This window comes from Schistocerca piceifrons, chromosome 7 (genome assembly GCF_021461385.2).
Source record: "Schistocerca piceifrons isolate TAMUIC-IGC-003096 chromosome 7, iqSchPice1.1, whole genome shotgun sequence".
Taxonomy (NCBI): domain Eukaryota; kingdom Metazoa; phylum Arthropoda; class Insecta; order Orthoptera; family Acrididae; genus Schistocerca; species Schistocerca piceifrons.
In genome coordinates, this window is record NC_060144.1 from 56,722,432 (window position 1) to 57,299,147 (window position 576,716).

A 576,716-nucleotide genomic window follows, 5' to 3' on the forward strand; every position below is an offset into this window, starting at 1 on the left:
TCAATGCACTACCGGAAGCGGGCAGTTGTGTTTCTCGGCGTTCCAGATTGATAGGAGCGCCTATTGTCGAGCGATTTTTGGAGCTCACGAACAAAATGACTTTTGTTGATACTGAAGTACTATACCATGAAGACGAAGCAGAAGGTGATTCAGTGGAAGATATACCGACTAGTGAATCTCAAAATGGTCATAACACTTTGGAAATTTCCACGTCACTGTGAATATGTTCTTCGTCTGTTCCCGATGAGTATTACGAACCGGTTACTCAACGATTGAACTACGGCGCTTTACCCCTTGAAGTAAAAGTAAAGGCAGTAGCGTTAGCCAGGAATCATCCAAATTGGAACTTACAAACACTACAAAAGAATGGAGCAACAACAGCCCTGAAAAGGAAGAAGGACTTGAAATTGTGGGAAAGTGATATCGTTAAAGGAGGGACAAGATACCACAAATGCCAGGCTATAAATAAGTGGACATACGACCGATTTGTCGAATCTCGTCGTCGTAACGAGAATGTAACAACGAGAATTCTTCAGGAGTGGGCTGCAAGTGCAGCTCTTCAGTATACGGCCAACAAGAATTTTACGTCTGCTGCATCTTTATCACGGAAAAGAAATTTCAAATCGGGGTATAAAATTCGTCAACGGCACGTCACTAAATACGCGTCTCATAGGAAGGTACAAAATATAGAAGATATACAGAAAGTGGCGACTCTTTTCAGCGTCCAAACGGCGTCACTTATGACCGGCTTTAATCGTGATTACGTGATTACCGATCAAACAGGATGCGAGTATTGGGTGAGCATTCGACGCACGTTATCGCATAAGTGAGAAAAACGAACCCTTGTCGCAGTTGGTAGTGAAAACAAACTAACACATTCGTACACGGCCTCTCGAAAAGTGTTGCCTAAGGTTTTCCTGTGTTTGCAAGACACGAACGTTAGTTGCATTTGGTCCTCGGGTTATAGAAGAGGTCAATCGTTTAACCGTCTCGTTGAAAAATGTTTACATTTCCTGCTCCAAATCCGGGGAACTTACGAATGAGATTTACAGAACATTTATTGAGAATGTTTTAAAACCATACATTTCTGACAACAAGTTTTGTCTAATATTGGATTCCTGGAGTGGACAAATTAATACTACAATATATGATACAATGTTTATAGATGGTGAGCGTCAGCCGACGTGCACAGTAAAAGTAATACCGCCAAATTGCACACCTGTGTGCCAGCCAAGTGATGTTTATTTCCATCGCCAGTTTAAAAACTTTATTTCCAGGCTTCATAACTGCAGTGTGCTTCTGGAAACCCAGCGGGAATTGCACAACTTTCAGCACCGATTTTTCAGGCAGTGAAATCGTATGCGTGGCACGCATCAAAATTAATTCCCGAAAAAAACATATTTTCAAATGTAAATCAAGTTTGTTTTCCGCCGACTCTTCGGAAGGAACAGTGTAGCTGTCGAAAGATTGCATTCATTAGATGTTCATGGTGCCGTGAGTATATTTGTTTCGGATGTTTATATGACAAGTACCGTCCATCTAGTTGTTCGAGGAAAAGTGAGGACAAATAACAGTGACTGGAAGAGCCATTGTAAACTGACCCAGAGTAACATTTTAGTTGTTCACTATCCAAAGAGGTTTGAAAAATGTATTTGCCTACCTTATTATTATCATTCCTTATTGATTTACTTACCTTATTAACCCTCCTATCCCTATCAATTGAGATATGGAAAAATACAAACGAAAAGAACATCCGCTAGGTTTCTTCTAGATTCGAACCCGGTTTCTCCGATTCTCAGCCAGTTACCTTGACCGTTGCGCTATTTTTTTCCTTTTTGTTCGGTATTGTTCGTTGCGTTTGGTCTGGGCGGACGTCACAAGACATCCGTTCAAGTTGATTCCCTTACTCAGTTTTTTTACTACAGAGAGGGAGCAGCCCTCTGACCGAACACGACGAGCTACCTTGCCGGCTATACGCCATCGGTGCTATCGGCGAAAAGCGTTTCCCATTTTGGTACAGAAGCGGCAGTTGTAAAAGTTTCTTACCTCGATTTATTGAAAAGTGTGTGTTTTCGGACCCCATACCTGACGATGCAAAATGCTCTATTTACAATTATCTATCGATCCCGCCAATTTTGAGTCGACTGCTCGTCATAACTTTTAGGGGTGATTTTCTCAAAAACGCGGGGTGTTGACACAAAAATCTTAGATTCCTTCGTTTTAGGTTGTACACAAGCGACCTGCCAAATTTGAGCCGAATCGGTTGGCCATGTCTGAGGCCTTCCCCTTGTGCGTGTAAGACCGAGTATTACAGCGCACCAAACACGATCGGTTTAACACGAACTAACGTGTCTGATAATCTGTTTGAGTTCCTTAAGCGAAGGTTTTAACCTTCCTGCCCAGAAACGAGCAAAGTAGAATGGCGAACAGTAAATACAGCACAGGCTTCTGAACTTAACACTTGCAATGGAGAAAGCAATGAGCAGTCTTTCGGACGTGTCATGAGGAGAGACCAAAGTCATGTTTCAAGGAGAGTGATGGTGGTGGCAGTGCAAGGCTCCAGGGGAAGAGAAAAGCCTGGGAAGAGGTGGTCCAGATGGAAAGACAACTGACGGTGGACGTCGCGCACGACCAGGAAAAGTGGAAGGAAGTTGAAGCAAAGGTAGACCCTGCGTAGGGTAGGGGAAGAAGAAAAAGATAGTGCAACAGAAAGTATTTCTCTGCTCACGCAGGTTCAGTGACAAGTGAGCGAGTTTTTAGTAGAGCAGGGTTAATATACAAGCCCCTATTATATTTATCAAGATGTAGCAAAGTGGCTGTTTATTAACCAGTTTCAGAATATCCTGGTTTGACATGATCCATTTCCATTCTTAATTCTTCTTCGGTAAGTTATTTATGATAAACTTAATTATGTTACATAAATAAGTAAAATGAGTATTTTCACAGTGCTGTTGTCATCCTTAAACCATAATGACGTAAGTAGCATCGCGACAAAACTTCAAATTTCTACCGCGGGAAAATAATCGTGCAGCTAAGGACGTTGACCTCATTTCCAGCAGAAGCGCCTCCCTGACAGCGCTAATATAGAAGAGACGCAAAAGGTGGTACGCCTGCAGGCGACTAAACTCCGCCGGCAGGGAGGTGAAAAGACCACCCCAGATGCGTCCACAGTGAGTGAATACATTGCAGTGCTATATCCACTTAGTTGCAGCAGACAACTTTCTGCCTTACTCCAGTAATTTTTAACGCTTATGAGTGGCAAATCATAAGGCAGAACTTTCTTTCCTTTGCAGAGTTTTTTCTGTGACTTCGGAAAGGGACACTAAAGAAGGCCTCAACGACATAACAGGTGCGAAACTTGAAGAAACCGTAACAAGACATTAGCACCGCTAACCACTGTCCAGCCGCCAAGACAAGTGATGCTACAAACGTCTGCTCGATCGTGCCTCCCCCTGCAGGCCCGGGAATTACAATAGGCCTCGCAATAGGCGACTAAAAGGAGTCTCACACCTTTCAGTGGTATGAGACCAGGTCCCATTCTATGGTTTGACCTGCCACTTTCCAAACTCTACAGAAGTCGGGCCATATGGCTAAGGACGCCTTACGTGGTGCACGAGTTATCCATAGTGCCCTTAGATTCGATCTCCTGAATCTCTTGTGATGGGTTTGCATCTCTACCTGCAATTCAGCTATTTGGGCGAGGACACTTTCCGTGGTATGCTATCTTCTTCCATTGTCTCCTGTCCTCTTTCGCCCCCCCCCCCCCCCCCAACTGACAATATTGGATTTCTCAGCGCCTAATATTCATGTACCCATTTGGTGGTAGCACTGCTGATACCTGAGCTGTAAACTCCCTACATATGCCAAGGAGTAGATGCCTGTCTTCCTGGGGCATCAGAGCTCCCAACAACGACCATCATGCCAGTTGGCCTTTGCTGAGGCTGGGTGGCACCCGTGGGAACAGCCCCCGATCGGAGTGGGTGTCACCAGGGCGGATGACCCACAATGAAGCGGACTGTCATATCTTGCTGGTGACCGTACGGCGCCAGCAGTCTCTAAGAAGGGCAAGATCGAGTAGAATGCCGACAGGCATGACCCTAAATCATTTCCCTCCCTCGCTACAGCACGGGAGGAACATAGGGCTACGGAACGAAGAGAGGCATATTCGCATCGGATTTTAGTCTGTATCAGAACTGATGAGGACCCCTTTCTACCTACAAAGCCTCAGTTTTTCGTTGAACACCATCGGGATACGTTTGGAGAAGTGACAGCGCTGTCCTAGATGCGAAACGGCGCAGTCTTGATTCAAACAGCTTCCCCAGCCCAATCCTGAGCATTACTCGCCTGTGACAAGCTGGGTGATATTCCTGTTCCATCAAAAGACTCGGCCCAAGGGATTATTTTCCATCGCAATCTCCTCTTGCAGTCTGACGACGACCTCTGCGCCAGTTCTGAACGGTGGAGTGTTCATTTCATCCGTAGCGTTTACAGAGGACCCACATACAACAGGGTTGCTACCGGTGCCTTCATCTTCGCCTTTGAGGGTAGTTCATTGAATGAAAAGGACAAGGTGATGGTTTACTGCAGTGCACCATATGTCCCTCCCCCTACGCAGTGCTTTAAGTGCTGGAAATTAGGGCACATGTCTTCCCACTGCGCTTCCAGCGCCACATGTCGAGACTGCGGACGTCCACTGCATCCAGATACTCTACGTGCGGCTCCTCCCACTTGCATCAACTGTGGAGAGCACCACACTCCCAGCTCTCCAGACTGCCCAGCACTCCAAAAAGAGCAGAAATGATGGAGTGAAAGACCATTGACCGGTTGATTTACACAGAGGCTAAACGTAAATTTGAAAGATTACACCCCATTCGGCTGACGTGGACATGTGCTGCAGCTATTTCACCATCGCCATCCCAAGTGCCAGTGGGTCCCGTGTCATTAACAGTGGACCTGCTGGCGGGCCACCAGACTACACCTGCCCCCTTGGTGGTAGGGGGAAAAATCGCCTTCTGTTGCTCCCAAAGTTGCTTCGGGAGCAAAGGACATGTCCCCTCCCCCCTGCCAGAGAAGCAGCAGCCTCCTCTGGCTCCTCTTGTGAAGAAGGGGTGCCTTAGGACCCTCTCTCCCATTATCTCCACTAATGCCATGGCGGACACTCGCCAGTGGCTAAAGGAGCCAAAAACTGCTGGACAAAGAGCTTCACGGTCTCCCTCTGTGCCTGAAGCTGCTTCAGAGAAGTCCTCTCAGCAAGCTCCTAAGGAGCAGCGAGAGGGCAAGCAAATAAAGAAGAAGTCTAAGAAACAAGACCCTCTGGTGGCCCCAACACCATCATTCATTACCAATTCTACATCTGAGGATGAGGTGGAGATCTTAGTCCCCTAAGGACCTGGATCCCACTGATGCCACATACGTCATAGCAATGGATACAAATACTCAACTGGTGGCAGCAGGTGACCCCAAGTCATAACCTGCCTACTTCCGCGCCTCATGCGTCACGATAACGTCATTCTTCAGTGGAATTGCTGTGGTTTCTTCCACCACCTGGCTATGCTACGGCAACTCTTAAGCCTTACACCTGCTTTCTGCATTGGCCTCCAGAAAATCTGATTCCCAGCAATGCGGACCCCTGCCCTTCGTGGCTATAGGGGATACTACAAGAACCATAACTACTATAATAGCGTGTCAGGTGGAGTATGTGTCTATGTCCTGAACTCAGTATGCAGTGAACCTGTGCCCCTTTAAACCCCTCTTGAAGCTGTGGCTGTCAGGATAATGGACGCAGGAAATAACTGTCTGCAATATATATCTTCCTCCACATTGTGCGGTACCCCTGAACGCACTGGCAGCACTCATTGATCAACTCTCTACACCTTTCCTACTTTTGGGAGATTTTAATGCTCATAACTCTTCGTGGGGTGGCACTGTGCTTACTGGTCGAGACCGAATGTCGAAACTTCACTGTCTCAATTCGACTGCCTCTTAAGTACTGGAGCCCCCATACATTTCAGTGTGACTCACGGCACTTACTCGGACGTTGATTCATTCCTCTGCAGCCCAGGAATTCTCCCATCTGTACACTAGAGAGCATATGACAACCAGTGTGGCAGTGACCACTTCCCCATCTTCCTTCCACTCCTACGGCGTCATGCCCGCGGACACTTACCCAGATGGGCTTTCAACAAGGCAGACTGGGAAGCCTTTGCCTCTGCTGTCACCGTTGAATCTCTCCCACGTGGTGGCATCGATGTTGTGGCTAAGCAGGTCACTACAGCGATCGTTTTTGCTTCGGAAAACGCGATCCGTCCTTCTTTCGGGTGCCCCCAGCGGAAGTCAGTACCTTGGTGGTCGCCGGAAGTCGCTGAAGCAATTAAGGAGCGTCGGAAAGCTCTACAGCGACATTTCGGCACCCTACCCTCGAGCACCTAACAGAGTTCCAACAGCTCCGTGCCCGCATTCGCCAGCTTATAAAAAGACGGAAACAGGAGTGTTGGGAGAGGTATGTCTCGACAACTGGGTGCCATGCGTCACATTCCCAAGTCTGGGTAAAGATCAGACGTGTTTTTGAGTACCAGACCCCAACAGGTGTACCTGGCGTTAACATCGATGGTGTGTTATCTACCGACGCAAACGCAATTGCCGAACACTTTGCTGAGCACTGTGCTCGAGCCTCTGCATCGGAGAATTACCCCCCAGCCTTTCGCACTCTCAAATGGTGGCTGGAAGGGAAAGTCCTCTCGCTCAGTCCACGCCACAGTGCACCCTATAACGCCCCATTTTTACAGAGTGAGAGTTCCTCAGTGCCCATGCACATTGCCCCGACACAGCTTCTGAGCCAGATCGGATCCACAGTCAGATGATGAAACATCTCTCGTCTGACTACAAGCGACATCTCCTCGTCATCTTCAACCGGATCTCGTGCGATTGCGTCTTTCCATCGAAATGGCGGGAGAGCACCATCATACCATTGCTCAAACCCGGCAAAAACCCGCCTGATGTAGATAGCTGTCGGCCCATCAGGGTCTCAGCATTTATTTACTAAGTACCGACTTGGCATGCTTCAGGGACAGTGGAACGTTGTCACATGGAGTGGGGATGTTGGCTTGACCCCCGGATCGCAAGGATGGTGAAAACTATTAAAAAAAACTCCTCACTCTCAAGAAGTGCTGCACTCTGATTAGATAAATGGCTGTTGCGGTTTTCAGCGTTTGGCGGGCAACAACTGGGGAATCTACGGCACGTCAGTTGTATAAGGCTTACCTCGGCATGAGGGGCCCTGTCAAGGTGGAATTTTATGTCCCTTAATGCTCGTGAGACCGAATGGTTGCTTCCACATCCCTGGGAATGGGTGGGCTGCTGGTAGGTACCATCACCCAGTCAAATAAGAAGGCTCGTGCAGCCAGTCCTCCAGATTCATGGATGGCTAAGAATTCTAGTGTCATTAGTAACAGAATGCGCGTTGCTGGTCAGTGTGTGTTTTTATTGATTAAACGCAAAGAGTTAATGGGGGCTGCAGGTACTTCTACATCTGTTAAGCCATTATGAAATGCGACTCTGTTGGTTGAAACATCAAGTTTCTAACAAGTTACAAACCTGCAGAAGGCCAAAAGCCTCGGGGAGTATGCTATTGAGAGTGAGCTCCACATCACATTAAACTACAATAGAGGTGTAGTGACGTGTAGAGACCTTGTCTAGATGCCTAAAGAAGATGTAAAAGTTGTATGGGCCCAAGAAGGCATTGTGTAGTGGGACGTGACATTGAAGCGTCACCCATCCACCAGTGTCAGCCCAGTTTGCAGGTGAATATAAGTTTAAGTTAGTTTTGTTTATGTATTTTTTGTAATATTTGTAATGGTTGTGAATTGTATAAAGTTTTGTATTTATTTTTTATGTTTCATGTACGGAGAGGGCGGCGCAACGAACGGAGACAGCATCATCGCAGAGAGAAAATTGCTGGCCACTATACGTCGCGGGTCGACAGCCAAAGAGCAACAGAACATCCTGAAACCGAGTTGTTGCGTCGTGCTTCTAAAAATTGAAAATTAAGAATTTGTAATGTTTCTACAACAATGATGTCATAGAAAGTTTAATCATGTTGTAAATGTTCAGTCCTATCTTGTCAAGGCTCAGGTTCACGTCTATATGTAGGAAGATAATAAACTAGTAGATGCTACACAAGTTTAAATACGTGTTCCGAGAATTTATTTATGAAGAATTATGTGAATGAATTAATAATATATTTGACAAGATTATTAATTTTTGACAACGTTCATCGCGAGTTTGAATCTCGAAAGTTTATTCAATGTGGTTCTAATACTTATTATATCAGATAACCTGCATTAACATAATTTCTGAGGAGAAACAAACGACATCTAAATCGAAAAAGTTTGCGCAAACCAGTTGGACTGAGTGACGTAATTCTGCGCATACGACTCAAATGATATTTTACAGTTTCGTTCAAGAACCATTCTGAGACAATTTAAAAAGAATATGAATAATTTTGAAGTGTGTTGTAACTGACGTAGGTGACGAAGTCTGCACATGGTCATATATCAAAAGAAAATCATTTATACAAAACTTACGTCGTTACACTACAATTGTGGATGTGCAGAATACTGTAAAAAGGGTGTAAGGCGATCTGATTAAATCCCACATGTTCATCCCCACTTTTAATAGCATAAAATTCCGAGAACATATTAAGGTGACTTTTCTTCAACTAACCTTATGGCCGCCATATGTCCCCAGCCAGATGCACTGTTTTAAGTTCCAGCGCTTTGGGCACACCACTCTTGGACGTAAAGGAGAAGACACTTGGGACAACTGTGGTAAGGCTGCACCCTGAAGGAGTCGGATGTTCCTCTCCTCCAAAGGGTGTGAATTGCCCTGGGGCCCACACTCTCTGGAATAGGGATTGCTGTGTCTTCCTTCAAGGAAACAAGCAACAATATAACAAAACCACAGGACAGGTCCGACGTGCTAAGGTCAAAATAATTTATAAGACCACGCAACTCCCTACTGAGCCGTGGCGGGGTTGCTGGCGTTGCCTTTCGAATTCCTGGCGCCACTAGTTCGATCTGTCGAGTGAAGTCCCTCTAGTTTGAGGCCACTAAGTCCTTTAATGGGGGACGGGGCGTGATGTGTTGCCGGTTGGGGAGTGGTAACGGGGGGAGGAGGGCGATGAGAGGTCCAACGAGCGAGGAAGGCGAGCATTACCCAAGCGTCGTGGGCACGGAGTCTGGCGAGTGGTTACTGGGCGTGTTTGTGGGCCGATTGGATCCGTGGCTGACTTCAAGTACCATCTTTGTGCGTAGAGTGGCCAGCCAGACCTACGACGTGGCCCCCCGATGAGAAAGTTGAAGCCAGTTTCGCTGTGCTGGATTCTGGACCCCCTTTGGAACAGGCAAGCTTCAGGTTCGATTCATGGACTACACTTAAATTTTTGATTTTGAGGCCTTAAATGTTATTTTCATAAAGAACGCATGTCTGTTTTCTATTTGGTAATTTTACTTAATTGAAGGTGTCATTATTGAAGGCCTGCCTGTTCCCTTTTAGTTAAATTAAGAGCTACAACATAATTTGGGCTAGCTGAAACTTATTAATCAAGACCTTCCTGTCGTTATTGCTATGTTATTGAGATCTGACACTGTTTAATTGATCTTCCTGTAAAACTTATTGGACCTGTTCTTGCAAATTGTGCGACTGAATGTCTGCCAGGAAATGTGATTTCAGCATGATGGTCCACCTCTTCACTTACCATGTGCAGTCTGGAGACATCTCAACAGACGATGATAGATGGACAGGCCGAGGTGATTGACAAAGGCCTACCTGAATGAGATATTCACTCTGCAGCGGAGTGTGCGCTGATATGAAACTTCCTGGCAGATTAAAACCGTGTGCCCGACCGAGACTCGAACTCGGGACCTTTACCTTTCGCGGGCAAGTGCTCTACCAACAGAGCTACCGAAGCACGACTCACGCCCGGTACTCACAGCTTCACTTCAGCGCACACTCCGCTGCAGAGTGAAAATCTCATTCTGGAAACATCCCCCAGGCTGTGGCTAAGCCATGTCTCCGCAATATCCTTTCTTTCAGGAGTGCTAGTTCTGCAAGGTTCGCAGGAGAGCTTCTGTAAAGTTTGGAAGGTAGGAGACGAGGTACTGGCAGAAGTGAAGCTGTGAGTACCGGGCGTGAGTCGTGCTTCGGTAGCTCAGTTGGTAGAGCACTTGCCCGCGAAAGGCAAAGGCCCCGAGTTCGAGTCTCGGTCGGGCACACAGTTTTAATCTGCCAGGAAGTTTCAAAGGCCTACCTGTTTCAGAAGTATTTATCCCAATAAGACAGTAACAGAAAATGATACATGATGGTACATCAGCCCTAACCTTACACCTTATGTCCCTTTATCCGTAATTTTAGGTCTCATCTACGTTCACTACCTCTTTTGCTTCAGCCATTAAACAGCCGGTACAAACAATTAGAGGTTGCTATCGTTAACAATAATACCTGCGTTTGTCAGCGTGCTTGTGCTGATGCTGTTACTCCACAACCTACACTTCCTCCCAAAACAGTAGACAAGTATGTGGTCGCTAACGTTGTGGAGCTCACTGCTGCAGTCTGGTCCACTGTCGACTGCTGCATTCGTGGCTCCAAAGCCAGTCCTTGGCAAACAATCATAAGGCCAAGTGTCCATCACTAAAGGAGTAGATGTCATGCTATCTGACGTCTCTCTTGACTCCTTGGTAGATCTCATGGGCCTTGATGTCGGATTGGGCAATCACTGAGCCATCACAAATAGTGGGCTCCCCACTCAGGCGAAAAGACAGGGTGCAAGTGCAACCCCCTTTATAGATGGCTCCCATGTCATAGTGGAACATTAATAGTTTGAGGAGACAAGTGGAGCAACTGACGCTAATAGCACAGGGCTATTTGGGGCTCCAAAATCCCTCAGAGAAAAAAATCAATGGCCAAGTACCCACGACTGATGGTGTCGTTTTAAACATTATGTTGATGTCTGAAATCTCTCGTTATATTTCTGTAGTCGGACTGGGGCAATCACTTCGCTCCAGGACCGAGCCTCCACAATCACAATCTCCCTTTCGGTTGGAAATGCAGGATAAAAGTGTTGTCCTTAGGGGCTCAGCATACGTTTGTTGAGTATGGGATTTGGCGACCCCAGTTTTCCTGAGCTGGTTACTGGTAAGCGCCACCATTCTTATGTCACTGTAAGCTCTGGGCATGCTTCAGCGAACTCTGTACAGCACATCATTGGAATGTTGTATGTTACAGGAAATGGGTCATATGGCTGTGGTCTATGCAAAGACGACTAAGGAAGACCTCGACCCTTCGATGTGGCTGCAACAAAGTATGCCATGGCCTCATTTTGGTCTTTACTAGACGGAGCTTATTGCCTCTCACTTCCAGCAACTCATCCACCCAAAGACGCAAGACTGTAGAGCTCAACAGAAAGGTTGTAGCATGCACGGAAATGGCACACAGAAATTGCTGAGGACCACAACATGCATCCTTGGCTGCTAATCTGCACTTTAGTTCTCCACAATACCTGTGTGGCCTGGTACTCGGCAGAAAGACACCTCTTTTCGCAGTCGTTGTGACTGGAGGATAACATCCTGGATATTCTGTATTGCTTTATTTGCTGAGTACAAAGTTTTCAGATAGTGAAGGGGAATCTGAAACTTAGCACTGGAAGAATGTCTCATTTGCTTCAGGGCCCGAAAAATCGCATGTAATTCTGCGTCGAAGACAGTAAAGTCTTGAGGCAGTTGGATTTTGAGGACACGATCCGGGAAAACAGAACAACGAACAGAGTCCCCCTGCTTAGACACATCCGTAGGCATCTGCATAGTTTTGGAGTTCATATAAAATGTTTCCGAATATTGCATTAAAAACAAAAGCAGGAATTCAGTCTCTCCTGTACTTCCATAAATCTAAAATCACCCTGGACCTCCGCTGTAACTAAGGTCGCTGTACATGCTACTCGTGAAGTGACGTCAGCACATGCCAAATGCAGATCCCAAACAGCAGTGTTGCTCGTGGACGATTGGAGAAAAGGCGTTCGAGAGGTGGACGAGAAACAGTATGGTATGCATGTGAATTCGCATCTGAGAGGAAATTACATGCCCTACGTCCCACATGCCGCCTAATTGTGTCAGCTGCCCAGCCCCAGCACAGAACTGGGACACCTGATGCTAGCCTTACCCTCTCATGGTTCATAGCGTCAGTAATCTTCAGGTAAGATGGCACCGCTGACCCATAAACTGTGTAGCAATAGCCAAGCTGTGAATGCACAAAAGCCCCGTAAAACTGAAGCAGACACGGTTTGTCTGCGCCCCTAGATCTGTGGCTAAGGCACTTGACATTCAGTGCCTCCAGGGTTCTGGCTTTCAGCTCTCTTAGGTGCGGTTACCACGACATTTTGGAATGAGAAACGAGTCCTACAAACCTCGTTGACTCTTTTAAATGTCGGATTGTGTTCCTCGTATGCAAAACAGATAAATTACAATTAGACGACAATGATTAAAATGAAACACACACACACACACACACACACACACACACACACACACACACACACTCAAAGCAGAAAACTGGAAACGTGTCTTTGCAGCCCACTCCTCCAACTGCTGCGCTGTAAGTTCTAACTGACAGGTCGCTGTTGCAACACTGTAGGAGGAACATAAAACTGCCGAATCATTCATAAATAAGATTCGCTGTACATGACTCTTTATCGTAGGCGTGATACTGCTTATGGTGCAGGCAACGAAGGTTGCTGCACATAGCTCCTTATAGCCGCACAAGATTTAAATTAACAACAGTTCCTACTTCAATATTATATAACAAATACCAAATACCGCTGCGTCTAATTTTTACGACGCAATTTAAAAACCTTCTACTCTATCTCATTGGGCTTTTCTTCTTCCTTTGATAACTTCATCTACAGAACAAGTTAAAAGGCAAAGTAAACAATTTATTGCCTGAAAAATAGATGAGATATAATTATATTCATACAAACTCCTCTTTCGAGCTTCAGGGCACCAAATTCCTCTCATAAAAACACCGCCTGAAGTCGAAAGTAGTGTCAGCCAACAAACTGCATTCATTACTGATGTGCTCCTACAACCTCTTTTGCTTTTGAAAATCAAAGTCATTAGCATAATCAAATTCTTCCACTACAGTGGATCGTAACACATTTTTCATAGTTCGACATTCATAACTCACCAAGTCAAATGAAATAAATAGAAGCATTCGTAAGTACAGTAGAAATACTATGCAAGCTATAAAAGTTTAATAATAATCAGTCTTACCCCTCTTTCTCCATCAGTCACTCATTGTGTACCAAATACGTCACCACTTAGTTCCCTTACATGTTTCACCTTTATGTTCCTCTTCATTCCACCCTACTGTATAGAATTTAAAGACTTTTTCCCGTTGTCTTCATGACCTGTCTTGTTTTCATTTTTCACATTTCCACAAGTCTCTCCATAACACCTTGACTTCCCATAAAAGGATATGGAATCATGTTAATCATATAATCTCACTCATTTGAAAATAATGAAACATATTAGACATAATCTAGAACGCTATAAATGTAATCGCAAACCATTTTAAGTGATGCAAGATATCATTCTGTACGTGACTACTCCGTGACTGTGTTGAAGTTGCAGATGTGACAAGTTCCACAGTTCCTAAGAGTCTCAAGTTAAACTGTATTTTATGCACCGCATATTTCGGTCTTCTGTTATCTAAGTACACTGGAAAAAAATTGTATATCATCTATTTGGTGGATAGTTTGTGCGACCTTTCTTAGCACCTGCTCCCCAACTATGAACAACTTCTTCCTTCCTGCATCATTTCTCCTCTGCCTCTGTGCAGCCTTTCTAATCATTTCCAAAAATAATCTCACTACATCAGCATTCTCAGCCTAGAGACCGAGCGAGGTGGCGTAGTGGTAAGCGCACTCTACTCGCATTCGGGAGGACGACGGTTCAGTCCCGGGTCCGGCCATCCTGATTTAGGTTTTCCGTGATTTCCCTAAAATCGCTTCAGGCAAATGCCGGGATGGTTCCTTTGAAAGGGCACGGCTGACTTCCTTCTCTAATCCAATGGGACCGATGACCTCGCTGTCTGTTCCCCTACCCTAAATCAACCAACCAATCTCAGCCTAGAGGATACTGGTAGCAGTACGTTTCCCCATACCTTATCTGGTGGAATTTTTCATAACTCAAATCAGTGGTAAGAACGTTGAATTGTTTGGCAGTTAATTAATTATTTCTTTAGATAGAAGTACATACAAGTATCGCGACTTGTGACATCATTGGTAACAAAGGATATGGAATTTATAAAGGTCTTTCTTGACGTAGTCATATGGGTTGGATGAAGGATGGTTTGATGAAATGTAAATATACGTCTTCTAGGTAAAGTATGGTTCCAAGCTGTTGACCTGAATTGCATACCACTGCCTGAATTAACTTTATCAACATGATAATTTTTATGCTGAAAGTGAATGAGAAAGGCTTGTATAACAGATTGACTAGAAAATCTTCTGAATGGTTTGAGTGACACAAACTTGGAAGTCAAGTCAACTGTGGTCAAAACATAAATACGATTTTGACTAGTTCTTGGAGGAATACGAAATAAATCAATTGCAACACACCTCTCCAATATCGATGGAATGGTAGGAAATAATAGTGCATAATGGGCACCATTGGTGGTTTTGCCTTTTGACAAGGTTTGTATGAAGCGAATACTTCACAGATACTTCCTCTGTGCTCAGAACCTTACACATCTTACAAAGTTTTTTGAAACCATTTCCTTAGCACAAACTGCACATAACTCAAATGAGTTTTCCAAACCAATTTGCTGACTAATTCGTCAGGATTACAAACAACCAAGTGTGAACTGTTTATATATTTTCTTCTAAACAAAATCTCATCTTCAGTCAAGTAAAACTGTCACATTGCAACATTATTACCATATCCCCACTTCACATTCACTTGTCTCTGTGAGGGATCTTTATCCTGATACTGTGCGATATTCTCAGGTGAAGTGATCTAATGCTACATTTTACAAATACGTGACACTGAAATTATTTTCATTATGCTCATTCTAAGTCCAATTTTTCAGCCCTATCAATCCTGAAGCCGCCTGAGTAATGACATTACTAGAAAAGTGCACTATCATGAAGTTGTATTCCTGTAAATACAGCGAACGACTGATTACACAACCACGAGTCAACTCTGCACTCATTAAAAATTATGAAGCCTGGTGATCTTTATAGACCTACGTCACCCAAATAAACAAACAGCATGTTCTCACATACTCGAAACCTCATTTAACAGTCAAAACTCGAAGCTCAGTGACTGAATAGTTGAATTCATACATCGCAAGAACCCAGCTTGCGAAACCAATAATATGGGACTTCGTAATTCGACTTCCTCAAATTCTTGTAAGTACTCAGCACCAATGGCAGAATAATCTGAGCCTAGACAAAAATCTCTATACAAATCAGGATGCGACAGAAGAGAAGTCTAAAAAAAATCCTTTTTCATACCTTTTTCTACTTGTGCATCACAGCCCCATGTAGTAGTTCATCCATGACTTCACATAGTCATGATGTAGGCAAACTGTACAAACACATACTTTTTTTATAAAAGTTAATTAATCTAAGGAATGAAAGGATTTGTTTCCTTGTTGAAGGAATACGAATATCACGAATGGCCTCAATTTTATCTCGATTTGGCTGAATACCTGCTGCACTCACAAAAGTCCTAGAAATTTCACCTGCTCCTAACAAACTCAAACTTCTCCAGGCTCACAGTGATACCATACGCTTTGAACACACACACCAACCCAGTTAATTGTTCGTGACATATCTGAGCATTGACGTGACATGGTTTGCAGGAACAGGTGTGAATAAGATGGTACCATATTCCCATGTTTCTTAAGACTTAGGCTGAACAAAGTAATCGAGAGAAAACATTTGAACGATTCATAATTATATAATAAATAATTTTCCTTCGTTCAGTTTCTTGAAATAAGGAAAGAAGCAAGCGCAGCTACAAGTGGTATGTTCTACATTTTGAGGCACGTCATGCCCAGAAATTTTTTACTTTCGCTCAATATATTCTTTCATCTTCATCAAATGCACGTTTCTTTGTGTACCAGATTATTTTCTCGTAAGCATGGTGTTCCAGGAACAGGGCCTGAAACAGTCAAAAATTTTTCAGTTGCTGAATTACAAAGAATGGGTAAAATAAAACACAGTGAGAAAATATTTCATGCATCTTAAAACAGGCAACCTAATTTAACATCATCTGCACCTTGGGTAGATAATGTAGCTTATGTTGGCTGTCTGACGGTGGGTGAAATACATTCTGGGCCAGTTTTATTTTCCCTGCAGTTTATTACTATCTTTTTCCTCCATTCCTGCAGTTAGTAAAAAGTATTGATTTAACAGTACCTATTAAAACACTGGGCTTCCTTCGTCGCTTCCTGCAGAGCTGCTGTGGCGTTTGGGTTAGAAGTGGCAACTAACAGGAGCTCCAAATACTGAGGTGTGGAGTTCAGGCCCGTCCACTGCACAGTTTTAATCTGTCAAAAAAGATATTGATCATTTATTTTCTCACTTGCTCTACCAGCACCTAATATTTGTAAAATAATCGAAATTTCAATTGCGAAAAATAGATGTGTGGGGCCCGCAATTAGCGACACAATATGTATGCACCCAATTGTATGAGAAACTTTCAGGTGCCTTAGAATCTAGGCTAGTTTCCCATACTTCGATATATGTTTTTAAATTCTTAGAAAAAAATGTTAGTTGAGGAATAACAGACTTTGCTATAGTCGTTGGCACTTTTTACTTGCACATATTTCTTTTTAAATATTACTAACGTGGCAGCAGCTCTCGGTGACTTTTAATTTTAATTGACTTCTTAAGAATATTGGTGACTCTTTTCTTCAGCAGTATACAGAATAGTTTTCAGGTACATAATTGTTCACGTTTCCGACAACCCACTGATTTGTTGCTGTTGGCTTTCGTCACGGCATCTTCAACCGACACTTCTTATTGATTCTTGTGACGTTTCGCCACTGGACGATGACTCCTCGAGAATGCAGACACTTGTGCTGGCGAAACGTCTGAAAATTCATTATATAAACTACGACCTAATATCCCGGGACTAAATCGAACGGGCGGTCCGTCACTTTTCAGGTAACCTCTCAGTTAAATGCAACTTCCATCGAAACTGGCAGGAAACAATTTTTATGCATAATGAGTAATACTAATGCAAACATACTATTAATACTGACAGTTATTTGAATGTAAACATCCGCAACTCAAAAAAATATAATCACTCTTGTGCTGGATTATTGCGGTGTGAGATGAGTTGGTAGCTGCTGATGTTAAGCTGACTCCACTTCCAAGCAACGCCAAGGATGATTGCTCTTCTAATTGTGAGACCTCCACTGATCTGGGACACGCAAACAGTGATCTCGTCGCTCGCTAGTTATGTACTTCTTGTGTCAGTATAGTTCCGCTTCGGCGCTGACTTGCAATATAGCGAGGTGAGACATACCTTCGTGGAACTCGTGCGGAGTGACAGCGACTAATGGGCTGCCGGAATAACTAGGCAGGAGGAGTTTTTCAGGCGTGTTCTCGCACTCGCCTAGGCGAATGTGAGGATAGATCGCATCTCCACCCTAGCAAACTGTTCACATACACGCAGAGGAAAAATTAACTGGTATTTTGTCGAAAACTGACATTTTGAGACTGTGCCTCATACGAAAATACAGATTGATTCTTGCGATGAGGACAACAGCAACCAGCCACTGTTCATAATTCCATTGATCTACAGAAGTAACACCGTTACCAGTTTCGAACGGACAGGTTCATCTTCGGACGGCTGTTCACGTTTAGACACAGAACATTAACATATGTGTATCTAAACGTGTACAGCCGCCTGTCGTTTCGGTAAACAAATAGCATTATTAACAACGGCTGCTTGCTGTTTTCTTCTTCGCAAGAGCCAGCCTTTAAAAAGAAAGTGATTCAGAGGCAGAAGGCGGACGCGACGTCCGTCCTTCTAGGTATGTGGCGAACAGGGGCAGGATGAGTTACTGGGGTACAGAATGACAGAGCAGTTTCTGCGTAGTGGTGGATGCGCGATTGACCGCCTGCCACAAGGCGAAACACATGCTGAGGTTACGGCTCGTCTGCTATCGGCACTTGCCTTAATTTACTTTGTTTATTTCAACGATGTAGTATTTCACGAGCGGTGTTAAAAATTCCGGACTCAGAGGTCTCCGAAGACGTCTCCGGCAGTCGATTGCTCATCCCGTAATGTTTAACGGAAATATGTGGTAATTATAAAGATCACGAAACTTTTTGAAAAAAAAAATCGGTATAGGAGAGCGTCTAAACATAAAATACAGTACCTGAAAGACAACCTATGTAAGTGTTTTGAAGTTGGTGCTCGGAAGTTAATTCGGGGAACCACCGACAGGCGCGGCACCAGTCATAGTTGCTGAAAATGTCAGCCAGCTGAACCAGACAGTGAAAGTATTTTGCTAGCTAGAATTTATCCGTTGCTAATTGGTAGTGAGTGTGCAAACAGCTTTCCGTGACAGCTTCCACACGACACCACCAGCTTACAACAGTGTAGTGAAATAGTACAAATAATTCGAGGAGAATGTTTCTCTGTACGATGCAAGACGTTCGAAACGACCGGGCACGTCAGAGCAGAGGGCGGAGCGTGTGAGGGATGTTATGTGCCAAAGTCCCACAGAGTCTACATATCAAGCTAGTACATAATTGAATATGCCTCGGCCAACGGTGTGGAAAATCCTTCACGAGCGATTAAGAGTGAAGCTATACAAATTAGTTACTGGAAACCATAATTTATGATTACTTTTGAATGCATTATGGGAACAGCAGTGATCAATAAAATTGTAAATAATTACTATTAAAAACAGTCTTGATCACAATTTATTTTATAAGGTGACCGGTTTCGACCACTGCTGTGGTCATCTTCAGACCATTGAGTGGAAACCCCTTTCTGTTGGAGAATCACAACTCATTCTCCAACAGAAAGGGGTTTCCACTCAATGGTCTGAAGATGACCACAGCAGTGGTCGAAACCGGTCACCTTATAAAATAAATTGTGATCAAGACTGTTTTTAATAGTAATTATTCATAATTTATGATGACTAACTGCATCGTCTGCAGATCTCCATTGATAAGTAGGACGATCTTGAACCGTCTCAATGATTTCAGAAAAAAGTTAATCTTCGGTGACGAAATCACTTTGCTTCTTTCGGGAACGTCAGCCGGCATGACACATGCAATTGCTGGACGCAGGCTCCACGTGGAACTGTCAAAGGCGTCCGGGATTCCGAGAAAATTAACGTGTTGCGTCCAACATCTCGGGGAGTGGCCCCATCTTCTTAGCCGAGAAAATTACCAGTGGTACCGCGTATCTGGACTTGCTGCGGTGAAAATGATAGCGGGGATTTCACGTTCCAAGAATTGTGTAGGAGATAGATCACCTGATTGAGACGTCAACACGTCGTTGGACAGGCCTCTGACCTTGCTCTGCTCGACTGGCCACTGGTGGTCGCAATTTATCCCTTGCGACTTTTTTTTTTTTTTGGAGTTACATAAAATAAAGTGATTATGCTGCACCTCTACAATAAAAGCTTAAAGTCCAGCAGTACTTCATCGCAGCCGCTGTTCTTACCATGACTCGTGATACGCTGAGTGGGGATGGCGGAATTGCTTTGCCAATTGGATGTGTACGGCGTGACGAGAAGTGGGCACATACAACGTTTAAGACATAGTGAAAAAAAAACCATCGAGAGTGTGTTTCATGCGCTGTATCATTTGTTACGTTGTTCTTGGCCATTTACCTGTACCGATGACGTTGACTCGTGGATTGTGCAGCTTCTTTTTTCTGTCTGCAGCTTTCTTGATATTCTGTAATGCCGTACTTACCACTTCATGGTGTCTTAAACGTCGCTGTGCAGGGAAGGCTACTAGTTGTTTTATCCTATCTGGTGGTTGTTTATTGTCCAACACGACCAATGGAGGCAGGGTAGTGGAATCATTAGGTAGTTCATTAATACTGTTTTGGAAATCGGATAAATGTACGTCCCAGTTTCTATGTCTGCGATGGCAGTACAATCTGCAAAATTTGCCTAACTCCTTCATGACACGTTCTGATGGGTTATAGCATAAACCGTGATATAATTACTGGTTTAATTATCCTGCGTCGCAAGGTTTTCAGGCAACTGTTGGAACGGAATTGTGGGCCATTGTCAGAAATCACCTTGTCAACTTGCCCTATTTCCTTCAATAAATTCTTGACGAATGCTGTAGAAACTGATTTTGCTGTAGCTTTTCGTAAAGGTGTGAATGAGACAAATTTCGAAGCAAGCTCTAAAGCTACGAAAACATATGAATGGCCTTGTCTAGATCTTATTACCGGCCCGAAGATGTCTACGGCAGCCATCTCTTTTAATTTGACTGGATTGATTGAAAATCGTGGTGTTCTGTGTGTCACTGTTGGTGGTAAAGAATAGTCAAATTGTTGTAACCACTCTCGAGGGTGGATTTCGTGACTAGCATTCCGAAAAATTTTAAATTTCCTGTCAGAAAATGCTTATAGTCAAACTCGTCATTTTTCTTAGCGGACGAGTTTTCTTTTACAGCATGACTCACGTTTCCTTCATTACGTCCCGCAAACGCGTCATATTCACGAGAAAAGTGGTCAGCATTTCCATAATTAACGCGCCCATTGTCGTTACGAATTTGGTAATTATCGGATCTACCAGTGTCCTTGTTGCGATCGATCTTTTCTTCGATGCTGGCAAGCTGTTCCTGTATATTTTTCACGTCACGTTTGTTTTGCTGATTAATTGTCATCTGCCCTTGTTTAAAACGATGCAGAGACTGAAATTCTTCGGTATCCGCGATCGGTACCGGCTGAGTGTCATCTGACCTCGTATCTAACCCGCTACTCAGTTCCGTCACTTTCATGGGTAATAGCGTTTAAGACATAGCGAAAAAAAAAAAAACATCTAGAGTTTGTGTTTCACACGCTGTATCATTTGTTACGTTGTTCTTGGCCATTTACCTGTACCGATGTTTTGTGGTGTTTCGTGGACTTCATAAATTACCTTGCACTTCGTATACATTTTATATTTTTTTGCGATGGTCATGTTCCCCCGGAATTAAGCAGCTAAGAACATATATTACCGCTATGAATATGCCGCGCGGTCGTAAACTCAGTTTCCTGCTGCCGGGCTTCCGGCAGTCACCCCGGATCGGCGGCCCACGCCTGTTCCCAGACGGTGAGAACGCATAACACGAGGTGGCGGCAACTCTCTTTTTTTTTTTTCCTGCCCTCCCTCGCTCCCTCCCTCGTCTGGACACGCGGCTCCTGCCGGTAGCGGCTGGCACAGAACAAGCTGGTTTATTCTTCCGCTGACCTTGCGGGCGCTTCTAATTGGTGACCCCACGCCACTGCCTGGGCCCTGGGCCGTCTGCTTGTAACGTACGGCTGCTAATGGAGCGCCACCGGCTCAGACAGTCCCCGCGCCGGCTTCCGCAAAAGCGGCGGCTCTCCCTGCTGGCAGGTGACGCTAATGAGAACCGCGGCACCACGACGTGGACTGACCCCCAACTCTTAACGGTGACCATCACAGAAAAGATCTCGTGTCACCTTTGCGAAAAGTTCACTATTTATGAGCGGTGGTAGAGAACAGGATATATAGAAAATGGAGTGTGCCTCGTCGATTTGCCCACCAAAAATAACTTTTCCTCAAAAACGCATACTTATTTTACAAGAAAATCCAACTGTCTGTTCACAGTGTTGCATTAACCAAATACACTTGATGTCAAACGTTAAGGTGGGACGTACGTGAAAGCAACCAAAGTCTTTACTTAATACTTGTATTAAAATTTCAGCATCTGAATACTGCGTTCCCGTTCCACTTCTAAGTGTAATAAAAATAACAATTAACAAGAACTCCGATAACGTTGGAAGCTGATGAAGTGAATTAAAATTTGTGCTGTCGCCGGGACTCAAACGCGGGTCTTCTTCCTTAATAGGCAGATATGCTGACCATTACACCGCCACAGCATTATTGTCAAGAGAGCTGAACGAACTACTCAAGTCAAGTACCCTCCCCAACACAAACTCCAATTCACATCTCCCCTTATATCGTCACTATTACCAGGGCTCTCCGACACTGGAGTAGCACCCCAGCATTGGATAAATTAGAGACTTAAATGTTGAAAGGTGGCTACACTGAGTCACAGCGCCAGAGATTGCGCCAAAGAGTATTATTCAGCCGCCTCCACTGGCAGTGCTTGTTGAGATGGGGTAGTGGACAGTTCTTGTCGAGAAGTCGTGGTGGAGAGTGCTATTGAGATGTTGCAGTAGCGAGTCGTAGTTGAGAATTTGTAGTATTGTTTTGATGGGCTAGACACCAGATGTTATTGGATTGGGGTTGCTGTAATGATCAGAGTGTGCTTTTCGTCAATATATATGAAGGTAAGAAATTCCGTTTTTTTTCATTATTATTATTATAATGCCTCTTGGTCACAGGTTCAGTCAACAAAGCATCTGGCTCGTGTTCTTGTATTAGACTGCATCTCTGGTTTCTATTTGCAATTATAGTATTTCTGGTTTTTTTTAGTTACTTCAGTATAAATGGTGTTTAAAATATCTGGTCTTATTGAGGAAGAACCGTGCCAGATGTGTACGTTGAATCACACTTCCACACACAGAACAGCTACACTTGTGTTTTGTTGTTTCCTAGGTTTTATAGTTGCTGGGGACTTAATTAATTAATTGTGTTAACGGAAGTTTCCTTTCATTCTTTTTTGTTATTCTATGCAGTCAGATTGCGTACTAATACCAGTCAGGGCCAACCGTTTACGAGACTGCGTAACCGGACAGTCAGCTACTAAAATTAAAAATTATTTGCATAATATTTAATTAAGCCCCCATGCACGTGGCGACCGCTGCTTCGGATCGTCCCTTGGAATTCTTCTGATTGTAAAAATAGCAGACAGTAGTACTGTTGTAGTAATTTGTAGTTTAGTAATTATAGTCTATATTGCATGTGTAGATTTGGTAATCGTCATTCTTCTAATGGTATTTTTTGCAGAATTTAATTTTTGTTGTCTTGTATACGGGTTTGACAATTTTGTGCAATTATGAAGATTTCAATTGTTCGTTAATCGTGTTTGAGGGAAGCATTTCGTGTGAATGATATTGTTGGTGATAATGTGTCATTGTGTGTAATTTTCATATAGTGACGAGTTTTGTATGTTTTGTAAATGATTAAGCGATCGATGAAAAAGGCAAAAATGATGGATAGTCAGAATGACGAAATTGTTGACATGGTGAACTCGCCAACACAGTATGATGAATAATGAAGTTGAAAACAGTTTAATAAGTCGGGAAAATAGTCCGGAACCAGTTCAAAACTTTTCACAATTAACGAATTTTCAGAATACGAGATTAATGACAGAAGATACTGGAATAGTATCGAACACAGATAGCTTCACAGCTATGACGAAGGAAGTTAGTTTTATGGGAAATGTTAGGGGCTAAAAGAATTTTGGACCAGTTCATATGGAGCAGTTTATGGGTGCTATATTAAATTTGGGATCACGGATGGGAACAATGGAAACACAGTTTAGATCTGAATTAAAAACACAGATGGGAACAATGGAAATACGTTTAGACTCACTGGGATCACAGTTACAATCTGAAATTAAAACAGATATGGGAACAATGGAAACACGGTTAGGATCTGAATTGAAACAGTGGCAACACGTTTAGAAACAGAGATGGAAACAATGGAAACACGGTTAGATTCGCGAATAGGGACATGTTTCAAAAACATGAAAGATGAATTAAAGAAAGAAATTAGAGAAGAAGTACAACCGATTTTGAATGCTCACAATAATAGATTAATTTCAATAGAAATCAGACAAAAGGAACAGGATAGAGAACAGGAAGAAAGAGATCGCGTGATAGTACAAAAGTTTTCAGAGTTAAATTTACAATGTGCACATGATAAGGAAGAAATACTTGAAAGAATCGAGGAATCCGTAGCAAATGACAGAATAAATAACCTAACACGACAGTATGAACAGTTAACTACTAAATGTATCAATACTGAAACCCGAGTCGCGACACTTACGGAAGACGTAAATAAACAGAAAGAAAAAATAGGTGACTTATCGGAAAGAGTTGAGGAGATTTCAGATAAATTGACAAGTCTTAGTTTAAATGGGGACAGAGATTCAGATGATACAGCTCTATTGCCATTTGCAGAAACCGAAGAGTACCAGAACATAAATAAGCCTGTTGAAAAACAGGGAAAATTTAATGAACGCGTTAAAAGGGAATTTGAGGCATTACAAAAGCAAGTCAAACAAATTGAAGGCGAAATCGTGGGAAAAGACAGCAGAAGAGATTTAGAATCACAGATAGCAGAGGGCTATGAAGACAATAATTTGTTTCATTTACGGCATGCAACGAGAGAGCGCCAGGCGCGCGAACTTGACAATAATCGACATTCGGACTGGGACAGACGCGGTAGGTCTTTGTCGCCACGAGGAGAAATCTTTGACTATAAACACTTCTTAACTGTTCGGAAATTTAAAATCTTTCGCAATTCTAAGAATGACATACATCCATGTTCATGGTTAGATCAATTTATGCACGCACTTCCACCAAATTGGCCACTAAGTCACAAACTGGAATTTATGTGCGGCTTTTAAAGTCCTCAGGGGATTCGCTACATTAAGTGAATTTGTGCCGTAGCGTGCATAGGGCCCAGAGCTGTAGTGGTGCTATTTCCCTTTTAGTTTTCTGCACCGCTGCCTACTCTTTTACTATTCTTTGTATCTATCAAAACAACTCTTCAACTATCAATCTATCTAGAGAATCGGTAAAGAATAACTGGATATGACTATTTTACCCAAAAGTGATTTCGGAAATTACCGTTTGGACTTACTGTATCTTCAGCAGCATTCATTCGTAGTTTAAACGAAATTTTACCTGTTTATCTTCGTGACAATATTACTTCATATGTTGACGATATTCTTATTGCTAAACGTTCTTGGAGTGAGCATAACAAAATTTTGGATTCATTATTACGTATTTTTGCAAGAGTTGGCATTACAGTGAACTTGGAAAAATCTGAATTTGGTCGTTCTCAGGTGAAATTTCTTGGTCATATTATTTCTACTGAAGGTATTCTCCCTGATCCACAGAAGCTAGACGCAATTCATAATTATGCTGTTCCTACTACAAAACGTGATGTTCGCAGTTTCCTTGGTGTCTGTAATTTTCTTAGACGTTTTGTTGGATTGGACAATTTGGCCACACCTCGTTTATGTGAACTATCCGGAAAGAATTCTAATTGGTGTTGGGATGAGGAAGCTCAGTCAGAATTTGAACCATTTCGTGATGCTTTAGTTGCTGCTCCACTTCTTTCACATCCGGATTTATCTAAAGATTTTTGTTTAGCGACGGACTCGTCATACAAAGGCCTAGGTGCACACTTATTTCAAGAGATAGAAGAAAACGGCGTTGTAGTACAGAAAACTATTGCATTTGGAAGTCGTGTTCTCTCTAAATCAGAGAAGAATTATTCGATTACGGAACTTGAAGCCTTGGCTGTTATTTGGGCTTTCACAAAATTTCAGACATTTTTGTTTGGCAGACATACTAAGGTTTACACGGATCATCGGGCTCTGGAATTTCTTGGATTGTCACGATGAGCGCTGTATCTACAGGAATTTGATTTTAGTATTGTTTACATACAGGGTTCTTCAAATATTATTGCTGATGCTTTATCACGTGCACCTATGGGTTTGAAACAAAGTGCTGAAGAGGACTGCAAAGAAAACAATTATTGTTTGATGTACATTCAAGGTGTTGCGTTTGAAAATTTTATTTCGTCTTCGCTCCAGGACATCGCTAAGGAGCAAAATAAGAATCCAATCTGGAAGGACATTAAGGAGAAGTGGAGGAGAAAGGAAAGCGTAGCGATTAGACAGTATTACTTAGTTCGCAATGATATTATTTTTAAACGAGAGTCGGTTGATAACTCTGTTTGGTTGGTTTGCATTCCTGATGAGTGGGTTGATAAATTGATTTGGTATACACATTTCACTTATGCACACTTTGGTCCCAGAAAATGCTTTTATAAATTACGATAAAATTGCTACTTCAGTAATATGGAAAAACCTATTCAATCTGTTCTTGCCAAATGCAAATTATGTCAAAAGGCTAAGCCGCCAACTATTTCTCACAGAGCACCGTTGTTTCCTATCATTCCAGCGAAATTAAAGGATATGGCTGCAGTCGATTTGTTCGGTCTAGTGGTTCGTTCTACTAATGGTTTTGCGTACATTTTGGTAGCAGTGGAACAGACATCAAAATATGTGTGTTTTACACCTTTACGCAAAGCAACAGCTCGTTCGGTATCTAATGCTTTCTTCAAACATTTTCTTAAAGAAGTGGGTCATGTTGATAAGGTTATATCAGATAATGGATCACAGTTTCGCTGTAAAATTTGGCTTTGTACTCTATGGCGTCGTAAAATTAAACCAATTTTCATTTCACTTTTTCACCCTCAATCTAACGCTTCAGAGAGATGGATGAAGGAAATCAATAAATTGTGTCGACTTTATTGTCATCAGAATCACAGAACGTGGGATCAGTATCTTCATATTTTTCAAAACATTCTGAATTAACTCCCTAATGATTCAACTTCTTTACCGCCTATATTGATATTAAAAAATAAAGCACTGACGAATCGCATTTCTGAAATAGTTCCTTTTCCACCTCCACGAAAAATGCGGCATTCTGAAGTTGTAAACCTGGCTCTGCAAAATATTGCACCTGCGGCTGCTAGAAGAGAGAAATCAGCTAAACGTCCTGGTCGTTTAAAAACCTTGTCAGTTGGTCAAAAGGTGTTAATTAAGTCACACCGTTTGTCTCACGAAGGAAAAGGCTTATGTCGCAATTTTTTTCTGCTTTATAACGGTCCATATAGAGTTCGCAAAATTATTCATGATAACACTGTCGAAGTAGAAACTCTTAAATCTCGGCGCTCTAAGGGAGTACATCATATATCGAACGTTAAAATTTTTGTGGAATGACATACTTTTGAGAGACTAACAGTTACATGTAAACACGCAGAGAGTACAAGGATACTGCGCCGTGTTCCGGCGGCGGCACATACTCAAAGCAACAGTCAAGTCTGCGCGGCGCACAAGGCAGTCGTTGACCGCAAACAATTACTTCCTACGTCACGCATACCTACAGCTGATCGAGCGCTCAGTGCGAATGCACTGACAGCCGTAAACAAATACACAGTCTAATTTCTCTGACTAAATTCAGTATAAAGCTATAGTGACTTTATAAATTATGTTATTAACGTTCAGTATTTTTCAGGATACGGTTACATAAAATATTTAAGAACTTAAGGTAAATTCTGTGTGTGTCCGACGTTAAGAGGACTTGCTATCGAGAAAATTTCAGGAAGAATGTAATTTCGAAGAAGAAAGTAATAAACTAAAAAAAGTAACTATTAACTGAGTTTATTTTTCAGGACACATATTTCCGCTTAGGTACGTACTTTAGACGTAATTTGCTGCTCCCGATTACGTGATTCATACTTTGTGCTACATTTCATGTTCTATGAATTTACTTGTGAAGCGACGTGCTTGCGTATATTAACTGATTTTGACAATGATTGATTAATGAACAGGGTTGTTATTTGTGTATATTATGCACTGCATGGCTGCTATGCTTTTTCACTGATGTCATTTTTTTTCATTTTGTGCCTGCTGTGCTTATTTATTTAAATTATAATTGTCACCTGATTAATTGTGCTGATGTGGTTATGTATGTGGGTTACGCTTTGTGATTTATCTGCTTGCGCCTTCATGTTTACTTATTAAGATTACATATGAACATTTATTTGCTTATGCTGATATGATGCTAATGATCTGTTTATTATGTAAGATACATATTTGCTGCTTTGCGTATGGACTGCATATTTATACATTTCTGTTTTGTTGTCACAACTACTCTTTAATTTAGTATATAGAAATGCTGATATACTGTGTACAAACATGGAGTCTAGGTCACACTATGGTATCAATTATAGATTGTTCACTTGGCAGAGCCTCGTTGTAGAAATTGTGCTGCATCCACTTGTTGACATTCTGTTCTCCACTGGTGTATTTACTCGCTATTGCATGTTTTGCTTACGCTCAGTGCCTTATATTTTTAAGATAAGAGAATGAACTGCTATAATTCGACGAACGACATTAGTACAAGAAACTTCATAGAAGTCACATGAGCTAGAGGTTTTATGGAAGCTGTATAAATTTGTGCTAATAGGAAGGAAGCTAACGACATGACATACCAACACTAGGTTTAGACCATTGACAGTTATTACAATGCATTCTTCGTGAGCAATTGAAATAGCAAGTGACACTTGACACAAGAAATACTCCACATGTTTGCTTCTGTTTTGCCATGATTTTTGAAGTGGTGTACACACTGTGAAATATTACGATTTATTCATTCAAAGTCTTATGTGATCTTTCATACTATGTACTCGCACCTACTTACTGAAAGTTATTCAACCTAAAGGCTGTTAGAGGTCATGTATGCATTTCTTTTATTTTATGATGGACAAGGTAACCAAAATGTATTTTATAATTCATAATGAGTAGAAGATTTGGCTCAGGTGGACCACACAGAGGTTGTGTGTGGACATTGTGTCTTCGGATTACATGGGATGATAAATTGAAGTTTCTACTAGGATTTTGTCTGTACTTGTTCGAGGAGACTGACTAGAGGAAAGAGTTTTTACGGAAGTGAAATGATATTGGTAATAAGGTTTATATGTATCGACGTATTGAAGAGGTATTATTGAGGTATTGAGATTGTGTGAAGTTGATGATTATTGGAGTTTTGGTGGACAAGAGGTAAGGTAAATGATATTGATGATAAGGTTTATATGTATCGACGTAAGAGGTATTATTGAAGTATTAAGATTGTGTGATGATAATGATTATTGGAGTTTTGGTGGATAAGAGGTGAAGTAAGTGAGGAGCATTTTATTATGTTTGTTGGTCTATATGGAACAAGGAGGATGAAGATAGCAGACTAGAACACTCAAGTGGAAAGAAGATTGTCTACACACACACTTTGTTAAATCAATAAGCAGTATATACTGTTTTTGGAGAGAGGAAGTAATTGCGTATCTTGGCACACTGACAGTTGTTCAGAAACCGTACATTTTGATTTGGCTTGGCAAACATTGGTCTTGACATCATGACTATGACGTTGACTAACTATTATTGACTGTTATACATTGCTGCCACTACTACTTGATACACATGTTGAACATCAAATTTTGGCAGAATTGCATTTACACAGTTAACACTATTCAATTACACAGTAGTACTTAATGTGCATGAAAAATGAGTGAGTGTGTTTTGTGTGTTTTCCTTGCCTAATCACAAATAATTGGTACCGACCTATCTCCTAAATATTATTTTACTTGTTTGTTGTGGCTTGCACTGACACCCATAAATATTATAGGTTTACTGTTATTTGTGTATTGTAATAGTTAATATGACAATTATCTGATATCATTTGTGTGTTTGTTATAATTTGTATGTTTAGTGTAAGAGCATTGAGAATAATTTTGTACAAGCAATTGTGTGTGCATTTCTAACTGTTGTTCATGCCTGCACCTGTTCAACATTAATGGGTGCCACTTGGAAATGTTTAATCTGTGCTAATGAACTCTGATGAACTGTCTAATTAGTGATAGTGAATATTATGGACTGTTACCTGCACTTGTTCAACATGATGGGTGCCACTTGGAAATGTTTAATTTGTGCTAATGAACTCTGATGAACTGTCTAATTAGTGATAGTGAATATTATGGACTGTTACCTGCACTTGTTCAACATGATGGGTGCCACTAGGAGATGCTTAATTTCTGCTGATAAACTCTGATGAACTGTCTGATTAGTGATAATGAATATTATGGACTATTACGTGCACTTGTTCAACTTGATGGGTGCCACTAAAAGATGTTTAATTTGTGCTAATGAACTCTGATGAACTGTTTAATTAGTGATAGTGAATATTATGGACTGTTACCTGCACGTGTTCAACATGATGGGTGCCACTAGGAGATGCTTAATTTCTGCTGATAAACTCTGATGAACTGTCTGATTAGTGATAGTGAATATTATGGACTGTTACGTGCACTTGTTCAACATGATGGGTGCCACTAGGAGATGTTTAATTCCTGCTGATAAACTCTGATGAACTGTCTGATTAGTGATAGTGAATATTATGGACTGTTACCTGCACCTGTTCAACATTGCTGGGTGCCACTGTTGGAACTGCTTCTACTGAGATAATGTCACTTGTTGGTGTCTGCACCCGTTCAACATTGCTGGGTGCCACTGATGGAACTGCTTCTACTGAAATGTCACTTGTTGGTGTCTGCACCTGCTCAACATTACTGGGTGCCACTGACGGACTGCTTCTACTGAAATGATGTCACTTGTTGGTGTCTGCACCTGCTCAACATTACTGGGTGCCACTGATGGACTGCTTCTACTGAAATGATGTCACTTGTTGGTGTCTACACCTGTTCAACATTACTGGGTGCCACTGATGGACTGCTTCTACTGAAATGATGTCACTTGATGGTGTCTGCACCTGTTCAACATTGCTGGGTGCCACTAATGGAACTGCTTCTACTGAAATTATGTCACTTGTTGGTGTCTGCACCTGTTCAACGTTGCTGGGTGCCACTGCTGGACTGCTTCTACTGAAATGATGTCACTTGTTGGTGTCTGCACCTGCTCAACATTACTGGGTGCCACTGATGGACTGCTTCTACTGAAATGATGTCACTTGTTGGTGTCTGCACCTGCTCAACATTACTGGGTGCCACTGATGGACTGCTTCTACTGAAATGATGTCACTTGTTGGTGTCTGCACCTGCTCAACATTACTGGGTGCCACTAATGGACTGCTTCTACTGAGATAATGTCACTTGTTGGTGTCTGCGCCTGCTCGCCATTTTTGGGTGCCACTGTTGTAGCTGTTTAAATACTGCTGATGAAATGTTATGAGACTGCTATTTGCACCTGTTGATCATTGCTGGGCGCTACTGTTGGAACTGTCAACTACCCTGAGGAGTCCTACTTGTTTATTGAACTATTGAAAGGGTTTGATGTGAATATTTGTAAAAACTGTTATTTTGTGTGTTTACTGTTTATGAAATGTTATGAGATTCTTACCTGCACCTATTCATCATTGCTGACGCTATTGATTGAATTGTTTAACCACATGATACTTGCGTAAACTATTATGTAAAATCATGTGTATGCAAGCATTTGTATTCATTACTGTATTTTATATATTAGGTTATTGAAGGGTCAGTGCAAAGCCAAAATTTATTTAGTTATGTGATATTTACTTATTGATATTACTTTTTAATTTTTGTCTGTATTTTTTGGACGAATTTGGTGGTATTTTCACCACCAATGCTGGCAAAAATACCATCAAATTCTAGCCCTTGGAGGAGGGGCATATGAAAGGTGGCTACACTGAGTCACAGCGCCAGAGATTGCGCCAAAGAGTATTATTCAGCCGCCTCCACTGGCAGTGCTTGTTGAGATGGGGTAGTGGACAGTTCTTGTCGAGAAGTCGTGGTGGAGAGTGCTATTGAGATGTTGCAGTAGCGAGTCGTAGTTGAGAATTTGTAGTATTGTTTTGATGGGCTAGACACCAGATGTTATTGGATTGGGGTTGCTGTAATGATCAGAGTGTGCTTTTCGTCAATATATATGAAGGTAAGAAATTCCGTTTTTTTTCATTATTATTATTATAATGCCTCTTGGTCACAGGTTCAGTCAACAAAGCATCTGGCTCGTGTTCTTATATTAGACTGCATCTCTGGTTTCTATGTGCAATTATAGTATTTCTGGTTTTTTTTAGTTACTTCAGTATAAATGGTGTTTAAAATATCTGGTCTTATTGAGGAAGAACCGTGCCAGATGTGTACGTTGAATCACACTTCCACACACAGAACAGATACACTTGTGTTTTGTTGTTTGCTAGGTTTTATAGTTGCTGGGGACTTAATTAATTAATTGTGTTAACGGAAGTTTTCTTTCATTCTTTGTTGTTATTCTATGCAGTCAGATTGCGTACTAATACCAGTCAGGGCCAACCGTTTACGAGACTGCGTAACCGGACAGTCAGCTACTAAGATTAGAAATATTTGCATTCTTATATAATTAAGCCCCCATGCAATGTCTCAGGGAAAATTCAGTTTAAGATCTATATGATCACATATAGTATAGCACTTCCCCATTACGTCCGTTGATGGAGTGCTATTCCAGTGTCGGAGAGCCCTGGTAATAGTGACAATATAAGGGGAGATGTGAACTGGAGTTTGTGTTGGGGAGGGTGTTTGACTTGGGTAGTTCGTGTAGCTATATTGACTGTTATGCTGTGTTGGTGTGATGGCCAAAGTCTTTGCTTAGTAAGCCAGAAGACCTGCGTTCGAGTCCCAGCCGTAATAGAAGTTTTAATTCACGTCTTCAGCTTCCAACGTTATCGTAGATAAATTAGAGACTCAAATGCCTCAGGGAAAATTTAATTTAAGAATTAACAAGAGCTTACACAGGGCCATCCCCCTTTGTTCCAGTATTTCCTACTGTGATTTCTTCCAGTTTTATACAGTTAAAATGTGATGAATATTTCGGTGTTCAGCAGATCCAGAACTTATACAAAAGTGTGTGCATGGAAAAACTCAAAACATAGTGAAAGTTAGAACTCTTTGATAGCAAGACCATGCCCCAAGACAATATTTGTTTCCACAACTTCTAACGAAGATGCAGCGTTTCGTCTGTAGCAGTGCTAATCTTGGCAGACTACGGTCTCTATACAGGAATTTTCATATTGTCGATATTGAACAATTGGTTAGAAAACCAACACGAGATGAGAACATATTAGATATTTTGGCGACAAACAGACCTGACCTTTTTTGAGGAAGTTAATCTTCAAGATGGTAATAGCGACCATAATGTCGTTGTGGCTTCTATGTCAGTGGAAGTTGCAAAAGAACCAAAGAAACAGCGTCGAATTTTGCTTGTTTGGAAAAGCAAATAAAAGTGCCATTAATGAATATCTTCGTAGTCACCTCCAAGCATTCACTGCGGGACAGAAAGATGTTGAGCATCTTTGGTCGGAATTTAAAGGTATTGTCCACCACGTGCTAGAGAAGTATGTGCCTAAGCAAAAATATAGGAGGGGGAAAGGATCCACCTTGGATCAACAAACATATTAGGAAGTTTCTGAGAAAGCAGATAATTTTGCACAGTCGTTTTAAACGTAGTCACTGCCCCGCTGACGACCAGAAATTATGAAAGCAGTTGTCAAAAGGTCAATGATAGATTCTTTTAACGAATTTGTAAGCAATATTTTATCTGCAAATTCTAAAAATAATCCCCAAAAATTTTGGTCGTACGTATAATCTATGAACGCTACAAATAATTCAATACTTTCTCTTGCAGACAGTACGGGTAATGTAACTGATGATGATAAACAGAAGGCCGAAATTCTAAACGTAGCTTTCAAAAACTCGTTTACGGTAGAGGACTGCAGCACCATCCCCCCTTTCAATTATTGAACAAACGCAAGAATGGTTGGCATAGTCTTTAGTGTATCTGGGATTGTAAAACAGTTAAGATCCTTAGACGCCAGGAAGGCATCTGGCCCAGACGGAATCCCCGTTATATTTTATGTTGACTATGCCGCAAATATAGCACCATTCTTCTCCATCATCTATCAGAGATCATTGGAACAGCGGGAAGTTCTACAGGACTGGAAGAAGGCCCAGGACATAGCAATCTATAAAAAGGGTAGAAAATCGGATGCACGTAATTACCGGCCAATTTCACTGACATCGATTTATTGTAGAATGATGGAACATATTTTGTTTTCAGACACAATGAACTTTCTAGACTCTGGGAAGCTCATCTGCAGAAACCAGCACGGTTTTAGGAAACAGCGGTCATGCGGAACACAGCTGGCCGTCTTTGTGCATGATATACAACAGTCTCTAGATACCGGCTCCCAGGTTGATGCCATACTTCTCAACCTTCGAAAGGCGTTCGACTCAGTACCGCACTGTCGCTTGCTCCAATAAGTGCGCGCTTACGGTCTATCCGATGACGTATGCCGTTAGATAGAGAAAGTTTTGTGACAGACAGGGAGAAGTATGACGTCCTGAAGGGGTTACTTTAACAGAAACAAGCGTAACTTCAAGTGTGCCTCAGATCAGCGTAATAGGTCCGCTACTTTTTTAAAAAAAAATGGTTCAAATGGCTCTGAGCACTATGGGACTTAACATCGGAGTTCATCAGTTCCCTAGAACTTATAACTACTTAAACCTAACTAACCTAAGGACATCACACACATCCATGTCCGAGGCAGGATTCGAACCGGCGATCGTAGCGGTCGCGCCTTTCCAGACTGAAGTGCCTAGATCCGCTCGCCCACACCGGCCGGCTACCACTTTTTACAATTTACATAAACGATCTGGTTGATGGTACTGACAGCGGCATTAGACTGTTTGCAGATGATGCTGTAGTCTACAGGAAAGTAGCATCACACGAAAGTTGTGAACAAATCAATGAGGATTTGCAGAAAATTACTGAGTGGTGTAATGACTGGCAGTTATCTCTCAATATTAGTAAGTGTAACCTACTGCGTATAACAAGGCGAAAATCCCCATTAATGTACGAGTACAAAATAAATGCCCGGTCTTTGGAAGCGGTAACATCCGTCAAGTATTTTGGTATGAATATTCGAATTATCAGATTACACAAGTAAGGCCGGCCGGAGTGGCCGAGCGGTTCTAGGCGCTTCAGTCTGGAGCAGCGCGACCGCTACGGTCGCCGATACGAATCCTGTCTCGGGCATGAATGTGTGCGATATCCTTAGGTTAGTTAGGTTTAAGTAGTTCTAAGTTCTAGGGGACTGATGTCCTTAGATGTTAAGTCCCATAGTGCTCAGAGCCATTTGAACCAACACAAGTAACGGGTAAGGCAAACTCTAGATTGTCGTTAATTGGTAGAATCCTGAAGTGATGCAGTCCTTCAACAAAGGAAGTAGCTTACAATACGTTAGTTCGTCCAATCTTAGAGTACTGTTCGTCTGTATGAGACCCTTACCAGTTGGGTCTGATTGAAGTGATTGAGAAGGTCGAAAGAAGAGACGCAACTTTCGTGACTGGAACATTTAGCCATCGGGAGAGCGTTAAAAATCTCATGGGAAGTTTGAAGTGGGACACACTTGCAGATATACGGCGCGCTAAACGGAAGGGGCTGCTCACTAAGTTCCGAAATCCGATCTTCACCGAGGATGTAGAGCATATATTATTACCACCAACTTTCAATTCGCGCAATGATCACCATTCAAAGATAAGAGGAATTAGAGCTCGTACTGAGGCATTCAGACACTTGTTTTTCCTTCGCGCGATCCGCGAGTGGAACAGAGGGGCCCGGGGGGGGGGGGGGGGGTGCCCTCCGCCACACACCTCTTGTGGCTAGCGGAGTATATATACGTAGATATAGACTGAAGTAAATCGGTAAGAGGAAAACTGATGCAGCTAATATTATTTTACTCTATTTGAAAATCAAGTTAACCTACGAAGGCAAGCAAACAAAAGGCTGCTCGAGTATTGGGAGACAATGCATATGGTTCACACTAGCTCACCCAGATAAAGTACGGCCTGATACAAAAAAAGTCAGGTCTTTGATTCAGGTTAACCGTAACTTACATTTCAGTGCCGTTTTCTTACGAACCACTGACATTATAGTACTCAAATTTGGAATGCAGTTATTCAATATTATAGTCAAACATTTTGTGTAAGGAATACGATAGTAAAGCATTTATGCAACAGAAAAGCACCAAGATTTGGTGTATTTTTTTTTCACAGAAATTTGAAGACCCGTAAAAATCTAGCAAAAGAAGTCATCGTTATCCTGCTCCACAGATATTTGTGATATTGGTGTGTCAAACTTCGAACAAAAATACATTAATTTCGTTCTGACAGAATTTTCAGAAAAGGAACATTAGTACACACCTTGATGAAAATATTTAAATTTGTTACAATTAAAAAAATATAACTATCATAAGCACGAAAACGTATATTTCAAAGTATTGCAACTTGGTATACACACACCTCACCCCCCATCCCCTTAAACATTCCTTACCACCAAATATACTTAATGTTATTGAGATGGATTGCCTGCAAGCCGCAGCAGCTATACAGTCTCATCGCGGGGGAAAATAGGATTATGCAACAGCTAAATAAATTACGCAACACCTAAATAAAAATATATTTGGCAACACAGATTACAACAGTTTACAATAATTTATTAAAAGAAATATTACACTACTTATATTTACTATGAGGCTGGTACAAGGCAATGCTTAAACTTCATCTGTACTGAACTGTCCTCAAATCCGATCTAATTCTGAGTCCAGCTAACAGCCACTACAATCACTTGTAGAATGCCCAGTCTGCCTCTTGTTGGCAGCGACTATAGACGTGATCCTGACGCCGTGTTTGGATACAGTTGATACTGTACGTAAACTAAGGCTGATACTGAAGAAAGTGACTAAGAGGGGTCGTGTGTCCGCTTAAATCCACGTTTGGCAGATGGATGTCCATATGGTAACTAGTTGAGTTACTTACAGCCTCCACACTTACAAATAAGGTTACTCGCAATCCAATAATCTTTAGAAAATACAAAATTTTGAAAAGATCATTTTGTTACACATCTGATTCATAAGAATTACTCGATACTTTAGCACTTACACACAATAAAAATATCAATTACTTAAAACTGAGCAAAAAAAGATTAAAGAATTAAGATTATAAACAAACAGCTTTGTTTCAAATTTTACTGAAAGACTGCTGGCCTGAACGCAGCTTTACAATATTCAATAAATTAATGAACAATTCAGCGCTCCATCGTCGTGCCTTTTTAAGCACTATGAATTTCCAGATATGCATTTGACAACTTCCACACTCTTGGCGTAAACTTAGACGCTGTTCCATAAAAGAAGGTTAACTTAATTACTTTTAAAACTCTTCTAAAAATAGAATTATCGTAGAACTAGTCTTATGAGGTGCATTCAAGTTCTAAGGCCACCGATATTTTTTCTCCGGACTGGAAAGAGATAGAAACATGCGCATTGTTTTAAAATGAGGCCACGTTCATTGTCAATACGTCCCAGAGATGGCAGCACCGCACGGCAAATGGAATTTTACCGCCAGCGGCGAGAATGAGAACTGTTTTAAATACTTAAAATGGCGACGTTTTCCTTACTTGAACAGCATGCAATCATTCGTTTTCTGAATTTGCGTGGTGTGAAACCTATTGAAATTCATCGACAGTTGAAGGAGACATGTGGTGATGGAGTTATGGATGTATTGAAAGTGCGTTCATGGGTGCGACAGTTTAATGAAGGCAGAACATCGTGTGACAACAAACTGAAACAACCTCGAGCTCGCACAAGCCAGTCTGACGACATGATCGAGGAAGTGGAGAGAATTGTTTTGGGGGATTGCCGAATGACTGTTAAACAGATCGCCTCCAGAGTTGACATTTCTGTGGGTTCTGTGCACACAATCCTGCATGACGACCTGAAAATGCGAAAAGTGTCATCCAGGTGGGTGCCACGAATGCTGACGGACGACCACATGGCTTCCCGTGTGGCATGTTGCCAAGCAATGTTGACGCGCAACGACAGCATGAATGCGACTTTCTTTTCGTCGATTGTGACAATGGATGAGACGTGGATGCCATTTTTCGATCCAGAAACAAAGCGCCAGTCAGCTCAATGGAAGCACACAGATTCACCGCCACCAAAAAAATTTCGGGTAACCGCCAGTGCTGAAAAAATGATGGTGTCCATGTTCTGGGACAGCGAAGGCGTAATCCTTACCCATTGCGTTCCAAAGAGCACTACGGTAACAGGTGCATCCTACGAAAATGTTTTGAAGAACAAATTCCTTCCTGCACTGCAACAAAAACGTCCGGGAAGGGCTGCGCGTGTGCTGTTTCACCAAGACAAGGCACCCGCCCATCGAGCTAACGTTACACAACAGTTTCTTCGTGATAACAACTTTGAAGTGATTCCTCATGCTCCCTACACACCTGACCTGGCTCCTAGTGACTTTTGGCTTTTTCCAACAATGAAAGACACTCTCCGTGGCCACCCATTCACCAGCCGTGCTGCTATTGCCTCAGCTATTTTCCAGTGGTCAAAACAGACTCCTAAAGAAGCCGTGGCCGCTGCTATGGAATCATGGCGTCAGCGTTGTGAAAAATAAGTACGTCTGCAGGGCGATTACGTAGAGAAGTAACGCCAGTTTCATCGATTTCGGGTGAGTAGTTAATTAGAAAAAAAAAATCGGAGGCCTTAGAACTTGAATGCACCTCGTACTACGCTAGGAGACGTACTCAGTCGTCACCAGATAATGATTGAACAGTGATTCGAACAACAGCTTTAAAAGTCACCAGATGAAGGTTACAAAGTAATTCAGACAACAGCTGTTGACTGTGAAGAATACCTATGCGATCAAAAGTATCCGGACACCTAGCTGAAAACGATTTACAAGTTCGTGGAGCCCTCTATCGGTAATGCTAGGATTCAGTATGGTGTTGGCCCATCCTTAGCCTCCACTCTCGCAGGCATAGGTTCAAACAGGTGTTGGTAACTTTCTTGGGGAATGGCAGCCCATTCTTCACGGCGTGCTACACTGAGGAGAGGTATCGATGTCGGTCGGTGAGGAACGACACAAAGTCGGCGTTCCAAAACATCCCATAGGTGTTCTATAGATTCAGGTCAGGACTCCGAGCACGCCAGTCCATTACAGGGATTTTACTGAGGTGTAACCACTCCGCCACAGGCCGTGCATTATGAACAGTTGCTCGATCGTGTTGAAAGATGCAATCGACACCCCCGAATTGCTCTTCAACAGTGGTAACAAAGAAGGTGCTTAAAACATCAGCGTAGATCTGTGCTGTGATAGTGCCACGCAAAACAACAAGGGGTGCAAGCTCCCTCCATGAAAAACACGACCACACCATAACTCCACCGCCTCCGAATTTTACTGTTGGCATGAACACGCTGGCAGATGACGTTCACCGGGCATTCGTCATACCCACACCCTGCCATAGGATCGCCACATTGTGTACCGTGATTCGTCACACCACATAGCGTTTTTCCAATGTTCAATCGTCCAGTGTTTACGCTCCTTACGCCAAGCGAGGCGTCGTTTGGCATTTACCGGCGCGATGTGTGGCTTATTAGCAACCGCTCGACCATGAAATGCAAGTTTTCTCACCTCCCACCTAACTGTCATAGTATTTGCAGTGGATCCTGATCCAGTTTGGAATTCCTGTGTGATGGTCTGGACAGACGTGCCTATTACACATTACGGCTCTCTTCAACTGTCGGCAGCTTCTGTCAGTCAAAAGAGGAGGTCAGCCTGTACGCTTTTGTGCTGTGCGTGTCCCTTCACCTTTCCACTTCACTATCACATGGGAAAAAGTGGACCTACGGGGGTTTAAGAGTGTGGAAATTTCGCGTACAGACGTATGACACAAGTGACAGCCAATCACCTGACCACGCCGCAAGTCCGTGAGTTCCGCGGAGCGCCCCATACTGTTCCCTCACGCTGTCTAATGACTACTGAGGTCGCTGATATGGAGTACCTGGCAGTAGGTGGCAGCACAATGCACCTAAGATGAAAATCGTATGCTTTTGGTGGTGTCCGGATACTTTTGGCCTCATAGTGTACATCAAGTGCTCAGACGGGCACTATCCTTCCAACAAAAGAAATTCCTGATTACACTTATCTCGTCATATGGGTAGCGAACATTCGGACAATACCAAGAAGGAGTTGCGTGACATGAACAAAAGTTGGTAAGCGTCTTTCCACACATGAAATATGATATCTATTAAAATTTCGCGCCAGTCGCTTAAGAGTGAGGCTGTAGCGCCATTATGAGGCTGCAAATCAGATTTGCTTTAAATACACGGTGAAATGGTCGTGAGCTTCGACTCCAACAGTACTATTTGTGTCCCCCTCTCCTCTCCAGTCCCAGGGTGCTGCCACGCCTCTGCCTAAACGTCCCACCAATGCTCCACCTACACATCCTCCGCGCCCTCTGCCAGAGAAGCAGAGCATCTGACATGTGAGCAGCGGTTGGTTCAACAGAGACACAGCGAACTTACTTCAAGAACTCCCAGCCAGACGCCCTGAAGCGTGCATTCCAAGGGTCATTTGTCCCATATCGTGAACCTCCCTCCCCCTGCCACGTCCCCGCAAGTAGCTCGCTCCCACACCTTCTTTTCCTCCAGTAGCTCCCCACCCCACTCCATTTTCCTTTCAAATTCACAAATCTCAGTGCCAACTACCTCTCTCTCCCTATCCTCCAACAGCCATCCGCATTTCATTCTCATTACCAACTGTTACCAGCCCTCAGTTCCCATCCCCATCACTCTACTCTCTCCATCTGTAACTACTTTTCCTTTCGCCTACCATCATAGGGTAAGTACTTTCGAGTTTTAGTGCAAGTGTGCAGTGATCTGTTTATGTGGTGACTATCTCTTATGCGTTGTTAGATGTTGTTTCACTGTTTTTTCGAGTGTTCTTAGTGTTCTTCACGAGTTTTTTAAACTGTGCAGTATGACCATATATTTATCAATGTTTCTAAACAATTCAGCCAGCTTTGCTGCATTAGTCCTTCATAATCCTCATATTTCACCACTACTTTAAAATCCTTGTCATTATGTCTTCATGTTACCACCTAAGTGTGCTTAGCCCCAGGCTGAGGTGTGACCTCGAAATCACAACAAAGAAATGAAGTTGTAAATGTTAGTTATTTTGGAGAGTGGACGTGGTAAGTTGATGTTAGTCAAGAATGCCTTCAAGGCGACAGAAAGGCCATTATCAGCACCTCACTGAATTCGAACGAGGGTTTATAATAAGGCTACGAGAAGCTGGATGTTCCTTCCGCATTACTGCAGAAAGACTTGGCAGGAATGTAGTCACTGTACGTGGTTGCCGGCAGCGGTGGTTACGAGAATGTACGGTCGCAAGCAGACAGGACTCCGTACAGCCATTTGGCACTGCCGAGAGAGAAGACCATCATGTTCGACCTATGGCTGTGGTGTATTGCACTACATCTGAAGCAGCATGTGAACAGCGGTTGGCGCAACAGAGACACAACGAACTGTTCCCAATTTCTTACTTCAAGAACTTCCAGCCAGACGCCAAGAAGCGTGCATTACAATGACACTAAGCTTCCGCGATTAGTGACTTCAGTGGTGTCAAGCGAAAGCTTGATGGAGCGCAGGGTGTAAGTCTGTTGTGTTTTCTGATGGAAGCTGCTTCTGCCTCGGTGCCACTGATGGCCGCATGTTGGTTAGCAGGAGGACAATTGAGAGCCTGCAACCAACCTGTTTGCGTGCTTGGCACGTTGGACCTATACTTGGAGTTACGGTCTGGGGTGTGATTTCGTATGACAGCAGGAGCTCACTCGCGGTTCTCCACTTACACTGACTGGAGAATCGTATGTCAGTCTGGTGATTCGACCTGTTGTGCTGTCATTCGAGAACAGCATTCCAGGGAGTGTTTTCCAACCGGATAACGCTTGCCCACATACTGCTGTTGTAACGCAACATGCTCTACCGGGTGTCGACATGTTGCACTGGTCTGTTCAGTCACCACATCTGTCTCCAATGGAGTACACGTGAGACATCATCGAACGACAAAACCACCATCATCCCCACACATGCTGCATAAACCGACCCTTTATTGACTGACGAAGTGCAACAGGCGTGGAACCTTATCCCACACAGTGACAGCCGGCACGTTTGCGACATAAGCATGCACGTTTGGCTGTTGACTTTTAACATTTTGGCGATTACACCGGTAATTGATGTTCCAGCAGTTCACATATGCAATGATTTATCTCGTCCTTAGATTAACCTGTAATCTTGCAGTGTTAATCGCTTACAAATATTACCTAGACAAATCTATTCGCGAAATTTCATTACTCTACATTATTTTTTGGTTTGCGACATTTTTGCGTCAGTGCTAACCATTGGCGAATGTAATTAGCCTACCTGATGTTTGTCTCATACGAGAATAGTTCCCATGTGCAGTAGCTTTCTTAGTGTTTCCTTTTAACATAAAATGAAGACACATAGTAGCCATCCGTAGTATTAATTGCAATTAATACACGTCCTCATAATAAACTCCAGACACTAGCGTATATTCTTTGCCAAATGAATTGCCTTGCTCATCAAATAAGCAACCCACGCGAGTAGTAAGTTAGTTGTAAAAGTAATATGAGTTCAAAATAAATGTCAGCAGAGCATAATGAGGGCAAGCTGTTTAGCTAATTCACTCCATTGCCTGGATTGCTTTTAGCCCCGCTGTTTTGCGTACAGTAACAAGAAAATCTAAAATTAAACTACCAAATCCTTCCTGAAGTTCATTTTCCAGGTTTTCACTTAGACAGTTTCTTTTCTTCAGCATTGCAATAAATACAAGTTTTTCACACTGCGGTATTCTCAAGTATTTCCTTAAAGGCCACACACATGTGAGATACTTCTCTGTGAACACTTGCATCACATTTACCATCACTCGCAACGGGTTCACACAAAGCATTTGTTTGGGTCCCATTGATTTGCTGATACCAAATGAATATAGCCCGTTCTTAATATTTACGGTCTATCAAAACTACATGAAAGTGCATGAACAGCAATATGTACCCTTGTTGTTAGTTGGATAAACGGTTTTATCTCAGAAACTGTGGTGTATTCCGAACAATTTGTCTTTTCTGAGTGCTTTTCAGTTTCAGTTTTGCGGGAAAACTGAATTCAGCAGCTATGTATCAGATTCTGTTCAAAACACGTAGTTGTCTTTTGAAATATCGTTGCTGTAAATAATACTATATTTCGTCGGCTCCCCGCCGTACTGCATTAACCCATTTCATTAGACGTTCTGTACGCAAGTAAGAAAATCTGAAAAGATTTCAAACATCGTTGTAGCAGTATTTGCGTTTCTAAAATATCATTTTCTTTCTTTTTCTTTGAATCCTACGTAATTACATGTGTGAATGAATGTCACTTTCTGTCGTCCATCGGTTACTGCATCCACGTAATACATTAATTTTTGGCCATTCTTGTTAGGACAGAATCCGTCAGAATCACTCTGAAGTCGGAAGCAGAAAAACAACTTTATAATATTTTTGGCGGCTCCTCCAAAGACAGTCGCTGGTTAGGAAACGCTAGATGCCGCAAACACCGACCACTTCTTCTGGCCTACGGTGTGACAGTTTCCGCTCGCTACCTCCATCAGGCGCCATGAAGGCCACACCACTTTTGTGTGGTGGGTGGTTGGTGGTTTTCTCGGAAGTGGGATTTCATTCCAATTGTCGTGTACACTGCTTTCAACACTTGCGGTAGACATATCAATTCTCTCTCTCTCTCTCTATTCGTTTAGTCGGTTCCGACTCTTCGTGACCCCATGAACCAAATCACGCCACTTTTTCCTGTCTTGCACTTTCTCCCGTAGACCTTCCAGGTTGGAACACATTGCTTCTGTGATGCCATCGATCCATCTCATCCTCTGACGTCCTCTTCTTCTAGTTCCTTCAATCTTCCCCAGCATTAATGTTTTTTCCAGCGAGGCATGCCTTCGCATTGTGTGTCCAAAGTAGGTCAGCTTTTGTTTTAACATTAGACCTTCCAGGGAGAAATCTGGTTTAATTTGCTCCAATATTGATCTGTTGGTTCTCTTTGCAGTCCATGGAACTCTAAGAAGTTTCCTCCAACACCACAATTCGAAAGAGTCAATTCTTCGCCGTTCAGCCTTTCTAATGGTCCAGGTCTCACATCCATACATCACAACTGGAAAGACCATAGCCCTCACAATACGGATCTTTGTTGCTAGTGCTATATCTCTGGACCTTATAACCTTGTCAAGGTTTGACATCGCCTGTCTACCGAGCAACAGCCGTCTCCGGATTTCATGGCTGCAGTCGCCGTCAGCAGAGATCTGGGAACCGATGTAACTGAATGTGGTCACTACCTCCATGGTTTCTCCTGCTATATCCCACGAATTGGTAGATGTAGTTGCCATAATTTTCGTTTTCTTCACATTCAGCATAAGAGCGGCCTTTTCACTTTCGTCTTTCACCTTCAGTAAGAGTGTTCTCAATTCTTCTTCACTTTCTGCCAACAGGATCGTATCATCCGCGTACCTGAGGTTGTTTACATTTATTCCAGCTATTTTAATTCCTGTTTCTCCTTCATCTAGCCTCGCATTCCTCATGACATGTTCTGCATACAGATTGAATAAGTACGGTGACAGTATGCAGCCTTGCCGGACCCCTTTCTGAATCTTTATCCATTTCGTTGTTCCATACATAGTTCTCACCGTGGCTTCTTGGTCAATCAATTACACTACTTATTTAAATACAAGACGAATATAAGCTAAGTGTGATGATGATGTTTGGTTTGTGGGGCGCTCAACTGCTCGTTCATCAGCGCCCGTACAAAGTCTCAGTTTGTACACAGCCCAATTTTTACACAGTCCAATCTAGCCACTGTCACGAATGAAGATGATGATGATGATGATGATATGATGAGGACAACACAAACACCCAGTCCCCAGGCAGAGAAAATCCCCAACGCTGCCTGGAATCGAACCTGGGACCCCCTGATCCAGAGACAGCAGCTCTAGCCACTATTTTTTTTTCGAGTCTCCTTCCTCCCCTTCAAGTGTTGCCTTCTCGGCCCGGCTTCCCCGCCTTTAAAGAATGAATGTAACCTGACGATGTGGAAACGCGCTTCTTCTGAACGACAAACGAAGTATACCCCTTCTGTTGCCTTTTTTTTTTGCAACAGGGCTTGAATAAAAATAAATGTAAATTCCATTGAGAAGGCAGTCACATAATTGTTATGGAAATGTAACTGCATCTGTAAATTTCGTTCTCCGTGCGTGGAAAAACGGAACGAAGCAAACTTATTATTGCTGATAAGTAAAATTTCCTTTTTCAGAAGGTAATGAAGTAAAATAGGCTTCTTCTTCTTGATTTTACACATAATTAACATAAATGTGTCTTCTTGTGAAAAGAAAATGAAAGAAAGACAGAAACTAAATAAAGGGTGTATACCAGTTTCATCACTGTGCTTCTCCGAAAACAAAGTAATAGATACACATAGGCTTAACTGGTCTATACTGATGATCTTCTCTGATTACTTTCTGTTGGAAATCCTCCTCCTGCTACGTGAAGTACAAAGTTTAACCAAAAATCATTCGTCTAATATACGAAATGCTTGGATGTGTAACGTAAATTACGCATTTCTATTGGTTACAGGATTGTTTTAGTTAAAAAATTTGCGTAATTTTCTTTGTATTGTTTAGTACACATCAACTTGTGGTGCTCAGTTGTAAGGTATACCCAGAAGTCCTCCCTATTGCTTGATTCTTTTGTTAGGATGTAATGCATCGTTTGGCCTTTCAACCAGTTAATTGCATTTCGTTTTGTTTTAGGGTAAGGTATACCGTCAGGGTTTAAAAATTCAGCAGTCGTAATGGCATCAGGCGTAGTTCTGCTGACGCTCCCTATCTTTTGTCTTACGTAGAGCCATATTTCTTTTACCCTGTCACACAACAATCTATGCTCTTCGGTATCTGGTATATTACATAATGTACACAGCGGTGACTCGGCCAATCGAAATCGAATAGAGTGAAGTTTAGAGTTCGTCGTAATTTTTCTGTTTACAGCAAAGTACCAGGTCGATTTGACATACGTTGGCAGGTTCCGGCAGTGAATATTTTCCCATATTGTTTCCCAGTTATAACAAGGATACTTTTGTTTTACGTCGTTTCTGGGTTTGTCTTTCATCAAGTTATTGTAAAAGTCTTTTACTTTCATGATGTCTTTTTCAGGAATCCTTGCCTGTATGTGGCTGTATTCTACGAAAAAGTATTTCAAGTGGTATAGTCCGTTGGGTATGTGTTGGACATTTATAGGTGCACTGACATCATCAGGAGCTATTTCGTTTAACAAATATGCAGCAAGGGTACCGCTTGGCTCTTTCCATTGTTTGTATGTGGTAGAAAGGTAGAAGGCTTGCGCTTTTTTGCTGACATCGGTGAGATTTAATCCACCACATTTCGTAGGGAGCATCAGAATGTCATATTTGAGTTTGAAAATACGTCCGCGGCTCACAAAGTGTCCTAGTGCAGATGCGATGCTTTTCAACAAAGTCGCAGGTGGTGGCAGAACTCGTGCTACATAATTAACTTTGGATATGATGTATACATTTGCCATTGTTACTTTTTGAAGTTCATCGAGTTTCCTAATACTACGTGTTTGTATAGAGGCACGAATGCTGTTAAGTAATTTTCGATAATTTGCAGCAATAGTGTGCTTGATATTTGTTTTAAAATCTATGCAGAGACATTTCATGGTTACAACCTCGCGTAATAGACCCTGCGTTTGCGTCCAAATTCCACTGCCGATGTTGAAAATCCCCGACTTTGTTCTATTAAGTTTTGCACCAGATGCCTGTTCATATTTTGTTACTATTCGTAGTGCGCTCTGTACTTCAGCGCCATTCACGACTAGGAAGCCAACATCATCAGCGTATGCCTTGCACACGATCTTTTCTCCATGTATTTGTAGTCCTTGTAGATGTTTCATAAGGGAGGCAAGCAGGGACTCGATGGGGATGGCGGAGAGTGCCATTGACATTGGACACCCTTGCCTAATGGAGCTGGTGACGTCAATCGGGCGGCTAATATGTCCATTGATGACAAATCTGGCTTTGTTGTTTGCTAATGTATTTCTTACTATCGCAATGAATCGAGGTTGGAAGCCCATTGCGCCCATGGTGCGAAGGAGAAAACTATGATTAACTCTGTCGAAGGCTTTATCAAAGTCGAGTGAGATGAGTGTACATTTTATTTTGCAGACGTCGACCGTTGAGATTAGGTCCCTGTAATCACAGAGGGTCTGGAGAATTCTTCTGATTTGCCCACACTTGTTTGATAAGGCCCAGTGACGCTGGTCATTGTGGTTTTCAGCCTGCGAGCGAGGATGCGGCCAAAGATTTTGTAATCGCTGTTTAAAAGCGTAATTGACCTCAGAGCGCTTACAGATTTCGTATTGGTAGCTTTTGGCACTAACACTACGAGTTCTTCACGAAAGTCTTTCGGGATGTCATTTTCAGGGTTTAGCAGTTCGTTGCAGATGAGAGTAAACTTGCCTTTTACGAGGCCACTCAATCTGCGATAAAATTCTGCCGTAATTCCATCTGCCACTGGAGTCTTATTTTTCGTGCTTCCATATATAGCTTCTTCGACGGCTTCTTCAGTCACTTCCGAGATGAGAGTTTGTGCTTCCCCGTGTCATACTTTGCCCTGGAGGTTGATCATTAACTCATCTTGAAGCTGTTCGTCAACCGGTTGACTAGACATTAAGGATTCAAAATGCTGTACGATTGCCTCTTTAATCTCTCTTTGCTTCGTCAGCTTCCTTCCATCATCAGTTGTTATTTCAGATAATATCTTGCGAGCCGCCCTTTTGCTTTCACGAATGACATGATAAATGGAAGTGACCTCGTGCTGGGCTATATTCTGGGCACGCGACCTTATTTGGTAGCCTTCCAGTTGGTTACGCCGTAGTGCTAAAATTTTTGCTTTAATTTTCTTAATTCTTTCGTAGTTGTCCACAACTGTTGCATCGGACTTGTACAAATCACTTAGACACTGAAAGTAAAATTCTATAGTTGATTTGTACCAAAAGTTTTTGTCTTTGGAATAGTTTATGAAAAACCTCCGTATTTTAGGTCTGGCATGTTTCAGCCACCAGTCAGTGCCAGAGTTGTACGAGCTAAATTTGCTTTCACACTCTCTCCATACCTTGTAAAATGCCTCCTGACAAGCACGGCCTTCCAGATGTGACACGTTGAGCTTCCATGTGCCTCTACCTCGGGAGGACCCTTGTGTTATCAGATTGATTGTGCATATGTATACAGCATGATCTGAAAAAACGGTAGGCCATACTTCGGACTGCAAATTGAGGTGTTTCAAATTGTGCGTTACATATATCCCGTCGAGACGGCTCGCCGAGTGACGTGTGGCGTGGGTGAAGCCAGGGGCTGCACCGTGCATATGTTCCCATGAGTCTATTAGTCTTAAGTCATTAACTATACGTTCCAGTTCAGTACACTTGTTGAAATTGGGAGTTTGGTCTTTGGCATGCAAAACACAGTTAAAATCTCCTCCAAGGATAAGGTGTTCATATCGAGTTCCAAATAATGGGACAATTTCTTCTTTAAAGAACTCCGATCTGCGGTGCCTGTTACTGGATCCTGAAGGGGCATACACGTTAATGAGTCGTATTTTGTTTATTATGGCCGCTATGCCTTTACTGTTTGGTAGTTTTACCACAGCTTGGACTACTATGCCCTCCTTTATGAGCAGATCCGTGCCCATTTCCGCTCCATGCCCTGGGTTTGTAATGGCGTTGAAGCCAGGTACGTTCCCAAGCTCAATGCCTGTCACTTCTTGTAAAAGTATAATGTCACTGTCAGAAGCATATATAAAATCTTTTAAGTTCCGTAGTTTAAAGGAACTATGAGTCTTATTAAGGTTTACTGTCGCGATTTTGTATGCTTGTATGTCAGACATTCTTCGTTCTACTTGATCTAACCTTAAAAAACATTCTTCTATTTTGTCTCGCAAGCGTCAGCTTTAAAACGCATTTTAATAATATTCACCAGTAGCAAATGTTTCAGTGGTGTGTCCTTGTTCTTTAGAATGTTCGTTCACGGAGACGTCTTCGTTGAAGAAATCAGCCACCTGTGGGGCTAGCTTACAGTCTGTCTTAGTTTCTGAAACTTCTGTCATTTCTTCGTCGGCATAGTTATGGTCGCTTCCGTCTGCCCAGCTGGCTGAGGTTGTCGTCGTGGGTGGGACGAGTGAAGCTTCATGAGAGTGACACGTTTCTTGGGTGTGGTTGGATGCTTTCTTTGTTGGCTTCTCTTGAACGTCTCGTTTGTCCAGCGCAAAAGGGGAACGCTCCTCAGAAACTGGTGTCGCCTTCGTGTTGCTGTAGATCAGTTGGCTTAAGGTAGTACCTATTTCCATCGCTTTTTGTCGGGGTGTGGGAGCTGTCTCCTCTGCACCTTTGCGCGCCAGCCGGCGTTTCTTATTTTTCTTTGGAGAATTGCCTCTCGACGGACTTTCTTCAGTTTCCAAGTTAGTGTCCCTTTCCTGCAAGGTGTGTCGGTCTTCAACTTCCGGCAGATCTGCTGCCTTTACAGCTGCAGGTGCCTGTTTCGGTGGAACTTCAACTGTTTCTGTGGATTGGCGGGACTCTTGTAAGTCGTCAGCTATGACGGCACTGACGTCCATCGGAATTTCAGTGTTTGGAGAATTTGTATTTGCACACGATTCAGGGACTGAGGAAGCAGTCGGCCGTTCGCGTGCCACGGCGGCGTAAGTTCCCGGCAGTGTTGTCATCGCCGGTGGCCTGTCGGCCTCGCCGGCCGGCAGCTGTGCTACGCGCCCCTGTATACATTCTGCGCGAACGTGCCCAGGCTTATTACAGGCGGCACAGGTTCGCGGTTGGTCGTCATAAATTACAATCCCTCTATATCCGCAGACATTGAAGTACGACGGGATGTGCTTTTGTAACTCTACGCGAAGCTGCCGTACGCCATTTAGTACTGGGAATTTATGCACGCTTGACCATTTCTCGGCAAAGTTGCTGAGCACTTTCCCGAAAGGTGAAATTACGGCATTAATTTGGTCTGTTGTAATCCCAAAAGGCAACTCGAATATTCGAATTGTGCGAATGCCAAAACCAGCATGTGCAACGGTGACTTCACCAACGTTTCCATCTGAGTGCTTAATTTCATGACACCTCCGGAAGACTCAACTATTTTCTCGCACAACTCGGAACTACGCATTTTAATAAACACGACACAAGCTACAATCGACAGGTGGATCCCAATTACATCATTAAAGGAGAGCTTCACATCTTCTTCTAACCAATTTTCTACTTCAAACGACTTGGGTCTGGCATATTGAGGACCAAAGGTAAGTTTCAACGTATCTTTTCGACTTGGTTGAGCCATCACTGCATGCTGCTCATTACTTCTCGAAGTGTCCTATAAACAGAGTTTTAAGCCGCAGCAAGCGCAAGACTTACCACGCGGAAGCACAGACGGCGCAGCGCATACCACACTACGTCCAACCTCCACGCCGTCCGCCGGCGAACTGCCACTAGACCACGAGCTGCGGACAAGCAAAGTGTGATGTCACTGATGACAGCTCCCTTTATACGTACGTCATCAATGTAATTACGCACCGGAGGTCGTGAATCGACGTGGAAGTCATTGTACTAACGGAGCCCAAAGAAAAATAAATCTTTTAGTAGCTGCTTACAATGGTTACTAGTTTTAATAATAGCGAGTCTATAGAAGGAAGGCAACAGAGAAACGAAATGACAATGGCAAACTTAGGTCCCATTTCCCCCACATTAATGTGCACAACTAAAAATGCTGACCATCAAATGTGAACTTTACCGCTGTAGTTAACGCTTCCAAAATCGATCAAACCATAGCGTATTGGGTCCTAATACTAACACAGACGATTATTCAAATGACAGCTCAAACCACAGTGTTTTACTGTAACGGCATGCTTACTTATTAACTCTGACCAATTGACATAACAATGGTCAAAAAGACAAACGCTGGTGATTCGTATCCTGCCCCTATCACATGTTTTGTTGCGTGATGCATCATATGTTTAAAGGGACTGGACTACTGGATCATCAGTCCCATTTTCGTTCCATTTTTTTTATATTGCTCACTACATTTTCACCATTACAAAGAAAAACGCATACGTAATTTTAATAATACCGAATAATTGCGACCGCTACGGAGAAATTATTGTGATCATTCACGATATTGTTCCGAAACCTCTAAAAAAACCTAAAGAGAATAAACAGCGAACTAATTTCTCGAAGCCATCTCTTCGCGAACGAATAATGACGTTTTTTGTTTCTTACCTTTCAGTAATGATGCAAAATACAAATTTCGTGTGTAAGGTACGTTCACAGTTTTAATCTTTTGCGACATCCGTCCCTTCCATAGTATTATCTAAACCGACTTCACCTTAGCTAGCAGCGGAGTAGGTCATTTTGAAATGGGATTGCGAACAACGGTGCAGTGCGGCGTTCTTCACCTGGCTTTGTCGAGGTGGAGGATGTTTACAGCGCGTCTTAAAAAATGTGCCTCACGTGAGAACCGAACACAATATCTTCGGAATACTGAACAAGAACCGATTCACCAAACCACCCGAACGCACAAAAGTGATGCGGAGAAAAGCAGAACCGTCGATGATCGATTAACATTGAAATTATTCCTTTATTATTTAAACCTCATTTTGTCTGCTAAAAGTATTTATCTGACGCGACAGGAAATATGCGAGTAACTTACTTTACTTTCAAACCCGTCAGTAATAGCAGGCCCTTCCAGAGACGTTTCTGCGAAAGAGTTCGTGGCTTCCTGTGTTGCTCAAAACGACTGATGATTGAGAGAATCCTCTAGATGTAGCATACGACGGACAGCCACTTGCACTGGCAAGCGTAACATTATTTATTATTATCGTCTCATTTTTTGCGATAGATTTCTTCTTAATCCGACTGAGCACCATGGTGTAATAAAAGCGGTGTTAACTTTGCTCATGCAGCATGTGAAGTGAAGAATATTGATGTGTGTAACCTACCAGTGCCGCCAAATTTTTATTGATATAAATTGGTTGGTGTATAAGCTTTATGTGTTTTTGTTTGGCGTGTTGCTACGTAGGTAGTTATACGTATATTTACCAACTGTTATTTTTTATTTGAAGTTGTTCTGGTGACATGTTCAAAGTTACAGATTTCAAACTTATGGAGTGCGTTGTATAACCGACTGAAAACGGAGCGTCAAATGGGAAAAGTTTAACATTTGCGAGATTTTGTTCGCTTTGGATATTCATAGTTGTGGAGGTTAGGCGGCGGATGCAGCTCGTAACACTTGTGCTGTTTCAAACTGGAAATTTTTTACGTGAATTACTCGCCATTTCAATGGACGAAGTTCAAAAATTGGGAAAAATGGAGGGCATTAAGGCTACAGTTTAGGGTCCCGTAGACTACGAGTGCCTTAGATGGTTCAAATGGCTCTGAGCACTATGGGACTCAACTGCTGAGGTCATTAGTCCCCTAGAACTTAGAACTAGGTAAACCTAACTAACCTAAGGACATCACACACATCCATGCTCGAGGCAGGATTCGAACCTGCGACCGTAGCGGTCTCGCGGTTCCAGACTGCAGCGCCAGAACTGCGCGGCCACTTCGGCCGGCCGAGTGCCTCAGAAATGGCCGCAAAGGACTGGTTAGAAAAACAGCCATGATCCTACAAAGGAATCAGCCCAGTACTTACTTGTCTTAACCTGTTTCAGGCAATCACGGTGAACCTAAATCAGGATGCCCAGACGGAGATCTGCGCAACCGTACCCCTGAAAAAGGGCGAATGTGGATTCTGCGTGCTCTAATTTAAAGCAGCAATAGTCAGTAGCCGTATACACATTTTTGCTTGGACGTTATCAACTCCCTCATCGAGTATACCTACCGAATATATTGACTGCTAACGACATATGGTGCCTTTATGCTAACTGTATTAAAAGAAATTGTCAGTTAAGACCCATACAAAAAAAAAAAAAAAAAAAAAAGCAATGACCTGTGTGGATCTACAACGATAATATTATATATCTTGTGGCACAAAGAAGTGTTGAAGTGTTGATTACTACAAACTGCTGTCTTCAAATATTACCTCTTGTGATCCTTATCGAACTATCACTAAGAAAATGCGCTTCGAGGTAGGGTCAGCGACAGATTTCTTTAATTCAAAACTAATAGTTGTCTACAAGTGTGAAATCTATAAGTTAACAGAATGTTGTCAAACTGCTTAATATAGTATAAGAAATTATATTGCTGATGATTAATTTCTCTCTTACGTTTATCAGTTGTGCCCAATAAAGAACGAAAAATCGGTCTGAGTATGTACTGCACTAACACAAATGAATTACAGTGGGTCATGATAACCTCATGACTAAAGTTTTTTTTTAACAAAAAAGAGTATCTATAACACTAGCGCATCAAAATCGTCACGAATTCACAAGACATATTACGCACTTTTGGTCACGACACAGTCCGTGTCGATGTGCAGTCCATAGTCGTATTGAAGTAACATTACAGGACTACTATGGAAGTATGGAAATGTAACACTAGGAGCAGACCAAGGTAACAACTTATTCAGTGCCACATTTTACACAACAAAATCGTGTCTCAACAAAGAACTAAAGTATCCCAGCAGAAGCAGAAAAATTCATGTATTAACAAGTGTGCAATTCTGGAAGCGTTTCACCTTTTCATGCACAGGGTACTGAATCAGTGTATCGAGAAGTTTTCTTAAGGTTTCCACACTGATAATCGATCAGGCAGCTTGGATCTCTGTGACAAAAGAAGCTGAAATGTCGTCTACTTAGAGACCAGAACCGCCAGCTAACGCAGCCCTCACTTACAAACACGACTACTTTAGCATTTTCTTTTTATTTGTTTTCTTTCTTTAGGTATGTTTCTTCGTCGGTTTTTTCGTCAGTGGTTCTGTACGGATGTCACATGACATATTTCAAGTTCTATCGATGAGAAATTTCACTCACTTTTTTTAAATTACAGACGTTGGTCCGCCCCCACACTGAAGTACCCTGTCGGCTACCATTAAACCAGCATCGGTAGCCTTCAACACTCCCCCCCCTGTCCGAGTGATAGTTAAGACGGATAACTCGCAGCGTGAAAGGCGAGATCATTGTGCTGTAAATAAACTGGAAATCAACTTGCAGGATGTTTCAAGGAGTTTAAGTCCTTTTCCTGATTATTAAAAGAACAAATTATTCGTCGCCGACCAGGCTTGTAAATTCACAACATAACATCAGCATTACATCGTCGGTGACACATCCAAGGTTTTTCAGCCCCTCACCGTGTCTACGTTCAGTACCATCATTCAAGCTACCAACGTCATGTGACGAGGTGCTACTCATACCATCCGTGCTATATGTTGACTGCATTCGCACTGCGTCTTAACTTCCTCTTCGTATTCCAGTTATTTTTTGAAGAAAAGCGCTGATTAGGTTTGAGTTGACAAGGTCACCGGGGGAGAGTACACGCTCAAAATGGGGAGGGATGAGGAACGTAATCGTCCGTGTCCTCCCCAAAGCAGTTATCTAAAATTTTGTCTTATGCAGTTCAGGGAATCGCAGAAAACTCTAAACCGTTTTAGCTGAATGAGGAATTGTTTATAGAGTATTTACTAGCTTCACGTTTTTGGCCACTGTATTTTTATCTTATTGCGCCGAATAGTCAAAATTTCTACCCCATCCTTTACTTTCGCCAAGTTACAGCACTGAGCATAAAGCGCGGAAAATATTTCGCTCTTTACTTTACAATATTTTATTATGCTTAGGATCTCGTCGTTATTAAACTGGGCTCAGGTTCATAAGGCTTAAACAGAGGACTGATAGGTCAGTGGCAAGAAAACACGCAGAACAAGTTTCATAGGCGATACTGAAATGTCGATGACTTTGTCAGAAATTTGTATCTCCCAACACAGTGATGATACCTGAAAATTTTTCAGTATAAAATTAATATTGTGGCACGGAAGGACAATAAAATATTGTGTAACACGATGTATGAGCAGGCACAATATTTCTGTTATCTGGGTAGTGTCATTATAGAAGAAGAACAATTCAGAGATCATTAGACGCCAATAAAGAAAAAAAGAAAAAAGTGCGGTTAGGAACCACGTCTTAATTGTAGAACAAGATTACATCTCGAAAAACCTTTTTCGCCACATTAATGTGTGTGCGTGAAGAAAGCGAAATAGGTTCGGCAGCAAGGTGCTGGTTAAGGATAAAGATTATGCTGCAGAGCAAGAAAATGACGTTTGAGCATGCGAGAAAACTAATAAGATGCCAGTGGAGAATTTCAGCACAGGCAGATTTATGCCTGAGCAGGTGAGAAAAGAGAGATTAAATTTGGGGAGAACATATAAAAACCCCCCATGAACCATGGACCTTGCCGTTGGTGGGGAGGCTTGCGTACCTCAGCGATACAGATGGCCGTACCGTAGGTGCAACCACAACGGAGGGGTATCTGTTGAGAGGCCAGACAAACGTGTGGTTTCAATAGTTGCAAGGGCAGCAGTCTGGATGATTGACTGATTTGGCCTTGTAACACTAACCAAAACGGCCTTGCTGTGCTGGTACTGCGAACGGCTGAAAGCAAGCGGAAACTACGGCCGTAATTTTTCCCGAGGGCATGCAGCTTTACTGTATGGATAAATGATGATGGTGTCCTCTTGGGTAAAATATTCCGGAGGTAAAATAGTCCTCCATTCGGATCTCCGGGCGGGGACTACTCAAGAGGATGTCGCTATCAGGAGAAAGAAAACTGGCATTCTATGGATCGGAGCGTGGAATGTCAGATCCCTTAATCGGGTAGGTAGGTTAGAAAATTTAAAAAGGGAAATGGATAGGTTGAAGTTAGATATAGTGGGAATTAGTCAAGTTCGATGACAGGAGTAACAAGACTTTTGGTCAGGTGAATACAGGGTTATAAACACAAAATCAGATATGGGTAATGCAGGAGTAGGTTTAATAATGAATAAAAAAATAGGATCGCGGGTAGGCTACTATAAACAGCATAGTGAACGCATTATTGTGGCCAAGATATACACGAAGCCCACGCCTACTACAGTAGTATAAGTTTATATGCCAACTAGCTCTGCAGATGATAAAGAAATTGAAGAAATGTATGATGAGATAAAAGAAATTATTCAGGTAGTGAAGGGAGACGAAAATTTAATAGTCATGGGTGACTGGAATTCTAGAGGGAGAGAAGGAAACATAGTAGGTGAATATGGATTGGGCTAAGAAATGAAAGAGGAAGCCGGCTGGTAGAATTTTGCACAGAGCATAAGTTAATCATAACTAACACTTGGTTCAAGAATCATAAAAGAAGGTTGTATACATGGAAGAATCCTGGAGATACTAAAAGGTATCAGATAGATTATGTAATGGTAAGACAGAGATTTAGGAACCAGGTTTTAAATTGTAAGACATTTCCAGGGGCAGATGTGGACTCTGACCACAATCTATTGGTTATGAACTGTAGATTAAAACTGAAGAAACTACAAAAAGGTGAGAATTTAAGGATATGGGACCTGGATAAACTGAAAGAACCAGAGGTTGTAGAGAGTTTCAGGGAGAGCATAAGGGAACAATTGACAAGAATGGGGGAAAGAAATACAGTAGAAGAAGAATGGGTAGCTTTGAGGAATGAAGTAGTGAAGGCAGCAGAGGATCAAGTAGGAAAAAAGACGGGGACTACTAGAAATCCTTGGGTAACAGAAGAAATATTGAATTTAATTGATGAAAGGAGAAAATATAAGAACGCAGTAAATGAAGCAGGCAAAAGGGAATACAAACGTCTCAAAAATGAGATCGACAGGAAGTGCAAAATTGCTAAGCAGGGATGGCTAGGGGACAAATGTAAGGATGTAGAAGCGAGTATCACTAGGGGTAAGATAGATACTGCCTACAGAAAAATTAAAGATACGTTTGGAGACAAGAGAACTACTTGCATGAACATCAAGAGCTCAGATGGAAACCCAGTTCTAAGCAGAGAAGGGAAAGCAGAAAGGTGGAAGGAGTATATAGAGGGTCTATACTTGAGGACAATATTATGGAAATGAAAGAGGATGTAGATGAAGATGAAATGGGAGATACGATACTGCGTGAAGAGTTTGACAGAGCACTGAAAGACCTGAGTCGAAACAAGGCCCCCGGAGTAGACAACATTCCATTAGAACTACTGACGGCCTTGGGAGAGCCAGTCCTGACAGAAGTCTACCATTTGGTGAGCAAGATGTACGAGACAGGCGAAATACCCTCAGACTTCAAGAAGAATGTAATAATTCCAATCCCAAAGAAAGCAGTTGTTGACAGATGTGAAAATTACCGAACTATCAGTTTAATAAGTCACAGCTGCAAAATACTAACGCGAATTCTTTACAGACGAATGGAAAAACTAGTAGAAGCCGACCTCGGGGAAGATCAGTTTGGATTCCGTAGAAATGTTGGAACACGTGAGGCAATACTGACCCTACGACTTATCTTAGAAGCTAGATTAAGGAAGGGCAAACCTACGTTTCTAGCGTTTGTATACTTAGAGAAAGCTTTTGACAATGTTGACTGGAATACTCTCTTTAAAATTTTGAAGGTGTCACTGGTAAAATACAGAGAGCGAAAGGCTATTTACAATTTGTACATAAACCAGATGCCAGTTATAAGAGTCGAGGAAGCAGTGGTTGGGAAGGGAGTGAGACAGGGTTGTAGTCTCTCCACGATGTTATTCAATCTGTATATTGAGCAAGCAGTGAAGGAAACAAAAGAAAAATTCGGAGTAGGTATTAAAATCCATGGAGAAGAAATAAAAACTTTGAGGTTCGCCGATGACATTGTAATTCTGTCAGAGACATCGAAGGACTTGGAAGAGCAGTTGAACGGAATGGTTAGTGTCTTGAAAGGAGGATATAAGATGAACATCAACAAAAGCAAAACGAGGATAATGGAATGTAGTCGAATTAAGTCGGGTGATGCTGAGGGAATTAGATTAGGAAATGAGACACTTAAAGTAGTAAAGGCGTTTTGCTATTTGGGGAGCAAAATAACTGATGATGGTCGAAGTAGAGAGGATATAAAATGTGGACTGGCAATGGCAAGGAAAGTGTTTCTGAAGAAGAGAAATTTGTTAACATCGAGTATAGATTTAAGTGTCAGGAAGTCATTTTTGAAAGTATTTGTATGGAGTGTAGCCATGTATGGAAGTGAAACATGGACGATAAATAGTTTGGACAAGAAGAGAATAGAAGCTTTTGAAATGTGGTGCTACAGAAGAATGCTGAAGATTAGATGGGTAGCTCACATAACTAATGAGGAAGTATTGAATAGGATTGGGGAGACGAGAAGTTTGTGGCACAACTTGACTAGAAGAAGGGATCTGTTGGTTGGACATGTTCTGAGGCATCAAGGGATCACCAATTTAGTATTGGAGGGCAGCGTGGAGGGTAAAAATCGTAGAGGGAGACCAAGAGATGAATACACTAAGCAGATTCAGAAGGATGTAGGTTGCGGTAGGTACTGGGAGATGAAGAAGCTTGCACGGGATGGAGTAGCATGGAGAGCTGCATCAAACCAGTCTCAGGACTGAAGACCACAACAACAACAACAACAACAACAACAACATATAAAAGGCAAATAGCTTGCTAGAAAACATGAGGGGTATAAGAAGCTCAAAAGAATCTTTCTGGATTACGTAACACCTGTCATCGGATTTGCAAGAAACACAGACCTCAGAAAGCGTTTGAAAAAAAGTAAGAAGGCGGTGTTGAGGATTATTATTATTATTATTATGGGGACGGACAAAATTAAACGCTAGAAAACAACCTAAGATTACCGAAAAACAGAAAACTAATGGTCACAATTGACGTCCCCATTCATCAGATGATCTATCACCAACAGCACCTCAGGACTTCATTTCACGTGTTATTGCAGAAAAGTGTGGAAATTCGGACAAGATACTGACAAAGATTTAGTGCAGGAACTGAATCGCATCAGCTTTACACCTTGCTGGAAAAATTATGGTAGTAAAAAATACCGAGATTCGATTCAGCTACCTCCTGATGCGCCGTTGAGATTGGGGGACACCTAATCGTTACTTGCGGGTGTTTCCGAGTACTGTGGGAAATAAGAAGCTTGGAGTCCGACGCACAGTCCAATCCATCCACGTCTCGTGTCTTCGCAGAAGCATTTTAGCTCGTTTATTTTGCGCAAATGTACTCCAAGTACCCATCGACTTTTACAAGACACAGATGGTTACAATACCAGCGTCTTTCTCAGGGACAGATTTCCATTAGCAGAGTCATAAAGCAGCAGCTGAGATGCTAACTGTGAGAGTAAATGCGTGAGTGAAGGTGTAGTGTGGAATGATTGCTCTCCCTACTCGCCACATAACGTCGGCTGTCGCTTGCCTCGTATCTCGGTTACCAACGGCCGTAGGCGGCGCGTCAGCACGAAACGACGGGAGTTGCATCAGCTGTTGGGTCAGGGGGTTATCGCAGGGCTCCTCCGTGGACAGCCGTAGTCTGAAGTGTACGCCCGTTAACGTGATACGCAGGGAATGTGATTGGCGAACACAGCTAATGCCACTGGATATCGAGGAAATGAAATTAATCCTTCCCCTACTGAACCAAGTCGCCAGTCTTTAGTTGCTACGAACATGTTTCTGTCTCTGTAGGGGTCGTTAACAAAGTTTCGGTGGACGAAAGAGGGCCAGGTGTACGAGACTTAAACATGTGTGCTTCAATTTCCCTTAGGTTTTACTTACACTGCCATGCTGATCAATCATATAATTTAATTCAGTCAGTGAGAAGAAATTAACGGGGCACACAAATAATGTTGTTTGTATTCCTTAGGCGGGTTTTCGCACCAAATGATGGAGTTCCTGAGCTGCTTAATGTATAGAGATCTATACACAACATAGTTTACCAATGCGATCCATGCGAAACGTCAAAGACGTACAATGACGCAAACATTATGGACACCTGTTTAATATTCGTTGATCCATTCTTGGTACTCCGAGTGGCATTGATTCGACACTCTCTTGATTGGCTTCCAATCAACAGGTTCCGCAAATTCCGTAAATTACGGGCCACTGGTTTGTGGGCGTGGAGCTGGCATCGGAGAACCACCTAAGTGTTCCATCGAGTCCATATCAGGTGAACGCGGTAGCCAAGGCATCACGCCGAGTTCACTGTCGTGCTCGTCGAACAATTCTGGAACGATTCTGGCTTTATGTCACGGCCAGTAGATACCACAGCCGTAGAGGGAGACATTAAGCACGAAAGGTTGCAGGTGGTCCACAGCAGTGTTTACATAGACCGCAGCTTTCATGGTTCCTTCGATTGCTACCACAGATCCCGCGAAATCCCATGTGACTACCCCCCAAAGCGTACCTTCAACAGCCTGCTTCTTCGACGGGGTGGCACGTTTCAAGCACCTCTTCGCCCATGTGACGAAGCATCCGAACACGATCACCGACCTGGTCAGACACAAAACCTGAATCACCGATTAGGCGACGGCCGCTGTGGCCGAGCGGTTCTAGGCGCTTCAGTCCGGAACCATGCTGCTGCTACGGTCGCAGGTTCGAATCCTGCCTCGGGTATGGATTTGTGTGATGTCCTTAGGTTATTTAGGTTTAAGTAGTTCTAAGTCTAGGGGACTGATGACCTCAGATGTTAAGTCCCATAGTGCTGAGAGCCATTTGAACCATTTCACCGATTAGGCGACACATTTTCACTGCTCCACAGCCCAGTCTGGATGGTCCCGTGCTCAGTGCAGTCGTCGTTTGGTCAGTATGGCAACACAGAAGAGATACTCTGCTGCAGAGGCTTATATTCGACAATGTGTATCAAACGGTTTGCTCAAAAAAACCTGTGCCTGCACTGTTATCGTACTCTGTCGCCAGATCTGACAAAGAGTGGCACCTATCCCGTTGGGCAGAGCGGATAAGCTTCGGAACTTGACGTTCTGTGAAGCAGCACCTTGTCTCCCATCGTCTTTCAACCGTATCCCTCACGTACTCACGACAACAACTCAAGTACAGCAGAAGAGGAAAGCCATTTCCGAGATTCTCGTTCTCAGGAGCCGGGCAACAGCACTCTGTTCGTTGGTGTCAGGGGACTTCCCCACTTGCGGCCAGAAGCGTCTCTAGAATGATTCCCCATTCGTTTGTACACTTTCTTTGTCGCCTCACGTGCCTGCAACGCCAACAGACTGCGTTCGGTTTCACTGCGGGCAGTGGTCGAATAGTTTTGGCTCATCAGTATACGGAGTGTTCCCGTGATGACGTTGCGAAGCTTCAGGGATGGTGGAGAAGAGTAAGTGCAGCAATTTGAAGTAACTGACTCTGGTCGGGGAACGACCGAGAGTCATAACCGAAAATCCTCCGGATCCCTGAGACAGTGCACCTGTTGTACTGCAAGCTCTTTGCTTTACGAATTGTGGGAGGAAGCAGTAAGGACCAAAACAAGAAAAAAGCGTCCAGCAAACATGGCATCTAAGGCGCATAACTTAAAAGCTATGAGCAAATGCTCAGCTCAAGAGATGTGTCTCGTAGAAACAGAGATGAACAATAACTCGTAGCTTTTAAGTACGCGCTTAGTGGTCCCTTGTGTACTGCACTTTTTTTTCTTATTTTGACGCATACCACATCTTCCAAAAATATGGAAAGCAAAGAGATTCCTGAAGACGGGTCAACGGTTGGAGGTATCAGAAAGCTGAAAAGTTTTAGTTCATAACTTTCGAGTCGGTCGTTTCGGATGAGGGTCTCTTACCCCAATTTCATACATATTCCCTCTTCCTTTATCATCATAAATTTTCCTATATATTGCGAACAGCCTACTTGACATAGCGCTTTACGTTTTCGCATTAGGTGGAAGTGGCAGTTGTGACAAAAATGGGAAAACTCAGTAATTTGAAATTACTTGTAATTAGAGAGTGGAGCCAGCGATCTGTAGTTTCTTTGAAGAAAACACTAATGGCCAAGAACGCATCCAATATTATTTATTCCTGATGCGCGGTTTCAACAGGTTATACTGTCATCTTCTGATCTTCTTATATGTCCTCTTCCATTACGACAGTATCAACAATCCATGTTGACATTATAGTGGATAAAATGTAGCACATTTCACACAGGTTTGTTAAAACTAAAACAGATTCGTCACAATACCGTTAAAGAACATTATGTGTGATTAGGAATGTCAACACAAATAACTTTCGACTAATGCTTGTTAGATGCTTAATTGCATAACAATGCACATTTGTGCACAGGTGTACGTTTACGTGACGAATTAAATACATCATGGTTCCACATTCTTTGAAAGTCGTATAAGAATATGGCAGTCTTAGCTGAGGAAAACTGTCATCAGGAACAAATAGCATTGAATGCGACCTTGGCTATTGAAAGTTTATTCAAATTTAACGAAATGATGGTAAATTTTAGGTAAATAACCAAATTTGAGCTGCGAGTATAGTGTCTGCTGAAGATTTTATTTTCATGTTGATAACAGCAGCAACATGAAATTGCTATCGTCAGTTATAACGCAGGCTGCGGCTTCTCCGACACAATGTTTAAGAAAAGCTCTTTCGTTTCCCCCATTTCCAGTTAATCAAAAACAATGCTTTCCTCTGCGCGTCTCAGTACTTATCCTTCTCGGAACTTCTGCTTTGCGTGTTCAGTGCCTTTCGAACATAGCAAGACGACGCAGCCTCGGAGCCCTGCTCTGGTGGAAAGGGTTTCAAATCCTGCTCGGCAATCTTGACTTAGGTTTTACATATTGCCTCCAAATTAGGAAGGCGTACACCGGGATAGTCATTTAAGTAGCCGACAATAGCTCCCTGCCTTCCGCTGCCCCCTCCACCTGTTAATACCTTGCGCAGCATGTTAAGCGCGTATTATCTCATCATAACTCCAGTACAGCTTCTCAGTTATCTGGTATCCTGGCTGTAACCATACACAAAAGGAAAACAGTATGAACGTCTTTCTTCAAAACTGCTGTCGGTATCCGGAGCAGGCTTCTCTACACTGTACGCAAAATTCAGTACCCTTTTGCTTACAATAAAGAGCTTAAGAGCGATTTCTCGCTATCTTCTTAATAAGTAAATGAAATAGATAAGCAATTTGCTTCCCGAGGATTATAATAACGGTCACATATTTTCATCTAACAGGGAAGCAAATCATCATTTTCTTTCAGTCACGCTCCTTTATCTTTGCCGTTTGTAGTCCATAACCTCACAGCTTTTTATTCCTGCTGTCTTCATTAGGGAAAGTTGCGGTAGTTTCGGACACCGGATCGTATAGGACAAGATATGCTTCTGAACTGTTGTGCTAGAGACACCGCAGAATGAAGTACGGAGCAAGAAGAAAGCTCATGTGATTTTAAATCAAAACAACAGTGTGTTTCGTTGACGCGAACTTCACTTTGAAGTGTTGCGTTTTCACGTACAACTCATATTAATTCCTGTACTATATACCGTAAGTTGTGACAGTAGGGCATCTAGCCCCAACAATATTTATGAGAAAGTAAAACTACTACTGTGGTAGGTATGTGTTGTACTGCGCAAAGCAATTTCGGGCTATACCCGAGAAAACAAGTAGCTAAAAACTTAAATCTCAAAGTGTTCCAACAGGCAAAGAAGGAGAAGCGATGACATAAGTGGGATAAAAATAACTTCCCATTTCCTAAGAAGATTATTACTAGGAACTGAAAACAACATTACAGACAATATTCTCAATAATAAACTTAAAAAAAAACATACCAGATCCCTCCTGTACCCTGTGAGCAACACAGATAGCCTGAAAAGGAAATAGTATGGTTTGCATTTATAGGTAAATTTTCTGATAAGGTAAGCAACATGTTAAATGCAAAGAATTTCTCTGCGCTATTCTCGGCCATAATGGCTATGTTTGTGAACCGTGACTGTGTGGGATAATTATTTATCTGTAATTTCTGCTACCAGTCACTTTTTTATTTTTTGTTTTATGTTTAGCCTAACATAATACAACGCTTTTCGAACATGTTCTGTTATCTTCAGGCGTTTATACATACCTGCATAAATACAGAGAAATGTTACTTAAAATAAACCGTCTGAAACTAGATTAATCTAGAACTCTTTAAATCGAAGTCAGTGATGTCTTCTGCTGGTTTTCTTTCTTGTGGTCGACTATGTATGATATCTCTCTGTGTTTTGTATGACTCACAGACATTACATAAATGTTTCTTCACTTCAAAGGATAAATAGCCACCAATTTTTTTCTTTTTTTTCTTTTTACACGTCTAGTTCCGTAGGACCAAATTGAGGAGCAAATCCCCATGTCATGGAACGTATCAGTAACTGAAATTACAACAGAATAGTAATAACAGACAAAATAAAATATCCATCGATCCTAAAAAGACGACAACCTATAAGTTTATGGAAACGCAATCAACAGTTTAACACTGGATTCAGCTAAATTTTTCAAGGAACTCCTCGGCAGAATATAAGAAGTGCCCCTCCAGGGAACTCGTCAGTTGAGATTTGAAAGCACGTGAATTACTGCTAAGATTTTTGAATTCTTGTGGTGAGTTATTTAAAAGGGATGCAACAGAATACGGCCGCCTTTCTGCACAAGAGTCAAGGAGGTGCGATCCAAATGCAGACTGGATTTGTGCCTAATATTAACGGAGTGAAAGCTGCTAATACTTGGGACTCAGCAGATATTGTCAACAAGAAACGACATTAATGAACATATACCTTAGGAAACCTATGTTGGAATACCCAGATTAATGAACAGGAATCGACAAGAGGTTCGCGAAGTTACACCACTTTCTGCCCGAATCCCCCGTTTCTGAGCAAATAATTCCCTTTCAGAATGGGAACAGTTAACCAAAATATAATACCATGTTACAAACGAATGAAAATAAGCAAAAAACTACTTTTGTGTCGAACTATCAGTTACTTCAGATACTGTTCTAATTGTAAAATTGACAGTATTAAGTCTCTGAATATGCTTTCCACGGCAGTTTACCATCTATCTCAACACCTAGAAATTTCAACTGTTCAGTTTCAGTAATCATATGCCCATTCTGTGTAATTATAACGTCAGTTTTTGTTGAATTGTATTTTAGAAACTATGAAAGCAGCGTCTTACTGTGATTTAGCGTTAGTTTATTTTCTACTAGCCATGAACTTATGTCTTGAACTGCACTATCTGAAGCAGTGTTATTGCACACGACGTCCTCTACTACCAAGCTACTGTCATAGCCAGCCTCTGTATTGTAGAGAATGAACTTCTGCTGTCTGTTCTTAAAGTAAGAGGTGAACCAACTGTGTGCTACTCCCCTTATTCCATAACGGTCCAACTTCTGGAGCAATATTTTTGGGATCAGCAGAATCAAACGCTTGAGTCGAATGGAGAAAGATGCCTAGAGTTCAAACCCTTTTATTTATCCACCCAACACTTCAGGAACAAAAGAGAATATAGATTTTCAGTTGTTAAACAACTTCTAAAACCAAACTTTACATTTGACAGCAAATTATATGAAATGAAATGATCAATTATCCTTACATACACAGCCTTTTCAGTAACTTTGACAAATACTGATGGCATAGACAAAGGTCTAAAATTGTTTCCAGTATCTCTTTCCCCCTTTTTTATAAAGTGAGTTTACTAATGAGTGCCTTAATCGTTCAGGAAACTGAACATGCCTAAAGGAAATATTACAAATATGGCTAAATACAGGGCTAACAGGTGCAGCACAGTATTTTAGTATTCTGCTAGATACTCCATCATACATCACATCCATGATTGTCCTTAGTCTCCACTGATTTAATTATTTACTCAGTCTCCCCGTTGTCAGTGTCAGGGAGGAGTACTTCAGATGTCAGTCTCCGAACGCCATTTTCCAAAAGAGTTTCGTAGAAACTAAGTTTTTATTTATTTCACCAGCTATGTCCAGAAAATGATTGTTCAGTACTGTACATACAAGTAATTTATCAGTAACAGAAACATTTTTACTACATCCTCGACCTTGTACTGGTGACCAAACGCTTCCTTCACTACTGACCATTAGTTTCAATTTTATCCTGGGAATTAGCTATTCTGTTTGCGTACCACATACTCTTTGCCTTCCTAATAGCATTTTAAGCACCGTACAATACCGTTTGTAATGGGCTACTGTAGCTCGATTGTGACTGCTTCTAACATTTTGATAAAATTCCCACTTTGTCCTACATGATATCCTTATCTCACTAGTCAACAAACCAGGCTGCCGTTTACTGCTAGTATCCTCTTTTGAACGTTATAATGGAAAGCAGCTTTCAAAGAGCATGAGAAATATGTTAAGGAAAGCATTACATTTTTCATATACTTTATCAGCATTATAAACGTCCTGTTACTCTTGATTCTTAATAAGGTTAAAAAAACTCTCTGTGACCATTGTATTACCTTCCCTCTATAATTTGTAATCATGTATAACATTTGTTGAGTTCAAAAACGCAGATTTTTTATAAGATCTGGCAAGAGTGTCAGGCTTGTTCTAAAAGACAGACTGGGAGATCAAGTTATACTAGGCTCAGAGAATACCTTAGAAGCTGGAGATTAAAGAAACCAGTTTCATCTTTTGCCTAACATTGTTTAAACCAGAGCCACAAATATGTAATAGATGTAGTAGATAGAGAGGAAGTGTGTAAAGCTCAATCACTTAGAAAACTTAAAAAAAAGATATATAGACCCCAACATTACTACTGACTGAGAAACCTCATTGCACTTATTCGTCCATTTTAGACGATGTTACAGGCCTACATACGATAAGAAAGATGGTGGCACAGATACTAATTCACGTGCGCATAGATCTTATACAGTGTACGTTCATTCGTAGTTACTGTAAATGCTGCCATACTGAATTTTGTAGAATACAAAAATCACTGTGTCAAAATAAGTTGTAATAGTGTAGGTCAAAAATTTATAGATTAAGAATTTGATATGTGTTTCTCTGTGAATGGTGTCATCTTTGGAATCTGTTGTGTACTAGAAAATTGGCTAATAACTCACAGCCAAGGCCATATAAAAATATAAAGCTTTGTGGAACATGATGAAAAAGTGTTTCGTTGAGCTAACGCAATAGACGTAAAGATTCACGGGGAAACAAAGATGTGGGCATGAAACCTGTTTGGGGAAATTATAAGTTCTTTCCGAAATCATTCGATGATGACCAGGAAATAATATTGTACGATCATGTTTAAAATTTTGAAAGGCAGCTTATGCCTTACGGTAAAGATGAGTTTTTAAATATAGTGAACAAATAGGCAGAGCAACTGCAAAAAAAAAAAAAAAAAAAAAAAAAAAAAAAGTCGATTCAGTTGGAAAAAAATGAATGTGCATAAAGGCTTTTAATATGATCTAAGGACTTATGACAGCTTTATTCACTTATCTGCGGAGAGCAGCAGGTTTCAGCGAGGAACAAGTTGACACGTTCTTTGATAGATTAAGTGAGCAGACGGACATTTACAAAGTAATAACTACTTACGGTCCAATTACAATATTTTTGTCACAAAAATTACCTCTTTGCTCATTTTAATTTGGTGCGCAGTACAGTTGTCCAAGGATTTAATCGCGCAAAATGCAAAAGGCGGTAAAACATCAAAAAATGAAGGGGGGTCGAGTCTTATGAGATTTGATTTTGTAATTCTTTTCAGAAACATATCACAGCTTCGTTTAGTGTGAAGTGCTATCCGCTACATCATTCATAAACAATCGTAATTTCTAAAACGCTTACGTGTCTGATCTTGCCTTGCTTGCGTTGCACTACATCTCCATCTCTCCTCCTCATCCTTCGTGCCCACTGGTGGTACCACTTCTAAATCAGCGTCCCAGTAAATTATCCCTTTTATTTTACTCTTCACAAAAGGAAAATTATTTACTTCCTGCTTTAATTCTTACTGATCTTCTGTTTCTGTTTTATTATTTCTAAGTAATGAAATCAACTCTAAATATAAGTGCCATCTTAATACACGTGTTATAATGAATGTTAAGAATGCCGCGTTAGGTCTAAGAGTGGGCCATGATCTCACGATCTAACAGAAACATTCCATTGAGGTAGTCTGCTATCCCTCTTGGCCTAGAGTAGGGGTTTTCTATCTTTTCATCTGATGAAACCCATTGAGGATCCTGCAACTTGAAGGAACATCTTGGTTATTTTGAAGGTTAATGAAATTATAAAAAAAAAGAAACACGTTTTAATCAGTGATTGTTTCTGTTTTAAAACGTAACTGTTAATACAGGAATCATTATAAAATTTTATGAAAGTAATTAGTTTCTGAAATTCATGAAAGGGAAGGCAGTTTATGAAATCTTGGTCTAGAGGTTCGAGAGAATTCTAACTCAAACGGTCTCCAGTATACATCTCGATTAGAACAGATAGGCCAACAGGGTTGGTCACCATCAGTTGGGCGAAGCAATGGAACAACGTCAAACGCAACAATTTCTGAAACATCGCGGAGAAGAAGGAAAATTTAAAGCAGGACGCAGTGTGGTGGTTAGGAACTGCACACCACTGTTTTCGCTCCTCTTGCCGGTCAAACAATGGTGATAACTATTTATTACAGTGCCACGGTCCGAACTGCCTACGACTATGTGCAAAAACTTAATGTGACTAAATCTTTTGCTTTCCACCTCTAGAACCGCTTCAACAACCGCTCATTGCAATGTCGGTAACGATGTAGAAATAATACAGGTAATTCTCACAATGAAGGGTTTAGGTACCGGAGAAATGTAGAAACACAGGAGGTCATATAGACCAGAGGAAAATTTTCCCATTGTTGATTAGAATGCACCCGTCGAAATTATGAAGGTAGCAGGGATAAAACACTGATAGCAAAAGATTATTTAGGTGCTGCACGGAAACTAGACTGCAGCGGTTATAAGAGCCGAAAGTAGTGATAGGGAAGCAGGGATTGAGAAGGGAGTGAGGCGAAGGCTGTAGCGTCTCCCGATGTTATTCAGTCTGTATACTGAGGAAGCAGTAAAAGAAAGAATTCTGTCAGGAACGGCAAAAGACTTGGAGGAGCGGTTTAAAGCAATGTATAGTGTCCGAAAAGAGATTGCAAGGGGAATATCAGCAAAAGTAAAACAAGGGTAATGGACTGTAATCTTATTAAATCAGATGATACTGTTGGACCAGACTAGACATGAGACTAAAACTTGTCGATACGTTTTGCTGTTTGTGCAGAAAAACAACTGGCGATGGCTGGAGGATGTAAAACGCAGAATGACAATAGCAAGTAAGTTGACAATATGGCTGTGCTAGCAGAAACGGAGGAAGACGTCCAGGTAAAGATGAACAGTGTGGACAGAGTCTGGAATGAAACTGAACATGGGCAGCAACAATTTGATGAGAACCGGGAAAGGAGACAATACCATTAGATTTAATGGTATCAGAACAGGTTCAGTCATTGCAGTATTTGGTAAGCTTCATAACTTCCAGCGGATGTCATACAGAGGACGTGAGAAACAGAATCTCCCTGGGAAAAGAGGTTTTAGGAGAGTGGAGGGATTGCTCACAGCGAGAATCACTGCCGTTACACTCAGGAAGAGGTTCGCCAAATGTTTTGTGTGGAGTGTGGTGTCTTATCGTTCCGAAACGTGGACAGTCGAAATGAAAGAACAAAACGTTCAGAAAGTTTTAAAATGTAGTAATGGAGAAGAATAGAGAAATTGGAATGTATCGAGATAATGAGAAATGGGGGGATGCTAAGGAGAGCAGAGCAACTTCATGACGATGATACAAAAGAGGAATACGTCTTGGATGGGACTCATTTTACTTACGAATTGTCCGCATGGACGTAAAAGATGGAGAGGAACGCTTGGGAAGCAAACAGACGTGAAGGGAGGAAGAAGTTATAGGCAAACGAAGGAGGATGCTCAGAAAAGAGAGATATAGAGGACGTCCAGTTGATACGTGTCTGAGGACAGATTTAGCGAAAGAAGAAGAATAGCAAGAAACTATTTCTGAAACAGAAAAGTTTGTGAACATTGATATGAATATAAGTCTTAGAAATTCTTTCCTAACGACGTTTGTGCGGAGAGTAACCTTGTAGGGAACTGCAACGTGAACAACAAGCAGTTCACACAAAAAAAACATAGAATATTTTGAAATGTGGTGGTAGAGGACAATGGTGAAGATTAGGCTGGCGATTTGAGTAACTTGTGAAGAGGTACTGAATCGAATGGCGGATGTAGCTTATTGCACAGTTAGGCTAAAAGAAGGAAGTGGTTAATAGTACATGTCCTTTAGCGATCAGGGAACCATCTGTTTACTAATAGAGGGAAGTGTGGAGGGTAAAAACTGTAAAGGGATACGAAAGCCATGAATACGTAGGTAGCAGTAGTTACGTGAAGATAAAGAAGTTCACACCGTATAGATTATCGTGGAGAGCTCCATTAAACCAGTCTTCAGAATAAAGATCGCACCTGCAGCAACAACAACAATAACCAAGTGTCATCCTAGAAAGTATTTATTGTCGTTATGTCAGCATACTATTACACAAGGAAAGGTTTAATTCTACGTTAACAATAGCAGATATCAATACGATGGATGATTTTGATGAGCGTTGTCTTACCTCTCGATTATCTGCTAGCCCGAAAGGAATATTAATTTTTTGATGTTGTTAATGTTTAATATGGCACGATATTTGCAAATCACTGGAAGATTTCCGTACGTAACTTGCTTGGTCAACCGGCCGACCGCACGGCATCGACGCAACATGTAGCTACCTCTCTGCCATCTTGCGGAGCGCGTCTGAACTGCGCCTTCGCCAGCGCAGAGATACCGAATGTGGTGTGCGGGAAACTCGGGGAGGAGGAGCACCGCCCATCCACGCCGCTTCGATTCGCATATTGTCCTGCTGCCTCCCCTCCATAATTGCTCAATAAAAATGGTAATTAATACATAGAAGAGCGAGCGGGGAGCCACTTATTTAAGAAAGTCTGAGATTCGTAATTAATTGAAAAATAACAGCGTAATTGAGTGCTTTGTCGAGAGGGACCTCTGCGAGGAATATCTTCGTCTGCCGGACTGCGCTTTAGGGTCTGAAACAAACCAGGCATCTTTCTCATAATTACTCCGCAAAAGAAAATAACTTTCTCTAAGTGCCTGGAACGGGCAAGAAGTTTTATCCTTTTCATGAAGCGTAATTTAATTTTTGGGGGAAGTGTCGAAGAATAATTTCGGAATTTAGCTCATCGAAAATCTGCTGTATTCCAGAAAAAGTTGTCAAACAATGCACGTGCCAAAATTTATCTGTGAATTACCAGCTGTGTTAAGGAACTGTAATATTCAGAGGCCAGTAGGCAAGAGTCTGCATTTACATTAGTATCCAGTTACGCCTAAATATTTTTAACGGCAGGAATACGATATCCGTATCATACAACCATGAAAATGGAGTGTCGTACTTGTCAGTGTGTTAAAAGTATCGCTGGCTAGTTTTTCTGCGGATTTCACTAACGACGCAGCATGTGCAGTTCTGCATATCTAGAGTTACCTCATCAATGATACGTGGAACACATGGTCAGGAAATAACAAATAGGATGGAAACTTCAAACTGTTAGGTGTCCATATCGATGAGAATTCAAACTGGAAAAAGTATATTTTGGAACTCTTAAAACAAGTTATTTCGACCACATTTGCACTTAGAATCATTTGCAATCTTGGGAAGAAACCAATCAGCAAGTTTATATATTTTGGATACTTCCATTCAACTGGAATAATGTTCTGGGGTAATGCCTCTTCAAGACAGAAAGAGCTCATTGCTCAAAACGTGCTGCAAAGATATTTGGTTCTCAGCCACGATCATCTTGTAGACATCTGTTTAAGAAGTTTAGCATTCTGACTGCTGCTTCACAGTGTATTTATTCCCTCATAAAGTTTGTTGTAAATAATCCACTGCTGTTCAGTGCGAACAATGATGTTCGCAATTACAATGCAAGAAGAAAAATAACTTTCATTACGCCACATTAAGGTTGTCTTTGGCACAAAAGGGGTTGACAGTGCTGCAACAAAGTTCTTCATGAGTCCCGTAGTCACCAACGTAAAATTTGGAAACAAACCGGAAAAGGTTCTTCATGCCAACTCGTTCTATTCCTTAGAAGAATTCCTGTTATTGTAAAGCGTAAAAAATGGCGGATAGGAATTACTAACTCACATCCGCTTTTTTTTTTTTTGCAAAAATTAATCACTTATAAATGTTCAGCACGTGGCCATATCTGCAAAATAATTTGTAATGTGAATATGAAATGATTCATTACGTTTTATCGTACAAATGATGCATGAAACATGGAGCTAAATAACTAACTAGATGAGACAGAAAAGAAACAAGAAATCAAATAATACATAATACGAGAATGACTGGAGATGTGGGCTTGTGCACAACAGGAATATTCTTTCTTCCTATTACGAAAGGGCGCTCAAAACAAAAGAGACAACTCGATAGTAACAGATTACACCACTAACGGAAAAACACATTGTTGAAATGCTGAGGACAATACAATGAAGTGATATGAAATTAAATGAATCTTTGGAGGCAGTAGCAGGGAAGTCCAATGGAACACAGATTTGTTGACATGATTCCGGGAAATTTGCAGTTCATCCGTTAATGAAAATACATTCTAAACTGTAGAATAATTTCTGAATTATGACTACAGTCTTTTTCCCTTATCAAGTCGATGTGGCGGAAGAAGGTAAATGAATTATGAGGTGCGATGCTAGGTCAGTATACTTGCAGCCTAAATTTTAGTACCACGAAGATCAGGGAACTTGATGGGGATCGTTAGACGGAAGACGATGTTGTTCTTGCAAAATCCTGTTGGGTGTACTTAGGTAGGCAGAATATAACTTCAACTATCTCCACCACACAATCCGCGTATGCATCACGTGAAGCTGAGAAACAGTGGGACGCCTGGATTTTCCCTCGCTTCATACGCACATGTGTGCGAATGTTTGCAAAGCGGCATGAAATAGAACGAGCACCTAATACAGGTTGTAGAGAAGACGAATAGTGGACTTCGGTGTATTGGAAGAATTCTAGGATAGTGCAAAGGAGACCGCGTACAGAACGTTTGTACGGCCCTTTCTTGAGTAGTGCTCGAGTGTTTGGGATCCCCTACATGCCCGTATTAAAGGAAGACACCGAAGCAATTCAGAGGCGAACTGCTAGATATGTTACCGTTCGGTTCGATCAGAACTCGAGCATTACGGAGATACTTCGGGAACTCAAACTGGAATCTCCGGAGGGAAGAATCCTATTTAGTGAGCATAGAAATAAGGGTCCCTGGCGTTGACAAGCAACTGAAACACTTGAAAACAAATAGTCGGCAGACCCGGATGGAATCGCAGTTCGGTTTTCCGGAGAGGGCTCTTATTCATTTTGCTCCTCCTTTAGCTTCCATTTATCGCAAATCTCTGACCCAGTGCAAAGTAACGTTAGTAATTTTAGTATTAAGTATTCATCAGCATTTAACATAGTATAACGCGATGACATTACAAACGAAAATCAGATATGATGACGGACTAGTGATAGCTACATATGTGGAATATTCCAGCATATCATTCATTTTTGGACGCATCTTATACTTACCGATCGAAATGGACATCAGACCAGTTAAAGAGACACTATGGCAAAAGGTTAAATAAAATGTTGCATACGTAGGTCCATCTTGCAAGGGCATTGATATTTTTTGTTTTATAAATTTTTTAATCTTCTGTTTACGATTTTAAGTTTTCTGGTCTCCTCTCAATGAATGACATCTAGGTATATATGTAACCACTGCACATATATGACGTAACATCGATCGACGGTTATCGTGAGAGGATGACTTCTTAGCATCCATGTTTGTGGATGTGGATTTGGGGGTGGAAAAGTAATGACCTCCTTGTTATTCTTCTTCTTCTGGACTTCATGGTCTAGGAAAAATGCATATTCCGATTTCACGTCGTGTATCTTCCTAGATCTCTTCTCCCTTGTGGCTTTTAAAGCCTTATCTGTTTTGGCAACCTATTTTCATTCATTTCGTTAATACGTTCTTTCCATTTTATTCTGTAGCCGTTCACTCTTTCCTCAATATTGTAAACACGAAATTCTGATCTCATTCATGTCTCAATTGCGTATTCTGTATAATATTGAGAACCCTTTAACCTTTCTTAGAAATCTCAGTTCCGCTGTTCGGATCTTACGTTCTTCTATGTAGGCAGGAAACTTCCCAAACCCACCCCTCATGTTGAAACTGGTGTTACCACTACTTTATAAATTATGATGCTGCTGTCGTTTCTTGTCTTGTTATTCAACATTCTTTTTATGGCAGCACACATGGGCTCAAAACATTGAAGGTTAGTTTCTATATCTCGACTCTTATTATAACTTATATTCAGTCTGCTCATAGCTAAAAGATATGAGAGATTTATTCTATGGGTTGTCTGTTGATAGTTGTCTTTGAGCAGGCTGGATATTTTCCTTGAAATGACACTATAGTTTTACGTACCGACAATTTGTAAGTTATAGTCTTTGATAATTTATTGAAATGGTAACATGCACAGCATAACTCTGGAACGCTTCTTGTCATTTCAACCAAACCTGTGTGAAAAAAAGTACTATGGTACCTGGGACATCGCTCATAATCAGAGGGATTGGGGTAGGAATGTGGGCAGCGACGGGAAGGGAGTAACATGTAAGCGTAACTCACGAAAACGTGCAGAAATCTCAAGTAAACTTAGTCCACATATGAGTAGTATGTAGAAAAACGTACTGTGTGGGTAAGACACCAATGGCATGCGTAAATGCTGAGGTGCAAATGAGCAGGGTTTGTCGTGTAAAAATAACAAATATCAACAGAAAATACTTGAATTCGTGTTGTAAGTAGGCTGTTTATGTTTTCTCTATGTAAGTAGGCTGTTTATGTTTTCTCTATGTAAGTAGGCTGTTTATGTTTTCTCTATGTAAGTAGGCTGTTTTGGTTTTTCATTGGTAACGCCACCTCTGTATGACAATCACTGGCTGTGCTGTGGGCAGTCTGTGTCTGCTTTGCATTGTTGTAATACTCGCCATTGTAGTGTTAGGCAGCTGGCTGTGAACAGCGCGTAGCGTTGCGCAGTTGGAGGTGAGCCGCCAGCAGTGGTGGATGTGGGGAGAGAGATGGCGGAGTTTTGTAATTTGTCATGAACTGATATATATATTATGACTTGTGATGATATTAAGGTAAATACATTGTTTGTTCTCTATTAATATCTTTCATTTGCTAACTATCCCTATCAGTAGTTAGTGCCTTTAGTAGTTTGAATCTTTTATTTAGCTGGCAGTAGTGGCGCTCGCTGTATTGCAGTAGCTTGAGCAGCGAAGATTTTTGTGAGGTAAGTGATTTGTGAAAGGTATAGTTTAATGTTTGTCAGGGCCATTCTTTAGTAGGAAATTTTGAAAGTCAGATTGCGTTGCGCTAAAAATATTGTGTGTCAGGTTAAGCACAGTCGTATACAATTGTTCAAAGGGGACGTTTCATATGTCGACCCTTAGCCGAGGATACCTCACTGGAATCTTCTGATTTTTTCTTGTAGTTTGTGTAATTAGTGTAGCTATTGTTTATTGCTAGCGCGTAATTGTAGAGAAAATCTCCTTTGTAGTTGCAGTCTTTCATTGTTGTACAGTAACACAGTTTTGGCATGCATGTAGATTTGCACCAAGTATTTCGCAGCTGTAATTAACTAGATATTATTTTCAGTGCTATTTTAATGTGTTCTCTTATTTTTGATCTTCAAATTGTGCTTTTCTTTGTTATCGTGTGAAATACTGTGACAATAATGGCGTGTGAAAAACGTAACACTAGGCTCCAAACTAAACTGAGAAATAATAGTGATGACGAGCGTAGCTTATCAGCGCCGCCGAGTAATGAATTTACTGATGTTCAAAGTAGTAATTTGGTAACTGTGCACAGGGAAATGGAGCGGGCGTCAAACAATGGCGTGGACAGTGAAACAATTAGTGAAGAGGGCAGCATTATCGATCGATCGGTCGGCAATAGCTCGCCTCAGGAAGCCGAAATGACACGACACGATCTCGCAAATACTGTAGATTCAGGTTTTGGATCCTCACCGTTTTCTCAAATAAGTCAAGACACATTTTCTGCTTGTCAAAATGTGAATGTTTCCGGTGTAAATTCACTGCCGAAAAGCACTGAGGAACATGTTTCAGACACCAATGCATTGTTATTACAATTAATACAACAAATGGGACAAACACAGCAAAAGCTTCAAAAGTTAGACACAATGGAACAAAATCAGAGACAAACACAGCAAAAGTTAGACACAGTGGAACAAAATCTTCAAAAGTTAGACACAATGGAACAACACCAGAGACAAACACAGCAACAGTTAGACGCAATGGAACAAAATCTTCACACCACGCTTGAACAAACACGTGAAGATTTAACTACTGAGTTACATAACATTGAATCGAAATGTCAAAAAGTCTGTAATGACGTAAAAACACAAATTTGTGAGCATTTTCAACCTATTTTTTCGCGGCATGAAAATGCATTACAGAATCACGAAGCAGCCATAAAAGAACTGCAAGCCATTGTTCATGAAAATCATGAGACCTTGTGGGCTAAAATTGACTCAGTTGCATCTACCGATTCGGTTACGCAACTTGCAATAACTCAGGAAAACTTAAAGGACACAGTAGATACGATTTCAACACAAATGGACACTCTGAAACTTGGTTCAGAAAAACACACTGAGGAAATGTGTTCACTATCGGAGAAAGTAGCCGAACTTTCGGATCAGGTCACTAACTTATCTACAAAGGTAGATGATGATCTGAATGACACAAGACCTGTAGCCTTCACTGACACTGAAGAGTGCGAACAAATTAGGAAATTCAAACAAAATCAGAATCAGATTAATACGCAACACCAAAGAGAAATCCGGGAAGTACAAGATCAGCTGACACAGTTAATACAAGAATTACGTATTTCAGAAGACACTCGCGCTCCAACACGGGAAGAGGAACTTAGAAATACGGAACAGCCACAAAATAATAACACAGGGCATTTCGGTAATTATGAAAGAAATTGGTTGGGTACACCGAATTTTGAGATGGAACCGCCGACACGACGTAACTATGACCGAAATGCTACTCGCCGACACGATGATTTTGACTATAAGCTGTTCATGACTACACGTAAATTCAAAACATTTAAGAATTCTGGCAACGACATTCATCCACAAGCATGGCTCCATCAATTCTCTCATTGTTTTCCTCCCAACTGGTCATTAGAGCACAGATTAGAATTTATGTGTGGCTACTTAGAGAATGAACCAGCTGTAAGAATGCGGTCGGTCATTCACGATTGCCACAGTGAAGGAGAATTTTACCATGCCTTCCTCTCAGCATATTGGTCTCAAGCCACACAAGACCGGGTAAAACATGGTATCATAATGATGAAACATTTCGAACAATCTGAATTCTCCAGTCTTGTGAAATATTTTGAAGACATGTTGCACAAGAATCAGTACCTGTCAAACCCATACAGCCCCTCAGAACTCATCCGCATTTGCTTAATCAAATTACCTGAACATTTACGACATATTATTTTGGCAGGACGTTGCAAAGACGACATTGAAGCTTTTCAGGGACTGTTACAAGAATTGGAAATTGACACTGACAATCGCGGGATGCGAAAACAGGAAAACAATCACTACAGGTCACATCCGTCACAATTCTGGTTCGACAGAAACAATAACTGGACACGAAAAGGCTATTCTTACAACGCAAATCGTGACCAAAACAGACACCACCCATATGACAACCGCTGGCAGAGTAATAATAGTTACAGAGAAAGATCGCATTTCCGTGGTAATGACTATCACAGAGACAATCAGAGAAACAGACAATATGGGAACCAAAACAATTATTATCAAGGGAGACAGAATAACTTTAGACGCAACGGTCCAGCGCGCAGTTACGATTCAGGGAGAAATTCTCCACCACTTAACCGACAAGAAAGAAACTATCGAATCTACCGACATGACAACAGACGATATGATCGTAATGACAGACCTGAATTGCATCAGAACTGGCGGGATTCAAACAGAGCAGGGCCCTCTCGTCACGGTGAATTTGTAGAAGTTAGGTCTCCAAATCCCAATAACGACGCGCGCCAACAAAGGGACAGACAATGACTCGCACCGCAGGCAGCCACGTGCGCCCGCTGGCTCAGGGAAAAATAACAAAGACGCTAGCCTTGAGAAAAGATTTAGCATTCTTTACCGACGTATACCGCATGACAATTGCATTCAAGTTCAAACTCTGTGTACTATGAAGAGTAAAGGTTTACACCAGATTTCACATGTAAAACCATTTATTGAAAGATAATCTGCTTTTTAACTTAGTCTTTGCAATTTTCACTTCACGCTACTTGTACAATTTGTCACACTGAGAAACTGTTAACATGCAACTATGTTTAAAAGCTAACTAACCATCCAGTCAAGAACATAGGTAACTTAGACAAGTAATTGCTAATGCATTGTTATTGCGAACAGACGACACAGTGTTGTTATTTATACATTCCTCCTTGTTAGTTGCACGATTACGTAATGAATATATGGCTTACATACTTAGAACATATACCAGCACTGCTAATGAAATTTTCATGCAACATTTTGGTTTGCTTGAGAGTGGATTCAGGATTTGAGGTGCTTTCTGTGAAATGCCAGATGACACAGTGGTTAGTTTATGTGACAGCTACACGATTTTATCACGACGCTGCTAATGCGTGACAATTTACAATGTTGCTTTTGCGGTGTTTCTGTTTTATATCTGCACAGTTTTTCTGTATTATTCTGGAAAGTAAAACATGTTTTAGTAGTAACTTTTATGGTATAGCTACAAGGAGACAGCCTTTTCTGTAGCACAACAATACGTTACAGCACAGTACTTTCTTCATCACGGCAATAAGCGTAATAAGTATGATATCTATACGCAAAGCATTTCACTTTTGTTTATCATGAGGTAAGTACATTGGCTTCTGCAGAACTTAGCTTTCGGAGGACGATAACTACGACACTTCCACACAGATTATGTTGCAACAAGACGCACATTTAGCGCTACAGTACACGTATTTGAGTGATTAATTTTGTACTTGAAACATTTATTTTTAAAGATTTTTTAATTACAAAGAAAGTTTTCCGTGATACATTTCATTCCATTGCGGTAATTTGTAACACCTGGGAGTATAATTACATTAATCCTCAGGGGGGTACACGCTTACTTTGTGTACCATGTGTTTGGCAAGCACAAGGAACCCTAGCTAATATGGTATTTGCTTATACAACTTTACACATCGGTACCATATTTCTCTAACACACAAATTACACAGCTATCTGATCATTTAACTGAGAGATAAACATTTTTTTACTACATCAGTGACACATGTTTATGCAATACACAGTTGGGAAACTTCACACTTATGAAACTGTATTTTGTCTGTACTTTGTAAACTGTTCATATTTTTTTGGAATCATTGTGATACTATGAGAGCTTTGAATGATGTATTTGGTATGGATTCATGATTTTTAAAGTACGTTTGAGGCAGATGACACTTTTGACATGAGCAGAGAATTTTTTTAATTATTGGAGGAAGCTACGACGATTTTGAGATTTGACTGAGGTGTTATGATGTTATTTTTACGACGACGATGTGTATTATGCTGCTGAGGTATGTTTATGATTAATAGGCTGAGGCTATATGAGTTATTTGAATATGCTTCATATTTATAATGACGAAATATTGACGAGTGTCGATGGATACGTATATGTGTAATAAGGTAAAGAGTAATGAATAGTGGGTAGGGACTCTTGACTTGTGAAAAAGGATGTTGGAAACCAAGAATCGTACTTTAAGAGTTATGACATGTGTGAATCATGTGTGAATGTATCACAATGCCACTGAACATTTTTTGGACACTGTTATATCAATAGCATTTTGTTTCTACACATTTGCAACGCACATTCTTGACCTGTTAAATGTTTTTATGTGAGACTGTCTCTGTAGCGGAAACTGCTGTCGTAAATATTTCCGTAAGAAAGTTAACGGACCACCTACACATAATGCGTCGTGGGCACCCAGCTGTGTCAGACGCCTGGAGAAAAAGCCATTAGCGCGTGCCTTTCAGAGCACAGGAAAACACCTGGAGAACAAGCCATTAGGGTGTGCCTTTCATCGCTCATGCGACACCCTCGTTACTTGAAAACATATGATTACTCGCACTTTGTGCTAATTGCTGAAATGCTTATGAATTGATGGGAAATATTCGTACATCTGCAAACCTGATAATGACAAGTGTCTTTCTATGAGAGTTGAGAGCTACTGACTTACGAAATGCCACATGACTATTGAATGATGTTTTTATGCTTTGGTTTGCGTAATTGCTTATTTCACTTGATATCTGGTTTCCAGCTGTGTTGCAGCATTGCTTTTATAAAATGAAATGCATTTGCTAATGTGAACACTTTCTGTCAACAGATCTATTAAATAATTATTTTATGATCCACATTCTTTAAAAAAGGAGCACTTGGAAAGGAAAGAACAATAAGAAGGAACTAGTAACTGCATTCATAATTTTCTTTTCAAGTAATTGGTAACTTTTTGGTAGAATAACTTCTTGTGGTGCACCACTTTAATTACATAGACATTAAGATGTGAATATACATTTCCCTTATCTGCATTGTTGTTTTTACTGTAATATTTTTTCTTCTTGAGCTATGTCATGTTTAGATATAAGCTGCTGTTTGCCAGGCATAGTGCTACGGAACTTTAATTTGTGTTACTCTGCTAAGCCAATTTTACTACTCATTGATTTTTCATGTTGCTGCACATTGGCTCATATTAGTTGTAATTTTGCATTTTATCTGTTAATTTAGATTTACGGTAGCTTGCTTTGCAATTTTCCAATTTTTTGGTAATTGCTGTTTATATTAATTGTTATGTGATGCTGCATTGCCTCGTCCCTTAGTTTAGCATCTGAGCTCAGTAGATTTAAGTTAGCTTAAGAGGGGGTAGCCTCTAAGAGAATGAGTTGCGATGAATTGGAAGAAATGCATTGAGAAAACAGGTTTAGGTAGGATTTTCTTGGAAATAAATGTTGAGGTAAGAAATGTGTGAACATATAAATACAGAAAGCATGCTTAGATAGAATTTTTTTTGGTGGAAACAAAGGATGAAATAAGAGGAAAGATATATGAAGTTTTGGGTTGGACTGCAGTACCAAATGTTACACTGAAAACGAACCCTGTCCTTTCCTATTGGTGTTATCCCACTATGTGTGTGTGTACCCTTGTGTATTTGTTTTCTTCCTGTCTCTGTGTAGTTTCATAGAATTTTTTCTTCTTTTAATATTAAGCTATATTCACTATGAGGAGGAATACTGTTATCCTCAAATATAAGTTGCATTAATAATATGTTATTTTCTTTGTAAAGTTGTTCACAATTCTGTTCTGTTTCAATGTTCATGTGTGAAATTAATGTTTCGAAAACTATTCTCATTATTTTATGTATGTACTTATGTCACTATTTTTGTAACACTCATGTATATGTTTATTTCTATTCTTTTGTAAAGCCTGTACTACAAATGTTATCTGTATTATTATGTTTTTAATTATGTATTTTGTACCTTTGTAATTGTATTCTTATGTTATAAAATTGTAATTGTTACCAGTTCTTCCAATTAAGTTACATTTCACTGCACACGTTTCTGTTGGTCATAGTATGTGGACAATATATGAGAAGTAGGGACTGTTAGTGTTTGCACGTGTGTTAATAACTCAGCAAGGGACTGGATAACAGCATTGCTGGTTCTAAGGACAATTTCAAAAACTTTGTGAGTGCACAAGTGGTGGTTTATGGACTTGCTATATTATCCGCAAGACTCTTCAATGGTGATTGTGCACCTGCACAGTCACAACAGATGGCTGCTGGCCATCTCTTCAAGGACTACAGTGGGTCTACATCTTTGATGATCCATCAATACCATTACTTCTACAAGGACTGCAGTGGGTCTGCAACTCTGGTGGCCCACCAATACCGTAATCTCTACCAGGACTACAGTGGGTCTGCTCTGTGATGACTTACCTACCAATACTCTTCAAAACTTCGAATGACTCTGCTGTGGGTTTGCTCCATTGTGGCCCATTACCTGTCAGCATGTCAAGAGCCAGCACTGTCTTTCCGTTGGAAGGACAACACTACTTCTTCAAGACAGCATGGAAATCCACTACTTCTGTGTGCATTTTCTTTTACTGCTCAGACTTTGAGAAAAACACTGCAATTTTACTGTGATGAACAATGTGGACTGTCTTTATGGACTGTGAGAAATTTTGATCTTTTGACCAACATAATATTAATAAGTGTGTGCATTTTATATCTTTGTTACTGTAATTGTGAAAAATTTTTGTCAAATCTGTATTGGCCAGTGCCCAACACCATTTGTAAAAATTTTTGTGGGGAGCATGGGGGCTATGTAAGTAGGCTGTTTATGTTTTCTCTATGTAAGTAGGCTGTTTATGTTTTCTCTATGTAAGTAGGCTGTTTATGTTTTCTCTATGTAAGTAGGCTGTTTTGGTTTTTTATTGGTAACGCCACCTCTGTATGACAATCACTGGCTGTGCTGTGGGCAGTCTGTGTCTGCTTTGCATTGTTGTAATACTCGCCATTGTAGTGTTAGGCAGCTGGCTGTGAACAGCGCGTAGCGTTGCGCAGTTGGAGGTGAGCCGCCAGCAGTGGTGGATGTGGGGAGAGAGATGGCGGAGTTTTGTAATTTTTCATGAACTGATATATTTATATATGATGATATCAAGGTAAATACATTGTTTGTTCTCTATTAATATCTTTCATTTGCTAACTATCCCTATCAGTAGTTAGTGCCTTCAGTAGTTTGAATCTTTTATTTAGCTGGCAGTAGTGGCGCTCGCTGTATTGCAGTAGCTTGAGCAGCGAAGATTTTTGTGAGGTAAGTGATTTGTGAAAGGTATAGTTTAATGTTTGTCAGGGCCATTCTTTAGTAGGAAATTTTGAAAGTCAGATTGCGTTGCGCTAAAAATATTGTGTGTCAGGTTAAGCACAGTCGTATACAATTGTTCAAAGGGGACGTTTCATAGTGTTTGTTAGGTAATAGCTTAATCTTACGGTGCTTCTGACACGAAGTCTATAGGCCTATGTGCCTTTTTTTCTATCACAGACAGTTTTGCTACGATACATTGCCAAATACACTGAATTAGAATGAAAAGTAACCGAAATTTTCAGTATGACCAAAGATTTCATTGAAATATTGGCATGAAATCACATGTTTGCTAGTCAGAAATTGTGTGTCCATTGGTTTAAACTTCCGTTCTGTTTTCTCCTTGAAGTATGTAGTAGTGCTTTTTTTCGATGCACTGCCTTGTGCGTTTCTGTGAAGTGACTCCATCAGTAGCGTGCCGCCATATTGGTACTCTAGCTGCCCTGGCACCATCTTTCCATTAAATGGATGTCGTAATGAAAGCGCTCACTTTGTACCTCAATGATATCACCGAAATTTATAGGGGAAGTAATTAAGGTGATTGTTCAAGACGTGAATCACGACGCTCAGCGAACAGATTAAATCCTACAATTTTTCCAACATGTGAGGTCCAGGGAACACGCTTTCTTTCAGTTTAGCTTCTGGTAGATGAGCAAACACCTGAAATTTCTGCACGTTTCAGTAAGATTTTCAAAAACTCTTGTATTAGTCTCAAATTACTGTGTAAAGATTTTAATGGATTTTTTTTCGGATCCCTGACACTCTTGAGCGAAAGGAAGAGCCGAAGAGACTGTCATGATAGTTACTACATTCGCCAACAAGAGCAACCACTGCCGCCGAAATGTTGACTGAAATATTTATGGTTCAAATGGCTCTAAGTACTATGGGTCTAAGTACTATGGGACTTAACATCTGAAGTCATCAATTCCCTAAACTTGGAACTACCTAAACCTAACTAAGGGCAACACACACATCCATGCCCGAAGCAGGATTCGAACCTGCGACCGTAGCAGCAGAGCGGTTTCGGACTGAACCACCTAGAACCGCTCGGCCACAGCGGCCGGCGAAGTATTTATGAAATATACGTGATAAAAATCGCAAAAATTTATTTCTGTGTAGAGTGCTGATTGTAAGAAAAATAAGTGATACGGATTTTTTGCTATCATATTAGCATGGAGCGCACTAAAAATCACAAGAATAAGATACTTTAAATGAAAATGTGTTTCCATTTAATGGCCTGTGTAAATGAGTACACACAGTATTAAAATGATTTCATTCCTTTACCTGACTAATATGAGACTGGTATAAATAAGTAACGGTGCATCGCAGGATGATGAGCTGGTTTTAGGAAATGCAAAAAAGGTAACAAGAATCTACTGCGAACAATTCGTGATCGTGGCGGCGCCCTGTTCTGCGAGATTCTGAGACAAACGGCAACAGCGCCAGTTCTTCCCGGAGTCCCGAAGGCACTTTCAGTGCCAGAGCACGGCAGTATACACTGTAGCTACGAGGACGCGAAGTAACTGCGTATATACAGCACATATGAAACAGCTGTCATCATTATCTCCTTCCAGTCTTTAGCATCAAACGGGATGACAGCTGGTTCGTAGGTGTTGTATATCCAACCAAAAGCTGAAAAAGTACTGGAACTAACCTCTGGTAACGTGCAGTTATAGTTGAGTTCAATGTTATTGAGGCTATATGTTTTTCGACTAGTGTAATCAGAGGTTTAGGTAGTACCTAATTTACACCATTATCTGTACTTCCGTCCCCCTCCGTAGATGAGTGATCAGCATAGATGGCTGCCACGCGGCGGTACCGGACTCGATTCCCGGTACTGCCAGGTGTTTTTCCTTCTCGGTAGGACTGCTACGGAATGCACTCAGCCTCGTGATGTCAACTGGAGAGCTACTAGGTTGACAAGTAGCGGCGGCGAGGCGCGGTTTTTTTGTCTCATCAGTCATCTGGCTGGTTTGACGCTTCCCGCCACGAATTTTTCTCCTGTGCTAACCTTTTCATCTCAGAGTAGCACTTGCAACCTACGTCTTCTATTATTTGCTGGATGCGTTCCAATCTCTGTCTTCCTCTACAGTTTTTGCCTTCTACAGCTCCCTCTAGTACCATGGAGGTCATTCCCTCATGTCTTAACAGATGTCCTATCATCCTGTCCCTTCTCCTAACCAGTGTTTTCCACATATTCCTTTCCTCTCCGATTCTGCACAGAACCTCCTCATTCCTTACCTTATCAGTCCACCTAGTTTTCAACATTCGTCTATAACACCACATCTCAAATGCTTCGATTCTCTTCTGTTCCGGTTTCCCCACAGTCCATGTTTCACTGCCATACAATTCCGTACTCCAGACGTACACTCTCAGAAATTTCTTCCTCCGATATTTTATATTAGTAGACTTCTCTTGGTCAGGAATGCCTTTTCTGCCATAGCGAGTCTGCTTTTGATGTCGTCCTTGCTCCGCCCGTCACTCGTTATGTTACTGCCTAGGTAGCGGAAGTCCTTAATTTCATCTACTTCGTGACCATCGATCCTGATATTAAGTTTCTCGCTTTTCTCATTTCTACTACTTCTCATTACCTTCGTCTTTCTTCGATTTACTCTCAATCCATACCCTGCACACATTAGACTGTTCATTTCATTCAGCAGATCATGTAATTCTTCCACACTTTCACTCAGGATAACAATGTCATCAGCGAATCGTATCATTGATATCTTTTCACCTTGAATTTTAATTCCACTCCTGAAGTTTTCTTTTATTTCCATCACTGCTTCCTTCATGCGCAGTTTGAACAGTACGGCCGAAAGACTATATCCTTGTCTTACACCCTTTTCAATACGAGCACTTCGTTCTTGGTCGCCCACTCTTACTATTCCCTCTTGGCTGTTGTACATACTGTATATGACCCGTCTGTATTTTTCTCAGAATTTCGAGCATCTTGCACCATTTTACATAGCTGAAAGCTTTTTCCAGGTCGATAAATGCTGTGAACGTGGCTTGATTTTTCTTTAGTCCTGCTTCCATTATAAACCGCAACGTGCTAAAGCCAAACTGATCGTCATGTAGCGCATCCTCAGTTTCTTTTTCCACTCTTCTGTATATTATTCTTGTAATCAATTTGGATGCATGAGCTGTCACGCTGATTGTGCCGTAATTCTCGCACTTGTCAGCTCTTGCCGTTTTCGGAATTCTGTGGCTGATGTTTCTCCGAAAGTCAGATGGTATGTCGCCAGACTCATACATTCTACACACCAGCGTGAATAGTCGTTTTGGTGCCACTTCTCCCAAAAATATTAGAGATTCTGATGGAATGTTATCTATCACTTCCGTCTTATTTGATCTTACTCGTCCAAAGCTCTTTTAAATTCTGATTCTAATACCGGGTTTCCTATCTCCTCTAAATCGACTCCTGTTTCTTCTTCTATCACATCAGACTAATCTTCCCCCTCAAAGAGGCACTCAATGTATTCTTTCCACCTATCCGCTCTATCGTCTTCATTTAACAGTGATATTCCCGTTCCACTCTTAATGTTATCGCCCTTGCTTTTAATGTCACCGAAGGTTGTTTTGACTTTCCTGTATGCTGAGTCAGACCTACCGACAGTCATTTCTTTTTCGAATTCTTCACACATTTCACGCAGCCATTTCGTCTTAGCTTCCCTGAACTTCCTATTTATTTCATTCCTCAGGGACTTGTATTTCTGTATTGCTGAATCTCCCGGAACATTTTTTTGTACTTCTTCCTTTCATCGATCAATTGAAGTATTTCTTCAGTTACCCATGGTTTCTTCGCAGTTACCTTTTTGTACCTATGTTTTCCTTCCCAACTTCCGGTATAGCCCTTTTTAGGGATATCCATTACTCTTCAACTGTACTGCCTATTGAGCTATTCCTTATTGCTGTATCTATAGCCTTACAGAACTTCAAGCGTATCTCGTCATTCCTTAGTACTTCCGTATCCTTCTTCTTTCTTTATTGATTCTTCCTGACTAACCTCTTAAACTTCAGCCTATTATGTTGTGATGAGTCTATATCTGCTCCTGCGTACACATTACAATCCAGTATCTGATTTCGGAATCTCTGTCTGACCATGATGTAATCTACCTGGAATCTTCCTGTATCACCCGACCTTTACCAAGTATACCTCCTCCTCTTGTGATTCCTGAACAGGGTATTCGATATTACTAGCTGAAGTTTATTACAGAACAATTAATCTTTCTCCTCATCATACTTTGTCCCAAGCCCATATTCTCCTGTAACCTTTTCTCCTCCTTCTTCCCTACAACTGCTTTCCAGTCCCCCATGACTATTAGTTTTTTTATCTCCCTTTACATACAGTACTACTCCTTCAATATCCTCATACACTTTCTATATCTCTTCAGCTTGCGTCATGGGCGTGTATACCTGAACTATCGTCGTCGATGTTTGTTTGCTGTCGATTCTGATAAGAACAACCCTATCACTGAACTGTTCACGGTAGCACATTGTGTGCCCTACCTTCCTTTTCGTAACGAATTCTACTCCCGTTACACAATTTTCTGCTGCTGTTGACATTGCCCTAATCTCATCTGACTAGAAATCCTTGTCTTCTTTCCACTACACTTCATTGACCGCAACTATATCTAGATTGAGCCTTTGCATTTCCCTTTTCAGATTTTCTAGTAACCTCCCCCTTGGCAGTCCCCTCTTGGAGATCCGAATGGGGGACTATTCCGGAATCTTTTGCCAATGGAGAGATCATTATGAGACTTCTTACACAGGCCGCATGTTAAATGTGTCAAATTATATTCCAGATTCTCGCCCATTCTCTGCCAGTACTTCTGTATGTCGAAAAGGGGAAGGACTGTGAACGAAACTGAAGTTGTTTTGCAGGAGCTGAATTTAAGTCTCAGTGTGAAAGAACGCCATAGATACAGAGAGAAAGGTACGAGTAAAAGTTTTCTGATATTAACGATGAGACGTTTTTGTGTTTCATTCAGTTTAAGTAACGAGAAAGTGAGGTGGAGCAGTGGTTAGCACACTGGACGCGCACTCGGGAGGACGAAGGTTCAAACCCACGTTCGATCATCCTGATTTATTTTTTCAGTGATTTCCCTAAATCGCTTCAGGTAAATGCCGATATGGTCCGTTTCAAAGGGCGCGGCCGACTTTCTTACCCATCCTTCCCTAATCCGATGGAACCGATAGCCTCGCTGTTTTGTCCCTCCCCCCTCCTCCCAACAAATCAACCAACCAACCTTTGAGTGACGACTTCCAAAAGTCCGGTTTTTCTTTCAGCATTGTCGCCCTTTCAATTACATTAATTAATAGTTGTGCAGCAGATTATATTGATTGAAGTAAGCAAACAATAAGGGACACTAATTCATAATACGATACGAGCCACAGATCCCATTATTAAAGAGTTCAGTCTTTGGGAAAAGGGCGCATTATTTTTTACATAGACGGTACTTTAAATTCTTTCGACGCTGCCCCCCCTCTCTCCCCCTTTCTGTCTCTCTCTCTCTCTCTCTCTCTCTCTCTCTCTCTCTCTCTCTCCTCAGTTTTTATCTCTGCATCGCGTGCGCTTCCACCCATCACTCGTCCATCCACACATAAAAATATTTGTATATATAAAATTCCATGCTTCATTCCAGTTTATTCGCTAATCAATTTGCTTTCGTTTGTCTCCTCGTAATTCCAAACACATACACGCTGTTTGTCGCTTTTTGAGCGCTTTACGTTTTTGAGGTCCATGTCTCACTGCCATAATTTAATACTGGAAGAATACGCTGAATGTACACTGTCCTTCTCAGATACATCCAAAGCTGAGTTGTTGACATCGTAATTAGAGCGATATGTCGTGGTATGTTGTTCTTCATATGAGGCAGTGTCCGGATACTTCGCTGATGGGCATGATCTTTCAGATATCCCCAAAATCAGAAGTCCGATGGAGGCCACACACCTTGCAATTGTCTAGCCGATGCAGGCATTATTGAAGGTTTCTCGAAGCAATCTTTCACCGGCCAAGTGACATGTACTGTCACCCCATGTTGCATGAATATAGTGGTATGGACAAAGTTGCGTGCTTGCAGAGATGGAGTAACATATTGCACAAAGATGCCCTCATAACGTGCAAATGTCTTTGTACACATAACAGGCCCGTGGGGTGTCATCACCTCAAACAAGAACGGATCGAGAATGAAGGAGCTTGTGAAAAGGACACCACAGACTTCCATAATCTGAGGGCAGTGGGTATTCGTGCACAACATATGGGGGTGTAGTACCACATATGCGGTAGTTCTGTGTATGCACGGCACCGTACAGAATAAAATGTACTTCGTCCATCCAAAGAATATTCGCCAGCCACACGTCATCCATTTCCAAGCCTGCCCAAAAACGAAGAGCAAAGGCACGACGTTGTAGTTTATCTTTGGGTTTCATTTGGAGCACATTCTGAATCTTGTGGGGACACCAGTGTAATATGCGCCTCAAAATCTTATGAATTGTTGTCCAGCGGAGAGATAATTCCCGTGGCACAGATCGAGTACTAGGTGCATAATCTGAGCCATTTGCTGCACAGTAGACTAGAGGCAGCAGCAGCTTCATAGGGAGTGGGCTGCCTCCATCTGCCTGTTGCACCGCCTAATTCACATGTTCCTCCAGATTTATTGATCATGGCTTTTACCCCATTCATTAACGTGGGGTCTCTCCGAAGCTGTTTCGGCCAGGAATATCCCCGCAATTCAGACTGAGCCTTCACCCACTGTGGCCTCCTCTTCCTGGCAGGAAGTCAGGATGAAAGTGTTATCCCCATGATAGAGGGCTCCCATCCTCCAATGGAACATTAACTGGTTCAGGACACATGTGGCGGAAATTAAACTACTCGCAGAGAAATGAACCCTCTGCTTGTGTTTGCAGGTAATGCATTTTAAAGCATCTGATGCCCCTGTACTATGGGGCTATACATCGTACCACAAGAATGACCTGACTGAGGAAAGTGCCAAGGTAGGGGGCGCGGTGTTTGTCAATAGCGCACAGCACTCTTCTGCCTTGCCCATGCTTACTGTCCTGCAATCAGTTGCCACCGAATTCAGGTGTGCCAGAAGATCACTGTTTGCTCACTGTATCTACCTCCGCAAGATGCAATAGACTCAAAGGCTCTCAAAGATCTTAGGGAACAACTTTCCCGACCGCATCTCCTGCTGGGAGATTTCAATGCCCATCATGTCTCTTGGGACTGGACCTCTACTTGCGTCGTGTTCGGACTTTGGAGAGCCGCGTGACGCCTCCGGACCTGTGCGTCCGCAATACAGGTACTCACAGCCATTTCTGTGTTGCCACTGGGTCATTCTCAGCCATCGATCTGTCTTTCTGCACTCCAGACCTCTCAGATTCTGTTCAATGGGAGGTCGTTGATGACCTTCACTCCAGCGACCATTTCTTACTCCGCATTACCTACTGGATGCTGGAATGCTTGAACAGAAGCCATCGAAATCGATGGTCAGCAGAGATAATTGGCCATTGCTCACTCAGCTAGCTGTATTCAGACAATGCGACAGCGCCCAGGAATGGGTGGACCGCACCACGCGAATCATCCGTCGTGTCTCTGGCTTATCCATCCCAAAGTCTTCAGGCCACCTTAAGAGGCAACCTCTACCTTTGTTGACTGATGAGTACCCCTCAGTGGTCCTGGAAAGGCGTGCAACTCTTCCATGTTTTACAAGCCACCCGACAGCAGACAATCTCACAGTCAAGGGTCGATGAGACATCAAGGAGAGCAATAAACGGTAATGGCAAGCGTTCCTGGACTCTATCAACCATTCCAGTTGTTCTCCAAAAGTATGGGAAGCCACCAGGAGGATTTGCGGTAAACGCAGTTGTTTACCGATAGCAGGAGTGTCGGTAGAGGAGTGTCTCCAACGAACGCCAGGACTGGCAGTGCGTTCTTCAACGACTACTACCAATTCAAGCCAGGATCCAGCGTTTCCTCGCTACCGCGTGACTGTAGAGATGGGAAAGTTGGACTTCAGATCCAAAATTTCTGAGTTTTACAGCTGCCCTTTCCTCGCGTGGAAACTGGACTCGTGATACTATACCCGATCACGACCTGATTCTGTACTGCATACTCCGACATTTGCCAGCAGTGTCAGAGGAAATCATCTTCGACTGTCTTAATTTGATGTGGCAGACAGGTCATTTCCTTACCTTTCGGACAGATGCAACTTTGGTACCTCTCCTCGAACCAGGGAAGGACCGCAGATTTCCCACTAGTTATCGGAGCGTCGCCTTAACAGACTGTGTAGGAAAGATGCTGGGACAAATGGAGCCCTCTATTTTAGGTAATGTTGAAACAAACGTGGGTAGACTTTTAAAGTCTCATGAATTGTCCAACATTTTTCCCAAGATTTTAGGGAGATGTTTATACTGTGTTAACTGGGTGACTGGCTTACCCTGTGCCTTTCTTTCAGCTCCTGTGGCATTTTACTTGCGTTTTAATGTCCTTTATAGCGCATTTTAATATTTTTTTGTTGTCTTAGCGCATATGTTAACATTTTACGCACACACACAACTTGGAACCAAGCATTTCCGAATCGATGTTCTAATGAAGGTTTTTTACTGTCTACACATGGTGAAGACATACCTGATGTACCCCGTACATGTCAAGGACTGTCTTTTGTTACTAGGAATCTCTGAACTATACAGTATTACGCATTAGGAGCTCATGATGTCATTCTGCGAGCGTTAAAAGACCTGTACATTGTAATGGCAATATTACTCGTAACTCGGTTATTAGTTAATGTATTGTTAACTTCGGCCGAAGGCCAGTACATTGTATGTTTCAGGGACTCATAATGTACAAGTGAGTTCATCACACAGTGTCGGTGCTGTGTGCATACAAATAATGTAAATGACATAGTGAACGATCGGGGTTGATTTACGGATAAAAAGCTAGAAACAAAAGAAAAAATTTACAGCAATATTACTAACATAATTACTGAACGGATTGCTGTCGTCGTGCATATCAAACGACATCTTTTAACGTAGGAAATAAGAATGAGGAATCATATATAGATTAACCAACGTATAAGAAAAGTACTCGATGTTTCCGTATTAAAATTTCGATTAATTCATATTAATTGTAATATCCTCAGGAGCGCAAAACTCTATCGAGCTGTTTTGATATTCTGCTTCGATTGAAATTGCCCGAGTATTCTGAGGATTACTTCCCAAAAGTCAATGAAACCAAGTGTTTTCTAAAAAGCAAGATCAGAAGCGAAAACTAGAATCATATGTTCACAACCAATTGAGTAAACAGACGATTATGAGTCCATAGACGTGAGTAGTACCACTAATTGCAGGGCGAGAGTTTTTATTGAGAACGCAATCGCTATTTCTTCTAGACGCTCAGGGAAGAGCACCTTTGGGTCAATCATACAAAAGTATTTTGATATACTATAGGAGGCCAACAGCTGTCACCCTCGAATAGCGTGTTCGCACTGAATATAGCTTCGAACATTTGTTTATCGCGACAAATTGAGGAAGCCGGCTTAGTGTTCTGACATTACTGAACCTAGCAAAAGGCGTTACTTCACCGCCGGGCAAGAAACGTTACGACGCGAAGTGAGAACGCGTTGATTTATCGCCCCTTACGCCCCATTCCGGGCACTAAATGGCGCGTCTCGGCCACGCCCACCTCGGGGTCCGGAGTCCCATATTTTCCGCGGAGCTGGCGCCGGACAATGGCCGACCCCGAGCAGCACAAAGCAAACACGCCGGTCACGCCACGCACAGTAGTCAGCGAGCCGGCCGGCTGGCGTCAAAGCAGCTAGCGGCCAGCCAGACACTGGCCGGAACGGACGAGCTACGCTCGGCGCATTCTGCAAAGCGTCATGCCGCTGAAAGACGGCGTGATGGAATAGTCGCGCGCTGCCGGGGGCCGCGCCGTCCCCTGCCCAGCTGTGGAAAACGTAACAAAGGTGGACACGTTAACACGCAGATTCACACGTTGCACAGCAAACGAGGTGTGGCACTGACTCCAAGGAAGACCTGCTGTCATACTAAGAACGGCGATGTAGAACGTGTGCTGCGGCCAGAGCGAAACGATTTTCAGTCCGAAATCACAATCTGGTTATCTGGTCCATCTTTCCACTACGTCAGGGTTTCCTGGACATTGATACGCCTCCTAGCGATGGTAAGAACCAACCGGTGAAAACCGATATCAGGATTTGAATTCTGAATAACCGGTATCTTTCCGTATTTCTTTGGTCTCAGCTATAACAGCTGTTTTTATTTTTTTACTAATAACTAGGTAAAAAGCTGAATTATCAGCTAGCCATAGTTGTACTAAAATATTTTCGTTTCCAAATAAACCATTTTAAAGAACAAGTAATTTTAACTCCTAAAATTTGCTTTGCTTTGAAATATTGCGTTGTTATAGGAAGTGGTAAAAACAATCAGTGCTATTTTACGAGGGTCACTCCAAAAGAAATGCACACTATTTTTGTAAAAATACGGTTTTCATTCTGCATGTGTGAAAGTTTTACAGTGTGTAAATACATCGTTCCCACTTGTTTTCAAACTTAGTTCAACCTGTTCCCGTGAGTGGCGCCGTCACAGCATGTCTTCAAGATGGCTGCTACACTTGACATTCGTCGGAAGCAACGTGCTGTCATAGAATTCGTGTGCTGTGAAAAGGAGACAGTGGGAAACATCCACAAAGGTTGAAAAAGGTGTATGGAGATGCTGCTGTCGATCGTAGTACAGCTAGTCGGTGGACAAGCAGGTTACGTGATGAAAGCAGGCACGGCAATATTGAGGATTGTCCTCGCAGCGGCAGGCCTCGTACTGCACACACTCCAGACAATGTGCAGAGAGTTAACGAATTGGTGACTGCTGACAGCCGCATCACAGTGAACGAATTGTCACGCTACGTTGGGATAGGGGAAGTAAGTGTTTGCAGAATATTGAAAGTGTTGGCGTTAAAAAAGTTTTGTACCAGGTGGGTTCCCAGGTGTTGACAGTGGCTCACAAAGAAACAAGAAAAACGGTATGCAGCGAACTTTTGGAATAGTACGAGAATGGTGGAGAAGAATTTCTTGGAAGAACTGTGACAGGTGACGAAAGATGGCTCCAACATTTTTCACCAGAGACGAAGAGGCAGTCAATGGAGTGGCATCATGCAATTTAACCCAGGAAAAAAAAAAAAATTCAAAATCACGCCTTCTGCTGGAAAAGTTATGGCTACGTTGTTTTTCGATTCCGATATGTGACGACACTTAAGAAACTTCAAGCTCGACTGAGTCGAGTTCGACCACAGCTGCAAAAGAAGGGTGTTTTGCTGTTGCACGACAATACACGGTCACATGCCAGTCAGAAAACCATGGAAGCGATCACAAAACTCGGATGAACAACACTGAAATACCCGCCTTACAGTCCTGACGTGGCTTCATGTGACTATCATCTCTTTGGGAAAGTGAAAGACGCTCCTCGTGGAACAAGGTTTGAAGATGATGACTCCCTTGTGTAAGCTGCCAAACAGTGGCTCCAACAGGTTAGTCCAGAAATTTACCGTTACGTTATACAGGCGCTGGTTCCAAGATGGCATAAGGCAGTTGAGAGGGATGGAAAGTGTATGGAGAAATTAAAAAAATATTCCTAAAGGCTTTATCTACACACTGTAAAACTTTCAAACATGTAAAATAAAAGATGGATTAAAAAAAAGTGTGCATTTCATTTGGAGTGACCCTCGTAATTACAGTGCCGACTGAAACGAGCAACAAATACATTGCATAAGAACAAGCTGGTCCGGATCTTCTTGAGTCACAAAGCGTCTTGCATCTAGCGCACATTGGTCTATGAGTTTGAAACTCATCCCTTTTGGTTTTTGAACATTTTTGAACACGTTCTGAGTTGATTTGTGAACGAATGATAGTTGATCTTTGAATGCGTTCGTAGAGAACGCGATGTCTCTGCCAGGGCAATCGCCATCGCATCTAGAAATAAGAAAAAACTTTCCCGTGGGCAAAGGGGGACGGAGGCTATACGACCTGAGCCGAATAAACCCGAACGGGTGAACACCAATCGCTGTCTGTTTGTGTGGTTGATTGCGTGTGCGAGTAATCAGCGTTATTATGATTATTAGCGAAATCCATAGAAACAGACTACCAGAGTTCAAGTTAACTACTAACAGGGATAAGAGGTAAGAAAGATTTTACATTAATCTTCTCGGTTTATCCAACAAAATGAAATATTTTTGCGAGATCACTACGCAATTAAGGGCCAGTTGCACAGTCTCCGGTCAGCAGCTGGTTAAGTTCTGTTCTCGGAATGAGCGAAAAATGCGTTGTACGAACGCGTAATAACGCCTAACCGGAGAATAAAGACGGAGTAACTAAACTGGTGATCCTGGCAGGGTTAGTGAAGTTAACTGGAGAATTAATTTTGACAATGGCAGGAAGAGTTATAGAACTACTGACGACAAGAATGAGGAAGGAGAAAAAACGGGATATCACACAAATTATACGCAAGAATTTGAGAATTCCAAATTCATATGAAAATTTCGTGCTGCTATTAATTTTCGATTCTATGCTTTGAGAAACTGGAGAGTGCGAATGAAATGGGAAACTATTTGCTAACACAAAACCTTTTTGCTTATAGTAGCCCTAAGGCATTTGATATTGGTACTTCGTGAACTACATTCTGTCGTATTATTTACGTAAATGACCATTTGTGCCTAAACAATCTCGCTTATTTGGCGTGTGTTACAATTTCCGCAATATTAAAAAAGACTATTTCGTTTTATCTAGCAGCCAGTGACAAAATAGACGTTACAGGTCTAGAAACCACACCAGTCTTGAGTACTATTCGTACTGACAGCTTTTTCAGTATTAGACACCGACATTTTAACTTTACATGTAGCAAAACGTCTGATGAACTTTGATTGGGTTATAAGTTCTGCCGTAGAAAGGAAAGCACGCCGTGTAAAGCTGTAGCAAGATTACAGAGGAAAAAATGCTGGGACCTAAGAATTCAAGAAACGTATAGTGTCTTGCGTGTCTATTGTCTTTACTGATTTTATGTTTTAGTTTTATGTCTCGCAAAAGGGGAAGTTATTAGGTAACAGGTAATAAAGAGTTCAAATTTTCTGAACAGCACTTATTCTCCCGGTTACAAACAATCCCACCCAGTATTAACGGTGATTTTTTTAAGAGGGGGTAGGAGCAGTAGACGCACCACAGGACATTTTAATTGCCACTGTTCTGAATATAGGTTTGCTAGCTTCCGTTACAAAATATACACGATTGAATTCCACACAGCAAAATACAGCGACGTGCGATAAAAGAATGCTGTGTGAAGAGGCGTGGCACTGCACTTTGGCACACTTAAGACCAAATAACGTGTCTTACATTTCCTCGAACATATACGCTTCATATATCAAACGCTTCAGAAAGATGTGCGCTACAAAATCAACATCTTTTTGAAAAAAAAATTAAATTTTTCACGGGCGGCACAACTATCAAGTTTTTGCCCTAGTTCGGAAATATCGTAGATCCGGGGCTGAGAATTGGTAAACTGACTGGACAGTAGTCTACCTGTTACCATCTGGCGTGAACTGTTCCATGATACGCGTGTACAAGCAGTGTGTTAGTCTTCCCTACCTGATCTGTATAGTAGGTTCTTATTGTCGTCATCGGACATACGTTGTATTACACATTGGCACAATCCCTAATTCGGAAGCATTTTACATAGCGCGTTATCAATGAAGTACTGTGATCCATTTGCTTTAAAAGATTAAAAACGGGAGGAGCCACAACAAGCTTGCTGTATAATATAAGGAGAAAATTTACCAGTTCATTTGTAATTTATAATAAAAGTACAAAGTGCTTGATCTGCTGGCTGTGTCTCCACAACTTTCCTTTATATGCTTGTAGCCCGTGAAAACGGACAAATTAATACGGAAAATAGTGTTCTTCAACCCCAGTCTTCACCCTGTAGCACTTACTGTTCGCATTGTCCAAGTAGTATTCTAATCCTCGATTACAACATGATTTTTGGTCAGAGTTTCAAAATATTAGAATCAGTAGTCCAATACTTACCATTTTGTAATAAAAGTAGCGAGCTGTGAATGGACGAAGTTTGCTTTTATTTGTCAGTTTAATTTAATATTTTGATTCCATGTATCTTGAAAATGGTTCAAATGGTTCAAATGGCTCTGAGCACTATGGGATTTAACAGCTGAGGTCATCAATCTCCTAGAACGTAGAACTATTTAAACCTAACTAACCTAAGGACATCACATACACATGCATGCCCGAGGCAGGATTCGAACCTGCGGCCGTAGCGGTCGCACTGTTCCAGACTGAAGCGCCTAGAACCGCTCGGCCACTCCGGCCTGCTCTTGAAAATGAGGGAGTAAAAACGTTTCAGTCGTTGTTCGATTTCTACGCTTATTAAATAATACGAATAAAAAGGCCGAAAATCTGTTATTTGAGAAACCGATTATATTGAGCGGTTTTCACCGACCAGTTAAATTGGCTTTGAAAAAAACGACTTAACCGAAAACCGGTTCAGTGATAACCGCCATCCCTTTGCCTGCCACAGGTGATATGCAACGACATTTCAGTTGGTATAGGTACAAGTAAACGGAATATGCCCTGATGTAAGCAAATATTCTCCAATGTAATCTCATTTTTAAATTAGGATGATAGTGAGAAAACACATTTGTAAAAGTAGCAGCTGTATAACGTTAACGGAAATATGTGCACCACGGATTGTTTGTTTCGAACTGTACGTAGGACAAAGAAAGGTCGGATTGTACCTTATCCTCGCCTCCGTTCATTAGTGGTCGTGGTGTCGGCCGGAAGAGACACAAACGCCTTTGGCGTTGGTGACATTTTGACCGGGTCTTCTGGCTAGTTATCCGAAAGTTTTTCCGCAGCTTTGCAACTTCTGCTAACTTACGCTTTATGTCAATGTGTGTCGCTGCAGCAGTCATTACACAGTGAACGGTTTATTGTTGTTGTCGCTTTGTAGTGCGTTACATCAAATGGCATCGTGATACGAAGAAAATTTGCATCTGGAAACTGAGTGTGCGTATTACAGCGAGCTGATTCTTGACTGCTGTACCTGTGATGTGAAGTTTAATTTGTGTGACTTTTACATGGCTGCGTTTTAAGTTATCCATGAAGTGATGTGTAAACCAGAAAACTCCTTCTGTCTCCAGCAACACAATTAAAAAAACCTGAACCAACACCTAACCGCAATTATGATGAAATCTACGTACAGTTTGCCTTTAGAGTAAAAACCGGTGGAGAAACCAGTGATAAACCAGTCCCTCAATGTACTATACGATTAGAAAAGTTTTCAAATCAGAGCATGAAGCTATCTTTATTAAAGCGTCATCAGAGTATTTTGAGTTATTTGGTTAACCTACTGACTTTTTCAAAGGAAATTCGCGTTTTGTTAAAAGAGAATTCAAATGCGTGATAAATTTTGTTACACCTTATGCTAACTTGTTGAATGCCTCATACCTGGGTAGTTTTAGAATTGCAAATGCAGGGAAACCTCACACACTTGGCGAATCCCTCTTACTGCCCGTGGCTGCAGGCGTAGTGGAGGCAGTTTCGAGGAGCAAAGCAGCCAAAGAAATATAAGAAGTACCGTTATCCAACAATATGGTAAAAAGGAAGACTGAAAACACGTCCTCGGATACTGCAGAAACGTTGTTATTACAACTGCAAGAGTGGAAACGTTGTTATTACAACTGCAAGGGTGAACTTACTTCGCTCTTTAAATAAGTACTGCATATCGACATGAACTACTCTAAAAAAGTCTTTCAACAAAACATTATTACTTGGGTGTGTCACATTCGACGTAACACAAAAACTGACTGTTGTGCTGTCAACACTGAGCTCCCATTCCACCCCCCACCCCCCCCCCCCCCCCCCTCCGCCCCCTGTACCGTTCCTCAGTCGTCACTCAATCGCGCACAACTATGAATGGTAGGATCAAATTTTGCTGGAACGTAAAGTATTACGCAGTGACGAAAAGTCTCGTACGCCTGCACTACGCAATGAGTGTGGACAAACCAGAGCTCTCGGAATTCAGATATGGAGTCGCAATTGCATGATGAAATGAGGAAGACACAAAATATCAAAAGATACTTGCTAACTGTGCAGTGGCATAGGATCCTTTTACTCAATATTATAACAGCTCCTTCTTATCTCAGTCCCTTAAGAACACTAACATTCAGCTGTAAAGAAACACTGAGAAAACATTTATATCTAAGTCTACTGTAAATGTGAGACAAAACGGGAATAACATTTGTTCCCTGGCATGTCAACTTTTAACTCAAGAGAGTAATTTTGTTCAGGATCTCAACTGACTAAACGTCTTTGTGTTTTAATTGTGCTGTAACTATCACATGACAAAAGGAACATTCAGATCAGTCAAGAATTAGTCTTTTTTCCTACCTTTATAATGTTTGATCATTTTTAAAAATTTTCGTTCAGTTACCAATTTTAACGTTAAAGATGACTTGATTCAATGTGTCATTAACACGTAATGTGGAAGGAAAGATTACGCAAACATAGCATGTAACAGCTACAGAAAGCTATTTTCACAGTTAATTACTGAGTACGACGTTTAGCTTACACACGACATTATACGTGTCGCTAAGAGGATGGGATCACATTTCGTTTTAAAACAGTAAAACTAAAGAAAAAAGCACGTTCATTTCGGAGACGAACAAAGAAAAAATCAGTTGAACAGTGGTAAGACCACAATTGTCAGCAAACTCTGGATAAATATAAAAAGTATCAAAGAATCAGAGTACGCGCAGAACTGCTTCGCAGTACCATAGCATACATTAAAATAATAAGAAAAAAGGACAATGAGCGTAACTACTGAACAGGAATATCATTAAAAATGCAAACAGCGAAGTGTGCCCTTTCCTAAGACGTTACAGAGAGAATTGGCGATTTATGTTGGTATATTAGGTATGCAATTTTAGATAGGTATGACCAGGGTACGGGCAAGGACACTTTTATGAAGAGGAGAACTGAGCCTGTAAGTGATAAAGAATAGAGGAAGAGGAATAAGACCTATAGTAAAGAGGACTTTTAATGCAGACTTAGTTGTCTGGGAAGGAAATACTGTGGAAGAATCGAGGAAGATGATTTTGATCTAATAGTAAGTGGAATGTCAGAACCGATTTAGCGGTCTGGGAGGGCGAGGTTGTGGAAGTTGCTTGTGGTCAAGATATGGACGATGGGCAGGTGTGCGATCAGTTGAATGTGTTGGTGTAGATTCGTTAGTTATTGTAATAAAGTATTCTGAATGTGTACGATGCGCAGATATGTTCATTGTGGACGAGGAGGAACGGGAATATGATGAGCTGGCAAGGTATTGAGGGAGGGTGAGGTTAATTATAGGATTGACGAAGGGCATGATATCCAAGTATTTGCAGGCACTCACTTGGTGAATTGGAGATCCAGGTGACTTTGACGTAGCGGAAAATGAGTTAAATCCCAACTTTTTACGTGTAGAGTATGGTGGTGAGATGCTATGCCCTTCTTGATCCAGTTGGGTAGTCTGTTGAACCACTACCATCGAATGTTTGATAGGTGAAGTTGTTGTGTTAGTTCACTGTGGCCCTTTATTTCGAGGTCATACTGTCGACAGCTACCCTCGTAGTATTTTCGTGTGATGGTGAACTGAAGAGAATAGCTGTAATTTGTTCGGTTGATGGCAACGGAAGGTGCTGTCAGTTCGTTGTTAAACAGATTTAATAAAAACCATTTCAAGAAATAGATAGCTATACTTGACTCATATCAAGAGTCGGATTGCTGCGCTGCAGCCATGCAAACAACAGAGTAGTTTAAAACACGAAAACTTTGACAAATATTGATTAAATAATAAATTAATCCGATAATATGGCGATGAAACTCTTGATATTGGTATTGCCACTGCCGATGACACTGATGGGGACAATGCGATTGATGCTGTAGGACAGGAGACGTCAAATACTGTAGACATGCTTCAGTACCTTTGAGTGGACACAGGAGGGGGACAGGGGGTAGTGCTGAAGAGTCACAGGAAATAGTTGTGAAGGTGACTGTGTTTTTGGCTTAGAGCGCTGGTGCAGGCGACAGGCACTGCGAAGAGTTGCAAAAGCTTGGAGCATTGAGGATCGTTAATGTAGGGTACTTGAGATATGGGAGTAAAGAAAACCGAATTGACTGTCGAAAGCAGGTTGCTTTTGCACTGAACTGCTGTACTGGATGGTCACAAAAGGTTATTTGGTGTAGGGTGTGGGGATATTGGAAAAGGGATTTTAATTAATAGTTTCCTTTCCGTTGGTACTCTCTCTCTCTCATCATATCCATTGTGAAGGGCTAACTACAAATGTTATTTAAATTGGCGTCTTATATAGATATGATATGTAACCAGTCGATTCTTATAGTTAAGTGTTTATTTATATACTATTAACCCATATCGTAGCCATCATCAGATGGAGGTGTTACAGCAGCAAAGTTACATTGACAGGTTTAATGCACTCCATAAAATCCTTAAGTATAAACTGAATCGACACAGAACCTCTTCCTTCAGAATTTTCAGGACATTTTGGTTTCAAAATACAGTACTTGTAGTTTCCAAAGGTCATCTATGCTTGTCACTTAACTAATTTAGTAAAAATCTCACTTCGTTTATCTATAAAATTTCTAATTCATGTTACATATGTATTGTCAAAGGATGAAAACACCTGTAGCTTTCAGTGTTCCCTCACATTCATCATATAAGCATGTAAATATTGCATTTTATTCTCTGTATTAACGAATCCTGTGACAAAGATCACGACGTGGCAAATCATGGATTTTAAGCTGGTCACGGAGTTTCACGGTCCTTCTCAGTCACTGAGACTGAATCAGTGAAGCCCTCCCAGCCAGAAAAACCTAAGGAGCTGCGAGAGAAACCCAAGAAGAAGAAGTCCCCCAAACGAGGAAATTGCAGTGGCACCCACACCACAGCTACATACAAGCTGAGGATGAGGTGGAGATTCCGGCGTCCCCTGAGGGCCTAGATCTCGCTGGACCCTCAGACACAATGGATATTGACCAAACGGGTACTCAATCGGTGGCAGTAGGTGACCCTGAGGTATAAACGGCCTCCTTTCTCGCTTCATGCCTTCCTAGCCCCACGACGATGACATCCTACAGCGGAACTACAGTGGTTTTTTCCACCACCTGGCTGAGCTACGACAACTGCTGAGCTTTACACCTGCTTTCTGCATTGCCCTTCAGAAAACCTGGCTCCCAGCATTGCAGACCCCTGCCCTCCGTGGCTATAGGAGGTATTACAAGAACTGTAGCGACTATAATAGAGTTTCAGGTGCAATCTGCGTTCATGTCGTGAACTCAGTATACGGTTAACCTGTGCCCCTTGAAGCTCCTCTTGAAGCTATGGCTGTCAGGAAAAGGACGACGCAGGACATAACTGTCTGCAAAGTATATCTTCCTCCACATGGTGCAGCACCACCGAATGTCTTGGCTGCACTGACTGATCAACTCCCTAATCCTTTCTACATTTGGGAGACTTTTACGCCCATACTCCCTTGTGGGGTGTCACCATGCATACTGGTCGAGGTACAGATGTCGAAAATTTACTGTCTCGACCTCTGCCTCTTAAATAATGGGACCCCCAAACATTTCAGTGTGGCTCATGGTACTTACTTGGCCATTGATTTATCCCTCTGCAGTCCAGGACTTCTTCCATCTGTCCACTGGAGAGCCCACAACGACTTGTGTCGTAGTGGCGACTTTCCTATCTTCCTGTCACTCCCCCAGCGCCATTCCCCCAGACGTCTCCAAAGATGGTCTTTAAACAAGGTGAACTGGGAAGCTTTCACCTCCGCTGTTACCGTTGAACCTCCCCCACATGGTACCATCGATGTGGTGGTTGAGCGGGTAACTAGAACGATCGTTTCTGCGGCGGAAAATGCGATCCCTTGTTCTTTAAGATGCCCCTGGCGAAATACAGTACGTTGGTGGTCGTCGGAAATAGCTGAGGCTATTAAAGAGCATAGGCTGGATTTACAGCGACATAAGCGGCACCATACCCTGGAGCCCATAATAGCTTTTAAGCGGCTCCGTGCCCGCGTTCGCCAGCTTATAAAAAGACGGAAACAGGTGTTGGTAGAAGTTCGTCTCCACCATTGGGTGCCATACTTCACCTTCCCAACTCTGGACGAAAATCAGATGTGTTTTTGGGTACCAGGCCCCAACAGGTGTCAATGGCGTTAACACGTTAACATGAATGGCGTGTTATCTATCACACCCTGAAACGGTGAATCGAAGGGAAGGTCCTTTCGTTCACAACGCGCCACAGTGAACCCTATAACGCCTCATTTACAGAGTGGAAGCTCCTCAGCACCCTTGCACATTGCCCCGACACAGCTCCTAGGCCAGATCGGATCCACAGTCAGATTAAACATCTCTCGTCCGACGACAAGCGGCATCTGCCAGTCATCTCCAACAGGATCTGGTGCGATGGCGTCTTTCCATCGCAATGGCGGGAGAGCATCATCATTCCTGTGCTCAAACCCGGTAAAAAACCGCTTGATGTGGATAGCTATCGGTTGTGTAGGGTCATGGAGTCACGTGGCCTACTGACTCCATGCCAGGGCGGTATCCGCCAGGGTCGCTCTACCGCTGATAATCTTGTGTCCCTCGAGTCGGACATCCGAACAACCCTTTCCAGACGCCAACACCTTGTTGCCGTCTTTCTTGATTTACGAAAAGCTTACAACACTACCTGGCGACATCATATTCTTGCCCGCTCCCAATTTTTATCCAAAATTTCCTGTCGCTCCTTACTTTCCGTGTCCAAGTTGGTACCTCCCATAGTTCCCCCCCATATCCAGGAGAATGAAGTACCGCAGGGCTCTATATTGAGTGTATCTCTATTTTTAGTGGCCATTAACGCTCTAGCAGCAGCTGTAGGGGCGTCCGTCCCACCTTCTCTATATGCAGACGACTTATCCATTTCGTATTGCTCCTCCAGTACTGGTGTTGCTGAGCGGCGCTACAGGGAGCCATCCGCAAGGCACAGTCATGGCCTCTAGCCCACCGCTTCCAGTTCTGCTAAATCGTGTGTCATGCACTTCTGTCAGCGTCGCACCATTCATCCGGCACCAGAACTTTACATTAATGACGGCCCACTGACTGTAGTGAAGACATACCGATCCTTACGACTGGTTTTCGACGCCCGATTGACTTGGCTTCCTCACCTTCGTCAGCTTAAGCTAAGTGCTGGAGCACCTCAATGCCCTCCGGTGCCTGAGCCGGTGTCCCTCCGTTGAAGGTTCGGCGTGCACAACTGCTCGCCAGTTACGTTGCACACATTCGTAGTTTTCCTGAGCATCCGAATTACCATCTCGTTTTCCCAACCACTGCTGTTCTCTCTCACATCAGATCAGTGCTTACGATTGCTGTTCGCGTCCGATATCTTTTTTCTGAACTGGACTTCTTCCCTTTGGTACCTCTATTCTAGGTTCATTCACGTACATCTCCATGATGTAAACCTAGGCCGAACCTTCGCCTGGAGCTTTCGCATGGCCCTAAGTACTCAGTTAACCCCCGAGGCTCTCTGCAGTCTTGACGTGTTCCGGGGCTCTGAAGTGGTTTATACCGACGGCTCGATGGTTGTGGGTCATATTTTTTTCACCTACGTCAACAGAGGCCATATTCAACAGCATTCCTCGCCCGATGCCTGAAGTGTATTTACTGCATATCTGGTGGTCATATTTCGTGCTGTGGCGAGTCGCTTCTTCTCTGTACTGACTCCCTGAGCAGCTTACAAGCTATCGTCCAGTGATACCCTGGCCATCCTTTGGTAGCGACCATCCAGGATTCTATCTATGCGTTGGAACGGTTCAGTCATTCAATGGTGTTTATCTGGGCTCTGGGTCACGTTGGAATCCCAGGAAATGAACTTGCCGACAGGCTGGTCAAACAGGCTACACGGAAACCGCTTCTGGAGATGGGCATCAAACTGACCTGCGTTCAGTATTACGCCGCAAGGTTTTTAGGCTATGGGAGACGGAATGGCATAAAAGTACGCACAACAAACTGCGTGTCGGTAAGGAGACTACGAATGTGTGGAAGTCTTCAGTGTGGGTCTCTCGCAGGGACTCTGTGGCTCTGTGCCGGCTTCTCATTGGTCACGCTTGGCTCACCCACGGTTGTCTCCTGCGCTGTGAAGACCCACGTCAGTGTCTGTGCGGCGTCCGGTTGACAGTGACCCATATTCTGGTTCACTGCCCTACTATGACTGCCCTGCATTGAAATCTTCGATTAGCGGACTCGTTGCCGCTAATTTTATCTGACATCGCCACATCGACTGATTTAGTTTTACGTTTTATACGTGAGGGTATGTTTTGTCATTTGATCTAAGTTTTAGCGCATGTAATTCGTCCCCCTGCGTCCTCCACTCTAGTGCTCGCAGAGTGTTGCAGAGTGGCTGGCTTCTCATGAGCAGCCAGCCATGGTAATCTGCTTTCTTACTTTAATATCTTCTACCTGTTTCTTGCGTCTCTCTCTGGTTTTCTTATCCTTGTTTGTTCCTTGTGGTGTTTGTTGCCTTTCTATCGTTCTTGTCGTTTTTCCTTCCTTTCGGTATTGTGCTCTACGTCTCGTTGTTTTTTTTTTCTTTTCCTTGTATGATTGTTTTATCAGGAACAAGGGACCGATGACCAAGCAATATGGTCCCTTTCCCCCCCTTTTAAACCAACCAACCACATATATTTAAAATTGCTTCACGTTTGATAGTTTAATATTATGGTGAGCTGTCTGGGGAACGAGAGTTTGAAGCGGAAGAGGCCGCGACACAATTCCTTCTTGCTCGCGGGGACGGGGTGGTCCGCCCCAGCCCCGTAGAACTGTTATCACCCCGTGTTTGTTGGAAGGCTGTATGGACCAACATCTGTTTTCCGATTCAAAGGACAGAAGTAGTTTATTACCTACTAACGGACGTCTGCACCGACCTGGACATAGTTACTCGAGTACATGTTGTCGATGTTGTTCCTTGGACACACTTCTACATAGATTTACCTGCAGTGGTCGCCTGGCGAACTGACTCTGGCTGCAGAAGTCCTCACCAGATCTTCTGTCACTTCTTGACCCAGCGACATTATCTTGCGAACGGAATCCTCCTCCTTTCCGATGTAGAAGACTACTCCATGACGCGGTTAATTGCTCGTTTTGCACGTTTTGTTGTTGCTGGTGTGGAGAGAGTTGGGATGGCTTTCTTATTGTAGTTTTCAGTGGAACGTGTTTACTGCATACAGGGACGCCTCGCAATTGCCCCGATATCGGGACAGTAAAAACTGTCCTGATATCGGTATCAGAAAAGTGAAATGCTAAATCTTACGTTTACCAGACTAAAAGTTGATTAGGGTAAATGGAAATGAGCTTTTGGCGTCATTGGCCGGGAGGCCCCTTACGGGGCATTTCCGGCCACCTTAGAGCATGTCTTATTACATTCGACGCCACATTGGGCTTCCTGCACGCCGGATGGGGATGAAATGATGGAGACAACACAACACCCAGTCCCTGAGCGTAGAAAATCCCCGACCCAGCAGGGAATCGAACACGGGCCCATACGACGGCCGTCGGTCACACTGACCACTCAGCTATCGGGGCGGACAGTTGATTAGGGTGATCAGCGGGTATGGCTCTTATCCGATAGAGATGACGAGACGCAATGTCGGGTTATTTGATCATCATTTCTAGTTTCTGTTTCGCCAATTGTGTACTATTACACATAATGTGTGTGTGTGTGTGTGTGTGTGTGTGTGTGTGTGTGGTAGCGTTGCCGCTCTGGATCGAGTCTCGCTCTTTCATTAATTCCTATACCTCTCTTTTCTTTTCTTTGATCGGGTGAGATAACATTTCGTAGGGTCTGGCGTATCCGCGCCGCCAACAGTCGAGAAAAGATCTTAAAGTCGCAGTTCAATAGCGTCAAAGGGCGGTAGTCCTGCAGTCGTGAGCCACCGGACGGTTTGTGAATAGGAATAATCATCCCTTCCACAAGGGCCGCAGGGAGCGGCACGTCCGGGGATAGGAGTTCGCGACAGATGTCCATCCATCGGGAGGCTAATAAATACTGAAAAGTACGGTAAAATTCCAAGGCCATCAGGACCCGGAGACTTGTTGACAGCTCCTTTTCTAATGACGTCGATCACTTCTTCTTCTGTAATTTCTTCCATCAAGGCCGCTTAAAATGGTTCAAATGGCTCTGAGCACTATGAGACTCAACTGCTGTGGTCATAAGTCCCCTAGAACTTAGAACTACTTAAACCTAACTAACCTAAGGACATCACACACATCCATGCCCGAGGCAGGATTAGAACCTGCGACCGTAGCGGTCGTGCCGTTCCAGACTGTAGCGCCTTTAACCGCTCGGCCACCAAGGCCGCTTGCATTGCCGGGGTGACGGTGCCGTAAATCGTCTGAAAGACGTCCTCCAGTGCTGTCGGATCAGGGGTCTGAGCGGAATAGAGTTGGGAATAATGATTGTAGAACGCTGTGTTTATGTCTTGTTGCGTGGTGAGCCGATGACCGTCCTGCGTGTCGGTGAAGCGTATCAGCGCCCGTTGGCGTCGTCTACGTTCACGAAGGACGTGGAACATTGACGGGCGTTCGCTCTGTATCCGATCCTGCGTCCTCGAGCGGATGACTACCCCGTGTAGGTGGCGTCGCATATGAGCGAGGATCTGAGCTTTAGCACGGTGGACCGCCGTTTGTGGTTCCGGAGACGGTGCCATAGCATCGCAGTCGCGCAGGATCCGGAAGTAAAAATCGAGTGTATGTCTTCGCCAAGTAGCGTGGTCGCGACCGTAGGTTATCAACGTTCGTCTCAGAGCCGGTTTGGCGCAGTACAACCACCAGCGGATTGTTGTGGGATATGCACTGAGGCGATTTTCACACGAATGTCACGTATCCTCAACGGCTTGGCGGCAATCCGGGTACGACAGGTGAGCGATGTTTAATTTCCACGGGCTGCGGCTTCTCCACACTTGTTGCCGCCGCAGGGTGACAGCTCAAATGTAAGCTGAGTGGTCCGAGAATTCTGCAGTCCACAGTTCCGCATCCTGTGTTCCTGCGGAGAGAGAGCGTGAGACATAAATCCGATCGATACGACTGGAAGAGTGACTCGTGAAGTGCGTGAATCCCGGTCGGTGGCCGTGAAGATGTTTCAAAGTATCCACCATCTGCAGGTCTCGAATTGGCGTCTCGAGTTCCGGGCACGGATTGTGTCGTGGGAGTTGGTCTCTGGGCGCCAGTACGCAATTGTAGTCACCTCCAAACACCATATGGTCGTGGCGGCCTTGGAAGAGCGGGGCGACGTCTTCCGCAAAGAATCGTGAACGTTCGCGACGTTTGTCCGTCCCGGAAGGTGCGTAGATATTGATAAGGCGGACACTCAGTACTGTGAGTGCCATTCCTCTTGCCCCAGGCAGAAACAGGATATCATCCGCCGCTATCCCTTCCCGAAGAAGTACAGCGACACCGCTGCCTGTTGGGGAAGCTGGAGAGACGCCTGGGAAGTCGTCGACGTACACTTCCTGGAGAAGGGCTATGTCGATGGAAGCAGAGTTCAACATATCCTGAAGCAAGGATAACTTAGCGCGCGTCCGTATAGTGTTGATGTTTATAGTTGCAACGCCATAAGTTTGAGGTCTATCCACAGCATTCGTGTTGACCATCAATACCCTTGTAAGGCTGTCGCGTCACTGCAACTGATGGCGGGAAAGGATCAACACTGGTGGGGTAAATTTGCGCCCGTGTCGTCCGACACGATGGGCAAGAAGTGTTTCTCACAGTCGTCCGCCCAGTCGCCATGAAATACCATCGGCTGTTGGTGGCTGTTAGTCGCTGCTGCGGCACTCGGCGCTGACTCCATCGGCTCTGCTGGCTGGGAATCGGCAGCGGATGTCTGCTTGTGATCCTGCTGTTCTGTGGGGTCGGAGGGGCTGAAGCCGCCACCACGGCGATCTGTTAAGTTTGAAGTTACAGCGGCCTTTGTACCGCCGGTACCGTCGTCGGAATTTCCACAGTCCATGTCAGACGATCGTTGCAAACACTCGTCCGAAGGAGCACGCCGCCGTCTCTTGTGCTTTCGCGGGGAACGCTGTTTACGGACGTGTGTTTCAGTATCTGAATGTGGGTGGATTTCTTCAGCTGCTCCGGTGTCTGGAAGAAAAGCCGCTGTCGGCACAACCCGTGGGTCAATGTCCATCCTGGCATCGACGCCTTCTTGCAAGGTCGGTCGGTGATTATCTTCAGGTGGGGGCGCCGTCGTAGAGGCCGGATCCTGTACTGCAGAAGCCATTATAGTCTCGCCATCGGGGGCGGTTATCGGACTAATGTTGTCAGCATCGGAAAAGGTTGCTGCCCGTGTAACTTCGGCGTAATTGAGAGGAAGGGTCGTCACCGTAGAAGGAGTCATAGATTCACCTGTCGGGATTTGAGTATGCCGTCGTCGGAGACAATCCGACCGGACGTGCCCTACTTGGCCACAACCAGAGCAAGTGCGTGGCTGATCGTCATACATAATGATCGCCCTACATCCGCCGATGACGAGATATGACGGAACATGTTTGGTCAGTTCAATTTTAATCTGTCGTACCCCGTTAAGAACGGGGTACGTTGTAAAGGTGGTTCATTTTTCGACCATACGGCTGATCACTCTGCCGTAGGGCTGGAAAGCCGCGGTGACTACGTCCGGTGGTACTTCGAAAGGGAGTTCGAAGACGCGTATCGTACAGAGGCCAAGCTCCGCGTGATCGATAGAGACCGCCCCAATATGGCCATCAGAATGTTTGAATTTAAGATCGTTCGCATGTGCGCTCACGATTCTGTTGCACACCTCGTCACTTACTAGCTTGACGTAGACAACACTGCCCTTGATAGGGAGATGGATACCAATTATGTCTCGCGGGTCAATTTTAACGTCGTCACGTAGAAAACGTTCCACTTTAAAAGCTTGCGGTAGTGCATGATCGGGTTGAAAACTGATCTTGATGGTGGTTTGTCTGTATGAATGTGCCATGTTCCGTCGATAGTGATGGACTCTAAACTAGCGGCGACGAAGTAGTAAACAACTGCGGGCACTCGCGACCGCGCGGACGGGACGTAAACAAGACGTCCTCGCCGCAGTGCTGCGGAAAGCAGACTGACCCTAGACCACGGGGTGTATTGTAAAAGCAACACCTCATCAGCTAGACAGCTCTGTAGTCGATACTAAGCGACGGGGATGATGTATGGGCGTCAAGATCGATGCTATTGGGCAGTGAATGACTGGAAACGAGAGCTTCAGAGCGATGAGTCACTCTACATCTTCGATTGTTTGGGTTTGTCGAATATCTGGAAAATCTTACGTGCCTTGCTCTGTAGTGCTAACATGCGGAACTCAGTGGAACACTTTTGGGATGAGTTAGAACGTCGACTTCGCTACCTCTTGGTTTGGCTCTAGAGGACATATGGGTTGCCATCCCTCCACAGATATTCGGACACATATTTGACAATGCGCCCAGTAGAGTTCGTCGTCATAAAGGCGAAGCGTGGGCACAACCATATTAATGTTCGCTAATAGGTATTAATGAAAGTTTTGATGGAAGGGAAAGAGTTTGTATAGGGGGTCGGAGAGTGGAGTGTATAAGATTTGCAGACGACATGGTTGTGAAGGCAGAGAGTGCAAGAGAGATGAAACAAATGTTAGATGATCTAAACACATAATTAGAAGAATATGGAATGGAGATTAACAAGAAGAAACCGGAAAGCATGGTAACTGGAGGAAAGGGGAGAAAATGCCGTATGAAAATAGGGGGAGAGGAAATAGAGCAAGTGAATAACTTCAATTACTTGGGAAGTGTAATAATGGATGATATGTATTGCTCAACAGAAATTAGGAAAAGCAATGGCAAAATAAGGCTTCAAGAGGAAAGAGAAATTACTTTGTGGACCACTAAACAAAGATCTGAGGAAAAGTCTTGCCAAATGTTACGTCTGGAGCGTTGCACTGTATGGTGCGGAGACCTGGACATTGAGGAAGGAAGATGAAAGAAGATTGGTGGCACTAGTGATGTGGATATGGAGAAGAATGGAAAAAGTGAAATGGGAAGAAAGAGTAAGGAATTAAGAAGTACTAAGAAGAGTTAGAGAAGAAAGAAACATGCCGAAAGTCTTCAGATAGAGAAAACGGAACTGGATTGGACATTGTTTGAGGAGGGACTCTTAACTGAAGGAAGGAATAGAAGGAATGGTGGAGGGAAAAAGGGGAAGAGGAAAAAGGAGATATCAAATGCTGGACAACATCAAAGGAGACAAATATTCAGAAATGAAAGCCCTGGCTATGGACAGACAAAAGTGGAAGAGGCTTAACCCATGACAAGACCTTCCGTAAGGCAGAATACCATACTACTACTACTAATAGGTATCTGGAAACTTTTGATCACAAGAGTGTTTTGGTATAAATAAACATCATCTTGACAGTGATTTTTTTCTCCCATGGTTGTCTGTTCACCGTCATGAAGTGTTCACAACATTTTTCTTAGCAGATTAGTGGTTTGAGGGAAACGAGCAACTACCACTCTAGACTTTAACAAACGAACAATTCCAACTAGGGCTTCGTAACATCTGATGTCGTAACGAGCCAGACATATTCCTTTATCTCAAACTCATGAATGCGCTGTTTGGGTACGCGTATCACATATACCCATTCTCAGCGGTAAAAATAAATTAATAGTAAACATGTGCGTATAGGAGAGTTTTGAAGAGCAGATAAAAAGATAGAAAGTTGGCATAACGCACCGCGGTAGTCAACAGTGGTTGAAAAGAAGAAGGTACGTTTCACAGTTCACATTATTCACTGCAGCACATATAACATGGAACATCCGAAAGCAGAGATATTGGATTCAGATTTAAATGGCTCTAAGCATTATGGGAGTTAACATCTGAGGTCATCAGTCCCCTAGAACTACTTAAACCTAACTAACCTAAGGATATCACACACATCCATGCCCGAGGCAGGATTCGAACCTGCGACCCTAGCAGCAGCACGGTTCCGGACTGAAGTGCCTAAAACCGCTCGGTCACAGCGGCCGGCAAAGGTATTGGAGGTAGTACAAACGGACAATATGCGAAATGCTACGACAATTCGAATATTCCAGACCATCAACAAATGATTAGTGTTTTGGGAGTGTAGAAACGTAAACAGGAGGTAGCACAGGTATAAAGCAAAATATTGACGCGTTCCTGTTATTCCTTCCCTCTAAATACTCCTGAACGTAGGGAGGACGCAAAGTGAGATTAGCGTCTAGGTGGCAATAGAGTTGTTACAGAAGGCAGCTCAGTACCGTAGTACGAAGATAGGAAAGTAACTGGCAGCGAAAACCAGAATTACCGACCTGAGATTTGCGCGTCCCTCCTGTTAAATACGATTCCAGCATCTCAACCACTGCACAGCCCATTTACATAGGGTATCAAAGAAATATATTTGAATAATATCTGTTCTTCACGATAATGAATATATGCATATTGTTCTGAGTCTCTGCTTACACTGCACTTAAAAGCTGCAGTCAGTGACAGGATCAGAAGTGACTTTCCCGGATCTTGAAGTAATATTTAGATGATGAATCATCGAAAAGCGTGTCTTACTGGTGGCAATTAGCAATGAATACTTTCTCCACTAGAGAAATTCGTTCTCTTTCTACAATTACGGCGGCGCTGACTTCCTTCGTGACTTGTTCGGCACCGGACTGAAATCGGTAAGTGTGTAGAAATATTTTATGCCTCTCTCTGATGAAAGTGAAACGCAGTATATGTCTTTTTTACGAAGTAGCAATTTTCTGGTGAGGTGAATGTTCTTGTTCTCCCTGTAATTACCTGCTTATTGCCTCGTAAACTTTCACGTTCGCTTGTGATATGCCAAGGCTTTCTCGTCAGTGTCCTCCTACTATTCGGCAAACAGTGATCCAAACATCACTTTAAATATATTTTCAGAACATGGTGCCTACAGCTCCTATATGATGGAAAAATGTCTTATTATCGCCTTCAGCTTTTGGTAAAGTAGTATATTTATACAACCAGTTTCAGTCATCTGCCCATCATCAGGTTCCATAAAGACGTAAACGGTTCACATTTGTACAGAGCTACGTGTCACAATAGTGTAATATGAACTATATCGTTATTCTATTACAACTGTGGTAGGTAGCGTACACTTTGATGTTAAACTGTAGCCGGCGTTAACCCTGTAAACAGATTCATACCACGCAGTGTGTCTCAGGACTGAAGACCACAACAACAACAACAACACGCAGAGGTGACTGACCAGCTGATCTCTAAAACAGTAATCCTCGGCGACGAGCAAGGTGAGTAAGGGTACCAAACTCGCGGAGAACTTTCATATACTCAGGAGATACGAACTGTGTGATTATTCATTACCGGTGTTGCTCAGCCTTGCACTAGAATTAAAGGAAACAATTAGTGAGGACCCCGTCGGAAATCCAATCTAATATAAGAAAATCTCTCACTTTCCTTATCCTGACTTGTAACTGTATAGTACAGAGAGAGAAAAAAGATGATTGAAATAAGCGAGGTCACAGGGAAAGCTCTTACCAATTATGACACGTCTACTAAAGACAGATGATATTGTAAGCCCAGATAACTAGATCCATATCAGCCACTGATAACTGCAAAAAAAGTGGTAAGCCATTGTTGACTAGGAGGCCGTAAAGGTCTTACAAGGGGAGGCCGCCAATTGTGAAATTCAGATTCGATTCATACCGCGCATAATAAAAGCTCATGGCCAGAGGTGTAATGTGGCAAAGCACCAAGATGCACTTCTCAACCGTTGTCGAGAAAATCGACAGTTAAAAGAAACCGTTGCGGTGAAATACTCTCGACGATTAGTAATTTCCTACAGCGTCGTGGCGCAGCGGTATGCGCTCAGGTTCGTAATCCGAAGGTCGCCGGATCGAATCTCGCGCCATGCATTTTTTTTTTTATTATTAGTTTTTTGTAATTCAAATATATATATATATATATATATATATATATATATATATATATATATTGTAAGTAGGCTGTTTATGTTTTCTCTATGTAAGTAGGCTGTTTAGGTTTTTTATTGGTAACGCCACCTCTGTATGACAATCACTGGCTGTGCTGTGGGCAGTCTGTGTCTGCTTTGCATTGTTGTAATACTCGCCATTGTAGTGTTAGGCAGCTGGCTGTGAACAGCGCGTAGCGTTGCGCAGTTGGAGGTGAGCCGCCAGCAGTGGTGGATGTGGGGAGAGAGATGGCGGAGGTTTGCAATTTGTCATGAACTGATATATATATTATGACTTGTGATGATATTAAGGTAAATACATTGTTTGTTCTCTATTAATATCTTTCATTTGCTAACTATCTCTATCAGTAGTTAGTGCCTTTAGTAGTTTGAATCTTCTATTTAGCTGGCAGTAGTGGCGCTCGCTGTACTGCAGTAGCTTGAGCAGCGAAGATTTTTGTGAGGTAAGTGATTTGTGAAAGGTATAGTTTAATGTTTGTCAGGGCCATTCTTTAGTAGGGAATTTTGAAAGTCAGATTGCGTTGCGCTAACAAAATATTGTGTGTCAGTTTAAGCACAGTCGTGTATAAATTGTTCAAAGGTTCAATATATATATGTATAAACAGCTCAAGCAAGAAAACAAATTGGTACCACGAAATAGACGAAGACTTAAGGCAGATAGGGATCAACAGGCAAATGATAGGAGAGAGGAAATACTTCAGAAACAAATTTAGGAGTGCAAAATTTATTGTAAAGGAGAGAAAGAAGACAGGAACATTATGGACAGAGCAAAGGAAACAGGAGCACAGCCAAAGGATGAAGAGATTTTGGGAAGAGAAGAGGAAGAAAGGAAAGAAGTGAAAATTGTGTCATCATGTGATTTTCGAGTTCAAACACTGTCCATAAGGGCAACAATGAAATGAATGAATATATATATATATATATATATATATATATATATATATATATATATAAAGTATTAATGAATTGCTTATGCATGTTGGTGAAGGCGGATCGCTCTCCAATTGTACCACCTCCATTTTTCCGTTTTTTTTAACAGGGTGTACCAAAGCTCTCCCGTCCGCACTGATTTTCGACAATGTTATAAGTTGCGCTAGGGACCGCATCTACCTTCTTTCGAAGTTAGCAGGCAACTACGCTGTTATGCGGCGGCTCGTTTCGGCCCATTCAACATCTGTCATTCAAGTGTAACGAGCGAGTAACGGAGGTTATATTTCATACCTGCCACAGCAAATTTGTGTCCGTGTGGTCTCTATTCTAATTCGAACGCTAGACTTACGCTATACGTATTCGATTAGGAATATCGTTTCTACGTCTTCCGTTAACTATGCGTTGTTAACATTATGAAGACAATTAATAACATTTGTGAAATACAACTTTGTTTGCGGAAAACATAATGATGTTCGAAGTCGCCAGTTTTTCCACGACAAACGACTTTCAACAACTTATTATATGCATAATTGTTGCAACTGATTGCCGGGAATTTTATATATATATATATATATATATATATACATATATATATATATACACTCCTGGAAATTGAAATAAGAACACCGTGAATTCATTGTCCCAGGAAGGGGAAACTTTATTGACACATTCCTGGGGTCAGATACATCACATGATCACACTGACAGAACCACAGGCACATAGACACAGGCAACAGAGCATGCACAATGTCGGCACTAGTACAGTGTATATCCACCTTTCGCAGCAATGCAGGCTGCTATTCTCCCATGGAGACGATCGTAGAGATGCTGGATGTAGTCCTGTGGAACGGCTTGCCATGCCATTTCCACCTGGCGCCTCAGTTGGACCAGCGTTCGTGCTGGACGTGCAGACCGCGTGAGACGACGCTTCATCCAGTCCCAAACATGCTCAATGGGGGACAGATCCGGAGATCTTGCTGGCCAGGGTAGTTGACTTACACCTTCTAGAGCACGTTGGGTGGCACGGGATACATGCGGACGTGCATTGTCCTGTTGGAACAGCAAGTTCCCTTGCCGGTCTAGGAATGGTAGAACGATGGGTTCGATGACGGTTTGGATGTACCGTGCACTATTCAGTGTCCCCTCGACGATCACCAGTGGTGTATGGCCAGTGTAGGAGATCGCTCCCCACACCATGATGCCGGGTGTTGGCCCTGTGTGCCTCAGTCGTATGCAGTCCTGATTGTGGCGCTCACCTGCACGGCGCCAAACACGCATACGACCATCATTGGCACCAAGGCAGAAGCGACTCTCATCGCTGAAGACGACACGTCTCCATTCGTCCCTCCATTCACGCCTGTCGCGACACCACTGGAGGCGGGCTGCACGATGTTGGGGCGTGAGCGGAAGACGGCCTAACGGTGTGCGGGACCGTAGCCCAGCTTCATGGAGACGGTTGCGAATGGTCCTCGCCGATACCCCAGGAGCAACAGTGTCCCTAATTTGCTGGGAAGTGGCGGTGCGGTCCCCTACGGCACTGCGTAGGATCCTACGGTCTTGGCGTGCATCCGTGCGTCGCTGCGGTCCGGTCCCAGGTCGACGGGCACGTGCACCTTCCGCCGACCACTGGCGACAACATCGATGTACTGTGGAGATCTCACGCCCCACGTGTTGAGCAATTCGGCGGTACGTCCACCCGGCCTCCCGCATGCCCACTATACGCCCTCGCTCAAAGTCCGTCAACTGCACATACGGTTCACGTCCACGCTGTCGCGGCATGCTACCAGTGTTAAAGACTGCGATGGAGCTCCGTATGCCACGGCAAACTGGCTGACACTGACGGCGGCGGTGCACAAATGCTGCGCAGCTAGCGCCATTCGACGGCCAACACCGCGGTTCCTGGTGTGTCCGCTGTGCCGTGCGTGTGATCATTGCTTGTACAGCCCTCTCGCAGTGTCCGGAGCAAGTATGGTGGATCTGACACACCGGTGTCAATGTGTTCTTTTTTCCATTTCCAGGAGTGTATATATATATATATATATATATATATATATATATATATATATATATATTTGAATTATAGAAAACAAATACTAAAAAAAATGTTGCATAGCGCGAGATTCGATCCGGCGACCTGCGGATTACGAACCAGAGCGCGTACCGCTGCGCCACGACGCTGTAGAGAATTATTAATCGTAGAGGGTATTTCACTGCATCGGTTTCTTTTAACTGTCGATTTTCTCGACATCGGCTGAGAAGTGCATCTTGGTGCTTTGCCACATTACACCTCTGCCCATGAGCTTTTATTATGCGCAGTATGAATCGAATCTGAATTTCGCAATTGGCGGCCTCCCCTTGTTAGTCTAATTGCTAAAAAGTTGTTAGGGAATATAATAAACTGTGTTGAGACTGAATCAGCATGGTTTTAGAAAGCATTGCTCATGCGAAACTCAGCTTTCCCTTTTCTCACATGATATACTCAGAACTATGGATGAAGAGCAACAGGCAAATTCCATATATATAGATTTCCGGAGAGCATTCGACACGGTGACCCATTGCAGGCTGTTAACGAAGGTACGACCATATGCAACAAGTTTGCGGATATGTGAGTGGCTCGAAGACTTCTCAAGCAATAGAATCCAGTACAATGTACTCGACGGCGAGTGTTCATCGGAGACAAGGGTATCGTCAGCACTGCCACAGGGAAGTGTGATAGGACCGCTGTTATTCTATACACACATTAATGATTTGGCGGACATGGTGGAAAGCGATCTGCGGGTTTTTGGTGATTATATAGTGTTCGGTAAGGTGTCGAAGTTGAGTGACTGTGGGAAGACAAAAGACGACTTAGACAAAATTTGCAACTAGCCCTAAATGTGGAACAATGTTAGTTAATGCAGATGAGTAGGAAGATCAAACCTGTAATGTTCGTCTACAGTATTACTAGTGTCCTGCTTGACACAGTCAAGTCATTTAAACACCTGGGCGTAACGTTGCAAAGCGATATGAGGTGGAGCGAGCAACTGTGGATGTAGGGATGGTGAATGGTCGACTTCGGTTTATTGGGAGACTTTTCAGAAAGAGTGGTTCACCTGCAAAGGAGGCCGCATATAAGACGCAGGTGCGAGTTATTCTCGAGTACTGCTCGGATGTTCGGGTGGAATTGAAGGAAGACATCGAAGCAATTCAGAGGCGGTCTGCTGATAGGTTCAAATAACACGTAAGTGCTACTGACATGCTTCGGGAACTCAAATCGGAATCCCTGGAGGGAAGGTGACTTTCTTTTCGAGGAGCGCTATTGAATAAATTTAGAGAACCGGCATTTGAAGCTGAATGCCGAATTATTCTACTGCTGCCAACATAAACTACGCGTAAGGACCACAAAGATAAGATACGAGAAATTAGGGCTCATACTGAAGCGTATAGACAGTCGTTTTTCCCTCGCTCTGTTTGCGAGTGGAACAGAAAAGGAAATGAAAAGTAGTAGTACAGGGTGCCCTCCGCCACGCACACGTGGCTTGTGGCATATCTATATAGATGGAGAGGTAGTCAGAAAGGAATGACGAGCCCTTTACAAGAGGTGTCTTCAAGTTGCCTCTTAGGTGCATCTGTCGTCCATATGAGACGAATAAATGTGTGTGCAGTGTGGTAGCATGGTCGAATTGTACGATAATGAGAGAGAGGAATAGGGTGAACCCTGGCGTCGGCACATAGTCTATTCCTCTAGAACTGCTCCAGGAAGCCCCATTCGATGGCCAGACCATAATTACCAGTGTGCCCTCCCCACGAGTGGAATTTAATACATGACGTTTAAGCAAATTCTGATGATCAGGGACTGACAGTTCTATCTCTCCTCCCCTTACCGACCTAACCCAAACACTGGTGGTTCTTCCACCAACAGAAACAGTACCCACTACCCCAGACGCGCTCCTCCAGACAACTGTGTTGACAATGTCGGCTACGGAGGCAGATACTGATGACGGAAAAATGTAGAAAAAGTTCGTAAGAGTAGCATGTAATACGAGATTATTTAATTAAGCAAGCGAAGAAAACAAAGAGTAATATGAATAGTTTTTTCAGAGACCTCAATCAGTCACAAATTTTTGTTGCTTTACTTAATGATTTGATAAAGCAAGATGTTTCGAGGCATAAACATGATTTTAAAGCTTCAATAGCAATATAAAAACATTTAACAAAGAGGGCACACACAAATTATGCGAGGGTAAGTCATTATTATCCGCAAAGTGGTTATAAAATTTTATTGTATTCTAATAGGAAACTTACAAAAACATCATTTTTCGACATAGTCTCCTTGCGTTTCAACGCACTTGGTCCATCGTTGTAGAAGCTTCCTGATGCCCTCATAAAAGAAGGTTCTCGGTTGAGCTGCGAGCCAGGAATGTACCACTTCTTTCATCGCTTCGTCCGAGGCAAATCAACGTCCCCTTAATGCCTGTTTCACTGGACCAACCAAGTACTAGTCAGAAGGGGCAATATTGGGACTATATTCAGTACTTCAAAGTTTAATTTCTGGAGCGTTTCAGCAGTGTGGGCAGCAGTATGGGGACGTGCATTGTCGTGCAGCAACACAACTCCTTTTGACAGCAATCCTCGGCGTTTGCTTCGAATTGCGGGCTTTAGCCTGGCAGTATGCATCTGACTGTAACTTACACTGTTTAATGTTGTGCCCCTTACCCCATAATGTTCCAGTACTGGACCTTGTGCGTCACAAAAAACCGCAAGCATCAGTTATCCTGCGGACGCTTGGGACTTGAACTTTTTCTTGCACTGCGAATTTGGATGTTTCCATTCCATACTCTACCGTTTACTCTCCGGCTCGTATTGGTGGATCCATGTTTCGTCACCAGTAATGATACTGTCTAAGAAGTTGTCCCCTTCGGTACCATAGCGATCCAAATGTTTTTTGCAGATGTCCAAGTGCGCTTGTTTATGTAGCTGTGTGACTTGTTTTGTGGCCCATCTTACACAAACTTTATGAAACCCAAGTCTGTTGTGGATGATTTCGTAGGCAGAACTGTGACTAATTTTCAGACCATATACCACTTCGTCAATACGTAATCGTCTGTCTAAGAGAATCATTTCACGTGAACGCTCAATGGTTTCTTCATTTGTGGCGGTAAACGGTCGTCCGGCTCCATCGTGCGTAACACTTGTGCGAGCATTTCGGAATTTTTAAATTCATTCGTAGACACTCCGTTGACGCAAAACACTGTTCCCATACTGTGTAGAAAATCTTCGATGAATTTCGGCTCCTGATACGCCTTCCGACAACAAAAAACGGATCACTGAACGTTGTTCTTCTTTGGTGAAAATAGACAGTGGAACAACCAAGATTAACAGCACGGCAGGGGTAACGAAAGTAACCTAGCAGCTTCAAAGTTGCAAAGATATAACAGCAAATAAAGAAGCTTGCATCATCAACGTGAAACGACATTACCATCAAAACAAACAAAACTAAATCGCGGATAATAATTGACTTACGCTCGTATATATTTTGTGTGTGCTGCATTCTAACAAAACACGTGTTCAAACAGTATATGACGGAAACCTGTCGCTCCGCGAGACAAGCAACTTTATGTCACGTCCGCAGTTCGTTTGAAAGGCGCACTGAATTGCGCATTCAGGAGGATGTGTACTCGTTTGGACATCCCACTTTAATGAACATTTTATCACTAGAACATCCATCTGAAAGCATCCAGTTATTTGCAGCATGTTGCATCCACACCTAAAATTTAAAACATTTCTGGCTCTGTAATTTAGCGTGACAGAATTTTGATTTAAACTGTTTTGTCTACATTTGGTTCAATCGCATCAGCTATATGACAGAAAAAAGCTATGGTCTAATTTACAAAATATTTATAACTCGTCGTGAAACTGTCTCGAAAAATAACTAAATAAGCGATCTTGATGACGGCCCAGAAAGAGCAACGTTTTTTACGTTAACCTATCTAAATAAACATTCGTTTCTGTTCTTATTTGTGATTCACCGAGAAAAACACCTAACTGAAACATCCAGTACATATGAGATGCTCCTGGAACGATTTTTCTCAGGCACCGGCTAGTACCTCGTCGCAAGGTACTCTGCGTCCTTTTTTTTTTCTCTTCCTAACTGATTCAACGTCTCAATAACGTCTACGACTTTTAGGTAGTAGTTCGCTAAGCAGATGGAATGACACAACATGTCTTTAACGTTTGCGGATTTGCTTTTAACAAGAAGGCGAATAACGTGCTGCTTCGCCCGGGGTAACACACAGCCGAAAAAGATATGCAACACCCTAAGAACAAGGTTATTTCATTGACAAATGATGCAACAGGTAGCTCATTACGGTGGGAGTGTACAGGGTGGAGAAAAATTCTGTCACGAAATTTTAACCCTGGTAGCTGATGGCAGTAGGAACCAAAATTGCTGATGTAGTGTAGGTCGACAACGCACCGTTTTTAAACTGCGGAAACTTGGCGCCACGCGCTCCGATTGGCCGTGGGATTGCCCTGTTGCCGTTCTTCGGTTGACGGGCAGCGCTATGGTCGTCTGTTTACACATACAAACGTCCCTCGCCCCGTCACTGCCCCAACGTGATACGCACACGAGTCGAACAGGTCTTGCTGTTTGTCTCCACCTCACGTCAGAGGCATTCACAAGTAAGCTATGCTTCGGAGCATACACACGTCACCTGCGATTTAGTCATACTGGAAGTATGGTGGCACAGTATTGGTTTTAAGAACAACGAGATATGGTTTTTGTTTATGGACTAGCCGACGGTAATGCGTATGAAGCTCGATGGTTGTATGAGGAACGGTACCCAGCGAGACGCCACCCACACCCGCAAACGTTTACAGCAATTCACAAGCGAACTGGAGAAATAGGCTCCTTAGTGACATATCATGGTGATGCTGGAAGACCTCGAACATGACGGGATGGTGTATTTGAAGAGACTGTTCTCGAGCGCTTCGAGGAAGAACCTACGACAAGTACTCGAGCGGTTGGGCACGACATCGGGTCACTCATCGGTTAGTCTGGGAGGTTTTGAGTGATGACACCCAGCATCCATTTAGTATCTACCCCGTTCAAGGCCCAAATCCTGTGGCGGACTATGAACGCAGGCTAGGGTTTTGCCGGTGGTTTCTGCGACGTGTTGCATATGATCCCGGCTTCCCCGCCATTGTGTTGTGTACCAGCGAGTGCACCTTCCATCGGGATGGGCTTTACAACAGTCGAAACGTTCATTACTGGGCAAGAGGAAGTCCTCGCGTCACCTACGTCCACGGACACCAAGAACGATTTTCGCTCAACTTTTGGGCAGGCATTGTGGGTGACCACCTGGTCGAGCCGATCCGTCTACCTCCTCGACTTACTGGAGCAAATTACCTTCACTTTTTGCAAGAAATTCTAGCTGGCTTGCTGGAATATGTTCCCCTGGACATACAGCTATGCATGTGGTTGCAGCATGGTGCGGCGGCCGCACATAACACTGGTGCTGTTCACGGATACTTAAATGAACTCTTCGACAGCTGGGTAATTGGCAGAGGTGCTTGTAGGACATGGTCCGCGCGATCACCAGACCTCACGCCATCAGACTTTTTCCTGTGGGGATTCTTCAAGGTTCTAGTTCACCCACCTGGATGCGAACCACTTAGAAACGAAGAGGAATTAATGGATCGCATTCAACATGCCGCCAATCACATCAGGGCAATGCCAGGAATCCTTGAAAGAGTTCGGCAAAACACCGTTCGAGGTTACCAAGCTTGTGTCGCGTCAGAGGTTCGCCAGTTGGAGCACCTGATTTAAGTAAACAATGTCCTAGCTACAAAAAAGGTCCTTTTCAAGGCCGACACAGTTTGTAAAAGACTTCCTGTACGTCGTTTTGTTCCTAGTACAGCTTATCATGTAGCTATAGTGGATGTGTCAGGACCGCAGTGAATTCGCACCCAGGCCCCCAGAGTGGAAGGCTGGCGCGCTACCACCGAATGTGAGCGCCACCTTATATACATCGCGATCTCTGGCAGACAAAGCATTCGTGGTCATGTGTTATCCAGAGCATCCGGCAAAACGGCTATCTCAAGGTCAATCGGCGCGCTTGGCGCCAAGTTTCCATAGTTTAAAAATGATGCATTGTCGCGCAAGTTTCTGCTCTTCCAGTTGCAATCCAGACTTTAATAAAGATGGCAAAAGTAATGTTAATGTTAACACGGGAGTAGATGTGGTCTAAATAATAATTGATTTACTCATTCTTAACATCACATGACAAACGGTTTCAATCATATGGGGTCTACAGGTAACAAAGTAATCAGCTGAGGATCAAGAGACCACACTAATCACAACAATCGCTTTGTCTGACTTCATAAATGTGAATCCGTGGTATGGCCGAAAAAAAAAATGGTTCAAATGGCTCTGAGCACTATGGGACTTAACAGCTATGGTCATCAGTCCCCTAGAACTTAGAACTACTTAAACCCAACTAACCTAAGGACATCACACAACACCCAGTCATCACGAGGCAGAGAAAATCCCTGACCCCGCCGGGAATCGAACCCAGGAACCCGGGCGCGGGAAGCGAGAACGCTACCGCACGACCACGAGCTGCGGACTATGGCCGAAAAACTACGCTAGTATCAAACATCTGTACTCTACTATTCCACAAAGAGAAATATGGTTCCCAAGATCAAGCTGCTGAGAAGCATATATCGGAGCCCTACGCCATAGCAGTGAATACTTTACCCTTCTGCAGATGAGGGCGGGACAGCACTACGCTGTCTCCAACTGCATTCATGGACAGTGACAATCTGTTAATTACAAGCGCGCGCCCGGAAGTATGCAAATATGCAGTCCTGCGTTCGTCTGATTCGGAATGCAGGTACTTCCCTATGGGCCTCTGAAAACCCATGGGATTCCGGTGTGCAGGTGGACCCAGTTGCTGGTCTGCCAAACCAATTTGACTCCGTGACACGACTATGTGTGACACAATAGCTACTAGCGAGATGCCAGTAAAAGAGAGTGATCCTCTCTCAGCTTTCCTCGCCAGCTCATTAGAATAGCACATTTAGATGCTTACACTACACCCACTTCAGCTGAAGCCAATTACGAGCTGGAGCTCGGCATTCGAAGCTGGGAGGCCGCTCCCTGCTCTGCATACACAGATTTGACCAACCAGGGACTTTAAAAAAAAATTAATCGGGTTCAAATGGTTCAAATGGCTCTGAACACTATGCGACTTAACTTCTGAGGTCATCAGTCGCCTAGAACTTAGAACTAATTAAACCTAACTAACCTAAGGACACCACACACAACCATGCCCGAGGCAGGATTCGAACCTGCAACCGTAGCGGTCGCTCGGCTCCAGACTGTGGCGCCTAGAACCGCACGGCCACTCCGGCCGGCAGTTAATCGGGAAAGACGGGAAAAAGATTCAGCTTTGCGACCTCTTTCCCACGCGTTTACGCCATGTCTGTTTCCTAAAAGCATGACCTGGATGGAACCACAGCCCTCCATAAAAAGATCATTGTCTCCCCCGTTGCGTCCATTTCGAACTATCCAAAGAACATAACCTGCCGGCCGCGGTGGCCAAGCGGTTCTAGGCGCTTCAGTCCGGAACCGCGCGACTGCTACGGTCGCAGGTTCGAATCCTGCTTCGGGCATGGATGTGTGTGGTGTCCTTAGGTTTGTTAGGTTTAGGTAGTTCTAAGTTCTAGGGGACTGATGACCTGAGATGTTAAGTCCCATAGTGCTCATAGCCATTTGAACCATTTTTTTGAACATAAACTCGCTAAAAGACTCGCTCCTTCATAGATGTGTTTTGTAGCAGAGTCTGTACGCCAGGGAGGCATTTTCCTGTCCCACGGAAATCCGTTGAAACTCCCAGGTGTCTCATCGGCTTCCTACCTAACAAGGGCCCATTCTCTGCTTTGTTGCCAGTCATCAATGCTCTGCTCACAGCTCCAGCGACTCCTCGGTGCTAGTCAGCCTACCTGTACACGGCCGTTAACCCACTGGCGCCACCCAATGTGGCACAATGAGACGAAGGGACGTGACAGTTCACAAACATTTTCACCCAGGTTCCACAGTAAAAACGCTCTTCTCAGCCCTCAGCTGCCGCACACTTTTACTGCAGTCGATTAGCTTGGCACCCTCCCCCTTTGAACTCAGATAAAGCTTACCGCTATTCCTTCAGTAGAGCACACTAGCAAGAGCTTTAACTACTGCGAACTATTTCATCATGTGAATGAAGTGAGATCGTATCCAGTATAGCAACCAGGTAATGAAGATCATCTTCCCTAAGAATATTAAGCAGTATGACACCATATTAGAAGTGAGAGTCCCCTCCAGTCTTTCAGTCGACCTACACAACATTAGTAATCTTGGTTCCTGCTGGCATCAGCTTTCCAGGGTTTCGTGACACAATTTTTCTCCACCCTGTATAATAACAAATTTTGACCAAATGAAATACACATGTCACATTGAAGAGTGTCCAAATTGTGGCATCCAATATACAGTGCACCTCACAATCGGTGGCAATACGGGTGCGTATTGGCACATGCAAATGTTCATAAAGGTGTCAAGTGGCATTCTGAGGTAGACTTTCCCAAGCACCTCGTGCCTTCTTTTGGAATTCGGTACTGGTTCTCGCTGGCTCTGGAAAACGAGTAAGTTCCTGCTTCTTAAGTGCGATACGAGTTTAATTGACGAGATATCTAGTTATCTTGCTGAACACGGCAGTCGTTTCACACCCCAACGAACACATTATGTCACGGGACCCTTATGTGGATGCGCATTGGTCTGCTGAAACAGCACATCAAGTTCCTGTGGTGTCACCGCCAGACACCACACTTGCTAGGTGGTAGCCTTTAAATCGGCCGCGGTCCGTTGGTATACGTCGGACCCGCGTGTCGCCACTATCAGTGATTGCAGACCGAGCGCCGCCACACGGCAGGTCTAGTCTCGACCTAGCACTCGCCCCAGTTGTACAGCCGACTTTGCTAGCGATGGTTCACTGTCTACATACGCTCTCATTTGCCAAGACGACAGTTTAGCATAGCCTTCAGCTACGTCATTTGCTACGACCTAGCAAGGCGCCATATTCAGTTACTATTGAGACTGATATTGTGAATCATGTACCTTCAAGAGTGACGTTCATCATTAATGGATTAAAGTTAAGTATGAAACTAATTACGTCCGCTTTCTGAATTCTCATTCCTTGTCATGTTCCAGACCTCACGTCAGTATAGTTCTTCCCTCCTCACGCCAGCCTGCGCGAACTAAGACACGTGCATTTCGGCCTCCTCTAGTAACACTGTGTTGGCTCTTCAGCCAACACAACAGTTCCCATCGACGAAATGGCAGTAGGACATAGATAACAGTCTGCGCAATGCAGCGGTCGCTGGCTACTTTATCCCACAGAAACACTACGGTTAATGCGGCCATGACTTGTAAATGATGGCCCCCATACCATGAGGCCTGTGATGAAATCTGTGTGCCGAGGGCGAATGCATTCCTGAAAAAGCATTTCACCAGGTCTACGGCACACTCTTGTATGCTCATCTCTCGCATACAAGTGGAACCTACTCTGATCACTGAAGATAATTCCACTCTCCCTTTACGATACCAGACGGGTGGCGTCCTTGAGAACCCGACCAGGGACACCATTGATCTTACTCTTGCTGCAAGCTGTGTCCCTGGTGAGACAGCGTGTGCCCAATTTCGTCTCTGGATGACGTTTGGTCGACCAGCACTCCTCGCACAACACGTCGATCTGGACGTGCTCCTCTGCCATGCGTACGTCCAGTACCTGGTCTACGGGTGTGGGAATGTTCTACAAACTACTGAGCAAAGCAGCAACACCGTACCGGAGTCCAACATGTGCAGTACTCGGTCTATGTGTCCACCCAGCTTCCTGCACGCGCACAGCGTCTCTCTGTTCAAATGGCTGAAGCTGTTCAAGAAGAACACATACTCATAGGTGGGGTACAGTTGTATCCCATAATGCATGTTGCAACACTGTGTAACGCGAACATCCTCCTCTAGCATTACTTTCCCTCAACAGCAGTTGTCGATACCACTATTATTTTTCGAATTTTGGACAGGTTAGTATTATCTCAGTTGTTTTTCTGAAAACTTCCATATAATTTTATACGCAGTATGTTATATTTGAAGCTAAAATTTATGAAAATGAATTAATTTATAAAGTATTTCAGTCTCGGTGTTACAATCGATAAGTACTACTTCTGAATGTACAGTTAAATTTTTTTAGAAATATAAATTACGAAATATTTGCACACTTAAAATTTCTATTATTAATTACTCAATCTTGTACTGTTTACTATATTAATTTCTGGATTCATTTATGAAATAAGGGCGCCTTGCTACGGTTCGCGCGACTCACCACGTCGAAGGTTCGAGTCCTCTCTCGGGCATAGGCGTGTGTGTTGTCCTTAGAGTGAGTTAGTTTAAGTTATATTAAGTAGTGTGTAAGCCTAGGGGCCGATGACCTCAGCAGTTTGGTCCCATATGAACTTACCAAAAATTTCCAACGAAAACTAGTAGGATTTCATTTGTTACGAAAAATTGTTAACCGTTTGGAATATTCTGATTTCAGTAGAGTGTGGGAGCCGTAATCTTGCCACTAATGTGATCGGACGTATTTTTGAATTTTTGTGCGAACAATGTTATTTCGGCTTTGTTAATGTGAAACATCAAATGTTCAAATGTTCAAGTGTGTGTGAAATCTTGTGGGACTTAACTGCTAAGGTCATCAGTCCCTAAGCTTAGACACTACTTAACCTAAATTATCCTAAGGACAAACACACACACCCATGCCCGAGGGAGGACTCGAACCTCCGCCGGGACCAGCCACACAGTCCATGAAAACATCAAAATACTGTATGATACACTAAAATGTGAGAAAATATATTTTCATGAAAAATGCTGCAACAACAATCTTCAAATTTATTTAGATCAAACCAACGGTGGGGACCTGATGTGAGATTTTTAGCTTCAAGAATCAGACCCCTGGACAAGAAGAACTGGAGCAATCCCAGCATGACAAGCTAAGTGAACTTGAAAGTTTCTTGTAATCTTCGCGCCTCGCAAATCTTCATAAAAGACTTTGTTTATTAATTACTTGGACTGGACACTGTTTAATGTGGACAATAGATGGAATTCGGGCGGATGGGGAGATCACAACTGTTCACCTCTAAACTCAACACAGTTACTGCCTGCAGCGACGAAACAGAGGGTGCATAAGCTGGCCATCAGAGCGCCATTTCATCACCGATGACCATGAGAAATGAAACACTAAAACCCTTCAATATTCACTTATTATTACTCAAGTACCAATGAATGCAGTCCTTGAGGGAGTTGTAGACACTTGTGAGAAACTGGAATGTGGCGACACTTGTGAGAAATCCGGGATGCTAAGGGACCGCCACAGGGTGTGTCTTTGCGCCACTACCTGCTCGGCCACTACCTGCTGCCGCTTGGTGTGACAGCGCTCGGCTTGTGCCGGCCCGGGCAGCTGCCGAGGGACATTCACACTCCTCCAGTGCAGCCAGGTTGCATTATTTTTTTGGGCAAGAAAAGAGTAGCCTTAGTCAAATTAGAAATCGGAACTGATTTTGCCCCCACGATATCATGTCAACCATTAGTTGCAGCATAGTTACACGAAGACCTTTTACATTGGAATTTTTGTCCTGATTAATCTTACATGGGGCATAATTTTCGCTCAACCTCACATTTAACGATGTATTTTACAGAAACCATAGAAACCGAAAATGTTTTCCATCTTTCAACCCCTAACCCAGAATTTGATATGATAGGAGTGGCAACCTTTTACCGTATATTAAGAGGAGGCAACTAAAGAATTTGGTTTTTGGTAGAAACTTTTTCTTTAATTATTTCGAAATAAACTTCAGTTTTTCCGTACAACGCAGGGAAGTGTACTGAGATCTAATGTGAGTCCTGCTAGCAATTAGCGTTAAGGAATGCAATTTATGTATTGAAACAAGATGTATTCATCGTCCACTCAAACATACATCGTTTATAATATTCTCTACACAAAAATACTGATTGTGATTGTTAGAAAAGCTATGACTTTTCATACTTCATTAGTGAATCTTTTACAATTTGCAAGAGACATTTAGCCTACTTTGTGTCGTTTCCAGAGAACACCACGAGGAGGTAGTCTCTCTTCACCCCCCATTATATTTATTTCCAATTTTTACAGGATGATTATTTATTTAAAATTTTTACAATAGGGCATTCGGCGTGAACTGAACCCCTTTTCAATATTTACATGTGTTGCTGTAGCTTCAGCTATTTTCTTTTCATTGTAATTTCTGTACATAAGCCACGCAAGCAGGAAATGATAGCCGTCAACTTGGAGTCTTGTAAGTGTCTCAGAAACTATCTCATCTGTCTTAATTGCGGACTTCTTTCTTTTTTCCCACCTAGATTTAAGACTAGTCGTTGCCCATGATATTCTGCGTCTTCTCTGTGAATTTTTACTAAGGAGGAAAAATTTGGATGAACCTTCGAAATTAATGTATTTATCCTCCGATTGCATCCTTCTGAAACATTGTTGGTGCGGTGACGCCTTCCTGCGGAGTTCCATATATCTCTTCGCATGTCTTCATTATCCAGCCGTTGCTGAACAAAAATCCTGCAGTTTTTCATTATATGGCGTGCTCTCCTGAATGCATAGCCACCCATCATCTAACATGTCCGGAGGAATGTGAGCCAAAGCGGGACACAATCTTATGTGAAAACGAATTTCCTCGTTTTCCTTGTGGGCAGCAACAAGGCCGCAATTCTGCACTTGCCTCCACAAGCACTGATTGAAATGGTAGTTGGAGCCATTATCTTTGCATCAGGAAACGAATGTGTTACTGATTGGATGATTGCAGCTTCAAAGTCCATCATGATAGCTTCTAGGATTGCATCCAGGTACGTTGCTCTCAACAGCGGTGAAAAAGTGATCGTACGTTTCTCGCTTTTTATTGGGTAGCAAGGCGTACACGGTTGGAACTGTGTTTGTTTCCTCCTCAGAACTAGAAATATCGGCATGAAACTGCACGCTTGATTTTTTGAACGTTTCATCGACAAAGAACGAATTGCAGTCTGTTAAACAGAATTTTCCCCTTTCGCTGGCCAACACCAATATCCTATCATTTGGTCGTCTGTCGTCATCAGAGAGTAAAAATTTGCTCCCATCGTTCATTAACAAATGATGTTCTTGCAGAAATATTCCTGCAGCATCGATCGGATCTTGTGTCGATCCCATGCTTTTTGCCTGATGCGTTGCAGCAATTGTTTTACACTCCTGTGTGGTAGCAGTGATGTGACCGAACTGCCGGCCGCGGTGGTCTCGCGGTTCTAGGCGCTCAGTCCGGAGCCGCGTGACTGCTACGGTCGCAGGTTCGAATCCTGCCTCGGGCATTGATGTGTGTGATGTCCTTAGGTTAGTTAGGTTTAAGTAGTTCTGAGTTCTAGGGGACTGATGACCACAGATGTTAAGTCCCATAGTGCTCAGAGCCATTTGAACCATTTTTTGACTGAACTGCGGTGCGCTACCTGTTTGGTGTCCCTGTAGACAGCCCGCCACCTGTTCGGCCGGGTCTCCTCACAACAGTCGCTCCTCACAAGTGCCGCAATCCCCCTTGAGGATACTGCATTTTTTTTCCAGCAGCGTATTTGATATAGGATTAAGAGTTACGAAAGTAGAAACGTATAAACAGTACTTCAGCACGTGATTCCCACACGGTGTGGGGACAAGTACGGTGTCGAGAGTCTTTGTCGTATAAATGTTGGTAGCCTACCTCGGTTGTAGAACGAATGATGTCGGTGGAGAAGTGGTCCTACTTGTAGCGTTCTTTGTACATGGTGTCCTAACTAAACAGAGAGTAGTGCACATACTGTGGAGGAGTCTGTCGCATAGCGAGGAGCCAGCAGCGGCAGCGCTTGTGGGGGTCAGCGGCAATGGGCGCCGCCGCTCCATTGCAGTCCGCAGACACATGTGCGGCCCTCGCGGACAATGGCCGGCCACATTAACGCGGCTGCCGCTTTGTCGCCGGCCAGCCACTCCCCAGCTAGCGGAGACATAACTTACTGCCGGGCGGGCAGCGCGGGCCCACAATGTGGCCGGCTGCCCTCCCCCGCACACCGCTAAGGCGAGCTGTCGGACCCACAGTGTCCGCCAGAAACCCGTGTCCTCTGTTCCTACCTGCAGTCCAGGAGAATCGTCCGCAATAACTATGCTTTCCCGCGACAACTACATCACGTCACATTGACGTGCTCCCTAACATATTGAAACTACGAGGGTGAGTCAAATCAAAACATTAAATTTTTTTAAAATATTATTTATTGTGCAGAAGTGGTACAAAGCTGTATCACTTGTAACAACAACGACTCTGTACTACTGTACATACAAGTAAATCTGTTCATCAGATTTTACTATAAATCTGTGTCATTGATGTTCTGATTTCATTTCTTTTTGTTTCATGCCATTATGTTAAGAAAACCGTAAATAAGTTTCAATGTGAATATTAATGTTTATGTCAAATGTCAAGTAATATTGTAATAGAATTGAAATGTAACAAATGTTGAAACTGTTGTTAGATGTTTAAAATTGTAACTGTGCGTCTGGTCCATACGAAGGCAATGTGTTAGCATATGTTGAATGCAAAACCTCTGGTGAATACCCGGTCTGTCAGGGAGCGGTAAAAGGTGGATGGTAGGCGAGCGCGGGAAAATGCGCACGGGCACTGCACGGCACAACGTGCTCAGTAGTAGTAGTTGGAATTTGGCACTGGTTTGAGCAACACCTTCTGGAGCGAGGAGGCTCTCCTGGAAGACATAGCTTCACTGAGTCTCTGGTATGCCGTTCCAACGCCCACACAGCACGGCAAAATTCCATAGTCACTAAATGGAAAAGTATTGCTACGCCAAGAAGAATTAAAGTGCCGATACGTCAAGAGCCATAGCTGTGGTTGTATGTGTGCTCCGTGCCTCGCTATCTTGCCGCCCGCCAACCGCCGCATCGATACTAGCTGGTTGAAACTTTTAGTGCTGTGTTCGTATGGATCAGAGAGTGAACTGTGTTTGTTTGGTGCAATAATAACCTAAATTTTACCAGAACTTTTCCATCATTCAATTATCCTCACAACTAACCGAGACAGGGTCCTTTCCAAACGTTGTGCAATCCGAGTGTCCCGAAATGAAAATTAAAAATTGTGTTAATAATAATTATTTGCAGAACTAGCTATATTAGAATGGTGTTTAAGGAAATGTTTTTTTTAAATGAACAATTAAATGAATAGCGAAGGTCTAACGAAGTCGAAAGATAACTTTAGTATTGATATAGTAATGAAGGTTATTATTTCGAGACAGATTTAAAGGAATTTAAATGAGCAGTGAATAAGATGAAAAGCGTAGTAACTTATATACTGGAAATCTTGAATGATTAATAAATTCAGTAACTATTTTTTATAAAAATACAGCGATCATAACAGTTTCAGGATTCCCCCTTCTTTCATTTGAATTCCGAAGTGTTCTAAATTGGTTTGACCAGCAAAAGTCAATATAAAAGTCAAAATTTATCAGTGTTTTATCTTTATCAAAATTGACATTTTTTGTGTGGCATGAAAGTACAATTTCTAGGGCAACCTATGCCCGATTTTAATCAGATTAATAGACAGTGTAAAGTTTTGTAATAAACATTATAGTTTAGTGTTATGTATTCATTATTTTCCATATCAGTACAGAACGTGAAACTTTCAGTTCAATAGATTTTCTGGTTCTAAAATTCTACTATATTAAGCAGTGTTACAACTTGTTGTTTTGCGTGAATATGTACCAGCTTGTACAGGGAAGAAACTCAATTAATGCCTACTTAGGCTAGCGACCGTATTATTGTCACATTGGTAGCATCTTCTGGATTGCTTTTGGTCCATCCTGACGTGTGACTGCATTTCGAACTTACTTGACGTATCATTGTTATTACAGAGTGGATGTAAGTCTGATTTGCCTCCATTCAGGCACACGCGGTCGATATCTACGCGAAAATCCTTTCTCATAAGGTGAATATCAAAAATGGTTCAAATGGCTCTGAGCACTATGGGACTCAACTGCTGAGGTCATTAGTCCCCTAGAACTTAGAACTAGTTAAACCTAACTAACCTAAGGACATCACAAACATCCATGCCCGAGGCAGGATTCGAACCTGCGACCGTAGCGGTCTTGCGGTTCCAGACTGCAGCGCCTTTAACCGCACGGCCACTTCGGCCGGCTAAGGTGAATATCGCTCACTTACCATAGCACAGGCTTTAACTAGTACTGTGTCATGGAGGTTACACACTTTTCAACATAATCTCCCCCACGCTCAGTGCAAGTCCCAGCGCTGACAAACTGCATACATTCCTTTAGAAAAAAAAATTCTTTTGGCAGTCCGCGCAACCACTCGTGCACCGCGTGGCGTACCTCTTCATCAGAACGGAGCTTCTTTCCTCCCACTGCGTCTTTGAGTAGTCCAAACATATGGAAATCACTTGGAGCAAGGTCTGGTGAGTATAGTGGATGAGAAAGACACTCAAAATGCAGGTCTGTAATTGTTGCAACTGTTGTACGGGCAGTGTGGGGCCTTGCATTGTCACATTGCAAACGGACACCTACTGACAGCAATCAACGTCGCTTTGATTTGATTGAAAGCCGCAGATGATTTTTAGGAGATCTGTGTATGATGCACTGGTGACAGTGGTCCCTCTAGGCATGTAATGCTCCAACAGGACGCCTTTTCCGTCCCAAAAGAGAGTCAGCATAACCTTCCTTGCTGATGGTTCTGTTAGAAACTTGTTTGGTTTTGGTGATAAGGAATAGCGCCATTCCTTGCTCGCTCTCTTCGTTTGCGGTTGGTGGTAGTGAACCCAGGTTTCGTTCCCAGTAACGACTCTTGCGAGGAAGCCGTCACCTTCTCGTTCAGAGCGCCGAAGAAGTTCTTCACAAGCATCAACATGTCGTTCTCTCATTTCAGTAGTCAGCTGCCGTGGCACCCATCTTGCAGACACTTTGTGAAACTGGAGCACATCATGCACAATGTGGTGTGCTGAAACATGACTGATCTGTAAACATGGTGCAATGTCATTCAGTGTCACTCGGTGTATTTTCTTCACTATGGCTTCAACTCCTGCAATGTTCTGTGGAGTCACAACTCGTTGTTCCTGACCTGGACGAGGAGCATCTTCCACTGAAGTCACACCATTTGCGAACTTCCTACTCCATCCGTAGACTTGATGCTGTGACAAACGTGTATCACCGTACGGAACCTTATTTCGTCGATGAATTGCAACTGGTTTCACACCTTCACTACGCAAAAACCGAATAACGGAATGCTGTACTTCCCTGGTGCAAGTTGGGCGGCCATCTTTATATTGATACTGCGACGGTATGTGTGCATCAGCACTATGCTGCCACCTACAGGCCATTCTGCAGGCTGTTTGTAGCATGCTTACCAACTTACAGGATAACGGCGCGGAATTTCGATTCCTTATTACAAATTTAAGGTTTTCATTTGACTCACCCTCGCAAATAAGAAAGAAGACTACCCTTAACCGGGATGACTTTCTTCCAGTTTTGAAGGGCTTTCTCTATTTCTAAATACTGAAGGTGTATACAGGGGAATTCACGAAGATATGCCAATGTTTTAATATGTTATTCTACAAGCAAAACTAAAGAAAAATGTTCCTATAAACATAGGTCCGCAAATGTTTGGTTACGGAGTTACGGTAGCTATTAAAAAATTTTGCTTGAAATTTAGCACCTTCACTAATCCGAAGCCATCGCAAAATTGTACGAGGTTAAAGTAAAACATGATTTCCAATTATTTTGTCGTCATTGATCTGGTGAATCTAATAAAACATGTCCCAGACGTGTATCTGCAGTAGTTTCCCACAACATCCAGAGAAGCAAAGAAGTAATTTCATAAAGTTTTTCGTTTATGAACTACTTGGCCCAATTTGTTTCTCAAATTCCAGACAATTGCACAGTGTTATGAACAGAAGTCGTAGAGAAATTAATTTTGGAAAAATGATGGCAATAAAGTTAACTGAAACTGTATGAATGTGGTCAGATAATCTGCTTTCATCAAAACCATAGCAACCTGAATTCGTGTTAAACCGGAAAAACAAAGCTCAGTGTTTAGGAAGTTATACAGTGTATATACAATTTCACAAGACATTCACAATAAATGTTCAAAAATTCTCCGCCGAGTTCAATGCATTTAGCTGCACGTGTTTGAACAGATTTCGGTGCTCATTTCGGTTTCACAGGGTCTTTCTTAATTTTGTCTATTGTATTCATAATGCGAGCAAGTATTGCCTCACGTGTATTGACTCTGTCCTCTGTCCTATGTCTTTCATGCATCCCCATACACAAAAATCCATTGGTGTTGAATAGGGCGACTTGGGTGGCCACAGACGTGTAGCACCACGACCGATCCATTTCTGGGGAAAATGTTCATTTAAATGTCTAGTAATGGCATGGGTGAAATGTGGAGGCGCGCCGTAATGTTGAAAATACTTAGCAAGTGGAACATCTTCGAGCAAGCGAGACATTTCTTCTTGAAGGAATTGTCAGTAAGTCTCGTCAGTTAGACGTCCTAGGAAAATGAATGGTCCAATAAAGTGTGTGTTGATTATACCACACCACACATTCATGCTAAATCGCTGCTGGAAATGGCGTTGCAGTGTTGCATGTGGGTTTGCTTCAGACCATACGTGCTCGTTATGTAAATTGGTTATACCATGTCGAGTAAACTGTGCCTCATTAGTAAATAAAATGTATTTGTGTAACTACCAATTAGTATTTAACCAACTGCACAATTCCAAGCGAAGGGCACGACCTCCGGGGTGTAAATGATGCACTTTTTGTTTATAATGAAGATACAGATTACTGCACTTCAGTGTACGCCATACCTTAAATTGTGAAATGCCTAATCGGTGACAAAAACGTCGTGGACTAACACCCAGGCTACGTTGAACAGCATCCATAATACAATCATCGTCTCCACGAATCGAGCGCTCGTACTGATTATGAACGCTAGGTAGAGAACCTGTCTCCCGTAACATTCGAAATACTCCTTTAAAGGTTCGAGCATTCGGAATCCTCCGAGTTGGATAACGTAAGCGATATTCGTTAACTGCAGTCGTTGCATTACCATCACATTTGCCATAAATAAACACCAATCGGCTTATTCCTCTGTCGTAAATGTGAATGGAGTCCCCGTTTCATAAATAATCTACAAACTACAACAGTTACTATGTGGTTTCACTTAAATATTATGCTCTTTTACTGGACAATACAGAAAAGTAACTCGCTTCAAGGTTAGCAAACGACTGAAGCAACACATTAACGGTTTTCCAACAATGACATAAACGTTTCTACATTCTTAGCGTAAAGTAACAAATTTACTTGTATAATATAATTTTTGCTTCTCTGGATGTTCTGGAAACTACTGCAGATACAAGTCTGCGACATGTTTTATTAGAGTCACCAAACCAATAACAACAAATCGTGCTTTACTTAAATCTCGTACAGTTTTGCGATGGCTTCATATTAGCGAAGTTGATAAATTTAAGGATAAATGTTTTATCAGCCGTAACCCCGGAACTAAACATTTGCGGACCTATATTTATATGAACTCTGTTCTTAAGTTTTAATTATAGAATAACATATTAAAATATTTGCATATCTTCGTGGATCACCCTGTACAAGTTGAACACACGCTTCATCTGATAAACTTGCTGCTTATTTCCTTGAGTACAACTTTGTACCAAAAATATTTCCAGAAACTTGGCACAGTTTCATCAGATAAGGAGGGAGTCACTTTGTGCCACTGTCTTGTTCTCGGGTTTTTCGATGCTAAGCAGTGAGAGGCCTAATGCCGATTAATGTAACTTTGTCATAATAAAAGGCAAAAACACCGAAATAATTATATTTTATTGAATATTTAATGCATTATTACTAAATTTTACAGTAGTTTACAAACTTACTGGTCCTGTCTTTTTTAAACTAAAAGAAGGACGACACTCTACGGCCACATTGGTCGATATGCGCTTGTACAGTGGGCCGCAAGTCCAGCAACGGAAATGGGAAACCGCAATCACACACTGACACAGCATGTGCAGTGAACATGTCCTCCTCTTCTTTACTAAATACAGTTTGTCCACCCACAGGTGCATGATGCTTGCCATGCAATTTGTTCAGTGAATACCACATCCATATTTGCTAGCTGCTACACGAATTGAGATTTTCTTCTCACGAATTTCTTTAGGCGCATCTGCCATCGACAATTATCGATGTAGTCGGCGTAAGGACGACAGTCTGCCAATTTTTGGTATGTCTGTGGTATCTTCTGTTACAGTAACGTCTAACGAAATTAGATTTTGAATACCGGTACAGTACATTATTTAAAAGTCGCGCAAAACCATAATGAAATCGTGGCACAATGTCACCCCTGCATCTTTCAGTTTTAACAACGCTTGATAATGAGGCAGAACCATCAATGAGAGAACATTCATATTATGGTGTCTCTCTAGTGAACAATGTTGCAAAACTGTATAGTTTGCTGATGTTCTTCCTTCCGGGAGAAACAGTTGAAAGTTTCCAGCATACAGGCTATCACGGAAAAATACTCAGACTGATTAAATAGGACCATACGAAGAGGACGTAAACAATGAATACACCTGCAGATAGGAGGGCTATCTAGCAAAGTTTTAAGCATTTCAGCTCTTCTGGTGGGTGCATTCCCAAATAATAAGACACATTTGTTGGCAAGAAAGTATGGGTGGCACGAAATGACCTATGCGTCACAGAGTCACCCTGGTTTATGGTATGTTACGCGCAATTACTCGTTGCAAAAATTTATAAATATTCAGTCGATAGTGTTTTATAAAATTTGCGACTCCATTGATCGTTATTCTCATTCATAATGTATACTCCATAACGATGAAACTGTTCCATCAGGATGCAAGAAATACCTTCAGATTTCAAGAACAATGTAACAACTCTTCTTAAAGTCGTAGCAAAACGCTGGCACGAATTATTTACGAGAGAACCGGGGAAGATCAATAACTCTCGGGTTCTGAAGAAATATGGGAACTTGAGAAGCAATACTTCGTCTACGATATATAGAGGGCTGGACAAAAATATGGAAACACACCGAGAATGCATGCGTGAACATAGACGCAGATGACACCCAAGTCTGTCGGATATGCTGTTGCACTTGACAACGAAATGCACTTGTGTAACATCCTCGGTAAGTTGCAAGTATCACTCGCAGTCAGAAAAATTTTCTGTGTGGTTGTGGGTGCATTGTGTCGAGCTAAATGAATTCGAACATGGGCAAATTGTTGGTGCCCATATGGTGGGTGCTTCCGTAATTAAGGTAGCCGAAATGCTTGGTGTTTCAAGAGATCGCATACAGGGAAAGGGGGAAAATATCATCCGCTAAGTCACAACGTGACTTAATGTGTATGTTCAGTAATCTTGACAGACCGTCATTTAGTATCATTGTGACGAAAAATAAGAGGAATACACACTTAAATATCACTGCAGAGCTGAATGTTGCACTCCCAAACACTGTCAGCAGCAAAGCAACACGAAGGGAGCTACATAAGGAGGGAACTGGAGAGCCAGCTGGAATTCCAGATACACTCATCAGTGATGCAATTGCCCGTAAAACAAAAACACGCTGCCGAAGCCGTAAAACCTGGACTTTGGAGCAATAGAAGAATTTCATTTGGTAGGATGAATCTTTTGTTTCACACTGATTCCCACTTCTGGTCGAGTCTGCGCTCCACTACTGTGATACGGCAGAGTTTCGGCGGCGATTCTGGCAGCCGTATTGTGGTATTCCACGGGCTCCCAGGTTACTGCCCAGGATTACATGACCATTTTGGCTGATCAGGTCTAGCCCGTGGTACAGTGTTTGTACCCCAGTGCTCATGCTGTGTTCCAAAGTGACAGGACGCCTGGACACACAGCTAGCATCGTCCAGGACAGATTTTTCGAGCACCAGGACGAATTTCTGGATGTCCCCAGGACACCACAGTCACAAAATCTCAATACCTGTACTGTTGTGCCTTTGTGGTCTGCTTTTGAGACAAGCGTATGTGAGCGCTATGCAGCTCATCCAGCATCATCGTTACCTCAGATTACCACTGCTTTGCGGGAAGAATGGTATAAGATTAACTTGAAAACCATATAGGACCTACATTTACCCATTCCGAGATAAATGGCAGATGTTTTGAATGCCAACAGGTTTCCAGCACTGTATTAGGCATGTTAATGTGTTTCCATGTTTGTCTCCAAGACCTGTACGTTCGAAAATAGGTCAACTACTTTTAAAGCATTACAAGAGTAAACAGAAAATCGTCTGACAATGTTGAAATTATGCGAGTATCGGGGGCAACGTACTCGCAACAGTAGGTTATCTACAACTAGCTTAAAACCCAGAGTGAAGTTATAAGAATCGAGGTGACGGGGTTTTGTGTGGCAAAAACGTGAAAATCCGTGATACGTGTAGCCTTTTAACATATTACTTAATAATGAAATCTATAATCTCTTCTCTTGCGATGAATATCAACTAGTTCATATAGTCATGAAGAGTTATTAGGTATGCATCTACTAATATCTGGTTTGCGTGGAGCCTTAATTCACACTAAATCGCGCTAAAGACTATTTACGAGAGTTTTGACGCATTCTATAACCTTTTCTCTTGCAATGAATGTCAACTAGTTCATATAACAATGAAGATTTATTACATATGCGTCTAATACATCTGGTTTGCGTGATTTAATCCACATTAATTCACGCTAAAGGCTTTTTACGAGAGTTTTGACACATTCATCTTTGTCCTGCTTCTTCACTGACGACTCCCCTCGTTGTATATTGCGAGACGCTCCTTAAGCAGTCCGTTCGATGTCGGCAATTCCAAGTCGTATTTGCTGTGACGTAAATGCTCGGCCCGAGAAGTACACCAAACAAGTAAAACAACAGATTTGCTACTGAATGATCACCTGCGATTTATACGTAATACAGTTCTTAACAAGAGGTAAAATTTTTCCAATCATTCAGAGACGAAGAACATCACACTTCCCGTGCACAGCGTTTAATTGACATTGTTGCATTGATTTCTTATGCCGATTCTTTATTTATGTACAATACTGCAAAACTCGTCACTTCCCAGCCAGATTTCTACGGGTTTACGACAGTTAACGTTACATGTCTTTTTTTGTTTGTACTTACTACTGAGAGTGTAGTTAACATCAAATATTCAGCATTCTCCAACATACACTTCAGCAGATTTCCACTCGTACTGAGCGCAATTAGTGATGAAGGTTTCAAATCTAAGCTGAAGACTCTTTTTCCCTCGGTAGCTACATCTCTCTCCGAAGGCGAACTTTACTTTCACTTAAACTGTTGTACTGATGTGATTTGTTAAACTAAATGGAATAATACATAATACAGTGCACACATAAATGCATCAAGCATTCTTAGCTGCGTTATTACAATTATGTGCAACTGAAGTCCATCGGGAAATTAGAGCCGCGTGGGATTAGCCGAGCGGTCTCAGGCGCTGTAGTCATGGACTGTGCGGTTGGTCCCGGCGGAGGTTCGAGTCCTCCCTCGGGCATGGGTGTGTGTGTTTGTCCTTAGGATAATTTAGGTTAAGTAGTGTGTAAGGCTAAGGAATGGTGACCTTAGCAGTTAAGTCTTGTTTAATACACTCAGCTTGATTAACGAATTGTCATGGTTTTCCAATATCACTCCAGGCGAATATAGATGTAGTAATAAGCCATGGCATCACCTACAGTCTTCGTTGGCCGTTACTAAGATTCGGAGTAGGAATTACATTTTTATGCAGCTTCTTGTTGTAGCTAGTGTGATTATTGCGTAGGTCGTGACCAACTAGAATTACGTATAAACTTCAGTTCCTCTTATTTCACTGATTTCCCCTATTTTTCCAGCGCTCTTTTATCTTCTTTTCGTTTCTTCTCTCCTTGTTGTTCCACGTTTCTTAATTCTTCTCCTTTCAAATCCTTCTGAGTTTAGCGTTTCATTCTTAAAAATGTTTCGTTCTCTCGTTTCCCGTTATTTGATGTTGGTTTTTTTCTAGTTCTTCTCTTTTTTCTATAATCCACGCTACTGTCAATTACTTTTTCAGAAATTGAAGACTTTCTTTCGTTAGCTTGTTCGCGTTCATTCGGTAGAGGTGTCCAAAGAAGATAAATATTCGCTTTCCCATTGGTTCTGATATGATTTCTCTATATTTTCATAGATCTTCTCACTATTTCTCATTTTTCAATCACATGTAGTTCGTATTGTACCCATTATTTTTCTCACAATACGTCTTTCAACTACCTCTTTTCTGTCCAGCTTATAGTTCATCATTAACCATGCACATGCATATAAACATTTTGCTGTTACCAGTCGGTTGTAGTATTTTAATTTTGTTTTTTTAGTTTTGAATTTCTTGTTCTAGGTACTTCCTTAACCTTATTCTCTTTTCATTTATTATTATAATTACTGTCATAGAATTGTTTTCTCCAGGTATTATTTTCATTTCATGCTGAGCCGTGGTAAAAATTGCTGTTTTGAAGAGCGCGCCGCAACGCGTAGTGTGAAGCAGTCGCCCATCTTGAGAGGCGGTATATGTGTAATGTAGAGCATATTTGTACATTTTATATAAGACTGCATTTCATGGGTTTTTATTTAAATGGTCATTTTAGTATGTAAGGTTGCCACCCTTCCACCGTAAGAGTTTTTTTTGTATTTTTTTTTTTTAATCAAGTTGCACCTTCGGTGGCAAGTTATTTTTTTAAATTTTAGTGCTTTGTACCATTTGCATCCCTCCTACGGGGTACATAGTTTATGTGCTTGTGTGAGTTGTTAAAATTTTTAGTTTAAAGTAGTCTGGTGTGTTGCAGATTTGCACCAGTGTAGTCTTTCAGAGGTTGTTGTGAGCGGTCGTGACACAAAAGGCAGCAGCAAGGTTCTCAGCCCGAAAGTTCATACTGTCAATATTTGTTCTCTCTGCCTCTGAATAAAATTGTAACTTGATATTTTGAGGGTGCTTTCTGATTACAATTTTAAATCTGTTTCAAATAGAAAAAGGGATTTTAGGAATAAAATTGCCATTTGTTGAGAGAAATTTAATTTGTTTTCATTAGTCACCCACTGGCAACTTCTTCCACGCTCACATAGTGTGATTAAATGTGTTAATGTTCTTTATGAATCGCTAGTAAATAACGTAAATTCTTAAGAAAAGCTTCTGAAAGTAAATTCACGGTTCACATGTCATATTCCACGTTTTAGGTTGAGATGTTTCTATTCTGGCTCAGGGGCACAGTGAATAAATGCCAGGCTAAAAACCGAGCGATGTGGCGCAGTGGTTAGCACACTGGACTCGCATTCGGGAGGACGACGGTTCAATCCCGCGTCCGGCCATCCTGATTTAGATTTTCCGTGATTTCCCTAAATCGCTCCAGGCAAATGCCGGGATGGTTCCTTTGAAAGGGCACGGCCGACTTCCTTCCCCTTCTTTGCCTAATCCAATGAGACCGAGGACCTCGCCGTCTGGTCTCCTTCCCCAAAAACAACCCAACCTGACCCCCAGGCTAAAAATTCAAAAACTAAGCGTCAGATCACTCTTCGGATTTTTAACTGTCCATTGGGTTACGGCGTACAGTCAGCGCCGGCAGGCCAGTCGGGAACGACAAAGAAGAGAAGTCCGTGAGAAGAGGTGAGGGGATCGCACGCTGACCGACTTCCCTTTCTGGACGAAGCGCGACAGTAGCTGCCTCTATGTGGAAAGGACCTAAGCGCCGCGCCCTACTTGTGGCGGGCCACTCTGATAGTAGCTTTCATGGCAGGCACTTTTTTTTTTTTTAGGCACTTCGACAACAGTTTAGGACAGACTTTTGTCAGAGATCAGCAGGCACTGCAAAGACTGGTTATTTTGAATGTCGCCCTTTGTTTGCGACACATCCTTCAAAGTTAAGAATTGTAATTCATTAGTTGTAATAAAAATAATTAATAGGAGTCGTCTGATTGTTTGTCTAGCGGGCCGAGTAGGCGGGATTCCTAGACACAACACTTTGTGGTATCCTTCAGGCAGAGTACGTTGGTGTGAGAAAAGCTCAGTTGCACCGTCGTTCGGGGTCTACTTTAAGCTTTTACAATTGGTTCGGTAAGTCGGTTCAGAGGTCGGAAGAAGGCAGAGCTTATATCACCTCCAAGAGTACGATGACTAATAATTCACTGTGGTGTTCCAGGCAATCTTCGGGTTGATGACGGCTTTACTTTACTCTTTTGTTTACCTGTTTACGTCATGGTATATCCTATGAGATTCGTCACTGACACATGGGTCAAATTCGAGGAAAACTAAATGCATTATTATGTCATGTTACAGTATTTGGGCACAAGCGTTGCATGAATGTATCTCTTAACGCTACGATAACCGATCGCCTCCAGTCAGAAAACCTGTTTACAGTGTAGAGCCTTCTTCCAATAGGCGAGTGTTGTGGTACGTTCCACTGCGTGAGGCTGTTGGTGTTCCACGGCAGATTCTTTGCGAGACCATCCCCGGCCGCACTTCTTTGCTCGGCGCCTTTATCTGTCTGCGCCCGTGTGTGCGGAACAGATGTGTGTGGGGTCGCGACGTTCGTTAGAGAGTCGGACACACACGCAGCGCATTCCTGCCGGCAGATGCTCCGCAGGAAACGGAAGGGAGGCCGCCGGCATTGAACTCTGCACTCCGGTCTCGGAAGCAGGGCCGCGCCGCGCTCACGTGGCCGACACCCGCCAAACACGTGTGGCCCAACGCTTGACAAATGCACGCTCAGCTGCAGCGTCGCCGGTGGACGTTTCCCGCTGCAAACGGAAGCAAAGGAAGTCCTGCGGGTCCTGCTGCGCTTGGACTGTCTGATAAGGGTGCTCTCTGTGGCTGCAGTCCTTCATTTTTAAATTTACGTGGGTTGCCCGGAAAGTAATGCACCGCTTTTTTTTAATTTTTTTTTTTAGCCTAAAACAACGCTACCAAGGCGAAACTTTCGGCGGAGCTCCACCATTTGCAGCGGTCGGGGGGACCATGCACGGCTGTCACAGCTGATATGTTGCGGCGAGCTGATGTTGTCATCCGCATTACGACTCAGCAGTTGGCGCTTCATCTGTCAATCAGCAAAGGAAGTTCATGCAGTGAACCACTGGCTCCGCCACCAGGACAAGGATTGGTACCGACAGGGCATACACACTCTTGTTTTGCGCTGAAGGAAGACCGTAGAACGGGATGTGTAGATAAAACACTTCTTTCGTGTATGTAATTCTCTTTACGTTCAATAAAGGACTGTTGAAGAAAAAAATGAGGTGCATTACTTTCTGGGCAACCCTACACTTCAATTGTTTCAGGATGGAACACGGACGAGAATGGGTACGTTATGAAGTAAATTTTGTTTAGATCTGTGTGAGATACTTTGAAACTTCCTGGCAGATGAAAACTGAGTGCCGGAGCGAGACTCAAACTCGGCTCTTTGCAACTGCCCGCGGAAGGCAAAGGTCACAATTTCGAGTTTCGGTCCGTCACACGGTTTTAATCTACCAGGATGGTTTCATATCAGCTCACACTCCGCTTAAGCGTGAAACTTGATTATGTGAGCTACTGGTTAATGCTTTGGAGCCAGTTCCCTCCGCCAACTCGGCGTTTTCTCTCGAAGGCAGGGATAGAGAGAGAAATTGGAAATTTGTGGTAAGGTCTTATGGGACAAATGCTGATGTCATCGGTCCCTAAGCCTACACACTACTTAATCTAAGTGCGGCTGGTCTCGGCGGAGGTTCGAGTCCTCCCTCGGGCATGGGTGTGTGTGTTTGTCCTTAGGATAATTTAGTTTAATTAGTGTGTAAGCTTAGGGACTGATGACCTTAGCAGTTAAGTCCCATAAGATTTCACTCACATTTGAACATTTGAACTTAACTAACTTACGCTACAGACAACACACACACCCATGCCCGAGGAAGGAGTTGAACCTCCGACGTGGGGAGCCGCACAGACCGTGACAAGACGCCTGCGACCGCGCGGTTACTCCGCGTGGCGATAGAGAGAGAGAGAGAGAGAGAGAGAGAGAGAGAGAGACAGAGAGAGAGAGAGAGAGAGATTACTGAAGCGGTGACAGCTATAATTTTTGAGTCTGAGTAGTGAAACTGGCCACAGAAACCGCCGATGTAATGGTCGAATCGAAGGACTGTAACAGAGTAGGAACCAAACAAGAACAAAATAATTAAAAAATACTGCAATACTAGTTATCAATCGTAGCATACCGTTTTTTAGTTCAGTGGGCAACATGTCTCAGCGTACCCAAAATCAATACAAGACCTAGTGTTCCATTCGGACAGCTCGTATGTATCGATTTCTCATTGATGTGTAATGAACGGGTAAGTCTTTATAGAGTATAGTCTGCAATAATACACTACCATCAGTGTTCCAGCGTGACCTCCAGCACAGTCACGCCGGTCGGGAACGTTAGAGAAGAGAGCGCTGTGAAGAAGACGTCAGCCAATTGCACGCGGACCGACCCATCTCTAGGACGACAACCCGACGGCGGCGCACTCGACACGAAGAGGACACAAGCGCCGCGACGCCTGACGCAGCCCACTTCCACAGCGGCTTCAAGAATAGGCACTTAAATAGCAGCGACTTAGGAACTGTATTAGTTCTCTTGTATTACGAATTGTATATATTGAAGAGATTACGTATTTTGTCTGTCGCCCATTGTCTGCGACACATCTGCATTTCCCGAAGTTAAGTATCGTAATCATTTCCTTCATTAATACTATTCGCTTGAATTGTTGTCGAGCGATCGGAAAAGCAGGTTTCCTAGACTCCCCATATTTGACGAGTATGCAGGATACAACAATCATTACCGCACAAACAGAGCTAAGCGCCTCCTAAACACCATATCATCAGAATCAGGCAATTACAGTTCAAGTACAAGCACACGGAAATAAAAGTAACAGTTCTCGTATTCTGAGAGCTCGACGAAATAAAAAGACTCAAAAGAATTTCATGTACACAATAAATTACAGTCTACACCAATAACCCCAAATTCCAGAATAGTCACAGTGAATGTACCAGATGATCAAAAAGACAGTATAAATTTGAAATTTTAATAAACCACGGAATAATGTAGATAGAGAGGTAAAAGTTGACACACATACTTGGAATGACATGGGGTTTTATTAGAACAAAAAAAGTATTGCTAGACGCGTGAAAGGTCTCTTGCGCGCATCGTTTGGTGATGATCGTGTGCTCAGCCGCTACTTTCGTCATGCTTGGCCTCCCAGGTGCCCAGACTTCAGTCCGTGCGATTATTGGCTTTGGGGTTACCGGAAGTCGCAAGTGTATCGTGATCGACCGACATCTCTAGGGATGCTGAAAGTCATCATCCGACGCCAATGCCTCACCATAACTCCGGACATGCTTTACAGTGCTGTTCACAACATTAGTCCTCGACTACAGCTATTGTTGAGGAATGATGGTGGACAAATTAAGCATTTCCTGTAAAGAACATCATCTTTGCTTTGTCTTACTTTGTTATGCTAATTATTGCTATTCTGATCAGATGAAGCGCCATCTGTAGGACGTTTTTTGAACTTTAGTATTTTTTTGGTTCTAATAAAACCCCATGTCACTCCAAGCATGTGTGTCAATTTGTACCTCTCTATCTACATTATTCCGTGATTTATTCAGTTTTCAAATTTATGCTGACTTTTTGATCACCCAGTATACATTTTATGCTCAAGAATAGTAGACCTTCACTTGGTTGGAACGTGCTTTAGGCTTGAAGCCCAAACACAAAGGCAGAATGTAATTACTCATTTTGCAGACCACGCTACGAGGTTGGAGAATTATTCTAGGATCTACGGTGTGATGCGGGGTAGCATTTTACTGATTAATATCCAAATTAAGAATAAGTTCACTATCTCAGGAATCTGAATATACCGATATAGGAACTCAAAAAATGGCTCTGAGCACTATGGGACTTAACTTCTAAGGTCATCATTCCCCTAGAACTTAGAACTACTTAAGCCTAACTAACCCAAGGACATCACACACATGCACGCTCGAGGCAGGATTCGAACCTGCGACCGTAGCGGTCGCGCGGTTCGAGACTGTAGCGCCTCTATAGGCAGTGCTTCGTAATTAAAGATAAAATACAACAAAGCTACGTCTTTAAAAATCCGAATTAACACTTGTTTTACATAGCCACCATACGTTAATACATCAACTGGCATTTATAAAGTACTACTGTATTTTTGTGACGGTAGTAATGTTATGATGCTTTCCGAAGTATCTTCTGCCACGCAGACTTTATAGGTGCAAATGCAGATAATGCAGATTTCTAGGCAAACACACTCTCAATATCTTCAATTTATTTCAAAACAGCTCTTATCCTTAAACAGTTATACGTAATAGTATATAGTGAGTGGTGCTTAAATTAATTGATAAATTAGAAGTGTGTGACTAATCGACAAGGCGTCCTGCCTTTAAGGGGCAACACCAATTAGCAGAACAAACTTTGCAGTAATTTTTTCTTATTTACAATACGGGTACATGCAGTACAGGGCTGTAGAAGCACTTTTAAACGACACAGCGCCTCTCTTCATAACTGAGAAGCAATTCTACCTTCCCTACGATTGTGTACATTGTAAAAAGGTTCAAATGCCTCTGAGCACTATGGGACTTAACATCTGAGGTCATCAGTCCCCCGGCCAAAGTGGCCGAGCGGTTCTAGGCGCTGCAGACTGGAACCGCGCGACCGCTACGGTCGCAGGTTCGAATCCTTCCTCGGGCATGGATGTGTGTGATGCCCTTAGGTTAGTTAGGTTTAAGTAGTTCTAAGTTCTAGGGGACTGATGACCTAAGAAGTTATTTCCCATAGTGCTCAGAGCCATTTTTTTTCATCAGTCTCCTAGAACTTATAACTACTTAAACTTAACTAACCGAAGGACATCACACACATTCATGCCCGAGGCAGGATTCGAACCTGCGACCGTAGCGGTCGCGCGGTTTCAAACTGAAGCGACTAGAACCGCTCGGCCACACAGGTCGGCTGTGTACATTGTACTCACAAAACTCTTCGACTGAAGATGGCTGACTGAATGACCGGCAAGCATTTTTCTTCTGTTTACTGTGAGTTTCAGCAAGTGGACGATTTGTGTTATCCCGGGTAACTGCTCCCTGTGCTGGTACACGAGAGTGAAAGCGAATTTCGTCAAAAGGCGCCCACTGTCTGGTAACTATTGCAAACGTCTAAACATTCCTAACCAGTTCTTCGGTAGGGCGCATTTTTTCCGTATAACGTAGACGTTTTCGAAGCCACAAACTTCCTACAGAGCAGAACAGTACATATCAGTATCTAACTTCCTCTGAATGTCCAAGTCGTCTGAAATTCCAGAAAAATTAAGTGAATTTAGTGCTAGGTTTCCAAAAAGAACCTGCACAATGAAAATCTAACCACTGAACATCAGTTCGACGTATCAGCGATTGAACTTTCCTAAATGCTGACTAATAGCCCTCTGTTACAGGCTGTAGGACGTTAGTGACCACACGAGGTGAGACAGCGTGGTGGTACGCACGATGGAGAAAAGTTTAATGAACTAAGTTGCCTCTGGGTGGCCATTTATTCAGAACAGAGCGTACACCTTAACTTCAGTAACAATTTGTCACGTATAAAATCCTACCTATATGGTTCCATAATGGTAAACTCTCTCTCATTAAATTAATCATCATTATTCAACAAGAATTTGGTTGACTAAGGAAAGGAATATGGCCCTTCATGTGACCGTACACAAAGAGTCGAACATTCACAGAATAACTGAAGACGAAATTCACAATTTCCTTGGAAAAATAGAATCGTCAAAACTGTGTTATGAGCCGGACCAGAAACAAATGGGAAACTTAATCGGGATCAACTGACGTGGTTGGAAACCCGAAAACATTCTATTCAATGTTATCGCCGCGAGACTCTGCATTCATACAACATCAATAAAATTGTTCAGGGCATGTGACTGCGTTGAAAATACGTAAAATTCTCCGACGTTTCGGACACTGGTGCAAATGGTCGTCCTTAGGGCGTTGCTAAAGTGGGCGAGACGTCGGAGGATTGACAGTGCGGTGACATGCCCTGAAGAATTTTATGGACAGTGATAGTGGCCGTGGAAGTCTATGTTTACAAAATAAGACAGACTCAATTCGGCTCCCAGCGTGATCTTTTCGACACGCGAAGGATATTAGAAATCACGTATGGGGAAAAGGCACACTGCAAAACTTGATAAAACCACAAAATTATATGAAAGGTGGATTGACCTACGCCTTTCACTGTTTTAAGTATTCAATAATGTCGTGACTGCGTGATTGGTACACCGTGATACGTTTCTGAACAGGACTTGAAAAGAGGAAGTGAAATACGAAATAAAAAATGTAGGGCTGTATTTCAGATTGAGGAGTTGCTGCTTATATCTTTGTATCAAACAAAGATTCAAGAAACTTAGTCATGCTGGTTAATGTCTCACTGGTGGCTAAACGAAATTTGCTTGCTACACTGGGTGTCCCCAAAAGAATGACCCGATTTTAAATAAAATTATTTATTAGGAAGAAGAGCTTAACACCAACAAATTGCATACTAAATTACTCAGAAAAGACAGAAGTTTATAAAAATCCACCATAAATGTTCAATGTGTCCTCCGCTGGCTGCACGGAAGACATTTAGCCAATAGCCGAATTCATCCCGAACTGAGAGAAAGGTGTCTTCCGTCACTGAAGCTACAGCAGCTGATATTCTGGTTTTTAGTTCATCAGTGTCTCGCGGTAAGGGAGGAACATAGTTTAACATATGCCGACAGGTAGAAATCACATAGTGTTAAGTCAGAGGACCTAGGAGGCCAAGAGTGTAAAGCCTAGTCTCGCGGTCCAGTACGCCCTATCCAACGTTAAGGCACGTTGGCATTGAGGAAACTGCGCACGTTGTTGTGCCAGTGCTGTTGTGCGCCATCTCGCTGATTGACAATTTCATCTAACTCAAGTTGTGTGAATAACCAGTTCCATAGCATTGCAAGATTTGATGCCCTATTACGGTTTCTTAGTCAAATTTCTACATCTACATCTACATTTATACTCTGCAAGCCACCTAACGGTGTGTGGCGGAGGGCACTTTACATGCCACGGTCATTACCTCCCTTTTCTGTTCCAGTCGCGTATGGTTCGCGGGAAGAACGACTGTTTGAAAGCCTCCGTACGCGCTCGAATCTCTCTAATTTTACATTCGTGATCTCCTCGGGAGGTATAAGTAGGGGTAAGCAATATATTCGATACCTCATCCAGAAACGCACCCTCTCAAAACCTGGCGAGCAAGCTACACCGCGATGCAGAGCGCCTCTCTTGCAGAGTCTACCACTTGAGTTTGCTAAATATCTCCGTAACGCTATCACGGTTACCAAATAACCCTGTGACGAAACGCGCCGCTCTTCTTTGGATCTTCTCTATCTCCTCCGTCAACCCGATCTGGTACGGATCCCACACTGATGAGCAATACTCAAGTATAGATCGAACGAGTGTTTTGTAAGCCATCTCCTTTGTTGAAGGACTACATTTTCTAAGGAAACGGCACCCGCCTTACCAACAATTAATTTTATATGATCATTCCACTTCAAATCGTTCCGCACGCATACTCCCAGATATTTTACAGAAGTAACTGCTACCAGTGTTTGTTCCGCTATCATATAATCATACAATAAAGGATCCTTCTTTCTATGTATTCGCAATACATTACATTTGTCTATGTTAAGGGTCAGTTGCCACTCCCTGCACCAAGTGCCTATCCGCTGCAAATCTTCCTGCATTTCGCTACAATTTTCTAATGCTGCAACTTCTCTGTATACTACAGCATCATCCGCGAAAAGCCGCATGGAACTTCCGACACTATCTACTAGGTCATTTATATATATTGTGAAAAGCAATGGTCCCATAACACTCCCCTGTGGCATGCCAGAGGTTACTTTAACGTCTGTAGACGTCTCCCCATTGATAACAACATGCTGTGTTCTGTTTGCTAAAAGCTCTTCAATCCAGCCACACAGCTGGTCTGATATTCCGTAGGCTCTTACTTTGTTTATCAGGCGACAGTGCGGAACTGTGTCGAACGCCTTCCAGAAGTCAAGGAAAATAGCATCTACCTGGGAGTCTGTATCTAATATTTTCTGGGTCTCATGAACAAATAAAGCGAGTTGGGTCTCACACGATCGCTGTTTCCGGAATCCATGTTGATTCCTACAGAGTATAGATTCTGGGTTTCCAAAAACGACATGATACGCGAACAAAAAACATGTTCTAAAATTCTACAACAGATCGACGTCAGAGATATAGGTCTATAGTTTTGCGCATCTGCTCGACGACCCTTCTTGAAGACTGGGACTACCTGTGCTCTTTTCCAATCATTTGGAACCTTCTGTTCCTCTAGAGACTTGCGGTACACGGCTGTTAGAAGGGGGGCAAGTTCTTTCGCGTACTCTGTGTAGAATCGAATTGGTATCCCGTCAGGTCCAGTGGACTTGATTTACACGTTGAGTGATTCCAGTTGCTTTTCTATTCCTTGGACACTTATTTCGATGTCAGCCATTTTTTCGTTTGTGCGAGGATTTAAAGAAGGAACTGCAGTGCGGTCTTCCTCTGTGAAACATCTTTGGAAAAAGGTGTTTAGTATTTCAGCTTTACGCGTGTCATCCTCTGTTTCAATGCCATCATCACCCCGGAGTGTCTGGATATGCTGTTTCGAGCCACTTACTGATTTAACGTAAGACCAGAACTTCCTAGGATTTTCTGTCAAGTCGGTACATAGAATTTTACTTTCGAATTCACTGAACGCTTCACGCATAGCCCTCCTTACGCTAACTTTGACATCGTTTAGCTTCTGTTTGTCTGAGAGGTTTTGGCTGCGTTTACACTTGGAGTGAAGCTCTCTTTGCTTTCGCAGTAGTTTCCTAACTTTGTTGTTGAACCACGGTGGGTTTTTCCCGTCCCTCACAGTTTTACTCGGCACGTACCTGTCTAAAACGCATTTTACGATTGCCTTGAACTTTTTCCATAAACATTCAACATTGTCAGTGTCGGAACAGAAATTTTCGTTTTGATCTGTTAGGTAGTCTGAAATCTGCCTTCTATTACTCTTGCTAAACAGATAAACCTTCCTCCCTTTTTTTATATTCCTATTAACTTCCATATTCAGGGATGCTGCTACGGCCTTGTGATCACTGATTCCCTGTTCTGCACTTACAGAGTCGAAAAGTTCGGGTCTGTTTGTTATCAGTAGGTCCAAGATGTTATCTCCACGAGTCGGTTCTCTGTTTAATTGCTCGAGGTAATTTTCGGATAGTGCACTCAGTATAATGTCACTCGATGCTCTGTCGCTACCACCCGTCCTAAACATTTGAGTGTCCCAGTCTATATCTGGTAAATTGAAATCTCCACCTAAGACTATAACATGCTGAGAAAATTTATGTGAACCGTGTTCCACATTTTCTCTCAGTTGTTCTGCCACTAATGCTGCTGAGTCGGGAGGTCGGTAAAAGGAGCCAATTATTAACCTAGCTCGGTTGTTGAGTGTAACCTCCACCCATAATAATTCACAGGAACTATCCACTTCTACTTCACTACAGGATAAACTGCTACTAACAGCGATAAACACGCCACCACCAGTTGCATGCAATCTATCCTTTCTAAACACCGTCAGTGCCTTTGTAAAAATTTCGGCAGAATTTATCTCTGGCTTCAGCCAGCTTTCTGTACCGATTTGTTCGACTGTTTGTTCAGGAACGCGTGGCCGACCAGGATTTTTGCCTTTACAGAAGCATACTGTTTATACCACTGTCGAATGTTCTTTAGTGATTGTGGTTTAGCACGAAATCGAATATGAAAACGTCCGCTGAACTGCGATCACTGAGTACGACTAACTTCAATAACACAATACGCCTTCTGTCGCGCGGACGCCATATTGCGCGAGACTGGCTGCGCGCTCCAGGTAAGCTGTCGTAGCGACATCTAGCGGATTTTTTCTGAGACTAGACCATGCCGATTACATCTAGCGCTGTTTCAGTCACCTAGTGACATTTGCCTCAATATTATTACAAATTAAAATCAGGTCATACTTTTTGGGACACCCTGTATTTAGTTTTGTTGTGGACGAAAATTTATTTCGGGTAGTCAAGATAAATGGGACACAGTGTAAACTACACGGTGCAGTAACACTGATGTGAGCCGCGCGGGATTAGCCGAGCGGTCTCAGGCGTTGCAGTCATGGACTGTGCGGCTGGTCCCGGCGGAGGTTCGAGTCCTCCCTCGGGCATGGGTGTGTGTGTTTTTCCATAGGATAATTTAGGTTAAGTAGTGTGTAAGCTTAGGGACTGATGACCTTAGCAGTTAAGTCCGATAAGATTTCACACACACGACACTGATGTGACGCCCTGTCAACATCCTGAACAGCCACCATTTGTAACGCGAACGTGCTAGAAGAGGCTCAGCGAGGTTTTGGAAAGTACGGTCAGGGACGTGAAGCCATGCCGACTCCAATACCGTGTCCAGCTGCGCTACGTTTCACGGCTGAAGATCTGTAACGCGAACAGCCCGACTGAGGTGATCCTACCGATTCTCTATTGGATTTAAGTCCGGTAGGATCTGGTGGCCAGAGGAGTGCTCTAAACCCATCTTTGCGCTCTTGGAGCAATAGTAGTACATTGCAGTGTGACACACTACATTGTCCTCCTAGCAAGTGCCATCGTGCCGAGGAAAATTAAACTGCCTGTACGGGTGCTTATGGTCGCCAAGGACAAGGGCATACTTGCGTTGATCCATTGTATCCTCCAGAATGACGAGTTAACCCAGGGATTACCACGAAAACGTTCCCCAAACTACAAAGCTCCTCCTCCGGCCTGGATTCTTCCGACGATTGTTGCAAGGCAGCAGACTCCAACAACCATCTGTTAGTCCGTGGTCTAGTGGCTAGCATTGTTGCCTCTGGATCAGAGGGTCCAAGGTTCGATTCCCGGTCGGGGTGAGGGTTTTCTCTGTCCGGGGACTGGGTATTTGTGTTGTCCTTATCATTTCATCATCATTCGTGAAAGTGGCGAGATTGAACTGTGTAAAGACTGGCAATTTGTTATGCCACTGATAACCGCGTAGTTGAGCGCTCCACAAATCAAACATCGTCATCACCCATCTGTCCGATGGAGCAAAAAATGTAATTCATCAAAAAAGGCCGTCTGTCGCCACTCAGTGGACCTCCAGTGGCGCTATTGACGTGTAAGTTCCAATCTTCGTAGCCGATGAGCAGCAGCCAACACAGATGCGTGGATCAGGCGCCTCCTGCGAAATCCTGTTGGCCTGTACGCGTCTCTACAGCCGTCGCACTTTAACCACGGCGACACGCAAGCAGATTACATGCTTAGCCATTTCGGAAATGTTTCCATCCTTGGTCCGGAAGCCGATGATTATGCCGTTTTGGACGACTGCACTGTTTTCCGTGTTCCCACGACACGGTTTACGTACCGTCTACTGCTATTGCTGGCATCACCCGTCTGTGACTGATCATTGCTCGTTGATGTCGAGCATAGGCGGTTGTGTCATCAATGTGACTGGACTTTGTAGTTCCGACTGTCTCGTCTCTTTTTCAATCTTTTCCCTATTTCTGTTCCTCATGAAAACAGACACGCGATCGCACACACTAATACACCACAGAATTACAATCTCATCGGCGAATCTCAAAGTTTATTTTTTCTCCTTGGATTTTAATACCTACTCCGAGCTTTTACTTTGTCTCCTTTATTGCTTGCTCAATATACACATTGAATAACATCGGGGATAGGCTACAACCCTGTCTCACTCCCTTCCCAATCACTGCTTCCCTTTCATACCCCTCGACTCTTATAACTGCCATCTGTTTTCTGTACAAATTGTAAATAGTCTTTCACTCCCTGTATTTTACCCCTGCCACCTTCAGAATTTGAAAGAGAATATTCCAATCAACATTGTCAAAAGCTTTCTCTAAGTCTACAAATGCTAGAAACGTAGGTTTGCTTTTCCTTAATCTTTCTTCTAAGATAAGTCGTAGGGTCAGTACTGCCTCACGTGTTCCAACATTTCTACGGAATCCAAAGTTATCTTCCCCGAGGTTGGCTTCTAGCAGTTTTCCATTCGTCTGTAAAGTATTCGCGTTAGTATTTTGCAGCTGTAACTTATTAAACAGATAGTTTGGTAATTTTCACATCTGTCAACGACTGCTTTCTTTGGGATTGGGATTATTATATTCTTCTTGAGGTTTGAGGGTATTTCGCCTGTCTCATACATGTGGCTCACCAGATAGTAGTGTTTTGTCAGGGCTGGCTCTCCCAAGGCTGTCAGTAGTTCTAATGGAATGTTGTCTACTCCGGAGGCGTTGTTTCGACTCGGGTCTTTAAGTGAATTAGATTAGGAAATGAGACACTTAAAGTAGTAAAGGAGTTTTGCTATTTGAGGAGCAAAATAACTGATGATGGTCGAAGTAGAGAGGATATAAAATGTAGACCGGCAATGGCAAGGAAGGCGTTCCTGAAGAAGAAAAATTTGTTATCGTTGAGTATAGATTTAAATGTCAGGAAGTAGTTTCTGAAAGTATTTGTATGGAGTGTAGCCATGTTTGGAAGTGAAACGTGGACGATAAATAGCTTAGACAAGAAGAGAATAGAAGCTTTCGAAATGTGGTGCTACAGAAGAATGCTGAAGATTAGATGGGTAGATCACATAACTAATGAGGAGGTAATGAATAGAATTGGGGAGAAGAGGAGCTTATGGTACAACGTGACTAGAAGAAGGAATCGGTTTGTAGGACGTATTCTGAGACATCGAGGGATCACAAATTTAGTATCGGAGGGCAGCGTGCAGGGTAAAAATCATAGAGGGAGACGAAGAGATGAATACACAAAGCAGATTCAGAAGGAAGTAGGCTGCAGCAGGTACTGGGAGATGAAGAAGCTTGCACAGGATAGAATAGCATGGAGAGCTGCATCAAACCAGTCTCAGGACTGAAGACCACAACAACAACAACACCCTCCCCAGGACGTGGTGTTGCCGCAGTGCGCGTATTGCGAAAGCGCAGAGGCAGTGCAGTGGCGGGGGCGAGGTGTGGCCGGAAGCGGAGGCGACGTCTCGTGCTGCGGCCCTGGGGACGACGCGGACTCCCAGACGGGGGCTTCCTGCAGCGTGGGCTTCCCACGCGGCCGCGACGTCACAACTGGGATTCCCCGAGCCGCGTCGCGCGCCACTGGCGGCTGATTTGTGCGGAATGTGATGAGCCGCTGGGGCCAGGCGGAAGCGCGGACGGACGTTCTCACGCCCGTCTCCTTCCCTGCTCATCCCAGACCGCCGCTCGTTCCGCGCCTTTCCTTCTGACGGATGCTCGAGGACGCACCACGTGTGTCCGTTTATGGCGAAGCTCGTGGATTAATTGTGGACAGGCGTGTTTTGTATCTTCTTATTCAGGAGATCCATGTGTCGATTCTTTCTATTAGCAAAGTTGCAAGTCATGTTATCTTTAAATTTCTCGTCATTTTGGAACAATGGAAGCAAGACTTCAGAAAAATGGAGACATTCTCATAGACTATGTCCACATAGAAAAACCTTACGACGATACGTAGCGTACGATAGTATGAAATGGTTCATGGTGATCGTAATAGTGTAAAATAGAGGCATGAACTACAGGGCGAAAAGTATTCAAACCGACAAACTCTGGGAGGTTGTAGGCGACCTCAAAACAAATATCTTTTCCTAATGTCATTTTTTCCTATGACGATTATTTAAACCGTCCGAGGCCGTATTACGCTCTTCAGTTGTTAGAGGCCGTATTACGATCTTCAGTTGTAGGCAACTGCTGTCCACCAGTGTAGTAATGCATTGTCTCTGTTTACTAATGGAGCGATACACCTGGAGTGAGTACAGTGATATGGTTGGTGCCTACTACGATGTGCACCACAACGGACGAGCTGCACAGCAGGTTTATCAACAACAATATCCTAATCGCCGTATCCCGTATCATCTACATCTACATCTACATCCATACTCCGCAAGCCATCTGGCGGTGTGTGGCGGAGGGTACCCTGAGTACCTCTATCGGTTCTCGCTTCTATTCCAGTCTCGTATTGTTCGTGGAAAGAAGGATTGTCGGTATGCCTCTGTGTGGGCTCTAATCTCTCTGATTTTATCCTCATGGTCTCTTCGCGAGATATACGTAGGAGGGAGCAATATACTGCTTGACTCTTCGGTGAAGGTATGTTCTCGAAACTTTAACAAAAGCCCGTACCGAGCTACTGAGCATCTCTCCTGCAGAGTCTTCCACTAGAGTTTATCTATCATCTCCGTAACGCTTTCGCGATTACTAAATGATCCTGTAACGAAGCCCGTTGCTCTCCGTTGGATCTTCTCTATATCTTCTATCAACCCTATCTGGTACGGATCCCACATTGTTGAGTAGTATTCAAGCAGTGGGCGAACAAGCGTACTGTAACCTACTTCATTTGTTTTCGGATTGCATTTCCTTAGGCTTCTTCCAATGAATCTCAGTCTGGCATCTGGTTTACCGACGATCAATTTTATATGATCATTCCATTTTAAATCACTCCTAATGCGTACTCCCAGATAATTTATGGAATTAACTGCTTCCAGTTGCTGACCTGCTATTTTGTAGCTAAATGATAAGGGAACTATCATAAGACCTTTGCTGCTGTGTAGCAACGTCTGCGTGAGACCGGGTCATTTAGCAGATTACCTGGACACAAACGTCGTCGCTCAGTAAGTACGCTGCAATTTGAGGGAGCTCGCTTGCGGCATTTGTAGCGGGAATCTTCAATCATCACTCGTGCAATTGCACTAACACGGGGACGAATCAGACGAATGTAAGAACAGTCCTTCGAGAGCAATTGTTACGTCCATTTCACTTAATGCGTGTTCACAACCTGGAACCAGCTGATTATCCACCCAGAGCACAGTTTTCGCAGTGGTACCTGGAACAGTGTGAAATGCACCCTAAATTTCCATCCTCTGTGTTGTTTACCCATGAAGCAACGTTCGGGCGTTCAAATGGTTCAAATGGCTCTGAGCACTATGGGAATCAACATCTGAGGTCATCAGTCCCCTAGAACTTAGAACTACTTAAACCTAACTAACCTAAGGACATCACACACATCCATGCCCGAGGCAGGATTCGAACCTGCGACCGTAGCAACAGTTCGGTTCCGGACTAAAGCGCCTAGAACCGCTCGGCCACACCAGCCGGCCATTCGGGCGTGATGGAGTGTTCAACATGCACAATTCGCATGTTTGGAGTGAGGATAACCCCCATACCACAGTTACTAGCGCTCATCAAGTGCGGTTCTTCGTTAATGTGTGGGTCGGTGTTGTTGGGGACTGTTTAATTGGGCCGTATCTGCTACCTAGGCCATTAAATGGGCAGGCACTATTACAGTTTTCTCGCCAGAGCATTGCCAGAATTGCTGGAAGACGTCCCTCTCCCTTGAAGACGACGCATGTGGTTCCAACATGAAAGGGCGCCTGCACATTTCAATCGTCGTGTGCGTCAATTCCGGGACCGACGGTTCCCAGGGTTGTGTTGGATGAAGAGCCAACACCGTGTTACTAGAGGAGGCCAAAATGCTCGCCTCTTAGCTCACGCAGGCTGGCGTGAGGAGGGAAGAACTACACTGACGTGAGGTCTGGAACATGACAAGGGATTAGAATTCAGAAAGCGGACGTAATTAGTTTGATACTTAGCTTTAATCCATTAATGATGATTCAAAAAATGGTTCAAATGGTTCTGAGCACTATGGGACTTAACATCTGTGGTCATCAGTCCCCTAGAACTTAGAACTACTTAAACCTAACTAACCTAAGGACATCACACACATCCATGCCCGAGGCAGGATTCGAACCTGCGACCGTAGCAGTCCCGCGGTTCCGGTCTGCGCGCCTAGAACCTCTAGACCACCGCGGCCGGCCCATTAATGATGAACGTCGCTCTTGGCGGTACATGATTCACAATATTATCTGTTCAGAATACATTCTAGTAACTGAATATGGCGCCTTGCTAGGTCGTAGCTGAAGGCTAAACTATCGTCTCTGCCAATGACAGCGTATGTTGGCAGTGAACAATCGCTAGCAAAGTCGGCTGTACAACTGGGGCGAGGGCTAGGGAGTCTCTCTAGACTAGACCTGCCGTGTGGCGGCGCTCGGTCTGCAATCACTGATAGTGGCGACACGCGGGTCCGACGTATACTAACGGACCGCGGCCGATTTAAAGGCTACCACCTAGCAAGTGTGGTGTCTGGCGGTGACACCACACCCAGAAACGTGGATTGGCAGAGGTGGTTCTGTACCATGACCTGTTCGATCCTCAGGTATGTCCCCTCCTGACATTTTTGTGTGGAGAGAGATGCGCCACCTTGTTTACGCAAGTCCTGTTGCATCAGAAGAGGATCTGGTTGCCCGGATAGTAGCATCAGCAGAAACAATTCAGGATATTTCTGTGGTTTATGCCCGTGTCAGACAGAACACGATCCGACGGTGTAACCTTTGTTTAAGTGTCAATGGAGGCATTTTTGAAAATCTGCTGTAATTGGAATTGGGTTGCGTTAATGTGTTCTCTCTTGGTCGTAAAAAAATGGAAAAGTGTTTGTTGGTTTAAGTAATTTGCCGCCAGGGAAATCTTCCTCTACCGGTTTAAATACTCCTCATAGGAAAAAATGACATTAGGGAAAATATTTGTTTTGATGTCCCCTACAACCTCCCAGAGTTTGTCGGTTTAAATACTTTTCACCCTGTATAGGGTATGTATAACAAACAAGGTGGCATAACGATAATGGAAGAGCAAGACGAAATGCTCCGTCTAAAAAGGATGCAAGACAGGCTTGTTATCTTTCCATTCTACTGGTCAGTCAATACAGTGAAGAAGCAATTATGGAAATAAAAGAAGTGTTGAAGAGTGGAGTTAAAATTCAAGATGAAAGGAAATCGGAGACAAGATTCGCTGATGTCATTGCCTTTTTCAATGAAAATGGTAAATAACTACAGGACTTGTTGAATGGAATCCAGTGCCTAATGCGGAATAGGGACAGGGTAAACCAAAGAACATCAAATGTAATAAGGAGTAGGAGATATGTTAGCGACAAACTTAATAAATCATCAGAGTACACAAAGATGAGGAATACTCCTGTTCTGGAACCATAATAACACCTGACGGATGAAGCAAGGAGGACATAAGAAGCAGGCAAACACAGGGAAAGAGGATATTTCCAACCACAAGACGTCTTCTAGTATCGAACGTATGTATTGATTTGAAGAAGAAAATTCTGAGAATGTACGTTTGGTGCACAGAACTGCATGGAAGTGAAGCATGGGTTGGGACCGGCGGCTGTGGTCGAGCGGTTCTAGGCGCTTCAATCCGGAACCGCGCGGCTGCTACGGTCGCGGGTTCGAATCCTGCCTCGGGCATAGATGTGTGTGATGTCCTTAGGTTAGTTAGGTTTAAGTATTTCTAAGTCTAGGGGACTGATGACCTCAGATGTTAAGTCCCATAGTGCTTGGAGCCATTTGAACCATGGATTAGGGTAAAATCGGGAAAGAAGAGGATCGAAACGTTGCTATGAAAGGTGTTAAAAATTAGACACAATGATAAGGAATGAGGAGGTTGTCCGTAAGATCGCGGAAGAAAGGAATATATGGAAAATACTGACTAGAAGCTTTGAGAGATTAAGCAACCGATTCTATTGCAGGAGATTGAGCTGCAGAGGACGAAAACTATAGAGAACAGAGACGTTGGACTACATCTAACAAATCATTGAGGACACGGGGTGAAAGGGCTACTCTGATATTAAGAGGCTGGCATAAGAGAGGAATTCTTGGCACGCCGCAACAAAGCAGTCAGACGACTGAGGAGTCATGAAAAAATAAAAAAAGAATGAAATAGAAAATCGAGCCCACATAAGTGGTAGTTGTTATCACCCACGCTTGCATAAGTAATGGGATAGTGTAGCAGAAATTCTGATATCTCTTAACTGGCAATCCATATACATATGCAATAATCTTTCAGAAATTCTAATGATGTTTTCGTAACCGAAATTGCGAACATGTCAACCCCTTATGCATCAGTTCCATAGACATAACGACATTAACAGTGATATAACAAGCGGTAGTATACAGATGTACAAAAAATCTTCCTATCTAGGTTTAGGGAATGCATGGAAGATCCCAACCATCACGAGCTGATAGCGATCGAATTTAAATTCCACGAATGTAGTGCAAAATCTCAATTATGTTAAGGTTGTACGAAGTGGAGAAGCAAGTAAGCCAAAGAGATGACCTAAGTCACCCAAATATGCTGAAGAACGAGAAGATCTTTTTAAGAATTTTTTGTATTAGTAATATTTCATCCTTCAGTAACATGTACTAAACAAAGAAAATATTTTCAACTTAAAAATTATTTATTTTGCTGCAAAAATAGAAAACAAGAACTGTAAGAAAAACTATCCCCATACACGTATTCTACAAAATGTAACTTTCAGCACACCCCTTATATTGAAAATATGTCCTTCCTTTCATTCAGTGTTGCCCTGTGCTTTCAGTGCTAAGACTTCCTTTGTCATAATACCATCGGATTGCTAATCTGCAGACATTATGTGCCAAGGAGGAACACAGGACATTAACTTTTAATTGAGTCACGGATTACACATATTCTGAGAAAACAAGTGGACTGTGACGGAAGTCTAGAGACAGTCACTCATGAATAAGAGGTAACGATGTAATACACACGACCTTACAGTACTGTAAGAGAAAATGATCACTGGTTTCCTCCACACAACTATGAATGTTTCAGCCACCTGAAAATATTTTAGAGAGAAGGGAAAAGAGAGTGAAGAGGAGGAAGGAACGACACTGTCTGTTAGTTGGTCTTTTGAATACCAAATCGGTGACTTTGTTTTAGTGAAGATGCACTCCATATCCAAAAAGGCGAAAGAAGAACGTAATAACTGAAAGTTTGCAGCAAATGGATAACTATTTTGTTGACGTACTACTTACCAATTGATACACTCACTGATGGATGAAATTTACTTCCCGTTTCAGATATTACGCTCATTATCGTCCTTCCCATCTTTAGAGTAGAAATGCAGTTACAAGACATTTGTTTCTGTAGGTTAAGCAATCGTCGCCCTATTTATGAATTTTAGTTGGAAACCTAAAGAAGATAGGGTATCATTTCTGTTAGATGATAATGATATGCGCTAGGCAGATCTTAATAACTGTCATGAAACTGTGCCGTGAAAACTTGACGAAAGTGTCTTATTATGCATTTCAATATTAATTTAATAAGGAGTGTCTCTGAAGAAGCCATGATTTTGTATTTTATGATATATTCACAGTATTAATGATACGAGGTTTGAGATGAAGCATATTGAAATAAGGGATGAAGGTACTTGGAATATGACTACGAAATACTGTGTCACCATCTGACTTTGTTTCACAAGTAATTAGGAAGCAAATTAAAATAGAAAGTGTTTGAGTTGTATAAAAATAATGGGTCTAATTAAAGGGGCAAAATATGTAAAGTGACAGGTTATATGGTTAAAGAGTAAGAAGAATTTGTAATGTACAATTGTTCTAAAATATTAGATGCATCTTTGTATAGCCTTAGAAATGCTTATGAAATTATGTAGGAAAGCAGAAGATTAATACGAATTTATTAAGTAAGCATGGGGAATATGATGTATGAATTTTTAGTAAGAGGACATATTTCTAAGTAATTCTGATACTAAGTTAGGGAAAATACACAAAAAAAGACACACTACAAAATAATTACCCGAATGGAATGGAAATCGGTAGATGAGATGCACATGTACAGAAAAACAGGTGATCACGATTTCAGAAAAATTAAACGATTTATTCAAGAGGAGGATGTTCATAATTTGAGCAAGTCGATAACACGTTGGTCCACCTCCGGCCCTTATGCAAACAGTTACTCGGGTTGGTACTGATTGCTGGAGTTGTTGGATGTCCTCTTGAGGGACAAATTCTGTCCAACTGACGCGTTAGTTCATCAAAAGCTGGAGCTGGTTGGAAGGCCCTGTCAAATGTGCTCCAAACGTTCTCACATGGGAAGAGATCCGCTGACCTTTCTGGCCAAGGTAAGGTCCGGCAGGCACGAAGACAAACCGTAGAAACTGTCGTCGTGCGTGTACGGTCAAAGTATTGCTGACATGTAAGCCATGGATACCTTGCCACGAAGCGTGATGTAGAACATCGTCGACGACCTACAGTGCCATAAGGGTGTCAAGAAGGAGCTCCTGCCATGAAAAGAAATGGGATGTCAGAACATCGCTCCCGCCTGTTGGCACTTAAGGTGGATGACAGTCAGTTCGGCATCCCACTCCAATCCGGGATGTCTTCAGAAGCGTCTTCGCTGGTCATCAGGGACTCATCGCTGAAGACAATTCAGTCTATGAAATAGCAGGCAGAAGACGTGTTAATAGACATGTAAATGATGCGGCAGAAAGTTGTGAATCACAATAGTTAAATTCTCCCTCTTTACAAATAACAAAGTAGTCGTTCAGTGACGACCAATGTGGTGGATAATGAGTAGATTTCCAGTGCGTTGCACAAACAGATCCCCGACACTAATTGTTAAACATCAGTTAATGCCATCTTCATAAAATTATTAACTCCAAAGCCTTGCAAACCAGTGTTATGTAGAGTGACTTTGAGACTGAGTGAGCAGACAAGTGCTGACGTTGACATGCTAAATGTTTTCTTTGTAACGGTTGGTAATAATAATAAAAAAACCCAACTAAATGATGATTTGATAATCGAAACAATATAGATGGATCTACAGCAGAAACTGTGTTCTGACACTTGTCGAGTTGCAAAATAAAGAAATTTGTTTATTGATTCATTTCTTAGAGCGCTATACCATTTATTGTGTATAAGGGTACGGGATTTATTCTTTTATCAGTATTAAAGCAATCTGCATTGCATACTATCTGATAATAACCAAAATTCGTACGAGGGCTGCTCGGAAAGTAAGGTCCTGTCGGTCTCGAAATGGAAACCTCAGTGAAAATCAAAAGTGTTTTATTTGCAGCAGTTTTCTATACCTCCCAGCTACTTCTCTACATAGTCGCCGCTCCGACTTACAAATTCGTCGTAGCGTTGTGCCAGTTTTGCAACATCCGCGTCATAGAAGGCAGATGCCTGTGCTTTCTGCCACTACTCTGCGCTGGTGTCCAGTTCATTGTCTGTGCCAAAACGTTGTCTTCATAGCCAGTTGTTCATGTGGGCAGAGATGACAAGTCCGGGCTGTATGTGGGTGAGCTAACAGTTCCCATCGAAATCGTTGTGGGGGCGTCCCCATTGCCGCTGCAGTGTGAGGCCGAAAATTGTCATGAAGAAGTAAATGTATGACAGTTACGTATGTGGGGCTGCATGAAATCAGGCGAAATCTCGCAGCGGGCACTCATGCTTGAGGTAGACACTATTGTTCTGGGCGACTTTACATGTCCGCTGTGTGCTCAGAACTGGCGAGAGCGACATGATGCTGTCGACAGTCATACTAGAGACACTGTCCAACACATCTGCCCAACGCTCCATCAGATTTTCACTGTCGTTTCCATTTCACGACCCATCGGAACTTACTTTCCGAATATCCCTCGTACATACATCTGAGCCCGTTTACTATCGTGTTGATTTTGATACGGTTTCTTGTTTTGAAACAATGCCTAAAGGCAGCTGAATCCTCATACCCAGATGCCTACAAATTTTGAGATAGCAGATACGTGTTGAAAAGTAAGGTTATAAGTGTTAATGTGAGAAGTTTTTGTATGTTATCTTTAATCTGTCACCTTCTGTTTTATATTCCCGAACTGAGGATGAGAGACATAGTTATAGATTTGGAAGCAAAGCTGGAATATCTTCAGATCTCTTTCTATTAAACGTAAGGGTTATGGACAGGAAAGTAAACCCTTTAAAAGTATTAAATATTTTTAAATGCGTTAGTCATAGTTTATTGGAAGCAGACGTAACTTGTCCGTTCCAGTTTTACGTAGTCTGTATTTAATCCTAACTTAAATATGGGTATAGAGGTGACCCTCCTAGATAAAAATGTTGTACTTGATGCACTGTTAGGGAATTAGGCTAGCCATTGGGTCCTTCAGAATCCAATCCACGCCACGCCTCTGTGCTGAGGCTGTGTGTTGCGCTGCAATTCCTTAGTGTGTGCAAAAGAAAATAAAAGCCACAAATACCCGTTATCATAACACTGCCCACTCACCAGTAGAACACCTTTTTCACTAACCAACTGTGAGCAGCAGTGCCTTTTGGGATTTGCGCATTAGATCTTATTTTATAAATGGTTGTGGCCCATTTCACAGTTATTCCTTAGAGTTGGAGAGTCATCTAATTTGAGTTACGGGACAGTTTTTCAAAACTACTCGATAAGCTGATTAATAATCCACTATTCAAATTAGACTAACAATCAATTTAAACTACAAGCAAAGGACAAAAGTAAGCTAGTAACTGAAACAGACACCAATGATTGCGAATTTAGTATCTGTTTCTTCATATCCTTTATATACGGTAGTGGAAGACTACAAATTTTCTGTCAGATGAGTCCGCTCGCTCATTGTCAGAACGCAAGAGTCGCATTGATGGAATCGCAAACGGGTTGTAAATCAGCTTTTTCGGTTAAAGGCGAGTCACGGGTTGACATCCGCTGTTTATGACGGCCATGATGCTCTGGTTTCGGCCACTGGAAGAGGCAGTAGGCTGAACTCGGCGTTCTAAACTGACATTGTGAGACACAGTGAAAAGAACACATTCTAAAAAGCTAGGGATCTGCCAATAGGATAGAAAACATCTGACGCTCAGAGCGAGAGAAATCTGCGGCACTGAAAGGCAGCCAACAGTACTTGATACGTAAGTTTTGTAATTGAGCCCAGGATTGGCTCACCAAAATTAATTTATTACTGGCGATTAAAATTGCCAGTGTCTATGCGTAGCGGCTATTATTGGCCTGAACGTGAAACCAAAGTCTTAGTGAGAGAGAGTTTCGGCTTTCTGTCTCCTTTTCTAGAGTGAAATGTGCATTACTGGTTGATCACACCAGATTATGTTACAGGAGGGACTTGCAGTCATTTTATGTTAACTTTGCTTGCATAAAACTTGAAAAGTCCACGGCGATTGGCTAACGAGACTCGAGTGCTGACGGAACCAGCAAAAGTTTTGGATGGAGAGGATATGAAGATTCAAGCATTCCATCTATAGAGATCTAAGATGATCTTCGTCTGCACTGCCAGAGGGCGATGTTTGGACTAATGGTCGTTTTGAGATTTTGTCTCAGAGCTGATTACAGATGCCTGGGACGATGTTGCAACTTTCAGCTACCACTGCAGCCTTTCTCTGCATTTGAGTTTTCGAACGTTGTGCAACATTTGCGACGACGTGACGAAGCAGGCGCTAAATTATTTTCTTCGAGTTTGGACCTTGCTTTTCTGAACTAATTCATGTAATCACCATCCGTTTAGGCAAGGATGCTGGTGTTCGTGCGTACGTTTCTAGATCTTTCCTTTCATTTGTTAAATGATTCAGCAATCAGTTTATGTGATCATAGAAAACTGTACTACATTATTACCTATTTTTTTCAGTTCCATCTTCAGTGTGCCCTGGTATTATTGTTTGTGTTCAATAATTCATCCATTCAGACCACTGTGCACTTAATAATTACTTGTATTATCTGTTCATTGTTTGGAGTCACGTTCATGCGCTTTATCAAAAAAACAGGACTTTGTTGTTACCTTTTGTTGTGTACATAGTTCCGCGTAGTCAGCGCGTACACAACTTTCCCACTAGAGCGCGCCCCGCTAAGCACAACAGCGCAGGCGCAGCGCTCGTCCGTCTCCGTACTATGAGATGGCGCTGTCTTAGAGACGGACCAAATTCTCCTTCGCTGATCCGCGTATTAATATGTAACGCAGCCAATGAGATTGCTACTAACGTAGAACCTTTTCTCCTCGCGGATCACACTCGCGCAGTGATACCTGAACGCGCGAGGTATTATAACGAGTGTACAGACCGCCGATTAGTCAGTCTGCACTAGTCTGCAATGGTCTGCATTAGTCTGTACCAGTCTATAGTCAAGTTTCAGTCTGCGCCTAATCAGATTACCATATTCCTGTACACAGCCATGAAGGTAAATAAACAGACACTTTGTCAAGTATCAGAGATATGTGAGAATAACATTAACGTACCAAGACCAAAGGAACTTCAGATTGTCAATTGTAAACAGCATCCAGAATCAAGTTACGTATTGGCTATCCTTTTTATTATTTTAATAAATGTGTGTGAAAACTAATCAAGTTCTGTTTAAAGTTGGTCACCATCAATCTGCTACTCTAAGCGTGCAAGTGGCATTTCTGTCGTCTGACCTAACGGCAGAAGATAAACACGCCACGATAGGACCACGAGACATATTGCTGACACTCGCCTACTTCGTTAGAGCAACAAGTCAAATAATCTGATGGTGTGTGTACCGAAGATCTTACAGTACGAACACCACACCTTTAGTTTCATTCCATAGTTTGAGGAAAACCTCTCTCATTACTTCTACGCGAGGGTTCATATTTCATATTTTATTCAAGTTCATAAGTTCAACTACATGCGTTGGATAAATTTGTCTTAATATACGACATAGTCTTGTGGGGATCAGTGTGTTGACTGTATACATCACCTGTTTCAGATCTTGATAGCATCACGGGGGTATGCTTAAAGCTACATCGTAGTGTCACACTTGCATTAAGAGGCCTTGCAGTATCTGATATTTGACAAGTCTTAAGGAGTTCACTTCAGATTCAACCTACAAGTCTTTATTTTACAGGATTATGATTATCACCACGATTTTAGTACCTCTTGGCTTTTGAGTCGTTTCCTGTAAGCATTTCAACGATTTTATTAGTATGCACCTATCCAGATCAGAAATGAATGTTAACTTTACAGCTTTGGAACACCTGCGCTGTCAGTGAAGTAAAAACTTCCTCGTCTGTGACGACTGCTTTTGTGCCCTACAAGCACTGCAGCAAATGTGCCCTGAGAAGAAAACGATAAAAAAAAGTAAAAATAAAAAGACAGCTGTGTGGGAAATGTGTGATCCTGATGCGTACCATGACATGAATCATCATGAAATAGGAGAAATCAGAGCTCGCACAGAAAGATTTAAGTGCATGTTTTCTAAAGAAATAACTTGAAGGTGGTTCGATGAACCCTCTGCCACACAGTAGATTGTGGCTTGGAGAGTAATAATGTAGATGTAGAAGTAGACTCTAAAGAAACGTGCAAGCAGACTAAAGAGCCAGAAAGTACTGCAGCGAGCACAATCTGCCATTCGCCTGGCGGGTGTCTTTCCGCTGTTGAGTCAGAGAGCCGTGCAATAGAGTCGCGGGCAGTGGCGGACAACAAACTGCAGTCGGTGAAGCAAACTATCTGGTTTACGCAGAACCTGAATCTGGATGGACAGACGGTGATTCGAAATGCTGGGCTCCCTATTGCGAGTCCATTGCCTTACCCACTTTCCCTCATCAATATATAATTGAGCCGTGTATCGACTCGTGCCACACCTTGTGTTTAAATTGCATTGGTTTTCCTTTTCTTCCCCTGACATGTTTGTTTGATATGCTGTCTGTCATTAAGTGGCTGCTTGGTTGTCTTTTCCCTCTGCTATCGATATCTGCGTTTTGCATCCGGGAAACTGCTATGGAGGAAGTGAGACCGGTGGTAACTTCGTGTGGTGGCGCGGAAGTAGGGGGTTGTGCGCTGAGAGAGTGTGGTGGACATGGGAGGGCAGTGTGGCTCGCCAACGCGGACGAGGCGTGGTCAGTTGTACCGAGTCGCCACGTGATGTATATCGGGTGTGTGTAACGAGCGGGTCGAGTTGACGGAAGAGCTCCCCGCGGGTTGGTTGTATACAGAATCGCCCCACGAGTAGTTGCTGTTCATTTCACCTTGGTGGGACGTTAACAAGCTTCTCTAAGCTCTCCGCTTCCACACTGGAGTTTAAAAGGAGACACCTAACATGTAGGAGCGGTCATTACCCGTTAACATTGCAGAGAAGACGTGAACTCCGGTGACAGAGCGTGTTGTTGCGTGACTGTGGCGTATTGGGTACACTGGCGACGCGTGCGCGGTCGGGTGTGTGGATCCTTGTCATCGGAGGTCGTGTACTGCCTGTTCGAGCATAATTGCAAGTTAAGTTAGTGGAAGGCTTAATCATTAAGTAATAAGTTTGCGTAACCAGTGTATCTTCTGCCTTGTGGGCTCCGGCGATCGGGTTTCCTGTCCCCGGCACCGGTGTATTTGAAGTCAGTGATCTTTCCTCCTCCTCTCGTTACTGCCCGATGGGAGGTGTAGTTTTGGCAGTTTAATTGTTTCGCTATTCTGTCGTGTGTTATGAGTAAATTCATGATTCTTGTTGGTTGATCATGTGGTCGCTCATTGAGGACTGTGTGGTGTAATGTTTCCTTGCACGAGGTTAGCTCTAATTCTCTCAGCAACTTAAGCCATCTTATAACAAGTTTTCGCTGGCTAAAAGTCGGTGGCAATTGTGTTTACGGGCGTATTTAAATTGGTCAGTATTCTGTCTAGTCTGAGCATCCCTGAGTGGGTGATTTGTGGCCGCCTTACACGAGTCCGTCATATCTGTTATGTTCTAATGATATTCCAGGACACTTTTGTTTAAAAACTTTTTTAAATTCCTCCATTCCTTTATTGCCAGTAATCATGTGTTTGCTGAGACCTGTGATTTTTTTTTAATAGAAGGGTTGGTAGCTTCGCTACCTCGCCGTACTTTATTAACAAAGTTCTGTATTTACTTTAGTAGCTTGTTTACTAGTGTTCTTTAAATTTTTTTAACTGTTGTATTGCTATAAATTACTTGATTGCCGTTAGCGGCGTGTTTTGAAAGGCTGTTATTGCCGTACTGCTAGCTTGTGTGTTTTTTTTTAAAAAAGAAATTTTTCAATTGTGGTATTGCTATATAAGTATTTTGAAATGTTGTTATTGCCGTACTGTTAGCTTCTGTGTGTGTGTGGTTTTTTTTTTTAATTTAAACTGTTGTGTTGCTATAAACGAATTGATTGCCGTTTTTAAAATAAATTTTCAAACTGTTGCATTGCTGTAAATTACGTGATTGCCGTTAGCGGCGTGTTTAAAAGGTTGTTTATTGCCATACTGTTAGTTTCTGTAAGATATGAATAAAACATTTGTGTGTGAAAATCTCAACTCGACAGTAAACTACTAGAAATTTGGCCCCGTTTCCCAACTTGTGGTGTGGTTTGTAGAAACCGTAACCACTGTGTGTGTCAATAATTTTGTGTGAATTGCTTCTTCATGTGCACTGCAGCGAATGACACAACAAATTTCGTTCTTATAAGGATTATAGCCTAAATACACAAACAAGACTTGCTGGAGATCGTGATGATGAAACAAGATCTTCTCAAAGCGTCTGAAATGAATGTCACATAGCAGGTGTTACAGGCCAGTAGTTTTTATGTCGGAGTATGAAAACTCGCCACCAGCGAGTCGTGAAAAGCGCCTAGGTGGTAGAGTACCCGCTCAGCAGCTTCATGGCTTGCACGTGCCTGTTCTTGCCTGTGCGGGACACATGTTCTGAGCTTATCTCGTCGTTAATGAGGTGCCCGCAGCAACACTGAGCACGACGTGTTTTAAAAACCTCTAGTAATACTTGCGTCTGACGGCTGTGCCCTATAAATCTTTCAGACACTTGGTAGTACAGTAACTGCGCGCATAACTCATTCCTCTCCAGGCACAACGCTGGTGTCGCGTAGCATTATCGTCCACCACACTGCTGTAACAGCATTGGCGTTGAACGTGCATCAATGCAATACAAAGTTGCAATCCAGAATAAAACATCAACTGGTTGGTTGCTTTGAGAGCGCTCGAAACAAGCTAAAGGAGTGTTAACGGACTTGCCCACTGTGGAGAAGTCCTTTGACGTTGCACCGCATTTCGGAGTGCACGCTAAGTTGCAGGTCCCGTCTTAAATGACTATGTGCGTCAGTTCAAAGGTCGGAGGGACACAACTGCATAACATTTCTAACATGACCAGGCCTAATAAAACACTTTGCTTTTCCAACCTATCTTCGTATGGACGACATTTCATTTAGGAGAGGAAGACTACTTTCGTTGTATGTTTGACACCAGCATCGGGAAACAGTATCATCCTTCAAGAGTAGTAGCAAAAGAAGTTATACCGTAACTAATCGGCAAGTAACTCGCTGTTAGCTAACCGATTTCAAAATAAAACAGTTTTTATTGTGCAGCCTAGACAGTGAGTGAAACCTGAGGCAATAAGCGCATTACTGTTTCGTGGTACACAGTATCTCCGCCAGCGGCACTCAGTAGTACAAACTGAATAGTCATGATCTCCAGCAAAACAGTAGATACGTCATTGTTGTAATATCTATCTGAGCATTCTAGTTTAGGTTCACGATGGATTGAAATATTCTCTTCGAAGAAACCCTGAGAATAATCTTGCACTGCAAAAGCATTTTCACTGACACTTGCCAAATGTAACGTCCTATGATCAGTAAAATGACGACAAAAGTTTGCAGTTGTAGTGTTCATATTTGAGAAACAATCATGATTACGAAAAATGGGAACCGACCTCATACTTTGCGTATATGCAATAGACTTGACCATCTGTCAGAATTTAGTGGAGAAGAGCCTCTTGTAGCTGTAGTTGTAGCAAACATGCAGCAGTCCTCAGCAGTTACGAGGCCCAAGTCAGTTGCAAAGTCTAACAGAAAGAAGAAGGTTCTGCTGCTAGGTAGTTCACACGGCAGAGGTGTGGGCCAGCAGTTGCATGAAGTGCTGGGGAGTGAGTACCAGGTCACTAGGATTGTAAAGCCTAGTGCATGGTTAACGTACGGCAGTTATGTACGAGTTTTGCGAAAGAGCATCAGATAGTGATTATGATTAGAGCTGGGAAAAGTCTTGACAGGGAAGGGGAGTATGACGAAGGTGGCGACCTGGTGAAGATAGCTACTCAAACTGGTGACACTAATGTGCACTTCATGCAGCTGTTTCGGGGTCATGATCGGCCTCGTCTTAGTGCTGCTTTCTGTTAGGCGTGTTAAGATAGGGATGGAGAAGGCACTGATGGCACAGACCATGGGTCACATTACAGTAGTGCCATTTGAGTCTATCAGTAGATCAGGTTTCACTAGGCATGGCCTGCACCTCAATAGGTAAGGGAAGGGGAGGCTGACAAAGCTTATAGGTGACAGTGTAGTGGGTGGTGGTGGGATCAGTCATGGAAAAATTCCTGTAGTAGTTGGTGTTAGAGCTGCACTTTTTCAGCTTGGAATCAGCTGATAGGTGTACCTTTTTAAAGGAGGCAGCTCTAAGGAATAACTTTCGGAGGACATGTTTCCAATCAGAGAAAGAATTAGCATATTTCATCAAAATATAAGAGGCATTCGAGATAAAGTTAGTGAACTGCTTACAGATGTTGATACTGACTTTATTTTATACCGGAGCACCACTTAAGGGGACATCTTATGTCCTATGTAACCAACGTTAAATTATCGAATTTTGTGACCCATTATCTTGGAAACTTTTTAAGACACCAACTTACAACTTCCATAATTATTGACCGCACTTTTCTAGATTCACTGAACTAGAAATATTAATAAAATTGTATTGTAGGGCATGTTATCTTTTTTTTTCAAACACTCAATTTTTGACAGAATTCTGTAAATAAATGAACATGAGAGCAAAACAACTCAGGATATTTTAATAATTCATTTTAATGATTCTCACTCCTGGTATGCTGTGAAAATTTCACGTCTCTACCATCAGTACTTTTTTAGAAAACAGGTCATTTATTGCAAAAAATTTGGTTCAGAGATATTGAGGTTTAAAACATTTTTTTATTACAAATTCTTATACAGACTTACAATTCTGCGTCTTTTATGCACTACAATTGCCGTGACCTATAGTCTGTGTCTTCTTCAGTGTCACAACAGTCCAGTGCTTACCTCTTCCTTTTCTTTCTTGCTCTTTTGTCATTTGCTGAGCAGCTAACTCTCCTTTACGTACACGAAGCTCATCCAGTTCCCACAGCCCTTTAGCTGTGTTCTATCCAAATCGTACACCTAACTTCTCCAGAACCTTAAGTCTTTCATAGTTCCCACCATTAAAAGATATTACAGCATCAGACACTGCTGACTTTAGAGACATAAGGCCAACAAATACATTTTTTAGGCACTCAGCATTATTGAAGGACTCATTCACATTCTGCGTCTTCCCATGTAAACACTTATTTAGTAGTTCAAGATTTGCCAAATCTCTATAAATGGGTTTGATTGCCTCCGTTAGTGTCCATAACATCGTTACCTTTACCACTGTCACCCGTTTCTAAGGTACTTTCCATTTCGATGCACTAGGGGGCGTGGTCACTTCAGAAACATTATCGTGGTTTCCTACTTTGCTAGCACATGTTTTCAAGTATGTCAGAAGAAAATCAGGTCTCACATATCCGTTACCCGCAAATTTGTGTTCTTGAAGTTACTTTTACACTTAGTCATTTTATTTATGTATAAAAAGCAATAGAAGTTAGATTACTACAAAAATAGCCGATAATCACACTACTTTAAGCAAAAACTAGTATGGGAAACAAAGGACTGATTTGTTTATTCGTAACGCCAACTTCTGAAACGTAGATCATCCTGCAGACATTTATTTAAGGATCTAGGGATATTCACAGTAGCTTCTCAGTATATATACTCTCTTATGAAATTTGTTATTAACAACCAAACCCAATTCAAAAGTAATAGTAGTGTGCATAACTACAATACTAGGAGAAAGGATGATCTTTACTATTCAAGATTAAATCTAACTTTAACACAGAAAGGGGTGAATTATACTGCCACTAAAGTCTTTGGTCACTTACCAAATAGTATCAAAAGTCTGACAGATAACCAACAAGTATTTAAGAAGAAATTAAAAGAATTTCTGAATGACAATTCCTTCTACTCCATAGAGGAATTTTTAGATATAAATTAAGAAAAAAAATAAAAATGTTGTTATATTAACTTAATTATGTTGTTAAATTAACATAATCATGTCATGTATTGGAAAATTTGACTCGTTCCACATCATTACGAAATATCGTATTCATGATCCATGGAACTAGTATTAATCTAATCTAATCTAATCTAGTAGCAATAGGCACAAAACAAAGCAATTCACAGCCGTCTAGACTGTGTAGTTCCCAAGATATGACTGCTCAACTGTGGCATTATATACGTAGCCGCGAAATTTGACAGTCACACGTCAACATTCAAAATATTATTTAAGGTCTGCCTCTGGGCACTATGGGACTTAAAATCTGAGGTCATTAGTCCCCTAGAACTTAGAACTACTTAAACCTAACTAAGGACATCACACACATTCATGCCCGAGGCAGATTTGGATCCTGCGACCGTAGCGGTTGCGCGGTTCCAGATTGGAGCCCCTAGAACCGCTCGTCCACAGCGACCGGAATTTGAAGGTCTCACAATTGTCTGATGTTAAAGTACTTTATACCAAAATGTTCAGGAAAGTCCAAAGCACATTATGGAGTAGAAAACAGAAAAGGTCAAATTTTAACGAATTTCACGTATAATGTCACCTTAAATAATTTGATACTAAAAAGGCTTCCTTTACCAGTATATAGATTAGCTGGCTGTTTTTCAGTGAGTTCTTTGCGCAGTGGGGGAATGGCCATGTACGTAAAAACAGTGTTCTGTTCGAGTCCGCCGGCCAGAGTAATACAACGAAAGTAGTCTTCCTCTCCTAAATGAAATGTCGTCCATACGAAGATAGGTTGGAAAAGCAAAGTGTTTTATTAGGCCTGGTCATGTTAGAAATGGTATGCAGTTGTGTCCCTCCGACCTTTGAACTGACGCACATAGTCATTTAAGACGGGACCTGCAACTTAGCGTGCACTCCGAAATGCGGTGCAACGTCAAAGGACTTCTCCACAGTGGGCAAGTCGCAGGTTCGAATCCTGCCTCGGGCATCGATGTGTGTGATGTCCTTAGGTTGGTTAGATTTAAGTAGTTATAGGTTCTAGGGGACTGATGACCTCAGAAGTTAAGTCCCACAGTGCTCAGAGCCATTTTTTTTGTTCGAGTCCACGGACGTACCCACGGCACTGTACTGAGCAGACATTTGAATGTTGTGCAGAGGCAGTTAAATTTAGCGAAAGTAAACTTCTAATTATTTTTGTTTGTAGGTCCCCTAACTCTGACTTCACAGCATTTCTGCTCAATCTAGAAAGGGTTCTCAATTCTCTTTGTGGGAAGTACCAGGGATCGGTTATATGTGCTGACTTCAGTATTAATTTTGTATATGACCTTGCAAGGAAAAGGATGTTGGTAAATCTCCTAACCTCATATGATCTGATGCAGACTGTGATTTTCTTAGCTAGGGTGCAGGGGAACAGCAGCACAGTCATAGACAATATCTTTGTTCATTCTTCATTACTAGATGGGCATTCTGTTAGTAAAAGGGTGAACGGCCTTTCAGACTATTATACACAAATTTTAACACTAAAACGTTTTCGTTCTCAAAAAAATGTCACATTTAATTACAAACTACGTAGGAAAGCTAATCCAACGGCAATATAGAGTTTTTTAAACCTCGTTAAGGAACAAGAGTGGCAGGACGTTTATAGTGTCAATAACACATATGACAAATATAATTCTTTCCTTAACACGTTTATCATGACTTTTCCGAGTTGCTTTCCATTAGAACGTTCTAAACGGGGTACTAGCGGCAAAAGGTAGCCGTATGGTTGACTAGTGGGATATCATGTAGAACAAAGCGGGAAGTAAATCAAAATGTTAGAAGTAGTCACAATCAAGCGACCGTAGCCCACAACAAACGGCAATGTAAGGTGCTTAAAACATTATTAGGAAGGCAAAGAGTATGTGGTACATAAATAGAATAGCTAATTCAAAGGATAAAACTAAAACCATATGGTCAGTTGTAAAGGAAGTGTCTGGTCAGCAGCACAAGGTCAATGATACAAAGACAGTTCGTAGTACAAATATTTCTGTTACTGATAAATCAGATATATGTACAATATTAAACAATCATTTTCTGTGCGTTGCTGGCGAATTAAACCAAAATTTAGGTTTTATAGGGAATCATATAACTCTCTTGGAAAATATCTTTTCGAGATTGATGTCTGAAATACTCCTCTGTGATTCTGACAAGGGGGAGATTGAGTCAGTAATTAAATCGCTGGAGACTAAGGACTCTCAGCAGAATATTAAAGTACGGTGCTGCACATGTTAGCCCTGTATTTAGCCATAGTTGTAATTTTTCCTTTAGGAATGGTCAGTTTCCAGAACGATTAAAGTACCCAGTAGTAAAGCCGCTTTATTAACAGGGAGAAAGGGATTATGCAGATAATTTTAGACCTATTTCTATACCATTAGTGGTTGCTATTATTATTGAAAAGGCTATGTATGTAAGGATAATTGATCATTTTATATCACACGATTTGCTATCAAATGTACAGTTTGGCTTTAGAAGTAGTTTAACAACTGAAAATGCTATATTCTCTTTCCTCTGTGAGGCACTGGATGGAATAAACAAAAGGTTTCGAACGCTAGGCATATTTTTTGATTTATCTAAGGCGTTTGATTGCGTTGATCACAAAATATTGCTCCAGAAGTTGGACCATTACGGAATACGGGGAGTAGTTCACAACTAGTTCACCTCGTACTTTAACAACAGACAGCAAAAGGTCATTATTCACAATGTTGAGAATGGCTGTGATGTGGGGTCTGAGTGGGGTATAGTCAAATGGGGAGTGCCCCAGGGTTCAGTGTTAGAGCCACTCCTGTTCCTTATTTACGTAAATGATACACCCTCTAGTATTACGGGTAATTCTAAAATATATTTGTTTGCTGATGACACTAGCTTGTTAGTAAAGGATGTTGTGTGCAATATTGGCTCGGTTTCAAACAGTGCAGTTCATGACATAAGTTCATGGCTTATAAAAAAATAAACTAACGCTAAATCACAGTAAGACTCACGTTTTACCGTTTATAACACACAATTCAAGAAAACCCAACGTTTTAATTTCACAGAATGGGAAAACTGAACATTTCGAATTTCTATGTGTCAGATAGATAAAAAAACTGTAGTGGAATTGTAGCCTGGTTTGAGCTGGTGAAAAGTGTGCGTGTAAATGAGAGAAAACAGCAAAATAACCTAAATATGTCGGCAAGAAACAACGTAGCTCACAACAAAATGTTAGTGAATCAATTACTATTTTAATTATTTGGAGATTACTAAAGAAATGTGTGGTGTCACCGCCAGACACCACACTTGCTAGGTGGTAGCCTTTAAATCGGCCGCGGTCCATTAGTATACGCCGGACCCGCATGTCGCCACTGTCAGTGATAGCAGACCGAGCGCCACCATACGGCAGGTCTAGAGAGACTTACTAGCACTCGCCCCAGTTGTACAGCCGACTTTGCTAGCGAAGCTACTCTGACCGATACGCTCTCATTTGCCGAGACGATAGTTAGCATAGCCTTCAGCTACGTCATTTGCTACGACCTAGCAAGGCGCCATAGCAGTTGATAATTAATATTATGAAGCATGTACCGTAACGAGAGATGTTCTACAATTGTGGATTAAAGTTAAGTATTACATCATCTACGTACTTTATTTGCAATTCTCAAGAGATGTTCCTGTTCCAGACCTCAAGCCAGTCGGCGTGTAATTAAACGTGTGCATTTCGGCCTCCTCTAGAAAAACAGTGTTGGCTCTTCTGCCAACACTACAAAATGTAATATGAGTATGTGATATAATTGTATAAAAACGACAATGGAAATTCATTTGCAAAAGAGGGACAATATACATACTTATGAACATGATAAACATCACTGAATGAGGAGAGGTTATACACCAATACAAAGTCGTTCATAAAAAAAATGATCGCCTTGGGTGTTGAAGCTAATAGTTATCAGAAGCGCTTGTATGTTGCTCCGTAACAAGTTTTATTGGATGATAACAGAATGCAGACTGAAAGGCTGTTGTTCAGACTTCTGTGAGATTTCAACCGGTTTTACCTCGGTCGACATCCTAAGATTTACAAATTTTTCCCTCCTGTCCTGAAAAAATCATTTGAACTCCTTCCCCTGACTCACACTTCAACTTCTCACCTTAGAAAATGGGCATCGTTGTAATAATTGTCTCAGAAATAAATTAAAATAGTTGAAAACCTTCAGTTCCGACCAACGTTTTCGAAAAGTTAATCGCTCCCATTTATTCGCAGCTGCATACCATAATCCCTCATTAACATCGTATAATGTATCAGGCCCCAAACAGATTGTTCTACTCTTGCAAGAAGAGAATATAAAGAATGAGCAGTCCAAGACACTGAGTTTCCTGTCGTGTGCCGGATTGTGTAGTGTAGTGTGTAGTGCCCATATACACAATGAAGGGGTAGTGTGACATAAATGAAAGTTGGTAGCCGTGTTTCCCCATATGAAAGATGATTTTTATTCAGATTTCGCGCGAATCGCCTAATAGTGGCGCTAGAAGTGCCACTATGAGAATTCAAAACATACTTAGTTTAAAAAGTAGACACTTTTGAGACTGAACGTGGTGAGCTGATGTTAGCCAAGACCTAGTTAAAGGCAACGAAGGCAACATAATGAACAAAATGGTTCACATCGCTCTGAGCACTGAGCACTGTGGGACTTAACATCTAAGATCATCAGTCCCCTAGAACTTAGAACTACTTAAACCTAACTAACCTAAGCACATCACACCCATCCATGCCCGAGGCAGGACTCGAACCTGCTACCGTAGCGGTCGCATGGTTCCAGACTGAAGCACCACGAACCGCTCGCCCACATAATGAACACCTCACTGAGTTTGAACTAGGTCGTGTAATACGGCTACGAGAAGCTGGATGTTCGCTCTACTATATTATAGAAAGACTTAGCAGGAATGTAGCCGCTGTACATGATTGCTGGCAGCGGGGGCCACAAGAACGTACAGCCCCAAGAAGACGGCTCACCGGACTGCTACGGAGCACTACCGAAAGGGAAGATGTAAGGCTGTGGCGCATCGTACTGCGTCTGCAGCAGCAATTTGAGCTGCAGTTTTCACCACAGTGACACAACGAACTTTCACAAATTGGTTATTTCAGCGACAGCCCCTAGACAGACGCACTGTAGCGTGCATTCCATTGACTCCAAACCACCTTTATTTGCGACTTCAGCAGTGTCAAGCACAGTGGAGGTCTGTTGTGTTTTCTGATGAAAGCTGATTCTGTCTCGGTGCCGGTACTGGTAGTATGTTGGTAAGGAGGAGGTCAGTTGAGGGCCGGCAAACCAACCTGTAGGCGCGCTAGACACATTGTACCTACACCTGAAGTTACGGTCTGGGGAGCGATTTCGTATGACAGCAGGATGACTCTCCTGGTGCACCCCGACTGCTAATTTGTACGTCAATCTGGTGATTCGACCTGCTGTGTGGCCACTCATGAACAGCATTGCAGGGGGTGTTTTTCAACAGGATAACGCTAGCCAACATAGCATTGTTGTAACGCCAGTAAAGTACGATTGCTACCACATAAATATACATTGAACAAATTTTATATGCAACTGAAATGTCTTTGAAGTTAATACTAACGTAAATAAAAACAGAGCCATCCTTTAGGAACCCTAATTGTAAATCTAAGTACATGTTTATACATCTTTTAGGGACATCACATCTCTCTAACGTGGAGAGAGGGATATCTTTCAACAGATTTTAGAGAGACGTAACGTGTCACATCAGAGAGATTGACGTTGGTATATTATGGCACCCGCCCGGTTGGCCGTGCGGTCTAACGCACGGCTTTCCTGGAGGGAAGGAGCGCCTGGTCCCCCGCACAAATCCGCCCCGCGGACTTGTGTCGAGGGCCGGTGAGATGGCCAGTCTGTGGATGGTTTTTAGGCGGTTTTCCATCTGCCACGGCGAATGCGGGATGGTTCCATTACTCTACCACGCAAACATAGGGGTTACACACGTCTGGTGTGAGACGTTCCCTGGGGGTGGGGGGTCTACCGGGGGCCGAACCGCACAATAATCCTGGGTTCGGTGTGGGGTGGCGGAGGAATGAAGTGGACTGCGGTAGTCGTCGTAGGGTTGCGGACCACTGCGGCTGCTGCGGGGACGGAGCTTCTCAGTCGTCTCTAGGCCCCCAGTTAACATACAATACAATACAAATATTATGGAATGTGATATAAGCCTGTAATACTTTTCATTTTTGTGCACCAGTGCAAAAAATATCACCTATGTCAGTTGTGACTCTTAGCGTCGTTTGTCAGATGTTTCATAATTAAATACAGTGCTATGAGAATTTTTTTTGATTTATCAGTCTTAACATTTCAACACAGTTAAAAAAATGCCTGACAGCAACAGTGAACGTCGAGACCAGAGTTCTACAATCGATTCCATCCATTAAATTCATCACATGATGTTGATAAAATGCACAAGATGGGTTTGTGGCTTCATTGGGTGGGGGCTTAACTTTATTTTATCGACCCCAAGCGAAGGGACGTCACAACATTCAAATGTGTCGTGTATCGTGCTTTGTAACTCCAATAAGTAGCTGTTCCAAGTAAAAACAAGTGTATTTTGAACCATACGTGTTTTTCGGTTATAAACCTCACGCATTTGCGTAATGTATACCACACATACTGACAGTTCTCAGTGGCTGTGAAGTCTGGTCCCTCACAAAAGAAGGGTAATTGTTTACTTAATAACCGCAGATCAGTACAGAGGAGTTCATTCAATAACACCAATCATGGACCTACTGTGTAAGTAATTAAAATCATACATAATTTTATATCATATTACACATTTTTGGCCTTCTTGAACCACTGATGTGTTGCGTAGGTACAGGAGCATCGGAGAGTAGAGGTGGATTAATTTTAATAAGAGCTAGTCACTTCATTTAAGAAAGCCACAAGATGGTGCAACTACGTTTGGAGATGGGGCAGTTGATTTCAAATCTTGGTTCTGGATAGGCTAGTGCCAAAGGATACTTTATCCGCGTGGGAGTCGCTCTTCTGGAGCCTCGTCGGATCGTCGAACCTTAGTGCCAGGGTGTCTTCCCCGCCCTGCAGACAACAAACCGCGGGAACGGTACAGCACGCTGCCCTGACCTTTCTCCCTGGCAGGGAGGGGCTGGGTACAAGAACTACTTTTACTCACATACGTACACGACTGTGTTTTCTGCACCCCAATAAAACCACAGGAGTCACTCCCCGATTTCCATATCCTTCGAGACCTGAAACTGTCCTATTTAGTTGCAATTCTCACTCGTACTCTAGCTGAAAGGCGTCGTTTGTTTCGCATTCCTTTAGTATTTTTATCATTTTTAATCTTGCGATGTTGTTATTAATTTTCTGTATCGAAGTAACACTGGTACTCGAGGGAGGATGGGAGCCAATATACTCTGTTTCATTTTTCCTTAAATTCAGCGTTCTCTGTTGTGTAGCCATAATGGTTTCATATACCGCCTTGACCGTTTAGCTTGAAAACATGGTTGAGCGATAGTCTTGCAGAGGCCATAGATGTCCATTTACTTTTTTTTTGTATGGTTACTTTGCAAATCACATTTAAGTGTCTGGCAGAGGGTTCATCTAACCACCTTTACAGTTCTCTATTATTCCAGTCTCGTATAGCGTACGAAAATGACGAACACCTATATCTTTCCGTACGAGCTTTGATTTCCCATATTTTAACGTGGTGATCGTTTCTCCCTATGTACGTCGGTGTCAACAAAAGTTGGTGATTGGAATTTCTTGAGAAGATCCCGTCGCAACGAGAAACGCCTTTCTTTTAATGATGTCCATCCCAAATCCTGTATCGTTTCAGTTACACTCTCTCCCCTATTTCACGATGATACAAAACGTGCTCCCCTTCTCTGAATTTTTTCGATGTACTCCGTCAATCCTATCTGGTTAGGATACCACATCGTACAGCAGTAGTCTAAACGAGGACGGACAAGAATAGTGTAGGCAGTTTCCTTAGTAGGTCTGTTACATTTTCTAAGTATCCTGCCAATATAACGCAGTCTTTGGTTAGCCTTCCCCACAACATTTTCTATATGTTCCTTCCAATTTAAGTTGTTCGTAATTGTAATTCCTAGGTATTTAGATGAATTTACGGGCCTTATATCTGACTGATTTATCGTGTAACCGAAGTTTAACGGATTCCTTTTAGCACTCATGTGGATGACCTCACACTTTTCGTTATTTTGGGTCAACTGCCAATTTTCGCACCATTCAGATATCTTTCCTAAGTCGTTTAGCAATTTATTTTGATCTTATGATGACTTCATTAGTCGATAAACGACAGCGTCATCCGCAAACAACCTAAGACGGCTACTCAGACTGTCTCCCAAATCGTTTATGTAGATAAGGAACAGCAGAGGGCCTGTAACACCACCTTGAGGAACGCCAGAAATCACTTCTGTTTTACTCGATGACTTTCCGTCAATTACTACGAACTGTGACCTCTCTGACAGGAAGTCACTATTCCAGTCACATAACTGAGACGATAATCTATAAGCACGCAATTTCATTACAAGCCGCTTGTATGGTACAGTGTCAAAAGCCTTCTAGAAATATAGAAATACGGAATCAGTTTGAGATCCCTTGTCAATAGCACTCAACACTTCAGAATGGTTAAAATGGCTCTGAGCACTATGGGACTTAACGTCTGAGGTCAGCAGTCCCCTAGAACTTAGAACTATTTAAACCTACCTACTCTAAGGACATCACATACATCCATGCCCGAGGCAGGATTCGACTCTGGGACCGTAGCAGTCGCTCGGTTCCGAACTGAAGCGCCTAGAACCGCTCGGCCACCGGGCCGGCTCTCAACACTTCATGTGAATAAAGAGCTAGTTGTGTTTCGCAGGAACTATGTTTTCTAAACCCATGTTGACTGTGTGTCAATAACGACCTGGTTCAAACTCAGTGAGGTGTTCAATATGTGGCCGAGCGGTTCATGGTGCTTCAGTCTGGAACCGCATGACCACTACGGTCGCAGGTTCGAATCCTACCTCGGGCATGGATGTGAGTGATGACCTTAGGTTAGTTAGGTTTAATTAGTTCTAAGTTCTAGGCGACTGATGACCTCAGAAGTTAAGTAGCATAGTGCTGAGAGCGATTTTTTTTTTTTTTTTTTTTTTTGTGTCAATAGACCGTTTTCTTCGAGGTAATTCATAATGCTCGACCACAATATATGTTCCAAATCCTGCTGTATATCGACGTTTATGATATCTGCCTGTAATTAAGTGGACTACTCCTACTATCTTTTTTGAATATTGGTGTGACCTGTGCAACTTTCCAGTCTTTGGGTACGGATCTTTCGTCGAGCGAACAGTTGTGTATGATTGTCAGGTATGCAGTTAACCCATAAGCATAGTCTGAAAGGAAGCTAATTGGTATACAATCTGAACCAGAAGACTTGCTTTTATTAAGTGATTTAAGTTGCTTCATTACTCCGAGGATATTTACTTATACGTTACTCATGTTGGCAGCTGTTCTTGATTCGAATTCTGGAATATTTACTTCGGCTTGTTTTGTGAAGGCATTTCGGAAGCTGTGTTTAGTAACTCTCCTTTGGCAGCACTATCTTCGATAGTATCTCCATTGGTATCGCGCAGAGAAGGCATTGATTGTTTCTAGCCGCTAACATACTTCACATAGGACCAGAATATCTTTGGATTTTCCGCCAGGTTTCGATACAAAGTTTCGTTGTGGAAACTGTTATAAGCACCTCACATTGAAGTCCAAAATATTAGTAGCAGCTCCTGAAATCACTCTTTTCCCGTATTTTTGGTGCCGCGGAGAGGTTTCCTGAATCAACTTCAACAAATCACCGTCCATCCCAACTCGTTCGGGCTATCTGCTCCAACAGCGACCAACTTTCACGGCTATTCTACCGATATTCATTATTCAATGAAACAGGCACAATCTCCTTCTCTTAGAAATTGCGGTCTCCGCTCTGAACAATGGACGGAGGTTGACTTTTCTGAGGGGTCGTGTTCCAACCTTTGTCGATAAGCATGTGTGTTCCTACTGCACACGATATTATATTAAGTCTCAACGCGTTTAATGTATTAGAAAGTCAGGAAACTCGAAAGTATCAATACTTTCTTTCCTTTCCGTGTTTTTATATTTACCACGTGTGCAGTTCACTGAATTATGTGCCACATGGGACTTTGTGTTAAAACTTTGTCTCTTAGTCAGTTTCCATACATGTGAATCTACTTGATACCCACGTTAAGTAACGGCTGTCGCCCTAATTTGATTAATTTTGACCCGAAACGATTTTCCACCCAGTTATGTAATGTATGTGAGAATTGAATATTTCCGAGTTACTAATTTCATGAAACAGAATCTTGTCGCTTCATGTATGAAATCTTGAGTGGTTGACTCTTTACACTGGAGGAATTACCCGATAAATTTTGCGCCCGCCGTAATAATAATAATAATAATAATAATAATAATAATTTTGCATTTAAAGAATCCAGGAATAGTGTGATGAGCTTTCTCGAAACTTAAGCAAGATGCGGACGAGGGGCCACTTTGTTCTTTTACGTATCCTGTATTGAGCTATTCCTCAGTCTGTCTCCCAACGGTGTGATGTGCACACTAATGACTTCCCAAGTTTCTACAATCACTAGCACGATTTTCATTCCGAAATGGTGAATCTCCCGAGTGTATCTTTTCTTTCCAGTCTAATCATTTTACCTGGTTCCTCAGTAAGAGATACTACCACTGACATATGTGATAGCCCAGACTGTGAGAAATGAATGAGAGAGACTTTAATAACTGGTTAATTCAACTCATTTGTATTCGAAAGTAAGATAGTTTGTAAAATAAATTAAGAAAACTGATATTTTAGTTTGACGTACAAGTATTTGCAAATCATCTTTAAAGAATTATATAATCCCTTGTAAAAAGGATAATGAATCTTGCAATCTGTCTTCGAATTGCCGGTGGGATCTTGATTTTCCATTATGTTGTTGATTTTTGAATTAGACTCAGATGCTGGGGCTTAACATTTCTCTGATCCGTCTCCACCATTGCACATACGACAGGTAAAATAAAGACGAGTTGTTAGAGGTATGTAACGTCTATATAACCAACTGAAGGCAGTTTGTTTGTTGCCATACGTTTCGCTTCTTTTATTTTGGAAGCATCATCAGTGGCCTGTAATACATGTTTCCTTTTTAACATACAATAAACGTATTACGTGGCACATATAATATGCTGCTATATTACATTTTTTGTCGTGTTTATCTCTTGTTTTTTAGGTTAAAATCAACTTTTGTAGCACAAAGTTCGTAATGTGAACTTATCGTGTTAATTACGATTTCCAACGCTGCTAACTCATGTGTGTGGTCTTGGAGAGGTATTCGTTAGTTTCCATACTACAACTGGCCGATTTCTAGCGTTCTTTAAACAGTATTTGTCACATCGCATATCTCACTTGCACTTTCCATTTTTGTGATCAACGTACGTGTGTTTTCGGTGTGTAGTGTTGCCAACTGTTGTTGTGTGTTTGTCTCTTTTATTTGTGTTGTGGTTTGATATTTATCCATTTGTTGTGTGTGTGTGTATTTCCTGTATGTAATTCTCTTCTGAGAGGGTGTTTGCTTTTAATATTTGTTTGTTTGTGTGTGTGTGTATTTTGCTGTGTGTAAATGTTTTTATTTTATTTTATTTTCATTAGTATACCGGGTGATCAAAAAGTCAGTATAAATTCGAAAACTGAATAAATCACGGAATAATGTAGATAGAGGTACAAATTGACGCACATGCTTGGAATGACATGGGGTTTTATTAGAACCAAAAAAATAGAAAAGGTCAAAAAACGTCCGACAGATGGCCCTTCATCTGATCAGAATAGCAATAATTAGCATAACAAAGTGAGACAAAGCAAAGATGATGTTCTTTACAGGAGATGCTCAATATGTCCACCATCATTCCTCAACAATAGCTGTAGTCGAGGAATAATGTTGTAAACAGCACTCTAAAGCATGTCCGGAGTATTGGTGAGGTATTGGCATCGGATGTTGTCTTTCAGCATTCCTAGAGATGTCGGTCGATCACGATACACTTGCGACTTCAGGTAACCCCAAAGCCAATAATCGCACGGACTGAGGTCTGGGGACCTGGGAGGCCAAGCGTGATGAAAGTGGCGGCTTAGCACACGATCGTCACCAAACAACGCGCGCAAGATATCTTTCACGCGCCATATGTCGGCCATTTTGTGAACTTTTTTTTTGTTTTAATAAAACGCATGTCATTCCAAGCATCTGTGTCAATTTTTACCTCTCTATCTACATTATTCCGTGGTTTATGAAGTTTTCAAATTTATACTTACTTTTTGATCACCCTGTATATAAATATGTGTTTATGTGTGTGTGGGGGAGGGGGGGGGGAGAAGGGGGGGAAAGAGATTCATTAATTATTTAATCTGGTTGCATTTCGGTCTATTATTGGTTTGGTGGATAGCATGAGCAGAGAGTTATTGCTTATATGGATTCGGTTGTTGAGTACCTTCTTTTCCATTGCAATGGCTCTTTGTATATGAAAGTTATCTAGCAATGTCAGAAGCTTTTTGTTGTGGTTATTCACTCTGATAACTGTCATGTCACATTCCATGTTGAATGGTTCATGTCCATATTTTATCAGGTGTTCGCCGAAGGTAGAATGGCTGTTTTCATATTTCCAACTTCTTATATGTTCTTTACATCTGGTTTTGAAGTTCCTGCTTGTCATCCCCAGATATACTACTTTACATTGTTGGGGCACTCTAGCTGGTACATACCTGCTCCTTGGTGTTTATTTGGTTTGTCTGTTGTCTTCAAATGTGATTGGAGAGTGCTTCTTGTTCTGTAAGCTGCGTGTAATCCCTGTTTCTTTAGTATATTTGCTACTTGTGTGTTGCTTTGTGTTTGTATGTGAGAGTGTACCATTTTTTCTGTTATTCATGTAATAAGTTTTATTGTTTCGTGTTACCGTGTGTGCTGTAGTGTCTGTGGGGTTCTTTGGTGTTTGTATTGTCTGCCGTTTTCATTTTTCTTTAGTTGTATTTTAATTTTTAGTTACGTTCTTGTACCATACGGGTGTTGGTAACGATTGTTTGTGGCTGTGAGTTATACTGTTTGTAATTCTTTTTTATAGTTTTCTTTGTTGAGTGGGATGTTATTTAGTCTGTGTTACATGTGTCGCAGAGTTGCTAATTTTTGATTTTGCGGGTGGTTGGATGAAGCATTTATAAAGGACCTATGGTCACACAAACGCCCAAAAAGGGCTTGAAAAGTTGTGTGATGTGATTGGTGCCTGTGAGGATACTCAGCCATGCTGCCTCTCAGCCGCTTCCATCTGCTTGGTCGTACACAAAACACGATCTCAGCGTCTTCCCCACATGAACACCGGACCACTCTGCTGCTTACAAAACGCTTCATCAGTCACACAGCCTGCAACACATAAACAACACACGATACGTGGTCAAAGGAACTTTCTGAAGATATCAAATGTGTATTTATTGTTGTCTCCCTTCATTGTTATATCCAAGAAATGTATTTGCTTTTGTGCTTCTTTTTCCGTGGTGAATTGAATATTTATATGTGTGTTGTTTATATCTGTATGAAGCTTATCAATTTTCTCCGTTGGTTCGTATACCATACCGACTGCGCCGTCTACATACCTCCAAGAATTTAAAGCAACTAAGGGAAAGACGGAAAACAGAAAAAGTGACGATAAAGATGAATTATTTTCCTCCATTTACAGAAAATAACGGGTCTCATTAGTTTACACTTAACGAATTCCACTCGCTTTACTAGGAAGATTGTACTGAGGTACATACTAATGAAAGCCGTCTTACGCATTTTCCTTCATCTTTTCCACTACACCCCAAACACTTCTTGATCGAGCTCTCTGCCAAGTGAACGTAACAAGCCCTAGAGGTGCATAATTCTACTTCTCACTATCAGGCACTTCTTTTAGGGTTGATGATGCTATTTTTCAGCAGACAGTGTGGAAGTTGATACGATGTTATTTGACATGGCTTGCTTTCCATTACATTTGAATTAGGCTTGTGTAGAGTGTCGTCAACAGCATTTCCGTCACCTCGCATGAATACCCTCGTGCCTACTTCTCCCGCCCACGTCGTATACACCGACGCTTGGGTAAGAGTTTTCGCGCTTACGGCCCTTTGTGTTTGCATCTCATTCTGCAGGTCTCTCTTGCACGTTAATACTGATAGTTCATCACGTTTCACTACACAGGGTGAACATTAATGAAACCGACAAACTGCAGGGCGGGTTCGTGACTGGAAATGGTGGAATAAGGGTACTGTGAACATGTGTCCGGAAATGGATGGTGTGCTTGCAACGAAAACAGATCGTCCCTGAACATAGTACAGAGCTGCATCGCATCGAAGTCAGATGTTCAAAGGGCCTCCAAAGGATTGCAGGTGATAGATACAGTAGCAGTTGTCATGCAGGATACACGTGATCGTACTTTGGCTTACACCGTGTTGGTGGGCCACGTACCTGGAGCTTATACTAGGGTTCGCCTCAACACTCTTGAACCTGGTCCTCCAAGTCTGGTGTACGCACAGTCTGTCGCCTCCTTTTTCGTCCATCTGAAAGGACCTATGGTCACGCAAACGCCAAAAGCGCTTGAAATGTTATGTGGTGTGGTTGGTGCCTATGAGTGTACTCGTTTTGGTCCAGCCGTGCTGTCTCTCGACCGCTTCCATCCGCTTGGCCGCACACAAACACGATCTCACCGTCTTCCAGACATGAAAATCGGACCACTCTGCTGCTTACAATACGCTTCGTCAGTCACACAGCCTGCAACACACAGCCGGCTGGGGTGGACGAGCGGTTCTAGGCGCTACAGTCTGGACCCGCGAGACCGCTACGGTCGCAAGTTCGAATCCTACCTTGGGCGTCGATCTGTGTGATATCCTGAAGTTAGTTAAGTTTAAGTAGTTCTACGTTCTAGGAGACTGATGACCTCAGTAGTTAAGTCCCATAGTGCTCAGAGCCATTTGAACCATTTTACAACACACAAGCAACACATGGCACGTGGTCAAAGGAACTGTTATTCGTTAGTTTCATCCAGCGTGGCAAGGATGTGTTTCTAGATACATGTCCATAGGATCTTTCTCCTCCATTTTCAGTCAGGAATCCGTGGCTGCAGTTTGTCGCTTTTATTAATGTTCACCCTGTATAAGTCTCTCCAGGGACTGGACGTTCCATATTCAACTGTTTTCCCTATGTTATTTGTATGTCCTGCAGGAGACCAACTTGCTGACGAGTTGGCCAGAATTGTGGATTGAACTCGTCGCAGGGTGTGACAAAGGTGCCCCGCATCTTATCAAGTTTCTTAATGGTCAGTGCAAATATATTTGTTCCATTCAACTGCTGCTTGTCTGTTACTTGTACCTTATTATAGAATATTTATTCTAGCCATTGAAACACCTATAGTACGCTACAGTTCCGATTTCTCCACAGTCAACGCACAAAAGTTCCTTCCTTTAAGTGCTAATTAGGGGTTGAGGTTGTTGCGGAGGAGGAGACCAGACTGCGAGGTCATCGGTCTCTTCGGATTAGGGAAGGACGGGGAAGGAAGTCGGCCGTGCCCTTTCAAAGGAACGATCCGGGCATTTGTCTGGAGCGATTTAGGGAAATCACGGAAAACCTACATCAGGATGGCCGGACGCGGGATTGAACCGTCGTCCTCCCGAATGCGAGTCCAGTGTGCTAGCCACTGCGCCACCTCGCTCGGTGCTAATTAGAAAATGGCAGGAAACTGTAGTGCTAATTCACTCAGTTTCCATCTCTTCACTGCACTAAACGCTTCAAAATTATCCGTGCAGTCCCTATTTGTCCGCGTCCTTAGCTGATTGATCTGCGTAACTGACTGCCGCGTTCGATATCCCATTGGCTCGGAGATATTCTCCACTCAGAGACTGGGCATTAAACTGTGTTGCCCTCATCATCATTTCGTCATCATCGACACGCAGGTCGCCCAGTGTGGCGTCAATTGAAAAGACTCGCAACTCGGCTGCTCATTTTTCCCAGGTGGTCTCTACCGGCGATCAACGCCATAAGTTCATTTCAGTTCCTGGTCTGCAGTAACCCGCACAGTCGTGAGCTTGCAGTGTTTATCTGAAGGATTACTGTACAGACAGAACGTTATTTGAAGGCACTCGTGTTGACTGAGGGTGCGCTGCGCTCCAAAAACCGAGCCGTGAATAGCCGCGGAGGAGGCGCGTGAAGTGGGGGGCGGCCGCTCAGCTGCAGAGGCGCCTGATAACCAGCAGAACACCGGAGTGGCTGGCAGTGTTTTTTGCGCCGCGCCGCTTCTTTAGAGGGCCGGGTGGCTGCGGCCTCTGTCTGGGGAACACGCGGCACGTGCGAGGCGCACAGCCCACACCGCACCATACCACTCCAGAGGAACCCAACAGCTGCGCTCTGATAGGTGTCCACTGCTCTCCCTGTGTCTGATACACGGGTGGGCCATCAACGTCTGCATCTGTACAGGGTATTCACAAAGTCTCTCTAAAAAATTCAGTAGTTTAATACAGAGGTAACTGAACAGGCAGATATGTGAAATATATTACCAAATAAGACGTACAGGGTAAGGTCGACTGAACCAAGCCGGAAGAGGGATTGCGTTAATTCTACGAAATTTCTCCTGATCGTCTCAAATGGTTCAAATGGCTCTGAGCACTATGGGACTTAACATCTGTGGTCATCAGTCCCCTAGAACTTAGAACTACTTAAACCTAACTAACCTAAGTACATCACAAACATCCATGCCCGAGGCAGGATTCGAGCCTGCGACCGCAGCAGTTGCGCGGTTCCGGACTGAGCGCCTAGAACCGCTAGACCACCGCGGCCGGCTGATCGTCTCATATGAAGCTTTAAACAAAACTGCTGCCAACTAGTGGTGACTGATGGACGTCTTTACATACGTTGCAAAGCGAAAGACATGGCGAAGTGTGATCATTGTTGTTTCGTAGAAAATTGTATACTTTATGGCAATTTACGCAAATATTCTAAATATTAAAATAGTTTTGGATTCAAATTAATAAGTATCCGAGGATTCGTTTAGTAATTTGCTAATTATTCCGTGCGAGGTACGTTTTACATACTAGATAGTAGGTTATGCTGTTACTGGCGCATTAATGTACTTCCATCGGACTGCAACTTAAGTACATTAAAAATATTTTGCATTTCCGGTGAATCGGGTCAACCCAGTGCGATCGAAAAGGGTAAATTTGTTTTGTTGTGCTGACAGAAGAGCCAACACCGTGTTACTAGAGGAGGCCGAAATGCACGCGTTTTAGCTCACGCAGGCTGGCGTGAGGAGGGAAGAACTATACCTACGTGAGGTCTGGAACATGACAAGGAATGAGAATTCAGAAAGCGGACATAATTAGTTTGATACTTAACTTTAATCCATTAATGATGAACGTCGCTCTTGACGGTACACGATTCACAATATTATCTGTTCAGAATTCTTTCTAATTACTGAATATGGCGCCTTGCTATGTCGTAGCAAATGACTTAGCTGAAGGCTATGCTAAACTATCGTCTCTGCAAATGAGAGCGTATGTAGACAGTGAACCATCGCTAGCAAAGTCAGCTGTACAACAGGGACGAGTGCTTGGGAGTCTCTCTAGACTAGACCTGCCGTGTGGCGGCGCTCGGTCTGCAATCACTGACAGTGGCGACACGCGGGTCCGACGCGTACTAGCGGACCGCGGCCGATTTAAAGGCTACCACCTAGCAAGTGTGGTGTCTGGCGGTGACACCACATGTTTCATGATATATTTGTTGGTTGATTTGTAGCAATTATTATTTGGTTTCGTTTGCTATTACTTTGTTTTTCTTTCGTATTGCAAGTTGGAAAATAAAAGAAAAAAAACAGCTTCTTTGTAGACAAAGAATGCCACGCAAAATGTAACTGGTGCTTACAAAGAGCTAGAGGTCGTCGCCACGGACCGGAATTACTTTAGGTGTCGCATTTCGGTCTAGAAAGACGAATGCAAAGTGGAAAATCTTCACCCAGGAGACAGACAGGACTATTTCTTATGTCCCCAGAAAACGTACGGAATGAAATCAATCAATATCGTAAAAGAAAACAAAAATATCTTCCCAGCCTGACAGTTCAACTAAACAGGTTAAGAACAACCCATGTGTTGACTCATCCGAAGGAAAGTATGAAGTTACTGACACATTTTGTTAAATCTGCAACATTGCATACAGCGATCCAACGTCGGCGAAACTGGTGCCTGTTTCAATGTAGAGGTAACGGCAGAGAATTTGACGAGTAGAAATGTGTTGGCGCAGGGGAAAGAAGAGGTTCATTTTTGGAAAATGTGTCATTTTAATGTGATATGTCCATTTTTGTAATCGCCAGATTTATGTTCCGTTTCAGCTCTCTTTTTTCCAGCTAGATTCACTTGAAGAAGGCGAAATGATCATGCAGCTCATTCCTCAGATTAATTTTTGTCCAACTACGAACAACACTTACGTAATACTGTTCATTAGAATATGTTGCCACAGCGATGAAGTCGCTAAGTATTTACAATGAGCCGGCCGGTGTGGCCGTGAGGTTCTAAGCGCGTCAGTCTGCAACCGCGTGACCGCTGCGGTCGCAGGTTCGCATCCTGCCTCGGGCATGGATGTGTGTGATGTCCTTAGGTCAGTTAGGATTAAGTAGTTCTAAGTTCTAGGGGACTGATGACCATAGATGTTAAGTCCCATAGTGCTCAGAGCCATTTGAACCATTTTTAATTTACAATGAAAATATGTTCATGTAGAAATATAACACCTGTTTTGACTTAAACAAATTTTGATTCGTTAAAACCCATAATAACCTATATTTAAGGTCTTCTTTTTCAATCCATATAACTCTGTATGGGTGCTGTAATACACCTTTTACATTTCTTCTTTTATGTTTACGTCTTCTTTAAAGGCAAAGAGGAAAGATGAAGCGATAGCCCAGCGTAGAGTCCGTGCCTACCGTCATGTATTTTTGATTTTCAGTTGTTAAAAAACCGAGGCGTTTTTCTTGTGCCAGTAGCAGGAAGGAAGGATTCGCGCTCAGCTAGTGAACGAGTGAGAAGCACCCCATTTTTTTTGCGAATAGTTGTAGACCGCCATTTTGGGGTCGCTATGAGTAAGTGAGGAGTATGTATTTCGTGTGTGCACCGTTTAGAAAAATATAGTATTGATTTATTACCAGAAAGGTGGTGTGAGTTGTTATTTCAAATAGTACGATAATTACAGGAACTGAAGCTCACCTGTGTACTTTGGAAAATTACGAAGATCCGATAAGCTCAGTAGGAACAGGGTCAAGACTTCGAAGGTGAACATGTGGATCAGACGTAGCATTATAAAGAAGGGTAAGCACAAATCTACAGCGGTGAAGGAAACTACTTCCCCCCTGTAAAATAATATGAACTAATACGAACTTATATCCAGGCATAGCTCAGCTTATTGTACTTGTCATTCATGCCGAAAAATTAATCTGATTAATTCAATACATTTTAAAAAGCCACACATTTCAACATTTTATTATCATTTATTCCATTATTTTATTATATTATAGCGCCATTATTTTTTTCCAGGACATCAAGATGATACTCGATACCTGCGTTCAATAATGGTCAGAACTTTCGTTCAATACGTGGTTTCTTCTTGACAACATCAGTAGACAGAGGCTTTTTCGTGGGAGTGACGATCTGGGTTCCAACCCACTGGTCTGGCAATGTTTCATATAGGAAATCACGAACATGCAGTCCCCAGTAAGGAGGCGTGAAATCTTGCTGCAAATTGTGATTGACTGAAAGTGACGTAGTTTTGTTGCCACGAATTCCATGAAATCTTGCTGCAAATTGTGATTGACTGAAAGTGACGTAGTTTTGTTGCCACGAATTCCATGAAAAGGCCAGGTAAACATATACAGTTATTGATGTCTCCCCAAAGGAAAAAAGTACCAAAGATGCGGTTGCACATGATTCCTCTATCTCGGCCAAGTTCCAAAGTAACATGGGGCTTCCTCATCCACAGGTTCTCACGCTGTGCGTGTTCAGATTTCCTCAAAGATGAATGGTTACCTCAACACTCAAACTCGGTGGGAAAATATGTAAAACTTAGATATTCGTTCCAGCTTATTTACTGCAAACTATTTTCCTATTTGATTACAAGATGGATCCAGTGCCAGTGTTGTCCACCTCAAGAGCAAATTTTTGTGTTGGACTTTCAGCATTGTTCATTGTGGGAGCTGCAACTGTCAGAGAACCATAAGGACAGACTTCCGTGGTAGTTTACTCCTCCATTTGTCAAATCCTGTATCTCTCCCATAAATTTTGTGTGCCATGCACGAACAGTCAAATCTAACCATGGATCTCTTACAAACTTACTTCTGAAGTCTCACGGAGTCTGCCGCTACAATTTCGTTTCAATAAACGATAATACAGACTGTGCCTTTTCCTGGGGAGTTCCCATTTTGAATTAAGTTCCAAAAACTAATTACCAGTACATGCTGCCAGATGCCGTCCTCCTATTCACAGCTTTTGATACATTTTCGTCCTCGGCGTGTCCTGACACTTGAATAATTTCACTTTTATGCTCCATAAATGTGTCTTTTTACCTAAGAAAACAGTAGTTACTGTCTCCTCTACACTTTCGTCATAGGCTTAATATTCTCAGAAATATTTAATGTTATTTGTAAATGCATGTTTTGTAAGTTTTGTTAGTGCAGTAGCACCGCAAATCAATAAAGATACTTACTTGTTCCCATATCTGATGCCTCACGCCCCCTTGTCCTCGTTTTGGCTTATGTGCAATTCCTAAACAAGGTTCGATATTTCTTTCTTCTATTTTCTTAGATTCGACAATAATGTACACTATGTGATCGAAAATATCCGGACAACTGGCTGAAAATGACTTACAGGTTCGCGGCGCCCTTCATCGGTAATGATGGAATTCAGTATGGTGTTGGCCCACCAAGAGCCTAGATGACCGCTTCCACTCTCGCAGGCATTCTTTCAATCAGCTGCTGGAAGGTTTCTTGGGGAATAGCAGCCCATTATTGGTGGAGTGCTGCACTGAGAAGAGGCATAGATGTCGCTCGATGACGCCTGGCACGGAGTCGGCCTTCCAAAACACCCCAAAGGTGTCGTGTAACCAATCCGCCACAGGCTGTGCATTATGAACAGGCGCTCGATGGTGTTGAAAGATGCAGTCGTCATCACCGAATTGCTTTTCAATAGTGGGAAGCAAGAAGGTGCTTAGCAATGTAGGCCTGTGTTGCGAAACTGCCACGCAAAACAAGGGCTGCCAGGTACTCGATGAAAAACACGGCCACCCCAAAAACACCACCGCTTCAGAATTTTACTGTTGGCACCACATACATTGGCAGACGACGTTCACCGGGCATTCACCATACCGACACCGTGACATCGGATCGCCACATTGTGTACCGTGATTCGCCACTCCACATAACGTTTTTCCACTGTTCAATCGTCCAATATTTACGCTCCTTGCACAAAGCGTGGTGTCGTTTGGCATTTACCGACGTGATGTGTTGCTTATGAGCAGCCGCTCGACCATGAAATCCACGTTTTCTCACCTCCAGCCTGTCATAATACTTGCTGTGGATCCTGATGCAGCTTACAATTCCTGTGTGACAATCTGTGCCTATCGCACATTACGACCCCTCTTCAACTGTCGGCGGTGTCTGTCAGTCAACAGGTGAGGTCGGCCTGTACGCTTTTGTGCTGTGTGTGTCTCTTAACGTTTTCACTTCACTGTCACATCGGAAACAATGGACCTAGGAATGTTTAGGAGTGTGGAAATCTCGTGTACAAACGTATGGCACAAGTGATACCCAGCCACCCGACCACGATCGAAGTCCGTGAGTTCCGCGGAGCGCCCCATTCTGCTCTCTCACGATTTCTAGTGACTACTGAGGTCACTGATGTGGAGTACGTGGCAGTAGGTGGCAACACAATGCACCTAATATAAAAACGCATGTTTTTGGGGCGTCCGGATACTTTTGATCACATAGTATATGTTACTAGCTATGAATTATGATCGATTAGCGATTATCTCAACATGATTCCCACAGCTCACACTGTCTGCCTTTCAGCCCCTTCCCACCAGCACTCAAATTAATCACGTGATTTATTCATGTACGTTTGTTTATACACTTTTGACCGTTTTTTTTTATGTTCCTTATATGTTGTATAGGTTAATCGCCGTCATTAGCAACTGTAATTGAAAGTTTTATTAAGACCAGGTCCGACTCGCTTTATTTTAAAGCGTCTGTAATAATATGATTTCTTTTCTTTCAGTGACTACTAAGTATGACAATTAAGCTATGTTGTTGTTGTTGTTGTTGTTGTTCTGGTCTTCAGTCCTGAGACTGGTTTGACGCAGCTCTCCATGCTACTCTATCCTGTGCAAGCTTCTTCATCTCCCAGTACCTACTGCAGCCTACATCCTTCTGAATCTCCTAAGTGTATTCATCTCTTGGTCTCCCTCTACGATTTTTACCCTCCACGCTGCCCTCCAGTATTAAATTGGTGATCCCTTGATGCCTCACAACATGTCCTATCAACCGATCCCTTCTTCTTGTCGAGTTGTGCCACAAACTCCTCTTCTCCTCAATTCTATTCAATACCTCCTCATTAGTTCTGTGATCTACCCATCTAATCTTCAGCATTCTTCTGTAGCACCACATTTCGAAAGCTCTGTTCTCTTGTTGTCTGATCTATTTATCGTCCATGTTTCACTTCCATACATGGCTACACTCCATACAAATACTTTCAGAAACGACTTCCTGACACTTAAATCAATACTCGATGTTAACAAATTTCCTTGCCATTGCCAGTCTACATTTTATATCCTCTCTACTTCGACCATCATCAGTTATTTTGCTCCCCAAATAGCAAAACTCCTTTACTACTTTAAGTGTCTCATTTCCTAATCTAATACCCTCATCATCACCAGACTTAATTCGACTACATATTCCATTATGCTCGTTTTGCTTCTGTTGATGTTCATCTTATACCTTCCTTGCAAGACACTGTCCATTCCGTTCAACTACTCTTCCAAGTCCTTTGCTGTCTCTGACAGAATTACAATGTCATCAGTGAACCTCAAAGTTTTTATTTCTTATCCATGGATTTTAATACCTACTCCGAACTTTTCTTTTGTTTCCTTTACTGCTTGCTAAATATACAGATTGAACAGCATCGGGGAGGGGCTACAACCCTGTCTCACTCCCTTCCCAACCACTGCTTCCCTTTCATGTCCCTCGACTCTTATTACTGCCATCTGGTTTCTGTACAAATTGTAAATAGCCTTTCGCTCCCTGTATTTTACCTCTGCCACCTTCAGAATTTGAAAGACATTATTCCAGTCAACATTGTCGAAAGCATTTTACAAGTCCACAATTGCTAGAAACGTAGGTTTGCCTTTCCATAATCTTTCTTCTAAGATAAGTAGTAGGGTCAATATTGCCTCACGTGTTCCAACATTTCTATGGAATCCAAACTGATCTTCCACGAGGTCGGCTTCTCGTCTATAAAGAATTCGCGCTAGTATTTTGCAGCTGTGACTTATTAAAGTGATAGTTCGGTAAATTTCACATCTGTCAACACCTGCTTTCTTTGGGTTTGGAATTATTATATTCTTCTTGAAGTCTCAGGGAATTTCTCCTGTCTCATACATCTTGCTCACCAGATGGTAGAGTTTTGTCAGGACTGTTTCTCCCAAGGCCGTCAGTAGTTCTAATGGAATGATGTGTACTCGCGGAGCCTTGTTTCTACTTAGGTCTTTCAGTTCTCTGTCAAAGTCTTCACGCAGTATCATATCTCCCATTTCATCTTCATGTACATCCTCTTCCATTTCCATAATATTGTATTCAAGAACATCGCCCTTGTATAAACCCTCTATATACTCCTTCCACATTTCTGCTTTCCATTCTTTGCTTAGAACTGGGTTTCCGTCTGGGCTCTGGATATTCATGCAAGTGGTTCTCTTTTCTCCAAAGGTCTTTTTAATTTTACTGTAGGCTATATCTATCTTACCCCTCGTGAGATAAGCCTCTACATCCTTACATTTGTGCTCTAGCCATCCCTGCTTAGCCATTTTGCACTTCATGTCGATCTCATTTTTGAGACTTTTGTATTCCTTTTTGCCTGCTTCACTTACTGCATTTTTGTATTTTATCCTTTCATGAATTAAATTCAGTATCTCTTCTGTTTCCCAAGGATTTCTACTAGCTCTCGTCCTTTTTACCTACTTGATCCTCTGCTGCCTTCACTACTTCGTCCCTCAAAGCTACCCATTCCTCTTCTACTGTATTTCTTTCCCCCATTCCTGTCAGTTTTTCTCTTATGCTCTCCTTGGAAACTCTGTACAACCTCTGGTTCTTTCAGTATATCCAGGTCCTATCTCTTCAAATTCCCACCTTTTTGCAGTTTCTTCAGTTTTAATCTACAGTTCATAACCAATAGATTGTGGTCAGAGTCCACATCTGCCCTAGGAAACGTCGTATAATTTAAAATCTGTTTCCTAAATCTCTGTCCTACCATTATATAATCTATCTGATACCTTCTAGTATCTCCAGGGTTCTTCCATGTATATAACCTTTTTTCTTGATTCTTGAACCAAGTGTTAGCTATGATTAAGTTACGCTCTGTGCAAAATTCTACCAGAAGGCTTCCTCTTTCACCTACTACGTTTCCTTCTTTTCCTTTTCCTACTGTCGATTGCCAGTCACCCATGACTATTAAATTTTCGTCTCCCTTCACGACCTGAATAATTTCTTTTATCTCATCACACATTTCATCAATGTCTTCATCATCTGCAGAGCTAGTTGGCATATAAACTTGTACTACTGTAGTAGGCGTGGGCATCGTGTCTATCTTGGCCACAATAATGCGTTCACTATGCTGTTGCAGAAACGACTACAGGTTGCATTTTGGGAGCATCAGGCTTGGGAAAGAGTGATGTGCGGCCAGAACAAGTAGGGAAACAAGCAGCAGATGACCGCATAAGGACTGTTGAAACTGGTGCCTGTGTTGATCCCCATGCACAAGATCAGATGGTAGTCCTCATGGCCCTAGCAGATGCCATTTCATAGGTGAAGGTGGGGCCAGTGACACAGCATACCGAAACAGCTCTTTACATTGCAAAATCTCTAAGTGAGGCAAAATTCAACATCACTAAGCAAGGACCAATTCGAACATCATAGAGTGCACTGGAATAGGCCTGCTTAATCCTGTTTAACAGCCAGCTGTGATCAGTATTTCAATATACAACTTGTATATGTACGACTGCGGAAAAAGAGAACTAAAAACAAAGAAGACCACATGTATTATTACTGATATTTGTTTGATTCTATTATCTTTACGTATTTCCTAATACAACTATGCCAACTTGTTGCATGTACTAATACTTTTTGAAACGGTAACCAACCAACCGTTGAGCACTGGTATCAGGAATGTCATTTTGTGCCACAACATAATGTATTACGGAATTTTTTAACGTATGTAATCTTAATTGTGATGGTTTTTAATTAGATTTAATCTTAACGTTTTGTATACGGCTTGTACTTTCATGGCAATAATGTCTGATTTTGTGGATTTTCGGATTAATTCAGAAAATAAATTAAACGCGTCAGCTTATATAACTTTTAACAACAACTGATCAGCTTATTCTACCGATCTAATGAAGCAGTGATATAAGACGTTCTCATGGACTACACATCTCATTGCTGCAAAGTGACAACCGCACATAGGTTACGCCTGATATCACCCTTCCAGGGATGTTGTGTACTAACGACGTAGCGTCGCATTCACGAATGTAGCTACAGAACTTTAATGACGCTGTAATTTGGTTGCCTCCTGGACGTACGTAGCGGATTCCTGCGTCGAAAAGATGATTGAGAAAAAAGTTTTCGATCAAAAAACACAAACTGTGCAGATCTCGAGGGTGGTTTAAGATTGGCTAGAGCACTTTAAAAGAAAAATAACGTTCTTGATAAAGTGCGTTCAAATGAGAAATATTAATGCTTAACTACAGATTATTGTTCTTTCTTTATACGTCTAATTGAAATTACCAAAGTTATTGAATACCTTATCTTTTTAAGTCCCTGAAATGTAGGTAATTGTTTGCTTTGTTCGATGAAGAGCTTTTAGCTTACATTGACATAAAATTATCTTATGTAGGAAGAAGGGTGAGCACTCAGAAAGATCGAGGGCCTAGCTGCTATCATAATTTCCAAATAAGAAGGCTGTTTACTGATTTTTTTTAGTTGAAGCACATTTGAGATTGTTCTCACAAGAAATTGATTGTAATCGATTATTGATAACCGACTGAATATATCCAATTGACAATTTCTGTTTACAATACGTAGTCCACTGTTTAGAGCAAAGCATGCGGCAAATTATAACGTTTTCTATCTTTGGACGTGGCAACCCCATTCGTTGAGCAACTTCCATGTGTACATTTGCTTACTGGACATGCAGACTCACCCACTGATCATAGGCTGATCATGCAATTCAGACGTAACACCACTTCTTTGTTTTTCTCGAATACCGTTTTACATTAAAAATATACCAAAAGGATACGCATTACGAACATTCAATAACACTTTCCTCCCGTAAACAAAATCATTTCATATTAATATTATTTACGACTATAATATAATGATCTAAATGAATCTATCCCTGTAAAACTGATACATTAGTGGCATGTTTAATCAGTAAACCGCTGGCCGCCTTGCCCACCAAGACGCTCAGCATTCTTTTTCAAAGTAGCGGCCTGGCATCCCCGGGCTTTCTGAGCTGGGGACTGGTAAGCACCTTGGGCTCTGGGCATTCTGCAGAAAACACTGTACGGCGCGGGAGGGGAAAGCTGTACGTCAGAGGGAATGGGGACATTTCCTTGACTGTCCAGATCGCGAGGATGTTAAAAACATTCACAAAAAAGCCTCCAATCTCAAGATGTGCTGCACGATGATGAGACGCATCGCTGTTGAGGTGGAACAGTCGTGAGTGGGAAACCTCCGAAGAATCTGCTCCACTTCAGTTGTACAAGGCTTATCTGGTCGCGCTGAGCTCTGTGTAGATGGACTTGTATTTCCCTAGCTGTTTGTGGGACCGAGATGAACCCCTCTAAATCTTCTTATCCTCATCCCAGTGGAATGGGTGGGACACTTAGATGTACCGATACCAAACCGCACAAGAGGCCTCGTGTGACTAACCTTCCAGAGTCTGGAGTCCTTCAAAGTAGTTTGGGATTTAGTAACAGTATGCATACTGAAGGACAAAATGTATTTTTGACCGTGAGAGACGAGAGGGAATCTGTGAGAAAGTCGCCGCTTTTTACTTTCAAATGGCTTAGAGGACACCATAGGGACATTGAAACTGGTGAAGCGGCTACGAAATGGGACACTAATGGTCGATACCTCTAATTCCCAACAAGCATCGAGCTTACAGAGAACAAAATGGCTTGGGACGTATGCCACAGAAACCGAGCTAGTATTACAGCAAAGATGTTGTGAGATGTAAGAATCTGGTGGACATTCACTGAAACTTGTGTGAGCCCAAGCAGGAACAGTTGATGTGCACAATATCATGAGAAGTGTGGATGGCAATCTTGTCAAATCTGACCCATTATCCTGATATTGCACAGCATGGACAGAGAACAGCAAGGCAGATTTCCTTCGTCTCAGTGTGATGCCGTTCATGTCCAACCCAACATGCTGTTTCAAGTACCAGCACTTCGGTTCAAAATGGTTCAAATGGCTCTGAGCACTATGGGACTCAACTTCTGAGGTCATTAGTCCCCTAGAACTTAGAACTACTTAAACCTAACTAACCTAAGGACATCACACACATCCATCCCCGAGGCAGGATTCGAACCTGCGACCGTAGCGGTCTCGCGGTTCCAGACTGCAGCGCCTAGAACCACACGGCCACTTCGGCCGGCCAGCACTTCGGGCATACTACTCTTGGCTGTCAGAGAGAAGCCACTTGTGGCAAATTTGGCAAGGTCTTCCACGAAGGATCCCTTGTTCATCTCCCTTGAAGCGTGGGAATTGCTCTGGTGCTCATCCTGTCTCTAGTCGGGATTGCAGCGTTTATCTGGAAGAACGAAAGACGCAAGACCTTAACACTACAAAGTGCATCCCATGCAATGAGGCCAAAAGATGTATAAAGCCAGGCTGCCGCCAAAATGTGCCATGTTCTTTGCTAGTGCCAGCACTAGCACCTGTGTTCATCAATACACTTGTGCCGCTTGCAGTCATTTCGGAGTCTGTCCCTCAAACCAGAACTTCAGAAAAGGCGGTGGTTGCCGATAATGTGGAACTCCCTGCTTCTCCAACGATCACTTCTTGTCCACCATCCAGCACATCCACTTCCACTTTTGCAGTTGTGGCTCTGAAGGTGCCTCAGACAGTAAAATCGAAGAATAGCTCACTGTCAGATACAGGAAATACACTGTCTGACAATGTCGATGTCATCCCCTCTGATGTCTCTCTGGAACCCTCTTAACAGGCGATAGACCTTTATGTTGGACTGCGTTAATCGCCTCAACCCAAGAATGTGCCTCCACACATTGCAGACTCCTCTGCCTCGCAGAAAGTCAATATGAAAGTGCTACCCCCGTGACAGATGAGTCCCATCCTACACCGGAACATTAATAGGTTCAGGATACATGGAGGAAGTGAAACTCCTGGTCTCACTAGGGAAGGGGCCAAGGAAGGGGTCGCTTTGTTTGTTAATAACGCATAGCACTCCTTTGATCTCCTCCTGGTGTCTAACCTTCAAACAGTTGCCATTTTAATTCATGTGTGTAGGAGGATCACAGTTTGCTCACTGTATCTGCCTCTGAAAGATACGATAGAGTCTGATGCTGTCGCAGGTATTAAGGGACAACTCCCCTGAACATGTCTCATACTGAGAGACCTGTCTTGGGGGTTCGAACTCTACTTTCCCTTTGGGTCCCTCTGGGGCTCAGCATTCGCTTGCTGACTATCGGCTTGGCGACCCTAAACTGGGGGCTATTAAGTGCCAACAATCCCCTGACGCCATAAGCTCTGGGCATCCTTCAACGACCACCATGCGATGCAGCAGTCGAACATTGTGTGTCACAGGGAATGGATATCTTGGTTTGACCACCCAGATCTTGAGGATGGCAAAAACCTCTATAGAAAAACTCTCAGCTCAAGGTATGCTGCACACCGATGAGATGAATGGATACTGAGATGGGACAGTCAGTGGCAATCTCTGCAGAGCCTGCCACATCAGTTCGATAAAGCTTAGTTTCGTAATTGTATCCACATTCATTTTTTTCATGTTTGTAAGGGCACTGATAACCTCACTGTTGAGCCTCTATAAGCCCCAGAAGGGCGCGCGCGCGCCCACACACACACACACACACACACACACACACACACACACACACACACGTGTGTGCAGGTATGTTTGAGTGGGCTCTTATTTCGCTAACTACTTGAGCTACCAGGATGGATCCTTTGAAATTTTTTCTTCCTCCTCCAAGCACAGTGTAGGCTGCTGGAAGGTAACACGAGGGTTTGGGTAGCCAGTCCTCCAGTTAATAGTAACTGAATATGTTTGTTCAGTTAAACCGAAAGAGGATAGCTCTGGTAAGTTTCACCATTGTATATACAAAAAGGTTAGAACCTTGAAATCACTCAAGCGCTTGCGAAATGTGACCCAGTTGGTCGAAATGTCTGGTTCCCAACAAATGAGGAACCTGCAGAAATCTCAGTGACACGGGGAGTATGCAACTGAAACTGAACTGCACAACACCTTGAACTGTAGCAGAAGTGTTGTGACTTGCAGGAATCTAGTTGACATTCCCCGAGGAGAGCTGGAAGCTGAGAGGTCCCGGAAAGTTATTCTAGATGTACAAAACATAATGAAAAGAATAGATGCAGATCTTGAAAAGTCAGATTCTTTTATTCTTACATTTTACCAGCACCAAACTTGCATAGTATGTAAGGGCAGGTTTTCTTCGCCTAAGTGTCAGCCTTTTTTCGCAATGTGTTATTTCAAATGCCAGCACTTCGGGCACTCTGCTATTCGTTGTAAGGGAAAATGTGGTAAGGCCGCCTTTGATAGAGTTGTTCGTCTCCCTCCTCTGAAGTGTGACTCCTGCTCTGGGGATCGCTCTATCCTGAGTGGGGACTGCAGTGTTTTCCTTGAAGAAAGGAAGTTCCAGAAGATAAAGACGACAAAGCGCATCCTGTAAGGTGAAGCCAAGGATATGCAGCCACACACATTCGCTGCCTCCTTTGCTTTCATTCTCAAACAGCAAGGCGAGAAAGCCGATGATGATACACAAACGGATTTTGCTAGTGTAAGCACTAGTAACTGTTTTTGACGGTGAACTTATGCTGCTCCAGTTCGTTCAAAGCCTGCCCCCCTCCACAGACCTCCACAAAGGGCCATGGTTGCTGACATTGTGGAACACACTGCCCCTCCAAAGATTCAGTCTTGTCTGCCATACAACCACTTCTGCAGTTGTGGCTCCAAAGCATTCTCAGACATACAGATCCAAGACAAAGGCGAAGAATCACCCACTGATGGAGATGGGAAGTATACTGTCTACCGACGTTGATAGTATCCCCTCTGACTTCTCTCTCGAATTTTCTTCACAGGCAATGGACTTTGATGTTGGATGGGGGAAATTATCTCGCCCCAAGAATGAGCGTCCACCCATTATGGGCTCCCGTCCTACAGTGGAATCGCTTCAGAACACATGTGAAGGAATTGAAACTCCCAACACAGGAACATTTGTTGGAAGTGCAATTTAAAGCGATTGATGCCCATGTACTACGGGGTTGTATGCTCAGTCACAAGGATGACCTGACTAGGGAGATGGTCAAGGGACGGTAATTGTCAATAGTATGCACCACAACTCTGCTCTTCCCCTGGCTACTAACCCGCAAGCACTTGCCATTGAAACTCGTGTGTCAGAGGACCACTGTTTGCTCTCTGTATCCACCTGCAAACGATGCAACAGATTCTCAGGCTCACACATATCTCATGGAACAAATCCCCTGACTATTTCTCCTACTGGAAGACTTCAGTGTCCATCAAGTCTTGAGAGACTCGACATCTGCTTGCCCTCAGGTCGGGTTTTGGAGAGCCTCGTGATGTTCCATGAGCTGTGCGTCCTCAATAGAGGTCCTTCCACTCATTTCCATGTTGCTACTGTGATATTCTCAGCCTTCGACCTCTATTTCTGTTCTCCAGCCCTTTCAGACAGTTAACTGGGAAGTCATTGATGGCATTCATTTCAATGACTAATTCCTGCTCCATATTCACCTACTGGGTGATGCATTCCATGTAGAGAAGCCACCAAAATGCAGGACCAACTGGATGCTGTTCAGCCCCTGGCTGTGTTCGAACACCACGACAGTGTCCAGGAATGTGTGGACCACATTACACGAGTGATGCATCATGCTGCTGACTTATCGATCCCAAAATTCTCTGGTAATTTTAGGAGGAAATGTGTACTTTGGTGGATTGGCGAGTGCCCTCAGCAAACTGCATGCAGCTATTCGAAAGTCAATGTACCGGCCAACAACAGACAACCTCATGGCATTTCGGACTGCAAGAGCCAAGGCTTGATGCATAATCAAGGATAGCAAGGAAAGGTCATGGCAAGAGTTCCTCGACTCCATCAGCCATTCGACTTGTTCTACAATAATATGGGAAGCATCAGGAGGATTTCTGGTAAACATAGTCGTTTACCAATACTGGCAGTGCTGAAACGGTGGTGTTTTCAAACGAAACCCAGAGACATCACTGAGACGCTGGTAGAGGATTTTGCGGAAACTATCACTACCAGCCAGGCTCGAGGTTCTCGCCGCTGCTGTACGACTGCAGAATAGGGCAAAGCTGGACTTCAGATCCCACAATTCTAACAGCTACACTTTCGCGAGGTGGGAGCTGAGACCCTTGATACTGCACCTTCTTATGACCACATCCGGTACTGCATGCTTCGACATTTTCCAACAATGTCAAAGGAAATCTTCCCTCAAAGTTTTAATTTGATATGCCAGACAAGTAACTTTCCAAAGCCCTGGTGATAGTTAATATTAATATTTCTCCTCAAACCAGGAAAGAACCGCACAGGTCTCCATAGTTACCACAGTAGTGTCTTAACAAGCTGTGTAGGAAAGATCTTGGAGCTAATGATCTTCGCCTGGTCTGATTGCCAGAGACCAGACAACTCCTTAGTCTCCCTCAGCATGGAATCCCAAAATTTCAGTCCACTGTCGACAACGTGACCCCTTCTAGAACATGTATTGGTATGTTCTTTGATATCACCAAGGCATATGATACTCCTTGGAGTCACAGTATTCGAGCACAAATGCATCAACCTTTCCATCTTCAGACGATCTTTCCTGTCCCAGGAGTTGTTCATGTCCCAAGCTGGTGACATTCTGTGAGATCATTTTAAGCGGGAGAATGGTGTCCCTCGGTGTTTCAAGTGTTACCCTATTTGCCATAGCCATTAACAGTATGTCTACTGTATGGAGCCCTGTACAGTGTTCCTCGTTTGTGGACGATTTTTGTGTTTTCTATTCAACCTCCAGTGTCGCAGCAGCGACTAGTCACTTATAACCCACACGGCAAAGGTTACAGGACTGGACGACAAAGAGAGGTTATCATTTTTCTGCAGATAAGTGTTTGTGTGTTTATTTTAATCGTCCACGTTATTTCTTTAATTTATCTGACTTAAATATAAGGGAAACCAAATTACATTTTAAAGACTCAGTTAGCTTTCTGGGCTTCATTTCTTACTCCAAATTGTCGTGGTTGCCACACATGAGAGACCTGAAAGCCAGAATAATGAGGGCACTGAACTTCATAAAATGCCTTACCCACAGGTCCTTAGGAGCAGACAGAGCGTAACTTCTTTAGTTTTTAGGGCCTTCTTCTGTCCGCGGCTAAACTATGGGTACACGGTGTATAGATCAACGAGGCCTTCTTAATTGAAAATCAATAACGCGGTCCACAGTGAGGGGATTCAGGGGATTCGGCTGGCCCCCTGAAGCTGGTCAACTGCTTCTTATTATGTCACGAGAACTCCCCATGGTGCGTCGTGCATGCAAGTTAATCAAAGTCACCTGCATGCCATACTGTTTCTTGTCCACCTCTAGAATGCCTCTTGTCCAATCGTCCACGAGCAACAAGGCAATTTGCGATGTGTGTGCGGCAAGTACTGAAGTCACTTGGTGTTCAACAAATACAACACCATTTGCCACTCTGATTACTTTTAGATTTCGTTCAGCACAGGAGAGATTGCATCGCTGCGTATGTTTTTAATACAACACCACAGCTGTTTTTATGGATGGGTCGAAACAAGGGGAGTCTGCTGGTGGCTCAGTTGTTTTCCATGACTGTGCCTCCAAGGTCCGTCTGCGTCGACAGTTTACTGTCTTTGATGTGGAATTATATGCGATCTTGCGGGTCCTGGAGGGGATTAGATGTGCTTCGAGTACTAAATTCCTTGTCTGTTCCGATTTGCTGAGTACCCTTTACACTCTACAACACTTGTACCCAGCGGAAAATGTAGTCCAGAATACCCAGGATCCTCCTTAGCCGTATTCGCATGGGCCACAGTCAAGTGAAAAATGTCTTCTTGCTCGTTGTGGCGTTCAGATCACTGTGCCACATTTTACTAGGCTGTGTTTTATTTTCGGACGAGAGAGCAGTGGTACATTTGCCGGTAGATATGCCCTCTGTTTTAAGTGACGTTCAAACGAATGTGATGCAGCTTTTAAGGTTTTGTGATGTCTGCCGCTTGTTTCGGAAAAATTTAGGAAGATGTTTTTAATGTGTTAACAGAGTGACTGACTGACTCATGCTTATTGTAAGTGGTCAGTCAGTCACATTTCCCTGTGCCTTTCTTTTAGTTCTTCTGTTGGTGTACTTCTGTTTTAATGGCATGACTACCACCTTTGAAACTTCTACATTGCGATGAAGCTTGAGAGATAGAGCGATTGTATGAGTCTATGCGAGTGATGTGGGAGTGAATGAATGAGTGTCATTTTATGTCTTTTCTCCTCACTATGTACCAGTTATTTTAGGCATTTTATTTGCATTCATTTTATATATATATATATATATATATATATATATATATATATATATATATATATATCCAGGTCTTCTGATAAACTCCATAGTCAGCTACTGGACGAAGCATCACCTGAAGAAAAGCCACCAAAATGGATGGTCGGTGGGACTAACTGGACGCTGTTCAACAAGCTGGCTGTGTTTCAACACCGCGACAATGTCCACGAATGGGTGATTCATCATGCCTCTGATGTATCTGTCTCAAAGTTCTCAGGTCATCTTAGGAGCCAGCCTTTACCTTAGTGGACTGGTGGGTGACACTCAGCAATCTGGGTCAGGCATGCCGGTCTTCTATCGTTTAAATACTGTTCAACAGCGGACAACCTAACTGCAAGTGCCGAAGTTCTACGCGCAATTCAGGAGAGAAAGAGAAAGTCGTGGCAAGCGTTCTTGGACTCCATCAACAGTTTCGTTTTTTCTGCCGAAGTATGGGAAAACCATCAGAAGGGTTTCTGGTAAACATAGTCGCTTACCAACAGCAACAGTGCTGAAACAGGGAGTCACAAGACGTCACCACGAGACATCACTCAGACACTGGCAGAGCATTTTGCAAAAACTACCGCCATTTCCAGCCAGGATCCGACGCTTCGCCGCTAGGGACTTCAGATCCAACAATTCAGAGTCTTACAACTACACTTTCTCCATGTGGGATCTGGAATCGGCGCTGTTGGAGACTCGTGATACTGCACTTGGTCACGTCCAAATCCGATACTGCATGCTTTGACTTTTCCTGGCTTTGTCTAAGGAAATCCTCTTCGAGTGTTTTAGTTTGATATGGCAGATAGGCACTTCCCCAACTCGTGGAGAGACCGATATTGAGACCCTCCTCAATCCAGGAAAGGACCGCACATTTCCCGGTAGTTACTGGAGCATCTCCTTAACCCGTTGTGTGGGAAAGACCCTGCAGCGAATAGTTAACCGTTATCTGATCTGATTACTAGAGATCAAGTAACTCGTCAGCTGCTCTCACTATGGATTCTTGAGATTTCAGTCCACTGTCGAATACCTGACACTGCTAGAGGCGGCTATTCAGTAGACTTTCCTACGTAAACATCACTGTTAAATTGGTTGAAATGTCTCTAAGCACAATGGGACTTAACATCTGAGGTCATCATTCTCCTAGACTTAGAACTACTTTAACTTAACTCTCATAAGGACATCACACACATCCAGGCCCGAGGCAGGCTTCGAACCTGCGACCGTAGCAGCAGCGCGGTTCAGGACTGAAGCACCTAGAACCACTCAGCCACACGGCCGGCTAAACATCACTGTATCAGCATATTCTCTGATATCAGAAAGGCGTGTGATATTGCTTTGAGACACATAATTCTCGCGCATCTGCATGAAGGGGCTTTCGTGGCCACCTCTCCATCTACATGCGGCCTTTCCTGTCTCAGCGGTTTTTTAGGTCCCGAGTAGGTCAAACGCTACCAGTGTTACCCTGATTGTCATACGTCTACTGTAAGGAGTCCCGTAAATTGCTCCTTATTTGTGAACGATTTTTCTGTTTTCAGTCCCTCTTTCAATGTTGCAACAGCGACTTCTCAGTTGAAACTTAGCTGAAAGACAGGTTTTCAGTTTTCTGCAGATAAGTGTGTGTGTGTGAGTGTGTGTGTGTGTGTGTGTGTGTGTGTGTGTGTGTGTGTGTGTGTGTGTGTGTTTTTATTTTAATCGTTCTCGTCGTATTTTTAATTTACCTGCCTTGCTTGTGAGATACACCATTCTACATTTTAAAGACTCAGTGAGATTTCCGGACCTAATTTTTTATTTCGAACTGTCGTGTTTACCACGCCTGAAATACCTGAACTCAGACGGGACTGATTATTTTAATGTTCCTTAGCACAGGTCTTGCTTAGGCAGCGCTCGTCTGCTCCAGTTTATGCGTTCATAGCTAGACTACGGTATATAGTGTTTGAAATGGTGAGACCCTCTTATTTGAACATCATTGACACTGTCCATCATGAGGAGGTTTGGCTGCCCATATGTGCTTATAGGACCAGTCCTATACCCATTTGCTGTGCTGAGACTGGTGAATCGTCACTTACAGTCCGACAGCAACTCCTCATGGTGTGTCAGGCGAATAAGTTCCTCACAGCTCCGTATTCATCAGCTTACTATCATGTTATTCGTTCACCTTTAGAACGCCTCTTCCCCAATCGTCCATGAGCCACAATGCTGTTTGGCATCCGCGTGTAAAATGTGCTGGAGTCACTTAGTGTTGAGCAAGTACAACCCCTAATCCAGGGTTTTAACCATCTGCCATCCTGGTTACTGCAAAGGCGGAGAGTAATTTAAGCTTTGGTGCAGTACAGGAGATTTTGAACTCTTGTATATGTTTTTTAATATATTATTATTTTATGCCTTCTTTGTGTGAGGACAGCAACTCAACAGCTGTCTTTACGGATTGGTCGAAACAGGGGGACTATGTGGATCGCTCTGCTGTTTTCCCCGATCATATCTTTAAGATCCGACTGCTTCGAGACTTTATACCTTTGACGCGAAACTATATGCGATCTTGTGGGCAATGGAGCACATGCGATGTTCTCCGATAGCTAAATTCCTGTCAGTTTCGCTTGTGTGACTGCCCTCCACCCTCTCCAACTCTTGCACCCAGCAGTTAGAGTAGTTCATGATAATCATGACGTCCTCCTCCAACGGCTGGGGCAGGAAGTGTTTTTCTGCTGGGTACGCGAGGTGGCGCAGTGGTTAGACACTGGACTCGCATTCGGGAGGACGACGGTTCAATACCGTGTCCGACCATCCTGATTTAGGTTTTCCGTGATTTCCCTAAATCGCTCCAGGCAAATGCCGGGATGGTTCCTTTGAAAGGACACGGCCGACTTCCTTCCCCATCCTTCCCTAATCCGATGAGACCGATGACCTCGCTGTCTGGCCTCCTTCCCCAAACAACCCAACCCAACTCTGCTGGGTACCAAGGCACATCCGTTTTGCGGTGAATGAAAGGGCGGATGTAGTAGCCAACGGAACGTGTTGTGAACCTCAGTTACTTCCGTGTGCCATCCCCCTGCATGCTTATAGCCTCACTGTTGAGCTCTAGAATCATGAGTCTGTGGGACGAAGTGTGGCTGGATGTGCAGACAGTAAGCTCCATCTCGTAAAGCCCACAACGCGGCTGTGGTGTTCCTCCTTCCAGTCACGTCGATGGGAGGAGGTCCTCCTTACTCGTCTTCGCATGGGCCACAGCCCTATGATACATGGCTTCTTCTTCCAGCGAGAGGAGCCTCCAGTGTATGGTGCTCGTGTTGACAGCCGCAGCTCTTGTTATTCAGTTCACTGCATGATGTGCCGTGAGCCTTTAGAGTTCCAATACACCTTATAGGGCATCCCGACATGGTCAGGTGTCTTGACATTTCTCGTGTTATATAGCTTTAGACAATGCATTCTGCCCTTTCTTTTTCTTAACCTTACACATGGAATAATAAACATATATGACCAATCCCACACAACATCAGCATGCCAGTAGATTACAAATTAATTTTACAATAAACATAGTAAAATGCAAGTCATTATTGGACATTAATATTAACACACTCAATTGTATCGACAAGAACTTAAGGTTAATAGCTACAGCTTCCCATTTTATAGTGAACATGAAACAATGCCGTTCTTTCCTAAGAATTGTCATTCAAAAAGTATTTTCCATTGTTTCCTCGGAAATGTCCTTTGTGCTCCTTTTCCATCATACGCTGTCACCTGACATAATTCATCATTAGTCGCGCGGAGTAGCCGCTCGGTCTAGGGCGCTTTGCCATGGTTCGCGCGGGTACCCCCGCCGGGGGTTCGAGTCCTCCCTCGGGCATCGGTGTGTGTGTGTGTTGTCCTTAACATAAGTTAGTTTAAGTTAGATTAAGTAGTGTGTTAGCCTAGGGACCGATGACATCAGCGGTTTGGTCCCACAGAAGACTACCACAAAATTTTATCATTAATTACGTCATCAATATTTTTCTTTGACCTCGTAAAATTTCACTTTATTGTGCAAATTTTAAAGTCACTACTCTGGATTACAACGTAAAAAAGTACTATTATTCTCAAAAATAGTTCATTTATAAAATGCTTGTCTATATTGTCAGTACTTTCAATCATTGTCTAATAAGTCCGATTTTCATAAAAATTAAACTTGTCTTCCAGTACTTTAGTAAGAACTTGACTCGGTTTATCTCTCATAATCATTTTCTCAATTCATTCCATCTCTGTTTCTCCTGTATTGATATTTATGTTCATATTATTGTTTATTCCACAACTTACATTAATTCATAGCTCTGTCACTCATTCTCCCCATTTTATCATCATAGTCATGTACTTTATTTTCGTTGCAAGTAATTTTTTCTGTCATCTCCATTTCAGCATTTTCCACCACATGATTCATTTTGCCCTTTCAGTATTTACTCTCCTAGTCACATCAGCCTTCATGTTTGTCAGTTCAGAGTTCATTTTGACTAATTTACTATATCAATTTGAGCTTTAGCAAGATTGGATCAGCTCATAAATTCACTCATTAGCCACTTTGTTAAATTGTTTAATTTTATTATTAGTTTGTTCACTAGTTTTAATCAAAAGTCTGTGAAATATTTTTAATTAATCTTTCATAGTTTGTTTGTTAGTTTCTGCGATATTATCAATCTTATTCTCCACCTTATTGTCGACGGCAGATGGCGAAGAGGGCGGCGAAGGACGAGATGGATCGATTGCATCACAGAAGCACTGGATTACAACCTGACAGAAGAAAGCGGCATCAACTAAACGAATAGAGGGAGAGAGATTTCATCTGTCTTTGCAAACCTTGCGAAATAGCCTCGCTGCATGTAATAAATCGCACGCCGTCAGGGAGAGTTGGAATCGACTAAACGAGTAGAGGGAGAGAGATTTCATCTGCCTTTGCAAACCTTGCGAAATAGCCTCGCTGCATGTAATAAGTCATTAAAATAATATTTTTGTTAGTCTCAGCACTAAATTCAGCATCGCTAATCGATAATGCAGATGATTTAACAGCAGTCAAACTCTCATTGACATCTTGTTTCTCGTTTGCCTTATCAGTGTCATCATACTCTACATCATGAGACTTACTTGATGATCTAAGCCGTCAATGACATTGTTAACTAAATCGTTAATACTGTCCTCATAATTAGAAATATTTCTTCCAGTGGTAATTCCATCATCCATATGCTCATTATTACAGCGTATCTAGCTTTATTTACAGTAGCAACTACGCACGAAATGCATCAGGCTGAAATTCTAAAATTGCAAGATGATTCTCATAAAAGCATAGCAGAACTCCTATTGTGAAACAATATTATAAGTTTACCTTACATTGGCCTCTGCAAAGTTATGTGCCACATCTACGGTACCAGGAGGACGAAGCCACATTCGCCAAATTACCTAACTGGGCGGACGCTGCTGACTGCTGATACTGTGCCTCTGACAACATCCAGAGCAGCCTCGCTAACAGTTCATTACAGACTTAAGATAATAGACCCATGAGCTACGTGTCGTTTCTCTCTCTCTCTCTCTCTCTCTCTCTCTCTCTCTCTCTCTCTCTTTGTCAATCACTTGCTGTACCGGTTGCACTGACATAATGTTTCATGTAACAGTCGTGCAACATGGCTCTTCAATTCACAAGAGATCCTGCATTTTATCATTATTTAACTTTGCAAAATATCATTCACTTCTACATTTCGCAGGTACCTTTCGCTGTCACTTTTCATAAGAAAGCATTCCATGCTTCGAATTTCCATTTCAGATGCATTGTTCTATTACGGAGCTAAAGACTGTTAAAAATGTTTCTTATTACATCCATCAATCACTGTTTAAAACATATTTTTCCATTTCATACCACACCAATTAATCACTGACTAATAGCAGTGACACTGCAAGGGATGCCAGGTATTGCGTTTCTCCTCTTAAAACTGAGAAGAAGTTCCAACTCTCATGCATTATTATGTCGGACACACTAACCGCACAAGTCGTAGTTTGCAGAAGGTTGCATTTGGAGGACTATGTTGAATGAAATTCATTGGTAAAATCCAGTAAACTGTACTTCATTCTTTCTTTGATAATCAGGTGGAGCCTTGCTTACCTCTTCACTTCCAAAGCTCTTCAATGTCCGTGTTGAATGGCTCTCCATAAGCTGCGGTTCCAAATATGCGATTTTGGAGTAGAGTTCAGGGATACTCCTACAATGCTACAGTAAAGTATCGATACATGTGATGCCGCCTCATTATTAATTCGAAGCAAAATGAGGAATATACGTCTGCACAATCGATTCTATTGAAAGCCAATCTAACATCATTAATCACAGTAAAGATAGGAGAATCTATTTATAGCCCTTTGAGCATCACAATATTTACAAAACAATGCACTTACTCTGTTTCTATGGTTCTTCAGTTCAAATCATCGCATTGTTTAGAATATATGTTCTTGTATGTAGCACATTTGATCTATAAATGTCCACAATGTGGATGTCAACTCTAGAATGGGTACAAACGTTGCACAGATAAAGATAAACATATTCAATTTAAGGTCGTTGTCACTCATAGTGCACACCTGTTGCCTGATAAAAGTTGGTCTTAAACTCCGTTAGCCAGTTCTGAGTATTTTCTGTCTGCCCACGCAGGGCGCAGTGTCGTGATTGATTGGCTGTGACCGCCAATCATTTATAACATAACGTTAATTCTTCTGCTAACCCTTAGAAGCTAGTATTCAGTAACTGAAATTGTAGCTGCATAGATATTAGTTTGGATAAAGCTTCACCATTTTAAGATTGGTTTTTTTATCATTTAAACATTAAATATTAATACTGGAAGTTATCTATGTTGGAGCCAAATTTGATATGGTATTCTGACTATCTGCTGGCCCTCAGGGACGACCAACCCATTCTAATCCTTTTACCAGTCTTCCGGTCCATATGTCATGACCATCTCCCACTTGTGGAGTGGGTAACTCATCTTTCCTACCGGATCACATAGCTACACCAGCAAGAGCAGTTCGATACGATTTAATAAATCATGATAAGTTTCCTTTAATTTACGTCTATGGTCACAATCTTTTCTGTTTAACAGATTAATGGTTTCGGTCTTTAATGACCATCATCAGGTCTCATAAAAACAAAGTCCTAATGCACTGCAGCCATAGTGGCTGCAGTGCATTAGGACTTTGTTTTTATGAGACAGATCTGATGATGGTCATTAAAGACCGAAACCGGTAATCTGTTAAACAGAAATGATTGTGACCATAGACGTAAATTAAAGGAAACTTATTACCTATATGGGTCACTGTGTTTTTTCGCGACGATGTCGCAGCTTGTGAAAAATAAATCATGATCCCAAATGTGGTATTAACGCCAGTCTGCGGCGGAGCAACATTCAGATTGGTATTCGTAGCCCTCACCTTCGTGTATAAAAGTGCGTACGTATTGTCATGTCAGATGAACCAAGGAGCTGCCAACAGTGTCTCCTCAACGACCGCTGCTGCGCATGGTTCATAAACTGAGAAAGGGTTTGTGAGTTAACTGATGCAAAGGGCATCATCATCGCCTTTCACTATTGAAATTATTTTGTTTATAAAATCCACTATCTAAATTTCAACCTTTTGGTTTTTTACACGTGGAACACAACGACAGTGTTAAGATGTGAAGTATGTATGTACAAAACGGTATCACTTTACTTACGTAATGGCATACATGTGGCAATTACAGTAAAATAAGAAGCCATATTTACGTCTCATGCTTCAGTTCATATTGCAGTTTTTATTACCTCTAAAACGGAGAAAAAATTAAAATGATGAAACTTCCTGACAGATTAAAACTGTGTGCCGGACCGATACTCGAACTCGGGACCTTTGCCTTTCGCGGGCAAGTGCTCTACCATCTGAGTTACCCAAGCACGACTCACGCCCCGTCCTCACAGCTTTACTTCTGCCAGTACCTCGTCTCCTACCTTGCAAACTTTACAGAAGCTCTCCTGCGAACCTTTGAGAACTAGCACTCCTGAAGGAAATCATGTTGTGGAGACATGGCTTGGCCACAACCTGGGGGATGTTTCCAGAATCAGATTTTCACTCTGCAGCGCAGTGTGCGCTGATATGAAACTTCTCGGCCTGCACCTTTCGGACGATTGTTTGATAGGTGTTTCCGATATTTCACGCCGTACACGCCATCGGCCATCTGTCCGATGGAGCATGAAACGTGATTCGTCTGAAAAGGTCACTTTTCACCGTTAAGTCGACGTCCGATTGCGGTACTGGTGTGTAAATTGCAGCCTTCATCGTCGATGAACAGCATTCAGCTTGGGAACATGAACCGGGCGCCTGCCGCGGAGGTCCATGCGCAGCAGCGGTCGTTGAGCAGACACTGTTGGCAGCTCCTTGGTTCATCTGGGCAGTCAGTAGCTCAACAGTTGTACGTCTCTTCACCTGTACACATCTCCGCAGTCGTCGTTCACCCATGTCACCTATGGCCCGTGGTGCACCGCAGTTACCTTGACGCCGGTGCTGTATAGCCCGATTTTGCCATTCATGGTGTACTTTAACAACGGCTGCACGCGAACAGTTTACAAACTTAGCAGTTTCGGAAATTCTTCACGCCTGACACAAAAACCATCGATTGTGCCATTCTGAACGTCAGATGAAGCGCTTCATATCCGCGTTACAACAACGACTGTACTGTTTTCGCCCCCTCCCTTCCTCCTCTCCTACTCGCTTTATATACCCCTCCACTGTTAGTGCTGCCACCTGCCAACTATGAGTGGTTATCGCATGTTGACGTCGAACAAAGGCCGTGGTCACATTAACGAGACTGGACCGCGTAGGACTGCAAACATAGGTAAAAAATTGGTTGCACTGTGTATGAAATGGTTCTCATACGGTTACAGGCGTCCAAAAGTTGCATTTGGAACAGAGCGGAAGTGAAACCAGATGTTTGGAGAATACAGACGCTCCACATGGCTTGTGCACGCTAAGACGTCTACCGGCTGCCATTGCTGGCGCAGGGGCCCGCCTCACGGCCTGGCGCGAATTCCTCGCAGACACGTGTCACGGTAAAACACTGGCCCGGCCGCGGGAAAAAAGCGTGCTTCCGCGGCGTACGCTTCACCTCACCCATCTTCTCCCCGGGAATTGGCGTGGAGAAAGAACAGCCGGGCTGGAGAGGCACCGGCGCCCTGTTGACAGTGGCAGGCGTCATTATCGGCAGCGACGCCTGGGGATCCGTAAAAAAAGGAAGGAAGCGGCCCGGCAGGAAATGTGTACAGTGTGTGTGTGTGTGTGTGTGTGTGTGTGTGTGTGTGTGTGTGCGTGCATACGTGTGTGTGTGCGTGCGTACGTGTGTGTGTGTGTGTGCGTAGGTAACGGGACGAGGCGTCTCCGCGGGCGACTGGAGTCCACATGCCTACGCGCGTGAGAACCCCGTCTCTGTCCCGTCCCGCCGTCGCCTCCCCAGCGCGGCGCCCTGGCGAAATGTCCCGTGAGAGGACGCGTATGCCAAACAGCGGCTCCCCCTTCCTTCCTGGCTGCGGCAGGATGCGGCAATTCGCCGCGCATCTGCGTTCCTGTCTCCTCAAGGGCAGCTTCTGGCAGAGGGACCGATGCTATCTCACGCTGTATGTCTGTTTCCTGCCTCAAATATTCGTACTGTAAACATATGTGAAAGATTTTGAGATGCACCTGTTCTGGCCCGACTGATAATCATTCTTTAAGTCCTCTCCTCGTTGTCCAGTTGTTAGCGCCGCTGCAAGTATTTCATGTTGTCCGTCGCTTCGGAGATATTTATCGCTCGTGGACTGGGTGTGTGTTGTCCTGATCATTCTTCCAAAGACGAGTGACCAAAGTGCCCCAAATAGAAAGACGTGTACCACGCAGTCGAACATGCCGGCCAATAACGCCATACTATCATTTCATTTTATTCCTATTGAATACCTGCCTCCACTAGAGACTGAAATAACATGCTTCTCTAAACACGTAAGTTACCAGACTTCTGTCGACTCTCTTCAGACCTCATAGATTCTATGTTAGCTAACCCACTTCAATTGAGAATTGAAAAAGAGGAGTTGCTGTAGAAGTCGCAAAGGAATTTGCTGTTCGGGAGGTAGGATTACAAAGTATGGTAGAAGCCAGGAAAAAATGCAAATGGCCAAAACTGTATTTAATATGAATAATGCAGCCGGCCGCGGTGGCCGAGCGGGTCTAGGCGCTACAGTCTGGAACCGCGCGACCGCTACGGTCGCAGGTTCGAATCCTGCCTCGGGCATGGATGTGTGTGATGTCCTTAGGTTAGTTAGGTTTAAGTAGTTCTAAGTTCTAGGGGACTGATGACCTCAGAAGTTAAGTCCTATAGTGCTCAGAGCCATTTGAGCCATATGAATAATGCACTCACCAGCAAGGAATTCCGTTCTCGTATAAGAAAACCGATCATGAAAGAATTTACGAGGGCCGTTCAATAAGTAAAATGCAACATGTAGTGACTTGGCAAGACAGCCAAGCCACTATGACGGGTAGCCGAAAGGCACGCGTTTAAGCTCACGCAGGCTGTCGTGAGGTCTGGAACAGGTAAAGTAATTGAGACTAGCAAATAAAGTACGAAGCTGGTGGAATACCTAACTTTAATCCATAAGTGGTGAACATAGCTCTTGACGGTACATGCATCACAAGATAAAGAGCAAATGATAACGGCGCCTTGCTAGGTCGTAGCAAATGACGTAGCTGAAGGCTATGCTAACTGTCGTCTCGGCAAATGAGAGCGTAATTTGTCAGTGAACCATCGCTAGCAAAGTCGGCTGTACAACTGGGGCGAGTGCTAGGAAGTCTCTCTAGACCTGCCGTGTGGCGGCGCTCGGTCTGCAATCACTGATAGTGGCGACACGCGGGTCCGACGTATACTACCGGTACGCGGCCGATTTAAAGGCTACCACCTAGCAAGTGTGGTGTCTGCCGGTGACACCACACAACACATTATTTTTTCGGCAGAATTTGCTGTGGGACATCGTGGAATATTCTCGATTCAGTCCCTATCGTTGTGGTAAGTGGCGGCGCTATACGTAGGTTTCAAAATGGAGTGTGTAGTGGAGGTGCGCTCCTCTCAGATAGCTGTCATTGAGTTTCTTTTGACGGAAAACCGGGGCATCACAGGTATTCAAAGAACCTTACAGAATTTCTACGGAGACCTGACAGTGAGCAAAAAGCACGGCGAGTCGTTGGGCGAGGCGTCTGCAATCATTTGCAAGAAGCTCACACAAGTCTGTTCGATCTCCCGCGTGCTGACCCAATTGTTCTATGTTTGTTTAGGTTGCGGGCAACCGCAGGCAAACTTCCACGTAATTAAAGAAATCCTCTGCACAGGCTGTGGAATACTTTCTATCAAAACTCACAACTGGTTTCGCGTCACTAGAAGACGAATTCTTAGCTACTCTGTACAAATCATAAGGAAAATTTATTTACAAAGAATCCTTGAAAACAGTATAAGGAATAAAGCGATACTGAAAAGAAGTATTAAAGAACTTTGTTGGAATAACACTAACTAACCTCCTTCCCCATTGTATGGCGGTCAGTATTGACTTGCCTGCTGCCGCTCAACGATCTTCTTGTTTGTGGCTCGGTAAGCCGCTCCTCATTTACTGAGTTCATGCTTTAATATTGCCTCGTTGCATTACTAATCTACAGCTTGGTTTTGGACAGTTTGGTTTCTGTACAGATTTTATTTTTATGCGTTCCGCTACCTTCTTCGTTTTAACATCTCTGTCCACACCATGGTCCTCTGATGCCCAGATGCTCACCCAGAACTGTCTAATCCAGCTCCAGCACAGCTGGATGGGGCGTGACTTTCATGTAAGCCTCCTCCAGCTAGTTATTTCTGAGCTAGTGTACAGCGCACAACACTTCCGTCCCTATCGGCCCGCTCAGGTAAACAACAAGGCCTCCGAGACCTCTGGTGTGGTTTGCATGTCAATTGTCCCTAGGCCTGGAGAGCCTATGGTGGGGTTGAACGTATGTCAGTATCCACGTCTCAGAGGCCTTGGTGTGCTTGTGAGTAGTCCGTATTTTATCTTACAGTATCCCTCTTTTGACTTGTTTTTCTTCCCGTCGTCTATAATAATACACGTATTCTTTCAGTAGATAGACACTTTAGTTTCTCCATTCTATCGCTTGATTGACTATATTGTCTTCTAACGGAGATGTTCCTACTATTGCCTGAATGGATTCTAAGGGGAAAAAGCGATTCTACACTGATGATGAAATGTTAGCAGAATTGACAAAACCTTTGTCAGATGATGACTGTGCCTCTGAAGTTGAATCACTGCTAGGGAATGGAGGTCGTGATACTGAAGTAGAACAACGTTACAGCTCGGAATCGAACATTCTTCAGATGGCGATCCTGCACTCATTCCTTCAGATGACGAAGAAGTAGCTAGAGAGAGAGTGTGTGACGACATGTCGTACATGAAACTTCCAAAAAGGACACTTCATCATCTTCAAAACCTTTACAACTACGTAGAAAGGATGAAGACGCAATGTAACCTTCAGATAAAGGGTCAACCACGTGTAGCAAATGAAGCTGAGAGGATTTTAGTGGAAGAGGAAGCTGAGAGCTTGCAAATTTATATCGACGGATCAGATGTTAAAGGGAAGAATAGCCTCACAGTTTGGAAAACCAGACCAATGATAACGACTGCGACGAAGACACTAAAAAAAATATAATACATATGAGAGTTAAGACCCTTCGCTTGTTGAATGATTCAGAGCATTTTTCACACATCCCCTAATGCATCTTGTGGTGAAATACACTAATGAAAAGATGGTCAAGTAAAAAACACATTTTTCAGCAGAGAAGAAATGCAAGCCTCCCTTGAAACCAGTTGTTGTAGAACAGCTGGAAACTTTTATTGGTCCTCTTGTTTTTTCTGGAGGCATGAAAAACAATCATGTCCCCATCAAACCCCTGTATGAGCACACGATAAGTGGAGATAGATTCCAAGCTACAGTGTCTCGCAAACGCTTTGTTTCCATTAGTAGCAACTTACAATTTGACGATTCCCAGACGCGGGAAGAAAGACGAAAGATAGACAAATTCACGTTAGACTCTGAAATATTCTAATTGAAAAATGTAAGGCCAGTTATCAACCAAATTCGTACCTTACTATACATGAACAGTTGGTGGGTTTTAGGGGTAAGTGCCCATTCAAAATGTACTTACCAAGCAAGTCCAATAAATATGGGATTAAGACCAGAATGCTTTGCGATCAAGCAACTCGAAATTTAATAAATGCTATTCCATACTTGTGTAAGGCTTCCACACCACCTGCTGCTGTTTGTTTTACCAAAGTACTTACCAAACCAGTTTACGGTAATGTTCAAATGTGTGTGAATTCCTGAGGGACCAAACTGCTGAGGTCAGTGGTCCCTAGTCTTATACACTACTTAAACTGACTTATGCTGAGAACAACACACACACACCCATGCCCGAGGGAGGACTCAACCTCCGCCGGGAGAGGCCGCGCAATCCATGACATGACGCCTCATACCGCGTCGCCACTCCCCGCGGCTACGGTACCAATCGTAACATCAGCGGGGATACCTGGTTTACTGGTATTCCTCTTGCCACTGATTTGCTGAAAACCCACCATCTGACATATATCGGGACCATAAAGAAGAATAAACGAGAACTCCCCCAGCCCTGAATTCATCGGTATGAAGTACAAGGACCGCAATGTTGGAACGTCGCTTTTCATATTCCTGGGAGACGTGACAGCTGTTTCATATAAACCCAGGAAAAATAATATGGTTACTGTCATCTCAACCATTCATGGAGATGGTGGTGTACATCCCGACTCCAAAAAACTTTATATGGTTCTCAACTACAACGAAAACAAATCGGTTGTCGACGCGTTTGATCAAGGGTGTCAGTACTATAACACTGCTCAAAAACAAGTCGATGGAATGTAGGCGTTTTTTCATAATATGATAAACACTGCTTGCATTAATGCCCATACTGGGAAAGAGAGAAACAACGTTGAAACAAAATCATTGCCGCAATTTGATTTCATGTTGACGCTTCCTGAACAGCTTTACAGCACCTTGGATGAAGGCTAGGCTTGACACACCATTTCCCGATGACCTACGGGACAGTATTTGTAGGTGCCTGGACATGACTCCACCTGCAGAGGCAGCTCGTGAAGAAACTGAGCAAGTAGCTATTGCCAAAAGAACTTGCTGTAAGCTTTGTGAATACAAAAAACAAAGGAAATCAAAAATTCAGTGTGATTTATGTAAGTTGCCAGTGTGTGGTGAGCACCACAAAAAACTTTGTCCAAATTGTACTGCGTGATCTAGTCGTTCTGGAAGGTAGAAGGGAATAACACAAGGACGCATTTGTCCTTGGGGACCATTTCCACTCCTCTATGCAGTTTGTTTTCCTCCGTACGAAGGCATTTACCACTGAACCATGAATTTACTTTCAATACCTTTTCATAAAGAACTTACTTTATTTACTGGCGATTCATCAAGAACATTGACACATTTAATCACACCAGGTGAGCATGGAAGTAGTTGCCAGGAAGTAACTGATGGAAAATTACCTTTAACAAATGTCAATTTATTCCTAAAGGCTTTTTCAAAACAGATTTAAAATTATAAACAGAAAAGCACACTCGAAATATCAAGCTACAGTTTTATTTAGAGGCAAGAACAATATTAACAGTAGGAGCCTTCGGGCTGAGAAGCTTTCCTGCTCCTTTTCAACACGGCCGTAGTCATGACCGCTGACCGCTCACAACAACCTCTGAAAGAGTACACTGCTGCAAATCTGCAACACACCAGACTACTTTCAACAAAAAATTTTTAACAACTCATACAAACATGTAAACTATGCACCCCATAAGAGGAATGGTAATGGTACAACCCTCAAATTATTTGCACAGGAAACAAAAACGGAAAACTATATCCCTCCTCTATGCCCCACCTGCTTCCCCATCCACTGTCCAAGAAATGGTGTACTCTACCATTTCTAGGTCAGGTATCACAGACTGTAGCCAAAGCACTGAAATCCTGCACGTATAGGGTTTCCTACTTTTTCATGAACACTACAGCCCAGTGTGTTTTTAATAGCAAAGACAAGATCCAGTTATTAGCCAATAGTGGGGTATACAAAATGACCTGTTCTGATTGTGACAAATTTTACATTGGTCAGTCAGTCAGGCAGAGACATATCAACTAGGCTGGCTGAACATGAACGCAGCTGGGGGTTGCAGAATTCAGACTCTGCATTTGCTGAGCATGTACTGACTGAGGGTCACAACTACCAGCCAGTGTCCCATGTACTTCACTTAGCAAACAAAGGCCATAAACTCAACCCGCTGGAAGCCCTGGAAATTAACAAACATCTTGCTCACAGTCCAGATCTCATCCTAAATGACCAGACACAACTCAACACTTCCCCTCTCCTAAACTTCATATAATCATCTTTGCTGTTCATTACTTCCCACACTCTCTCTTCCTACATATTCCCATTTTCCTGTAGTCATTAAGTTGTTTTATTTGTTGCAGTTGTCTTTGTATTCCACATATGCTGTAGTTTCAGTAGTTAAGGGTTTGCTTTTAACTGGTACTTGTATTACTGTCCATGTTTAACTCCCCTTGTAGTTGTCTCATCAAATACTGTTCATATTTTACTTTGCTCATTTATTTAATGTAAACTGGTACACAGCCACGGCTTTGATTATAATGTTAATGTTAAAATGCAGTACCACCACACTCTCAAACTGTAGGTTCCCTCAAACACCTCAATTTTCCTGCATTTACTAATTTCTGTTTATCTTATTGATATTGCTTAAGTTCCTCGTGTATTCTGTGTTTACATTCACAACTGTCTCCTCTTTTTTAATTGGTTGTGTATCACTCTCCATGTTTCATACCTCTTGGTGCAGCCTTGTCTAGTACTAATTTTATCTTATTTTATTAGTTTTGTTTATTAATAGAAACTGTTATGTAGGCATGCTATTCCTATTTTGTGCTAAAGGTTTTCCTGTCAGCTCCATTGTTATTTATGTACTGTTCAGTATTTACTATTTCATTGCAAAGATGTTACTCACTGTATGTTTCTACTTCACTAGATGTGTTACTTCTCTTCCAATGTTGTCTGCTAACATTTAACTTCTTTGGTGATAATACTCACAAGGGAACCTCCCCATCGCACCCCCCTCAGATTTAGTTATAAGTTGGCACAGTGGATAGGCCTTGAAAAATTGAAAACAAATCAATTGAGAAAACAGGAAGAAGTTGTGTGGAACTGTGAAAAAATAAGCAAAATATACAAACTGAGTAGTTCATGGTAAGATAAGCAACGTCTGGGACCCTGGGAGTGCATGTGCGCCGTGGTCTCGTGGTAACGTGAGGAGCTGCGGAATGAAAGGTCCTTGGTTCAAATCTTCCTTCGAGTGAAAAGTTTACTTTTTTATTTTCAGTTTATGTGAAAAACTCTTTATGTTTTCATCACTTTTTTGGGAGTGATTATCACATCCACAAGAAAACCTAAGTCGGGCAAGGTAGAAGAATCTTTTTACCCCTTCGCCAAGTGTACAAGTTAGGTGGGTCGACAACATATTCCTGTCATGCGACGCACATGCCGTCACCAGTGTCGTATAGAATATATCAGATATGTTTTCCTGTGGAGGAATCGGTTGACCTATGACCTTGCGATCAAATGATTTCGGTTCCCATTGGAGAGGCACGTCCTTTCGTCTACTAATCGCACGGTTTTGCGATGCGGTCGCAAAACACAGACACTAAACTTATTACAGTGAACAAAGACGTGAATGAACGAACGGACAGATAATAACTATGCAAAAATAAAGAAAATAAAATTTTCACTCGAGGGAAGACTTGAACCAAGTACCTCTCGTTCCACTGCTGCTGAAGCTACCACGGGACCACGACGCTCCTACGCTGATAGAGACCATGATGTTGCCTATACAACCCGTGGACTACTCAGTTTGTATATTTTGCTTATTTTTTCACAGTTCCACACAACTTCTTCCTGTTTTCTCAGTTGATCTGTGTTCAGTTTATCAAGGCCTATCCACTGTGCCAACTTATAACTAAATCTGAGGGGGGTGCGATGGGGAGGTTGCCTTGTCAGTAAATGTCTGAAGATGGCCTTGTAAGCCGAAAACCGGTTAGCAATAAAAATAATATTGTAGAACAAAAGCAAACTGGTGCTTTTCATTTATTATTATTATTTGCATTTTTTTTTTTACCACGGCCCAACCAGCAGGACCATGCAACATGTCACACGGCTCTCAGTGTATATGCGTAGTTCGAACAGCACCAGGATAAGTTTATCGTGCACCTCTGTTCACCGAGCTCCTAGGATTTAAAACCAATCGAGGAGCTGTGGGAGTACCTCGAACGGGCTATTCGCTCCATGGGACTGGAGTCGTCATGGTACCACATCGCTGTTGATATCTTCCAGTACCACGTCCCGCAGTGGTCCGAACTACAAAAGGTAGTTGTTCAGCCTTTTGACAGGCGTCCATATTAATGTGACTAGATAGTGTTGACAGGGTGATCATCTGCCTCGACGTATAGGTGTTATACAACCCACATCACCTTCAAAAACATGTACGAGGTTTTCATATCCTCTTGCTCGCTATATGCAATCTACTAGTCCTACAGACAAAGTGAACAGGACCTTTTTGTAGGAATTGTAATGCAGTTACATTTTTATTGGAATGCGTTTTCATTGGAGGCCACAGTTTTAGAGCTATTCAAGGAAAACGCATCTGAAGGTCAGTTCTTTACGTTTCTCTTGAAAGACTTGAAAACCGTAGCCTCCAGCATAAACTATCCCAGTACAATATTCAGAAAAGGTCCTGTTCACTTTTACTATAGGGCTAATAGTTCACCCAGATCGAGCGAAAGGATATAAAAATCTCGTGCGTTGCTTTTGAAAAGTTTCATAAAACCTATAGGTAGGGGCAACTGAATACAGGATGACCCATTTATTTCGGTCACTTCAAACAACTTTGTATCCAGAAGCCATATAAAAAATATGTCATGCATTTGTTGTTTAGCTGCGAGTGGGACATTAACCAGCATGATTGCTTTTTTTGTATCTTTGTTCCTTATGTTGGTACGAAAAGTAACATTTTTTATCCAATAACTTGTCTTCCCTCCTCAAGAAACGTTCAAAAATGTATTACACGGTATCATTGACGTAAGCGTGATATTAACACAAGAATGTTGGGGATAACACAGAACATGACGGTAACACAAGACTGGCTTTGTGTCTCAGTCAATCAACGTCACGCCGAATGACTCCTTAAGTTAAGGCCAGAGGTGTACCAAAGCGTTACTGACCTAATTAATTTGACGAGCTCTTTTTCATTAATATGTCATCCAACTACTCTGAAACTTTTAATGATTTTTTTGTGTGTACATGTACATCACATCTATCAATCTCGATCCCATTGGGATAATTCCTCTTTTTTTTTCGAGTGTACATATACACCCTTGAACCAAATGGAACTCTTTCTTGAAACAGTCATTTTCCTCACTGATTTGAAAGAAAATTTTGTTCAGATGTACGGGGACGACAAGTGGTGGTGAACTATGGTTTTAGATCGTCATTAAACGCGATAAAATACTTGGTTACATCATCAAATTTTGAAAATGAAAGGCATCAGGACGGAAGGAAGATAGTTTGGAGTGTGTCGTTCCATCGGGTACGAAATCGCTACAAACAGAAAGAGAAAGAGAGAGAGAGAGAGAGAGAGAGAGAGAGAGAGAGAGAGAGACAGAGATAGATAGATAGATAGAGAGAGAGAGAGAGCGTGCGCAATGTTGACATTTTTGGTTTTGATAAAAATGCGGAAGGACATAGAGCGTTCGCAATTGAAAGAGACTTCGAGCGCTTCAGGGTTATCACGGACTAAACGAATCTGATAAAAACTTTCATTTCGAACTTCGGTGTCCAGCAGAGCTTTAAACTTTGCGCAACCCGCTCGATGACACAGGGCGAGAGTTTGCAACAATGTCGACGGAGGTCCACCCGTAGTGAAACGAGTCCACCCCGTCTTTGACGCTTTCCTCATCTCTCACATCTTTGCAGTATCCACGTGTTTCCTCCCCGATAACCTATGAAATAAATACATCATAGTCCCTCGTGAAACGCCCGCTAGACCCGCTGGGCAGAACAGGTAATAGGATTGCAGAAAGGGCCTAAGGTTGAGGTTAGTTTCTGCTTCTAATTGTCATTAATTGTAATTTAATAACTTTTACAACCAAAGCTGCACATAGCCGAATCTTTGAAGAATGCTACTCTTTCACGGCTGAAGGCCTCCAACAAGAAATCCTAACAAATCAACAAGATAAAAATCCAATTAAGATAGCAATGAAATAATTCAAAAAAATAACTGCGCAAAGTGCAATAAAAATGGCTGAGGGCCACAATAAAATTACAAAATTGTAGAATATATTACCATACGCTTTTAGAGGCAGAAGGACAACAAGAAATATTAAAAAAATCAAAAAATTCAGTTAAGAAAGCAATAAAATAATTTAAAACCCAAAAAAGCAGCATATGCAAGGTGTAACACAAATGAGAGCCACAATTAAATTTCAAAACTTCAGAATATGTTACCATAGACCTTTAAAAGGCAGGAGGCCAGCAGGTTGAACAAAAAGAAATCTTAAAAATCAACAAGATAAAAATAAAATTAAGATAGCAATAAAATAATTTAAAGAAGCAACATATGCAAGATGCGATACCAGTGGCTGAGGGCCACAACTGAACTTCAAAATTTAAAAATATATCACCATAATCTGTAAAGGCAGAAGGGCGCAGTGTTTAAGCTTGAAAGATAAATTTAAAAATTAATTTTGCTAAATTTTAAGAAAACAATACAAATAACCATAAGCCTAAAATTTAGAATAGCTGACAACAGATAATTAAACACCGCTGGCACTCAGAAAGCCTCCAGGGAGGTCGGTCTACCCTCGTTCACTTAGGTGAGAGGTGGTGAGACCAACTATACTTGCTCCGTCGTAACCCAACCAGGGGACAGCCACAGACCGACCGACACAACGACTTGCTTCCCGTCAATCAGTACATGAGAACTCAAACTGGCAATGTTACAAACGTGATGATCCACAATGGAGTGTGTGTATTAGATGTCAAAATTACACACCATGTTGGACAGCGACAACAGGTGAGGTAAGGAAGCTGCCTGAAATTAAGTTAGTGGCTTGGGCAGGTAACCAGAACACTAACGGCCACAAGACAGAAAAATTCCGCTGGTTCACGCAAATCGTAGTCGATCAAAATAATTAATTGCACCGCATGGCGCATAAATCTGAGCAGTAGAACCACTCGGTGTTGCACACCGGAAAACCTCCCCCACAGCAAACCACCGAAGCGAACCACCACAACATGAATAGACGTGGCTTGGGTAGTTGAAACCACTACTCAACTCTGACGTCCTGGGTCGGCGAACCACGAAGCTCGAAGCCATCGGACGGCTCCACACACGCTCCGACACTGCGCAGCGACTGCCAGCGGCCCCAGCCGACTGCACCGCGCGGAGTTAACTTCCCTCGTCCGCAACAACCGACCGACTCACTCCAGACCCCCTTGCCGGAAACTATATGCACCAAACAAATGATGGTACACAGCGCAGATATCGATACACAGTACTGCTGCCACACGTAGAAGTAAGAAGAACCACGACGTAACCGCAATAAGGGCGGGAAACCAAACACGGATAGACAGCGAAGTTCACGAAAACGCATAGTTGGGAGTGAGCACGGCTCACCTCGGGTGCACTAATTACTTTGAGGTGTGAGTCGTTCAGTGGTTCTACTGTTTACGATCGCAGTTAGGACCCTTCAGGTCCTGGATCGCTCAGAACTGGTCGGTTCGGCATTACATGTAACGCCGTGTCGCTGAGCACGCGGCAGTTGCAAGTACAGCACATGGAGCTGCAGTACTGCACCCATTTTGTTGTTTTACTTCAGTCGTGTCTGATGTTATTCAGTCGCGCTTTAGTTAACCCTCTAACGGTAAGGTTGGGGTTGGATCTGACCCCAGCGAGTCTGTTTTGTTTATAACTCCCCACTGCCTTTTCTGAGAGCGCTGTGGTTCCAGCTACCCTACCAGCCGGTTGTCCCGAGAACGCCGAGGAGGCCAAGTCAGTCTGGTGAGTGACGTACAGCTACCCTCTCTATCTGAAAAACCTACATTACCCGCGCTCGGGTTGGATCCAACCCCACCTTTCTGTTTACGTCACACTTATTAGTTTCTTTTGTGGGGAGGATTGAACCCCATATTGATGTTTATATTACATCTAAGTTTTGTTTCTCTTCTAGTATCTTACTAAATGGCGCATCAACTCCTTAGAACTCCTGAGGAGATATACAACGAGTTTCTCCGACGGGAGGATGAGTCAGAGGATGGCGACAATATGGATGCAGAAAACTGTTCAGAAACCACCTATTATATTATGTGTACAAAGACATTTATTATTGAGAACTTTATATTTCGAAACTGCTGACACTATAATTATTTTCTACAAGTAGTAAGAGATGTTTCTCATTTAGTTCCTATCTTTAGAAATTCTAAAGCACCTAAGTTCCTAGTTGATGACTGAATCTATTGATTTTTACTATGTTTTCAATAATTTTATAGAGAATATTTCTATTAAGATATTTTTTGTAATCAACTTCCTATTTTTTTCCAAAGTACTTTATGTTCTTACTTATTGTCTATAAAAATAAAAAACTTGTTATAACAAATATAATATGTGTTTAATTGATAATAAAACTTTTTCCCCTTATTCATTTTTTAGTTTACCCCAAAAAATCGATATTTGGAAGGTGGGGTCTCATCCAACCCCACCTTACAGTTTATGTCAGCAAACATTACCTTACCGTTAGAGGGTTAAAACTGGTTTAAAGAAACAACGAGACATAACCTCTGCAACGGGGTTTGTCGGAATCACATAATGTGAAGGGTAAATTTATGAGCATCGAACTGTACTGGTCTTAAAGTTTTACCTATTCCCGCCTGATGATTTTGCCATTCATCAAGAACATTAACACATTTAATCACACTATGTGAGCGTGGAAGTAGTTGCCAGTGGGTAACTGATGAAAAATTTCTTTCAACAAATGGAAATTTTACTCAAAAAAACACTTTCTTATTAAAAAAAAAGATTTAACAATAATAATCAGAAACCACCCTCTAAATATCAAGTTGTAATTTATTCAGAGGCAGAAACAATTTTTTTTTTTTTTTTTTTTTTTTTTTTTTTTTTTTTTTTTTTTTGACAGTATGAGCTTTCGGGCTGAGAACCTTGCCGCTCTCTTTTAACACGGCCGTAGTCACGACAGCTCACAACAACCCCTGAAAGAGTACACTGGTGCAAATCTGCAACACACCAGATGACATTAAACTAAAAGTTTTAACAACTCACACAAAAACATAAACTATGTACCCCGTAGGAGGGATGGAAATAGTACAACAGTCAAATTAAAAAAAAAATTACTTGCCACCGAAAGTGCAACTTGTTTTTAAAAGAAAACTCTTACGGTGGAAGGGTGGCAACTTTATATACCAATTTGACCCTTTAAATAAAAACCCATGAAATGCAGTCTTACATAAAATGTACAAACATGCTTTACATTACACATGATGATAGGCAAGATAAAATATTTCACGTATTCGGCCGTTACACTTCAAGCAATAAATTCGATAACACCGAATCCGACAAACATGACAGAAGCAGCTACTAACGTACGGCAGATCGACAGACAGACAGACAGATACTAACTGCCTAACAAATGCGTACGAGAGACAGACGAGCAAGCTGGGGACGAGAGGCTAACTTAGAATACAAGTAGCATTTAACAAGTAAATGAAACAACATATCACGAATTACTTAACTTTTAATAAACTGCGATGTCTAGCGAAGACCTGGCGCAGCACCCCCAAAACGCTCTCCGGAACCGTCCGCTGCCAGCAGCTTCAACGGACGCCGGAAGGCGCGCCGATCTCCCGTCTCACGGCGTCGCAGCTCGCACAGGCCAGACCGATGTCGTGGGTAGACTCCTGTTGCTCTCGTGTCGGCCGCGAAGCCACTACCCCTCGCTATACGGCGCGGACCACTGGACTCACGTGGCGACTTCACAAGCGCCGACGGTCAAGACGCACAAGTCATCTTGTGTCCCAGTGCGCGACCGACCAACCGATCGATCCAACCGCCAAGGACCATTGCCTGAACAAACTCGAGCAGACTGGCGGCCTAACGTACTAACACTCCGGCCGACAGACAGACACTGACTTCCCCACACTGACCCGGCTGACCAACTGACCAGACTCGCCCCCTAGCGAGACATAGAGCCACTTAAATGCACGTGATCTAGGGGTAGCGTCTTTGATTCATAATCAAAACGTCTTCGGTCCCGGATTCGACCCCCGCCACTGCCTAAATAATCAGCATTGGCGGCCGAAGACTTCCGGCATAAGAAGTCAGCCTCATTCTGCCAACGGCTTTGTCAAAGAGGGCGGAGGAGCGGATAGAGGTTCAGGGCACTCTCTTGTCCTAGGGGTGCGAAATTGCCCCTAAAGGCAGAAGAATCAGCAATGATCAACGACATGAGGATGCAGAAGCCAATGGAAACCACTGCATTAAAGACACGTCACGTGTATCCACAGGACATGTGGTCTGTAATTGAAGAAGTGTCATGATGATCTCTCCATTGGCAAAAGATTCCGGAATAGTCCCCCATTCGGATCTCCGGGAGGGGACTGCCAAGGGGGAGGTTACCATGAGAAAAAGATTGAATAATCAACGAAAGGATAACGTTCTACGGGTCGGGGCGTGGCATGTCAGAAGCTTGAACGTGGTAGGGAAACTAGAAAAACTGAAAAGTGAAATGCAAAGGCTCAATCTAGATATATTAGGGGTCAGTGAAATGAAGTGGAAGGAAGACAAAGATTTCTGGTCAGATGAGTATCGGGTAATATCAACAGCAGCAGAAAATGGTATAATAGGTGTAGGATTCGTTATGAATAGGAAGGTAGGGCACAGGGTGTGTTACTGTGAACAGTTCAGTGACAGGGTTGTTCTAATCAGAATCGACAGCAGACCAACACCGCCAACGATAGTTCAGGTATACATGCCGACGTCGCAAGGTGAAGATGAACAGATAGAGAAAGTGTATGAGGATATTGAAAGGGTAATGCAGTATGTACAGGGGGACGAAAATCTAATAGTCATGGGCGACTGGAATGCAGTTGTTGGGGAAGGAGTAGAATAAAAGGTTACAGGAGAATGTGGGCTTGGGACAAGGAATGAAAGAGGAGAAAGACTAATTGAGTTCTGTAACAAGTTTCAGCTAGTAATAGCGAATACCCTGTTCAAGAATGACAAGAGGAGGAGGCATACTTGGAAAAGGCCGGGAGATACGCAAAGATTTCAGTTAGATTACATCATGGTCAGACAGAGATTCCGAAATCAGATAATGGATTGTAAGGCGTACCCAGGAGCAGATATAGACTCAGATCACAATATAGTAGTGATGAAGAGTAGTTCAAGACATTAGTCAGGAAGAATCAATACGCAAGGAAGTGGGATACGGAAGTACTAAGGAATGACGAGATACGTTTGAAGTTCTCTAACGCTATAGATACAGCAATAAGGAATAGCGCAGTAGGCAGTACAGTTGAAGAGGAATGGACATCTCTAAAAAGGGCCATCACAGAAGTTGGGAAGGAAAACATAGGTACAAAGAAGGTGGTTGCGAAGAAACCATGGGTAACAGAAGAAATACTTCAGTTGATTGATGAAAGGAGGAAGTACAAACACGTTCCGGGAAAATCAGGAATACAGAAATACAAGTCGCTGAGGAATGAAATAAATAGGAAGTGCAGGGAAGCTAAGATGAAATGGCTGCAGGAAAAATGTGAAGACATCGAAAAAGATATGATTGTCGGTAGGACAGACTCAGCACATAGGAAAGTCAAAACAACCTTTCGTGACATTAAAAGCAACGGTGGTAACATTAAGAGTGCAACGAGAATTCCACTGTTAAATGCAGAGGAGAGAGCAGATAGGTGGAAAGAATACATTGAAAGCCTCTATGAGGGTGAAGATTTGTCTGATATGATAGAAGAAGAACCAGGAGTCGATTTAGAAGAGATAGGGGATCCAGTATTAGAATCGGAATTTAAAAGAGCTTTGGAGGACTTACGGTCAAATATGGCAGAAGGGATAGATAACATTCCATTAGAATTTCTAAAACCATTGGGGGAAGTGGCAACAAAACGACTAATCACGTTGGTGTGTAGAATATATGAGTCTGGCGATATACCATCTGACTTTCGGAAAAGCATCATCCACACAATTCCGAAGACGGCAAGAGCTGACAAGTGCGAGAATTATCGCACAATCTGCTTAACAGCTCATGCATCGAAGCTGCTTACAAGAATAATATACAGAAGAATGGAAAAGAAAATTGAGAATGCGTTAGGTGACGATCAGTTTGGCTTTAGGAAAAGTAAATGGACGAGAGAGGCAATCCTGACGTTACGGCTAATAGTGGAAACAAGGCTAATGAAAAATCAAGACACTTTCATAGGATTTGTCGACCTAGAAAAAGCGTTCGACTATATAAAATGGTGCAAGCTGTTCGAGATTCTCATAAAAGTAGGGGTAAGCTATAGGGAGAGACGGGTCATATACAATATGTACAACAACGAAGAGGGAATAATAAGAGTGGACGATCAAGAACGAAGTGCTCGTATTAAGAAGGGTGTAAGACAAGGCTGTAGCCTTTCGCCCCTACTCTTCAATCTGTACATCGGGGAAGCAATGATGGAAATAAAAGAAAGGTTCAGGAGTGGAATTGAAATACAAGGTGAAGGGATATCAATGATACGATTCGCTGATGACATTGCTATCCTGAGTGGAAGTGAAGAAGAATTAAATGATCTGCTGAACGGAATAAACAGTCTAATGAGTACACAGTATGGTTTGAGAGTAAATCGGAGAAAGACGAGGGTAATGAGAAATAGTAGCAATGAGAACAGCGAGAAACTTAACATCAGGATGATGGTCACGAAGTCAATGAAGTTAGGGAATTCTGCTACCTAGGCAGTAAAATAACCAATGACGGACGGAGCAAGGAGGATATCAAAAGCAGACTCGCTATGGCAAGAAAGGTATTTCTGGCCAAGAGAAGTCTACTAATATCAAATACCGGCCTTAATTTGAGGAACAACTTTCTGAGGATGTACGTCTGGAGTACAGCATTGTTTGGTAGTGAAATATGGACTGTGGGAAAACCGGAACAGAAGAGAATCGAAGCATTTGAGATGTGGTGCTATAGACCAATGTTGAAAATTAGGTAGACTGATAAGGTAAGGAATGAGGAGGTTCTACGCAGAATCGGAGTGGAAAGGAATATGTGGAAAACACTGATAAGGAGAAGGGACAGGATGTTAGGACATCTGCTAAGACATGAGGGAATGATTTCCATGGTACTAGAGGGAGCTGTAGAGGGCAAAAACTGTAGAGGAAGACAGAGATTGGAATACGTCATGCAAATAATTGAGGACGTAGGTTGCAAGTGCTACTCTGAGATGAAGAGGTTAGCACAGGAAAGGAATTCGTGGCGGGCCGCATCAAACCAGTCAGTAGACACGTGAACAGGCTACCTTTCCTCTTTGCCACCAGAGGGAGACACCAAAGCTGCGATTGCCACAGCGGCGCCACCGCCAGAAACGGATGGCGACTGCATCACACTACGCGCTGCGGCGCGCTCTTCAAAACAGCAATTTTTACCACGGCTCACACGACTAATCGTTTCTTCAGTCGCCGTAGCACATGACTTGTATCAGAGTTTTACAGCGAAACGTATGCCAGCTGTTGTTATGAAAGATTTAAATAAGCATATACAGGGGATAGCCAGAATAATGTGATCAAATGGTTCAAATGGCTCTGAGCACTATGGGACTTAACATCTATGGTCATCAGTCCCCTGGAACTTAGAACTACTTAAACCTAACTAACCTAAGGACAGCACACAACACCCAGCCATCACGAGGCAGAGAAAATCCCTGACCCCGCCGGGAATCGAACCCGGGAACCCGGGCGTGGGAAGCGAGAACGCTACCGCACGACCACGAGATGCGGGCAATAATGTGATCAGCCATAGTAGTGGGACGGTTGTGTTTGACGGTCAACAACGCAGGTAAGGCATGTGTCGCGCCGAAATGTGCGTGTTCACTATAGACTAGGCATCAGTGCTGGTTGTTCAGAAGTAGTGTAGACTTTGTATGTGCATTCAAAGGCATAGGGCTATGTGCAATGGAAGACCATGTTTCCAAAGAGGGCAGACCATGGGGGCCCAATTAGCCGGAGCATCAGTAACCAAGACAGCCAACTCATTGAGTGTTTCAAGAGCAACTGTGCCAACGGTCATGGCAGCCTACACAAAGCATGGAAAGACATCATCGTGTAAACGTAAGACTGGGCGCAAAATGACAGAGATCGTCGTACGCTAACGCGATTTGTGTCAAATCAACACAAAACTACGGCGACTAAAGTGACCGCAGAGCTCAATAGCCATCTTCGAGATCTCGCATCTATCGACACTGTCCGCCGAGAACTCCATAAAGCAAACAGTCATGGATGAGGTGCTACACCGAAAGCATTAGCGACGACAACCAATGCAAATGGGCGTAAAACATGGTGTTAGGGGCATAAGTACTGGACGGCGTATCAGTAGAAACACGTCATACGGTCCGACGAGACAACGTTTTCGTTATTTCCAACATCGAGCTGGTCCCATCATTACTCTCAAAGGCCGTGTTGCAGCCAACGCCATGTGAACATTTTAGGTGATCAAGTGAACCCCATGATTCAAATGTTGTTACCCAACAATGATGCCATATTTCACAACGATAATGCACCCATTCAGACAGCCAGGGCAGTAAAATTGTGGTATGAGGAGCAAGCAACTGAACTGCAGCGTCTTCAATGGCCAGCACAGTCCCCGTACTTTAACATTATCTAACCCCTGTGGGCGCCGGCCGGTGTGGCCGTGCGGCTCTAGGCGCTTCAGTCTGGAACCGCGTGACCGCTACGAACGCAGGTTCGAATCCTGCCTCGGGCATGAATGCGTGTGATGTCCTTAGGTTAGTTAGGTTTAAGTAGTTCTAAGTTCTAGGGGACTGATGACCATAGATGTTAAGTCCCATAGTGCTCAGAGCCATTTTTGAACCTTGTGGGCGGTATTGGAGCGCAGACTCCGGAGCAGATTTCCGCCTTCCTCGTCACTACAGGAGTTAGAAGAGGTTCTGATAGAAGAGTGGCATAACATTCGACTGGAGATCACATCATCTTTATTTACCAGTATTCCAAGAAGAATCGCAGCTGTATTGCTGGCAAATGGGGAAACCTGCCCCTTATTAATAAACCATTCCCAAGTAAGTACAAGTATTCACATTATTTTACCCATCCCCTGTACGTTTTCTGTGATATTGATAGTTATATCTACTCGGTGTTTAGTTTGTTCTTTCTTCGTCCCTTACTCAAAATGGCGACATGCCTGTGATGAGAAACTGTACGAAAACGCAATAAAAGTAAATTCAGTGTTGTTACTGATGTAATTTTGCACCTTGTGTCCTCTGGCTGCTTTGAGGATGTGCTGAAAAGTAATGCCTCCAAATTTTTATGTGAAAACCCTTAAAGCTTTTTTAAATAAAACAAATGTTATTAACATTCTACATCCTCATTTTTCACGTCTACATATTTGTCGCCTTCTGTCGCTAGAAGGCTCGAAATTGTGGCGCGTACATGGCGGTGTGTAACGTGTAGTGTGCGTGAGAAACAACGTTCTATAATCGAGTTTCGAATTAGAAAACTTCGTCTACATACGAGCACCCTCACCTTCAGCATAACAACGCTAGACCACACACTAGCGCTGCGACATCTGCAACAATCCGACGTCTCGGGTTCACTGTCATTGGCCACTCTGCACAGAGTCCCAACTTGACCCCATCCGATTTTCACATGTTTCCAAAACTTATAGAACACCTTCGAGGACTTCGCTTTGATGGTGATGAAGCGGTTCACGCAGAGGTGAGGTTGCGGCTATATCAACAAAGTCTACAGTGAACTCCTCAACAAACTGGTCTCTCGTTGGGAGCAATGTGGCCGTCACCATGGTGACTATGTTGAGAAATAAATATCTGGACATGGTGAACAAAGATGTAAGATATTAATAAGGTTTATTTCCTTTAAAAAGTTTCAAGAGTTATCACGAAAAAAATTCTGAGACATTTCTTCTGACCACAGCCTCGTATATACACATACTTATGTACGCAACTCATGGTCGCTTGTACGTACGTTTTTATCTAGGACTACATCACTCAGTGTATGTAAGTATATATTCAGCTGAGTACTTTGCAAAGAGCCTTCCAGTACTGCACGAAATGGCTAAACGGAAAAACGCTTATAATGCGGTGGGCAGGTTAAAGCTCCAGGTTTAGGAGACTATAATCAGCGGGAATACGTTCTGTGCCACCACCGTCGTCATCAGAATTACGATACTCTCCTGAAAGCCAATTGTTACCAGATAAAACGATCAATAAACTCGTTCAATCATCGATGGGACATGTAACTGATTACGCAACTGAACACTTATACGCAACACATAAATCGCTAGGGAAAGATGTACAGTAGTAGTGAACACAATAAGCATTTTCAGAATAAAACAACATTCTGGCTGTGTCGAAAATGGATTGACGTGTATTAGATAAAATATTTTATCTCTTCTTCTCAATCACAGAATATATTTTTAATCCTGGCCGGTTTCAGCTTTACACAGGCTATTTTCGAAAACTACTATCGAAACCGTCAGTACTTGGATATAAAATCTGTAGAATTTTTTCAGCTCTGTTCATACAAAAGAAATCAAAAATATATGCGGTTCACACCTATCACTCATAGGCAAGCTATGTACTTGGCTTAAATACCCTTCATTTTACATTGCGCCACTTATAAACAGACTTAGAAAAAACGTTTGACAGTGTAAAATGGTACAAGATTTTCGGTATTAGAGGAGGAACAGGACTAAGCTAAATGGAAAGACACGTAATGTACAACATGAACAAGAGGGAACAGTAAGAAAGTAAAACGGAAAATGGAGAAGGAGTAGTTCGACTTGGAAGCGATGTAAGACACGGATGCAGTTTTCCGCCCCTACTGTTCAGTCTCTACGTCGAGTATACAATGACGCAGATAAAAGGACGATCAAGAGCAGATTAAAATCCAGGACGAATATTAACTGATAAGATTCGCTGATGCCATTGTTACACTACGTGAAGAAGAAGAGGGACTGCAAGACCTGTTGGACAAAATGAATCGTCTAATAAGTGCAGATTATGGATTGAGATGATAAATAAACTCCAGTGGAAGACTCTGCAGGAGAGACGCTCAGTAGCTGGGTGCGGGCTTTTGTTGAAGTTTGGAGAACATACCTTCCTCAAGGAGTCAAGCAGTATGTTGCTCCCTGCTACGTATATCTCACGAAGAGACCATGATGATAAAATCAGAGAGATTAGAGCCCACACAGAGGCATACCGAGAATCTTTCTTTCCACGAACAATACGACACTGGAATAGAAGGGAGAACCGATAGAGGTACTCAAAGTACCCTCCACCACACACCGTTAGGTGGCTTGCGGAGTATGGATGTATATGTAGATGTAGAGATTAAATCTGAGAACGACGAAAGTAATGAGAAGTAGCGGAAATGAGACTAGCTATAAACGCAACATAAGAATTGCGGAGTGCGAAGTAGACGAAGTGAGGGAATTGTGCTGCCTTGGAAGTAAAGTAACACATAACAGACAAAAGGAAGAGGACATAGAAGGCGGCTAGCACAGGTAAAAGGGCGCCCTTTGCGGAAAGAAAGAGTGTGCGCTGATGTGAAACTCCGCTGCAGAGTGAAAATCTCATTCTGGAAACATCCCCCAGGCTGTGGCTAAGACATGTCTCCACAATATCCTTTCTTCCAGGAGTGCTAGTACTGCAAGGTTCGCAGGAGAGCTTCTGTGAAGTTTGGAAGGTAGATGGCGTGGTACTGGCGGAAGTAAAGCTGTGAGGATAGCTTGGGTAACTCAGATGGTAGAGCACTTGCCCGCGAAAGGCAAAGGTACCGAATTCGAGTCTCGGTCCGGCACACAGTTTTAATCTGCCAGGAAGTTTCACATTAGCGCACACTCCGCTGCAGAGTGAAAACCTCATTCTGGAAACAAATATCGGCCCTAATTTGAGGAGGAAATTTCTGAGATCGTACTTATGGAACACAACACTGTACGATAGTGAATTATAGATGCGGAAAAACGGGAAAACAAGACAATTGAGATGCGGTGCCACAGCAGGATGCTGAAAATTAGATGGACTGACAAGATGAGAAATGAAAATATTCTCCACAGAACCTGTGAGGAAAGAACACGTGGAAAACCCTCACAAGACGACGCATAGGATGACAGGACACGGGGTCAGATATCGGGTAATACCTTTTATGGTATGAGCAATAGAGTGCAAGAGCTGTAGACAAAGATCAACTGTTCAACTGTGTGTGAAATCTTATGGGACTAAACTGCTAAGGTCATCAGTCCCTAAGCTTACACACTGCTTAACCTAAATCATCCTAAGGACAACAACACACACCCATGCCCGAGGGAGGACTCGAACCTTCGCCAGGAGAAGCCACACAGTCCATGACTGCAGCGCCTGAGACCGCTCGGTAGATAAAGAGAGAGATTGGAATACGCCCGACAAGTAATTGAGGGAAATTGGTGCGAGTGATAGAGATGAAGAGGTTAACAGAGAGAAGGACTGCTGGCTATCCGGGACAAACCATTCACAACATAGATGACTGAAGAAAAGTAGAACTGGGTGGTATGGGTTACCAACACAAGTACAAGGATAGTGTACCAATAGGGACAAGAAAGGAGGCACGAAGGGCGCCAAAAACAGAAATAACAATCATCCTTTTATTGCACCATTACACACGCACATCATGATATATGAGACATTATGACAAACAGTGTGCATAATGAAGGCCGCACAATTTTACCAATGTAAGAAATTAACATAATACTAGCACAAAGTTAACTAAAGTGTCTTGAAGGAAATGTTTATGAGAAGAACACGACGGGGCCGCAAGGGAGGAGGCAACACAATACTTAACTCAGGTGCACCAAAACTAACAACGGACACCAGGCCGCGCCGACAACGGACACGTAAGGCACGCAACTACCCTCTCCGTTGCGGTTCCGCGCGTTCCACCCAAGTAATAGCTACCTGAAACATTTTAATACTTGAAACAGTAGACCAGTATTCAGTAAATTTAAAAAACAATAACATGATATAAAATACAATCATTTAAGAAAATCACATCATATGAGTATGAACTTAAGGTCTGTCGGTAATTAAGAGATTACGAAAGGTAAAGGAGCATATGCCACTATTAAATCTTGCGTAATTACGCTACTAAATTTTTCAGTACCCTAGTTGCGATTAACGCAATTAGAATTAATCATTTAAGTGATAATGTTACCTTAAAATAATAATAAAATTATTTCATACAAAGTAAACCAAGAATGGCCCAGTGAAACAGTTCACACAAATGGTACTCCACGGCTCCGAGAACACAGCCCCATACAAAATGCAACACAACCACAGCGACCCGGCGTACTACCGGAACCACCAGACATAAAGCACCCAGACTAACGTGCCGCTGAACGACGCACTTCCATCACCAGCGTCTAGTAGAGTACGGAGAGCAGCGTAGCCCATCGATATACATCCATGGAACGGTAAACGAGGATAGCAATCCCAGCGACGGAGAGACAGGAGGACGAAATAACATCCCGCCGCACATAGAAGGTATTTCAAACTCAGGCTCGACAAACTACAAGAGGCGAGATTTTGCTCCCCTTGCGAATCAAGTTAAACGGCACACCACACCGCTGTCCACACTATTAACCGTAAAATCACGGTCCGGTCTTCCCATCGGGCCCCACTCGGCGTCCAGACGCAAACAACCCCCGCCGAGCCAAGGCAGCCACCTCTCACCTCCTCACACGCCTCCAGCTAAGCTGCGGCCAGCGATCACACACGGAAACAACCACCTAACGCCAAAGCGCCATCTGAGTGAAAACTCAGCACTAACAAGGGGAGGCCGCCAATTGTGAAGTTCAGATTCGATTCATACTGCGCATAATAAAAGCTCATGGCCAGAGGTGTAATGTGGCAAAGCACCAAGATGCACTTCTCAGCCGTTGTCGAGAAAATCGACAGTTAAAAGAAACCGTTGCGGTGAAATAGTCTCTACGATTACTAATTTTCAAGAGCGTGGCGGTGCAGCGGTAAGCGCTCGGGTTCGTAATCCGAAGGTCGCCGGATCGAATCTCACTCCATGCAACTTTTTTTAGTATTTGTTTTTTGTAATTTATAATTTTAATTTTATATGCATATATATATATATATATATATATATATATATATATATATATATATAATTCCCGACAATCAGTTGCAACAATTATGCACATAATAAGTTGTTGAAAGTCGTTTGTCGTGGAAAAACTGGCGACTTCGAACATCATTATGTTTTCCGCAAACAAAGTTGTATTTCACAAATGTTATTAATTGTCTTCATAATGTTAACCACGTATAGTTAACGGAAGACGTAGAAACGAATACGTATAGCTAAGTCAAACGTTCGAATTAGAACAGAGACCCCACGAACACAAACTTGCTGTGGCAGGTATGAAATATAAACTCCGTTACTCGCTTGTTACACTTTCAGGACAGATGTTGAATGGGCCGAAACGAGCCGCCCCATAACAGCGTAGTTGCCTGCTAACTTCGAAAGAAGGTAGATGCGGTCCCTAGCGCAACTTATAACATCGTCGAAAATCAGTGCGGACGGGACAGCTTTGGTACACCCTGTTAAACAAACGGAAAAATGTAGGCGGTACAATTGGAGAGCGATTCGCGTTCACCAACATGCATAAGCAATTCATTAATAGTTTATATATATATATATATATATATATATATATATATATATATATATATATATATTTGAATTGCAAAAAACTAATAATAAAAAAAATATTGCATGGCGCGAGATTCGATCCGGCGACCTTCGGATTACGAACCCCAGCGCTTAACACTGCGCTATGACGCTGTAGAAAATCATTAATCGTGGAGAATATTTCACCGCAACGGTTTCTTTTAACTGTCGATTTTCTCGACAACGGCTGAGAAGTGCATCTTGGTGCTTTGCCACATTACATATGCGCAGTATGAATCGAATCTGAATTTCACAATTGGCGGCCTCCCCTTGTAAGATCGATACGGACCTGGAAATAAGCTAGCACCGTAACACTGGGAAAATTCACAGATATTTGTATTTTAGTCTAGAGTTTTGCACTCTAGTCTCTGAAGATGGGTAATGGGTGTGATGTGATTGCTTCTAGAACAAATGAGAGGAATCGTGTAAAGAAACCCTTTCGGATTTATGTGCCTTAACCTCTAAGAAGCTCGCAACCGACTATGTAACGCGATATTTAAATTTTTCCGTAAACGTGCAAGACGCCCACGAGACGCTGCGTGGCACGAGCTACCGAGAAGTCTGCAGCAGGAGCCAGGAGCTCGTGCTGTCTTCAGCGACCGAGAAAATTTGCCCACGCAGAGGGAACGTCCGCATTAGCTGTGAGCGGCGGAACGCTGTGATTGCGCACGTCTTTCCGCAGCGGCCGCCGTCCATTCAGCGGTGTCGGCTTACGGGGCTAACGACAGGAAGCGAGTGGGTACCCAACACAAGACGCAACGTCCTCCGAGCCACTGCGCCGCGTGGGCGATCGTCTCACCTTACCGGCACTGGCCGTGGGTGGCCCCAACCAGCAGCAGCGAGCACGGCACCGGCACGGGCGGTTTAGCGCGGTCGTCTGCTTACCGAGTTCCTGATATGGAAACACGCATCGACTATTGGGATACCTCGTGTCGGAGTTTGGCTGCGCACATTACCACAACCCTCTCACTGAAACACGCAATTTCGCACTTCTCTTTGTTTACTAACTTCAACAAGAAGGTTAAGGCCAGACGTCTTATCTCTAGCGACGTCATTACAGGCGGCGCACGAGCTTCTCCATCTGCATCTACGTTTATACTCCGCAAGCCACACAACGGTGTGTGGCGGAGGGTACTTTACGTGCCACTGTCATTACCTCCCTTTCCTGTTCCAGTCGCGTATGGTTCGCGTGAAGAACGACTGCCGGAAAGCCTATGTGCGCGATCGAATCTCTCTAATTTTACATACGCGATTCCCTCGGGAGGTATAAGTAGGGGGAAGCAATATATTCCATACCTCATCCAGAAACTCACCGTCTCACAACCTGGACAGCAAACTACACCGCGATGCAGAGCGCCTCTCTTCCAGATTCTGCCATTTGAGTTTGTTAAACATCTCCGTAACGCTATCACGTTTACCAGATAACCCTGTGACGAAACGCGCCGCTCTTCTTTGGATCTTCTCTGTCTCCTCTGTCAACCCGACCTGGTACGGATCCCACACTGATGAGCAATACTCAAGTATAGATCGAACGAGTGTTTTGTAAGCGATCTCCTTTGTTGAAGGACTAAATTTTCTAAGGACCTGTCACCCGCCTTACCAACAAGTAATTTTATATGATCATTCCACTTCCAATCGTTCCGTACGCATACTCCCAGATATTTTTCAGAAGTAACTGCTACTAGTGTTTGTTCCGCTATCATATAATCATACAATAAAGGATCCTTCTTTCTATGTATTCGCAATACATTACATTTGTCTATGGCAAGGGTCAGTTGCCACTTCCCGCACCAAGTGCCTATCCGCTGCAGATCTTCGTGCATTTCGCTGCAATTTTCTAATGCTGCAACTGTATACAACAGCATCATCCGCGAAAAGCCGCATGGAACTTCCGACACTATCTACTAGGTCATTTATATATATTGTGGAAAGCAATGGTCCCATAACACTCCCCTGTGGCACACCAGAGGTTACTTTAACGTCTGTAGACGTCTCTCCGTTGAGAACAACATGCTGTGTTCTGTTTGCTGAAAACTTCCTAAAAGTTTGGTCTGGGTAAGAAACCGTTCGGTATTTGCCTCATGCTTTCTGTGAAACCGTGGAGTATCTACACCTCGATGGTGATACGTACATCTGGAACTCTGGACGTGCAGAGAGCGACTCCAGTTGCGAGCTGCCTCCAGAGCCATTCATAATTCTGCTCTCCACTTTACTCGGCCGGGAAACTGGCCCGGAAAATATTTCATGAACCTCAAGATAGGCAACCAACTTTACATAATCTCTATTCGCGGCAGGTGATATAATCTATGGTTATTTTCTGCGCCAGTTTTACGAGGGTCTTTGTTTTTCCAAGGTCCCGCGAAATGAAAACCACAGCGAGAATAAAAAAGTCTTAGGTGTAACAATTACCTAGCTGCACCTTCGAGCTATTTCCCTACGTAGTCGCTAGTCCGACTTGTCGTAGCGTTGCACGAATCCAATACTCTCGTCATAGAAGGCTACTGCCTATGCTTTCCACCAAATCCCTACGCTCCAATTGTACTCTATGTGTGTACCGAAATAGCGGCCTCACAGCCAGGGCGTGACCGAAGAGATGGAAATCAGACGGAGCCGGTAGATATGGTCGGTGAACAAACTCTTCCCATCGAAAACGTTGCAGGAGCAGTGGCGACGCGTGCCGTAGCGAGCACGCCAGGAGGTTTGGCTGAAACTTCTCTTTGCCTGAAGTGTCACAAGACGAGGAAACATCCGACGAGAGACGGGTCGTTGCCTTGGATTGCTCTCTGTAGAGTTCCTCAGTTTGAGTAGCATTACGCCTGCCTTCAGCCACAATAAATGCCGAAACATTCGCCACAAAGTGGTAGAGTTTGAAGCGCTCCTGAAAAGCGGCGAAGCTTTCATAATACTAGATACAGTAAGGTGGTTAAAACTTGAATCTGACAGTAGTGAGATTTCGGGGGAAAAGTTAAACGTACACCGAAAGGATTGGCTACTGGGGAATGGAGATGGTGTATATGTTACACCAGACAAGAGACTCAAATCCACCAATACAGAAATTGAAGCTGTACGCAAGACTATTTGGTATGACTCACTATCAAATGTAACTGAATCCAGCAGATACACCTCCTGTTGTAACCGGAAACTTTAGAGAACACCCCTGTTTGCTTGTACGTAACTTCCGTAATCATACTGCAATCATTGGCAAAGACTTTAATTATCCAACAATCAGTTCGGATAATTACAGTCTTATTAGTGGTGGGTGTGACAAGACATCGTGTGAAACTTTTCTAAATGACTTCTATGAAAACTACCTACAATAGATAGCTAGGAGCTCCATTCACGATGGAAATGTATTAGATCTGATGACAACAAATAGACCTGACTTGTCCACATCGAAACTCATATCAGTGATAATGAAGTAGTTTTAGAAACAATTAATACCAAACAAGAAAAGGCAAAACAAGTAGAAAATTTTAAATTTTCAACTAACTAGATAAGGAAGCAGTAGTGTCACGTTTCAACGAGGAACTTGAAACATTTGTTCAGGACACGAGCGTGTAGAGCAACTATGGCTTAATGTTAAAAGAATAACGGGCTGTGCACTGGATAAAAAATCTAAGGGAACAGAGTCGACTGTATAAACATAGGGCTGTGGGCAGAGAGACGCTGAATGCAGCGCGTTTCACTGTCAGGACGACGATGCCTAGAGCCGTCTGTGGCGCATATTTAATAAATTCCTGGTCGTTAGTAAAGATTCTTAGGGAAACCAAAGATAGTGTCCAGCTATACTCGAATAAAACAGGAACTTAAATTAAGAGTTGCAAAGTAAAAGCATGAATAGTAAACTGTTTTGTGAAGTCGTTTTACGATGGAAAACACAGTTTAATTCTCGTACCACTAAAAAGATGAGTGACATAATAATAATGTTAGTGACGTGAGAACAGCTGCAATCAAGAAAATTAAGCAAAGCTCCTGGGTTGACGAAACTGGTATGAGATTATACGCATAATTTTGTGGCCCTCTCTGTCAACTAAAATCTATCGCTGATAGCTCGAACAAAAAACCGTGCCCGGTAACTGGGGGAAGCACAGATCACACCGGTGTACAAGAAGTGTCTATAAAACTACCGTCCAATACCCTTGACGTCAGTTTGTTGGAGAATCTTAGAATGCACTCGGAGCTCAAACATAATGAGGTATCTCGAACAGAATGACATGCCATCCTGCATGGATTTCGAAAAACATCGACCCTCTGAAATCCATACCCCATTTTTCTCGTACGATATCCTGAAAGGCTTGGATCAAGGCAATCAGTTCCGAAAAGAATGTGACTCAGTACCACACATACGGTTATTCTCAGAAATATGATCGTATGGGGTATCAAGCGAGATTTGCGACTGCATTGGGGATTTTCTTGGTAGGGAAGAAGCAGCAAGTTATCTTGAGTGAAGGCTCATCCACAGATGCAGGAGTAGCCTCGTCGTGCCCCAAGGAAGGGTGTTGGGTCGTTGCTGTTCACGTTCTACAATGCCGATCTTGAGGCCATATTAATAGTAACCTCCTGCGCTGCAGCTTCACACGTTCATCCATCGGCCACCGAAGTTTGCTATAGCTTTCCATTTTCCTTCGTACGTGTATGAATATCACTTTGCGATCAATTTGCATAACTCCTTTCTGGCGCGTCTTTTTATTTTTATTTTATTCTTTTTTATTTTTATAATTTTTTTTAGAGGTTCAGCAATTTCCATCATACGTATCACCACGTTTCCACACGTATCGATGTCAGTTAGTGGATTATAAGGTTTTAACACGAAGCTAAAATTCTTTCCTCCAGGGTAGCTATTTCACCCTGCGAAGGAGGGAGAACTTTAGGTTGACTTAATTCCATTGTATCGATGTGTTTCGTTAAACTAACTCCTGGGTAACTATTTCACTTTCAAAAGGAGAACTTTAAGTTCACTTTGAGTAGAATATCGTCGACATACAGCTGTGTTATATGGGTTCCGTGGATGATAACCAAAGAAGTCCTGCTATGAAATGATCTGGCACACTCCAGAGCATCTCTCCAGGTTGTCAGTCCGTATCATGGCCATTATGGCCGTATCACTTTAGGACATGGTGTAAAAAAGGTACGTTATACCATAATTTATCTGTACATTTCCATGGTGTATGACAATATATTGTGATACATATTGCTGTTTTATGTTAAAAGACACACTGCTCACTAGATGTATATATTTATATATTTTAGATCTGAAGATGGTCATTACAGACTGAAACCGGTCATCGTCTAAAGAATTAATTTGTGATCAGAGACTGGAATAAAAAAGCAATGTGCGATAGGATTGTTTGTCCGGCGATCTGGGTGGCAAAATCATTGGTTCGAACTGCGCAGAAAGTTCCTCAAATCAGTCACGGACAATTGTGGCCCGGAGACATGGCGCATTGTCATTGGAACATGAAATCCATGAATGGTTGCAAATTGTCTCCCAGCAGCCGAAAGTAACCACTTCCACTCAACGATAGGTTCCACTGGACCAGAGGACGAAGTCTATTCCACGTAAGCAAAGCCCACACCATTATGGAGCCACCACCAGCTTGCACAGTGCCTCGTTGACAAATTGCGTCCATGGCTTCTGGGGTCTGCACCACACTCTGACGTTATCATCAGCTCTTACGTACTGAAATCGGGAGTCATCTGACCAAGCCATGGTTTTCCAATCGTCTAGGGTCCAACCACGAGACGCGCTGCAGGCGATGTCGCTCTGTCAACAAACGCACTCGCGTTTGTCTGCTGCTGTCGTAGCCCATTGACCCCAATTTTCGCCACACCCTTCTAACGGATTTGAATTCTGCAGTTATTTCACACAGAGATGCCTGTCTGTTAGCGCTGAGAAGTCTATATAAACGCCGCTGCTCTCGGTTGTTAAGTGAAGGCCTTCGGCCACTGCGTTGTCCGTGGTGACAGGCAATGCTTGAAATATGGTATTCTCGGCACACTCTTGTTAGCGTAGATCTCAGATAGTTGAATTTCCTAACTATTTTCGAAACGGAATGTCCAACTACCATCCCGCATTCAAAGTCTGTTAACTCCCGTCCGGTGGCACGTTGGAAACTCTTTCACATGAATCACCTGAATGGAAAGGACTGTTCCGCCTATGCACTGGACTTATACCCTGTGTACGCGACGCCGCCACCATCTGTGTATGTGGGCATCGCTATTCCATGGCAGCTGCCACCTCAGTGTATTTCAAAATGAATAATAATCCATAACAAATGGCAACGTGTTGCCGTATTAACAGCTGTGTCACCTAAAAGCAGACGACGAACCAGAATACCGAGGACCGCAGCTTCAGTGTCCCATGGTTTTGGCAAACGTATATCTTCGAGATATTTCATTTACCTTCCTTTCTTTTACGGCTCCATCATTGAAGCAGGGCAACGACCTTGCCGCAGTGGATACACCGGTTCCCGTGAGATCACCGAAGTTAAGCGATGTCGGGCATGGTCAGCACTTGCATGGGTGACCATCCTGCCCGCCATGCGCTGTTGCTATTTTTCGGGATGCCAATTGAGGAGCCACTCGACCGAATAGTAGCGGCTTCGCCCCTCCTATCCGCATCCTCCACTGAGGATGACACGGCGGTCGGATGGTCCCGATGGGTCACTTGTGGCCTCTAGACGGAGTGGTTTTTTTCTATCATTGAAGCAGTTGCCTAAAAGTTACGACGCATCGTGATGCCATGGTATTTTCGAGGTATTTCTACTTGTAGTAAAAATCAAAGTAACAGCGAGTCACTGGCTACATTTCATTGTGTTGACATAGCAGTTAACTAACTATGTTTCAGTAGATTTTAAAAGTGTTTCTGTTAAAACACAGGGTTGGTGAAATAAATTTGGCCCGTAAAATATTTAACGCACCTTAGAACAGGCGCCGGCCGAAGCAGCCGAGCGGTTCTAGACGCTTTAGTCTGGAACCGCGCCACCGTTACGGTCGCAGGTTAGAATCCTGCCTCGGGCATGGATGTGTGTGATGTCCTTAGGTTAGTTAGGTTTAAATAGTTCTAAGTTCTAGGGGAGTGATGACCTCAGCTGTTAAGTCCAATAGTGCTCAGAGCCATTTGAACCATTAGAATAGGCAATCCAACTTACATCAGCCGTACGTTTGCAGAAGATATGAGTTGCGTTGCGTTTTATACTCAGCTTGCATGACTCATTTACGAGGCCAAATTAAATTTTTCCACTTTGTATTCCCTATTGTTCACTTCGGAGAGAAAATGGTAGTCGTACCAAGGAATTTATTTCATTCTATGTAAACGTCCCCAAAAGACAATCGCCCCACCACTCCCATGAGCGGAACCCTCTAACAATAAATAAATAAATAAATAAATGAATTAATAAAAGTTCAAATGGCTCTGAGCACTATGGGACTTAACATTGGAGGTCATCAGTCCCCTATAACTTAGAACTACGTAAACGTAACTAACCTAAGGAGGACATCACACACATCCATGTCCGAGGCAGGATTCATTCAAATCTGCGACCGTAGTGGTCGCGCGGTTCCATACTGAAGCGCCTAGAACCGCTCGACCACTTCGGCCGGCGAACCCTCTTGTCAAACGGATTGCATCGTCACAGGTGTTGTTTCGACGTACTCGTAAAACATAATAGGCATGTACCGACGTGTATCATAACTCGTCGATAGAGAAGTCCTTTTCCTGTTGCGAGCTCACTATAGCTGTTTTCCTGCGTGTTTGCTGATCACTGTGGCCTGTGACTTGTGGCGAACAGATGAGCATCCTAAGAAGCAGCATGTGTTTGAGAGTGGTACGGTACCACCATCTGCTGCTTTGTTTCGAATTATGTCATTCAGTGCTCTTTCAAATTCTTCTTGTAGTATCGAATCTCCCATGTTATCTCCATTTACTTTCTTATTATGTCTATAATATTGTCTTCATCTTTCTTTCCCGTATGTAGACCATCTATATAGGGTGTTTGTTGTAAGTAGATAAGAAAGAGTCGAGTAGTGGAGAATGAGAAAGCAAATAATTCTAATAAACATTTGTCCTAAAACCAATTATTTCACTGACGCGACGTTTTCACAGCGCATGTGCAGTCATACCAGTGTCACAAATCGGTAAATGTCGATGATCGCATTGATACTGCGACTCCGTTGTTAGCTTTCAGGTGGTTGAACTATTTACTTCCATTTGTGTGAAATGGAGAGTGACCTTGAATGAAACAGACACAGCTCACGTTCCGGGCCGTGCCAGCAATATGCAAGTAGCGAGGCTGTAGCATAAACACGGCTTTATATTCCAGGAGCACGTCACACAACGAATAGGAAACCGATTTTGCACGTGTAACATCTGAAGCGGTTGCCATGGCTTCAAACACATTTCCAAACGAAGCAATACCTGGCATACGCATCATGCTCGGTTATGCTAATGGAAATGCACGGGAGGCTTCACGATTGTACCACGAAGTGTGTCTTCAGAGCAGACAACGAGATAGCAGTGTGTGTAGGTCTCATCGGGCCTACGCGAGACCCATATATTTAAACCCGGTCTGGAACATACTAGTGGATCTAGAACATCGTCGTCATCACGCATGGAGGAGCATGTAATACAAGTGGGCACAATGCTGGAGGAAAGTACCAAAAGGATTGCTGCAGAAGAACGTGTTTCGCTCCACCATTTGGTGGATATTACATGAGGGATAATTGTGCCCACATAATGTGCAGAGTGCTAACCACAAGAGACTTTCCAGCCCCTGTGACCTTCTGCCAATGGAGCCTTACACAATATGCGGATGATCGACAGTTCTAAGTGGTGCACATGTAATTTGCACACGAAGGGACCGACCGAGGTGGCGCAGTGGTTCGCACACTCGACTCACATTCCGGAGGACGACGGTTCAAACCCGCGTCCGGCCATCCACATTTAGGTTTTCTGTGATTTCGCAAAATCGTTTCAGGCTAGTGCTCCTTTGAAAAGGCACAGCCGACTTGCTTCTCCATGTTTGCCTGAAACCGATGGGATCAATGACCTCGCTGCTTCATGCGCTCTCCCAAATTAATCAACCAACCAACCATCCAGACGAAGGACGATTTATTTGAAACAATACTATGAAAGTTCTCCACACACACGTTTGGGCTTATGAGAGCACACCCGTGCTAACTATGAGACGACACATCAACTGAGATTTTTCATTATCGTTTGGGCAGATTTCGTTGGTGATCGGTTAATAAGGGCCTCATTTCCTGCAAGCGAGTTAATCGACTATTTGGATAATGATCCTTATAGATGCGTATGTGGCAAATGCGTTATGGTTACCTGCTATACTTTCATGTAGCTGTTTGGGAATACGTACGACTAACCTCCGACGTGTAGTGCATCGGTCGTGGCTCACCAACACTATCAGCTCCCAGGTGCTGTACCGGACAAAACTACAATCGTCGGTCCAACGATAGATTCTTTGGTCTGCTCCGGGAGGAAACAGAGTGGGCACTACAACGCATAAAATATAAGTTGAGACCGAGTGGGCACTACAACACATAAAATATAAGTTTACTTTATTAAACCACAGATTAAGAAGAATTATTTCACTTCGTACGATCCATTTTCTCAAGAATGTCGTGAGTGTTTGCATCTGCCTCTGAACATTAACGTATCGATCATGGGTATTAATACTGTCATACTGACACGATCGCGTCCCCTGTTTCATATAGATTGGAAAGCGGACACATCCACTGTATTGGAATCTGGCTGTTTTATTCTGTGACGTACTGCCGTTTAGCTGTGTTTTGTACTCACGGACAAGGATGTTGGGTAAAAAGGTATCAAGTTCTTTCGCTCTAATGATTTAGTGACACGTTCACCTGAAGATGTGGCTTTTACACTACTGGCCATTAAAATTGCTACACCAAGAAGAAATGCAGATGATAAACGGGTATTCATTGGACAAATATATTATACTAGAACGGACATGTGATTACAATTTGAGTGCATAGATCCTGAGAAATCAGTACCCAGAACAACCACCTCTGGTCGTAATAACGGCCTTGATGCGCCTGGGCATTGAGTCAAACAGAGCTTGGATGACGTGTACAGTTACAGCTGCCCATGCAGCTTCAACACGATACCACGGTTCATCAGGAGTGGTGACTCGCGTATTGTGACGAGCCAGTTGCTCGGCCGCCATTGACCAGACGTTTTCAGTTGGTGAGAGATCTGGAGAATGTGCTGGCCAGGGCAGCAGTCGAACATTTTCTGTATCCAGAAAGCCCCGTACAGGACCTGCAACATGCGGTCGTGCATTATCCTGCTGAAATGTAGCGTTTCGCAGGGATCGAATGAATGGTAGAGCCACGAGTCGTAACACATCTGAAATGTAACGTCCACTGTCTGTGATGCAGCGTCAAGGGAAACCGCAGCCATGGTCTCCGAGCTGATAATCCATGCTGCTGCAAACGTCGTCGAACTGTTCGTGCAGATGGTTGTTGTCTTGTAAACATCGCCATCTCTTGACTCATGGATCGAGACGTGGCTGCACGATCCGTTACAGCCAGGTGGATAAGTTGCCTGTCATCTCGACTGCTAGTGATACGAGGCCATTGGGATCCTGCAAGGCGTTCCATATTACCCTCCTGAACCCACCGATTCCCTATTCTGCTAACAGTCATTGGATCTCGACCAACGGGAGCAGCAATGTCGCGATACGATAAACCGCAATCGCGATAGGCTGCAATCCGACATTTATCAAACTGGGAAACGTGATGGTACGCATTTCTCCTCCTCACACGAGGCATCACAACAACGTTTCGCCAGGCAACGCCGGTCAACTGCTGTTTGTGTATGAGAAATCGGTTGGAAAGTTTCCTCATGTCAGCACGTTGTAGGTGTCGCCACCGGCGCCAACCTTGTGTGAATGCTCTGAAAATCTAATCATTTATATATCACAGCATCTTCTTCCTGTCGGTTGAATTTCGCGTCTGTAGCACGTCATCTTCGTGGTGTAGCAATTTTAATGGCCAGTAGTGTAGTAGCACGAAACCAGTAGTGGTCCAATAAAAAAGGTTATAAACCAAAGATGATTACTCATAGTCGTAGTTGCCATATCTACAAGGTTGTCTGCATTAACGTATCCACTGATATAGACAAAGTACAAATCCCTCACTCAGAGTGTATTTACAATAAATTTCACGTTGTGTTCAGCCTAGTACACTCATCACACTGGTGGACTACTAGAAGAGGATGCAGTCGTACTAGTGTATGATGTCGGACTGGGCTGAGTTGTACTGTGCTGCAGGCCGGGATGGCCGAGCGGTTTTAGGCGCTATATTCTGGAACCACGCGACCGGTACGGTCGCAGGCTCGAGTTCTGCCTCGGGCATGGATGTGTGTGATGTCCTTAGGTTAGCTAGGTTTGAGTAGTTCTAAGTCCTAGAGCCATTTGAACCAAACATCCTGTGTATTCTTACCACTCCATACTTTCCTGTAGTCCGGGGTTGCCTTCTGTATTATGTTTTCTGTACTCTTAATATTGATACAGCTCCTTCTCGTATCCCCCCCCCCCCCCCCCCCAAAAAAAAAAAAAGACTGCTGTAATTTTCCGACAGATGCAGAGTGCAGCGGCCACCGGATCAGTCTGGAGTCCCACTCTGACCCGGTCTCGACACCCCAGGGATCTTGCGGCATGCGCCGCCGCGCATTTCGGTGGCGGAGCCGAGCTGGGTGCGTGGCGGCGGGTGCGTGACGCGCCCGGCGGCCCCTGACCGCTGCAAGTGGCCGCCAAGTGGCGTTGCGTCAAACGCGGCCCGGCCGGACAATTGCCTCTGATTCCGGGCAGGCCGGCCAGTTGACCACCGGCTCACCCCGCGCCGCGCCCGCCCCGCCGCTAAACGAGCCGCAATAAGGGCGGCCGGGACGCAGCCGCCGCCTCTTGCGCCAGCGGAGCTCGCCGGGGTCAGCCTTCAACACGGTCACGTACACCCGTACCAGTCCGCCGCGTGCGACTGATGGACGTAGAGCGACCTATACCCGCTTTACCCTCTCCGAGCGATGTTACAGAATATCAAGGCACCTTACTGTCCATTCACATGTTCCTGAATGTAAAGCAAAACGCGCGCTAAAAGAAAAAGAAGAACCTCTGCGTGCTTAGACGAGCCACAGCGTATACGTCAGTAATGCACATGGAGAGTAGGCTGCGCTGTAAATTGGAAATTTGTGGTAAGTCTTATGGGATCAAATTGCTGAGGTCATCGGTCCCTAGGCTCACACACCACTTAATCTAACTTAGGCTAACGACAACACACACACCCATGCCCAAGGGAGGACTCGAACCTCCGACAGGGTGAGCCGCACGAACCGTGGCAAGGCGCTTTAGATCGCACGGGCTGAACCGTATGTTGTGGTAGTGATAAGCAAGGAAGGAAGAAAACTGTTATTGTGGGTGAAAAGAAAGAGCAGACAGGAGGATACGGGATACTTGACATATCTTGCAAAACAACCTCTATCACAGCACGCATTCTCGTTGAGATTAGGCGATTGCTGCTGGACCTTGAGCATCAGAGATAAGCGAGGGTGGACATCGTGATGAGGAAAGCAATTACCTCTTGTGCCGTTCTAACGTTCCCAGTCTCTTGTGAATCTAAACCTGTCAAAAACATAACCTTTCTGTACGTAAACATCCAAATATACCACATATCTTCAAAGTCTCAGTGACGCGTCTTTCTCGGCGGTACTGTGACCGCAGAGTTATTATTTATTTCTCACTTCGGCCACTGTCGTCTGCAGCCTAGTTTAGCATATATCATATTTCGTTTCAGTCAGGGCCGCCAAAAATTAGGCTCGTGTGGCGTGCCCTGTGGCAAGTGAGCACACCACTCCCCCCAACGTCACCATAGGCTGACTGAGTGTGATGGTGGTGGAGGGGGCGGGGAAACTGCGAATACACAAGGTCTAAATGGATATGCAGTCGAAACGCACATGCCTTGGATTCATACACTCCTGGAAATGGAAAAAAGAACACATTGACACCGGTGTGTCAGACCCACCATACTTGCTCCGGACACTGCGAGAGGGCTGTACAAGCAATGATCACACGCACGGCACAGCGGACACACCAGGAACCGCGGTGTTGGCCGTCGAATGGCGCTAGCTGCGCAGCATTTGTGCACCGCCGCCGTCAGTGTCAGCCAGTTTGCCGTGGCATACGGAGCTCCGTCGCAGTCTTTAACACTGGTAGCATGCCGCGACAGCGTGGACGTGAACCGTATGTGCAGTTGACGGACTTTGAGCGAGGGCGTATAGTGGGCATGCGGGAGGCCGGGTGAACGTACCGCCGAATTGCTCAACACGTGGGGCGTGAGGTCTCCACAGTACATCGATGTTGTCGCCAGTGGTCGGCGGAAGGTGCACGTGCCCGTCGACCTGGGACCGGACCGCAGCGACGCACGGATGCACGCCAAGACCGAAGGATCCTACGCAGTGCCGTAGGGGACCGCACCGCCACTTCCCAGCAAATTAGGGACACTGTTGCTCCTGGGGTATCGGCGAGGACCATTCGCAACCGTCTCCATGAAGCTGGGCTACGGTCCCGCACACCGTTAGGCCGTCTTCCACTCACGCCCCAACATCGTGCAGCCCGCCTCCAGTGGTGTCGCGACAGGCGTGAATGGAGGGACGAATGGAGACGTATCGTCTTCAGCGATGAGAGTCGATTCTGCCTTGGTGCCAATGATGGTCGTATGCGTGTTTGGCGCCGTGCAGGTGAGCGCCACAATCGGGACTGCATACGACCGAGGCACACAGGGCCAACACCCGGCATCATGGTGTGGGGAGCGATCTCCTACACTGGCCGTACACCACTGGTGATCGTCGAGGGGACACAATAGTGCACGGTACATCCAAACCGTCATCGAACCCATCGTTCTACCATTCCTAGACCGGCAAGGGAACTTGCTGTTCCAACAGGACAATGCACGTCCGCATGTATCCCGTGCCACCCAACGTGCTCTAGAAGGTGTAAGTCAACTACCCTGGCCAGCAAGATCTCCGGGATCTGTCCCCCATTGAGCATGTTTGGGACTGGATGAAGCGTCGTCTCACGCGGTCTGCACGTCCAGCACGAACGCTGGTCCAACTGAGGCGCCAGGTGGAAATGGCATGGCAAGCCGTTCCACAGGACTACATCCAGCATCTCTACGGTCGTCTCCATGGGAGAATAGCAGCCTGCATTGCTGCGAAAGGTGGATATACGCTGTACTAGTGCCGACATTGTGCATGCTCTGTTGCCTGTGTCTATGTGCTTGTGGTTCTGTCAGTGTGATCATGTGATGTATCTGACCCCAGGAATGTGTCAATAAAGTTTCCCCTTCCTGGGACAATGAATTCACGGTGTTCTTATTTCAATTTCGAGGAGTGTATTTCATATCCCCCTGCAGGTCTGTGGGCTAGAATAGGCCCGAGGTATTCCTGCCTGTCGTAAGGGGTGACTAAAGGGAGTCTCACACGTTTCGGACTTTATATCATGCTCCCCTAAAGGGTTTGACCTCCATTTTTCAAAATTTTCCCAAAGAGCGAGCCAGATGGGGAAGGGCGCTTACATGGTGCATCGCGTCAATCGTGCATTGAGATCTTTAGCCCACTTTTTCGTCGTCGCATTTCAGTCTCGCTCATTCTCCATCTCTTTGGCGAGACACCTTTCTGGGTGCGTTTTCCACCACACAATATGTAGTATCACTTTCTGCGCTGACGATGACCATGGACACCTTTGCACCTCATATCTAGCACGGTAGCCACTCCATTGTGGTGGGGCCGCCATGTACCCTGGTGGTTGTAGCCCTCTGACAACACAGGCATCGCTCTGCTGATGCCTGCGCCGTTAACTCCCCACGTATGCCATGGAGTAGATGCCAATCTCCCTGGGGCATCGGGACTTCTAGCAATGGACATCCTCCCAGGTGGCCCTTGCTCACTCTGGGTGGCGCCTATGGGGAGGGCCCCTGGTCGGAGTGCGTGGCATCAGGGCGGATGATATGCCATCTCTTGCTGGTGATCCACCACTAGCAGACTCTAAGTGGGCAAAGTCTAACTTCATTGCTAAGAAATACGACCCCAAATCCTTCCCCTCCCTGGCCACATCATGGGAGGAACGCCAGGCGAAGGATGGCAGCGAATCTTATTCGCCCCAGTACGTCATATGTACGAGAGTTGATGGGGAATCCATCATGTCCATGAAGCCTCAGTTTTTGTGGAGCATTTGGGAGGTGGAGGGCTTGTTCAAAATGCACTCTGGGTCAGTCTTGATAAACACAGCATCCTCTGCCCAGTCACAGGCATTACTCGCTTGTGAAAAGTTGGGGGGTTGCTGTTACCATCACACCCCATAAGAGCCTAAATATGGTCCAGGGTATTATATTCCCTTCTTTTGCAGTATGACAACTAGCTGCACGCCAATTTAGAGTGGCGAGGTGTTCGTCTGGCGCATCCATCGAAGTCCGAGGGATAATCAGGTTGCCACCAGAGCTTTCATCTTGGCTTTCGAGGGTGACACATTGCCTGATAAGGTCAAGGTGATGGTCTACTGCTGTGACGTCAAGCCATATATCCCTCCCCCAATGCAGTGTCTTCAGTGCTGGAAATACGGTCTTATGTCTTCTCGCTGTACATCCAGCGTCACATGTCAAGATTGTGGCCGTCCATCACATCCCAATACACAATGTGCACCTCTCCCATCTGTGTCAACTGCAGAGAACATCATTCACCTTCCTCGCCAGACTGCAGGATTTTACAGAACGAGAGGAAAATCATGGATTATAAGACCCTGGACCAACTGACCTACACTGAGGTTAAGAGGAAATTGAGCAGTTCCGTCCTGTGGCTATGACCTCCACTTACGCCGCCGCTACAAGAACAGTTGTCGCCCTATCAGTTCCTCGAATTCCTGTCGCCTCTCAGAACATGAAGACTACACCTGCCCCCTTGATGGTGGTGTCACTTCCCTCCCTTTTGCTCCCACACCACCTACTTCAGGAGCAACACCCCCCCCCCCCCCCCCTAACCATCGGGGATATCAGTCCCCACTTCTGAGCTGGAGAAGCGTAAGTCTTCTTCGGCTCGTCTCGCTATGAAGGGGCCCCTTGGATCATTGTCTTCACAGGTTTCTGCTAGTGACAAAGATGACACCCACCAGTGGTTGAAGAGCCCAAAAGTAGCTGGTTGTAGGGCTTCACACTCATCCTTAGTCCCGGAGACTGAATCAGTGAAGTCCTCCGAGCCAGTGAAACCCAAGGAGCAGTGAGAGAAACCAAAAAGAAGATCCCCAAGACCAAGGGAATTGTGGTGTCGCCCACACCAGCACTACCTACAAGCTCTGAATCTGAGGATGGGGAGGAGATTCTGGTGTGCGCTGAGGATCTATATCTCGCTGGACTCTCAGACACAATGAATAAAAACTGCTCAGGCAATACGTCAGTGGCAGCAGGCGACCCTAAGGCTTATACTGCCTCATTGAATGTTCTGTACCTTACCAGTCTCACAATAATGTCATCCTCCAGTGGAAATGTGACGGTTTTCTCCACCGCCTGGCTGAGCTACAGCGACTGTTAAGCTTTACACCTGCTTTCTGCACTGTCCTCCAGGAAACCTGGTTCCCGGCAATACGGACCCCTGCCCTTCTGCGGCTATAAGGAATATTACAGGAACTGTAGCAGCTATAATCGAGAGTCAGGTGGAGTTTGCGTTTATGTCCTAAACTGAGTCTGTAGTGAAACTGTACCCCTTCAAACCCCTCTTGAAGCTGTGGCTGCCAGAATAAGGACGGTGCAGGAAATAACTGTCTACAATGAATATCTTTCTCCAGATGGTGCTGTACCCCTGAATGTATTAGCTGCACTGATTCATCAACTTTCGACACCATTTCTACTTTTGGGAGATTAAAGCTCACAACCCCTTGTGGGGTGGTACCATGTTTACTGGCTGAAGCAGAGATGTCGAAACTTTACCGTATCAGTTCGACCTCTGCCTCTTAAATACTGGGGCTGCCACACATCTCAGTGTGGCTCATGCTAGTTACTCGGCCACTGATTTATCAATTTGCATCCCACGAGTTCTTCCATCTATCCACTGGAGAGCACATGACGACCTGTGGTAGTGAACACTTCCCCATCTTCCCATCACTGCCCCAGCGTCAGGCCCACATACGCCTGCCCAGATGGGCTTTAAACAAGGTAGATTGGGAAACTTTCACCTCTGCTGTCATCGTTGAAACTCCTCCACATGGTAACATCGATTTGATGGTTGAGCAGGTGCCTACAACAATCGTTTCTGCGGCAGAAAACGCGATCCGTCGCTTTTTAGGGCGCCCCCGGCGAAAGGCAGTCGCTTGGTGGTCGCCGGAAGTCGTTGAATTAATTAAGGAGCGTCGGCGAGCTCTACAGCGGCATAAGTGACACACTTCCCTGGAGCATCTCATATCCTTGAAACGGCTCCATGCCCTCATTCGCCAACTTATCAAACGACGGAAGCAGGAGTGTTGGGAGAGATACGTCTCGACCATTGGGTGCTATACGTCACCTTCTTAAGTCTGGGCGAAGATCAAACGTGTTTTCAGGTACCAGACCCCAACAAGTGTTCCCAGTGTTAACATAAATGGCGTGTTATCTACCGAAATAAACGCGATTGCCGAGCACTTTGCTGAGCACTATGCTCGAGCCTCTGCGTCGGAGAATTACCCCCCAGCCTTTCGCACACTGACGCCACAGTGAACCATATAACTCCCCATTTACGGAGCAGGAGCTTCTTAGTGCCCTTGCGCGTTGCCCCGACACAGCTCCGGGGCACATCAGATACACAGTCAAATGATTAAACACCTCTCATCTGGCTACAAGCGATATCTCCTCGTCATCTTCAACCGGGTCTGGTGCGATGGTGTCTTTTCATCGAAATGGCGGGAGAGCACCATCATTCTGGTGCTCAAACCCGGTAAAAACCCTCTTGATGTGGATAGCTATCGGCCCATCAGCCTCACCAACGTTCTTTGTAAGCTGATAGAACGTAGGGTGTGTCGGCGGTTCGGTTGGGTCCTGGACTCACGTGGCTTACTGGCTCCATGAAAGGGCGGCTTCTACCAGGGTCACTCTATCACTAATAATCTTGTGTCCCTCGAGTCTGAGATCCGTACAGCCTTTTCCAGACGTAACCACCTGGTTACCGTTGTTTTTGATTCACGAAAAGTGTATGACACGACCTGGCGACATCATATCCTTGTCACATTATACGAGTGGGGTCTACGAGGCTTGCTCCCAATTTTTATCGAAAATTTCCTGTCGGTTCGAACTTTCCGTGTCGAAGTCAGTGCCTCCCATAGTTCCCTTTATATCCAGTAGAATGGGGTCCCACAGGGCTCTGTATTGAGTGTATCGCTATTTTTAGTGGCCATTAATGGTCTAGCAGCAGCTGTAGGGTCACCTGTCTCACCTTCTCTGTTTTCAGACGACATCTGCATTTCCTACTGCTGCACCAGTACTGGTGCTGCTGAGTGGCGCCTACAAGGAGCGATCGACAAGGCACAGTCATGGGCTCTAGCCCAGGGTTTTCAGTTTTCGGCCGCAAAGTAGTGTGTTATGCACTTATGTCGGCGTACTGTTCACCCGGAACCAGAAATTCACCTTAATGACGATCCATTCTCTGTAGTGGAGACATATCTATTCTTAGGACTGGTTTTCAACCCCTGATTGACTTGACTTCCTCACCTTTGTCAGCTTAAGTGGAAGTGCTGGAAACACCTCAACCCCCTCCGCTGCCTGAGCAACACCAACTGGGGTGCAGATCGCTCTACGCTGCTGCAACTCTCCAGAGCCCTTGTCCAATCCCGCCTTGACTATAGGAGTCTGGTTTATGGTTCGGTGGCACCCTCAGCGTAGCGTTTACTCGACCCAGTGCACCACTGTGGCGTTTGACTAGCGACGGTGGCTTTTCGGACGAGTCCAGTGACCAGCGTTCTGGTGAAGGCCGATGTCCATCCATTGCAGGTCAGGCGTGCACAACTGCTCGCCAGTTATGTTGCACACGTTCGTAGTTCTCTTGCGCATCCGAATTACCGGCTCCTTTTCCCACCCACTGCGGTTCATCTCACACATCTGCGGCCCAGATCAGGGCTTCCAACTGGATTTCATGTCCGATACCTTCTTTCCGAACTGGAGTCCTTGCCTTTACTACCTATACTTGAAGTCCATTCACGTACATCTCTATGGTGTGCACCTAACCGCGGCTTCGCCTGGATCTTTCAGATGGCTCTAAAGACTCAGTTAAACCCGCGGCTCTCCGCTGCCACTTCCTCTCGATTCTTGACATGCATCAAGTCCATGAAGTGGTTTACACCGACGCCTTGAAGGCTAATGATTACGTCGGTTTTGCGTATGTCTATGGAGGCCATATTGAACAGCATTCCTTGCCCAATGGCTGCAATGTTTTCACTGCCTAGCTGGTGGCTATATGTCGTGCTCTTGAGCACATCCGTGCATGCCCTGGGGAGTCGTTCCTTCTGTGTACTGACTCCTTGAGAAGCCTACGAGCTATCGTCCAGTGCTCGTCATCCTTTGGTAGCGACCATCCAGGAGTCCATCTATGCCCGGGAACAGTCGAGTCGTTCAGTGGTGTTTGTCTGGACTCCAGGTCACGTCGGAATCCCAGGCAACGAACTTTCCGTCAGGCTACCAAAGAGGCTACGCGGAAACCGCATATGGAGATCGGCTTCTCTGCAACTGACCTGCGTTCAGTACTACGCCGCAAGGTTTTGAGGCTTTGGGAGACGGAATGGCATACCCTCTATGCACAACAAACTGAGTGCCATTAAGGAGACTATGAATGTGTGGACGACCTCCACACGGGCCTCTCCCAGGTACTCTCTGGTTCTCTGTCGGCTCCCCATTGGCCACGCTTGGGTGACACACGGCTACCTCCTGCGCCGTGATGACCCACCTCAGCGTCGATGCGACGCCTGGCTGACAGTGACCCATTTTCTTTTGCACTGTCGTAGTTTAACTGCCCTGAGACATCATCTTCGGTTACCGGACACCTTATCATTAATCTTGGTGAGCTGTCCTTCTTTGGCTGCCTCGCGACGGACTCTTCAGTTACCGGACTCATTGCCATTAATTTTAGCTGACAACGCCTCATAGGCTAATTTAGATTTACTTTTTATACGTGACGGTGGATTTTATCATTCTATGTAACTTTTAGCACATTTCCTTTGTCCCTTTGTGTTCTCCACTCTAATGCTTTTAAGCTGAATGTTTTAATGTGTCGCAGAGTGGCTGGCTTTTCCTTTTTATTCTCGTGGTCGGCCAGCCACTGTCATCTGCTCCCTTGTTTTTATCCCTTCTACCTGTTTCTTCCTTCTCTATGTGGTTTTATTTTCCAGTTATGTCGATATTAGTCTTGGTTGCCCTTCTGTCGTTCTTCTGGTTCTTCCTTTCTCCTGTTATTGCGCTGTATGTCTCCTTTCTTTTCTTCTTACCCTTGTGTACTTATTTTACCGGGAACAAGGGACCGATGACCTCGCTGTTTGGTCCCTCCCCCCCCCCCCCTCTTTAAAACCAACCAACCATATTTCCCATTTCTCAACAATATAGATCACAAACAAGACAATTTTTCATTATTATTTGATTATTTTTGACGTTGAAAACGTACCATAGCTTTTATCTGGTGCAAACTGTGAACAGACATAATCGAAAAAAGGCGTTTCACACACGTATTTTGATCGAAATATTTTACTACTTTTGCAGTCTCATTATGGAAAAGTGGAAATTCTGCGTGAGGAAAACAATGTAGACGTCCTGGACAATTTTGACATAAAAGGATTCGTCGTAATATCGGGAATTTCACTGCTAATGAATCACATCCATCTTCACATGTACAGGGCTGCTATAAACTGAATGTCCTTAAAAAGTTCAGAAAACGACTTGTAAAGCTTTCAGCGCCATAACTAATTCTCCAAACATCGCGCTTTGTTTACCGCCAGTGTATTTAGGGAAATGGACGACATTCTTTATCAGAACTTGTCCCTTTTAGAATGTGATTTTCTTTTTAAATGTATCCGCGTGAAATCAGAAATTAGATGTTTCTCGCTTTGCAGTGCCTTTCCGTGTGCAGCATGCAGTCAAGTACAGTCAAAATTCGAGGTACGCAACCCATTCGATTTTTCTTCATAAATCGTCGATAGCAGGATTTTAATTGAAAACTCATTCCAGGCATGCCGCTTTACATCACCAACGTAACGTATAAGTCCGCATACTCTTAATTCAGTTCTATCGAAGACTGTTCATCAACTAGAATACGCAAAAAACATCACAAAATTTAACTATTCGAAACATCGGTTTCTTCACGTGCAAATTTAGCACAAAGTGCTTCCTAATGTACACAACAACGAATTCCGTCTGTCGATCATCGTAAGTCTTTGCTCTTTCATTGTCAAATTCTTTCTGCACGGTATGGTTATGGTGTTTCATAAAAAAAATTGCGTAACGTGTCGATTATGCGACTGCATAACAGATATTGAGAATTTTGAACCATCTCTTCTGTCATTCGCTTCCAGTTGTAAAGGCGATAGACCTGAAAACGTCCTTCATACCAAGAACAAAGAGAGATCGTTAATTAGCGCCGACAGCACGCTCTGCCGAACTGAAGGGAGTCATGGTTACTGCAGAACTCAACGAAATGTCGCAGTGTACCGAATACTTCTCAGAAGGGCCGAGCTAAGCCGAGGCTTAGCCCGCTCGCGGTCCTTACACTCGCCGGCACGTGTGTGGCTCAGCACAGCATGGCCGGCCCTGATTCACCTCACGACATACCTGAACACCCTACTGATTGCTGTGGAATCATATTTACTACATATCAGTACTGTAATTGCTTTAGAAAGCAACTAGTATCATTGTTACGTATGGCAGAGCTCAAAACATGCAGAGCAACAACAGGCGTTTTACACTGCCATGCAATTTCATTTCTTTTTCCTCTTGCTGTTGCTGTTGTGGTCTTCAGTCCTGAGACTGGTTTGATGCAGCTCTCCATGCTACTCTATCCTGTGCAAGCTTCTTCATCTCCCAGTACCTACTGCAACCTACATCCTTCTGAATCTGCTTGTGTATTCATCTCTTGGTCTCCCTCTACTATTTTTACGCTCCACCCTGCCCTCCAGTACTAAAGTGGTGATCCCTTGACGCCTCAGAAGATGTCCTATCAACCAATCCCTTCTTCTAGTCAAGTTGTGCCACAAACTCCTCTTCTCCCCAATTCTATTCAATACCTCTTCATTAGTTATGTGATCTACCCATCTAATCTTCAGCATTCTTCTGTAGCACCACATTTCGAAAGCTTCTATTCTCTTCTTGTCCAAACTATTTATCGTCCATGTTTCACTTCCATACACGGCTACACTCCATACAAATACTTTCAGAAACGACTGCCTGACACTTAAATCAATACTCGATGTTAACAAATTTCTCTTCGTCAGAAACGCTTTCTTTGCCATTGCCAGTCTACATTTTATATCCTCCCTACTTCGACGATCATCAGTTATTTTGCTCCCCAAATAGCAAAACTCCTTTGCTACTTTAAGAGTCTCATTTCCTAATCTAATTCACGCAGCATTACCCGACTTAATTCGGCTACATTCCATTCTCCTCGTTTTGCTTTTTTGATGTTCATACTATACCCTCCTTTCAAGACACTGTCCGTTCCGTTCAACTGCTCATCCAAGTCGTTTGCTGTCTCTGACAGAATTACAATGTCATCGGCGAACCTCAAAGTTATTATTTTTTCTCCATGGATTTTAATACCTACTCCGAACTATCCTTTAGTTTCCTTTACCGCTTCATCAATATACAGATTGAATAGCATCGGGGAGAGGCTACAACCCTGTCTCACTCCCTTCCCAACCACTGCTACCCTTTCATGTCCCCCGACTCTTATAACTGCCATCTTGTTTCTGCACAAATTGTAAATAGCCTTTCGCTCCCTGTAATTTACCCCTGCCATCTTCAGAATTTGAAAGAGAGTATTCCAGTCAACATTGTCAAAAGCTTTCTCTAAGTCTACAAATGCTAGGTAACACTTGGTTCAAGAATCATGAAAGAAAGTTGTATACATGGAAGAGCCCTGGAGATACTAAAAGGTATCAGATAGATTATATAATGGTAAGACAGAGATTTAGGAACCAGATTTTAAATTGTAAGACGTTTCCGGGGGCAGATGTGGACTCTGACCACAATCTATTGGTTATAAACTGTAGATTAAAACTGAAGAAACTGCAAAAAGGTGGGAATTTAAGGGGATGGGACCTGGGTAAGCTGACTAAACCAGAGGTTGTACAGTTTCAGGGAGAACATAAGGGAACAATTGACAGGAATGGGGGAAAGAATACAGTAGAAGAAGAATGGGTAGCTATGACGGATGAAATAATGAACTGTAGAATAAAACTGAAGAAACTGCAAAAAGGTGGGAATTTAAGGAAATGGGGCATGGATAAACTGACTATACCAGAGGTTGTACAGAGTTTCAGGGAGAGCATAAGGGAATAATGGACAGGAATGGGGAAAAGAAATACAGTAGAAGAAGAATGGGTAGCTCCGAGGGATGAAGTAGTGAAGGCAGCAGAGGATCAAGTAGGTAAAAAGACGAGGGCTAGTAGAAATCCTTGGGTAACAGAAGAAATATTGAATTTGATTGATGAAAGGAGAAAACATAAAAACGCAGCAAATGAAGCCGGCAAAAGGGAATACAAACGTCTCAAAAATGAGATCGACAGGAAGAGCAAAATGGCTAAGCAGGGATGGCTAGAGGACAAATGTAAGGATGTAGAGGCTTATCTCACTAGGGGTAAGATAGATACTGTCTACAGGAAAATTAAAGAGACCTTTGGAGAAAAGAGAGCCACTTGTACGAATATCAAGAGCTCAGATGGAAACACAGTTATAAGCAAAGAAGGGAAAGCAGAAAGGTGGAAGGAGTATATAGAGCGTCTATACAAGGGCGATGTACTTGAGGACAATATTATGAAAATGGAAGAGGATGAAGATGAAGATGAAATGGGAGATACGATACTGCGTGAAGAGTTTGACAGAGCACTGAAAGACCTGAGTCGAAACAAGGCCCCGGGAGTAGACAACATTCCATTGGAACTACTGACGGCCTTGGGAGAGCCAGTCCTGACAAAACTCTACCATCTGGTGAGCAAGATGTATGAGACAGGCGAAATACCCTCAGACTTCAAGAAGAATATAATAATTCCAATCCCAAAGAAAGCAGGTGTTGACAGATGTGAAAATTACCGAACTATCAGTTTAATAAGTCACAGCTGCAAAATAGTAACGCGAATTCTTTACAGACGAATGGAAAAACTGGTAGAAGCCGACCTCGGCGAAGATCAGTTTGTATTCCGCAGAAATGTTGGAACACGTGAGACAATACTGACCCTGCGACTTATCTTAGAAAATAGATTAAGGAAAGGCAAACCTACATTTCTGGCATTTGTCGACTTCGAGGAAGCTTTTGACAATGTTGACTGGAATACTCTCTTTCAAATTCTAAAGGTGTCAGGGGTAAAATACAGGGAGCGAAAGGCTATTTACAATTTGTACAGCAAGCAGATGGCAGTTATAAGAGTCGAGAGGCATGAAAGGGAAGCAGCGGTTGGGAAGGGAGTGAGACAGGGCTGTAGCCTCTCTCCGATGTTATCCAATTTGTATATTGAGTAAGCAGTAAAGGAAACAAAAGAAAAATTCGGAGTAGGTATTAAAATCGATGGAGAAGAAATAAAAACGTTGAGGTTCGCCGATGACATTGTAATTCTGTCAGAGACAGCAAAGGATTTGGATGAGCAGTTGAACGGAATGGACAGTGTCTTGAAATGAGGATATAAGATGAACATCAACAAAAGCAAAACGAGGATAGTGGAATGTAGTCGAATTAAGTCGAACGATGCTGAGGGAGTTGGATTAGGAAATGAGACACTTAAAGTAGTAAAGGAGTTTTGCTATTTGGGGAGCAAAATTACTGATGATGGTCGAAGTAGAGAGAATATAAAATGTAGACTGGCAGTGGCAAGGAAGGCGTTGTTAACATCGAGTATTGATTTAAGTGTCAGGAAGTCGTTTCTGAAAGTATTTGTATGGAGCGTAGCCATGTATGGAAGTGGAACATGGACGATATATAGTTTGAACAAGAAGAGAATAGAAGCTTTCGAAATGCGGTGCTACAGAAGAATGCTGAAGATTAGATGGGTAGATCACATAACTAATGAGGCGGTATTGAATAGAATTGGGGAGAAGAGGAGTTTGTGGCACAACTTGGCAAGAAGAAGGGATCGGTTGGTAAGACATGTTCTGAGGCATCAACGGATCACAAATTTAGCATTGGAGGGCAGCGTGGAGGGTAAATATCGTAGAGGGAGACCAAGAGATGAATACACTAAGCAGATTCAGAAGGATGTAGGTTGCAGTAAGTACTGGGAGATGAAGAAGCTTGCACATGATAGAGTAGCATGGAGAGCTGCATCAAACCAGTCTCAGGACTGAAGACAACAACAACAACAACATTGTAATCGATTGCTACCTACGGTAAAGAATACACGTTAAGTTGCAGACAGGTACAATTAAGAGACACTTGGATAAAGCTTTCTACTCCAGCATCTTGGGCCGGAATTCTAACCCGAGATGCTGGAGTTGGCGGACATGTGTGCATGAGATGTGCTTGCTTGTGTGTATGTATGAATGGTGTGTGCATGTCTCTTTTACTGATGAAGGCTGTGACCGAAAGCTATACGGAAGTGCCTTTTGATTGTGCCTGACTGCAAGATAACGTGTATTCTTTGCCGTAAGTAGCAATCTGTCTTTTCCCACATTGTTGGTATTCCTATCTGGAGTTTCCATTGTTTGATTCTCTAGTATTTCTTTTTCCATACCAATTTTCTTGTTTTCTCTTTTTGAATGTTGCTGCGTCTTTCTGTTAATGCATTCTGACATTTGTTTTTATTTATAGCTCAGCGAAGTGCCTTATTTCCTGTGCTGTTGATTTCTATAAATTCTTTCGTCAGCTACTGAGATTCCTTGTTTATTCTTACAGAATATGTATTAGTTCTTGTGGTATACCTGCTCTATATGCAGAGTGAATGGCATTAGTCTGATAGTGATTTGTAGAGTTTTCACATTTCTTTCAGATTTTTACTGACCAGATGAAATTCTCCACTTCATTTCTTTAATACTTCACGTAGAGTTGAATATTTTATCTAATGGAAATTTCTCCATTGTCAAAGGTGATAATAACTCTTTTGCTGTTCTTTTGGCTGTTCTAGAAGACGTCTTATTGAATGTGACTGAAGAATTTTATTGAAATCAAATAATCGAATGACACTCTGTACAATATTGAGCAATATGCAATGTACGTTGTAATGAGGTTACATTTCAGATATTATATATATATATATATATATATATATATATATATATATATATATATATATTTGCAATTAATATGGGGGACGCCTGTTGTGGTGAGAGCGTTCTCCAGGACGTGTGTTGATAGTAGATTCTCCAAAGCAAAGATAAAGTCCCCTTTTGAGACACCATTTGGTTTAGTACTTCCTTTCACTGGATGTTTACTGTACAGTTTCAACTACTAAATGTAATGGTAGGGTCTAGAATCGAAAATCAGATCCGGCTTCAGACGAAGACCAATTTCCTCTGTGGTTTACTCAACTAGGTCCTCCCATTTTCTGCACTACAACGAACCTTCCTTTGAGACGGGTGTTCAACATTCGAATCGAACCCTAAGCAGAGTCGTGTATTTGATGTTACCATTTGGTTCCAGATGGACGAACTTTTGTTGCTGAAGTAGTACTTTATTGCAGAATTTTGGAACATGTTTTATGCTAGCGTGTTATCACTTTCTGCAGAACGAAAATCTCTCCTGTAGGAATCAACATGAGTCGCGAAAACAATTATCGTGTGAGTCCCAGCTCGGTATATTCGTCCACGATACTCTGGAAGCAGTAGATCCCGGTACCCAGGTTCCTAAACTTCCGGACGCCCTTCAACACAGTTCCTTGCTGCCGTCTAATGAACAAAATACGAGCATACGGAACATCAGACTGGCTGTGTAAGTGGACTGAAGAGTTTCTACCGAACAGGATACAGTATTTCTATAAAACTTCAGTCTTAATTTCGGGAATACCCCAAGGGAGTTTTATAAGACCATCACTTTTCACAATATGTATAAATGATTTAGTAGATAATGTCGGCAGTTCCATGAGAATTTTCGCGGATGATGGTGTTCTATACAGCGAACCACGACGCTGGAAAACTGTGATGAAATGCAAACAAACCGGCAGCGGATGGACAATTGGTACAGAGACTGGCAGTAGATTCTCAACATAAATACTTGTAATTTATTACGAAAAAGCAGACAGAAATACCCATTATTGTGTGATTGAACTATTACAGAAAACTAACAGGAAGCTGTCACATCAATGAAATCTCTTGTATTATGCGCACGGTGCGATCTGAAGTGGAACGACCTCTCAAAACTAATCAGAGGTAAAGTGGATTCCAGACAGATTCACTGTAAGAGAAGTCAGAAATTGTAGTCCACCAACGAAAGAAGTAACTTACATAACCCTCGGTCGACCAATACTTCAGTGTTACTCGTCAGTTTGGGATCCACACCATATAGGACTTATAGAGGAATTAGAGAAGACCCAAAGAAGAGCAGCGCGTTTCGTTACAAATTCATCTACTGAGCGGGAAAGTGTAACGTAGATGTTCGGCCAACTCAATGGCATACGTTGTAAAACAGGCCTTCTGCATCACGGTGTTGTGTTTTGTCATACTAGTAGTTACGAGAGCATAAATTCCTAGAAGAGTCAACCAATATATTGCTTCTTCTTACGAATATTCGCTAAAAGATCATGGTGCTGAAATCAGTGATATTCGAGTTCACACGAATTGTTCTTCGCACGAATCATTGGCGACTGGAACAGTTAGAGGGGGAAATGAGAGTGATACACAAAGTACCCTCTACCACACACCTTAATGTCGTTTGTGGAGTATAGGTATAGATGAAGTTGTAGATTAAATACGCCACCCCTCTTTCCACTCCTGTCAGCATGACAACATGACACTGTGGGCTTGACATCAAATATGGACGTTTGTACTAATGGCTTGGAACCAACAATGCCATATTTTATTGTTGTCTACTTGCAGGTTGGAATCTTCAGTACAGAGTTTTAAACTTTGAGAAAGTTTCAGTACTTCGCACACTCCGTTGCGTAGCGAAAGATTCACTCTGCAAAAAAAAACCTGTGCCGTGTCTTAGCCTTTCTTGCGCGACAGTTTTACTCCCAGCAAGGTACGCAGAAGATGTTCTGTGACGTGTGGTGTACTGAAACTGTGAAGGCAGGTCTTGCGCCGCAGTTGAATAGCTCAGTCGATAAGAGCACTACCCAGGAAGGCATGGATCTGGATTAGAGCCTTATATCGGACCGTATTTTTTCGCAAATGAACAGGGAAACATAATAACTGTCACTTCCGATCGTTACGAAGTTTCTTTACACCTGCATTGAACAACTTACCAAACGTTCAAGAAGCCTGGTTTCAACAGGACGGAGCGACATAACACACAGCACGGCAATCAGTGGCATATGTGGGAGAATTTTTTGGCAACCGCGTGATCTCGCGATTCGGTAACATTCCCTGGCCACCTAAATCGCCAGATACATGCGTTGTGACTTTTTTGTACCTCAAGAGCAAAGTCTACACGACTCGACCGATAACCCAGGTTGAGTTAAAGCAGAGAATTCGGGATGCAATTCACAGTACCCCAGCTGAGATGTTGCAGCGGTCAATGAGGAATCTCAATAGCAGATTTCACTAATGTATTCGTGCACGAGAACGCCATCTAAAGGACGTAATCTTCAAAAGATGATAAATGGTATCGATGTTTCGTAAATGGCGAAGTTGTAAGGTTTCAATTATTATGAATGCAATTTCTTTCCTTCATCACTTCTAGTTTAGCTGTATTGTGGAAATATTCCTGCTTTTCTGTATCACCCTGTACTTACTAGCCGATGTCCCTTGGCCGTGATGGACCAACAGAGAGCTCCTTGAGAAGGTTCACTGTGTGTGTATATAGTTCGAATCTGCCAAGAAGTTTCTTGCTCTATAACCAGTGGTAATTCTTAATTAAACCCTTATTGCTCCTTCAATTAGCGGACTAGCTATTTGTCAGTTGTTCTGCTTGGCCTTACCATTTATCTTTCTTTGCAATACCGGTCTGTCTGGTACTTAATTCTTATTCTCTACTTATAGTAGCCACCTGCCATTCATGCTTTATATAGCCAACCAATTTTAAGAACCTTCACTAACTCGACTTTCTGAAATTATTTGTCTCTTCTTTTCTAATCTTTACGACCCTCAAATTCTACTTCCTTTGCGCGTCACACTTAGTTCCATGTGTAGCATCTCTAACTGTTGATAATTCGTTTCCTTTCCATTCGTTTCCCTTTCTCTCTTTTCATGACATGTGGAAAGTTGCTCCCAAAGTAGCAGAATAATTTTGGCAGTGATACTTTGTTCTCCTTACGTTTTACCGAAGCATAAGCATTTCTCCTCCTACTTTGCGTTAACAGACGTTAAGACAAAAAGTCAGGTACAAAGCCTACAAACGTAATGTAAACCTAGACCACATCTTATGTCACTACTGAATGGGACGTGTGAAATAATCACCTGCTGTTCAACAAATTATATAGCGGTGAGTTAACTACTGATGCCAAGGACATACGTATGTGACGCAGAAATAACTTCTTTTTTTTTAGCTTTCGAGCTGAGTACCTTCCCGCTCCCTATTAACACGGCCATAGTCACGACTGCTCACAACAACCTCTGAAAGACTACACTGGTGCAAATCACAACTCACACAAACACATAAAATATGCGCCCCGTACGAGGGAGGGAAATGGTACAAAACACTCACATTAAAAAAAATTACTTGCCACCGAAAGTGCAACTTTTTTAAAAAATAAAACTCTTATGGTGGAAGGGTGGACACTTTATATACTAAAATGAGCATTTAAATAAAAATCCATAAAATGCAATCTTACATAAAATGTACAAACATGCTCTACATTACACATATACCGCCTCTCAAGATGATAGGCAAGATAAGAAACATATTTCAGGAATTCGGCCTTTACACCTTAAGCAATAAATTCGTTAACACTGAATCCGACAAACATGAGAGAGGCAGCTATTAGCGTACGGCAGACCGACAGAGAGATACTAACTGCCTAACAAATGCGGACGAGAGATAGACGAGCAAGCTGGGGACGAGAGACTAACCAAGAAAACAAGAAGAATTTTACAAGTAAATGAAACAACATATCACGAATCAGTTAACTTCTAATAAACTGCGATGTCTGGGGAGACCTGGCGCAGCACCCACAAAACGCTCTCCCGAACCGTCCGCTGCCAGCAGCTTCAACGGACGCAGGAAGGCGCGCCGATCTCCCGTCTCTCGGCGTCGCCACTCGCACCGGCCAGACCGATGTCGTGGGTTGACTCCTGTTGCTCTCGTGTCGGCCGCGAAGCCACTACCCCTCGCTATACGGCGCAGCCCACTGCACTCACGTGGCGACCTCACATGCGCCGACGCTCAAGGCGGACAAGTCATCTTGTGTCTCAGTGCGCGACCGACCAACCGATCGATCCAACCGCCAATGACCATTGCCTGAACAAACTCGAGCAGACTGGCGGCATAACACATACTAGCACTCCGGACGACAGACATACACTGACTGCCTTACCCCGACCTGGTTGACCAACTCAAAAGACTCACCGAGACTGACTCACTCCGACTCATACTGACCAACTGCCGAGTTTTTTTCTTTATTTTTTTTCCTTTATTGTATTTCAATTCCCCATTGGGGCGGGCTGGCAGCAGCATATGCGCTGCTCTTCAACCGAAAGACATAGAACAAACAAGTAGAAGACATTTAAAAATAACAAAGGAGAGAATATGGTGAACATAGATATAAAAAAGGGGAACATCAGGGAAGGCAATAGACTAAAAAAGGGGTGACTGTAAAATGGAGATAAAAAACTGTTTAAAAGTAACACACACAAAAAGCCACACACTGCGACAATTAAAAGAACACAAGGCACAGTATGACTGGAGCATAAAAAGTATCGACGGATGGCGTAGCAGATAACAAACACTGACGGCGAACCTCAAGGCAGTACACAATTAACATCACACCTCTTGACCCACAGTAAAAACGGCACTAAACACATCACTGACGTGGCACACTGACGATGATCAAAATGGAGGATCTGCCAGGCGCAAGGAGATGAGGGAGACCGGAAGAAAGGAGGGAGGGAGGGAGGGGGGAAGAGAGGGGGGAAGTGGGCGGGGGGCATGCTGGAGAGGGCCAGGTAGGGAGGGATGTGGGAAGGAAAGAGGCAAGTATGGAGTGCAGGGTCTCAGGGGGGAGGGGGGGGAAGGAGGAAAATCCGCTCTGAGAGAAGGAGGGGAGAGGAAAAAGGGGGCCCTGGGGATTGGGGGGGGGGGGGAACAAGGCCAGGTTAAGTTGGAAGGAAGGGTAGATGTCACGGCGAAGTTCGTCATCTGGGAGGGGGAGGCGCTGGAAATTGCCCTGATGAAGGAGATGGAGAGTGTGGAGGTGGAGAGAGGGAGGGATACAGCGATAGAGGCGCGGCAATGGGCGAGGGGTGGAGAGGAAGGAGGATACCAGAGGGTGAGGGGGATCAAGCCTGCGGACAATGTAAAGGGTGCAGAGATGTTAGAGGAACATGAGGAGGTGGGGGAAGGGGATCAGTTCATACAGGAGTCGCATGGGGGAAGGAAGGCGGATACGGAAGGCAAGGCGGAGCGCATGGCGTTCAAGATTTTGGAGGGCCTTGTAAAAGCAGGTGGGGGCGGAGATCCAGGAAACGCTGGCATAACAGAGGATAGGACAGATGAGGGATTTGTAGGTGTGGAGGATGGTAGAAGGATGCAATCCCCATGTCCGGCCAGACAGGAGTTTCAGAAGGCAGAGGCAGGAATGGGCTTTCTGCTGGACGGTCTGGAGATGAGGGGTCCAGGTGAGGTGTCGGTCGAGGGTGAGGCCAAGGTATCTCAGGGTGGGGGTGAGCTGGATGGGATGACCATAAAGGGTGAGGTAGAAATCATGGAGGCAAAAGGAGCGAGTGGTGCAGCCTATGATGATTGCCTGGGTTTTGGAGGGCTTGAGACAGAGGAACCATTGGTTACACCAAGTGGTGAACTGGTTAACGTGGGTTTGGAGGGTACATTGGACCGTTGAAGGGTTGGATAGAGAGCCAGGAAGGCGGTGTCATCAGCATACTGGAGAAGGTGGACTGGTGGGGGTGGCTTGGGCATATCAGCCATATACAAGATGTAAAGGAGAGGTGAGAGGAAAGAACCCTGGGGGACGCCAGCCGTTGGATAAAAGATACGGGAGTTGGTGTTGTGGAGGGTGACATAGGAAGGATGGTGCAAGAGGAAGGAAGCGACCAGGTGGACAAAGTTGATAGGCAGGGCGTAGGTTTGGAGTTTAAAGAGGAGACCGGGATGCCATACACTGTCATAGGCATTTTGGAGGTCAAGGGAAACAAAAATGGCGGAGCGACGGGAGTTGAGCTGGAGGGACAGAAGGTGAACGAGGTTTAGGAGTTGGTCTTCAGCAGAGAAGGAGGGTCGGAAGCCACACTGGGTAAGGGGGAGGAGGTGGTGTTGAGTAAGGTGCTGATGGAGACAGTGGGAGAGGATGGATTCAAAGACCTTACTGAAGACAGAGGTGAGGCAGATGGGACGATAGGAAGAGGCGGCAGAAGGGGGTTTGTTGGGTTTGAGGAATAAGAGGATGCGGGAGGTCTTCCACAGGTCAGGGTAGAAGCCAGTAGAGAGGATGACATTATAGAGATGGGTGAGGACAGTCAGGAAGGAATAGGGGCTTTTTCGAAGGTGGCGGTAGGTGACACAGTCGTGTTGCATTTGGACCGGAGGATAAGTTTAATGTCTTGTACTGTGAGGGGAGGGTTTATGTCGGGGGGTCAACTGCCCCAAGTACTGGAGACTAGGAGCAAGTGGAGCGACCGAGGTATCGACACGTTCCATGACGGTGGGGAAAAGAGAATAATCAAAGTGGGGATCATCTGGGATGGAGAAGACCTCGGAAAGGTGGGAAGCGAAGTGGTTGGCCTTACTGAGGTTGTCAGGAAGGGGGTGATCATTATGGAGAAGGGGGTAGTGGGGAGTGGAAAGGGAACCAGTAAGGCGATGGAAGGCGGACCAGTATTGGAGTAGTTGACAGGGAGGGTGGCGTTGAGTCGTATGCAGGTCTGGCGCCAGTCTCGGCGTTTCGTTGCTGTAATAAGGTTCCGTACGTGTCGCTGTATTTGCCGGTGGCGTTGGAGTGTATCCCGATCACGAGTGCACAGGAAGGAGCGATAGAGGCGGCGAGAGTCACGGAGGAGGAGCACAGCCCGCGGAGGGAGAGTGGGACGATGTGGGTGGATGGTTTTAGTAGGAACATTGGCCTCCACGGCGTCAGTAATTACTTTCTGAAGGAAGGACGAGGCATGGAAGATGTCGTCAGGATGGACTGCCGAGCTCATAATGCCCCTTAAATGCACGTGAACAGGCTACCTTTTCCACCAGAGGTAGACATCAAAGCTGCGACTGCCACAGCGGCGCCACCGCCAGAAACGGAGGGCGACTGCTTCACACTACGCGCTGCGGCGCGCTCTTCAAAACAGCAAAATTTTACCACGGCTCAATGACGTTATAAACATAAACCATGGCCGAAACAAGGAAATTGTAATTTTACGAATAACAAGTGATATGTTCATTTCAAGTGACCCACATAGCACTGATATAAGAAGTGCTCTCCATTTACTTAAAGTTAGTGTTACTTTCGTATGGATCGTATTTAACCACAAATCCACACTAAGTAACTTTCCCAGCTTGCTTAACTTTTGTTCTGTTTCTTCCTTACGTTCATCCGGAAGGCAAGTCTTCATTCAGCATTTAACCTCAAATCTTCCCCTCTTCTACTTCATTTTTATACTGCTATTTAGAAATAAACATGCACCGTAAGTATGACTTGTAAAACTCTGAAGATCCAGTTATTTTTCTTTACTGCCTATTTTTAATCATAACTAAAGTGGGTGTAATCTTATGGATAGTAGCCTATTGTTAAACGACATATTTTTAGTTTTTGCGATGAACGTTTGTCTGAAGATAAATGTGTGTACCGAATCGAAATTTGAATACGTTCACGATACACGTCTGTCAGGGTTTTACAAGAACAATGGAAAAAATCAGTTTCTGTACAAAATGTTTTATTGGCATTCAAAATCTTCGTCTTTAAAACTTCACACACATTTGCATGAATTCGAAGCAATTCAGGAAACATGTTTCCCACTATAATGCTGATACTACAAAAACATGGTCTTAGAGAGTTTCTTCAGATGTCTATGCATCTTCTTTGTTTCGAAATACGGAACAAAAAGGGATCATTAGTGGATAAATCAGAAAGTTGAACGGCGCTATTCGGGGTATTTTTCTCGAGTTAGGCCTTTACGAAAATCGTAAAAATCAGATTCACCCACAGAAAATATTCGCCTTTTAAGCGTCCTGCCATTTTGAATACCGGATTAAAAGTAAGTCCGAATGTGCTCTGATTTAAGAGAATGTCCGTGCAGATAATGAGAAGATGCCATAAGGAGACTAGTTCGTTAGAAGGAAACTTTGTTTCAAAGATGGAGAAATATCACCAGCCTTTCGAGTGAGGTATCTAGGGTATTTGAATTTGATTCTGAATATGATTTGTTGCTGATATAGAGACCTGTTGCCTTACATTTTATTACAGGTGATTCATTTTACAGCTTTCCATGCAGATTACAAAAATATTCTATACTGCAAACAGCAATTACCGCTTTCAGCAATTACAATCTAAGTAATAATAAAGTAAAAATCCATTAGAAAAAAAAACACAAAGGCTTTAGCAGCCCCGCCCGGCTGTTTCGACTTAGACTTGTGGTGAGTCCAGCATGTCACTGTCTGGAAATTTTATTCGCTAGCGCTGTTGTTCCTGATTAACCCGACTGCTACCGGTTTCCATGCGATGGTCATTTGTAAGCAGCCTAACACCTGTGGTCCATGTACAGTCGCTATCTGCCATGGCGGCAACTGCAGCTGCAGGTTGTAACTCTATTACACACAATTTTACTCGTAAACAAAGTTTATATGGATCATACGACAAAGTAAGGAGGATATAAAAAGTTGATTAGAACAGATGAGAGACAGTTGTACCGCAGAAGAAAGCTGGTAAAAGCAAACATTGGCCTCGATATGGGAAAGAGATTTCGGAGAACATGTGAGCTGGTGCGTTTCTGGCGCCAGTTGCCATCGATTCTCATTTTCATCTTTGAGTCGACTGTCTGTTACAAGCTACACAGGCCGAATGAATTGGAGTCGTCAGATGCTTCGGAGGGTTGCGTCCATCTTAACTGAACATGCCAGTGAATTAAAAGGTATTTGGAACTGTTCTGGTTGTTGATCACGCAACTCGGTGTCGTGACTCGATACTTGACGGCAGTTAAGGAAGTGTGGCTACGTCCAACCAACCGATATGAAGCGTGACTAAATACGTAGCAATGAGTGCAACGAGTAGTGCGTAAGTCGATGTCTGGCGTTCCAACCCATGCCGAGATATTTACTCCATTCTATCTTGTAGTTCATTATCGTAGTTTGGCATTTATTTCTTGTCATTTTAACTTTAGTGCATTATTTTAGTGGTCCTTTTGCAAATTGGTTAATCAAATTTTAAGGGCCGTGTCTGTCCAAGTAACTCACGGAGGCTGATTTCATTGAAAGTATTGATCACCTATTCTCTAGACAAGGTTGTGCATCTCAAGCCTCAGAATATTGTCCGCCGCTGATGTGTTTTGTGTTGCAGATAACTGGCAGTGGTCGACGCGAGAAAACTGGGAGCAGAGTGCTACAGTGGGAGAGTGATATTTAGGCCCCTCCCCCCCCCCCCCCTCCCTTTCATCTCGGATTATGTTGTTACTGTCTTGTGATTACATCCTTCCCGTGAAGAGTTATGATGTCTGAAGTTCAAATGCAGTGCAAAGTTGAATACATTTCTATTTCATTTGCGGTCTCGTGAATCTCTTGTATTGATTAAAATCCTTTGGTGTGCTTGCGTCTATCACTAATTCACACGCAGTATTGAAGCGTCCTCTTTTTAAGAGCTATTGTCTTATGTTCTAGTAGTAATGATTTTAACAACATTGTTGATTAGTCAACTGAGTTAAGTAAAGTTGGAAATTTGTTTGGTCAAATTAAAGCACCTCCTTAGTTGTGGAAATGAGTTTTATTGTAATAAAGCTTTTAGAAATAGTGTTTTATTTAGGAAAGTTGGCTGGCCAAATCTTACAAGATGTATGTTCTGGCACTTAATGTATACTTTAGCTCATTGGAAGTAGTTAGAGTTCTGATAGGAATCATGTGGATATAAGTTCCATCTAAGTAATGAAGTTTATCTGAGTTAGTTTAACAAGTTATGTTCAATTTTCAAGTTTTTATGGGTCTTGTTGTAGTTAAAGAAATTTGTTCGTCATTTATTCAAGTGATGTGGCTTTATAAGGCAATCGCCTTTATTATTGAGATTGTAATTTGATAATGGTTCAAATGGCTCTGAGCACTATGGGACTTAACAGCTATGGTCATCAGTGCCCTAGAACTTAGAACTACTTAAACCTGACTAACCTAAGGACATCACACAACACCCAGTCATCACGAGGCAGAGAAAATCCCTGACCCCGCCGGGAATCGAACCCGGGAACCCGATCGCGGGAAGCGAGAACGCTACCGCACGACCACGAGCTGCGGACTGTAATTTGATAATGCTTCATGACTGAGTAAAGAAGTGTATGGCAACTAGAACGGATTACTATGTTGATTTCGGTGTGTCCTTATGATCCACACCCCAACATGCCCCTGAAGTTCAGCGTTGTACGGAAATTAAACGAGGACTGGAAGAAAAAGGGACAAGAAGAGAATCGAAGCGTTTAAAATGTGGTGTCGGAGAAGTATCATAATAATTAAGTGAACGGCAAAGATAACGAATGAAAAATCGACAAGAAATGGGGTATGGGGAAAGCATTAACTACAAGAAGTGATACGGTGATTATATGTGTGTTATGACACCGGGGAAAGCTTCTATGGCATTGGTGAGAGCCATAAAGGTCAAAACTTGTGAGGGAAGGTAGAAATTGGAAAACGTAGAATAAACAGAGGAGGGTGCTGGGTGCTAGTGCCACTCTGAGATGTACAGGTTACCATAAGGGAGGTAGTGGTGGTACAGCGCTTCAAAGCAGACAGCGTACAGAAACCCAAAAAGGCGTCTCCTGACGCATCTTCGGCATGGAATATTATTGACTGGGGTAGAACAGTCTCCAGGACGAGCACCGCTTCAAAATGAGCTGCTGATGACCGCCGGAGACGTACCTGGGGACCTCCCAGGCAGCGATGGGATACCATACCAATCTGTGACCCGCCATATGGCCCAGCCAGGAGTGATGGTCTGGGGTACAGTTTCTTTTCACAGCAGGAGCCCTCTGGTGGTCATCCGTGGCATCCTTACAGCACAGCGGCTGGTCGATGTTATTCTAGGCCCCGTTTAATTCTTCCTCATGGCAAGCCATCCCGGGCTTACACTGAAGAAAGATAATGCCCGTCCGCAAACGGGGAGAGTTTCTACTGATTGTCCTCGTTCTTGCCAAACTCTACTTTGGCCCGCAAAGTCGATGGGTCTCTCCGCAACTGAGAACGTTTGGAGCATTACGAGCAGCGCCCTCCAACCGGATCGGGATTTTTCACGACCTAACCCGCCACTTGGGCAGAATTTGCACGATATGGCTATGGTGGACAGCTGACAGCTCCGTCAATCGATGTCAAGCCGTATAACTGCTTGTGTAAGGGCCGCGGTTGAACCAGCACCTCGTTGACCTGCTCAGCATTGTCACTGAATAAACCACGGAATAATGTAGATAGAGAGGTAAAAATTGACACACGTGCTTGGAATGACATGAGGTTTTATTAGAACAAAAAAAAGTACTGCTAGACGCGTGAAAGATCTCTTGCGCGCGTCGTTTGGTGATGATCGTGTGCTCAGCCGCCACTTTCGTCATGCTTGGCCTCCCATGTCCCCAGACTTCAGTCCGTGCGATTATTGGCTTTGGGGTTACCTGAAGTCGCAAGTGTATCGTGATCGACCGAAATCTGTAGGGATGCTGAAAGACAACATCCGACGCCAATGCCTCACCATAACTGCGAACATGCTTTACAGGGCTGTTCACAATATTATTCCTCGACTACAGCTATTGCTGAGGAATGATGGTGGACATATTGAGCATTTCCTGTAAAGAACATCATCTTTGGTCTTACTTTGCTCTGCTAATTATTGCTATTCTGATCGGATGAAGCGCCATATGTCGGACATTTTTTGAACTTTTGTATTGTTTTGGTTCTAATAAAACCCCATGTCATTCCAAGCATGTGTGTCAATTTGTACCTCTCTATGTACATTATTTCGTGACTTATTCAGTTTTCAAATTTATACTGACTTTTTGACCACCCGGTATATATCTATCAATTCATGACATCCATCTTTACAAATTTCCTTTCTCTGGCAGACACACGTCCAGATCGTTTGCTTATAGTAACTTCTCAAAACTCTGGCATCTCTCTCTCCACATCCACCACTGCTGGCGACTCACCACCAACTGCGCAACGCTACGCGCTCTTCACATCCAACTGCCCAACGCTACAATAGCGAATATTCCAACAGTGCCAACCAGTCACAGACTGCACACAGCACAGTCAGTGATTTTCATACAGAGCGCTACGTGACGTTACCACCATAAAAACCTAAACAGCCTACTTACACTGCATATAGGACACTGGAACAGCATCGTACGGCGAGTCCTACGCCTGCCTTCACTCGTACTTGTCACTAGTGACCGCACGTAGAAGGAACCACGTGGAACTTAGGATGCTGTGTCAACTATCTCGGATGTGGAGTGCCCTGGACGTGTAATTGCTATGAATCGTGAAGTGCTATTGTGAACCAGTATCGGTGTGAATAAATCATTTAAGTATTTTGGATGTTATTGTGTTTTTCTGATATAACACGTGTGTGACTCTTCTTCTTTTGAACAAATCATCCAATTTTTCTGAAGCAGTAATCTTTGTTTGCTACATGTGCATCCCATCTACCGATTTCCGTACCATTCGAATAATTCCTTCGTGCTGTTTTCTTGCCGCCGGTTGGGGTGGCCGAGGGGTTCTAGGCGCTACAGTCTGCAACCGTGCGACCGGTACGGTCGCAGGTTCCAATCCTGCTACGGGCATGGATGTGTGTGATGTCCTTAGGTTAGTTAGGTTTAAGTAGTTCTAAGTTCTAGGGGACTGATGACCTCAGAAGTTAACTGCCGTAGTGCTCAGAGCCATTTGAACCATTTGTTTTCTTGCCAACTACGTCATGGCGTGTGTTAGGAGTCAAAACTTGAAGAGATGTAGTTCTCGCGCAGTTGTCTTCTGAAAACCTGGGCCGGCCGCGGTAGTCTAGTGGTTCTAGGCGCGCAGTCCGGAACCGCGGGACTGCTACGGTCGCAGTTTCGAATCCTGCCTCGGGCATGGATGTGTGTGATGTCCTTAGGTTAGTTAGGTTTAAGTAGTTCTAAGTTCTAGGGGACTGATGACCACAGAAGTTAAGTCCCATAGTGCTCAGAGCCATTTGAACCATTTTTTGAAAACCTGGATGTGCTTCTGTGTAAACATGTATAGTACCAAGTTACTCTAAGTAGTATTTCGCCAACATCTGCACATAGCGCTAGATATACTACAGTTATTCTTGAAGATACGAATGTAAAAGACTAAAGGGAAGACACGGAGCAAAACGGAAAGGTCGATTTTGGTACAGAATTTGGCGGGGTGAATGGTACTGGTACGTCCTGTACTTGTGGTTCGTGTGCAGGTGCAGACGAAACAGACAGCGATTGTCGTGCATTCCGCAGGTACGTGACGCGCGCGGGACCTCAGATGCTCCCGGGTCGGCCCCGGCACGACTCCCGCAGGTGCGGCAGCCGAGTCAGCGGTCCGACAACGGAGCCGTCGCTCGTCAGAAGACGCACGCCGGTCGGGAGCGCACAGGTCGCCGCAGAGATTACTCGAGGTATCGACAGCGCGCCGGGGCCGGGTCGCGACGCGCCGCTATCGACTTTCTGCCGAGGCGAGGCGCAGCGAGTTGCCCGGCCCGGCACGACGGTGGCGTCCGCGGCAAGTGGTAGGAGGGGGAGGAGGGGGAGGAGCAGGGAAGGAGAAGGAGCGACGGAGGAGGAGAGGCGCCCAGAAGACTGTCGGAGTGCCTCGGGAGAAAGGTAAGCCGATGCGCAAGAAGCCAGAGGGAGAGGGAGAGAGAGGAGATAAGGAGGAGACGGAGCGGCGGTGTGGGCGTGGCGTGCCTCGGGACGGCGGCGGCGGTAGGGCGGGGCCAGCAGGTCTCGGAAAAAGGCGGCCGCGGGGTCCCGTGTGTCGAGTGGCGGCTCACATACGCAGCAGGCGCGGCGCGGCTGCGCTGTGCGGCAGGCAGTCTGCTGTCGCTGCGGCTGGCGCCCGGGTGGCAGCCGGCCGGCGGGGTCGCGACCCGCCCGGTTGTGAACCCTGAACCCTGGCCTCGGCTGCTGCGCCAGGCCGCAAGTCGCCCACAGCTCTCCTCTCTGTGTGCAACCGCGAGCAACACGGCGAGCGCGGTGACAGGCCGCCAGCAGGTGCCGCCCACCCACAACACTTCTACGCTGTTTCTCTTACAGCATTTCTCTTCGACTTCCTTTTACAGTGCCATCTATTCATACACTACTGCCCATTAAAATTGCTACACAACGAAGATGACGTGCTACACACGCGAAATTTAACCGACAGCAAGAAGACGCTGTTATATGCAAATGATTACCTTTTCAGAGCATTCACACCAGGTTGGCGCCGGTGGCGACACTTACAACGTGCTGACATGAGGAAAGTTTCCAACGGATTTCTAATACACAAACAGTAGTTGACCGGCGTAGCCTGGTGAAACGTTCTTCTGAAGCCTCATGTAACGAGGATACATGCGTACCATCACGTTTCCGACTTTGATAGAGGTCGGATTGTAGCCAATCGCGATTGCGGTTTATCGTATCGCGACATTCATGCTCGCGTTGGTCGAGATCCAATGAATGTTAGCAGAATATGGAATCGGTGGGTTCAGGAGGGCAATACGGAACGCCGTGCTGAATCCCAAGGACCTCGTATCACTAGCAGTAGAGACGACAGGCATCTTATCCGCATGGCTGTAACGGATCGTGCAGCCACGTCTCGATCCCTGAGTCAACAGATGGGGACGTTTGCAAGACAACAACCATCTGTACGAACAGTTCAACGACGTTTTCAGCAGCATGGACTATCAGCTCGGAGACGATGGCTGCGGTTACCCTTGACGCTGCATCACAGGCAGGAGCGCCTGCGGTGGTGTACTCGAACTTCTCTACACGAACGGCAAAACCTCATTTTTTTCGGATGAATCCAGGTTCTGTTTATAGCATCATGATGGTCGCATCCGTGTTTGGCGACATTGCGGTAAACGCACATTGGAAGCGTGTATTCGTCATCGCCATACTGGCGTACCACCCGGCGTGATGGTATGGGTGCCATGGGTTACACTTCTCGGTCACCTCTTGTTCGCATTTACAGCACTTTGAACACTGGACTTTACATATCAGATGTGTTACGACCCATGGCTCTACCCTTCATTCGATCCCTGCGGAACCCTACATTTCAGCAGGATAATGCACGACCGGATGTTGCAGGTCCTGTACGGGCCTTTCTGGATACAGAAAAGGTTCGACTGCTGCCCTGGCCAGCCCATTCTCCAGATCTCTCACCAACTGAAAACGTCTGGTCAATGGTGGCCGAGCAACTGGCTCATCACAATACGCGAGTCAGTACTCTTGATGAACTGTGGTATGGTGTTGAAACAGCATGGGCAGCTGTACCTGTACACGCCATCCAAGCTCTGTTTGACTCAACGCCCAGGCGTATCAAGACCGTTATTAAGGCCAGAGGTAGTTTAAAATGGTTCAAATGGCTCTGAGCACTATGGGGCTTAACATCTGTGGTCATCAGTCCCCTAGAACTTAGAACTACTTAAACCTAACTAACCTAAGGACATCACACACAGCCATGCTCGGGGCAGGAATCGAACCTGCGACTGCAGCAGTCACGTGGTTCCGGACTGAGCGCCTAGAACCGCACGGTAACCGCGGCCGGCCCAGAGGTAGTTGTTCTGGGTACTGATTTCTCAGGATCTATGCATCCAAATTGCGTGAAAATGTAATCAACATGTCAGTTCTAGTATAATATATTTGTCCAATGAATACCCGTTTATCATCTGCATTTCTTCTTGGTGTAGCAATTTTAATGGCCAGTAGTGTATTAAAAGATGTATGTATGTATGTGAGTGTGTGTGTGTATGTGTGTGTGTTCTACATCTTCCCCTATATCACTGCACCGATTTCAACGAGACTTGGTGCTCATATCGCTTACTGTCAGGCAGCAATCGCTGTGGGGTTCAGAAATGCGTGAAAAACTGCCGTATCGTGCATGACAATTAAATTCATTATTTCTTCTTTACAAACTCTATTCGCAACACAATTTGCATACAGTATCTACAATTCCCGGCTAATGTAACTACAAAATATATCATCGTATGATACATACGAGGTGCATAAGAAAAGTAGTCTGTGTAGACTAGAGTGTTCATCTCTTCCATAAGCTCAGGTAGAGTTTCAGCTCTATCTGGAGAGTTGCGACGAATAAAACTGTAATATACGACTGAACAGTTGCGTCACAGCGCCAGATTGATCTGCGATACATGAACAATTACTTACGAACCTAGCAATCAACCACGACTACGCCACTATACAGATATTATAATGCGATCCTACCCCTGTCTTAGTGCAAATGACAACCGCCTACTCGATGTTTCGCTCTACCGTTATTAAAATTTGATACTACCCCTTTCTAATTCGAAAATACGCAAAGATCCGAAAAATTTTACCACGCAAGCATACAAACACACAAAGTAATTTGAATTAAACCTGCGGAACTAATACGAAAAACTGAATATACGACTAGTTTCTGCTACTGCTGCTCGCACACGCCACTCTACAAGTGCAGATGAAACTGCACTGGCCTCTGTCTGCTGTTAACTGACTCTACGAAATAAACAGAAAGCACTGGCTGTCCAAAACAAACAAGAGCGTCACCAATAAAGCTGTACTTTTGTTGTGTGCCACAAAAATGTAACAGCGGACTTTAGAGCAAAGTTATGCAACTAAGTTTTGTGTTATACGTGGATAATCCACTATTGTGACCTTTGAAAAGTTGAAACAGGCCTATGGCGAATATACCTTATGAAAAGTACCAATCACTTTTGCAAGGCCGACAACACGTTGAAGTTTAGATCTTCAACTTCAAAAACCGACGCAAGCGTCGAACATGTGCGCGCTCTTGTGAGATCAGACCGACGTCTATAACTAAGGCTGATGGGTAACCTTTCAAACACTTTTACTGTACATCAAATTTTGACGGAAGATTTGCACATGCGAAAAACCTCTGTCGTAGTGGTACCGAAAACCTCACAACTAAGCAGAAGCATAATCTAAGAAACGAGTGTGTTGCTCTCCTTCAGAAGTTTGACCATTACTGGCTTCTCGTGTGACCACAGGTGAAAAATTACAGATTTTTGAGTACGATCCTGAGACAAAGAGGCAAAGTGAGGAGTCGCACCCTGAGACATCTCCTCGACCGACAAAAGCTTGAATGAGCAAATCAGAGATCAAAACATTGCTGATTTGCTTTTTTGACGTTATGGGTGTCATGCATAAACAATTTGTTCCTCCAGGACAAATTATCAACTAAGTGTTTTACAAAGATGTCCTCGAAAGGTCCACGAAAAAGGTGAATTGTGTGAGGCTGGGCATTGGACACAAGTTGATGCTCTATTAAGACAACGCCCCATCTCATAAAACAATTTCCACCACGGAATTTTTGACATCCAGAGGCATTCCTGTTGTTCCACACACCCCTAGTCACATGATTTGAGACTTATGACTGTTTTCCTTTGCCGAAATTGAAAACAGTCTTCAAAGAAAGTTACATTGGAGCTTTGGACAACATTCACAAGAATATGACCCGACATGTTAAAGGCCCTACCAGCTGAAAGGCTTTCAGCGATGCAACCAAGACCCAGAAAGACGATTGCGCCGGTGTATAGCTGCCGAAAGGAACTACTTTTAAAGGGCAATATTGTTGCCAGAGAATAAACTTTGGCAGATGAAAAATCAGTCTCGTTACTTTCCTCACATACCTCGCACATCAGGAGACATGACGTCATAAACACCGAGTTGCATGAAAAACTGCGCATCATGTATGACGCTTAAATTTATTACTTCTTTGTTACTAACTATATTCGCAAAATATTTCGCAGACAGTATCCACATAAGCCGCTGAATATACCTACACAAATAATTATATTATTGTACGGCACATAATTCAAGGGATATGACGTCATAAATACTCAGATGTGTGAAAAACTGCCGCATCATGTATGAAATTTTAATACGTTTATTCTTTACTACTAGGACACTTTTACAGCCTCAATAAAAACAGTACCAATCGCCGTTGTATTGGTTTATTTCTAAGCAGCGAGCACGTATGCCCGTAATAGCTATTACGAGACCAGTTAAAGGCAGTGCTATATTTATAACTGGTTGGAGCAGTTTGGACCTGAAGATGACGTAGTGTAACATCGAAACTGGTTGCCTAGAAATAAACCAATACAACGGCGACTGGTATTGTTTTTATTGAACATTGAACAGTCGTAGTCCCATACTCCATCAGAAGATGAACTTACATTCTTAAACAGTCCAGTCGTTTATTTCAGAAATCTGCTAAGTGCACTTTGTAAAAATTTCAGGAAAGCAAAGAAAACATTCTCTTGTTGATAATAACACGTTGTTTGGCTTTAAAAAATTTGGAGTAGAAGTTAACATCCTTTCGAAGTAAATATTTCCTATACTTGAATTATAATAATTATTCGTTAATTTTTAAGCTATATGTACAGCTATTTCAGTTAACGGATTTTCTCAATAAAATTGTTTTGCAAAAAAAATTTTTTAAAGCCAACTAACGAATTTTGTAGTTGTATTCTATTTTGAAAAGAAAAACAGAATGTTATATACAAACTTAAGAAGCGTTAAGTTTCAGTTGCAAGAGTGTCAAAGTGACCTTGACCTCTGTTTGTTCTAATCTGTCAGCGTTCTTGTTTTGATTCTAATGATGTTGTATATATTGTCCTTCAAAATAATTCCAAGTTTTATTTCTTGTTTTATTCTTAAACTGCTTTTACGTGGACAGTGGCACATAATTTCACCAGGAACAAACTTAGTTGGCAGCACTTCACCGTTGCGTTTCATACAACATTTTGTTTGTAATTCGCTTCATTGGTAATACTGTGTTTCCTTTTGCTTGAGGTTAATGCTCAAAGCTGCTGCTAGATTTGGTACATAAACTGTGACACAGTATAAAATTAGAACTACACTTGTTATTATAACAGCACTAGTTTAACTTTCACACAAAAGTTCAGTGCATACTGCTGAGAAATGGCGACAAAAGACACAAGTGGTGCAATTGGGAAAACAGAAACAACCATTGTCGCTAACAGTGCAGTTTTGACAACAGGCGTGAAACTTTACTGCAGAAATACGCTATGTGACGTCACTTGACAGATTTCTGCAATAAACTCAGTCTTTGGTTTACGTAACAATCCATAAGGTGCAGTGACAGCTGACGGGATTCTGCACTAAAATGTGAGTTTGCAGAACTAGTTATCGATTCTGTAAAAACACCATTCCGTCTAAAAAATTGACGGGAATCTGAAATAAACGGTTCAGTTACAGGCTATTTTCTGTGTCAAAGATTAAAAAATGTGCTCCTTAGAGAGACACTTCACATTGTCCAAACTACCATCGTGTCTTTTTCCGAATGGCTCTTTTCGTGAATACTCCACGCTTCCTTGTTGGTCTTTTCCTCCTCTCGCTTGGCAAACGTTATGAAGTCGCCTTTTCAGGGGCTTTTGTGTTGCCTTTTGTGTCGCATTTCAGTATTCGAGGTGGGCGTCCCGTTAACGGCCCTTGTTATGGAATCAATCTGCTTTTTTCCCCGTTATCATTTCAGTGTAGAACGAATATACTGAAGCGATGCCATTTTTTGAATAAACGTCTTCATACGTATCGTCACGGAACGTACGGACCATCACGACGTCTTTCATGTCCTTCCATTTTATCAGGATCTACTTGTTCCTGTACACCTTTATATATTTGCCATTAGAACTTTTTTTTCCTTGTTAATGACTCTTACAGTGGTCACTCCGATGAAAGCAGATGTCTCGTGCGCTTTAGAAGGGACACGCTGCGAAGTATAGAGAGCTTTCATTATTCTTATGCATCTTGCGAGAGGCCTTGAGCCTATTTCTCTTTTAATAGGAGATCGTAAATATTAAGTTGTTCTACTGTACGAACGTAAAACCACTCAAGATTTATTTTAGTCACTTCCCGACAAACACGTGGGTCTATAACTGCGGAGCTCTTGTAGGTTTGACGGCCTACCTTCTTCCTTTATCGTTTCTGTTCTTTGTGCTCCTGTTCGAGAGAATCTAAAGCCGCACGTTGGCCGAATTACGGTAGCTTGTTTGTAGTTACTTGGAGATCGCAGGAACTTCACTTGAATATTAACTTGCACGGGACCCGGTAAGTAATTAATTCAATGCGTATTCAGTATTATATGTTTCTCGTGTTGTTTCCTTAGAATGGCTTACATTTTCTCTTTCTGTGTGATGTCTCGGTGCTTTCTGCAAATATGCGTAATGGACCTCTTATTGCGTGTCTTACGTTATGAAAACGTACATCTGTAATTGGAATCCCATTATTTTCGCTACTATTTTTCCTTTTAATACACAAATTCCATCAATGTGCTCAGTAATATTTTTTACACAACCGGAAAATAACTTTCAGTGGGTTCCTGCTCATAACCGTTCCCATGCTCACAATCTCACCTTATGATTATTACGTCAGGTGCATTGCAACCGCTGTCACACAAGTGTATTTCCTTTGAGCGTATGAGGGAAGTTCATCGCTGTACAAGTCCACGATTTCGGGCCAGGTAGAGAGGAGAATATCCGTTGAGCAGAGTTACAGACCAACTTCCGCGTCATTTCGGTTTAAGGTTATAACTGAAAGCTACCAAGATTACGTCAAATTTAATAGTTTTTCAAGATTGGATTTTAGCATGTTTTTGCGTAAATTAAGTAAGAAATTACATGCTGTAGGCTAGTTTTACAAATAAGAAACCTTTTACAATATGTTACAAATGAGTTCTAAACAGTTGCCTAGAAGTAAGATAAAAATCTAGTGATATACGCTGCAGTGAAAGAAATAAAACACACAAATTCAGATGCATTTTAGTTTACTGGTGGGCAATAAACAATATTAACCCAGAAACAAAATTAAAATATTTCCAATCTCGGAATTAAGACCAAGGTTTCCTCCTTGATTGTTGGACAAATGCTGGAAATACACTCCTGGAAATTGAAATAAGAACACCGTGAATTCATTGTCCCAGGAAGGGGAAACTTTATTGACACATTCCTGGGGTCAGATACATCACATGATCACACTGACAGAACCACAGGCACATAGACACAGGCAACAGAGCATGCACAATGTCGGCACTAGTACAGTGTATATCCACCTTTCGCAGCAATGCAGGCTGCTATTCTCCCATGGAGACGATCGTAGAGATGCTGGATGTAGTCCTGTGGAACGGCTTGCCATGCCATTTCCACCTGGCGCCTCAGTTGGACCAGCGTTCGTGCTGGACGTGCAGACCGCGTGAGACGACGCTTCATCCAGTCCCAAACATGCTCAATGGGGGACAGATCCGGAGATCTTGCTGGCCAGGGTAGTTGACTTACACCTTCTAGAGCACGTTGGGTGGCACGGGATACATGCGGACGTGCATTGTCCTGTTGGAACAGCAAGTTCCCTTGCCGGTCTAGGAATGGTAGAACGATGTGTTCGATGACGGTTTGGATGTTCCGTGCACTATTCAGTGTCCCCTCGACGATCACCAGTGGTGTACGGCCAGTGTAGGAGATCGCTCCCCACACCATGATGCCGGGTGTTGGCCCTGTGTGCCTCGGTCGTATGCAGTCCTGATTGTGGCGCTCACCTGCACGGCGCCAAACACGCATACGACCATCATTGGCACCAAGGCAGAAGCGACTCTCATCGCTGAAGACGACACGTCTCCATTCGTCCCTCCATTCACGCCTGTCGCGACACCACTGGAGGCGGGCTGCACGATGTTGGGGCGTGAGCGGAAGACGGCCTAACGGTGTGCGGGACCGTAGCCCAGCTTCATGGAGACGGTTGCGAATGGTCCTCGACGATACCCCAGGAGCAACAGTGTCCCTAATTTGCTGGGAAGTGGCGGTGCGGTCCCCTACGGCACTGCGTAGGATCCTACGGTCTTGGCGTGCATCCGTGCGTCGCTGCGGTCCGGTCCCAGGTCGACGGGCACGTGCACCTTCCGCCGACCACTGGCGACAATATTTATGTACTGTGGAGACCTCACGCCCCACGTGTTGAGCAATTCGGCGGTACGTCCACCCGGCCTCCCGCATGCCCTCTATACGCCCTCGCTCAAAGTCCGTCAACTGCACATACGGTTCACGTCCACGCTGTCGCGGCATGCTACCAGTGTTAAAGACTGCGATGGAGCTCCGTATGCCACGGCAAACTGGCTGACACTGACGGCGGCGGTGCACAAATGCTGCGCAGCTAGCGCCATTCGACGGCCAACACCGCGGTTCCTGGTGTGTCCGCTGTGCCGTGCGTGTGATCATTGCTTGTACAGCCCTCTCGCAGTGTCCGGAGCAAGTATGGTGGGTCTGACACACCGGTGTCAATGTGTTCTTTTTTCCATTTCCAGGAGTGTAGATATGACCTCCCAAATATTCCCAGTCGGGAGCCCCTTCGTCGCACTCACGCCCTCTTGGTTGGGGAATTAAAAATATGGCCAACGTATCAGCGAAATGAAACAGCGGCTGCAAGGGAAGTCTCGATGACGTGCGATATGCCAGCGGGCTGGGGCCAATCTTCTTCGTTGCACCAAAAATGGCTCTGAGCACTATGTAACTATACGTCTGAGGTCATCAGTCCCCTAGAGCTTAGAACTACTTAAACCTAACTAACTTAAGGACACCACACACGTCCATGCCTAGGCAGGATTCAAACCTGCGACGGTAGCGGTCGCGCGGTTCCAGACTGAAGCGCCTAGAACCTCTCGGTCACAACAACCGACTTCGTTGGTTCAAATGGTTCTGAGGACTATGGGACTTAACATCTATGGTCATCAGTCCCCTAGAACTTAGAACTACTTAAACCTAACTAACCTAAGGACAGCACACAACACCCAGTCATCACGAGGCAGAGAAAATCCCTGACCCCGCCGGAAATCGAACCCGGGAACCCGGGCGTGGGAAGCGAGAACGCTACCGCACGACCACGAGCTACGGACGGCTTCGTTGGTCCAGGTACCAACTCTTTACCTACGCGACAACTGATGACCCTCACGCTTCTGCCTAATTTTCACACTTACTTTCAGCATCATCCATCTGCAAATGGTTCGATACCGCAGAGTGATATGGCACACTGGTTAACGCATTGGGCCCACATTTTGTAAGAACGGGGCTCAATTTCCTTGCTGCCATGCAGGCTTAGATCTTCAAGTAAATGATGGTAAGTCTCTTTTGAATTATCTTCCTCATCCTTCTAAAAATCAATACTTCGTTGGTCATTAACGGTAATTCCATCGACTGGAACGCTCTAACATTTTTCCTTTCCGTTTGTACGCTTCAACTGTTACTTGGTTTAGCTGATCTGTTCAGCTCTACCTGCCTGCATTCCTCGCCTCCATGGCTGAGTGGTCAGCCTCTCTTTCTGTCATACTGACGACCCGGGCTCAGTTCCCGGCATTTCCCGAGGGTTTTTCCTCGGTGGGAGGACTGGTACGGCGTGCGTCAAGTGGTCCGTTGAGGAGCTGCTTGAATGATAAGTAGCGACTCCGAGGTCGAGAAAGTCGAAAATGGCCGGGAAAGTGCTGGTGCTGACCACATACCCTTCCATATCACATTCGAATAACGCCATTGTCCGAGGACGGCAGGGCGGTCGGTCGGTGACGGGTGATCCTCCGTGCCTGACTGCAGAGTCACGTACGTACTGCACTACATACCGTTTGACAATCTGTAGTTTTTCATTTTATTCCTTGTTATATTCAGGTAATTTTATAGGATATTTTAGCGTCTGTGTAACTAATATCTCCCTTAAGGGCTTCTTCGCCCGTTCTAAGTCTGAGGAAAGATGAAACCGCAATCCCAGCTGTGTATCTTGCAAATAAGCATCCACTACTCTACTCGCGGCCTTGACCGTGCCTATTGCATCTAATTCATCCCCTAATACACGCACGATTCGTCGTTGTCTCCAAAATCTCAATGTGTTGATCAAGGACAGAAGGGGACAGCACAATCCCACTTGGTGAACACGCGACTACAGACGCAGTTAAACATATATATTTTCATAAAGACGCACGAACATATTTTACGTTTCAACTGTTACTTGCTTCTGCGACTGCAAGAGGTACTAGGTGGCAAAAGTGCCTCGATACCAGAAAGTTATTACTGGACTGGTGGTCAACAATCGGAAAATCAAAGAAAACCAAGTAATCGTAGGACACAAAACAAATAACTAATACACGTAACTTACGACTAGCGAGGGACACACTAACTATGACTAGCAGACTACCTCGGCGGGGGCACAGACGCGTCTGTAGTCGGGATACGATTGTAATTACGAGTTACCGTCTTAATCATGGAGGACCTGACTGTGGCAACTAGCGAGCAACAAGTTCATTAACTGTTCCTCCAGCTAGCTGGCAGTACATTTCGACGCTTCTGGTACCAGTAGCACTCAGTGAAACTGTCTCAACGTGTCACCTAAATGGCAGAACCATCGATACCGACTGCGCCAGCTATGGAAACGCGTCTTGACGGCACAATAAGTCGAATTCCAGTACTCCTGAGCTGTTGCTGTGGAGGTTTCTGGACACCTTGGGTTGCAAAGAAAACGGGCACCCGCAAACAGAGCTTTTCATTGCCAACCTATACTCATTAACACAGTTTTGGGTAGGTTGCTTACTCGCGTTAGATTGACAGAAACTGACTTCTTCCGACAGCCAGAACCACTACTCTGGTGCCTTTTTGAAATATTCACATGCAAAGGACTTTTGAACGTAGCACGAAGGGTTTTTTTATAACAGAAAAAGCCATCTTCACGAAAATTACCGACTTCTGAGTGAACTGCAATTACGATCATAACAAATTATGGAGAGTACTTCTATATCTCTGCATTATTACTGCCCACTTTGCAACTCAAATTCGCTCTCGCAACACACATAAAATAGTTAATGAAACTGTTGTTGTTGTTGTGGTCTTCAGTCCTGAGACTGGTTTGATGCAGCTCTCCATGCTACTCTATCCTGTGCAAGCTTCTTCATCTCCCAGTACCTACTGCAACCTACATCCTTCTGAATCTGCTTAGTGTATTCATCTCTTGGTCTCCCTCTACGATTTTTACCCTCCACGCTGCCCTCCACTACTAAATTGGTGATCCCTCGATGTCTCAGAACATGTCCTAACAACCGATCTATTCTTCCGAAATTAATTGAGACCATTGGTAATCTGAAGTGCTTGTTAATCTCTAATTACCCAAATTCTGACGTAGCGGTAATAGTTTGCCGCTTTGGTGAGTAGGTGAGTATGGTGACATACTGCTTCTAACGTGCTCACGATGATGTCGTTCACATTGCACAGATTCTACGAACTTTTGCTCAGTTTTACACAAATACGGGAAACTGATGGAGGTGTTTGCGTAGATTGCATCAATTAGCTGTTTGTGCCTTACCTTCTCGATCACCGCCTATAATCTTGCTTCGTACATACTACAGCTCTTTTATATTTACCGCTTCGCTATCTTCTTGCTGGAAGCCGCTACATAAACTTTGTTCTACTTTCCGATTGTTTTGCTTCTCCTCAGTACTGGATAGTTACAATTAAAGTGCAATTACAGTGCTACAGCGTGGGCTCTAATTATATGGCGTCAGAGCATGGTAGATATACTAATGACTTACTCTAGAAACGATTTTAGATGGTAAAAAGAAAAAAGTTCTAATTTTGAACACCAGGTGCTAATCTAGCTCTGTTCAAAATTGGTTCAAATGGCTCTGAGCACTATGGGACTTAACTTCTAAGGTCAACAGTCCCCTAGAACTTAGAACTACTTAAACCTAACCAACCTAAGGACATCGCAGACATCCATGCTCGAGGCAGGATTCGAACCTGCGACCATAGCGGTCGCGCGGTTCCAGACTGTAGCGCCTAGAACCGCTCGGCCACTCTGGCCGGCAATTTAACTCTGTGAATGCAAGAAAGATGTGAAGAAATGTTTCCATACGTAATGGATTCGGAACGGGACACGGATGGAAAAGGTCAAACAAGTGAGTAAGGTATATATACTAAGATGGTATTTGTTCTTCCGGACATGTCCGAAAGAACAGATACCATCTTAGTATATATATATATATATATATATATATATATATATATATATATAGTTAAGGCTCATCGGCCACTTGACCATCCTCTTCTTCTGTGCGAGTGCACAGACAGTGCCCGAACTCTTACGGGAATCGGCAACCCGCCGCGAGTAGTGAGTATAATGGGCGGGGGCACTACGAATGTAGTGCGGGACAATACGTTGAGAATGTGGGTTTCGCGATCGTGCCAGAGATAAATCCCTGCAGTGGCGCTAATCTCTGTGTCCTCGGTGGCTCAGATGGACAGAGCGGGCCACACATTTTCATCTGTCCCCGTTGACGTATGTCAACGCCTGTAAGCAGCTATGGGTGTTCATTTCATTGTAAGTGGGAAAGGCATAACGTTGATTTTTATTATCAACCGCAGCTTACACAATTTGTGCAGTACCAGCCCTGGAGGCATCGACGAGATGCCGTGTCCGTTAAACGACGAGATCAGCACTAATAAATTTGCACCTGGTGGCCAAAATTGTAACTCACTTCTTTCTAGCGTAAATCGGTTCCGTACAAACGCATGAACATACTTACCTAGTTTCGCCGCCATAGAAAAATTACAGACGCACAAAAACACACACGCGAGCACACATACACGCAAAAGTTTGCGTAAGACCCGAAAACAAAACAAAACAAACACACGCAAAATCTTCCACATAGAACAAAATAATCAAAATAATCTCAAACATAACATTTTCAATCGTACAATTTGATTCTAAATAATTTTCTACATTATGTTCTCTATGGTTTCAGGTGAAAAACCGTTAAAAGATAACGTCTGAATATGTAATGCAAAATACAAAAAAACAGTAACCACCACAGAATGTGATAACAAGGCCTATACAAAAACTTTATCCGTCTTCCAACTTTTGAACTCTTTCTTAAAAACAAAAGTTTGCATTTGTACAGGTGGCAAAGAACATTTTTTTGCTCTTTAATGACAAGAAAATAAATAAACACTAAGATATCATAACTTCAGCGAAATATATCTGGGTAAAAGAAGACTAAATGTGTTTGCTTAAGGCGGAACGTATCCGAAAACAGCGTTGTGGGGAATGTAAGAAAAATACGTTTCATAGCAGCAAGCTTTATTTTTGAAGCTACACAATTAGATGTGTACTACCAATGGAATTCCAGATTGCCAGATAACGCCCTTGTACTAATGTTAGACGTTTTTGCATGATGGTCAATGGTTTATTGTAATTATACCCGAAAATTTCGAGGTTAGCATTTCATAGCTTACAAGAAAATTTTAATTTGTCAGCTACCCACGTATGACATCCCTGACACACGCATACAAGTACTGCCGGAAGTCTTACCTTTACTATGTCAGTAACATAAAAGAGTATACCTCTCTACGTAAACAAGCAACATTGTGAACAATATAATTTTTCACAGTAATGAACCGGTTGCGTAACAAAAAGTATAATTCAGAATGTAAAGGAAGATGAAAATCTAACATCCATAGATGATTGGAACGCTGTCGAGAAGAAAGAAACGTAAGACTGAGATACGCAATATGTGAACTCGCAGTAGGAATGAAAGAGAAAAATGGATAATTTAGTTCTGCAATAAATTTCAGAAAGTTAATAGCGAATACACTGTTTAAAAATCAAACGAAGAGTAGGAAAAGGCCTGGAGACGAAGGACTATCCCAGCTAGATTACATCTGAGATTCTAAAAGCAGATATCGGACGGAAGACATACTCAGGGGTAAGTACAGACTCTGATAACTATACAGTAATGAGGAAGAGCAGACTGAAGTGTAAGACAATCGTCTGAGTGCAGTATGAAAGGAAGTAGGATATTAAAGGACAACAAATTCATGAGGAGTGTTTGAAGTTCTCTAAGGTAGTGACTACTGAGATAATGAATGTACGATAAGCATTTCAGTAGAAGAAGAATAGACATTTCTAAGCAGCGCAATCACTAGATTAAATATAAGGTCAACAAAACTTGGGTAACAAAAGAAATGAAAAACTGATCGACTAAAGAAGGACTTCCAGAAATTTTCACGAAAAGACGGGAATGCAGCAGACTGGGAATGAGAAGCCCTTAGGCCCTCAGCATTCGTTTGCTGGGTATGAGCTTGGCGATTCTTGGCTTCGTGAGAAGGGGCCTCATAACCAGCACCAGTTCTCTGTCACTGTAAGCGCTGGGCATACTTCAACGACCATCGTTCCGCGCGGCGGTGGGCAGGTCATTTATAATTTGACTTGACTGCACAGATAGCGAGGATGGTAAAAATCACTACAAAAACAAACCTCAATCTCAAGGTGTGAGATGTACGGTTGTTGACGTGAAACAGTCTTTAACAAGCAATCTGTAGGGAAACTGCCGAACCTCAGTTGTATAAGACCTACCTAGGCACATGGGCTCTATGTAGGTGGATTTCTACTTCCCTAGCTGCTCGTGGGACCGAGATGGAACCCTCTAAATCCGCTCCCCATCCTTCCAGCGGAAAGGCTGAGCCACTGGTAGGTATCAACACCCAGTCCAACAACAACGGTCGTGTAAGGAGACTTCCAGATTTTGGGATCAGAAACATTCTTTCAGTCTCGAGAAACAGAACAGATGCGAATTTTTGAGTGGCATCGCGGTGGACTGGTTATCTGACCGGAGTACCACGCCAATAGTTAGACTAGGGTAGAATAGGAATCCTTTACTTCATCAAGGCGTAGGGAGAGTTTGATTGGCGAAGGTCAATCCAGATAAAACGAGAGTTATCTTATTTGTCAGCAGCGAGCGGCTCAGAGAGCAGTCATCGCAGCTTACGGTATTGTGCGCTACAGCTCTTTCGAGCCCCATATTTCCTCCACAACCATACACTTCACTGCATTTCACACGTGGGAGCCTCGACCGTACCTTGCAACATTCGAATGGATAATTAATCAAGATGAGTAAGTGCGGCTCTCAGCCATTCTGCCAAGTCAATAACAATCTTAAACTTTGTACAGAAGTTTCATTAGCGAATCCTATCCTTGAGAGGTAACTTCACATTCCGAAAAGAACCAGGAAATAACGTGTTAAGTTCATAACTAAAAGTGCCATTGTGATTTCTCAGAATTTTTGCAAAATAAATAATAATTTTTGTTAGTTGCATGTTTTTCTTACACTAACTAGCACTAATCCAGTACCCAAGTATCCGACTAGTTATGTAAGGAATTTTGTGAATTTTTGTGTCATTTCCTTACAGTGGACGACTATATTGCTGAAAGTTTTTCAGGCATTTCTCTTTAGAACGTTAGGAGCGCCTGTCTGAGTTCTGTAGTAGTGTGAGGGTGGAAATTGCATCTTGCAGGAGCCACAGGGTAAAGGGCACATCTCAGATTAATCCATTGCGCAGAATAACAGAATAGCAACCCCACAAGTTCATCACACCCCTTTTGTATCTCCTCTTCAACAACCAGTTCAGAAGACCGATGCTGGTACCCAGACAGAGATTATTAGTGTCAGCACAAACACCAGCGTTTGCTAACGCAGTTGTGCCGCTGCATTTCCTCCAAAGCCTATACTTTCTCGCAAAATATCAGATAAGTTTGTTGTCGCTAACGTTACGGAGTACCCTGCTCCACCAAAGGTTCAGCATGGTCGACTGTCCAGTGCTGCCACTACCACTGAAGTGATTTTGGCTCCAAATCCTATCCATCACAAAAAATCAAAGACCAAGCTTCCACCACTGACGGAGCGGGAAGTGAACTGACGATGTCGATGTCATACTATCTGACATCTCACTTGACTCTTCGATAGAGTTAATGGAACCTGACTGGGGCAATTATCTCGCCCAAGTCTGACCACCTATGAATTATGAGCTCCCCTCCCTGGTGGACAGACAAGGTGAAGGTGTAACCCCTATGATAGATGGCTCCCATATTACAGTGGGTCCGCAGCTCGTGGTCTAGTGGCTAGCATTGCGGCCTATCGATCACAGGCCCCAGGTTCAGAATCGGTTCAAATGGCTCTAAGCACTGTGGAACTTTGAGGTCATCAATCCCCTAGACTTAGAACTACTTAAACCTAAGGACACCACGCAGATCCATACCCGAGGCAGAATTCGAACCAGCGACCGTAGCAGCAGCGAGGTTTCGGAGTAAAGACGTCGCTCAGACGCTAGCAGAGAATTTTATACTAAGCACTGCCAATGCTAGCCAGGATCCGGAATTTCGCCGCTACCGTTCGTCTGCAGAGAGGGGAAAATTGGACTTCAGGTGAAACAGTTCTGAGACTCACAACTACCGTTTCTTTATGTGGGAGCTGAAATCGTCCCTGTATGAGACTCGCGATACTTCAGCCAGTCAAGACCAAATCCGGTACTGCATGCTTCGACATTTGTCAGCAGCGTCAAACGATATCTTCCTTGAATGTTTTAATATCATATATTATAATATTTTATAATATTATAACTTTCCCAATTCGTGGAGTGAGGTAATTTTGATACCTCTCCCCAAACCAGGAAAGGACCGCGCATGTCCCAGCAATTATCGGAATATGTCTTTAATGATCTGTGTAGAAAAGATCGTGTAGCGTATGGTTAACCGTCGTCTGGTCAGGTTGTTAGAGACTAGGCAACTCCTTAACCACTATAAGTGTCGTATCCGAAGAGTTTGGTCCAGTTGGTCCACTGTCGACAATCTGACCATGCTAGAGGTAGCTATTCAAAAGGCCTTCCTACATCAACATCACTGTATCAGCATGTTCTTTGATATCAGTAAGGCGTATGATACTTCTTGCAGACACTATATTCTTAGACAACTGCATCACTGGGGCTTTCGTGGCCGCCTCCCGATCTTCATATGGCCTTTCTTATCTCAGCCTTTTTTGAGGACCCTTTCAGAACTGCAGGCCATTTGGGGAAGGACGCCTTACGTGGTGCATCATACACTGATCGTGTGCTGAGACCTTCTGCACCTACTGCTGCAGTCGAATTGTTATGGCACCTGTAATCCAGCCTTTTCGACAAGGACGTCTTACAGGGTGCATAATTTATACATGTATATTTTTGCAGACAATATCCACCACAGTAGCCAATCTGTCAAAGGCGTTGTCATGTTCCGTCTTCGTTCTAGCAGCCTGACTACACAGAGATTGCACTGCTGATGCCTCAGCTGCAGACTTTACATATGCCGATGAGTAGATGCCGGTCCACTTTGGGCTGTCTTGCCAGGTGACCATTGTTGTGGCTCGGTGAGGCCCAGGGGAGAGCCCATGGTCAGAGTGGGTGGCATCATGGGGGATGAAGCAGATGAAGCAGATGAAGTTACCTGGCGCTGGTGGTTGAACAGCCCTAGCAGTAGCTATGAGGGGTAGGGTCCAATATAATACTGAGAATTGTGACCCCAAAGCATTTCCTTCCCTGGCTAATGGACACCATGGAAGGAACGTTGATTTAAAGATCAAGGAGAGGAATATTCTCCACAATACTTAGTTTGTGCAAGGTCTGATGGGGAGTCCTTTATGACAACAAAGCTTCCGTTTTTTGTTGAGAGCTTAGAGGACAAGTTTGGGGAAGTGCAGGGAATGTCCACAATTCAGTATGCTTCAGTAATGATAAAAGCAGCATCCTCTGCCGAGTCGTGTGCATTGTTCGCCTGTGCCAAGCTATATGTTGTCCCAGTTTTCTTCCTCCCCTTAAGAGGTTGAACATGGTCGAGGGTATTATATTCCATCGAGATCTCCTCTTGCGGTCTGATGACCAGTTGCACGCCAACCTACAGCGACGACATGTACACTTTAGCGGGCATGTGTATAGGGAGCCTAAGGACAACAGGATTGCTACCAGCACCTTCATCTTGGGGTTTGAGGGTGATATGTTGACTGAAAAGCTCAAAGTGATGGTATACTGGTGTGACGTTAAGCCATATGTTCCTTCCCCTATGCGTTGTTTCAAATTCTGGAAATTTGGGCACATGTCCTCTCGACATGATACTAGCCCCAGATCTCAATGCGGACTTTCGTCACACAAAACCGTTCCTTGTGCCACTCCTACCACCTGTGTCAACTGTGGAGAGCATCATTCCCCTGTTTGCCAGACTGCACCATTTTTTAAGAAAGGGAGGAACATTATGGCATACAAGATCCTGGACAGGTTGACCTACAAAGAACCAGAAAAGAAATACTAGTATCTTAAAACCTGTATGCATGACATTGTCATGTGTTACAGCTATGATGACATCACCCTTTATGCAGGCGGAATCCCCAGCAGCTATGCCTCTTGGTCCCCAGGCTACCAAACTATGCATGTGCATTTGATGGCTGAGGCCTGTCCTTTTCCCATTGCTCCCTTCCCATCTATTTTTGGAGCAATGCCCCCAGCCATCAGGGACATCAGTCCCCATTCCAACGCTGGAGAATCACCAACCTTCTCCGACCAGGAAGTGGTATCTTGGAACACTACATTTCCAGGTTTCTGCTGCTGTGAAGAAGGGCACCAGCTGGTGGCTGAAGGAAACACAAGCTACTGCTCATAGCGCTTCACAATCATCATTAGTTCCTGAGTGCAACTCAGTGAAGCCCTCTCCGTTAGCAAAACCTAAGGACAAGTGAGAAGAGAGAAAGAGAAAGCGTACAAAGAAGGAAGAGATTCTGGTGGCCCCTACATCTCCACTTCTCGAAGACTCCAATTTTGAGGATGAGGTGAAGCTCGTAGTGAGCCCTGAGGATCTATGTCTCCCTGGAGCCTCAGAACCAATGGACACAACCACCACAAGCACTCACCCAATAGTAGCAAGTGACCCTGGGCATAAACTGGCTTCTCGGTCCCCCCTCCCTCCCCATCCCGCCAGTGCACTGACAGATTAAACCTCCAGTGGAATTTTGGCAGTTTTTTTCACCACCTGGTTGAGTCATTACATCTATTAAGCACACTTCACCTGCTTTCTGCATTGCCCTTCAGGAAACCTGGTTTCCAGAGATGCAAATCCCCAGCCCTTTGTGGCTATCAGATCTATTACAAGAACCATACTGACTACGGTATGGTGTCGGAGTTTGTATATATGTCCTTGACTCTGTATATAGCAAATATGTTCGTCTCCAACCAACTGCAGAGGATGTGGCTTCAGGGAAACGAAAACGTAGGATATTAATGTCTGCAATGTCTATCTTCCCACAGACGGTGAAGTATCTCAAAATTCTTTGACTGCACTGATTCCTAAACTCCCACCACCTTTCCTAGTTCTGAATGTTTTCAATGCCCATAACCATCGGTGTGGTGGAACTATGAGCACTGGTTGTGGCATAGATGTCGAAAATCTACTGACACAACTCGATCTCTGCCTTTTAAATACTGGTGCTCCCACTCATTTCAGTGTGGCTCATAGGACCTACTGGACCAATGACCTTCCATTCTGCAGACCTGGCCTTGTACCATATACTCACTGAAGAGTTAATGATGACCTGTGTGGTAGTGTTTCTGCTGCTGACTGTTTGTCATAATTCCCCCCAGCAGAAGACAAGGCTATGATGGTCGCCAGAGATCGCTGAGGTCATTAGAGGTCTCCAACGACATAAGTGGCACCCATCGCTGGAGCACCTCACTACCTTTAAACAGATCCGTGCTCGGGCTCACCAGCTCATAAAGAGACAGAAGCAGGAGTGGCTTATGTACCTCTTCTTCTCAGGTCTGGACAAAGATCAGACGCCTTTATGGATTCCAGAACCCTGCAGGTGCACCTGGGATTTCCACGAATGGAGCTATCTACTCCGACCCAGACGCAATCGCCGAACATTTTGCTATGTATTATGCTCTGAGAATTATCAATGTACCTTTGTTACCCTAAAACAACAGGTGGAACGAAAGCGCTTATCTTTCATTATATGCCACCTTGGGCCACACAGTGCTCCATTCAGTGAGTGGGAATTGCTCAGTGCCCTTGCCCATTACCCTCATACAGTTCCAGGGCTAGACTGTATGACTATCAAATGGTTAAACATCTCTCGGTGGAATAGCAGCGGCACATTCTCTCCATCTTCAACTGCTTCTGGAGCGAGGGCAAGTTCCCATCGCAATGGTTCGAAAGCACCATTGTCCCAGTGTGAAAACTGATCAGAATCCCCTGGAGATGGACAGCTACCGCCCCATTAGTCTTACCAATGTTGTGTCTAAGTTGCTCTACAACATGGTGAGCAGCCAGCTGTGTTGGCTCCTCGAGTCTCAGGGCCTACTAGTTCCGTCCCAAGATGGTTCTCGCCAAGGCCGCAGTAGTGTCCCTTTTGCAATATTCACCCTTATCGAGGTGAAACATAAATAAAAATGACTTTATGTGACCGAAAATTAACTGCAAACATCGATTTATCTGCGAAAGGTAATAACACTAACTGTAAAAATATACAATATAGATCGATAGATGCAGAAAAGACATTATTTTAGTGTATGAGATTATAATGTGTAAGTAATTAAAAGAAGTATTATCATCTCTGTAAGAGTATAAAACACAATGCAATGTCCATTCTTCTGTCTAGTCTGTTTTGTTCTGTTCGTTCTGGTGTTAGCTGGAATAAGGTACGCAAGCTATTGTGCTGCGCTGGCATTTGTTTCTGTCGTAACGTAATTGCAAATATTTAATGGTGTAAACTGTGTCCTAGTAGGAATATATTAGTATAAAGTGATCTCCGTGTGTTATTTCAAGAACCTACGCCACATTTATCTTACGAAAAGAATATTTAATGTAAATTATTTAGCATGTTTACAGCTGCTGCGGAGCGAGTAACAGTGATCTCCGATTGTTAACAATTAGCCGCCATTACGCGGTACATTTAAAAATATTTTTTCATAGCACAATGTCTGATAGCCGGAGCGGAAGAAATTATGTAAAAATATTCAGTGAGATTAATTGAAGTAATCCAGTGAAATAATTTTATTAAAACTTGTATATTTTCTATGATAGTGAGCTGGAGCTGAGTAATACTACGCTATTGCATTTGTAGGGAGCCTGGCGCTCGATAAAACCAGATATAATACGTAATTGGCAACCTATATTGCTTATTATATCTCTTTTGTATTTTTTTGAAAGCTAAAAATTTACTAGGAGAGTGTTTCCTCTAAATAAATGGTTACATTATTTTTTTAAGAGATATAATACCGCTCTACCACTGATAATTTGGCTACCTAGAGACTGCTCCTCCCCCCATGAACCATAGACCTTGCCGTTGGTGGGGAGGCTTGCGTGCCTCAGCGATACAGATAGCCGTACCGTAAGTGCAACCACAACAGAGGGGTATCTGTTGAGAGGCCAGACAAACGTGTGGTTCCTGAAAAGGGGCAGCAGCCTTTTCAGTAGTTGCAGGGGCAACAGTCTGGCTGATTGACTGATCTGGCCTTGTAACACTAACCAAAACGGCCTTGCTGTGCTGGTACAGCGAACGGCTGAAAGCAAGGGGAAACTACGGCCGTATTTTTTCCCGAGGGCATGCAGCTTTACTGTATGGATAAATGATGATGGCGTCCTCATGGGTAAAATATTCTGGAGGTAAAATAGTCCCCCATTCGGATCTCCGGGCGGGGAATACTCAGGAGGACGTCGTTATCAGAAGAAAGAAAACTGGCGTTCTACAGATCGGAGCGTGGAATGTCAGATCCCTTAATCGGGCAGGTAGGTTAGAAAACTTAAAAATGGAAATGGATAGGTTAAAGTTAGATATAGTGGGAATTAGTGAAGTTCGGTGGCAGGAGGAACAGGACTTTTGGTCAGGTGAATACAGGGTTATAAATACAAAATGAAATAGGGGTAATGCAGGAGTAGGTTTAATAATGAATAAAACAATAGGAATGCTAGTAAGCTACTACAAACAGCACAGCGAACGCATTGTTGTGGCCAAGATAGACACGAAGCCCACGCCTACGACAGTAGTACAAGTCTATATGCCAACTAGCTCTGCAGATGATGAAGAAATTGAAGAAATATATGATGAAATAAAAGAAATTATTCAGATAGTGAAGGGAGACGAAAATTTAATAGTCATGGGTGACTGGAATTCTGTAGTAGGAAAAGGGAAAGAAGGAAACGTAATAGGTGAATATGGATTGGGGGTAAGAAATGAAAGAGGAAGCCGCCTGGTGGAATTTTGCACAGAGCACAATTTAATCACAGCTAACACTTGGTTCAAGAATCATAAAAGAAGGTTGTATACATGAAAGAAGCCTGGAGATACTGACAGGTTTCAGATAGATTATATAATGGTAAGACAGAGATTTAGGAACCAGGTTTTAAATTGTAAGACATATCCAGGGGCAGATGTGGACTCTGATCACAATCTATTGGTAATGAACTGTAGATTAAAACTGAAGAAACTGCAAAAAAGTGGGAATTTAAGGAGATGGTACCTGGATAAACTGAAAGAGTTTGAGGGAGAGCATCAGGGAACAATTGACAAGAATGGGGGAAAGAAATACAGTAGAAGAAGAATGGGTAGCTTTGAGGGATGAAGTAGTGAAGGCAGCAGACGATCAAGTAGGTAAAAAGACGAGGGCTAGTAGAACTCCTTGGGTGACAGAAGAAATATTGAATTTAATTGACGAAAGTAGAAAATATAAAAATGCAGTAAATAAAGCAGGCAAAAAGGAATACAAACGTCTCAAAAATGAGATCGACAGGAAGTGCAAAATGTCTAAGCAGGCCTGGCTAGAGGACAAATGTATGATGTAGAGGTTTATCTCACTATCTCACCTACATGAAAATTAAAAAGATCTGTGGAGAAAAGAGAGCTACTTGTATGAATATCAAGGGATCAGATGGGAACCCAGTTCTAAGCAAAGAAGGGAAAGCAGAAAGGTGGAAGGAGTATATAGAGGGTCTATACAAGGGCGATGTACTTGAGGACAATATTATGAAAATGGAAGAGGATGAAGATGAAATGGGAGATACGACACAGCGTGAAGAGTTTGACAGAGCACTGAAAGACCTGAGTCGAAACAAGGCCCCTGGAGTAGACTACATTCCATCAGAACTGACAGCCTCGGTAGAGCCAGTCCTGACAAAACTCTACCAACTGGTGAGCAAAATGTATGAGACAGGTGAAATACCCTCAGACTTCACGAAGAATATAATAATTCCATTCCCAAAGAAAGCAGGCGTTGACAGATGTGAAAATTACCGAACTATCGGTTTAATGAGTCACGGCTGCAAAATACTAACGCGAATTATTTACAGACGAATGGAAAAACTGGTAGAAGCCGACCTCGGCTAAGATCAGTTTGGATTCCGTAGAAATATGGGAACACGTGAGGCAATACTGACCCTCCGACTTATTTTAGAAGCTAGATTAAGAACAGGCAAACCTACGTTTCTAGCATTTGTAGACTTAGAGAAAGCTTTTGACAATGTTGACTGGAATAATCTCTTCCAAATTCTGAAGGAGGCAGGGGTAAAATACAGGGAGCGAAAGGCTGTTTACAATTTGTACAGAAACCAGACGGCAGTTACGAGAGTCGAGGGACATGAGAGGGAAGGAGTGGTTGGGAAGGGAGTGAGACAGGGTTGTAGCCTCTCCCCGATGTTGTTCAATCTGTATATTGAGCAAGCAGTAAAGTAAACAAAAGAAAATTCGGAGTAGGTATTAAAATCCATGGAGAAGAAATAAAAACTTTGAGGTTCGCCAATGACATTGTAATTCTGTCAGAGACAGCAAAGGACTTGGAAGAGCAGTTGAACGGAATGGACAGTGTCTTGAAAGGAGGATATAAGATGAACATCAACAAACGCAAAACGAGGATAATGGAATGTAGTCGAATTAAGTCGGGTGATGGCGAAGGAGTTAGATTAGGAAATGAGACACTTAAAGTAGTAAAGGAGTTTTTCTATTTGGGGAGCAAAATAACTGATGATGGTTGAAGTAGAGAGGATATAAAATGTAGACTGGCAATGGCAAGGAAAGCGTTTCTGAAGAAGAGAAATTTGTTAACATCGAGCATAGATTTAAGTGACAGGAAGTCGTTTCTGAAAGTATATGTATGAAATGTAGCCATGTATGGAAGTGAAACATGGACGATAACTAGTTGGGACAAGAAGAGAATAGAAGCTTTTGAAATGTGGTGCTACAGAAGAATGCTGAAGATTAGATGGGTAGATCACATAACTAATGAGGAGGTATGGTATAGGATTGGGGAAGAGTTTGTGGCACGATTAGAAGAAGGGATCGGTTGGTAGGACATGTTCTGAGGCATCAAGGGATCACAAATTTAGTATTGGAGGGCAGCGTGGAGGGTAAAAATCGTAGAGGGAGACCAAGAGATGAATACACTAAGCAGATTCAGAGGGATGTAGGCTGCAGTACGTACTGGGAGATGAAGAAGCTTGCACAGGGTAGCGTAGCATGGAGAGCTGCATCAAACCAGTCTCAGGACTGAAGACCACAACAACAGAGTCTGCTATCCATACAACCTTTGCCCACGTTATCACATTATTGCTGTGGTTTTTGGCTTAACATTGACCTATGATACAGTATGAAACACCACATCCTCCAGCGCCCACTCCCAATCTTCATACAGAATAGTTTGTCGCTCCATATTTTCTGGATTGAAGTCGGTGCTTTCCGCAGTCACCCATAACCGAGGGAACGGGGTCCTGCAGGACTGTGTATTGAGTATTCCTCTTTTTAGTGGCCATTAATGGTCTTGCAGCCGCTGTGGGGTCCTCAGTACCACCTTCGCTATAAGTTGATGATTTTTGCATTCAGTTTTGCTCGTATAGAATTGGTGGTGCTGAACAGCAGCTGCTGGGAACCATACGAACGGCACAGTCAAGGGTCCATCACCCACGGCTTAGTTTTCAGCCACCAAGACTTGTGTCATAGGCTTCCCCACCTTCTTCAGCTTAAGCAAAAGTGCTGGCAGCATCATAACACTTTTTGCTGCCTGATTAAGACCAGCTAAGGTGCAGATCAGTCTACTCCCCTGCAGCTCTATAAAGCTATGATACTGCCCCGCCTTAATTGTGGGAACGTGTCTTCTGTCTTATGTTTCTCATCACCCTCAGCACTGCAGGTACTAGACCCAATACAAGACTGCAGGATTCGGTTTGCGACAGAAGCTTTGCGAACTAGCCTTGTGAACTGCCTACCCATGGTGGCTGCAGTCCATTGTGCATCAGGCGCCAACAACTGCTTTTTAATTATGTTGCACATGTCCTTAGTTCACCTGCACATCCGAATTACTGCTTCCTCTTCCCAAACAGGGTAATTCATCTCCCATAATAGCGGCCTAGGTCAGGAATTACTCTACATCCAGTACCTTCTTTCTAACCTCGAGCTTTTCCCTCTACCATCTTTCCTCGAGGTCCACTCACGTACTCCTCCATGGTCCATATCTCAGGCACAGCTTCGTCTGGACCTATCTCAAGACCCAAAAGATTTTCACCCTGACGTCGTCCACCACTAATTTTCTGTATTCTTGGCCTGTTCTGGGGCTCAGCGGTAGTCTACACTGATGGCCCAATGGTAGATGGTCACGCTGGCTTCGTTTATACTCACACTGGATGTTACTGAACAGCGCTTCTTGTTGGATGATTGCAATGTATTCACTGTAGAGTTGTTAGCCATCTCTCGCACTCTTCAGCATATTCGCTCCTGCACCTGTTAGACCTTACTTATCTGCAGTGACCCCTTAAGCAGTCTACAAGCTCTCGACCCTCATCATCCTTTGGTGATTATCCAGGAGTCTGTTTATGCCCTCGACCAACAGTGAAATGTCGTAGGCTTCATCTTGACTCCAGGATATGTCGGAATCCTGGGAATCGAACGTGCTGCCAGGCTGTCCAAAGAGGCTACCATTAAACTGACTCTGGAGATCGGCACACCAGAGACTGATCTCTGATCCATATGATGGCCTATGGTTTCAGGATCTTGAATACCAAATGCCACATTTTAACTACACAAAATAAATGATATGCTGTAAAAGGGACAAAAAGCTGAGTGGGTCACATATGAAAGATACTCACAGGGAGTCCATTGTTGTTTGGCAGCACCACATCAGCCATACTTGGCTGACTCACAGCCATCTCCGCTGTCACGAGGCCCCAGTGTCACTGCAGTTCTCTCTTGACAGCAGCCCACATCTTGTTGGACTGCCCTAATTTAGCAGCCCTGAAGTGGCCTTTTAATCTTCTTCATCCATTCTCTATGGCATTAGGTGACAATGCCTCCACAGCTGATCTAGTTTTAAGTTTTATACGAGGGGAAGGTTTTATCACTCAGTGTAAGTGTGGTCGCCTGGCCTTATCTCCCAGGCCCACATCTCAGGATAAGCTTTTAGGTTGGAGGACTTAGCGCATTGTAGAATGGCTGTCAAATGGTGACAGGTGTGCTTATGGAAAAAAGGACAGTTGACCTTCGTAGTTTAGTCACTTTAAACGGAAACCGACCTATTACTGTTGTGTTTACTGGGTCGCCCAAAGAGGCTATACATTCTATCACAAGGATCGCATGACTGGTGAAAGACCAAGTGATGGTCAGAAAGGCTAACTCGACGCTGTCCATCCAGCTCACTAGGTTTGAACACTGCGACAATGTCCAGGAATGGGAGGCCCAAGTTATACAGTTCATCAGTTATGCCACTGACTTATTGATTCGAAATTCTTCATCTTAGGAGGCAAACTGTACCTTGGTGGACCAGTTCGTGCTTCTCAGCAATCTAGGAGAGGCATTTTGCTCTGCTTCATTTAAGTACTGTTCAACACTGTAGAACCTCACAGCAGGGTTTTGGGAGCCAAGGCTCAACACCTCATTAAGGAGAGCAAGAAACGTCATTAAAAACCGTTGCTGGACTAAATCAACCGTTCCATTTATTCGCTCGGTTAGAAGAAGGGCAAACCAGCATGAAACTGCTAAAAATAAAAAAAATAAAAAATTATCATAAAAAAGAAACTGATCGCAATTTTGCAACGCTTCAACATATGTTAAAACTAATTTCTAATAACACATGAGAGGATGCGGCTAGGCTGGCATGAGCACTCACACTCTTGTTCGCCGCCTGGGTTGTGAGCACTCGCCGTAAAATGGGACGGTCACACGGCGTTATGCACCGCAGCACAGCACAGCCGACTGGTAGCGCAGAAGAAGTACAGGTAAACAGTACGCTGCCTTCAGAGAAATGACCATAATTATATTCGGCGTAGCCTTAGATACGAACATACAATTTATTCGGTGTTGTGTTCACACAATAATTTAACTTCTAATCTACGTTTCTGATAGTAACCAAATTATAAAATCGTGTCTGTTGTGTAAAGACGTAGCAATATCCAAGTTTTAGCTTCATCAGTTTTCGAGTTTTGAATTTTGAATATGATTTTAACAGTATTCTTCAAAACCAACATTTGGTACTCACACCACAATCTTCAAATGCCAGGTTTTGTAGGTACATTCACAAGACATAGTTCAACGGTTCTGGCATTCATTTTATGAGAAATATTAATAATTTGTTTTCAGTGTTTATTTAAATTTTCAGCCTTAAATTTACTTTAATTAACGATGTACAAATCAGAACGGATTAACAGGAGCTATCGAGCGTTTACCACATACAGAGTGTTTCTTAGGGTCACAAGCTTGTTGACTGACAAGAGAGAATAATATGAGTGTTGTAAAAAGTTATCTTGCACACGCTCAAATAAAGACACTGTATAACCCGTCGGGATGTACTTAGAAAGTTTCAGGAGCCGTTTTTCAGGCAGGGTCTACGAATTTTCGTCAGACCCCTAAGCATTTACACCGTAGAGATGATTGTCAGAAATGTAAGAAAATAACTGCTCAACCAGAGGCGCTCGAGAAGTCATTATTCCCAGGCAGGCTCCTTACAAGAATGGAACTGGATGGGAACTGGAAATTTGTGGTAAGGTCATATGGGACCAAACTGCTTACGTCATCGGTCTGTAAGCTTACACAGTACTTCATCTAACTTATACTAGGGACAACACACACACCCATGCACGAGGAAGGACTCGAACCGCCGTCGGGGGCAAGCCACGCGAGCCGTGACAAGGCGCCTTAGACCACGCGGCTACCCTGCGCGGCTGGAACTGGATGAAATCGTCCTATATGAAACAGTACTTTTACGAAATACTAACATGCTTTACCTACAGAGTCATGGAACCACTGGTAGAAGGGAGCGTAGCGGGATATCAGTTTGTGTTCCGGAAAAAGTTGTTAAAAGTAAAGCATCAAGCGGCGGTAAGTAATTAGGTTAGGAACTGAGACACCAAATGCTGTAGCAAGGTGTTGCTGTTTGAGTAGCAAAATGACTGACGATGGCCGAAGGTGAGGATATAAAATGTAAACTGGTTACAACAAGAAAAGCATTTCCGAAAAAGGAAAAATTCGTTAACATTGAAAGTAAATTCAAGTGTTCGCCAGATTTTTTTTTTAATAATTGTCTGGAACATAGTCTTGTATCGAAGTGAAACGGGGATGATAAACAATACAGACAAAACGAGAATAGCGCTCTGGTTCAAAATTAAAATGTTTCAAATGCTTCTGAGCACTATGGGACTTAATATCTGATGTCATCAGTCCCCTAGACTTAGAACTACTTAAACCTAACTAACCTAAGGACATCACACACATCCATGCCCGAGGCAGGATTCGAACATGCGACCGTAGCAACAGTGCGGTTCCGGACTGAAGCGCCTAGAACCGCTCGGATAAAACGGCCGGCAGCGCTCTGGCAGTGTTGTTTAACTGAAGAATGTTGAAGATTTAGATGGGTTGATCGAGTAACCAATGGAGAAGTATTACGTCGAACCGACGAGTAACGAAATTTATGGCACAATTTAAAATAAGGTCTCAGTCATGTCCTCAGGCATCAAGGAATGGTTATTCTGGTAAGGCACGGACCTTTGAGGAAAAAATGGTGTAGAAAAGGTCAAACAAGTTTAGGTGTCCGTTTGTTCAGTAGTTCTTCGTAGATGAGAAAGCGGAGGACTGAAGACCCATATAGCAACCTCTGTCACGTGTTTTGTAATCGTTCGCTTAGTACAGATACAGGTATACACTGAAGAGCCAAAGAGACTGGTACACCTGACTAATATCGTGTAGGGGCACCGCGAGCACGCAGAAGCTCGGCAACACAGCGTGACATAGACTCGACTAATGTCAAAACCAGTGCTGGAGGGAACTGAAACCATGAATCCTGCTGAACTGTCCATGAATCCGTAAGAGTACAATGATATGGATATCACTTTGAACAGGACGTTGCAAGGCATGCAAGATATGTTCAATAATGTTCACATCTGTGGAGTTTGGTGGACAGCGGAAGTGTTTAAACTCAGAAGAGTGTTCCTAGAGCCACTCTACAGCAATTCTGGACGAGTGGGGTGTCTCCTTGTCCTGCTGGAATTTCCCATGTCCGTCGGAATGCACAATGGATATGAATGGATGCATGTGATCAGACAGCATGCTTACGTGTGTATCACCTGTCAGAGTCGAATCTGGACGTATAATCACTCCAATTGCACACGACCCACACCATTACAGAGCCTCCACGATCTTGGAACAGTCCCCTGAAGACATGCAGGATCCATGAATTCATGAGGCTGTCTCCACACACGTCCATGCGCTTCATAAAATTTGAAACGATACTCGTTCTATCAGGCAATATGTTTCCAGTCATCAACAGTCCATTGTCGGTGTTGAAGGCCCCAGGCGAGGCGTTAAGCTTTGTCTCGTACAGTCATGAAGGGTACACGAATGGGCGTTCAGCCCCGAAAGTCCATGTCGATGATGTTTCGTTGCATCGTTCGCACGCTGACACTTGTTGATGGACCGCCATTGAAATCTACAGCAATTTGCGCGAGTATTGCACTTCCGTCTCGTTGAACGATTCTCTTCAGTCGTCGCTAGTCCAGTTCTTGCAGGATTGTTTTCCGGCCTCAGCGATGTCGGAGATTTGATGTTTTACGGGATTCCTGATATCTACGGTACACTTGTGAAATGGTCGTACGGGAAAATCCCCACTCCATCGGTACCTCGTGTCCCACCGCTCGTACACCGACTATAACACTACTTCAGACTCACTTAAATATTGATAACCTGTCATCGTAGCAGCAGTGACCCATCTAACAACTGCGCCAGACATTTGTTGTGTTATACGGGCGTTGCGTCCGCAGCGCCGTATTCTGCCTGTTAACATATCTTTGTATTTGAATACGCATGGCTTTACCAGTTTCTCTGCGTTATTCCATTGACTCTATTGATTTGCTTTCAGCCTTTCTATACATATTTGCACGTCTAATTGTCTTAACATCAATACTTTCGATTAAGGAGAGAAGGATGGGCAGCAGAGGATTTAATGACAGCCACAGTTTCACTTTTGTAGGCTAATATTGTCATTTAATAATTTCCGCTTTACATTTCATACGTCTGTAGGTATGGTAAGACTACAATAGTCCTGAATTTCCTTTTGCAGTTTGGCCAATATATTTCCATGTTACAGTACTGTTTTCTATTCCTTGTCTCCTCTGCCAGAGGCAGTGTATTAATGTCTGTTTTTGGTACCTCAACGTACTTTGGTTCTTGGGCTGGGATTGTTGGCGTGTTAGCGGCAGATGAGCCAACTTCTGTGTAGAGACAAAGTAGCTCCTACTGGATGAAAGAAGCAATAGGGGAAACTTGTCAGCAGCTACTGTAGAAGATGGTTCAAATGGTTCTGAGCACTATGGGACTTAACATCTGAGTTCATCAGTCCCCTAGAACTTTGAACTACTTAAACCTAACTAACCTAAGTACATCACACACATCCATGCCCGAGGCAGGATTGGAACCTACGATCGTAGCAGTCGCGTAGTTCCGGACGGAAGCGCCTAGAACCGTTCGGTCACCGCGGCCGGCGTATAAGACAGGTATCCGGAATACGCTGTCTGTGTCTATTTCGTCTCCTACCTGGTGACGTTGATCCGGGAGGATGGAACAGAACTGTTCGCTGGGACGTCGGAAGGTGAGGCTCTTTGCTCTGGTCATCTCTTATAATGTACACTCCTGGAAATTGAAATAAGAACACCGTGAATTCATTGTCCCAGGAAGGGGAAACTTTATTGACACATTCCTGGGGTCAGATACATCACATGATCACACTGACAGAACCACAGGCACATAGACACAAGCAACAGAGCATGCACAATGTCGGCACTAGTACAGTGTATATCCACCTTTCGCAGCAATGCAGGCTGCTATTCTCCCATGGAGACGATCGTAGAGATGCTGGATGTAGTCCTGTGGAACGGCTTGCCATGCCATTTCCACCTGGCGCCTCAGTTGGACCAGCGTTCGTGCTGGACGTGCAGACCGCGTGAGACGACGCTTCATCCAGTCCCAAACATGCTCAATGGGGGACAGATCCGGAGATCTTGCTGGCCAGGGTAGTTGACTTACACCTTCTAGAGCACGTTTGGTGGCACGGGATACATGCGGACGTGCATTGTCCTGTTGGAACAGCAAGTTCCCTTGCCGGTCTAGGAATGGTAACGCTGGGTTCGATGACGGTTTGGATGTACCGTGCACTATTCAGTGTCCCCTCGTCGATCACCAGTGGTGTACGGCCAGTGTAGGAGATCGCTCCCCACACCATGATGCCGGGTGTTGGAACTGTGTGCCTCGGTCGTATGCAGTCCTGATTGTGGCGCTCACCTGCACTGCGCCAAACACGCATACGACCATCATTGGCACCAAGGCAGAAGCGACTCTCATCGCTGAAGACGACACGTCTCCATTCGTCCCTCCATTCACGCCTGTCGCGACACCACTGGAGGCGGGCTGCACGATGTTGGGGCGTGAGCGGAAGACGGCCTAACGGTGTGCGGGACCGTAGCCCAGCTTCATGGAGACGGTTGCGAATGGTCCTCGCCGATATCCCAGGAGCAACAGTGTCCCTAATTTGCTGGGAACTGGCGGTGCGGTCCCCTACGGCACTGTGTAGGATCCTACGGTCTTGGCGTGTATCCGTGCGTCGCTGCGGTCCGGTCCCAGGTCGACGGGCACGTGCACCTTCCGCCGACCACTGGCGACAACATCGATGTACTGTGGAGACCTCACGCCCCACGTGTTGAGCAATTCGGCGGTACGTCCACCCGGCCTCCCACATGCCCACTATACGCCCTCGCTCAAAGTCCGTCAACTGCACATACGGTTCACGTCCACGCTGTCGCGGCATGCTACCAGTGTTAAAGACTGCGATGGAGCTCCGTATGCCACGGCAAACTGGCTGACACTGACGGCGGCGGTGCACAAATGCTGCGCAGCTAGCGCCATTCGACGGCCAACACCGCGGTTCCTGGTGTGTCCGCTGTGCCGTGTGTGTGATCATTGCTTGTACAGCCCTCTCGCAGTGTCCGGAGCAAGTATGGTGGGTCTGACACACCGGTGTCAATGTGTTCTTTTTTCCATTTCCAGGAGTGTAAGTTTAGTAGTTGGAACTCGTGAGGATATTGTTGAGGTTGAGATGCTAATATGTTTCTTAAGAGTATAATCACGGTAAATGAGAACGAAGTATTTACTTCAGTTTCAGAATGCGACGATGCTTATTAATATTTCAGTTAACTATTACGGTTCTTTATCCCACTACCACTTGGCGATGGGAGTTCAACCTATTTCTTGTTTCATTTAGTTTGAATCTCAAAGTTGTCAAGTTAGAATTCCTTTTCCGTGTATTAATTTTAAATTCAGTTCGTGAGTTCGGCGTTTCTCTGTATTGGCTAACTAAACTAGACCATCTGCCTTTGCGCCAAGTGCAGAGCCTTCTGCTCAACGTAACTGTTCATTCAAGCTTGCTGTTCATATCGAATTTAGGTTCGAATGGGAATTTGGTTTCATCCTATATATTTCCGTATGTTTTGTAAGTCCAAAGTAAGGAATTTCCACGCAAGCTTGATTAGTTAAGCTATGGTTTTTGCAGTCCAACGTGCTTCTATCTGGCTGGTTCAAGTGGTTCACATGGCACTGAGCCCTATGGGACTTAACATCTGTGGTCATCAGTCCCCTAGAACTTAGAACTACTTAAACCTAACTAACCTAAGGACATCATACACATCCATGCCCGAGGCAGGATTCGAACCTGCGACCGTAGCGGTCATGCGGCTCCAGACTGAAGCGCCTAGAACTGCACGGCCACACCGGCCGGCTTCTATCTGGCGTTCAAATTTATATTTATGTCATTGTCTTTCTGCACGTGTGCTGTGGGATGAATGTACGTCCGCATGTAGATCAGATGAATCACTCCATACTCCAAACCAAGGCCTTTCCCACGTGATCAGAAATAGTCGTACAATAACTACTGTGTCAAGCATATGGTGTCAAGCATTCCTATAGTGATCCTTATTGTTCTTAATTTGATGTTGTGAAATAAATGTTAACTGTGTACTGATTTGTGTTTGTTACGTTACTTATACAACCCGTCCAACTTCTAGTCTGGCTCACTCAGTGACCTGATTTTATTAAGTATTCAGTATTTTACATTTCATTTTATGTTCGTACGAGAGTTTTAACCTAATCTAATGCAAGTCAGGGAAATAACATTTCAGTAAAAATGCTATGCAAGCATAGTTGACTTAACTATTAATCAATTCTTAAATTAATTTATTGAGACTTGCTTCATGTAGACGGCCATTAGAGTCGCTTTTAATCTAACTATTCGAAACGTATGTGTAGTTCAAGCACTAATAGTATCACTGAACATAAAACAAGGTTCAGTTTAGTTTTGGACACTGGGAGAACCGTGTTGTCAGGATTTAATTTCGAGTTGTGGAATTTTACTTCGCAGAAAGTAGACGTCTGTCAAGCTGTGGTTCGGCTCGTCCCAGCACCACTCGAGACCTCAACGAGGGAAGATGTAGGACGTTCCTTGAGAAGTTCTCTGTTGTTGGATGCGTATTCGTTTCCTATGGAAAAATGTCCATCTATCGTTTTGAGCTTCAACTAATGGGTTCAAATCTTGATCGCAGTTCAGTTACATTTTTGTGTCCCGGGCACAATCGGTACAAACGGTAATCTTATAGGATCATTTTGTTTTCCGCCGTCTGTCCCTCTGTCTTTCTGCCCCATTGCTAACACCCATTTTCGCAGATATCCATAGAGATATAAAGTTGAAATGTATGTCAAATACTAAGGTCTTACAATCCTTTGGCGATGTAAAAAAATGTAAGCTTCTAAGTGAATGAAATCAGTAGATATAGCTGCTGTCTGTAAAGACATCTTTTTCTCAGGAATAGGTAGTGGTGTCAATATGAAATTTACGTGAAATACTGAGGTCTACGACCCCTAGACGATGCAAACGATTTAAGCTTCTAGGTTAATGCAGTCAGAAGGTACGGCCATATATGTCACGTATTTTGATACTCGCAAACTCACTCACAAAGCCCTAGAGGAAATATCAGTACACAGGTTTCCGGAAATTACTGCAACCAGTCGTCATTTGTAATTTTCTAATTGTTATTAACGATGACTGGTTTCGCATCAACTAGCAATTCATCATCAGATGGTACACATTTATGGCGTCTTTGGAGCGTTGTAGGTGTCGTGTAACTGTGACAAAGGTAAAAACGAAACATGTAAGCACTGAAAGTATTGAGAATTTTATACATTGCGAGACTGGCTTAAATACATTACTTACAGTTGTTAGTATCCTTTGGTCTACAGGGTGCTACAAAAAGGTACGGCCAAACTTTCAGGAAACATTCCTCACACACAAATAAAGAAAAGATGTTATGTGGACATGTGTCCGGAAACGCTTGATTTCCGTGTTAGAGCTCATTTTAGTTTCGTCCACCTACGCTCAATGGAGCACGTTATCATGATTTCATACGCGATACTCTACCTGTGCTGCTACAACATGTACCTTCACAAGTACGACACGACATGTGGTTCATGTGCGATGGAGCTCCTGCACATTTCAGTCGAAGTGTTCGTACGCTTCTCAACAACAGATTCGGTGACCGATAGATTGCTAGAGGCGGACCAATTCCATGGCCTCCACGCTCTCCTGACCTCAACCCTCTTGACTTTCATTTATGGGGGCATTTGAAAGCTCTTGTCTACGCAACCCCGGTACCAAATGTAGAGACTCTTCGTGCTCGTATTGTGGACGGCTGTGATACAATACGCTATTCTCCAGGGCTGCATCAGCGCATCAGGGATTCCATGCGACGGAGGGTGGATGGATGTATCCTCGCTAACGGAGGACATTTTGAACATTTCCTGTAACAAAGTGTTTGAAGTCACGCTGCTACGTTCTGTTGCTGTGTGTTTCTATTGCATGATTAATGTGATTTGAAGAGAAGTAATAAAATGAGCTCTAACATGGAAAGTAAGCGTTTCCGGACACATGTCCACATAACATATTTTCTTTCTTTGTGTGTGAGGACTGTTTCCTGAAAGTTTGGCCGTACCTTTTTGTAACACCCTGTATACCAAATGCACACGTTGTTCTGGAAAATGTATGTTCTCTAGTTACGTTAAACTGAAGTACTTTACAAACTTTGCTACAGGTAGCAACTTCCACGTGCTTTACAGAATGTAAATCTACCAAAGAACAGTGTCACACCTACCCATCATCCTGTCTCTTCTTCTAGTGCGCACCCATGCTCCCCTTCCCGTCTTCCCTCCCCCCACCCCACCTTCCACTAACACACAAAACTCATCACCCTCTTCGCGGCTTATACCACCCTCCAAAATGCCCAAATACCTTTACATTTCATTAAAAGAACCCACATGCAGAGCTCCAATGTTTAATTAATAAGCGATAATCAATGTTCATTAAGGAAAATAAAACACTGTCAAACATAGTTTTAGTACTAAAACTGTAGACGAAAAATCACCCTAAACTCTTAGCTTGAGAGATTTTGTAAACAGCATAGTTCATTACTGCATTGTGAATGCATGGTATTTTTGTAACAATGAATATAATAGAAATCGACATGTACTTACTGTAACCAATATGTAACGCAAGTAGTAAGCACACAAAGTCTCTGCCCCACACAAATTCTTTGACCATAACTTTAGTCATGCTCTTGGGTTTATTTACCTTCTATAAAACACGTGGCTGTTGCTACCTGTGGCAAAGTTTGTTTGTGGAGCGCCAAAAAATTACCATTACTGGAAAGCGTACGTTATGTTTTTCAGAATAATGTGTGCACCAGGAATAAAAGAACGGACACTGATAACTGTAAGCTAATAACGCCACATTCAGTGCTTACTTGTTCCGTTTTTACATCCTGTCTCAGCAAAACGACCCCCGAAACGCTCCACGATGTATCGCTAGACGATTCGAAACCGGTGACGTGAATAAAAAGGACTGGAAAAGGCGACTTGTTGCAGTAATTTATGGAAATATTTACTCACCACAGTCGCAATGCTCCACATCCGTAATGGATAAAAGTGTTATCTATATACAAATGGTTTAGCGGTAAAGCGCTAGCCTGGAAATTCTCGGTCGGACCACCGACTTTTCAGTCTTCGTTTTAATCCAGCCTTCACCGCTCAACAATGTGGGGAGTGATCAGAAACAACAGGTGTTTCATATTCCACGTTAAACTTTTAAGTCACCTTTCTCCGGCTGGATAACAAAGCCAGACTAAAGACACGCAAGTCGCCGTAGTGGCCTCCAATAGAAAGACTTATTATTATCATCATTATTATCATCTACATTAACAATTAGGTTTGTACAGGCAACACTAAATAATTATTATTATTATTGACATTATTATTACTATTATCGGGCTCACATTGTGTCAGAACTAATTTGCTATAAAGACTGAAATCGTCAGTTAAAGTATTTGTCTGCAGCAGCCTCTCACTGTTGTCGTTTGAGCTCCAGCCTTTGTTTGTTCACTCGTTATACAAAAACGCTTGCGTGGAAAGTGTATTATTTAAAAAAAAAATATTTCAGCATTGATGCTTCATATTACGAAACTTTGGAGTATGATAACAGCTATGAACAACATCGGAAAGGTAGTCTGATTGTCATCAAGTGGTGATGTGAGTTTATGATAAAAAAATAATAATTTTTTACCGAAGGTTCTTGTTGTGGTCTTCAGTCCCAGGACTAATTTCATACAGCCATTCTTTTTGTTGTGTCGTATCAATCGATAGCTTCTTTTAGTTATGTTGTATGTATGTTGTATGTTAACCGGGACCTAGAAACGACGGGGAGGCTCCGTCCCCGCCACATCCGCAGTTGTCCACAACCCCACGACGACTACCGCAGCCCACTTCACCCCTCCGCCGCTCCACGCCGAACCCAGGGTTATTGTGCGGTTCGGTCCACGGTGGACACCCCCCCCCCCCCCGCCCCCCCCCACCCCCCCAGGGAACGTCTCACACCAGACAAGTGTAACCCCTACGTTTGCGTGGTAGAGTAATGGTGGTATACGCGTACGTGGAGAACTTGTTTGAGCATCAATCGCCGACATAGTGTAGCTGAGGCGGAATAAGGCGTTCTAACCTGCATTCGCCGAGGCAGATGGAAAACCGCCTAAAAACCATCCACCGAGTGGCCGGCTCACCGGACCTCGACACAAGTCCGCCGTGCGGATTCGTGCCAGGGACCAGGCGCTCCTTCCCGCTCCGGAAAGCCGTGCGTTAGACCGATCGGCTAACCGCGCGGGGTCTTTTAGTTATACTATGTAATATATTTGTTTTTCCACCATTTGATTTCCATACCTCCTCTTTAGTTATTCGACCGAATATTGTAATCTTTAGCATTCTTGTATAGCGGCACATGAAAACACTTCCTGTCCTTATTTTGCCCGAAGTGCTTATTGTCAACGTTTCACTTCCCCACAAGGGTACATGCAGAAAAACACCTTCAGAAGATACTTGCTAACATTTATGTTTATATTCTATGTTAACATAGTCATCTAATTCAGAAGTGATGCTCCTGATATATCCAATCTGCATTCTGTATTCTCTTCATTTGGGACAAATCTCGTCTACTATTTTTAGTGTGTCATTTCCTAATTTAATTCGCTCAGCTTGTCTGATTTAATTCAGCTATATTGCTTTATCCTCTTTCTATTTTTGTTGGTATTCATTATATAACCTTTTTCAAAATAGTATCTGTTGTGACTTGGCAAGACAGCCAAACCACTATCAGAGGAAGCCGAAAGGCATGCGTTTAAGCTCACGCAGGCTGGCGTGAGGTCTGGAACAGTTAAAGGGATAGAGACTAGCAAAATAGGTACGTAACTTCTGGAATACTTAACTTTAATCCATAATTGGTGAACATCGGCCTGACGGTACATGCATCACAAGATAAATAGCAAATGATAATGGCGCCTAGCTAGGTCGTAGCAAATGACGTAGCTGAAGGCTATGCTAAATATCGTCTCGGCAAATGAGAGCGTGATTTGTCAGTGAATCATCGCTAGCAAAGTCGGCTGTACAACTGGGGTCGAGTGCTAGGAAGTGTCTCTAGACCTGCCGTGTGGCGGCGCTCGGTCTGCAATCACTGACAGTGGCGACACGCGGGTCCGACGTATACTAACGGACCGCGGCCGATTTAAAGGCTACCACCTAGCAAGTGTGGTGTCTGGCGGTGACACCACAGTATCCACCAGTTCAACTGCTCTTATAAATCCTTTGCCGTTTATGGCAGAATTGCAATGTAACTGGCGAAACCTCAAAATTTTTATTTCATTTCCCTGAACTTCAATTCCCTTTCCAAATTTCTCTCGCCGGCCGGGATGACCAAGCGGTTCTAGGCGCTGCAGTCTGGAACCGCGCGACCGCTACGGTCGCAGGTTCAAATCCTGCCTCTGGCATGGATATGTGTTATGTCCTTACGTTAGTTAGGTTTAAGTATTTCTAAGTTCTATGGGACTGATGACCTCAGAAGTTAAGTCCCATAGAGCTCAGAGCCTTGGTTTCATTTACCGCTTGCTCAACGTACGGACTGAAAAAACAGGGAGGAGAGGCAGGATCCCTGTCTCATCCATTTCTCAACTATTTCTTCCTTGCCATACCCTTCGGAACACTGAGGCGACAAAAGTCACGGGATAGAGATTCGCAATATACAGATGGCCGTGCTATCGTGTACACAATGTATAGAAGGGCACGGAACTAGCGGAGCTATCATTTGTACTCATGTGAGAAGGTGTCCAGTGTGATTACGGACCCACGACGAGAATTAACAGACTTTGAACGTGGAATGGTGGACAGAACTAGACACATGACACATTTAATTTTGGAAATCCTTAGCGAATTCAATATTCCGAGATGCAAAGTGTCAAGCGTGTACCGATCACATCAAATTTCAGGCGTTACCTCTCACCACGGACAATTAATGACCGAGAGCGAAGACGTTTTAGTAGAGAACTGTGTTCTAACAGACAAGTAACACTACATGAAATAACCGCGGAAATCAGTGTTGACCGTACGAAGAACGTACGCTTTGGGACAGTGCGGCGACATTTGACGTTAATGGGCAATGGAAGCAGACCACCGAAGCGAGTGCCTTTAGTAACAGCACGACGTCGCCTCCAGCGCCTCTCCAGGGCTCGTCACGATAGCGGTTGGATCCGAGGCGACTGGAAAACCGTGTCCTGGTCCGACGAGTCCCGATTTGAGCTGATGGTGCGGTTCGAATGTGTCACAGGCCTCACGAAGCCATGAAGTTGTCAACAAGGCACTGTGCAAGCTGGTGGTGATTCCATAATGGTGTGTTTACGTGAAACTGACTCGGTCCTCCGGTCCAACTGAACTAATCATTGGTTGGAAACGGTTCCTTTCGGCTACTTGGAGACCATTTGCAGCCATTCGTGGATTTCATGTTCCCAAACAACGATGGAATTTTTATGGATGACAATGCGCCATGACACCGGGCCACAATTGTTGTGGACAATTCATGTGAATGATTTGGCCACTGAGTGTTCCTACATTTCTCCGGAAACCAAAGAGCCCTTTCCCGGCCACTATTCTGCAAATAATCCAAGTCAGTATTTTGCAACCACGAATGAATCGGTAACACTGAAGCATGTGAGGACCTGTCTTATTTGGAAGTGGACTCATTACATTTCTCTTGAAATACAAGAGCACTTTGCCGTTTAATATAGTTTGACACCAGGTGGACAGTTTCTTTCCCTATCCTAAACTGGGAAGTTGCACAGGTCGCACGAATATTCAAGGAAGGTAGTAGGAGTAATCCACTTAATTATTGGCCCATATCATTAACGTCAATATGCAGCAGGATCTGGAACATATATTGTGTTCGAACATTATGAATTACCTCGAATTAAACGGTCTGTTGACACACAGTCAACATCGGTTTAGAAAACATCGTTCTTGTGAAACACAACTACTTCTTTATTCGTATGAAGTGTTGAGTTCTATTGACAAGGGATTTCCGATCCATTCCGTATTTATGGATTTCCAGAAGGCTTTTGACACTATACCATACAAGTGGCTTATAGTGAAATTGGGTGCTTATGGAATATTGTCTCAGTCATGTAACTGGATTTGTGACTTCCGGTCAGAAAGGCCACAGTTCGTAGAAATTGACGGAAAGTCAACTGGTAAAACAGAGGTGATTTCTGGCGTTCTCCAAGGTAGTGTTATAGGCCCTTTGCTGTTCGTTATCTATATAAACAATTTGGGAGACAATCTGAGCAGCCGTCTTAGGTTGTTTGCAGATGACACTGTCGTTTATCGACTAATAAAGTCATCAGAAGATCAAAACAAACCGCGAAACTATTTAGAAAAGATATCTGAATGGTGTGAAAATTGGCAGTTGACCGTAAATAATGAAAAATGTGATGTCATCCACAAGACTGATGAAAGGAGTCTGTTAAACTTCGATTACACGATAAATCAGTGAAATATAATGGCCGTTAATTCAACTAAATACCTAGTAATTACAATTACGAACAACTTAAATTGGAAAGAACATATACAAAATGTTGTGGGGAAGGCTAACGAAAGACTGCGTTTTATTGGCAGGACGCTTAGGAAATGTAACAGATCTACTAAGGAGACTGCCTGCACTACGCTTGTCCGTCCTCTTTTAGAATACTGCTACGCGGTGTCTTATCCTTACCAGACAGTACTGACGGAGTACATCGAGAAAGTTCAAAGAAGGGCAGCACGTTTTGTATTATCGCGAAATATGGGAGAGAGTGTCACACAAATGATGCAGGATGTGGGCTAGACGTCATTAAAAGAAAGGCGTTTTTCGTTACGACGGAATCTTCTCACGAAATTCCAATAACCAACTTCCTCCTCCGAATGCGAAAATATTTTGTTGATACCGACCTACATAGGGAGAAACGATCACCACGATGAAGTAAGGGAAATCAGAGAACGTACGGAAAGATATAGGTGTTCGTTCTTTCCGTGCGCTATACGAGATTGGAACAATAGAGATTTGTGAAGGTGATTCGGTGAACCCTCTGCTAGGCATTTAAATGTGATTTGCAGAATATCCATGTAGATGTAGATGGCTCTCTCAGTTATTCTAATAGAATTTCGTCTATTCCATCTTCCGTTTTCCGAGTTTGCGTTTTCAGAGCTCTGTCGAATACTTCTCGCAGTGTCATGTCTCCCATTTCATCTCGATTTACTTTCTCTTCCCTCGTACACTGAAGAGCCAACGAAACTGGTACACCTACCTAATATTTACTGCGACCAGTTCATCTAGACATCAAACTAAAGAAGTTCAGTCAGTGCCGGTGAACGATGGGAACATGATCGACGCAAAATCTTTCTTGGCACGTACTAATAGTATTCACTTGACGGTCATACTGTAAAATCCCGTGCCCAAAATGACAGAGGTAACAGACACCACTGCCTACATTACACCCGAGAGTCACAACTTCCACAATGTTTTGGGCATTGGAATGTCTTTGGTCCTGTCGCAGGTCGCCTCGTACATTTCGTACTGATCATCGAGACAGTCGGCTAGCCACCACTGCCTACAGTACACCCGTAGTCACACCTTCCACAACGTTTTGGGCATTGGAATGTCTTTGGTGCTGTCGCAGGTCGCCTCGTACATTTCGTACTGATCATCGAGACAATCGGCTAGCCACCACTGCCTACAGTACACCCGTAGTCACACCTTCCACAACGTTTTGCGCATGGGAATGTCTTTGGTGCTGTCGAAGGTTGCCTCGTACATTTCGTACTGAACATCGAGACAGTCGGCTAGCCACTACTGCCTAGAGTACACCCGAGAGACATCTTCCACAACGTTTTGGGCATAGGAATGTCTTTGGTGCTGTTGCAGGTCGCCTCGTACATTTCGTACTGATCATCGAGACAGTCGGCTAGCCACCACTGCCTACAGTACACCCGAGAGTCACACCTTCCACAACGTTTTGCGCATGGGAATGTCTTTGGTGCTGTCGCGGGTTGCCTCGTACATTTCGTACTGAACATCGAGACAGTCGGCTAGCCACTACTGCCTAGAGTACACCCGAGAGACATCTTCCACAACGTTTTGGGCATAGGAATGTCTTTGGTGCTGTTGCAGGTCGCCTCGTACATTTCGTACTGATCATCGAGACAGTCGGCTAGCCACCACTGCCTACAGCGCACCCGAGAGACATCTTGCACAACGTTTTGCGCATGGGAATGTCTTTGGTGCTGTCGCGGGTTGCCTCGTACATTTCGTACTGATCATCGAGACAGTCGGCTAGCCACCACTGCCTACAGTACACCCGAGAGTCACACCTTCCACAACGTTTTGCGCATGGGAATGTCTTTGGTGCTGTCGCAGGTTGCCTCGTACATTTCGTACTGAACATCGAGACAGTCGGCTAGCCACCACTGCCTACAGTACACCCAAGAGTCATCTTGCACAACGTTTTGGGCATGGGAATGTCTTTGGTGCTGTCGCAGGTCGCCTCGTACATTTCGTACTGATCATCGAGACAGTCGGCTAGCCACCACTGCCTACAGTACACCCGAGAGTCACACCTTCCACAACGTTTTGCGCATGGGAATGTCTTTGGTGCTGTCGCAGGTTGCCTCGTACATTTCGTACTGAACATCGAGACAGTCGGCTAGCCACCACTGCCTGCAGTACACCCGAGAGACATCTTGCACAACGTTTTGGGCATGGGAATGTCTTTGGTGCTGTCGCAGGTCGCCTCGTACATTTCGTACTGATCATCGAGACAGTCGGCTAGCCACCACTGCCTACAGTACACCCGAGAGTCACACCTTCCACAACGTTTTGCGCATGGGAATGTCTTTGGTGCTGTCGCAGGTTGCCTCGTACATTTCGTACTGAACATCGAGACAGTCGGCTAGCCACCACTGCCTACAGCACACCCGAGAGACATCTTGCACAACGTTTTGCGCATGGGAATGTCTTTGGTGCTGTCGCAGGTCGCCTCGTACATTTCGTACTGAACATCGAGACAGTCGGCTTTCCAAGAACTACGCAACACCTCGCGGCTGCCACATTGCATATGCTCCCTCTGGGGGAAACAGTAACATCTCTGCTCTGGTACTCAACGGACCAGAGTGGTGCCAGCCTTGTTACCACCTTTACCACAGCAGCTTCACGAAAGCTAACAGGCTCCCGGTTCTAGGCGCTTCAGTCCGGAACCGCGCTGCTGCTACGGTCGCAGGTTCGAATCCTGCCTCGGGCATGGATGTGTGTGATGTCCTTAGGTTAGTTAGGTTTAATTAGTTCTAAGTTCTAGGCGACTGATGACCTCAGAAGTTAAGTCGCATAGTGCTCAGAGCCATTTGAACCATTTTTGCACTTAGGCTCCGATGGTAGGCTTGTTGTCATTTCTGAGGATGGTGATCAGTCTCTAATTATTTAAGTGTCAGGATAAGCGACTTTGACCAGAGTTGAAATGGAGTAGAAGAGTCGTCGCTGGGAGAAATGAACTGAAGAGATCCCGCGAAACCGCTTCTGCCGCGGGACACGGCCGAGAAACTGCTGGACCACCAGATAATGGCAACCTCGGGCGTTTTCTAGAGACGTGGTTGGGCCCACCGTGTCCAGGGGTGGACTATCTGCCGTCCGGCAGGCGGCGCGGGTGCGTCCGTTTAATCAGGCCGGTGTTTTTATCAGGGGGCGGCAGCGGGGGCGGCAGTGAAGGCGGCGGCGTCCGCACGGCGTTTCTTAAAGCCTTTTCAGGCCGTCCGCGGAATTGTATTACTCCAGTGAATGGGGGGCGTCTGGAGGCAGAGGCGGCCGCCGCCTCCGTCTTCGACACCCCCACACCCACCCCCGCCGCCCCCTGTGGCTTGATTTAAGCCCCGGCTGCAGGCGAAGCGAACCGAGTCGGGCGCGCGCCTTCGCACTTTATCCTGGCGGCTCCTTATCACGCCGCCGCCGGCTCTCGTCCTTATTCTCCTGCCCTTCCTTCCTCTCCCTCTCTCTCCCTCTCACCCCCTCATCTCTCTCTCTCTCTCTCTCATCCCCTCATCTCTCTCCGCCTCTGCCTCCTTCACGTACAGCCTCCTCCGAGTACACTTCGGCCGCGGTCCTTGTGCTCCACTGTCATTAATCCGATTATTCCAGCTCGCCGCACACACACACACACACACACACACACACACACACACACACACACACACACACGCACATTCACACAAGTTAGAGTTGCAGCGCTCAGAGATTTTCCATTATTTAGAGAGCAAGTCCGCGCTGAAAAGACAACTGCGAGTTGGCAGTGGCACTGCGGCGGGAGATCCTCAAACAGCCCTCCGTCCTCCTTCCGCTACTCCCCCCACTCAGGGACGCCTGGGCGCAGCTGGAGTCGCCGGCTACAAGTCGAGCGGAAGAGCGTTTACTCACTTTGTGCCCGGGCCTGGCCGGGCCGCGGCGTCCGTCCCAGACGCCGGTGGGTGGGTGAAGTGACGAGGCGCAAATGGAGGCAGAATGAGTGAGAGCGAGCAGTTTCCGTGCAACGATGGGCCACAGGCTCAGCGAATGGATTACGAGGTCGCCACGCCGGGACAGCTTTACGTTCTGGGCATGCAGAAGGATGTCTGCCCTCGTACTTACGTGTCTTAGCCAATGAAACGCTGAAGTTTTTCACGTAGTAATAACATATTTCTCTGATGTCATTCTAATTTTTGCAGAAAATTATAAAAAAAAATACGCGCCCACCCATCCACGCTCACACACCTACATACAGGGTGTTACAAAAAGGTACGGCCAAACTTTCAGGAAACATTTCTCACACACAAAGAAAGAAAATATGTTATGTGGACATGTGTCCGGAAACGCTTACTTTCCATGTTAGAGCTCTTTTAATTACTTCTCTTCAAATCACATTAATCATGGAATGGAAACACACAGCAACAGAACGTACCAGCGTGACTTCAAACACTTTGTTACAGGAAATGTTCAAAATGTCCTCCGTTAGCGAGGATACATGCATACACCCTCCGTCGCATGGAATCCCTGATGTGCTGACGCAGCCCTGGAGAATGGCGTATTGTATCACAGCCGTCCACAATGCGAGCACGAAGAGTCTCTACATTTGGTACCGGGGTTGCGTAGACAAGAGCTTTCAAATGTCCCCATAAATGAAAGTCAAGAGGGTTGAAGTCAGGAGAGCGTGGAGGCCATGGAATTGGTCCGCATCTACCAACCCATCGGTCACCGAATCTGTTGTTGAGAAGCGTACGAACACTTCGACTGAAATGTGCAGGAGTTCCATCGTCCATGAACCACATGTTGTGTCGTACTTGTAAAGGCACATGTTCTAGCAGCACAGGTAGAGTATCCCGTATGAAATCGTGATAACGTGCTCCGGTGAGCGTAGGTGGAAGAACTTGGGGCCCAATCAAGACATCATCAACAAAGCCTGCCCAAACGTTCACAGAATATCTGTGTTGATGACGTGATTGCACGATTGCGTGCGGATTCTCGTCAGCCCACACATGTTGATTGTGAAAATTTAGAATTTGATCACGTTGGAATGAAGCCTCATCCGTAAAGAGAACATTTGCACTGAAATGAGGATTGACACATTGTTGGATGAACCATTCGCAGCAGTGTACCCGTGAAGGTCAATCAGCTGCTGATAGTGCCTGCACACGCTGCACACGGTACGGAAACAACTGGTTCTCGCGTAGCACTCTCCATACAGTGCCGTGGTCAACGTTACCTTGTACAGCAGCAACTTCTCTGACGCTGACATTAGAGTTATCGTTAACTGCACGAAGAATTGCCTCGTCCAATGCAGGAATGTTCCGTGCTCCCTAAGACGCCGATCAATTTCTTCGAACGTCTTCCCGTCGGGACACCTGCGTTCTGGAAATCTGTCTCGATACAAACGTACCGCACCACGGCTATTGCCCCGTGCTAATCCATACATCAAATGGACATCTGCCAACTCCGCATTTGTAAACATTGCACTGACTGCAAAACCACGTTCGTGATGAACACTAACCTGTTGATGCTACGAACTGATGTGCTTGATGCTAGTACTGTAGAGCAATGAGTCGCATGTCCCCACAAGCACTGAAATCAACATTACCTTCCTTCAATTGGGCCAACTGGCGGTGAATCGAGGAAGTACAGTACATACTGACGAAACTAAAATTAGCTCTAACATGGAAATTAAGCGTTTCCGGACACATGTCCACATAACATTTTTTCTTTGAGTGTGAGGAATGTGTCCTGAAAGTTTGGCCTTACCTTTTTGTAACACCCTGTATACACACGTTGTTTTTCTCCAGTATGCACCCTTGCTTGGGGAACTTGAAGCAAATTATTCACAAAAGGGGCCGAGCGGTTCTTAGGCGCTTCAGTCCGGAACCGCGCGACTGCTACAGTTGTAGGTTCGAATCCTGCCTCGGGCATGGATGTGTGTGATGTCCCTAGGTTACTTATGTTTAAGAAGTTCTAAGTCTCGGAGACGACCTCAGGTGTTGGTGGTGGTTAGTGTTTAACGTCCCGTCGACAACGAGGTCATTAGAGACGGGACCTCAGGTGTTAACTGCCATAGTGCTTAGAGCCATTTGAACCATTTTTATTCACAAAACATTTATGCAGTGTTATACACTGAAGCTCCAAAGGAACTGGTAGAGGCACGGGTATTCAAATACAGAGATATTTAAACAGGCAGCACACGGCGCGGCGGTCGGGATCGCCTACACAAGACAACAAATGCCTTTAGATCTGTTACTGCTCCTTCAGTAGCAGACTATCGAGATTTAAGTGAATTTGAACGTGCTGTTATAGTCGCCGCACGAGCGATGGGTACAGCATCTCCGAGGTAGCGATGAAATGGGGATTCTTCCGTGCGACCATTCCAAGAGTGTACCGCGAATATCAGGAATTCGGTAAAACATGCGGCCGGAAAAAGATACTGGAAGAACGGGACCAACAACGACTGAAGAGAATCGTTTAACGTGAAAGAAGTGCAACCCTTCCGCAAATTGTTGCAGATTCCAGTGCTGACCCATCAAAAAGTGTCAACGCGCGAACCATTCAACGAAAAATCAGCGATATGGGCTTTCGGAGCCGAAGGCTCACTTATGTACCCTTGATGACGACACACACAAAGCTTTACGCCTCGCCTGGGTCCCTCAACACCGACATTGGACTGTTGATGTCTGGAAACATGTTGCCTGGTCGGACGAGTCTCGTTTCAAATTGTATCGAGCGGATGGACGTGTACGGGTATGGAGACAACCTTATGAATCCGAGGATCCTGCATGTTTGTCGGCACTGTTGAAGCTAGGGGAGGTGTAATGGTGTGGGGCGTGTGCAGCTGGAGTGATATGGGACCCTTTATACGCCTAGATACTACTCCGACTGATGACCCATTCATATACATTTTGCATTCCGACGAAGTTGAGCAATTCCAGCAGGACAATGCGACACCCCACTCGCCCAGAAAGCAAGTTGGCAGCCCTGACGCCGGCTACGAGCTCTTTCCGCTTGCTGTGTTACTACATAAGTAGTTTAGCAAGTAATTAATTGTTTTTGCTGTATATTCTATGGTATTTACGTGCATTAGTGTCAGGCAAAATTCAAGGTTTTAGTTTTCATTTGCGTCTGTAGGAAAAGGGAAGTTTTTGTTTAGGACAGTTTCGCGTGTACGCAGACGTTTGTTTACATTCTTAACTGACAATAAGCCGGCCGGAGTGGCCGTGCGGTTCCAGGCGCTACAGTCTGGAACCGAGCGACCGTTCCGGTCGCAGGTTCGAATCCTGCCTCGGGCATGGATGTGTGTGATGTCCTTAGTTAGGTTTAATTAGTTCTCAGTTCCAGGCGACTTATGACCACAGCAGTTGAGTCGCATAGTGCTCAGAGCCATTTGAACCATTTTTGAACTGACGTTAAATACGCGGGATTATCAATTAAGTCAGTGTACAATACTCATTATTTACGTTTATTAGTGTCATTTAGACTCTATACATTGAAGGTGGCAGTTTTTATGCGTTTTCTTAGGAAAATTGATACTGAAAGTGAATGCTAACATCAGTTGTACACGTTTGACTAGCGCAACCTGCGAGTGTTAACAGTTACGCAAACGTAAAATACATGGAGAATTAGTGTTACACTACAATATCTGAGTAAATCAGTGTTATAATACAACATCTGAGCCCTTCTTACATCCTGTTTAGTTCGCAGAAAGCTAAAACTCACCTCACCGTCTGCTTGAATTCCTTACCTTGTTGTGGGCCTTAGTGATCGTGCACTGTAAGCCCATCAGTTCGTATTTGTGCTTTACATTATGAACTCTCATTGTTAGCTAAAGGTTTTGTTTTGTTCCTGCATCTGTCAGTGTACAATACTCAGTATTTACGTTTATTAGTGTCATTTAGATTCGATACATTGAAGGTAGCAGTTTTATTTGTTTTATTAGGTCATTTTCGCGTGTACGTAAACGTTTGTTTACGTTATAAATATGAGGGATAATCAGTAGGTGTAGCTTAACATTGGTTACTGTTTAATTCCTTAGCAACATTCATAAGATAACCCCTAGCAGTTTACTTAGGTCACTGTTTTTTTCTCACTAGATAGCTCTTAGCAGGAAAATAAGCACCAGGTCTACCTACTACCATAAATATTTTTTGTTTTTTTGTTTATTTTTGTTTTTCGTTGTTGAGTGTCCTTTCTGCCGACTACAGTGTAGCTATTAACCTTGTGTGGCAGTAGGTTTCCTTAAGTGTCTTACAGTAAACCACATATTAGCTAGATGGGTAGGGACTGTGTCTGTTGTGTGCGGATACAGGAGGTGTTGGCCAACAGTCCAAACGCTGCAGGAAGGTTTGTTGGCCACAGTCAACAGGCTCCATAGTGCCACCGTCAGTGTAGTGGGAATGGGGTGCCTGGGGCAGCCTCTGCTGTACTAGATGTGCAGGGGGGGGGGGGGGGGGGATGTCACTGAGCCGACCTCAGGTGAGACTGAGCCAGCCGGCCCACTCTCACCTCAGTGTGGGTGGCGGACTGTGTCGTGGTCTCGAGCCTCAAGGTGAAGGCTGCATGGGGGATGCAGGTTCCTGCCAAATCCCAGCCACTTATCAAATAGATTCAGTGTGCTATCTGATGCTGGTGGGGTGGGGGTGGGGGGTGGGAGGAGGAGGCTGAGCTGGAACAGAATGCACCTTCTGCCAAGATAGTGGCCGCTCCTTCAGCAAGGTCCGGCCAGGCACGTGGGGATATGGGGTTCGTCAGTTATTGGGAGCTCCAATGTTAGGCGGGTCATGGAGCCCGTCAGGAACATAGCGGCTAGAGAGGGGAAGAGGTCCAACGTTCATTTGGTGTGCTTGTTGGGGGGGGGGGGGGGGGCTTTGTCCGGGATGTGGAAGAGGCTCTTCCGGCAGCTAACGAGCGTGTGGGATGCAGCCAGTTGCAGGTTGTTGAACAAGTCGGCACCAACGATACCAGTCATCGGGGATCCGTGGAAATCCTTGAGTCTTTTCGACGACTGGCTAAATTGGTGAAGGCGGCCTCCATCTCTCGAGGAGTGGAAGCCAAGCTGACGACCTGCAGCATCGTACCCAGGGTAGACCGGAGTCCTCTGGTTTGCAGTCAAGTGAAGATTCTAAACCAGAGGCTACGTTGACTCTGTGACGGAAATGGTTGTAGATCCCTCGACCTACGCCATGGGGTGGAAGTCGTAGGACGCCCTTCTATAGATCAGGGGTGCACTACACACAGGAGGCAGCTACATGGGTAGCACAGTACTTGTGGCGTGCACATGGGTTTTTTTTAGGTTAGGTTCCTCCCCACGGGAAACAAACCATTGGCCTGAAAAATTACCAGTTCATGACACTGATGTGGGTGTGCCAACTGTAAAAATTGTTAGTTAGCCTAGTCAGGTCATTCCAAAGGATTTAAATATGGTAAATCTCATGTTAGTAAACTGTCGAAGTATCTGTAGCAGGATCCCCGAGTTACTCTCCGAAAAAAACAGTAGTGATGCCAATATTGTATTAGGTACCGAAAGCTGGCTGAATCTAGACATAAATAGTTGTGAAATTTTGAACTCGGAATGGACAATGTTTAGGAAGGATAGGATTGATGCTATGGGAGGCGGTGCGTTCTTTGCAGTTAAAAGTTGTTTAAACGCAGTTGGGATCGATACTGGGTCGGACTGTGAAATAGTCTGGATAAAGCTGTCAGTCAGACAAGGAGTGACCATTGTATTAGGATGTTTTTGTAGACCACCAGCATCCGCAACAAACTTCGCGAACGTTTCAGGGAAAGTCTTGAGCACATAGGAAATAAATATCCAAATTGTCCATTAGTTATAGGTGGAGAGTTTAATCTGGTGTCCATTGACTGGGAAAATTACACGTTTATCACAGGGGGCAGAAGCAAAGACCCGTGTGAAGCTGTGCTAAGAGCGCTATCAACATACAACCTTGAGCAATTGATTAGAAAACCAACTCAAGATGGGAACATATTAGATATCTTAGCGACAAACAGACCAGATCTTTTTGAGGAAGTTACTCTAGAAGAAGGTATTAGCGTTGTGGCTTCTACGTCAGTGGAAGTTGCAAAGAAACAAAGAAACAGCGTAGAGATTTCTTGTTTGGGAAACCAAATAAAGGGGTCATTAATGAATAGTCAGCTCCAAGTATTCACCGCGGGACACAAAGGTATGGAGAATCTTTGGTCGGAATTTAAAAGTATTGTTCACCACGTGCTAGAGAAGTAAGTGCCTAGCAAAAATATAGGGGACGGAAAGGATCCACCTTGCTTCAACAAACGTCTTAGGAAGTTACTGAGAAAGCAGAGAATTTTGAACAGTCGTTTTAAGCGCAGCTATCAAAAGGTAAATGAGAGATTCTCTTAACGAATTTGAAAGCAATATTTTATCTGCAGATTCTAAAAATAACCCCCAAAAATTTTGGTCGTACGTAAAATGTATGAACGTTGCAAATAATTCAATACCTTCTCTTGCTGGCAGTACGGGCCGTAATTCTAAAGCTAGCTCTCAAAAGCTCGTTTATGGTAGAGGACTGCAGCACCATTCCCCCTTTCAATTATCGAACAAACGCAAGGATGGCTGACATAGTGTTTAGTGTATCTGGGATTGTAAAACATTTAAGATCCTTAGACGCCAGGAAGGCATCTGGCCCACACGGTATCACCGTGTATGTTGACTATGCTACAATTATAGCACAAATCTTATCCATCATCTATCAGGGATCATTAGAACAGCGGAAAGTTCCACGGGACTGGATGAAGGCCCAAGCCATAGCAATCTATAAAAATGGTAGAAAATCGGATGCACAGAATTACCGGCCAATTTCACTGACATCGATTAGTTGTAGAATCATGAAACATATTTTGTGTTCAGACATAATGACCTTTCTAGACTCTGAAAAGCTTATCTGCAGAAACCAGCACGGTTTTAGGGAACAGCGGTCATGCGGGACACAGCTGGCCCCCTTTGAACATGATATGCAACAGGCTCTAGATACCAGCTCCCAGGATGATGCCATATTCCTCGACTTTCGGAAGGCGTTCGACTCAGTACTGGACTGTCGCTTGCTCCAAGAAGTGCACGCTTATGGTCTGTCCGATGACATATGAGGTTGGATAGAAAGTTTTCTAACGGACAGAGAGCAGTATGTCGTCCTGAATGGGGAGACGTCAACAGAAACAAGCAGAATTTCAGGTGTGCCCCAGGCAGCGTAATAGGTCCGCTGCTTTTTACGATTTACATAAACGATCTGGTTGATGGTATTGACAGCGGCATTAGACTGTTTGCTGATGATGCTGTCGTCTAGAGGAAAGTAGTATCACACGAAAGTTGTGAAGAGATCAGAGAGGATTTGCAGGAAATAAATGCGTGGTGTAATGACTGACAGTTATTTCTCAATATTAGTAAGTGTAACCTATTGCGTATATCAAAGCGAAAATCCCCATTAATGTACGAGTACAAAATAAATGCACAGTCTTTCGAAGTAGTAACATCAGTCGATTATTTGCGTGTGACTATTCGAAATGATCTCAAAAGAGACGATGAGATTACACAAGTAACGACTAAGGTGAACGCTAAATTGCGGCTTATTGGTAGAATCCGAAAGTGATGCAGCCCTTCAACAAAGAAAATTGCTTACAATACGTTAAAAAAATGGTTCAAATGGCTCTGAGCACTACGGGACTGAACTTCTGACGACATCAGTCCCCTGGAACTTAGAACTACTTAAACCTAACTAACCTAAGGACATCACATGCATCCATGCCCGAGGCAGGATTCGAACCTGCGACCGTAGCAGTCGCACGGTTCCGGACTGCGCGCCTAGAACCGCGAGACCACCGCGGCCGGCTACAATACGTTAGTTAGACCATTCTTAGAGTACTGATCGTCTATATGAGACCCTTACCAGTTGGATCTGATGCAACAGATTACGAAGAGTGGCAAGGGCAAGATTCGTGACTGGTACATTTAGCCATCGCGAGAGCGTTACAAATGTCATAGAAAGTTTGAAGTGCGTCACACTTGCAGATAGACGACGCGCTAAACAGAAGAGGCTGGTCACTAAATTCCAAAATCCGATCTTCGCCGAAAATGTCGAGCATATATTATTACCATCAACTTTCAAATCGCGAAATGACGAAATGACTACCATTCAAAGATCAAAGATAGGGAAATTAGAGCTCGTACTGAGGCGTTCAGACGTCGTTTTTCTCTCGCGCGATCCTCGAGCGGAACAGAGCGGGGGGGGGGGGGGGGGGGGGGGGACATGACCTTCGGCGCGAATTGTGCCCTCCACCACACACCGCTTGGTGGTTAGCGGAGCATATATGTAGATGTAGAATTGCTACATAGTGGCTCCAGGAACACTCTTCTGAGTTTAAACACATCCGTTGGCCACCAAACACCCCAGACGTGAACAAATTGAACATATCTTGGATGCCTTGAAACCCTCTGTTCAGATGAGATCTCCACTCCCTCATAGTCTTACGGATTTATGGACAGCCCTGGAGGATGGTATCGGTTCCCTCCAGCACTATTTCAGACATTAGTCGAGTCCATACCACGTCGTGTTGCGGCACTTCTGTGTGCTCACGGGGCCCCTACACGATATTAGGCGGGTGTACTAGTTTGTTTGGCTTCTCAGTGTATTATTTTTGTTACTGGGCAACGGCCTTGCCGCAGTGGATACATCGGTCCCCGTGAAATCACCGAAGTTAAGTGCTGTCGGGCGTGGCCGGCACTTGGATGGGTGACCATCCAGCCGCCATGCACTGTTTCCATTTTTCGGGGTGCACTCAGCCTCGTGATGCCAATTGAGGAGTTACTCTACCGAATAGTAGCGGCTCCGGTCAAAGAAAACCCTCATAACGACCGGCAGAGCGGTGTGCTGACCACACGCCCCTCCTATCCGCAACCTCAACTAAGGATGACTCGGCGGTCAGATGGTCCCGATGGGCCATTTGTGAAGAGGGAGTGCCTGCCTGCCATTTTTATTACTGTTATCGACAGCGGCTGAAGTTTTATAAATATGTTGATAAGCATAACTGTTGTACAGCAGACGCTATTAATTCCGCACTCTCATAACTAGCTGAATTTAAAAATCTGTGGGCACCCAGAATGTATTCCTACTGGCTGCAGTGTCAGGTGGTGTGGCGTTCGCGCCGCGGCCTGTCTTTCTCGTGGGCGACCGCACTGGTCGGCGTGAGCGCCTGCTCGCTGATAGGTTTGACTTGACGCCCCATCGCCAGTAATCTGCACGCAATATCCGCCGCTCCCGTAACTCCCGCTGATGGGATTCTTCGGCATTCATTTCCTGGCGGCGACTCCGCCAGCCCATCTCCGTTCCTGGTCGGGCTTGCCGGCACACATGCCACCTGTTCCTTTGCTCGCCAGGAGTGGACATCGCACAGCACCACCAGTCCCTAATTTACGCTGTTTACCAATAAAATATTCTTACGCATTCTCATTGACGTGTATTCAACTAGTAACATTGTGGAATGCGAATCTGGTCACTAAAAAGATGTTCAACAAAATCTCATAATCATTGACGACAAAATAATTCCACTGGTAACACTCGCCCACACTCTGTCATAAAGACACTTAAAAACGATGGAAGAGGAGAATGAGAATGATCCTCGAAGTGGGAAATAGACCACGAAACCGGAAGCAATCATTAGTGATGTAGTAATGTGAGAGGCCCCGGGAGTAGACAACATTCCATTGGCCTTGGGAGAGCCAGTCCTGACAAAACTCTACCATCTGCTGAGCAAGATGTATGAGACAGGCGAAATACCCTCAGATTTCAAGAAGAATAAAATAATTCCAATCCCAATGAAAGCAGGTGTTGACAGATGTGAAAATTACCGAACTATCAGTTTAATATGTTCAAATGGGTCCGAGCACTATGGGACTTAACTGCTGAGGTCATCAGTCCCCTAGAACTTAGAAATACTAAAACCTAACTAACCTAAGGACAGCACACACATCCATGCCCGAGGCAGGATTTGAACCTGCGACCGTAGCGGTCGCGCCGTTCCAGAGTGTAGCGCCTAGAACCGCTCGGCCATTTTTGTGAATAATTTGCTTCAAATTTCCCAAGCAAGGGTGCATACTGGAGAAAAACAATGTGTGTATATGTAGGTGTGTGTGCGAGGTTGGGTGGGCGGGTATGACTCTCCTCTCCGGTTCCTGTCAGGAAGGATGTTCTTCATGACCAATTTTATTACACCATGCTACATGGCTATGCGTAGAACACCATCCATTGTAAATACGTTGCACAGTCCGCACAAATCAGAAGCCTGATTCACGGCGTAGCACCAATCACGTCAAGACATCGCACGTTCTTTCGACCATTCTGTCGCGTCTCCACATCGACACTGCTTACCGACTGACACATAAACTCCTATTAACTGCCATAAATTACATCAGATGTGGAGTATCACGTGATCTCTTTTACTCTATCTACAGAGCTCCAAAGTGTGCCACATTAAATTTGTGACTAATATTATGACTGCTCAGTTCTGGTAACCTGTATCGACATGTAACATCCTCTCGTAAAATTATTGTCACTCTGTTTATAATCGCCTCCAGAGTTAAATTGAGCGTTAAGAATTCCGGGTAGGATCTAACATCTTCTGAATCGAGTGATGGCACGCAGGCACGCATAGATACCATCAGCTCGGCAGGGAGGCGCTCTCTGGAGTGGTGTCACGTGGCTGCCTCGCAAAACTAACGGAGCTTGCTTTAACGCCGGCCAGCTCTACGTACCACTGTGCTTGGGTTATTTGACTTCTCACTGACGCGCAAATACGGGCTGTCGCCGAACTTTACCCACACTTCAGGGAATCTTCAGCTAATAGTTACCAGTTAAGAAACGAATATTCAATAGTTAATGTTTCATATCGAACGAGATCTACAATGATGAATGCGTGCGAAGTATACGTCAGTAAACTGCAGGAGTTCCTTTGAAAGCTGTCATATTATTGTCTTGAGCTGCTGATAAAATACTTTCTTTACATAACCAGTTTCAGTTGTCTGCCCATCATCAGGTTTATAGAAGTATAGCCACAGCATCATGTTAGGGGGATTATAAAATCGTTATCGTCGGGTGATTGAGACATAAAAGCTGTTTTCATCTCGTAATATGAATTACGTCGTCAGTCTATAAAAACAGTGCTCGCCAGTGTACTTATTTATGTTAAAACTGTAATCGGCGTTAACGCTGTGAACATATTCATACCTTGCAGAGCTGACTTAATAGCTGTTCACGTAGCAGAAAGCTGTTACTTCCACGATTCACATTTTGATATTTCCTGTTAATTTCGTTGTTTCCAATGATGAAACACTTTTTATAAAATTGGTTTAAATGGCTCTGAAGATTATGGGACAACATCTGAGGTCATTAGTGCCCTAGAACTTAGAACTACTTAAACCTAACTAACGTAAGGACATCACATACATCCATGCCCGAGGCAGGACTCGAACTTGCGACCGTAACGGTCGCGCGGTTCCAGACTGAAGCGACTAGAAACGCTCGGCCACTCCGGCCAGCGCTTTTTATAAGGCAACCTTTCTGAACCATTTAGCAAAGATTATGTACTATAAGTGGAACAAATTTACAAGGACGTCCGAAGCCTGTACATGTCTACACCACTAAATGCATAAGAAAAGATGGTAGACATGTAGGTATGGCAGAAGTAAGGTACTTCTTGGGCAAAAAATACTTTGTAACTCATGATCAATCCTCACTTGTATTTTTTTACAGTGTGATTTCGTTTGCTGACAATAGCTCAAAGCTCTGAGAGGGAACTTACACTGCTTGCTTGTCTGATGCCTGTCTGGCTACCGTTCCTGGTACAGACGTAGTGCGGGTTGCATAAAACATCATCGGTAGGGCCGGCTGACTCTGTGTACTTGTTCTCTTTGGCGCTAGTTCGATGGGGTCGCAGAGATCCTACTGGACGCTGAACACGGACCTCCTGAACTCACGTGATCCCGTTCAACATGACTAGCAGTACAACGGATCGATAAAAACCAATCTTAATAGGCTACGAACATTTCTCCGTCGCTTGTTGGTAGATGTTTCTCCTTCTTACGCAAGGCAAAGCGCGACGTTCTCACGAACAATCAACGTTCTAAAGCGATTTCCGAAAGAGAAACGGCTTGTAATCTTTCACTATACACAAAACGCAGCTACCATTAATTTTCCTATTTTGTGCTGTCGTGCTGTGTTGTGACTTGGCAAGACAGCCAAGCCACTAGGAGGTGAAGCCGAAAGGCACGCGTTTAAGCTCACGCAGGCTGGCGTGAGGTCTGGAACAGTTAAAGGAGGTGAGACTAGTAAAAAAAGGTACGTGGCTTCTGGAATACTTAACTTTAATCCATAATTGGTGAACGTCGGTCTGACGGTACACACATCACAAGATAAATAGCAAATGATAATAGCGCCTTGCTAGGTCGTAGCAAATGACGTAGCTGAAGGCTATGCTAACTATCGTCTCGGCAATTGAGACCGTAATTTGTCAGTGAACCATCGCTGGCAAAGTCGGCTGTACAACTGGGGCGAGTGCCAGGAAGTCTCTCTAGACCTGCCGTGTGGCGGCGCTCGGTCTGCAATCACTGATAGTGGCGACACGCGGGTCCGACGTATACTAATGGACCGCGGCCGATTTAAAGGCTACCACCTAGCAAGTGTGGTGTCTGGCGGTGACACCACATGCTGAAATGCTAATAACTTGCATGCAGAAGCAGGTAACGGAAATTTGATTTGTAGCATGCTACTTTCCCTGAAGCGTTCAGTCCACTGTTGGCTCTCCAGGGCATAATTAATCGCCAATTGCTGGTACATTACAACAGTAGTTTAACTAGTTTATTAATATCTCTGTGTAGTTTGGTTGACTTCTTCCATGAACAGAATACTGGACTGCAGTTACAATTATCCCGTAGCTTGCGCCCAAACCTGAACTCCTTCCTCACCTACAGTGAGAGTCTGTGCCTGCCGGAACAGGAGCCTTGGAAGATTAGCGTGCATTCACAAAGCAAGTTACCCTCATACTCGTTGCCACTGTGACGCGGCTTACAACAGCGTGAAGTGCATCCACGTGTTAGTTGTGAGTGCAGCAACAGCGGCAGTACGGGGTGCAGAGGTCAGCCGCAATGTACGAAAAGCTCTTTACCTGCTTCAGCATCGATACACTGAGGGAATGGCTGCACACACAGGAAGGTTGTTCCGCAGACTCTCCCACACAATTTTGAAGAAACTATTCGGTAAAAAAATGTGCTACTGTTATTTCTTGTACCTTCATTTCTCAGCTTCATTGTGACTCCCTGCCTTTTCGTCACTGGTCACAGTTACTGTGGTGTTTCTAAATTAAAAACCACAACAAGAAATTCTAGGTTTTCAGCGAAAAATAGAAATCGCTATGAATTTAGTCTGGTGCACAGTAGATCACTCATTGCTGCGTGTGAAATGTAGCCAACATCTATCTCCAGAATCGAGAAAATGTATTTTATATGGAGTACTCACTTTGTCACATGCACGCCACAGTATAGCGAGAGTGAAATGTACAAAAAATATCCATCATATTTTGTATATGGTTCAGTATACTAAAACGAGTTTTTTTTTCAGAAACTAGAGCGCAGTGAGGACAGCATTTCCCCATGCAAAACTTTCAGATATTTAGAAGAAAGTTATATAGATTCTTTTCTATAGGCGGTGAAAACAGAGACAGAGTTGATCTGTAACTTCATGCTGCATGCAAAAATCACCAATTTACTGTTTATTTTTCTACCAACGATCAGCTTCCTCAGCTATTGATCTGCTTTTTTTAATAATTGACTATGATTCAGAACAGCCGGTATGAATGCGACACTGCTGGTGTTTTTAGTGTCGCACTTTGATTGTCGGCGTAATCAACGTTCTCTGTGTGCAGCTACAGGTACATGTAGCTTGTGGGCCTGCAGCTCCTTTTGAAACGGAACCTGAGTGCTCATGCAGCATTATAAACGTGGTTCCTGCCCTGAAATATACCCACAGACGCTCAACATGATTTATCAACAATGCAGTATGACTATAGGTACTAAGTATTGGAGATGATAACTTTTACACAGAATGCTACGAAAGGGAGAGGGTTACTCGGAATTAACAACACACGTGAGATTTCTATTAAAACATTGATCACAAACAGCGTACTATACTGCCTCAAAGTGTGTTAAGATTGGGCCTTATAGGGTCGGGTTGGGCAGAACAAATGTGTGCCTAAACTACATAATAATCGGCAACAGAAGGCTTGTGTAATGGTAGCAGTTATTTACACTGACGTAGTCACTGCCGACGTAACACTACGTGATGAAAAGTATCCGGACACCACCAAAAACATACGTTTTTCATATTAGGGGCATTGCCCTGCCACCTACTACCAGGTACTCCGTATTAGCGATCTCAGTAGCCATTAGACATCGTGACAGAGCACAAAGGGGCGCTCCGCGGAACTAACGGACTTCGAACGTGGTCAGATGATTGGATGTCACTTATGTCATACGTCTGTACGCCAGATTTCCACACTCCTAAACATCCCTAGTTCCACTGTTTACGATGTGATAGTAAAGTGGAAACGTGAAGGGACACGTACTGCACAAAAGCGTACAGGCCGACCTCGTCTTTTGACTGACAGGGACCGCTGGCAGTCGAAGAGGCAGACATCTATCCAGACCATCACTTAGGAGTTAAAAACTGTATCAGGATCCTCTGCAAGTACTAAGACAATTAGGCGGGAGGTGAGAAAACTTGGATTTCATGGTCGAGCGGATGCTCATAAGCCACACATTACACCCGTAAATGCCAAACTACACCTCGCTTGGAGTAAAGAGCGTAAACATTGGACGATTGAACAGTCGAAAAACGTTTTGTGGCGTGACGAATCACGGTACACAATGTGGCGATCCGTTGGCAGGGTGTGGATATGGCGAATGCCCTGTGAATGTCGTGTGCCAGCTTGTGTAGTGCCAACAGTAAAATTCGGAGGCGGTGGTGTAATGGTGTGGTCGTGCTTTTCATGAAGGGGGCTTGCAACCCTTGTTGTTTAGCGTGTTACTATCACAGTACAGGCCTTCATTGATGTTTTAAGCACGTTCTTGCTTCCCACTGTTGAAGAGCATTCGGGGATGGCGATTGCATCTTTCAAGACGATCGAGCACCTGTTCATAATGCACGGCCTGTGGCGGAATGGTTACACGACAATAACATCCCTGTAATGGACTGGCCTGCACAGAGTTCTGACGTGAATCCTATAGCACACCTTTGAAATGTTTTGGAACGCCGAATTCATGGCAGGCCTCACTGACCGACATCGCTACCTCTCCTCAGTGCAAAAGTCCGTGAAGAATGGACTGCCAATCCTCAAAAAACCATCCAGCACATGATAGAAAGTATGCCTGCGGGAGTGGAAGCTGGCATCAAGGGTAAGGGTGGCCCAATACCATACTGAATTCCAGCATTACCGATGGTGGGCGCTACGAACTTGTAAGTCATTTTCAGCCAGGTGTTCAAGTGTTTCAAATGGCTCTAAGCACAATGGGACTTAACATCTGAGGTCATCAGTCCCCTAGCCTTAGAACTACTTAAACCTAACTAATCTAAGGACATCACTCACATCCATACCCGAGGCAGGATTCGAACCTGCGACCGTAGCAGTAGCGCGGTTCCGTACTGAAACGCGTAGAACCGCTCGGCCACAGCGGTCAAGTGTCCGGATACTTTTGATCACATAATGTATACCTCGAAGCAATGAATTTTCAGACCCTACCTGACCTGCTGGAAAGTTTTCACGAAGATAAGGTTTTCCATGGAGCAAATTTTAAATATTCACACACGGTGGAATTTGTGAACGAAGGAGAAGGTGTAATATCATGAATTTCCGATGTGAAACGAATGATAACTCTAGTACACTATGTGACTAAGGAAGGTATACAAATATAACCACCATGGATATATAGGATTAGAACGTTTAACGTTCCCTCCGAACATCACAGATAATTGTTTTTAATTAAAATCCTCTGAAAAAATCGCCTTGTGACAGAACCTATTTTTAGATGGATGGCTCTGAGCACTATGGAACTTAACTGCTGTGGTCATCAGTCCCCTAGAACTTAGAACTACTTAAACCTACCTAACCTAAGGACATCACACACATCCATGCCCGAGGCAGGATTCGAACCTGCGACCGTAGCGGTCACGCGGTTCCAGACTGTAGCGCCTAGAACCGCATGGCCACTCCGGCCGGCACCTATTTTTAAGTCTGTTGAATTCACGGATGGGTACCTCTGACACGGATACCAATTACCATGTTTTATGATGAGATCAAAAGCGAGAACAAAGGCATAACATTTTCCATGGCAAGCCCGAATGTAAAATGCAACGAGAAAACACCCATGATTTTCAGTCACTTGAAAGCGCCTATATCAAATAGACTAGACAAGAGCCTGAATCGCTTCTGCTTGATGTATGGCCCAAGAAGAGATAGCGGTTTGTGCTTAAAATTGCATGAGGCAGTTATCCGAAAAATACGCGCTCAGATCTCTAACTGTACGCTTCCGGTCAAAGCTTTGGTGTCTCCCCGAGAGATATCTGCCTTTTCCTGTCTGCTAAGATGTACCTCTCCAGAAACAGAGTCGGCTAGTGACGGATCGTCTGGTGAGGTGGCAAGTGACTTACACGCAATGCGCGGCTGCACAGTTTATGGATGACTCTTGGGACACAGTGCGACATTCAACTCAACAGCGCTCGTAAAACAATAAACTGGTAGCCAAGATCGCGGGAATTCTTCTTATTCCATGATTACCGGTTTCGGCGAAACTAAAGCCACCATCATCGGATCTAGGGAGGACAGAAAATGCTATAAAAGTGGGCTTGGATTCCACTTATATAACATGCATACATAAAAATTTAGTTACATACCTTAGGACACACACAGGTTACAACATCAAGGCAAACAATGGTGATATTAATATTTGCCTATAACACGCATGCCTTACAAAATTGTCGTAAGTAGCACATAGGCGTGCAAGAGAGATAACATTATAAATGTTAGCCGGCCGGTGTGGCCGATCGGTTCTAGGCGCTTCAGTCTGGAACCGCGCAACCGCTAGGTCGCAGGTTCGAATCCTGCCTCGGGCATGGATGTGTGTGATGTCCTTAGGTTAGTTAGGTTTAAGTAGTTCTAAGTTCTAGGGCACTGATGACCTCAGATGTTAAGTCCCACAGTGCTCAGAACCATTTGAACCATTTTATAAATGTTAAGTGTCTCCATCACATACAAGCGCAAGCAATGCACTACCGCAACTCCGGCTCTATATATAAAATATATGAAAGCTGCAGACCTACACAATTGCACATCTGCCTGGTCACATATGCGGCATATCGCAAAGCAAATGCAAATTTCATGAGAACTGCGGAATTACAAAAATGTACATCTGCCTTGTCCTATACGTAATAAGATACGAACAGACACAGATATATTATGGGATCTTCAAGGTTATACACAGCACACCAGTCTGGTGATAGGCATGCCCCCCCCCCCCCCCCCCACCCCCAGATAACGTTTTCTTGGTTTTGGTCCGGTGATGGCCGCGTACACCTCAGAACAGGGTCTTTTACCACTACATAATTATATAAACGACATAAGGTGGCATAACTTTTTGATATTGGTTTTGTTAGATGACTGTGGTTCATTTACATGAGGCTGCCACATAGTTGTACTTCTTATATTAAGTGGTTCTGTTAAGATCAAAACCCATAGGTTCATACGCAATGTGTATTTTATCGTTATGTTTTTTAATGTAAGACTAGACGTATAGGCATTTCTGTAACCCTGCAGTGTTCTTAAAGTTATATATGACTTTTGGTAGGTTTTATATATGACCAGACAGATGTGCACTTGTTTAACTCGGCAGTCACAGAGAATTTGCGTTTCTTTTCGGTATGTTTTATATGTAACCAGGCAGATGTGCTTTGATATGACCGGAAAAGTGTGTTTTATTGGTATTTTTATACACGACCAGACGGGTATGCACTGTGTAACTCTTCTTAAAATTTTTATATACCCTCGGTAGATTTTATATATCACCAGACTGATGTGCTGTGTATAACCTTGCAGATCCAATAAAATGTCTATGTATGTTCGTATCTTATTACGTATTGGACCAGACAGATGTATATTTTTGTAATTCCGCAGTTTTCATCAAATTTGCATTTGCTTTTCGACATGTCATATATGTGACCAGGCAGATGTGCAGTTGTGTAGGTCTGCAGCTTTCATAAGTTTTGTATATGTTTACGTGATACAGTAGTGTTGTGTCGGTAGCTGGGCCGACACCGTGAAGTTTAGATGGTGGAAAATGCAAGCTACAATAACGCGGTAGCCGATAGGGCACGCACGGCTAAAGCAGACGGGCGTGAAGTCTGGAACATGAGAACTTATAAATGAATAAGAAGAAAAGTATGTAGATGCTTAGTACTTATCTTTTATTTGTTCTTTGGAATACATCTCTCTTGAATACTCGTAAGCTATAGGCACTGATACAAATGGCGCCTTGCTAGTTCGTAGCCATTAACTTAGCTGAGGGCTATTCTGTCTCTCGGCTAATGAGAGAGAAAGGCTTCGTACATCTGGGCGGTAGCTAGGTTCTCGTACAACTGGGCGATAGCTAGGTTCGCGTACAACTGGGCGGTAGCTAGGTTCTCGTACAACTGGGCGATAGCTAGGTTCGCGTACAACTGGGGCGAGTCCTCTCTCGTATCACGAGACCTGCCTTCGTGGTGGCGCTAGGTCTGCGATCACAGTGGCGACACGCGGGTCCGACATGTACTACATGGACCGCGGCCGATTTAAGCTACCACCTAGCAAGTGTGGTGTCTGGCGGTGACACCACAAGTAGAATTGTGTACAAGCCCTAATGACGTAGTGTTACCACATACGCAGAGCCTGTTATGACGCGAACTGTGACATTCATTGGCGCCTCTCCTGCTAGCGCCATCTCGCGACGCGGCCTGTAGTGTAAGAACAGAGCCGAAGTTGCGGTAGTGCCTAGCTTGCGCTTGTATGTGATGGAGACAATTAACATTTATAATGTTACCTCTCTTGCATGCCCATGTGCTACTTACGACAATTTTGTAAGGCCTGCGTTTTATAGGCAACCACTATTTGAAGTTGTAGCCTGTATATGTCCTAAGGTACGTTGAAAAGCGTCAAAGCTTTTCATGTTTATAATTAAAGGACATAATTGCTTTTAAAATCAGTCTTTAGTTTATTGCAATATATGAAGTGTGATGGAGGTGAATTATTGTGTCATTAAGTATCGGTAAAGGGCTGTGATTCTTCTCTTTGCAAACTTGATACACTTTGTGCGTGAAAGGAATTCTTCTGGTGCGTTCCTAGCTGGGAAGGCCGACGGCCAGGTGGACACAGGTAGTGCGACCACGGGCGAGCGGAGGTCGCGCGCCCATGTCGGCACGCTTCACAGAGGGCAGGCCCCCAGAGGATTAGCGACAGGCGCTGCATACATCAACACGCTGCCAAGGGAAGCCGCGGATATTCGCACGTGTGCCCGAGGCAGCGGAAACTATAAACTTAGAGCGAAGAACAGCTTTGCCACGATTCTAGGTAACGCGGACAGAGTGGCGAGTTGAATAGCAAAATGGTTCAAATGGCTCTGAGCACTATGGAACTTAACATCTGAGGTCATCAGTCCCCTAGAACTTAGAACTACTTAAACCTAACCAACCTAAGGACATCACACACACCCATGCCCCAGGCAGGATTCGAACCTGCGACCGTAGCAGTCCCGCGGTTCCGGACTGCAGCGCCAGAACCGCACGGCCACCACGGCCGGCAGCTGAATAGCAACAGCACGACTTGGGTGTTCAAGAATATCAAGTGGCTCGGGGAATTTTCGCTGTTTCCCGCGAGCAGAACACCTGGGAACGTAGCGGCAGTACTCGAAGGGAGACGTCTTGGTTTATTTGTATACGCTGTCTCACACAGAGTATCGCTCTCTTTTCCTCGCGGAATGTGACGGCAAGGACGGAGGAAATTTTGAAAGGGACTTCTTCTTTGGCAAGAATCTAATGTTCGCCTTGAAAGATAGTACGAGCTACGTAATTTGCGGAAGGGCGGAGAGAAGACGCTGGAGGGGAGCGGCTCTCTCTCTCTGCAGGTGCGAGGAGCGCAGTAGTTTTTAGGCTTTCCGAATATTGCTTCTGAGGCGGCAGGATATCTCTCTTGACTGCTTCCGATAAGTCGGAAGGATTCTCTTATCACTTGTCATAAGACAATACACTTTGCATTCGTCGCAAACAGCGTAGAGAGCAAAGTTTGTTAGATCCAAGTAGGCGAGCTTACTGTGCGCGTTATCAAGAGCTTAACTCAAGATCACATTCTTATTCACTACATGTCCGATGACGGTAGTACTGTTGGAACAGTTTTGAGCTTTGTTTAATGCAGTTTCACGTAGGTTTGCGCTTGCAGATGGACGCATAACGTCGTCCAGTAATGATAACTTCCAGTAGCAGGTTTCAGGCATTACTTTCAGCGTAGGGCTTGTTAGACGCTATCAACTACGTCAGTGGCAGTCTCGATGCAGCCGCACGCAATCAGCCGACTCCAGCGCCACGCCGACCATGCTATGAACATGGTAGTACAGAAAACGCCCGCTTTCCTAGCTGCGCATTCTTCTTTCGCTTTCATCAATTTCTTAGCAATGTGTTAGATGCTCATAAAGACGCAAGGTACGGTATTCACCGTTTGCCCGCTAAGAGAGTCATATGTTCAGCTGTTTTTTTCTTTTTTTTATTCCTTCCTCATTTATTACACCAGGTCAACCCGTCTCGTGTAATTTATTTATATGTTAAATTAGAATGAAGTCATGCAATGCTCATGTTAAAAGGCAAATACTAGGGCAGGCACCTTATATAATTCACTTGTTGTGAATCCGGCCGAAGTGGCCGAGCGGTTCTAGGCGCTGCAGTCTGGAACTGCGAGACCGCTACGGTCCCAGGTTCGAATCCGGCCTCGGGCATGGATGTGTGTGATGTTCTTAGGTCAGTTAGGTTTAAGTAGTTCTAAGTTCTAGGGGACTAATGACCTCAGAAGTTGAGTCCCATAGTGCTCAGAGCCATTTGGACTTGTTGTGAGTTCTTAGTGTCAATTCAATTCTATTTTTTTTTTTTTTACTTTCTACAGTATCTGGCGATCCAAATTTTTTTATTTTTGTTTATCATTATTTGAATAATTTGTGAGTGAATGTTTAATGAATTTGATAAAATTTCAATAATTATTGCATATGCACTTTAATGCAGTTTCAGTGAATAAACCACTTATACCATGAACAGCCCTCCTTGCATTTCATTTAAAGAGTCTAAATAAAAATTCACACCTCTTTCTCCGTCCCACACGTAGTATCTTGCAATTTAACTTAATTTATATGTATACATGTTATATAAGTGGAATCCAAGCCCACTTTTATGGTATTTTCTGTCCTCCCTAGATACGATTATGGCGGCTTTTCTTTCGCCGAATCCGGTAATCATGGAATAAAAAGAATTCCTGCGATCTTGGCTACCAGTTTATTGTTTTGCAAGCATCTAGATCGCTCCCACATGAGCAGCACAATGTGCTCCCTGCAAAATATAAACTGCGCTCGTCCGCGCTGGGACTCAGCAAGCAGGATGCCCGCTTCCTTCCGGGCAGCCAGCCGGCGGCTGCGACCCTCTGCACAGTGCTGGAGACGCGGACATCCGTCACCACCAGGGGTCGCCGCCGCCGACGCTCGCTTGTTTTTTATTGTTGCCGCTTTATCTCTGTGCGTCGGACAGGGAGTGCGCAGCAGCCATTCCACCACTGAACTGGCGTGCAGTCGCTGTGCACTGGCTACGCTGAGGGAACGTCGGTTGCGCGTCTTCCGGGCGAGGTCTGAGCGGCAGCCCCGTGATGGCAGTCGAGCTGTTACACACGTGCCGTGGTGGTGTACTATTTCAGCCCCACAGTCCACAGAAGTGCCAGCCCTATCTCCATGTCGCAGACTGCGTTTAATGACACTCTTTGTGTGGTGTCACCGCCAGACACCACACTTGCTAGGTGGTAGCCTTTAAATCGGCCGCGGTCCGTTGGTATACGTCGGACCCGCGTGTCGCCACTGTCAGTGATTGCAGACCGAGCGCCGCCACACGGCAGGTCTAGAGATACTTCCTAGCACTCGTCCCAGTTGTACAGCCGACTTTGCTAGCGATGGTTCACTGACAAATTACGCTCTCATTTGCCGAGACGATAGTTAGCATAGCCTTCAGCTACGTCATTTGCTACGACCTAGCAAGGCGCCATTATCATTTACTATTTATCTTGTGATGCATGTACCGTCAGACCGATGCTCACCTATTATGGATTAAAGTTAAGTATTCCAGAAGCTACGTACCTTTTTTGCTAGTCTCCATTCCTTGTCATTTTCCAGACCTCACGCCAGCCTGCGTGAGCTTAAACGCGTGCCCTTCGGCCTCCCGTCCTTGTGGATTGGCTGTCTTGCCAGTCCACAAAACTTTGTTAGCATTCAGTGATTCTTCCTTCCACCTTACTACGACACGCCTGTACGAGAATAAGAACCACACATTTTCTCATAGATTTTAAAAACTGCCGTCATTTTTAGTTAAGATATTATCAGCGTAGGTAAAGTAAAATGGTTCTTTCAGCCTTGCGTTTCAATTAAGACCAGACGTGAAATGTGTTCGGAGCTGCAAATATGAATAACCATCAACTGTATAAGGAAATGACGATAGTGGAAAACTGCGCCAGACTGAGACTCGAATCCTGATTTCCCACTTTACGCAAGCTGTCACATTACTCTTCGTGCCTATCCCAGCACGACCTGGAGCCATACCTAAACCTCCATCTGTCTTCGTTCCTGCGTAACAAGCTGTACTCATACACACATTATGTAATTCCCGTACAGGGGAGGACATTATTTTCATTGAAAGTCACTGCTTGGTATCAGCGGATAATGAAGATATTGCTGTGCCTGTGTTGTTGAGAATAACGACGCAATGTTCCTCCGGCCCTGCAGTATCGTAAAAACATCAGAGTGCACGCTCAAGTCTATGGTAATTTTCAGAGAGATTCTAAGTTATGGTTCGTACTGGCTTTAATGATGTATCGAAATATGATTTCTTTTTCCCTGAACTGTTCTACTTTCATTAACTTTCAGAATTATTTAGCTGCTCTTACCAGGTTTCTTTTGAACATTTAATTAGGGTCGATGTCGAGGTTTTTTTAATGTAACATTTCTATCCTGTGATACGTTGTCATTGCAGTAAAATCAAACATACCTATATATATCTCATTTGTAAATGTTTCCTAGGGGTAGAAAATTTTCTGCATGCAAAACAAACGTTTTGCAGGAGTACAGCTGAGCCTTTGACATATGAACCGTGATTTAATTTTCAAAGGATAATCTTAAGAATTTATTTTATTTACTAGCGATTCATCAAGAACATTAAGACATTTAATCACACTATGTGAGCGTGGAAGTAGTTGCCAGGGAGTAACTGATGAAATCATAATCAAATTGCTTTTAACAAATGGGAATTTTATTCCTAAAAGCGTTTAAAAAAAAAAAGGAAACAGATTTAAAATTATAAGCAGAAAGCACGCTCTAAATATCAAGTTACAATTTATTCAGAGGCAGAAAGAAACGAATTTTCGAGTGCATGAGCTTTCGGGCTGAGAGCCTTGCCGCTCCCTTTTGACACGGCCGTAGTCACGACCGCTCACAACAACCTCTGAAAGGCTACACTGGTGCAAATCTGCAACACACCAGATTACTTTAAAAGTTTTAACAATTCACACAAGCACACAAACTACGCACCCCGTAGGAGGGATGGAAATGGTACAAAACACTAAAATTAAAGGATTAACTTGCCACCGAAGGTGCAACTTGATTTTAGCTTCTAAGAAAAGTCTTACTGTGGAAAGGTAGCAACTTTATATACTAAAATGAGCATTTAAATAGAAGCACATGAAATGTAATCTTATATAAAATTATACAAAGTTGGCGAAACGAGTTAACATGCTCTACAGTACACATATACCGCCTCTCAAGATGATAGGCAAGATAAAAACATATTTCAGGAATTAGGCCGTTACACTCGAAGCAATAAATTCGTTGACACACCGAATCCGACAAACATGACAGAGGCAGCTACTAACGTACGGCAGGTTGATAGGGAGATTACCGAACAACCCGAACCCCAGGTTACTCTAACCCGCCCCTACTCCACAAGGGAAAAAAGGACCACCCAGTTCATAAATAACCACCTTCCCGCGGGTGAGCAAACGGAGCAGAATGGTGGGACGACCCCAAAACAAAGCGGCTGGTGACCTCACCAAGAAAACAAGTAGAATTTAACAAGTAAATGAAACAACATATCACCAATCACTTAACTTTTAATAAACAGCGATTTCTGGAGAAGACCTGGCGCAGCACCCCCAAATCGCTCTCCCGAACCGGCCGCTGCCAGCCGCTTCAACAGACGCAGGAAGGCGCGCCGATCTCCCGTCTCACGGCGTCGCAGCTCGCACCGGCCAGACCGATGTCGTGGGTTGACTCCTGTTGCTCTCGTGTCGGCCGCGAAGCCACTATCGGGCCGGCCGCGGTGGCCGAGCGGTTCTAGGCGCTTCAGTCCGGATCCGCGCGACTGCTACGGTCGCAGGTTCGAATCCTGCCTCGGGCATGAATGTGTGTGCTGTCCTTAGGTTAGTTAGGTTTAAGTAGTTCTAAGTTCTAGAGGACTGATGACCTCAGATGTTAAGTCCCATAGTGCTCAGAGCCATTTGAACCATTTATGAAGCCACTACCCCTCGTCATACGGCGCGGCCCACTGGACTCACATGGCGACCTCACATGCGTCGAAGCTCAAGACGGAAAGTCATCTCGTGTCTCAGTCCTCGACCGACCAACCGATCGATCCAACCGCCAGTGACCATTGCCTGAGCAAACTCGAGCAGACTGGCGGCCTAACGCGCAGACTCACATTAATGAACTATGCCCCGACTGGGCGACAACTCACTGAGTTCTCTTACTGGCGGAGTGGAAAGACTCTCATTCTGTCGGCTTCAAAGGCTGATCCGAACGACAGACATACTTGCACTCCGAACGACAGACAGACACTCTCTGCCTAACAAATGCGGACGAGAGACAGACTAGCTAGCTGGGGACGTGAGACTGACCCCAGACTGCCACAGCGGCGCCACCGCCAGAAACGAGGGCGACTGCTTCACACTACGCGCTGCGGTGCGCTCTTCAAAACAGCAATTTTTACCACGGGTCACCTGTTGTTATCAGAACGATCAGCATCGGTTGGACTGGGGTTGATGGTAAGATCGCTGACCATGCGCTCAAATACAGTTAATGAACAAGGTGTCAAGCAATGGATAGGTAACAGGACAAGGGTGACCGTAACAAACGTGAGGCGTACTTGCTGTACCTCACAGAAGATAACAGTGCGTTCTTATGGTTACGAAATGAAACACTGATCTACGTTGATCCCCGTTTATTAGAAATTTCTCTGGTGACATTTGTGAATAACAGTGTGTTACAGGATCAGTTCGATCACACGCAACGCAGGTAATACTTTCAGTTGTTAACATGGGTCAAAACAAAGACACCATGTGAGTACCCCGGCATCACGACTGTAATCTAAACATGACTTAGGTGAAAATAAACCCGTGATGTTCGCACAGGATTGCTCGTGCACATCAGGAGAATGAAAGACCTACACGTGCAATTAACATTTCTGATTGATTCGTAATGAGGCTGCAGACGCTAGCAAAGGTATTGGATTCCGAAATGTGCTTAGTCCTAACTGTGTGCCGGTTCTCTCACCGTATTCAGGTCTCAAATTCATGAAGAAGAGTGGGTACTGCGATCTACTGCAGACTGCAACACATCATATGAAATCTCTGAGTGAAGCGTTCTCTTCCATCTCTCAAATATAGGTCTGCTCTCCACTATGCTTCTACTAGAAGTATCCTCTCGCACGCCTCAGTCAGGGGTGTTCTTTCTATTTCTATTGAGTTTGTTCTGCCCTATGATAGCGCACGCAGTGCTCGAGTACCAGTGGTACGACACTGCAAAGTGCTGGCCGATGATAAATTTCTCATCAAGTGGACTGTCTCCCCACCATACAGGGTAAAGAAAACTTCAACCCGTTGGACTTCGCAGCGCCATTCCTCACATATTGGCAATACGAAAATGTCTGTCATAAAATTTCGTCCTGCGCATATTTCGGACAGTAAACGGACTTTAAAGATTAGTAATCTGACAACACTGAATCAGATGTACGGTAACTGTCTCTGTCAGTAAAACTGGTAGCTCTATGCAGTTGGTGCAGTAAATGTTTTGGGTTCAATGCAAGAGATTGAGGGTTCGATTCTGAGTAGAAGCTTATAATTTTTTTTTGTTTGCTAAAAGCAGCCTGCGTGTTATCGTATTTAGAATCTTGATCGCCATATAGCGATTAGAGAAGGTCTTCTGCAAAACATATGCAGCATGGACGCGAATTGTTTCGTGCCACTGCATCTACTAGATTCCAAATCTGTTTTCTGGGTACCCAACCCGAATGCTCATATAGAAATTATTTGCAAAGCATGTTGGTTGCTCTGCTAGGGACGTAAGGTCCTAACAAAATATAAAAAAAGTTTGGAATCTAGTACATGCAGTGGTGTGAGACAATTTGCATTCATGACATGAAGAATGTTTCTTTAGAAGGTGTCCAACGGAAACGATTGTATTTCCATATCTTTGTTCATAGTACGTAACTGCAAATGTTTTGTAGAAGTCACGCTGCAATCGCTGTACGACGATTAAGACAACAGATATCGTACCATGCAGATTACTTTCAGCAAATAAAACCAGATAAGCGTCTATCCAGAATCTAAACCTCGACCTCCTGCGTCCTAACCCAAAACACTATCCACTGCACCAACTGCACAGCCCTACGTGTGTATCCCGTCAGAGATACTTGCTGTACACTTGATTACAGTCATGCCAGGTTTCCAATCTTTAACGTCCAATTACTGCCCGAAATATGAGCAGTGACAGACATTTTTGAAATGTCAGTATGTGAGGAATCGCGCTGCGAATTCGGAGGGCATGAATTTTTCTTCAGCCCGTATGGGAGTTTTGAAACTAATGTATGGTTACAAAGATTTTCTTTCCTACTCTTCAGCCAGTTTGGCGTTTTAGCCAATGCGATCACCTCCCGATGGTAACTTCTAGAAAATTGGTGTCTCAATTTACCCTACTTTGTTATCTGTTTAGGTTAGCCATTGAGGAGGACTCTTGCAACATTTTAGGCCAGGAATCACCCCCTCGCTTAAAATGGTGCTGGTCAAGCGGATGACAAAGAGGAAAGAACTTTTGTTCACAAAGCACGCCAGCCGCTTCTCGTGGAATGCTAAGATGTTTATGCATCGCTGACTGCCCCTAGTTTCTGGCAGGCAAGTTCTCGGCGCAAAGCAAGGTTCCTTCGAAATTTGTTTTGTCTGGATGCCTCCACTTATAAAGACTACGAGTGACACCCATGTGCAGGCGTTTGTCACGCCACGTTAACTACCTATGTGAAAGCAGGCCTGGATCCACATCGCGGAGAACACAATGCATTATGCGAAAACGGCAAGGAGTTATCTGGCCGTCACCAGCAATGTCGATAGCGAGGTCAGTGCCCGCTACCTGCTGCGGCTTGATAAGTCCTCTGAGAAGGCGGCCCGCAGTCTCCAGAGGTCGTTCCTAAGATTGTGTCACTGGCCTGGCCCATTTTCCTTGGTTCATCACACATTCAACTGAGCTACAGAGAAAATCACATGCGAAACCACCACTAGTAAAAAGAATTAATATACTTGTAGGTGGCTTCCTCTGGCGATCACTGACATCACCCATTACAGTCGTTAACTATTTTATTAACTGATGGATACTAAGTTCAGATGGGTATGGTTACATATCAGATTATGACGAGCATATGAGACACGCCAGTCCGGCAATAGAATGTCCCATATCATTTTCACTACAGCCCATTTCCATTGACAGACATTCAGTTAGCGTAATTCAAAAAAATAAGTAAATAAATAAATACTTTTTGCTCAATTCAGTCACTTTTATTAAATAAAAAGGCTGCTTTCTGATAAACAATACTACACTCTATGTTCAAGAATAGTGCTGTCGCAAAAGACACTTACACAAATGTATACCGGGTGAAGCTATAAATGTTATTTTGAAACCGATCAGAACGGCTCAAAACCAACTGACACTTTGCATTACAATTACATTAGTCCTCTTTAACTTATCAATGTGTTAACAATTTGCCCTAAAAACCCAGTCGGGCAATCGCAGACTCGCTTCGAACGGGCATGTAATGTTGGATTGGCTGCAGCTTGCTATGGATGGACGTCGCTTAGCTGCCGTCTCGCGCAATCAACATGGAACAGGGAACACAACACAAGATATCAGTCATTATGTTAAACAGTTAACAATAAAAATAAGAGATTTCTCTAACTTACCTTGTATGGCTGAAGCGGAATAGTGTAAGTACTGCACTTCGCTTTTTACGACACTACAAAACACACGCAAGTCGCATTGTGTGACTACAGTATCACACACGCTGCACTGGGTATGCGAAACCAACACACACTCCTGCCTAATAAGTCGTAGAGGCATCTTTACATTCAAAACATCCCGAATGTTCCCGAGTATCGGGGCGTATAAATTTTCCAGCAGTGTTCGTTTGCACCTCGCACCATTTCTCAAAAAGAACGTATTTCGAAACGTTAATTGGTACTCCAGAATGAGATTTTCACTGCTTAGCGGAGTGTGCTCTGATATGAAACTTCTTGGCAGCTTAAAACTGTGTGCCGGACCAAGACTCGAACGCGGACCTTTGCCTTTCGCGGGCAAGTGCTCTACCAACTGAGCTACTCAAGCACGGCTCACGCCCCATCCTCACAGCTTTACTTCTGTCAGTACCTCGTCTCCTACCTTCCAAACTTTACAGAAGGTCTCCTGAGTTCATTGCATTGCATTGATTCATACTGCTTGCGGTTGTGAATAATAATTTGTTTTTCCAGTTCCTTTTAAAATGGTTCGATAATATTCAGATCCATCAACTGTGCATGCAGAGGAACATCAGTAATTTGAAGGTCAAGATTATTAAAGTTACATTGGACAGTTAAAGTTGTATTATTCGGAAATTTGGAAATTTGTGGTTAAGTTCCTATGGGACTAAACTGTTGAGGTCATCGGTGCCTAGGCTTACACATTACTTAAGCTAACTTAAACTAACTTACGCTAAGGACAACACACACACCCATGCCCGAGGAAGGACTCGAATCTCATACGAGGGAAGCCACCCAAACCGTGCCAAGGCGCCTGAGACCGCTCCTGCACCCAGCGCCGCTGTGCTATTTAGTGACTTTAAAATCGGAAGACGAATTCCACTGCTCGAAAAATTGCACACGCCCTTGAGTCGAAATGTTTCCTCAAAATGCACCAGATACCCAGTGAAAGTTATCTTCACCTTCGTTTTTACTTTATGAAGCATTGAAAAATAGGATACGAAAGCCTAAAGTGTTGAGCTAATGAATTCTTCCATAGCTTCTAGGCAGTAATGGTTCAAATGGCTCTGAGCACTATGGGACTTAACATCTGAGGTCATCAGTCCCCCAGAACTACTTAAACCTAACTAACCTAGGGACATCACACACATCCATGCCCGGGGCTGGATTCGAACCTGCGACCGTAGCAGTCACGCAGTTCCGACCTGACGCCCCTAGAACCGCTTGGCCACCGCGGCCGGCTCTACAATTACATGTATATCAATGAGAAACACATACTGTGGATGTTCTTCAGTTTCAGTTTATTTTGAGAATCGCCTTTCGGCTGAGAAATCCGCCTATTGGGAACAGATGCCTCTTCTCCTCAAGACGTGTTGAGAAACGTATCACAGAATAGCAATCACGAAAACATGACGTTGTTAAAAACGTAACACAAAACTGACTTTGACTCTACTGTACCAGCTCAGAGCAGAGGTACACGAGATAGTGTAACTCGTCCATTTGCTAGAGTTGACAGTAAACAAACTGAAACCCAAGTAAAATGTACACAGGTCATTCAGCCAACTGGCTTCAGTTGAAGATTGGTTTGTGTGAGTACAGTGTATGCCAATCAAGAGAAGGTGGAAATGCATCTCATCTATAGAGAACGTAAGTTCGTGTTGAAAAAAGGTGGTACAGTCATAAAGCAACGAACTCTGTTTCTAATCTCCATCTGGCCACGCAAATTTAGATTTTCCATAGTGCCTCTGAATAGCTTAAGGCAAATTTCTGGATGATTTGAGAGATTTCAGGGCACTCCCACTTCTGTTTCGGTGTCATGCCGCTTAATGTCTGTATGGAAGATGATCTTTATTACGATCTGACTTTATACATCATCAATAACAGATTCTTGCCGTCCATAACCTCAGTCGCCGAACACATCGTGGTGTGCCGCCCTGACCGGGAGATGGGTAAAGTATTCGCTGCTTTTTCGTAGGGCTCCAATATGGAATAGTAGAGTATAGATGCTTGATTGTGATGCCGTTTTTGTGCCATTCCCCGGATTTACGTGTACGAAGTCAGATAAAGCGATTAGTGTTGTGGTTAGTGTCATGTGTCGATCCCAAGCTGATTACGTTGTCCGACATAGACCCCATATTAGTGAAAGCGTTTGTCAAATAAAAATGCTTGTGTGACGTTTCTTTATCAATTTTTTGTGTCTTGTGATGTTAAGAATCAATAAAGGTAATGTTATTTAGATTACAAGTCCTCCCTGTGTTCTGATTAACATTACCTTTGCCATTTTTATTAAAGTCCAGATTATAAAAGAAAATAGTAAGCGTGCAGGTTCTTCTAAAAAGTACACAGAAAGTTTCCAGTTCTCTCCTTTCCTAGTCATTGCTCGCATTCCATCTGTGTTCACGTTTTCTACACGACATTAAACCACAACCCCTTTGGCTCTGTATGAAGTATGAGAGCTAAATGTTGTCTATCATTTAAACTTCAGCTAGTAACATTTGAAAAGTGGAAATGTCAAACACTGTGTTACTTCTTCATAAAACGCTCTTTCAGGGCTATCGTGTTCTCTGCACTCTGTGGCATTTACCTGGACTTGTTACAAGTGCCAGACCACTGATTATCCATTACTAGATGGTGCATGGTGTTAGTTTCGAGCAGTGCCTCCATCTGGAATTCCAAGTGACATTTGTCAGTCTCTGTTCAACAAGATTTACGTAAGATTGCCGAGTCAGCTACGGCTACGAACCCATTCCAATTCCAGTGCATACAGCTAACTTATTTGATGTTAAAGATACTGCTGCAATATTGTTATTAATGCAGGTGCGTAAGATCTCCAGATGCAGTATGATCAAAATGTCTCACACATGTAAAAGCTTCTAATAGCTCTTTCTGCACCTATGTAAATGTAGGAAGAGCTATTAGAAACTCTTACTCTGAACAGAAGAATGGAAAAATGTCAGTGTATTGAAGAGACGGAAGACGGTATGTAATGCCGTACTTCATCCGGAAGACCATGTGCGTTTATCAGTTGAGAACAGAAAGACCTGTTGATGTTGTCATTTCTTTCTCAACAGCATATATACACTACTGGCCATTAAAATTGCTACACCACGAAGATGACGTGCTACAGACGCGAAATTTAACCGACAGGAAGAAGATGTTGCGGTATGCAAATAATTAGCGTTTCAGAGCATTCACACAAGGCTGTCGCCGGTGGCGACACCAACAACATGCTGACATGAGGAAAGTTTCCAACCGATTTCTCATACACAAACATCAGTTGACCGGCGTTGCCTGGTGAAACGTTGTTGTGATGCCTCGTGTAAGGAGGACAAATGCCTACCATCACGTTTCCGACTTTTATAAAGGTCGGATTGTAGCCTACCGCGATTGCGGTTTATCATAATGCCACATTGCTGCTCGCGTTGGTCGAGATCCAATGACTGTTAGTAGAATATGGAATCGGTGGGTTGAGGAGGATAATACGGAACACCGTGCTGGATCTCAACGGCCTCGTATCACTAGCATTCGAGATGACAGGCATCTTATCCGCATGGCTGTAACGAATAGTGCAGCCACGTCTCCATCCCTTAGCTGAGTCAACAGATGGGGACGTTTGCAAGACAACAACCATCTGCACGAACAGTTCGATGACGTTTGCAGCAGCATGGACTATCAGCTCGGAGACCACGGCTGCGGTTACCCTTGACGATGCATCACAAAGAGGAGCACCTGCAATGGTGTACTCAACGACGAGCCTGGGTGCCCGAATTTCGGATGAATCCAGGCTCTGTTTACAGCATTTTCTGTTTACAGCATCATGATGGGCACATCCTTGTTTGGCGACATCGCGGTGAACGCACATTGGAAGTGTGTATTCGCCATCGCCATACTGGCGTATCACCCGGCGTGGTGGTATGGGGTGCCATTGGTTACACGTCTCGGTCACCTCTTGTTCGCATTGGCGGCACTTTGAACAGTGGACGTTACATTTCAGATGTGTTACGACCTATGGCTCTACCCTTCATTCGATCCCTGCGAAACCCTACATTTCAGCAGGATAATGCACGACCGCATTTTACAGGTCCTGTACGGGTCTTTCTGGATACAGAAAATGTTCGACTGCTGCCCTCGCCAGCACATTCTCCAGATCTCTCACCAACTGAAAACGTCTGATCAATGGTGGCCGAGCAACTGGCTCGTCACAATACGCCAGTCACTACTCTTGATGAACTGTGGTATCGTGTTGAAGCTGCAAGGGCAGCTGTACCTGTACACGCCATCCAAGCTGTGTTTGACTCAATGCCCAGGCGTATCAAGGCCATTATTACGGCCAGAGGTGATTGTCCTGGGTACTGATTTCTCAGGATCTATGCACCCAAATTGCGTGAAAATGTAATCACATGTTAGTTCTAGTATAATATATTTGTCCAATTAATACCTGTTTATCATCTGCATTTCTTCTTCGTGTAGCAACTTTAATGGCCATTAGTGTATTTCTACAGTAAACATTGCAGCATCTGATCCCAAGAATGAAATTACGAACGAAAAAGAAGTCAATACTGGGAGTTCGTTTCTCGAATGTAATGTTTTTACTCCCTTGTAAAAAATTTAAAGATGTGAGAAATTGTTTTTGTTCAGTACTGTTCTACTAGTTAAAGCTGCTGCCTCAGGAGCAGCATGAGCATATCTGTGACGCTTTCCCCATTAGAAAACGTGCTGTTATGCTTTAGATCTCGTCTGCTTCCTCTATCAGTCCTACCTGATAAGGCTTCTCGAAAAAGAGTTCTAGGTTCTGTATCTAACAGGCTTCTACTGTCAGTGAGCCATACCCTTCGAAAGTGCAGCGCAAGAAGCGATTGTACGCTCTTTGACACGAGTAAATTACGCCCGATAGACGTGCGCTGTATAATAATGGCAATGTTGCTTCAATTTTTTTCCTTGCGAAGCAAGTCCTTCCTCACATAAAACGCACGCGCGTTTTCGGCCAGACTTTCCAGAAATGTCAAAAACATTTCCGGTTTCGCAACTTTAGCGGCCGTTTTCCCCGTCGCAGTCCATTAGATTAAGCAGAAAAGCGTGTTGGGTGGCGCGCCGTTGACTCACTTTCGTTGCGCCGGGAGGTACCAACATCCATAAACATTGGGCGTGCGTTCTGGCTCCCCTGCCGCACTGCCGCGGGAGAGATACAGTGTGTTAGCCACTTGTCAATTCCCGCGGTTAAAGTGAATGCTCGAGGAAAAGGAATATATATCTAAAAAAAGGGGAGAAAAAGGAAGAAAGGGCCACTTGATGCGGGGTGTTTGTCACCAGCAGGCCAGCGGGACGGCGGCTCTCCCCCTCGCCTCGCCGCCAAACAAATATCCATTCCTAAAGAAAAAGGGAAGCACTCTCTGGTATTGGAAGCATTACGCCCTCCACCCCTCGCGCGCACTTAAAGTCAAACAGCCCGCAGATCTACACACGCGCTTATAAACGGCAATAAAAATAATCTTGATGAAGCGCGGCTGGGGTGCTGACCGAAAGTCCTCGTTTTCCGCGACGCCGTGTGCCGCGTCAGGGGAAGCGTCCGAGCCAGCAGGCGGAAAATTGGACTCGTCGTCTGCCATACCAGATGAGACGGCGCTGTATATATCTGCTCCGATCTCGTCAGCTGAATGTATCTGCAACGCATGTTGCACACAGTATGCACAAATGCTGAATCCATATCTTTTGAATACATAAGAATTAAAATAAGCTGTTTTACGATTATCATTACAATTATTTGTAGTCATAGTAAATATGAGAAGTAAAAAATGAAAATAATTTCTTCCGGAAATGTATGCTATATAGTGTAAGAAAAAGGAGATTGAGAATGGGAAAGGTAGTTGCAGAGAAAACGCAAGTGAAGATGATTGGTGAATTAACGCTAGAGGACTGGGTAAAAGAAATAATAAAGAAAGTGTACAGAAGCGTGATAAAGGAGGAAGAGGAGGCGAGGAGGACGAGGAGATGAAATTAGCATATGGCATCGCTGGCCAGGAGGCCCCATCTGGGGAATTTCGGCCGCCAAGCGCAAGTCTTATTTCAGTCGACGCCACATTAGGCGACTTGAGCACCGGTGATGAGGATGAAATGATGGTGAGGACAACACAACACCCAGTCCCAGAGAGGAGGAAATCTCCAAATCGGCCGGGAATCGAACCCGGGCCCGCTTGCTTGGGAGGAGTGTTGTGACTTGGCAAGACAGCCAAGCCACTAGGAGGTGAAGCCGAAAGGCACGCGTTAAAGCTCACGCAGGATGATGTGAGGTCTGGAACAGGTCAGGGATATGAGACTAGCAAAAATACACTCCTGGAAATGGAAAAAAGAACACATTGACACCGGTGTGTCAGACCCACCATACTTGCTCCGGACACTGCGAGAGGGCTGTACAAGCAATGATCACACGCACGACACAGCGGACACACCAGGAACCGCGGTGTTGGCCGTCGAATGGCGCTAGCTGCGCAGCATTTGTGCACTGCCGCCGTCAGTGTCAGCCAGTTTGCCGTGGCATACGGAGCTCCATCGCAGTCTTTAACACTGGTAGCATGCCGCGACAGCGTGGACGTGAACCGTATGTGCAGTTGACGGACTTTGAGCGAGGGCGTATAGTGGGCATGCGGGAGGCCGGGTGGACGTACCGCCGAATTGCTCAACACGTGGGGCGTGAGGTCTCCACAGTACATCGATGTTGTCGCCAGTGGTCGGCGGAAGGTGCACGTGCCCGTCGACCTGGGACCGGACCGCAGCGACGCACGGATGCACGCCAAGACCGTAGGATCCTACGCAGTGCCGTAGGGGACCGCACCGCCACTTCCCAGCAAATTAGGGACACTGTTGCTCCTGGGGTATCGGCGAGGACTATTCGCAACCGTTTCCATGAAGCTGGGCTACGGTCCCGCACACCGTTAGGCCGTCTTCCTCTCACGCCCCAACATCGTGCAGCCCGCCTCCAGTGGGGTCGCGACAGGCGTGAATGGAGGGACGAATGGAGACGTGTCGTCTTCAGCGATGAGAGTCGCTTCTGCCTTGGTGCCAATGATGGTCGTATGCGTGTTTGGCGCCGTGCAGGTGAGCGCCACAATCAGGACTGCATACGACCGAGGCACACAGGGCCAACACCCGGCATCATGGTGTGGGGAGCGATCTCCTACACTGGCCGTACACCACTGGTGATCGTCGAGGGGACACTGAATAGTGCACGGTACATCCAAACCGTCATCGAACCCATCGTTCTACCATTCCTAGACCGGCAAGGGAACTTGCTGTTCCAACAGGACAATGCACGTTGTAACCTCCCCACAGTAATTTAAAAGGAAAATGTAATACTTAATACAAACGGGAGCCGAGTGTAACCTCCCCACAGTAATTTAAAAGGAAATGGACGACAATATTATTTAGAAATGCTAATGGACATTGCACTAATTGTAACCTCGCCCACAATGAGAGGTATTGAAAATGGCAACAAAAATGTGAAATTCGCAATCTGACTCAAATATAAGTTTTTCATAAAAAAATTAAAGTCCATTCAGTGACAAGAAAATTCAATTAAACCGAAATATCGGTCTTTGGCCCTGTGCAAAACAATCAGAATTAAACTCTTACCTCAGAATAAATGGATGTCACATTTCTGCTCTTGTTGTTGCGCACCGCTTGGAGGAACTGCATTGCAAATAATAATATTCTCTTTTTTTGTGATTTTAGTGAAATTTTTCTTCAAAAGAAGTGGAATGAAATGGGAAGTGCAACGAAATCTTTAGTTCAATAAAAAATTAAATTTTTGAAAAAAAATGCTTTTGAAATAAAAATTATTATTGGGGAACTTGTTGGAGAATAATTACAATAAATAAAATTTTTCATTATCTAATGATTATATTAATTAACAGTATACCTTATTCACCATCTTGACCAGTGTTGCCGACCGCCTACATCACACAACCGCACTGGGCTGCTACTACTGACCGACCGCTCTGCATGACGACTATTATCGTACTGCACGCGACGACTACTGACAGAGTACTGCTCTCAACTAGACAGAGCTACAGACTCGCAACGACTAACTGACAGACTGAGAACCGCTCGCAACACTCGCGCGGTCAAGGGCATACTCTCTGGTCACAGATGCTACAATGCCTCGCCATCGTTGCTATGTTACATACGTGTTTCATAACCCTCCACTGGGGGGGCAAAAATTTGGCAGCGATGGTGAGTCATTTGGACTTGCCAAGCGCGGCAAAATTTTTCTTTAATTAACAAAATCCTACAACTTACAGAATATTTAAATGTTGTGCACACGCACTAAGTACAAAATATATCAGACAAAGACAAAATGTGAGTACAAAACATAGTAGCAAATCAGAAAAGTATATACAAATTATTTGACAGAAAACAAAGTGCAGAGGCACTGAAAAAATTCATTGGCATATTCAGAACAAATAAACAGACTGGCAAAAAATATTATGTTGACAAGTGACATGAGTGCACATGCACTGCAGTTGAGAACATATCAACAAATGATGAAATGTATATATAATTAGTAACAAATGACATAAGTGCATACGCATTGAAGTATTGAATATACAGAATAGTACAAATCATACAGAAAAATGAGAAAAGTGCACAGGCACTGAAGTTCAATAGAAAACATATTAACGCCTAACATAAGTGCACATGCACTGTAGTTCAGAACATATCATTAAAATAAAAATGTATATACAATATAAAAGACAAGAGTGTACATATACTGTACTTCAGAACAAATCGAAAAATGTCTTTAGCATTTTCACAATAAATAAACATAATGGCAAAAAAAAAATCATGTCCAAAGTGCACACGCACTGAAAAATGTCTTTAGCATTTTCACAACAAATAAACATAATGACAAAACATCATGTCGACCAGTGACATAAGTGTACTCACACTGGAGTTCAGTGAATCGAGAAAAAAAAAATGTATAACCTACGAACATAAATGCTGTTAACCAAAAAAAATTATTTTCATTATGTGACAAGAATTAGGATAGGAAAGGGAAGGATTGCATCATGGTTGTAGCACTTTAGATTGCACACAGCTGTTCTGAAAGTCCATATCTTTCCACAGAAGTACAACACCAAGTGACACAACTTGAAGTTCTTTTCCCATCAGAATTTATCAGTGTAGCCAAGACACTGAACTGTCGTAGTAATGTTCCATATTTTCATTTTGGCAGTACATTAGGTACACCAAACAGTGGGACCATAATAATGTCTTCATCGCTCATGGTGGTGGACAGCATGTCGTGTCAACACCACACTCTTACAAGGCACACCAACGTAGAATTAACCAAAGATAGTGCTCCATGATCATTAGGATAAACAGGACAAATGGACATTGCAATAATTCAGGGTAGTCAGCTTATGAGGTGAAGGACATCAAGTCACATAATATTGACAATTAGAGACTTAATTAGTTTGTGGCATTCATAGCCCAGTTATTGAACATTTCTGTACCAAGTATGTAGTATTACAGAAAAATGTTCATTAATTGTTTTACATGGAATCAGTAGCCTTCTTTTCCTGGTTACAAAGCATTATTAAATAATCGCATTCTTTTCAGTTACAGAGTGTAATTAAGAATCATTAACCTTCTCCTAATTACAGTTAATTATTCATTTGTCATTCCAATAATAATCATTAGCCTTTTCCTAATTACAGTTAATTAATCATTTGATGTTAATTAATCATTTGTCTAATTACAGATAATTAATTATTTGTCGTTAATTAATCATTTGTCTAATTACAGTTAATTAATCATTTGTCGTTAATTAATCATTTGTCTAATTACAGTTAATTAATCATTTGTCGTTAATTAATCATTTGTCATTCCAATAGTAAGAATTATTAGTCTTCTCCTAATTACAAAGCATTATTAAACAGTCACATTCATTTCAAATTACAAAGTATGAACATAGAAAACAAGAACTAATTAATGGCATAATTAATAACAATTCATCGACTGACATTAATTATTGGCACTCAGTGGCCAGCAAGTATTGAATGGAATAAAACATAGTTCATCATTCAGTATTATTCAGATCATCACGAAGTCATTATTAAAAATCAGTTAATTACAGTCATAGCATTAATAATCACAGGCATTATACGTAGTCTCATTACAATAAACAGTGTTTCTCCTTAGTAATCATAGGCATTATAAGTAGTCTCATTACAATAAACAGTGGCAGTTATTAACTAGTGACAAAGCATTATTTTAAATATATACTTTTTTTTGTCTCATTAAGAAGTCATTACTCAAGTGACATACTATTCAGAGCTAATCAGTATTATTCAGAATTTTCTCAAACTGGTATCACTATTTGGGACTGGTAATACATTTTTTTTGTTAGCAATGCATTGCGTTGAGATCGATAATTAATTGCTGAGGCATAACACTATTTGCTTTTGACCTATTGCTGCAAATGAGGATAGGTAACGTCATTCGTCATGAGTCAGCTGTAGCAAGGTTATGCAACAAGGCAGTATATGTGATCACATTCATAAATGATAAACACAAATGGGTAAAAAATAAAAATGCAAGTACTAGAACAGGTATAATAAGTAACAGGTTTAGCAAGTATCATGAAAAGCTTCTCTTGAAAAAATACAAAATGGATTATTGACCTGAAAGAAGAAACGCACACTATGCTGAAAAGTAGTGAACTTCGAATTAACAGGTAGTGAAATGTGTATAAAATGTGTTCCATAGCTGTCCTTTCCAAAACTTTCTGTCATCCTACTATGCAATGTAACACCTGCTGTCAAAACAAACTGCAACAAATACTTAAATAACTACATAGCATCAATACATAACTTCAACATTATCCTCATCTGTAAAGAAAAAAACTTCATTATCCATCACTTCATTATCCACATTACCATAACTTCATTATCATCATCACCTGTCATCTGCAAAAAATCACTTCATTACTCATTATACAACTATTCCTTATCTCTAGCATATTTCATCACTAAAACTAAGATGTGTAGTTCAGTCTGACAGCCTGCATCAATCACCTTGTATTCTGAAAGAAAAAATTAGTTAAGACTGCTATTCTACGATGAGTATAGTATATTCTTGTTAATGTTTGTTAATCCTGATCCATTTACTCTTCCTCATAAAGTTATTGCATCCTCTTTCGTTTATTCCGTAGGTGAAATTCCCATTTCTGTTGAATTTATTTCTTACATGCATCATTTCTTTCTGAAATTGATGAACAAAGATTAATGTCTTGCATTTAAATCCTATACCCACTAAATAATGACTGGTTTATGGTGACATAATTAACCATACAGCATAACATGACAGAAAACGTAATATGTCAAAGACATTGACAGTGTTCAGATGCGAAAATGTACAGAGAATATCACAAAGCAGCAGCAAAAAAAATGTAAAACAGTCACAATGTTGAGATGTCATAAGGCAAAAAAAAAATGTCAAAGTCAACTGGTGTGTGTTATATCTCAACTATTTCACAATACATACAAATAAAACTGGAGTATAATCATACACAAAAAAGGAAAAATGTGCACGGTCTGATGTGTAACGACAAGAAAAGCGACCTGCTAACCTTACCTTGCCGGGCACTTGCCAAGAAAAAATACGATAATCATCAGTAATTAGTAAGGTGAAATAATTGCATTAGTAAATGGCATCATGATGTGTTGAATCATACAGTGGTTTCACTCAATAAACGGTTTAATGTTTGAGATATGGTGATTGCCTTTCGATTTTCTGGTTCTCAAAGTTTCGACGTGTACAACATTGGGGTGAGGGATGCTGCGAATCCGATATGGACCTGCGTATAGAAGTTCAAATTTACTGCACTTACCTTTTAATTTGATGGATAAATAGTGTGTACGTACTAATATCTTCTGTCCAACGTGAAAGTCTCGGCGTGTACAAACCTGTTTTTGCTGTCTTCTCCGGCGCTCTGCGGCACGTTTGATGTTGTTCAGCGCAATGTCAATTATTTCGTGGTGTCGTAATCGACGAGATGTAGGAAATGTTATTAATTCTTTAATTTTGTTAGGTGGTTCAGCATTTTTCAGTATAACAGACGGAGATAGCATAGTGGATTCATTTGGAATGGAATTAATTACATCTTGGAATGAGAGTATGTGTGTATCCCAATCAACATGTCTTTTGTGGCAGTATATTCGGCACAGCTTACCAATTTCTTTCATTAATCTTTCACAAGGGTTCGAAGAAGCGTGGTACTTGGATATATAGATCGGAGAAATGTTTCTGGCTCGTAACATGCGTGTCCATACGCTACTACGAAACTGAGATCCATTGTCAGAAATTACTTTCATTACATGCCCTACATGAGATAGAAAATGTTTTACAAATGCTTTCGAAACAGTTTTGGCAGTAGCTTTGCGTAATGGAGTGAAAGTAAAAAATTTTGAAGTGAGCTCAACAGCGACAAAGATGTAGCAAAAACCTCTGTTAGTTCTGGGAATCGGACCAAAAATATCTACTGCGGCCATGTGTCTTAATTTAACAGGTATAATGGGATATAAAGGAGGAATATGTGAAGTGGTGTCTGATTTAGCTTTCTGGCAAATTTTACAAGACGCTAAAACTCGTCGTATACGTTTCTCCATGTTGGTAAAATAACAGTTCTGTCTCAGTATAGGAAAACATTTTCGTGCTCCGTAATGTGCGTAACTTAAATGAGTGTACCAGATTAATTTGTTGACCAGTTCGTCAGGAATGCATAATAACCAATTGTTGCTGTCTGGATGAGAGCGGCGAAACAGAATGTCATTGCGTACAGTGTAATGGTTTCTAATCGTAACATTTTTCCTATCTTGCCAAAGGTTTTTAATTTCTTTCCACACATTGTCTTTATTTTGCTCTTGTGCTATGTCCTGTAATGACGATGAAATAAAATTTTCAAATGCTACTTGCTGAATGTACATGACACTGAAATTTGTTTTGCAGAAGTTGGTTGCTACGTCTTGCTGATTGTTGCCGAGAGAACGCGATAGTGCGTCTGCTATAACATTTTGTGTGCCGGGAATGTGAACAATCGTAAAATTAAATTCTTGTAAATATAGTTTCCATCTACTTAACCTGTCGTGTGTGAATTTAGCCGAAAGTAAAAATTGTATCGCTCTGTGGTCTGTGTAAACGGTGGTATGTCTGCCATAAAGAAAGTGCCGAAATCTCGTAAAAGCCCATACAACACATAATGTTTCAAGTTCTGTAACAGAATAATTTCGCTCAGCAGGTGACAGAATGCGACTTGCAAATGCGATGTTTTTAATTACTATTGAACCATCTTCTTCAATTTCCTGGAAAATATGTACGCCTAAAGCGGTGTTGGAACTGTCAGTGGCAATGGAAAAATTTCTGGTAAGATCTGGGTGCGATAAAAGTGGAGCATTCAACAAAGCATGTTTCAGGTTCACAAATTCAGGATGTGCTTGCTTATCCCAAGACCAAATACTGTTTTTACCTGTTAATTGGCATAATCTGGGTGTGTCTAGTGCCGAGTGATGAATAAATTTGCGAAAAAAGTTAATTAAGCCCAAAAAACTGCGTAGTTGTTTCTTCGTCGTAGGAACACTAATGTCACGTAGAGCCTGAAGTTTTTCCGGATCAGGTGCAATGCCTTCTGCTGAAATTACGTGTCCAAGAAACTTTATGGAAGTTTTGCCAAAGTGCGATTTACTAAGATTAACTGTAAGTCCTTGTGCATGCAAAGTTTGTAACAGACGTTCTAAAATCACATTGTGTTCAGACCAGTTAGCTTCTGCGATAAGAATGTCGTCTACATACGTCGTGATTCGGTCTTTAAGCTCTGTCGGAAGTATTGTGTTCAAACCGCGAATAAAAGCTGCAGAAGAAATAGTTAAGCCGAATGGTAATTTGCAAAATTGATAACAGTCGCCGAAACAGAGAAAAGCTGTATATTTTCTGCAATTTGGATGAAGTTGAATTTGCCAAAATCCCGATTTCAAATCTAATGTGGAATAAATAGCAGTGCCGTGAAATTTCTGTAAAAGTTCCTCTAATGTCTGTGGTCAGTCTGTTTCATTAATAATAATGTCATTAATGTGACGTGAATCAAGTACAAGGCGAAGTGAGCCATCTTTTTTCTTAACAATATGTAGCGGGTTTATGTACGGACTAACTGCTGGTTCAATAATTCCTTGATCGAGCATATCCTGCAATTCTTTTTTAACTTGTTCTCTGTGAATATACGGAATGGGATAATGCTTTGCTTTAAATGTGTCGTGCGGTTTGACTTGAAATTCATACATAAAGCCGGACATAGTACCAGGAATGTTGTCAAAAACTGGAGCTTGCTGTAAAAGAATTTTATGTAATTGCGTTCGTTCGTCGTCTGTAGTTGCACTGCTTTGTCTAACTTTATCGGAAATCATTTGTATTACGTCGTAGTCCACTTCGTCTGGAGTATTATAGTTGTGTACGTACGTATCCGTGAACAATGTGGGATTATAGTCTATGTCACGTGTTGCGGAAATGACCTCTGTGCGGTTAATTGTTTGCTCTTCCGCAGATAGTGAGTGCTGAAATTGTAAAGCAAGTTGTACATTTTCATCCTTTAACATTAAATAAGAATTCTGAAAATCAATAACTGCGTCGTGTTGTACCAGAAAATTCGTACCTAAAATAACGTCTGTTGTCAATAAAGGAACAATCCAAAAATTAGAGTGAAAAGTATGACCTCCAATAAAAAATGATAAATGCGTCTGTAATTTAACGTCTACTCCTTTACTCGGTACTGCTCCTTTCACTTTTGTTTTGCCTAATGGTAATGTCGGATACGTATTCTCTTTGTTGCACTCGTTGAAAGTCTCCTCATTTATTACTGATATTGGTGATCCGGAATCAATTACTGCTGAAAATTTCGATGAACCAATTTTAATTTCGATAACAGGATGTGAAATGGTTTTCTGAATAACTGGTCTTTCCTGTAAAAGAGTGTCTCTGATGTCGTCAAAAGTAATTACATTTTCGTGAACAACATTTTGCGTGTCTAAGGTAGTGCTTGTATTATTGGAAGATGCGTCCTGTACATTATCTAGTCAGATTCTATCTGACGTGTTATTATTATTAGGCGGATTCTGTGGCATTTCGACTATTTGAACTGTCCTATTACCTCTTCCAGACATGTTACGCTCTGGATGGTACCTACTGTCGGGTTCATTCATGAGAATATGTTCTTGCGTATGATTTTGCTGTTGGTGAGACCGACTGTTATTAAATGTATGCTGAAAATTGTGCTCATCGTTTTTACGTCTGTCGTAATAGTCATTCCTATACGGTGTATTGCGATGGGAACTGAAATACTGTCTTCTTTGTACATAGTTGTTTCTCTGCTCCCGTGCGTTACTATTTGTTGGACCAGGGACTATACGTCCACGCGGCGAAACATTAAAGCCTGGTTGACCTTGTGTATTCCATTGTTGGTTAGGTATGCTAACCGGTTGACTTTCATGCTGCTGTGGTGGAAAACGTCTATTGTTACCAAAATGTGCTTCCTGTTGCTGAAAATTTTGACGATATTGATAATCTGAATTCTGTCTGGGATTTAAGTCCTGATAGTTGTCGTTCCTAAAGCGTCTGTTACTTTTCCTATTGAAATTACGTGTCTGATCATAATTACTGTACTTTTGTTGACCCTGGTTATTATAAGAAAAGTTTTTGTTTACAAAAGAATAATCGGATTGTTGTACTTCCAAGAGCTGTAAAAGATCTCTGAACGCTGAAATATTTTCTTTTTGCTGACCTGTTAGGAGTGACACTCGTAATGACCGTGGTAATTTGGAAATGCATAATTGTATCAGTGCGGATTCACTGTACGGTTCACTTAGGTACTGGTTTTGTTGTACCATGTGCTCAAAAAATTGCGTTACACTGGAAAAATTTGAGTTTTCATAGTTTGGCAAACTAATTAGTTGATCTTTAATTCCGCGCTGTGTCGTCTTCGACCAGTACGCTGACAGAAAAGCATTCTGAAATTCCTCTACCGAGTAACACTGTCTCGCGATCGGTCTCATACGAGTTGCCGGTTCGCCTTCCAAAAAACTGCAAATAAATTCAAGTTTATGTGTTACAGGCCAAGTCGGTGGAAGAGCAAGGCTAAACTGTTGAATCCAATCCAGTGGGTGAATCTGCGTTCTATCGTTTTTAAATATTTTGAACTTTCTTACTGACAGAAAATGTTTGTAATCGAAATTATCATCTCTGTGTGATGCAACAGGTTCAGGATCGTAAGAGTATCTATTGAACTGTGGTTGTTCGGAATCTAAGTCCCGTACTCTCTGCAGATTACCCAAATTATACGCACTGCGTGAGTCTGACACATGTTCATAAAGTGGCGTCTGTTGTGGTATGTTATTAACTGAAATGTTTTTCATCTCTGTTACTTCTTGTTGTAAACTTGACAACTTCCTACGTAAAGTGTTGTTAGATGAATCGATCTCATTAATTGTCTGCTGTAAATTTTGAAATTCACGTGTTTGGATAAATGAAACCGGTGCAGTATCGTCTGATTTATTGTCATTAGTATTTTCGATAACATCAATACGACTGGCCAATTCATCATATTTTTCAGTCAGTATTTTTGCCTGATCATCGGTTTTAGAATCGGACGCATTAATCTGTTTTTGCAACTTACGCGTAGTTTCGCTCAGTTTTTTAACATCAGCTTTGATGACATCGCAATCCTGTGTTAGATCTAATTGTTCGAATCTGTCTGTCACTGTTTGAATATTTACTGTGTGTGTATCTGTTTTTGATTTAAGATCAGAAATTTCATCCCGTAATTCCGCGTTCAATTGTTCTATGGTATTAATTTTGTCGGACACTGTAGTAATATTATTGTCTACATACGTCTTCGCTTTCGCGAACATTTTACGTTTATCCTCTTGTCTTTGTGCAGTGATTGTTTCCATAACCTGACGTTTGACTTTATTTTGATCCTGAATAAATTTGCGGAAACGCGTATCACTGTTCTGTATGTGCTGATTAAAGCGCTCGTTAATCTGAGTGTTCTGCTGTTCGAATTTCGCGTCTATCTTTGCATCCATTGTGCGCGAAAGTTCTACCGTCATTGCTTTAAATTCGTCCCGTAATTGTGTAGCTTTTTCAGAGCATTGTTTAGCGACTCCGCTAATTTCGTCTCTGAGTGTTTCTGTTGCGGCTGTTTGCATTTCTCTTAATTCTTGCGCAACAGACTTAATTTCTTCGCTATTTTTTTGTGAACAAGCCTCAATTTCCATGCGCAACTGTTCCTTAGTGTCATGACACTGCGCGGCAACGGCTCTTATTTGTTCACTAAGTTGTCTGGAATTGTCGTCTAATTTTTCATTTAAGTATTGTTTGAGTTTTTCGTTATCTTGTTTGTTATCTTCCCTAAGTTGTTTGAGATCTTCGGCATTATTGTCAAGTTTTTCGTTCTGTTGTTTGACCTGTTCACTGAGTTGTTTAAAATCTTCACTTTGTTTGTCTAATTTTTTATTCTGTTCACTAAATTGTTGTTTGAGATTTTCGTCATTTTTATTAAATTTTTCATTTAAGTGTTTGTTGTCTTCACTCTGTTTTTCACTCATTTGTCGTAAAAATGCCATAACTTGATCCCACCCAAAAGTAGCTGTTACATTTTCAGTACTGTGTGGTGGTATATGTGCAATTCTCACGTTTTGTGCGACCATTTGGTCATTCTGCATTTTAGAAAAAGGTTTGCCAGTCAAATGTACACTGTCAGACACTATTTCGGAATTAAATAAATCCGTCGTACTTTCAGTACACTGTCCATTTTCATTAGAAAAATTTGTCTGTACATTACTTGGATTTTCTAAATCGGGTGTGTTAAGCTCGGCAGCGCTCATTACTATAGACCGCTCCGCGTCATCAATTGTCGTCAAATTAACAGACGAGACAATTGAGTTCGTTTGTTCATCATTAGGGTAAAAGTCATCATTAATGGTTGTAATGCACTGATTGTTAGTGAACGCAGGATTGTCATCATCACACCGCGTGTCACATGTCCTATCGGTAAAGTCGTTCGAGCCGGTAATTTCGTTCGTAATACCTCGCGATACACTATTCACAGTCTTTCGCGGCATTTTTACAATAGTCACAAATATTCACAGAACAAAGAAGCACAATGCAAAAAATAACACACAAATACAACAGAGCAATGAATTGCCGTTGACCTGTAGAAAGAAAGTCACAATATTAGTAAAAGCGTAGCGCCAAATCCTAATTATACTTAAGCAAATAAGAGCAGATATCTGACTGTTTTTCAAAAGACTCTCAACGAAATACGATCCTGGACTGGGTGTCGCCAAGTGTAACCTCCCCACAGTAATTTAAAAGGAAAATGTAATACTTAATACAAATGGGAGCCGAGTGTAACCTCCCCACAGTAATTTAAAAGGAAATGGACGACAATATTATTTAGAAATGCTAATGGACATTGCACTAATTGTAACCTCGCCCACAATGAGAGGTATTGAAAATGGCAACAAAAATGTGAAATTCGCAATCTGACTCAAATATAAGTTTTTCATAAAAAAATTAAAGTCCATTCAGTGACAAGAAAATTCAATTAAACCGAAATATCGGTCTTTGGCCCTGTGCAAAACAATCAGAATTAAACTCTTACCTCAGAATAAATGGATGTCACATTTCTGCTCTTGTTGTTGCGCACCGCTTGGAGGAACTGCATTGCAAATAATAATATTCTCTTTTTTTGTGATTTTAGTGAAATTTTTCTTCAAAAGAAGTGGAATGAAATGGGAAGTGCAACGAAATCTTTAGTTCAATAAAAAATTAAATTTTTGAAAAAAAATGCTTTTGAAATAAAAATTATTATTGGGGAACTTGTTGGAGAATAATTACAATAAATAAAATTTTTCATTATCTAATGATTATATTAATTAACAGTATACCTTATTCACCATCTTGACCAGTGTTGCCGACCGCCTACATCACACAACCGCACTGGGCTGCTACTACTGACCGACCGCTCTGCATGACGACTATTATCGTACTGCACGCGACGACTACTGACAGAGTACTGCTCTCAACTAGACAGAGCTACAGACTCGCAACGACTAACTGACAGACTGAGAACCGCTCGCAACACTCGCGCGGTCAAGCGCATACTCTCTGGTCACAGATGCTACAATGCCTCGCCATCGCTGCTATGTTACATACGTGTTTCAACGTCCGCATGTATCCCGTGCCACCCAACGTGCTCTAGAAGGTGTAAGTCAACTACCCTGGCCAGCAAGATCTCCAGATCTGTCCCCCATTGAGCATGTTTGGGACTGGATGAAGCGTCGTCTCACGCGGTCTGCACGTCCAGCACGAACGCTGATCCAACTGAGGCACCAGGTGGAAATGGCATGGCAAGCCGTTCCACAGGACTACATCCAGCATCTCTACGATCGTCTCCATGGGAGAATAGCAGCCTGCATTGCTGCGAAAGGTGGATATACACTGTACTAGTGCCGACATTATGCATGCTCTGTTGCCTGTGTCTATGTGCCTGTGGTTCTGTCAGTGTGATCATGTGATGTATCTGACCCCAGGAATGTGTCAATAAAGTTTCCCCTTCCTGGGACAATGAATTCACGGTGTTCTTATTTCAATTTCCAGGAGTGTAGTACGTATCTGTTGCAATACTTAACTTTAATCCATAATTGGTGAACATCGGTCTGATGGTACATGCATCACAAGATAAATAGCAAATGATAACGGCGCCTTGCTAGGTCGTAGCAAATGAAGTAGCTGAAGGCTATGCTAACTATCATCTTGGCAAATGAGAGCGTAATTTGTCAGTGAACCATCGCTAGCAAAGTCGGCTGTACAACTGGGGCGAGTGCTAGGAAGTCTCTCTAGACCTACCGTGTGGCGGCGCTCGGTCTGCAATCACTGACAGTGGCGACACGCGGGTCCGACGTATACTAACGGACCGCGGCCGATTTAAAGGCTACCACCTAGCAAGTGTGGTGTCTGGCGGTGACACCACAAGGAGAGCACCTTACCACTCAGAGAAGCAGGCGGACAGGAGGACTAATAGACCTGTAGAAGATTTTATCAGAATTCCGTATGAACTTGCTTACAAAGGGATATGAGATAAAGTCTTTGCTGTAAGCGCAGAGTATAGTGGGTGTGACTGAACGATATGGGCAGTCATTCAGCAAATATTCTTCACGCGTAGAGGAAGGAAATATAAGAACATGGGCCCTGAATACCTTTATTTCCATGTCAGAGCTCATTTCCTGCTTCACTTCATAATCATATCAATTATGAGAATCACACAGAAACAGAACGTCCCTGCATTACGTCAAAAGTTGTCTTACGTTAAATGTTCAAAATATGCTCTTGATTTCGTTGAATATGATACGGAAACGGCAAGTCCTCTTGTAGCCTTCTCCAGTCAGTCAAGGGGTCAACTTTATTTGTTTGCAGCTAATTCTTAGACAGGCACTAGTGTTGTCGCCTACTGGACGAAGAGTTTCCTTCTCCAGCTGAGGTGCCCTCGTCCTCCTCACACTCCCCATTCGTGACTAGTAGTCCTAAACGTCCCATACTCTCTAAGACGATAATCAGTTGCTTCAAATGTTAATGTGACACCCATCTGTTGCGCTGTAAACGATATTCTGTTTCTCCTCACACAACGTGTTTGTACATCTGGTGTAACAAACAACGTCCATGATATGTTTTAAATGATTAATGTTGTTGAATGGTCGTTGTACATACGAGGGCTATCCACAAAGTACATTACGTTTTGGAATTAAAAGTAAATAAAGTATTGGAATTTTTTTTATTATATACAGATGAAAGCCACACTTAAATACTACTTTCCTACATAGTTGCCATTTAAATTAAGGCACTTATCGTAGCGATGGACGAGCTTGGAAATTCCTTCGCCGTAAAATTCGGCCGCTGCGCCTTCAACCACGTGGTTACCTCTTCTTGAAGCTGTGCGTCGTCATCAAAACGCTGCACAGCCAACCACTTCTTCATTGCTGGGAATATGTGGAAGTCGCTCGGTGCCAGGTCGGGACTGTACGGCGGGTGAGGAAAGAACTCCCACTTAAAAGATTCGAGAACTTCACGAGTGACATTTGCCGTGTGGGCCCGGGCGTTGTCGTGAATCAGCAAGATCTTTGAGCCCAACTTTCCCCTGCGCTCGTTTTGTATTGCTCTTCTGAGGTTGTGCAGAGTTTGGCAGTGCCTTTGAGAGTTTATTGTAGCGCCTCTCTCCAGCAAATCCACAAAAATCACACCTTTTCTGTCCCAAAAGACAGTCATTACGTGGTTGAAGGCGCAGACGGCCGAATTTTACGACGAAGGAATTTCCAAGCTCGTCCATCGCTACTATGTAGAGAAGTAATATTTAAGTGTGGCTTTCATCTGTATATAATAAAAAAAATTTCCGATACTTTATTTATTCTTAATTCCAAAACGTAATGTACTTTGAGGATTGCCCTCGTATTTTGTTTCACATAAATCCTTGTTTCACATAAATCCAAAAGTAAATGTCTAGTGGCATTAGGTCCGGGAATTGTGATGGCCATGACTTAAAAACCACCCTTTCTTATCCACTCCTGGGGAAATTTTCTATCCAGAAACTTGCGAAAATTGCTGGCGTTGTGTGGAGGAGCGCTGTCTTTTGAAATATGACACCTGAAAATTGTGGGGCTATGTACAACTGCAACATGTCAATATCCGCAAAAATATATGGGCCTATAACTCCATCATGCATCAGGACACACAACACGTTCGCCTTAGGGGTGTTACATTCGTACTCAGTGTAGGTGCGAGGACTTTGAGTACCCCATATTCTGACTTTAGAGCAATGAATATGACCATACGCATCGAATGTGGCCTCACCGCTAAAAACAATCTTTTTCGTAAATCTTTAATCATAGTCGAACTCATGATCGAAATCGTTTGCGTCTATCAGTCGGTTTGATAGCATGCAACAACTGCGATTTGTTACCTGAAAAATGGAGACGTTTCTTTAAAACCCAGTGAACTGTAGTCTTCTTTATGAGTAGATCTTCAGTACACGCCCGCAGCTATTTATGGGGGAGGGGGGGGGGGGGCAGTGGCGTGCTGCTGAGGTAGCTATCCCATATATACTGAAGTGACAAAAGTACAGGGTTATTACAAATTATTGAAGCGATTTCATAGCTCTACAATAACTTTATTATTTGAGGTATTTTCACAATGCTTTGCACACTCATACAAAAACTCAAAAAGTTTTTTTAGGCATTCACAAATGTTCGATATGTGCCCCTTTAGTGATTCGGCAGACATCAAGCCGATAATCAAGTTCCTCCCACACTCGGTGCAGCATGTCCCCATCAATGAGTTCGAAAGCATCGTTGATGCGAGCTCGCAGTTCTGGCACGTTTCTTGATAGAGGAGGTTTAAACACTGAATCTTTCACATAACCCCACAGAAAGAAATCGCATGGGGTTAAGTCGGGAGAGTGTGGAGGCCATGACATGAATTGCTGATCATGATCTCCACCACGACCGATCCATCGGTTTTCCAATGTCCTGTTTAAGAAATGCCGAACATCATGATGGAAGTGCTGTGCAGCACCATCCTGTTGAAAGATGAAGTCGGCGCTGTCGGTCTCCAGTTGTGGCATGAGCCAATTTTCCAGCATGTCCAGATACACGTGTCCTGTAACGTTTTTTTCGCAGAAGAAAAAGAGGCCGTAAACTTTAAACCGTGAGATTGCACAAAACACGTTAACTTTTGGTGAATTGCGAATTTGCTGCACGAATGCGTGAGGATTCTCTACCGCCATATTCGCACATTGTGTCTGTTCACTTCACCATTAAGAAAAAATGTTGCTTCATCACTGAAAACAAGTTTCGCACTGAACGCATCCTCTTCCATGAGCTGTTGCAACCGCGTCGAAAATTCAAAGCGTTTGACTTTGTCATCGGGTGTCAGGGCTTGTAGCAATTGTAAACGGTAAGGATGCTGCTTTAGCCTTTTCCATAAGATTTTCCAAACCGTCGGCTGTGGTACGTTTAGCTCCCTACTCGCTTTATTTGTCGACTTCCGCGGGCTACGCGTGAAACTTGCCCGCACGCGTTCAACCGTTTCTTCGCTCACTGCAGGCCAACCCGTTGATTTCCCCTTACAGAGGCATCCAGGAGCTTTAAACTGCTCATACCATCGGCGAATGGAGTTACCAGTTGGTGGATCTTTGTTGAACTTCGTCCTGAAGTGTCGTTGCACTGTTATGACTGACTGATGTGAGTGCATTTCAAGCACGACATACGCTTTCTCGGCTCCTGTCGCCATTTTGTCTCACTGCACTCTCGAGCGCTCTGGCGGCAGAAACCTGAAGTGCAGCTTCAGCCGAACAAAACTTTATGAGTTTTTCTACGTATCTGTGGTGTGTCGTGACCATATGTCAATGAATGGAGCTACAGTGAATTTATGAAATCGCTTCAATCATTTTGTACCCTGCATTGGGGTATCAGTATGCACTCATACAGATGGCAGTAGTATCACGTACAGATGGTATAAAGAGGGGCAGTGCATTGCCGGAGCTATCAGTTGTACTCGGGTGATTTATGTGGGAAGGTTTCCGACGTGATTATGTGGAACAGACGGGAATTCACAGACCTTGAACGCGGAATGGTAGTTGGAGCTCGACGCATGAGACATTCTGTTTCGGAAATAGTTAAGGAACTCAATATTCTGAAATTCACAGCGTCAAGGGCGTCCCGAGAACACCAGATTTCAGGCATTACCTCCCGCACTGACAACTCAGTGGCCGACGGCCTTCATTTAACGACTGAGGGCAGAGGCGTTCGCGTAGAGTTGTCAATTCTTACAGATAACCATCACAGACTGGAATAAACTCAGAAATCGATGAGGGACGTACTACGAATGTTTCAGTTAGGACAGTGCGGCGAAATTTGGCGTTAGTGTGCTATAGCAGCAGGCCACTTACACGAATGCCATCACGACATCACCTGCAGCACCTGTCCTGGGTTCGCGACCATGTCGATTGGACTCGACAAGGTTGGAAAACCGCAGCCTGGTCAGATGAATCCCTACGTGATGGGTTTTCACGTGCAGATGACAATATTAATGTTGAACATCCGGTCATGGAATTTAGCATATCAAAGAGCACACCGAAATTTGTTCTGTACTGTCCACATTACAACTGACGTGGCCTGATCAGCTGCTGCTATACAGTTCGCTGTGTTGTGTCATCAGCCATGCGTCCACACCATGGAAGAGCATGCTACAGAAATTCTTTTCGATACTGTCCAGTGTAGCACGGGTTTCAGCTCTTCGTGTAGTTTCTGTTAGACACAAAAAGAATTCATAGATGTACTGCAGAAGTGCCTAATACTTTTCTCAGAATATTTACTATCATTTGAAATTATCGCTAGCTGCCAATGCTGCACGGAGTCGAGTCAACCCTGACCTACCAATAACGGAGCTGGCAGTGCTGTGACTGGTTTTCCGCTACGAAGCACAGAAAACAGGAGTTATTTATAGTGCAGCTATAACACTGAGGCGTTAAGATAGTGGCACTATGTGACTGGTTGAGACAGACGCACGAAGAAGCCGCGCCAAGCCGAGGCAGCTGCTAGGAAACTTCTTTCGTCGGCTCTTCCATAGTTTCGTGGCGACCACAAGGCTCTGTCGCCCTTTTGACTGCTTCTTTACTGAGCACCGCCTCATGAGACGCCCGGCGGCCAGACGGCAGCGGCTTCTGCCCCCGCTGCCCCCGCCCCCCCCCCCCCCCCCCTTGCTGCCCTGCAGATTGGAGTGGCCAGCCACCGCCGTGAAGGGGTTGCGCTGGCGGCGTGTCGGCGTGATGAATTGCGCCAGTGTATTAGCGCGCCCGCCTACAAATGCAATGATTCATGCGGCCGCGTAATTGGCCGGCCGCTGACAGTTGACAAGCGGGGGGCGCCATGTGGGACGCACCGCCCCCGCCATAAATAACGCCAGGCCGCTGGGGACCAGTGCGCCGTCTTGCTGCCCGCCCGCCGTCTAGGGACCTCTAGTTCCAGTTCCAGCTCCAGACGAGCGGCGGGCGCACCTGGGCGGCTGGAGGCTCCCCGGCGGGTCTCGGTGTGTGGCTGTATGAGCCGCTACCGCCAGATGTCACCGCTCCTGTCTCACGCGGATCTTAACTCTGTGCAAATGTGCTGCTTACGTGCTTTTATTTTTCACTTTTATGTCGTAACTAACGACATAGAGTACTGTAAACAATACCTTCCGCGTTAACTGGTTGTCGCCTCACAGCATCAGTTCTTCTGGTAATTTGTTAGAACATTTTAATTTAAGAACCTTCAACATCGCAGCGCGTCAGCAATCGTTGGTTAATATATTAAAAAACTAAAAACCCGCCTCGATTGCGAAGAAAGCACCTAGTGTTGAGTGTTAACCCAGGTTTCGGCATAGATAACTACACTTCTTCAGAACAACAATAAAACCCGCAAGCGCCTCAGAAGACCTTTGTCAATGATTAAAAGAACACCATTGCTATACATTTATAAACGAAAAAGAAAAGGAAAACACAAACAGTACATATGTACAAAGTCAAAACCACTACTTAACTTAATGGTGTACGCTCCACCTCACACCACCCTATGTTCGATGGGCCATGGTGGTGGTTTTGACTTTGCACATATGTACTGTTTGTGTTTTCCTTTTCTTTTTCGTTTATAAATGTATAGCCATGGTGTTCTTTTAATCATTGACAAAGGTCTTCTAAGGTACTTGCGGGTTTTATTGATGTTATGAAGAAGGTGTAGTTATCTACGCCGAAACCTGGGTTACCACTTAACACTAGGTGCTTTCTTCGCAATCGAGGCGGGTTTTTAGTTTTTTAATACATTTTAATTTAGTTAGAGTCATTTTCCCGCGTTTTGATATGTTTGACTGTCGAGTGAGTTATATACCAGACACGCTTGCTGGTACACTTCAAACATGACTGTAGTCGTTTTCGTTCTATTCGGAGACTATTAGAAAATGTAAAGGCCATAACGGCCTTTTTATGTACCTTTTTTCTTCGACAGACGCACTTCTGTGACAACTTCGTCTGCGACAGCCAGCTTCTGACTTAGATTTTGCTCAGGCTCCATTACTTTTCTTTTCTTTCTTCTTTTTATGGTAACAGAATCACCCTCGTACCGCTCAGATAGTATTAGAAATTGAAAATTGGATGATAGCAGAGGTAAACAGGAACGAAATCCTAAGTTCCGATTTAAATATTTATCTTATGGATAGGCTAGTCGTCAGTGGTGGCAGCGTATTTATTACGGTAAAGGCTTCGATAGTATCGAGCGAGGTTATCACGGATTCAGAATGTGAATTAATTTGGGTAAAGTTAAGCATCAAAGGTCGGTCAAAAACCATTAAAGTCGAGAGCTGTAATGGTAGAGTGCTTCAGGGAGCAGTTGCAGAACATGGCTAGTAATTTTCCTGATCATGCCGTTGTAATAGGGGTTGGTTTCAACTTGTCACGTATAGACAAGGGGAGTCATGCCAAAGAAACTGATGTCAGAGACAGGGATTGTGTGACATCATTCTGAATATTTTTTCCCGAAAATTACTTCGAGCACGTAATTAGACAACCAACTCGTGAAGGTAACGCCTTGAACGTCTTAACAGTTCTGAACTTAGCGAATCACTTAAAGTAGCGCCGGCCCATAGTGCTCGGAGCCATTTGAACTGTCTGAAGTGACTAATGTCTGTCCGAGGCTGGCAGGAGAGGCGCTTATATTCACTTCTCGCAGAGAGCGCGGTCCTCGTCATCGGAATATTGGCCGACAATTCCTCATCGCCTTATCAGGTCTTGCGTTTGTCCTCTTCGTTCCGGCGCTTGTGGTTACGCCAGAACACTTATAATAGTGAATTATTTATCGATCCTTATCAGTGCAGTAATTAAGATAATCTAATAGCAATTAAGCAGCGATTTATTCAACATAGATGCGCAGTTTCGTAATCTTACCTGGAAGGCTATAATTTCATAGTCGTTTTTGAGAGTAGTTTTTAATTTGCTGATCGATGAACCCGCTACACTTTTCAGATATAAACGGTGAGATTACTCAACTTAAAGCCTGTAATAATCAGAAACTTGAGTTTTTCGTTGTCAGTTCACGCCAGGTAAGACGGGTAAAATGACTGAGGAACCGGCGTTGTACACGTGTGTATTTATTCCAAATCGATTAGCCCATCTTGGCCCTCCCCCTCTCTTTGTCCACCTCCTACGCCTTTTTCTCCGTCCATCACCTTGTCCCTCTCTCTCCCTGTGCACCTCTTCCCCCACCCAACCACTCTTTGCCTCCTCCTGTTCCTTTCTCTGTCCACCTGCTACTGTCCCCTCTCTGTGACCATCTTCCCTTCCCTCACTCTGTCCATCTCATCGCTTTCTCTGTCGATTTCCCACTCCCCGCCACTGTGAGCTTCCTCCCTTATCACTAATATCTATGTCCTCCTTCTATCTCTCTGTCTGTTCTCCCCCTTCCGTCTCCACGTTATGACACCACCACAGTCTTTCCAGATAGTAATACGAGTACGACGTTTGGTACAAACCGCTCCTATGGTTAAGGAGGAGCTTCACAGCCACGACTTTGCCAGTCTACGCACGTGGCACACGTATTTCACATATATTTAACGTATCTCACACGTATTTGTGCACATATTTGTCCTGTTTCTGTAGCGAATTTCGACCTCTAATTACGATTTCACCCTTCTCAGTCTCTGTGACATCATGTCCCCTTAACACTGTGTAATGCAGTGGTGTCATTTTGCAGGTTCATGCAGTGGTATGTATATACTAGGTGCTAAATGGGTTGCGAGAAGAGTAAGTGGTAGAAAAGTCATAAACGTAACCCATGCATGATGCGGCAGTTTTTTTTCAGTGTTTGTGACGTCATATCTCGTGAACTGTGAGTCGTAAAACAATATAATTTTATAGGTATATTTCTTGGCATATTTGGATACTGCCTGCGAATTTTGTTGTGAGTGGAGTATGTTGCAAAGAAGCAATAAATTTAAACATCATGGACGATGCGCAAATTTTTCCACGCATCTCAGTCTTTATGACGCCATACCTCCTGAACCATGTATCGTACAATCACATAATTTTGTCGATAATTTACTGGTATATGCGAATACTGCATTCAAAATGAGTCGTGAATACAGTCAGAAGTAAAGAAATAATAAATTAAAACATCATCCCTGATGCGGCAGTTTTACAGCTGGAACACGGTATTCCTTTCATCATTTGTGGCGGTTGTAAGCGAAGAAAAGTTTCGTAAAGATTTTAAATCGTTTGTAATGCTTGTGGCGAGTCACTGAAGGCTCTCATTTTCAAATACTGGACGAATAAAGTCTGCGAACTTGTGCGTCATGAGCTACACTACTTTTTCATCCCACCACAGCCCCTTTCCTTCGTATGTGGTTCTTACATCCCAAACTATTCTATCCAGATAATAAATGATATATGTACCAAGTCTGGTTGAAATCGGGCAGTGATTTAGGATGAGATGTGGAAGATAGATACATCAAATGCACGTTTTTCCCTACACTCGTAGTGTCTGGCAAACGCTATTATATGTTCAAAAACAGACAGCTGGAAAGTATGTGCGATCGGCCTACATGAAATTCAGAGTGCAGCGTTGTTCCCGGTATTGCTTTATAGCATGCATCATGGTTCAATATTTGGAGCACGTAATATTGACAGTTATAATAATAAAAACACAAACCATACCTGAGTCACGTGTTTGCTAACAATTCATACAGTAGGGCCGACGAGACATCTACTATCGGCGGAACAGTATTCGAGACGCTATTCAAAAATGGGTCTGAGCACTATGGGACTTAGTTTCTGAGGTCATCAGTCCCCTAGAACTTAGAACTACTTAAACCTAACTAACCTAACGACATCACACACATCCATGCCCGAGGCAGGATTCGAAACTGCGACCGTAGCGGTCGCGCGGTTCCAGACTGTAGCGCCTAGAACCGCTCGGCTACCCAAGCCGGCCACGTCGCTATTGCCTTGTTATTATTTGATTAAGTATCACGTATGTTATTTTGTTGAAGTTCTCAGGTCGGTTCCAATGCCACGGACAAAAGTATACTGTTCTATACCGCAATTCAGCAGTTACAAACATTAAAAATTATTTGCGTACGTCAGAAAATTCACCTCATTGTTGCAAAGTTTATTCGTTCTTGATATGTTTGGGATGATCTGTCTCCGCTCTCCCATCATAAGCACTGTGTATTCAAGATGAAGTCACGCATTCGTTCGCCACATCGCGATTCCTAGCGTAGTAATAGTACAGAAATATCTGATTAAACTTTCGTCTCGTTTACATCTTCGGTATAAAAGGGGCATCGAAGAAAGACAATCTGGCAACAATGTAAATGTAGGACAAGTATCTTCATTCAATAATGTGTAATTGAGCCACCATTTTAATGCACTCGATAGAATACTGTGACATAATAACTATTATCGATAGTTCAGTTCCAGGTCCTTTCCTTTTTTTCTAAATTATATCTTCCCAATAAAGCAAGAGTACACAATGTTACTTGTACGATACACATCTTACAACGCAGTCCTCTTTTTTTAAATTAGTAGATTATGTTTGAAATGTTAATGAACACTAGCAATCAATTAAAAATCAGTAATTTCTCATAGGATTGAAATAACAATAAAACATATCATGTGGATATACACAATATGATTAAAAGTATCCGGACACCTGGCTGATAATTACTTACAAGTTCGTGGCGCCCTCCATCCCTAATGCTGGAATTCAATATGGTGTTGGCCCAACATTAACCTCGCTGACAGCTTCCACTCGTAAGTTCAGTCAGGTGCTGGAAGGTTTCTTGGGGAATGGCAGCCCATTCTTCACGGAGTGCTGCACTGAGGAGAAGTATCGATGTCGGTCGGTGAGACCTGGCACGACGTCGGCGATCCAAAACATCCCAAAGGTGTTCTATAGGATTCAGGTCAAGACTCTGTGCAGGCAATCCATTACAGCCATGTTATTGTCGTGTAACCACTCCACCACAAGCCTTGCATTATGAACAGGTGCTTGATCGTGTTGAAAGATGCAGTCGCCATCCCCGAATCGCTCTACAACAGTGGGAAGCAAGATGGTGCTTAAAACATCAATGTAGGCCTGTGCTGTGACAGTGCCACGCAAAACAACAAGGGGTGCAAGCCCCATCCAAGAAAAACATGACCACACCATAACACCACAGCCTCCGAATTTTACTGTTGCAACTACACATGCTGGCAGATGGCGTGCAGTGGGCATTCGCCATACCCACACCCTGGAATCGCATCGCCACATTGTGTACCGAGATTCGTCGCTCCACACAACGCTTTTTTACTGTTCAATCATCCAATGTTTACGATCCTTATACTTAGCAAGGCGTCGTCTGGCATTTACCGGCTTGATGTGTGGCTTATGAACAGCCACTCGACCATGAAATCCAAGTTTCCTCACCTCCTGCCTAACTGTCATAGCACTTGCAGTGGATACTGATGCAGTTTGGAATTCCTGAGTGACGGTCTGGATAGATATCTGCCTATTACACATTACGACCCTCTTCAACAGTCGGTCAACAGACAAGGTCAGCCTGTTCGGTTTTGTGCTGTACGTGTTCCTGCACGTTTCCACTTCACTGTCACATCGAAAACAGTGGCCCTAGGGATGTTTAGCAGTGTGGAAATCTCGCGTTCAGGCGTATGACATGTCGCATCCAACCACCTGGACACCTTCGAAGTCCGTGAGTTCCGCTTAGCGCCCCATTCTGCTGTCTCACGATGCCAAATGACTACTGAGGTCGTTCATATGGAGGGCCTGACAGTAGGTGGCAGCATAACACTCCTAATATGAAAAACGTATGTTTTTAGGGGAGTCCAGATACTTTTGTTCACACAGTGTATTAAACATACTTACTACGGTCAGTAGTAGCATTAATTCTAATATCGTAATTACACTATCAGTGCCCACTTGTCTTTCAGTAGCATACATTGTCTTCAGAGCGATTTCTCAAAGTGACTTCCCACGGCTGCAGTGACATTTAGTAGACTAAGATGGAAGAGTGCTGTCAATACTTCCACATTATCGAATCAATAGAAGACGCGTGCTTCTTGGAATGCCCCACGGCAAGGAATCCGGAGTATTTATGTCGGGCGAATGTTGAAACCGTAAAACAGAACTTCCATGACCGATAAATCCTGGGGAAGGCGCTGCTTAATACCGTCTCACTTTTCTTCCAAAATCTGCAGGTGCATCAACTTGTTGAAACAAGAGACTCTGAACAAGATGAAGTAGAATATCTTCTAGTACCTGAGCCAAATTGTTTGCTACAAATGCATTACACCTTCTCTGAAAGAACCAGTCTGCCACCGTGTAGGATCCCAAAGCAATACCTGATATCTATGTTCGCGAGTGATATACAAGTTAACCTGATGTCAGTGGTGGCCATTGTGCATATTGAATATGCTGTAGACGACAGGACACGACCACTACAATAGTGGCTGATCTGGATGATGGCAAATCACGATGGGCTACCATATCCCCATCTCGGCATGGGCTGTGAGTGTGGAGAGGCATGATGAACGTCAGTAAAACAACACTGGCTATAACAGTCCTTTACTCGTGTCAATTAAAAAGATGAAGCTGTAGCTGGAGAAAAGGCCTCGGTGATGTACTGTAGGTGACCGTGAGCGTGTCTCATTTCACCATCAGCGTTTTGGCCGCCCGGTGGGCAAGGCATGAAAGAAACAGCAGCTGCTGATGTCCGTGTGGCCGGAGTACCCTGACACAAGCAACGTACTCTCGTCGAAGAATGACCCTGGCAGCTCCTCGTAACCCCGATGCTCTGTGTCCGTAGCAACGACGCACTGGGAGAGGTAGTGTTTAGACCGAGGAGCCCACTACGACCTGATGGCGTGTACCTGCCTCGAGTGATGTTTCGCAACTAGATAGGTTTGTACCAGCAGGACTATAGGGAGAGCGTAGCTTAGCTAATGACCCCCAGGGAAGCGGCCAACAACAGAAGGTAGTCACCAAGCAGGTGAGCCAGCATGGCGCTTGGCTATTCGTTCAGAATCAGCATATGGTTATCGGCTGCATCATCCTGTGCTGCAAATGGTCCCTGTCTCGTAGTTGTCAGCTGGTGCACGCTGCATCACATGTCATACTCTACAAGCCTGGCTACGGCTAGATATATCAAACGACTAAGATTAATTGTCCTGTTTGGAGATTATGTTCAAAATGGTTCAAATGGGTCTGAGCACTATAGGATTTAACATCTATGGTCATCAGTCCCCTAGAACTTAGAACTACTTAAACCTAACTAACCTAAGGACATCACACAACACCCAGTCATCACGAGGCAGAGAAAATCCCTGACCCCGCCGGGAATCGAACCCGGGATCCTGGGCGTGGGAAGCGAGAACGCTACCGCACGACCACCAGCTGCGGACGGAGATTATGTATTATGTGAGCTGTCTGGTAAGTGTTTTGCAATGCCAGCACTTCCATCCTCCGGCTCGTAGTGTGTTGAAGCAACAGGGCGTCGCAATTGGACGGCAATCACTTCATTTGCCATGGTTTCCTTGTTTAGTCAGTTCCTCCAGAAGCACTGCTGGAGCTGTAAGATTTCCCAGCTTTGCCTTTGAGAGGCGCTGGCTGGCGTCTTAGGTCTGTCGACGCGCTGAATGTGTGCTCATTGCATTCTGCGTCCAGTCCTATAGTATCGACTGCACACCAGCGCAACACCGCCAAACGGTATCAAGAAGGGGCTGACCGGTACGCCAATGGAAACAGCGGGCAGTTCCATATCTCCAGAAAGACAGAGTTCAGCGCCTCCTGTCGTCGATGACTCAACTAACCACCCATCGCTGGTCGGGCCCAGTTCGGTAGCAGACTTCGAGAGCATCAGTACAGAGTAACAGGAAGACGATACTTAGCCTGCGTTCTACGAGTAGTATTAGATTGTTAATGTACTTGTAAGTAGGAGGCACAAGTAATGGTTCTCTTCTTTGCAGAAAAAAGTGTTATATTAAAGTTAAAGTTTAATGTAGATATCATTTAGCATTCCTGCTACCGGCCATCGCAACTTTTCTCTTTCCTTGTTTGGGTCGGTGCTTACTCCCACAGTAGCCGACATAACATCTGGCCACTCTAGAACCACTGATTGAGGAGTTTGTACCGCATCTTATTGTCAGATCGTTCCGCAGGATGCAGAACTTTTACAGGCTTTTCCACTGAACTATAGGAAAATTTCCCAGGCCACAGAAGCAGACCCTGACTTGAACCTTTGGTTGCACTACATCTGCACTGCTTGGCCTCGTTCAGTGAAAAATATTCAGAATCCTTTTGTGCCCACCATAGCCTCTCCGTCCAGCCAGATGTGATTTTGTTGCAAAATGACACCGACTCGGCCATTGATCTCACATTCTGAAGCACTGGCTCTCTACCATCTATTCACTGGAGATGTAAACCTAGGCTTCCACGGTAGTTGTCACAGTCAGTAAAATTCCTCTGGATTTGAGGCTGCATTGTTAACTATGGAACTCCGACTATTACAAGACGCCTTCCTCAGGGTATATTGCTAACTGCTGAATGACCACTAGTTTGGTTACTTATATACTATGGAGGAGTGCTGTCGTAGGATATGAGGGTGAGGAGGAATGGTATTAGATGTTCTTTTATTGCTGTTTGCATTGCGTGTTGTCACTGGCGGAAATAGGGATTTTCTGTTGGAGTTCCCTTTATTGCTTGCAATTGGTGGAAATCGGCGAATAGGAAACTGAGCGGCGACTGCAGCGTAGCGTTATTTAACTGCTTAGTACCGACTAGGGCGCTTCAGATTCTGTATACCCTCCGCCGCTGTGGCCTACTGCGCGCCTGTTGCTTTGCGAGAGTTGTGCATCGGCAAAGTTGTCGCTGCTGGCAGCCAAGACACTGGACGTTGGTACCAGTCTTCTCTATTCGTGTTGTCGGGTCGCTTCGCTATTTCTATAGCCTCTCCAATCTTCCTCCTCGAAGCAAACCGCTGTTTCGCCAATACGCGAGCCTCCTGAAATTCGATCTTCATCCTGCACTGTTCCTGGTGTTCTGCTATTTGTTGTACTGTTTGAGACGGATACATCTCTCCTGATCAGATAACCTTGTCCTTGAAACTTCTTGGCAGATTAAAACTGTGTGCTGGACCGAGACTCTGACTCGGCACCTTACCTTTCGTGGGCAAGTGCCCTACCAACTGAGCTACCCGAGCACGACTCACGCCCGTCCTCACAGCTTTACTTCTGTCAGTACCTCGGCTCCTACTTTCCAAACTTAACGGAAGCTCTCCTGCGAACGTTGCAGAACTAGCACTCCTCAAAGAAAGGATATTGCGGAGACATGGCTTAGCCACAGCCTTGGGGGATGTTTCCAGAATGATATTTTCACTCTGCAGCGGAGTGTGCGCTAGATGAAACTTCCTGGCAGATTAAAACTGCGTGACGGACCGAGACTCGAACTCGGGACCTTTGCCTTTCGCGGGCAAGTGCTCTACCAACTCAGTCCGAGTTCGAGTCTCGGTCCGGCACACAGTTTCAATCTGTGAGGAAGTTTCATTTAGTGCACACTCCGCTGCAGAGTGAAAATCTCATTCTGGTAACCTTGTCCTTATTGGACGCCCAGTCTCACCTACATACATCAGTCCACATTTGCACCCGATTTCATAAACACTAACATCACGTAACTGACCAACTGTATCTTTCGTCGAGCCCAGAACGTCTTTCACTTTGTTGTTGCTTCGGAAAATCGACTTAATACCAACCCGACGGAGAATTTTGCACATACGTTCAGAAACCCCTTGTACGTATGGTACCAGGACGGTGTTCCGTGCTTCGTTCTGCATTTCCCTATTGCCCTCTTCCTTTGGTGACAAAGTGTTATGTATCATCCTAACGTCGTAGCCGTCAGCTCCAAAAATGGACCTGAGTTTCTGTAGTTCGGCTTTGAGATTGTGTTCATCGCTGATCCTGTAGGCCCCGCAGGGCCGATTTCTTTTGCGTAGGATGGTGGTGGGAGAATTCATGCAGGTACCTCCCGTATTGGTGGTCTTTCTATAAACTCTGTGTCCAAGTTTCCCGTCAGGCTTACGATAAACCGGAAAGTGAATTTTGCTGTGCTGCTGATTGAGATGTTGGAAGTTCTGAAGCTCGTCTTCTTCGTGTGGCCAGATGAAAAATTTGTCGTCAACGTATCGTAGACAGCATTCCGGGCGTAATGGTGCGAACTGGACTGCTGCTTCTTCTTACGCTTGCGTAAAAATGTCTGCTGTGACAGGCGGTAGAGGGAAACCCATAGCTACACGTTCCGTCTGCTCATAGAAATCCCCTTTCCGCATGAAATAGGTGGTCGTCAAACAGTGGCGCACTAGCTCGCAGATATCAGGTGCCATGCGTTCCTTTAAGATGTCCATGGTGTCCGTCACGGGTACATTCGTGAATAAAGACTTCATGTCAGAACTGACCATCAGATTCGTACTTGAACAAGCATTTTTTCAAAAGTGCTACAAAGTGGGAGGAGTCCTTAACGCAAGAATCTGCGTGGCTCACCAAACGTCTAAGCTTCGGAGCCAGTTCTTTCGCTAGTTTGTAGGTCGGTGAGTTAATACTTATATCGGCCGTAAGGGAAAGGCTACTTTGTGGACCTTTGATACAAGTGTCTGTGGCACTTGTGGAATGAGTCTTTGGGCCGTGTCAAAATCCATCCTAGTTTAATAAATGAAAAGCACCAGTTTGCATTTGTTCTACAATATTACTTTTATTGTTAACCGCTTTTCAACTTACAAGGCCATCTTCAGACCTTTACTGAGTATTACCACCAAAGAAGTAAATGTTACCAAACAACATTGGAAGAGAAGTAACACATCTAGACTGAAGTAGAAATATACAGTAAGTAACATCTTTGCGATGAAAAAGTAAAAACTGAACAGTACATAAATAACTATGAAGTTGACAGGAAAACCTTTAGCACAAAATAGGAATAGCATGCCTACGTAACAGTTTCTGTTAATGAACAAAACTAATAAAATAAAATAAAATTAGTACTAAACAAGGCTGCATCATGAGGTATGAAACATGGAGAGTGATACACAACCAATTAAAATAAGAGACAGTTATCAATGTAAATTCAGAATACATACAGAACTTAAGCAATATCAATAAGATAAACAAAAATAAATAAATTCAGGAAAATGGAGGTGTTTGAGGGAACATACAGTTTGAGAGTGTGGTGGTACTGTGTTTTAACATTAACATTATAATCAAAGCAGTGGCTGCGTAACAGTTTTCATGAAATAAATGAGCAAAGTAAAATATAAATAGTATTTGATGAGGCAACTTCAAGGGGTACCAGTTAAAAGAAAGCCTTAAATATTGAAACTACAGTCTATGTGGAATACAAAGACAACTTCAACAAAACAAAACAACTTAATGACTACAGGAAAATGGGAATATGTAGGAAGAGAGAGTGTGGGAAGTAATGAACAACAAAGATGATTATATGAAGTTTAGGAGAGGGGAAGTGTTGAGCTGTGTCTGGTCATTTAGGATGAGATCTGAACTGTGAGCTAGACGTTTGTTAATTTCCAGGGCTTACAGCAGGTTGAGTTTATTGCCTTTGTTTGCTAAGTGAAGTACATGGGACACTGGCTGGTAGTTGTGACCCCTAACTCAGTACATGCTCAGCAAATTCAGTCTGAATTCTGCAACCTCCAGCTGCGTTCATGTTCAGCCAGCCTAGTTGATATGTCTCTCCCTGACTGACCAATGTAAAATTTGTCACAATCAGAACAGGTGATTTTGTATACCCCACTGTTGGCTAATAACTGGATCTTGTCTTTGCTATTAAAAACACACTGGGCTGTCGTGTTCCTGACATAGTAGGAAAGCCTATACTTGCAGGATTTCAGTGATTTGGCTACAATTGTGATACCTGACCTAGAAATGGTAGTGTACACCATTTCTTGCAGATAGTGGATGGGGAAGCAGGTGAGGCATAGAGGAGGGGTATAATTATCCGTTTTTGTTTCCTGTGCAAGATGTGGTCAATAAGAACTGGATTGTAGCAATTGGATGTGTCAATAAATTTTATTGTATCTAACTCTGCTTTAAAATCATCTCTGGACATGGGGATGGATATGAGACGGTGTACGATTGAGTGGAAAGCTGCATGTCTGTGAGCTATGGGATGTTGTGAGCAAGAAGGTATTACTGTGTCTGTAGTTATTAGTTTTCTGTAAATTTTGAAACAATGTGTGTGTCTACTGATGTAAATGGTGAGATCAAAAAAGCTTATGGATTTGTTGCGAATCTCCATAGTGAACTGGATATTTTTATGTTGACTGTTTAGGTTTTTCAAGAATGTGTTGAGTTGTCTTGTAGTACCAGTCCATATACACAGGACATCATTTACATATCTAAACCAGTATTTGATGTTTGCACTCAAAGGTTCTGTTTTTAGAAAATTTTGTTGAAAATGGTCCATAAATATTTCAGCCAACAGTGGAGTAAGAGGGGAACCCATAGCTAAGCCATCTAATTGTTTATGAAGAGTCTCTTGGAACTGGAAATAGTTCTGTGCGAGGCATGTTTGTGTGGCCAGCCTCAAGTCATTCAATTCTACAGGATTTACATTAGACTTGTGCATCAGCTCTGTCAATGCATTCTACTACAGGTATGTTAGAAAACAAACTGCTGACATCAAAGGATACTAATTTATCACTGTGTGAGACAGATATACCTTGCTTCAGCAGCGCTTGCGTCGATTTCATTATCTTAGCCGTCGTATCTCCCTTAAGTTTATGGTAAATGGGTTCACTAAAAAGATCCTCCATCCGCTTTTCGTAATCTGCTATGTCAAACACTACAGTGGAATTTCCCTTGTCCGCCTGTATTACCACTACCTGAAAGTTGTTCTTCAGCTCCTTGATGGCATGACGCTCCTCCATACTGGTGTTTTGCTTCGAAGGCTTTGCGTGACCCAAGACTCGTACTGTTTCTTACCGGATCTTCTCTGCCTCTGGTTGCGGTAGATGAAGAACCGAAGCCTCCACTGATTCGATAATGTCTTCTTTCGGTACGAGTTTTGGTGCGATTGCATAGTTCATCTCTTTAGCCAGAATTCGTGTAGCTGCATCGCTCAAGGTGTGGCTGGAGAGGTTCACCACTGTTCGTCGCGTGTCCAGAATCGGCCCTTCGTCCGTCGTTTTCTGTTGCAATTTGTCGAACTTCATCATCTGGCGATCTGGCAGCTGGTGGTACTTTCACTTGGCCTTGTGGCCTGTTGGAAGGTTAATCTGTCGACCTTCTCCCAGTCATCCTCAACCAGTGTTCCCCTCAGGAAGAGGTGCAGTTCACACAGTTTTATGTTGTTCACGTCAAGACTGCCACGAATGTGGCGGATCCTTTCTCGCAACAAAGCTTTGCTGGCTTGTGTACAGATATTCCTGACCCTTTTCGATTTTATATTGGACGCCAGCCGTAAAAATTTTGGCACAACATTCGTGTCCCTGGATCTCTTCAGGAACGCAAAATTATTCCGCAGTTCACCACTTTTCAGCTTCGAGCTGCTTGATGTTTGCGTAGATCTCCTGCCCATACGAAAACTCCAATGAAAATCTCCTATTTTCGCCAATGACAACACGCAGTGCTAAGACCAATAAAAGAACACCTAATACCCTTCCTCCTCACCCTCATATCCAGTGACAGAACTCCTCCATGGTATATAAGTAACCAAACTAGTGCTCATTCGGCAGTTAGTAATACACCCTGAGGAAGGCGTCTTGCAATAGTCGCCAAAACGTCGGAATTTTATAGTTAACAATGTGGCCTCAAACCCTGACAAATTTTATTGACTGTATTCACTGGAGAGTTCATGACGACATGTGTGGTAGTGATCACTTCTCGATCTTCCTGTCCCCACCCCAGTGTCACTCCCATGGATGCCTGCCCAAGTGGGCTCTTAACAAGGCTGACATTCATGCTTTCATCTCTGTTGCCACTTTGGATCTTCATCACTTGGCAATATCGACATGGTGGCCCAAAATACAACTGCGACCATTGTTTCTGTCGCCGAATTGACAACCCCCTGTTCCACAGGATCCACCAGTGAAAGGCAGTGCCTTGGCGGTCGCCAGAAATCGCCGAGACCATTAGAGATCTTAGGCAGGGTCTCCGACGTCATAAGCAGCACATATCAATGCAGCCCATCATTGCCCTTTAAATGGCTCCCTGTCGGGGCCCGCCAACTAATAAAAACACAAAAGCAGCAGCGATGGGAACAGTATGTTTCAACCATTGGATCACATAATCACATACCTCTTCTTCTCAAGTTTGCACAAAGACCAGATGCCTTTACGGATTCCAGACCCCTGCAGTCGTACCTGGGTTTCCACGAATGGATCTGTCTATACCGGCCCAGATGCTATCGCCAAAGATTTTGCTGCACATTATGCTCGAACTTCTGCGTCTGAGAATCAACAACCTGCTTTTCATATCCAAAGAAGCTAGTGTAGCGAAAGCGCTTACAGTTTATTACAAGCCATCTTAGAGCCCCACAATCGTCCATTCAGTGAATGGGAATTCCTCAGTGCCCTTGTCCATTGCCCTGATACAGCTTCAGGGCCAGACTGTATCCACTATCGAATGGTCAAACAACTTTCAGTGGAATAATAAGCAACCAGTTGCATATAAGAAATTTCAAAAAGTTATGCCTATAGCATTACTTCCGAGTGTCAGTAAAGAAGTGCACTTTATTATTGACACTCGCAAATAATGTGACACTCATAGCCTTATGAAGAAGGATACTAAATGTCCGGAATCGGTCAAGATTTTAACTTTCTTTTATGCGACTGGTTGTTTATTATTTCAGTATACAATACTACTATTGCTGAAGATGGACATGATACTAAATCTCTCAGTGGACTACCCACGTCACATCCTTGCCTCTTTCAGCCGCATCTGGAGCGACGGCGAGCTCCCGTCACATTGGCGGGAAAGCGTCATCATCTTAGTGCTGAAACCTGGTAAGAACCACTAGAGATGGACAGCTAACGCCCTATTAGTCTCACCAATGTTCTATGTAAGTTGCTCAAATGCATGTTGAGGCGGCGTCTGTGCTGGCTCCTTGAGACTCAAAGCCTTCTGATTCCAACCCAGGGTGGCTTCCACCAAGGCCGCTCTACCACTGATAATTCGGTATACATGGAGTCCGCTATCCGTACAGCTTTTGCCCGACGTCAACACCTTATTCCCGTGTTTTAAACAAGGCTTATGACACAACATGGGGACATCACATCCTTGATGCATTACGCGAGTGGAGTCTCCGTGGCCCGTTGCCAATCTTCATACAGAATTTTTTCTCGCTCCCTACTTTCCACGTTCGTCAGTGCTTTCCATAGTTCAGCCCATATCCAAGAGAATGAGGTCCCACAGGCTTCTGTATCGAATGCTTCTCTATTTTTAGTGGCCATTAATCGTCTAGCAGTTGCTGTGGGGTCCTCAGTATCAATTTCCCTATGTGCTGTTGACCTTTGCGTTCGCTTTTGCTCCTCTCCAAGACTTTCATCGTGCACTAATGCCGTCATTGTACTGTCCACCCGCATCTAGAACCTTACCTTGATGCCCAACTACTTACATAGTGGATACTTAGCGATTTTTAGGACTGGTCTTCGACTCCCAGCTAACCTGGTTTGAACAATATGCACGGGAAGATACAGTTCACAATCGAAGTAGAAAAGAATGGTGCAATTCCATTTCTAGACGTCGAAGTATACAGGAGAACGGAGGGCACACTGGAACACAGAGTATATCGCAAGCCTTCAAATACGGACAGGTATCTGCACGCCGCAATTATACCACCACCCAGCGCAGAAGAACTCTGGCAATCCGTGCGCGCCGTGCGGGATTAGCCGAGCGGTCTATGGCGCTGCAGCCATGGACTTTGCGGCTGGTCCCGCCGGAGGTTCAAGTCCTCCCTCGGGCATGGGTGTGTGTGTTTGTCCTTAGGATAATTCAGGTTCAGTAGTGTGTGAGCTTAGGGACTGATGACCTTAGCAGTTAAGTCCCATAAGATTTCACACACATTTTGAACAATCCGTGCGCATCGCTTAAGAGGTGCTCAAAACATTACACCTGAGCTTAAAAGACTCCGCACAACGTTTCTAGCCAATGGCTACAGCCATAAGTCGATCCACACAGCCTTGTCGACGAACGTAAGTAAGAAAGGTAAGCAAGAAATAGAGAAACTACAGCCAACAGTGCGCTTACCTTATGTGAAAAATGTTACTGACCGAATAGGCAAACACCTTCGCCGCGTTGGGGTGCAGCCTGTCTTCTATAGTGGTCGTAGGATCCAGGACGTGCTAGCCTCCACTAAGGACAAGGTGGGTGGATTAAACACTGCAGGTGTTTACAAGATAGAATGCGAATATGGAGAGGCATACATCGGCGAGACTGGTAGGCCAATAGCAACGCGCATTCGGGAACACATGCGCTATATTCGTCTAGGGCAACACAACAAATCTGCAGTGACAGAACATCAGCAAGACTGCGGAAAAGAAATAATTCAGCGAAGCCTGTGTTGACCAAACAGCCGGTTATGACGAAACGCAAAATCGAAATACTTAAACACCCTAATAACATGAACAGGTAGGATGGACTCAGGTTTGCCCCACCTTGGCTGCCAGCAATCAGAGCCCAACAGATCGCACTGTCAACACGAGGCACGAGCACTACCTGCGAGTAACTGCCGACGCGCGGCCGACATCCAGCAGTTGGTAAACAGCAGTCAACTTCTCATTCGACGATGACCACCAGTCATGGCGCATAACACAAGAGCCAATAGACAACAGAGGTTGCGTTCTCCCTCCACCGCAATAACCTCTTAAAATAAAGTTCCCTCTCCTTCTTCCTCAAGTGACCAATGAAACTAACTACCTTTTTAAAATTATGACGTAATAGCATGCGCAATGAACAGTAACAACAAAATATAGAGGACACTGCATAGCTAGAACGCACCATTAGTTCCAGAAGAAGGCCGCTGCAACCGCAGCCGAAACGTTGTTTTTTCTCCAGCAGCAGTAGTTCTATGCATTATGACGCGATACCATACCCAGAAAACTTTTATGTCGACTGACTCTGACCGCGGAAGCCTACGCAGTTATATTGTGCGTGATTGTTTCAGTTTAACGTTTTCGTAGTTGTGATCCCTGGGTATTTAGTTGAATCGACACAGTCTAAATTTTTGTCAAATATAGTTTAACCCGAGACGTTACCATTTTGTATACTCACATAGAGGGCTTCATATTTTTTATGAGTGAGGGTGAGTTGCCATTTTTCGCACCATGCAGATATCTTATGTAAATCATTTTGTGATTGGTACTGATTTTCTGACGAGTTTTTAAGACGGTAAGTGATAACATTATCTGCGAACAATATCGTCTGTATATCATCTGTATAGCTTAGGAACCGCAGGGGGCCTGTAAAGCTTCGACGAATTCCACTTCCGCTTCACTCGATGACTTGCCATCAGTTACAACGCACGAACCGTAAATAGGCTACTATACTGGGTGTTTCCGCAAGATCGCACAAAAATTTAATAGGACATAGAGAATGCACCACCGAACAATTGGAGGTAGCGAAGCTGGAGTCAGAGAAGCCAGCTTTAGGAAATATGGAAGTAAATTTTTCTACCGCTTTTTCTAGCATTACTGTTTTCCAGCTTATTTAAAACTTGTTGTGGATTGGCAAGACAGCCAACCCACTGTGAGAGGAAGCCGAAAGGCACGCGTTTTAGCTCACGCAGACTGGCGTAAGGTCTGGAACAGGTCAAGGAAATGAGACCAACAAAAAACGTACGTAGCTGCTGGAGTACTTAACTTTAATCCATAATTGGTGAACGTCGCTCTTGACGGTACATTATTCACAGTATCAATAGTAACTGGTAATGGCGCCTTGCTAGGTCGTAGCAAATGACGTAGCTGAAGGCTATGCTAACTATCGTCTCGGCAAATGAGAGCGTATTTTGTCAGTGAACCATCGCTAGCAAAGTCGGCTGTACAACTGGGACGAGTGCTAGGAAGTCTCTCTAGACCTGCCGTGTGGCGGCGCTCGGTCTGCAATCACTGATAGTGGCGACGCGCGGGTCCGACGTATACTAACGGACCGCGGCCGATTTAAAGGCTACCACCTAGCAAGTGTGGTGTCTGGCGGTGACACCACAAAACTAACGTGCGTACAAGTTTACACGTACTGTGACGTTTATTTACATGTACAGTCGTGGACAAAACGAGCGACACCCCTCGCCTTTTCGTTATGCTGACCCGCACAGCTTTAAAGTCTGTTACACAGCATAGCAGGCAAGGCGACGAAGTGCTATCAACATACTACGCACAGGCGAGAAATTGACAAACCATCCGAATTCGTCAGACTGTTTTCAATCGTGTGTATGACTATATTAATACTGATTAGTGTGTTAAACAGAACACGTAAATATAAGATGTAAATAAAAGAAGAAACGCTAATTAGTATGAACTGTACTGATAAAATGAATTTCAGCTTATCATGATAACATAACTGTTTTAGTAAGACAAAGTAACGTGGCTCTTTCGTATTTACATTCTCCCATGACGGAGCCTGCTATGAATCAACGACAGATCCATTCATTACTCAGTGTTATCCACAGACATACAGTAGAATACGATGGAATTGTACCGGTACCATACTTTCTGGTTATCCACTGGATATCTAAAGTCACTTGTGTATAAGACGCTAGTGGTTACGGAGATTGAATTAGTTGCCAGAATTGTAGCTGCCTGTGATGTGATTCGAAACGCGAGGGATATTTGTCATGATGCGTCAGTAACTTGTTCGCCGGTGTCATGCTTGCATTGAGCTTGATGGCCGTTAGCTTCAGCATTTTTTGTAAGATACAGTAGAAATGGTACGTTCATTGCAGTTAACTAACGTAAACAGAAAACTACACATTAATTTGATTTTATTCCAATTATCTCCTAAAGCTGGCCTCTCCGAACCCAGATTCCCTACCTCTAATTATTTAATGGAGCATCCTCTGTGTTCTTTTAAATTTTTTGCACCCTCTTACGAAAACGCCCTATACAGGGTGGTCCATTGATCGTGACCGGGCCAAATATCTCACGAAATAAGCGTCAAACGAACAAACTACATAGAACGAAACTCGTCAAGCTTGAAGGGGGAAAACAGATGGGGCTATGATTGGCCCGCTAGATGGTGCTGCCATAAGTCAAATGGATATCAACTGCGTTTTTTTTTTTAATAGGAACCCCCATTTTTTATTACATATTCGTGTAGTACATAAAGAAACATGAATGCTTTAGCTGGAGCACTTTTTTCGCTTTGTGACAGATGGTGCTGTAATAGTCACAAGCATATGGCTCAAAATTTTAGACGAACAGTTGGTAACAGGTAGGTTTTTTAAATTAAAATACGGAACGTAGGTACGTTTGAACATATTATTTCGGTTCTTCCTATGTGATACGTGTACCTTTGTGAACTTATCATTCCTAAGAACGCATGCTGTTACAGCGTGATTACCTGTAAACACGACATTAATGCAATAAATGCACAAAATGATGTCCGTCAACCTGAATGCATTTGGCAATACGTGTAACGACATTCCTCTCAAGAGCAAGCAGTTCGCTTCCGTAATGGTCGCACATGCATTGACAATGCGCTGACGTATGTTGTCAGGCGTTGTCGGTGGATCACGATAGCAAATCCTTTAACTTTCCCCACAGAAAGAAATTCGGGGACGTCAAATTCAGTGAACGTGCGGGTCATGGTACGGTGCTTCGACGACCAATGCACCTGTCATGAAATCTGCTATACCGCTTCAACCGCACGCGAGCTATGTACCGGACATCCATCAGTTGGAAGTACATCGTCATTCTGTCATGCAGTGAAACATCTAGTAGTAACATCGGCAGAACATTGCGTAGGATCTCAGGATACATTGCACCATTTAGATTGCCATCGATAAAATGGGGGCCAATTGTCCTTCCTCCCATAATTCCGCACTATACATTAACCCGCCAAGGTCGCTGATGTTCCACTTGTCGCAGCCATCGTGGACTTCCCGTTGCCCAATAGTGCATATTGTGCCGGTTTACGTTACCGCTGTTGATGAATGAAGCTTCGTCACTAAATAGAACGCGTGCAAAAAGTCAGTCATCGTCCCGTAATTTCTCTTGTGCCCAGTGGCAGAACTGTACACGACGTTCAAAGTCGTCCCATGCAATTCCTGGTGCACAGAAATACGGTACGGGTGCAATCGATGTTGATGTAGCATTCTCAACACCGACGTTTTTGAGATTCCCGATTCTCGCGTAGTTTGTCTGCTACTGATGTGCGGATTAGCCGCGACAGCATCTAAAACACCTACTTGGGCATCATAATTTGTTGCAGGTCGCGGTTGACGTTTCACATCTAACTGAACACTTCCTGTTTCCTTAAATAAGGTAACCATCCGGTGAACGGTCCGGACACTTGGATGATGTCGTCCAGGATACCGAGCAGCATACATAGCACACGCCCGTTGGGCATTTTGAGCACAATAGACATACAGCAACACGATATCGACCTTTTCCGCAATTGGTAAACGGTCCATTTTTACACGGGTAATGTATCACGAAGCAAATAGCATCCGCACTGGCGGATTGTTACGTGATACCACGTACTTTTACGTTTGTGACTATTACAGCGCCATCCATCACAAAGCGAAAAAAGTGGTCCAATTAAAACATTCATATTTCTTTATGTACTACACGAATATGCAATAAAAAAGGGGGTTCCTTTTTTAAAAAACGCAGTTGATATCCGTTTGACCTATGGCAGCGCAATCTAGCGGGCCAACCATACCGCCATCTGGTTTCCCCCTTCTACATCTACATCTACATCTACATGATTACTCTGCAATTCACATTTAAGTGCTTGGCAGAGGGTTCATCGAACCACAATCATACTATCTCCCTACCATTCCAATCCCGAACAGCGCGCGGGAAAAAAGAACACCTAAACCTTTCTGTTCGAGCTCTGATTTCTCTTATTTTATTTTGATGATGATTCCTACCTATGTAGGCTGGGCTTAAAAAAATATTTTCGCATTCGGAAGAGAAATTTGGTGACTGAAATTTCATAAATACACTCCTGGAAATTGAAATAAGAACACCGTGAATTCATTGTCCCAGGAAGGGGAAACTTTATTGACACATTCCTGGGGTCAGATACATCACATGATCACACTGACAGAACCACAGGCACATAGACACAGGCAAGAGAGCATGCACAATGTCGGCACTAGTACAGTGTATATCCACCTTTCGCAGCAATGCAGGCTGCTATTCTCCCATGGAGACGATCGTAGAGATGCTCGATGTAGTCCTGTGGAACGGCTTGCCATGCCATTTCCACCTGGCGCCTCAGTTGGACCAGCGTTCGTGCTGGACGTGCAGACCGCGTGAGACGACGCTTCATCCAGTCCCAAACATGCTCAATGGGGGACAGATCCGGAGATCTTGCTGGCCAGGGTAGTTGACTTACACCTTCTAGAGCACGTTGGGTGGCACGGGATACATGCGGACGTGCATTGTCCTGTTGGAACAGCAAGTTCCCTTGCCGGTCTAGGAATGGTAGAACGATGGGTTCGATGACGGTTTGGATGTACCGTGCACTATTCAGTGTCCCCTCGACGATCACCAGTGGTGTACGGCCAGTGTAGGAGATCGCTCCCCACACCATGATGCCGGGTGTTGGCCCTGTGTGCCTCGGTCGTATGCAGTCCTGATTGTGGCGCTCACCTGCACGGCGCCAAACACGCATACGACCATCATTGGCACCAAGGCAGAAGCGACTCTCATCGCTGAAGACGACACGTCTCCATTCGTCCCTCCATTCACGCCTGTCGCGACACCACTGGAGGCGGGCTGCACGATGTTGGGGCGTGAGCGGAAGACGGCCTAACGGTGTGCGGGACCGTAGCCCAGCTTCATGGAGACGGTTGCGAATGGTCCTCGCCGATACCCCAGGAGCAACAGTGTCCCTAATTTGCTGGGAAGTGGCGGTGCGGTCCCCTACGGCACTGCGTAGGATCCTACGGTCTTGGCGTGCATCCGTGCGTCGCTGCGGTCCGGTTCCAGGTCGACGGGCACGTGCACCTTCCGCCGACCACTGGCGACAACATCGATGTACTGTGGAGACCTCACGCCCCACGTGTTGAGCAATTCGGCGGTACGTCCATCCGGCCTCCCGCATGCCCACTATACGCCCTCGCTCAAAGTCCGTCAACTGCACATACGGTTCACGTCCACGCTGTCGCGGCATGCTACCAGTGTTAAAGACTGCGATGGAGCTCCGTATGCCACGGCAAACTGGCTGACACTGACGGCGGCGGTGCACAAATGCTACGCAGCTAGCGCCATTCGACGGCCAACACCGCGGTTCCTGGTGTGTCCGCTGTGCCGTACGTGTGATCATTGCTTGTACAGCCCTCTCGCAGTGTCCGGAGCAAGTATGGTGGGTCTGACACACCGGTGTCAATGTGTTCTTTTTTCCATTTCCAGGAGTGTAGTTCTCGCCGCGACGAAAAACGTGTTTGCTTTAATGACTTCCATCCCAACTCGCGTATCATATCTGCCACACTCCCTCCCCTATTACGTAATAATACAAAACGAGCTGGCCTTTTTTGCACCCTCTCGATGTCCTCCGTCAATCCCACCTGGTAAGGATCCCACACCGCGCAGCAATATTCTAACAGAGGACGAACGAGTGTAGCGTAATCTGTCTCTTTAGTGGACTTGTTGCACCTTCTAAGTGTCCTGCCAATGAAACGCAACCTTTGGCTCGCCTGCCCCACAGTATTATCTATGTGGTCTTTCCAACTGAAGTAGTTCGTAATTTTTACACCCAGGTACTTAGTTGAATTGACAGCCTTGAGAATTGTACTATTTATCGAGTAATCGAATTCCAACGGATTTCTTTTGGAACTCATGTGGATCACCTCACACTTTTCGTTATTTAGCATCAACTGCCACCTGCCACACCATATAGTAATCTTTTCTAAATCGCTTTGCAACTGATACTGGTCTTCGGATGACCTTACTAGACGGTAAATTACAGCATCATCTGCGAACAACCTAAGAGAACTTCTCAGATTGTCACCCAGGTCATTTATATAGATCAGGAGCAGCAGAGGTCCCCTTCAAGCTAGACGAGTTTCGTTCTTTGTAGTTTTTTCGTTTGATGCTTATTTTGTGAGATATTTGGCCCGGTGAGTATCAATAGACCACCCTGCATATAGCTGGCAGCACTGTAGCCTAAGAAGTGCGAATCTGAAACGAAATGACGGCGAGCGGCTAACCAGCGCGTGCCACGGCCGGCCAGAGATGTGAGCGATACGAGTGGTTGCGGCGGCGGCGGCGGCGGCGGCGCCCATGTGTCAACCGTAATCCGGCAATAAATACAGTGGAGGCGCAGATCCAGTGGCGGGCAAATCACCCGGCTTTGCAGGGCCGGCCACAGCGATGAATAATGTCCACCGCTGCTCGCCTCTTCTCGCGGCCTGTCCCTGTGGCCTCACCGCGCCCACACCCACGCAGGTATGAGCGGCCGGCCACTGCCACCCTGTCTGCTGCCGCGAGTCTCAAGCATACCGGGTGTTCATGGCAGCGGAACTTGGGAGGCATGCTGATGCCTTAATGCGGAACCGATTTACAATCGAAAAAAAAAAAAAATAGTTCCAGAAGTAGCCACCAGGTGTAAATCTAGCGCTGTAGACTGTTTGTATGACGTTGTGACATCCACGCTGTCATTTGACAGGCCATGGCGCGACTGAACAGTGCAGCTATCGAGAAAACAGACAGTGGGCACTTAGTGAAACTTTTGTGTGAACGGCGGCATTGAAAGTACACTCCTGGCCATTAAAATTGCTCACCAAGAAGGAATGCAGATGATAAACGGGTATTCATTGGACAAATATATTATACTAGAACTGACACGTGATTACATTTTCACACATTTTGGGTGCATAGATCCTGAGAAATCAGTAGCCAGAACAACCACCTCTGACCGTAATAACGGCCTTGACATGCCTGGGCATTGAGTCAAACAGAGCTTGGATGGCGTGTGCAGGTACAGCTGCCCATGCGGCTTCAACACGATACCACAGTTCATGAAGAGTAGTGACTGGCGTATTGTGACGAGCCAGTTGCTCGGCCACCATTGACCAGACGTTTTCACTTAGTGAGAGATCTGGAGAATGTGCTGGCCAGGGCAGCAGTCAACATTTTCTGTATCCACAAAGGCCCGTACAGGACCTGCAACATGCGGTCGTGCATTATCCTGCTGAAATGTAGGGTTTCGTAGGTATCGTATGAAGGGTAGAGCGACGGGTCGTAACACATCTGAAATGTAACGTCCACTGTTCAAAGTGCCGTCAATGCGAGCAAGAGGTGACCGAGACGTGTAACTAATGGCAACCCCATACCATCACGCCGGGTGATACGCCAGTACGGCGATGACGAATACACGCTTCCAATGTGCGTTCACCTTGATGTCGCCAAACACGGATGCGACCAACGTGATGCTGTAAACAGAACCTGGATTCATCCGAAAAAACGACATTTTGCCATTCGTGCACCCAGGTTCGTCGTTGAGTACACCATCTCAGGTACTGCTGTCTGTGATGCAGCGTCAAGGGTAACCGCAGCCATGGTCTCCGAGCCGATAGTCCCTGCTGGTGCAAACGTCATCGAACTGTGTGTGCAGATGGTTGTTGTCTTGTAAACGTCCCCATCTGTTGTCTCAGGGATTGAGACGTGGCTGCACGATCCGTTGCAGTCATGCAGAAAAGGTGCCTGTCATCTCGACTCCTAGTGATACGAGGCCGTTGGGATCCAGCACGGCGTTCGGTATTACCCTCCTGAACCCACCGATTCCATCAAAGTCGGCACCGCGATGGTACGCATTTCTCCTCCTTACACGAGGCATCACAACAACGTTTCACCAGGCAACGCCGGTCAACTGCTGTTTGTGTATGAGAAATCGGTTGGAAACTTTCCGTATGTCAGTACGTTGTAGGTGTCGTCACCGGCGCCAACCTTGTGTGAATGCTCTGAAAAGCAAATCATTTGAATATCACAGGAACTTCTTCCTGACGGTTAAACTTCGCGTCAGTAGTACGTCATCTCTGTGGTGTAGCAATTTTAATCGCCACTAGTGTATATCGCCGACTGAAAGGTCCGAGGGGAGGCTCGGCGTCGTTAACCCTGCGTTGCTACTGTGTTCGTTTGTACCACCGTTCCTACGAGGGGTCTCACACACCCGCCCGACCTGCGTATCAGTCTCATTTGTTAAGGATAGGGAGCACACAAGCGCTTCACATTCACGTATGTTGTCTACATGAAGTAAACAAACATGTTTTGATTTGAGTTTGAGAAAATTGTCGTACTTTATTACTACGTAAGCAAATTAGACAGTGATTCCAACATTTACATACCGTAAAGGACAACAATGGTTTCGCAGTGGGTGTGTGGTGTATCATAGCACGCAAAGTACAACAATGAAAGCTACGAATACCAAACTGAGGTATGAACAGATGAGTAGAAAACATGTACTGTTGTAAGCAAACGGAGAGTCTCTACAATGTCTTCTGTACGTACTGTTTCCACATGTCGCTTTACCACACCAGGCCATTACATGCAGTCTTTACAAATTAAACTTGAGTGTGTTTTGGGACACACAAACTTTGAGTATTTGTAACAAATATATTGCGTTTTGCTACCTTCACACCCGTAGCACCGTCCTCTCTTAGGCACCGTACTCTGGTTCACACTCCCATGGTCTTTCTGTTCGACCCCCGCCAGTCTGTTGACAGATCTTTGAGAGGTCGGTTGATATGCTTACTGCCAACCCTGTGTAGTAATTGGCCTCTGACAAGAGCCTTCCCAAGCGATTTCAGAAAGTCTCTCCACGTGGCCTCCCCATGGTAGTTATCTCTGAAGATGACGAATCTATTTATGCCTGCTACATTCAGTAAGCAAAAGAATAAGGCCAACGGCCACCTTCTAGTGCTTCGTGCTACGTCATAAGTGGCACACATATGATCTGCTAAATCTACCCCACCCTTAGTAGCGTTATACAGAGTTATCATCTCTGACTTCATTTCTTCCACAACTGTTGTATCTATTTTGTTGCCGCCGGACGTGGTGGCCGAGCGGTTCTAGGTGCTTCAGTCCTGAACCACGCGACTGGTACAGTCGCAGGTTCGAATCCTGCCTCGGGTATGGATGTGTGTGATGTCTTTAGGTTAGTTAGGTTTAAGTAGTTCTAAGATCTAGGGGACTGCTGACCTCAGATGTTGTCCCATACTGCTCAGAGCCATTTGAACCATTTTTTTTCTATTTTGTTGTCATGGTGCATAATACTCATTAGAAGTAGCACCTGTTTTTCTTTGGTACATAACTCACTAATGTGCACGTCTTCTGAATTCCAAAGATACTTGTAAAACCATTTCTACCTCTTGTGTTCACGAAGTCTGGTGTAATTTACGTCTTACTCTTCCTTACTGTTCCCAAAAGTGTTAAATTATGGTCTTTCAGAAGTGGCAGTGTCAGTTCATACCTCGCAAAGCAGTTATCCATCGTTATGTTCCTTGACGTTTTGGATATCAGCTGCACGATTACTTACACGGTCCATATGGCTGCTCATCTAAATAAACTTACAAATTTGACGTGTATGCCGTTCTTGCATCGGATAGACTGAACAATTTTATTCCATATTTGCCAGGTTTGGAAGGAATGTACATTCGAAAACTACATCGTCCTCGAAATTTGACAAGCTTTTCATATACAGTGACATATTCTCCAAGAGAATAGTGTGCTATGCAGGTTTTGATGAGCAAATCCAATATATTTCGCATAGGAGCCAATTTATTCTTTTTTCGCCTGTCGGACCTCTTTGGCTTATCGTCAAATCTCAGACACTGTGCCAGAAACCTGAATCTCTGTAGGGTCATTGTAGAGTAGAATAACTCCAGTCCTGTTCCATCTCTGTCCCAGAGTTCTTCTAAATTAACCCTACCAACCTTGTAGATACCACCCAACTACAACAGACCAAGGAATGCTTCAATTTCACCTTTATCTGTCTCATGAATAAAGGTCTGAGACCAGGAGAAACTCGACCAAGCGGATTCGATACACTGGTTAGTATGTATCACTACTTCATCCATTTTTCATCCGTAAAAAACAGCCGCCATATTTCTAAATCTGTCCTTTTATCCTTTGCCATTCCCCTCACACCAGGAATATTTAACACAATAGTATGTGACCTCGTTCTGATACGAGGAGTATGCATGTCTTTCATCCATTTAGTACGCTTGTCCTTACCAACAAAATATTTCTTATTGTTCTGATATCTATCACCGTCATCCCCACTTCCGTCGCTTTCCCTATCACGTTCAGTATATAGTTCGATGTCTACGTCTCCACCTCAGTCACCTGATTCGTCACGAACGATTTCATTTCGCAGTGCATCGTTACACAGATCTTCTGTTACATCCATTATAGCCCTCGTCTGAAATAAATAGGCTGATTCAGCAATTTGAATGTGTGTACAAACGTATTTGTTTTAGGACAAATGATACCATCATTGTTACTTTGGGTCCTGTAGCCCCAACAAGTACAGGGCTATTACAAATGATCGAAGCAATTTCATAAATTCACTGTAGCTCCATTCATTGACATATGGTCACGACACACTACAGATACGTAGAAAAACTCATAAAGTTTTGTTCGGCTGAAGCCGCACTTCAGGTTTCTGCCGCCAGAGCGCTCGAGAGCGCAGTGAGACAAAATGGCGACAGGAGCCGAGAAAGCGTATGTCGTGCTTGAAATGCACTCACATCAGTCAGTCATAACAGTGCGACGACACTTCAGGACGAAGTTCAACAAAGATCCACCAACTGCTAACTCCATTCGGCGATGGTATGCGCAGTTTAAAGCTTCTGGATGCCTCTGTAAGGGGAAATCAACGGGTCGGCCTGCAGTGAGCGAAGAAACGGTTGAACGCGTGCGGGCAAGTTTCACGCGTAGCCCGCGAAAGTCGACGAATAAAGCAAGCAGGGAGCTAAACGTACCACAGCCGACGGTTTGGAAAATCTTACGGAAAATGCTAAAGCAGAAGCCTTACCGTTTACAATTGCTACAAGCCCTGACATCCGATGACAAAGTCAAACGCTTTGAATTTTCGGCGCGGTGGAGATCATGATCAGCAATTCGTGTCATGGCCTCCACGCTCTCCCGACTTAGCCCCATGCGATTTCTTTCTGTGGGGTTATGTGAAAGATTCAGTGTTTAAACCTCCTCTACCAAGAAACGTGCCAGAACTGCGAGCTCGCATCAACGATGCTTTCGAACTCATTGATGGGGACATGCTGCGCCGAGTGTGGCAGGAACTTGATTATCGGCTTGATGTCTGCCGAATCACTAAAGGGGCACATATCGAACATTTGTGAATGCCTAAATAAACTTTTTGAGTTTTTGTATGTGTGTGCAAAGCATTGTGAAAATATCTCAAATAACAAAGTTATTGTAGAGCTGTGAAATCGCTTCAATCATTTGTAATAACCCTGTACTTACGTACTTCCTACGATCGGTCTGGCAGATCCAGAGACGCTACACGTACTCCTAGACAGTGGACTTCCGCTGTCACTTTGCACAGCTGTGCAAGGTAGGAAGCTGCAAGGAACGCTACTCGTGTTCGGTGTTGTGGACCTAACGAAAACGAATCGCTCACACGAGTAGGGGTCCGGGAGACCCACCAGTAGCAATGCAGGGTTAAATGAGTTAAAGAAGACCGTAATGAAATGGAAAGCAGTGGTGAGCTTGGTGTGGCAGCTGGAAGAGGATTGTGTATCCCAGTGGAAGTCAGTGGAGAGGTTGCTGTTACTGTAACTGATCACGCAGCAAGTGCAGCGAAGAGTGCTAGAGCTCGTGCAGTGTCACGAGAACTGTCAGCCTCATGGTCAACAATACACACAGTTTTGCGGTTTATTTTACACTGCTACCTGTACAACATGCAAACGGTGCAGTACTGGAACCTCTTGATCCACAGCAACGTACTCAGTTTGCTCTTAAGTTTCGGGCGCAGATCATAGTTGATGACAGTGTGGCCGGGAAGTGTGCTATTGGTTGACGAGACACATTTTACACAACAGGGCACTGTGAATACACAGAACTTCCTCATATGGGGTACTCTGAAACCGCGTGTTGTGCTCGAAGGCCATTGCACTCGCCGTATGTCACACTCTCGTGTGGATTCACAAGCTCCGTTTTTCGTGGGCCCTTCTTTTATGAAGAGCGCCTCTCAGAAGTACTGTCACGGCTGCGCGTTATCGATTCCTCCTTTGGAAGAGCGCCATTGTGTGTAAACCACTGTTTCCATGCAAGATGGAGAAAATTCTCGTCTCTCTCGCCCAGCGGAATATCGGCTTAATGCAACTTCTCACAAAAGTGTTATGTCCAGAGGTTTTCCAACTGCATGGCATGCAAGATCACCTGATCCGAATACATGTATCTTTTGTCTCTGCAGATATCTAAAAGAATGATTTTTTTCAGGCGTAAGTTTGGCCTCTACCTGATCTGAAAGTCAGTATTCAGGAACATGTTGCTCAGAATCTACCGGAAGACTGTTGATGACGCCATTTTACGGATGGAGCATCTGGTCGACGTATCCGGTGCTCGTATTAAACAAACTGTGTAAGCGACGATTAATAAAAAAAATCAGCATTATGCATTTCTCACTTATTTGACCTTTTCTGCCCACAACCCGATCCTAATCCGTTACATATGGAAACATTTTTATACGTGTTTCTTGCATTCACCGTGTCAGATTTACACCAGGTGGCCACAATTGGAACTATGCTTTTTTCATTGTGAATCGGTTTGCTGCCATTCGATAATGATAGCCCACACTGGACCTCTGAGTGTAGCTGCACTTTACTTGTAACCACCAGTACATGCTTTGTGACACGTACAAGATAGAAATAACTGATAAACCACAGAACTCTATAGCGTCTGTTCACTTTGTTTAATGACATAATAAGGCACAGAATGCAGCACAAACACTTTTCTCGGATTGCCCACCAAGGACATTACACGTTCTCATGGCGCCGAAGTGTAAATATTAAGTAAAGAATAGGAAAAATTCTTAACAATAAATATTGAAGCAAACAGACAACCACGGGTTGGGCGAGGAGAAACAAAAATAGCAACAGCAAAATCACAATAGTAGCAAAATACACAAAACGGAACCACCAGAGAAACATGATGCTGTGGTTGCTTTAAAAAAATATTACAGGGTGAACATGAATAAAGTCGACAAACTGCTGGTACGGATTCCTCACTGGAAATGAAAGAGAAAAGGCCCTATGAACATGTGTCCGGAGATGGACGGCGTGCATGCAACGACAACATTTCGTCCCGGAGCACAGTACAGAACTGCATCGCATCCACGAAACAACAGATGTTCAAAGTGGCCTCCATTGGATTGCAGGTGATAGGGTAGGACAGATTGTCGTGCAGGACACACATAGTTATACTTTGACTTACACCATGTTGCCGGCCGGAGTGGCCGAGCGGTTCTAGGCGCTACAGTCTGGAACCACGCGACCGCTACGGTCGCATGTTCGAATCCTGCCTCGGGCATGGATGTGTGTGATGTCCTTAGGTTAGTCAGGTTTAAGTAGTTCTGGGGGATTGATGACCACAGCAGTTAAGTCCCATAGTGCTCAGAGCCATTTGAACCATTACACCATGTTGCCGGTCACTTGCCTGGAGCTTGTACTAGAATTCATCTCAGTACCCTTTAAAATCTGATCCTCGAGATCTGGTGCAGGCACAAGCCGCCGCCTCCCTGGACATTCACCTGTCTGAAACAACACAAAGGTCCAAATCGGACTTGAAATGTTGCGTGATGTGGTTGGTGTCTGTGACGGTACGTGTTTTGCTGCCTCTCGACCGTTTCCATCTACTTGGTCGTACACAAATACCACCGGGGCTTGTTCAATACCGGACTGTTCTGCTGCTTACAGTACGCTGCGTAAATGATACAGCCTGCAACACGCAAGCAACACACAGCGCGTGGTCATAGCAACTGTTATTCGTCAGCGCCCTCTACCGTCGCAACGAAGCATTTCAGTCGTCCAATGTTTACGCTCCTTACACGGAGCGAGGCGTCGTTTGGCATTTACAGGCTTGATGTGTGGCTTATGGGCAGCCGCTCGACCATGAAATCCAAGTTTTCTCACCTCCCGTCTAACTGTCATAGTACTTGCAGTGGATCCTGATGCAATTTGGAATTCCTGTGTGATGGTCTGGATAGATGTCTGCCTATGACACATTATGACCCTCTTCAACTGCCGGCGGTCTCTGTCAGTCAACAGACGAGGTCGGCCTGTACGGTTTTGTGCTGTACGTGTCCCTTCACGTTTCCACTTGCGTACAGGCGTATGACACAAGTGACACAAAATCACCTGGCCACGTTCGAAGTCCGTGAGTTCCGCTCTGCTATCTCTGCCCTCTCACGACGTCTAATGACTACTGAGGTCGCTGATATGGAGTACCTGGCAGTAGGTGGCAGCACAATGCACCTAATACGAAAAACATACGTTTTTGTAGGTCTCCGGATAGTTTTGACCACCATTTTCCGCTGCCGGAATAATAGGCTTGCAATTTCTAATTCGCCACCGCGTGAACAAGAATTACTACACTCGCGTCAATTTGATCGCGCTAAGACAACAGGCTTTGTAGAGAATTAATAACTGCAGGCTCCGAAAACGTTTGCTACCATTATTAGCGGTTTGCATGAGGGACAGAAAGTGCTTGCTAATTTTTCGTCGGCAACCCGTTTTCCAGAAAGTGTTACAAGCAGTTGCAAAAACTCCAACAACTCGTCCCTCAGTTGTGAAAATGGTGATTATTATTCTTTGAAATAAACACACTTACACAATTTTTTGTTAATATACTTATTATTAACGAAAATTACAAGTACTGACACAGGCAGTGTCGAAGTCAGGAGAGGGACAGAGGTGTTTGTCTCTAAACAACAAACAAGAGAGAGTTGGTGTCATAACACAAGCGATGAACAACTTACAATAATTCAGAGATATCATTTTGTTCATTTTCATCGCTGTCACTGAGAGACACTACGTCTGAATGATATGATCATTAAAAATCATTGGATTATATATTTTAAATAGCATCTACAATACAAAATACAAACCACTTAATGTATTCTATCACGTACGAGGACACACAAATTGTATAATAATTGGTTTAAACTTGCAGCAAGTAGGCATCAGATCTGAAAAGTCAAAGTACAACCGAACGTACTGGGGGAAGCGGAAGCCTACCACAAAATCTGACTCACGACCTCACACAAAAGAAACAGGTTTTCATCGCAAATGGTTCAAATGGCTCTGAGCACTATGGGACTCAACTGCTGTGGTCATCAGTCCCCTAGAACTTAGAACTATTTAAACCTAACTAACCTAAGGACATCACACACATCCATGCCCGAGGCAGGATTCGAATCTGCGACCGTAGCAGTAGCACGGTTCCGGACTGCGCGCCTAGAACCGCGAGACCACTGCGGCCGGCGTTTTCATCGCATTAGAGTAGTTTCATAACGTATAATACCGGCCCTTTCCTTAATTTCGTTTCTTGCATACATGATAGTTAGAAAAAATAAACAGATAAACAGCCTACACTTACATAAATAAGTCATTCAAGAAAATAACGGTTACTGAAGGTTCTCATTGTCGTCTTCTGAAAACAGAATAAATAGTAGTCTAAATTTAACAAGTATTAAAATCACACTGTGTTGCACGAATGGTAACAAAGAGTCGTCTATTTAGCTTTTATTTTATGTAACAAATGTCATTCTATTTTTAAGTTAAATGAATACATTTCCAAAAAAAGCATGAAATCTTAACACCATAACCCAAAGGCCAACAATGCTGACTTTCAGAACTACGAATAACTTGACTCAGGCAGCATCCTCTTTGAACCTAGTCTTTCATTAGAATGAAAAAGTATTCTCTTTCTGTAATAAATGTAAGTAAGAACTAAATATTTTTATATCTTAAGCTATCAAAACGGGTTAATACACGAGTAATGTGTCATGCAAATGGAAACTTTATGTGCAACTAATTTCTAATTAGGAAATTAGCCCTTATGCGTCCCATTTTTATAGCATAATTTACACTTAGAAATGTTTGTAATATCTTAGTTTTCAAAGACATGCTACCTTGAAACTCTGCAGTTATCGATACATCGGATCGACTGAAAGCAAAGCAGGGATAGATGTACCATCTTAATATACACTCTAAGACAAGAAAAGGGCGAACACTAAGGAATTACCCGAATAGGACTAATATAGGTAGATGTGATGTACCTGTACAGACAATCGAACGACGACAACTTCAAAAAAATTATACGATTTATTCAAGAGAAAGAACTTCACAAACTGAGCCAGAAAAATGTTCAAATGTGTGTGAAATCTTATGGGACTTAACTGCTAAGGTCATCAGTCCCTAAGCTTACACACTATTTAACCTAAATTATCCTAAGGACAAACACACACACCCAAGCCCCAGGGAGGACTCGAATCTCCGCCGGGACCAGCCGCATAGTCCATGCCATGACTGCAACGCCTCAGAACGCTCGGCTAATCGCGCGGCTACCTGAGCCAGACAATAACGCATTGATCCACCGTTATACAAGCAGTTATTTGGCATGGAACTGATTGACAGAGTTGTTCAATGGGCTCCTAAGGGAAATCGTGTCAATTTCTGACCGATTGCTACCTTAGATCGTCAAAATCGCGAGGTCGTCAGAGGCTCCTGCCCTTAACGCTCCCACCGTTCTCAGTCAGAGAGATATCTGGCGACTTATCTGGACAAGGAAGGGTTTGGCAAGGACGAAGACAAGCAGTAGAAACTGTTGCCGTGTGTTCGTGCGGCTGCCCCCGTCGGAGGTTCGAGTTCTCCCTCGGGCATGGATGTGTGTGTTGTCCATAGCGTAAGTTAGTTTAAGTTTGATTAAGTAGTGCGTAAGCCTAGTGACTGATGACCCCAGCAGTTTGGTCCCATGGTCCTTACCTCAAATTTCCAATTTTTCTTGCCGTGAGGGAGGGGGGGGGGGGGGATTATCTTGCTTAAATGTAAGCCCAGGATGTGTCGCCATGAAGGGCTACCGAACGGGCCGCTGCGGATGACAACCAAACGCGTCCTGCTATAAACTGAAATTGCGACATAGATCATGACTCCTGGTTGTCGGGCCCTTTGGCGGAAGACAGTGAAGTAGGAATCCCACCGCTGTCCGGGACGCCTCCAGACACGAGCTCGCTGCTCATCGGGGCTCAGTTCGGAGCGAGACTCATCACTGGAGACAGTACAACAACAGTCAATGAGAGTCCAGGCCGAAGACGAGTCTGGAGACACCCCCAGAGAGACGTGGAGGACCAACCTGACTGTAGCCTGCCATACAACCAGATAACTGGGAGTATTGGCCTGGGGTGTCACTTAATTTCGCAACATCACCCTCTGGTTGTCATCCGCGACACCGTTACAGCACTGCGGTACGTCGGCGATATTCTACGATCCGTTTGGTAGCCCTTCATGGTGACACATCTTGGGCTTGCATTTGAGCAAGATAATGCCCGCCATCAAAAGGCGAGAGTTTCTACAGCTTCTTCGTGTTTGCCAAACCCTACGTTGGGCGACAAAGTGGCCGGATCTCTTCGAAGTTGAGAGCATTTGGTGAACTACGGGCAGCGCCTTACAGCCAGCTCGGGATTGTAGTCCATGACTGGAGATTCAAATGGAGAGCTTGAAAGGTCTCTGTTGGATTCCTTTCATGTTAATTTCTTAAATCTGTTGTCATTTACGGCATACATTCCACTTCTAAATTTACTGTGGTGTTTCTGACTCTATCTGGGAGGAGACTGAGCACAAGAACGATCTGTCACACTACTGCACTTTAAAACACAGTTTATATGTAATTCATGTCACACAGTCTCATACGGAACCTACATCCGCTTTCTTTTATATACTGTATATGATAAAATACTGTCATCCCCCTTCCCTTCTGTGTGAAAGGATGAATGAGCAAATGTATTCCTAGTTGCATGCTTGATGGTAGCAGACAAGCCTGTCTGCTAGAGAACAGTAGGACCAACGCCGGAACAGGTAGCTACGCAAAGAGGTTTCTATTCTTACATTTTCACAATGCTAAATAAGGCACCAGTGTAGTTATGAATCAAGTTTAATATGCTGAAATTTTAACGGAACAATGATCAATGTTAAAATAAATGTCCAAATATAAGCTGATTTATTTCTTTTTAACTAAAATCTCTTTATATATATATATATATATATATATATATATATCACCGGTTGCCTTAAGATGACTATTAAAAGATTATAATTAATGTTAGTCTGGTTGGCAATTTGGTAAACTAGACTGGATACCTGGTGAAACAGTTGTTCAGTAATGCAAGGATAATTTCCCCAGATAGCTCACAGCTTTTAACCCGCTTTTATTATCTTGAATATCAGCACCGCTTTCAGAACAACTTAATGCATCAACTTTACAAGCTGTTTTACTCCACCACATGCCATCTTCATAAAATCATTCAGTAGAGGTGCAGGTCCTCGTTTCACGGCACGCTGATTACCGATAAGGGCTCGCCAACTTACGCGGTCCAGTCACATTAATGTAATCACCACCTACGTCCGATGTCCACGAGCAATAACCAATCACAGACAGCAGTTAGCAGCAATAGCTGTGCAGGGCATGTTAAGCGTGTCGTGGGGCGCTTAAAACAGTGCAGCAGTTGTCGTAAAGCGGAAAGAGAGAGATTTATCTTGCGTCGGAAAGGACATCGTCGTGATTTGGGCCACGTGTTGAAGCATTTTCGAAGCGGTAAAGTTTGTAAATTGTTTGCATGGCCATGGTTAAAGTACAGGGTGGCACACGAAATGTGTTACCATTTTGTTTTTGAATATAAACTTTATTGTCAATACAATCTGAAATGAAACTACAATGAAGAGCATCCATAGAGATTTGTTCTAACTCAGCACATGCTCAATATGTCCACCATTTCGTTTCCTAACTTCGTTCAAACGAACACTGAAGTTAGTGATTACCCTACGGCACATGTCTTCCGTGATATCACTGCAAGCTTGAAGAATAAGTCTTCTGAGCTCCATTAAATCACGTGGACGTTTCGGGAAAATCTTTTTCCTTTAGGTACCCCGAAAGAAAAAAGTCACATCGATTGAGGTCTGGACTATTGGAGGGCCTATTTTGTCCGTCATTGAAGCGACCTGGAAAACTGAGTGAAATGATCCTCATGTCGAAATGCTCGTGTAAAAACTCCAACACAGTGTTGTGCCCAAAAGCGTACATTTTGTTTGTTAACCACACCTACTAAATGAAAATGCGCCTCGTCTGAAAACCAAACGTTGTTGAGAGTTTCTTCCCTATCCTCCGCCCACTGAGCAAACAGTAGTCTCTCCTGCTTGTGTTCTTCAGTGAGCTTCTGTGCACAGGTCATCTTGTATGGGTACATATGGAGGTCACTTTTAAGAATGCGTTGAACGGAGCGTCTGGACATTCCCAGTTGCACTGCTGCGTTTCTACACGATTTCCCGAGATTTCTCTGTACAGCAACTCGTACCGCTTCAATATTCTCCGGTGAACAAACAGGCTTAGGCCGAGGTTGCTTCGCTTCCAATACTGTTCCTTCCTGTATAAATTTATCGTACAGCCTGTGGATGGTGTTCTTGCAAGGGACCAATCGGGTGTTAAACTGTTGTCGAAAACGCCTCTGAGTTACAACAAGGCTTTTCGTTTCATGAAAAAGTAAGACAATTGCCGATCGTTGCTGTGGCCTCACTCTTTCATTGTCAGCCATTGCTGCTTACTAGTCTCCTAGCGGCAGTATCGTGAATTACACGTCATTTCGTAACTCATTTGTTTCTCCAAGCTCTGCTGGTACTGCTGTAGAGATCCCAGCGGGATATCTAATGTGCGTCGCAAATTGTGAAAGAAACAATTGGTAACACATTTCGTGCGCCACCGTGTATATCGTGCATGAAAAAATGGCGCTATCCAAAACCGGCGCAGAGGCAGCTGTGGTATATCATGGACCATAGATGACAGCTGTGAATGATGGCTTCAGTGATGTGTGTGTACAGGCAAACAGACGTGGAACTGACGAACAGCTGACGGGCATATGAACCAAGGGGCCAGCATCACGTCTTCTCGACAGCAGTCTAGTGAGTGTTTCTGCAGATAGGCCTCCGTAGCAGGAGCCTGGTTCATGCACCGACACTGACTGCTGTCCATGGGCGATGAAGGATGGAATTTGCACGCCGATATCGCAAATGAGCGGAGAAACACAGGATCCAGGCCGGAGCAGGGAGCGTTATGGTCTGGGGAAAGTTTTCGAAGCATTCCCTGGGTGATCTCGTCATTCTGGGAGGCACACAGGTACGCATCCTCCTTGAGGGCCACCTCCACACCTACAGATGTTTGTTTTCTCCTTGGCACGATGGTATATGCAATCAGGACAATGCAACGTGTCACACAGGTTACAGTGTACGTACGTGGTTCGAAGAGTGCCAGCATGTGTTTACCGTACTCCCCTGGTCACCAAACCCCCGTATATAAATCCAACTGAGATTGTTTGGAAGCAGTTACTTTGAGCTCTTCGCACCACGGATCCTCAATCCAGAAGCTTAGCGCAGCTTGCCACGGCACTGGGGTCGGTGTGGTTACCCCTTCCACAGCCCCTTTTGGCACGTCTCGTAGATGTCGGCCCTGCGAACGGTGGCTATTCATGCTCCTGACAGGTGGTCACATTAATGCGACTGGACCTTGGAACAGGGCGTGCTGCGCTGCTTCTCCAGTTAGGCGGCGGTTGCGGGCTGGGAAGAGGAAGTTGCCTGTCCCTTGAGGAGTGGACAGCGTTGCGCCGGAAAAGCAGCACTCTTGCTTCTAGAGCGAGCAGCAACGCTCTGTCGGACGATTTGTGCGTGCTTTGGGGCTGCATCGGAGCGGGCGTGCGGAGCGCAAGCGACCGCTACCGGGCGCGGACATTGTACTCGGCCCGTCGTTTGTAATATCTTACTGTAGTTGTGCAGAGAGACAGACAGTTAATCTTACCCTAATCTGCAGTGTTGTTGATTGTAAACCTCGGCAGACTTTGTTGAAGGCAATCTGCAGGCTGGGCCTTATGTCAGTTGTCACTAGCAATCCTTCACATACTACTTGTTCTGCCTAGCGTAGTGCTAGTCGTTTCTGAACTGGACTAGCACGCAGTACCCATAAGTCAGTTAACACCAGCACTTTGACGTCTAGCGTTTTTTGTCATCTGAGGAACACAGAATAAAAAGTTAACTACATAACAGCGAAAAAAGTGGTTCAAATGGCTCTGAGCACTATGGGACTTAACTGCTGTGGTCATCAGTCCCCTAGAACTTAGAACTACTTAAACCTAACTTACCTAAGGACATCACACACATCCATGTCCGAGGCAGGATTCTAACCTGCGACCGTAGCGGTCGTACGGTTCCAGACTGTAGCGCCTAGAACCACTCGGCCACTCCGGCCGGCCATAACAGCGAGTTTTTGTTTTCGCAGACATAGTGAAAACGCAGCCATGATTACAGTGATGTTTTCGATTTGTTTGTACAACGTTTCCCAATCATTCAATCGCTATTCGACGAGGTAACCGCAAATAAAATATTAAATTTGAAGAGACCGTTTCGGTAGTGGAACTTCCTTCTTCAGGTAAACCAAAGTATTTTCTTCAGCAGAGAATCTGAATGTTGTCACGGATGGATTCAGAAGAAGATGAAACTGAAACCACATAGACACATTTCACTTCAAGGCGGAAATGAAGATCATCCGGGCAGGATTACGGAATTCTGTGATTAGTATAGAATTCGGCAGGAAGCCAATCGAAAGTTTTACAAAAGCATTCTTTGGAACGACGAAGCGATTTTTAGCGTGAATAGTAGTATTAAGAGACAACTATGTCTGCTGGGGCTCTACAGATCTCCATGCGGCGATGGAGACAGAGTTAAGCAAGCCTGGCATGAATGTATTGGTAGGGATTTCCAGTGGAGGGCTAATCGGGCCCATTTTTTAACGGTACTGTTAATCCTGTTAATTAAATACATATGATTCAAGAAGTGTTGTTAGAATACGAAAATAATCATTTTTTATCATCTACAGCCGGTTAAGGAAAAGCTGATACGACAACACGATGGAGTACCTTCGTATTATGGAGTTATTGTGAGACACCTTCTAAATTAAAACTGTAGAGAAGGGATTCGCAAATTCGGTGCTACTGATTGGCCTCCACGATCCCCAGATATCTTACCCATAGCTTTTTCAGTCTAGGATATACAGAAAAATGTGGTTTATACCGCTCAGATTTGCGATGTTGAGCATTTGGAGGAACGAACCCAATCAGAATTAGAAATCCCAAGGTCCTGGAAGATTTCGGACCGAATTTGTAAGTCAGTGTTGATAATATGCAGTGTTTACTTCGAACAACACGAATCCATTTTGAGCGTCTTCTGTCGCTTCACTGAAGTCTACATGTATTTCGTTTACTTAATCTTATTGTAAGAAATGTGACTTATGGCCCATCCTGTATCTGAAGATAGTCAGAGTTAGATTTATCAATTTTTATTAAATCCGCCATAAAATGTATGCATTTCTAAATTCTTAAAATTTTATTTCGAAGTGCCCGCATTGCTAAATTTTTAAGACTTTAAATGCAATGATTTGCCTATAAATAAGGGTGCTTAGTGCTCTTTAATTACTATGACATAAAACTGATAAGAATCATAAATACAAGAGAGACACTTACAAGTACACACACACACACACACACACACACTTCAGATTAAACGATAAACAACATTGTTCCAGAAATAAATTAAAAGTAGTTTCCATCCACCTGTTAAGAGCGGCCGGCTGGTGTGGCCGAGCGGTTCTACGCGCCTCAGTCTGGACCCGCGCTACCGCTACGGTCGCGGGTTCGAATCCTGCATCGGGCATGGATGTGTGTGATGTCCGTAGATTAGTTAGGTTTAAGCAGTTGTAAGTTCTAGGGGACTGATGACCTCAGATGTTACGTCCCATAGTGCTCAGAGCCATTTGAACCATTTCTTAAGAGCGAGGTTTGTTGGATGTCTCCTTCAGCTGTAAGGCAAATGACGGAAGGAGTAGATCTATAATATCATTAGCCATATTCGAAGATTAGTTTTCCATGATAGTGTTAAAATAAAGGATTCATGAATATAAAACAACCAAAATGGCTAATGTTTTAGCTGAAGCAACAAGCCCAGTTGTCATCTGATGATGAGCACTAGTCGCTCCAAACGTGTTGCTACAACGGCGAATAAACAAAGGAACTGGGCCACCTGCCTAATATCGCGTAGGTCCCCCACGACCACGAAGAAGTGCCGCAACACGGCGTGGCATGGACTAGACAAATGTCTGAAGTAGTAGTGGAGGGTACTGGCACCATGAATCCTCCAGGGCTGTCCATAAAACCGTAAGAATACGAGGGGGTGGAGATCTCTTCAGAACAACGTGTTGCAAGACATCGCAGAAATGCTCAATAATGTTCATGTTTGGGGAGGCTGGTGCCCAGCGGAAGTGTTTAAACTCAGAAGAGTGTTCCTGGAACTACTCTGTAGCAGTTCTGAACGTGTGGGATGCCGCGTTGTCCTGGTGGAATTGCCTGTCGGAATGGACAATGGACACGAATGAATGCGGGAAAACAGACAGGATGAATACGTACGGGACACCTGTCAAAGTCGTATGTAGACGTATCAGGGATCCCATATCACTCCAACTGCAAACGCGTCACACCATCACAGAGCCTTCATAAGCTTGAATAGTCCCCTGATGAGATACGAGGTCCATGGATTCATGACGTTGTCTCCATACCCGTACAGGTACTTCTGTTCGATACAAACTGAAACGTGACTCGTCCAACCATGCAACATGTTTCCAGACGTCAAAAATCTAATGTCGGTGTTGACGGACCCAGGCGAGGCATAAAGCTCTGTGTAGTGCAGTCGTCAAGGGTACACGAGTGGGCCTATGGCTCCGAAAGCCCATATCGCAGATGTTCCGATGAATGCTTCGCACGCTCACATTTGTTGGTGGCCCAGCATTGAAATCTGTGGTGTCACCGCCAGACACCACACTTGTTAGGTGGTAGCCTTTAAATCGGCCGCGGTCCATTAGTATACGCCGGACCCGCGTGTCGTCACTGTCAGTAATTGCGGACCGAGCGCCGCCACACGGCAGGTCTAGAGAGACGTACTAGCACTCGCCCCAGTTGTACAGCCAACTTTGCTAGGGAAGGTTCGCTGACAATTACTCTCTCGTTTGCCGAGACGATGGTTGGCGTGGCCTTCAGCTGCGTCGTTTGCTACGACCTAGCAAGGCGCCATAGGATTTGATAATTTATATGGTGAAGCTTGTACAGTATCGAGAGATGTACACCAATTGTGGATTGGGGTTGGGTATTCCAACAGCTACGTACTTTATTTGCTAGACTCAAATCCCTTAACTGTTCCAGACCTCGCGCCAGTCAGCGTGTAATTAAACGCGTGCATTTCGGCCTCCTCTAGCAACACAGTGTTGGCTCTTCTGCCAACACATCAAAATCTGTAGCAGTTTGCGAAAGGATTGCATTTCTGTGATGTTGAACAAGTCTCTTCAGTCGTCGTTGGTCCCGTTCTTGAAGGATATTTTTCCAGCCGCAGCGATGTCGGGGATTTGATGGTTTACTCTATCTCCGATATTCACGATACACTCGTGAAACGGACGTACGGGACAATCTCCACTTCATCGCTACGTCGGAGATGCTGCGTCCTATCGCTAGTGCGCCGACTGTAGCATCACGTTCAAACTCGCTTAAGTCTTGATAACCTGCCATTGTAGCAGCAGTAACCGATCTAACAACTGCCCCAGACACTTGTTGTCTTATACAGGCATTGCCAACCGCAGTGCAATATTCTGCCTATATCTCTATCTTTGAATACGCATGCCTGTGCCAGTTTCTTAGGCGCTTCAGTGTAAATTGTCATGAGATTAATCCTAAATATTGTGACTGGTTGTTGTACATCCAGATATCCTTTTGGAGAAATACGTACACCACTGGCCACTAAAATTTCTACACCACGAAGATGACGTGCTACAGTCGCGAAATTTAACCGACAGGAAGAAGATGCTGTGATATGCAAATAATTAGCTCTTCAGACCAGACAAGGTGGCGACACCTACAACGTCCTGACATGAGGAAAGTTTCCAACCAATTTCTCATACACAAACAGCAGTTGACAGACGTTGCCTGGTGAAACGTTGTTGTGATGCCTCGTGTAAAGAGGAGAAATGCGTACCATCACGTTTCCGCCTTTGATAAAGGTCGGATTGTAGCCTATCGCGATTGCGGTTTATCGTATCGCGACACTGCTGCTCGCGTTGGTCGAGATCCAATGACTGTTAGCAGAATATGGAATCGGTGGGTTCAGGAGGGTAATAAGGAACGCCGTGCCGGATCCCAACGGCCTCGTATCACTAGCAGTCGAGATGACAGGCATCTTATCCGTAGGGCTGTAACGGATCGTGCAGCCACGTCTCGATCCCTTAGTCAACAGATGGGGACGTCAGCAAGACAACAACCATCTGCACGAACAGTTCGACGACGTTTGCAGCAGCATGGACTATCAGCTCGGAGACCATGGCTGCGGTTACTCCTGACGCTGCATCACAGATAGGACCGCCTGTGATGGTGTACTCAACGACGAACCTTGGTGCACGAATGCAAATCGTCGTTTTTTCTGATGAATCCATGTTCTGTTTACAGCATAATGATGGTCGCATCCGTGTTTGGCGACATCGTGGTGAACGCACAATGGAAGCGTGTATTCGTCATCGCCATACTGGCGTATCACCTGGCGTGATGGTATGGGGTGTCATTGGTTACGCATCTCGGTCACCTTTCGCTCGAATTGACGGCACTTTGAACAGTAGACGCTACATTTCAGATGTGTTACGACCCGTGGCTCTACACTTCATTCGATCCCTGCGAAACCCTACATTGCAGCCGGATAATGCACGACCACATGTTGCAGGTCCTGTACGGGCCTTTCTGGATACAGAAAATATTCGACTGCTGCCCTGGCCAGCACATTCTCCAGATGTCTCACCAATTGAAAACGTCTGGTCAATGGTGGCCGAGCCGGCCGAAGTGGCTGTGCGGTTAAAGGCGCTGCAGTCTGGAACCGCAAGACCGCTACGGTGGCAGGTTCGAATCCTGCCTCGGGCATGGATGTTTGTGATGTCCTTAGGTTAGTTAGGTTTAACTAGTTCTAAGTTCTAGGGGACTAATGACCTCAGCAGTTGAGTCCCATAGTGCTCAGAGCCATTTGAACCATTTTTGGATGGTGGCCGAGCAACGGGCTCCTCACAATACGCCAGTCACTACTCTTCACGAACCGTGTATCGTGTTGAAGCTGCATGGGCAGCTGTACTTGTAAACGCCATCCAAGCTCTGTTTGATTCAATGCGCAGGCGGGTTAAGGCCGTTATTACGGGCAGAGGTGGTTGTTCTGGGTACTGATTTCTCAGGATCTCTGCACCCAAAATGCGTGAAAATGTAATGACATGTCAGTTCTAGTATAATATATTTGTCCAAGCAATATCCGCTTATCATCTGCATTTCTTCTTGGTGTAGCAATTTTAATGGCCAGTAGTGTATTTTATTCGATTACGACAAAAGTTGACTCACATTCTTGCTTCCCCTTGCGATTAAATTGCCGATTCTAAAGCGGAAACGCGGAAGTTGTCGCATTCTGTGTGACATGAGGAGTGTGGTGGTCAGTAGCGGCCGTTTCGCCTGGGGCGGTCCAGGGATGCTGGATCGCCACCCCGGGCTCAGCAGGGAGTCCGCCTTGCGGGCGCCGGACCACCGCCCCCAGACTTTTGCTTTAAAACCAATAACGATGGCGAGCCGGCCATTCTTCTAACGGCGGCAGGAGGGAGGGGCGACGGGCCTCGCCCTGTATAACTCCGCCGCTGTCCCCGCGCATTCAAATGCTCGTATCGCTTTGCGGAGCTGGAACTGCGAGCGGGCGCACCCGCCGGAACAAATGACGCCGACATTTGCGGCGCGCCCAATCGCCCGAGGTGCATCAAATTTAAAGAAACGGCCGGGATAGAGCCTAACTGCGCCGCCGCCCGGTCACAACGGGGCCGGCCGACATAAACTCGCGAGGCTGCGATATTTCCTCCGTAACGGCATGACGGATGCTCTGGGGGCTACCCCGTCCGCCGGGTCGCGGGCTAGCGGTGGAATTTATCTGCTCTGTCTTCCGTTCCGCAGTCGTGATGACGGAGAGCTGGTCCAGGACAGGCGACCCCAGAGAACTGCACGGCGTTCTTGGGAATGCCTCAGATCAATGTACGACTTCCAGCTCCCTCTGTAGCCCCCTTGGGAAAGTTTGATGCGGCAATAATCAACGGTGAAGAATCGTAGCGTTTAAGACGGTGTGCTATAGGAGGAGGTTGAAAGCTGGGAGGACAGATGAGACAATAAATGTGGTTGTTCTCCGCAGAATTGGTGAGGAAAGAAATATTTGGAAATCACTCACATGAAGGAGGGACATGTTAATAGACATCAAGCAATACATCCAAGCTGCCTACGGGAGCTTTAACCCTTTGAGGCTAGTGTTTCTGTCTGAAACCACCATTCGATTTTTCTTTCAGTATCACTGCATTCCTAAGGGACGCTATTACAAGACAGAGACTCCTAGTGATACTAGTATATTCTAGGCTTGGGTTGTTTGAGGGGAGGAGACCAAACAGCGAGGTCATCGGTCTCATCCGACTAGAGAAGGACGCGGAAGGAAGTCGGCCGTGCCCTTTCAAAGGAGCCATCCCGGCATGTGCCCGGAGAGATTTAGAGAAATCACTGAAAACCTAAATCAGGATGGCCGGATGCGTGATCGAACAGTCGTCCTCCCTAATGCGAGTCCAGTGAGCTAACCACTGCGCCACCTCGCTCGGTAGTACATTCTAGCAATCACCTACAGCGTTCAAAGCAGCAGTCGAGCAGTCGGCACGGATATGGTGCTGCGTTTTTTTTTTTGTTTTTTTTTTTTTTTTTTTTTTTTTTGCGACCATATTGAGGAGACCATTGACAGTGAAAGTAATTACATCTAAGTTATTGTAAGTTATTGTACTATCGCTTTGATGAGTACCATCGCAATGAAACCATGGGGACAGTATGTAGTTGTGCTGAGAAAATTATTATATTTTAGGCCACATTTTCCTTGTAATTTAGAATTACGATTTGTTTTAGGCGTTATGAGTTCAAAGAATATCGACATGTTGGATTTCGTCTAAGAAAATACGAATTTATTTTCGAATATATCACATCAAATGATAGTTCGTTCGCAACTTATGTCCCAGTAGATCCATAGTGAAAACACCTCCTTAAAACGACTGATTCTTTACCTTTTGCCCATTTTATGAAAAATTTTACAATTATATTCCACAGTGCAACCATTTCCTTAAAACAATTGATCGTTTAGTTTTTGCCACTTTCGTCTTGTATTCGTTGCTTACTCTGATAACAGATGTTAATTATGTGAAGAATTTTAAAGTTACATTTTGTTCGTATTTTTGGGACTCAAAGACTGAAATTCTAAGGGAAGAGAGAGATTAGAATATATTGTACGAGTACTTCAAAACTGTGTGTATAGCTACTACTCTGAGATGAAGAAATTGGCACAGGAGACCACATCATACCAGACAGAGAACTGATGACCCGAAAGGAATGGAAATGAGCATATGGCATCGTTGCCCGCGAGGCACCTATTCGGGTAAGTTCGGCCGCCAAGTCCAAGTCTTATTTCAGTCGACGCCACACTGGGCGACTTCTGCGCCGGTGATGAGAATGAAATGATGATGAAGACAATACAACACCCAGTCCCCGAGCGGAGAACCCTGGCCAGGAATCGAACCCGGGCCCGCTTACATTGGAGGCGAGCACGTTACCAATCAGCTAAGCAGACGCACACCCGAAAGGAAATGGCATACAGTTATAATGTGCCGTCAGGTCAAGACAGAAGTCAAATTTAGTCAAAGATTATACTAAGCTTAGACACAAATGATACGAATGAATCAGTGATAGAATATAAATTTCACAAATTGGTCATCTATAAAAATTTTCTAGGTTAATGATGTTGTTTGTTAAGAACAACTGTTGACAAACGAAGCTGACTGTTTTGAACGTTACTGATCCTCCACTATTGTATACGCATTCTCTGAATCCTCTCCTTCATTGAGAAAAATACTCTAAGACAAATAGAAACGCACGACAAAGGGTGTGATCTGCATGTAAGACAAACAAACGATTTCAATTCCAGAAACATTGTACGATTTAGTCAAGAGAAAAAGCTTCACAAACTGAGCAAGTCAATAACGCGTTCATCCACCTCTGGCCCCTATGCTAGCAGCTTTTCGGCTTGGCATTGAGTGATAGAGCTGTTGCATGTCCACCTGAGGGATGTCGTACCAAATTCTATCCAAGTGGCGAACTATATCGTCAAACTCTTCTCAGAGAGGCATCTGGCGACCTTGCCTGCAAGGTGGGACTTGTCAGTCACGAAGAGAAGCATTAGAAACTCTCGCCATGTGCCGGAGGCCTTTATCTTGCTGAAATGTAAGCTCACGATATAGCTTGCCATGAAGGGCAACAAAACGGTGCGTAGAATATCGTAGACGTACCGCTGTGCTTTAAAGGTGACGCCGGTGCCAATCAAAGGGATCCTGAGCCGTGGTAAAAAATTGCTGTTTTGAAGAGCGCGCCGCAGAACGTAGTGTGAAGCAGTCGCCCTCCGCTTCTGGAAGTGGCGCCGCTGTGGCAGTCGCAGCTTTGGTGTATCCCTCTGGTGGGAAAGGGAAAAGGTTGCCTGTCGACGTGCATTTAAGGGGCGCTATGAGCTCGCCAGTCGGTCAGTCTGGGTCAGTCTCTCGTCCCCAGCTTGCCAGTCTGTCTCTCGTCCGCATTTGGTAGGCAGTTAGTGTCTGTCTGTCGTTCGGATCAACCTTTAAAGCCGGCAAATGAGAGTCTTTCCACTCCGCCAGTGAGAGAACTCAGCGAGTGGTCGCCCGGTCGGGGCTTAGTTCCTGCATCTGAGTCTGCGCATTAGGCCGCCAGTCTGCTCGAGTTTGCTCAGGCAATGGTCATTGGCGGTTGGATCGATCGGCTGGTCGGTTACGCACTGAGATACAAGATGACTTGTCCGTCTTGAGCGTCGGCGCATGTGAGGTCGCAACGTGAGTCCAGTGGGCCGCGGCGTATAGCGAGGGGTAGTGGCTTCGCGGTCGACACGAGAACAACAGGAGTCAACTCACGACATCAGTCTGGCCGGTGTGAGCTGCGACGCCGTGAGACGGGAGAGTGGCGCGCCTTCCTGCGTCCGTTGAAGCGGCTGACATCGGACGATTCGGGAGAGCAATTTGGGGGTGCTGCGCAAGGTCTTCTCGAGAAATCGCAGTTTATTAGAAGATACGTGATGAGTGGTATGTTGTTTGATTTACTCTTGTTAAATTCTACTTGTTTTCTTGCTGAGGTCACCAGCCGTTTTGCTTTGGGGTCGTCCCACCATTTTTCTCCATTTGTCCACCTGCGGGAAGGTGGTTGTTTATAAATTGGGTGATCCGTTTTTCCCTTGTGGAGTAGGGGCGGGTCAGAGCAACCTAAGTTCGGGTTGCTCGGTAATCCGCCTATCAATCTACCGTACGTTAGTAGCTGCCTCTGTCATGTTTGTCGGATTTGGTGTGTTAACGAATTTATTGCTTGGAGTGTAACGGCTTAATACCTGAAATATGTTTTGATCTTTCGAAACTGATATTATTGGCTATGATCTTGAGGGGCAGTATCTGTGTACTGTAAAGCATCTTAACTATTGTTTGGCCAACCTTTGTAGAATTCTATATAAGATTGCATTACATGGGCTTTTATTTAAATGATCATTTTAGCATATAAAGTTGCGTGCCTTTCCCGTGTGAACTTGTTTGTTACCTAGGCATGTCACCTTCGGTGGCAAGGTTAATATTTTAATTGTTAGCGTTTTGTACCATTTCCATCCCTCCTACGGGGGGTGCATAGTTTGTGTGCTTGTGTAAATTGTTAAAACTGTTACTTTAAAGTAATTTGGTGTGTTGTAGATTTGCACCAGTGTAGTCTTTCACAGACTGTTGTGAGCGGTCGTAACTACGGCCGTGCCAAAAGGGAGCGGCAAGGTTCTCTGCCTGAAAGCTCATACAGTCAAAACTTGTTTCTTCCTGCCCCTGAATAAATTGTGACTTTGATATTTAGTGGGTGCTTTCTGATTATAATTTTAAATCTGTTTGTTTTAAAAAATGCTTTTAGGCACTATTAAAGTGAATAAAATTCCCACTTGTTTAAAGGAATTTGGTTATGATTTCATCAGTTACTCCCCGGCAACTACTTCCATGCTTACACAGTGCGATTAAACGTGTTAATGTTCTTGATGAATCGCTACTAAATAAAACAAATTCTTAAGAATATTCTTTGAAAATAAATCACGGTTCAGATCGTGCTATGAAAAGAAATGGCATCCCAGATCAGACAGTCCTGGCTGTCGTGCCGTAAGGCATGCGGTAGTGAGGTTGTTGCCCTACCTCTGTCCGGGCCGTCTCCACATACGTCTTCGGTGGACATTGGGGCCCAGATCGAAGCGAGACTCGTCACTGAAGACAATTTAACTCCAGACACTGAAATCGGAGGCTGGAGACGGCCTGGGCGACGGTCGGTTACCTTTCGCTCTTGCAGCGGTGCCGCCGCGCCCGTCCCCTTCACATTCCCAGTCCTTGATCTAGACAGTGAGACCGATTTCGGTGACAGCTTCGACCCCATATCGATCATGCTTTCTTACTCTTACACCTTCATTAGAATTTTCCAATGTTTGTTCGAAGTCTACACTTATTACTTGAAGTAATATCAACAAAGACCGAAAATGGATTACTTTTGAGTGATTTTAATACTCAAGTAAAACTGGGAACGAAAATAACCAATGTAACCGAACACCGGTTGTTTCAGCGGCAACCGCCATCGCTACTGCCACCCCCTTTCACTCAAACAGGGTGATTTTTTTCACCATGTACAAACTGTACGGATTGACCGATGTGAGGGTACAGAACAAAAAAGGTCTAATGAACTTATGTCCGAACATGCAAGGTTTCCATGCCAGAGACCATTTACTCAATCATACTTTGTTACAGAGACTGCGGTCTAATACGCGCTGCATTATGCAGTCACAGTTATAGTATTCACGGTTTCCTCATAGAGATAATACTGTTCCTCATACGTCATGCCCTAGTGCCCTCTGCTACCATAGTAACTGGTAGTGGGTCCGGTTCACTTCTCTTCCTGATGCACCTTGTAATGGATGTGATATAGTGCTGCACGCGATGGTTCCGTATTCAAATCGAAAATCTGCCAACAGACGTGTACTTGCGGAGAGGCAAATGACAACGGGCGGTGGGCAGCGAGGTTGTATCGGGGACCTATCCCCGCAGACAACCACCACAGTATTCAAGGTTTGCAACTGTGTTTAAGCTTGTATGAGACAGTATCGTCTCAGGAAGCAGGAAATCATTAAGGATGTAATGGTTCTTTATTTACGTGACCATTACGTCACTCCAAACCCAGTTCTTGATACCAGTAATACCGTACTACTTATCTGCGAAGTAACAGACATATTTTTCTGACAATATTCACATTTGGTTTTATTAATGAACAGGTACTCGGATGTATCGATATATTACAGTGATATGGTTCTTGTGTGTATTCATTTCTGTGAAACTGTCGTAATCTTTGACTTACTTGTAACCGTTTAGGCGTGAATGCGCACAGAGCAGTCTTTGTTTCACTTTGCAGAAGTTAACTTGTTATTTCGCTTTGTAAAAGAACAGTCAAGTCTTGTGTTTGGTTAAAGTGGAAACTGAATATATGAAAATTGATACAAAACTGTTTTCTTGATGATGTAACAATTAGGAAGAAGTATATGTGAATTTACAAGAAGTTTAATAAAAATGTGGATCGTGAACACCAAGTCAAAAATTATTTCTACCTTACCATCGTTCTGCTCTGGGATCGTTTGATCATTAAGAATTTCCTGAAAAACGCATTTGTTAGGTCTTCAAATATTGCTAAACTACAGATCTGGGCCTTCTAGCAGTCAAAGTGGAATCACCCTAGAATCAACAAGATGAGCCATAACAACTTCGACGAAATCTACGTAGGAATCCATTCAAGATAAGTGCCAAAATTAATGACTTTTTTACAGTGACTTCATTATTTCCATTCTGACGATACCACCCACAGTCAACAACTTTATTGTTGCCCGATAAAGCGAACATATGCTGCGTGAGCAACATTATTAATCTGATTTTTAAGCTACTTTGCAAGTGGTGGTATTGTTGTAAGGACGTACCCGAAATGTTCGAATACCAGACTTGGAGGAAAATATGATTAACTCTTTGGAAGGTGACCGCCGTGTCAGCACCAGGCAGTTGGCCCACCAGTAGGGGGTAAACAAGACGACCGAGTGGGACATCCTACATCACAATTCTTACCACCCTTATCACTTACAGCGTGTGCAGGGCTTATTAGCGACAGACTTTTCACATCGGGAGTAGTTCTGTCATTGGTTTCTTCATCAGGCAACCACGATTCCGGGATTTGTATTATCCATCCTATTCACAAGTGAGGCTACCTTTACGCAGAGTGGTGTCTTCAACTTTAATAATAGTCATCTGTGTGACAGTGTGCAGAAACCCCCCATGACAGCGAATCATCAGCATCGGTACAGCTGGAATGTGTGGGCCGGGATAATAGGCTACCGTATGTTGGCCACAGTCTTCCTTCCACTTCGCATAACCGGCCGGAACTACTGACGCCTTTTTGCGGGTGACTTTGCCTGCCCTGCTGGAAGAACTGCCATTGATGATTCAAAGGGTTATGTGGTTGCTACATGATGGTGCTACAGCCCACTTCGCCCTTAACGTCCGGACGCATCTCAATCGTGTCTTCCCTGGTCGGTAGATCGGACGAAACGGTCCAGTTACTTGGCCTGCTCTTTCACCGGATCACAACCCGTGTGATTTCTGGTTATGGGCCCATCTCAAAAGTATCGTGTATTCAGAGCCCATTCCATATGTGGAGACACTGGAGCAGCGTATTCAAACTGCCTTTGACACTGTTCGGAAGCAGCCTGGCCGATGTGAACGTGTGAGACAGAACGTGATACAATGCGTACACGAATGCGTTGAGGCGCATGGAAGTTTTTCCAACACATACTGTGACTGTGGCTGAATGGTACAGCGCGTATTGGGCCGCAATCCGTGTAACAATATATGATTCAATAAATGGTCTCTGTCAAGGAAGCCAAGTATTTCCGGACGTTAAGCTCAGTTTTTGTTCCGTATCGTGTCATCGATCAATCCCTATAGTTTTTACACGATGGAAAAAATCACCCTTTATGATGAGGCCGTCGTCTAGCTATATGATCTCACACAGCACGGAAAATGTGTGAGAGCAGTGTTTATCCATGAGCGCTCAGTCGCCGACTACAACTGCAGACGAATATCCGGTAATGTTTCCAAACGTGCCCACTGATTGCCGAATGTAGTGCAGCATCTGCCTTCCACCGACACCCCTACCATACAGTGATTTCCACAGCAGACTTTCCAGCCTAGCTAAAACGGAATGGACCAAGCAGTGTACATGGACCGTAACATCAAAAGAATGTGATCCTTAGCGATTCAGATTCCACGCCACGCTTTGTTTCTCAACTCGGTGCTCACGAAAAAAGAAACATTTATTATTACAGAATAAAAGCATGTATCATGTGCTAGTAAAATGAAAATTTGTTAGAACTATTTTCGTGTCGAATCTGTGCGTCCTGCCTCATTGACGAGGACACTGTATTTGTAATAACAGAATGTGATAAATACAGTCATCCAATTACAATTACACTGTACAACATTTTAAATACTCAAAATAACATTTCTCTTAGAGTACCTATTAGTCCCATGAACAGATCCGCTGCCAAATATTTTTCTATTTTGTTTTTGCGTTTCATCCATCTTTGTAAAAGATAACTTTAAAATTTGAGGAACTTTTCTACTGTTTCATTACATGTATATAACTGGACAGAATGTTAAAGTTTTCTGGGTTTTCTTATAATGTTGCAGTCAGACTAACATACTTTATAGACTAATTATCTCATTCATTAACCTCTTATATTTTGAAGTGGAGCTACGTATAGTTTCTCTGCGTACCCAGGAAGTTCGATTTTCGGTATTTTGACTTTACAACTCACTTTTACTGCTTTGGTTAGGTATGTTTACCGTATGTAGTGTTCCCAACTACAGCTCTACGTTTTTCGCTTATCTTTTGCTTGAGTTGTGGTGTCTGTGTGCAGTTTTATATTCTTCAATGTGGATTTCTTTTTTTTCTCTCATTTGTTCTACATCTCTGCTTGTTTTTGTTTCAGTGGCTAACATGATCGATGCGTTGTCACTTATACCGATTTGGTAATTTATTACCTTCTCCATCATTGCACAGGCACTTCGTACGTGATTTTTTTTTTCTGTAGCATCAGCATTTTTGTGTTACGACTGTTCATCCCATAAATTTTAATATCCTGTTCTAAGTTATATGGTTCATCTCCATGATTTATTAGGTATTCAGCAATGGTAGTATGGCTGTTCTGATATTTCCAGCTTCCTTTGAGTTCTTTACATCTAGCTTCGAAATTTTTATTGACTTCCTAAGTGCCGTTACGCCCCTTGCAGCAACATGAGGACTCCTGACAGAAATACTAAAACCTTATGTTGTTAAATATCCGCGCCACATCTGCAATTCTTTGGGCTTTGTGAAACGCCTCAGCGACTTGAGGCTAAAAGGCTCAGATATCGTGGCGAGCTTCGACATCATTTCGTTATTCACCAAGATGCTTCTACGACAGTCACTAGAACTCATTGGTCAGAAACTTGATGGGAAGGCCACTGACGTTTTGTGGCGTGTTCTGACCTCCACGTGTTTCTGTTTAATGGAGAATGCTATAAACAAACAGACCGAGTCGCAATGGGCAACCCACTCTCGCCCGTGGTTGCGAATCTGTATAAGATACACTTCAAAGAAGAAGCCTTGATGTCATCCAGATAGAAACCCGCTTCTTTTTTCCACTGTGTGGGTGACACACTCGTCATCTGGCCCCATGGAAGGAGCAAACTCCATAACTTCCGTGCACGTCTGGAATCCATACATCCCAACATCAAATTCAATATTATGGTATGGTGTGTAAGTGAGTGGCGGTGACAGGACGGCGGGCTCTGATACAACACTGTTGAGATTTACATATGATTTTATGGACTTCAGTACATGACGTAGTGAGGTAGGCACGCCAGGCACCGCTCTCCCCATTGTCCATGACTGGTGCTAAGGAACTGTCGGCTGTTTCCATCCTTAGGTGCTGAGTTGGCACCCTGCATTGCTGAGGTTGGCAACCTTTGGAGGCCACAGCCGTTGACGTCAGTAGCGCTACTTGTTGTGCTACTACAGCGTTCCATTCACAGGGGGAATGCCTCCTCGGCTTCACATGCGGTCTTGGTGGCAGCGTGTGGAGTCTACTGTGCAAGAGCTTCAACCTGCTCTGCTGGAACAGAAATCGGATGGTGGCTGGCACTGTGGCGCCTAGCTGCACTGGGAACCCAGCGTCGGTGGCGGCAGGCTCGGACAGCAGGTCGGCGGGGCTGTGGCACCAGGTCCCCTGAAGAACGTAGTGCTCGCGGCATACGCAGCGCAGTCACAAACCCATGGCTGGTGCTAGCACAGTCCAGTTACCTTACTTCGGTGTCGTGGTGGTGCTGCTTTTTTCTCGCGACGAGGAATTGGTCCCTGTATTAAAATCCTGATTTATCTAAGTACTTCCGGCGTCAACTTGTTTGTGACCAATGCATGTCACCATAAGAAGAGACTTGACCTACTGTGGTGACATCACCCCACTTGCTACATGGTTGCTGTGTAGCGAGTGCCGTTTACTGCTCTGCTCAGCTGTTGGTTGGTTGTTTTGGGGAAGGAGACCAGACAGCGTGGTCATCGATCTCATCTCATTAGGGAAGGATGGGGAAGGAAGTCGGCCGTGCCCCTTCAGAGGAACCATCCCGGCATTTGCCTGGAGTGATTTAGGGAAATCACGGAAAACCTAAATAAGGATGGCCGGACGCGGGATTGAACCGTCGCCCTCCCGAATGCGAGTCCAGTGTCTAACCACTGCGCCACCTCGCTCGGTATTGCTCAGCTGTCCTTGCTTCTCAAACCACTGGTGGGTCTGTTATTGTTATCCACATGTCACCACACTGGTGACTACCAACCTGCGACTGTTGGATTGGATTGTTTGGGGGAAGAGACCAAACTGCGAGGTCATCGGTCTCATCGGTTTAGGGAAGGACGGGGCAAGATGTCGGCCGTGCCCTTTCAAAGGAACCATCCCGGCATTTGCCTGGAGCGATTTAGGGAAATCAAGGAAAACCTAAATCAGGATGGCCGGACGCGGGATTGAACCGTCGTCCTCCCGAATGCGAGTCCAGTGTGCTAACCACTGCGCCACCTTGCTCGGTCCTGCGACTGTTAACGAAACGCTCTATGGCGGCTTCCATTCTGCTTCTCCTTACTTTTGTTAAATACATAATTCTCTGTCCAAAGGCTGGGTAGCCGCACTGCACTACATCATGGTCAAGGGAAGAGCTTATGGCATCCTGGGCCATTTTGTGTATTGGATGAAAACACACTGACCAGTATTTGTATGCAGACGGCTGCCTCCACACTTTACAGACGAGTGGGGTACTAAAAACACTCGTACACAGGGCGCGCACCATCTCAAAGATAAGTCTTGCCCAGGAACTGGAACACTTCAGCAATGTGTTCCGAAAAAGGGGGTTAATCAGAATGGCAGATTAGGCATGATCTCCGCCTCACCACTAGTGTACGGCCTGCAGAGACGGAAGAAATCTCCAAGGAAGAGAATCTATATTCTGCATCGGCGCGTCCAATAAAACATTAGCATCATTGTGGACATGGCGACATGTCAACATTTGTTGGAGGCCGGGGAATATTTCATTCCTTGCCAGTGTGGCCACAGCTGGTATGATATTCCGTGGGCTCTTACTTTGTGTATCAGGCGACAGTGCGGAACTTTATCGAACGCCTTCCGGAAGTTAAGGAAAATGGCATCTACTTGGGAGCCTGTATCTAATAAGTGCGCACCACTGAAGATCGGGCGAGAGAATGTCCCCCATAGTACAATACTCCTCCACCAGGCTGCGCCCATGGTGCGCTGTATGTTTCGAGCCGCCATTCTACACTCCTGGAAATGGAAAAAAGAACACATTGACACCAGTGTGTCAGACCCACCATACTTGCTCCGGACACTGCGAGAGGGCTGTACAAGCAATGATCACACGCACGGCAGAGCGGACACACCAGGAACCGCGGTGTTGGCCGTCGAATGGCGCTAGCTGCGCAGCATTTGTGCACCGCCGCCGTCAGTGTCAGCCAGTTTGCCGTGGCATACGGAGCTCCATCGCAGTCTTTAACACTGGTAGCATGCCGCGACAGCGTGGACGTGAACCGTATGTGCAGTTGACGGACTTTGAGCGAGGGCGTATAGTGGGCATGCGGGAGGCCGGGTGGACGTACCGCCGAATTGCTCAACACGTGGGGCGTGAGGTCTCCACAGCACATCGATGTTGTCGCCAGTGGTCGGCGGAAGGTGCACGTGCCCGTCGACCAGGGACCGGACCGCAGCGACGCACGGATGCACGCCAAGACCGTAGGATCCTACGCAGTGCCGTAGGGGACCGCACCGCCACTTCCCAGCAAATTAGGGACACTGTTGCCCCTGGGGTATCGGCGAGGACCATTCGCAACCGTCTCCATGAAGCTGAGCTACGGTCCCGCACACCGTTAGGCCGTCTTCCACTCACGCCCCAACATCGTGCAGCCCGCCTCCAGTGGTGTCGCGACAGGCGTGAATGGAGGGACGAATGGAGACGTGTCGTCTTCAGCGATGAGAGTCGCTTCTGCCTTGGTGCCATTGATGGTCGTATGCGTGTTTGGTGCCGTGCAGGTGAGCGCCACAATCAGGACTGCATACGACCGAGTCACACAGGGCCAACACCCGGCATCATGGTGTGGGGAGCGATCTCCTACACTGGCCGTACACCACTGGTGATCGTCGAGGGGACACTGAATAGTGCACGGTACATCCAAACCGTCATCGAACCCATCGTTCTACCATTCCTAGACCGGCAAGGGAACTTGCTGTTCCAACAGGACAATGCACGTCCGCATGTATCCCGTGCCACCCAACGTGCTCTAGAAGGTGTAAGTCAACTACCCTGGCCAGCAAGATATCCGGATCTGTCCCCCATTGAGCATGTTTGGGACTGGATGAAGCGTCGTCTCACGCGGTCTGCACGTCCAGCACGAACGCTGGTCCAACTGAGGCGCCAGGTGGAAATGGCATGGCAAGCCGTTCCACAGGACTACATCCAGCATCTCTACGATCGTCTCCATGGGAGAACAGCAGCCTGCATTGCTGCGAAAGGTGGATATACACTGTACTAGTGCCGACATTGTGCATGCTCTGTTGCCTGTGTCTATGTGCCTGTGGTTCTGTCAGTGTGATCATGTGATGTATCTGACCCCAGGAATGTGTCAATAAAGTTTCCCCTTCCTGGGACAATGAATTCACGGTGTTCTTATTTCAATTTCCAGGAGTGTACATCTACACCTACATTTATACTCCGCAAACCACCCAACGGTGTGTGACGGAGGGCACTTTCCTGTTCCACTCGCGTATGGTTCGCGGGAAGAACGACAGCCGGAAAGCCTCCGTGCGCGCTCGAATCTCTCTAATTTTACATTCGTGATCTCCTCGGGAGGTATAAGTAGGGGGAAGCAATATATTCGATACCTCATCGAGAAACGCACACTCTCGAAACCTGGACAGCAAGCTACACCGCGATGCGGAGCGCTTCTCTTGAAGAGTCTGCCACTTGAGTTTGCTAAACATCTCCGTAACGCTCTCATGCTTACCAAATAAACCTGTGACGAAACGCGCCGCTCTTCTTTGGATCTTCTCTATCTCCTCTGTCAACCCGACCAGGTACGGATCCCACACTGATGAGCAATACTCAAGTATGGGTCGAACGAGTGTTTTGCAAGCCACCTCCTTTTTGTTGATGGACTACATTTTCTAAGGATTCTCCCAATGAATCTCAACCTGGCTGCCGCCTTACCAACAGTTAATTTTATATGATCATTCCACTTCAAATCGTTCCGTACGCATACTCCCAGATGTTTTAAAGTCGTAACTGCTACCAGTGTTTGTTCTGCTATCACATAATCATACAATAAAGGATCCTTCTTTCTATGTATTCGCAATACATTACATTTGTCTATGTTAAGGGTCAGTTGCCACTCCCTGCACCAAGTGTCTATCCGCTGCAGATCTTCCTGCATTTCTCTGCAATTTTCTAATGATACAACTTCTCTGTATACTACAGCATCATCCGCGAAAAGCCGCATGGAACTTCCAACTCAATCTACTACGTCATTTATATATATTGTGAAAAGCAATGGTCCCATAACACTCCCCTGTGGCCCGGCAGAGGTTACTTTTAACGTCTGTAGACGTCTGTCCACTGAGAACAACATGCTGTGCTAAAAAGTCTTCAATCCAGCCACACAGCTGGTATGATATTCCGTGGGCTCTTACTTTGTGTATCAGGCGACAGTGCGGAACTTTATCGAACGCCTTCCGGAAGTTAAGGAAAATGGCATCTACTTGGGAGCCTGTATCTAATATTTTCTGGGTCTCATGAACAAATAAAGCGAGTTGGGTCTCACACGATCGCTGTTTCCGGAATCCATGTTCATTCCTACAGAGTAGATTCTGGGTTTCCAGAAATGACATGATACGCGAGCATAAAACATGTTCTAAAATTCTACAACAGATCGACGTCAGAGATATAGGCCTATAGTTCTGAGCATCTGCTCGACGACCCTTCTTGAAAACTGGGACTATCTGTGCTCTTTTCCAATCATTTGGAACCTTCCGTTCCTCTAGAGACTTGCGGTACACGGCGTACTCTGTGTAGAATCGAATTGGTATCCCGTCAGGTCCAGTGGACTTTCCTCTGTTGAGTGGTTCCAGTTGCTTTTCTATTCCTTGGACACTTATTTCGATGTCAGCCATTTTTTCGTTTGTGCGAGGATTTAGAGAAGGAACTGCAGTGCGGTCTTCCAGCTTTACGCGTGTCATCGTCTGTTTCAATCCCATCATCATCCCAGAGTGTCTGGATATGCTGTTTCGATCCACTTACTGATGTATCGTAAGACCAGAACTTCCCAGGATTCTCTGTCAAGTCGGTACATAGAATTTTACTTTCGAATTCGCTGAACGCTTCACGCATAGCCCTCCTTACGCTAACTTTGACATCGTTTAGCTTCTGTTTGAGAGGGTTTGGCTGCGTTTAGACTTGCAGCGAAGGTCTCTTTGCTTTCGCAGTAGTTTCCCAACTTTGTTGCTGCATCACGGTGGGTTTTTCCCGTCCCTCACAGTTTTACTCGGCACGTAACTGTCTAAAACGCATTTTACGATTGCCTTGAACTTTTTCCATAAACACTCAACATTGTCAGTGTAGGAACAGAAATTTTCGTTTTGATCTGTTAGGTAGTCTGAAATCTGCCTCCTATTACTCTTGCTAAACAGATAAACCTTCCTCCCTTTTTTTATATTCCTATTAACTTCCATATTCAGGGATGCTGCAACGGCCTTATGATCACTGATTCCCTGTTCTGCACTTACAGAGTCGAAAAGCTCGGGTCTGTTTATTATCAGTAGGTCCAAGATGTTATCTCCACGAGTCGTTTCTCTGTTTAATTGCTCGAGGTAATTATCGGATAATGCACTCAGTATAATGTCACTCAATGCTCTGTCCCTACCACCCGTCCTAAACATCTGAGTGTCCGACTCTATATCAGGTAAATTGAAATCTCCACCTAAGGCTATAACACGCTGAGGAAATTTATGTGAAATGTATTCCAGATTTTCTCTGAATTGTTCTGCCACTAATGCTGCTGAGTCGGGAGGTCGGTAAAAGGAGCCAATTATTAACCTAGCTCGGTTGTTGAGTATAACCTCCACCCATAATAATTCACATGAACTATCCACTTCTGTTTCACTACAGGATAAACTACTACTAACAGCGACAAACACGCCACTATCGGTTGCAATCAATCTATCCTTTCTAAACACAGTCTGTGCCTTTGTAAAAATTTCGGCAGAATTTATCTCTGGCTTCAGCCAGCTTCCCGTTTACCTCGATGACGGCGTTTGTGGAGACGATCACCGACGCAGTGTAGAAAAAAATGTGATTCACGCGAAGATACGACACGTTTCTATTGATCGGCGATCGAATCCCTATGGTCACGTGTCCATTACAATCGTAACGACGATGTCGTCAGGTCAGCATGTGAGCACGTAAGGGCGGTCTTCTGCGTAGCTCCATGTTCAACAATGTACGATGAACCGTGTGCTCCGAAACACTTGTGTGTGCACCAGCATTGTGCTCTGTAGGCAGAGATGCCACAGATCACCATCTATCCTACTTTACAGAGCAGCCAAGCCTCCGAAACCCACGTTCTGTGAAAAGTCGTCAACGTCCAACCTTTTAGCACCTAGTGGTAGTTTACTATCCTTCTATCTCATTCTGTAGCTCCTCACGACAGTAGCACGTTAACATTCTACCAGCTTCGCCGTTTTTGAGATACTCTGTGTAATAATAATCTGCCCTTTGCCAAAGTCACTTATCTCAATCGATTTCTCCCTTGCAGCACTTATCTTTGCTTCGCAGGTCCCCGTCCGTGTCTGTTCAGCTTACAAACTTTTGTTACCGCGTCATGCGCCCACAACGCCACCAGGAAGCATCCAAACACGCGGTGGGGAGTGGTCATAATGTATTGGTTAATGAGGGTGTAAGTTTTACTGAATCACATCTGAATAAACAAAAGGCTTTCCGGTTCATTCACTGAGTAATGTGTGGCATACCACATTTGAAACGATCGTTTGTGCCCTCAGAACGAAATAACACAGCGCCCACCTGCGTCTGGACACATTTTGACTTCCAACCGTTTCGTTAGGCAACACACCTCTTGGGAATACATCGCATTTGTGTAAGTTAGAATGCCGCGCGTTAATCATAGTCCACTATGAATACACACTGCATCTTCCTGAGCCAGTAATTAACAAAATAGTTAATGCAAAATGTGTTCATGGGATCCTATTTTCGGATATTAATTAATGCTCATTATATTATTATCATAAAACTTAAAACCTCTGTACGATATACAGCATTTCGACACATAGACAATCTTCCTTGACACAAATTGTGTTCAAGGTTTAAATCCTCATCTTAGTATTCCCTATAATTTAATATTTTTCGTAGTCTGTTTTACGACAGTCCTACATTCCTAGGACACATACAGTTTTTCTTAAAGACTACTCCATATTTATCACATGTTTTAAAATTTATTTGGTATTTAGTACCTCATTCAAAACATCTCCACCAAGCGGTTCTAGGCGCCTCAATCTGGAACCGCCCGACCGCTACGGCTACAGGTTCGAATCCTGCCGCCGGCCGCTGGTAGCCGAGCGGTTCTAGGCGCTTCAGTCTGGAAGCGTGCGACCGCTACGGTTGCAGGTTCGAATCCTGCTTTGGGCATGGATGTGTGTGATGTCCTTAGGTTAGGTAGGTTTAAGTAGTTATAAGTTCTAGGCGACTGATGACCTCAGATGTTAAGTCCCATAGTGCTCAGAGCCATTTGAACCATTTTTTTGAAACTTCTCCTCGTGAACGTCCAACAAGAACTGAAATCCTCTTCATTTCGGACCAACGCTTAGGAAACACTTCCTCAAATAAATTAGATACAGCTGGATGTATATTGCCCACCAACGTAGGTAATACTGATTCATCATCTTTCACTGTCTCTCTCCTGGCCACTGGTCTAGCATTTTAAATACCATTTCAATCTTTTTCATGTTAAATACATAACACCCTCTTGTGCAACACAGTATTTTGCAAATGTAGAATACATTTTGTAGCATCTTGATAAATTACCACTGTAGTACAAACACAGTTTTATGATTTACTAAAATCTTTGCACTTCCTACGTTTCCATAGTTATCAAATACAGCTCTCATGTCCGTCGCTTCTATTGAATGAAATACATCACTAAGCCATATGGCTCTACTATCGCTAAAATGACATGATTCGCTGTGATCATTTAAATTGTCTAGACAATTTTCAACAATTGGTACACGTCGAAATTACAGACCCTTTGAAAGCGATGTACATCGAACGTTTGACTGTGTCGAGTCATGAAGCGGAAAATATGGATGTTGTTTTATACTTTGACAGCGGAACGTCGGCTAAGAGCAGTAGCACATCACGTCATGGAGGTACATGTGTCGGGTGAGGCTAGCGAGATGAAAGTATCGTATTCTCTTATGTGGAAGGAGAAGATTCCACGTTTGACAACAAAAAGTCTGGAATTTTGTTGGGTGTATGGGTTGCATCCTAGAGGCGATGAGAAAAATTGCGTTCAGTGTGGCGCCGCAAATTCATTTACCCTGTGCAGGGGAGAAGTCAAATTTAGTTATCCTTATCAGCTCATGTACAAAAAATGCAGGAGAAGAATTAGCGTATCACCAACCATTTTATTTGTCATAGACGAAGACGCAACATGCTTAGAGGTCTGTTGTCGAACGTCAGGACGTACGTCGAGAACCGTTCACTACACGGGTATAACGGTTCTGCTTCATTAATGGAAAATGAACGGCGAAGTTACAGCTAGACAGAGACTGCAACATGCTTATCGAACATCGCGACAGATGTTTTTGAGAAACAACATTATAAACACAATTATTGACCGTTTCACTCACTGTAACTCAACCTGTACTCTTAGGTTCCTGTATAGCCACACACTCGTATCTCATGACACATTCGTAGGCAGTGTAAATCGTAACTATCCCATTCCGCTCCCATTTACTAACTACAACTGCTACATACATGCAATGACTGGTTCTCGATGTGCGTTGTGATGTTCAATACCAAGAAGTATCTTTCCGTTTTCAATTCGTTCATCTTTTCTTCGTGTCTGTCGTCAACATCTCGTGAGTCGACAAAATGTTCCAATGTGTGTGAAATCTTATGGGACTTAACTGCTAAGGTCATCAGTCCCTAAGCTTACAGACTACTTAAACTAAATTATCCTAAGGATAACCACACACACCCATGCCCGAGGGAGGACTCGAACCTCCGCCGGGACCAGCCGCACAGTCCATGACAGTCCTTAGACCGCTCAGCTAATCCCGCGCGGCCCGAGAGTCGAAGTTCGAAATATATATCGAAATGGGTCTGCAACTTCAATGTGCACTGATTCTTGTAAATTACCATTATCTACGTCCATAAGAATTCCTTGTTGATACGATTAGCCCTCACTTGCTAACGTTGTGCTCTTAAACTGGCATTTAATTGTTTGAAACTGGAATTTAATTTTCTATTTAATGCCTTGGCGCACAAGAGAGCTACCTTGAAATTTGATGGTAATTGTTTCATGTTGCCTGTATTTTACTGTAAAATAAATAGGATAAGAAATCTATCTTGAACGTATTCAGTGAGACGCCGTAGTGGAGCCGTTGTGAGCGTCAGCCGCCGTCGAGTCGTGCGTGCAGCCGATGGACCTGCGGAGTTGAAGCTGCAGCCGCACACTCTCCCGCCGGAGGTTCGAGTACTCCCTCGTGCATGGGCGTGTGTGTGTGCTGTTCTTAGCATAAGTTAGTTAAAGTAGTGTGTAAGTCTAGGGAACGATGACCTGAGCAGTTTGGTCCCTTAGGGATTCACACGCATTTGAACGCAGCCGCACTTCCCACAGTGGAGCAGCTGTTAGGCGCACTGTTGGCAGCTTCCTGGTAGCAACGGAACCCACCAGGTACAACACCAGCTCTGTCGCACTGCAACAACAAAGCGAGTGAGCAAACTCTGCGGACTCAGAAGCCATGGCACCCTCGGTGTCACTAAGCCAGCAGCGCCGAACCTCGGACTTCCGCCTCGGCAGCCAGTGCCGTGTTGTCCACGTAAGAGTCATCAAGCACTGCCGCAGACACCATGAGGGATGCGCGAAACTTCACGCCGTGTTGGAATGAGCCCAGCAGTAACCGCCGCGTTTCACGCAGACTCTGGAGTCGTCGCTGATAGTCAGCTACTCACCTACTTCTAACCTAAATTTTCCAAAATATCAGAGAATTGCTAAAACTATCCCGGCAATAAAGATTGCCAAAGTGGCGATCTGCCTATTAGGAGGTGAATGTTGAATGTCCTTACTGATACGAAGCAGGCACTCGGTCTCACTAGTTATGTTTTTTTGGGCTCCAAATATTTTCTAAAGTTTTTCTAAACTATGAAAATCACGATATGATAGCGTACCTAGTACCCAGTGAGCGATAACTAATTTCAGGTTCATAAATAGGCTTAGTCCCACTAAATTTCATTGCTCATTTTTTTTTTTTTATTTCCGATTTTGGCCGTCTAGGGACCGCGTTAAACAACTATTTTTCAATGTACATTTCTCCTATTGCGCTCCTCCTCTTTTCTCTTCTGCCAATATGTCTTCATCCTCTCTCTGTGCTGCTCCTTTCGGTCTTCTGTCCACACTGTTCCTCCAGTTCTTCTCTTCTTCACTTCAAATCCTTCAAAATATTGAATTTCATTAAGTCTCTGTTGGTTATATCATCTTCCCCTATATCCATCTCCTCTAAGTCTGCTTTGACTTCTTTGAACCAGGTAATTTGGGTTCTGGGGTTCTTGTCAAAAAACATGAATATTTTCTTTGTCAGCCTTTCATCATTCATTCTTTTCAAATGGGCGTAAAAGCTTACTCTTCTCTTCCTCATAGTATCTCCCACTTTCTCAATTTTGTCATACACTTCTCTGTTACTTCTAAGCTTTCAAGTCCCATTCTCAAACCTCGGCCCAAGTACTCTTCTAATGATTTTTCGCTCCTTTTTTGCTATAGCTTCCATTTCCTTGTTAGTGTTCATTGCTAAACATTCAGATGCATACAGACACTCTGGCTTAATCACAGTGTTGTAGTGCCTTATTTTTGCGTTAATTGATACTGACTTCTTGTTGTACACATTCTTTGTTAGCTGGAATGCCATTTCCGTTTTTCTTGTTCTTGTTTTATTTCCTTCTTTATCTGAAGCATTGGGCTGGATGATTTCCCCTAAATATTTGAAATTAGAAACCTTCTTTATCTGGCCATACTTTGTAATCATATTGTTCGGTGCTTCTTTTACATTGGTTAGGTACTCTGTCTTTTCAAAGGAGATTTTCAGTCCTGCTTTTTCTGCTGTTTCATTCAGAATATTGATCTGTTTGACTGCTTCTTCCAAACTTCCTGCCAGAATCGCTAAGTCATCAGGAAAAGCGAGGCAATCTACTTCTAATCCATCCTTTATTCTTCCTAATCTGATTTTTTGTATTCCTTCTTCAGTCGTTTTCTTCCTCCACTCTCTAATAACTTTTTCTAACACACAGTTGAATAGGGTAGGTGACAACCCATCTCCTTGTCTTAATCCTGTTCTGATTTTGAATGGTCTGGATACCTCACCACGGAACTTTACTTTTGCATAGGTATCCGTAAGTGTTTCTTTGACGATTGCGACTGTTTTCTTGTCTGCTCCAAACTCCCTAAGGATGTTAACCAAGGTTGTTCTGTCAACGGAGTCGTACGCCTTCTTGAAGTCAACAAACGTGATAAAGATGTCTTTTCCTCTTAATCGTCTATATTTAATAATTAACTTCATGTTTAAAATTTGCTCCACACAAGATCTTCCCTTCCTAAAGCCTGCTTGGTATTCACCAATTTCTTGATCAAGTTGTTTCTCCAATCTGTTTTGTAGGGCCTTAGATAGAATTTAAACGTTACCGGAAGTAAAGATATCCCTCTGTAGTTATTTGCATCGGTTTTATCCCCTTTCTTGAAGATGGGGTGGATTAATGCAGTTTTCCATTCTTCCGGTATACGTTCCGTTCTCCAAATCTCATTGATTATTCCCAGTAGTTTTTCTTGAGTTGTATTATCCACACTTTTCCACATTTCTGCAATTATCATGTCTTCCCCTGGTGCTTTATTGTTCTTAAGGTTTTTAATGATTTCTCTGATTTCTATGAGGCATGGGGGTTCAGAATTATTGTTTACTGTGTTTGGGGTGCTGGCTGGTAATTTTTCAATAGGTTCCTGACAGTTGAGGAGTTGTTCAAAATATTTTGCTAATATTTCACAATTTTGTTCATTATTCATTGCCAGTTTTCCACTGGTATCTTTAAAACACAGATTTGGTGCTACATATTTTTGTAGTTTCTGTCTGAATGTGCTGTAAAAGGATCTGTTATTGTTTCTCTTAAAATCTTTATCCATTTGTGTAAGTCTTTTTACTGATCTAATGAGTTTTGCTGTAGAAGATCTTTGCTGTATGAACTCCAGGTAGTCCTTATCACTTTTGGTTGAGTGCCATTTCTTCCATGCCTTCATCCTTTGTTCTATTGCTTCCTCACATATCTCATCCCATCATTCGTGTTTCTTTCTCTTTTTCATTTTTGCGACTTCTTGAGCAGATCTTATCATTCCTTCCTTTATATCTTCCCATTTATCCGAACATATAACCATGTTTTGACAGAATTCTGCTCTTTTCTCTTTCAAGATGTTTGCGTCTATCTTTTGAGTTTTCCTGTTTTGTATTTGTTTCTTTCTTTGTGGTATGAAATTTAATTTGATTGTCGATAAGTAGTGGTCAGTTACAATGTTTGCCCCTTTCCGAACTCTCACATTCATTATTTCTTTTTGATTATAGTGTGTGATGGCTATGTGATCTATCTGGAACCCTCCAATACTTGTGTTTGGTGATTTCCATGTTTTCTGTTTCTTAGGAGGTTTTTTGAAATTTGTAGACATTAATTTTAAGTTATGACCCTTGCATATTTCAATTAATCTTTCTCCATTTCTGTTTGTCATTTTGTGAGCTGGGTAGTTTCCTACTGTTTTCTTGTATTTTTTTTCTTGGCCTATTTGTGCATCGAAGTCCCCAAACAGTATTTTCACATTTGATGTTGGCATTTTAGAAAGTTCCCAATATGTATCTACTTTCTGAGGGTTTTTCTTATTGTCATTGTTGATGGGTGCGTGGCAATTAATAAGTGTATAGGTTTTATTTAGGGCGCGGAATGTGAGAAAAGACAAGCGTTCATTAGGTGACTGGAAGTTGGTTATTGAGTTTACCCAGTTAGATTTCACGATGAAGCCTGTTCCAAGGTGGGGAAGGCCTCTTCCACATGGGTTCCAGCCTTTCTTTCCTTTAAATATCCTGTATCCTTCATAATCCATTAAATCTTCATCTGTAAATCTGGTTTCCTGCAGCGCACATATTTGGATTTTATATACCTTCAAGACTTTGGAGAGCTGCTTCAGTTTTCCCGTCTTCAAGAGCGAGTTAATATTTAGGGTTCCAAAGAAATGTACGTTGTTTTTCTTCAGTTTAGAGAATTTTGAATTTCTTGAACGACATGGTGCTTCAGGCTCTCCAGAATCCTTAGGCCTGATTGCGCTGCTGTTAGCGGCGGAGGATTGGTTACCTCCTGGAGTAGTTCTATCTAGAGAAATTGACATCATGCATAGTTGTTTGAAATTCAGGGGGGAGATGGCTTTTTGGGCCATTCCGAGGTTAGAACTGGGATTGTAAGTTCTAGAGTGTGTGTTCAGCCGCTCCTAACATGGAGAACAGACGTTGTTTGTAGCCGCTTCTCTAGGAGTTCAGACGCTACATTTCGTTAGTTTTTGGTCCGCCCTGGGTATTTGATTTCCCCAGTACCACCCATATCTAGGAGGCATTCCCCTATGCGCCACCTGGCGAGGCGCCCGATGGGGGTCATTAAATACACTCCTGGAAATGGAAAAAAGAACACATTGACACCGGTGTGTCAGACCCACCATACTTGCTCCGGACACTGCGAGAGGGCTGTACAAGCAATGATCACACGCACGGCACAGCGGACACACCAGGAACCGCGGTGTTGGCCGTCGAATGGCGCTAGCTGCGCAGCATTTGTGCACCGCCGCCGTCAGTGTCAGCCAGTTTGCCGTGGCATACGGAGCTCCATCGCAGTCTTTAACACTGGTAGCATGCCGCGACAGCGTGGACGTGAACCTTACGTGCAGTTGACGGACTTTGTGCGAGGGCGTACAGTGGGCATGCGGGAGGCCGGGTGGACGTACCGCCGAATTGCTCAACACGTGGGGCGTGAGGTCTCCACAGTACATCGATGTTGTCGCCAGTGGTCGGCGGAAGGTGCACGTGCCCGTCGACCTGGGACCGGACCGCAGCGACGCACGGATGCACGCCAAGACCGCAGGATCCTACGCAGTGCCGTAGGGGACCGCACCGCCACTTCCCAGCAAATTAGGGACACTGTTGCTCCTGGGGTATCGGCGAGGACCATTCGCAACCGTCTCCATGAAGCTGGGCTACGGTCCCGCGCACCGTTAGGCCGTCTTCCGCTCACGCCCCAACATCGTGCAGCCCGCCTCCAGTGGTGTCGCGACAGGCGTGAATGGAGGGACGAATGGAGACGTGTCGTCTTCAGCGATGAGAGTCGCTTCTGCCTTGGTGCCAATGATGGTCGTATGCGTGTTTGGCGCCGTGCAGGTGAGCGCCACAATCAGGACTGCATATGACCGAGGCACACAGGGCCAACACCCGGCATCATGGTGTGGGGAGCGATCTCCTACACTGGCCGTACACCACTGGTGATCGTCGAGGGGACACTGAATAGTGCACGGTACATCCAAACCGTCATCGAACCCATCGTTCTACCATTCCTAGACCGGCAAGGGAACTTGCTGTTCCAACAGGACAATGCACGTCCGCATGTATCCCGTGCCACCCAACGTGCTCTTGAAGGTGTAAGTCAACTACCCTGGCCAGCAAGATCTCCGGATCTGTCCCCCATTGAGCATGTTTGGGACTGGATGAAGCGTCGTCTCACGCGGTCTGCACGTCCAGCACGAACGCTGGTCCAACTGAGGCGCCAGATGGAAATGGCATGGCAAGCCGTTCCACAGGACTACATCCAGCATCTCTACGATCGTCTCCATGGGAGAATAGCAGCCTGCATTGCTGCGAAAGGTGGATATACACTGTACTAGTGCCGACATTGTGGATGCTCTGTTGCCTGTGTCTATGTGCCTGTGGTTCTGTCAGTGTGATCATGTGATGTATCTGACCCCAGGAATGTGTCAATAAAGTTTCCCCTTCCTGGGACAATGAATTCACGGTGTTCTTATTTCAATTTCCAGGAGTGTATTTTGGCGTAACATTGCAGAGCGATATGAAGTGGGACAAGCATGTAATGGCAGTTGTGGGGAAGGCGTATTGTCGTCTTCGGTTCATTAGTAGAATTTTGGGAAGATGTGGTTCATCTGTAAAGGAGACCGCTTATAAAACACTACTACGACATATTCTTGATTACTGCTCGAGCGTTTGGGATCCCTATCAGGTCGGATTGAGGGAGGACATAGAAGCAATTCAGTGGCGGGCTGCTAGCTTTGTTCCTGATAGGTTTGATCATCACGCGAGTGTTACGGAAATGCTTCAGGAACTCGGGTGGGAGTCTCTGGAGGAAAGGAGGCGTTCTTTTCGTGAACCGCTACTGAGGAAATTTAGAGAACCAGCATTTGAGGCTGACTGTAGTGCAATTTTACTGCCGCCAACTTATATTTCGCGGAAAGACCACAAACATAAGATAAAAGAGATTAGGTCTCGTACAGAGGCATATAGGCAGTCATTTTTCCCTCGTTCTGTTTGGGAGTGGAACAGGGAGAGAAGATGCTAGTTGTGGTACGAGGTACCCTCCACCACGCACCGTATGATGAATTGCGGAGTATGTATGTAGATGTAGATATACTACTTGCTAACATAGCAGCAGTGATGTAATTAGTTAACTCAGAAACTTTGTTAATTATGAAATATTGTTAATTCAAAAAGTTAGTACAGTGCGACCTTACATATTTAGTGAGCGGTAGGAAACATATTTCGGCATATTATCGCCTATCATTTGGAAGTACATACCTCCAACTTTTCCGTAACGTATCTAAAATTTTCTGAAACAGGTATCTTCCGAATCAATTAACATTACAGGCAAAAAGGAATACAAACCTCTCAAAAATGAGATCGACAGGAAGTGCAAAAGGGCTAAGCAGGGATGGCTAGAGGACAAATGTAAGGATGTAGAGGCTTATCTCACTAGGGGTAAGATTGATACTGTCCACAGGAAAATTAAGGAGACCTTTGGAGAAAAGAGAACCACTTGTATGAATATCAAGAGCTCACATGGAAACCCAGTTCTAAGCAAAGAATGGAAAGCAGAAAGGTGGAAGGAGTATATAGAGAGTCTATACAAGGGCAATGTACTTGAGGAAAATATTATGGAAATGGAAGAGGATGAAGATGAAATGAGAGATACGATACTGCGTGAAGAGTTTGACAGAGCACTGAAAGACCTGAGTCGAAACAAGGCCCCGGGAGTAGACAACATTCTATTAGAACTACTGACGGCCTTGGGAGAGCCAGTCCTGACAAAACTATAACATCTGGTGTGCAAGATGTATAAGACAGGCGAAATACCCTCAGACTTCAAGAAGGATATAATAATTCCAATCCCAAAGAAAGCAGGTGCTGACAGATGTGAAAATTACCGAACTAACAATTTAATAAGTCACGACTGCAAAATACTAACGCGAATTCTTTACAGACGAATGAAAAAACTGGTAGAAGCCGACCTCGGCGAAGATCAGTTTGGATTCCGTAGAAATGTTGGAACACGTGAGGCAATACTGACCCTACTACTTATCTTAGAAAATAGATTAAGGAAAAGCAAACCAACATTTCTAGCATTTGTAGACTTAGAGAAAGCTTTTGACAATGTTGACTGGAATACTCTCTTTCAAATTCTGAGGGTGGCAGGGGTAAAATACAGGGAGCGAAAGGCTATTTACAATTTGTACAGAAACCAGATGGCAGTTATATGAATCGAGGGACATGAAAGGGAAGCAGTGGTTGGGAAGGGAGTGAGACAGGGTTGCAGCCTATCCCCGATATTATTCAACGTGTATATTGAGCAAGCAGTGAAGGAAACAAAAGAAAAATTTGGAGTAGGTATTAAAGTCCATGGAGATGAAATAAAAACTTTGAGGTTCGCCGATGACATTATAATTCTGTTAATTCTGTCAGAGACAGCAAAGGACTTGGAAGAGCAGTGGAATGGAATGGACAGTGTCTTGAAAGGAGGATATAAGATGAACATCAACAAAAGCAAAACGAGGATAATGGAATGTAGCCGAATTAAGTCGGGTGATGCTGAGGGAATTAGATTAGGAAATGAGATATTTAAAGTTGTAAAGGAGTTTTGCTATTTGGGGAGCAAAATAACTAATGATGATCGAAGTAGAGAGGATATCAAATGTAGACTGGCAATGGCAAGGAAAGCGTTTCTGAAGAAGAGAAATTTGTTAACATCAAGTATACATTTAAGTGTCAGGAAGTCGTTTCTGAAAGTATTTGTATGGAGTGTAGCCATGTATGGAAGTGACACATGGACGATAACTAGTTTGGACAAGAAGAGAATAGAAGCTTTCGAAATGTGGTGCTACAGAAGAATGCTGAAGATTAGATGGGTAGATCATATAACTAATGAGGAGGTATTGAATAGGATGGGGGAGAAGAGGAGTTTGTGGCACAACTTGGCTAGAAGAAGGAATCGGTTGGTAGGACATGTTCTGAGGCATCAAAGGATCACCAATTTAGTATTGGAGGGCAGCGTGGAGGGTAAAAATCGTAGAGGGAGACCAAGAGATAAATACACTAAACAGATTCAGAAGGATGTAGGTGGCAGTAGGTACTGGAAGAAGCTTGCACAGGATAGAGTAGCATGGAGAGCTGCATCAAACCAGTTTCAGGAGTGAAGACCACAACAACAACAACAACCATTGCTCTCTTCAGTTACAAATTATGTCGAAAATTACTGTTAGATTCTGTACTTTCACATTATATTTCCTTGAATATATTTTTTATGTTCCATTTCACTTGCAGCACTTATTAATTAACTCAAATGAGGTCAATCAATCTGCAGCTGAGAATAAAGTGAACTGCACCTGCGTCTCTTGTCATGAGCAGCGTGCCGCTGTACGATAACTAACATTCTGAAATATTCGCATACATTGCGTACAGTTCGTTTTATTCACTCTTAGGGTTAATTCTTGACTTCTGTGACAGTGATTTGTAATTAATTCCGAGTGAGAACTTATTAGAGGAACACAGTGATTATCGACTCCTATGAATAATTTGCAGTTCACTGTTGACAGACTTACTGCTTGTTTTTGTGTTGTATCTTAATTGTTTCGAGTTTCTTAAATGTGTATGAGGACAGCGCTATGGCGAGCAGATACGTTAGATTTTCGCCACGTATGAACCGTTTTGAACCACTGGACTGTACTGTGTGATTGCTGCACTAACACAATTTAATAGTCTATTGTAGTAGGTGACTGACTATCTGCTTTCCTTTAATATGTGAGACATGAAAGTTGCCATATCAGTGAATACTTTTCTCCAAGAGTGTAATTAAAGCGTTTTAAACCTACCTCTGATGTCGACCACAACACTGCTATACACTATTAACAGAAGCAACATCTTTCCGCTAGTTTTGGAGCCAGCGCAGCTACCGAGAAGAACAGAAGTGACTCATGCAAAAGGAAGCAGGTTTGTTCCGCATACACTGTCTGCCCACTTTCGCACACCCGATCCTGGACTCTCAAACAATATTAACTCCGGTCCAGTGAGATCACGCAGAATAGTAGTCTAATACAGATAACAAGTGAACGTGCAATGGTAAACTAAAATGGTGGCCCAGACTTAAATACACTACTGGCCATTAAAATTGCTACACCTTGAAGAAATGCAGATGATAAACGGGTATTCATTGGACAAATATATTATACTAGAACTAACATGTGATTACATTTTCACGCAGTTTGGGCGCATAAATCCTGAGAAATAGTACCCAGAGCAACCACCTCTGGCCGTAATAACGGCCTCGATACGCCTGGGCATTAACAGAGCTTGGATGGCGTGTACAGGTACAGCTCCGCATGCAGCTTCAACACGATACCACAGTTCATCACGAGTTGTGACTGGCGTATTGTAACGACCCAGTTACTCGGCCACCATTGACCAGACGTTTTCAATTGGTGAGAGATCTGAAGAATATGCTTGCGAGGGCAACAGTCGAACATTTTCTGTGCCCAGAAAGGCCCATACAGGACCTGCAACATACGGTCGTGCATTACCCTGCTGTAAAGTAAGGTTTCGCAGGGATCGAATGAAGGGTAGTAGAGCCATGGGTCGTAACACATCTGAAATGTAACGTCCACTGTTCAAAGTGCCGTCAATGCGAACAAGAGGTGACCGAGACGTGTAACTAATGGCACCCCATACCATCACGCAGGGTGATACGACAGTATGGCGATGATGAATACACGCTTCCAATGTCCGTTCACCGCGATGTCGCCAACCCGGATGCGACCATCATGATGCTGTAAACAGAACCTGGATTCATCCGAAAAAATGACATTTTGCCATTCGTGCACCCAGGTTCGTCGTTGAGTACACTATCGCAGGCGCTCCTGTTTGTGATGCAGTGTCGAGAGTAACCGCAGCCATGGTCTCCGAGCTGATTGTCCATGCCTCTGCACCATCCGTTACAGCCATGCGGATAAGATGCCTGTCATCTCGACTGCTAGTGATACGAGACCGTTGGGATTCAGCACGGCGTTCCTTATTACCCTCCTGAACCCACCGATTCCAAATTCTGCTAACAGTCAATGGATCTCGATCAAGGCGAGCAGCAATGTCGCGATAAGATAAACCGCAATCGCGATAGGCTACAATCCGACATTTATCAAAGTCGGAAACGTGATGGTACGCATTTCTCCTCCTTACACGAGGCATCACAACAACGTTTCACCAGGCAACACCGGTCAACTGCTGTTTGTGTATGAGAAATCGGTTGGAAACTTTCCTCATGTTGCTAATCATTTGCATATCACAGCATCTTCTTCCTGTCGGTTAAATTTCGCGCCTGAACCACGTCATCTTCGTGGTGTAGCAGTTTTAATGGCCAGTAGTGTATTCTGCATTTGACTGTGCTAAATTTATGTTCCCCCATACATGCGGGATGGAAAAGTTTCAACTCTCTAAGACCAATTTTGAGTTTCAAAGAATAACCATCTTACACTGTTCGTAATTATTTTGAAGCAAAGTCGACTGTTTCGGAGAATTAAACCAGTTAATTACAGTCACAGTTCTGATTCAATACACCGTTTTCTCGCTTATCTTCAGGCGTATGAGTAAGAGTGACTGTGGGGCTCAATGCGAGTGAGGTGAAAGTGAGTAATTGAGTGTCCCTTTATGACTTTCGTCGTCACTGTGTACAAAAACTTTAGAAATTTTATCCACATTCGTTTGGTTTAATGATTGTAAGGGGTTGATAACCTCGCCGTGACATTGAGCCCCTATCACCTCCAAACACACACACACACACACACACACACACACACACACACACACACACACACTGATTCAACATACAGTCGCTTAAAGCTACGAAGAAAAACCAATAACCCGCTACAACTCAAGTCCGATATATTGTCCATCAAATAATACAAGTACTACCCCTCGTACGTACCTATCTGTCTCTTAAGCAATTTAGGCAGTTCAAATCCAATATAAATTCTGTTAAAATTGGCCTGGTGCAAAAAAAAGGGATTAACGTCAGTCTGTCAAAACTACAGTGCAACGATTGAATGTACACAATTAGACATTTTTATTCGTCTTGTGGCGTGCCATGTTCTTTGACTGGTGGTATTATCGCCCTGGTGATGGCGCTCACTCAGCCAGGTGCCAGGTAATCTGACCTCCCCCAGAAAATCCGTAGACTGCGAGGCTCGTTGCAGTACATAGCTTCCTCCAATAGTTTTTACAAATATTAGCGCATGGCGTTCCTCCACTTGTAGTTCCGTTAGGCCGCTCAGAAATATTGGCCAGTGAAATCTCTTACCTTTATGGTGTACAGAACTACGTACTGACTGTCGTAATAGGCCATCCGTCAGATGGATTACGATATGTTCAGTGAAGTTCTTTTACAACTACAAATGGGGGTTAGAAATCAAACGAAATGCAACTACTGTGTAACGAGCCACAGGAGTACTCGGCTCCCTTTACCAAATTACACCAAAAAATATTCGTGAATTACCTCCGGTATTTTGTCGGTGGAGTTTGGAATCACCCTGAAAAAATTTTAAGATAGTTGTGAAGAGAAAACATAAGGAATCTGCAACTAAAAAGAAAAGGAAGAACTGAGTGAAATATTTGTTACTAACGGGATCTACATCTACATGAGAACTCTGCGGCTCATACTTCAACTGTCTGACAGAGGCTTCACACAACCGTTTTCAGATTATTTCCCGACCGTTGCACTTTCGGATAGCACGTGAGAAAAATGAACATCTAAATATTTCCTTGCGAGGTTTGATTTATTTTATTATGTTGGTCATTTCTGTAATGTAGATGGGAGCCTTCAAAGCATTTGTACACTCGAAAGAGAAAGTTTGTGACCGAAAATCGTGAAAATATCTCAGCTGAACGAAAATGACTTTGTTTTAATGATGGGACTCCAACTCGCGTACTATATCCATTACATTCACTCACCTATTTCCCGATAATACAAAAAAGGTTGGCATTTTTTTGAGCTTTTTTGATGTCCTCCGTCATGTCTACCTGGTAAGCATCAGATACCGTGCGGCAATAAAGCAGAAGAGGACGGAAAGTCTTAGTGTAAGCAGTCTCTTTAGCATATTTGTTGAAGCTTCTATATGTTCTGCCAGTAAAACCAGTGTCTGGTTAGCCTCCTTCACACTATTTCATATGTGGTGGTTCCGTTCCAACTTGTTTGTAATTGTAGTCTCTAGGTATTTAGTTGGACCGAAAACTTTGAAAATTGTGTGATTTATTTAAAGAATCACTTTTTTAGTACTCATCTGGAGAACGTGACACTGTCTTTATTTATGGTCAATTGTCACTTTCCGCACTGTACATATATCCAGTCTAAATCATTATGCAATTAGTTTCGATATTCTGATGAGTTTACTAGATGGTGGTGGTAAGTTTCTATGGGACCAAACTGCTGAGGTCATCGTCCCTAGGCTTACGCACTACTTAATTTAACTTGAACTAACTTACGCTAAGGACAACACACACACACACACACACACACACACACATGTTCGAGGTAGGACTCGAACCTCCGACAGGGGAGGTGTGCGAACAGAGGCAATGCGCCTTAGACCACGCAGCCACTAGACGATAAACGACATTATTTGTAAACTGTCTAACATCATTGCTCATATTGTCAAAAATGGTTCAAATGGCTCTGAGCACTATGGGACTTAAGATGTGAGGTCATCAGTCCCCTAGAACTTAGAACTACTTAAACCTAACTAACGTAAGGACATCACACACATCCATGCCCGAGGCAGGATTCGAACCTGCGACCGTAGCGGTCGCGCAGTTCCAGACTGAAGCGCCTAGAACCGCTCGGTCACACCGGCCGGCGCTCATGTTGTCTCCTGAGCCGTTTATATAGACTGTGTACGCCGCGCTATCGAATATCTGGTAACAAATAGGTCATCGTTTCACAGAGTAACGGTAACATGTCATACTGTCGCTGTTTTCGATTTGATTAGCCTTTATTTTAATTCTTAAATTTATGTTAATGGAACTGGCAGTCATTGTGTTCAGTTTACCAGAGGGGCTTCTTCATTCTAATGTGTTTATAACATCTGTAAATTTTTACTGAAGACTGAAGACTAAAGAAATATGTGCTCTGGATTTCAACATATTAACTTTTATGAAGGAGACGGTAATCAATTTAATTTGAGGTGTATATTTTAGCTTACTATTATACACCTGCATATGGAGATTTTTGAACCATATATAGAGCTTCTGTGTCGCTCAGTGACGATTTAATGATTGCTGTTGACGACACATAGATTGAAAGTTTATCCAGTCGTCATCTTTTTGCAAAGCCGAGCTTTCAATAAATAAACTTTGAGATTCCAGAATGAGGTTTTCACTCTGCAGTGGAGTGTCCGCTGATATGAAACTTCGTGGCAGATTAAAACAGTGTGCCGGACCAAGACTCGAACTCGGGACCTTTGCCTTTCGCGGGCAAGTGCTCTACCAACTGAGCTACCCAATCACGACTCAGGCCGCCTCCTCACAGCTTTACTTCTGCCAATACCTCCTCTTTTACAGTTTTAATGTGCCAGGAAGTTTCATATCAGCGCACACTCCGCTGAAGAGTGAAAATCCCATTGTGGAAACATCCCCCAGGTTGTGGCTAAGCCATGTATCCGCAATATCCTTTCTTTCAGGACTGCTAGTTCTGCATGGTTCGCAGGAGAGCTTCTGTAAAGTTTGGAAGGTAGGAAGTGTGGTGTCACCACCAGACACCACACTTGCTAGGTGGTAGCTTTAAATCGGCCGCGGTCCATTAGTACATGTCGGACCCGCGTGTCGCCACTGTCAGTCATCGCAGACCGAGCGCCACCACACGGCAGGTCTCGAGAGACTTACTAGCACTCGCCCCAGTTGTACGGACGACTTAGATAGTGATGCAACACTGACGAAGCCTCGTTTATTTGCAGAGAAGATAGTTAGAATAGCCTTCAGCTAAGTCAATGGCTACGACCTAGCAAGGCGCCAGAGCAATTGATAGTTATCGTATGAAGCATGTCTCATCAAGAACGATGTATACAAATGATGGATTAAATTTAAGTATTCCAGAAGCTACGTACTTTTCTTTATAGCATTCATTACGTATCCTGTTTCAGACCTCACGCCATCCTGCGTGAGCTTATAGCGTGCATTTCGGCCTTCTCTAGCAATATAACAGGAGGTACTGGCAGAAGTAAAGCTGTGAGGATGGGGCGTGAGTCGTGCTTGGGTAGCTCAGTTAGTAGAGCACTTGCCCGCGAAAGGTAAAGGTCCCGAATTCGAGTCTCCCTCCGGCACACAGTTTTAATCTGCCAGGAACCTTTGAGATTGTTTGCTATATGAATTATTATAGGTGTTAAAAACAGGGTTGGTCAATCATTTCGGTACTTAAATAGACGTAACACCACAGTCTGCATTTTTACTACAGCAACGGCAATAGCATACGGACTTGGAAAAAAGGACTAGGTTACCTCAGTACACCGTCTGTGTCCCCTGAGGTCGTGGTCGGATGGGGTATTCTGCGCGCAGTTGCAGCTCACGAACAACACACTGTCGCATCCACGTGTATCAATGCAGCGTCAAAACAAACAACAGGCAAGCGCTTTACATAAAGGCGGATCAGCGCTGCCGCGGATGCGCGCCTGCTTAATCAACAGCGGTGTCTGTTGTCGGTCGGCGCGACGCTAAATCAGCGCCGCAGGAACGGAAACAGCGGCGGACACATGTGCGCAGCGGCCGCGGGTGTCCGGGGGCACGAATCAAAGGGCGCAGCGCCCCCGCTGCCGTACATCTCCGCGTGACGTCAATTTAAAATCTCCTATAAATCCGGCTATCAGTCAAGGCCGGGCCGATACCGACCGTTGCGCCGTGTTTAGGAATTCCGACAATAAACCAAATCCTCACCGGGCGCGCGTGCCGCTTCGCCCCATAGTTTTCCCACCCATCTCTCCCCCCCTCTCTCTCTCTCTCCCTCTCTCCCTGCACTCCAACCCTCTCGCTGCGCCTCCACGTAAGCCACCCTTCCATTCAAAATTGCTGCCGTCACAACCGTTTTTGTTTTCATAAAATATCACTCCATTGTGCTGGCTGCAGGGAGAGACGCGCAAGGCAGTGTATGTGTGTGTGTGGGAGGATATTGGCTATTTTATCATTTTCGGACGCGACCGGTGCTCCATTCGACGTGTCAGCAGGACCGTTCATTCGGAAAGAGGCGACGGCTCCATCGCTGACCAAGGCCTCTCTGCCACGCAGCGCTCCCACCCCCGACTCCCACCCCTCCCCTACGCCCCCCCCCACCTCTTCCCCACCTCTCTCTCTATTTGGATAGTGGAACGATAGGAATGGAGTGATGTCCGCGCTCTGGCCGCACGATTGATTGTTTTCGATTCGGTATCTCGATGTCGCGTGGGAGGGAGCGAAAGAAAGAGAGGAGCGGTGGCCAGGATCGCATCTACCCCCCCCCCCTCCCACCCCCACCTTTCTCCACCGTCCGGCGGCCCGCGTGCCTCAGGAATAACATTCGTTGCTATTTTACCCGCATCACGACTCCGTGGGGACGCGCTGCTATCCGCGCTTATATACGCGGCCCGGCGCCGGGTTGGGGTGGGTTGATACAGAAAATGCCTCACACCCGGTCGCCCGTGGCCGGCTTTGATAGCGGCGAAAATCTAACAATGGGACTGACTGATGTATAGAAAGGGAGGGCTAAAAACAGCAGAGTTTGAGCAAACATTAGTCGCTGGTTCAATACCGATATAGTGATTACCTGGCGGGCGGCCCGTGTTGTTGCAAGCGCGCGCCGGCACAATGCGTCAGCCGCTGATTGAGTTTGGGGCCGAAGAGTCAAATGAGAGAGAGAGAGAGAGAGAGAGAGAAAGAGAGAGATCGGTAGCTGGGAGGCGCCGTGGATGGACGAGAGCGTGGGGCGGGGGGGGGGGGGGGGGGGGAGGTGGAGTGCGTGGGACATCGAGACGTGCGGTGGACCGCCTGAAGGGTGTGCCTCGCCGATATTTCTCTATTAGACGGTAAAATCTGACGTCAGAACTGGCTGTACAGTTTAACTTTGTCGCAATAGGGCAGTGGGGCGGCCTTATACGAGAGTAATGCTTCCTATTTTTTTCCACCCTAAATAAAGTTCTCTAAAAGAAAAATTGAAATTTGGCGCTATCCAGCGAGGCTTCTTCCCGCGCCGGCCTATGTGGCCGAGAGGTTCTAGGCGCTTCAGTCTGAAACCGCGCGACCGCTACGGTCGCAGGTTCGAAACCTGCCTCGGGCATGGATGTGTGTGATGTCCTGAGGTTAGTTAGGTTTAAGTAGTTCTAATTTCTAGGGGACTCATGACCTGAGATGTTAAGTCCCACAGTGCTCAGAGCCATATTCATCTACAAGAAGGGCAACAAAAATTATACACAAAACATATTCTGAGCTGAAATGTGTGGAGGTATCTCGAACAGAATCACCTGCTCCATGCCAATCATTGTGGATTCCGAAAACACAGATCAAGTGAAACCCAAATGACACTTTTCTCACATGTTGTACTGGAACTATGGATCAAGGCAATCAGGTAGCTGCAGTGTGCCTTAACGGTCGAAAGGTATGTAACTCAGTACCAAACATACGGGTACGCTTGTTATTGAAAGTGCGACATATCAAACGAGATTTGTGACTCCAATAAGGATTTATTGAACTGGATGGTCCAAATGGCTCTGAGAACTATGGGACTTAACATCTCAGGTCATCAGTCCCCACGAACTAAGAACTACTTAAACCTAACCTAAGGACATCAAACACATCCATGCCCGAGGCAGAATTCGAACCTGGGACCGTAGCGGTCGCGTGGTTCCAGACTGAAGCGCCTACAACCGTTCGCCCACCCCCGCCGGTTACTGAAGTGGAGCACAATGCATCTTACCTTTGATGGAGAGTCATTGACAGATGCAGAAGTATCTTCATGTGAGCCCCGTGGGTGTGCTGGGGCCCTTGCTGTTCATGTTGTATATTTATGCCCTCGCAGACAATATTAATAGCAACTTGAAACTACTCGCTCATGAGGCATTATCTGTAATTAAGTACTGTAGGAAATAAGGTACACAAATATTGACAGATCGTGATAAAATTTAAAGTTGTGGAATGATTTCCAACTCATTTTAAAAGTTCAGAAACGTAAATTGTGCATCTCACAAAATGAAGAATTGTAATGCCCTATGTCTACAATATCAGTTAGTCATACCTGGAATTGGAGTACTGAAAGTGAGTAAACATTACTTGAGTGTGTGTTATCGTAAATGCAAACCTGAGAATGTGAACTAACAACCTAAATGTGCTACTGAGCTCAAAGCCACATCACTTACGTGAAATTGAAAAGAATCCTGTGTGTGTGAAAACCGATCTCATTCATAACTAAATAAATAAGCAAACCAATAATTTCACGCTTGGAAGACTTGGTCAGTGGGAAGTGTTTGAAAAAAAGCCACTGTAAAGAAAAGAAAACAAACAAACAAATTGCAATTTCGACCTACACACAAATGAACCTGAAACACAAGAAAATTTCTGCACTGCCATATGGCCCTCGTAAAATAAAGAAACTGACAGAACAAACATTGCTCAAAAGAAAAGAAACAATCACGTATTATGGAACTCACCTGCAAAATGAAGTACTGGCAGAAACAGTAACAGAGCAAGATTCCGCCACAGCTAGAAAAGTACTGCTAAAGACTAACTACAGTTGTTCCAATCTAATCGGGTTCATAATCTTGACATAGAATTCCAATCAAACACATAACGCAGCCTTTAAGTACTGAAATTTCAGTTAGGTAAGAAAACAATTATAGACCATAATATGAAAATCTGTTTAACCTAATAACTTCCATGGTAGAGCAAATTAATAGAATCAACAGAATAATTATCAAAAAGATAACTGTGACGAGAGTGAAGCGGACCAACAACACATGTTTAAAAAAATAAAAATAAACTTTTCACCTCATAAAATACACTCCTGGAAATGGAAAAAAGAACACATTGACACCGGTGTGTCAGACCCACCATACTTGCTCCGGACACTGCGAGAGGGCTGTACAAGCAATGATCACACGCACGGCACAGCGGACACACCAGGAACCGCGGTGTTGGCCGTCGAATGGCGCTAGCTGCGCAGCATTTGTGCACCGCCGCCGTCAGTGTCAGCCAGTTTGCCGTGGCATACGGAGCTCCATCGCAGTCTTTAACACTGGTAGCATGCCGCGACAGCGTGGACGTGAACCGTATGTGCAGTTGACGGACTTTGAGCGAGGGCGTATAGTGGGCATGCGGGAGGCCGGGTGGACGTACCGCCGAATTGCTCAACACGTGGGGCGTGAGGTCTCCACAGTACATCGATGTTGTCGCCAGTGGTCGGCGGAAGGTGCACGTGCCCGTCGACCTGGGACCGGACCGCAGCGACGCACGGATGCACGCCAAGACCGCAGGATCCTACGCAGTGCCGTAGGGGACCGCACCGCCACTTCCCAGCAAATTAGGGACACTGTTGCTCCTGGGGTATCGGCGAGGACCATTCGCAACCGTCTCCATGAAGCTGGGCTACGGTCCCACACACCGTTAGGCCGTCTTCCGCTCACGCCCCAACATCGTGCAGCCCGCCTCCAGTGGTGTCGCGACAGGCGTGAATGGAGGGACGAATGGAGACGTGTCGTCTTCAGCGATGAGAGTCGCTTCTGCCTTGGTGCCAATGATGGTCGTATGCGTGTTTGGCGCCGTGCAGGTGAGCGCCACAATCAGGACTGCATACGACCGAGGCACACAGGGCCAACACCCGGCATCATGGTGTGGGGAGCGATCTCCTACACTGGCCGTACACCACTGGTGATCGTCGAGGGGACACTGAATAGTGCACGGTACATCCAAACCGTCATCGAACCCATCGTTCTACCATTCCTAGACCGGCAAGGGAACTTGCTGTTCCAACAGGACAATGCACGTCCGCATGTATCCCGTGCCACCCAACGTGCTCTAGAAGGTGTAAGTCAACTACCCTGGCCAGCAAGATCTCCGGATCTGTCCCCATTGAGCATGTTTGAGACTGGATGAAGCGTCGTCTCACGCGGTCTGCACGTCCAGCACGAACGCTGGTCCAACTGAGGCGCCAGGTGGAAATGGCATGGCAAGCCGTTCCACAGGACTACATCCAGCATCTCTACGATCGTCTCCATGGGAGAATAGCAGCCTGCATTGCTGCGAAAGGTGGATATACACTGTACTAGTGCCGACATTGTGCATGCTCTGTTGCCTGTGTCTATGTGCCTGTGGTTCTGTCAGTGTGATCATGTGATGTATCTGACCACCAGGAATGTGTCAATAAAGTTTGCCCTTCCTGGGACAATGAATTCACGGTGTTCTTATTTCAATTTCCAGGAGTGTATTACTTTGTTCTTCATTTCAAAACTTTTATATGTTCTGGTAATAAATCTCCAACTCACACAGTTTCAAAAGTCCGTCCATGCATTACACTGTACACTCAATGAAACCCCACCTGCTGCACACTGCAGATTTCCACTACTGACCGTCAAAGATTCTACGACTCAACAGTGTTGCCAACGCAGACACAGATACTGTTGCCTAACAACTGTTTCTCTGACCACAATTCTTCAAATATGTCATTTTCCTTTACAAATATTAACATATCCAATAACAACTCCAAAAAAAAGCCATCTTACTCAACTCATACAAATACCGGGTGATCAAGAAGTCAGTATAAATTTGAAAACTGAATAAATCACGGAATAATGTAGATAGAGAGGTACAAATTGACACACGTGCTTGGAATGACATGAGGTTTTATTAGAACCAAAAAAATACAAACGTTCAAAAAAATGTCCGACAGATGGCGCTTCATCTGATCAGAATAGCAATAATTAGCATAACAAAGTAAGACAAAGCAAAGATGATGTTCTTTACAGGAAATGCTCAATATGTCCACCATCATTCCTCAACAATAGCTGTAGTCGAGGAATAATGTTGTGAACAGCACTGTAAAGCATGTCCGGAGTTATGGTGAGGCATTGGCGTCGGATGTTGTCCTTCAGCATGCCTAGAGATGTAGGTCGATCACGATAAACTTGCGACTTCAGGTAACCCCAAAGCCAATAACCGCACCGACTGCGGTCTGGGGACCTGGGAGGCCAAGCATGACGAAAGTGGCGGCTGAGCACACGATCATCACCAAACGACGCGCGCAAGAGGTCATTCACGCGTCTAGCAATATGTGGTGGAGCGCCATCCTGCATAAACATCGTACATTCCAGCAGGTGTTTATCAGCCAGGCTGGGGATGATGAGATTCTGTAACATATTGGCATACCTCTCAGTCGTTACGGTAGCAGTTTTGCTGTCCAGCGCCATCTGTCGGACATTTTGTGAACTTTGTTTTTTTTTTTTTTATTTTGGTTCCAGTAAAACCCCATGTCATTCCAAGCATGTGTGTCAATTTTTACCTCTCTATCTACATTATTCCGTGGTTTATTAAGTTTTCAAATTTATACAGACTTTTTGATCACCCTGTAACTGGGTGTAACAATCTGTAGTGATATGAAATAAAAGGATCACGTAGCCTTACGGCAGGTAAAGCTGCTGGTAGACAGCGGTTCGTTGGTAAAATACTGGGAGAATCCAAATAGTTTACAAAGGAAGTTGCATACAAAACACTCGTGCGACCGATCCTAGTATATTGTTGAAGTATGTTGGGCGTGTAAGAAATAGGGCTAATAGGGGATAATGAACGTATAAAGAGGAACACAGCAAGAATTGTCACAGGTTTTCTTGACCCATGTGAATGTGGCTCGAAAATGCTGAATAAACTGTTGAAGACTGATGGAAACTGATAGGTGAAAGCCTACTTCGAAAGTTTCTAGAACGGACTATAAGTGACGAGTCTAGGAATTCGCTAACACACCTCGAGTACTGCTCACACAGTGATCGCGAAGACAAAATTAGACTAATTATAACAAGCACAGAGGCGTTGAAGCCATCATTCTTCCAAGATCCGTACGGCAAAAAGGGAAAAAGCCTACTAACTGGTACGATCGAACCTACTCTCTGGCATGCACTCCAGTGGTGGCTTCCAGAGTGTAGTTATAGATGAAGACATAGATGTATACAGGGTGAGGCAGCTAAGTCATAACACCCCTTGTATATCCCCAATAGCAATAGAACAAAGCGGCCATTTGGACAGTGAATTGCAGGGACAGGGACTACTTGAATACATCACATTTCATGATTGTGCTGTTTTTTATTACAGACATATGAGGCCATCTTTGGTTTTTTAAAATGGAACCCTATGTTAAAACTTTAGCGTAACATGATGGGCTTTAAAAGTCTGTTTCAAATACGTGTACATCATAATATTTAGGCGAATAGTTTTTGAGACACTGATATGATCTCGTATCATGTTCGTCCTTCGAAGTGGCCTCGAAGATGGCCTTCGAAGATGGCCTCATATCTCTGTAATAAAAAATTTCACAAACATGGAATGTGATGTATTCAAGTAGCCCCTGTCTCTGCAGTTCACTCTCCAAACGGCATCTATGTATCTATTACGGTTGGTGGGATACAAGGGGTGTTGTGACCTAGCTGCCTCACCCTGTATATAGGTAAGGAATGTTGTTGCGATTAGAGATGCTGGACCAGACTAAATTTCTGTTTCAGTCACAAAGTAATGACTCGTTTGTTTGTAATTTCTCAAGTATTTCAAATGCAACTACGTAAGTTGGAACCCACAACACTGACTGCTGATTTATGACTTTTAAATATAATCCCTGTCCATTTCCATAGTTTTGGTCCATCTTTTATCAAGGACGCGTATTCCAGTGTGGTACAATGTTCGGCTCTACTGGACGTGTTTTCGTCTTGATTTCACCACGTGTTGAAGACACTCACCACAGCATTCCTCGAACATCCGACAAATCATGCAGTTTCCGAAATATGGGTGCCGAGCCGCCGGCCCATCGCGCTTTGCCCTCAGTCAAACTCAGACCGCGCGCCTCCCCCACTCTACACACGCACAGCACGGTCACTGATACTACATGCAACGTCCGTGTGTCTGACCAGCAGTCATTCCTCGCCAGGTAGCGCTGCTATCACCTGGACGGATTTACAGCGAATTACGGGTCAGCAATTGGAAAATATAGTTTTCATTCATCTTTGGAATGGTTCACATGAGAACTTATAGCAACGTATAGTTCGTCAAGCGCGCCGTATAGTTGACGATGGAGCGTCGTCTGTCGGTGGTAAGGGAATGTAGGTATCGGATACAAAACATATTATTTTCATGATTCATATCATTCGTTTCTCCAAATCAAAAGTAATACAGAATGTGTCAAAATGTTATTCCAACCATAGCTATTTTTCCTCGTAAAGTGAAACTGAATAGGATATGTATTGATAATGAGATAATTTAATGTAGTCTACCTTAGTTTTGTTTGGCGGTGCCTTTACTTAGAAGGACGATTTGAACTTTAAAATTTGTGAGCATATTTCTGTGAGGTATGTTGAATATGTAATTGCTCCTACATCTCCGACCGCTTTTGTGCCATGATCCATCCTGTTTTCTTTCATCTTTTCTGTACGTACAGTGAGAGGCAAGAAGATTGTTGTTGTTGTTGTTGTTGTGGTCTTCAGTCCTGAGACTGGTTTGATGCAGCTCTCCATGTTACTCTATCCTGTACAAGCATCTTCATCTACCAGTACTTACTGCAACCTACATCCTTCTGAATCTGCTTAGTGTATTCATCCACGCTGCCCTCCAATGCTAAATTTGTGATCCCTTGATGCCTCAGAACACGTCCTACCAACCGGTCCCTTCTTCTTGTCAAATGGTTCAAATGGCTCTAAGCACTATGGCACATAACATCTGTGGTCACCAGTCCCCTAGAACATAAAATTACTTAAACCTAACTAACCTAAGGACATCACGACAACCATAACATTCGAACCTGCGACCGTAGCGGTCACGCGGTTCCAGACTGTAGCGCCTAGAACCGCACGGCCACACCGGCCGGCTCTTCTTGTCAAGTTGTGCCACAAACTCCTCTTCTCCCCAATTCTATTCAATACCTACTCATTAGTTATGTGATCTACCTATCTAATCTTCAGCATTCTTCTGTAGCACCACATTTCGAAAGCTTCTATTCTCTTCTTGTCCAAACTATTTATCGTCCATGTTTCACTTCCATACATGGCTACACTCCATACAACTACTTTCAGAAACGACTTCCTCACACTTAAATCTACACTCGATGTTAACAAGTTTCTCTTCTTCAGAAACGCTTTTCTTGCCATTGCCAGTCTACATTTTATATCCTCTCTAGTTCGACCATCAACCGTTATTTTCTTCCCCAAATAGCAAAACTCCTTTACTACTTTAAGTGTGTCATTTCCTAATCAAATTCCCTCAGCATCACCCGATTTAATTCGACTACATTCCATTATCCTCGTTTTGCTTTTGTTGATGTTCATATTATATCCTCCTTTCAAGACACTGTCCATTCCGTGCAACTGCTCTTCCAAGTCCTTTGCTGTCTTTGACAGAATTACAATCTCATCGGCTATCCTCAAAGTTTTTATTTCTTCTTCATGGATTTTAATACCTACTCCGAATTTTCCTTTTGTTTCCTTTACTGCTTGCTCAATATATAGATTGAATAACATCGGGGAGAGGCTACAACCCTGTCTCACTCCCTTCCCAACCATTGCTTCCCTTTCATGCCCCTCGATTCTTATAACTGCCATCTGGTTTCTGTACAAATTGTAAATAGCCTTTCGCACCCTGTATTTTACCCCTGCCACCTTCAGAACTTCAAAGAGAGTATGCCAGTCAACATTGTAAAAAGCTTTATCTAAGTCTACAAATGCTAGAAACGTAGGTTTGCCTTTCCTTAAACTTTCTTCTAAGATAAGACGTAAGGTCAGTATCGCCCCACGTGTTCCATCATTTCTGCGGAATCCAAACTGATCTTCCCCGAGGTCAGCTTCTACCAGCTTTTCCATTCGTCTGTAAAGAATTCGTGTTAGTATTTTGCAGCTGTGACTTATTAAACTGATAGTTCGGAAATTTTTACATCTGTTAACACTTGCTTTCTTTGGGATTGGAATTATTATATTCTTCTTGAAGTCTGAGGGTGTTTCGCCTGTCTCATATATCTTGCTCACCAGATGGTAGAGTTTTGTCAGAACTGGCTCTCCCAAGGCCGTCAGTAGTTCTAATGGAATGTTGTCTACTCCCGGGGCCCTGTTTCGACTCAGGTCTTTCAGTGCTCTGTCATACTCTTCACGCAGTATCGTATCTCCCATTTCATATTCATCTACTCCCTCTTCCATTTCCATTATATTGTCCTCAAGCACATGGCCCTTGTATGGACTCTCAATATACTCCTTCCACCTTTCTGCTTTCCTTTCTTTGCTTAGAACTGAGTTTCCATCTAGAGCTCTTGATATTCATACAAGTGGCTCTCTTTTCTCCAGAGGTCTCTTTAATTTTCCTGTAGGCGGTATCTATCTTACCCCTAGTGAGATAAGCCTCTACATCCTTACATTTGTCTTCTAGCCATCCCTGTTTAGCCATTTTGCACTTCCTGTACTGAAAAGAATTGGGGAGAAGAGGAGTTTGTGGCACAACTTGACAAGAAGAAGGGACCGGTTGGTAAGACATGTTCTGAGGCATCAAGAGACCACAAATTTAGCATCGGAGGGCAGCGTGGAGGGTAAAAATCGTAGAGGTAAACCAAGAGATGAATACACTAAGCAGATTCAGAAGGATGTAAGTTGCAGTAAGTAGTGGGAGATGAAGAAGCTTGCACAGGATAGAGTAGCATGGAGAGCTGCATCAAACCAGGAATGAAGACAAGAACAACAACAACTGTAGTAGGCGTGGGCTTCGTGCCTATCTTGGCCAGAATAATGCGTCACTATGCTGTTTGTAGTAGCTTACCCGCACTCATTTATTTTCGTTATTAAACCTACTCCTGCATTACCCCTATTTGATTTTGTATTTATAACCCAGTATTCACCTGATCAAAAGTCTTGTCCCTCCTGCCACCGAATTTCACTAATTCCTACTATATACAACTTTATCCAATTCCTTTTTTAAATTTTCTGACCTACCTACCCGATTAAGGGATCTGACATTCCACGCTCCGATCCGTAGAACGCCAGTTTTCTTTCTCCTGATAACGACGTCCTCTTGAGTAGTCCCCGCCCGGAGATCCGAATGGGGGACTATTTTACCTCCGGAATATTTTACCTAAGAGGACGCCATAGAGTAAAGCTGCATGCCCTCGGCAAAAATTACGGCTGTAGTTTTTCCCCTTGCTTTCAGCCGTTCGCAGTACCAGCACAGCAAGGCCGTTTTGGTTAGTGTTACAAGACCAGATCAGTCAATCATCCAGACTGTTGCCCCTGCAACTACTGAAAAGGCTGCTGTCCCTCTTCAGGAACCACACATTTGTCTGGCCTCTCAACAGATACTCCTCCGTTGTGGTTGCACCTACGGTACGGCTATCTGTATCGCTGAGGCACGCAAGCCTCCCCACCAGCGGCAAGGTCCATGGTTCATGGGGGAGGGCAAAAAGATTACCCGGCTCGAATAATGTAAGGGTCGAACAACAGAGTATTTCGGCTGCACAGGTTCAGAAGTGCCAGTGTTCACAACTGTAGCGGTTTGTTGACTTCGTCTTGGTGTTTACATCGCCAAATAGAAGCAACATAATCGTTAGGATACAGTATATGTCGATCTTCTTTGAAATTTGACTCATAGTATCATCTCTTTTGAAAATCATTGTTCGAGCACATCGAAACGGTTGAAGTATAAGAACTCCACGTCAGTGGAATTACTATAAGGACGAGCGTTTCATATTTGTTTCAATGGCTAAGTGAACGCGTGAACGTTGGCTTAGTGTGTCCGGTCAGAGAGCTAGCTGCTGTCTGTAATAAAGGAAATGAATGAAGGGATCAACGGTGAAATTCGACGTGTGTTATGTGACGTCTGCCACGAGCAAACGCAACGAGCAATAACGAACACAATGCAATAAAAATGTGGATAAGCCGACGGTTTGGAAGCGTGTAAGACGAGCGTTGGAATGTAATATCGGTCAGTAGTTATTCTTTTTTATTTAGACCTGTGCAGGTAATACATTAAACCATAATTCGCTACAAATTGTGCAGTTGTAGGCTTTTCTGAGTTCCACATTCTTTCAAAAGATTTCACTTTATAATAGTCTAATCTTTAATAGACAAATGGTCATAGCAAAAATATTGAAAATGGATGTATTGCTTTGCAGTTACTCCGATGCCCGTCTGGTACCCCTATAGTTTTCAGCTAAGAGAAACGTAGCAGGTGATTGGCATATTTTTCTAAGTCCTTACGCGCAGTTTACAAGAGCGAGTGCATGCGCCTGCAAGTATCTGTTGTTTCCACTTTAATATTCGTTCTTCAACTACGGTAGGCCTATTCCACCGTTCCACTACAAAGAAGAGATCGGTAGCTCTTCGGTCAGCTTACTGTACTACTACCTGCAGTATGTGTCGGATCGAATCACAACCAAGTCTTTTTTTTTTTTAAGCGCGTCTCAAATGTTTCTTGCTTTATTTACTTTTTGTTACTATACTATATATCCTTTTTCAATATTCTCTTCAGTAAATAACTAATTATGGTTTGTGAATTTGATGTGTAGAAATAATCTTCCTTGGAAGGTAATGGTTCAAATTGGTCTGAGCATTATGGGACTTATTTGTGGCCGGCCGCGGTGGTCTAGCGGTTCTAGGCGCGCAGTCCGGAACCGCGCGACTGCTACGGTCGCAGGTTCGAATCCTGCCTCGGGCATGGATGTGTGTGATGTCCTTAGGTTAGTTAGGTTTCAGTAGTTCTAAGTTCTAGGGGACTGATGACCACAGGTGTTAAGTCCCATAGTGCTCAGAGCCATTTGAACCATTTTTTTTGAACTTATTTGTGAATTTGATGTGTAGAAATAATCTTCCTTGGAAAGTAATGGTTCAAATGGGTCTGAGCACTATCGGTCCTCTATAACTTAGAACTACTTAAACCTGACTAACCTAAAGACATCACACACATCCATGCCCGAGGCAGGATTCGAACCTGGGACCGGAGCGGTCGCGCTGTTCCAGACTGTAGCGCCTAGAACCGCTCGGCCACCTCGGCCGGCCTTGGAAGGCAATAATCATCGTTGGACGGTGATACTCATCTGACCTCGCATAAAAATAAAAATAAGTGTCTTGGAATGTGTTATTCATCTGACTTACCAATGTTGTTGGCCTGATAACTATGTAGGGCATTTACAGAAAAATAACATACAATAAACTGAACAGTAAGGTACGTATAGCTTCAGTATTATGTCAACATGCCTTTGGAATCAAGAACTGCTTGGATCCTCCGAGGCATACAATTGAGAAGTCTGTGGACAAAGTCCTCACATATGGCAGTTCTCTCCCATTAAGAATGAACCAAATCCCAAAGAGCATTGACAGTTCCCGGAGGAGGGTCTGCCTAATTTTCTCGCAGAGTCTTCTTAAGTTAATCGCATACGTGCTGTATGGGACTGAGATCAGGTAATCCTGGAGGCCACGGAAGCACTGAATAATATTCTCCCTCCTTTGAAACCAGCTCTGAATCCTATTGCTAGTGTGTGATGGATGCTCATGTAGTTGGTAAGTCAGGTGTCTTCTGGGGTACCAAAGTCGAGCTCCAGAGACGATAAAATTTTCTAGGAAATGTTCATAGCATGCTGAATTGAACTTCGCTTGGATACGTTCTAAAGTTCTTGCACCCACGTAAGGCACCCTGCCTCAACATTTCACACTTATTCATCAGTTTGTAGCGTTGTAGCTGCGAATCGTGGTTATATCGTTGCCCATCTGTCCGGTAAACAAGAGTAGGACCTCTGGTCGTGAACTCACATATGCACTTGTCGGAGAAAATGACTTTCCTCTAGTCGACATCTTCCCAGGAACTCACAGTTGCTTGTCTATCCACAGTCTGTTCGACAGACAACGGTTCTTTGATAAAAACACGAAGGGACCTGATTCAATGGTCATTTAATATTCTGAGAGCAGTTCTCGACGAGCTCAGGCAATGTAAAGCTCTTCTGAAGTTCCCGGATGAGTGACAAAGGAACATTCTGGGCCGCCTTCACCAATACTTCATTTTGTCTCCGTGTAGAGACTCGTGGTCTCTCTGGTATTGGACGTCTCGGTACATCACCATTATCTCTCCATCGTCTAACCCATCTCCTTGTTGTGTATGCACCAACATCATAGCGACGTCCTGTCTCAGATGCACTAACACCGCTTTCAAAGAGACTATTATTCGCTCGCGATCATTCACATCGGTCATTTTGAAGTAGACTGCTGACGTATGTCAATCAGCTGATACGTTTCTCTTACTCGAAAAGTATAGAGACACCAGGTGGTGGTCGAAGGAATTACAAATAAATATATCAATTTCCAATATTTTTACTACGATCATTTGTCTGTTTGTTTAAAGATTAGATTGCTATAAAGTGGAATCTTTTGAAAGACTGTGGAACCTAGTAAAACCTACAACTACGCAATTCGTAGGGAATTACGGTTTAAAATATTACTTACACACGTTAAAATAAACAACATAACAACTGACTCGAGTTAAATCCGAACGGTCGTCCACTGCGTTAGTAAACAGTCAGCTTATCCACGTTTTTGTTTTTATTCGGGGCGGACGTTCCCTGACACACGGATAAAGTTCATCGTTGATCCATTCACACAGTTTATTTTTTTTTCAGATAGCAACTAACCTTGTTAGCGAACACGCTGAGCTACCGTGCCGGCGTTCTTACAGTCACTAAAGCGGATGTGAGACATTCGTCGTTGTATTAATTCTACCGACGTGGAGTTCTTATATTTCAACCGTTTCTATGTGCTCGAATAATAATTTTCAGAAGCAATGCTACGATGAGTTAAAATGCAACGAATCCCTACATACACTGTATCCTAAATGTTATGTTTCCTTCTATTTTACGACATAAATGCCACCCCGAAGCTCCGCCTAGAATTGTGAACACTGGCACATCTGAACTTGGTAAGCGTACTGCTCTGTTCTTCGGCTCTCGGTGCTTCCGTATGGAAGTATTCGTCGTCTTAAGGCGACTCAGTTGTTGTTTTCCCGCGGACAACAAATTCCTAAAACAGATGAACAAAGGTTTTGGAACCTTGTGTTTGTTGAAAATCGACACTGATATGCACTCTGTTATCCTGTTCCTGTTTCAAGAATAAAACAAGTACTATGCTAATGATCTGAATCAAGCCTTTTGAAACCTAGTTTACTGTGCTGTTTGGCATTTGGTTTTTCTCATATAAAAGTTGAGATCATTTCACGTACTGCGTGCAACGATGGGGATGAAATGATGATGATTACGACAACACAATACCCAGTCCCTGAGGGGAGAAAATCTCCCACCGAGCCGGGAATCGAACACGGGCCCTTAGGATTGACATCCTGACGCGCTGACCACTTTTTTTTTTTTTTTTTTTTTTTGCATTTTGTTCGTTGTTGATCGATGTGTTTGGTCGTTGCGGACGTCACATGACAGCCGTTCAAGTTTGTTTTGTTGATCCTTCCACTCAGTTTTTTATTACAGAGGCCAACCAGCTCTCTGACCGAACACGCTGAGCTACCGTGCCGGCTAAACCACTCAGCTACTGGGGCCGGACCATTTCACGTACTAATTTGTTGTCGTTCTCCGTTGATTGTCATTAGTGTTTAACGCGCTGTCAGAGAGTATTGTCTGATTCCGTTCCTGTGCGTACTTAGTGCTGTACAGCCAGCTGTGCTTCGAAAAACACATGGATTTTTTTCAAGAGCGCTTTACGAAGAATACGTGTGCTGAGCCGAGCGCAGAAAGCACAACTCTCCCTGACCCCACTCGCCCTTCCTCCTCCTTTGCTAGCGAATTCACGCCATCGGTTTTAGCCAATAGCCTGTGTGGGAGGCAGGTCACGCTTGTCGACTCTGAAAGGTTCTGCAGGACAGAGTGTAGTTGCTTCGCTTTCTTTTGATCGAGACCTCGACTAGAACAGAAGTCATTCTTGGGACGCAGTGCCTGTGGCTTTGTGACACCATGACCGGACAGTTGCCCACTTAATTTAGTTTGTTCGACCTCCTAGACTGGCCTACATCTGGAATTTTCACACTCCAGGCGCGCCCCTTGTAGCGCACACGATGAAATACATTTCCTTTATTTGGCCAAATTTTCTGTTTTTTCATTAAACATCAACCCTGGATGCCCACCTGACAATTGCTGACTGCTCTACCTCCTGTACGTTGTCGTCATAAGCGGGATGCAGCAATCTCCTTCTCTCTCCACTCTTGTGCATAACTGTCGTGGTGCATTCGATTTCTACCGTGGGTCCCAAGGAGATCCAGGTGGAAATACTCTACAGCGTAATACGGCCCCCACCAGCCTGTGTTTATGTCGCGGTGCGTGTTGCGAGGTGCCGCTCACCCGAATAACGATGTATCCGGACAAGAGCATCGAACTATTGGAATAAGAAACGAGATTCATCCAGCCACACGATACATCTCCATTGATGCACCTTCTAATGTCGATGACCTCGAACCCACTGCAAATGTAATTTAAGATGTCGTTTGTTGACATGGGAAAATGTGGCATTCGTCTGTTGCGGACCTCAATGTTCAACAATGTTCGCTGAACGGGGTTTTCCGTACCACTTGTGCCTTAACCGGCATTGAACTCTTGTAATCAGATCTGGCAAGGATCGTGGCATGTCCTGCACAACAGAGCGGGAAAGCTTTCATCCTACGGGGTGGACGTAAAATACCTAGCCACCTAGCCTTAGTTTCACCAGTTTCCATGGACGCTGACGCCATTAACCCGGGAACAGCGAACTGTTTTCGCCGCTGCTGAGATGCTAGTTCCTAGGTGTCGGTCCATAACAATCTCCGCTTTCACAGCTTCTCTTATTGTGGTTGCTTGTGTCAGTCAGTATAAATGGAAGCCTTCTAGGATCGCTTTATTGTCCGTCTGTCTGTCTGTTCGACTATAAAGAAATGAACTGAAATAAATTGCTCAGGAACCGGTAAACGTGTCAAGCTGAGATCTAAGGCGCATTGGAGGTGTAAAAAACTGAAGCTTCTGAGTCAATGAAATCAAAAGGTACGCTCATTTACGTAACACATTTTAATGTTCGCAAACTCACTCATCAAAACCTATATGGTACTTGTCCTTGGTCTAGAATCATGCATCTTGTTAGAAAGGAGTGTTTCGCGGTACAACCGAAGGAAAAAATCCCGCTACTGTTAATTTGTAATTATATTAAGGAAAAAAATGTTATGTCATTTCTTATTTGACTCTCCGTCTGTTGGTTCGTCCGTCCGAAGTCAACAAAATTGCTTGTTCTGGAGGGGAGCGGACCGATGCTACTTATACACACCTTAATAGTCGAAAGAGGAGGCATTCTAGAGACGTGGTGTCATGGCGAAACGCTCATATTATCCCGCACATGACGAATACAACCTAACATCGGACCATGACTTGTGTGTGCAAGAGGAAGGTTACCAGGGGCGGAAGTAAACTGTGCTAAGAGTGTTACATCTTCTCTGGCTACCGATCGTGGTGCCTATTTCCTCGTTAAGTCCCCACTGTTTCTGCGTATGCATTTTCGGCTGCTGACGGTGATACTATAGAATTATTGTGAATATATCATAATTTCCGAACCGTAGTAGGGCTTGAACCCCGTAAGCAGCGGACGTCATACATCTCCGGAAACCCATGCAGTGTTTGTGTTACAAAGAATCGATGTTTTCTTTGGTGTGCAAGGTAGTTGTTTTATCGCCTTACAGTTGTCACTGTAGTTTATCGGAGAGAAAATTGCTGGGAGAATATACATCATGCGCTGGAAATATATTTCATACATTGGAATATTAACAGCCCCACGACTAAATGGTCGGAGATCGCAAAGCTCTCGCATTACAGCGTATTTAAGTGCAGGACCGTGTAGCCCTTGGAATGTTTTATACCACGATCATTTCTCTCTTTCCGATACCTTCTCGGTACATATACCAAACACTGGAACAAAACTTCAAAATTGTTAGCACGAATGATTTACGTAAAATCTTTCAAACTCTTCCTTTAAGTCACTGAAAGAAGTTTGTGACGTACTGCAAACCCCGTCTATGTACATTTGCTTGACAGTAGTCCTGTTTACGGAGTTAGTGCAGCATGATGTGTAATTTCACACATCAAAAACTGCTGCTATGCATTTGTCTGTTTCTTCATAAGATGTATTTTCCATTGCTGGCGATCATTTTATAGTACCGATGCAAGCGCAGCATAATTTCTGAACCATAATCGGATTGAGGACAGGGTGCTGTACACCTCCGGAAAGAATACTGTGCATGTAACACAAAGCATCTATGTTTTTCTTTGGAGTGGGAGGAAGTAGTTTTATCATCTTAAAGTTTTTCACCATAGTAAGTAGAATATAAATCACGCAGGGAGGACGTACGTCAGATGTTGGTCATACATGTTCTGCATTAGTGCATTAAGAGCGTTGCACTTCACTTGACTAATATCTTGGGAACCACATGGCTTTAGCATTATAGTATGTTTAAGTACAAAATCGTGTAGTCTTAGGAGTGTGTGCGTTTGTGTTCTACGACGATTTTCCTCTTGTCAATACATTCTTGGGTACCGACCCCACACTAAAACAATACTTCAGAACTGACTGCACAGATGATCTACATAAAATGCTTCAGACTACCGTCCGCGTTGACCTCCATCATGCATAAACCACAAGTTTCTTCTTAAGCGCCCATCATGTCATCACAACACTCTCACATCTACTATATACCGATAAGGGGTGCTAACCTTCTCGACATGCATGTATCTGGGGAGATCTTGCGCACTTGGATGAGTGCCGTAAGTAAGACTCTTGTGGAGCAGTCTTCGATAAACAGCAGTTACGGGTTCAGCTCGCTCTATTACTTCACGAGACGAGGAATGCAGCGGCTATAGTATCATCCTCTTCCTATCAGGTGCAAATTAATTAGGGCGACAGTGTTGGAGGTAGTGTTGGGCAAAGATAATGCATGAAGATCGTTCAGTCGTAATCGTAAAGTCCGCACTATGACCAAATTGCTAGAAATACATCTGTATACTTTGGTGTATATGTTCGAGAAGTAACCATGAGTGGACATACTGCAGAGTATCTATCTACATTCGAAATTTAGTATATGGTACTCGTAAAGTAGTGAAAGGTTAGTTTTTGTGATGATACAGAAATGGAAAGCATGCTGTAGTATCACTAATAGGCGTTGCAATTACGGAATGATTGATAAAACTGCTAAACTTGTATGGACTATCAGTATGGTGCTTATTAGATTACATCATCCCATATCGATGGTGTCTTTTCCGTCCAATCTATCCACTGGTATGGTATTCATTAACAAACAGTTATTGACTGACACCACTCGTTTGAGACGGAGAGAGTCTTGGTGGGAGCAACACCTTCCGAGAATGGCCAGCACTGAAATAGTGATCGTATACGTAGCTGCAATATGTGGAATCAGTGCTCTTGGTCTCTTCCAAACGGAACACCTAGACATCTGCTACCCCGTCACTGTACAAGATGACATTAAATGTAGAAGTCATCAGCTGTTTGGAAACGCTCCACAATGCCGCAAACTACTCCAGTTTCCACATGTTGCGATGTCATCTACATTTTTGTCAATAAGAAACACCGCCTCTGCCTTCCATTTCAAATATCCTGTGTTATGGTAGCAACATAGTTTACAAAATGGTTCAAATGGCTCTAAGCACTATGGGACTTAACATCTGAGGTCATCAGTCGCGTAGACTTATAACTACTTAAACCTAACTAACCTAAGGACATCACACACATCCATGCCCGAGGCAGGATTCGAACCTGCGACTGTAGCAGCGAGGTTCCGGACTGAAGCGCCTCGAACCACTCGGCCACAGAGGCCAGCCTATAGTTTACACCAGGTGATGTCCAGCTTTCTGTGAGAGCCAACGGATCAAAACTTGGTAATGTCAGTTTAGCACCTGACACAGAAATATTTCAAATGGCTCTGAGTACTATGACTTAACTTCTGAGGTCATCAGTCCCCTAGAACTTAGAACTGCTTAAACCTAACTAACCTAAGGATATCACACGCATCCATACCCGAGGCAGGATTCGAACCGGCGACCGTAGCGGTCGCGCGGTTCCAGACTGTAGCGCCTAGAACCGCTCGGCCACTACGGCCGGCGCACCTGACACAGACCTCGAAGTCATGGTAGAAAAATAAAATATATGGCCGTGTACACAGATGCAGTCATACACTGTCTCATTGTGTTACTGCAACAATGTATCAAACTGCTTATGAAACAACAACACCGCGGTGGTCATGCGGTTCTAGGCGCTGCAGTCCGGAACCGCGGGACCGCTACGGTCGCAGGTTCGAATCCTGCCTCGGGCATGGATGTTTGTGCCGTCCTTAGGTTAGTTAGGTTTAAGTAGTTCTAAGTTCTAGGGGACTGATGACCTAAGATGTTAAGTCCCATAGTGCTCAGAGCCATTTGAACCATTTGAAACAACAACACAAGAAGACTCTCTGACTGATAGTTGATCTGGTCTTCCTCCAGTACAGGTGACAAAACTTTACACAGGTCCATGGAAGCGATTTCCATCACTGGTCGCCCACTCCAGTGGACCAATACATGTATATTCAACGGGATCTCCACATATGGTAGCTGTCAGCCCACGGACGTCATTTGTTTCCCAATATTTCAGAACAGACAGACGGGGTAAAATCTAATTGAGTCTCTACCAGGTGATATTAGCGAAGTTTTACTGCATTGGATGTTACATAAATAACGAGAAGAGAGAAAGAGAAAGAGAGAGAGAGATAGATAGAGAGAGAGAGAGAGAGAGAGAGAGAGAGAGAGAGACAGAGAGAGAGACAGAGACAGAGACACTGTGCTGTCAGCGGAGACTGGGACACTATTACACTGTCGTATCTGTAGTGTGTTAATCATAGCAACATGATAAAGGATATTAGAAAATTTACAGAGTGATATTTCTAGATCATCATTCAAAATCGATGAATTATAGGTGTTATGCTTGTGAATTTCTTTGTGCAATTTGCGTATACTCTGTGTGGTTCTGAATTTCCTCCTGTATATTGGTGTGATATTTTTTCATTGTGATAGGTCTCTATTTGTCGGCCTTCTAACTAATGTTGTCGCAACGTGATGGTATTTCCAGAGAAATAGCATTCTGGACATCTCTTACTCACTGAAATCAGGTGGATTAACATGCTAAATATCGGAGACTGGAAGATTCGTCAGAATACGGTAGGTAAGAGATACTTTGACGAAAGAGGAGTAAAATGTTGTGAGTTGAGCTCTATACCGTTTCTTCTAAATATTGTAGGCAAATATATTACAATCTCTCACATAGGTCTCGCGAAGTGACTGCAATGAGAAAATTAGGGGCTAATATGAAGACTTCTACAGAGAGACAATCAGTAGCAGAAGTTCTGTCTTTTGTTATCTCGATAAATAAGAGAGGACATTCTTCAGTGAGTTTTGCGTGCCTATAAATGGATGGACTGACATCTTTATACGTAGATAAATTTACATATCTACGCTTATTTCGCAAGGGGTGTGTGGCGGAGAGTACCCTGTACTAGTTATTCACTTTCCTATTCATCTGGCAAATAGAGCGAGGGAAAAAGACTTTCTACGTGTGCCTCCCTATGAGCGCTAATTTCTCGTATCTTATCTTCGTGGTCCCTATGCGGTAATGTACCTTACCAGCAGGAGAATCCTTCTGCATTCAGCTTCAAATGTCAGTTCTCGACAGTGTTCCTAGAATAGAACATCGTCTTTCTTCCAGGGATTCCCATTTGAAAATGAACATGAACAGGCATAACTGCAAGAAACTGTTTTTTTATGAGGTTACCGGTTTCGGTCTGTTTTAGACCATCTTCAGACATCACACCACGATGGTAGATGGTGACTGTGAATGGAGCAGGCGCTACGACTCAGCGAACGCTAACTGCTCAGTTCACAGGCACCATCTACCATCGTGGTGTGATGTCTGAAGGTGGTCTAAAACAGACCGGAACCGGTAACCTCATAAAAACAGACGTTTCTTGTGGTTATCACGGTTCATGTTCATTCTCAAGTAATAAAAAAAAACATTGTTCTCCAAAAGAAATGTTCTCAAAAATTATTGACACCCATTTAAGTTTACTAAGCATATGCCCACTTCTTTGGAGGGAGCCGACAGTAATGTTTCTATAGCGCTGTGTTCTGAGGGAAGCCTAGCTCTGGAGACATGTACACATTTGGGATGTGGCAGTCAGTAGGCAGGTATTTTGTTATTGTACACTGTGACATCCTTTCCGAAGTATTTCGAATACACATCTCAGAATGTTTTTGTTTGCAAGAGGGATGAGAGGAAGCATATTGACCAACACCCTCGTATTAATCAAAATGGCTCTGAGCGCTATGGGACTTAACATCTGAGGTCATCAGTCCCATAGAACTTAGAACTACTTAAACTTAACTACCCTAAAGACATCACACACATCCATGCCCGAGGCAGGCTTCGAACCTGCGACCGTTGCAGCAGCGCGGTTCCGGACTGAAGCGCCTAGAACCGCTCGGCCACAGCGGCCGGTTAAACGGGAAGAATATTCATTTTGCGTGAGAAATTCGAGGTTTGTTGACAAAACAAATCCCCATTTCGAATTCTTTTTAAACTGAAGAGTCTGTGTCGCTGGTGGGACTGCAGTGAGCCCAGGTCACACAGCATTGTGCCACGGCCAGTGACAGGAATGGTCACGAGAGGGTCAGGTGACCGGAAGTTGTCCCCGCTCGCCTGGACTGGTATTGAGATCCCATGTTCAAGCTAGATAATGAATATTACATTCATAAAAAAACATCAATATACTTCCCATGTTTCTGTTGACTAGGATGCGGCTTGCACCTGTAAATAAGAATAAGTGTCCAAAATTATGGTTCAAATGGCTCTGAGCACTATGGGACTCAACTGCTGAGGTCATTAGTCCCCTAGAACTTAGAACTAGTTAAACCTAACTAACCTAAGGACATCACAAACATCCATGCCCGAGGCAGGATTCGAACCTGCGACCGTAGCGGTCTTGCGGTTCCAGACTGCAGCGCCTTTAACCGCAGGGCCCCCAAATTATGTTGCTACGACAGTCTTGCATGTAAGAGCACGGATTTATGGTCACACTGGGTCAATGGATCGCTGTTCTAATGCTATTACCCATCCTTATGTTCCTCCCAACAGTATTAACTGCTCCTGTGTACTTCAGTGACAGCTTGCTGTCCTATATTATTACCCATCCTTCCCATATAGAGCTATTGGTTAGGATGGCTGAAGCAACTCTCTAATGCTAGACTAATAGCGAAAGTATCCTCTCCACACCCAGCAGTTACTGACGAAACTGGATGGAGCTACCATCTAGTGCACAGTCAACGGCAAATAACCCTGGCCAATTCAAATTGCTTAAATGAACAATATTCCGCACTGCATACAAAATAAAGAATTATGTCCATCCTATCTGGCGTCTCAGCACAGACTGAGGGTCCCTCACAAGTGGAGGAGGAGACTGGGGGAGGGCCAACACCGCCCTCTAGAGGTGGTGTTGTGGACTAGGTCAGTTGGGCTCCAAATCTCAACGTGAACACACAAAAGTTGTTATTGCCACCAATAAATTTGAATATCCTGCCCTTTTTTATCTAGCACGGGTGGGACATCCTCTAGTGGTGGCATTCCTGAGTGTTTAAATTAAGTAATAAACAGTGTGAAATTGTTTGAATAAATACTGCACTGAACCTTCCATCCGGCACCTCAAGGAAGACTGAGCGAATTTCCCGCCATTTCCAGCGGTCGAATGAGGTCAAAGGGATGGGCGAGAGGTGGTGATGGAATGGACCCAAAAGCCAGCTGAGGAAAACTCATGATGTCATCAGGGTTGCAACGATAATTAATTGATGAACTTAATTAATCAATTTGATACCGATTTGATACTGAAAGTGCGCCAGAAACCCTGTTGCCCTGCTACTTCTGGTTGGCTCATAGCGAATAATGCGAGGGCAAAGGGATGGGAGGAATCGAAACAAGGCAGCTCGGCACGAGAATGTATTGATAACTAGCCTATTCTATGATCGCAAATGTTATTTTATAGAGATGTATCTCGCTTTGCGAAGGCTAATTAATGCCTTTCGTGGCAAATTTATATCCTACAACTGTTAAATTGATGAGATATGACAACTTACATTTCTTTTACTTGATGAGGCGTATACCATTTGGTATCTAAGTGCGAAACATGATATTTCGTACGGCTGATGCACGAATGTCGTCTCAGACGAAGTTTGAATTAACATTAACTTGTATCTCGTGACTATTTTACTCACACGTTAAACATAAAAACAATGGACGTCAATAAATTCTAATTTTTTGCTCTGGATGTGAACGAATTCTTCTACTTTTTTTGTTTTTCACTAAAGCATCAATGTCTGGTACCACTTTGTGAGCACTGCTAATTCGAAGATAAGCTTTTAAGTTGCAGTCTGTGAGTGGACTTCCGTGCGTAGATTTCGTTCCCTTCACTGCGGAGAAAAAGTCGCTCGCACAAGTATATGGGTCCGATCATCGGCGTAATCATAGCTGTCAACTTGTAAACTCATGGAAATTTAAGTGAGGAAAATTTTTATACGAATGTAGAAGACTTATTTCATTAAGAAATTTATTGTGCTACTGCCTGTCGCGCTGTAAATCTATAATTCCTAACTGTAGCTAGCTATCCGGCAGCGATGGCTTGTACGCTGATGTTGGTGTGTCTGACCTTGACTTGAAGTACCTAACCCGGTCATAATGCTGCTTTTTATCGATTTAAAAAGACCAACTCTCTACTTTAAACACACGCCTTTAGATATATACGCTTGCGTCTAAGGCTAAGGCGAACTTAATAACGGTTATCGCTCTGAAGAACAGCGCACAGTGCACACTTCCCCTGCTGAACCTAACGACGCTTCAACGTCCCATTTTACCGCGAGCGCTCACTCAGTCGGTCGTGCCGCCTCCTGATCAGGCCTGTCTTACTCATAAGGTACGCATTTTGCAGGCCATGTTTACATTGTTTTGGTCCGTACAGCCTCCTCGCAAAATATGGAAAGCAATGAGCTGTTAGTAGAAAAGATGTGTAGCACAGTGGCGAAGGCGAACCAGTGCTTATAGCTCTTAACATACGGACTTCAGAAATTTTACTAGACATTTTCTTTCTTGTTCTGGTCCATACTACCACCTCTGGAAGTTTGTCTGTGGAGCTCTGGTTCACCCTGCATAGGCGCAGCAGTAACGAATGTCGTTTCCAGAATAACGAAGCATGTCCAGAAAGTAAGTGTACTGCATTTTTACATTTTTTTAGAATAAATGTGTGCATAAAAATTACAGGGTATTGTCGATACTCTAGTTGGCTGTTTTCACATAATCGCCATCCAGTTCAATGCAGTGCCGACCTGTTGTGGCCGAGCGGTTCTAGGCGCTTGAGTCTGGAACCGCGCGAACGCTACGGTCGCAGGTTCGAATCCTGCCTCGGGCATGGATGTGTGTGATGTCCTTAGGTTAGTTAGGTTTAAGTAGTTCTAAGTTCTAGGGGACTGATGACCTCAGATGTTAAGTCCCATAGTGCTCAGAGCCATTTGAACCATTTTTGAACCGTTCAATGCATGTGGCGAGCCGCGGCGCAAGCTTCTTTATGCCCTCCTCAAAGAAATCTCCTGATAGCTCCTTCCCGCATCTAGGAACTCTTACTTCTGCTACTGTTCGTCGGTTGAAAATTTAATCGAGTCATGTGTGCCTTCAGGGAGGAGGAAAGATAATAACCTGAAGGCAACAAGGCAGGGGGATGTGGGTGGTTCAGAACACCCCAAACAAATGAGTCCAAGATCTTCTTGATGGCTAAGGCTGTGTGAGGACAGGCACACCTCTCTTCAGAATGCCCGCTCCTTTTGTTTCGTATGCTCCTTTTGAGTTTTCTTGGACCTCACAATATCGTTGGGCATTGATGGTCTTCCCCTGAGGCAGAGATTCGACGAAAACGATCCCTTTTCGATCCCAAGACACTGAAGCCACAATTTTTTCCCAAAATTGTGGTTTTGAATTGGGGAATTGGCGTGACGCCACTGTGACTGGTATATTTCTGTGTCAGGCGTGTAATGACGCAGACACGTTTCACCTACAGTCACAGTAAAGCTTAGAAAATCCTCACCTTCCAGTTAGAGCTTCAAGAAACTCTCGGGCGCTGTAGACCCGAGTTTTCCTGTGCTGCTCTGTCAGCTGTTTTCGTATAAGAGAGTTCTGGACGGTTGTGGAAACATCGCAGAAATTTCACCCAATGGCAAACGGCGCTATCCACGAACAGTTTCCACGATTTTTTACACCAACTCGTCAGTCAAAATGGAGGATCTTTCTTTCCTCCTTTTGTCATGAACATTTGTTCTGCCTCCATTGAATTCCCTCTCCACCGCTTAAACACTCGTACTGTCCATAACACCTACGCATCGAGCGATGTGGCGCAGTGGTTACCACACTGGAGTCACATTCGGGAGGACGACAGTTCGATCCCCGTGATTTCTTTAACTCGCTTGAGGCATATGCCGGGTGGTTCCTTCGAAATGGCAGGGCCGAATTCCTTTTTTAGTCCGATGGGACCGATGACCTCGCTGTTTGGTCCCCTCCCCCAAATCAACCAACCATCGAACACCTCCCTCGTAAACCGTTTTCAGTCGCAAAAGAGTTTCGGTAGGTGTTATTTCTTCTGCGAGTAGGAAGCGGATCACGGCACGTGGCTCGCACCTGGTGGGATTTCTTACCGACATCTTTCACGCAACTGGAAATTGCAACGTGGATTTACGTACTTCCGTGTTCCTGGTATGCGCGCTCCGGTCAGGGGATCCCCATCTACCACTCAGTGTTCCCAACACTCAGAAAACAAAAAGCCATAGCCCGTTATGGTCACAGTTCACTTATTTTCTGAACTTTCCTCGTGAAAGGGCTGTGAATGAAGCAGGGGGGACGTGTCTACATAGGATCGGCTGGGTAGGTCCTCGTGACTGTGTGTTACCAGGCAACGCGCCTGCCCTGGCCGCGCTCCTCTGTGAAGCGGAGAATCCTCCAGGCGGCGGCAGTCGGGGGCAGAGACGCCTGCGCGCCTAGTGCGACACTCTTGTGCGTCCCTCGGGCGAGTTCCCGCCACTCGAAACGCGGGCAGGCGCCCGCCAAGTGTTGGCGGAAGCGGCCATTGAGCGCCGTCATTACCACACCGGCTGTTGTCGTCTCGAGAATTGACGGAGCCGCCGCAGCAGCGCCAGCGCGGCTTAAATTGAAACTAACGACAGTCGCCGGCTGCCTTCCCCCCAGCCCTCAGCGCTGTCTGCTGACACACGCGCACACACACACACTCACACACACACACACACACAGGCGGCGTCAGAGATACTACTACCACAAACACTCGAGCACAAAAGTGCTGCCACGAGGACGGGGATTGTTAAAATTTAATCAACGATATTACAACTTGTTTTACGCCGCGGGAGCGGAAGTTTGGGGGAGACACGCCGGCGCCCTCGGAAGGGTTGTGGCCGGAAGCGGCGGGCGTGAAACGGCGCAGAAGACGCCGTCGCTGGCAGATACACGGCGGCGCACTTCCGCCGCGGCCACAGTGTTTCGCGACTCCCTTTGACTCGTCTCGCCCGGGGCGGCAGCGCGACAATTTGCTCAAGGATTTTATTGCTCAGTGTCATGCTCTCTGCGGCAATTCCGACCCCCAAAATGGCCATTTGCCGCTGATTTATTGGCTCTGTCTACTAGTTACTTTGTGCGCGAGCTTTTGCCTTTTGAGATTGTAAGTGTCTAGACAAAGTGCGAAGCACTCACATTCATATCTCATACACTCGCGGGTACTGACACTAACTAATCCACAGAAGTCACGATTTATTTCTCAAACTATGGCGAAACGAAACAAAGCGATACAGAGCAGTTGAGCAAGAGGCGCAGTGAGTGAGTTGTGTCCACTACAGATCCCCTATTTGTTAATGTCTAATAAAGTGCTCTGAGTAGTTGTGAATCTATTGTAGACTACGATAGACTACGAAAGAGTTAAAAACCATGCTAGGCTATCATAAGTAAGCGTTGAATAAGGTTGTTTTCTTACTAGCTTTGGTCAGTTAAAGTCGTACCTGCGGTACCTGTACATTAGGTGTTCATCAGGCATTGCCTCATGACGATCGCTTTCTTTACATTATGTACTATACTCCCTTAAGAACTATATTTCCCTAAGAACCGAAAGTGGTAAACCGTCTAGAGACTGAGTGATGTCTATAAAGTGAGTAATGGTTTACAAAAGGCCACATAACCTATGGAACATTTTTGTTCAAATGGTTCAAATGGCTCTGAGCATTATGGGACTCAACTGCTGTGGTCATCAGTCCCCTAGAAGTTAGAACTACTTAAACCTAACTAACCCTGAGCAGATGCAACGAACTGAAACGAACAAAATGAGATTTAAAAAAAAAAAAAGAGAGGTCAACGTGACGGATTGCCATCCTACGGGCCCGGGTTCGATTCCCGGCTGGATCGGGGATTTTCTCCGCTCAGGGACTAGGGGTTGTGCTGTCTTCATCACCATTTCATCCCCATCCGGCGCGCAGGTCGCCCAATGTGGCGTCGAATGTAATAAGATCTGCACCAAGGCGGCCGGACCTGCCCCGCAAGGGTCCTCCCAGCCAATGACACCAAACGCTCATTTCCATATACAATATTTATGTTGATGCATGTAAACTATACTTGCATCAAAAGTAATTACTTTTGTTACATAAAACAGCAGAAGTTAGGCGACCATCAAATTTTTACTATTTGTAAAATGCAATTTATGTTTTGTAATGATACACTCGTAAAAAACACAACGGACTAACATTGAATGATGTGAGGTTCTTGTGGTGCTGGCAGAAGAGCCAACACGTGTTACGAGTGGGGGCCGAAATGCACGCGTTTTAGCTCACGCAGGCTGGCGTGAGGAGGGAAGAACTATACTGACATGAGGTCTGGAACATGACAAGGAGTGAGAATTCAGAAAGTGGACGGAAGTAGTTTGATAACTTTAATCCATTAATGATGAACGTCGCTCTTGACGGTACATGATTCACAATATCAGTATCAATAGTAACTGAATATGGCGCCTTGCTAGGTCGTAGCAAATGTCGTAGCTGAAGGCTATGCTAACTATCGTCTCGGCAAATGAGAGCGTATTTTGTCAGTGAACCATCGCTAGCAATGTCGGCTGTACAACTGGGGCGAGTGCTAGGGAGTCCCTCTAGACTAGACCTGCCGTGTGGCGGCGCTCGGTCTGCAATCACTGATAGTGGCAACACGCGGGTCCGACGTATACTACCGGACCGCGGCCGATTTAAGGGCTACCACCTAGCAAGTGTGGTGCCTGCCGGTGACACCACACAACACTTGTTGAAAAAATTTCATAATTATAAGGTGCAACATGAAGTGTTGCATCACTTCCATAAAGGAAAGAAGATGAACTACCTTGAAACAATGGAAATTAAGTAACGTATGTCCATCAGACCAAACTAAGTACTGAATGACCACACACAGTTCCCTTACTCGCCACTTCCAACTGCATATACTACTCTAAAGCCATCCAGACCACGTTGGAAGTTACCTCTCTTACTAACATGCCCCATTTCCTTTATTTCACCGAGCGAGTGTGGTATCTGGCGGTGACAGCACAGTTCTAATTATGCGCAAAGCAAACAGTCAAACAAACAACAAACAAAGAGAAATTATCGGCTCCCAGTTTCTTTCTTACACATTCATATGTGCTTCTTTCCCTCCAATTACTACCGATTCTACCGTTAATCCCACCATTTACTGCGTCATGTATGTAGTTTAGGAAAACTACTGCACTGTTGCTTTGGTAGAGTGCAAATCTAACTGTTAACCGTCTTCGAGGGTAGTGAAGAAGTATTCTCCTGATATTTAAGAGCAAAATTCGTGTTTTCAAACAGTTTTTCTTTTTTTTTCAAAATAGTCTCCTTTAACAGTAATACACTTCATTCAGCGGTGTTCCAATGGCATTATTTCGTCCCTGTTTTATGCCTGTGGAAGTACATCAAAATACTCATCTAAAGCCGTCTTGAGTGAAAGACAAAAGGGCAGCCAAGCAAGGCTCAGAGTTTTGGGAAGAGACTAAATCCTGAGGGACCCGACGCTGGAGAGATAGTGAAGACATTCCAACACATCATGTCGCAGAAACCTCGTATGTCTCACTGCAAACAGGTGCATCGACTTGATGAGACGATTTTTTCTCCCGCAAACCAGGTCCCTTTTTATCGAATATTTGACTCCAGATCCATTAGAACGTTGGAATAATACGGTAAACACCCCTACCACCGATACTTTATGGTGTGGAATTCCCACGTATAGTCCGGGTAATCTGCACTCCGCTGTAAGAAAAGGTAGATTCCCGCGCGTCTCAGTGTTTATCACGTTATGTTCAAGAAAATGGCTCTGAGCACTGTGGGCCTTAACTTCTGAGGTCATCAGTCCCCTAGAACTTAGAACTACTTAAACCTAACTAACCTAAGGACATCACACACATCCATGCCAGAGGCAGGATTCGAACCTGCGACCGTAGCGGTCACGCGGTTCCAGACTGTAGCGCCCAGAACCGCTGTATCATGTTATGTCTCCCGAACTATACTGACGGAACAAAAATCCAACACCATAAAATAATTAATGCAGAGTAATGAAATATCGGGAATACATTTGTATAGGTGACATACTGAAGTGATTAACATTACAAGATGACAAGTTAATGTAAGCGGGAGGCATACCATAGCAAATGTGAACTGCTGGTACAATAATAAAAGCCAGAATACTGAATGTAAACATTCAAACGCGCGTACACTGTGTTGTACAGATGCTGGGTGTCAGTTTGTACGATGGAGTTCCATGCACGTTGCTCTTGGTTGGTCAAAACAAGGGTGGTTAATGCTATTTCAGGATGACGCTGGAGTTTTCAGATGATGTCCGATATGTGCTCGATTGGAGACAGATCTCGTGATCGGGCATACCAAGGCCACAAGCCGACACTTTGCAGAGCGTGCTGGGTCACGACAGCGGTATTGGGCGAGCATTAGCCTCTTGGAAAACATCCCCTGGAATGCTGTTCATGAATGGCAGCCCATCAGGTGGAATCACCGGACTGAGGTACAAATTTGCAGTCAGGATGGATGTGACAATCATGAGAGTGCTCCTGCTGACATACAAAATCGCACCGCAGACCATAAACACAGGTGTAGGTCCATAGTGTCTAGCATGCAGACAGGGTGATTGCAGGCCCTCAACTTGCCTCCTTCTTCGCAACACACGGCCATCATTGACACTGAAGGAGAACTAGCTTCCATAGGCAAACACGACAGACCAGTTTGCGCTCCAATGAGCTCTCGCTTGACACGACTAACAAGGGGAGGCCGCCAATTGTGAAATTCAGATTCGATTCATACTGCGCATAATAAAAGCTCATGGCCAGACGTGTAATGTGGCAAAGCACCAAGATGCACTTCTCAGCCGTTGTCGAGAAAATCGACAGTTAAAAGAAACCGTTGCCGTGAAACACTCTCTACGATTATTAATTTTCTACAGCGTCGTGGCACAGCCGTAAGCGCTCAGGTTCGTAATACGAAGGCCGCCGGATCGAATCTCGCACTATGCAACTTTTTTTATTATTTGTTTTTTGTAATTCTAATATATATATATATATATATATATATATATATATATATATATATATATATATAAAATTCCCGCAATCAGTTGCAACAATTATGCATATAATAAGTTGTTGAAAGTCGTTTGTCGTGGAAAAATAATACTTGAAATAAAACACCAAGTGGATACAAAACATATATATATATATATATATATATATATATATATATATATATATATATATATATATGTGTGTGTGTGTGTGTGTGTGTGTGTGTATGCACTTGGATTGCAAAAAACATATAATAAAAAAAAAGTTGCATGGCGCGAGTTTCGATCCGGCGACCTTCGGATTACGACCCCGAGCGCTTACCGCTGCGCCACGACGCTACAGAATATTTATCGTAGAGAGTATTTCACGGCAACGGCTTCTTTTCACTGTCGATTTTCTCGACAACGGCTGAGAAGTGCATCTTGGTGCTTTGCCACATTACACCTCTGGCCATGAGCTTTTATTATGCGCGGTATGAATCGAATCTGAATTTCACAATTGGCGGCCTCCCCTTGTGAAGTCGAAAATGGCAGCGGTTTGGGGTTTATGTAATGCACGCTACAGGGCGTGTAGCTCGGAGCTGATGTTAAAGTAAGTGATTTATAACAGTTCACTGTGCGCCAACTGCACCTCAAATTGCTGCTGCAGATGGAATACGATGCGCCGCAGACCCATGCAGTACATGCTCGTACAGCAATCATGTACAGTGGCTACATTACAGCCAAGTGTTTCTGCAGAATCGCAGAAGGAACATCCAGCATCTCGTAGACGTGTTAGACAACCTCGATGAAACTTAGTGAGGTGGTGATAATGGCACCTTTATCGCCTTAACGGCACTCTTCACTGACATCAGCTCATCGCGTCCAATCCCAAAGATAACTAACGCTCATGACCGTTACAGCTCATTTGCACGCTCATAGTGGCACTACTAGCATCACTCATACACGTATGGAGCAAAATCTGAATAGACATCACGTTACAGATGTAGAAACACGCCTGCCAACTTTCATTTTTGTCGGAGAACTCCTATTTTCCGTTTTTGTAAATGTCGAACAATGATATAACACTCCATGGAAGTTCCGTGTTATGTGGATAACATGTGCAAAATGTGTTGCGAATAGATATATTGATGATAGTGACGATTTTCGTTTGTCGGACGCTCAATGGCGTGGTTATAAGCGCTCGTACAAATTTCCAATCTTTCCACTTTCCAGTCTCGCCATTTTCTCAATGATGACGAAACGAAGAGGGCAACACAAACACCCAGTCCCCCGGCGGAGAATCCCCGGCCCGGCCGGGAATCGAACCTGGCATCCGGGGATCCAAAGGCAGCAGCGATAACTACTAGATTACGAGCGGCGGACCGAATAGATATACACTGAAGGGCCAAAGAAACTGTTGTAAGAGTCCGTGCTCAGATACAGAGGTATGTAAACAGGCGAAACACGGCGATGCGGTCAGCAACGCCTATATGAACCAGAAAGTGTCCGGCGCAGTTGTTACTACGTTTGCTGCTGCTACAATGACCGATTATCAAGATTTAAGTGCGTTTGCCTTCCCCATGAACCATGGACCTTGCCGTCAGTGGGGAGGCTTGCGTGCCTCAGCGATACAGATGGCCATACCGTAGGTGCAACCACAACGGAGGGGTATCTGTTGCGAGACCAGACAAACGTGTGAGTCCTGAAGAGGGGCAGCTGCCTTTTCAGTAGTTGCAGGGGCAACAGTCTGGATGATTGACTGATCTGGCCTTGCAACACTAACCAAAACGGCCTTGCTGTGCTGGTACTGCGAACGGCTGAAAGCAAGGGAAAACTACAGTCGTAGTTTTTCCCGAGGGCATGCAGCTTTACTGTGTGGATAAATGATGATGGCGTCCTCTTGGGTAAAATATTCCGGAGATAAAATAGTCCCCCATTCGGATCTCCGGGCGGGGACTACTCAAGAGGACGTCGTTATCAGGAAAAAGAAAACAGGCGTTCTACGGATCGGAGCGTGGAACGTCAGATCCCTTAACCGGGAAGATAGATTAGAAAATTTAAAAAGGGGAAATGGATAGGTTAAAGTTAGATATAGTGGGAATTAATGAAGTTCGGTGACAGGAGGAACAAGACCTTCGGTCAGGTGAATACAGGGTTATAAACACAAAGTCAAAAAAGGAGTAATGCAGGAGTAGGTTTAATAATGAATAAAAAATAGAAATGCGGGTAAGCTACTATAACCAGCATAGTGATCGCACTATTGTGGCCAAGATAGACACGAAGCCCACGCCTACTACAGTAGTACAAGTGTTGTGGATTGGCAGGAGCTAACCCACGGAGTTTGGAGGAAGCCGAAAGGCACGCGTTTTAGCTCACGCAGGCTGGCGTGAGGTCTGGAACAGGTCAAGGAAAATAGACTAACAAAAAACGTACGTATCTGCTGGAATACTTAACTTTAATCCATAATTGGTGAACATCGCTCTTGACGGTACATGTTTTACAGCATCAATAGTAACTGGCAATGGCGCCTTGCTAGGTCGTAGCAAATGACGTAGCTGAAGGCTATGCTAACTATCGTCTCGGCAAATGAGAGCGTATTTTGTCAGTGAACCATCGCTAGCAAAGTCGGCTGTACAACTGGGGCGAGTGCTAGGAAGTATCTCCAGACCTGCCGTGTGGCGGCGCTCGGTCTGCAATCACTGATAGTGGCGACACGCGGGTCCAACGTATACTAATGGACCGCGGCCGATTTAAAGGCTACCACCTAGCAAGTGTGGTGTCTGGCGGTGACACCACATCAAGTTTATATGCCAACTAGCTCTGCAGATGATGAAGAAATTGAAGAAATGTATGATGAGATAAAAGAAATTATTCAGCTAGTGAAGGGAGACGAAAATTTAATTGTCATGGGTGACTGGAATTCGAGAGTAGGAAAAGGGAGAGAAGGAAACATGGTAGGTGAATATGGATTGGGGCTAATAAATGAAAGAGGAAGCCGTCTTGTAGAGTTTTGCACAGAGCATAACTTAATCATAGCTAACACTTAGTTCAAGAATCTTGAAAGAAGGTTGTATACATGGAAGAATCCTGGAGATACTAGAAGGTATCAGGTAGATTATATAATGGTAAGACAGAGATTAAGAAACCAGGTTTTTAAATTGTAAGACATTTCCAGGGGCAGATGTAGACTCTGACCACAATATATTGGTTATGAACTGTAGATTAAAACTGAAGAAACTGCAAAAAGGTGGGAATTTAAGGAGATGGGACCTGGATAAACTGAAAGAACCAGATGTTGTACAGAGTTTCAGGGAGAGCATAAGGGAACAATTGACAGGAGTGGGGGAAAGAAGTACAGCAGAAGAAGAATGCGTAGCTCTGAGGGATGAAGTAGTGAAGGCAGCAGAGGATCAAATAGGTAAAAAGACGAGGGCTAGTAGAAATCCTTGGGTAACAGAAGAAATATTGAACTTAACTAATGAAAGGAGAAAATATAAAAATGCAGTAAATGACGAAGGCAAAAAGGAATACAGACGTCTCAAAAATGAGATCGACAGGAAGAGCAAAATGGCTAAGCAGGGATGGCTAGAGGACAAATGTAAGGATATAGAGGCTTATCTCACTAGGGGTAAGATAGATACTGCCTACAAGAAAATTAAACAGACCTTTGGAGAAAAGAGAACCACTTGTATGAAGATCAAGAGCTCAGATGGAAACCCAGTTCTAAGCAAAGAAGGGAAAGGTGTAAGGAGTATATATAGGGTCTATACAAGGGCGATGTACTTGAGGACAATATTATAGAAATGGAAGAGAATGTAGATGAAGATGAAATGGGAGATATGATACTGCGTGAAGAGTTTGACAGAGCACTGAAATACCTAAGTCGAAACAAGGCCCCCGGAGTAGACAACATTCCATTAGAACTACTGACGGCCTTGGGAGAGCCAGTCCTGACAGAACTCTACCATCTGGTGAGCAAGATGTATGAGTCAGGCGAAATACCCTCAGACTTCATGAAGAATATAATAATTCCAATCCCACAGAAAGCAGGTGTTGACAGATGTGAAAATTACCGAACTGTCAGTTTAAAAAGCCACAGCTGCAAAATACTAACACGAATTATTTACAGACGAATGGAAAAACTGGTAGAAGCCGACCTCGGGGAAGATCAGTTTGGATTTCGTAGAAATGTTGGTACACGTGAGGCAGTACTGACCTTACGACTTATCTTAGAAGAATGATTAAGGAAAGGCAAACCTACGTTTCTAGCATTTGTAGAGTTACAGAAAGCTTTTGACAATGTTGACTGGAATACTCTCTTTCAAATTCTGAAGGTGGTAGGGGTAAAGTACAGGGAGCGAAAGGCTATTTGCAATTTGTACAGAAACCAGATGGCAGTTGTAAGGGTCGAGGGGCATGAAGGGGAAGCAGTGGTTGGGAAGGGAGTGAGACAGGGTTGTAGCCTCTGCTCGATGTTATTCAATCTGTATATTGAGCATGCAGTAAAGGTAACAAAAGAAAAATTCGGAGTGGGTATTAAAATCCATGGAGAAGAAATAAAAAAGACAGCAAAGGACTTGGAAGAGCAGTTGAACGGAATGGACAGTGTCTTGAAAGGAGGATATAAGATGAACACCAAGAAAAGCAAAACGAGAATAATGGAATGTGGTCGAATTAAGTCGGGTGATGCTGACGGAATTAGATTAGGAAATGAGACACTTAAAGTAGTAAATGAGTTTTGCTATTTGGGGAGCAAAATAACGGTTGATGGTCGAACTAGAGAGGATATAAAATGTAGACTGGCAATGGCAAGGAAATCGTTTCTGAAGAAGAGAAATTTGTTAACATCGAGTATAGATTTAAGTGTCAGGAAGTCGCTTCTAAAAGTATTTGTATGGAGTGTAGCCATGTTTGGAAGTGAAACATGGACGATAAATAGTTTGGACAAGAAGAGAATAGAAGCTTTTGATATGTGGTGCTACAGAAGAATGCTGGTGATTTGATGGGTAGATCACATAACTAATGATGGAGTATTGAATAGAATTGGGGAGGAGAATGTGGCACAACTTGACAAAAAGAAGTGACCGGTTAGTAGGACATGTTCTGAGGCATGAAGGGATCACAAATTTAGCATTGGAGGGCAGCGTGGAGGGTAAAAATCGTAGAGGGAGACCAAGAGATGAATACACTAAGCAGATTCAGAAGGATGTGGGTTGCAGTGAGTACTGGGAGATGAAGAAGCTTGCACAGGATAGGGTAGCATGGAGAGCTCCATCAAACCAGTCTCAGGACTGAAGACCACAACAACAACAAGTGCGTTTGAACGTGGTGTTATAGTCGGCGCACAAGCGATGGGGCACAGCATCTCCGAGGTACGGATGAAGTGGGGATTTTCCCGTATGACCATTTCACGAGTGTACCGTGAATATCGGGAATCTTGTAGAACATCAAATATCCGACATCGCAGCGGCTGGAGAAAGATCGTGCAAGAACGGGAACAATGACGACTGAAGACAATCGTTAAGTGCAACCATTCCGCATATTGCTGCAGATTTCAATGTTGGACCATCAACAACTGTCAACATGAGAACCATTCAAGGAAATATCACCGACATAGGCTCTCGGAGCCGAAGGCTCACTCGTGTACCCTTGATGACTGCACGACACAAAGCTTTATGCCTCGCCAAGGCCCATTAACACCGGCATTTGGCCTGTTGATGACTGGAGATATTTTGCCTGGTCCGACGAGTCTCGTTTCAATTTGTATCGAGCGGGTAGACGTGTGAGGGAATGGAGACAACCTCATGAATCCGTGGACCCTGCGTGCCACCAGGGAACTGTTCAAGTTGGTTCAGGCTCTGTAATGCTATGGGACGTGTACAGTTGGAGTGATATGGGACTCCTGATACGTCTGGATACGACTGACAGATGACACGTACGTAAGCATCCTGTCTGATCACTTGTATTCATTCATGTCCATTGCGCATTCCGGCAGACTTGGACAACTCCAGCAGGACAATGCGACACTCCAAACGTCCATAATTGCTACAGAGTGGTTCCAGGAACACCATTCTTAGTTCAAACATTTCCGCAGGCCACCAGACCCCCGGACATGAACGCTATGTCTGGGATGTCTTGCAACGTACTGTTCCAAAGAGATATGCACCTTCTCGAGCTCTGACACATTTACGGACAGCCTTGCGGGATTCATGGTTGTCAATTTCCTCCAGCACTACTTCATACATTAGTCGAGTCCATGTCACGTCGTGTTGCGGCACTTCTGCGTTCTTGAGGGGGCACGTTACGATATTAGTCAGGTGCACTAGCTTCTTTGGCTCTTCATTTTAGTAGGAAGGAAGTGGCAAATTAAACATCATGTTTGATACTCAAGTTTCATTGCATGAGCAGGGAAATTCTAATATGTGACTTTTTTTCTTTGGTAATTTTATAGGGGACGTCAGCGAGAGTAAATTTCAGAAAGTTTCGAAAGTATGTGTAACGTTTTTTGGAAGTAACAAAGTGCTCTCATTCTCAACTGCTGGACGACTATTGTCCGACTATGATGTGCGCCATGAGTTACGCTGCACAGTTTCTAAGTTCGGTACTTGACTTATTCCCTAAAACATTTAACATAAAATTATACATCTTAGTTTTAGATTACGACAGCATTTTAAAATTTGTAACGCGTTCAATAATTATGTGAAATACTGAAAATCATATTTCGTTGGCCCTGGAAGCTTGAAACTAGAACGAGGTAACCAGATGACCACGTGATCGTTTCATCAATTTAGAAATATAGATTTCCCCATATGCCTCATTTAAAATCTGTAGCCTGTTTCTTCTCTGCATAAATTTAGGGGCAGAGTTAGCATACGCATCTGTCTAATTGCAACGAATTTCAGTTCACCCGAAACCCCCTTTTACGGAACAGTTTATCGCTGCAAGACGTTCGGTTTTCTCCATTTCCAAGAATTCGCGCTTTGTACAGACAGCTGGCTGCAGACCATTACTGGACGGATCGACTTGCAACTCCACAAGAAGTTTGTTGAATGTTGTACCCTGCTTGAAATATGGCAGGCAGTTTTGTATGCCTTTTTCATTTAATTAGAGACTGGTTGTGTAGCTGGACGACAATAGCGGTGAGGACTGCATTGAGAATGTTTCTGTTGAAGATCTGGTACTACGATGCTCAATGTAACTACAGTTCCCTTCTTTAACATGAAAAGACAGTGCGCTGGAGTTGAGACGGAGTAAACGGGAAATGCTACGGAAAACGGCAGTTTGCTAGGAGCAGACTTCGCAGGAGTTGCGCTGCCGGGCACCCCAGGGGAAACATCGATACAGCCTCTCCCAGGGTAGTGTCCCTATGTAAAGGCGCCGCGAGCAGTAGCCTACTCAAAAGAAAAAAAAAAAGTTAGGTCGAGTTGTGAGGGCAGTAGCGGATGACTTGCTGCCTGCGATAGGTCGTGCAACTGTAGGCTTTGTTAGTAGCGGGTATCAGGCTTGTCGATACCTTTGACGTCGTGCGGTGCTGTTGCTCGGAGGCTGCCGCTGGGTGCCAGTGTAGAGCTCTCGTGCAGCGTCAGCAACCTGCAACAGTTAGGTTTATTATGGTTTTGTGTCCGATAGGTGATATATCGGACGCACAGTGTAGGGTGATGTTGGCGAATTGTTTGTGCGTCAGTGGGTGAGCTCGTCGATGTCCCTGTTGTAGCCTGTTGGTCGGCACTAATAGCACCTGGTAAATACCAGTCAAATTGTTCAAATGGCTCTGAGCACTGTGAGACTCAACTTCTGACGTCATCAGTCCCCTATAACTTAGAAGTACTTAAACCTAACCAACCTAAGGACATCACACACATCCATGCCCAAGGCAGGACTCGAACCTGCGACCGTGGCGGTCTCGCGGTTCCAGACTGAAGCGCCTAGAACCGCATGGCCACTCCGGCCGGCATTACCAGTCAGTGTTGCTGATATGCAGGGGCTTGCCGACGTTTGTCGCTTGTTAGTGTATGTTAGTTTACCACAGGTTGCTATGTCTTTTGCCGCTTGTGCTTCGACCTATGGTTGTGATCATAGTTTCCCAGTGTAAGGATGAAAGTATTGTTCGAGTGTCTCGAGTTCCTGTATAGTCGTGTGGCGTGTTTTTTGAATACTTCCTTGAGGGTTTCAGGTCAGTATTCTTGGTGAAGAGCCACGGTGCGTGTGTAGCGTGGAACGTTGCTAATGACTCGTAGCACTTTGTTCTGTATGATCTGCAGGCGGCGCAGGCGTGTAGGAGCTGCATATCCCCAGACGGGAGCTGCGTACGTCATCAGAGGCCTAATCAGTGTCATGTATATGGACCTCGACACCCTCCTATTCAGTGTGCTTATTCAGTGTGCTTTCCCTGTTGAGAGAGCAGTAAGCGGGGCCGCTTCCTCATGTTTTGCAGTCCGCCGTTGTAGGTAGTCATCGTCCGCTTTAGAAAACACAGGCAGAAGAAAATAATGCGGTAGCGTCTTGACATCTAATTCTTAATTTCAGAGACCCCCTGACGCGAGGCTAGACCCACAGGCTCGAAAACGCACGATTGGTACATCAAAGTGTGACATCACGAGCTCAGAGTTGGAGCGAATGTTTTTTTAGTCGTAGGGGAGAGGAGTTCTGCTATATGGTCAGCATGTGACCGCGACGCACCGTTTCTCCTGGCTGGAGGGAAACCTCGGTGGTGGGCGGCAGTGTTTTGTATTTTCACTGTTGGTTAAGGCTTTAAGGCTCTGAGCACTATGGGACTTAACTTCTAAGGTCATCAGTCCCATAGAACTTAGAACTACTTAAACCTAACTAACCTAAGGACATCACACACATCCATGCCCGAGGCAGGATTCGAACCTGCGACCGTAGCAGTCGCGCGGTTCTGGACTGCGCGCCTAGAACCGCTAGACCACCGCGGCCGGCTCACTGTTGGTGATTGGCACTGTTTGGCTGGGAAGGAAAGTAGGGTTGCTACGCGGTGAAGGCGGCATCGACCTTGGCTGAAGTGTGTTGCTGACCACATCGACTTCCGAACTAGAAGAAGTCCAGGGAACGGTGTTGCAGTTGCAGCAACGCACCCTCGTCCTCTCGAGAGAGCCGGAACGACAGCGGCGTTTAAATTGCGGTGACGATGTAGCATCATCAGAGGGCTAGATCATTCTTGTTCCACACTTGTGGCATTGTATACGATTGCCTGTCTCAGATTCAATGTACGTGAGTTTTAATGCATGAATGTTTCAATCAATCACCAAGCTTTATGCCACTGTTTTCCGTCAAGAGGTGGCGAGTTTTGAAATTGAATTTCAGGCCGTAATTTTCAATCAACTGACAGTTCTATCCATACAATAACTAATTAGAATTTTCATACAGACAAAATTAGTCAACTCTCTGATTTGTCCCTTTCATGAATTGTGGTCATCTACGTTTTAATGAATAAATCGGAGTATATAAACAAAAGGTTGTTTTTGTCACACACTCACCTGACACCCTGAATTACCGATCGAGGTGGCGCAGTGGTTAGCACACTGGACTCGCATTCGGGAGGATGACGGTTCGAACCCGCGTCCGACCATCCTGATTTAGGTTTCCCGTGATTTGTGTTAATCGCTTCAGGTAAATATCGGAATTGTTCCTTTGAAACGGCACGGCCGACTTCCTTCCCCATCCTTTCCTAATCCTATGATCCCGATGACCTCGCTGTTTGATCTCTTCCCCTAAAACAACCAACCAACACTGAAAGGTCTCTGTTGGATTCCTTTCATGTTAATTTCTTAAATCTGTTGTCATTTACAGCATAAATTCCTCTTCTACATTTACTGTGGCGTTTCTATCTGGGAGCAGACTGAGTAGTGGAGCGTGTTACTTTTACACATAAACAAGAACGATCTGTCACACTACTACACTTTAAAACACAGTTTATATGTAATTCATGTCACACAGTCTCATACAGAACCTACATCCGCTTTCTTTTATATACTGTATATGATAAGATACTGTCATCCCCCTTCCCTTCTGTGTGAGAGGATGAATGAGCAAATGTATTTCTAGTTGCATGCTTGAGGGTAGCAGACAAGCCTGTCTGCTAGAGAACAGTAGGACCAACGTCGGAACAGGTAGCTACGCTTTCTAAAAGCAGAGAGGTTTCTATTCTCAGTATGGTCCTGTCCGTCCCTTGTCATGTTGGTATAGGAAGTTGCCCCTCTGGCCACTTCCGTTTGTATTTGTGAGCCACCCTCAGGAAGGGACCACAGCAGTCTGTCCGTGGCGAGCGTCTGAAGTGGTAAGATCTCCGGCTAAGCGCGTGTCTGCTAAGTCGGCAGGACAATGGATTTCTTAAGTTCAGCCTAACTGAAAATTTAATCACCTTTATTTCAGGTTTAGCTCTAAAACATCTAATATTATCTTAAATTGCAATGCAGTGTAATTCGAGTGTGAAGTTCAGAATATATTCCGGCAGTTGCTTTGTCACTGCTTTGTGAGTAAAGTGGAACCACGTGTTGATCAGTAACTCTAACTAGCATCATCAATCTTCAATGCGAATGTGCGTGAGATTGTAACGTCTCGTCTTGACAATATTTACAATAAAGCAACTTTTCTTTGTGTTCAACCCACGTGGGGTGTACTTTGTGAGACCAGTACCACGTGCTTATACAATTGTTTGACCCATCAGGTTAATAGTAAGACGATAGTAACCAGTTCGAGGTTTTTCTTTTGTTAATTGCTTTTCGATCTAATTTATTTTAATTATCAAAATTATTGTGGAGTTACACTCTTTGTGTAAACCAAGTTGACCACGTGAAGCATGTGGTGTAATCATCAAAGTAGCCCTCAGCTATTCTTTTCGGGAAGATTTCACAGAGAGTTAGTATGAATTTTGTATACCAGTGTGTGATAATTACGTGACGGACAGGATTGCGCTACGAACGTAACTTCTTTGGGTGAAAATTGAATCGGTTGGTTGTGGTTAATTTCCTCTTGCATATGTTTCAACGTTCTTCGTGTGTTATTTTATGAATGCAGTGTTGTATGCAGTTCTCCCAATCTTGGCTCCATATTTGATGTGTTCCGTAAGATTACAATCTCACATTTTCACAATCCTAAATAAGGCACCAGCTTAGTTATGACTCAAGTTTAATATGCTGAAATTTCAATGATCAATGTTAAAATAAATGTCCAAATATAAACTGATTTATTTCTTTTTATTTAAATTTTCTTTTATGTATATACATCATCGGTTGTCGTATGACTATTAAAAGATTATAATTAATGTTACTCTGGTTGGGAATTTGGTAAGCTAGACTGGATACCTGGTGAAACAGTTACTCAGTAATGCAAGGTTAACTTCCCCACATAGCTCACAGCCTTTAACCCACTTTTTATGGTCTTGAACAGCAGCACCGCTTGCAGAACGCAGAAAAGCAACAACGTTACACATGGCGACCCTGTTCTGTGATTCCGCTAGACTCTGGAATCTCTGAAACGTTAGATTGCGAGAGTTGTATAATCTTAATTTTTTTCCCTTCAGCGCTGAAACAACTTCTACGTTGTTTCTGAGCAGACTTTCAAAAGATTCACGGCGTTGTTGAGCGGCGTTGTGTTGTTTGTCTTGTTTTGTTTTCTATATTTCTGTGTTTTATATGTATGTGTTTTTTTTCTCGCTTGTAAATTGCACTGTCTTCGATCAAAGATATAAATTTGATGTGCGTGTGAAAAAGTGCGTACTAAGTTGGGTACCTTTCGTGTGACTGTCGTAATTTTTGCGGGATACATTTATTCTGATTAGTGTGTTGCGTACCGGGCATAAATTGAACTAATGCAGACTCATAACCAAGCTAAAAGTAGGCGGTCCAACAAATTAAGCGACATGGACCATGGGGATAATTTGATTTCGAATATTAACATGCCGGACGGTTCCGAAAATGCATTGGGGAATACTTCAGAGGAAATGCAAAACAGGACAAACGGGCTCACATCAGAGCCAGAAATTAGTTTGCCTCCAACTAACCAAATTGATTTGGCAGAACTCATGAAAGCCTTATTGCAACAAATAAAGAAAACGCAGAGAAATCTGAAAAATCGATCCGAGAGCTAGGCGAACAAATGACGCAGAAATCTGAAAAATCGATCCAAGAGCTAGGCGAACAAAAGACGCAGAAATCAGAAAAATCGATCCGCGAGGTAGGCAAACAAATGACGCAGAAATCAGAAAAATCTTTCCGAGAACAAAAAGAATCATCCGAAAAATCGATCCGAGAGCTAGGCGAACAAATAGACGAAAAACTAATCCAGCAGACAAATAAAGTCGACAAGTCGATGCAGAGAGTGTCCGATGATATCTCACAAAGAATAAACAATCTGGCAAGTGAAATAAAAAGTGATATTATGAAAGAATTAGGCCATACATTTGAACAAATCGATGATCGTCTGCAAGTCTTAGAACAGGGCAAGCAGAGTCGCGATGCGGAATCGAAAGAGAGGGAAGAACAGCTACTTAGGAATTTCCAAGCGCTGAGAGAAGAATGCCAAAGGGAACGCCAGCAGGTACTCTTGAGGGTCCAGGAGGCGGAAACGCATTGTCCCACGTCCGTTAGCAACACAGTAGCGGACAACAGTCAAGCGATTCACGCACTCGAACAGCAAGTAGAACAATTGAAGCAGACTGGGGCGGAGGACAACAGACAAATACATGATAAGATTGCGGCATTAGCGGACATCGTAAGCACGATGAAGGTGAGGGAGAGCAATAACAATACTACACCGGCAGAGGTTGCAGAGACCGAAGAAGTGAGTTCGCTTCTTAGATTTCAGAAGGGACAGTTCGAAGTGAACAGGGGGCACAAAGCTGTAACAGGTGAGTTACAAGAACGTGTGGCGCATCTAGAAAGCCGCATGGGGTGTGATTCCGAACTCGCCAATAGCACGAAAAATAGCTGTACGAACAGTGCTGAGAGGGACTCCGGCCACGAGGGAGATTTTGACGACAGGGAAGAATGTATTTTGAGGGGCAGACATGAGAGAAATAGAAACATTCATGGGCCTCGCTGCGAGGAAATGCGGGGATTTGATTTCAAACATTTCCTTACGGTGAGAAAGTTTGAGATATTTCGAAATTCGCAAAAAGGAATACATCCACGAGCATGGCTCGAGCAATGTGATTTCTGTCTTCCTCCCGACTCGGCAAGTTCACATACGATAGAATATATGTGTGGCTATTTGGAAGGCGAACCGGCGATTCGCATGAGGTCGGCAGCGCGTCACTGCAACTCCACTCGGGAGTTTCGACAAGCCTTTCTGTCCGCCTATTGGTCGGAAGCGGCACAAGATAGGGTCAAGCATGGCATAATTATGCTGCCAAATCTGAACCAGTCTGGTTTCGGCAGCCCAGCACGCCTATTCGATCACATGCTGCAGGCAAATCAATTTTTATGCGACCCATACGGGCCTGCGGAACTAATTAAGATATGCATCACCAAATTGCCGATGCACTTGCGCCACGTCATTCTTGCGGGACGATGCAAAGAGGACGTGGAAACGTTTAAGACACTTCTTCAAGAGTTGGAATACAATACAGGAGAATGCCCACCTAATCAGGCACAAAGTTATTACGGGGCACAGCAGCGCGACCGCAGTCGTGGTCGTATTACTAATCAACGGCGTGACTGGTCGTCGCGACGCGAACGGAACAATAATGGGGACCGGCCGTATAGAAACTGGGGTGACAGTCGCGAACACAGGTGGAACAACAAAAATGATCGAGGACGTGGACAAGGTCGTGAATGCAACAGGTACGGCAACAAGTATCGATACTACGCTGAACACGGTGGGAATAGGACAGTAAGCGGAGAACCTCATGATGTTGAAATTCGGCCGGCTAACCTAAGACATAATCCAGCAAATGGAAATAAACAAAACCGGCAATGACAAATGATAAGCGCAAAAGGCGCCCAATCGGAACAAATGAGCGACAATGCAAATGAGAACATAGGATATATAGAGAGGGAAGATATTAGAGAGGACGGCGAGGAGAAAGAATTGATTAGTTTACATTTGTGACCCATGCATTTTGAATAATATGTTAGTACAAATAATGATAAAGATGTTTCTATGTGATTGATTGAAGTGATGTTTTTAGTTTTTTTTTATTTTCTTTCCTTGTGCAGTTAGGATTTAGGTTGGTTCAAATGTGAAGATAAAGGGTTTCTCTGTGAAAGAGTGAAATGCCGTTTATGGTTTTTTGTGTAAATTGAAAAGAGTCGCTCCTGAGAGAAGCAAGATCTGTGTTGAATTAATGAGAAACTCAGGTTAATATCCGATCTGTGGGTATTATGGGTCTGGCAAACCCAGGTTCCCAGCTGTTAGTAGCCTTGTTTCCGATTTTCTGCTTTCAGTGCTACTATCTATGTATTACTATTCTATATCTGTCAGTATAAATGAGGATCTATTACTATAGTATGCGTGCTGTATGAATATTTTAAGATAGGAGAACTCTGAGAAAGGAATGAGTAAGTTTGGAATTTTGAAAACAGGATGCGATAATACGATTGTTTAACCAATGGCTTCCCAAAATGCGATGATATGTTAATATTGATGATATATGTCTTTTTTGTTCTTTATAGCTGAGTATGTAAAGTGCTGTCTGTGGATTTCGTCAGTGTATTGATTCCCTTCAAGGTGAAAGAAGAATTGTGGTTTGTGTAATTTACGTGGCCCTGAAATATTATTGTGGTATTCAAATACGAGCAGTTTATCAGCAAATGGAGAATGGAACAGAAATATGGATCCTTTTTGTAGTCTTGACTGATGTTGAGCCAGACCTGAAAAATTATTCTGCGTTGATACTTGTCCTAGAAAAGTGACGTTTATGTGTTTTGCTGATGCTGTGAGCATTACAGCTTACTGTTTTCGCTGGTGCGGGATGCACTGCAGCCTATATGAGTTGAACTGAAGAAATGTCCCTCTTGATGGTAGAGGAAGATTAAATAATTTTGATAATGGGACCGAAGGAAAGCTTGGTTTAATGTAATAAGGATGAAGCAAAACATTTGTCATTTAAACTACAGGAGGATTCGGATCTTTTGTGTCTGTTGTAAGTTCAGTATGTTAAGATGAAACTCTTTTACAGAATAGAGGAGACCACAATTTTGCCATTCATGAGAAATGAATCCAGAATAACCACCACAGGCGAAATAACTGATTTGGAAGCGAAAGGTAACTTAAAGAAGGAACGAAATGGGTAAGAAATGTAGTATAACCTGTATAATGAAAATATTTTTACCCTTCTCAGAGTCATCAGCGTGATTAATTCTTGTGATAACGTAATTTTGGATGAAATTGTCTTACTGATTTATGGATAAACATATGAGTATGATAAATATATAATTGCGAGTCTCTTATCAGGTGTGTCAACTGGTATAAATGTTTTGGTGTGTAAATAACCATTGTTCTTTTTACTATGTATGTTTAAGGAAGGTTTCTCCATATTTATCATGTGACAAGACATATGCCGTGAGCGTCAAGAAGAGGACGAATTAGAACAATGTTGTAGTGGTATAAACACGGTGTTTAAGTAGCATTGAAGTAGCCTGTTGGATTAACTAGTAGTGGATTGAAGTAGAATTTTGAGTAATACATGTTTATGGGTAGTTTGTAGTATAGACAACAGGTGTGCATGTGCGCGTGTGTAAATAACATGTGAACCCTATGCTGTCCTGACCTATACTTCCACAAGACATAATCCTATTCATTTTAGTGAATTAATTAGTAGCATTTGATTTTTTAAAACGCAGCTGAACCACATTAGTGATGTGGATTTACATATTATATTGTCAGTTCATTTAATTTTTATTTTTATAGTGTCAAATCATTTCACTTTTATTTTTTTATATTGTCAAGTTATTTAACTTTTATTTTTATATTGTCGTTTCATCTAACTTTTTTATTTAAAAAAAATTAAGTCTCACTTTTGTTCTTAAAAATTGTGAAAGACAATACTAAGTGGTATTATGTATGACGTTTTGTAATCACATAACTATGATGAACAATTTCTGTGAATGCAGTTGAGAACGTGAAAGCGATCCGGCTAAACTCTTACGAGACAGCGGGAGCAGCGAGGAGGAGGGCTAGTTGTAAACTGGCGGGTTTCCCAGCAGGACACACTGTCAACCAGGCCACTTCGGGAGCACGGTCGACCACAAAAGAAGGGTACGCGGCAAACACTTTCCCTTGCACCTGGAGCTAATGGCCGGCCGCACCAGTGCGACCCTTCGTGGAGGCGATGACCTGAGATGGCCGAGCGGTCCACCGCGCGGAAATCCATCTGCTGGCAACGCACCACACGCACGTGACCGTGACGAGACGGTCGCAGTGAAACGACAGAAGACAGGGGATACAGGAGCGTGGAGCCTTTTGACAGGTACTGTCCAGAGAATCTTGCAGACGTCAACGACGACTATCAACATTTCTTGGTGGAAGGCCATTGTCAAGCGACAGCAAATCATGGTTCGGTGTTCTCTGGTTGCTAAGGGTGGCACAAAGAAGAGCCACTAAGTGTCATCCTTGCCCAGGAATATCAAACCGGCGAGTCAATTGAGGATAACTCAAGAATGTAACAACACAAAGGGCGTGGAGCCTTTTGACACATACTGTCCAGAGAAACTGGCAGACTTCAACGACGCCTATCAACATTCCCTGGCGGATGCCCACTGTCAAGCGACAGTAAATGATGGTTCGGTGTTCTCTGGTTGCTAAGGGTGGCACAAAGAGGAGCCATTAAGTGTCATCCTTGCCCCGGAATATCAACCTGGCGTGTCAAACGAGGATACTGCACGAATTTGACAACACAAACATGGAACCAAATCGAGATGTACGTGACACGGGCCACCAAGAGAAACTTCATGAGAGGGCAGAGATGGTGGGATTGCACGCAACAGATGGACAAAAATCCCTACTGACATCTGCAGTGACGAAACCCCCCCCCCTCCCCTTATATTGTGCCTCCGAACAGTGGAACTACTGAGTGTGTCAGTGAACAGTGATTATACGGTTCTTAGTTCAATACATATACGTGTGTTTCTGTCAGAGAAACTTTGACTCGTGTGTTTTGCAGGGGTTCGATTTATTGGTGTTTATTAGACTGACTCTTGTATTTTTCAGGTGTTCTGTTTATTGTTTTCTTTTTTAGACTTTGACTATTGTATTTTGCAGGTGTTCTATTTATTGTTTTCTTTTTTAGAATTTGACTCTTGTATTTGGCAGATGTTTTATTTATTGGTGTTTTCTTTTTAGACGTTGACTATTGTACTTTCAGAGCTGTTTTATTGATCAATGTTTTTGTGTGATGTATTAGATTTGTGATATTTTGTTTCGCAAATTCATTCCTGTGGCATTGCTTCGTTTATCAGTCAGATAGCTATTCATGCTCATTGGACTGTGATCGATTAGCCTTTGCATGGGGCATATTTATAGTGAGGAACCCCTTAAGGGTAACAATCACATAATTAATTGTAGTTTCAGTATAATGACACAGTGCTCATTGTTTGCTAATTAACTGAAATATAGTAGAGTGATTAAAGTAGTGCCACAAAGTTATTTTAATTCTACAAATTATTAGTTTAATAAGATTTATAATTTTTTTTGCGATAACCACTTTGTAAAACATGTTTGTTCTCTTATAATTTTTTTGCTTTTGCGGATTGTGCATTGTAACGTTCTGCTTTATAATACTGATATTATTTTCATGTTTTTTCATTGCTGTGGCACCTTTGCTATTTTCCTGTGATCAGTTGGCTCTTGCAATGAGCAAATACTGGTGAACTCCATAAGGGTACCAACCAGAAATTGTTTTCATATTAATGACACAGGAACCATTGTTTTTACTTCCTGACCGAATTAGGGTTACACTATCTTTTAAATACGTGTCACAGATTGTTTTTTTTTTTTTCTGTGAAGTTGGTAGATTCTAAAGATGTGTAGAAATTATTGTGCTTTAGCAAGAAGCTGGTGACCTTTTGCCTTTTCTTTACATTTTTGGTTTAAGTTGGTTGTGAGAAGCCTGCTTGGGAATGTCCTAGCATGGCCAGAAAATTCCCTGCACAGTCTTTTCCCCGAGCGTTGGGGTTATGAAAGGTCTCTGTTGGATTCCTTTCATGTTAATTTCTTAAATCTGTTGTCATTTACGGCATAAATTCCTCTTCTAAATTTACTGTGGCGTTTCTGACTATCTGGGTGGACACTGAGTAGTGGAATGTGTTACTTTTACACATAAACAAGAACAATCTGTCACACTACTACACTTTAAAACACAGTTTATATGTAATTCATGTCACACAGTCTCATACAGAACCTACATCCGCTTTCTTTTATATACTGCATATGATAAGATACTGTCATCCCCCTTCCCTTCTGTGTGAGAGGATGAATGAGCAAATGTATTTCTAGTTGCATGCTTGAGGGTAGCAGACAAGCCTGTCTGCTAGAGAACAGTAGGACCAACGTCGGAACAGACAACTACGCTTTCTAAAAGCAGAGAGGTTTCTATTCTTAGTATGGTCCTGTCCGTCCCTTGTCATGTTGGTATAGGAAGCTGCCCCTCTGGCCACTTCCGTTTGTATTTGTGAGCCACCCTCAGGAAGGGACCACGGCAATCCGTCCGCGGCGAACGTCTGGAGTGGTAAGATCTCCGGCTAAGCGCGTGTCTGCTAAGTCAGCAGGACAATGGATTTCTTAACTTCAGCCTAACTGAAAATTTAATCACCTTTTTTCAGGTTTAGCTCTAAAATATCTAATGTTATCTTAAATTGTAATGCAGTGTAATTCGAGTGTGAAGTTCAGAATATATTCCGGCAGTTGCTTTGTCACTGCTTTGTGAGTAAAGTGGAACCACGTGTTGATCAGTAACTCTAACTAGCATCATCAATCTTCAATGCGAATGTGTGTGAGATTATAACGTCTCGTCTTGACAATATTTACAATAAAGCAACTTTTCTTTGTGTTCAACCCACGTGGGGTGTACTTTGTGAGACCAGTACCACGGGCTTATACAATTGTTTGACCCATCAGGTTAGTAGTAAGACGATAGTAACCAGTTCGAGGTTTTTTTTTTGTTAATTGCTTTTCGATCTAATTTATTTTAATTATCAAAATTATTGTGGAGTTACACTCTTTGTGTAAACCAAGTTGACCACGTGAAGCATGTGGTGTAATCATCAAAGTAGCCCTCAGATATTCTTTTCGGGAAGATTTCACAGTGAGTTAGTATGAATTTAGTATACCAGTGTGTGGTAATTACATGACGGACAGGATTGCGCTACGAACGTAACTTCTTTGGGTGAAAATTGAATTGGTTGGTTGTGGTTAATTTCCTCTTGCATATGTTTCAACGTTCTTCGTGTGTTATTTTATGAATGCAGTGTTGTATGCAGTTCTCCCAATCTTGGCTCCATATTTGATGTGTTCTGTAAGATTACAATCTCACATTTTCACAATCCTAAATAAGGCACCAGTTTAGTTATGAATCAAGTTTAATATGCTGAAATTTCAATGATCAATGTTAAAATAAATGTCCAAATATAAACTGATTTATTTCTTTTTATTTAAATTCTCTTATATATATATACATATATCACCTGTTGTCATATGACTATTGAAAGATTATAATTAATGTTAGTCCGGTTGGGAATTTGGTAAGGTAGACTGGATACCTGGTGAAACAGTTACGCAGTAATGCAAGGTTAACTTCCCCACATAGCTCACAGCTTTTAACCCACTTTTATGGTCTTGAATAGCAGCACCGCTTGCAGAACAGAGAAAAGCAACAACGTTAGAACACCCTAAATTATTGTGTACTTCCCCCGCTAGGATCAATGCCTAGGGCCTAAAAATAGCGTTGTCTTAGAAGTTGTACACATTAAATTCGTAGGACAGGTGTTAAAGAAGTAGTCTGCACACAGTTAGTTTTCGTGGTTATGGAGATTTTCCACAAAGAGAGTATTTCGCATCTTCTAGCGAAAGAAATCACGAGCATTGTGCTGCGATCCACGGGCGAGTCCGAACACTCTTCAGACCGTCTTTATTCACCTCAGTTTCACTTGAACTATAAGGAAAGTAAGATTCGGGTTTGGCCCAAATGGCTCAAATGGCTCTGAGCACTATGCGACGTCTGACGTCATCAGTCGTCTAGAGGGTTGGGTTGGGTTGGGTTGTTTGGGGAAGGAGACCAGACAGCGAGGTCATCGGTCTCATCGGATTAGGGAAGGACGGGGAAGGAAGTCGGCCGTGCCCTTTCACAGGAAGTCGCCTAGAACAGAATTAATTAAACCTAACTAACCTAAGGATATCACACACATCCATGCCCGAGGCAGGATTCGAACCTTCGACCGTAGCGGTCGCTCGGCTCCAGACTGTAGCGCCTAGAACCGCATGGCTCGGGTTTGACCCAAATGGCTCTGAGTACTATGGGACTTAACTTCTGAGGTCATCAGTCCTCTAGGACTTAAAACTACTTAAACCTAGCTAACCTAAGGACATTACACACATCCATGTCCGAGGTAGGATTCGAACCTGCGACCGTAGCGGTCGCACGGTTCCAGACTGTAGCGGACTCGGGTTTACGCTGAGGTGATAAAAGTCATTGGATGCCTCTTAATGTGGTGTTGGACCTCCGTTTTTCCGGCGTAGTGCAGCAACTCAATGTGCCATGGATTCAACAAGTAGCTGGAATTCACCTGAAGAAGTGTTGAGCCATGCTGCCTCCTATTTTTTTTTTTTTTTTTTTTTTTTTTTTTTTGTTCATCAGTCTACTGGCTGGTTTGATGCGGCCCGCCACGAAATCCTTTCCTGTGCTAACCTCTTCATCTCAGAGTAGCACTTGCAACCTACGTCCTCCTATAGCCGTCAATAATTATGAGGGTGTTGACGATTCAGGTTTTCATGCACGAACTCATCTCTTGATTATTTCCCATAAATCTTCGATGGGATTGATGTCGGACGATCTTGGTGGTGAAATCGTTCACTCGAATTGTCCACAATGTTCAAAACTAGTCACAAACGGTTGTTTCCCGGTGACATGGCGCACTGCCATGCATAAAAATTCCATCGCTCTTTGGGAATGTGAAATCCATGAATGGCTGCAAGTAGTTTCCAAGTAGCCGAATATAACCATTTTCTGTCAATGACCAGTTCAGTGGTACCACAGGCCCCAGTAAATTCCATATAAACACAACCCACACCATTATGGAGCCACCAGCAGCTGGCACAGTACCTTGCTCATAACTTGAGTCCATGGTTTCGTGAGGTCTGCGTCACATTCGAACCGTATCATCAGCTCTTACCAACTGACTCATCTGACCAGGCCACTGTTTTCCAGTGTCTAGGGTCTAACCGATACGATCACGAGCCAAAGGGAGGCGCTGCAGGCGGTGTCGTGCTGTTAGCAAACACATTCACGTCGGTCGTCTGCTGCCATTAACTCCAAATTTCACCGCAATGTCCTAAAGGATACATTCGTCGTACGTCCCACATTAATTTCTGCGGTTATTTGACACAGTCTTGGTTGTCTGTTAGTATCGACAACTTTACGCGAACACCGCCGCTCTCGTTTGTTAAGTGATGCAGGCCGTTGACCTCTGCGTTGTCCGTGGTGGGAGTTAATGCTCGAAATTTGGTGTTCTCGACACAGCCTTGACACATTGCATCTCAGAATTCTGGGTTCCCCAACGATTTCAGAAATGGAATGATGCATGCGCATAGCTCGAACTACCATTCCGCGTTCAAAGTGTGTTAATGCTCGTCGTTCAACCGTAATCACGTTGGAAACCTTTCGCATGGACCATCCTAATGTAGATGACAGCTTCGCCAATGCAATGCCCTTTTATACCTTGTGTACGCGATACTACCGCAATTTGTATGTGTTCATATCACTATCCCATGATTATTGTCACGTCTGTGTAACGTACCATCGAGCTCCTTGCCACAGCTCAGAAGCTCACATTCGACGTGGATGAAGATGGAAATTGGCTGCGTCGTTTGAGAAGAAACCAGCCCAGTACTCGTACCAAGCATTTTGAGAAATCCTGGACAACGGAAATCTAGATGGAGAGTTGAACTGTGTTTCTTCAGAACGCCATAATCATTGTGCCATCTCGAAAGGATTCGCAGTGTATTGAAGATATGAGTATGTTGCCATAGGTACCCGAGCACCGATTTTTCTTTGTTCCATCGATGGCACGCATGTATCTAATGGAATGAAGTACTTCCTATGGGAGTGAAATAGTGAGTGAAAGTTTTTTTTTTCAATACACCCATTAGAAAGAGTTAAATATATAATTGGTTCTCGCATCTTGAAATTCATAGAGGTTACTTATAATCCATCTTGATTGCAAAATTTTTATTCGTATGACCGGTTTCGGTTCATCCAGAACCATCTTCAGATCTGATATGATGTGACGCAGCGTGTGAAAGTTCCTGGATTTGGACGGGTTACTCCTGTATCCGAAATGTCAGATCTGTAGATGGTTCTGGATGAACCGAAACCGGTTATATGAATAAAAATTTTGCCATCAAGACGAATTATAAGTAACATTGTATGATCACTGATTGCTGCTATCCCATCAGACATTATGTCTGTTTTTGCAAAATTGATAGAGGTCTTATACTGTATTTTTCGATATTACAGAATGTTACCCGGAGGAAAGCTACACTATATGTTCCTTTTTGAACCGATTAAGAAATGAAAAAGGAACAGATTTATAAAAACAAAGAAGCTGCAGTGTCCCACAACATCAAAAATCATAAAATGGTGTGTTCAGTGCGCTGTTCAATAACATGTCCTCCACGAACTCTTAGGCACTCTTGAATGCGACGGTTTATGCTCAGTACCAACTTCATTTTAGGCTTCTGGAAACATATTGACCCACTCCTCAATGGCAGCATTTATGAGAGCTTCAATCGTTAACGGACGATGTTGACGACTAGAAATCGCTCTTTTGAGCAAACTCCATGCATGCACTATGCAGTGCATATCCGATGAGCATGCTGGCCAGTCCATTCTTCGGATCCCACGTCGTGTCAGATACCGACACACGCTGCGAGCACGAAGAGGTCTGGCGTTATCCGTAGGGTGGACCCTTCCCCCACAGCCTCTGCAAAATCACTGACTATGGGTCGAGGATGTTGTTTTCTTACACTGCATCAGCCATTTGGCCTTCTGTTGGAACGAGAGGCGTGCGGCGGTCACACGTGATACCCGCCCAGAATACGGTTGAGCCACCGGATTGTTGCTGATGTTCCACAGCCACTGTGGGATGACAGCGTTCCCCTGTTGGCCTCCACATGCAAACAGAGTAGTCGTCAGGGTACAAGCCTTCGTCTGTGAACAGCAGTTGGTCCATTGGTCTCGTGTCCAATGTTCATGTGCTCCATCTAGCCCATCTTACACGAGCAGTCCTGTGATGTGGACGGAGTGGTGGAGTTTTGAGAGGTCTTCGGCTGTACAACACCCAAGTCTGTTGCGCACAGTTTGGATACTTGCGGTACCACCTGTGGCTTCTCGATTCTAGTGGCGAAGTGTCTTTGTAGAGTGTCTCCGTGCAGATATCGTTACAGACCGGTCCTGAGCTGCTGTAGTTTTGCGTGAACGGCCTTCGCTATGCCGGTCCGCTATTGAATGTTTTTCCTGGACCTTTTTCCACAGTCTGGAGACAACACTTCGTTTAACGTGAAGAATATCCGCTATGTCAACTTATCTCACGTTTTATCCCAGCAGTGTGACTGTGATACGATCTGCCACGGGGAACCCGTTCCGAGGCATTGTGCTGTACTACGAGGCACACGGACAAATGTGCGCTCACAAGAACTCAGTTCTGATGTACTGCATTTGTTTACAAGCCGTGTTCGCACGGCCCCTGATGAGGCAGAGTGGCAACGACGAACGAGTTCGCCTTATGTTCACAACCATATTCCTACATAAATACAAAAGGAACGTCCGCATTGACTACTTGTGGGTAAATGGAAATAAGGTCAACTTTTTTTGATGAGTGTAAATCACTGCCGCGCGGGCTAGCCGCGCGGTCTTGGGCATCTTGTCACGGTCCGCGCTGCTCCCCCCGTCGGAGATTCGAGTCCTCTCTCGGGCATGGGTGTGTGTGTGTTGTCCATAGCGTAAGTTAGTTTAAGTTATATTAAGTAGTGTGTAAGCTTAGGGACAGATGACCTAAGCAGTTTGCTCCCATAAGATCTTACCACAAAATCACAAAAATTTGATAAATCATCATTAAAGAACTACTAAAGTATATAGTCTTTTCTGGTTTGCCCAAGGGAAATCTTGAAGAATCACAACTACTAAAGTACTTTAAAGCTACGACTATCAACAACGGTGTTTAACCTGTCGGTTACAAATGAAAAATACGCGTTTCATTGTTTTGGAAATTCAGCAGTTAAGGGGGGCATAGGGGATGAAATGTTTTATGAACTATTTCGTTATGAAAGCATTTTTAAACCTGAATCTACAAAAATCTGTATTTGCCTTCTCTGTCAGAAATAAAGAAATACATGTTTCACTGGTTTTGGAAATTCAACACTAAGGGGACGAAATAGGGGACCAAATAGTTTAAAAAAGAACCCTTGCATAAAAATTAAAGGTGAGTCTATGAAAACAGTTAAACAACTATGTGATAGGGGATGAAAGTTTCTGTGGAAATATCAGTACGAGGCTTTATTAGGAAAAATCTTGAACTGGACGCTACCAGTATCGCTTTTTGGTCAGAAGAAACTCTGGAAAAGACCATGCTAGTATGGCTTTAGAAGGTGTTGCAGTTTGTGAACAACGTAAAAATTCTATTAAAGAAAAACAAAAAAGGAAAGAAAATCCGCGCGAGCGAAGCAGCGGACGCTAAGCTAGTCACGTAAAATACGAAGTGCACAGTAGATGCCACACAGGACACAACGAAAAACATGGTTATATCTCTTAGCTCAAGGAAGAAGTCACAGTACCCAACAAGGTGCTTTAAGAACAATTATATAAACCTCTTAATGGCTCACTGGAAGATGAGTCTGACATGGATGGAAACTACTCGTAGTTATGAAGAGAGACTAAATTTCATTTAGTGCCAAGTTGTAGCAATGCTTAGCTACAGTTGAATGATTGCACTGTCACTGAGTTGTGGTTCTATCGACATCTAAAAGTTAACTGCCTCACTACGCAGTTAAAATTTATAGTGTTAATACATAGTTCACAATCCGCTACACTCTTTCGTCTATAGGTACGTTGTAGTTATTAATTTCCTATTTTGACGAATTTTAATTATGCTTTATTTTTGCTTGTTGAAGCACAACTAGTAATCTTCATCTCGCCATTGATGATACTCTTATAGATGGTAGAATAATAGCGACGGCGTCTCGTGCAGTAAAACGGCATAACGGTGGCTCTGTTCAGTGAAGTTGCCTGTGCGACAGCCCGAACCAGACTGACGCAGCAGTCGGTTTCGCTCAGCTGTTTACACTGTCCCTTCCCGGTAGTAGGACCGAGGTTGTTCTTCCATCTCCTTGATTCTCGTTCTTCTGTTATTACTGTTGTTGTTCCTGAGGCATACAAGGCCACTGGTAAGACTACTGCACTATAATATCCCGGTTCGGCATTGATGGAAATATTTCCTTTGTTGTGATGGTTACATGTAGGTCTGTATGCTTTTTGTAGGTTTGTGATCCTTTCGTCATTGGGCGTAAAGGCCGAGCGACCGCTACGGACGCAGGTTCGAATCCTGCCTCGGGCATGGATGTGTGTGATGTCCTTGGGTTAGTTAGGTTTAATTAGTTCTAAGTTCTAGGCGACTGATGACCTCAGAAGTTAAGTCGCATAGTGCTCAGAGCCATTTGAACCATTTGGGCGTAAAGTTCAGTCGTGTTTTCTGTGTGATCTGTCCAAGGCGTCTGAAACTTTCTACTTACGTCATTTTTCCATACTTAATTACCAGTGGTTGTCTGTGGACTTTGTGTCCATCTACTGTATTTGAAGAGATTTTTAGTCTTGTTCTGGTTGGGATTTCATATAGTGTCTATAGATCTTTTTGGTTTCTTTTCTGTTATTTGTTACGATGAGTATATCATAAGCAAAGGGCAGATATTTTACGTTAATCCTTGTGTCTCCCCATCTTTACAGCCGTTGACTCCTTTGTCCAGTGTGCTGATTATTTTCTTCAAAGCCAAGTTAAACAGAATTGATGATAGGCTATCTTCCTGTCTCACTCCTGTCTTGATTTCGACTAGTTCTGAGATCTCTCACGTAAACTTCACTTTTGAACTTGTGTTTGTTAATGTTTCTTGGATTAGCGTTTTGGTCTTGTTGTCAACCTTCATTTCTTATAGTGTCTTGAAGAGTGTTTCTCTGTCTGTGGAATCATAGGCCTTCTTCAAGTCTATGAACGTTATTGAGGTGTTCCTGGATTTTCTCATTGTTAATCTGTTCACTGCATGATCTCTTTCTGAACCCTCCTTCGTATTCTTCTGTCTGTGGAACTATCTGAGGCTCTAGTCGATTTAACAGGGATTTGTGAATTTCGATGTAACAGTCGGTTGTGGAATCCCTCTGCAGTTGTTATGGTCTGGTTTCTCTCCCTTCTCATGGTGAGGGTGTAGCAGGGGTGACTTCCATTCTTCTGGTACGTTTTCTGTTCCCCAGATGTTTTCGATAATTCTGTGTTTTGGGTGTAATTTTCTCGTGGTCTAATTTCCACATTTCCTCAGTCAGTCAGTCTTCTCCAGGTGTACTGTGATTTTTCAGTGTGCTGAATCGAGGTTAGGTTTTGACTTCTCGAACTGTGGATTTTGCGTCGGTTTGTCATAGTTTAGTAGTGTGTCAAAGTATTGGGCTAATATTTCACAGTTCTTTTACGGGTTTGTCTCCAGTGGTCCGTCTTGTTTTTTGAAGCATAATGTCGGTGGTTGATATCGTGTCATCCCTTCTCTGAGTGTTCTGTAAAAATTTCGTGTCTTGTTTTTGTTGAAGTTCTCTTCTGTTCCTTTCAATCTGTTGTTTTAGTAACCTCTTTTTTCCTTTCTGAGGAATATTTTCGAAGTATTTTTCCGTATCCTGTTGAGTTCTTCCCATTTTTTGCATTTTCTATGACCGTTAAATTTCTTACAGCTTTGTATTTTATCCTCTACGGCTCCGTTACAAGTCATTTTCCACCATCTGTTTTTCCCTTTTCTTGGTTATTGCCCCAATTTTATCAGGTGCTTCATTTTTTCTGATTGTTCTTTCCAGTCGTTACTGTCAATTTACTTAGTTTTTTTCTGTTGTTTCTTTCTTGTTTATTTGTATGTACTCTGGGTCTTTACGTTTATCGCTTTTGTGAGATTATTGTAGAATAATTTCGATGATGAAGGCTTACTCCTTCAAAAGGTGCCTGTTTAGTCCTTTTGTATTGTGGAAGATATTTAAGCACACATTTTATAATTTGTATGTGTATTCCAGTTTTTAATACGTCTATGTTCCTCTGAGTGTCGACGGAATATTCAACAAATGTAATTTATTATTTTACAGATAACCTGTGTGTATTTAGTGTCAACTGACTCAAAACTTCGTTGCAGTATTTGGTGCAGAAGTGGTTCGTCGTAATGCAGTTTCTGTCACCCCGCTATGCACTCAGCTACGAAACTCTGTTCTTTTTCGGGTGAAACGAGGACAAGAGGACTCGTTTCGTCTGCGAGCAGTGTTTCGCCTCCAGCCGAGCAGAAGGGAGCGGCTGACACACGTCACTGGATTTGCGACACAGTGACGGATTTGGCTGGTGGCAGCAGGAAGGGCCGACTCCTGCTCATCTTGAACACGCGCTGGGCCCGTATTCAGCGCAAGTTAATTCCGGCGGCCGCCGCCGCCACCCGGCGGCAGCACTGCTCCGCGGCGCTGCGCTCGCGGACCCACTATTTACAGATCAGAGATTAATACGACAGAAATAAAAGAGGGAAATGTCAGATAGCACCTCGGGCTTACAATTTTTTAATCTGCGGGCGCGAGGCCCGTATCAAAGCGGCCCCCGCCTCTGCTTGTCTCCCTGCAAACACGTACGAGCGCGTACACACACAACCACACACACACTTCGGCGCGTCGGCTGCGGCTCGGCGCGGACACGCCCACGCTCGCTCGTCGTGTGAATAGCGGCGTCAATTTCCCTCGCGCATGAATGCGGCCGATGTCAGGACCGAAACGAGGCAAAAAAGGGTATTAAAGGGAGAAAGGAGCGCACGGCGTGCGCGCCGCACAGCGCAGCCAGGAAATGCTTTCCATTTCCTGCTCTGCGCCGCCGCCGCCGCCGCCGCCGCCGCCACCGCCGCCCCCTCACTGGAGAGCAGGTTCTTTTTTTAAGCCCCCCGTCTGCAGCATTACCCGCACCCCTCCCCCGTCTACCGCCAACTGCATCCAGTTCATCCACTCTCAAATCCGCTTCTACAGCTCATCCCTTCATCCCCTTCCCAATGAACTTTCTCGACACAAGTGTTTGCAACAATCTGCAAGTAATATGAAATATTAAATTAGTACAGCTACAAATAGTCTTATTTTACTTTTCCGGCATTGCTCTTTCATTGTATCACCCATCAAGAGCTACTGCCAACGATACAACATGCTGCCCTTCACCCACTAGCATTTACATCAGCTCCATTACTTACGGAATATTTATTATTAAAATGATCATCACACGTCGAGGATATTACAACGCATTCGCGTCCTCTTTTTTTATTTAAATAGTGACGAAGCTGATGATACAATGTACCGAAACTAGAAGAACCTGGTCCAGGAGACAGTAATTTGAGAGAGAGGTTGAGTGTTCCTGGTGTTATAAGGTGTAGGGTTATCATATATGTACGGAATCTTGTCACTTCAAGGCAGAACAGTTTCATATACAGGGTGATTCAAGTAACCCTATCAATGGGTTTTGTGCAATTCGCAACACCTTCAAATACCACACGCAACGTTTTCATATTCTCTCGTTCGCTACACGCTAACTACTACAGAAAAAATGAGCAGGACCTTTTTGTAGGAAATTTAATGTAGTCAGATTTTGTAATGGCTCTGAGCACTATGCGACTTAACTTCTGAAGTCATCACTCGCCTAGAGCTTAGAACTAATTAAACCTAACTAACCTAAGGACATCACACACATCCATGCCCGAGGCAGGATTCGAACCTGCGACCGTAGCGGTCGCGCGGTTCCAGACTGTAACGCCTAGAACCGCACGGCCACTCCGGCCGGCTCAGATTTTGTACTGGGATACGTTTACGCTAGAGGCGAACAGCTTGAATAAATTTGGACCACGCAGTAATCTTCATCAATTCCAAAATCTTCTTGCTACCATATAGTGTGCCCATATACGTTCTCGCCACTTGTACTCCCCTTTGGCTTGTCATGCATTATGATACAATTTCCAGCGCAATCTCCATTTTGCACTTGCTAGCCCACACATACGTCTGAATCTAAAAAATGGCTCTGAGCACTATGGGACTTAACAGCCATGGTCATCAGTCCCCTAGAACTTAGAACTACTTAAACCTAACTAACCTAAGGACATCACACAACACCCAGTCATCACGAGGCAGAGAAAATCCCTGAACCCGCCGGGAATCGAACCCAGGAACCCGGGCGCGGGAAGCGAGAACGCTACCGCAGGACCACGAGCTGCGGACGTCTGAATCTACCACAGATGCTTCACATATCGATTCTGTCCTCTCTTCTACGGCTGCGCATGCTCGCGGCAACGATGTTATTATTAGATGAAAGATAAACTTTGTGTTTCATACAATACAAATTTCCGTGACGCTGCTAACGTAATTGCTGACGTAATTACTTCATACTTATTCTTTCAGCTTACGAGGGGCTTTCAATGGTAATGCACCATACTATTTTTTCCAGAAAGCCGGTTGGTTTTATTCAGTATTTCAATACACCATATTATGCCGCACTCTTTTGGCTACAAAACCCTGTATTTCTCTGTTGAATGTAACGGCATTACGCCATCTTACTGGGAGGGTCTGTATGTCCGCATGGTATCGCTTTACTGGTCGACGTTGGAGCCAACGTCTCGCTGCATCAATAATCTCTCCATTATCCATGTACTGGTTCCCGCGAAGTGCATCCTTCATTGAGCCAAACAGATGGAACACTTTGAAACTAACTCTTTAATTATTTTTTTTATTATACACTGACCTACAGAATTTTCCCTGACAAAGACAACTCAAACTTAGCCTATTCATTTATTACCCACAATATTCAAGCCCAACGCTGTCTGTACCGCTGTCTGACTACTGTACCATACATTGACAGTGTGACTTCCAGTAATTAACACTAAAGAATGGCTCTGTATTGCAAGAAATCCTAACAATAATAGAAATCCAAAACATATGAAATTAAAGAAATATGAAACTACCTCCAACCTTGTTAATTGCCTAAACTCATTTCAATCACGAATGCCGATAGTGGAAACCCCATTTGTCTTCATAAGTCACTTACCTGACAGAAAATCTTCATAACATCAAATACAGCAAGTAGCAACAACGGACAGCTAAATAAAAAGATTCTAACTACTATAGACTCTAACTATTAGGAGGCATATGGTTAGCAAAAGAAAGATCTGTTGAAGAGCAAACAATATTTTTAGAAAATCTTACCTTATTCATGTGACATCCAGTTCCAAAAATTATATAGTAGTCAATAATTCCAAACATCATCAACAACATCCATCATCATACATTTCCTTGCATATTTTCTTATAAACACATAATTTCATCTCCCTTTATAATGCACGTCCTAACAACACAGAGACTCCACTAAGAATATCACCTCCATAGACTTCCCTACCCACTCACTAACTGCTAGTCCGTCCAACCACAGTATCTCTTGCCGATGGCGCAGGGTGCTGTCAGCGATATTAACACAGTCTATAGCGCTGCCAACATACAAACAGGTTACTTAGAACCTTACAGTCTTCTGTTAGGCTGCGACGAACTCAAAGGATGCACACTTTTGGGTACCCGAACTGGTGGATGAGTGTGTCAGCACTAAAAACAGAGGCGTCCAGTTGAGCAATGAGCTGTTTGATTGTGATGCGTCGATCACCTCGAATGAGAGTGTCTGCACGTTCCAACATTGCAGGAGTCACAGCTGTGTGCAGGCGACCAGCACGCACAAAATCAGACAGGTTCTCGTGACATTGCGGCGATGACAGACGCCTCACCCAACGACTCATCGTGCTTTTGTTCACTGCTGGGTCCCCGTATACATTCCGCAAGCACCTATGAATATCTGCGATGCTCTGATTTTCCGCAAAAAAAAAAAAAAAGGAAATGGCAGCTCTCTGCTTGGAACGCCATTTTGAAGGCTACGAATAACGGCGCCACCTATTGGGACTTCATGAAACTGTAGGGACTGAAGCTGGAGTATTACACAATGTCCCACAACATATTCCGCAACTCTGCAACCGAAACTGGACGAGAAAAAATAAAGGTTGCATTACTTATTGGACGCCCCTCGTATATTACATTTTCATGTGCACTAATTAGTGACAAACTTTTTAAATACATCTACATCTACGTGATTACTTTGCTATTCACAATAAACTGCCTGGCAGAGGGTTCAATGAGCCACCTTCAAGCTGTCTCTTTACCGTTCCACTCTCTAACGGCACGCGGGAAAAACGAGCACGTAAATTTTTCTGTGCGAGCCCTGATTTCTGTTATTTTATCATGATGATCATTTCTCCCTATGTAGGTGGGTGCCAGCAGAACGTTTTCGCAATCGAAGGAGAAAACTGGTGATTGAAATTTCATGATAAGATCCCATCGCTACGAAAAACGCCTTTGTTTCAGTGATTCCCACTCCATTTCACGTATCATGTCTGTGGCACTAACTCCCCTACTTCGCGATAATACAAAACGAGCTGCCCTTCTATGTATTTTTTCGGTTTAATCCGTCAGTCCCATCTGATTCGGATCCCACACCGCACAGCAATACTCCAGAATAGGGCGGACAAATGTGGTGTAAGCAGTCTCTTTAGTAGACCTGTCGCACCTTCTAAATGTTCTACCAATGAATCGCAGTCTTTGGTTTGCTCTATCCACAATGTTATCTATGTGGTCGTTCCAATTTAAGTTATTTGTAAGTGTAATGCCTAAGTATTTAGTTGAATTTGCAGCCTTCAGATTTATGTGACTTATCGCGTAATAGAAATTTAGCTGATTTCTTTTAGTACTCATGTGAATAACTTCACACATTTCTTTACTCAGGGTCAATTGCACTCTTCACACCATACACATATCTTATCTAAATCATTTTGCAAGTCGTTTTGATGATCTGATGACTTTACAAGACGGTAAATGACAGCGTCGTCTGCAAATAATCTAAGGCGGCTACTCAGATTGTCTCATATGTCGTTAATATAGATCAGGAACAATAGAGGGCCTATAACACTTCCTTGGCGAACGCCAGATATTATTTCTGTTTTGCTCGATGACTTTCCGTCTATTACTACGAACTGTGACCTTTCTGACAGGAAATCACGAATCCAGTCGCACAACTGAGGCGATGCTCCATAGGCACGCAGTTTGGTTAGAAGACGTTTGTGAGGAACGGTGTCGAAAGCCTTCTGGAAATTTAAAAATATGGAATCAGTTTGACATCCCCCGTCGATAGCACTTATTACGTCATGAGTGTAAAGAGCAACAACGATAATTTCTGAAACCGTGCTGACTATGTGTCAAAAAGTCGTTTTCTTCGAGGTACTTCATAATTGTCGAATACGGTACATGTTCCAAACCCCTACCGCAAATCGACGTTAGTGATGTTGTTGTTGTTGTGGTCTTCAGTCCTGAGACTGGTTTGATGCAGCTCTCCATGCTACTCTATCCTGTGCAAGCTTCTTTATCTCCCAGTACGTACTGCAGCCTACATCCTTCTGAATCTGCTTAGTGTATTCATCTCTTGGTCTCCCTCTATGATTTTTACGCTCCACACTGCCCTCCAATACTAAATTGGTGATCCCTTGATAACTCAGAACATGTCCTACCAACTGCTCCCTTCTTCTAGTCAAGTTGTGCCACAAATTCCTCTTCTCCCCAATCCTTTTCAGTACCTCCTCATTAGTTATGTGATCTACCCATCCAATCTTCAGCATTCTTCTATAGCACCACATTTCGAAAGCTTCTATTCTCTTCTTGTCCAAACTATTTATCGTCCATGTTTCACTTCCACACATGGCTACACTCCATACAAATACTTCCAGAAACGACTTCCTGACACTTAAATCTATACTTGATGCTAACTAATTTCTCTTCTTCAGAAACGCTTTCCTTGCCATTGCCAGTCTACATTTTATATCCTCTCTACTTCGACCATCATCAGTTATTTTGCTCCCCAAATAGCAAAACTCCTTTACTACTTCAAGTGTCACATTTCCTAATCTAATTCCCTCAGGATCACCCGACTTAATTCGACTACATTCCATTATCCTCCTTTTGCTTTTGTTGATGTTCGTCTTATATCCTCCTTTCAAGACTTTTCCGTTCCGTTCAATTGCTATTCCAAGTACTTTGCTGCCTCTGACAGAATTATAATATCATCGGCGAACCTCAAAGTTTTTATTTCTGCTCCATGGATTTTAATACCTACTCCGAACTTTTCTTTTGTTTCCTTTACTGCTTGCTCAATATACAGATTGAACAATATCGGGGAGAGGCTACAAACCTGTCTCACTCCCTTCCCAACCACTGCTTCCCGTTCATGCCCCTCGACTCCTATAACTGCCATCTGGTTTCTGTACAAATTGTAAATAGCTTTCGTTCCCTGTATTTTACCCCTGCCACCTTCACAATTTAAAAGAGAGTTTTCCAGTCAACATCGTCAAAATCTTTCTCTAACTCTACAAATGCTAGAAACGTAGGTTTGCCTTTTCTTAATCTAGCTTCTAAAATAAGCCGTAGGGTCAGTATTGCCTCACGTGTTCCACTATTTCTACGGAATCCAAACTGATCCTCCCCGAGGCCGGCTTCTACCAGTTTTTCCATTCGTCTTTAAAGAATTCGCGTTAGTATTTTGCAGCCGTGACTTATTAAACTGATAGTTCGGTAATTTTCACCTCTGTCAACATCTGCTTTCTTTGGGATTGGAATTATTGGTTCAAATGGCTCTGAGCACTATGGGACTTAACTACTGTGGTCACCAGTCTCCTAGAACTACATAAACCTAACTAACCTAACGACATCATGTGGTGTCACCGCCAGACACCACACTTGCTAGGTGGTAGCTTTAAATCGGCCGCGGTCCATTAGTATACGTCGGACCCGCGTGTCGCCACTGTCAGTGATAGCAGACCGAGCGCCACCACACGGCAGGTCTCGAGAGCCTTAATAGCACTCGCCCCAGTTGTACAGCCGACGTTGCTAGGAAAGGTTCACTGAGAATTACGCTCTCATTTGCCGAGACGATAGTTAGCATAGCCTTCAGCTAAGTCAATTGCTACGACCTAGCAAGGCGTCAATTATCCTTTGCTATGTATCTAATGAAGCATGTACAGTAACAAGACCAATGTTCACCAATTGTGGATTAAAGTTAAGTATTCCAGAAGCTACGTACTTTTCTTTATAGCATTCATTACGTATCCTGTTTCAGACCTCACGCCATCCTGCGTGAGCTTATAGCGTGCATTTCGGCTTCCTCAAACAACACGGTGTTGGCACTTCTGCCGACACTTCACATCACACACATCCATGCCCGAGGCAGGATTCGAAACTGCGACCGTAGCAGTCGCGCGGTTCCGGACTGCGCGCCTAGAACCGCTAGACCACCGCGGCCGGCGATTGGAATTATTATATTCTTCTTGAAGTCTGAGGGTATTTCGCCTGTCTCATACATCTTGCTCACCAGATGGTAGAGTTCTGTCAGGACTGGCTCGCCCGAGGCTGTCAGTAGTTCTAATGGAATGTTGTCTACTCCCGGGGTCTTGTTTGGACTTAGGTCTTTCAGTGCTCTATCAAACTCTTCACGCAGTATCATATCTCCCATTTCATCTTCATCTACATCCTCTTCCATTTACATAATATTGTCCTCAAGTACATCGCCCTTGTATAGACCCTCTATATACTCCTTCCACCTTTCTGCTTTCCCTTCTTTGCTTAGAACTGGGTTTCCATCTGAGCTCTTGATATTCATACAAGTCGTTCTCTTATCTCCAAAGGTCTCTTTAATTTTCATGTAGGCGGTATCTATCTTACCCCTAGTGAGATAGGCCTCTACATCCTTACATTTGTCCTCTAGCCATCCCTGCTTAGCCATTTTGCACTTCCTGTCGATCTCATTTTTGAGACGTTTGTATTCCTTTTTGCCTGTTTCACTTACTGCATTTTTATATTTTCTCCTTTCATCAATTAAATTCAATATTTCTTCTGTTACCCAAGGATTTCTACTAGCCCTCGTCTTTTTACCTACTTGATCCTCTGCTGCCTTCACTACTTCAGCCCTCAGAGCTACCCAATCTTCTTATACTGTATTTCTTTCCCCCATTCTTGTCAATTGTTCCCTTGTGCTCTCCCTGAAACTCTGTACAACCTCTGGTTCTTTCAGTTTATCCAGGTCCCATATCCTTAAATTCCCACCTTTTTGCAGTTTCTACAGTTCATAACCAATAGATTGTGGTCAGAGTCCACATCCGCCCCTGGAAATATCTTACAATTCAAAGACTGGTCCCTAAATCTCTGTCTTACCATTGTATAACCTATCTGAAACCTGTCAGTATCTCCAGGCTTCTTCCATGTATACAACCTTCTTGAACCAACTGTTAGCTATGATTAAGTTGTGCCCTGTGCAAAATTTCACCGAAATATTGACGTTAGTGATATAGGCCTGTAGCTCAGCGGATTTCTCCTACTTCCCTTTTTGGGTATTGGTGTGACCTGAGCAATTTTCCAGTCTTTAGGTACGGATCTTTCTGTGAGAGAGTGGTTGTATATAACTGCTAAATATGGAGCTATTTTATCAGCATACTGTGAGAGGAACCTGACTGGTATACAATGTGGACCTAAGGCCTTGCCTTTATTAAGTGATTTAAGCTGCTTCGTTACTCCGAGGATACCTATTTCTAAGTTTCTCATCTTGGCAGTTGTTCTTGCGGGGTGGCGCAGTGGTTAGCACACTGGACTCGCATTCGGGAGGACGACTGTTCAATCCCGCGTCCGGCCATCCTGATTTAGGTCTTCCGTGATTTCCCTAAATCGCTTCAGGCAAATGCCGGGAAGGTTTCTTTGAAAGGGCACGGCCGACTTTCTTCCCGTCCTCCCTAATCCGATGAGACCGATGACCTCGCAGTTTGGTCTCTTCCCCCAAACAATCCAAAGTTGTACTTGAGTGGAATTCAGAAATATTTACTTCGTCTTCTTTGGTGATATAGGCCTGTAATTCAGCGGATTACTTCTACTTCCCTTTTTGGGTATTAGTGTGACATATAGTTGCAAACATGTTTTTACGTTCGTGAGATCAAGAAGCTGAAAAATACGGAATTGTAGTGTTACAGGCTGCGAGGCCGCTGCGGAGCAGTCCAGACGCCAGACGACCTGCTAGTATGCCAAATTATTGACGAATACTGAGTTCGGCGTTTTAAACGCAACCGTAGAGGAATTACAAGATGCGGAGTTCTTAAGGGAAAAAGAGCGATGCATCTCTTCTGGACACGGAAAGAAAAGAAAGTAACGGATCTCAGGTGAGGTCGGTAGAGCCTTGCCAACGAGCTACCAGATGCAAAGTTGGTTTATTATGCGAGAAAGGTGTGGCTGGGAGGGCAGTGGATCACGGGCGGAAGGAGCCGGCGGCGCTGGCGAGCAGCGGGGGTGCGGAGCGTCTGACCCACCCCAAGAAACGCCATCCGCTCCCCTGGCGGCGGGCGAAGAACCGCACACACGTCTTCCCGTGGTCGCACGGACACTTCCTCCCATCTTTTTTTTCAGTTTCGCTCTTTTTCCGACGTCCTCCCCCCCCCCCCCTCTTCCCCTCCCCCTCGCCCCTAGCGGCGTCCACTATTTTTACTCAGACTCATTCCGTATTCGGAGGGGCAGGGTCTCGGCTCTCTAGTGGTCCCCCTGGACCTATATTTCCTGCGGCCTCCCTCTACGGCCGCCTAGACCGCATGAGATATTCAGAATTTTATCAGCGATTTTCCGACGGAGCTACCGTAGATTTATGCATATCGGGGGAGCGTTCAGATCTTTCTTCGTAGGCCCGCCGCCAGCCCCCCGCCGCCGCGCCGCTATCTTTCCCGTCTGGCCGTTACTCCTGGCGGCTTTTGTCACAAAAAGAGAGAGCGGAACGTAAGATTTATCCGCCGCCCCCGGAGCCTCGCCGCCGTTGTGTACCGTATACCCTGCCCGCTCGGCGGCGCATCACTCATGCCGGTGCCGAAATAGCCACATAATTCGACAAAAGCTGTCTATAAAAGAAAAATTTATCAGCTGCCTGCCAGCCCTCTGCCGTCCCCTTTTCCGAGACGATCCTGACCGCAGGATATCTCGCGGCTTACCGAGCCCGCTGCTCGCTGCCTCTCCCTCGCCTCGCCTTCCTGCACCCTCGAAACCGCGTCTGATACCAGCAATAGGCGTTGGCGGACAATGGGAAACGCCTTTCTTACACGGAACACTTCTGCGATGCAAACAACGGAAAGGAAAATTCTGTCTGCGTTTTTATAAATGACGTGTCTGAGATGTGACATGAGCCCCCTCTCATATTTCTATCATACTCCGAGTAATTCGATTTTCCTCTCTAATTGCATGCAGTGAAAAGTCGCTGTTCCTTCACACGCGGACTTCTCACGCAGTGTCTCTCGTCACCCGGGTGGTCCGGTGATCTTGAAAGGGTTAAGCCGACGGGTATGAGGGAGTTGAGTGGATGCTTTCCAGACGCCGACGTTGTCATAAGAATGGGGGCAACACGCCCACAGGGGCCTGACGGAGCAGCTGGGCTAGAGATTCCGTTACTTCGCAGAAACTTTTACATCTACATCTACATGATTACACTGCAATTCACATTTAAGTGCTTGGCGGAGAGTTCATCGAATCACAATCATACTATCTCTCTACCATTCCACTCCCGAACAGCGCGTGGGAAAAACGAACACCTGAACCTTTCTGTTCGAGCTCTGATTTCTCTTATTTTATTTTGATGATCATTCCTACCTATGTAGGTTGGGCTCAACAAAATATTTTCGCATTCAGTTGGTGACTGAAATTTCGTAAATAGATCTCTCCGTGACGAAAAACGTGTTTGCTTTAATGACTTCCATCCCAACTCACGTATCATATCTGCCACATTCTCTCCTCTATTACGTGATAATACAAAACGAGCTGCCCTTTTTTGCACCCTTTCGATGTCCTCCGTCAATCCCACCTGGTAAGGATCCCACACCGCGCAGCAATATTCTAACAGAGGACGAACGAGTGTAGTGTAATCTGTCTCTTTAGTGGAGTTGTTGCATCTTCTAAGTGCCCTGCCAATGAAACGCAACCTTTGGCTCGCCTTCCCCACAATATTATCTATGTGGTCTTTCCAACTGAAGTTGTTTGTAATTTTTACACCCAGGTACTTAGTTGAATTAACAGCCTTAAGAATTGTACTATTTATCGAGTAATCGAATTCCAATGGATTTCTTTTCGAACCCATGTGGATCACTTCACACTTTTAGTTATTTAGCGTCAACTGCCACAGCAATCTTTTCTAAATCGCTTTGCAACTGATACTGGTCTTCAGGTGACCTTACTAGACGGTAAATTACAGCATCATCTGCGAACAACCTAAGAGAACTGCTCAGATTGTCACCCACGTCATTTATACAGATCGGGAACAGCAGAGGTCCCAGGACGCTTCCCTGGGGAACACCTGATATCACTTCAGTTTTACTCGATGTAGTGAAAACACTTTCTGGCGCGCTACCAGCGAGGCGTGGGAATGACTTGTGTTCCCAGGCGGGCAAATTCCCGCGTTTTCTGCAAAAATCGTATCTTTGATTGGCTTGCGCAGGGAATAGCTCCGTGACGTAGCAAAATCGGCTCAGAAATTGGCGCCAAGTATCTCCATTGGTGGAATAGTACTGCGTCAGCAATAGACGGGAATTTTGCGCCGGTTTTCGAGTTGCTGATTGGAACGTTTAACCACGACCACTGTCGTGGGGGCGGGAATGTTCTGTGTTCGGCTGGTACTGGTACTGGTGCTCTCGCCTTTCGGTCGGAGTAGGTTACAAGACTGAGCTCTCGCTGCTCTGGACAGCCTGCTTTCCGTTGACTTTGTAATATACTTTGATTTAATTGTAACTGTTTGACGAAGTTGGTGAAGTTTCGACTTCAATGTTAGTTTCCGAGTACAGTTGGCAATTGAGCGTTCTTCGTACAAGCGGCCTATGTTATCCTTCTTGAGCAGTTTTGGCTAAAGTTGACTGTACCGGAGTTACTGTGTGACTTCTCTTGTTACAATCACTCATTGTACCGTCAATGATTGAGTAGCGAGCCTTCTTCGTCTCCCTCAGAGGCGTATTTGTGTTGCTAGGAAGTCTTTAGTCTGGAACAACCAGACCAGGTGAATTTGTTTCGGGCTATACTCACGACATTATCATCACCACGACGGGACGTCGAAGCAACCAGCCATCGCCTCCGGTATGGCAGATCGTGTCCTTGCCGTTAAGAAGACAGCTTGGTAATGTACGTCCGCAGCACCGCAAATCAGGGAATTTTGCTACGTGATAATCAGAGATCAGCAGAGCGCGCCTGTTCCTCTCTTCTAACTTTGTTCTGTCTTGGGTGTTCGTTGCCTGAGTTATCACTACTGTAGCAGCAATTAATGTTGGGTTGGCTGGGTGTTTCTCTTAAGATTTGAGTTGCAAGGAATTGGCTCCACATACCACTTGGTCATAAATGTCACAATCTAGTTTTTTGGACAACTTCACCTTCACAGCATTTATTTGTGTATCCAATTTGATATATTGTAAATGTTTCATGTGTTTTGTTTATTATTTTGAGTTTAGTCATGATAAATCAAATTGTTATTTTGGACAGAACTTTCATTCTGTTAATCGGTAGAGCAACCCTTTCATTTCTCACTACGTTAATGAAACTTTCCTTAATTTCTATCCAATTAAATTATTGCAGGTGCCAAACTCATTTCCACTCCACTTGCAGGGTCGATTACAGTCAGTTCGCGTTCCTTCTTAATCCATATGCAACAGCAAAAGTCAGAGTTAGAAAAGGGAGGGCTTAGAGCATCATTTCCATATGAAGATTCGAGAAGAATTTATTGTTAAATACACTGCTAGCCCCGGCACCTCGCATATTTACTACTAAAATAAAAATGTTAGTACGAGGGTCACTCCAAAAGAAACGCACACAATTTTTTTTTAAATCCATCTTTTATTCCACATGTTTCAAAGTTTTACAGTGTGTACATACATCGTTTACGAACAATATTTTCATTTCTCCACATAACTTCCATCCCTCTCAACTGCCTTACGACATCTTGGAACAAGCGCCCGTATACATTGAAACAGAGGATGACATGCGTAAAGCTGAAATACTAAACACCTTTTTCCAAAGCTGTTTCACAGAGGAAGACCACACTGCAGTTCCTTCTCTAAATCCTCGCACAAACGAAAAAATGGCTGACATCGAAATAAGTGTCCAAGGAATAGAAAAGCAACTGGAATCACTCAACAGAGGAATGTCCACTGGACCTGATTGGATAGCAGTTCAATTCTACACAGAGTACGCGAAAGAACTTGCCCCCTTCTAACAGCCGTGTACCGCAAGTCTCTAGAGAAACGGAAGGTTCCAAATGATTGGAAAAGAGCACAGGTAGTCCCAGTCTTCAAAAAGGGTCATCGATCAGATGCGCAAGACTACAGCCCTATATCTCTGACGTCGATCTGTTGTAGAATTTTAGAACATGTTTTTTGCTCGAGTATCATGTCGTTTTTAGAAACCCAGAATCTACTCTGTAGGAATCAACATGGATTCCGGAAACAGCGATCGTGTGAGACCCAACTCGCTTTATTTGTTCATGAGACCCAGAAAATATTAGATACAGGCTCCCAGGTAGATGCTATTTTCCTTGACTTCTGGAAGGCGTTCGATACAGTTCCGCATTTTCGCCTGAAAAACAAACTAAGAGCCTACGGAATATCAGACCAGCTGTGTGGCTGGATTGAAGGGTTTTTAGCAAACAGAACACAGAATGTTGTTATCAATGGGGAGACGTCTACAGACGTTAAAGTAACCTCTGGCATGCCACAGGGGAGTGTTATGGGGCCACTGCTTTTCACAATATATATAAATGTCCTAGTAGATAGTGTCGGATGTTTCATGTGGCTTTTCGCGGATGATGCTGTAGTATACAGAGAAGTTGTAGCATTAGAAAATTGTAGCAAAATGCAGGAAGATCTGCAGCGGATAGGCACTTGGTGCAGGGAGTGGCAACTGACCCTTAATATAGACAAATGTAATGTATTGCGAATACATGGAAAGAAGGATCCTTTATTGTATGATTATATGATAGCGGAACAAACACTGGTAGAAGTTACTTCTGTAAAATATCTGGGAGTATGCGTGCGGAATGATTTGAAGTGGAATGATCATATAAAATTAATTGTTGGTAAGGCGGGTACCAGGTTGAGATTCATTGGGAGAGTCCTTAGAAAATGTAGTCCATCAACAAAGGAGGTGGCTTACAAAACACTCGTTCGACCTATACATGAGTATTGCTCATCAGTGTGGGATCCGTACCAGATCGGGTTGACGGAGGAGATAGAGAAGATCCAAAGAAGAGCGGTGCGTTTCGTCACAGGGTTATTTGGTAACCTTGATAGCGTTACGGAGATGTTTAGCAAACTCAAGTGGCAGACTCTGCAAGAGAGACGCTCTGCATCGCGGTGTAGCTTGCTCGCCAGGTTTCGAGAGGGTGCGTTTCTGCATGAGGTATAGTTTATATGGCTTCCCCCTACTTATACCTCTCGAGGAGATCACGAATGTAAAATTAGGGAGATTCGAGCGCGCACGGAGGCTTTCAGACAGTCGTTCTTACCGCGAACCATACGCGTCTGGAACAGAAAAGGGAGGTAATGAAAGAGGCACGTAAAGTGCCCTCTGTCACACACCGTTGGGTGGCTTGCAGAGTATAAATGTAGATGTAGATGTAGATACCCGCACGATAAAATTCTGGACCAACCTGTTGGAGCCACTGTCTGGCAGCATGCACAAGGGAGTCGTAATCTTCAAACATTGTTCTACGAAGAGAGTCTTTCAGTTTCCCAAAGAGATGCGATAGTCACATGGAGCCAGGTCACGACGGTAAGGCGGGTGTTTCAGTGTTGTGCATCCGAATATTGTGATCGCTTCCATGGTTTTTTGACTGACATGTGGCCGTGCATTGTCGTGCAACAGCAAAACTTCCTGTTTTTGCCGATGTTGTCGAACACGACTCAGTCGAGCTTGACGTTCCTTCAGTGTCATCACATATGCATCAGAATTTATGGTGGTTGCACTTGGCATGATGTCCCAAGCAAGAGTCCTTCGGAATCGAAAAACACCGTAGCCATAACGTTTCCAGCACAATGTGTGGTTTTGAATTTTTTTTCTTGGCTGAATTTGCAAGATCTCACTCCATTGATTGCCTCTTCGTCTCTAGTGAAAAATGAGGGAGCCATGTTTCATCACCTGTCACAATTCTTCCAAGAAATTCATCTCCACTATTCTCATACTGTCCCAAAAGTTCGCTGCATACCGTCTTTCTTGTTTCTTTGTGCGCCACTGTCAACATCCTGGGAACCCACCTGCCACAAACCTTTTTTAACGCCGCAAGATCCCACTCCATTGATTGCCTCTTCGTCTCTAGTGAAAAATGATGGAGTCATGTTTCATCACCTGTCACAATTCTTCCAAGAAATTCATCTCCACTATTCTCGTACTGTCCCAAAAGTTCACTGCATACCGTCTTTCTTGTTTCTTTGTGCGCCGCTGTTAACATCCTGGGAACTCACCTGCCACAAACCTTTTTTAACGCCAACACTTCCAGTATTCTGCAAACACTTCCTTCCCTTACCACAACGTAGCGTGACAATTCGTTCACTGTGATGCATCTGTCAGCAGTCACCAATTCGTTAACTTTCTGCACAATGTCTGGAGTGTGTGCAGTACGAGGCCTGCCGCTGCGAGGACAATCCTCAATATTGCCGTGCCCACTTTGATCACGCAACCTGCTTGCCCACCGACTGTCACAGCACAGGAATTCTATGACAGCACGTTGCTTCTGACGAACGTCAAGTGTAGCAGCCATCTTGAAGACGTGCTGTGACGGCGCCACTCACGGGAACAGGTTGAACTAAGTTTGAAAACAAGCGGGAAGGATGGATCTACACACTGTAAAACTTTGACACATGCAGAATGAAATCTGTGTTTTTACAAACATAGTGCGTATTTCTTTTGGAGTGACACTCGTATTTATTTAGACGTGTCCAAAATATTTGACTGTGAGTCAAAGTATCCACAACCATAATCCCCTCAGTCAATCAATCAATCAATCAAAATATCCACAATTTATGGGCTTATTGAATGACTGGTGTCTAAAAAAATAACTGTTAATTTTGAGCCTAGTAATTTAACTAAGAGATGCACGACAGGTTTTTACGAGAGGAGTTCAAGAAGTTAGTAATACACTATTACAGCAGGTCAAGTAACTTTTGCTGAATGCAGCACTACATTCCAAAGTTACACAGGTTCAACAGTCAGCACGTCTCTGTAAATCCTGCGTGGTTATAATTAAACTGCAACTACTCGCAACGGTTCGGTGTGGACTGTAGTTATCATCTGCCAGCGAAAATTGGTAGGGGTGCTAATGCATTGATGCGGAACCGATTTATTTTGGAAAAAATTAGGTCCAGTTTTGGCCACCAGGTGCAAATCTGGCGCTGTACACTGCTTCTATGACAGTACGTCAACCACGCTCTCATTTGACAAATTGTAACGTAAGCGAACTGTATGAATATCGAGAAGAGATACCGTCCGCTGTATATCAAACCGTTACACGCGAACAGCAACAATTGTAATGCTGCACTGAGAAAGTATCGCCAAATGAAAGATCTCAAGAGAGCCAAATGTCATCGAATGGTTTTCAGAAGATGATAATGAAATTCGAAAACACGAGTGAGCTTGGTGTGTCACCTGGAAGACGAAGACGTCCTATCCCGGTGGAATTTATCGACGAGGTTGCCATTGCTTTAATTGACCACCCAGCAAGTGCACCGGGTAGTCTTAGTTTTCGTGCACTGTCACGAGCATTATTTGTCCCATGGTCAACCTTACGGAAAATATTGTGGTCTATTTTAAACTGATGCCCACACAAGATCCAGACAGTGAATCAACTAAACCCTCATGATCGGTAATTTGCTGTTCGCTTTCTGGCACGGACTCAAGTTGATGGTATCTGGCCTGGCAATATTCTGTGTAGTGACAAGGCACGATGTACACTACAGGATGCAGTGAATACACGGAACTTCCGAATTTGGGGTTCTATTAAATCACACATGGTGCACAAGAGTCACTGCACGCGCCGTCTGACTGTGTCGCGTGGATTCACAAGCACCTTTATTTTCGGTCCGTCCTTCTTTGTACAGTGACGTCTGCACGTTACCGAGACCTCTTTGTACACCATGTGGTTTCTGCTTTTGAAGAACACAACCACTGTTTTCATCAAAGATGGAGCAACGCCTCACGTCGCTAGCCCAGTGGAAGATTTTCTTAAAGAAACCTTCCACGAAGGTGTTTTCTCCAGAGGTTTTCCAGATCCACGACCAGCCAGATCATCTGCTCTGAATTCATGCGAAATTTGGCTCTGGGGATATCTAAAACAATGCGTCTACTGGGACACGTACGGTCTCCATCTGATCTGAAGTTGCTCACGTTCCACGGGAACTCCTGCGAGCAACTCTTGGATCACGTCGACTTACAGATGCAGCAGCATTTCGTCGACCCCTCCGGTGATCATACTGAACAAATTACGTACGCGGCGATTAATAAAAATATCAACGTTATGCTTTTTTCGCTTCTTTAACCTTTTCTGCCCACATACGATTCCTAATCCATTACAAATGGAAATTTGTTTCTACGTGATTCTTGCATTCACAGCGCCTGGTTTGCACCTGGTGGCCAGAATTGGGACTATTCTTTTCCAGCGTAAATCAGTTCCGCATTAACGGATTAGCACATCAATTAAATTTCGCTGCCATGCAATAACTACAGCCCTTACTGGACCTCCGTGAATCCTGCACTTTAATTCCATCCACCCGATACGTTCTACATATGTTTCAGTTCGTCGACGATAAATAATACACTCATTGGTCATGAAACCATTCGAGAACAGCTGCGTGAAAGTCCTTATCGTGAGAAAATCTCTTCCCCGAGATGTTCTTTCAGCTTCCCGAAAAGTAGAGATCGCATGTGGTGCAATATGTGGACTTCTCAGTCAGTATCGCCCAAATCTAGGCTGCCTTGATAAAATTATTTGGAGCCATTTGACTATGGCTGGATGCTACATTGCATTTGGTCGATGTACCGCAAAAATTTCACCTGAATCTCTGTGCAATTTCTGCGTTTTTACAACAAGAATCGTACTGTGACCCGTACTTCAGTTTTGGAGTACGTTTCCCTTCGCACCAGTGTTTCATTGATAAACTGTTTTGCACCTGTCTGTCGTGCCTGTTAGCTGCACAGCGTCTGCAGGAAGCCAGCATTGTGTTGCTCTCTTGTGGCAATGGACCACTCTTTGTTCAACAATGGTCTTAGCGCGGGACAATATGTGTATAGTCCTACATATAATGAGGTTCTCAGATGTTCATTCCGGTGTCCACTCTTGTTTCTCATATGTGTGAAAGATATTGTGTTTAACAAACCGGAACAAAAAAGCCTCATTGGACATACGAAGCGGAGAAAATTGAGGAACAATACCCTCAAAGAAAAAGATCGGGTAATTTTACTAAGTACTTCGGCCTCAGGTCGCATAAATGACATAATAGGCCTACAGTCCCCAGTTACATTACATTGTTTCCAAATACATTATACAGGGAGTCCCACTCAAAACTCTCTGATTTCAAAGACCCAGGAAAAAAACCACAGTAGATACGACAGTGAAAAATGCACCACATTATAGAGCATCTCAAAGAATTTATTTGTTTATCATCAGTACACCTCTACATGTGAACCATTTGTAGCACGAAGAATATAGAGTCTATATTCAATTTCTTGCAAAGTTCTTTGTAACATTTCTTCTGTTATTGTTGCGATCGCATTAGTGATACAATGTCGCAACGTAGAAATATTGTCCACTTTGGTCACATACACGTGGTCCTTCACGAATCCCCACATGAAGAAATCAAGCGGCGTAATGTCGGGTGAGCGTGGTGGCCAAGCTATGAGTCCTCCGCGTCCGATCCAACAATTGGGAAATCTCCTATCCAGGAACTTGCGAACAGGCATTGACCAATGCGGCGGAGCTCCATGTTGTTGAAAAATGAAGTTGGGTTGCAAGTCTTGTATCTGAGGGTACACAAACTGCTTCAACATATCCAGATACACTGGCCCAATCACTGTTTGTTCCGCAAAGAAGAACGGTCCAACAATCCTATCGTGCATTAGCACACACCAGACGCTTAGTTTAGGGCTATCACGAACATGTTCGATGACAATGTGAGGATTTTTCGAAACCCAAATCCGAACATATGCCTTTTAAGCCTTCCTGGTAGATGAAAGATTACCTCATTCGAGAATAAACATCTTTCCAGGAAGCTGGCATACATATCAATATGCTGCAGCATATCCGCTGTCGACGTGGTTTGTCATTCGGCGTCAGATGTTGCAGAATATGCACTTTGTAAGCACACATACGAAGACGCTGGTGAACTACATGATGAAATGTTGATCGAGTTACATCAAGTTGCATAGATGCATGACGAATTGAGTTACGTGGGCTTCTGAGAAACGTTTGTCTGATGTCCTCCACTGTCTCTTCTGAAACTCCATAACGTGCACCGCCAAAATGTTTCGGAACACTTCCTGTTGCCAGAAACTTCCTATACCATTTCTTAATTATTTTCACATCAGATGGATCACATTCATACACACGACGATAATTTAATTGCACAGTAATCGGCGATTTTGTTTCTGCAAACCACACTACAGCTTGTGCGTGCTGCTGTGGAGTCGCCATTTTCACTTCATGCGACCATGCTGCACTCTGGCGACGATACTTGGCACTTCTGACGCCCGAATATAAATTCTTTGAGATGCTCTACAATGTGGTGCATTTTTCATTGTCGTATCTACTGTGGTTTTTCTCTGCTGGGTCCTTGAAATCAGGGAGGTTTGAGTGGGACACCCTGTATTTATAACTAATTTGTAATCCATTGTATGCCTCTGTGAACAGGACAATTGAATATTCAAACTGAAGAAAGGACAGCAATCAGTCACAATAACGAATTCCGAGGAGAGAAATCAAGGTGGACTGCACCAGCTAAGAGAACTGGCAAATGAGATTGTCCTACTGGAAAGAAGGATCTAATATGGTGACGACTGAGTACAGGCACATAGACAGACATAATCGTTCCCTCAGTAGATATGTTACTAACAGTGATTTGAAGCTGGAGACGCTGTTCAGTTCTTTGATACATTGAGAAAGGCCATTGCAGAGTTGGGTCCTTGCTACTGAAAACGACTTCGAGAAAGCGACTGAGCGATGGAGTGAGACTGAAGTGATTTCGCTGTGATGACAACGAGTCCTTCTGCCCTTCCGCTCTGCAGACGAGAGCGTTACGGCCATTGTGAGATGTGAGGGACAGTGTACTCTGGTCAGGCGATAGAGGAGACAGAGAGTATGGAAATCTCTGCGCTTGTCTGCACGTAGTCAGAATTGCTGTGCTTAAGACGGTGTAATATGATCAGTGAGTCGAACGTCACATATAAATTGAACACAGTCGTTCATAAACAGTTGCAGACGCCGTCAACTTTCCTGAGATGGAGTTTCAAGGATAGTTAACAATCGTTCCAAGGATTGATGCTAACCCCAACATTACGAGTGTACCTGAGTGAGATACGTGCAGTTCACATAATCCAGTAGCTCCAAATACAGGGGTATCCCAGTGACGTTAAATTAGTGATCAGAATCTTAGATTGTTTTATAAAAGTGAACAAAGTTATACGGTTTCTAGTAAGAGCAGCATATAATAATATGGATAATAGTCCTTTCATAACACATACCTACGATGGAAAAACTTTTTCGCTGAAAATACCTTATTCTTATGATTTTTAGGGTGGGAAATCCAAATTTGATACTTAAAAAACTGTATCTCCCACCATTTCTACACATTTTACAGTTAAATTTATTAAATTAAGCGATTTTTAAAAGAATTTAACAGCTTTTATATAGTTAAAATAATTTAAAAAGAGATGTAATGAATGTAGATGCCGTTGGTAGCACTGCTGAAAAATATTTGCTGGCGAAAAAAAGGTCTGTTCTATTTTTGTGTTAACAAGAAAAAAATGGTTCAAATGGCTCTGAGCACTATGGGACTTAACTACTGTGGTCATCAGTGCCCTAGAACTTAGAACTACTTAAACCTAACTAACCTAAGGACATCACACACATCCATGCCCGAGGCAGGATTCGAACCTGCGACCGTAGCAGTCGCGCGGTTCCGGACTGCGCGCCTAGAACCACTAGACCACCGCGGCCGGCTTGTGTTAACAGATGGTGTTTAGTGTGCTATCAACCTAACCTCCCTATCCCTTTTCCTGTACACGTGCTCAGTACAATGTCTAATCGTGGTTGTAAAAACTCTGCTGACAGTTTTTGTTGCATTTGTGGTGAATTTGTGATTAAAAAACACCAAAGAAACATTACAGACTATGTGAAAAAGGTTTATCTCTCATATTTTGGATCGAAACTTGGTGATCAATATAAATCTTAGAGCGCCGCGTGTGTGTTGAAGATCTGAGAAAATGGTCCAAAAAGGAGAAAAAAACCTTTAGATTTGCTGTTCCTATGATATGGAGGGAGCCAAGAAATCAGTCTGATGATTGCTACTTTTGCATAGTTGATATTGCTGGTTATAATTCTTGAAACAAGAAGGTAATAAGCTACCCTAACCTTCCGTTGGCTGCTATCTCATGTCTTTTCTGCTACTGCTGAATTAGGAGAAGAAAGAGTGAATGTGTGTGTATGAGAGACAGAGAGAGAGAGAGAGAGAGAGAGAGAGAGAGACAGATAGGATAGATGGAGAGAGAGAGGTGTGTGTGTGTGTGTGTGTGTGTGTGTGTGCGCGCGCGCGCGCGCGTTAGAGAGAGAGAGAGAGAGAGAGACAAAGAGACAGAGAGAGAGAGATGAATTAGGAGAAGAGAGAGTGAACGCCTGTGTATGAGAGAGAGAGACAGAGACAGAGACTGAGATACAGAGAGATGAATTAGGAGAAGAGAGAGTGAATGCCTGTGTATGAGAGAGAGAGAGAGAGAGAGAGAGAGAGAGAGTGTGTCTCTTTCCTCCTTGCAGAAACCTAACACTTGTACTAAATACCCGTAAGTATCTCGGCTTAGCCAGTGAGTCCCCAGTGAACGTTATAAGAGGCATACAGTACGCCTGGCCATGCTTTTCCATCCGAGTTTTGCAAGACTGAGGTCTATCCGTCCTTGAACTATCTTAGTGAGTCATTGTGTAGGATTCTTTCTACCTGTTTGCTCCTAGAAGCTCTCGAAGATTATATTCCTCGTAGAAGCAGTATCATCCCCGTCGAGTTCTCTGTAAAGTGCAGCTCTACTTCCTGTGATTCTAAGTGATGAAGCGGGAAGCTATATTATTCGGAATAACGTGAAAAATGGGATGCCATTAAGATGTATTTATTTACTAAACACAATAAACTGATAATATCGACCAATTAATAATGATATAACTGAAAGTTAACAATTCCCTCGTGTCACGACACAAATAGATCGGAAGACATTCTTTCGGCGACTGACGTCTATGGTGCGCAGTCTGTACCTCGTACTTACACTCGTGATATTTCTCCGTAGGTGTTCTTACATTTTTGTTAGCGTGAACATTATTCATTTATTTATTACGATGATCGATTTCTGGCGTTATAATACCGTTGTAGGGAAGTGTTTATGACCTGTAGGCTCCTCTTGTAAAGGAAAAAGCGACTTTTATTAGCAGATATTTATTAAACAATATAAGCTTCACGCCAGAATAACTGTGCTTTCCCTACGTACCTCGCCATTGACGTAACGACCGCGTTCTCATGTCTAGCAACAGCGCCTCACACCACCTTCCACTGGCAACGTCATACGGTCCACCGGTTCCTTCAGCCACTGAACTGGAATCGTACTCCCGACTGTGTGCGTGCTGCAGTACCGCTTTATTCACTGAATGCTACATGATATCTACAGACGCCATACAAAATTATAAAACTGGAAACCTTACGACATTTTCTTAACCCTCCGGTGAGCGCATGGCAGCACTCCGTGCTACCACGTTGGTGTGTATGTGATAAGAGGTAGTGAAGGTGGCTGAACCATCTAGGTACATACAGTAACTGCAATGGCTATACTGCTAACACAATCCATGCGCCAGATGTCGTTTTCCTTCCTTGTAGCAGTCACCAGCCTAGGTCGAACGCGAGTACTCCGCTTTTGAAAGCTCTCTGTGCTGCATGTGCCCGCTTATGTACGTAAATTTGTTTTCGAAATTTGGTGAGGGGTTATTGTTTTGTGAGGGGCTTTGGCTCTCATTGTTTTTTATTATTGTACAACGTTTTTACCATGAATTATTCAGTAGAAGTATGTATGTAGATCAACGATTTCCATGCAGTCAACAATGAATATGATGGGTTAGCAATTTCATCTATCCATATACTGTTTCAGTCATATCAGCAGTGTATCTACTACCTACCTATATTATGATAATTGCACCTTCTATTTATATTTACGTTTCTACGTCTATTAGTCTTCACCGTCTATGTTGTATCTAGGGCGAAACGTGACACTTCCGATGAGGAGATAGGCGACTTATTGAGCAGTTGGATGCTGACGAGAAGAGGCGGGTTCAAGAAGGGACAGAGAAGAGTGAAGAAGACATAGACGGCTCAGATGTTGAGGATGAAGAAGAGGTCGTGGAAGTGAATGAGCGTGACAGAGGTTCAGAGGTTCCTGCAGAGGAAACAGATGAAATAGAGATTGATAATACTGGTGAGGATTTCCTTTTTACTTCGGAGAAGACAAGGAAACTGTCTGGTGCAGCAAACCCCAGTGAAAGCTGCTTCAAGAGTACCAGCAAATAATATCAAAATTTTTCCCGGCCCAAAGCGGATTTGCAGGGACATTCCGTAATCCATTGATGCATTTCCCAAATTTATAGGCCTTGACATTATTGATAAAATTGTAGACTGTACGAACGCTTTTATTGCGAACAAAAATGACGAAATAAAATACTCCATAGATCGGGACAGTAAGGACAGTATCCGGGATGAGATTATTGGTATTTTGAGTCTTTTTTCCCTAGCTGGAGTAAAGCATGGGAATCGTGCGAACAGCAGAGAGAAATGGAAAGATGATGGAACAGATATGATGATCACAAGGGCGACATGCCGTTACAAGCTCTTCCTGTTATTGCTCCGATCAATAAGGTTTGATTATCTGTGTACAAGCGTGGAGGGAGAAAAGACAAATGCTCGCAGCCGTCCGCAATATTTATGACACGCTTTTGGTCAACCGTAGGAATAATTACAGTCATGATGAATTCACAACAATTGACGAGATATTGTTCGCATTTAGGGATATATGTGGTTTGGGCAATATATGCCTAGCAAACCGACCAAATAGGACTGAAATATTATGCAATATGTGACAGTGAAACATGTTACACATCAAATTTCGAGGTGTACTGTGGAAAGCAGAGGCCAGGCGCTAGGGATGTATCAAATAAACCCTACGATGTAGTTTAAAGACTTTCTCAAGATATTCAACGTTCCAACAGGAATATAACAATGGACAGCTACTAGACTAGTGTACCATTAACTGATGTCCGTCCGCAGCTCGTGGTCGTGCGGTAGCGTTCTAGCTTTCCACGCCCGAGTTCCCGGGTTCGATTCCCGGCGGGGTCAGGGATTTTCTCTGCCTCGTGAAGACTGGGTGTTGTGTGCTGTCCTTAGGTTAGTTACGTTTAAGTAGTTCTAAGTTTTATGGGACTGATGACCTAAGATGTTAAGTCCCATAGTGCTCAGAGCCATTTTGAACTGATGTCCTTCTTGAGATAGGACTGACTGTCACTGGTACCCTCAAAGTCACCAAAAGAGAAATTCCTTCTGAATTTGTCTCAAAATCACGAGAAACTGTTCATGCCTTTACGGGTTTCAGTACGATAAAACACTTGTTTCCATCCAGACCAAGCGAAGGAAATGTGTACTCCTATCGACTATGCATGACCGTAAAGTTATCGATGCAATGACAGCTAAAGCACTGATCAACACGAATTATATTTCCACAAAGGGAGGTGTCGATACAGTGTATAAAATGTGCGCTGCTTACTTAACTGCACGGCAAACAAGGAGATGGTCTCTAGGAATTTTTTCAGTGTTTTGGACCTGGCTGGCGTAAATTCACAAGTGTTGTTTCTCCAAAATAACCCCGAGTCCACAATACGCCTCCGCGACTTTCTCAGTGAATAAGCGCTCGAACTTTTAGAGGCTCATTTGAAACTAAGGGCTCAGATGTGCACACTTCCAAAAGATATCCGACTGTTTCTTGTAGAACAGTGCGAGCCACCCCAACCAGTTTCAGCCCCAGACGCTGCAAAAATAAATGGACCTTGTCATCTACGTAATGGAAAAATTGCAGTCTTACAATTATCACATGTAATGATTGTAAACAATTTGTTTGTAAGAAACACGCACGACATGTTGCAACGTGTAAAGATTGCGATAGGTTTGAAAATTCTGTGGTGTAGTGTTTTCTATTTATCTCGATTTGCAAGAGAGAACCTTACGAAACTACAAATTATCTTCAGACCGATAGTGGTCTGTTCAGTTACTGTACTCTTGCTCAGTGTTGCTTATTCTGGTAATGGTCTCAGCGTAAGCTGCTACCTGCTATTTTGCCTGTCAATTTCTGGTTATATTTTGTTATAGGTTTGATTTGTAATCTTGTGAAATTGGCTGTATTCAAAAGGTGTACATTCTTTCTTTCAAAAGATTATGTTACCACCGATATTATGTTACCACCGATAACGTTACTTGCGTCTGATATTTTATATTTTATTGAAGAACGATTTCTAGTTTACATTAAAAAAATACACTACTGGCCATTAAAATTGCTACACCACTAAGATGACGTGCTACAGACGCGAAATTTAACCGACAGGAAGAAGGTGCTGTGATATGCAAATGATTAGCTTTTCAGAGCATTCACACAAGGCTGGCGCCGGTGGCGATACCAACAAGCTGCTGAGATGAGGAAAGTTTCCAACCGATTTCTCGTGCCGGCCGCGGTGGTCTCGCGGTTCTAGGCGCGCATTCCGGAACCGTGCGACTGCTACGGTCGCAGGTTCGAATCCTGCCTCGGGCATGGATGTGTGTGTGTCCTTAGGTTAGTTAGGTTTAAGTAGTTCTAAGTTCTAGGGGACTGATGACCACGGCAGTTGAGTCCCATAGTGCTCAGAGCCATTTGAACCATTTGAACCAACCGATTTCTCATACACAAACAGCAGTTGCCCGGCATTGCCTGGTGAAACGTTGTTGTGATGCCTCGTGCAAGGAGGAGAAATGCGTACAATCACGTTTCCGTTCTTGATAAAGGTCGGATTGTAGCCTATCGCGATTGCTGCTCGCGTTGGTCGAGATCCAATGACTGTTAGCAGAATATGGAATCGGTACGTTCAGGAGGGTAATACGGAACGCCGTACTGGATCCCAATGGCCTTGTATCACTAGCAGCCAAGATGACAGGCATCTTATCCGCATGGCTGTAACGGATCGTGCAGCCACATCTCGATCCTTAGTCAACAGATGGGGACGTTAGCAAGACAATAACCATCTGCACGAAAAGTTCGACAACTCTTGCAGCAGCATGGACTATCAGCTCGGAGACCATCGCTGCGGTTACCCTAGACGTTGCATCACAGACAGGAACGCCTGCGATGGTGTACTCAACGACGAACCTGGGTGCACGAATGGCAAAACGTCATCTTTTTAGGATGAAGCCAGGTTCTGTTTACAGCATCATGATGGTCGCATTCGTGTTTGGCGACATCGCGGTGAACGCACAATGGAAGTGTGCATTCGTCATCGCCATACTGGCGTATCACACGACGTGATGGTATGGGGTGCCATTGGTTAGACGTCTCGGTCACCTCTTGTTCGCATTGACGGCACTTTGAACAGTGGACGTTAAATTTCAGATGTGTTACGACCCGTGGCTCTACCCTTCATTCGATCCCTGCGATACCCTACATTTCAGCAGGATAACGCACGACCGCATGTTGCAGGTCCTGTACGGGCCTTTCTTGATGCAGAAAATGTTCGACTGCTGCCCTGACCAGCACATTCTCCAGATCTCTCACCAATTGAAAACGTCTGGTCAGTGGTTGCCGAGCAACTGACTCGTCGCAATACGCTAGTGACTAATCTTGATGAACTGTGGTATCGTGTTGAAGCTGCATGTGCAGCTGTACTGGTACACGCCATCCAAGCTCTGTTTGACTCAATGCTCAGGCGTATCATCTGCATTATCACGGCCAGAGGTGGTTGTTCTGGGTACTGATTTCTCAGGACCTGTGTACCCAAATTGCGTGAAAATGTAATTACACGTCAGTTCTAGTGTAATATATTTGTCCAATGAATACCCGTTTATCATCTGCATTTCTTCTTGGTGTAGCAATTTTAATGGCCAGTACTGTACATTATATTGAAAGGCTATAACATGCTCAAGAACAAAATATATAATTCATTTCGATATCGTGATTTGTTTCTCATTATTTTACCTACTTTACATCGAAAACAGGGCTGCTACATGAGCAGAAATGCCGATTTTCTTGAGGCAGTAGTTAGTGCAGCACGCGCCCGCTCGTGCGAGTTTCCCTGGCGCGCCCACGGGAAGGTGGCATGAGCATAAAATCGCCACATGCGTGTTTCAGTGGAGTGCTCCATTTATTTCAGAACGAAATTTAGAAAAATACTGTCCGTTTTCTCCCTAACCAACTAATTGTTTTCACAAACTTTGAGGTTAGTTCTGCATAATTGCATCGTCAGATATGCAGACCGCACTATTTCTGCACAGAAAAATTTGTAAGGTTTACGGGAGAGAAGATGCTCAACGTCGACGGCTCCTACGTCCAAGTCTGCCCCACCTCCTGCACGAGATTCCGTAAGGCTCCGCAGAAACTGCCGCCGGGCATACATATGAAGTGCAGTAAAAGGGGAATACGGCCGCCGGACCGCCCGGCGAATACTCTGGTGTGCCGGGTCCGGACGACACACCGGCGCTTAATGACACCATATTTACTTTTACGACGGTATAGAGCCGGCATAGGAATACGTATTTATTAACCCTATAAAGAAAAATGCCGCGGGTAGCGCCTGAAGGGCAGAGCGACGCGAGAAAATGTGCGGAGCGAGTAAAGACGTCCTGCGGACTGAATGTCTGCGAGGCTTCTCTTATGTAAAGCGGTATCCTTAGCCTCCCCGAAGGCCAAGGCTTCCAGCGACGTAGGAGGTAGGTGGGCAGGACGAGAAGCGTAATCCCAGGGGATCAAAGTAGGTCCCACCGCTAACACATGCGGACTGTGGTCCCCATCGCGGGGTGCCTCCGCATGCAAATTTGACCCTTAAAAGGCCCTTTATTGTTATAGGGAGGACGGGGCGGGTGGTGATTCTATCTCGATCTTGTGGTAAGCTAACCCCTCGGCCTGCGAGGCGGGGTGGTCAGGACGGAGAGGGGTGGAAAAAAATAAAAGAAAAAACGGGGGTGCAGCAAGGTGGCGGGGTGCAGCCGTGTCGTTGTGATGCAAACTCGTGTTACAATGGGTGCGACAAGATCGCGAAGGGGACGCGACGCACCCGGGCCACCAGCGATTTCGATTACCGATAGCGCGCTGTCATTTGACTCGTGTGTATTTCTGTGTGTGTGTGTGTGTGTGTGTGTGTGTGTGCGTGTGTGTGCGTGCGTTCGGCTAATAGTCAGCAGTCCCCGAGGGGCACCCGGTTAAAACTTGACAGCTACTTTTCATTCCGTGCCTAAAATAATGTCACTGTTGACGTAAGAAGTGCCGCGTTGCTTGAGTGTTAAAAAGAAAGAAGAGGGGCGGACGGCAGGCAGTATTTCTGCTGGCTGACTTGTATAGCTTGAATTTCGGCTGTTCCTCTGTTTTCATAGCTAACTATAGTTGACGAAATTAAAATAAGCATCATCACTTTACTGGGAAGTTGCTACATTAATTTATCGATTTAGAAATACAATTTATCGCTGTTGATAACATGGCTCGCTTACTAAAGTAATTCAACTAACCAGATGAAAATTCAAACTGCAACACCCAAATAACTTCGCCATTGTTTTCTTTGTACATTTTATGGTTTTGGAGCAAAGTTCCTAGAATTTACAGCTGTAGTGTTTAGACCTGTAACGTAACGTTCACTCAATTGGGCAACATTTTTTTTGTCCATTGTTAGGGCTGTTTGTATGTTTTATTTGGCCTCCAGGGTTTGTACTCTGTTTAGCATCGACGACGTAATTCCCATTTCCTGCAACAACGTCATAATTGGAAAAATCATGATTTTTCATATAGGTACTGTGGTGTCACCGCCAGACACCACACTTGCTAGGTGGTAGCTTTTAAATCGGCCGCGGTCCGGTAGTATACGTCAGACCCGCGTGTCGTCACTGTCAGTGATTGCAGACCGAGCGCCACCACACGGCAGGTCTAGAGAGACGTCCTAGCACTCGCCCCAGTTGTACAGCCGACTTTGCTAGCGATGCTACACTGACAAATACGCTCTCATTTGCCGAGACGATAGTTAGCATAGCCTTCAGCTACGTCATTTGCTACGACCTAGCAAGGCGCCATTACCAGTTATATTGAGATTATATTAATGTATCAACAAGAGCGATGTTCTCCAATTGTGGATTAAAGTTAAGTATTCCAAGAACTACGTTCTTTTCTTTATAGGATAATTACTTTACCTTGTTCCAGACCTCACGCCAATCTCCGTGAGCTTAAAAGCGTGCATTTCGGCCTCCTCTAGCAACACGGTGTTGGCTCTTCTGCCAACACTTCAGGTACAAAACGATGTTTGCCTTGTCCTCAACTACCTTGTTTCAATCACTTTTCAAGGACAACCAGTTGCACGCTTCTCATACGAATTCGCTGACCTTTAAAAGTAGTTAAACTTGGTATCTGAAGGCAAGGAAACCCTTTTCTCGTACCTTTACGAAAAATCGTTATTTTCGATTTATGATGTTGTTGCAGCAAATGAGCGATCGCACAGAATACATAATTCTACAGGGAAAATATATAAATGCAAATTAACGGAACTGAAAACTCAAGCAGTTCTCAAATTTTTTTCCGCAATAAATGTTTAACAAACGGAATGATAGGTAAACTACACATATTTCCGTTATCAATTCACTCTACTTCTTAAACTGAATAATAAGTGATACAGATAAATGAAAATATGAACCCTACAGATCTTTCACTGTGCTCTGTTGAAAATTGTTAGTCACTTTATACAGACGAATGTCTTTAGAAACCAAAAGAGAAGAAGCTGATTGAGGGAAGAGATAACTCACAGTCTTCAATGTCCTCAGAAATTCCGATCGTCCACTGTCGAATTTGGAACACAAAAATAAGTTGTGATTTACATCAGCTTCTCAGAATCGCATTAGCATGCAGGAGAATCATAAATGTTGATTCTGTATGGATGGACAGGAAACGAGGCATCGTTAAAGCCCGGAGTCGAATGAAGGCGAAAATCATAGATCTGTCCAAACGCGTTCTCGTAGACCACGACCTTGTAGTAACTTGAGGCTGTAATGCCGCATAATATCCATTTTTAGGACACATCCCGCACCTCTTGCCATTACTGTTTCCGTTGGTCTTGACTACACGTAAGTAGTCTGTGTACGGTAATTTCACATCGAGAACAATTCCTTTAGATACAGCTTGCTTCACTAAGACCATCAACTTCCTCGTCGTAGGGGATGCCAGCGGGGGGACTGCATCCAGAGCAGAATAACAGAATGGTAGTCTGCTCTGTCTGTTTACAGCGAATGTATTCCAGTACCACATCCAGAATGTAACGGTTGGTACTTTTATTCCATTTTCGGAGTTGAATACTTTTAAGAACACTCTGGGAGTCAGACACGATTTATATCTCTAAGAAGGAAGTTGAAGATACAGATTTAACTGCTTCCAAAATTGTGAAATTTTGGATCCATCAGTATACGGACAGATACGACCAGGCCACTGAGCTTCAGCGAGACGATTAGACATTGGAATGTTTCTTCTGTGAAGGAATGCGACAAAGAGTATCTCAGATAATGCAGTATGCGAAGTTAAGAATGATGCACAGATTTTGGAGTGTCATCTGATACGCAAAAATCAGAAGTACCTAAAGGGTAAAGCGTTTAAACTCACTGATAATAAATGAAACTATAATCAACTGCCTTGTCTATTATTTTTCAATTTGGATAGTTTAATGTACAAATATTTCCGGTTCCATCGTCATGTGTCTTGTGACGGGCCCCATCCAGTTTACAAATTTGTCCCTTCTCCTGCACGACTTCTGATCTTTAACACTTTCTGGCTGTTTATCATTAATGAGGCAAATGCTTACAGATGCCTCTCATCTGACGAAGAATATGGTGTGAAAGAAAAAATCTTTTATACACTCTATCAGAAGCACTAGTAATATTTATCTGTTGATTCTTTTCGTTGCTTAGGCTGCGAAGAGTGATATTTAATCGAACCCTCAACCAAAATCTGTCAGTTGCTGACTTCTGTGATAATGGTTATACTTGAAATCAAAAACTTCCGACCACTACGGTCGCAGGTTCTAATACTACCTCGGTCATGGATGTGTGTGATGTCCTTAGGTTAGTTAGGTTTAAGTAGTTCAAAGTTCTAGAGGACTGATGACCTAAGAAGTTAAGTCCCATAGTGCTCAGAGCCATTTGAACCAAAAATTTCCAATATTTATGCAACACCGATAATCGGAATACGTATCTTTCATCCATAATCAATTTGCACATTTTCCGATCTTTGAAACACAAAAATATCATATTGCAACTGCATCCCAGCTAAGTATTATAAAATCAAAGATATCCTTTCTAACATTTATTACTTCTCACAACTTAAAGATTTCTGTGAAATATATTAATCAGTTGATTGAAATTAGCACATTAGGCACAACTGAAAATAAATGTTTCGCAGATAAATCGAGTAGCAAGCATAATTCAACGATTATTACCTATTTTCAGAAACACTTCAGTTGGGTTTATTTTCACTAGAGGTACACGACGGTAAGGCGTTCCTAATGATGCGTACCACTTTGTTCTGTATGATCTGCAGGCGGTGCAGGCGTGTAGGAGCTGCGTATGCCCAGACGGGAGCTGCGTACATCAGAGATCTAATCAGTGTCATGTATATGGACCTCGACACCCTCCTATTCACTGTGCTTTCCCTGTTCAGTATTGGGTAGAGTTGTTTGAGCTTCTCCTGCGCTCTGTTCACAGCGTATTCAATATGGCCACCCATGTAAATTTCCGGTCCAGCCAGACACCGAGATATCCGACTTTCTCTGGGAAACGTATTGGGCGCGTATGTAGTGTTACCTGGTGACAGTGTTTATGTTTGCGCAGTAGTTTCGGTCTGCTTGTGAACAGAACTGCTTCGCACTTGTCGACGTTTACTTTAATACGCCATCGTTCCAACCAAGGCTCGGTAGTTCTGAGTGCCGTCTGCATTCGTGAATTCATGTTCGCCGGTTCCCAGTCTTGCGCAAGGATACATGTGTCATCCGCGTAGATGGCTAACGTCGTGTTTTGTGTTGCTGGAAAGTCATAAATGTACAGGTTGAACAAGATGGGCTCCAGAATGCTTCCCTGGGCTACTCAAGCTTGGATACCGTGTTGTGTCGATTGTTTGCCTTGCACGTTAGTGTTAAAACATCTGTTCGTGAGATATGAGACCGTCTGGGAAACCAGCATCGCTTAGTTTGCATGGAAAGCTGAAGAAATGGCTTGTTATACACTACTGGCGATTAAAATTACTACACCAAGGAGAAATACAGATAATAAACGGGTTCTCATTGGACAAATATATTATACTAGAACTGACAAGTGATTACATTTTCACGCAATTTGGGTGGCTAGGTCCTGAGAAATCAGTACCCAGAATAACCCCCTCTGACCGTAATAACGGCCTTGATACGCCTGTGCATTGAGTCAAACAGAGCTTGGATGGCATGCACAGGTACAGTTGCCCACGCAGTTTCAACACGATACCACAGTTCATCAAGAGTAGTGACTGGCATATTGTGACAAGCCAGTTGCTCGGCCACCACTGACCAGACGTTTTCAATTGGTGACAGATCTGGAGAATGTGCTAGCCAGGGCAGCAGTCGAACATTTTCTGCATCTAGAAAGGCCCGTACAGGACCTGCAACATGCGATCGTGCAATATCCTGCTGAAATGTAGGGTTTCGCAGGGATCGAATGAAGGGTAGAGCCACGGGTCGTAACACATCTGAAATGTAACGTCCACTGTTCAAAGTACCGTCAATGCGAACAAGAGGTGACCGATACGTGTAACCAATGGCACCCCACACCATCACTCCGTGTGGTACGTCAATATGGCGATGAGGAATAAACGTTTCCAATGTGCGTTCACCGCGATGTCGCCAAACACGGATGCTACCATCATGATTCTGTAAACAGAACCTGGATTCATTCGAAAAAATGACGTTTTCCCATTCGTGCACCCAGGCTCGTCGCTGAGTACAGCATCGCTTGCGTTCCTGTCAGTGATGCAGTGTCAAGGGTAACCGCAGCCATGGTCTCCGAGCTGATAGTCCATGCTGCTGCAAGCGTCGGCGAACTGTTCGTGGAGATGGTTGTTGTCTTGCAAGCGTCCCCATCTGTTGACTCAGGGATCGAGACGTTGCTGCACGATCCGTTACAGCCATGCGGATAAGATTCCAGTCATCTCGACTGCTAGTGATACGAGGCCTTGGGATCCAGCACGGCGTTCCGTATTACCCTCCTGAACCCACCCATTCCATATTCTGCTAACAGTCGTTGGTTCTCGATCAACGCGAGCAGCAATGTCGCTACACGATAAACCGCAATCGCGATAGGCTACAATCCGAGTCAAAGTGGGAAACGTGATGGTACGCATTTCTCCTCCTTACACGAGGCATCACAACAACGTTTCACCAGGCAACGGCGGTCAACTGTGTATGAGAAATCGGTTGGAAACTTTCCTCATGTCAGCACGTTGTAGGTGTCGCCATCGGCAGAAACCTTGTGTGAATGCTCTGAAAAGCTAATAATTTGCGTATCACAGCATCTTCTTCCTGTCGGTTAAATTTCGCGTCTGTAGCACGTCATCTTCATGGTGTAGCAATTTCAATGGCCAGTAGTGTATATGCGGATCAAGCTCGTTCTCCATGGATATGTTCACACAAATCTACTAACTGCAGATCTCGTACCAATATTCTCAATTTTGGGCACGTGTCCAGCGCCAGCAAACAATTGAAGTCGCCGCCGAGGACGTAATGAGCGATCCGTCCTAGAAAGAGCGAGGCTATTTCTTCCGAGAAGAAGCGTGACCGTTCTCTGCGTGTGTTCGTGCCTGTCGGCGCGTAGATGTAGATAGGCCGCACTCCAAGTACTGTCACAGCCATTCCGCGTGCCGATGCCTTCCTTAAGGACTACTGATGTCCCATTACAGTTTTCTGAAGCTCATGAGGTAAAGTTGTCGTAAACATAAAGGGATGGGAATTCGTCGATGTATACTTCCTGCAATGGAGCGATATCTGTGTCTATCAAATGTAGCATATGGTTGAGTTAGCCGTCGGTGGTGTCGGCCGTCGTCAGTTATAAAGTGGGCTCTGCGGGCCGTGGTATAAGCGGTTGCACGCAGCTACATTCCTCCATTGTCATAGGCCCATTTCTGCCAAGAACAATCCTGTGGCCGGACAGTCTCAGCCTCAGCTCTAACGGCCGTGTCTTCCTCTGCTGCGCCGACATCTGGGTCTTCTGCTGTAGTAGAGAAGGCCGTTGCATTCGGTGGTATAACGTCGGGCATCGTCTAAGACACCAGCACTCCTTTTGTGGCGTCGTCATCGTCATTGCCGGGCGGAGTGGCCGTGCGGTTCTAGGCGCTACAGTCTGGATCCGAGCGACCGCTACGGTCACAGGTTCGAATCCTGCTGCGGGCATGGATGTGTGTGATGTCCCTAGGTTAGTTAGGTTTAATTAGTTCTAAGTTCTAGGTCACTGATGACCTCAGAAGTTAAGTTCCATAGTGCTCAGAGCCAACCATTTTCATCGTCATCGTCTACCTGTCCTCGTTCATCATCTCTCGTACGGAGAAATCGTCCCATGGTGTGCGGTGTCTTCTATTTCGTACGCCCACTTCCATATCCGAATGCTGTTCGGAAACCCCGTAGTATTGAAAACCGAAGACAAAGGCGGCAGTCGGTACCATCAGCCGGACGATTTTCGTATTCGTCTCCGTTCTTGCGACAACGGACTTCTGTTGCAGATGTCAGCGGTGCGTTCCTCGCCTGTCATCTGGTACACATTGCCTTCCACTTGTGACCACATTGCCATGGGATTGTCCGTCGGTACTGGGAAACGTGCAATGGGAACACTTTCCGGAAGTCAGCAGCGTATGTAAGAGGAAAGGATCGTGTCGTGGGTGGGGGTACAATCTCGCACGTCAGCATTTGAATTATGCTCCTTTGGACGCAGTCTGAGCGTACGTGGGAGTCCTTGCCACAATCCGAGAAGGCTTTGGGCTCCCCATCATAAATAATGATCACTCTATCCCCTGCAGCCACCAATAAGAAGGTAAGACAGGACTTGCCTTGTAAACTCAATACGAACTTGCCTCGCCCATTTAAGAACGGGTAAGTCGTAAAAAGTGGTCCATTTTTCGGCAACATGGCTAAGTGAAAACTGAGCTTGATGGATGACTTTCTTTATGAGTGAGCCATTTACACAGAAGCGCCAAAGAAACTGGTATAGGCCTGCATATTCAAATACGCAGATATGCAAACAGGCAGAATACGGTGCACGCTTATATAAGAAAAGTGCTAGCGCAGTCGTTACATCGGTTTCTGCTGCTACAATGAAAGATTATCAAGATTTGAGTGAGTCTGACCGTGCTCTTATACCCGGCGCATGAGCCTTGGGACTCAGGATCTCCGAGGTAGCGAAGAAATAGGGATTTTTCTACATGACTATTTCACAAGTGTACCATAAATATCAGGAATCCGGTAAAACATCAAATCTCCGACATCGCAGCGGCCGGAAAAACATCCCGAAAGAACGGGACCAAAAACTGGAGAGAACTGTTCAACGTGACAGAAGAACCCTTCCGCAAATTGCTGCAGATTTCTATGCTGGGCGGTTCACAAGTGTCAGCGTGCGAACCATTCAACTAAACATCATCGATACGGGGTTTCGGAGCCTAAGTCCCACTCGTGGGCCCATGATGACTGTACGACATAAAGCTTTACGCCTCGCCTGGACCCGTCAACACCGACGTTGGACTGTTGTTGACTGGAAACATGTTGCCTGGTCGGACGAGTCTCGTTTCAAATTTTATTCAGGGGATGGCCGTGTACGGGTATGGGGACAACATCATGAATCCTTGGACACTCAATACCGGCAAGAGACCGTTAAAACACGTGGAGGCTCTATGATGGTGTCGGTCGTGTGCAGTTGAAGTGGTGTGTGACCCTTGACGCGTGTACATACGACTTTGACAGCTGACATGCACGTAAGCACCTTGTCTGATCACCTGCATCCATTCATGTCCATTGTGCATTCCGACGGACTTGGGCAGTTCCAGCAGGACAATGCGGCACCCCACACGTACAGAATTGCTATATAGTTGCTCCAGGAATATTCTTATGAATTCAAACACTTCCGCTGGCCACCAAACTCCCACGACATGAACATTATTGAGCATATCTGGGATGCCTTGCAACGTGCTGTTCAGAAGAGACCTCCAACCCCTCGTACTCTTACGGATTTATGTACAGCCCTGCAGGATTGATGGTGTCAGTTCCCTCCAGCACTACTTCAGACATTAGTCGACTCTAATTCTGAACATGTCACGTGCAAGTAGCGCACACTTCCATTATCCCCACGGCTCGCTGCATTCGCTATGTCCCACTAGGTGGTCGGAAGACACGGTGCAGCCGCTCTGAAAGTACTTAGAGTCGTCCTTGCTCATATCCATATAATGTTCACGTAGTCCACAGCTGTACGACACATATCCCATGGAAGCCCAGATGAATGTCCCCAGTAGCATAACACCGTCCCCACGAGCTTGTGTCTGTTGTGCGGTGCATGTCCACAACAGCCGTTCACTTGTAAGGTGACTATAATTTAGCACCTTATAAGCACTCATCTACATACTTTGGCGCGATCTACAAACACAATTAGGTATCATCTGATAGGTTTTACATCCTATATATGAATATATAAAGGAGACTGACAATGTCACGTACGTTTTGTAAATAATTGTTAACGCTTATTGCATGAAATGTGACAGAGTGTCTTTATTATAAAAAGGGCGTAGTGAATAATTGTCTATACTAGTAGAGGTTGGAACGTCAGTGGAAATGAAACGGCTGGAGGAACTGAAGCCCTGGGTGGAAGGCCCACACAAGTGTGTTGGTCCTGCTTATACACAGGAAATAGCAAGACGGACGTCGTAGCACCTAAGCGCTGGAGCACAAAGGAGTCACGATCGGCCAGTATTGCAGCCGAACCAGAAGAGTTATACTTCGGAAACGCTGAAAATCTTGGACGCAGGTGAGAGGAACGAGGAAGCGGCACCTCGGAAACCACGCATGCTGGGTTATTTCCAAGGATTTTTACTCAGAAGCGTACCATTGTACGAGTATAGGTTTTTCCTCGCAAACTTTCCGCGCTGGACGACAAAAGACTAAAATATGGTTGGTCGGCGTTCGGAAGAATCTGTAGAGAGGGAGAATATTCCGTGGTTTCGGGAATATGATTCGTTTTCGCAATTACGATGGTAGGGAGCCGAGCCTTGCTGGGAACCCAGCGCTGGCGAGACGCGGTCTTCCGTTGTGAGCGCCCGTGTGGTACGGACGGACTTGCTGTCTTTGCTCTGAGGAGAGTTTATAGTTAGAACAGTTAGGCACTGAACTGTTGCGAATCTATACGCTTCTAGACTTCACCTCCGGATTGGAAGTCGTCGTTGAGCAAGCAGCGTTCAGTAATTGAGAGCACTTCCTTCTGCCTATACTTAATTTGAGACGTTATCTGAACTCCGTCCTTGTGGCTGGGAGCTCGCGTTTTCCGTCGGTAGAACACAGGAGAAGACAGTATTATAGTAGTCAGAGGACCGCCTTCTGCCGTCCTAGTGTTTGAAAGAGTTTATTTGTGGCTGGAGTTCTTCCGTCGTCGCAGACGAATACGGGAACCACCACTTCGACGCACCGGACGGAGTAACACGGTGATATCGCAAATTGCTTCGGCTTATTAGGGCTATAAAAGCTAAACAGCTGTGATCGCGTTAGTTTATTTCCACAGAGGTTCCACACAACCGTAGATCATCTTTGAAAGTAGTGTCTTCTAGTGTTTGGTACGTAGATGATGTCAGTCATTTCGCGTTATTGATATTAGACCGCACAGTCATAATAAGGGGCAGACTTGGGCAATTGGTTGGTATTTCTGCTTAGGAAATGTAAACTTTGTAATATAAAGATTTTTTTTTAAATTTATAATAAAAATATAAGCAGGAACAAAAATTTATCATTTAATAGGGTTAGTTAGTTGCCTTCATCATTCATTTATGTTTAGATTGTAATTTATAGAATTAAGAGATCCTAAGATCTGCTTGAGGGGGTAGACAGACAGGGCCAAATCTTCATTTTAGCGTTTATTATTTTCCGTTGCGCCGGCCGGTGTGGCCGAGCGGTTCTAGGCGCTTCATTCGGGAACCACGCGACCACTATGGTCGCAGGTTCGAATCCTGCCTCGGGCATGGATGTGTGTGACGTACCTAGGTTAGTTAGTTTTAACTAGTTCTAAGTTCCAGGGGACTGATGACCTCCGATGTTGAGTCCCATAGTGCTCAGAGCCATTTGAACCATTTTCCGTTGCGCACATTTATTTTACACCCGCCAGGTGTAGCATCTTGGACACTGAGATGACAGCGCTTCTGAACACGACAGTCCACCTCGTGTAACAAGAGACGTGATCCATCCGACCAGGCCACATGATATTTTTTCTGATCCACATTCACATCTCGATGATACCACGCCCACTGTAAGAGTAACTTACGATGTTGTTGGGTCAACATGGGAACACATAAATGTCGTCTTCTGCTGAATCCTGTGTTCGACTATGCGCGTTGAACGGCGTACTCCGAAACACAGGTGCCTGCACCAGCACTGCAGACTGTCCTCAGATCTGCTACAGCTGGTTGCCTATCCTGCTTCACAGAGTGGACGAGCGTCCATCACCCTGTCGTAGTTTGATAGCCCTTCAGCTACTTCCCATAGATGCTCACGACTGTGGTACGCGAACAACTGGCCAGCTTCGACGTCCCAGCGATGGTCGTTCCCAGGTGTTGGGACATAACAGTCTGCCTCCTGTCAAAGCAACTTATGTCACCAGATTTCCCCATCTGCGCCACTATCGTCCCTAGAATGATTCCTTATTTATCCTGCTTCGCTTAAGCATTTTCCTTACCGTGTTACCTTCCCACAACGTGGCTTTTAGTCTCATTGTGAACACTAATCAAAATTTCTTGGCTTCTTAGTGTATACAAGGTGAAAATAATTTAAACCGACAAACTCTGGGAGGTTGTAGGAGACATCAAAACAAATATTTTCCCCTAATGTCATTTTTTCCTATGAGGTGTATTTAAACTAGTAGAGGCAGATTTCTCTGGCGGCAAATTAATTAAACCAACAAACGCTTTTCAATTTTTTATGACCAAGAAACAACACATTAACACAACCCAATTTCAATTACAGTAGAGTTTCAAAAATGCTCATATTGACACGTAAACAAAGGTTACACCGTCGGATCATGTTCTGTTTGACGTGGGCAAAAACCCCAGGAGTATCCTGAATTGTTCATGCTGCTGCTACTATCCGGGCAACCAGATCCTCTTCTGATGCAACAGGAGTTGCGTAAACAAGGTTGCGCTTCTCTCTCCACACAAAAAAGTCCAGAGGGGACATATCTGGGGATCGAGCAGGCCATGGTACAGGACCACCTCTGCCAGTCCACATTTCTGGGAACCGTCGGTCCAGGAATCGACGCACACGACGACTGAAATGTGCAGGCGGCCCGTTATGTTGGAACCACATGCGTTGCCTTGTAGGGAGCGGGACGTCTTCCAGCAACTCTGGCAATGCTCTGGCGACAAAATTGTAATAGTGCCTGTCATTTAATGGCCTAGGTAGCAGACACGGCCCAATTAAACAGTCCCCAACAACACCGATCCACACATTAACGAAGTACTACACTTGATGAGCGCTGGTAACTGTGGCATGTGGGTTATCCTCACTCCAAACATGCGAATTATGCATGTTGACGACTCCATCACGACCGAAAGTTGCTTCATCAGTAAACAACACAGAGGATGGAAATGTAGGATGCATTTCACACTGTTCCAGGTACCACTGCGAAAACTGTGCTCTTGGTGGATAATCAACTGATTCCAGATTGTGGACACGCTCTAAGTGAAATGGACGTAACAACTGCTCTCGAAGGACTGTTCGTACATTCGTCTGATACGTCCCCACGTTACGTGCAATTGCACGAGTGCTGATTGAAGGATCCCGCTCCACATGCTGCAAGACAGCTTCCTCAAATTGCAGCGTCCTTACCGTGCGAAGGCGTTCCTGTCCAGGTAATCTGCTAAATGACCCGGTTTCACGCAGACGTTGGTACACAGCAGCAAAGGTCGTATGATGCGGGATACGGCGATTGCGATATTGTTGTCATAAACCCGCTGTGCAGGTAGTCCGTTGTGGTGCGCTACGTAGTACGCACCAACCATATCAGTGTACTCGCTCCAGGCGTATCGCTCCATTAGTAAACAGAGACAATGCACTACTACACTGGTGGATAGCAGTTGCCTACAACTGAAGAGCGTAATTCGACCTCCAGCAACTGAAGAGCGTAATACAGCCTCCACCGGTTTAAATAATCCTCATAGGAAAAAATGACATTAGGGAAAAATATTTGTTTTGATGTCCCCTACAACCTCCCAGAGTTTGTCGGTTTAAATACTTTTCACCCTGTATAGTTTCGATCCACATTTTGAAACATCTCGAAATTTTATTTATTTATATGTATTGGCTATATCTGTAAATGGTGGCAGACACATGAATTTCTATCTCATAAAGTTTCATTCACCTGGCTTCGTATATCTGAAATGTCAGACATACCACAGTTTATAGCACTGCACTACCTTTAAAAGCTAATAGCTACAGAGGTAAATATGACATTAATTTGAAAATGTTATTTGAAGATGTTTGCTTATTTACTGTTTAACGGCGCCTCAGCATCGTCTCCGTTACTGGAAGTGGTTGGCCGATAACTTGAGAGTAAATCTACTTAACATTCGCCGGCCGACGTGGCCGAGCGGTTCTAGACGCTGTGTGATGTCCTTAGGTTAGTTAGGTTTAAGTAGTTCTAAGTCTAGCGGACTGATTACCTCAGATGTTAAGTCCCATAGTGCTCAGAGCCATTTGATCTTGACATTCAAATATCCTAATTTAAGAAGACGGTGGTTCGAAAGTAATTGCATAGATTTCAGTCATACTTATCCTAATTGTAAGTTCATTACCCCTCCACAAATATGACTAATCTCCATAATTAGGCGGATAGTCCATTCTTATTTGATTACATTAATGATTATTAATCACTGCAAATGGTTATAATAGTAAAATATCTACAAATACGAGTCTGGAAGGATTTCAGGTTAGTTATGGTAAAGACAGAGGCCTGTCGAGTTCATTATAAAAATTCTCAGCCATTGATTTAATCCATGATGGGAGTATTTTACAGATCTCTCGTACAACCGTATCTTTAGTGGGAAACTTACAAAGCACAGAAAAAGAAAATTCAGAGAAGATATGCGTGTTTCGTCGAGGATTCGTTTACTCAAAATGAGAGTGTCAAGGACTCACTCAAACAACTCAAGAGGAAAGTGCTAAAAGAAAAACGTTGTGCATCACAAAGGGTACTTAGTGTTATAAATTCTGAGATCGTACTTTCCAAGAAGACCCCAGAAAGATATTCCTTCCGCATATGTCATACAATGTGACTATGACAGTAAAACAGCATCAATTCGAGCACATACAAACCTGACTATCCTTCTTGCCTCGCACCATCCGTGAAATAAATATGGGACAGAGGCAGTTGCCTATCCACTGTCCTTCAATCTTCCTAACATTGTTATCCGGCACTCATAGTTTCGGTCAAGTACATTCTAAGCTCTCCTCCCACCCAACATTTTTTGCAGAACACCCTGAATCAATGAATTTCCGGTCCGTACTTTTCGTCCACTGCATTAATCTGTCGTCTGGGTTAAAGAAAATCATTTAATTCGGCTTTTTTCGGGCTCCAATGTAACACATCTCGTATCGTACGTCATAAGTGCCTGATGTCCTAGTGTTCAGTCACAGTGATGCATAGTTTTCGAAGCAGTTTTAGCGCTAACCCAAGAAGTACCCTCATAAATCTCAACCCAGATCCTTCAATTGTTCGTTCTTTCTCTCCCTTTTTTGGGATCCAATTTTCACCACCATACATAAGAGCAGGCTTAGTCAACATGTTGTGTGCCCCTCGTCTTATCGCTTCCCTCGTAATTCTACAAGATACGTCCTCATATAGCCAATTATACCATTATATTTCTGTATACCTTGAATCACATCTGAATTAGTTTTGTGTATGGATAAATCCATCAGGAGATTGTTGTTGTGGTCTTCAGTCCTGAGACTGGTTTGATGCAGCTCTCCATGCTAATCTATCCTGTGCAAGCTCCTTCATCTCCCAGTACCTACTGCAACCTACATCCCTCTGAATCTGCTTAGTGTATTCATCTCTTGGTCTCCCTCTACGATTTTTACCCTCCACGCTGCCCTCCAATGCTAAATTTGTGATCCCTTGGTGCCTCAGGACATGTCCTACCAACCGATCCCTTCTTCTAGTCAAGTTGTGCCACTAACTTCTCTTCTCCCCAATCCTATTCAATACCTCCTCATTAGTTACGTGATCTACCCACCTAATCTTCAACATTATTCTGTAGCACCACATTTCGAAAGCTTCTATTCTCATCTTGTATAAACTATTTATTGTCCATGTTTCACTTCCATACATGGCTACACTCCATACATATACTTTCAGAAACGACTTCCTGACACTTAAATCTATACTCGATGTTAACAAATTTCTCTTCTTCAGAAACGATTTCCTTGCCATTGCCAGTCTACATTTTATATCCTCTCTACTTAGACCATCATCAGTTATTTTGCTCCCCAAATAGCAAAACTCCTTTACTACTTTAAGTGTCTCATTTCCTAATCTAATTCCCTCAGCATCACCCGACTTAATTCGACTACATTCCATTATCCTTGTTTTGCTTTTGTTGATGTTCATCTTATATCCTCCTTTCAAGACACTGTCCATTTCGTTCAACTGCTCTTCCAAGTCCTTTGCTGTCTCTGACAGAATTACAATGTCATCGGCGAACCTCAAAGTTTTTATTTCTTCTACCTGGATTTTAATACGTACTCCAAATTTTTCTTTTGTTTCCTTTACTGCTTGCTCAATATACAGATTGAATAACATCGGGGAGAGGCTACAACCCTGTCCCACTCCTTTCCCAACCACTCCTTCCCTTTCATGCACCTCGACTATTATAAGTGCCATCTGGTTTCTGTACAAATTGTAAAAAGACTTTCGCTCCCTGTATTTTACTCCTGCCACCTTCAGAATTTGAAAGAGAGTATTCCAGTCAACATTGTCAAAAGCTTCATCTAAGTCTACAAATGCTAGAAACGTAGGTTTGCCTTTCCATAATCTTTCTTCTAAGATAAGTCATAAGGTCAGTATTGCCTCACGTATTCCAACATTTCTACGGAATCCAAACTGATCTTCCCCGAGGTCGGCTTCTACCAGTTTTTCCATTCGTCTGTAAATAATTCGTGTTAGTGTTTTGCAGCTGTCACTTATTAAACTGATAGTTCGGTAATTTTCACATCTGTCAACACCTGCTTTCTTTGGCTTTGGAATTATTATATTCTTCTTGAAGTCTGAGGGTATTTCGCCTGTCTCGTACATCTTGGTCACCAGATGGTAGAGTTTTGTCAGGACTGGCTCTCCCAAGGCCGTCAGTAGTTCTAATGGAATGTTGTCTACTCGCGGGGCCTTGTTTCGACTCAGGTCTTTCAGTGCTCTGTCAAACTCTTCACGCCGTATCGTATCTCCCATTTCATCTTCATCTACATCCTCTTCCATTTGCATAATATTGTCCTCGAGTACATCGCCCTTGTATAGACCCTCTATATACTCCTTCCACCTTTCTGCTTTCCCCTCTTTGCTTAGAACTGGGTTTCCATCTGAGCTCTTGATATTCATACAAGTGGCTCTCTTTCCTCCAAAGGTCTCTCTAATTTTCCTGTAGGCTGTATCTATCTTACCCCTAGGAGGATATCAGAAGATAACCAATCGAATTTACCCGTTCTAATCTGTTATTATTTACCAGTACCTTTGCTCTTCTCATCTTTGTCTTTTATTTCTATTAGCCTACTTCCGCTTTGTTTACGGATACGTTTCGATAGGTTTATAAAACTTTATTCAATTCAAGCTCATTTTCTTGTAAAGCGCTTTCACTGTGTGCTAGGAAAAATTGGACGTCTACAAAGGAAACAGTGTCAGTAAATTTGCTCCTTCCCAGGTCAGTCTTCTTCTAGTTTTTAGAATTCCATTCCTCTGAAACTTTGTTGGAAATGTACCAAAAAGAATTTGTGAGGGACAATACACATGTTTTAATTCCTAATTTACAGTCATTAGGTCTTCGTTTACACTAATTTTAGTGTTATCTTACAGTGGCTTTCAGCAAATTTAGAGATCAGTATTTCTCATTGTCAGTATTTCCCATCGCGGTCTGTACTTCATCTTACCTACCTTATCGTAGACCTTCTCTTAGTCTAGGAAGAGAAGAAGTACTAGCTTGTTGAATTCTGTTCTCTCTCCTATCAACTATTTCAAAACAAATGTTGAATATGAGCAGGATCGGCCTTTACAAAAGCTTCATTGTTCCTCTCGCATAAATATTTCTGCTATTGGCTGCATTTTCCTTTTAACGATAGATGAACAGACTGTATAAGTAACTTTTACATTAGAATAATCTTCCCCTCCGGGGAATATCTCAACAGTTTCTGGACACGACGCAGGGCCGTATGACGCATCTTTCGAAGTTTAATGAGAGCGACCACCCCTATGCCTCGCGTTAAGCGACGTAAAAATGCATAGTGTAAGCTGTACCATCCAGCGGATAGACAAGTTAACGTGAACATCCTGATATAAACGAGTATCAGACAGAGTTACATTCTTTGTTTACCTCTAAAATACTTACATTTTCTATTGTTCTCAACTTGTAAGGTGACGTCTCAGGAAGCACTCCGAACCACCCCTGCATATATGATAGTTCTTCTTTTTTTCGTTACTATTAGAAAACTTTGGACATATGTAACCAAAGAGTAAACAACTTTTAACGACAAAAATACACCCAAATACAGATATTAAGGAAAAATGGACAGCACAAAGTTATGTCAACAATACGTTGTCCTTAACCTATATTTTAATAGATGTTCTTGATACACCTTACAATTTAAAGACTAGGATTAAGGGGTTAACTGTCCAATGAGAACACACAGTATAATATTTATGATTGTTTGGCTCTTGTCATTCCACTGTCTGTTCGACTCTCCATTTTCCGAAATCGTATCTGGAACTCCGGCACTGAAACATCTATATTCGTTCCAGCTCTAAGCGTGCTAACTTTCTTCACAATCTGTGGCACCAGCACATGATATGCAAGGCCATTCTGCATCGGAAGCCATGTGAAGGTGGTTCCCATTTCTCTGGTTTTGTTATGAGTTGTTTCTCTTACGAATTCTACAATCTGTAAGTTCTTACTAATGCCTTAGTTTTGACTTACAAAAGTTAGACTGACGAGGGGAGCAGAGTCGAGAAGTTACATCATCACCCGCAATGATTAGACTCTCCTAATGTCTCAGTATATCTGTGACTGTTTATGTCGGGACTCACCGGTAAGTCATAGGAAAATTCTGGTCGATGGTGGTTAAAATAAACACTAACGCTTATTTTTATATTACCTATAAACTAATAAGACTACAGATGCACACGGATATAGTCAGAATAAGATGCATCAACACATTACTGACATCAACCACTGGAAATAGTATATTCCAAGCAGAAAATGTACGTACGTCCAGAAAACAAAAGGATGATGGAATCATCAATAATTATTATACTATCCAGTTAAAAAATGACCCAAGATGAAGTATGACAAATGCAATCATAACCTGGACACGTTCTGTGGTGTAAGACATCCAGAGGGAACATGATATGCAGTTTAATAACATTCTAGCTGAAAAACTTAGTAATTCAGCACTTAGCTGGATGGAACAAGTGAGGAGGGAAGAAAACACGACTGTCTTTAACAAACTGTCGACACATGCTTTTGTAATAGCAACTTACCGTTTACAGTGGAACACTCGCTCAGTTCTTTCAAATGAAGGAAGTTTAGTGAGTTACGACAGACCTGTGTTGCGTCTAAAGCAATATCAGAAACATTGGTGTAATCGGAAAACCAATTGTATTCTAGGACACAAGATAATAGAGCATACCAAAACGATGAGAGAGTAGTCACAACATGCTAACTGTAGATGTTGATAACCTGAGTAGCGGAAAAAGGCCAGTGTGACCTCACTCTCCATTGTTGCCAAATGTATTCAAGATGTCGGATCAGATGGCAGCAATAGATATGATAACATCACAATGACATCATGGGACAGAGTTTAAATTTTGATGGGAAAATAGGCCAATTGCACTACCTCCACTAACCTAACTCCCTCCCCTCCCCCCTGCACTCCCCTCCCCTTCCCCAGAAAATGGTGGGAAGTTCAAATTCCATTAGGACGATTCAACACACCATGGCTACTTCCACTAACCTAAGAAAATGGCGGGAAAATAGCTTCCTTGGGCCACCTCCACTAACCTAAGTCATCCGGCCGCCACCTCTTCCTAGGAATTGCCAGGAAAAGGAACCAGCCTGTGCTGGATAGGGTGGATGTAAGTCTATATTTTTCATGCAGTGTTTATTTAAACAACCTGAGGCAGTAGCTCCAGTGTATTCACGATGAGGTCCAAAGTCCAACTGACCTAGTAGACAGTACTGCCACCGGAGGGCATTGTCATTCCTCCCATGACATAATGCAACATGGCAGTCTGGAGGGGAAAAATGGCGGGGACTCTAGTACCTTCCGCCGCGGAAGTCGAACACGCGGCAGAACAAATGGACGTGGTCAGCCCATAGAGGGCTCCACCTCCGCGGCGGCTATTCCGCACAGCAGCTCTCGCGCAGCGAAGGCGCCACCGCTAAGCCACGTGCAGACAGCGGCCAATAGCCGCTCCCTCCGGTTTCGTATATAGGGACCCACTCTGCCCTACCCCAGCCAGTCTGGTACTCGCTCTGGATTTCGTTTCTATCTCGGCGGTACTGCGTTCTGGTCGTTGCTCGTTGTTGACATTTGCCTGGCTCTGTTTCCGAGTGGGTTTACGTTTGGTGTTTGGTGTTGTGGTTTCCACAGGCCTCCGTTGTTTATTTCTTCCTTGTTGTGTCGCTCATAGTCGGTCGTGGTCGGTTGTTGTCAGTTGTCGTTGGCCTGTCGTCCGACTCGTCCTGTGTTTACCCGGTGGTGCGTGCTCCACCGCTGGCGGCTTCCCCGCCTGGCGGCTCCGATCCGCAGCCCAAGGTGTTCCTGCTGTTGGTTGTGGTTACTAGAGGGATCAATAGGAACCCTTAATCCAGTCCCATTTTTGACTTCAGCCAGTAGGATTGCAGTATCTGATAACGTCACTGGAGGGGATATAGGGCAGGCTCAGCAGTTCTAGGGCCTCAGTCCTTCTCAGTCAGCCAGCAGCAGCAAAAGAAGAAGAACCATGAAGTATCAATAGCAGTCGCAATCCAGTACAACCCTGCAGCACAAGAAGAAGTGGAAAAGTAAGTATCCCATATCACATCTTTCTCTGTGGTTAGCATTATTATTATTATTGGTTGTTTTCACATCTTTGTCCGTATGTCCATTCCTTGTCTTTGTTCAGCAGTAGCTCTGGGTGTATCCAAGCCTGCAGGGTCGACAGCCAACATGCCGACCTCTACAGCGTCTGGACCTGTAACAATCTCAGTCGCCATCTTGTCGAGACCTGAAGCGACCTCTGGACCTGCGGCAGCAACAACCTTCGGCATGTCTGAACCTGTAGCGACCACGTGGGATCCTGTAGTATGCATAGCCCACTTGCTGGAGCAGGACACGAGCTGCTGTTGTCTGACCGACTCATCGATTTGTGTGAAGAGGCCAAGCGATCTGCTCCCAACACACCGAACGCTGCTGGTGGTCCTAAACAACAGCAAGATGGAGAACAGTACTGGTCACCAACATAAGACCCGTCCCAGCAGAACATCCCTGTGCTAGTGCACGCACAGAGTGCAGATGCTGTGGATAAGAAGGCATCGAGTGTACCAGTGCTTTTCAGTTCTACATACAATTTATCTCCCAGTGGAACGAAACGTATAACGTTGGTTTAGAAGAACGTCATGTCTGGGGCTTGCATACGAGAATAGAAGTTGTAAATGCATCGAAGGATGTTAAAGTGCCAATTTCTAAGTTCGATCGGGGCGAAACATGTCGTGCAGAACGCTACATCAATCAGCAGGTGACTACAGAGGATTATCCAACTCGTTCTCCCCCCAGACATTCACCTTACTGGTGTGCACTATCTATTACGACAGTGTATAACGACTGCGCACTATGTGTGAAATCAGGTGACAACTGTGTTTATCTAAAGCATTCCTCAGTTGTGAATTTATACGATCTGGATACTGCACTACGTCTCGCGTTGGAGAGACTGAACCATTGGTTGGCGAGCATAAACTCTGCATACAATGACGTTGTAAACTTCCTACCTGTGCATAGTGTACATGTTGATGATTTGGAGCAGTACCTTTGTTTGCTCATCATCGCCGAAACAAAAGAGAAGCAGATTAAATGTGCGTGTGAAAAACCCGAGTACTTTCAGGCATCCATTGGCTTGAGGGAGATACGAGTGGAACTTACTGTTCGTCAAAAAGCTTCGTTTGGGAAATACTGTACAGGTGTGAAGAAGATACAAAAAGAGTCTGATGATTTTCTTGAAATACTGCATCCTCTGTATGGTAGTTAAATAAATAATTTATGTACATATATTCTCAAACCGTGTTTGCGTTTCATTTCATACCTCTCTCATTATAGTCAAAGTATTAACCTTATTAACATCATTATTTTTCAATGCTACACCAGTTATTCACAGAATGAATTATAAAGTTACCATTCATGAATTATATGTACAGGGTGGTCCATTGATCGTGACTAGGCGAAATATCTCACAAAGTAAGCGTCAAATGAAAAAACTACAAATGACGAAACTTGTCTAGCTTGAAGGGGGAAATCAGATGGCACTATGGTTGGCCCGCTAGATGGCGCTGCCATAGGTCAAACGGATATCAAATGCGTTTTTTAAAATAGGAACCCCCATTTTTATTACATATTCGTGTAGTATGTAAAGAAATATGAATGTTTTAGTTGGACCACTTTTTTCGCTTTGTGATCGATGGCACTGTAATAGTCACAAACATATGGCACCTTCCAATGTGCGATATGCCCATATTTTTGAGAGTAAACTCACAAACTCCACAATCAGCAATCCAATCGCCTCATCCTTCATAAGACCGATAACCTTCTTGTTCGGTGGAATAATACCATAAGGATTACCAGTCGTGTATGAGGACATGTCGAATTCATTACTGTGGCACCTCGTTACTTCTTATGGATTGTATCCATATAAAGTAATTTACGATCTGTGAAATGAGTTTTTGTAAACTCATAATGAAAGCAGTAGATGTGGAGTTTGGACAGATCTAATATTCACATTCCCACATAAATAGGTTTCATAAGCTCTATAGCAGTCTTTTTCATCTCCACAGCACAAAAGTTTTTATTGAGTGTGGTGACCCACTTAAAATTTGGTCTGGCAATGTATTTCCTTATGCCTTAACACCTATCCCATTTGGTTCTAATCAAAATTTCACGTAGTTCCCTCAAATTCTCCATTGTTTCACCGAAAACTGAATAACTCAATAATTTATAAAAATCTTTCTCAAAGTCACATGTCTCAGAAACTCTCTGTCATGTATTCAAATCAATATACCCCTTCAACCCAGGGGACTGTTTGAAGAAGACAGCCCTGGTATTCTGACCAGCTGCATATCCAAAGCTGAGACACTGCTGGAGATTATGATAATAAATAATGTATCTCTGCTTATCCCCCAGCGTTGTCATCAGTTTTGGCATGGAGCTGCCTTGCAGAACTCGTTGATATGGACTCAGTGGCAAATTGGCATGTGCATCATGCCAACTAATAGGGTATGTGAGTTCTGCCTCCACCACATACCCTACATCAGAATCAGCTGCCATACACCCCATGAATTTTCCACCCAATTCCTTGAATTTGTCTTTGGGCACCCATCGAAACTCACCAATCGGCAGTGATTACTGCATGGCATGCCTGTATAACTTATTTATGTCCAGGTAAATTGTGTAAATCGAATTTAGGGATGCATTGAGCCCATCACCCATCTATGGGTTATTTGCCTCCACATGCCTATGGACACATTGGCAAAGTCCCCCACAGATTACTCGCATAAAGAAAAGAAGCATGTCAGCATCAGTCAATAATTCAATGCTGCACTTTGTTTTCTTGAGCATTGCATCCCAAGACAACCCAGGTGCCATGGAATAAAATGTGGAATCCAGCGAATACATGGTCATGCATAGACTATGAAATTTCTCGAAAACTTCCGCAAGCAAGTGCACGTCTGTGTCCATGTAAAGGTGTGCGTACTATGCTAAACTTGAAATATTGAATTCCCACCAGACATTCAAGGCATTCTGATACTCTGCATCCGTTATGACATCGCCTGAAAGGTTGTAGGAGAATGCAGTTATGTCGGGTAGCCTGGTTTCATTGAGTTTCGCCGGCCGGTGTGGCCGTGCGGTTCTAGGAGCTTCAGTCTGGAACCGCGTGACCGCTACGTTCGCAGGTTCGAATCCTCCCTCGGGCATGGATGTGTGTGATGTCCTTAGGTTTGTTAGGTTTAAGTAGTTCTAAGTTCTAGGGGACTGATGACCATAGATTTTAAGTCCCATAGTGCTCAGAGACATTTGAACCATTTGAACCATTGAGTTTCGCCATACCATCCACATACTCATATGGGGAAACCACCTTCCTGATCACAAGTTGAAACTTTTCCTCATCGGGAAATGCAGCTCGAGTGAAATGCATATCCTCACGAGGTAGAGTATCAACATGTTTCTGGAGTGGCATTGCATAAAATGTACTGTATCAAGGAAGCGGAGAGTAATTCTTGGCATCATTCTTTGGGAGAATGAAATGTATTTCTCGACACTCTCAGGTAGCACACTGACCTGCTTGTTCTCCAAGCTGAAATCATCCAAGTGCTCAACTAGAAAATAAGTGTCATACCTGCTTAGCGTATTAGTCTGTCCGGTGGTGGCTCACAGTATCGTGGCGTGCACGGGTTGGAACAGTTCGCTGATACATCACAGTTGACGATAGTTCGAAAGCGTTTTTTACGTGCACTGAGTGTTTGTGCATTACATTAGTTTCGGCTGTTTAAGCGTTGTGAGTGTGTTGTCAGAGTGCTATATATGCATCACTTCGGTGATCTACGAGTAGTTTGCATGTCAGTATGCTGTGTACTGCATTATTTAGGTAATTTACGAGTTGTTTGCGTATCTGCACATGAGTGTACAGCATTACGCACGAGTAGTTTCCAGGTGCTTAGAGTATTTACTGCGACGTCAAGTACATCAGAGCGAGTGTTTTGTATCAGTGTAATAAATATAGTATGTAAAATCCACCCCTAAATAAATTGTTATGAAATAAATAAAGTATACTCCATCCAGACCGTCCTCGTGGATTACATAACAGGAGGGACAATGGCGCCCTCTAAGCGGCAGTACTGTATACTAGGTGATTTGGACTCCACACTTCATGGTGCCTCAAATGGTTTAAATAAAGAATGAAAATACAGACTTACAACCATCATATCCAGCACAGGCTGAGTCCTTTTCTCACCAATACCTAGGAAGACGTGGCGGTCGAATGATTTTGGTTAGTGGAGCTATTTTCCCACCATTTTCTTAGGTTAGTGGAGGCAGCCATGGTGTGTTGCAATGTCGTGCTGGAATTTGAACTTCCCACCATTTTCTGAGAGATGGGAGGGGAGGAGGAGGGGAGGGAGTTACATTAGTGAAGGTAACCCAACTCACCTATTTTCCCTCCAGAATTTGAACTTTCCACCATTACGCCATTGTGACATTGCCATATCTATCACCGCCATCTTGGATCCGCCATCTTGAATCATTTAGCAACAACGGAGAGTGGGGCTGCTCCAGCCTTGTTCCACTACTAACCTGTCACTTCATACACTCCTGGAAATGGAAAAAAGAACACATTGACACCGGTGTGTCAGACCCACCATACTTGCTCCGGACACTGCGAGAGGGCTGTACAAGCAATGATCACACGCACGGCACAGCGGACACTCCAGGAACCGCGGTCTTGGCCGTCGAATGGCGCTAGCTGCGCAGCATTTGTGCACCGCCGCCGTCAGTGTCAGCCAGTTTGCCGTGGCATACGGAGCTCCATCGCAGTCTTTAACACTGGTAGCATGCCGCGACAGCGTGGACGTGAACCGTATGTGCAGTTGACGGACTTTGAGCGAGGGCGTATAGTGGGCATGCGGGAGGCCGGGTGGACGTACCGCCGAATTGCTCAACACGTGGGGCGTGAGGTCTCCACAGTACATCGATGTTGTCGCCAGTGGTCGGCGGAAGGTGCACGTGCCCGTCGACTTGGGACCGGACCGCAGCGACGCACGGACGCACGCCAAGACCGTAGGATCCTACGCAGTGCCGTAGGGGACCGCACCGCCACTTCCCAGCAAATTAGGGACACTGTTGCTCCTGGGGTATCGGCGAGGACCATTCGCAACCGTCTCCATGAAGCTGGGCTACGGTCCCACACACCGTTAGGCCGTCTTCCGCTCACGCCCCAACATCGTGCAGCCCGCCTCCAGTGGTGTCGCGACAGGTGTGAATGGAGGGACGAATGGAGACGTGTCGTCTTCAGCGATGAGAGTCGCTTCTGCCTTGGTGCCAATGATGGTCGTATGCGTGTTTGGCGCCGTGCAGGTGAGCGCCACAATCAGGACTGCATACGACCGAGGCACACAGGGCCAACACCCGGCATCATGGTGTGGGGAGCGATCTCCTACACTGGCCGTACACCACTGGTGATCGTCGAGGGAACACTGAATAGTGCACGGTACATCCAAACCGTCATCGAACCCATCGTTCTACCATTCCTAGACCGGCAAGGGAACTTGCTGTTCCAACAGGACAATGCACGTCCGCATGTATCCCGTGCCACCCAACGTGCTCTAGAAGGTGTAAGTCAACTACCCTGGCCAGCAAGATCTCCGGATCTGTCCCCATTGAGCATGTTTGAGACTGGATGAAGCGTCGTCTCACGCGGTCTGCACGTCCAGCACGAACGCTGGTCCAACTGAGGCGCCAGGTGGAAATGGCATGGCAAGCCGTTCCACAGGACTACATCCAGCATCTCTACGATCGTCTCCATGGGACAATAGCAGCCTGCATTGCTGCGAAAGGTGGATATACACTGTACTAGTGCCGACATTGTGCATGCTCTGTTGCCTGTGTCTATGTGCCTGTGGTTCTGTCAGTGTGATCATGTGATGTATCTGACCCCAGGAATGTGTCAATAAAGTTTCCCCTTCCTGGGACAATGAATTCACGGTGTTCTTATTTCAATTTCCAGGAGTGTATATTGATTACTAGAATTGAATCATCTTCAGTGTTGGTGAACCTTTGTGCATTATACCATGAAATTTGGTAGAGGAAACACAGCTAAACGAGTTCTTTTGAGTAATGTAACATGCGCATATGTAATGTGGAGACTGCGGTGCCCATGGCGTTAAATGGGAGTACACGTTTAACGACAGAACTGGACAGTGTTCTCTCACTGATGTAGACTACCACGAATTGCAGCTCCCCAATACTAGTTACGGCGCTTGGACAAGGGAAATATGTATTAGATCTAATACTTTGCTTCCATTGAATTCCTAAATTTTCCACGTGACAGACTTTAGATGACATTTTACAATCAGAATATTGTCAAATGTTAGTCACGTGTGTCTGCAAAAACATAGTTTATATAACTGGACAAACATTGGAAAAGAAAACTGGGAATGGTATCGACAAATTATAGTGTGAGAGATAAACGTTTAATTTCGATAATACCTCCTTACAGAGACTGAGGAAATGAAAAATTCGTTTCAACAATAGAAGAAGCAACGAATATTACATTACCCATAAGAAAAGCTGGCGGAAGAATAAGAGGAAATGAAACGAAGCTGCACCGGTTTAGAGGGTGTGTGATGTTATTTTAGTGATTATAATGCCGCGTCAAATTTACAAAAAACTTGGCAGTATGAGCCGACATTTTAGTACGATATTGAACACCCCCTGGCCAGGATAAATGTACCGATTCGGTTGGGACGGGTGTCATGGAGCCGTTGTAGCTGGCCATTGATATCTTGTATACCGGCACTGATATAACAGCTGACGATCGAGGTGGTCCCCACGTGTTCTACCAGAACGACAGGTCAGCGGTTCTCGCTGGCCGTGGGAGTACCTCAGCATCTGAGAGACAGTTCATAGAGGCACCTGCCACGTGTGGACTGACGTTGTAATGCTGAAAAATAGAACCGCGATACTGTCACATGAGAAGTAAGGCACGAGGAAGCATGAAATGCGTGACATACTGTTGTTGTCATCAGAGTTCTCTCAATCACTGCCAGTCGTGTGACTTGAGGACATACCTGATGACTCCCGACAAGGCCAGGAGTAACACCGCTAACCTCTCTAAAAAAAATCAATGTGTGGTACCTAGCCCCAGGTCTCCACCATACTCGCTGACAACGGATAGCACAGAACAGCACTTCATAGCTAAACAAAATGCGACCCCATTTGTGGTGTCACCGCCAGACACCACACTTGCTAGGTGGTAGCATTTAAATCGGCCGCGGTCCATTAGTATACGCCGGACCCGCGTGTCGCCACTGTCAGTAATTGCAGACCGAGCGCCACCACACGGCAGGTCTAGAGAGACGTCCTGGCACTCGCCCCAGTTGTACAGCCGACGTTCATAGAAATAGTTCACTGACAACTACGCTCTCATTTGCCTTCAGCTACATTTGCTACGACCTAGCAAGGCGCCGTATTCAATTGATATTGAGATTCTATTAATGTATCATCAAGAGCGATGTTCTACAAATGTGGGTTAAAGTTAAGTATTCCAGAAGCTACGTACTTCCTCTCATTGTGTCTAGGCTGTCTTGTCTAGACACAACACCATTCATCAACTGTCCATGCTTGTGGTCACGGCACTGCTCCAACGCAAGCGGTTTGTTGTGGTTTTGACGGCATCCTACGTATGGGATGGTAAGCTCCTACTTCGCCTTCTGCTAGTCTTCGACCAGTGGTGCGAAATGACACCCAGTGTCGCAGGGTTTCCATCACTTGTTCTCGGATACCAGGCGCAGATACGAAGAGGTTACGATGTGCTCAGTGCCCAATACGGCGATCTTTTCTCGTGCTGGCAAGACTTGGACGACCCAAACCTTATCGACGAGTATATCAGCCCTCACGTGCCCCTGTAGTCCAATATCGAGCCACTGTCATACCCGAATGCGGCGCAAACCTGGACATTGCATGATTCGACTAGCAGTCCAAATAGAGAACCACAGTGAGGTGCCTCTCAAACTCTGTCAGAAGCTGATAACGCTGTCTCACACTTGTGCGAAACATCTCCCTGTACTTCACAGTGAGCAGTCTACTACTGGCAGTCCTCAGTCCCCTTATATATCTTACGAGGCCTGGTAACAACACTAAAAACCAAGAAAACTAGGTCATTCTGGTGGTTTTTCTATCTATCGCAGAGAATTGGAACTGTAAAAATTTTTATACACGCCAATGGTGTGTTTGTGCACCAAGCTAACTGACATCTTACCAAGTCTTAGGATGCTTCACTTTTTTGGACAGTCATTGTAGTTACATCCCCAAGAAATAGCTGGGAACACAAACGAATGGAAGCTGTCTGTAAGAGGGCAGAAATTTCCAGAGCCGTGTCAGGAATAGTAGTTCCACTCAACTGCAGGAAACCACTAATGATAGAAAACTGTTTTACAAAGACGACGAACACAAGCAGAAAAAACGTCTCTTACTCGAACACAAGAAAGAAGGCAGAGTTTGATGATGTTTGGTTTTCGGGGTGCTCAACTGCGCGGTCGTCACCACCTGTTCAAATGGTTCAAATGACTCTGAGCACTATGGGACTTAACTTCTGAGGTCATCAGTCCCCTAGACTTAGAACTACTTAAACCTAACTAACCTAAGGACATCACACACATCCATGACCGAGGCAGGATTCGAACTTGCGACCGTAGAGGTCGCGCTCACCGCCTGTACAAAGTCCCAATTTTTTCACTCTCCAATTTTTTACGCAGTCCAATCTAGCCACTGTTACGAATGATGACGATGATGAAATGATGAGGACAACACAAACACCCAGTCCCCGGGCAGAGAAAATCCACAACCCGACTGGGAATCGAACGCGGGACCCTGTGATCCAGAGGCAGAAACGCTAGCCACGGCAGAATTTAGCACCGTGATTCAGTACGAATAGATCCTCGTATGGCGACCTAATCAGGTGGCTAAGACAGTGGTTAAGACACCTGCCTCGCATTCGGGGACGTTCATTTCCGCGTCCAGCCAAACAGATGTGGGGTTTCTGCGGTTTTCTTAACTTGATTATCGTACATACAGGGATGATTCCTTTGAAATGAGCTCGGCCCAATTCCTCTCCCGTCCTTCCCCAAATCCGAGCTTCTGCTTTGTCTCTATGAACTTCGTTGTCGTCGGGGCGCTTGAGCAGAATCCTCTTCTCTCAGTGTGCCGAACTGTGAAGGTATCAAATCGTTAGAAGTAGAAGGTAAAGAGGTTTCCTAAACAGTCGTATATCGTAATGGGCTGTGTTAACAGGCACGGGACTCCACTGCTCGTCACGGGATTCGAACGTGGGTTCTCTGTTAGGCATGAGAAAGAGGATGGTGGTGTATGTCCACAGATGGCTCCTGAAAAAATAACAACATCTCCAGAATGAGATTTTCGCTCTGCAGCGGAGTGTGCGCTGATATGAAACTTCCTGGCAGATTAAAACTGTGTGCCGGACCGAGACTCGAACTCGGGACCTTTGCTTTTCGCGGGCAAGTGCTCTACCAATTTTTCTTATATCTCATTTTGTTCGTTTTTGTTCGTTGTATCTGCTCTAGGCGGACGTCGAAAGACACCCATTTCAGTTCTTTGTTGATCCATTAACTCAGTTTTT